At 40.4% G+C, this 576,716-nt stretch overlaps 33 protein-coding genes and 5 long non-coding RNA genes across 70 annotated transcripts in view; 22 read left to right on the top strand and 16 right to left on the bottom strand.

Annotated features, from left to right (window-relative positions):
* The first annotated feature begins 2,438 nt into the window (after nt 1-2,438).
* LOC119721076 lies at nt 2,439-9,647 on the top strand. The gene is made up of 5 exons (XR_005270143.1): nt 2,439-2,496; nt 5,084-5,152; nt 6,018-6,191; nt 8,130-8,283; nt 9,586-9,647. It is a non-coding gene; the product is annotated as an uncharacterized LOC119721076 (long non-coding RNA).
* A 3,787-nt stretch (nt 9,648-13,434) lies between these two features.
* Nucleotides 13,435-14,217, top strand: LOC119720317 (uncharacterized protein K02A2.6-like). The gene has a single exon (XM_038189958.1). The coding sequence runs from the start codon at nt 13,435-13,437 to the stop codon at nt 14,215-14,217; it is 783 nt and encodes a 260-aa protein (XP_038045886.1).
* Nucleotides 14,218-15,039: 822 nt separating this feature from the next.
* LOC119720315 (uncharacterized protein K02A2.6-like) lies at nt 15,040-16,512 on the top strand. Its single transcript, XM_038189956.1, has one exon. It carries the CDS (start codon nt 15,040-15,042, stop codon nt 16,510-16,512), a length of 1,473 nt encoding a protein of 490 aa, XP_038045884.1.
* A 2,901-nt stretch (nt 16,513-19,413) lies between these two features.
* On the top strand, nt 19,414-28,922 carry LOC119720598. The gene is made up of 5 exons (XR_005270103.1): nt 19,414-19,465; nt 21,942-22,163; nt 25,489-25,615; nt 26,961-27,326; nt 28,631-28,922. It is a non-coding gene; the product is annotated as an uncharacterized LOC119720598 (long non-coding RNA).
* A 9,875-nt stretch (nt 28,923-38,797) lies between these two features.
* LOC119721089 lies at nt 38,798-50,928 on the bottom strand. The gene is made up of 5 exons (XR_005270145.1): nt 50,889-50,928; nt 48,761-48,829; nt 47,700-47,877; nt 40,173-40,326; nt 38,798-38,859 (listed from the first exon to the last, which is right to left on the bottom strand). It is a non-coding gene; the product is annotated as an uncharacterized LOC119721089 (long non-coding RNA).
* Nucleotides 50,929-51,383: 455 nt separating this feature from the next.
* On the bottom strand, nt 51,384-56,536 carry LOC119719917. Of its 3 annotated transcripts, none has more exons than XR_005270021.1 (4): nt 56,476-56,536; nt 55,400-55,515; nt 53,610-53,769; nt 51,384-51,517 (listed from the first exon to the last, which is right to left on the bottom strand). It is a non-coding gene; the product is annotated as an uncharacterized LOC119719917 (long non-coding RNA). The 3 variants fall into 3 exon arrangements; XR_005270020.1 differs by lacking the exon at nt 56,476-56,536 and adding an exon at nt 54,563-54,868 and having other exon boundaries at nt 55,400-55,785; XR_005270019.1 differs by lacking the exon at nt 56,476-56,536 and having other exon boundaries at nt 55,400-55,784.
* An 8,695-nt stretch (nt 56,537-65,231) lies between these two features.
* LOC119720219 (E3 ubiquitin-protein ligase LRSAM1-like) lies at nt 65,232-84,724 on the bottom strand. Of its 3 annotated transcripts, none has more exons than XM_038189825.1 (21): nt 84,476-84,724; nt 81,371-81,445; nt 79,845-80,050; nt 79,467-79,520; nt 78,954-78,998; nt 77,835-77,909; nt 76,931-77,084; nt 75,677-75,798; nt 74,827-74,917; nt 74,377-74,534; nt 74,002-74,124; nt 73,074-73,161; nt 71,989-72,040; nt 71,498-71,542; nt 70,868-71,038; nt 69,880-70,042; nt 69,468-69,644; nt 69,038-69,136; nt 68,448-68,579; nt 67,766-68,008; nt 65,232-67,547 (listed from the first exon to the last, which is right to left on the bottom strand). In XM_038189825.1, exons 3-21 carry the CDS (start codon nt 79,947-79,949, stop codon nt 67,395-67,397), a joined length of 2,250 nt encoding a protein of 749 aa, XP_038045753.1. In that variant the 5' UTR covers nt 79,950-80,050; nt 81,371-81,445; nt 84,476-84,724; the 3' UTR covers nt 65,232-67,394. The 3 variants fall into 3 exon arrangements, with proteins under 3 accessions (XP_038045753.1, XP_038045754.1, XP_038045752.1); XM_038189826.1 differs by having other exon boundaries at nt 81,371-81,418; XM_038189824.1 differs by lacking the exon at nt 81,371-81,445.
* A 1,100-nt stretch (nt 84,725-85,824) lies between these two features.
* Nucleotides 85,825-101,373, bottom strand: LOC119720415 (major yolk protein-like). Its single transcript, XM_038190080.1, has 22 exons — nt 101,253-101,373; nt 97,914-98,099; nt 97,256-97,412; nt 96,538-96,666; nt 95,302-95,410; nt 94,802-95,030; nt 94,181-94,366; nt 93,907-94,082; nt 92,820-93,095; nt 92,356-92,529; nt 91,618-91,767; nt 91,188-91,299; nt 90,729-90,894; nt 90,330-90,445; nt 90,004-90,214; nt 89,552-89,723; nt 89,237-89,377; nt 88,732-89,044; nt 88,239-88,436; nt 87,552-87,735; nt 87,100-87,308; nt 85,825-86,560 (listed from the first exon to the last, which is right to left on the bottom strand). Exons 1-22 carry the CDS (start codon nt 101,308-101,310, stop codon nt 86,286-86,288), a joined length of 3,927 nt encoding a protein of 1,308 aa, XP_038046008.1. The 5' UTR covers nt 101,311-101,373; the 3' UTR covers nt 85,825-86,285.
* A 2,051-nt stretch (nt 101,374-103,424) lies between these two features.
* Nucleotides 103,425-136,570, bottom strand: LOC119720541 (EVI5-like protein). 2 transcript variants are annotated; one of them, XM_038190243.1, is made up of 19 exons: nt 136,142-136,570; nt 132,865-133,241; nt 131,889-132,144; nt 131,162-131,386; nt 130,244-130,318; nt 129,164-129,289; nt 124,510-124,653; nt 123,863-123,952; nt 123,372-123,469; nt 122,752-122,812; nt 121,810-122,034; nt 117,828-117,881; nt 113,982-114,128; nt 113,263-113,409; nt 112,887-113,045; nt 111,785-111,931; nt 110,819-110,914; nt 109,611-109,706; nt 103,425-107,835 (listed from the first exon to the last, which is right to left on the bottom strand). In XM_038190243.1, exons 2-19 carry the CDS (start codon nt 133,203-133,205, stop codon nt 107,593-107,595), a joined length of 2,730 nt encoding a protein of 909 aa, XP_038046171.1. In that variant the 5' UTR covers nt 133,206-133,241; nt 136,142-136,570; the 3' UTR covers nt 103,425-107,592. The 2 variants fall into 2 exon arrangements, with proteins under 2 accessions (XP_038046171.1, XP_038046172.1); XM_038190244.1 differs by lacking the exon at nt 117,828-117,881.
* A 220-nt stretch (nt 136,571-136,790) lies between these two features.
* On the top strand, nt 136,791-139,543 carry LOC119720543 (peptidyl-prolyl cis-trans isomerase Pin1-like). The gene is made up of 3 exons (XM_038190247.1): nt 136,791-136,987; nt 137,775-137,957; nt 138,262-139,543. Exons 1-3 carry the CDS (start codon nt 136,930-136,932, stop codon nt 138,480-138,482), a joined length of 462 nt encoding a protein of 153 aa, XP_038046175.1. The 5' UTR covers nt 136,791-136,929; the 3' UTR covers nt 138,483-139,543.
* Nucleotides 139,544-139,677: 134 nt separating this feature from the next.
* Nucleotides 139,678-151,173, bottom strand: LOC119720542 (casein kinase II subunit beta). Of its 2 annotated transcripts, none has more exons than XM_038190245.1 (7): nt 151,047-151,173; nt 145,489-145,578; nt 144,945-145,047; nt 144,026-144,141; nt 142,896-142,971; nt 142,165-142,354; nt 139,678-141,479 (listed from the first exon to the last, which is right to left on the bottom strand). In XM_038190245.1, the coding sequence occupies exons 2-7, from the start codon at nt 145,558-145,560 to the stop codon at nt 141,365-141,367; spliced, it is 672 nt and encodes a 223-aa protein (XP_038046173.1). In that variant the 5' UTR covers nt 145,561-145,578; nt 151,047-151,173; the 3' UTR covers nt 139,678-141,364. The 2 variants fall into 2 exon arrangements, with proteins under 2 accessions (XP_038046173.1, XP_038046174.1); XM_038190246.1 differs by having other exon boundaries at nt 144,026-144,138.
* A 3,282-nt stretch (nt 151,174-154,455) lies between these two features.
* Nucleotides 154,456-168,477, top strand: LOC119720516 (mucin-22-like). 4 transcript variants are annotated; one of them, XM_038190212.1, is made up of 13 exons: nt 156,337-156,571; nt 157,918-158,103; nt 158,272-158,859; nt 159,755-160,027; nt 160,153-160,254; nt 160,979-161,125; nt 161,424-161,536; nt 161,931-162,147; nt 162,646-162,736; nt 163,232-163,335; nt 164,167-164,456; nt 165,811-165,888; nt 166,517-168,477. In XM_038190212.1, exons 1-13 carry the CDS (start codon nt 156,352-156,354, stop codon nt 166,565-166,567), a joined length of 2,460 nt encoding a protein of 819 aa, XP_038046140.1. In that variant the 5' UTR covers nt 156,337-156,351; the 3' UTR covers nt 166,568-168,477. The 4 variants fall into 4 exon arrangements, with proteins under 4 accessions (XP_038046139.1, XP_038046140.1, XP_038046138.1 ...); XM_038190211.1 differs by lacking the exon at nt 156,337-156,571 and adding an exon at nt 154,456-154,595 and having other exon boundaries at nt 157,918-158,859; XM_038190210.1 differs by having other exon boundaries at nt 156,337-156,526; nt 157,918-158,859.
* Nucleotides 168,478-169,774: 1,297 nt separating this feature from the next.
* LOC119720314 (platelet binding protein GspB-like) lies at nt 169,775-198,905 on the top strand. Its single transcript, XM_038189955.1, has 6 exons — nt 169,775-170,059; nt 183,962-184,528; nt 191,068-191,195; nt 194,300-194,495; nt 195,624-195,683; nt 198,775-198,905. Exons 1-6 carry the CDS (start codon nt 169,993-169,995, stop codon nt 198,903-198,905), a joined length of 1,149 nt encoding a protein of 382 aa, XP_038045883.1. The 5' UTR covers nt 169,775-169,992.
* Nucleotides 198,906-207,776: 8,871 nt separating this feature from the next.
* On the top strand, nt 207,777-209,577 carry LOC119720232 (extensin-like). The gene has a single exon (XM_038189853.1). It carries the CDS (start codon nt 207,825-207,827, stop codon nt 209,568-209,570), a length of 1,746 nt encoding a protein of 581 aa, XP_038045781.1. The 5' UTR covers nt 207,777-207,824; the 3' UTR covers nt 209,571-209,577.
* A 285-nt stretch (nt 209,578-209,862) lies between these two features.
* LOC119720231 (neurogenic locus notch homolog protein 1-like) lies at nt 209,863-252,978 on the top strand. 6 transcript variants are annotated; one of them, XM_038189850.1, is made up of 50 exons: nt 209,863-209,915; nt 210,882-211,124; nt 217,874-217,938; nt 218,153-218,242; nt 220,147-220,284; nt 220,973-221,417; nt 222,264-222,443; nt 223,103-223,213; nt 224,518-224,738; nt 225,089-225,167; nt 226,256-226,420; nt 227,167-227,283; nt 228,154-228,414; nt 228,949-229,101; nt 229,290-229,474; nt 230,181-230,361; nt 230,755-230,901; nt 231,402-231,524; nt 232,263-232,382; nt 232,671-232,916; nt 233,251-233,367; nt 233,924-234,049; nt 234,269-234,397; nt 234,714-234,851; nt 235,350-235,595; nt 236,540-236,680; nt 237,367-237,489; nt 238,472-238,597; nt 238,753-238,871; nt 239,463-239,700; nt 240,286-240,402; nt 241,211-241,330; nt 241,980-242,099; nt 242,684-242,776; nt 243,108-243,200; nt 243,532-243,624; nt 243,956-244,048; nt 244,380-244,472; nt 245,028-245,120; nt 245,462-245,554; nt 245,886-245,978; nt 246,534-246,626; nt 247,130-247,231; nt 248,217-248,351; nt 248,700-248,818; nt 249,108-249,321; nt 249,620-249,710; nt 249,997-250,378; nt 251,110-251,202; nt 251,708-252,978. In XM_038189850.1, exons 5-50 carry the CDS (start codon nt 220,177-220,179, stop codon nt 251,759-251,761), a joined length of 6,729 nt encoding a protein of 2,242 aa, XP_038045778.1. In that variant the 5' UTR covers nt 209,863-209,915; nt 210,882-211,124; nt 217,874-217,938; nt 218,153-218,242; nt 220,147-220,176; the 3' UTR covers nt 251,762-252,978. The 6 variants fall into 6 exon arrangements, 5 of the variants coding, with proteins under 5 accessions (XP_038045778.1, XP_038045776.1, XP_038045777.1 ...); XR_005270076.1 differs by lacking the exons at nt 209,863-209,915; nt 210,882-211,124; nt 217,874-217,938 and adding an exon at nt 218,743-218,922 and having other exon boundaries at nt 218,159-218,242; nt 249,997-250,085; XM_038189848.1 differs by lacking the exons at nt 209,863-209,915; nt 210,882-211,124; nt 217,874-217,938; nt 245,028-245,120 and adding an exon at nt 218,743-218,922 and having other exon boundaries at nt 218,159-218,242.
* LOC119720313 (salivary glue protein Sgs-3-like) lies at nt 213,243-218,275 on the top strand. The gene is made up of 5 exons (XM_038189954.1): nt 213,243-213,421; nt 214,959-215,180; nt 215,213-216,059; nt 217,874-217,938; nt 218,153-218,275. The coding sequence occupies exons 1-5, from the start codon at nt 213,374-213,376 to the stop codon at nt 218,273-218,275; spliced, it is 1,305 nt and encodes a 434-aa protein (XP_038045882.1). The 5' UTR covers nt 213,243-213,373.
* Nucleotides 252,979-260,022: 7,044 nt separating the features above from the next.
* Nucleotides 260,023-263,154, bottom strand: LOC119719907. Its single transcript, XM_038189378.1, has 4 exons — nt 263,020-263,154; nt 262,070-262,127; nt 261,854-261,969; nt 260,023-260,818 (listed from the first exon to the last, which is right to left on the bottom strand). The coding sequence occupies exons 1-4, from the start codon at nt 263,075-263,077 to the stop codon at nt 260,697-260,699; spliced, it is 354 nt and encodes a 117-aa protein (XP_038045306.1). The 5' UTR covers nt 263,078-263,154; the 3' UTR covers nt 260,023-260,696.
* Nucleotides 263,155-268,254: 5,100 nt separating this feature from the next.
* Nucleotides 268,255-272,018, top strand: LOC119720809. Its single transcript, XM_038190663.1, has 4 exons — nt 268,255-268,363; nt 269,207-269,282; nt 270,769-270,884; nt 271,049-272,018. The coding sequence occupies exons 1-4, from the start codon at nt 268,312-268,314 to the stop codon at nt 271,150-271,152; spliced, it is 348 nt and encodes a 115-aa protein (XP_038046591.1). The 5' UTR covers nt 268,255-268,311; the 3' UTR covers nt 271,153-272,018.
* Nucleotides 272,019-272,113: 95 nt separating this feature from the next.
* LOC119720808 lies at nt 272,114-286,981 on the top strand. Of its 2 annotated transcripts, none has more exons than XM_038190662.1 (7): nt 272,114-272,672; nt 276,803-277,590; nt 278,444-278,645; nt 280,242-280,330; nt 281,820-282,014; nt 283,520-283,589; nt 285,070-286,981. In XM_038190662.1, exons 2-7 carry the CDS (start codon nt 276,917-276,919, stop codon nt 285,226-285,228), a joined length of 1,389 nt encoding a protein of 462 aa, XP_038046590.1. In that variant the 5' UTR covers nt 272,114-272,672; nt 276,803-276,916; the 3' UTR covers nt 285,229-286,981. The 2 variants fall into 2 exon arrangements, with proteins under 2 accessions (XP_038046590.1, XP_038046589.1); XM_038190661.1 differs by having other exon boundaries at nt 272,114-272,830.
* Nucleotides 273,930-276,802, top strand: LOC119720810. The gene is made up of 2 exons (XR_005270120.1): nt 273,930-274,169; nt 275,094-276,802. It is a non-coding gene; the product is annotated as an uncharacterized LOC119720810 (long non-coding RNA).
* Nucleotides 286,982-291,217: 4,236 nt separating the features above from the next.
* LOC119720805 (medium-chain specific acyl-CoA dehydrogenase, mitochondrial-like) lies at nt 291,218-305,035 on the bottom strand. The gene is made up of 11 exons (XM_038190656.1): nt 304,907-305,035; nt 302,344-302,452; nt 301,780-301,877; nt 301,094-301,163; nt 300,001-300,101; nt 298,870-298,950; nt 297,425-297,664; nt 296,480-296,620; nt 295,675-295,770; nt 294,013-294,261; nt 291,218-293,093 (listed from the first exon to the last, which is right to left on the bottom strand). Exons 1-11 carry the CDS (start codon nt 304,940-304,942, stop codon nt 293,013-293,015), a joined length of 1,302 nt encoding a protein of 433 aa, XP_038046584.1. The 5' UTR covers nt 304,943-305,035; the 3' UTR covers nt 291,218-293,012.
* Nucleotides 305,036-305,128: 93 nt separating this feature from the next.
* LOC119720806 (sulfiredoxin-1-like) lies at nt 305,129-308,189 on the top strand. 4 transcript variants are annotated; one of them, XM_038190658.1, is made up of 3 exons: nt 305,129-305,317; nt 305,554-305,778; nt 306,261-308,189. In XM_038190658.1, exons 1-3 carry the CDS (start codon nt 305,225-305,227, stop codon nt 306,468-306,470), a joined length of 528 nt encoding a protein of 175 aa, XP_038046586.1. In that variant the 5' UTR covers nt 305,129-305,224; the 3' UTR covers nt 306,471-308,189. The 4 variants fall into 4 exon arrangements, with proteins under 4 accessions (XP_038046586.1, XP_038046585.1, XP_038046588.1 ...); XM_038190657.1 differs by having other exon boundaries at nt 305,133-305,289; XM_038190660.1 differs by having other exon boundaries at nt 305,139-305,161.
* On the bottom strand, nt 307,556-345,690 carry LOC119720804. The gene is made up of 58 exons (XM_038190655.1): nt 345,482-345,690; nt 342,427-342,478; nt 340,984-341,258; nt 340,483-340,615; nt 339,374-339,522; nt 339,048-339,131; nt 338,703-338,800; nt 337,506-337,655; nt 336,956-337,090; nt 336,688-336,847; nt 336,433-336,531; nt 336,046-336,116; nt 335,311-335,481; nt 334,423-334,639; nt 334,010-334,189; nt 333,708-333,893; nt 333,297-333,476; nt 332,764-332,943; nt 332,138-332,283; nt 331,692-331,911; nt 331,135-331,289; nt 330,777-330,984; nt 329,958-330,362; nt 329,338-329,538; nt 328,673-328,820; nt 327,870-328,051; nt 327,558-327,735; nt 326,957-327,141; nt 326,480-326,680; nt 326,072-326,213; nt 325,605-325,786; nt 324,628-324,819; nt 324,107-324,251; nt 323,601-323,794; nt 322,928-323,122; nt 322,261-322,402; nt 321,634-321,824; nt 321,015-321,206; nt 320,755-320,896; nt 320,349-320,536; nt 319,546-319,746; nt 318,766-318,907; nt 317,983-318,167; nt 317,272-317,475; nt 316,767-316,908; nt 316,197-316,366; nt 315,211-315,315; nt 314,692-314,805; nt 314,299-314,446; nt 313,702-313,889; nt 313,065-313,262; nt 312,568-312,712; nt 311,893-312,083; nt 311,069-311,272; nt 310,358-310,531; nt 309,635-309,788; nt 308,952-309,154; nt 307,556-308,597 (listed from the first exon to the last, which is right to left on the bottom strand). The coding sequence occupies exons 1-58, from the start codon at nt 345,566-345,568 to the stop codon at nt 308,430-308,432; spliced, it is 9,777 nt and encodes a 3,258-aa protein (XP_038046583.1). The 5' UTR covers nt 345,569-345,690; the 3' UTR covers nt 307,556-308,429.
* A 2,720-nt stretch (nt 345,691-348,410) lies between these two features.
* On the bottom strand, nt 348,411-350,412 carry LOC119720803. The gene is made up of 2 exons (XM_038190654.1): nt 350,337-350,412; nt 348,411-350,016 (listed from the first exon to the last, which is right to left on the bottom strand). The coding sequence occupies exons 1-2, from the start codon at nt 350,395-350,397 to the stop codon at nt 349,094-349,096; spliced, it is 984 nt and encodes a 327-aa protein (XP_038046582.1). The 5' UTR covers nt 350,398-350,412; the 3' UTR covers nt 348,411-349,093.
* A 1,324-nt stretch (nt 350,413-351,736) lies between these two features.
* Nucleotides 351,737-355,627, top strand: LOC119720802 (U3 small nucleolar ribonucleoprotein protein IMP3-like). The gene is made up of 6 exons (XM_038190653.1): nt 351,737-351,947; nt 353,170-353,277; nt 353,408-353,562; nt 353,754-353,805; nt 354,496-354,568; nt 354,911-355,627. The coding sequence occupies exons 1-6, from the start codon at nt 351,814-351,816 to the stop codon at nt 354,932-354,934; spliced, it is 546 nt and encodes a 181-aa protein (XP_038046581.1). The 5' UTR covers nt 351,737-351,813; the 3' UTR covers nt 354,935-355,627.
* A 935-nt stretch (nt 355,628-356,562) lies between these two features.
* On the top strand, nt 356,563-369,946 carry LOC119720800 (adenylate kinase isoenzyme 5-like). 6 transcript variants are annotated; one of them, XM_038190646.1, is made up of 25 exons: nt 356,565-356,774; nt 357,900-358,101; nt 358,352-358,471; nt 359,269-359,438; nt 359,956-360,081; nt 360,281-360,472; nt 360,646-360,736; nt 360,905-361,008; nt 361,541-361,601; nt 361,783-361,841; nt 362,036-362,096; nt 362,294-362,347; nt 362,899-362,973; nt 363,154-363,228; nt 363,746-363,948; nt 364,121-364,237; nt 364,376-364,567; nt 364,900-364,984; nt 365,278-365,480; nt 365,822-365,938; nt 366,061-366,252; nt 366,443-366,557; nt 366,710-366,987; nt 367,173-367,370; nt 367,986-369,946. In XM_038190646.1, exons 1-25 carry the CDS (start codon nt 356,712-356,714, stop codon nt 368,061-368,063), a joined length of 3,231 nt encoding a protein of 1,076 aa, XP_038046574.1. In that variant the 5' UTR covers nt 356,565-356,711; the 3' UTR covers nt 368,064-369,946. The 6 variants fall into 6 exon arrangements, with proteins under 6 accessions (XP_038046579.1, XP_038046578.1, XP_038046574.1 ...); XM_038190645.1 differs by having other exon boundaries at nt 362,285-362,347; XM_038190648.1 differs by lacking the exon at nt 363,154-363,228.
* Nucleotides 369,180-371,501, bottom strand: LOC119720801 (putative ribosomal N-acetyltransferase YdaF). The gene has a single exon (XM_038190652.1). It carries the CDS (start codon nt 371,263-371,265, stop codon nt 370,663-370,665), a length of 603 nt encoding a protein of 200 aa, XP_038046580.1. The 5' UTR covers nt 371,266-371,501; the 3' UTR covers nt 369,180-370,662.
* A 12,572-nt stretch (nt 371,502-384,073) lies between these two features.
* Nucleotides 384,074-385,690, top strand: LOC119720038. Its single transcript, XM_038189545.1, has 2 exons — nt 384,074-384,293; nt 384,599-385,690. The coding sequence occupies exons 1-2, from the start codon at nt 384,213-384,215 to the stop codon at nt 385,004-385,006; spliced, it is 489 nt and encodes a 162-aa protein (XP_038045473.1). The 5' UTR covers nt 384,074-384,212; the 3' UTR covers nt 385,007-385,690.
* A 3,793-nt stretch (nt 385,691-389,483) lies between these two features.
* LOC119720037 (transmembrane protein 268-like) lies at nt 389,484-401,631 on the bottom strand. Its single transcript, XM_038189542.1, has 10 exons — nt 401,254-401,631; nt 395,780-396,403; nt 395,570-395,617; nt 394,974-395,086; nt 394,474-394,743; nt 393,442-393,552; nt 392,371-392,406; nt 391,318-391,374; nt 390,588-390,719; nt 389,484-389,726 (listed from the first exon to the last, which is right to left on the bottom strand). Exons 1-10 carry the CDS (start codon nt 401,300-401,302, stop codon nt 389,571-389,573), a joined length of 1,596 nt encoding a protein of 531 aa, XP_038045470.1. The 5' UTR covers nt 401,303-401,631; the 3' UTR covers nt 389,484-389,570.
* Nucleotides 401,632-403,684: 2,053 nt separating this feature from the next.
* On the top strand, nt 403,685-414,081 carry LOC119720763 (uridine-cytidine kinase 2-like). The gene is made up of 6 exons (XM_038190597.1): nt 403,685-403,819; nt 408,819-408,978; nt 409,163-409,259; nt 409,494-409,639; nt 409,857-410,003; nt 410,715-414,081. Exons 1-6 carry the CDS (start codon nt 403,709-403,711, stop codon nt 410,876-410,878), a joined length of 825 nt encoding a protein of 274 aa, XP_038046525.1. The 5' UTR covers nt 403,685-403,708; the 3' UTR covers nt 410,879-414,081.
* Nucleotides 413,599-421,256, bottom strand: LOC119720761 (actin-related protein 5-like). Its single transcript, XM_038190595.1, has 13 exons — nt 421,150-421,256; nt 418,831-418,947; nt 418,219-418,524; nt 417,957-418,052; nt 417,500-417,693; nt 417,183-417,299; nt 416,989-417,084; nt 416,577-416,657; nt 415,980-416,162; nt 415,659-415,729; nt 415,296-415,500; nt 414,785-414,896; nt 413,599-414,674 (listed from the first exon to the last, which is right to left on the bottom strand). Exons 1-13 carry the CDS (start codon nt 421,247-421,249, stop codon nt 414,502-414,504), a joined length of 1,851 nt encoding a protein of 616 aa, XP_038046523.1. The 5' UTR covers nt 421,250-421,256; the 3' UTR covers nt 413,599-414,501.
* Nucleotides 421,257-421,449: 193 nt separating this feature from the next.
* On the top strand, nt 421,450-466,988 carry LOC119720760 (rab GTPase-activating protein 1-like). 2 transcript variants are annotated; one of them, XM_038190594.1, is made up of 22 exons: nt 421,450-421,603; nt 422,646-423,172; nt 425,493-425,703; nt 431,412-431,592; nt 432,416-432,690; nt 433,020-433,086; nt 433,246-433,354; nt 433,448-433,614; nt 434,315-434,468; nt 434,919-435,163; nt 456,634-456,747; nt 459,066-459,140; nt 459,704-459,829; nt 460,327-460,470; nt 462,089-462,130; nt 463,186-463,314; nt 463,483-463,572; nt 463,665-463,775; nt 464,127-464,231; nt 464,680-464,835; nt 465,108-465,239; nt 465,454-466,988. In XM_038190594.1, exons 2-22 carry the CDS (start codon nt 422,758-422,760, stop codon nt 465,640-465,642), a joined length of 3,237 nt encoding a protein of 1,078 aa, XP_038046522.1. In that variant the 5' UTR covers nt 421,450-421,603; nt 422,646-422,757; the 3' UTR covers nt 465,643-466,988. The 2 variants fall into 2 exon arrangements, with proteins under 2 accessions (XP_038046522.1, XP_038046520.1); XM_038190592.1 differs by having other exon boundaries at nt 422,646-423,298.
* Nucleotides 438,493-440,000, bottom strand: LOC119720762 (G-protein coupled receptor 52-like). Its single transcript, XM_038190596.1, has one exon. It carries the CDS (start codon nt 439,646-439,648, stop codon nt 438,569-438,571), a length of 1,080 nt encoding a protein of 359 aa, XP_038046524.1. The 5' UTR covers nt 439,649-440,000; the 3' UTR covers nt 438,493-438,568.
* Nucleotides 466,989-468,932: 1,944 nt separating the features above from the next.
* LOC119721040 lies at nt 468,933-473,537 on the top strand. The gene is made up of 7 exons (XM_038190912.1): nt 468,933-469,048; nt 469,494-469,677; nt 470,423-470,488; nt 470,823-470,985; nt 471,730-471,923; nt 472,031-472,201; nt 472,597-473,537. Exons 2-7 carry the CDS (start codon nt 469,516-469,518, stop codon nt 472,834-472,836), a joined length of 996 nt encoding a protein of 331 aa, XP_038046840.1. The 5' UTR covers nt 468,933-469,048; nt 469,494-469,515; the 3' UTR covers nt 472,837-473,537.
* A 6,031-nt stretch (nt 473,538-479,568) lies between these two features.
* On the bottom strand, nt 479,569-536,796 carry LOC119720094 (NACHT, LRR and PYD domains-containing protein 3-like). Of its 9 annotated transcripts, none has more exons than XR_005270054.1 (9): nt 519,686-519,770; nt 504,397-504,577; nt 503,729-503,847; nt 502,795-502,931; nt 484,182-484,361; nt 482,206-482,324; nt 481,731-481,928; nt 480,981-481,121; nt 479,569-479,651 (listed from the first exon to the last, which is right to left on the bottom strand). XR_005270054.1 is itself a non-coding variant. In XM_038189627.1 (6 exons), exons 1-6 carry the CDS (start codon nt 536,766-536,768, stop codon nt 510,730-510,732), a joined length of 1,314 nt encoding a protein of 437 aa, XP_038045555.1. In that variant the 5' UTR covers nt 536,769-536,796; the 3' UTR covers nt 510,716-510,729. The 9 variants fall into 9 exon arrangements, 3 of the variants coding, with proteins under 3 accessions (XP_038045555.1, XP_038045556.1, XP_038045554.1); XR_005270056.1 differs by having other exon boundaries at nt 479,575-479,651; nt 481,033-481,121; XR_005270055.1 differs by lacking the exon at nt 502,795-502,931.
* On the bottom strand, nt 492,353-496,041 carry LOC119720096. The gene is made up of 3 exons (XM_038189629.1): nt 495,878-496,041; nt 494,993-495,085; nt 492,353-493,998 (listed from the first exon to the last, which is right to left on the bottom strand). Exons 1-3 carry the CDS (start codon nt 495,987-495,989, stop codon nt 493,703-493,705), a joined length of 501 nt encoding a protein of 166 aa, XP_038045557.1. The 5' UTR covers nt 495,990-496,041; the 3' UTR covers nt 492,353-493,702.
* Nucleotides 536,797-539,487: 2,691 nt separating the features above from the next.
* On the top strand, nt 539,488-547,289 carry LOC119720093. Its single transcript, XM_038189625.1, has 5 exons — nt 539,488-539,736; nt 539,988-540,141; nt 541,000-541,164; nt 541,586-541,833; nt 542,424-547,289. Exons 1-5 carry the CDS (start codon nt 539,502-539,504, stop codon nt 546,077-546,079), a joined length of 4,458 nt encoding a protein of 1,485 aa, XP_038045553.1. The 5' UTR covers nt 539,488-539,501; the 3' UTR covers nt 546,080-547,289.
* A 24,826-nt stretch (nt 547,290-572,115) lies between these two features.
* Nucleotides 572,116-576,716, top strand: part of LOC119720210 (tubulin polyglutamylase TTLL11-like) — a 5,808-nt gene continuing 1,207 nt past the window's right edge. The window contains exons 1-7 of the mRNA XM_038189798.1: nt 572,116-572,703; nt 573,501-573,600; nt 573,958-574,403; nt 574,579-574,836; nt 575,026-575,243; nt 575,608-575,892; nt 576,351-576,716. The exon at nt 576,351-576,716 is cut by the window's right edge and continues 1,207 nt beyond it. Of these exons, the coding sequence (XP_038045726.1) occupies nt 572,239-572,703; nt 573,501-573,600; nt 573,958-574,403; nt 574,579-574,836; nt 575,026-575,243; nt 575,608-575,892; nt 576,351-576,684 (2,106 nt within the window). The 5' untranslated portion in view covers nt 572,116-572,238 and the 3' untranslated portion in view covers nt 576,685-576,716. The remainder of the gene's footprint in view (nt 572,704-573,500; nt 573,601-573,957; nt 574,404-574,578; nt 574,837-575,025; nt 575,244-575,607; nt 575,893-576,350) is intronic.

Raw genomic sequence — 576,716 nt, 5'->3', positions numbered from 1 at the left:
GCTGTTAGATAAGCACTAGTAAACCTCGCTCTTAGCTGAGGGGTCAACTGCACCCCTTGTCATTAGCTTATACAATTATAACCTTCATACAGCTCTTGGGTCAACTGCACCCTTTAGCTTATACAATTATAAACATCTGGTTCAACAGGGGTCAACTGCACTCCCTTATGATTAACTTGCACAATTATAATTCACAGCTGAGCGGGGTTATTCACGTAAGGTAAACCTCACTTGGGTATACCTCACCTATACTTCTAGGGGTTCCTACATGTAATTTATAAAGTGGTCGTCTGCACCACTGACTTAAATAACGGGCTAGTGTTCTTTCACTTTGCACAAAATGACTCTAATGAGGTCTACAATAACAGAGTAGATGTATACACTACAACACAGTCCTTGCTACTTGCTTGACCAGCGAATTACACACACAGGGTAGTGTAGTAACGTTATAACCCACCCGATGATAATAATAGTCCCCTGACGTTAACCCAGTAAACCTTCGGGAAACTCAGGGTTCACAGACTTTACAGGGTCGCAATCAACCGTATCTATGCCAAAGTTGCACAGGACAACGCCATGCAATTCCCTCCACAAAGTCACATTAAGCGGGTTCCCCAGCAGGAAAAGCGAGCTCTCAGTTGTCCAAGTCTGCATCAACCGCAGCCACGCCAATGGGCATAGATCAACGGCAGACAGACCTTCCGAACAATCTTAGCTACACTATTTTCTCAATGGGAAAACAAGCCAACGGACTCACAGGGCAGCTATACCGCAGCTACGCCAAATGGCACAAACAACGGAAGACAATCCTTAAGTCTGAACTAAGCCTAACTGTTCCCCCAACCTTCAGATTTACTCCGAGTCCCACTACTATCTTAACTCAGGCCCTACATGTATATCTGAAATATCCCACTTCTTAACAACAATCCACCCCAAATCTTATCCGATAAGACCTTAAAATGCACAGGGGGATGTAAACAACGAAGTCCAGCTTTACTGACCGATCACACCAGGCGCGCTGGGGCTTTCTCCCGCTCCAGTCCAACCAGGGTAACTCAGTAAACGCTCACGAGATTGCTCGATAATTGCTTGTTTCACAACGCGGTCTCTCCCAGTAGTTTACTCATTGAAGTCTCTCACAGCAGTCCCGATCCCACGCCAGGCCACGAGGCAATCGCCCCAGACCATGCCGGACGCACGCTGCTGATTGGTCACCGTGCGCTATCATGCACTCAATCACGCAGTACACGCCTGCATAATTCATAGCCAGACATGCCCATCAGCCTAGTGTACATGCAGGACGCGCATGCTGATTGGTTGCCCCACAGTATCGCGCGCTTTAACGCGCGGGCTGACATGATGCTTCTGAGGCTAGACATGATATTAGTCACATACCCCTGTTTTGTTACAGTATCAAACATGTTTTCCCAAATTGACAATTTTTAAATTTCTTGACCAGGTGATGGCAGATCTACCAGCTCACTTCACATCAGAGAGCTCTCTTGAGAAGCACTATAGAAGCACTATAAGGCCCAGGAGAAGGACTGCTTCTCACGGCTAAAACAGACTCAGACCAGAGCTCCCTTGAGAAGCACTGTACGGCCCAGGAGAAGGACCGCACCAAGTTCATCACTACCTTGCTGATGCTTCACAGGGATGGTGCAGACTCAGACCAGAGCTCCCTTGAGAAGCACTATACGGCCCAGGAGAAGGACTGCATCAAGTACATCACTACCTTGCTGATGCTTCACAGGGATGGTGCAGACTCAGACCAGAGCTCCCTTGAGAAGCACTATACGGCCCAGGAGAAGGACTGCATCAAGTACATCACTACCTTGCTGGTGCTTCACAGGGATGGTACAGACTCAGACCAGAGCTCCCTTGAGAAGCACTATACGGCCCAGGAGAAGGACTGCATCAAGTACATCACTACCTTGCTGGTGCTTCACAGGGATGGTACAGACTCAGACCAGAGCTCCCTTGAGAAGCACTGTACGGCCCAGGAGAAGGACCGCACCAAGTACATCACTACCTTGCTGGTGCTTCACAGGGATGGAACAGACTCAGACCAGAGCTCCCTTGAGAAGCACTATTCAGCCCAGGAGAATGACTGCATCAAGTACATCGATCACTACCTTGCTGGTGCTTCACAGGGATGGAACAGACTCAGACCAGAGCTCCCTTGAGAAGCACTATACAGCCCAGGAGAAGGACTGCATCAAGTACATCAATCACTACCTTGCTGGTGCTTCACAGGGATGGAACAGACTCAGACCAGAGCTCCCTTGAGAAGCACTATACGGCCCAGGAGAAGGACTGCATCAAGTACATCGATCACTACCTTGCTGGTGCTACACAGGGATGGTACAGACTCAGACCAGAGCTCCCTTGAGAAGCACTATACGGCCCAGGAGAAGGACTGCATCAAGTACATGTACATCGATCACTACCTTGCTGGTGCTTCACAGGGATGGAACAGACTCAAAGTCCTTCAATGTAAGACTTTTTCATATTTGAAGAGAAAATGCTCTAACTGTACTTTAAAACGGTTGAGGGAGTAACAGCAAAAGATCTTTCTTGCCCGATTTTTATGCTCAGCACAATAAAACTAAGACAAAAAAAAGTGGAAAATCTGTCAACAGCAGGATTCATCACACTGAATGTTTGGGGACTTTTTGATCGGGTACGACCCGATCACCTTTTTGAAATGGTAATAATTATTCTTTTTTTTTTTTTTTTGCTGGACAATAATTCTTTACGGGTTTTCTCCTACGTGAACTCGCTCGACCTTTACTTCCGGGTCTACTGGAAGGTCAAAGTTGGGTGAATTTAAATTACAGACAGCAGCCTCAAAATCAAAACGAACCACATCTTTTCCAAACAGTTCACGTGATGACGATAAAACCTAGATGGAATTTGAACCCTTGTCCGAAGATGTAAAAGAAATTGTGATGTCATCATGACATCACCTGGTATCAAATTACAAGCAGGTTAACATGAAAATTTGAGAGCTTACTTTTAATTACATGTAGGCTATAACTTTATAATGGAACAGTCTCATTTTTTTTTTGTTTCAGACATTGCTACTGGCAATATTTTGTTCCAGCATGTCCAGGGCGCATACCATTTGACCTTTACTTCCAGTGTAACCGGAAGTGCAATGATAATAAATTTAACTTGAAGATGGAAGCATTTTGCTACAGTTATATAAATTATGCAAATATTTAGTGAGGAATGTCCAACACAAACATTGGCATGATGACATAATTACACGAAAGGGCACGTACATGTACCAGTACATTCACGCAATGCGTCTCTCCAACTAGGGCTCTCAAAAGTTGTCAAAAAGGGACAATCTACGTAATCTTTATAATCAGCCTAGATATACATGCACCTAGGGCATGTACAGGTAGGGCCTAGTAGGGGAGACGGGGGTTAGTTGGAACGATTTTCACAAAAACCTATCCATAACACAAACAGGTTTTCTTCAAGAAACAACAACTATGCCAATTTATTCATACACATGTGTGTTGCAAATGTAGCATATAAACTTCTCAGAATTGTTGATGGTTATTTAAAAAATCCATCTTGATCACAACTATGACATGCGTTCCAACTAACCCCTCCTATGGGGTTAGTTGGAACATGGTATGGGGTAAGTTGGAACTTGGTATGCTGTTAATCTGAAAGTATACTACAATTACTTAAAAACTGCATTTATATTTGAGTTTCAAATAAAATAATTGTTCCAAGCACTGGTGATGCTCCTAACATTTTTTTTAATTAACAAACCGGCAAGAAATGGCACAAACAGCACCAAGACAAAAAAACACAGGAAAATTGCGAGGCAAGAGTCAGCTACAAGCCTGATCATAAAAAGAAAACATCAAAATGGGAAATTTAACTCCCAAAAATAACATGAAAAGCTTGCATAAAATTGAGGTAAGGTCAACGTGACCTGTCTATGTGCTTTCAAAATTGTTTGCTAAGTCAGAATATTTCCTCAATTATCATCATTATGTTCCAACTAGCCCCCATCAAAATGTTCCAACTAGCCCCAGTGGCCCATGTGACATTTGTTTGCTCACTCTACAAAACAGGGGCTCCAATAACATATCTTTTTAACCTTATTTTGTAGCTTAGTACTCGAGCATATAATACCCCCAAACTAGTCACTGTTATCTATAAACATCATTAACCCTAACCCCCTAGGCCCTTGTTGCTTACAACCATCCTCAATCCTCCAAAATCCTCCAAAATTTTTCAACTCCGCCTAAATTTTTCAAAATTGTCAGACAGTCTTGCCTCAAAATGCATTCATCCTCAATCCTCCAAAATCCTCCGCATCCCAAAACTTTGCACTCGTGTTTAAATGAAGGATAACCAACGCCAAATCCTTCAAAATCATCAGACAGTCCTGCCTCAAAATGCATTCATCCTCAATCCTCCAAAATCCTCTTGTGCTTCATTCACCATTCATCCTCAATCCTCCAAAATCCTCATGTGCTTCAATCACCATTCATCCTCAATCCTCCAGAATCCTCATTTGATTCAATCACCATTCATCCTCAATCCTCTAGAATCCTCCAAAACCGCCAGGAGGATTTTGGAGGAGTGAGGTGGGTTAGGGTTAAGAAAGTACACATTTTTTGAATGGTGAAAAAATTACTCAAAAGGTGAAAAAACAAACTTATCTTTCCCACTTGAGCACTATTGTTGCAGTGTGGCTGCAGGCAATATGGTGGATGGCTGTTGCTAAGGGACATCTCTTGAGGGCAACATTTTATAAAATTTAATTAAGATGATCAAGAAAAATTCATTGTTTCAACTAACCCCGTGTTCCAACTAACCCCCATCTCCCCTACTTTTCAATTATATTCTCAAAGGTGGCTTCAGTTCAAAACGTAAAATGCACTCAAATTTGATCAAATTGTCTACTCAGATTGTTTATTTATTTATTTATTTCAACCGGATCCAACAGCGGCCAAATCACCAATTACAGTAGCACCAAAAATAATTGCAAACCAATAGTGTCACCAGAGTTACTCTTTACATCTTGCATGTCTTGCGCTTAACTTTCCAGGTTGTTAACTTGTTGAATGCCTTGTACACGCTGTTCAACGCCATCATTTCCAACTATGACATCTAAAAGGTAAATATTTCATATGACTCAGCAGATTGTTGAGCAGACTATTTTGACATTGACCAGACCAAGACTTGGGATTGTTTTCATGAATCTGGATGCCAGACGGCTTCAGGCTGTCATCTACGGGTATCTCGCTGCAAGCGGGCCACTGACAGACATTTCGGGCCTCGCTTGTTGTGTGTTTATCCATCATCCATTCCGATTACCACAAAACCTTGCGTGTATTCACGTTGTCTGATGTGAACTGGGAAGCCAAACGTGCCATATCACAGGAAGTTAGTTTAAAGGGTACTGCAATAGATTATACTTAATACACTTATCCAAGTTCATTTATTATGGTTAATATGTAAACATGAAATGATCAACAATACATTGACAGAAAGCACTTAACCCGTAACCCCTTAATTGATTCTACCATCTTAGATCTGTTTTACTATCAGAGTACTTTACAAGCTATGCTTATACAAATGTAGTCTTGCATATTGACTGCTTTGAGTGGCATGATAAAACAGGTCTAGGAAGCTAGTTTGATTATGCCACTCAAAGTAGTCAGTATTAAAATGGAAGGTGTCATATAGTCCTTTTAGCCATGTACATGTAGACGGAAAATAGCAAATACTATGTGATGCACACTCTCGGCCACTGAAAAACACAGAATCTGTGGGTGCGGTGATATAATTACAAAGAGTCACTTGCATTATCATTGTCAACATTACTGGGCTGTTCGCAGGCGTAGTCATGACAATCACTCAGAGGTTAAGTTGATGCTACCATGGTTACTAGTTCAGGGAAAAACCACGCAAATATGTATGTTCTATTATAATGTCTGAATGCAAAATTAACCAATGTTAAATAATAACATCTTGCCAAGGTTGAAAGCATCGACGATGCCTACATGTTGGTCTCCTGCCTACTGATCCGTAATGGCAGCCGTCATGCTGGTATGATCGTCTCCGCTGCATGGCATCTCCTGGAGGGCGTTGATAGTTGATCATGCCACACAAACAAGATGAGAAACTCAAACTCCGCATCGGTATTCACTCAGGTAAGATCATTGTCTTTGCTTGTGGTCGAGATACTTAAGATTGATAAATCACAAATACATCACAAGTCCAGTCACAAGTACATCACAAGTCCCGTCACAAGTACATCACAAGTCCAGTCACAAGTACATCACAAGTCTAGTCACAAGTACATCACAAGTCCAGTCACAAGTCCAGTCACAAGTTCAGTCACAAGTACATCACAAGTCTAGTCACAAGTGCATCATCAGCCCAGTCACAAGTACATTACAAGTCTAGTCACAAGTCCAATCACAAGCACATTACAATTTCAGTCACAAGTACATTACAAGTCCAGTCACATGTCCAGTCACAAGTCCAGTCACAAGTACATCACAAGTCCCGTCACAAGTACATCACAAGTCCCGTCACAAGTACATCACAAGTACTGTACATCACAAGTACTGTACATCACAAGTCCAGGCACAAGTACATTACAAGTCCAGTCACAAGTCAAGTCACAAGTACATCATAAGTCAAGTCACAAATACATTACAAGTCCAGTCACAAGTAAATCACAAGTCCAGTCACAAGTATATCACAAGTCCAGTCACAAGTACATCACAAGTCTAGTCACAAGTACATCAGAAGTCCAGTCACAAGTACATCATAAGTCCAGTCACACATGCATTATAAGCCCAGTCACAAGTACATCACAAGTCTAGTCACAAGTACGTCACAAGTTTAGTCACAAGTACATCACAAGCCCAGCCCTAAGTACATTACAAGTCCAGTCACAAGAACATCACAAGTCCAGTCACAAGAACATCACAAGTCTAGGCACAAGTACGTCACAAGTTTAGTCACAGGTACATCACAAGTCCAGCCACAAGTACATTACAAGTGTATAGTCACAAGTACATCACAAGTCCAGTCACAAGTACATCACAAGTCCAGTCACAAGAACATCACAAGTCTAATCACAAGTGCATCATAAGCCCAGTCACAAGTACATCACTAGTCTGTTCACAAGTACATCGCAAGTCTGGTGGCAAGTCTATCACAAGTCGAGTCCAAGTACATCACAAGTCCAGTCACAAGTAAATCACAAGTCCAGTCACAAGTATATCACAAGTCCAGTCACAAGTACATCACAAGTCCAGTCACAAGTAAATCACAAGTCCAGTCACAAGTATATCACAAGTCCAGTCACAAGTATATCACAGTTCTAGTCACAAGTACATGTACAACACAAGTCCAGTCACAAGTGCATCACAAGTCTAGTCACAAGTACATCACAGGTCCAGTCGCAAGCATATATCACAAGTCTAGTCACAAGTACATCACAAGTATTGTACTTTAATATAGCTCTTTGAGAACATCAGAGTCCAGCTGCAACTTAGGATCGATACAAAAAGAGGAAAATTACTATAAAAATAGAAAAACAACCCTTGGTACAGCTAGTCAGACTGTGAAATTATTCTCTCTGGCATTACATGTTGTCATTGTGAAGAACACAATGAAAGAAGGCCATTTCTAAATAGTGTGTCAAATGACACATTTTTTGGAAGGTTTCGTTAGTAGTTGGTTTGTGATCGGACTAATCTGTGAATGGGTGTGCACAAGTGTTGACATGACTCATTCAGCGGTTTAGTGTGCAACATTGCAAAGCTTCAATCAGCTGAATGAGAACAAACGTGTCTCAGGAACTTTTGAATAGAAATTGAGATCGTAGAATATTGTTTCCTCTGAAAACACAGCATTCACATATCTTTAACTTCATTTGGGGTAGTTGTTAAGCACCCATCTTTAGATTTTGAGAACTTTTGTTGCTTCAAATGGGAAAAAAATCACTTGGGACAAATGATCTACCCTTCCTTCAATTTTCACTGCTGCAAATTCTCAAGTCCATCATATTTCAAAGGAAACATGAGATAACTGTTTCAACCAATCTCTTATATTTTTCCTTTCTTTTATTTCAGGGCAAAGGTGAAAGTCTGACGTACTGGCTCGAGGGACATGATCCATGCTACAAGATCGACCGAATCAAGCCACCCAAACAAAACTTGTAAACAACCAGAATATTATCCCAACATTATCTGCAACGCATTTGGATCAACAATTTTTTGTAAAGAGGTAAAAAGCATAATCAGCTATTATACCACAGCGTTTGTAGGTCTATTTGAAAAACCTAACAACAAATTCAAATTAACACACAATTGTGTGTTCACCAACAGATTTGTTGTTCGCGATTACAGCTTTCGTTTAGCAACTTTAAGAAAAAGATTCAGAAAAAAAAAGGTTTAGGTCTCATCACACTTGTACAATAACTAACTTTGATCAAGTCAGTTTTTTTTTTTTTTTTAACAAAGACTGAAGTATTTTGTAGTCGCCTTTTAATCTACTACCATGTGGAAGTTGTAACAAAAATTCCGTCATCAAACAAACAGACTGTGAGTTCATAACTATACTGTTGAGAGTCACTAATTTGGTATTAAATTGTATTCAAACTAGTGATGCGTATAAAAAAATATTCTTTGTCTGTACCATCCAAGCTTGGGAAAAAATAGCAAAGTGGTACTGCTTTGTTTGTTTGAGTTCTCATATGGTGTTACATCATTTGACTTGGTGCCCTATCATTTGCGTTGGTGCCCTTGTGCTTAGTGCTAAATATTTGAGGTGGTGCAGCACTAAAGGGCACTGTTGTAGCTACAGAAAACTTTAAAGAAAAAAGGAAATTGACTCAACAGATCAAAATTGACGTACAACGATTTTTTTATGGCTGAATGGACAATAATGCAAGTGGGGGATTTTTGTTTTCTTTTTATTTTCAGATTGAGTGATATTAATAACCTTTGATAGTCACTACTTTTGTTTTAAGGAAATTGTATAAAAAATATGGAGTAAGGTCTAAGGCATGTTTAAAGTAAAACCAATGGACTTGTTTCATTGTTTTTGTCATGTAATGCGGCCGGGGAGGTGGAGTAGAGGGCGCTATTCAGGACTTTTTCCTGTCACCTTGCAAGATGTAATGATGCTAAGTCACTATAAATTTATATTTCCCGGATTCGTTTGTATCAAAGATATATAACTAGGCATCCTATCCTATCTACAAGGATGGGACTAATAAGGGAGCAAAGACACTTCTTCTTCAGTGAAACAATAATTTATTCTTAAAAACTCCAAGATTTTTTTGAACCAATTTGACATCTGTATTGATAGGACTCAGCTATCATTGCTTGTTCATCTGTCATCCGCTACGAATACTGCAAAATCTTTGTTTGTTTACACGTTATCCGACGCAAACTGGTTAACCTATTTTTTTTTAACCTTGTTCCACTCGAATTTGCAGGATAGCTAATAATGAATACAAGTAAATGTCTCAATCAGTATCAAACATGTTTTCCCAAATTGACAATATTCAAATTTCTTGACCAGGTGATGGCAGATCTACCAGCTCACTTCACATCAGAGAGCTCTCTTGAGAAGCACTATAGAAGCACTATAAGGCCCAGGAGAAGGACTGCTTCTCACGGCTAGAACAGACTCAGACCAGAGCTCTCTTGAGAAGCACTATACGGCCCAGGAGAAGGACAGCACCAAGTACACATCACTACCTTGCTGATGCTTCACAGGGATGGAACAGACTCAGACCAGAGCTCCCTTGTACATCGATCACTACCTTGCTGGTGCATCACAGGAATTGAAGAGACTCAGAACAGAGCTCCCTTGAGAAGCACTATACGGCCCAGGAGAAGGACTGCATCAAGTACATCGATCACTACCTTGCTGGTGCTTCACAGGGATGGAACAGACTCAGACCAGAGCTCCCTTGTACATCAATCACTACCTTGCTGGTGCTTCACAGGGATGGAACAGACTCGAAGTACTGCAAAGTAAGACTTTTTCATATTTGAAGAGAAAATGCTCTAACTGTACTTTAAAACGGTTGAGGGAGTAACAGCAAAAGATCTTTCTTGCCCGATTTTTATGCTCAGCACAATAAAACTAAGACAGAAAAAAATTGGAAAATCTGTCAAAAGCAGGATTCATCACACTGAATGTTTTTGGGAACTTTTTGATCGGGTACGACCCGATCACCTTTTTGAAATGGTAATATTTCCGGGTGGGCGGTTTCTAAAATAAAAGTTACACTGTTCCTCACTTTGATGGCCCTTTTTCAATGTGAAGAACCAGTCACTCGTTGGCATTACGGATACACCGTGCCACGAGTATCCTTGAGCAAAAAAAATAATTGCAAAGACATGAAGCAGAACGCGACAACGGGCCTGGAGTACAATTTCCATTGAAGAAAACCCTGTGTCACAATGGGCTTATGCGCTTGCGAGCAACGAACCCGTCGATTAGCTGACTTATTGATGTCCGTCCACCAACCTCCCGCCAAGAACCCATGGAAATACACCAAACGCGGGGAGAATAGCTGAACCACGTGCCTATTATTATTAATGTCCTTACAACTTATTGAGCAGCAACACCCAACAGTGAACTCCGTAGCCAGGAAAAACAACATACAGAACACCAACAAAAGAAATGTTTTCACTCCACGTCTCATACACATGTCGTTTCCCGAAATTTGATCTTTTTTTTGCGACATAAGTTAAAAACATATGTATCTCCCGAAAGTCAGCACATGCTCAGAAAAGCCACAGAAATCTCAATTGATATTATACCCAATTTAACGGATAAAAATCTGTATACAGATATTTCACAAATTAGGACTTGCGCGCTAAGGCCAAAAAAAAAAGTCTTCGGTTTCTGGTATGCGCGCGCGTCGCCGTAGCCATGCCTGCGGAAAAATGAAAAAGGTTTTTTTTTTCAATGAAAGATGATGTCTCAAAACCACCAAACTCACTGGTTTGACTGGAATCCTGCTGCTGCACAATTTTAACGTATTTTTAGATGGGGTTATGATCGAGAATAAGCTTTACAATGTATGTGGCCTCTCTGGTCTCCCATAATATTTGCACTAAGTTTAGTCGGGCACCATTTGCAGTCATCAGCCGACATTTGAAGCAAAAAAAAAAAACAGGTAAAGAAAAACAAAAACGAGTTGTCGCACCACTTTTTGGGCAAGCTCCATACCAGAAACCGGAGACTTTTTTGGGGGCCTTAACTTATTAATTTTTTTTTACACAGCGAATTTCCTCCCATGTATTTCAAGATATGATGCAAATATTACACATTTCCCGGCGCATTATACCTTGCGGCACAGGCTACACCATTATAGAATACAGTTCTCAATAATTCATGGTTATACCTCTGCCCGATTGGGACCTCTGACTCACATTATCAGAGGGAACTGAGGAAATATCAACCTCACGATACTCATTCATCAGTTTGGGTGTTTATTTACAACACCGGTCGTTTCTTTTAGTTCCTTGTCAGGTGGGAAATTTCGGGGAATTCTTTTTAAAGGGGCCTTCGGTCTCCGGTAGCGTTTGATTTTACAACATCAACGACTGACTGAGAGGGTTCAGACCAAATATTGCCCCAAAAAAGGAAAGGGATAACTTGACTGTTCGAAAATATACAGTTCGGCGAAGTTTTCGGGGAACAAACTTAAAACATTATCATATTTCAGAAAAATGGGATAATGTTACTTGACGTGACAGAATCTTTCTGTCAAAGAAAACTCGTAAAAATTGTATCTTATCTTACCTCAAAAGTACTTTTGACATCCATGTGAGAGCAATTGTTAATGGCGGCGTTTTACAGCTACTAGCAACCTTGTAGATATCCAACTATTATGTTGTGTATGCAGACTGCAGTGATCTATTTATAGTGCAACCAGTGTATGACGTCATTTGTTAATCGTCTGTACATTCTAGTACGTGTGTACTCTAGTGTGTTATGGCATGACATGGAACGTGAATACAATACGAAGCAACCAGAAAAGTATCCCTAATCTCAGTCTCTCCTTAATCGGGTATTATTGACGTACGAACACAACAGTGGCGACGAGGATGAACCTTGAACACACGGGTTACGCACAGGATTATCTACGGACTATACATTGTGTGAAACGACCCTGAGTTTTCACAAACTTTTTGCAAAGTTTTCTCGACACGTACGGTGATAACTTTTGCACACACGATGCGCGGTACAGTACAACGTACATGTACATCGCCATTGGTCCATGCATGGTTGACGACGCATAGTAACGATACGTTTTACGATAAACGATAATGGCGACTTTTCAGAGAACTGTGTTCGAGGAATTTAACCCAGTGGACGGTGATATTGATACATATTTGGAGAGACTTGATCAGTATTTCATTGCTGTGGACATTGCGGAGACAGAGGCAAACGCTGTCAAACGCAAGGCTATTTTGTTGAGCAGCATTGGTTTTACGGCATATAAGACACTTAAAGACTTGTGTTTTTCGCAACAACCCAAGGAAAAGTCATTCGAGGATTTGTGTAAACTGTTACGGGGACACTACAGACCCAAGAGACTGGCAGTCGCAGAGAGATTTCGATTTCATAATGCTAGACAAATGCCAGGACAATCAATCTGTGAATACGTTGCTCATTTGAAGAAAATGGCTGTACCGGTATATTGTGACTTTGCGGGGGATCAACTGCAGGAGAGTTTACGTGTGGGCTGCAGTCTGAGAGCATCCAAAAGAAGCTGCTCACTCGCAACTACAATTTCCAACAAACTCTGGATCTCGCTCTCGCAGAGGAGGCTGCTGCAAAGAATGTGAGAGACATGGGCACCGTGGAGACTAAACCAGTGAATAGGGTGCCTTCTCACTACAAGCGTAATCAAAAATGGCAAAAGCCAAGGTCATCGCAACCAAGGAAGCATTGTGACTGCTTTGGACTGAACAATCACAATCGCGATGATTGCCGATACAAGAGTGCCACATGCTACAAGTGCAAGAAAGTGGAACTTTCGCAGTCAGAGTGCAAGTCTGATAGTAAATCAGGCCCTGCACCACCAACCACGAAATACACGCCCCAACAGCGAACCAAGCCCAAAGGACGCGTTCGCTATGTGGGAGACGACGAAAACCCCCGCGAACTTTACGATCCCACTGATGACGCATATCGCGATGACAGTACATTCGTCGACTCGGTTTTTTACGGTTACGACTTTCGATAATTCAAAAGCGGATACGTCAGGAGACACGACAGCCGATACGTACAGCCGTACTTCAACTATCAAGGTTCCTGTCAAGATCGCGAACATTCCCATACAAATGGAACTTGACACAGGTGCCGCTGCATCAATCATGAGCCAGTCAGACTATTCACATTCCAATGCAACCGGTGAATCGTGTCCTACACGCTTACGCGGGTGCCCAATTGCGAATTTTGGGCCAACTGGTTGTCGAGGTTCAGTACGGCGACCAGAAAGCAACGTTACCGCTAATCATCGTCCATGCAGACAAGTACGCACCACCCTTGTTGGGCAGGGAGTGGTTGACAGTTCTCAAGCTGGACTGGCCTAATCTGTTTTCTCAGGGTCAATACGGTGTGAATTCTGACCCAATCGCCGAGTTGAAAAGTGAATATAAGGACATTTTTCAGCCAGAGTTAGGCACAGTACGTGGAGTTAAGGCAACACTGCACGTCAAGGAAGACGCTATTCCAGTTTTCCACAAGGCTCGCACAGTGCCATTGGCTCTTCGCCCCGCAGTCGAAAAGGAACTCGCCAGAATGGAGCAAGAGACAATCATTTACCCAGTTGATTTCAGCGAGTGGGCGACACCCCTGGTGTGTGTACCCAAAACAGATGGTACGGTACGCCTGTGTGGGGATTACAAAAACACTGTAAACAAATCAATCCACACCGATCAGTACCCCATACCTACTTCGGAGGAAGTATTCAGCAAGCTAGCCGGTGGGGAGAAATTCTCCAAAATCGACTTGAAATGCGCATATCAGCAAATGTTGCTCGACGACAAATCCCAAGAATACGTCACGATTAACACGCACAAGGGACTGTATCGGTATACATGCTTACCATTCAGTATCTCATCGAGTCCTGCAATCTGGCAGAGATTCATCGAACAAGTACTAGCAGGTCTGGACAGCACATAAGCAATCATGGATGATGTGCTTGTTACAGGCAAGACGGATGAGGAACATCTCCGCAACGTAAAGAACGTTTTCCAGCGATTCCGGAAATACGGTCTCAGGTTGAAGACCGAAAAGTGTCGGTTCATGCAGGAGAGCGTAATCTACATGGGACGTCGCATTTCTGCAAAAGGGATTCAGCCAACCGACGACAAGGTTGACGCGATACGCAACGCTCCAGTTCCACAGAATGTCACAGAGCTTCGCTCATGGTTGGGGATGGTCAACTTCCAAGCGCAGTTCCTTCCCAACCTGTCGACCATGGCCCATCCGTTAAACGAACTGCTCGGGGATTGTCCTTGGCAGTGGACGGATGAATGTACCAGGGCATTTGAGGCAGTGAAGGACGCCATCAGTTCAGACAAACTTCTCGCTCACTACGACCCAGCACTCCCTCTCGAGCTCGCAACGGACGCATCACCATATGGACTTGGAGCAGTCATGCTGCATGTGTACGCTGACGGCTCCAGACATCCTATAGCATATGCTTCACGCTCACTCAATAAACATGAGAAGGGCTACGCGTAACTGGACAAGGAGGCCCTGGCAATCATGTTCGGTCTCAAACGCTTCCGCACATATCTCTACGGAAGGAAATTTACCATACGGACTGATCAAAAGCCATTGGAGCGCATCCTTGGTCCCAAGACGTCGATTCCAACCCTTGCAGCACAATGTCTTCAGCAATGGGCTGTAATGTTGTCCGCATTTGACTACAACTTGCAGTTCATTCCATCTTCGCAGAATGTGCTCGCGGATGCGCTCTTACATCTCCCATTACCCACAATGGAGGAGGACGATGAAGACGCTATCTACAACATCGAAGACAAACGCCTCGATAGCCTACCAGTAACCAGTAAGGAGATCTCACAGGCTACAAGAACTGATCCTGTGCTTTCGCGCGTGTTAGAGTTCACTAAAAGTGGATGGCCAGCAGAGGTAAGGGACGAACGCCTCAAACCTTTCTTCAATCGCAGACACGAACTATCCACGGAACAGGACTGTTTGTTGTGGGGATTAAGAGTTGTGATACACTACAAGTACGAGAAGTTCATTCTGGGTGAGTTACATGATGCGCATCCAGGAATTGTCAGGATGAAAGAAATTGCACGAAGCTACGTTTGGTGGCCTAACATCGATCGCGACATCGAACAGACTGTTCGTCTCTGTGCTAGCTGTCAACAGACTAGACACCTTCCAGCTGTGGCACCCCTAATGCCATGGGTGTGGCATAGCTCTTCGTGGCACAGAATTCACATCGATTTCGCGCAGAAAAATGGTCACGATTTCCTGATCGTCATTGACGCATACGCAAAATGGCCAGAGATCTTCCACATGAGTAGCACCACCGCGAATGCAACCATCACGGTGCTGCAAGACTTATTCAGCAGGTATGGCATCCCCTACCAACTTGTCAGTGACAATGGACTGCAATTCACAAGTGAGGAGTTCCAATGGTTCCTCAACGTGAATGGCGTAAAACACGTAAGAGTTGCACCGTACCACGCCGCAAGTAATGGTGCAGCAGAACGAATGGTTCAATCCTTCAAACGCGCTCTCAGCTCAAGCAAATCGAGTGTTCGGAGTTTGCAACAACGTATCGACAGTTTCCTGTTGACATATCGCACTACGACACATGCAACAACCGGTCATACTCCTGCGAGTTTGTTCCTAGGACGCGAACTGCGTACTCGTTTGTCCTTGCTACGCCCGGACGTTGAACGCAAGGTGGTCAACATGCAGAGCAACCAAAAGTTGCACCACGACAAACAGACCCAACTCCGCGAGTTCTATGCGGGGGAGGATGTGTTGGTTAAGGATTTCCGCTGCAAAGAGACTTGGTGGCTGGCCACAGTCGCAGAGCGCACAGCCCCAAAGTCTTATGTGGTAATTTTGCAGGATGGTCGAGTGTGGAAAAGACACGTGGATCAGATGAGAAGAGCAGAACGGTCTACATCCAGTCATTCTCAGAACTCAAGGAATGGGATGCACACCTCAGCTGACCAAGATACTGATATGTCTGACCTAGCATCCATTCCGGTGTTTATCCCTACCGCTGAGACAGCTCCAGTCGTTGGCTCGCAAATTCCTCAGACAGAACGTACACACGCGCCACCCTCAAACATCACAAGTGGTGAGCAGACTTCACAATCGGCGACACCGACCGTAACCGCAGATTCCAGTGCTTCACCCAAACCCCTACGTCGTTCGTCAAGGGTCAGCAAACCCCCAGACAGACTCATTGAGACTATGGAATAACCTAACTGTTGTTCGCAGAGGCCGGCATGAGAGTTAAAATGTGCATGTACTGCACTTTGAGTTGTTACAGTTGTGTTAATGTTTATCTTGTTACTCAAGTTGTTTAAACAAGTTTTTAGAGTTGCAGTTTTGAAACAAACAAAAAAGGTTGCAGTTGAAATTGTACGGTATTGGAATGTCATGGGTGTAAAAAAACCCAAAAAACTAACAAACAAGCAAGCAAACAAGAAGGAAATCCTAAGGGAAGTTCCGTTTATTCAAATTAAGGGCAGGAAGAGAAAAAAGCCATTGCTACAATGTACCTTGTCTAGGGACTTGGATTTAATTATGGAAAAAAGGATTTTCTTTGTTTTGAACTTTGGTTTTCTTGCAACAAGTGTTTGTAGGATTAGCATTTTTTGTGTAAGGTGTGACATTGTTTTTATAGACAGAATTTTCAGTCGAGGACATTTTCATAGGGTTGAAAATGATATTTGTGTGTGTGTGTGTGTACAGCTTCCATATTAAGGGGGAGAGGATGTAGTGTACATGCAGACTGCAGTGATCTATTTATAGTGCAACCAGTGTATGACGTCATTTGTTAATCGTCTGTACATTCTAGTACGTGTGTGCTGGAATTTACTACCTTAAGGAGACATGCACACAATAGGGAACAAAAGATTGTATACGTCTCCGCAAGAACATTTCTATAGATGAATACGTCTCCACAAGAATTTCACGAAATAGATATATGGATTTTACTCAAAAACTAGTAATTTCCAAGGTGGGTTGATGTGTCGCAAATGGAAGAGTTTTAGAAAAGGGATATTTAGTCCAAATTTCAGCCCAGGAAATTAATTCTGGTTAAAATTAGAGCATTTTGAAACTTCAATTTCAAACTCGAAACTTTACTACACGAGAACAAAGAAATGTCTCCACAAGGATACAAATTCCAGAATGTGTGTACTCTAGTGTGTTATGGCATGACATGGAACGTGAATACAATACGAAGCAACCAGAAAAGTATCCCTAATCTCAGTCTCTCCTTAATCGGGTGTTATTGACGTACGAACACAACAATTATCATTCGTAACTACCAGCATCAACTAAAACCTCGTTGATTGTGGGCGGGCGTAAGATGGGTGGCGAAAACAAAGAACAGCGATTAGTGTGCAGTGTTTAATTAACAACGGACTTATCTCTCAGTTAGTTCAATTCACCGCCAGTTCAAGTGACCGCTACCCGAGATATCGTAGTGCGGTCCTTTAGATGTTGAAAACAGTCTTGATTCTCTGAAATGATGGTGTTGGATTGGGGAGAAATCTTGGCACACTTAGGCACACCACACAGAGATGAAGAGGAGTCATTGCTTGCTTCGCATAAAGTGTCACATGTCAGTTGAAGGACATTAATGTTGCTTCTTTTTAAGCGTTTCCGCGAATTCCTTGACCGTCTCGCGCAGTCGCTACACACATGGGCGAATAAACGCGTTGTGGCCCGCAGGAGAGTAATAAGTGTGCAACGGCCAATTTTTTATTGTGACTTGTTTATCGCGGTATGGATGTTGCGAAGTCAATCCTTTGTCCATCACTTCAGGCTTAAGGTATACTGTACCAATAATCGATACCGCGCCATTATTCGAAGGTTTTCATGTATTGATTCAACCACAAACCTTGTAACGGGCTTGGCTGAAAGGAATCAATTTACTTATTAATAATTCATTATTGCATGAAGTTAGAAAATATCTCAGTTCCATGTGCCTGTGTGTACTTTATGGAGACTTCAATTATTTTATAATGATGACGTCATGCACGCAAAGTTAGAAACTATGACAAAACGCGTAGGGTTCTCATCTTAAGGTTCGTGGTTCGAGTTCTCTCCTGGTCCTCATTTTTTCCTTTTTTTTTGCACACTCTTCGATTGTTCCCCCTTATTATAACTGTGAGGCGGCCCTATTGTTTAATTGAGATTCGAATTTCACAGCAGAAAAGCTTTTTTCTTTTCTGAATCGAGGTTTGTGGTTCGATTCCTGTCCTGGTCTTCATTTTCCCCCTTTTTTCAACAGTTTTCGACTTTTCCCTTTAATTGTTATTATTAAAGTCGGATTTGAATTTGATAGCAGAAAAAAATCCAGAAATACAAGCGTGCAGTCACATGCACGGCTTCTGCTCTTCTGTTCTACAAACTTTCAAGTTCATGGCCCACAATAATTGCTCTAATAGCAAAGTATATTTGAGGGTACACAAATTGTGATTTGGCTCGCGTAGGCAATGATGGGCCACTTTAATTACAGGTCTGCACCCCTCGTAGTCTCGCACCACATAAATAGTGGTCTCGATCTCCACCACCAAACTCATTTTGGGGGACAACAACTCAAGAAAAACATGATGTATTAGCAGTATTACATTGAATTTTCATACACTTATTTGTCATAATGTTCAACATTACGAGATTTAATTTCATAAGAAACCGTCGAACAATGGAGCTATTATGAGCGCTACAAATACGATCCGAATGGTAGTCAACGTCGATTTTTCGCGTTTAAAACACTACATTGTTGCGATCATATTATATTTGTTGTTTCATGTTTTCACATGATATTCAATCTCCTTATGTAACACATCGTGGAAACTCAGTGCGCGAAATTTCAATGTAATACATAGTTGTATTTATTGAGTAGTTGATCGAAAACGAGTTTGTCATGATGCGCGTTGTACGTGGAGACTACTATTTATGTGGCGCGCTTTCTATTGAACGAAACCTAGACAGACACACGTGTGCAGCGGCTGCGAGTTTACTTTGCGCTCCCTTATTCTCGAAAGAACTGTCGGTTGTTGTTTGACGGTTTCTCACGAAAAGGAATTCTCCTTATGTTACACATCAAGACCGATCACTGGCCGAACTTACAGCAAAGACTGGCGTCTTTGCTGTAAGTTCTTTTGGAAAACCGTCGTAATTCGTCAGTCCTCTGAAGGTACGGAATTCAACGGTTTTTGCTATTCCTATGGAAACATGCATTGTCAGCCTGGTTATTCATATTGGTCAAGACCCCCATTGGTTTGTACACAGTATGCCAGGAGGTGAGATACAAACATTTTGACCATTGGTGACCTCTTAAATAGTACGAGGGTTAAGCAAGCGATCACACTTCTGTAGCTCAGATAAGTGGGGTGATTTTTAAATGACAAAATAATTTTGTTCTGAATTGATTTTCGGCTTCCCTACAATTTGTAGCAATGGGACCATCCATTCCACCCCCAGGCCACATGTCATGCATGTAGTGCAGAGTTAGTCCAGTATTTCAGCTGCATTTATGGGGCTAACAATCTGACAAAAAGCACTTTTTTTCGGCACCATCCGTGATAGCCAGCCCCACAAATGTGGCCAATTTGCTGTACTACCTCCGTAAATATAGGCCACACTTGGAACATGTACCCGAACATAGAACTTTGTCAAGTTTTGATTTTCATATTTAGACTTTGTAGTTTATTTATGCTTTAGAACCCTCTTATACTAGCTATAGAAAAGAAGTTAGGCATTTTTCAGACGTCATTTCGATAATGCAAATGTGTGCAAAGTGCAAACAAACTAGAATTACACAATCAGTGACAATCAAAATGAGCATACATGTAACAATTATGACAATTAGCCGCCGATGTTGCCTGTTGCCATCATGAATATTATCAACCTTAAGCGTCATCATTCTTGGTATTTCCTAACCTTTATACTTTAGGTCAATTTTATAGACAATATCTTGCTCTTTCCAGCAATACCAAACACAACACTTGTAAATTATGTCGAAGAAAAAGTTTATACGAAGAAATAAAACTCTCCAAATTCAAGGTAGTTTGTTTGATTTTTTGCTTTAAAAATACAGAATTTTAATATGCAACCTTCATTAGCACCTTCTGGCACCATGCACTGGAAAATTTGGGGTTTTCTGATCCGACATACATGGTTCATATTTTTAGTGGCAAAACTGGTGTCGCAGTGTATCACAAAGGGGGTGATACATGTACGTGGGTGTACATGTAGCAATGTGGGCCGGCAGAAGTCAAAGGGCGTGGCCGGCCAGCGCTGCGCCAGTGCGGACCACATAATCTTAACACAATGATTCACTTAACTTTGTCAAACTGTTACGTATTGAACACACATATCGCACACCTATGTTTCCTTTGTCAATTCTCTGTCAATTGAGTACCAAATATGTTTCATTCTCTGCCTGCTAGAATAGTTAATTGACTTGAATCACACCCCCTTACATGCCTATTATTAGGGTTGTCTGATTTAAATCGCGTTGATTTAATTCACCGATTTAAATCCCAATTTTTAATTCTTGTCGCAACATTGTTGTGTTATATTGTGACATATGTACCGGTATACTCACATGGTGATTTTATCAATTATTCCTTCTGTTTGTACTCACTCTAAAATGGATCTCCTTATTTGTATTTTTATTCAATTTAAAGCAAAGCACTCAGAGTGTGCAAACCTACATGTACCAACATGACCAAGGATAAACAATTCCCCGCCTTATTGTCAGTTCACCCGAAAGAAATACTCGCATTTATGGTGAAAAATCCTTTAAAAAAATCCTACATGCAGACCCAAAACAAATCCTTTAACTCAAACATTTTGTGTACATGTATGTATGCCTGTGTCGGTCTACCTTTCCACTCCCCCATTGTATAAAATGGTCTAGTCCATTGACCTGTGTGGTTAGATTAGGTGGGTGATAAGGGATACAGGGTCACCGGGTCAGTGCCACGCACAAGAAGAGGGTCACGCAGGGTGATCTGTTGAAAGTTTTCCATCTGATGGGTGAAAAAAATCTGTAAAAAAAATCCTGCATCCAGATGAACATGTAGACTATCTGGATCACTTCCAAAATCCAATCGATTTGTACTTTACCAAAGACCACTCCCGCAAAAACTTTCATGAAAATCCGTCCATAACCAACAAACCAACCAAATCACAAACCAATTAACCCTTACCCTACTAGACCCTCCAACGCATGCCAATATGTGCCTCAAGAAAATCTCCTATGTTTTTTGCATGGCCCTCCAATATCTGCCATGTCATTTCAAGGGTAACTGGACAGGCACTCCAATACATGCCACAGAGAACAATGAGAGTCCTCTGATAACAAAGTGAGTGCCCCCAGCTGGTCAGTATCAGGCACCCTCCAGGGCCTCCAACTCCTGCCAATTGGAGCCTTCACTGTTAAGACAAACTATCTGCCAATAAACTGCAGCTGGAGGGCATTGGCATAACCAACTGACTTGCAGTAAACTACCCTCAGAGAGTAAGGGTTAACGCCGGTGCAAACATAGCCTCCTTGGCGGAGCTACGTAATAAGTTTTTGGATAAACGTTATGAATTGAAAATGTTGCTCAAGAAAATGAAATTGACACTTTATTAATTGAATAGATGTTAATTTTTCTTTTTAGGTTTCAAAGCCTGTTCCCTGGCCGCAGCCTGGGCCTGCATGAGGAGTTCAGCCTGGTGGAGGTGCTGAAGGCCGTCATGATGCAGTGTGGACTTGGGCCGTAAGATGAGCGAGTTGGAGAAAAAGCTGAAGTGCCTGCAGATGCAGCGCAAACTTGTACAAGTAGAGCAAGGTGGCAAAAACGAAGATGAAAATCCACAAACTGAGCACCATCAAACCATCGGTAAGCCTGTTATACCCAAAATATGGCAGTGGTCCCAACTGTAGCCCAAAATATGGCAGAGGTTCCAACTATAGCCCAAAATATGGCAGTGGTCCCAACTGTAGCCCAAAATATGGCAGTGGTCCCAACTATAGCCCAAAATATGGCAGTGGTCCCAACTATACATGTAGCCCAAATAATGGCAGTGGTCCCAACTATAGCCCAAAATATGACAGTGGTCCCAACTATAGCCCAAATTATGGCAGTGGTCCCAACAATAGCCCAAAATATGGCAGTGGTCCCAACTATAGCCCAAAATATGGCAGTGGTCCCAATTGTAGCCCAAAATATGGCAGTGGTCCCAACTGTAGCCCAGATTATGGTAGTGGTCCCAACTGTAGCCCAAATTATGGCAGTGGTCCCAACTATAGCCCAAAATATGGCAGTGGTCCCAACTGTAGCCCAAAATATGGCAGTGGTTCCAACAGTAGCCCAGATTATAGCAGTGGTCCCAACTGTAGCCCAAATTATGGCAGTGGTCCCAACTACAAATTATGGCAGTGGTCCCAACTATAGCCCAAAATATGGCAGTGGTCCAAAGTATAGCCCAAAATATGGCAGTCGTCCCAACTATAGCCCAAAATATGGCAGTGGTCCCAACAATACAATGTAGTTGGGGTGATGTCATACTTGGGGCATTTCACCTCTAAACCCTTCAATAAGAACATATTTCATGTTGCTGTGAAGCACACAACTTTGCTGAACAATGAATCAGAGTTGTAATGACTCAAGTCAATGATTTACAATGTAATTGACTCGACTCAGGTCCCAATGGGTAATTGACTCGACTGGACTCGAGTCTCTCATCAGTAGACTCGACTTTACTTGAGTCGAAGGTTAATAAAACTTGAGTCCTAACACTGTGCGAACATTACAAAGTTTTATATTCACATTACCGTCGAGTTGTTGCCGTTTATCGCGTACAAATACATGTATACGCCTCAGGCCAAAAAAAAAAAAGTTCTGCTTTCAACCGGAAGCAGAATTTTTTTTTTGTAGGGAAACCCCCTATCTACCCTATTCTGACAGCCCCTACCCTAATCTTGTTATGGGAAAAATGACAAAAAAACACCAAAAACCATCAATCTCTGCCTTTAACCCATGACTACACGCAGACTCCTCCATATGATCGTACCAAAAAATATTGGCAAAAAAAAGTCCCTACCCACATGTACCTACCCTATTTTCGAATGACATGTAATTGGAAGCAGAATTACTTTTTTTCTTTTGGCCTTATCACGGACTCCCAACTCGTGTACTATAATGTAGCGTACAAATTACTATCCCGAAACCAGAGTTTTCCCAATTCTTGGTTTCATCTTCGGCTTCGGGCGATTTCCTAAGCCCTTGATGAAACTCCAACTAAATTTATGTTTTCAAATTTTGTTTGATATTTTCTATATAATCAGAAACAGTTTCAAATGTTGCAATTTGTCAGCGTAAAAAATATTTCAGACCTGAATCCAAACCAGAGATGAAACCGGAGTTCACTTCATGTTAATTGGTACGCAGATCTTTGGTAGAAACGTCTAGCAGAAACTGTCTATTGGGTACCATGCAGCGTTTTTTAAGTCTTTGGATTTTCATTACAAACTTGTGCCTTGTGTTCTTTCTTCCATTCTGTAATTTATTAGATGTTGTTCAAATATCACTGACTTAAGCCGGCCTCAGGTCGACCTGCGATTTGCTTGCGCCATGACGGAACCGTCGGCATCAAGCAGAAAAATAATACTCAGATCACAAAACTGAGAAATCGTGTGATTCTCTTGAACAAGCGGCATCCCGATTAAATAATCGCAATTATATAACTGACATATATCCTAGTCATTTGATTGGTGGAACTCACATTACGTGACATTCGTTATTGCTCCCATTCACGCCGCGGCTCAAAAAGTACTATCCGCCCATGGGGAGTGGGAAATACTATTCAACAGTTAGGATCATGAGGCGGTATTTGTGTGCAAATGCATGCTGGTGTGCGCGTTCAGCGTTGCGCGTAGCGCGTATTGTTCCAAAGAGCCAGCGCTACAGCGTTGGGTTCAATCATTTTCGTGAAGGGGTATTTGGAAGAGAGAAATACATTTTCCCTCAGTTTTCTATTGCAAAAAAAGTTCAAATATATCAAATGACAAGGATCTATATGTCAGTTATATAAAACAAATATTGAGTGGCTTTAAATTGTGAAATGGGAGGAATATTATCGCTCAGTATCATCTGGACTTTTCCAGTTCACTCGGCTTCGCCTCGTGAAATGGAAAAGTCCAGATTTTACCTTGCGATAATATTCCTCCCATTCCACGCTGAGCCACTCAATATTTGTATACCATGCTCAAAATTGCTCATGTCACCTTGACGCGACGATCCACCACGATTCCACAGCATAGACAGTCATAGACAGACTTTACCAATAAGGGAGTAAATGTGTTTGGCTGGCTCGGCTCGAGCCATTACCAGCGCGCATTCCCCTGATACGGTCTTAAATGTACTTGTGGTATTCCCATTCACAAATAGCTTTGAGTCAAAAAATCGGCACAAGTCAAACAATTATACATTTCCGATGATTTTGTTGAACAGTTTTATTTAATTTTTTTCTAAACACCCCTCTAGCTATGGTATGGAATATCCTCTCGTGAGTAGGTAAACAATCGCCTTATATGGTGATTGACGCACGTGTGCTGCGTACTACGTGATGTTGCGCAGAACGTGCGGAGTGCCAGAGTAGTGTGCTAATTGGCTAATTGGAAAGGATGATCTTGATGCGCACACGATCGCAACGTCATCATAGAAGTTGAAATTTTTCTTCTCTTGCTACTGTTGATTTTTTTTTAGACCCGACTAATTCCTATCGTGTTAATATCGTCGCAGTTACACTCAGGTCGCAAAAAATTGGTGACTGAAATCTTCCCGCCGGTGGTAGCTCAGGCACAGCTTGATCCTGAAAAGTCGGTCGTCAACTGATCTTTGTCAGTCGCAGGGTCGACCTGAGGCCGGCTTTAAATTGACTAGAGCACAGATTCTACTTGACTCGATTCGACCACACACTGTTACTCCACTCGACTGGATTTGACTCAAGTCACTTCCTTAAAATGACTCGACTCGACTCAAGTCACAACATTCAGTGTCTCGTTACAACGCTGCAAAGAATAGAATTTGTTCATTGTTTAGCAGATGCCGGTTACCAGCTTCATTCCCATGTGATTTATCTTGCTTGGAACTAGTTCTCTTGCACAATTGTTGTCTTGGTAATTTTTCCCATAGATGATGATTTTTCTGCCAATGTTCACAGGAATTGTGAGGATCTGACCAGCCCCGAGGTGGACCGTGTCATCGTCCAGCGACTGAGGGTTGATGAAGTCATTGACCTCCTTTACGGCAAGCTGATGACCTGTTGATCATCAAGGGAATGCGAGACAGTAAGTGATTCCATTTGTGTAGCAGTTCAAGAACGCATAACCAACAAATTTAACAAGCTGTATCTCTGTTAAATTTACAAACTTCAAATGGGCATAATATCACCTACATTGTAGGAAAGTCCGTTTAGAAAATAAAAAGGTCATTGTAAAAAAAGGGAAGATCTTTATTTTAAAAGGCATATAGGATCATTTGATATTCATGACTTTTGTTCGTTTTCAAATAATAAGACCATTCAAAATCAAAAGAAGAATGTTGAATGCCTAACCTATTGAAGTTTCAGCTCAGTGATACCATTTCCCCCCTAGAAAACAGTAAAAAAAAAATAAAAAAAGTGCTCAACCTTTTGATCATGAAACATAATTTGTGTGTTTGTAACTCTTTCTTCAAAAATGAGTCGATTGACTGATCGTTGGAAATCCCCTACATTACTCGGTTTTCTAAATGACAGCAAGACAGACGGAATTATTTTGTGGGGTGTAAAAGTTAATACCGCGGTATGCAACATTTGCAAACATCAAAAAACAAAATTACTAAATTATTATGAAATTTCAGTGAATAATAGTCTCAAGTGTCCTATGAAATCATGGCACCTAGTGTGCTGTCATTTTCCAGAAAAGTGGAATTTTTGTATCAATTTCCAATGATTGTTGGCCGACCATCATTGGAAAAACCTGACTGTTTTCAATACTGCCCCCAATTTGCCAATTATAGTTAGTACACATTTTGTTTGCAATCGGTTACACATCTGTGAGTGCGAGCAATTAAGCCAGCTAGTCTGGTTCCCTGACCCTATCGGTACAATTCCCTGACGCCTATAAATTGCTCTGTTTTGTCTGAAGTAGGGTGAGGAAACCATACTACAAGACAAGAACAGCATTTTTTTCTTGGTTTTCCCAGCATCTATGAACACAAAACTTTAAATAGGTCAGTGTTAAAATACTTGCTTTTAAATACTTACTCCCCAAATCCTTCTATATATGAAAATTACAGCAAAAGAAAATTTTGTACGGTATACATGTTTGTACCGGTATGTACACGTTTAAAAAACAGTCTGATCTGATTAAATGCAAATGATCCTATACGCCTTTAACATTATTTTTAAAAACCTGTTAAAATAGCTTTTCAGAAGAGTCGTATTTGATTCAGTAAAAGACGATTTGATTGTACTCAATTTCATTATAGGTTATTGGCTTGTTGTGCCCATGTTTAGGTAATGTTTTGCTCCAGATCGATTCACTTGAAATCATTTATGTCTTTATGAATGGGTTAAACTGCTTTATTAGAAATCCAAATGCAGAGTTCCAAGCCACCTGACACTGAGTGTTCCTTCTTGGTTCTCCCCAGCTTTTCTCTCATGAGTCCGTCGCAAGCCTCTCCCCAGCAGGGCGCACTAAATCCTCCAACGTCTCCTGAGTCGTTTCGTCCAAGACACCCAACTAGACACCAAAACGGCCCCGCTGATGGCGATCCATGATGTCCAATGCATCAATGATGACTCCAGTGCTTACTTACGCTTCTTCGGCGGCTACTCTTTGTTCTAGGCATGGGAGAGCTCGGGAAGGGGGCGGAGTTTGAGGCTCTGGAAGGGAGGGAGATCTTGAACAGTCTGCTGTGTATCGACGTCAAGCTTGATGGGCTGGAGTCTAGCAACATGGAACCATTGCTGTGCCAGTTGCTGGAAAGGGCAAACATGCCCAGAGAACTCAACAAGTAAGTTTACTCACATCTTGTGTTTATTTGGCAATTTATATCCACATAGTTCCGACTGGCGAACAAGAGTCAAGCCATCCCAAAAATCAGTAAGCCCAACTAGATTTTCATTTCACTAAGGTGAAATTACCATTGAACAGATAATTACCAATCACTGACCATGTTTGTCCAAACAAATTTTACACTAAAAGTATAGGTGGCGGCTCAAAACTGAGTTTTTATCCAACAGTCGTGATTTTATCCTCATGTCTCAGACAGGCAAACCTGCTGTAGATTTGCAGCAGTTTGCATTAGGTTCAGCTCATGAGTAGTCTGAGTATCACCCGTTCTAGCCCTAACTCCATTCAAACGTCTAGGAATGCAAATGTGTGCAGTGCCATGAGCTAGTCAATCAGAGTCAACGTTAAATCAGGACGTAATTTCATTCCGAAATCTTGACAACATGTACAAGTGTGATTGGTTGATTCCGATGCAGTGTTTTATACTAAAACAACGGCCGGGCCTAGATCTATAGAATCTAGACAAGCTTGGGGTGTATCGCGTAACATAACACAGAGTGCCTGACCACAGCCTTTGTGTGCTCAATTCACAGCGTATCCCATGTTGTGTCTGGAGGGGTTTTTTTAATCATGTATATGATGCGACAATTGGTGAATGACCGAAGGCCTGATATAGAAAGTGCCCTCTGATTGGTCCAAATCTAGAGGTGTTGCATAATTAATCAGCGAATCTGCTCAAATATTATATACTAGCTCATGAGTGGATTTACGTCTAAAATCAAGATGTGCCATGGTCCTTTCAAATGCCACTTAGAAGTTGAGTCGCTGTTCCAAATTGTTTTAAAAGTGTAGCCAGGTTTTTGTACCATGCCAAAACAAAACGAGCACAAATGGCCATTTGATTTATGTTTTAAAGTATTGAAGGTCAATGTCAAAAGAAGAGCAAATCATTCTAACTTGAAATTTCGGACGGGACACATGGTTGAGTCAAAGTCAAAATCGCCTGGTGCAGAAATAACTTCTGTAATTAGGCCACAGTTGGGAACACATTGGGAACACACAGTGCTCCAAAAAGAAGCTTATGGAATTGGAACATTTCAACTTTTAAGATGTGCCCTAACTTGAACCAAAGATAACTATTCAATACTACAGGAGCAGAAAAATAAAGAACTAAGCTTTCAGTGCCAAGCATTTGAAGTATCACATGGAAACAAATTTGTGGCAAGTTTTGTAAAATCACAGTTACCAGAGATACAGAGAAAATGTTGTTTTAAATGAAACTTTTGTTACTTTTTTTCCATTCAGATTGATGAGAATGAGGTTGATCACATTGTCAACAAGGAGTGTGAAAAACTGGACAAGAGACTTGGAGAGGGGGCCAAGGTGAGCTTGCCGACACCCAAGATTTGCAGAGGGCAGAACTGGACTTGGCTGTTTTGGGCAGAGATGTAACCAGATCAGTCACGTTGAATAGATTTGAGACTGAATGACTCTTAGTTAACTTGTGATGACTTGTGACTGATTTTGTAAACAGTTTGGCTTAAGGCTCGACTAGGTAGTCTTGTATTTTCCAGTTAAACATTTATTTGTGGTAATTTTTCTTGGTCATATGCGAGACCTGTCGATGCAAACTTGCAATTTACACATTCATTTTGAAACAATACACCCAAGAAGTCTGACATCATGCAAGTCGTCTAAGTGGTAAGTCTAAACAATGTCTTGTTCGCCACTTTTACCTTCGGATTTGCACAGGCATAAGTTGAACGTGTTTTGATAAAAAGTAAATGGTAAGCCCTTATCGTATTGAATTTGTGATAAAAACTTAACTTTCCCCATTTTTATAAAAATGCAAGGCTAACCCTTACCGTATTGAAATTTTGATGAAAATTTACGTTCGTGCTATTTTTTGATAAAAAGCTACCATAAAAACTAAGTTTGTTTTTGCCCCTTTTTGATAAAAATGCGAGGCTAATCCTTAACAGTTTTGAATATCTGATGAAAAGTTAACTTTTGACCAGTTTATGATAAAAATTCAAGGCTAACCACGAACCGGTTCGAATATGTGATAAATAATTCTTTTTGTCCCTTTTTGATAAAAATGAAAGGCTAATCCACTACCGCTTTGAATTTGTGATAAAAAAATTTTGCCCTGTTTTGAAAAAAAAATGCAAGGCTAACCCCTTACCGTTTTGATTTTGTGATAAAAACGTAACTTTCCCCCATTTTGATAAAAATGCAAGGCTAACCCCTTGCCGTTTTGAATTTGTGATAAAAACTTAACTTTCTCCCATTTTGATAAAAATGCAAGGCTAACCCCTTACCGTTTTTAATTTGTGATAAAAACTTAACTTTCCCCCATTTTGATAAAAATGCAAGGCTAACCCCTTCATTAGCCCTTACCGTTATGAATTTGTGATAAAAAGTTAACTTTCCCCCATTTTGATAAAAATGCAAGGCTAACCCCTTACCGTTTTGAATTTGTGATAAAACTTAATTTTCCCCCATTTTGATAAAAATGCAAGGCTAACCCCTTCATAAGCCCTTACCGTTTTGAATTTGTGATAAAAAGTTAACTTTCCCCCAGTTTGATAAAATGCAAGGCTAACCCCTTCATTAGCCCTTACCGTTTTGAATATGTGATAAAAACTTAGCTTTCCCCCATTTTGATAAAAATGCAAGGATAAAAAGGTTTTTTTGCCCCGTTTTTGATAAAAATGCAAGGCTAACTTGCACTAACTAACCCATTTCCGTTTTGATTTTGTGATCAAAAGTTAACGCTTACCCCGTTTTGAAAAAAAATGCAATGCTAACCCCTTACCGTTATAATTTGTGTTAAAAAGTACATTTCCCTCCATTTTTATAAAAATGCAAAGCTAACACCTAGCCTTTTTGATTTTGTGATTAAAATTTGCTTTTGACCAGTTTTTATAAAAATGCATGGCTAACCCCTTACTGTTTTGAATTTGTGATAAAAAGTTAACTTTTGACCCGTTTTGATAAAAAAATTTAGACCACACACAAAAGCACACATTGAAGCGATGATTTGACTTTTGGCATAGTGTTTTGAGCTACTTCTTCATTTCTATATGTAACCTTTTGTTTAAATTTTGGATCAAAATTAGGGTTTTTTTTCCATCCCTTATTGATAGAAATGAAAGGCTAATCTGTTAACGCTTTGATTTTCTAATAAAAGTTATCTTGTGTCACGTTTTGATAAAACATTCTTAGCCCACACACAAAAGCACACATTGAAGCGATGATTTGGCTTTTGGCATAGTGTTTTGAGCCACTACTTTACAATGTATTTCTCTTTCTTTGATGTTCTGTTGATGGAGTTCGGTTTAACAAAGAAAAAACAAGGTCTTACCATTTCAATTTTTTTATAATGAACTAAATTTTTGTCCAGTTTTAATCAGAATGCAAGACTATTAACGCATTACCATTTTGAATTTGTGATAAAAATTAACTTTTCTCCCATTTTGATAAAATGCAAGGCTAACCCCTTACCGATTTGAATTTGTGATAAAAATGTAACTTCCCCCATTTCGATAAAAATGCAAGGCACCTTACTGTTTTGAATTTGTGATAAAAGTTTACTCTTGCCCGTTTTGAATTTGGATAAAAAAGTTGGTTTTCATCCTTTTCTTGATACAAATGCAAGGCTAACCCCTTACCATTACAACTTTGTGATAAAATCTTAACTTCCCCCATTTGATCAAAATGCAAAGCTTTACCCTTATTCCTGTTTTTGATAGAAATGTAAGGCTATCCCCTTACCGTTGTAAATTATGGATACGAATGTGTTTTTGCCTCTTTCTGATAAAAATACAAGGCTAACCCCTTACCGTTTTAAATTTTTGGATAAAAATGTGTTTTTGCCTCTTTTTGATAAAAATACATGTACATGTACAAGGCTAACCCCTTACCGTTTTAAATTTTTGATAATGTGTTTTTGCCCCTTTTTGATAAAAATACAAATTTTGGATAAAAATGTGTTTTTGCCCCTTTTTGATAAAAATGCCAGGCTAACCCCTTACCGTTTTAAATTTTGGATAAAAAATGTGTTTGTGCCCCTTTTTGATAAAAATACAAGGCTAACCCCTTACCTTTTTAAATTTTGGATAAAAAATGTGTTTTTGTCCCTTTTTGATAAAAATGCAAGGCTAACCCCTTACCGTTGTAAATTTTGGATAAAAATGTGTTTTTGCCTCTTTTTTCATAAAAATGCAGTTAACCCCTGACCGTTTTAAATTTTGGATAAAAATGTGTTTTTGCCTCTTTTTGATAAAAATGCAAGGCTAACCCCTTACCGTTTTAAATTTTCGATAAAAATGTGTTTTTTCCCCCTTTTTGATAAAAATGCAAGGCTAACCCCTTACCGTTTTAAATTTTGGATAAAATGTGTTTTTGCCCCTTTTTCATAAAAATGCCAGGTTAACCCCATACCGTTTTAAATTTTGGATAAAAAGTGTTTTTGCCTCTTGTTGATTAAAATGCAAGGTTAACCCCTTACCGTTTTAAATTTTGGATAAAAATGTGTGTTTGCCCCTTTGGATAAAAATGCAAGGCTAACCCCTTACCGTTGTAAATTTTGGATAAAAATGTGTTTTTCCCCATTTTGATAAAAATGCCAGGCTAACCCCTTACCGTTTTAAATTTTGGATAATAACGTGTTTTTGCCCCTTTTTCATAAAAATGCAAGGGTGACCCCTTACCGTTTTAAATTTTGGATAAAAATGTGTTTTTGCCTCTATTTGGTAAAAATGCAAGGCTAACCCCTTACTGTTGTAAATTATGGATAAAAATGTGTTTTTGCCTCTTTCTGATAAAAATACAAGGCTTACCCCTTACCGTTTTAAATTTTTGGATAAAAATGTGTTTTTGCCTCTTTCTGATAAAAATACAAGGCCAACTAACCCCTTACCGTTTAAAATTTTGGATAAAAATGTGTTTTTGCCCCTTTTTGATAAAAATGCAAAGCTTACCCCTTACCGTTGTAAATTTTGGATAAAAATGTGTTTTTGCTTCTTTTTGATAAATATACAAGGCTAACCCCTTACTGTTGTAAATTTTGGATAAATAAAGGTGTTTTTGCCCCTTTTAGATAAAAATGCAAGGCTAACCCCTTACTGTTTTAAGATTTGGATAAAAATGTGTTTTTGCCCTTTTTTGATAAAAATGCAAGGCTAACCCCTTACCGTTGTAAATTATGGATAAAAATGTGTTTTTGCCCCTTTTTGATAAAAATTCAAGGCTAACCCCTTACTGTTGTAAATTATGGATAAAAATGTGTTTTTGTCCCTTTTTGATAAAAATGCAAGGCTAACCCCTTACTGTTGTAAATTTTGGATAAAAATGTGTTTTTGCCTCTTTTGGATAAAAATGCAAGGCTAACCCCTCACCGTTTTAAATTTTGGATAAAAATGTGTTTTGCCCCTTTTTGATAAAAATGCAAGGCTAACCCCTTACCGTTTTAAAATTTGGATAACAATGTGTTTTTGCCCCTTTTTGATAAAAATGCAAGGCTAACCCCTTACCATGCTCACCGTTGTAAATTTTGGATAAAAATGTGTTTTTGCCCCTTTTTGATAAAAATGCAAGGCTAACCCCTTACCGTTTTAAATTTTGGATAATAACGTGTTTTTGCCCCTTTTTAATAAAAATGCAAGGTTAACCCCTTATCGTTTTAAATTTTGGATAAAAATGTGTTTTTGCCTCTTTTTGATTAAAATACAAGGCTTACCCCTGACCGTTTTAAATTTTGGATAATAACATGTTTTTGCCCCTTTTTCATAAAAATGCAAGGGTAACCCCTTACCGTTTTAAATTTTGGATAAAAATGTGTTTTTGCCTCTATTTGGTAAAAATGCAAGGCTAACCCCTTACTGTTTTAAATTTTTGGATAAAAATGTGTTTTTGCCTCTTTTTGATAAAAATACAAGGCTAACTAACCCCTTACCGTTTTAAATTTTGGATAAAAATGTGTTTTTGCCCCTTTTTGATAAAAATGCAAGGCTTACCCCTTACCGTTTTAAATTTTGGATAAAAACGTGTTTTTGCCCCTTTTTGATAAAAATGAAAGGCTAACCCCTTACCGTTTTAAATTCTGGATAATAACGTGTTTTTGCCCCTTTTTAATAAAAATGCAAGGTTAACCCCTTATCGTTTTAAATTTTGGATAAAAGCGTGTTTTTGCCCCTTTTTGATAAAAATTCAAGGCTAACCCCTTACTGTTGTAAATTATGGATAAAAATGTGTTTTTGCCTCTTTTGGATAAAAATTCAAGGCTAACCCCTTACTGTTGTAAATTTTGGATAAAAATGTTTTTGCCTCTTGTTGATCAAAATGCAAGGTTAAAGGGAATATACAACATTTGCAAACATCGAAAAATACAACTACCAAGTTTTTGCAAAATACCTTAACAGGATGTTGGTAAATGACAGTCTAAAGCATCCTGTAAAATTATGGCACCTGGTATACTGTCATTTTCAAGAAAAGTGGTATTTTTGTATCAATTTCCAACGCTGATCGGCCGATCAGCGTTGGAAACAACTGGCTTTTTTTCAAATACTGGCCCCAATTGACCATTGCATTTGTTTGCAATCGATTACAAACCTATAAACGGGTACGAGCCAGCTAGACTGGTTCCCTGACCTTACAATTCCCCCAATGTATGTAAACTGCTCTGTTTCTTCTTATATGGAGTCAGGGAACCAGACTACAGGAAAATGATCGTTTTTCTTGGTTTTTATAGCATTTTCGAACCCAAAACCTCCAAAAAGTTAGTGTCAATATATCTGCTTTATATTTCCAACCCCCAATTCCATCCATTTCTGAAACTTACAGCAAAAGCAAATGATGTATATTCCCTTTAACCCCTTACCGTTTTAAAATTTGGATAACAATGTTTTTTTGCCCCTTTGGATAAAAATGCAAGGCTAACCCCTTATCGTTGTAAATTTTGGATAAAAATGTGTTTTTGCTCCTTTTTGATAAAAATGCAAGGCTAACCCCTTACCGTTTAAAATTTTGGATAATAACGTGTTTTTGCCCCTTTTTAATAAAAATGCAAGGTTAACCCCTTATCGTTTTAAATTTTGGATAAAAACGTGTTAGTTTGCCTTTTTTGGATAAAAATGCAAGGCTAACCCCTTACCGTTGTAAATTTTGGATAAAAATGTGTTTTTACCTTGTGCTTTGGTGCTTAAAATTCAAGAACTTGTCAGAGTAATGATGTGATTATTGAAGAAATAAAGAGAAACAAAATGGAAATAAAAGCTTTTATACCTTGTGTGTTCACTTTATTTAGCATTTGTCCAATAGCAATTGTTTAATAGCTTAAAATAAGGAAAAAGAATGATTTAATGAATATTCATCAGGAAATCAATGAATATTCATAAGGCGAAATATATAATGAGTATGAACAAATGATGGTATAGCTGAAAAGTGGTTTCACCACTGAATATTCATAAGGCGAAATATATAATGAGTATGAACAAATGATGGTATAGCTGAAAAGTGGTTTCACCACTGAATATTCATAAGGCGAAATATATAATGAGTATGAACAAATGATGGTATAGCTGAATATTCATAAGGCGAAATATATAATGAGTATGAACAAATGATGGTATAGCTGAAAAGTGGTTTCACCACTGAATATTCATAAGGCGAAATATATAATGAGTATGAACAAATGATGGTATAGCTGAATATTCATAAGGCGAAATATATAATGAGTATGAACAAATGATGGTATAGCTGAAAAGTGGTTTCACCACTGAATATTCATAAGGCGAAATATATAATGAGTATGAACAAATGATGGTATAGCTGAATATTCATAAGGCGAAATATATAATGAGTATGAACAAATGATGGTATAGCTGAAAAGTGGTTTCACCACTGAATATTCATAAGGCGAAATATATAATGAGTATGAACAAATGATGGTATAGCTGAATATTCATAAGGCGAAATATATAATGAGTATGAACAAATGATGGTATAGCTGAAAAGTGGTTTCACCACTGAATATTCATAAGGCGAAATATATAATGAGTATGAACAAATGATGGTATAGCTGAAAAGTGGTTTCAGCACTGAATATTCATCAGGAAATCAATGAATATTCATAAGGCGAAATATATAATGAGTATGAAAAAAATGATGATATAGTTGAAAAGTGGTTTCGGACCCAAAATTCGGACCCAAAATTCGGACCTAAAATTCGGACCCAAAATTCGGACCCAAAATTCGGACCCAAAATTCGGACCCAAAATTCGGACCCAAAATTCGGACCCAAAATTCGGACCCAAAATTCGGACCCAAAATTCGGACCCAAAATTCGGACCCAAAATTCGGACCCAAAATTCGGACCCAAAATTCGGACCCAAAATTCCAGTGCACTACTTGGGTCCCCCAAAATTCGGACCAGCTTGAAAAAATTCAAATTCGGACCCAAAATTCGGACCCAAAATTCGGACCCAAAATTCGGACCCAAAATTCGATGCATGCAGGACCTGAACCCACAACGCCTGGGTTTCCAGTCACAACTACTAACCAGTGCACTACTTGGGTCCCCCCAGTACATTTCCCTATTTTATAAACTTAGCTCTTAGGTTCCCTAAATAAATTTCAATAACAGTGCTTCCACACTTAGCCACACACAACTCTGAAACTCTCTTACAAATTCTAATATTTCAACTTCCTGTCTATTTATTTTTTTGAAAAAAAAAAAATTTACCATCCAGATTGCTCTTTCTTTTTTTTTGACAAACAAAAAAAGGCAAACAATTGTGTTTTTTTGGAGCTACAAATCAAATTGTTTGATCCAATCATAATTATTCTAATAGTGCATTGGAACTTAACAGATCATGTTTTTCAGCTGGCTACAGTTCAATTCCACACATCTCGAGAGAAGACGCATTAACAAAAACATTGTAATTACTGATGACTGATTTGATTTATTGAAATAATTATGACCGACAGAACAATTCATACACAAGAGAAAAGTAAATAATAACAGGAATAATTTGTACAGAAAACCACTGCCTTGCGATGCCATGGATAGTTAGAAAGGCAGTTTCAATAATGTTACATAGTACAGACTTCATACATTGTTAATATGTACTCTGAAATTATTCTACAGTACTATTTACAGCTTTTATACAAATGTGCATAAACACAGCATTGGTAGTTAATTTTAACGGATAATTTCAATAAAATCATTTGAAATACTTCCATGTGTAGCTATGGTTGGTCATTTTTTGGTCCATAAAATATTAATCCTTCAAAAAAGTGTAAGATTTAAACTGAAAACTGTCCCATTCATTATTGCTAATTTCCTGTTAACGTTTAAAGGCACATTTTGCTTGTTTCGCTGAACAAAAACAATATAATGTACATTATTGTTGATTCCTCTGACAAATGCACTTAGTTTCTAACATTAGGTGTTTTTCAACTAACCTCAAAACTTAAACGTCATTTTTTCATAAAAAAATCAAACATAATTTCAGTGTTATCCCAATTATAGTTTTCTTCTCTACACATTTCCCTTCGCATCTGGGAAATAAATTTACCTCTTTTTTTCCGTTCAAACCATGAAACCACAGATACTTTATAGTTACTTATAAAACTAGAGACTTATGAAATAAATAATTTTGGAATCTGTTGAAGTCTGTGGTGTTACATAACCATCAGAATGCACATCTATCAGCCTCATTTCAACAATATGGATGACTGTATGTTACACAATGAGTGCGTTTGATTATTTTCCCCAGCTTACTCGCGCTTGGCTCGCGTGATGACAGACATGCGCAGTGGAGCTAAATAAACGAACGGTTCCAGGTTAAGTTTTGTGCAAGGAGCTGGAAAGTTGAACTTTGACATGACACTGAGGCTGCATCCGAATCAAGTGTCTAGCTCTGCGCCCACTGAAAATAGTGGCGGGGACGCACTGACAATAGACGTAGCCGTGGCTCTGGAAGCCTGTTTCGGACACGGCCTGAGGCGCCCGCCGAACGTCACGTTGGCAGCCGTGTTCATTGTATGGCCTTATGGGATACTTACCCAAGTAACTGGCTCGGTGAGTCGGTTACTTGGGCCAAGCTTGAGTAAGCACGAGAAGTCACGTGAGAGGTCAATCGAATGCTGTTGTGCTTGCACGAGTAAGCGTGGGGGAAGTAATCGAACGCACTAAAATTAAGCAAAGCTTACCTGAATAACCCTTAAGCAATGAAGAAAGATCTTTTGCTGTTAATCCCTCAACCGTTTTAAAGTACAGTATGATTTTCTCTTCAAATATGAAAAGTCTTACTTTGCAGTACTTCAAGTCTATTCCATCCCTGTGAAGCACCAGCAAGGTAGTGATGTGTACTTGGTGCAGTCCTTCTCCTGGGCCGTATAGTGCTTCTCAAGGGAGCTCTGGTCTGAGTCTCTTCCATCCCTGTGATGAAGCACCAGCAAGGTAGTGATGTATATGTACTTGATGCGGTCCTCCTCCTGAGCCGTACAGTGCTTCTCAAGAGAGCTCTGGTCTGAGTCTGTTCTAGCTGTGAGAAGCAGTCCTTCTCCTGGGCCGTATAGTGCTTCTCAAGGGAGCTCTGGTCTGAGTCTGTACCATCCCTGTGAAGCATCAGCAAGGTAGTGATCGATGTACTTGATGCAGTCCTTCTCCTGGGCCGTATAGTGCTTCTCAAGGGAGCTCTGGTCTGAGTCTGTTCCATCCCTGTGAAGCATCAGCAAGGTAGTGATCGATGTACTTGATGCAGTCCTTCTCCTGGGCCGTATAGTGCTTCTCAAGGGAGCTCTGGTCTGAGTCCGTACCATCCCTGTGAAGTATCAGCAAGGTATACATGCAGTGATGTACTTGGTGCGGTCCTTCTCCTGGGCCGTATAGTGCTTCTCAAGAGAGCTCTGGTCTGAGTCTGTTCCATCCCTGTGAAGCATCAGCAAGGTAGTGATGTACTTGGTGCGGTCCTTCTCCTGGGCCGTACAGTGCTTCTCAAGGGAGCTCTGGTCTGAGTCTGTTCCATCCCTGTGAAGCACCAGCAAGGTAGTGATCGATGTACTTGGTGCGGTCATTCTCCTGGGCTGTATAGTGCTTCTCAAGGGAGCTCTGGTCTGAGTCTGTTCCATCCCTGTGAAGCATCAGCAAGGTAGTGATGTACTTGGTGCGGTCCTTCTCCTGGGCCGTACAGTGCTTCTCAAGGGAGCTCTGGTCTGAGTCTCTTCCATCCCTGTGAAGCATCAGCAAGGTAGTGATGTACTTGGTGCGGTCCTTCTCCTGGGCCGTACAGTGCTTCTCAAGGGAGCTCTGGTCTGAGTCTGTTCCATCCCTGTGAAGCATCAGCAAGGTAGTGATGTACTTGGTGCGGTCCTTCTCCTGGGCCGTACAGTGCTTCTCAAGAGAGCTCTGGTCTGAGTCTGTTCTAGCCGTGAGAAGCAGTCCTTCTCCTGGGCCTTATAGTGCTTCTATAGTGCTTCTCAAGAGAGCTCTCTGATGTGAAGTGAGCTGGTAGATCTGCCATCACCTGGTCAAGAAATTTGAATATTGTCAATTTGGGAAAAAATGTTTGATACTGATTGAGAGATTTACTTGTATTCATTATTAGCTATCCTGCAAATTCGAGTGGAACAAGGTTAAAAAAAAAATAGGTTAACCAGTTTGCATCGGATAACGTGTATACAAACAAAGATTTTGCGGTATTCGTAGCGGATGCCAGATGAACAAGAATGATAGCTGAGTCCTATAAATACAGATGTCAAATTGGTTCAGAGAACTCTTAGAGTTTTTAAGAATAAATTATTGTTTCACTGAAGAAGAAGTGTCTTTGCTCCCTTATTAGTCCCATCCTTGTAGATAGGATAGGATGCCTGGTTATATATCTTTGATACAAACGAATCCGGGAAATATAAATTTATAGTGACTTGGCATCATTACATCTTGCAAGGTGACAAAAGAAAGTCCTGAATAGCGCCCTCTACGCCACCTCACCCGGCCGCATTACATGACAAAAACAATGAAAAAAGCCCATTGGTTTTACTTTAAACATGCCTTAGACCTTACTCCATATTTTTTATACAATTTCCTTAAAAAAAGTTAAAACATAAGTAGTAACTATCAAAGGTTATTAATATCACTCAATCTGAAAATAAAAAGAAAACAAAAATCCCCCACTTACATTATTGTCCATTCAGCCATAAAAAATCGTTGCGCGTCAATTTTGATCTGTTAAGTCAATTTCCTTTTTTTCTTTAAAATTTTCTGTAGCTACAACAGTGCCCTTTAGTGCTGCACCGCCTCAAATATTTAGCACTAAGGAGCACAAGGGCACCAAGGCAAATGATAGGGCACCAAGTCAAATGATGTAACCCATATGAGAACTCAAACAAACAAAGCAGTACCACTTTGCTATTTTTTCCCAAGCTTGGATGGTACAGACAAAGAATATTTTTTTAAACGCATCACTAGTTTGAATACAATTTAATACCAAATTAGTGACTCTCAACAGTATAGTTATGAACTCACAGTCTGTTTGTTTGATGACGGAATTTTTGTTACAACTTCCACATGGTAGTAGATTAAAAGGCGACTACAAAATACTTCAGTCTGTGTAAAAAAAAAAAATAGGCGACTTGATCAAAGTTACTTATTGTACAAGTGCGATTAGGCCTAAACCTTTTTTTTCCTGAATCTTTTTCTTAAAGTTGCTAAATGAAAGCTGTAATCGCGAACAACAAATCTGTTGGTAAACACACAATTGGGTGTTAATTTGAATTTGTTGTTAGGTTTTTCAAATAGACAAACAAACGCTGTGATATAATAGCTGATTATGCTTTTTACCTCTTTACAAAAAATTGCTGATCCAAATGCGTTGCAGATAATGTTGGGATAATATTCTGGTTGTTTACAAGTTTTGTTTGGGTGGCTTGATTCGGTCGATCTTGTAGCTTGGATCATGTCCCTCGAGCCAGTACGTCAGGCTTTCACCTTTGCCCTGAAATAAAAGAAAGGAAAAAGATAAGAGATTGATTGAAACAGTTATCTCATGTTTCCTTTGAAATATGATGGACTTGAGAATTTGCAGCAGTGAAAATTGAAGGAAGGGTAGATCATTTGTCATTTGTGATTTTTTTCCCATTTGAAGCAACAAACGTGCTCAAAATCTAAAGATAAGTGCTTAACAACTACCCCAAATGATAAAAGATATGTGAATGCTGTGTTTTCAGAGGAAACAATATTCTAGGATCTCAATTTCTATTCAAAAGTTGCTAAGACACGTTTGTTCTCATTCAGCTGATTGAAGCTTTGCAATGTTGCACACTAAACCGCTGAATGAGTCATGTCAACGCGTGTGCACACCCATTCACAGATTAGTCCGATCACAAACCAACTAAACAAAAACTTCCAAAAAATGTGTCATTTGACACACTATTTAGAAATGGCCTTCTTTTATTGTGTTCTTCACAATGACAACATGTAATGCCAGAGAGAATAATTTCACAGGCTAAGGGTTGTTTTTCTATTTTTATAGTAATTTTCCTACTTGGGTCTCGATCCTTTGCGGCTGGACTCTGATGTTCTCATAGAGCTATATTAAAGTACAATACTTGTGATGTACTTGTGACTAGACTTGTGATGTACTTGTGACTGGACTTGTGATTTACTTATGACTGGACTTGTGATGTACTTGTGACTGGACTTGTGATGTACTTGCCACCAGACTTGAGATGAACTTGTGACTGGACTTGTGATATACTTGTGACTGGACTTGTGATTCACTTGTGACTAAAATTGTGATATACTTGGACTCGACTTGTGATGTACTTGCCACCAGACTTGTGATGTACTTGTGAACAGACTAGTGATGTACTTGTGACTGGGCTTATGATGCACTTGTGACTAGACTTGTGATGTTCTTGTGACTAGACTTGTGATGTTCTTGTGACTGGACTTGTGATGTACCTGTGGCTGGACTTGTGATGTACCTGTGACTAAACTTGTGATGTTCTTGTGACTAGACTTGTGATGTACTTGTGACTGGACTTGTGATGTTCCTGTGACTGGACTTGTGATGTACTTGTGACTATAGACTTGTAATGTACTTGTGGCTGGACTTGTGATGTACTTGTGACTGGACTTGTGATGTACTTGTGACTAGACTTGTAATGTACTTGTGGCTGGACTTGTGATGTCCTTGTGACTGGACTTGTAATGTACTTGTGACTGGACTTGTGATGTACTTGTGACTAGACTTGTGATGTACTTGTGGCTGGACTTGTGATGTACTTGTGACTAGACTTGTAATGTACTTGTGGCTGGACTTGTAATGTACTTGTGGCTGGACTTGTAATGTACTTGTGGCTGGACTTGTGATGTACTTGTGACTAGACTTGTGATGTACTTGTGGCTGGACTTGTGATGTACTTGTGACTAGACTTGTAATGTACTTGTGGCTGGACTTGTAATGTACTTGTGGCTGGACTTGTAATGTACTTGTGGCTGGACTTGTGATGTACTTGTGACTAGACTTGTGATGTACTTGTGGCTGGACTTGTGATGTACTTGTGACTAGACTTGTGATGTACTTGTGGCTGGACTTGTGATGTACTTGTGACTAGACTTGTAATGTACTTGTGGCTGGACTTGTGATGTACTTGTGACTAGACTTGTAATGTTCTTGTGACTGGACTTGTGATGTCCTTGTGACTAGACTTGTGATGTACTTGTGACTGGACTTGTGATGTACTTGTGACTAGACTTGTAATGTACTTGTGGCTGGACTTGTGATGTCCTTGTGACTAGACTTGTGATGTACTTGTGACTGGACTTGTGATGTACTTGTGACTAGACTTGTAATGTACTTGTGGCTGGACTTGTGATGTACTTGTGACTAGACTTGTAATGTACTTGTGACTGGACTTGTGATGTCCTTGTGACTAGACTTGTGATGTACTTGTGACTGGACTTGTGATGTACTTGTGACTAGACTTGTAATGTACTTGTGGCTGGACTTGTGATGTACCTGTGACTAAACTTGTAATGTACTTGTGACTGGACTTGTGATGTACTTGTGACTAGACTTGTGATGTACCTGTGACTAAACTTGTAATGTACTTGTGACTGGACTTGTGAAGTACTTGTGACTAGACTTGTAATGTACTTGTGACTAGACTTGTAATGTACTTGTGGCTGGACTTGTAATGTACTTGTGACTGGACTTGTGATGTACTTGTGGCTGGACTTGTGATGTACTTGTGACTAGACTTGTGATGTACTTGTGACTAGACTTGTAATGTACTTGTGGCTGGACTTGTGATGTACTTGTGACTAGACTTGTAATGTACTTGTGGCTGGACTTGTGATGTACTTGTGACTAGACTTGTAATGTACTTGTGACTTAACTTGTGATGTTCCTGTGACTGGACTTGTAATGTACTTGTGACTGGACTTGTAATGTACTTGTGGCTGGACTTGTGATGTACTTGTGACTAGACTTGTAATGTACTTGTGGCTGGACTTGTGATGTACTTGTGACTAGACTTGTAATGTACTTGTGACTTAACTTGTGATGTTCCTGTGACTGGACTTGTAATGTACTTGTGACTGGACTTGTAATGTACTTGTGGCTGGACTTGTGATGTTCCTGTGACTAAACTTGTAATGTACTTGTGACTGGACTTGTGATGTACTTGTGACTGGACTTGTAATGTACTTGTGGCTGGACTTGTGATGTACCTGTGACTGGACTTGTGATGTACTTGTGACTGGACTTGTAATGTACTTGTGGCTGGACTTGTGATGTACTTGTGACTAGACTTGTGATGTACTTGTGGCTGGACTTGTGATGTACCTGTGACTGGACTTGTGATGTACTTGTGACTGGACTTGTAATGTACTTGTGGCTGGACTTGTGATGTACTTGTGACTAGACTTGTAATGTACTTGTGACTGGACTTGTGATGTCCTTGTGACTAGACTTGTAATGTACTTGTGGCTGGACTTGTGATGTTCCTGTGACTGGACTTGTAATGTACTTGTGGCTGGACTTGTGATGTCCTTGTGACTGGACTTGTAATGTACTTGTGGCTGGACTTGTAATGTACTTGTGGCTGGACTTGTGAAGTACTTGTGACTAGACTTGTAATGTACTTGTGGCTGGACTTGTGATGTACTTGTGACTAAACTTGTGATGTACCTGTGACTAAACTTGTAATGTACTTGTGACTGGACTTGTGATGTACTTGTGACTAGACTTGTGATGTACTTGTGACTGGACTTGTAATGTACTTGTGGCTGGACTTGTGATGTACTTGTGACTAGACTTGTAATGTACTTGTGGCTGGACTTGTGATGTTCCTGTGACTGGACTTGTAATGTACTTGTGGCTGGACTTGTGATGTCCTTGTGACTGGACTTGTGATGTACTTGTGGCTGGACTTGTGATGTTCCTGTGACTGGACTTGTAATGTACTTGTGGCTGGACTTGTGATGTCCTTGTGACTGGACTTGTAATGTACTTGTGGCTGGACTTGTGATGTTCCTGTGACTGGACTTGTAATGTACTTGTGGCTGGACTTGTGATGTCCTTGTGACTGGACTTGTAATGTACTTGTGACTGGACTTGTAATGTACTTGTGACTAGACTTGTAATGTACTTGTGGCTGGACTTGTGATGTACTTGTGACTAGACTTGTAATGTACTTGTGACTGGACTTGTGATGTCCTTGTGACTAGACTTGTGATGTACTTGTGACTGGACTTGTGATGTACTTGTGACTAGACTTGTAATGTACTTGTGGCTGGACTTGTGATGTACCTGTGACTAAACTTGTAATGTACTTGTGACTGGACTTGTGATGTACTTGTGACTAGACTTGTGATGTACCTGTGACTAAACTTGTGAAGTACTTGTGACTAGACTTGTAATGTACTTGTGGCTGGACTTGTGATGTACTTGTGACTAAACTTGTGATGTACCTGTGACTAAACTTGTAATGTACTTGTGACTGGACTTGTGATGTACTTGTGACTAGACTTGTGATGTACTTGTGACTAGACTTGTAATGTACTTGTGGCTGGACTTGTAATGTACTTGTGACTGGACTTGTAATGTACTTGTGGCTGGACTTGTGATGTACTTGTGACTAGACTTGTAATGTACTTGTGGCTGGACTTGTGATGTTCCTGTGACTGGACTTGTAATGTACTTGTGGCTGGACTTGTGATGTCCTTGTGACTGGACTTGTGATGTACTTGTGGCTGGACTTGTGATGTTCCTGTGACTGGACTTGTAATGTACTTGTGGCTGGACTTGTGATGTCCTTGTGACTGGACTTGTAATGTACTTGTGGCTGGACTTGTGATGTTCCTGTGACTGGACTTGTAATGTACTTGTGGCTGGACTTGTGATGTCCTTGTGACTGGACTTGTAATGTACTTGTGACTGGACTTGTAATGTACTTGTGACTAGACTTGTAATGTACTTGTGGCTGGACTTGTGATGTCCTTGTGACTGGACTTGTGATGTACTTGTGGCTGGACTTGTGATGTTCCTGTGACTGGACTTGTAATGTACTTGTGGCTGGACTTGTGATGTCCTTGTGACTGGACTTGTGATGTACTTGTGGCTGGACTTGTGATGTTCCTGTGACTGGACTTGTAATGTACTTGTGGCTGGACTTGTGATGTCCTTGTGACTGGACTTGTAATGTACTTGTGGCTGGACTTGTGATGTTCCTGTGACTGGACTTGTAATGTACTTGTGGCTGGACTTGTGATGTCCTTGTGACTGGACTTGTGATGTACTTGTGACTGGACTTGTGATGGACTTGTGACTGGACTTGTAATGTACTTGTGACTAGACTTGTAATGTACTTGTGGCTGGACTTGTGATGTTCCTGTGACTGGACTTGTAATGTACTTGTGGCTGGACTTGTAATGTACTTGTGGCTGGACTTGTGAAGTACTTGTGACTAGACTTGTGATGTACTTGTGGCTGGACTTGTAATGTACTTGTGGCTGGACTTGTGATGTTCCTGTGACTGGACTTGTAATGTACTTGTGGCTGGACTTGTGATGTCCTTGTGACTGGACTTGTGATGTACTTGTGGCTGGACTTGTGATGTCCTTGTGACTGGACTTGTAATGTACTTGTGACTAGACTTGTGATGTACTTGTGGCTGGACTTGTAATGTACTTGTGGCTGGACTTGTAATGTACTTGTGGCTGGACTTGTGAAGTACTTGTGACTAGACTTGTAATGTACTTGTGGCTGGACTTGTGATGTACTTGTGACTAAACTTGTGATGTACCTGTGACTAAACTTGTAATGTACTTGTGACTGGACTTGTGATGTACTTGTGACTAGACTTGTGATGTACTTGTGACTAGACTTGTAATGTACTTGTGGCTGGACTTGTAATGTACTTGTGACTGGACTTGTAATGTACTTGTGGCTGGACTTGTGATGTACTTGTGACTGGACTTGTAATGTACTTGTGACTGGACTTGTGATGTCCTTGTGACTAGACTTGTAATGTACTTGTGGCCGGACTTGTGATGTTCCTGTGACTGGACTTGTAATGTACTTGTGGCTGGACTTGTGAAGTACTTGTGACTAGACTTGTAATGTACTTGTGGCTGGACTTGTGATGTACTTGTGACTAAACTTGTGATGTACCTGTGACTAAACTTGTAATGTACTTGTGACTGGACTTGTGATGTACTTGTGACTAGACTTGTGATGTACTTGTGACTAGACTTGTAATGTACTTGTGGCTGGACTTGTAATGTACTTGTGACTGGACTTGTAATGTACTTGTGGCTGGACTTGTGATGTACTTGTGACTAGACTTGTGATGTACTTGTGGCTGGACTTGTAATGTACTTGTGGCTGGACTTGTAATGTACTTGTGGCTGGACTTGTGATGTACTTGTGACTGGACTTGTAATGTACTTGTGACTAGACTTGTAATGTACTTGTGGCTGGACTTGTGATGTACCTGTGACTGGACTTGTGATGTACTTGTGACTGGACTTGTAATGTACTTGTGGCTGGACTTGTGATGTACTTGTGACTAGACTTGTAATGTACTTGTGACTGGACTTGTGATGTCCTTGTGACTAGACTTGTAATGTACTTGTGGCTGGACTTGTGATGTTCCTGTGACTGGACTTGTAATGTACTTGTGGCTGGACTTGTGATGTCCTTGTGACTGGACTTGTGATGTACTTGTGGCTGGACTTGTGATGTTCCTGTGACTGGACTTGTAATGTACTTGTGGCTGGACTTGTAATGTCCTTGTGGCTGGACTTGTAATGTACTTGTGACTGGACTTGTAATGTACTTGTGACTGGACTTGTAATGTACTTGTGGCTGGACTTGTGAAGTACTTGTGACTAGACTTGTAATGTACTTGTGGCTGGACTTGTGATGTCCTTGTGGCTGGACTTGTGATGTACTTGTGACTAGACTTGTAATGTACTTGTGGCTGGACTTGTAATGTACTTGTGACTGGACTTGTAATGTACTTGTGGCTGGACTTGTGAAGTACTTGTGACTGGACTTGTAATGTACTTGTGGCTGGACTTGTGATGTCCTTGTGGCTGGACTTGTAATGTACTTGTGGCTGGACTTGTGAAGTACTTGTGGCTGGACTTGTGAAGTACTTGTGGCTGGACTTGTAATGTACTTGTGACTAGACTTGTAATGTACTTGTGGCTGGACTTGTGATGTACTTGTGACTAAACTTGTGACTAGACTTGTGATGTACTTGTGACTGGGCTTATGATGCATGTGTGACTAGACTTGTGATGTACTTGTAACTGGACTTATGATGTACTTGTTACTGGACTTATGATGTACTTGTGACTGGACTTGTGATGTACTTTTGCCTGGACTTGTTATGTACTTGTGATGTACTTGTGAATGAACTTGTGACTGGACTTGTGATGTACGTGTGACTAGACTTATAATGTACTTGTGACTGAAATTGTAATGTGCTTGTGACTAGACTAATGATGTACTTGTGACTAGACTTGTAATGTACTTGTGACTGGGCTTATGATGCACTTGTGACTAGACTTGTGATGTACTTGTGACTGAACTTGTGACTGGACTTGTAATGTACTTGTTACTGGAACTGTAATGTACTTGTGACTAGACTTATGATGCACTTGTGACTGGACTTGTGATGTACTTGTGACTGGACTTGTGATTTACTTGTGACTGGACTTGTGATGTACTTGTGACTAGATTTGTGATGTTCTTGTGACTGGACTTGTGATGTACTTGTGACTGGACTTATGATGTATTTGTGATTTATCAATCTTAAGTATCTCGACCACAAGCAAAGACAATGATCTTACCTGAGTGAATACCGATGAGGAGTTTGAGTTTCTCATCTTGTCAGTTTGTGTGGCATGATCAACTATCAACGCCCTCCAGGAGATGCCATGCAGCGGAGACGATCATACCAGCATGACGGCTGCCATTACGGATCAGTAGGCAAGAGACCAACATGTAGGCATCGTCGATGCTTTCAACCTTGGCAAGATGTTATTATTTAACACTGGTTAATTTTGCTTTCAGACATTATAATAGAACATACATATTTGCGTGGTTTTTGCCTGAACTAGTAACCATGGTAGCATCAACTTAACCTCTGAGTGATTGTCATGACTACGCCTGCGAACAGCCGAGTAATGTTGACAATGATAATGCAAGTGACTTTTTGTAATTATATCACCGCACCCACAGATTCTGTGTTTTTCAGTGGCCGAGAGTGTGCATCACATAGTATTTGCTATTTTCCGTCTACATGTACATGGCTAAAAGGACTATGGCACCTTCCATTTTAATACTGACTACTTTGAGTGGCATAATCAAACTACCGGTAGCCTCCTAGACCTGTTTTATAATGCCACTTGAAGCAGTCAATATGCAAGACTACAAATTATAAGCATAGCTTGTAAAGTACTCTGAAAGTAAAACAGATCTAAGATGGTAGAATCAAGCCAAGCAGTAACGGGTAAGGTGCTTTCTGTCAATGTATTGTTGATCATTTCATGTTTGCATATTAACCATAATAAATGAACCTGGATAAGTGTATTAAGTATAATCTATTGCAAGTACCCTTTAAAATAACTTCCTGTGATATGGCACGTTTGGCTTAACCAGTTCACATCAGACAACGTGAATACACGCAAGGTTTTGCGGTAATCGGAATGGATGATGGATAAACACGCAACAAGCGAGGCCTAAAATGTCTGTCAGTGGCCCGCTTGCAGCGAGCTACCCGTAGATGACAGCCTGAAGCCGTCTGGCATCCAGATTCATGAAAACAATCCCAAGTCTTGGTCTGGTCAATGTCAAAATAGTCCAGCGCGAACTGGTTAAAACAATCTGCTGGGTCATATGAAATATTTACCTTTTAGACATCATAGTTGGAAATGATGGCGTCGAACAGCGTGTTCAAGGCATTCAACAAGTTAACAACCTGGAAAGTTAAGAGCAAGGTGTAAAGGGTAATCCTGGTGACACTATTGGTTTGCAATAATCTGACATGTCTGAGTAGACAATTTGATCAAATTTGAGTGCATTTTTGATAATAGTATACGTTTTTAACTTAAACCGCCTTTGAGAATATAATTGAAAAGTATTAAGCCCTACCTGCATGTTTATCTAGGCTGATTATAAAGATTACGTGCACGAACAGTAGATTGTCCCGTTTTGACAACTTTTGAGAGCCCTACATTGTGTAGTTGGAGAGACACATTGCGTGTACTGTACTAGTGCCCGCGCATATGGCGGCGAAATACACAAGATTAATTTTATTCTGGATTTGCACAAATCCAGAGCTTCTTCGCGTGAGCATCAGGTACAATGCATTCAAATGTAAAAATAATATGGCGCGAAATACACAAGATTAATTTTATTCTGGATTTGCACAAATCCAGAGCTTCTTCGCGTGAGCATCAGGTACAATGCATTCAAATGTAAAAATAACTAGAGATTTGCGTTTGTTGAGTTACAAACGCAGGGTGATCGGGTGACATTTTCATAGAAACGTGCCCAGTGTACTTGTGAATATCGTAACAGAAAGAGGATCACAAAATTTCACCCTCTGAGAAGTATGATTTGTTTTATTTTTGGAGAAAAAAATCTTTTGGAGTCTGATAAATTTGAGTTTAGATATTGTAATATGTAGAAATACATGGAATTTCTGGTTTCATAAATTTTAAATTAAAATACGCAAACTGAATACTGATTTAGTTAAGAGAAAAAACATGTTCATCTATAAGTAAAAAGAATTTGTGAAAATAAAGGAATTGTAATGAATGTTGAAGTGTTTGTATTAGTAAACTATTTTTGTGACGTCACATTATTGTTAAAGTGTAATCTACACTTTACTCAGTACATTTTTTACAAATCGACATCAACAATTAATCCCATGAACCGTTTGGAAGAAATTTGGTTCGTTTTGATTTTGATCAGGGTCGATATAATTATGTGCAAAGTTAAAAGTTCATGAAGTACATAAAGTACAAACATAGTGGACACGGATTAAATGACGAATTTAAATTTAAAGAAAAGAAAACTGAGCGTTTTTTCACTTCTCTGTACAATAACTTCCAGTCGAATGTTGTCACGATTCTGAAACCTTCCAAATTTCTTCAAAGGTTGTAAACAGAATTAATATCTAGAGGCAATTTTGTAAAATTGTAACGAATGGTTTTTAAATTCAAACATTCCATCTATAGATCTTTTGACGTACCGCTAGAGGTCGCCCTTTCATGTAATTACGTCATCACGCCAATGTTTGTGTTGGACATTCCTCACTAAATATTTGCGTAATTTATATAACTGTAGCAAAATGATTCCGTCTTCAAGTTATATTTAATTATCATTGCACTTCCAGTTACACCGGAAGTAAAGGTCAAATGGTTTGCGCCTGGGAATAAAATTGCCAGTGGCAATGTCTGAAACAACAAAAAATGAGAACGCTACTCTGTTCCAATATAAAGTTATAAATCATTAAAAGTAAGCTCTCAAGTAACCCGCTTGTAATTTGATACCAGGTGATGTCATGATGACGCCACAATTTCTTTCACATCTTCGGACCAGGGTTCAAGTTCCATCTAGGTTTTATCGTCATCACGTGAACTGTTTGGAAAAGATGTGGTTCGTTTTGATTTTGAGGCTTCTGTCTGTAATTTAAATTCACCCAACTTTGACCTTCCAGTAGCCCGGAAGTAAAGGCCAAGCGAGTTTACGTACATTTAGGAGAAAACCCACAGAGAATTATTGTCCAGAAAAAAACCCCAAAGAATCATTCTTACCATTTTAAAAAGGTGATCGGGTCGTACCTGATCAAAAAGTCCCAAAAAAATTTCGTGTGATGAATTCCTGCTTTTGACAGATTTTCCACTTTTTTCTGTTTTAGTTTTATTGTGCTCAGCATAAAAATCGGGCAAGAAAGATCTTTTGCTGTTAATCCCTCGACCATTTTAAAGTACAGTTTGAGCATTTTCTCTTCAAATATGAAAAAGTCTTACTTTGCAGTACTTCGAGTCTGTTCCATCCCTGTGAAGCACCAGCAAGGTAGTGATGTACTTGGTGCAGTCCTTCTCCTGGGCCGCATAGTGCTTCTCAAGGGAGCTCTGTTCTGAGTCTCTTCCAACCCTGCGAAGCACCAGCAAGGTAGTGATGTACTTGGTGCAGTCCTTCTCCTGGGCCGCATAGTGCTTCTCAAGAGAGCTCTGTTCTGGGTCTGTTCCATCCCTGTGAAGCACCAGCAAGGTAGTGATGTACTTGGTGCAGTCCTTCTCCTGGGCCGCATAGTGCTTCTCAAGGGAGCTCTGTTCTGAGTCTCTTCCATCCCTGTGATGAAGCACCAGCAAGGTAGTGATGTGTACTTGGTGCGGTCCTACTCTTGGGCCGTATAGTGCTTCTCAAGAGAGCTCTGGTCTGAGTCTGTTCCATCCCTGTGATGAAGCACCAGCAAGGTAGTGATGTGTACTTGGTGCGGTCCTACTCTTGGGCCGTATAGTGCTTCTCAAGGGAGCTCTGGTCTGAGTCTGTTCTAGCCGTGAGAAGCAGTCCTTCTCCTGGGCCTTATAGTGCCTCTATAGTGCTTCTCAAGAGAGCTCTCTGATGTGAAGAGAGCTGGTAGAACTGCCATCACCTGGTCAAAGAAATTTCAATATTGTCAATTTGGGAAAAATGTTTGATACTGCTGTCTGGTGCCAGACGACGGCTGAGTTACATTAGAAATTCTGCATTGTCATTGGTCAATTCACAACGGGTAATGCATAATGCATGTCTACCAAATCGGTAGACAAAATGTAAGGAAAAACATAAGCATTCTCCACGAGATGGTAAAGGCCCTCGCGGCTTTGCCACTCGTGCTAGTCTTTTTACGTGTCAGCATCTGGGGTGCCTCACGTGTCCGGGTAGGCGCGTGGGACTTGACTAAAGGCTACACACTGCGTGACTGACAGCTAACGAGTCATCATGCTTGCCTGTTACCATTGCCATGGCATGTTGGAATTTAGTTACACTCAAACGTGTACAAACCAGCCTCCAAACTTTGCTCTGGAAATTGTATGAAAAGTGGACGTCTGAATAAGGGTTATTTTGCTATTTGCTTGTAACAAAGCGAGTGTGCTTCCAAAGCATTTAAACTAGCAACAAAGTCTGTATGTGAAAATAGAAAAAAAAATCCAAGAATTGTCTGTATAACTCAGCTCTGTGTATTATAATTGATCCATCAGTCTTTAGTGATCTGTCAATAATAAGTAAAGCCTCTGTGATCCACTCTCATTTTTTAACGATAATTTTAAATAGTTTTACACTCAGTTTTAATCAGCAATGTCTTATCTTAGCAATCTTTAGAAGTCTGTTAATGATAATGAATAATTTCTCCCGTTTGATTTGTACCTTTTAATTTACAATTTAAAGATGTATTGATTGTATTTTAATTAGTTTTTAACTTAAATACACATTGTAAATTTGAATGTTTTCAGCCTATGGCCTGCTTTTAATTCAAATAAATAAACCATAATAATAATACATGTAATAATAATAATAATAATAAAAACTCAATTAAGTCCAGTTAAGAAATGGGGGAGTTTATGTACAGCCTGGGCTGACAAGTACATTTGTATTTTCCAGTTTTCGAGCTGAATTTGATGATAGCTGAGTCCTATAAATACTGATTGGCAAATTGGCATGGTTCCGAGAACTCTTGGAGTTTTTAAGAATGACTTCTTGTTTCACTGAAGAAAAAGTGTCTAAAAAAATTGCTCCCTTATTAGTCGCATCCTTGTAGATAGGATAGGAGGCCTGGTTGTACATATCCGTGATACAAACGAATCCGGGAAATATAAATTTATAGTGACTTGGCATCATTACATCTTGCAAGGTGACAGAAGAAAGTCATGAATAACGCCCTCTACCCAACCTCACCCTGCCACAGCATTACATGACAAAAACAATGAAACAAGCCCATTGGTTTTACTTTAAACATGCCTTAGACCTTACTCCATATTTTTTATACTATTTCCTTTAAATATAATTAGTGACATATCAAAGGTTATTAATATCACTCAAGCTGAAAATAAAAAAGAAAACAAAAATCCCCCACTTGCATTATTCTCAATTAGGCCCTCAAAAAAATAGTCGTGCGTCAATTTTGATCTATTGCATCATTTCTTTAAAATTTTCCACAGTAGCTACAACAGCGCCTTTTATTGCCGCACCGCCTCAATTTTTTAGCACCAACACAAGGGCACCAAGGCAAATGATAGGGCACCAAGGCAAATGATTAAACACCATATGAGAACTCAAACAAGCAAAACAGGACCACTTTGTCTGTACAATCCAAGCTTGGGGAAAAAATTGCAAAGAATATTTTTTGAAACGCATCACTACATCAATTCCAGAACTTTGGTCTGACCAGATAGAGACCCACTATTTTGGGGGTTTTTTGGCTGTGCACAATTCTGTCTCATGTTGGATGAATGCCCCATACATGTATATTATATTGAGAGTCCCAAATTTGCGGACTAGGTATGAACCAAATACTCCTCAATTCCAACTAGGATAACTGAGATTACAACTTGAAATAAAAAGGAATCGAACTTAAAAAGAAACAAGCAGTAGGATCTGAACCAAAGACTTTTCAATTCATTCAAGGATAACTAAGGCTACACCTTGGAACAAAAGAGGAATTGAACCAAGGTCAAGCCCATACAGGACTCAAACTTGCTACTTACCTTATCATCAAAGGTGTCAATCTTAGTCAGCACAACTCCGTCAATCAGTGGAGGTTGATCCATGTCTCAATGGTGTGCTCGATTGATTGCCTGGTCCACTGCTTCCTTACCACCCAAATAACTCCCCAACCAAGAGAACTGGTTGGTTGATTTTTATCACCTGTTTGACCAAAATTAACAGTAATCATAAGAAAATGAGACATTTTCTGTCTTTATGCAGTTCTCTCTTGAAGGCGTTATGTTCAAAAATTACCAAATTCAAAAAGGTGTCATTACATTGAGAGAAGTCTGCTTAAGGTTGACAACATCATTTTTTGGAAATAAAAAAATTCTTGATTCTAATTTTGATCAAAACAAAACAGGGGCCCTACACTATACATGATCGCCAAAATGATGATACTGATAGACAACATAAATCTGGGACTGCATGCACTGAGAAACATTCCCAATTGTGTTAGGAAAAATAACTCAGCAATTTTTTTTGACTCTCATTCATGTCTATCAGTCTATAGACTTTATACACACACCCACCCACACACACACACCCAGACTTGTTTCACATACCTAGTGTAGACTTTCCTTTCTTTTCGTGTAGTTAAGGAACACCAGTGGAAAAACTCATTTTTCTCAAACTGTGAAAACTCTTACAACCCAATTTTTTTTCAATGATTCCCTTTAGTGTTTCTCTTCATTCTGCTACAGATAAACCTAACCCAAAAATGCCTCTAAACCTGTTTTCCAGAAATGGGGAAACACTGTGTGGACGTGGGCAAGTCCACACTTCGTCGCTGCTACCTACATTATGTGGACGTCTTTTGTTCGGAAGTCCACACTGCGTATGTAAGACAAGCTCACACACATACAGTCGTTTTTTGCTATGCTTCCGAGGATTGGCTTTGTGTTTTCCTTTGTCCCTGTAATATAACACTCTCCCATAGACTAAGCACACAAACCTGCGTTCGAGGACAATAGGCACCTTCCTTCGAGGATCAATGGCCCCTTTGTGCTCCTTTTGTTGTCTGTCCTCAGGCGTAATGCCATGCAGGAACACTATCGCAGAAGTGGCATCAGCCATCAGGTTGCAACATTTTTTTCCAGTGAGGCAAACACTGACAAGTGACATTGTTAAGGGAATTTTTCTATCTTGGGAAAGTTGGTTGACTTCCCCCTGCACCACCGTCATGACATTGGCTCAACCAACAACAGAAGATAATCAAGCCCACGTGAAGGTTTGCTGGCGGTCGTGAATTGTAGGCCCCCTGTTTTGTTTTGATCAAATTAGAGTCAAAAATGTTTTTATTGTGCAAAAATCACCTTTATAATAAACGCAGTGGCTATTGTTACGGCAGCCGAAACGCATTTCCCATTTTCTATCGTTACGGTAGTCTGCAACTTTTATAAAAACATGAGAAGAAAATATAAAATTAGAAGGAAAAAAGTGAATTTGAACGTTATGAAATTCGGACTTTATTTCCCTTTTTAAAAAAATCCTCCAAAGCCTTAAGTTAGAAAATGAAAAATAATTCGAGTGCAAAACTGAGATGCGAACCCGCAACTTCGCGGTGCAAAATCCTACCCTCTATCGACTGAGCTGTCGCACTGCTCGCTAAAACGTCGTAGGGAAACAAATAATTATATACCTGCGTGCGTATCAAAAAAGGATTGTAGAGGGTGCTAAACAACGGCTGCCGTAACGATAGCCACTTCGTAAAAACAAAAGCAGACGATCGCCGGTTTGCTAGACATGCCAGCAGTCGACCAAGTCATGCATGTCAACGCGAGTCATCTACCATGTCAACATCTAGGCCCTACGCAGAGCTCAGCAAAGTCCACTTGAAGTTGATGTTAACGCTGAATATATTCCAAAGGAACGGAGTGACGGAGGTTGTACACCATGTCTTCAGTCCTATGAATATTAACGAGAAATATGATAATGAAATATGAGAATGAAACTGGAGTGGAAGGATCTCGACCAAAGTACCCACGATAAACGCAGACAAGTAAACAAACTGCACACCAGCCACCTGCGTGTAACCGCGTTTGATGGCGCCCTCAATATTGAGGGCGCCAAACACGTTTCATTGACTGCGCAAACCACCCACAGACATTATAAACGCACAAACCAAGCTGTGTAGAAAACATCCCATACATGTATCTGTTTCCCCAAGGGCGGATTCAGAACACATTTTTTTTTGGGGGGGGGGGGGAAGGGGGCCAAAAAAATTGGTCCCCCAAAAAGTGGGTCAAAAAATTACGGCTTGGGGCTCGGTGCCCGCTTAAGGGCCCGAAAAACTTTTGGATTCTAGATGTGGTGTGATCTGAGGGAATTCCTGACCACTTTAACCAATGCTTTTTGAGGAAAAGATGGTGGCGTACTCATTGCCTGCCTTTACTGCGACGTCACATAAAAAAAAAAAAAAAATTGGGGTTTTTTTTTGGGGGGGGGGGGCATGGTCCCCTTTGCTCCCCCCTCCTGGATCCGCCCATTAAGTTGTAAGTTCAGCGAGTGATCTGTCTTGATGTCTTACATAAGGAGATTAAATTTCGTGAGAAACCGTCAAACAACTGAAAAATTTCTTTCGAGAAAGGGCGCGCTGCATAATTCTACCTCCATGATAAGGCCAAAAAAAAAATTATCAATCTCTGGTCAGCGCGCGTCGATTTTAATCATGCGCGTCAACTTTTTTTTCCAAATTAACACGGAAGCTACAACAGCGCCCTCTTTTGCTGCCCCTCCTCAAATTTGTGTACCAAGGAGCACCAAGGAATGGGGAAATTGCACCAAGGCAAATGATAAAGGGCACCAAGGCAAATTATGGAGGACACCAATGTATAATGAGGACACAAAAAGCAAAATAGTACCCACCTTGTCTGTACCGTAAGCTTTAAAAAAAAAAAAAAATTAAATAAAAAAAAAAAATAAAAACCCGCGTCGCCGCGTCAATTCCGGAACTTCGGTCTGAGACGACTAATTTTTTTTGGCCTAAAACTAGTGGTCTCGAACCGTATCCGGTCCGTTAGTGTGACGTCACCTCCAGCACTTTCTGCACGATTGGAACCGGAAGTTAACGCAGCTTGAGCGTTTGTAGCCAATGGGCGCTAGTAATCAGTGGTGCGCGTGCGTGTATGACGTTTTTACTAACGAACCGGTGTCACGGTCTCACTTCTCCGACGTGCTAGCTTCTCCGGGTTGATTCGGCCGATGATTGAGCACGTTACAGTGCACGTTACATGAGCACGATTCATGCTCATGTGTCCGCTGTGCTTACTTTTCCTCGGGCTGTTTTCTGAAGTCTGAAGCCCATTAATAACACAGTGAGGGACACCCAAGAATGTGTTATGTAACACTTCCTGTGGGTCAAGTCATTCCATGGTCTTGCAAGCATTCTGATTATTTTGTGTTTCCAGCGTCATGCATGTGTGTGTTCATGGAGGAATAATTAAGAACGAACTCCTTGGTCCGTGTTCCTTGCTCGTTCGTGGTCCATTTTGTCCTTATTTTTGCAACCACGGCTTAAAATAAATGTGCATTTCAAATTCAAGTCTTTAACATTGGAAGTTAAAAGTGCGCGCCACGAAAATTCTATGCATACAAATATCTTACGTACACAAGTACAGCCCCGAAAAACTCAGCACACTAATACAGTGACGAAAATGTACACTACTGCGCAATTTTGTGCATGCGTGTTGAAGCGAAATTTCCCTTTTGGAGAAGCTAGCACGCCGGAGAAGTGAGACCGTGACACCGGATATAAGTGAACCGCCAAGAAGTACATCCGCACGGGTGTTGAATATTTTAAGTTTCGTTCAATAGAGGGCGCGCTACATAAATAGTTTTCTCAACAACGCATCAACACGGATGCTGCACAATTGAACAAAAAGAACAACCTCGTTTCCGATGAACTTCTCAAGAAATACAAAATGGATTAAATTGAAATTTCGTGCTATTAGTTTTCACGATGTGTAGCATGAGTAGTTGGAATGGCTTGAGAAACCGTGGAGCTATAAATATAATATGATCGTAACAAGCTAGTGTTTTAAATGTTAAAAATCCATGTTGACTTCCATTAGGATTGTATTTGTCGCATTTAAAACCCTGTATTGTTACGGTTATAATAGCTTGATTATTTGACTTTTTTATGAAAATAAATCTTTTGATGTCAAACATCATGACAAATGAGTGTACGAAAATTCAGTTTAATGTAACGTGTATTTCTTGAGTTGTTGGCCCCAAATCGAGTTTGGTGGTGGAGATCGAGCACTATAATAGAGGGCGCGCTACATAAATAGTGGTCTCTACAATGCATCAACACGGATGCTGCATAATTGAACAAAAAGAACAACCTCGTTTCCGATGAACTACTCAAGAAATACAAAATGAATTAAATTGAAATTTCGTGCAATTAGTTTTCACGATGTGTAGCATAAGTAGTTTGAATGGCGTGAGAAACCGTGGAGCTATACATATAATATGATCGTAACAATCTAACGTGTATTTATGAGTTGTTGGCCCCAAATCGAGTTTGGTGGTGGAGATCGAGACCACTGTAATGATTATAGTGGCTTTATATTTGCAAAGGAGTGTAGGGATCATTTTTATCAAGATGACGATTGGCTTCGCCACCACTTTTAGACTGGGGTGGTCATCTTCGGCAGACAACGTGTCCCCAAAGTTATCAGATTACCCCCCCCCCCCCAAGGGCGGATCCAGGGGGGGCCAAAGGGGGCCATGCCCCCCCCCCCCCCCAAAAAAAAACGAAACAATTTTTTATATTTTTATGTAATATCGCAATAAAGGCAGGCAATGGGTACACCACCATCTTTTCCTCAAAAAAACATTGGTTAAAGTGGTCAGAATTTGCCTCAGATCGCACCACAGAGCATCTAGAATCCAAAAAAATTCGGGGCCCTTAAACGGGCCCGAACCCCACGCTGTAATTTTTTAACCCCACTTTTTTGGGGAACCAAATTTTTTTTGGCCCCCCCCCAAAAAAAGTGGTGTTCTGGATCCGCCCTTGCCCCCCCCCCCCCCCCCATAAAAAAGTGAACTACGCATTTCAACTTCGCCATCGCGGAGTTGCTAAACCAAACCTGTGAATTTGTGTATTATTATGCAGCATATTATTATAGGCCATGCCCCCCCCCCAAAAAAAAAAACCCCAATATTTTGGTTGCAGGTTGCCTTGCCGAAGTCAATAATCTGTTGATCACATTGAAATTACTTCTGTTAATTGCCTGTAATCAAAGACGTCTTATAAATAGTTAAAAAAACAGTGTACCAAGAAACTTTAAAAATATATATATATATATTTTCAAAGAATAGTGTCTTCAGCGCGAAATCACTTTTTATTGTTTGGTGATTCCCTTCATATTCAAGAAAAAGTTTTAATATAATTAACACCAATAATTGGATAAAATTCAATAGAACGGGTGTTCCTTGAGTTGTCGTCTCAGTGGAAACGAGTGTATTGTGTTTGTAGTACTAGGCAGGTTTTTACCAGTGACTTTTTTTTTACAGTGGTGACCGCTATTTTAGCGTGCCCTCTTCTGATTTTTCACGTACAAGATACTGATTGTTTTGGTTTTATTGTTTTGACGAATTCTCTCGACATTCAAGAGAAATGTGTAATAATGTAACGAACATTCACAAGACATTTCAATTCGACAAAATGGATATTGAGTTATCGAGTATACGGTAAGCAGGTCTTACGCGCAACCTTGGTGTGGTGGGACTTTGCCAAGTATCAACGTAGAAGTAGAAGTAGAAGAGTTTTCTCCGTGTAGACAAAAGTTCCAAATCTTTGGTATTTGAGCATGTTGTGAGCCATGAACCTGAGGGCTTGTAAAAAAGATAAGGATGGAAGCCGTGCACAGGACTGTGAGCTTGTAGATCTGTGCAATTTGGATGAAATTTGGGCCCTAAAAGCGCTCTATTTTGCAATGGAGTGCAGGCATCGTTTTTCAATATGGCGATTGGCTTCAGGACTATTTTAATGGGGTGATCATCTTCAGCTGGAAATTTATCCTAAAAGTCATCAGTTGAACCCCCAAAAATTGAAAAGAAAATGAAAGATGATGAAGTAAGCTTTAATTTGATGTGTGTTTCGAATGCCTTGGAGGGTTTTGAGTATTTTTCCTGACTTGTTTCTGAAGTGCGGGCAATTATCATTGGGGTCTATGGAAATTTATTTACTGGTCTGTAACCCCGTCAACATGGATCACGATCTGCCCATGGCAAACGAAGTCGGCATTAAGTGAACAAAAACACACTTTTTTGAAACTCGACGAGAACCGTGAAGGAATAAATTTAATATGATTTAATGAAATACGGTGTACTAATCGCGAGAAAAATCAATTCGAGTTCGAGTCACTTTTAATGGAACAAAAAATAAAGTACTCTTTGTGGAGACGATAACTCAAGAAGAACACAGTGCACTGAATTGAAATTTCGTTCAATAATTGTTCGAGATATAGAAAACACACGGTTTGAAAATCGACAGGATTCATTAAAGACTAACTTGAATATGATTTAAATACAGTGTACTAATCGCGAAAAATTCAATTGGAATTCGGGCCACTATTAATGGAACAACAATTAAGCACACTTTGTGGAGACAATAACTCCAGAAAAAACACATTGCACTGATTTGAAATTGCGTCCCATAATTGACTGTGATATACGACACAATACAGTTCAAATTCGACAGAAACCGTTCAAGAAAAAAATAATACAACAAAAACAAAAACGACAGTGTGAGTATGTAAGAGCGCGCACTCCCGTACATTTTACCAACATCAATTTCTTCCAAAAGAGGGCACGCTACAAAATACTGGTCACCACCACCAAAACTTCTGTGAGTGCAGGCCAGTATTTAAAAAAAATCGGTCCAAAATTGCCTACGCCGGCCAAATCACGATTTTGCATGCCCTCAAAATCTTTGATATTTGAGCACAGTGTGGGTCATGAACTTGAGGGCTTGTAAAAAAATAAGGGTAGAAGCCGTGTACAGGAAGTGAGCTTGTAGATCTGTGCAATTTGGATGAAATTGGCATGAGCGAATTCTTCAAGAGGGGGCAAAGCAAATTTTTCACCAAAAATATCCCTATACTTTCCAGCATTTTCCGGATTGATCATTTGTTCAAGGTGGGCAGTGACATTCCCCCCCCCCCCCCACCAGTGGCGTAGCCACGGGGGGCGTGGGGGCGACAGCCCCCCATGAAACCTTGTCGCCACCCCCCCCCCCCCGTCGCCCCCACCGAAATTTTGAGTTTCTAAAAAAATTATCATTGATCTACATGACGCCCCCATAAAATGTTCCAGCCCCCCCCCCCCCCGAAAAATTCCTGGCTACGCCACTGCCCCCACACCCCACCCATTAAATTTACAACAATATGATTTTGCGCCTCTTCTTCTTTCTTTCTTTATTCTCTCCATTTTTTTTTTTTTTTTTGGCTTGTCCGGGGGGGGGGGGCGCAAGCGCCCCCATAGTTCCTCCCCCCCCCCCCCCCCCTCGCGACGCCCATGGAAATTGGGGCCCTGCTAGTGCTCTATTTTGCAACGGAGTGCAAGTATCGTTTTTCAAAATGGCGATTGGCTTCAGGATTATTTTAAGGGGTGATCATCCTCGGCTGGACATTTCTCCTAAAAGTCATCAGTTTACCCCCGAAAATCGAACGCCTTGGAGAGTTTTGCGTATTATTCCTGAATATCTGGAGTATGGGCATTATTTTATCATTGGAGTTTATGGAAATTTATTTACTGGTCTGCAACCTTCACTATAATTTGTTTAGCGCGCCCTGTTTTGAAAGAAAATTGGCCATGGCATACACAGGCCAGAGTGTATGGCGCCCTCGATAGTGGATTGAGTCAAGCAGTGAAATGTGTTTGGCGCCCTCAATATTGAGGGCGCCAAACACGTTTCACTGCGACAGGCCAGTCAATTTGTAAACAAACGCGCGAATTATAAATTCGTTGTCAACTAATTTGTGCCATTTTTGGTATTAGTGTTAAAAATAAATTCTGCCAAAAGTACTGATGTTTAGCGATTTCATTTAATGACATGCCATGGAATCTTTCTGCATGTGGGAAGAATTGGTCAGATCAAGTGAGCTGTAACTAGTAGTAAAAGGATTGTCTGAAATCACTGGACGGGTTTGGATCATCATGATCAACTTGATCAGATCATGAAGTATGCACCTGTATCTGTTTATATTTTCTGGAGCCTTGCGCGTCATAACATGTATCCAATCCCCCCCCCCCCCCCCCCCCCGACATCCACAATGGTCAAAGTACAGCTGTTCCAAAAAAGTGAAAGTTTTAGTGGCTATCGTTACAGCAACTGTAACCCGATTTTCAACTGTCCTTGTACTTGGTAGAAACTAGAATACACCTCCAAAACATCCTCGTGGGAGTATAACCATGATAACTGGAGGCTTATTGTTACAGTATTGCAAAATCACAATTGTGAATGTATATCAGTCACATTTACAACCTGTCCAAATAGTCTGGATAACTTGGACCCCACAAATCGTAATGACGACCAATAACATGTGGAAATCACCCCAACCCGTAATACCTTCTGATCAGCATAAACCCACAGAGGATTACGTGGCAACTTAGAAACAAATGTTGCTCACTGTTGCATGACAGCTGCAGAGATCGATGTTTGCTGGTAATTCGTGTGCGGTCCCTGTGAAGATTTTGACGTTGAATACTATTAGGTCAGGGAACCAGATAGTAACATAATGAAAGCTGTTGATAATCGGGTTATGACTGCCGTGACAATAGCCACTGCGTTAAATGAGCCCCATCATGCCCATGTGGCTGGGATACTTCAAATGTCTCAAACTCACAGAAATGTCTTTGACTACAGATCTATCCATTCTAACCGGCACATAGGCTTTTACTTTTTAATAATGGATTCTGCAAAAGGTAAATAATAATACAATTTAAATCTATACTTACATTTGCACAGTGTATATATAGCTATACGAGGAAGGAGAAATGTTACATATTATGTTTTATCTCCAAATAGATTTATATTATGACAGTTAAGAGTATAAACTATGTACACAAACAGGCCTTGAAATAGTCAATGTCATACTTATACTAAACCAGCAATGCGCAGTATGTTTAATTCTACTGATGCTTATTTAAAAACCTTATTCAATTTTGCTAAGATTCTGTCACACCAAAAGGAATCATACATTTATTTGGAAAATGCAAACTACATGTATTCTGAAATACCATACACCATGTGTCAAAAAAAGATTCCTACTTTTGATTTTAAATATCCCTGTTCAACAATGGTATTAAACCAAATTTCAGATCTTGTAAAAGAAGGCAATACAAATTTTATGGAGCGACTTTCTTCAGCTTTGTGCAAGAGGGTGGGATTTAAACACCATACAAAAACATTACTCACTTTCAGAACATTGACACAGAACTGGAGACGATGGAGGAAGGAGCGTGCTGCCACCTCAAGCTTCTGAAGAAATGCAGAATCAATAACATCAGGGCTGACCCTGCATTCAAGGATCAATAACATCCGGGCTGATCCTGCATTCCAGGATCCATAACATCCGGGGTGATCCTGCATTCCAGGATCAATAACATCCGGGCTGATCCTGCATTCAAGGATCAATAACATCCGGGCTGACCCTGCATTCCAGGATCAATAACATCCGGGCTGATCCTGCATTCAAGGATCAATAACATCCGGGCTGATCCTGCATTCCAGGATCAATAACATCAGGGCTGATCCTGCATTCCAGGATCAATAACATCCGGGCTGACCCTGCATTCAAGGTTCAATAACATCCGGGCTGATCCTGCATTCAAGGATCAATAACATCAGGGCTGATCCTGCATTCAAGGACCAATAACATCCCGGCTGACCCTGCATTCCAGGATCAATAACATCCGGGCTGATCCTGCATTCCAGGATCAATAACATCAGGGCTGATCCTGCATTCCAGGATCAATAACATCCGGGCTGATCCTGCATTCCAGGATCAATAACATCCGGGCTGATCCTGCATTCCAGGATCAATAACATCCGGGCTGATCCTGCATTCCAGGATCAATAACATCCCGGCTGACCCTGCATTCCAGGATCAATAACATCCGGGCTGATCCTGCATTCAAGGATCAATAACATCCCGGCTGACCCTGCATTCCAGGATCAATAACATCCGGGCTGATCCTGCATTCCAGGATCAATAACATCAGGGCTGATCCTGCATTCAAGGATCAATAACATCCCGGCTGACCCTGCATTCCAGGATCAATAACATCCGGGCTGATCCTGCATTCCAGGATCAATAACATCAGGGCTGACCCTGCATTCCAGAATCAATAACATCTGGGCTGACCCTGCATTCCAGGATCAATAACATCCGGGCTGATCCTGCATTCCAGGATCAATAACATCCGGGCTGATCCTGCATTCCAGGATCAATAACATCCGGGCTGATCCTGCATTCCAGGATCAATAACATCCAGGCTGATCCTGCATTCCAGGATCAATAACATCCGGGCTGATCCTGCATTCAAGGATCAATAACATCAGGACTGATCCTGCATTCCAGGATCAATAACATCAGGGCTGATCCTGCATTCAAGGATCAATAACATCAGGGCTGATCCTGCATTCCTTCAGAAGCTCTCGGCCACAGCACCAGCCTTCCACCAGTGTCTCCAGTGCTGTATCGACATTGGAGGACACCAAGTCGAAGTTGTAGATTCTGAAACTGAAAGTGTCTGGCATTTAAATCTTGCACGAAGCTGATAAAACTCATTCCATAAAATTTGTCATGCTTCGTTTACATGATCCGAAATTTTGGTTTAATTCCATTACTAAACAACCAAATTATGCAGGATCAAAAGTAGGACACCTTTTTTTGGACACATTCATGTAGTAGGAAAGATGAGTAAGCCAGTTTGGCATCTTGATGCAATAGTCCAGGTCAAAGGTCATTTCGTATAAAATTGTTGATGTGATGTAATGTGATGTTACACAAATGCCCATCCTGCTCGTAATTAACAAAAGCATTGTGCATGGGTCTCCCTGCGCATTCATGCAGATGAGCGTTCGATTATCAATGAGCATTTGATTATCCGGAATATCCTGTGTCCCATTTCATTGTGTGTGTGCAGTTGAAATACCAAACTGGCTTATTCTACACCCCTACCCTTTACATGAAAGCAATCTATTTCACTCTTTCAAAAGATTAAATTCAACATTCTATGGTTATTGTGAGAAAGGCACTTCTTATTACATGTACAAGTATATTCTGCCTCAAGTTGTTGACTGACTTTGGTGAGCAAGTAGAACATGAGGCAAATGATGAAACTATCATGCTTTAAAATAAATAGGCCATCAGCCTCGGTCCAAAATTATGGCCACCGGTATCAAATGAGGGGAATAATCGTCTTAGTAATTTTTGGCAAGGTATACACCTCCAGAGTTGGAAAATATGTGATAGCATTGCAATGGTGGCAGCTTTTTGGTTATCACCCTTTTTTTCAAAATGTCCATCAAAATGCTTGTTACCATGCACCCTAAGGCCGGTATACCTTGTACATGCGCACAGCAATCTTTTGTGCCCTGATTTGATACTTACCAAACCCTCAGGCTGATAGCCCAAAATACTTTATTCATTGTTACAAGGCCTATACAATTGGAAGCTGATACAGTATAAAGACATTTCTAATTACAGTACTGTATATGTACACTGCATGCAATCACTGATATATTTTCAGTGATATATTATTTTCTACTACATTCTTATTTCAAAAGAAGTTGACGGTAGTTTATCTTTTAATTTGGTTGAAGTTTACCCATGATAAACACTGATTAAAGTTATATTGGGTGTTTTCCTTTTATGACTCAATTTACTTGTTAATGTTACCTGACAAAAGTCACAAAATTGAGATAAAGACGTTTACAAAAGATCATTTAAGATCAAGAAATTAAGATCAAGACTTTCCGTAAAATAATAAAACTGTCTGGCATAGTAAAATGCCTATAGAAGTAGCCAATATAGCTTTATACCTTTTACCATCATATAACAATAAACACCTTACATGAAGATATTAATCTCAATTGTAAACTTTTAAAATCTTTTTGGTTTTAAGAAAACAAAAAAAAGGAACCCTGTAGGAGGTTATTCAGATACATGTCAAGTTTACCATGGCCATTACAGACGATCTAGATGATATATTCTCTATAGCTGTCCAATTATTATTAAACTTAACAAGTTTTTTCTTTTTAAAAGTAATAGATAATCACAGCAACATCATGGATTTTTGAAAGAATTTGGTTCAATGACAATAAACAATAAGCATTTGGTGTGTGATGTTGAAGATTTGTTGTGTGATGTAAAACATCCAAATTAGAGTTTGCATTGGACTTACTATTGTAAAAAGTTTAGCCCCCCCCCCCCCCCCCAGAAAAAGTATCTGGTTTCTGGTCTCTGCACGCATCGCCATAGCAATGTGTGTCTGCAAAATTAAAAAGTTGCACTATTTTAACATGTTTTAGATGGGGTTAAGATCGAGTATAAGCTTTATGTGGCCTCTCTTGTCTCCCATATGGTTTTTGCACTTAAATTAGTCAGGCAACTTTTGCAGACGTTGTTGTAATTTTGTAATTGTGTGTCTGGAAGCCAGATGGTCGTGCATCTGGAACCTGTAAATGCTTTTTAATTAGCTCAATATGTAAGGGGGCAGACTAAAGTGATGTTTTTCTTGTTATCTAAATTTTTCAAAGAATATTCATGTCGGTCGAGATCGTAAGTGGGCGCAGAATTCTCAAGCCTTGTGGCCTTTACTGATGTCACCTCAAGCTACAACCTGAAGGATATTTTCAGAGTTTAAAGGGATCTAAGCGTCATCTGCAATATCAGCTGACAACTTTGTTCTGACTTCTGTGCACTGACGAAAAATAAAGTAGGGGAACAAAAAAAAGGGTCGCCGAAACACCTTTGGGGCAAGCTCCATATCAGAAAATAGAGCCTTTTTGGGGGGCCTCAGTGATTGTTAACATTCCACTGTGGTTATTCTACTGTGCGTCGGCACTTGGATTACTCGGGGCCCAAAGAAGGACCTTGGCCATGTAGTAAAACCATGTGATCAAAATGTATGTTTGACATTGCAGCGGCTGTCAACATGGGACTTTTCAGCAACTCAAAACTGATAATGTAACTTTTTGTTTTTGCATCATACAATTGTTATAACCGTACATCCGTAAAACTAGCGATAGGTGCATAGACGGGTTCATCACTGTCAATGTTAAAAAATCAATTTTCTTGAGACATGCTAGACTGGAGAATAGAATACAAACTCATCTTGAAAAAGAAAACTGTACATGAGGTGGGTTTGAATTATGTACAATTTAATACAATGTATGGAGTGTATGGACAGATTCTGTGTTGGGCATAATCAGTGGATCTGCGTATCTTTGCGCGATTACTCCATTGTGCAGAGATGCACTTGCGCGATCAGTCCATTTCCTGTAGAAAATCAGAAGTTGTTTCCCTTTTTCTAAACAATCCTCCAGAGCTGTGAAGTAGAAAGTAGAGGTTATCAACTGATGGCGGCGCTATCAACCAGTTGTACAGATCCACCCATCACGCCCAACATGTACAAGATGAAGATCAACAAGGATCCTTGACACTCCTTCATGCATCATACCCTGGACACCATACTACAAGCAAAACCTGCCTCTTCACTTTACAAACACCAACAACTCTCCATACCTTTGTACTCATCTGCCTACCGGGCTAGTCTACACATCCACCAATCACCGACTGACTTGATTTCTGCATATTGATCTTGGTGTGAATGTCGCTCCTACACAGTGGGCACAGCCGTAAACTTCCAGAGCATGTACCACAGCAACAGACATGGCCACAGTTCAGGAAGAGAACATCCGACTATCGGAAACAGAGACAAGAACATTCCAATTATGAAACTAGTTGCAATTACATTTACTCCCTTAACAATCCAATTATCAAACACCCAGAAGCCTAGAGTGGGTGGCTCTCAAGCCACTTAATCCACACCTTGACATATCGTACGATAATGTGTCTGAATAAAATATAGGAACTTTAATTGGTCAAGAAATTTACTACGTCAAATGACAAGGACTTACGTTATTCTCCATACAGATAACGCATTCAGCATTGACCCGAACAGTGACTTCCTTCACAAGGGCTGCACCTGCGACTGCGCTTGCACCAGCTTCATCAATAGAGGGCGCTGTTGGATCTCTTCTGGGAACATCAACATGAGACTCCATTTCCTTGGCTTTAAGTGACGCATTATCCCTCTCTTTGGTGAAGTTAGCAATGTTTGATAAAATAGAACGACGTAAGCCAACTTCATGAACACCAATCTGCAAGTAACAAGAGATGAGAGCTGGATGTCAATATGTTGTAGTCAGCACTATTTTCAGGTGCTGTTTGCTCAAGATACAGGGTGTTCAAAAAAATTTGAACCTTCCAAGCGCTCTCTTTTTTACAGCTTTCATAAAATATATCGCAAACACTAACATATATTTAGAGAGTCTAGTTCATTAGCTTTCCAACAACGAGAAAATATTTCCAATCCGGTAAATATTTATTGAGCATAATGCAGGGCTCAATTATGCATGGCTGAACATAATGGTGGGAACAGCCTACAAATTCTACACTACATTATATCCTTCAAACCTGACCAACACATTTTTGCCATTTAGTCTCAATCCTCCAAGCTCCTCCAAACTCGCCTGGAGGATTAAGGAGGCTTGAGAAGGATTCAGGAGCGTTAGGGTTAAAGTATAATAAGTGCATTACCTCTTTCAAGTCGTTGTCTGTCAATTGTAGCATGGTTTCTATGGTAACTCGATGTCGAGCAAACATGGGAATGTAATCATCAGCTCCTGACCTGTTCAAGATTTCCAAGACTGAAAACTCCAAGTTGTTTTCCTAAGAGGACAACAAATAATATTTTAAATATTCAAACTTCGACTCATCACTTGTTACCCTCCATCAATCTGTAGATGGAATGGTGGAAGCAGCTCTTCCAAAGTGGTAGCAAGCTGCTGGATCTGAAGGCTAATGTCTTTGGAGATAGCTCCAGGAAAGCTACACTATGTGTACTCCAGAAGGTGACCACAAGATACAATTGGTTGTTGCCTGTAGCGACTGACTAGCCAACTACAAGTATCTCTCCATGAAGTCACTTACAATTACACAATTCATCTTCTAGACCACAAAGCTTGCATTTTCAATCTACTGAGGAAACTACAAAGCCTAATTGAAATTTGATGGCATTTAAAAGTTGCTACACTCTAGAATTATATTACTGACCTAACTGAATTATGATTGATTTTACTCTGTTGTATATTTGCCTCTAAAATTAGCAAATTATTGATCTCACCTACCTGATCAATAAGTGATTGTGGCTTACGATCCATCAGTCTCTGGAATTGGATCAGCCAATAGTCCTGGACATCATCCTCACGTCTCTGTTCCATCTCCAGCTATGGACGCAAATTCAACTTTCATGTTATAAATGAACAATTACATTTCTTTAAACTACTGGAACTGTTCACCAAACACATCATGCATAGTAGACCCATTGTAGAAGGAATCGGACGTTTTTCGGTAGCTTTTCCCGGCTGCCGATCAACTTATCTTTGAATTTTGAATCATAAAGATTCCGATGTCACAACTTACTCAGAACCATAAAGAGAGCCTCTAACTGACTAACGGAGCTTGCAGCTGATTTAAGTGCCAACCATGAACTGTTCCTAAATCATTCATTTGTAACTGACCCCCGGTGTGCCCTATCAAACTGAGCCTGTGACTCACAAGTCTTTTTTTGAGTTCTTCTTCTCGATCTTCTCTCTCAATCATGAGCTGTTTCAGCAAGGCAGCCAGATCCTCTCTCTTCTGCTCCAGAGCAATGTTAGTTGACTCAGCCTTGACAGACTGTTTCTCTAGCTCAGCCATAGTCACCTCAGCAAGTTGCTGTTGCAGCATGTAGATCTACAAAGAAAGAAGTTAGGACAGCGAGTTTGATAAGATTTGATGCAATTGCATGATGAAGGTAGCAATATGATAAAGGTTTACAGTAGCACCATGTGACAAATCTCTTTTGTGAACTTGTGAGATTGTGAGGTTCTGGGGAAAGTCAACGTTTCAGACAGTATGCTCTGCCCTTGGTCAGGAGACTGAAGTCGGCAACATTAGTATTTGAAGCCAGCCTGTTCTAGATACCTACCTCCTCAGTCAGTCGCTTATGCTTAGCATCCTTGCTAAGCAGCAACATCTCAAATGCTTCTCGTTGGAATTCTTCAGCTTTCATCAGGTTGGCTACGATAGCATCGTTGTTTAGCTGCTTAGCGTGAAGCTGTGAGCTCAGCTGATTAAATGCAACATTTTCACTGGTCAAATAAATGAAAGATTGAGAACGTTATCACATTGTCTTTTTGTGTGATTGCTACTTCATTCACTTCTTTTACCCAAAGTCTGTGGCACACTCAAGAACTCAACTACAATGTCATCAGACATAGAATTGTCAAAAAAAAAAGATGCACAATAGTTCCCTGTTGGCAACTTGTAAAAATAATGGCACTTATGTTGGTAAAACAATCAGAGACAAGATGCACATCATATTTGTTATATCGTGTCCATGAATACCTGAATTTCATTGGTTTAGGACGGTCACATGTGTAGTCCGTAATACTGCATATACCTATAAACTGTGCGCATAGCCGCGTGTACAGAACCTGCCCATGTGCTCATCAGTCTCGTGTTTGGCAGGAAATCCTGAAGTTATCAAAGGTTACATCGCAGTGATTTCATTTAATTCTCACACAGTATGTTACCAACTGTTTATCTCTATAACAAAACCATTGTTGACTTCTTGGATGTGGGATATAATGTGGGATATGTTGTTTATAACCTCTCGGGGCGTAAAGTACCCGAGGAGAACTATACGCCCCTGGGCATATCCCACATCACAGCAGTCAACAATTGTTAACTATCACGCTGATACTTCGTAAGACCTTGCTTTCATAGAATTGTAGCATAGACCCTTTGCATTAAGCAGCAATTGTTAGGCTTAGATAAATGTATTCAGTAACAACGAACACACAAGATATTTAGTCAGGCTTTATCCCTGTGGAACAAACGCTGTCACCTCCACGATTGCTGCCATGCCAAGGGTCTATAGAAGGTCTATTTACTGATGCTAGTCATTTCATTACCTGTCTTCTGCTTCCTTTCTAATGTTCTCCTTGTGTTTATCATATCTGTTTCTCAGCTGATCCAACTCAAAGTTCTCCTTCATGATGACTTGCATAAACTTCAAGATGTCTTTCTCTCGTAAGAGGTCATGTTCCTCAGAGACCACAAGGAATGTGGCATCTAACTCCATCCTAGATGTGACAGAAGAACAATCAGATATCCCAGTCAAATAAGTTTATCATCGTTGCTGATTTAACAGGGGTGTGAGAGACCACTGATAAAAAGAGCCGAAAACACTTGAAAAAGGTGTAAAAAAGCTGAACTTTGGAAATCTCCTATAATTTTGTACACAGCAAGTGAGGGGAAAAAGCTGAAATCCAAAAAAAAAAAAAGCTGAAATCAACTTTAAAGCTGAGATTTCACACCCAGTGATTATCAATATCTGGCAAAAACGGCCACTCAGAAAATCTGCATTTCTTTGGTTTTCAAACCTTAACAAGATAAATGTTGTTATCGTCTTTCTACGACTCATGTGAATATTTTGAGCTTAGCTTAGCAAGCACATCTTGTTCTTATACTCTCATGACTCAATCTTCTGCAAGTCTGGTGATATAAAGTCCATCCACCACATACATCGAAGCGGACATTACCTTTCCTTCTCCAATTGATCCAAAAGAGCTTCTTTCTTCCGCGCTCTGTGAGAAAAATAATTCCACAATGTTGAACTTGGTTAATTTTAATCAGCAGAAATAATATAGTTACACAAAATAACACGGTATAGCAGAAATAAAATAGTTACATGGTATCAAGGTCATGTCCTTCATTTACTTGTGGCAGTCAAAATGTCATTTTTTCCTAATAATTTGTGGGAATAAAAACAAAGTCATCTTATAAGCGTTGCTTCACAACCTAAGACAAAGTGTTGTAACTAAAGAAAATGTGCCTGCCATTAAATCACACTTAACCACTGAGGGCCCTTCAGATGTAACTTAATGTTACTGCTAGCAATAAATGTACTTTCTTCCTAATTACTCAATCAATTCAAAACAGTCTTGCAGTTGATATTAATTAGCAAATATTCACAGAAGAAAACAAAATTTAACTCATATGTTATTGTAGGTCTTAAACATAATTTCCTTACTTCTCATTCATCTCCAAAAGTTGGTGAACAAGATCAGTAGACTGTCTTTCAACTATCAAAGAAAAATACACAAATATTGTTCATAAACAAATTTGTTGCAGATTCATCCAAATTAACTTTTGACAATAAAAAAGAACTATGCCTTTCAGATAAACTATCCCGTTTTCAATGGCTTTTGTGTATCCACAATGATAACTGGGATCAGGATATTATTTCTGCTCTTTACTTTTTTATATTTTCCTTAAAAATGCATGCCTGAGTATCATCCGCTGTTCAACGGAGCCCTCTACATAACCAATGCATGATACATGTGAGCAAAGCAAAATTTGTGCGACCCAGCGCGCTAACTAATCTGAGTCGACTTAGAAATTGTGACATCATTTCGTTCAGAAATGTGGACAAAGCTGTTGATTGGTAAATTCAGCAGCCATGTTTTTGTAAAACAAAACCAAGTTACCGCGGGACCCGATAGAAGGCGCCCGCTGAATGGTCAGAATCTTAAGGTCAAGACGCAATCTTGTTTTGCATAATTAATTGTCAAATCTGCTAACATATCATAGACCCTTTTGCTGTAAAGAGGATATTTCATAAACTATTTTCATGCCCCACACAAATTCTGTCAAGAAGACATTCTTTGGTAGCTCTGGAGAACCATTCATCAAGCATGAGTCAATTGTTCCTATAAGCAAAGAAATTCCAATTCAGTTTTTATTTAACCAAGAGCATGTCACTTTTAGCCTTTTCAGACTAGTGCCTCTTTTCAACCCCGCGTCCAACCCTGAATCATTCACACTTGTTACATGCAAAATTAGCTTATTTGACTCAGTTACTACTGTTTTGAACCCTGGCGAGAGTTTCAACCCCAATGATAATCAAAACCCTGGTCTGGAGCAGGATTGAGTTCAACCAGGGGCAAAATCAATCTCAGGGTTGACGCAAAGTTGAAAATTTTCAAGTGTGAAATGCTGCATATTTTCAACCCTGCTGCAACCCCTGAGATTTGTCTAGTGTAAAAAGGCCTTTATTAGATACTACAATGGTGTCAGTGTTTATGACAATGCATGTCAATCCAATGGGCTTCATACCATCATGTAGCACAGAGAGCAAGTTTTGTTTCTCTATGTCACTTCTCTCTTGCAGCGTTTTAATGCCTGAATCCAAGTCAGCTTGCTCCTGCAGAAAATTGACAGGTTAAAAATTAGACCAGGGCCCAATTTCATGGTGTTGCTAACCACAGAATTCCGCGCTTATGCTCACCATATTGTGCTAACAGCGCTAGCAGAACATTCTGCTCTTATCCAGTAAGCAAAGAATCCTCCGTTAAGCCAGAATTCCTCACTAACCCATAAAATGCTCTCACTATAAGCAAGGAATTTTCTGCTACAGTAAACAGGATATTTCGCTAATGATAAGCAGAGTCATGAAACTGGGTCCAGATTTGTATCACATTAAAATATCTGAAATAATCTATTTGATAATAAAAATGAGGCTGCAATTCCAGCTGAAGCAATGACTATATATTTTCAGCATTCAGTGACCACCTTCTAAAATCACTGCCTATCAAACAATGTGGTTTTCTGTCTTGTAACAATGATTTTTGCAACTTTCACTTGGGGGCAACACACTGAGTATACAATATTTATACGTCGGTGAAGAGCAGAACTTAATATTGATTTACATCGACCCGACGCAATTTCCATCAGATGAATAGTTTCATTGTGGTACCTGCTGCTACATCCAATTTGAACCAGCCAACCCATCTGGGAAGCTTGGAGGTTGAGTGGTAATATGTCTGCATTAGAAAGCAGGAGGTCGTGGGTTCGAGTCCCACCCGAGTGATTTTTTCCAACTTTCCTACGGAAGGTAACACACTGAGTATACAGTGTTTATACGTCTGGGAAGGGCAAAACTGAACATTGAACAACAACAGTTTTTGGTGGTTAGTTTCAACTTTTGGTCAGGCATCACTAAAGAAAATTTGACGCCGATGAAACAGAGGTTGAGAATGGTTACCTTTTCGAGGGCCTTGAGCAATCCCAAGTGTCGTTTGTCCGTCTGAGTCACCAGTTGCGCTTGCTCTCTCTCCATTTCTTCAAGTTCTCTTTCCAGTCTCATCCTCTCCAATCTTTTACTCTCCTGAATGGATAAAAAAAATAACAAAATTTATGTATAAAAAACATACAGTTAAAGATTTGACAACAATGGTCAATGGATTCTTTTGATGAATCTAAACTTGAAAATGAGCAAAATAATGCCACAAAACCAATGAGCAAAATAATGCCACAAAACCAATTCCTGCGAAGGGCTTGACCAAAAGAGCTAAGGAATTAAACATGTTGTCAACTTCACAGAATGTACATGTGTTAGGCTACTTGCCAATTTCTTTACCTGGATTTTCTCATACTGCATGATACTATTACTCAAGTTGGCTTCTTCTTCTTCAAGACTTCGAAGCGATGATGGCTTGTCTTCAGAGGGGGAGACTTTAGGAGGGTCCAGCACATTCAGAACATGTTGCGATGGTGGGCTATAATCAGTGCCACACTCTGAAAGAAGTTATATACCCAAAGCTGATTAGGGACATTAGTTTGTCTCAGGGTGATTACATAAATCCAGTATACATCCGTATGCTTCTGAACTGATGACATCACGCTTAGTTTACGTGCGCTTTTTCTATGGGGCTACAAAACTGTTATCTCCCCACAGGTACCTTAAAAAGCACACGTGTAAACAAAGTGTATGTCATAAGTACAGATGCTTATTAGGATAAATTTTCTAGGATTTCCCAGGAACATTTGCCTAGAGTTGTTTCAGAATCTCTAGGACAACAATTGTTACCTGCACAAAGTGACTTCATAATTGCTTCAGTTCCCTGCATGCAGATACTCGCTATTGGATGTCTCATGTTTTTGGCATCTAGACTCAAAGTCTGTAGACAAAACACAAGAAACAAAACCATAAACTTCTGTTTTTTTAATGATATAGTAAATAACACGACAAGACAGGCTTTTGGCTGATCAAGTGAAAAAATATATGGGTGGGTGTTATCATAAAAGGAGACAAATACAAGAACATTAAACTAGGGCTGTGCATCAGAACCGGGTACCCGACTGCTAATGTCAGGAACTGGTTCCAGATTATGGGATCTGGTACCCACAACCGCCTTTACAAATTATTTAGTTACTCTTCAGATAATGAAAAGGAAATATTTTTAATGCCATTTGTTGGGAATTTTCGAAATGAAAACCAGTCTATGTGAAAAAACAACATATTTCACGTTTATAATGCTTGCAAAAGTTGCCGTTTTAACAAGAAAGCTATAAAGCTCACTGTACACGCCTGTATCTTGCTGCATCGATGCACTGATGTGGTAGTATTATTGTGCAGACCTTTATGAAACATCTGAACACCAATTTCTGAGATCTGAATTCCGGGGTTGAGATTCTTTAAACAGGTACCTGGATACCCGTGGTTTTTTTCAATCAGGTACCCAGTTTCTGTACAACCTGTAAATGCACAACCCTACATTAAACAGCACATGGAAAATACTTTACATAGCTAGCTAAAGGGGATGCAAGGCATACTATTTTCCAAACCTTCCTAAACAACAGTGCCTACTTGTGTTTGATGTGACTCAACACAAACCTACAACTTAATAACTAAACATCTGTGAACATAAATTTCTCACCTCAAGTGTCCTGATGTAGCAAAGTTTAGAAGGCAAGTCCTTGATCTTATTGTCCGAAATATCCAACGTTCTCAAAGATTTCATCAGACAAATAGTCCCTGGTAGTTCTTTCACTTGGTTTCCTGTTTCGGCAGGGATTAAACATGTAACAGTAGTAAGATTGCTATTCATCATCAACAGATACTACCGGTAGGAAAATTAAGACCAAAGATTAACCCTCCCTCTCTCAGTGACAACATGGTGAGTGGTACCCTAGCTGTCAAAATCTATCAAGGGACTGGTTTTAACAGTTTAGTACATTGGCCTCATAATGGTACAATTGACTGGTTGTGGCAATTTGGTTAAATGAATGAAGATACCGTGCCTTGACTGACAGTATATATGGTGGGTTAAAGTACTGGTGAGTGTCTGCAATGATTGATTTAATTCAGTAACAATAAAGGCACACCAGGTACACCTGTGCATATCTTAGCAATACAAAAACATTGCGCTTTATGTGAGGGCAATGGCTGCTACAAATAAGGTCCATAGAATTACTGTAAACGTTGTAGCAATATGCAAGGACACCCAATCTATCCAACCCCTTCGACAGGTTTTGACAGTTATGTTGTTTAATCCATAGGGATTCTGGCAGTTGGTGACCAGCCTAAACAAAAGCTACAGGAATCGGGTTGATTTGTTGACAGTTAGCGACAGTTCCATCAGTAGGAGGCTTTAAATCTGTGTAAAGTATAACAAATGTCTGCAATGCTGTACTTTCTGTTAATGTCCTTTGCTACTGTACCTACAGATGTCTATAGTTTCCCAATATGCTTCACTTTGGGCAATGTGTGCACATTATGTGAGGCATTCTGGCAAAATGAGAAGGATCTGTATGGCCGTAGTGGAAAAACATGCAAACACCGAATTGGGTGCATTTATTTTGATTTTCAGATTTACTGATATTTGTAATCTACAAAACAGTATAGAAATTGTGGAATAAGGTCTTTTCAAAGAAAAAAATTGTCATCTTTCATTTCCACGAATACAAAACTTGAAACTTTAGAGTGCCCTTTCTCAGTATTTTACTTTTTTTACATATCGATAAATGTGAGCTTTAAACAGTCAAAAACTTGAAGTGCAACAAACAGAAAGACAAATTTTATTCTCTTGCTCAAACCCACAAACTCATTTCAAACTCTTCTCAGTCAGATGTGCCTGATTTTGCCAGAACGCCTGACATTATGTAACATTTAGCTTTTCATTAGCCAGTACCTTTGATAGTGAGTGTCTGCAGAGCCTGTAGTTTGCCCGTATCACGAGGAAGCTTCTTGAGTTGATTGTTGTCCAGATTTAAGACTTGCAATCCACTGATACCTGTCAGTGCATCGGGTATCTCTGATAACTTATTGCTGTGTAAATCCAGCACCTAAACAATGAACAAACAATGACAGCAATATGGGTATGACTTGGCGTTTAACTGTAATGTTTAACAAATATTTAAAATACCGTTTAAACGTTTAGCCATTTCACAAATGCTGACGCCTGCCCATTATGTCTGTAGACTGGCGTGATTGACACGACAAATCAACAACCAATGAAAAAAAAAATAGCAGGCAGTCATTGAGAAAGTAAAAACTTAACTACATGTACCCCAAATGAAATCAAGCACTGTGGTGCTTCTAAAGTTTTGGAAATTGAACAAATTTGAAAACATCATCAACTTTTTGTGCTATATAATTTTGTTTAACTCAAAGAAAGATTGTGTGAATGTAGGTCCCTTTTTGTACTTCGGGTTTTGTTTAAATATTTTGGAAAATTTGTAAATGGATTTAGATTTTTTTTCGTTTAAAATTTTAAACGTGTAAACATCACTCCTTAGATATAAATAAATAAATTCATTGATTGAAATGTGTACAACTTGAAACCAATTGATGATTGGTCTTCCTCATTCTTAACGTAACTTCAGACTGTTAATGTTCCAACAGCTGTACAAAATGTACCTTTTACATGTATGCCAATGAAAAAAGTAAACATACAATTAAGAAGATTTGTTTGAACTGTACTGAATTCTACACAAAATACAAAGATGACTTTTCCACATACTCTCTTGGACTGCAGTTTTGCAACTTCATTGCTAAAACTGAAATTCAAATCTGGTAAGATAAGCTGTGCTTACCCGTAGCATTGCTAAATCTTTAATATTGCCGCCTCCTGATAGTGACGACAAGAGATTATCACTCAAAATCAGAGCCTGAAATTGAGAAGATAAGAAAGTGACATTAATGAAAGCTTTATGAAACTTAACCCTAACCCTCCTCAATCCTCCAAAATCCTCCTGCCGGTTTGGATGATTTTAGAGGATTGAGGATGAATGGCAAAGATGTATCGCTTTTTTGTTGTGGATGCATTATGTCAAGCCAGTAGGCCATATCCTGCATTGGTTATGTTCAGCCATGCATAAATCAGCCCAGTGTTTTTCTCGTATTTCACCCGCACTGCTTCTAAACACCATTCGCACTGCCTCAAAACAGTAATTGGCAGAGGATTTTGGAGGACTGACTCCAACAGACTAAATTCAAGAAATAACAGATGATTTTGGAGGATGGCAATTGGAGGACTTTGCAGGATTGAGGTTGCATTCTAGCCAGAGGGCCTAGGTTAGGGTTAATCAATCATTTAGTAATGATATGTTTAATAAATTACTGACATTCTAAAAAGGGGAGCCTGCAATACGCAAACACAAGGATCCAGTATTGGTAAGCAGATATTCTCATGTTTCCATGGTATACATTGTGTCTGTGGCTGCGATGTTTCATCACCTTCCCCATCAGATTTTGAGAGAATTATTTGGTGTAATAAATATTGCATTTTAAAGCTTGCCCATATTTTTTCCCTTCATTTTCCTCAATTTAATGTGATCTGAAATTAAACTAAAAGGATAATGCACTATACCAATGACACATAAAATACTTACAGAATACGAGCGATAAAATGGTTTGTTTGTCTGCTCAGGAGTTTCCTAAGCATTTGATTCAAGTATCTTTTTCTTTTTATCAAAATGATGTTTTTTGTGAGGCGGAAGAATGCTTTGCCTTGATCTGTCAAGAATTTCCTCAAGTTGTCTACTGACATTCCTTCAAATCACGGCAAGTAAGCCATGCTTTTGTTGACTGTAAACTTAAAAAATTGACTCTCCGTGGCAAACTCTTGATGGCGCACTGAATTGGGAATTGCCTGTATTCTTCATGCATTGATGGTTTTGGTACATAGAATTGGACATGTGTTGATAACTTACTTCTTTCCGTAAAACCTTGCACATTGAGAATGTACCACTTGGAACCTGAAGAACAATTATGTATACAAAGCAACACAAACAAAATGTGTTTAGAAACAAAACTAAATCTAATAAAAATGTTGTCAATTCTTCTTTTAGACCATATGCGTTGCAGGTATCTCACATGTTCTTTATTAATTTTAATTTAGTGACAACAAATACACACAGAGTTCAGTAAAACCTATCCAAGCAATACAAAACCACTGCCCTCTGACTCCGCCTTAACGCATAAGGTCTATTAAGTAAAGTGGTAATTTCCTTGAAATAAAAGTACATTGAACAGTTCTGCGTGTACATGTAAAGGTAGCACTATATCAAATAAGCCGGAGGATGAAATGTGTGATAAATGAGTTATTTTTTTCTACATATTGTTGTTTCACAAATTATGTGCTTGCTGATCAAGAGACAACAGACATATTTTGGCCTGATTACTTCCCTTCCCAAATTGCCCTAGTGTCCATGCTTGCCACATACCTCATACAGCTCACAACGGGACAGGTCATATGTCGGCTCGGGAGACTCTGTTGCCTAAAACACACAGAATTAGAGAAATATGAATAATTCAGAGAATTATAATCAAATAAGCATATGAAAAAAACAATATTGCTTATTAGTAGTCTTAGTATATAGATGGGAACCCCACTCCACTAGACAACAGAGTTTGTCTTGTCATTATTATAAGTGACAGCAGTGAGCCATAAAATGATAAATGAAAGTGGTATTGCAGATGGGTCACTAAAATGTCAACTTGTAGCCCTCCCCACCTTATTGTTTTTCAGGCGGAATATTTTGATGTGTCTATGTGTATTAACTTGGTGCTTTATAAGACTCACTGCTATTAATGTAGCTTACCAAATATTGGCAGTGCTCCATTCTCTTCCTAGCGCTCTCACTTTGTCTGTGCAGTAACTTTGACTTTGGCATATCGATCTCATGAATGCCATTTACCGGATTCATTGGAGTGGTGACAATAGTCCCTATTGTTGACAAATTGTGGCCTGACACAGGCCCTGCAAGTCACCGTAGATCACTTGACTAAATGCTTCAAGTTCACAGCCCTATGAAAGAGGAAGACAAATCATTTTATATTGGAATCGCTTTTAACAGGCAATATTGAAATAACATTAGCAGCACTGTTTATTTCATGGACAGTTTATTTCATGAACAATCTGAACAGCAACTTCCCAGATTTGAATTTTTGGCTTGGGTTTCTTTAACGGGTACCCGGGGACCCGTATTGTTTTCAATAGAGTACCTGGTTCCTGTACTACCTGTAAATGCACACCCCTAACACAAACCCTATGAGAGTGGTCTGAAAATATCCAAGTGTTTGCTCAGTACATGCTTCGTTATGTCAAAGCAGGGAAAAATATCCACGAAAATGCACTTTGTCAGAAAAAAATAGCACTGGAGACCAACTCCAAAGTATTTGAAGCGAGCTAGACATGGAAAGGCAATTTCTAGAAAGCCCGGAATGTCACTTACATTTTGCACGAGGGGTGTGGCAGGCAAGGGGGGGGGGGAAACAATTGATAGGCGCATTATGTCAATAGAAAACTATCAAATTAGTCTTTTTGCGGCAATCATGCTTTTATCATCACCTACCAGTGGCACCTACCATGATACATTTCTTATTCATAAAAACTACACTTCTAAGTTGCTCTAGTGGCTTAGACCAACACTAAAATAATGATTCTGCTTCCCATCACACGGCATTTCAAAATAGGGCTAGTAGGTGTAAGTAAGGAATTGTAAATTGTTGGCATTTTTTATTTACGATCATATGGAGGTGTCTGTGTATAGTCAAGGGCAAAAGGTACTTAGTTACTAGCAAGTAGTAGTAGGCCTAATTGATGATTTTCGGGGGGGGGGGGGCCTCATTTTTCCCAAAACAAAATTCGGGCTGGGGCTGTCAAAATATATTCCCCCCCCCCAATTGTTCCCAATATGTGAGAGTCCACCGCCACTACTGTAATAAGATGGGACTCCGTATTATCATGGTACTTGTCACATTTCTCATTTGGAAAAGAGATTGCCCAATAACCTTCCCGAATTGTCCTGTCTTTTGTGTTATAACTCTTTCTTTTCAAAATGATTCTGCGCTGGTGTGACCTCAACTTTTTTTCATAGTTAATGAGTGTTTTACTTTGACAAAACATCCCCTGAATAAAGTCTGATATTTTCCCTGATAAAGTTCAAGTTGATTATTGCCTAGGCTACAGGATGATTTCTTAAGGCCCTGTCCCTCCCCCGAAAGAACAATCTCTCTGAGACAAGTCTACTAATTGGTGATTGGGGGCGCCATTCACTTTACTTGGTGTGCTGGTTTTTTTTTTTTTTACGCACTGTCCTTATTTTGATCCCATAAAAGTTCTTACGATTTCACGGTGGAAATATCGTCCTTCAACTTCCTTTTGTGTTTGCAGCTGTAGAATGGGAACCAGACAGTGGACCTTTCATGGAAAGAGCACCATTAAAGGGAATATACAACATTTGCAAACATCGAAAAATAAAACTACCAAGTTTTTGCGAAATACCTTAATAGGATGTTGATAAATGACAGTCTAAAGCATCCTGTAAAATTATGGCACCTGGTATTCTGTCATTTTCAAGAAAAGTGGTATTTTTGTATCAATTTCCAACGCTGATCGGCCGATCAGCGTTGGAAACAACTGGCTTTTTTTCAAATACTGGCCCCAATTGACCATTGCACTTGTTTGCAATCGATTACAAACCTTTGAACGGGTACGAGCCAGCTAGACTGGTTCCATGACCTTACAATTCCCCAATGTATGTAAACTGCTCTGTTTCTTCTTATATGGAGTCAGGGAACCAGACTACAGGAAAATGATCGTTTTTCTTGGTTTTTATAGCATTTTCGAACCCAAAACCTCCAAAAAGTCAGTGTAACTATATTTGCTTTATATTTCCAACCCCCCAATTCCATCCATTTCTGAAAATTAGAGCAAAAGCAAATGATGTATATTCCCTTTAAACTTAGACCCGTGAACGTGGCTTGTAAACTACGCCACGCTGTTGTGTATTTTCGAACCTGGCGAAATTGTCCCTCTGACTCCCTCCGTTACACACAATGGACGTTATTTTGCCCATGTAATAAGTACTCACATATGAAGCTGTCTTGAAATCTGTTTGTACCTCAAAACTTGCATTTGACGAAATTTGAGGAAAATTCTGGCCCCGGTTCATGAAGTCCTTCTAGCTGCCATTTTCTCCCAACTGACGCATGCGCATTGCGTTTTATTGTACCGTCCTGTTTCGTATGATTCGACGGCTGTTTACTGTCGCAGCTAAAAGAGACATCATTTTAGACAAGTTTCAAGTCCTTTCCTCTCTCACCGCACCGCCCGCGGGCGCACACGTACACGAGATGAGCCCAGCAGCCAATCGTCTGCGGGGTTTTTTTTTCGGGGGTTGCGACATGAAACAGCCGTCAATCTGTCCAAGCGACAGGAAGCAGACGGGTAGCTCAGAGGGCTCCGATAATTTTGCACGCAAATGACTCGGGTACTCGTTCGAGGTCATTTGTCAGGGTCACTTGTCAGGTTAAAATCTAATTTCTACACGTTCGTATGGGTCTTTATTGATGGCAAATTTCGTCGAAATTACACAGCCTGAACAATCGGACGGGCAAATTTAGATTTCTAGGTGAGTACTCAACATCCATACGGAATTATGTAAGGCGGATCGATTTCGCTAGGTTCAAAAATACACAACAGCATGGCGTTGTATACAATGCCACGTTCACGGGTCTACATTAAACTATGACTCATGACTTTTCATGTTAAAATATAGATGGCACCTTTTAGCAGACACGGTGAGGGAAAATTTGCAAGTTTTGGAAAACGTTAAAATTTATTAAAAATCGTTAAAAGTTAAATCGTTAAATCGTCCTTCTTATACAACTCAGTAGAAAGTTCTTAATGCCTGGTGAACTGGATAACATTTAGCACTTGAAGGAGTTTTGGCAACGCAAAAAGAGACATTTCCCATGCCGCGATAAAAGACTAGGATGCCGCGATATAAATATCCTCGAGTCACCATAATTGATGCAGATAACGCTTGCAACGCGCGCACGTTGTCCAACGCAAATTGAATTAGAGTGCATCTAAACATATCCTCGTCGTTTTAGGTGGACTGACGATACTGAGTGAGAGTCTGAGTCCGACTATATAATACAGTGCTAATCTAGTGATACAGAGTCATGACCGATGACAGTGTATTTATAATGGCAGTGGATATTTTGCCGGAGACGGCAAACCTTCAGTAAACGTTAGTTTGCCGGATATGCACTGAACATGCGCAGTTACTGTTTTTTTGTACTTAAATATTTTCCGGTGACAAATTTTAGTCTGGCTCCATGCCAATATTATCGTTGTATTTTTTTATTAACAAGATGGGAATCAGACCATTTTATAATTTCGGACTTTATTTCCCTTTAAAAAAAATCCTCCAGAGCCACAAATCTGAAAAAGAAAAAGTAATACTCTGCAATAAAATGTTTGAGACATATTAAAATAAGAAAAGAAGAATATTCTTATTTATTTGGGGATGGGAAAAAAAAAACTTAAAATTGTGGCGGGGGTCAGGATTCGAACTCGGGACATCCCACTCACTAGAGCTATTGCTTAACCACTGCACCGACTGTGCTACACAACTTTGGTGGGAATTTAATACATGTTATAATTCAGCCCTATCTTAAAGAGTACAGCGCCCTCTGTTGATATCCATTGCGGAAAAATTCTGCCAACCGGACACCACTTACCTGCCGCCAAACATCCAAATTTTCACCTTACCTTGTGATTTCAACCAAGAGGAATCCAGGAAAGAGTGGACATGCGAAAAAAAATTGGTAAAAATGTGTTTTTGGCGCACATTTTGCATGCACATGTAGTGCAGATCTGAGTTGAAGCAGCCGGTCAAAACTGATTGAAGTGTCTGGAACAGCGGTACGTTATACGCATGACATCGATAACCATGGCGTCGCATGAGCCGGCCAATGATAGTGCAATACGTCATTATGAATATTTATTTTCTCATGAATATTTAGTTTATTTCAATGGATACTACAAATACGTCCAAAGATTGATCATTGCAACAGCGATCGTGCGCGGCCTAGCGGTTAAGAGACTCGTGTATCAAGCAAGCGTCCGAGGTTCGAATCTCGAAGTGAGCGACTGATTGATAAATAGAAATTAAGGAAAGGAGGGGGTGAGAGTAGAGGAGGGAAAGTGGAGGGAATAACCATAAAAGAGGGAATAACCATAAAAGCGGTAACTTTTGGCGCTAGAAAATTAATTGAAAAAAGTGGTGTCCGGTTGGCAGAATTTTTCCCTACAACGTACTACAAGGATGAAAATTCGGAGGCAGGTCACAACACGGAAAATTCAATTTCCGTTTACTCCTCCATTGCATTGGGGGCCCTCCATTGATGCTTATGCAAGCAGGCGCTATGCGCTACTCACCAATCAATGCAAGCCAATGATGTCACTCATCAGTCAGATGTACTTGGTAGCGGATGTTAATAAACAGCACACTACTTCACTTTTCCAACGCTAATTCCTCGAGTAGGCAGGTACATCAAGCCCCCAAGAAACCAATTTTACTGTTTGATACGAAAAACAAAAATGCATACGTTCCGAACCTCCACTCATCAACTGCTGCTGATCCGACATGCATAAGGATGAATAATGAATGCTTGTTGTTTCTGTGAAAATGCGCATGCGCATATTATCAAAGCTAAATATAGCAACTGAATTCATGGGGGGGGGGGAGGAATAGCTCGCGTCTACGATGCTCTCAACGAGACAAATGAAAGAAAAAAAAATCCATTTGCGCTTCACTTCTGTCAATAATAGCGTGGAGTAAAACATTAACACAAACCAAATATTCATATAAAACCATGATAGAACGTAGTTTAGATGGGAAATGATTGTGTATAGAGTGCAAAGAAAGTGGTTGAAGTTTGGGCACGCGTGGGGGCACTCACAAAAATTGCAAAATGACTTCAGAATATTTTTCTTCCTCCCATAAGATATTTCAGGTGTGCGCCCTCATTCGGTCCATTTTTGTGATGTATGTGACATGGTTCAAACATTTCACTGGGGACTATCTGGAAAAAAAACATGAAGGAATGAAATGCTGCTTGTCATTCAAAAGCACAAGATCAGTGCAAATTAGACGGAGGTGGAGGCCGGTTTTAAACATGGGGATCAATGCACTTGCGATCTTTGTTTTTTCTTAATGTTAGGCATTGAGTGGGGGGGGGGGGCCTCGGCAAGAACCCCCCTCCCCCCACCCCCCCCCCCCCCCCCCCCCCCCCCAACAAATGCCCACAGCCCACAGGTTGCAATGGTGCTGTATCCCCCACCTCTAATTCCCTCCCACTTCATAGGTACATCATTTTCTTGATATAAGAGATGTCTAATTCTTTGTGTTCACTTAATTCACCTTATAATAAAGCCTGTTAGTGATGTTGTTTCACTGTACATGTAGCTGTTATAATTGTACAATATTTATAATAGTTACTTTACAATTATGCATTATGTCCAATAAGTTTTTTTATTTGGTTGTATTGCATTTGTAATGCATTGAATTCATACATGTGTGTAGTCATTTGTATTGTATGCAGGGCCCCAATGGAAACCAGTTTTAAACTGGATGGGCATACAAATAAATAAAGGGTTGCAGTTGAAAGGGGATATTAATTGGAAGGGAAATGACAAAGTAAGCTACTAATTGATATATTCATAATTTGTTCCTTACAAACATATAAAACAGACACGAAGTAGAATGAAACAGTAAGACACACAAATTTGCTGTAATAAGTTCTTTAAATGTTTACTCAACATTATCACAAACCAATTAGAATTAAACAACAAAAGATACAAAAGTAAAAAGAAAGATTATAGTTTAATTGTTTGTCTACATTTATATAGTTGATTTTGTAAGCTTAAAACGTTGAGTTTTATTAGTGTCTGCCAAATCATTTAATTCAATGTTTGCATCTTAAGGTAAATGTATCAAATGAGAGATCTGGTATGATTCACAGTACAGTAGCATACAAAGTAAAAACAATTTTGAATCTGAGAAGCTTTTTAAATCTACTTTTCTTTTTAGCTTTTACTCTATCATTAATTTATAACAAAACAATAAGGTAAGAAAATAAACTGGCATGACTTAACAATTGTCACAGGTGACTGATAGCACATCTAAACATTTGTATTGAGGTGTAATATGATCATATTTTTGGTGGTTTTGTGGGGGGGGGGGGGTTTACTGATGCTGCTCCTGCTCAGTTTGACCGACAATCATCTGGATTTTCTTGACAGCATCCGTCTTGGTCTTCTGTTCACAAACTGGGATGCTACTCTGCCCTGGAAACCATTCACGATGCCACTCCTCTCCTATCCATGGCTTCTCACAAGAGGGTGCTTTCTTTGTGCTGATGGTTCTCTGGTTGATGAGTTGGATGTCTTTAAGGCTAGTGATTGCATCCTCCAGGTCAAAGTTCACATTGAGGGATGTATCAGCCCAAAACGCTTCATTTCCTTCAAAAGAAGACAAATAAATTGTATTACAAATCTTATCATAAGACAGTTTAGGGTGAAAAAAAAACCAATACAATTCTGATTGCTGCAATCTTGAAACCTATCCATTTCCACTGAAGCGCATTTCTAAGCACTCAAAGTGTCATACAAACATATTGCCACATGTCAGTGGTATAGCCAGGGTTCTCAGCATGGGGGGGAGGGGGGATTAGGGGGCTGGTATTACAATTGGGGAAGTGCCCAATGTCTATTAAACTCATTAACCATGGTCACTTACAGGACGAACAAATTTTCAGTGGGGGGGGGGGGGGCTGTAACTGGGGCGATGATTTTTTTACTGAGGTTCCCCCGCCCCACTGTTGCCACCTGTCAATGTTGGTCGTGTACCAGTCTACATGCAAAGATGATGTACCAGTCTACATGCAAAGATGATGTACTCATTACATGAAGTCAAACACATGATGTCTAAGCACTTCAAAGTACAATGATTGTCATTCCTGCAACATCCACTGGATTAACACCATTGTAGACATTCTCACCCCATTGGTTCTTGATGTCCTCATACTGTCTAGGCACAAACATCCTGTCTTCAGTCATCCAGAACTCATCTCGGTTCCATGTCGGTTGCGTGGAGATCTCCTCACAAGGAACACATTCACAGGTAGTAGGAGCCATAACAGACTTCAGGTATGTAGCACCGTTGTCACACAAGAATTCTGCCATCTGACGCTTAAAGTCTGTTGGACGACTGATGAAATCAGACAAAAAGACATTCTTAGTGACGAGTCAGTTTTTCTGGCACTTTTGGGAAGACTTGCAAGTTGCTAGCACATGTTTTAAAAATGAGCAGAAGATTTGAGTTGATCAATTTCAAGAGTAAGATTTTGTCAACTTAACGTATCATATCAATCACATTCTATACCCGAAAGCCAATTTACAATAAACAAAAGTCTGTATAGTAGTTGTAAATAATGCTCTAAGGTCATTTTACCTGCACATCGGCACCAAGATCTTCTTCTTGTCTCCAACACGACCGACAGAAACCACAATGGGTGATGGGGACCCTGCGCAGGTGACATCCTTAACGATGGCGTTACAGGTGCCATTTCTCTGAGTCAGGACATTAGTGTAAGTCTCACCCCAACAAACATTGGTCTTGGCCTTCCACCAATCATCTGAACAAATGAAAAGTAATCGCCAAGTTAATTCAATCATAAGCATCTGGTGAAGTCTCAAGTCACTCTGGTCACTCTGGTCAAGTCTCAAGTCACTCTGGTCAAGTCTCAAGTCACTCTGGTCAAGTCTCAAGTCACTCTGGTCAAATCTCAAGTCACTCTGGTCAAGTCTCAAGTCACTCTGGTCAAATCTCAAGTCACTCTGATCAAGTCTCAAGTCACTCTGGTCAAGTCTCAAGTCACTCTGGTCAAGTCTCAAGTCACTCTGGTCAAGTCTCAAGTCACTCTGGTCAAGTCTCAAGTCACTCTGGTCAAGTCTCAAGTCACTCTGGTCAAGTCTCAAGTCACTCTGGTCAAGTCTCAAGTCACTCTGGTCAAGTCTCAAGTCACTCGGGTCCAGTCTCAAGTCTCTCTGTTCAAGTCTCAAGTCACTCTGGTCAAGTGACTATTTCATCACTCTTATCCAACCCTGTGTAAATAAAGAAATAATCCTCAATACTTACAAGACGAGGGTTTGACAAGGGCTTCAAAGGAGCGGAGCAACATGGGTCCCAGATATACTTCATAAGTCTGATTGATAAGAGGAATAGGCTGGAACTTGAATGAAGACGGTGAAGGAACAAAGACTTCAGCCATAGGTGAGATGTCAAACTGCCTCTGAGCATGCAGAAGAGCCTTAGTCACATTCCATCGCCAGCTTCCTACACACATACAATGGTTAATTGATAAATTTACTTAAAACAATAACACAAGTAGTTATGATTAAACTTTACCCTCTCAATTGCATTCTACACCAAAATGGTTGTTGTACGAAAAGTATTGATTCCTCTTAATGAAATTCAAAGTGACGTCTTGCTTGTTTAGCACATAGCTTTAGCTTTTCTTCAGACAACTCAACAAGTGAACGAAATTTGCTCCATGACTAAAAAGTTATTTTAATGAAGGTACTTTGTTTGAGTCATCATTAATCCTAAATTCTTAATGCAAGTTGCTCACCTGTCCTGTTGTATGCAGTCATCAGGGTTGAGTGAGGCACAGCACCAAAGCTGCACTTCTTGAGAATTTCCTCATCGATGGTGAAATCAATCACTTCACCAGAGCGACACACCATGACGACCTCGTTGGGCGTCATTCGGGCTGATCTTAGGACTCTCTGAGCGGTGTGAGCTTCCAGGAAGGCTATGTCGCCCGCTCTGTTCCGCAGACACTCCACACTCCCTTGGAAGTTTGAGTAAGGCTCCTGTAATGTCTCAGTGCAGTTAGACTCGCGGACTCCAGCGCAGGCACTGCAAAGTCTCTCTTGGTGAACCTGTCAAGAATTGTTAGAAAATAGTACCATGAATTAAAAAAAAAAGGTTATCAACTCTACGAAAGGTGCAAGTAGTTTGTCTACATGTGTGGACTGATTACATTGTTTCTTGGGTGTATATCAGTTAACAGATTTACAAGACCTGACCATAGTCTATGCCAACCAATCTAAACCTAGAAGATATCAATGTACCTTGGTCCTCTCAAGGAAGTCACCGATCTGTGGAGAGTTCCAAATTGGGTTGAAGTAACGGTTGAATTCATGCTCACGCAATGCCACGTTATCAAACAAGTCAACATTCACAAAGCGACGACTGTAGACTTGAAGGAAACTCTGAAGCAAAAAAATGAAGAAATTACCACGATATTATAACATTTTGGAGCTTTGAAAAACCATGTTTATTCACAAAACTTTGATTCAAGGGAGATGATTGTATACTTGATCACTATATCTAACTAACATTTCTTGGCATGTATAATTCTGAAATGTCGAACCTTGAATACATACCTTGATGGCAGGGTGTGTGATCCAACTAAACTCCTCCTCTTGTCTGTCCATCATCGAGGGAGACTCGTTGATGTACTCCAGAAACTCAGTCAGCTGCTCTTCAATGTTGTAATACTTGGAGGCGATGTTGCTAAGCAACGAAGTCAAAACAGGATCCTCTGGCTGGGATGTGCTGTCAGACACAAAAATAAAATAAAAAAGTGATTTCAGATACAAAGGATACTACAAAATCATGTCAGCATTATATTAATTCTATAAGCAAGGATTTTGCCTTAGGCTACCTAATATTATCAGGACTGTGTGCACATTTCTTGCTAAATCACTTGGGAAAGGCTTTATCTCTTCAAATGTTATAATCTTGTCTCCTAAAACACTCCAAAATATGTCTGACACCACGTTGGTAAATGAAAAATTGTTCTGTAAAAGTACACAATTTATCCTTGGAGATGTACCTTCGCCACTGAAGTGACTTTCCGCGATAATTGGACTTCTCAGCAGACCACCGCCAAGATCTAGAGTCCATAGCCTTCAACTTCCTGATCAATCCATCAATACCCAAGGTAACCTCCGATCTGATCTGATCTCTAGGAATCAAAGTCTCATCATCAAGACCATGGATTTCCTCAGGCAAACGATCCAGGAGTTTAGACAAGTCCCTCAGACCTAAGACAAAAAAAATAAGGTTCATTAGGTTCAATGCGTTTACACATTATGTAGCACATCACATAACGATCTCTAATTGTGAACAAAATAAGTTTTGTCTATGAGTCTAACTTACTGGATGGTTGAGCGCTGAGAATCTTGCGGAGGAATGGAGTTTTCATCAGACTTGGCAAGCTCAACAATTCCTTGATCTCATTCTTGTTCAGTGTCTTGAAAAAGACATCAAAGAATCTGTCAAGATTTTAAAAATACAAAAGTTGTTTCATTCAGAAACTTTTGGTTGAAATGATTTCCACAAAAAAATGTTTACAATTATCAGTTTCATATGACAAACTACTGTAATATACCCTGGGACGTAAAGAACAGAAACCTGAAATTAAGAAGACAATCATTATGTGAAGATCATCATGAGTTTCAACGAAAGAAGTATCAGAGTTGCATGTTATATTTTGAGAAAATTTATTTGCGCTGACTCAACCTATAACTTCTTGACATTTATGGGTCTTGTCCTTACCTTGGGGACATTCCCTTCCAGTTGTAGTAGTTCCAAGTATTGGGCATGTTCATGTTGAACCATTCGTAGCCTGTGAAGTTATAGAAGTTGAAACCAGGGAAGCCCCAGTTCAGCTCCTGTCCGAGGATAAGGTCCTTGTCCCATGTCCAGGTCCTGGGAGTGACACCTTGAGGCAAAACAAGAAAAGTAGAAATTGTCTCCCAGGTCTGTATCGTGACTGGGCGTGATCCCTGGCTGCATGGCATATACAGGTTTATGGCTTCTGACTAGGACCCTTTGAACGAAGACAGTGATGAATTGGAGATCCGCCAAGATAGAGCTGGATAGCTCCGTCGGTAGAGTATTGGAACGGTAATGCGGAGGGCGCAGGTTCAAACCATGCCCCAGTCAATTTCTTTATTCAACTTTTTGATAAATAGGAAAATAATTAATGTGAATTGGGTGGGAATCTCCTCATACCTGGAAGGCAAGATTTCTCAAAGAAGCGACTGACAGACTCAAAGACGGAGCCAATACGAGGAATAGTGCCATTGGCCAGAAGCCAGCCAATAGGATGCTTGAATGAAGACAGCTGCAGACAAAAAAACAAACAAGATATGACTGGGATACTTTAACATCTTCCTAAGTATTGATCATCTTTACAGTCTCTGATAGAATCTGTTTTCATTCAAACACCTACAAGGTTTATAATTTAACCTTGCAATGAAAGTCGTTAAGTGTCAGGAAATAAACAAGTCAAGTCAAGGGGGGGGGGGGGGGGGGGAGGGTTTGTCCGGGGGGGGGGGGGGCCAGATTGGTTCTCTCACATGCAAAGTGGCCTTATTTGAGAAACTTTCAGTTCAGGAGCACCCTCCCCACCCCTGGATCTACACTGTCAGATGTTGCATACCTTGCTGATGCCAGCATGACATGTTTTCAATCCAGTCATGTTCAGGAATCGGACGTTATCGCCATATTTCTCAAGCAATCTGTCCTTGGTCATCACAGCAATGGTGTAGGTGAAGGTAGTGTTATCAAACTGAGACTTGCCATCTACTTGCTGGAATTGTAGAAAAAAAATATTAAACAGAATATTCAAACACCAAGCAACAAAATCATCAACAAGTTATTAGGCGTTTTCTCATCTAAGTTTTGAAAATGTATGTTGATGTACAATCTCATTCATTCAACAACATAAACAAATACAACTATATTTCAGTTTCAATTATTGGCCAGGACAGCGACTCATAATCACAGACCAATAATTTCTCATAGAAAATGATCTCAGAATAAGAAATTATCATAAATGTAATAAAGGTGGCCACATCATGAGCAGACACAATGATACTTAGTCCATAAGCACGTGTACTGCATTGTATTGCATTGTGTTTATTCACTGAAAACTCAATAAAACCATTGAGTGTTCAGGCGGTTTGGGGCACTACAGTGGGTAATGGACGTTACAGTGAGTCATTGGCAGGGCAAATGGAGTGCACAGTGAGTAATAGGCAGGGCATTCTGGGGCGACACACTGACTAAGGGTCAATGTTTCACATGACAAAAATAGCCCATAGCTAGCTCCACAGCAAAAGAAAAATAAATTGTTTCCATTTACTGATGATAATCTAGTAGTTGACTTTATACTCACAGGGTTCAATGTATCAAACTCCTGACTCATAAACGGCTGTAGTTTGAATTCCCGTCCAGCAATAAACATCTCAGTAGGGTTGGCAGTCATTAAATCTGCTGTTCCATTCATAACAGCTTGCATACACTCCATCTTAGTCTGAGCCAAGACACAACCCCATGCTACATCACTGGCCTGCAAACAAACAAACATGATCACAAATAATCAAGATATGGTCAAGAAGATGGCTCAATCATGGAGTAAGTTTGCTGCTTCAAAGGATACAGAACAAGATAAAATCCATGTACTGTTTGTTCATCTATCAACTTGGAGCAAAATCTTCAAGTTCAAATATAATCTGGAAAGACAGATTTTTTTGATTTTCAGTTATTTCCCCACTTTTTCTCTAGCATCAATATCCATAATTTAAGAATTAGTTCTGATTTATACAATAAGTATTTGTTGAATTGATTGCTTTGACATACAACTTCAACATGCTCAAACATCCCCTTGAACATCTTGCATCCTTCATACAGCTCTGGCTGGATGACGCAAACTCGACACATTGTCTTGGGAACAAGCTTGTCCACGGTTTGCATCACTCTGAAGAATGGCTCAGCATGCGGCTTGATCATTTCATCAATGTTGATGAAGACGTTGGATTCTTGCTTGAAGAGGATATCCACATTGCGACCAGATGGACAAGTGTACTCTGCGGAGTCGAAGAGCTTGAAGGTGCCCACAGATTTACTGCTGTAAAGCTACATTCAAAGAAATAACAGAGGTGTTATAAGCAAATATTAACACTATGAATTTCAACACCGTGAAAATATAGATTGTAATGAAGTCGCCGTGAAACTTTTTTTCACTGCCAAGTAAGCTCATTTTCACGGTGCCAAACTGGGCCCCTCAGCAGGGATAAGCTCACTGCAGTTTCACTGTGTTTTCACATGGGTCTTCTGGAGGTCCAAGGGTCTATTGTTATTCATAACTGTAAACCAGGTCCAGCTTCACTCCACTGAAGGTGTGAAACCACAGATTAATGGTATGAGGGATTACAGGATTAGTGTGATTGACAGCTACACTTACGACCCAATGCCCACTGCCCAAGTACACAAAAGCTACAAAGTCTCCTCCTACAAGTATCCAACACCCTGTTTATTATGAGGGGGATTAGGCCCCAAAGTTGATAAACTGCTCAACGGATTAACGCAACCACAAAAGTTAATGAGCTGGGCTCCACAGAAGGCCTCACTGCATTTTCACGGTGTTTTTACTTGACCTTAACATGTCCTGGTTACGTGATGATTTTCAGGGCGATTTCACCAGATACTTCGCAATGACATCGCCGTGAAAAAAAAAATCACGGTGAATTCATGTCAAACTATATATTCACTCCAAATTCACGGTGTTGAAATTCATAGTGTAACACGTCTGTATTTTTACGTACTATGCTGCAAATCAGCAAAGCTTGGGTCAATATGTTTAAACCAACAAGCAAACAAACAAACAAACAGCTTGCCAGTCAGACGGATACACTCACAGACAGACCATGCAGACCAACCAACCAACCTGCACAGCCTGGACCAGCAGATCCTGAATCACGGTCTTCAGATCACTCCTTCGTGGGTTGATGTAGATAGTTGGCTGTGGGACCCGACCAACGTGACAATCTTTAGTCTCCCACTCAGTCAGAGGTTGGCTACCCGACATACAGATTAGCTTGAATTGAGTCACAGCCGATGGAACTTTAAACAAATGAAAAGAAGAAATGAGTCATTCCTAAACTCATGAATGAACACCTCCCACAAATATGAGATAAATGGAAGTGATGTTTCTGACTTACTGGTGTCTTCAAGCAACAAGCTCTGAATCTTCTTGTGATCAAGGAAGGTAACCTCGCCTACGTTCTCCTGCAAACAGCGAACAGCGCCCTCAATGCCCTCGTAGCGCACAGCAGCTTCTCCCTCGCATCTTGCTACTAGTGACACAGGATAGGTGCCATTCTTGTCAAAGGTCCTGTCCAGAACACCTGTTTGCAAATTTGGAAAATCTTAATAGAATCACAAATGTTCATCCGTATCCTCAATGATTTTGTTTTATAGTACAAAACAAAGATTAGGAAACAGCACTGCAGGATCACAAAGATCTTGTACATGTTTGATATGGGCTTCGTGTCCAAGTACCCCCTCAATGGTAAGGAAGGGAGAGTTGGGGGAGACCACTTGGAGAGACATTCGAACGCATTGTCGAAGACGCATAACAATCACTCAAAAACGCACATTCTGAATATTAGTCATACGTATTTGGCTGCATACGTGCGCGAACCAGTACACTCAAGCCTGTGTGTGTGTCCCTTCAAAGGGGCTTTCGACTGGAAAAAAGCGCTCTCTTTTGATCACGCCAGAGCCCATACTGAAATATCAATCAATCTACCTACATTTGGGTATATTTTTATGAAGCTTACCAGGCACACAACTTTCACTGAAGAACTCCCCAGCACTCTGAACAAAATCTCCCTTTCGGGGGATAATTCCTTCCTGGATAAGTCTCCCGATGGGGGTCTTGAAGCTGGCAGTGCTGTTTGCCTTAGGAATGCAGACTTGACGGTTCTCCATCTGAGCCAATGTGTCAATGTCGCTGGTGATTTTGGTGACGGCGAGAGTAATGTTCTGCCACTCACTTGGAGGTGCTTGCTGTCAGTAAATCATGACAGATGATGTTAATAATAAAACATCAACGTCGTTGCTGAAGTTTGGTCAAACTAAAAGTCAACAACTATTTCAAAGAATCTATAATCAACATATATAAGTGAGAATGCACATAATTCAATTTACAATACACTTCATACACTTCATAAGACAACTGATACAATTCATGTATAAAATATCCTAAAGTCATTCCAACATGCAAGAAATAAGAACAGGTCTACTTTGCAGAAACTGAATCTAAGACATCTAAAAGTACCTTGGTCTCAGTGCTCTCATGGATAATGGGCAGCAGATTGTACTTTGTCTTAGCAGTGTAGATGTCATCATTACGGGTTATCACCATGTCAACAAAGCCCTGTTCAACCCTGTAAATAAAAATCAGACGATAAGCCACGCATTCGCACACTGTAATATATACCGTGGAATTAACTCAGCGCAATATATTTCGGTCAACAATATGGTCAAGGAGTAGCTGCATCGAAGACCTGTAAAGAACAATCATACTTGTTGTGACAAATTGAATGTTATCGTAATCAAGGAATCTCGTTCTTGTTTTTGCTCATGGTTAGCAAATCCGAAGACAAAGGAAAAAGCTTTGTTGTTTGTACTTAGCCATTTCATTTTACATTGAAGCTCTACAATCAAAAGCCATACCTCTTTCTGATTCTATTCATGACCTCCATTGACTAATTTGTTGTAATTACCAAGCTTTTAGTTGAACACATAGTTAAAGTGTTGACCTATTCTTAATACTTCCAAAACTTTCATTCATGGCTGAAGGTTATAACCTGCCAATCAGGTTTTCATGGAGATAATGCCATAGCATAAACATAGTCCGAAAATTTGGGACTCTCAATAACGTGTATGAGAGTCCCAAACCCTACGGCATGTCGTGCAAATATTTATGCTGTGTAAAAAAAGCAGCATGCCTTACAGTTTGTTCAAACTTCCTTGAAACTTCCGTGTACATTGCTGCGAGCATTGCACCTTCAAAATTGTAGCTGTTCATTCTAATTTTCCAGAGATACATCATGATGATGTGTGTCGCAATGAATTGTGGATGTTAATTAACAAAAACAATCCTCACTTTTAACATTTTCACATTGGTGGTGTAGATAAAACAACATCTTTTTGTTTTTCATCCTCGCATTTGCAATATAAATAATTTTTGTTTTCAATAGAGGGCACTGTTTGTTTGGCCAACGAATAAAAAACAAGTATAAAAGCTGCAAGGCACTGTGTACATGTGACCCACAATACTTTTCCAAGCACAAGACTTTTCCAGAATGAAGTAGGTGAACTTCAAACTGCCATAACTTGCTTAAAACTTAGAGTTGAGATCTCAGGTTTCGCAGGAGATATGCTTGTAACTTTGCAACTGAGGTAAGTGTTGTGTGGTTGTTGGTTAGCCTGAATGGCGAGGAATAAACCTCAGTAGTAATTGTGCACGTTTTTATGCAGTTACGGTCGTAGTCTGGCAAAACCCACTTACCAATCCATGCAGTGCTCAGGTGATGTTGCCAAAGCACAAGCCCATTCCTTCCTTGGCTTCAGATTGTAGGTGAATGTACTGGCCATACGCTCACATTTCTTCCACTCACAGGGGTTGGAAGTACACACCCTATGCAAAACAATACAACAGCACAAAATTACAATATTTTCATTGTTATTTAGCACCGAAAGGTAAGAACGTCTTGAGAGGAATCCATACTTTAGGAAGAAATGCTTCCTTTTTGATCCAACATTTGACCAGCAAATTAACTTTTCCTCTCTGGCTGGCAATTTCCACAAGGCCAGCACAGCAATCAAAATATGTCATGTGACTGTTTTTATAAGTTCAGTGCTTGCCTACAAAAAGCAGGATTAACTGACTGTGACTGTTATGAAACCTGATATAGCTATGCTTTGACTGTAGGAGATAAAGCCAGCTGTACCTATCAGTCACCTGCTTTTGTCTGTTGATGGAAGTTGACTGTCACAGTGCCTATAAGAAATATGATCTGACTGTTGGTGACTAGCCTGTGTAAAAAGGCATGGTAGGGGAACAGGATTGAATGTTTGTAGTGACAAACAAAAGCAGAGTTAAAACTTAACAGACCTCAGGCTCACATAAATCTGACAAATATCTGATCTGCAGAGTTCTGTACAACAGTGAAACGCAACATGAATGCTAGAGAGCAATGAAGCACAAGCCACTGGTTCTTACTGACCTGATAGCATCTCTGGTGTTGGTGAGGTCTGTGAAGAACCTGGGTGGTTGGGGGAACCGTTGAAGCTTCTGAACCATCTGACGTTTGGTCTCCACCCAATCCTGCCACTGACGCTCAATCTGCTCTGAAGTCAAGGGCACTGGTCGCTGGTCTGGTTCTACACGCAAAGAAAACGTTAAATTGATTCTCGGACAAGTTTCATTTCCTGAACTACATGTAGTGACAGCTGTCACAGCTAAACAACCAATTGATGCTCAAGATAACAAACTATCCTTCGATTCCAGCCCGGACCATATGTGGATTGAATTTTCAGTCCCTACCTGATTCTGTGGGTTTTCCCCAGAACATACTTCTGGGGTTTTCCTCCAAACTCTAAAACTGTAATTTCTTCTCGTCGTCTTCTCTCTTCAGGCTTCTTCAGGCTTTGGAGTTACAGTGCCTAGGGTACTTTTAAGGAATCCTTGGTTTCATTACCAGAAATAAATAAAATGAAATAAATAAAAAGAAATTCTAATCGATTAAACTATAAAAAAAATCAATCAAAATATTGATCAGGTAAGGTCAGAAGGAGTAGGTTTCAAGGCTAAAAAGTTATGTTCACCCATAGTTCACCCCTAGAATGCCTCACAAAGATTGTTTCTTTTGTAGCCCAAATTACCAGGGATAACAGCATCCAGACACATAGCTCCACCACAGGGAGTCTTACAGCATTTCTGGGCCCCATCACACTGACTGTCATCTCGGCAGTTGCTCACACAAACACCAACGATCTCGCTGTCAGCGGAAATGACTGGACACTGACCAGGCTTGATGACATGATGACCAGTCACTTCATCAAATAAATCTAAACACAGAATAAAAGATTTATTCATGATGTTTATTTCGTAATTCAAATTGAGATAATATTTCTATGCACTTACCTTTAATTTGTGTGCGACAACGCGCGCGCGTTGCAAGCGTAGGCTGTGCAGATTATGGAGGGTCAAGGAACTTGATGTATCCTCGAGTCACCATTGGCACAGGTGATGCTTGCAAAGCATGCGCGTTGTCCAACGCAAATTGAATGCGAGTGCGTCAATATAGGACCTCGTCGTTTTAGGGGGTCTGACGATACGTGTACGGAACTTGAATGGGACTTGGGTAAAAAATTTTGCAACCTGACAACATTTCTGCGATTGTGTACAAAGTCTATGGAGAGTCAAGACAATTTTTTAAGCATTTCCTAACAAAATTTGAATTTTTCTCTCAGTCCCAGATTCATGTCTTATCATTATTTTTGCAATGAATGACCTTCATTGAGATGATATATGAAGAAAAAAGTGGCGTCAGGCTGCAACATTTTTTCTGGAATGGGTAACATAATACAATATAAAGGAAAGATTCCCATATCAGGCCATCACTAATTTTTCCCTTCAGTGACCTATCAGCCATCAGAAACTGATATATCCTAAAAAGTCAAATTTTGCAGGGAAAATATTGGCTATCGTGTAGTGGTAGTGTAGGGGCCCTGTTTGGTTTCAATCAAATTAGAGTCAAGGGTGTTTTTTATTACTCAAAAATGGCCTTTTCAACCTAAAGCAGACTTCTCTCAATATTATAATGACATCTTTTTTGTAACTTTTCTTGGGGTAACAGTTTCTTGGGGTAAAAACTACGATTTTCCTACGCGGTTTACAGTTGGTGCCGTGCGATTCAGCGCACCTTGCGCAGTGATCGCCATCTCTATTTTGTTTTGCATTTTGTCGTTGTCATCGTAATCATCATTTTACCCCCAAACTTCCCTCAAAAATTCAAAACCCTGCCCTTTAATAGCCTACTTACATGTTCTAGGCCTACTTCTAGATGTAGCCAACTAGTTTGGTAGGTCCATGGTAGGTCATTGCACAAATGTTGTAGGTCAAATAATTTAAAAGTGGATTTTGTTTCCTTTACTAGCATGGACCGGGGCCCGTAGCTAGATACATGATCGCCTAAATATTGAAGTATTTACTGAGAAAACACTTAGAAATGTTCAGACCAGTCTCATACTATATAGTCGTGTTCCCTAACGTGGCGCACTTCGAAGCTTACCCAACTTTCCTCGTGTAGTGTCGCCAAACCTCTTTGTTGATAAACCTCAAATTCATGCAGTGAAATGCTGGTACTTTTACCTTATCAATGCTTGCTATTTAACCTCTGTGAACAATTTCGGTTTCATAAAATTTAATCCGAAATGCAAAAACGGTCGCGTCCGGTAATTGGGCACAAATTAGCGGAGTGTTCCCTAACGTGGCGCACTTGAATAAATCTCAGAAAATTCCAAATTAACATTTAAGAATTTCTGTAAACTTGATAAATTCTGATAAATCATTACTATCTTTACTTACAAACCCAGCCAGATGTTTGTCAGAAATTTTTTTTCTTATTTTTCGGGGCATTTTCAAAGGGTTCACTTTGCACTTGAAAATAAAATCGGAAAATCACGCCAAAATAATTTTTTCTTTTAACTTTGTAACGGGTAAATAAACTCGCGATTTATGAACGGGAGTGTTTAGAACTTGATGAAATTTCACTTTCTGTGAAATTTCAGTTAAAACTTTTGCTCTAGCTAGACGCTACAGGCGAAAAATAAAAGTGCGCCACGTTAGGGGCCGCGCCACGTTAGGGTACATCAACAATACTGCCAGGTTAGTCAGTGCACAGGGTCAGGGTGACAAGCTAGCTAGGATGACCCTAGTCCGAAAATTTGGGACTCTCAATATGTTTATGCATGACAAGTGATGGCCAGATAATGAGATATGGGAATCTTTCCCATTGGCATGATTATTGGCCTTAGGGAAGACTAGTACTACTAGTGTCCTAAACTACACGATTATCAAAAGTTACCTTCACTTACAAGTCTACTGGTCCGCCGCCTGCTAGGCCTACACAACAAAGTGCCTAATTTACTTGAGCCAAAATTAATTCTCGGCACGTTATGCATATCATGTCTGGCATGCACAGTGGCATGTCAATTGTCATGTTGTTCTCAGATAATTAAGCAAACAACGGGTGGCGCTCTTCACGATTAGGCCAAAAAAAAAAGTCTCCGGTTTCTGGTATGGAGCTTGCCCCAAAAGTGGTGCGGCGACGCGGCTTTTTTTTTTTTTTACCTGTGTTTGTTTTTGTTTTTTTGGCTTCAAATGTCGGCCGATGACTGCAAATGGTGCCCGACTAAACTTAGTGCAAATATATGGGAGTCCAGAGAGGCCACATAAAGCTTATACTCGATCATAACCCCATCTAAAAACACGTTAAAATTGTGCAGCAGCAGAATTCCAGTCGAACCAGTGAGTTTGGCGGTTTTGAGACATCATCTTTTATTGAAAAAAAAACTTTTTCATTTTGCCGACGCGCATGGCTACGGCGACGCGCGCGCATACCAGAAACCGGAGATTTTTTTTTTTGGCCTTAATGGCGTTTTTTATTTCATCGTCGATTTTGTGACAAAAATAAATGCTTTACAGTGGCGACCACTATTTGTGTAGTGCGCCCTCTTTTAAAAGACCATTTTAGTTGGCTTCGGCTTGAACTTGTTACGATCGAAGTAATTAAACAAATTTTAAAAAGAAACAGAAAAAAAAGGAGTTCCAGCGCCCCAGTTACGGAGTCTAATAAAATATAAATAACAAATTCCCCATCCCCACCGATTTTTGTTTCAATCTGAGTGATGAACACCTAAACATTAAAATGTAACTGGCCTAACTAGAAACAAAATTCGTAGTATAAGACTAGTGAGTCCAATTCTATAATCGCTTGTTGAAATTCATAATCGCGGCGGGGGGGGGGGGGAATCAAACTTATTGTTTAAGCTCGGAAAACTATTTGTTTTAAATTTCTGAAAAATTGACAATTTCTTATTTATTTCTACCGTGCCGCTAAAAATCACATGTCCAGTCGGAACATAGGAAGTTATAGTTTGCAAAAAAGAGTAAACACTCGCAAAAAATAATAATAAACCAGTACAATAGAGACACACCTGCAAAGGGAAAGGCCGAAGCCACCCCGATAACTGCAACAAGAAGAAGGAGCTTCATCTTCAAGACGACCGCCAATCTTCTCTTCAAAAGCTTTGTTTCTAACTACCAGATCATCTCCCAGGCCCTACGTACTTATACCCCAACCCAGGGCCGCACAAAGGACGTCGATCAATCTCTGCAATATGATTGGATAAAAGTTTACAGGCAGCGTCACTGCAACCGCGACCAAATCACGCGTTTACCACGAAGGGGTCGTTAAATTTATGGAAATCAAATTAAGACTTATCAGCTGTCCTCCACGTCAAGAAGCGGAAATTAATGGCTCATTTGCATACAATGGTTTCTGGACAGGATTATGACTTGATTTAATTTGTCAACTTTTCTAGATGGTGTTACGTCATCTGTTTGTTGATGTCTGAGAACTTTCGCAGAGTTTGCCTGTCATGTTGAAGGCCCCAAACCAGCATGTATGGCGCCATGAGTTATGTAATACTGTAGCTGGTCCCTTGGAAGCCAAGTAGCGCTCTGAGCCTCGTCTGCATTTCAGGGGCACAAAAATACATAAAGAGGGGCACAGTTTTGGTTAGGTGCTGTGAAGTCCAGTCCGAAAAAGATTGGAAAATGTTGATAAAAGATATAGGCAAGTAAACACAACAGCAAAGAATTTTTGAAGCACATGTGTGATCCATGCGGCATTATGCAACAGGCTTGTGCAACTTAGCCAGGGAAGTCAAAACGTCTTAAGGCCTCATCTCGTAAGCTTCAAAACACCATGACACACATCCTTGGGTTGCCGATGAAATAATTTAATTCTATCCTCAAAACAGATGCACTCCACAGGATGTAAATCTAGAAACCACACATAAAAACAACTATGCTTTCTGCCGTTGTTTGAAGGCTTGTATTATTAACTAAAACAGGATTTTCGGCCGCTATATGAGAAAGACACGCTCAAGCAGGGGCAGTTGATTTAAAGGGGCCAGATAAGCCTACCAACAACCAGATGCAAAAGGAAAGAGAATTTCTTTCTTTTTTCTATGTGAAGAGAAATTCGCAGCTCTGCTTTATCTCTCAGGATCAAAACCTTATAGGAAGCTATGAGCAATAACGAAACAGATCGTGAGAATCAAGGCAATGAGTCAGTGGGATTGTATCCTTTTTGGCCGCCCCCTCTGCGGGACACGCCCCTTTTTATGAGTATGTCGATACTTGGGTTGCGATTACACAGACAAATAATATGGGATTATTTGGTGATACAAGTTGTAATGGCCTTCAGCCCAGGAAGTTATTGTGATTATACCATCCCGCGGCCGGGTATCTCCATGGTGCACCCGGGCCTGCATGGTCTTGAGGCAAAGGTATCGCCCTGGTGCACCTGTTAGGCTATTCCTGGAACGCCTTGGGCCCCCTCCGAGAGAACCAACAAATCAAGTTATGTACCCGAGAATCACATAACTATATCGCACCACAGTGACGAATGATTGATATATTTGCAGATCATAAGACCTCCAACAATCGTTGACAATAATAAACAAAGAAACTTCCCAATATCTCTCATTATCGAAAGCTATCATGTCAGTGAACACAACCTACTGAATTCAAAATAAACATAACTTTAGAGAAATATACAGCATGTACCCCCTCCCCCAATAAAAAAGGGGAAGGAACGGAAAACAGGTTGGTTTGTGTTCCTTCCTCCATGGTTTATCGATGGACGATGGAGCATGGATAAGGAAGAAAATGCAGTTTCTGGTATTGATAACAGGAGTAGGTCGGTTGAAGGGGGGGGGGGGGCTTACAAAAGTCCTTTTCTAAAAAGGTTGGAAGCGACATGAACTTGAAGGACACGCTGAAACCTCCAAAACCTGTTTATCAACCAATGCAAGGATTAGACCTACAAATCACGCCACATCAATACGAGGGCGCCGCGGCCTTTCACATTTTCATCAGGGATCTTTGCAAGCCTGCTGACGGGGGGAGGGGGGAGCAGTGGCGTCGCACCCCCTCCCCTTAGACCCCTCCCCCAGGACGGCGATCCGTATCCACCTAAGTGCCCCCCCCCCCCATCAAATGCTGGTGCCCCCCTGTGCCCCCCCCCCCCCCCAGACTGAAAAGTCTGGTGACGCCACTGGGGGGGAGGGGGAATAACAGACAAGATTTATTAATTTGACTCGTTTTCTAACCAAATATTTAATGGGCATCAAAATAAACCTGTTTCTTTCGCAAATTTGGTTGTGCGATTGCTGATATTTTAAATGAGTTTCTTCTGGCCAAAACTAATTTAAACACAATCTTTCATCAGTTTGTAATTTTGCTGATGAAATTAGTTACATAATTATAACAAACTGAAGAGATGATTTGGGAAGGGTCATAGCTGGTTCGTAACCTGCCAATACATCAACAGTGGAATAATCTCGGGAGTTTTATTGAAGTGTTATGACCAAGAAATTAGGGTATAGGGGGTAAAATAAGATAATAGGAAAGTATGCAAATAAAAGCTTAAGCTATTTTGCCCATATAACAAGATGGACACGATAATACAGGCAAACATTTCCAAATCACATTTATATTTCAAGTCAGTAAACCCGTGGGTGCAGCGCACTACAGAAGAGAAAACATTGTAAAAACGCGAATAGGCCTATTGGGAGCTAAAAAGAGCCGAAAATAATCTCAATTCGACACAAGATTACAGATACCGGTTGATAAAAAAAAAATGTATCTTATCGTTTGCACTTTTGCGAATTTATTGAATTATAGTAATCTAAAATATTGACAAATGTCTCCAAATCATTTCTAATAGTTCGTTCCAAAACACCGCGCGACTGTTGTATGTGTTAACAACTGGTTGTTCATACCATCTACAAAATGCAACAGCCGCGTGGCAATATATGCTGAACTTGTTTCTAGTTGTATTGCTTAATTTGTTGTTTCCTTTCGGCAAAATAGGCCAAGCGTAAAACCAAAATGTGTTGTTTTTGACATTTTTCTTAGAGTGCCTGGGAATGCTTTAACAGTTTGTTCTGAGACGTCACAAATTTGTATTAAAAATGATGGGGAAAAAATAACTAAAAAGCTATATTTACTTTGTAATTCAAAGCTAAGATTAGTTTAAATGAAAGGTCCTTTTTGATTAACGTGAAGAATCATTCGTGAGGCTTCAGTTATAAAATGAGTGTAAATAGTACAAATCTGTTCAGCCATCGTCTCTCAAACAAACAAAGCAATGTGGATGAAGCTATCGTTGTCTATTATTGTCACACACGTAATAATACTGACTGAGTTAATGACTGCATGTGATCTCTCTAGCACAGTCTGCCAGGCGAGGTGATGGGATGTACACGTAGATGGTGTTGGTGGTGGCGATGGTCAGGGCCCATCATACTATTTGAATCACCTTTACTTTTCAACTAACTCCCACCATTTAAAAACCTTAATTAAAAGCCAACAAAACAAATCTTAAAAATACTAAATTAAAAACACTAACACTTTATGAATAACTTCAGTGTAACTAAACAAATGGCAAGGTAGTAAGTTATTTGCAATTGTTACAAACTTTGTGCCACGTGAGCAATAGTGCATACAAAATCACATTCTAGAATGTGAGATAATGCCAACAATTACACACACACACACTTTGTAATTTAACAAAATCTAAACTGATCCTCTAAAATGCTTCATAATAAAATTGCTGTTACAAGTTTTAAAATAAAAACGATATATACTTCCTTTTTACAATAAAATAATATTGTGTTAGTTTGTACAATAAATCTTATGTTAAGTGCAGACCGTGAGCAAGAATGTCATATTTGAGGATTCTAAAGAGAAATATGTGTGGGTTTTCATGATGATTAATTTTAATCAAAAAGCCTGACACTCCCTTTTTAATAAATCCAATGAAATATAGACACCTTCTTCAAACATAGGAATAAATACAATGAATGCTGCAATGTAAAGAAAAAGACTGTTCAATAAAGATGGAATTAATACTGTCCCATCAAATGGATTAATCACTTTTATGTGGGGCAATTCACTTGAATGTCAAGTCAATGGAAATTGACAACAGTGGCTTTTCCCACCATTACACTAATTCAGGAGAATTTTTGTTTTCTTTTATATTACTCCAGACAAATTACAGTACCAGACCATGGAGGTGACCCACAGATTAATTAACAAATGTAGAAACAAAGGTAAGCTTGGAGGGAAGATTGTGCTTTCCTTGTGGCATTTACTATTACTATAGAGTTGTAGTGATGAGGATTAATTTACCTGTAAAACACCACTGATAAGCAACAGTACAGTTTAAATGCATCACTTTTTTAACGGTTACATGTTTGACATGTTTCTATAACCTCACAACACAGCCCCAAATACTGACCATGAAACATAAATACTGCATAATATTAACATTGACAGTCTGTTATGAAAGTATCCTACAGATTTTGGTGCAAAAATATCTAGTTGTCTCTGTATAGTCCATGCGCTCTGTACACTTTACACAAGCCTGACGAAGCCAGGGCAATGGGTGCTTTCTGCTTATGGAAGCACTACATACTCTACTATGCACATTCAAGGGCCATCTATATACATGTACATGTTAATAGCCATCCAGGGGCCAGATATATACACTGAACCATGAGCATGGAATATGTACATGTTGCAGGGTCACCACAATTTATACAACCTAACAACCTAACAGGTCCATACACACCTAAGGGGGCATGTACAAAACTACTGCCTTTTGACGTTTCTAATATGTTTCAATCTGCAGCATTAAGTTTTACTCTACCTCAAACACAGTCATGTAAAATGTTTAATCATTCTGTACTCAACTGTCATGAAATTAACTCATGATGCAAGATACTGAAGGGAAGGAATTACACACTTTCTATTATTAGACTGCCGTTTTACGCTTGAAATTTTTTAGCAGCACCAAAATAATAAGAATTGTGATAAATGGGCAGAACTAACCGTAACCAATGACAATATTAAACAAAACAAGGGTTGTGTCCACGAATGAAAAAGACGAGCATTTGAAAAGTCCTTTCTCCCATAAGATTGAATGTGGATGTTCCTGTGTTTCCAGCATTGTTTTCACAGTAACCTTTTAGATGCAGACAGTACACACAAATCTTCACAACTAATTCCCCTTAATGCTTAGGTCACACATAACAGATGACAAAATGTTTACCAATTATAAATTGTTTTGACCTTACTTTGTCAAATCAGTCTGACACTTTATCACTATAAGCCTGTATTATCCTGATGTAAACACTGGCTTTGCCCCAATGATTCAGGATTACATGTATTTATGACATCAGGTAAATAATACAACATAAAACTGCTTTACCCAGAATATGACAAAGGTCCAAGGTTAACGTATTGCCCTGTAAAAGTTAAGCTGCCATTGTCCTTGCTTATAAGTAATCAACAAACAATTTATCTCGTTTTAAAGGTAGATATTTGGCTGGCTATTCACGGCAGTATGTAGTGATTTGATGATGTACAGGGCAAGTCAAAAAGAAAGTGACCTGGATTTAAAAAGCCATTACATTTGATACACCAATAAAACATGTATTAAAAGAGCAAGTTCTTCCACTCATTTGAAAAAAGGAATACTGAAATTACCGTCAGACGTTATGCATAATTTACTCTAAGAACCCATTTGTACAGCTGTCCATGGAATTCCATGTCCATTGAAGCTATCAACTGAGTGAGCATAAGAGATCACACACAGGTATTCAAATACAAAGAGTTTAATAATTTGATGCCAGATTTTGTGGTTTGTATATGAGGAACACATCTAGTCTTTTTCTGAAATGATGACGGTGATTTTTGTCTGTTTTCCTTTGTAAGTTTTTGTTTATTCAAGGAGGTAGAAAAACCCCCATGGTTCATTGTATTTAACTGGTATTCAAATCAGCAAATGATCAGCGGTGGACTTTGGTAATATTTCTATGAAAATTGTGAAAGGCAAATTATGCAAACTCGGTCACTTTCTTTTTGACTCACCTTACTTAGCTTAAAGTTTGCCGTCTACACTGTTGAAGTATATCAACTTTTTTTTTTACTGAAAATGTCTGTAGCATTACAGCATTGTAGGCCAGTCTATCACAAATTATGTCATAAGCAAATCACGGGTCAATCAACAAGTCTATTGGATTGACTCCTAATAATAGTAATAGTGACAAGTTTGGGTTGCACAATAACAAAGAATGCTTATGTCAAGGTTCATTTGAATAGCTTGTGATTTGCCTTGTGGCTTGAAGACTCATGAAGGACCTGTGTAGGACTTAACTACAACTATGCTACATCATGGTCCTAACCCCTGACTACAAAGACTCAAACCTCCGTTTGTTTGCTTGGCTTTCTCTCCAACACCTCCTCATCGGATTCAATGACGGACATATCAATTCCTCGCATCTCACCTGAATTACTCTCATCATCATCATCGATATCGTTGTCATGGAGACATGCTGCTGGATTAGTGATGACACTGACGGGATACTGGCTCTCATCTGTCAGATCACTGAAGGACAGATGACTGCCTGGTTTGTTGTGCAGTTTCATACGTAACTGCATTACCTACAAAGAAACAAGATTAACACAAGTTGGTGTGGTATACTTCAGGACGGATTGCTTAAAAATTTATATCAAATATAAATTAGAACATGTTGGAGTCTTGGACCTCACTGCTTCTCAAATCTCTATCTTAAGATTTCATTGCACTTAACATCTTATATTCCCATTACACTAATGAAAAAAATTGATGTAAAATCAAAGTAACTATACAAGTATGGATATGTTTGGTTTGCTATATATGAAGAGTTTATTTCCAAAATGTGATATATCCATTTGAAAAAAAGTGATAAATCTGCACGGTTATGAAACTTTAAAAGAATAAAAAATACCATAACAGCTGATTCTTAACATCATTTTTCACTTCATTGTATTCTTATATTGTGTAAAATATAACAGTTGTCGAAATAGACTTTGGAAAACCAGGAGAGGGCAGGATTTTAAAAACTAACGAATGCAAATAATCTCTTCATATGCATTTATGCAAATCTCATTCAGCTACATGCGTGCATAGCAGAAGCATAAAATAAAGCATCTTCAAAGATTAAACTACACTCAAATCCAGGGCATCTGGTTAATGACACCATTCATAATACATTTATGTAATATCTGCAATAAAAAGTACTCAATAACTAGTGAGTGCATTGGCAAATCCCGTCTGCATGTATGTTAAGAAAGGTATGCACATTAGTACAGGAAATGATGAGGATTTATGGGTAATATACTAAGACCATCTCAGTTACCTAGGGATTATACAGCCAAATGCTGCATTCAGATTATTGTGTTCTACACTGTTAGCTTTTCAATCACCAAATACATACAAATCCACCAAAGTTGTCAAAAGCAAGATGACAGAACCATTGAATTAATACAAATTAGTCAGTATAATTGTCCGACTAATTGAGAACAATTCTGCCCAGCGTACTCTTTTTTGAGAAAGGAACGTGACAGAGTGACAACAGACTGGTATGACACCCGACTTAGACTCGGTTATAAGGTCAAGGATAAATTGAGTGGCTCATACTCAGTTTGAGTAACCAAAGTAAGCTCACCCATGCTGGATTTAAAAGATGTAGCTATCGGTGGCAATGGTAGGGCAAGAGGAATATGGATGGGTGGGGTAGAGGACGTATAGTGGGTGGGGTAACAGGTGGGACTGAGAGGACTGAATAACAGAGGTTGGTCTCAGTATGAAGTGGACCGCTGAAGTAAGTCTTGTTATCCTGATGTCAAGGGTGTGGCTATGACTGGGGTGGGTGAGGGGAGAGGGGGGTAGAGGACGTATGGAAGGGTGGGGTAACAGGTGGGTCTTGGCATGTACTGTACCACTGAGGTACTGGTTAGCTCAGTTATTCTGACGTTAAGGATGTGGCATGGGTGGGGCTTGGGAAGGGTGGGGCTTGGGAGTAATAGATTGGTAGGAATAACAGATGAGACTGAGATGATTGAGGAATGGAGGTGGGTCTTGGCATGTACTGTACAGTTGAGGTAAGTTAAGTTATTCTGATGTTAATGGCGGGGCCATGGGTGGGGCTTGGGAAGGGTGGGGCTTGGGAGTAATAGATTGGTAAGAATAACAGACGAGACTGACACGACTGAGGTATGGAGGTGGGTCTTGGTATGTACTGTACCTCTGAGGTGAGTTAAATTATTCTGATGTTAATGGCGGGGCCATGGGTGGGGCTTGGGAAGGGTGGGGCTTGGGAGATGAAGATTGGTAAGAATTACAGACGAGACTGAGATGACTGAAGTATGGAGGTGGGTCTTGGTATGTACTGTACCTCTGAGGTAAGCTCAGTGATTCTGTTGCGGAGTTCCTGCATACTGCTTTCAGTCTCCGATTCACTCAAGGTTCTCTTGGTCAATAGCTCTTGGTTCTGCGTGGTAAACAGGGCAAATCAGACCGGGGGATTCTTACAAGTCAGTTGGAGGGATTCTCTCAACACCTCCGAAAAATAGATGCAGAAAACTCTAATAGGAAAAAGTACTCCTAAAAATATGGTCTACCGAAAGAAAGTCAATGTACATCATACATGTGAATACAGGCTACTGTTGTACATGAAAACTACACTGTAGGTTCATGTTCAATACGGTAGACAATCAATGGATTCATAGTAGCATCCATTATGTATGTAGGGCGCCCTCTATAGGTAGACACCGGCACCCAAGTCTGACATCTACAACACAAGCTACAGATGTTGTTAGTGCACCTATTTGCATCTAACTAGTTTCCTGGAGTTAGGCTAACATTAGAGTCAAGCACAGATGGTAGTTTACTGTCAAACAATTGAGAGCAGCCATTTTTTCAGTTGCTATGGCATTTTGCCAAAGGAACAAAGAGTACTGATAAACAACACTATAAACAGCCCTGCATTTTCTTTTAAAAAAAAATGACAAGGTACCAGTTCCTTTCTCAGCATTAAGACTGGAGTTTTTATGTGACACAATGAAAACTATAAGCCTCAGTTCTATTGATTTGTGGGTAAATTCCAAGATGGCTGTTCTCTTCATATTAGTTCACAGTTCACATACCATCTTTCCCAAAACCCTAGAAATGACAAGCATGGTGCATTGAACTCTGAAATGTTTCTTACTTAGTAACCTTTCCTGGAGTTTTCAAGATATTCGTTTAAAGTCTACAGAGGAGACAAACCAACAAATAACTTTCGTCTAAAATAAAGGCAATATGAACTCAATCTTTTTTTTCAGCATTTAAATATTTCAGGTCAACAAATCTGAAATGCTGACATTTAAATAGATAAAAATGACACAGTCTTAACAAAAGCTGCATTTTATACTTTAAAAAAAAATATTACTAACAATATCACCAGCCAATCAACTCTGGCTGTTCAAATGTGCTGTAAATACTATAACTGATGAAATTGGTGTAGCTAATTGTTTCGTATTGGCTGGTCATATTGTTACATGCTGCTATTGGTCAATCCTAATAATGCATTCAAATCCTTGTATTCTAATTGGTTGAACCAACCTGTATTTCCAGTTCTGCCATCTTCTGAGCCAGCTCAGCCAGGCAAGCATTGGCCTCCGTCTCTCTCAATCTTACTGTATACATCTCCTCTTTACTCTGAGAAACAGAAGAAAAAAGGAAAAAACAAAGTCAGAAGTCAGCACATGATCTGAGAGTGTGAAACTTGTAACATACTCAAGTTGTATAAATGTCATTCGATAAATATTAAATTCAAGGTCAGGTTTAGCAAACTACAACAGTGAACTACACTACAAAACAGATATATTTTTATTGTTCCACCTCGTCTGTGAAACACTTTGCAACCCGACATAATAGCACAACCTAAAATTGCTCTTTAAAGGCAATATACGTTACAACATTTGCTTTTGCTGTAATTTTCATAAATGGATAGATTTGTTTTGGGGGCAAGTATTTTATAGCAAATATTGTTACACTGACCTGTTTAAAGTTTGTGTTCAGAAATGTTTGGAAAAACCAAGAAACAAATGCTGTTCTTGAAGTCTGGTTCCCTGACTCCACTTCAGATGAAACAGCACAGGGACTTGTCAGGTCAGGGAACCAGAAAACAGTTCTCAGATGTGTAACCGATTGCAAACAAATATTGGCCTTACTAAATTTTGTAATTTGGGGGCAGTATTTGAAAAAAAAGGCAATATTATTCAAAAATTCCACTTTTCTTTAAAATGACAGACACCATGTGCCATTATTTCACAGGATGCTAAAGACAATTATTCACTTATTGTCAAGTAAGGTATTTCAAATAATTTGGCAGTTTTGTTTTTGATGTTTGCAAATGTGTACATTACCTTTAAGTCTTATCTAATAAACAAAACTCTTCTTCATGCTTTTTCTCAGATTGTAAACGCAGCAAATAGGTTTGTTATAAATACATCGCTTTAGAGGTGTTTATCATTGTTTTACAGAACATACATCATTCTGCAGTTGCATTACGTCGACGATTCTTACCTTAGCTTCCAATTTAACAAGTTCTTTCAGTGACCTGTTAAGTGACATCTGTAACTCCTTCTCATGGTCTGAAACTTTGTCAAAATCTGCCTTGAGTTGAAGTCGTTCATCTTCACTGCGTCGGAACTGATTACTCGTTACTTGATTCTGGAGCACAAACAACAATCATTCAGACATGAATTATTCAACAAGCAGCCTTTTTCTCTTGCAAGCTACCCAACTCAACCATGTTACACCCAGTATATCAAATCCAATACCCAGCAATCAACCCAACCCAACCCATCTACAACCCACCTGTGTTTCTAGCTCCATGACCCTGATCTCATTTCCTTCAGCTCAGCAGACGTCTCTGCTTCTCGTACCCCAACACTCCCGTCACCCAACCCATCTTACCCCAGTACATCCAATCCCATACCCAGCAATCAACCCAACCCAACCCATCTACAACCCACCTGTGATTCTAGCTCCATGACCTGTTTTCTCATTTCCTTCAGCTCAGCAGACGTCTCTGCTTCTAGTAACCTAACACTCCTGTCACCCAACCCACCTTACCCCAGTACATCCAATCCCATACCCAGCAATCAACCCAACCCAACCCAACCCATCTACAACCCACCTGTGTTTCTAGCTCCACGACCCTGATCTCATTTCCTTCAGCTCAGCAACCATCTCTGCTTCTCGTACCCCAACACTCCTGTCACCCAACCCATCTTATCCCAGTACATCCAATCCCATACCCAGCAATCAACCCGACCCAACCCATCCACAACCCACCTGTGTTTCAAGCTCCATGACCTGTTTTCTCATTTCCTTCAGCTCAGCGGACCTCTCTGCTTCTCATAACCTAACACTCCCGTCACCCAACCCAACCCATCTTACCCCAGTACATCCAATCCCATACCCAGCAATCAACCACACCCAATTCATCCACAACCCACCTGTGTTTCTAGCTCTGTGACCTGTTGTCTCATTTCCTTCATCTCAGCGGCTGTCTCTACTTCTCGGAGTTTAACACTCCTGTCACCAAACCCAACCCATCTTACCCCAGTACATCCAATCCCATACCCAGCAATCAACCTAACCCAACCCATCCACAACCCACCTGTGTTTCTAGCTCCATGACCCGTTGTCTCATTTCCTTCAGCTCAGCGGCCGTCTCTGCTTCTCGTAGCCTAACACTCATCAGTTCTTCAGTCAGCGTCTGCACTGTCTGCTTGCTGTTGCCTTCTTTCTTCCTAGATGCTGATCTTTGAAGATGTGTCTAAAACAAACAGAGTTTGAAGCATTGTTAGGTTTTGCTGGATTCTCATGTTCCTCAGGAGCATTCAGCATCTCATGACACCAACATCTACATTATTTTTACCTTATAAGTCTTATGCAAAATGTTTTAGCGTAGTTCCTCGGGTCCTTGAGTGCGAGGTTTGCCTCAACCTCACTGAACCTCACCAGGCTTCAGTATGGCTAATCCTATGGCTTACCTGCCAATGACCTTCCAATTCATTGACTGTTTGTCTCAGATCCTTCAGTGCGAGGTTTGCCTCAGCTTCTCGTAGCTTGACTGCAATCAGTTCATCTTGCAATGTCTCCACTGAAAAGCCAGGCTCTTCTTTTAACTTCTTGTTAGTCTGAGAACACACAGAAAGGGGACACACATTAATCATGACAAGCAGGATATTATCTTGTATCAACCCAAGTAGATGCAGGTGGTCACTTCCAACAATAAAGAATACAAAAGAGTCAATCTGTTCACGAACCATTGGTTTTTGTGTTTTCATATTTTTTTATATGTAAATTCCGAGTAATGAAACCAAGGATTCCTCAAAAGTTCCCTAGGCACTGTAGCTCGCAAGCCCAAAGAAACCTGTAAAGAGGAGACAATGAGAAGAAATTACAGTTTTAGAGGTGGGAGGAAAAGCCCAGAAGAATATTCTGGGGAAAACCCATGGAATCAGGTAGGGACTGAAAACCTAAACCACGTGTAGACCAGGGCAGGAAGTGAACCCGGGCCACAGCAGTGGAAGGCGAGAACAGTAACCACTGTGTCAACCTGACTCCCTTCTGAGAATATTCAAAGGACAAAGCTACTGCTTTATCAGTGTCATTCTTGCAAAATAACCCATTTTGAAAACAATTCTTGTTAATTTATTTGCCGTGAATAAATGCAAGCTAACTGGTCACATATGTTTTGTGTTCGTACCTTTTCCAAGGACTTGATATCATCTCTCAGTTCTTTCAGCGTTTCTGCAGATTCTGCTTCTCGTAGTCTGACAGCAATCAGTTCTTCTTGTAGCGCCATGATGATTCCTGCTGATTCAGGGTCTGGTTCTGAATTATCATTCCTGACCTGAAAAATAAAACACAAATGACAAAGTTAAAAATGTGAATGCAGGTCGACAATGCCTCGTATTATTTGTCTCATCTTCATGTACTTGTCAGGTACGGATTTTGAACATGCTGCCTTCTCAAATTCATCAACAAAACACTTCACTGAATGGAAAAGACATTAGTGATAGGAATTCAAAACAATGACAAAAAATGTCATAAAACTGAATATTAAGGACATAACGAGAACATTAGATATTCAAACGTGAGGCATTCTGGCAAAATGAGACTGAACTGGGCACAGGCCGTAATGGAGAAAAATGAAAACAAAAAACTGTGAATGGTGTCATTTCTATTTCCATTTTCAGATTTATTGATATTTGCAAACTTTGATATGTCTACTACACATGTTTTAAGGAAAGAGTAGAACATTTTGGAATAAAACTGTTTTTAAGGAAAAACAATTGGCATCTTTCAATTTCACAAATACAAAACTTGAAACATTACGGGCCTTTTTCTCAGCATTATACTTTCTTGACATGGCGATAAATGCAAACTTTAAATAACCATAACTTGTCAACAGAATATCCGATTGAAGTGCAACAAACAGTAGTGTAAAAAGACTTTTGTTCTCTTTCCTAATACCTGCAAAATCATTTCAACCTCTGCCCTGTTCTGTCTTATTTTGCCAGAACGCCTCTCATATTATATTAGTGTAGGCCTAGTTGTGATTTGCTTGGTACCGTAGTTCTAGTATTATAATGATACAATATTCATGACCAATAATAAGCTTAGCCACATCTTGTCTCGTATTACAATCCTACTGTAACACTAACCTTTGCAGATGACAGAAATCAATACACACAGACATAAACCTAGATTGCCTTGCTAGAACTACCAGATTGGATTTCAAGTATTTTACTGGGCTGTAGATCTATTTAGCGGACAATGTTTCGCAGCATTTGTCACAGTGTATTTCATGTATGTATCTTTGACCAGACATGAGAAGCAATTTTGGAATTATTATCAATGCAGCTTACGACATAACAATGATTTCTGACAACTCATGCTATTCTCATATACTGTTGAAATGTTTCCGTTCATAGCATGAATACCGAAAATTTTAATACACTGCAACAATTCACAGCTTAAGATGCAATTAAAATACCCTAATGGCAATTAGTGTTTCTAGAAATCCACGGAAACCTTGGAAACCGTTCACCAAAATGAAAAAAAAACATGATCGATGCCCCTGAGAAGAAAAAAAAATAAGGAAAATCTGCATCTAAATATTGCTTGTGCAAGGTAAACAGTAACAAAATCTATAAACAAAAACCCAAAATACAAATCCAACCAGACACTGAGCTGAGAAAAAACAACAACAATCATGTCTAGAAATGGTTTGTAAATAAGAATAAAAACAACAAATATAAAAGTAAGCCCATCCATACCTATATGAACATCAACAAAGTCTTAATTAACATCATTTTGATTTAGTGGGTTGCAGAGCTCTTTGTCAGTGAGGTCATGGCTATTTCTACAGGAGCAAATAATCCAGTTAATTCCTTCTGACTGCATCCCAGCACCCTGACAGATGGCAAACACATCCCAAGGATGCTCAAGTACATCTGCCTTTGGCAGGATGAGGAAGCTGAGGCTAGCATGCTTAGAGTAAAGCTATAAAACACATGGTGGCAAATTGAAATGGACAACTTAACCTGGTGTGATTGCTCACAGTCACCTCATTGCGAAAAATATAATCAAGAACAAAATCATGAAAACCATAGTAGTACATGATTTTAAAACACTGCATTTTATTTTATTTTGAAAAAAAAAGAAAAGAATAAAACTAGAGCAAATGAGAAGCTTGGCACACAAAGAACACTAGAATCATGTACACATGATATGTATCAGGGACAGCACCAGAAGACGCATGTGACTTCAATTAATAACTGACTGCTAACCCGTCAGATGTAATTTGTATGTTAATTACTTCGCGACTTTACAACGCCCAAAGTGGATTGTATCACCTGCTATTCACAGACCCTTACTTTAATATTTCATTCAATCATTACATGCTTGATCATGAAAACCTAGTTGAAAGAAACCCTTGTCACCTCAATGTAGCACTGCTTGGAAATGTCAGCAAAATAGCACAGTTCACAAATATCATGAATGTAGTGAAAGATTGACAACATATGTGAGGCGTTCTAGCAAAATGAGACAGAACTGGGCAGAGGTCAAAATGAAGGTTTGCAGTTATTAGGAAAGAGACTAAAATTTTCCTTAATACAATAATGTTTGTTGCACTTCAATCGGACAGTCCATTGACAAGTTAATTAGGCCTATGGCTGTTGATAGTTCACGTTTATCAATATTTTAAGCAAGTGAAGTAATGACAAAAAGGCCTTCGAGTTTTGTATTCGTGAAAATGAAAGCTGTCTATTGTTTTTCCTTAAAAAATACTGTTACACAGGATTTGTTTAAAGTTACTTTAAAACATGTTTAATAGACAAATTAGAGTGACAGTTATCGATAAATCAGAAAATTGAAGAAAAAAATCACTGTTTCCCCCCCCCCCCATTTTTCTCCACTGTGGCCTGTGGCCTGTGCCCAGTTCAATCTTATTTTGTCAGAATGCCTCACATCACAACAAAACAATCCAGCTTAAGACTTTCCACAGTCACAAGTACAAAGATCTACACACAGTAGCTGAATTATGAACCTAAAATTCTCTTAATAATATTAAACCAAGATTATGAGTACACCCAATGTAACATGTTAAGCATTGCCAGAGAGATCAGACGTAATGTACCGTGCAGTGCAAGGACTAGCCTAGGAGCAACATGTGACAATGATGAATATTAATGATGGTGACTAATACTTGGTGATCAGCGATGACCTGTTACCATGGAAACTGCTCCATTATGCATGCATGGTGTACAATATAGGTCTTAGAACATTTACAACTTGTAACATTTTAAAGGAAAATCTTCCGATACTTTTTTTGTTTTGATTTTTTTTCCCTTTGATTTGTTCTTCTTTCTTTGGTTTTTCATTCTAAACTTGAATCTTTATTGAAGGCGTTATTATGAAACATCATTATCTTATTAAGAAACTGAAACAGGGCCCTAAAAATTCTTGATGTGTGAGCAAAAATCTGTTTATAAACAGTTTAAACAACATTTTTTGTCACAAGCAATGGAACACGGAAGTTACGAAACAAAGCAAGTGGTTAGTCATCTGTAATGTGGAACAAATTTACATGGGGTGTACAAGAAATGGGGGAACAAATGAAACCTACCGGTACACTATAAACTCATCACACAGTTTCATCATGTACTCAAAGTTACAAATCCACACTAATCCACATTTTTGTTAGTGTTAGCAAAATCCACAACCGCAAATACAATCTCAACTAAAGTTGTTGACATTTCAATTCCCAGAAAAGCATTTCTGCAAGCAATTCTTTTAACAATTCTCCACCTTCTCTCATTGAGAAGATGGTCAAAAACTGTCCTCATGTTATGTCAACAACTTCAGATGAAAGCTAAATGACTGCTATAAGCTCCAACACATGAACAAATGACAAAATGCAATACACTAAACTGTTAATGCAAGTAGGAGACAAAGTGCTCAAAACATGACAAGTGCTAGTTTACTAATGACGTTAGAATACCACCACATGACGACAATCACGTACACATGTAACACAATTTACCTTTCGCATAAAATCCTTCACAATCGTCTGAGCTCTTTGTAATTTGTCCATCGTCTGTTTATCAAAAACAGAAGTGTCAATATTGTCTTTTCAATTATGAAGGAGAAACGATGAAACTAACACACAAACATTACAGCTATACATGGAAACCTACAAAGTCTGCAACAAGCAGATGGGTTGCAGACAGTTCAACAAAATAGTAACAAAATCACAATCACATTACTACTGAAGACGGATCAAGAACTCCCTCAAAAACCTGAAGCAGAAATGTGAACACTTGAAGAACAGATCAAAGAAGATCACATCGACATGTACAGTAGGCCTGTGTGTCAACAACAACTGCAGGCCAGTAAAATAATCATAACAATGCCTCACAAATCCTGCATTTGTGTTGGTTGAAGCTCAACAACACAACATTATCCAACAGAACTGCAGGTCACTGAATACGAGACTTGTTGTCAACAGTTGAGTATGAGATGACACTCCAAACACCGAACAAAAATCCAGCAAACTCCAGTCATTCCAGACAAGATCTGGTTTCAATCCGAGCAAACTAAGCAGTGAGATCAAGCTTTCAGGAATTACCTCATCTTGGTACGGTTGGCGCTGATCTGTAATAATAATTCCAGGCTAGGCAGAAGTATTAGGGTTTGGCTAGCTATAATGGGCTTACAGCCAACGGGCACACTGCATCGGGTCAATAGACGTACACCCACCCCCGTACATTTATGCAGACATCGTCACTGATACACCTGGACGATTACATTGTGCTTAAAGTGGTACAGCTCCAATCTCAAAGCCTACTTTCTAGGTTCAAAAATATGTTTCTCCTTTGAAGAAGTGCCAAAAATTGAAAACACTTCACTTATCTTTGTAGAAAGTTAGATTGACGAACCTGCTTAAATTCAATTGACAAAAAGAAAAGCTTGTGTTTTATAAACCTTTTGATGAAAAATATGTCCAACTGTGTAATCACTTGATGAGAGAATTTCTGAGAAACATCTATTAATTAAAGGCAGACTTCAAATTCAACACAGTATGTAAGCTTGGAATGTTATATTTACATGTACACACATTGTACATGCAATAAACATGTCTGTACTTGTACATGTGTAGTACGGTATTTTTTTGGTTTTTTTGTACTTTCAGATGACATTATCATACAGCCCAAAAAGGACCCCAATGAAAGGACTTGCCACGTATCAAATGTTTTGACTTTATATACAGAATGAAATAAGACCCAAATAGATTTTCTTGTTTTTGAAAATGACAAAAACATGGGAGAGATATCTGAACCACAAGCCATATTACAGTTTTCTTCTGGCCACTGAATACAGTTTGCCCAAAGCAAAGCACTATAGTACAGCCGTATTCTAAGGAGAGATTCAAGTGTTTTTGCTGCCAGACTGACAGCGTAATTGATGAAGTCAGACAACAGGTCTATGGCAACCTAGTTAATACTGATTAATGAATAACCAATAATCCAGTCCAATTCCACTGGATATTAAAATCTCTGGCGGACAGAACAGGAATGTGGACAAAAAAGAAATAAAATTATTACACTTCCATAGCACTCACAGCTGAGGAAACTAATTAATGAGAAAAAGCTGGACATTTTTCTGTGAGTAGCAATAGGCTTACAGATGCAAAAGTCTGAATTGTATTCACTGACTAACAATGGACATATTACATAACATGTATTGTTCTGTATCTACGGCACATGTATGTAATAAAAAATTAAAGACAGTACATCTGTACATCTACAATGTATATGTATGGTATGTACATATCCACCTACATGTACTTAATAAATTAACTCGATAAATGAATAATGCATACACTTACCCATGATTACATAACCAATATTGCTACACACCAGGATTGTATTTAATTAACTCATGTGACTGTACATTCTGGAGGGGATACTGTTTAATATTGATTCCCTGAGCCTTTTGCGTACTTACGTTAATTACATGTTGACTAATTTAATCCACTTTAATTATTTGTCTTTCCTCAACCAATCAAATCCCATTTAATGAAATAATAAGAGTAAGTTGGATTTATTTAGACTTACAAATGTGTCAATAGCAGGATATCCTGCAAATTGAAGGTGATTATTAAAACTGTTAATAACAGATTTCTTTTCCGACAACTTTCATTTCAGTTTTCATGCTTTTTAGTTTTGTAGTTCTTTGCAATGAAAGTCATGTTTTTAACTGACTGGACCTGTATGAATGCAACCATCAACAAGTCCTAAGAAAACACCAAAGATATTGAAATGAATACAATGTGATGACACTCTTTTGATATACCGTAACTCACCATTTTATTTTTATTGAGTCCTAAAACCTTATAGTCATACATGCATGCCCTTTACCCAACCACAGACCCCTCCAACAGGGACAGAAAGCATGCATAATTTGGTCTAGAAAGCAAGAGAGCAAGCGATGACATCATACATTGAAAATAGCTGCAACATTTGGAGAGTTGCAGTGCGTAGTGTGGATTCTTATTAATTGGTGCTTCTAGTTCTAAGCCCAAAGGGATATAGTCTTCAGATGGACAGATGGCGTCTCTCTCAATCCATTGGTTTCTCTGTCCAGGGACAGTTAGGCTGATTAAGTCTGCATTGGATATGACACTGTGTTGAATGAGAAGTGACCATAATGGGGGGTAGAGTAAACATCTCTGTACATGTAACCAACTCAGTCAAGAAGCAGAATTAAAAGCCAAATGCCAATCTTGCATAATGTATCAAAACGTGTGTCACATAAAAATAAAATCTTTAAGAAAATAAGATTTGATATGAATACTTTGTATATATATCACAGTGTTACATCTTAAAGTAGCTGTCACTGAGGTTCAATAAAATAATAATAAAATAAACTGCACAAATATCTGCAAATTAGTACTTGTATTGTTGAATTGATTTACAGATCTTAGGAAAATTTCCTGCCGATCCTTTATTTTACCCTCTTTTCACAGCTTCACTGTATTTTTTATTTGTTGATTGCAACTGCATCTATAAATGTTACTATCTATAAACTTAAAATCTATAAAAAAAACAACAACAAAACACTAGAAATCAGTCAGAGCCATGGGTGTCGCGGGGGGGGGGGGGCGAAACCCCCCCCCCCCCCCCCGAAAAGTTTAAAAAACAATAAAAAGGGAGAAAAATAAAAGAAAATAAAAAGGAGAAAGAGGTGTGAAGTCATATTTGCTATCAATTTATTACACATTAACAAAATGGGTGTGTGCACGGGTGTCAATGGGGCTGGGGTGGGCAAATGTCCCCCCCCCCCCTGCCCCACCCACCCTCGAAAAAATGATCAATTGAAAATATGCTAGAGAAAGTACAAGGATTTGGGGGAAAAAATTGCTTTGCCCCTCTTACAAAAAAACCTGGTGACACCCATGGTCAGAGCTGGTACGATTGAAACAGTACTTGAATCATCATTACAAAAAAACCCAAATTTGTTGATCATAATGGTAATGTGCAGTTCAGTAAAGTATCGTGTAGTACACGTATGTGTATTAAACATGTACATGCACACACAATGCATCATTCAACATTCTCACACTCACTCAACAGTAAACTTGCACAGCGCCCTCACGTGTTGAACTAAATACAAATGTCTCATTATTTCAATGTGAACATATATAAATGAACACCAGGCAAGATGAGAAAGTGTAAATATCATGAAAAAAATAGGAAGTAATTTCAACATACACTGACCCACAGATTTAAAAAACAATTTTCTAAAATGCTCAACATGGATTCTAGTGTTCTATGAATCACTTTATTTGTTTGCTGATAACAATTTAAAAGTTGGATAATAGGATTTCTGTAGCATGAAAAAACAATATCAAACCACTGGAAATGACTTGATGGAGCATAGAAATACTGGACTAAGAAAGCAAAATATTTTTGAACTCATAGCATCACAACGTGCATCACACAAATGCTGATGTTTGAACTGACCTTATATCGCAGATCACTGATGACGGTCTGAGCTCCTTCTAATCTCTTTGCCGTCTCCTGATCATGTTGTTTCAATGTCTCCAATTCTTTCTTCACGGCGTAAGTCTCTTCAGCTTCCTGAGCTCTTTGTAACTGACCCTGGATCAACCTGTCTGCTAAGACTTCGTTCTCTTCTTCTAAAACCTGGATTCTCCTCAGTAGAAGTCTGTTCTCTGTCCGCAGTCTCTGTGTAAATAGAAAATTAACAATGGTGTTAATTTCGGTTATATTATACCGGTACAACTATGGACAAGTAAAGGTGAAATCAAAACTCTACTTACACCCCTTCTAACTAGCAGAATCTTCCGACATTTAACCACAAATTGTGGTAAAAGATGGAGATTCATTTGCCAAAGATTTTTTTTCCAAAACACATACAGATTAAAGAGTGAAACAAGCACAACATGTGATTAAGGATGTGTATCAAAATTGTATGTACAACAGGTGAATATTCAACCTGTAATGTAGCACCATCCTGGAACCTGTGATGTGACGCCATTGTCTCTAATCAACACACAACTAACAAAATGGCAATTACGCTGGAATGCATAGAAAATGAACTGCGCACTTGTGAACAGATGAATTATGGACACTTTCTTTGTAGAGTGATGTCTGAAATGCACAGCAGCATCATAGTTTCCATTGTCATACATCGACCAGCTGTTGAATTGTCTGCAATCACCTGTATTGTGTTCACAACAATTATCCAACAGCTGCTACAACACCCCATTCACGGGATATTTCTACCACTAGTCATTTTGTAGTCTGGCATCTGCACAGAAAAAAAATAATTCTGACTCAAAGGTTTAGCCCAGCGAATTCTAACATTTTACAACTGTGACCAGACTTTTATGATTCTATTCTCCAATGCAAAATCAATATAAACATTTCACAGATACTCACTCGCATCTCAATCTGGTCTTCATTCTCTTTGGTCTTGAAGGCAAGATAATCCTTTTCTAATCTGAAAGTAACAGTTAAAAACAGCAAATAAGAACTGTTTTGGCTGAAAATGAATACGAAATAGTTATTTTGTTATTTACAAAACATTTTCACTCATAGTATGGAATTCGGAGGCGGATATCGCTCTCAGGAAACGCATGGAGAAGGGGGAGGGGTGATATATGAGTAAAGGCGTGCCCCTGCTATAGGGGGTCCGGGGGTATGGCCCCTCTCCTATTCTAAGGCAATTTGAGAATAAATGTAGGAACTTTGAGCCAAATTATATTTTTCTTGGCCCCATTTTAAAGTAGCTGAACGGGGGTGGGGTGGTTGGGGGGAAGGGAGGGTTTGCAACCCCCCCCCCCAAAAAAAACCACCCTAGATCTGCTACTTTTTTCCCATCTCAATTAGAGGAAATTATAACAATACACTACATATGATGGTCAAGAAACTGCATCACCTCACCATATCTAGACGGTGTCATTTTGAGTTTACATCAGCTCAGTGTATTCTAAGAGTTAAGTAACTATACATGTGTTACAAAATGATGGAAACTGTACTGATAAAGAATTTGAACTCACTTCTTCATTTTCTTTGCATTGTACTTGACTTGAAAAGCTGTGGACATCAGCACCTCTGGCTCAGCCTCGTGGAATTTGGGAGCAATTTTCTGTAAAAACTGGTGCAGGAAAAATCAGCCAAACGTTACACTCAGTAGAATGAAAATTACACAAGTTTGACTTCGTCAACATTTTTGTGTCACTGGTAACACACAACATCATCTTTGAGAAAGAGTCTTGACTTAATCTTCCAAAATCTGCCAAAATCTAAGAGTTGTTTTTACTGGCAAAAAATAGGTCACAAAAGGCTTTATATCAAGAATCTGTTTTAGTGCAAGAAATGTGAAATTAGTTCACTGTCAATTTGTGATTTTGTTGAATTCAAGAAGGTGTACATAACATGTCTGTTGAGTTTAGAATTATCATGTACATGGTACATGTACTTGGTGTCCAGTCTCCATATGTTCCAAACCAAATTACACAATGCAACTGAATTTTACAATTCCACTCACCCTGAGCATTTCTTCCATGTCTAGTCTGAGGAGATCTTCGTAGTTAAGCTGTAACATCGCTATGCCAACCCGAAAAATTATTTCCATACCCTACAAGGAATAAAGAGGAGCAGTGTTTCAATATATACTATTTTATGGGTGCCTTCGAGTAGCTCCGTGTATTGAAGTCTAAAGGTAATTATTTATTGAGTTCATTACGACTTTAGTGGCTATAAATCAAGCCCAAATTTTTTGAGCTTTGCAACTGACTGAAAAGCAGTAAATCTCAAACCAAGGCCCAGTCTGAAATGGGCGTTGTGTCAGTGGCTACGACCAAGGCTACATGCGTCATGGGAGAATCGGGATGGTCCACTGTTGGGCATTCGATTAGCCTGGCTGTCGTGGTTAACCCGTCTGCCTTTACCCGAGTCGATCCGAGTGAGCTACTTGAACGCACCCTATGGTCACTGATTCTTCACAATCCATGATCCCTTCTCGATAAACCACAATATAAAACCTGATTACTCTGTACATGTACAATATCAAAATTTTGTATGAGAAAAACCCTAGGGTTACCAAAGCAAATGCTAGATTAAGTAAACAGAGTGAGACACCCACCCACTAGCGGGTGTTGACTTCCAATTGTGGCAAACATGTTCATTACTTACCTCAGATATAAAGACGTCCATGATCCTACGAGCCAAGGAAATAGGAAGACCAACAGCAAATAATGTCAGAAACCATGGCGACGCAAATATAGAAGTGTGGAAGCCCTGAGATGTGAAGTGCCTAAAAAGTTCAGGAAGTAACTCCTAAATTGCAACAACAACAACAACAACAACAAAAAGTTTAATAATATTAATAAGAAGCTACTTGTGCTAGTAGTACTTTATCATTTTAAATAATGACACAATGCCGGAGAATGTTGCAATTCTCCACTTCTAGCACGAGTGCACAGTTGATTATAGGAAAGGAAAGACACATTTGAATAAGGGAATAAATATGTGCTTGACGGGTTTTAAGCAAGTACGTTTAAAACTTGCTAGGGGCCTGGTCTCCAATAATTGCCCGAGCTGAAGGCAAGGGCCATTATCCGCAGCCAATAATTACCCGAGCTGAAGGCAAGGGCCATTATCCGCAGCCAATAATTGCCCGATCTGAAGGCAAGGGCCATTATCCGCAGCCAATAATTGCCCGAGCTGAAGGCAAGGGCCATTATCCGCAGCCAATAATTGCCCGAGCTGAAGGCAAGGGCCATCATCCGCAGCCAATAATTGCCCGAGCTGAAGGCAAGGGCCATTATCCGCAGCCAATAATTGCCCGAGCTGAAGGCAAGGGCCATCATCCGCAGCCAATAATTGCCCGAGCTGAAGGCAAGGGCCATCATCCGCAGCCAATAATTGCCCGAGCTGAAGGCAAGGGCCATTATCCGCAGCCAATAATTGCCCGAGCTGAAGGCAAGGGCCATCATCCGCAGCCAATAATTGCCCGAGCTGAAGGCAAGGGCCATCATCCGCAGCCAATAATTGCCCGAGCTGAAGGCAAGGGCCATCATCCGCAGCCAATAATTGCCCGAGCTGAAGGCAAGGGCCATCATCCGCAGCCAATAATTGCCCGAGCTGAAGGCAAGGGCCATCATCCGCAGCCAATAATTGCCCGAGCTGAAGGCAAGGGCCATCATCCGCAGCCAATAATTGCCCGAGCTGAAGGCAAGGGCCATCATCCGCAGCCAATAATTGCCCGAGCTGAAGGCAAGGGCCATCATCCGCAGCCAATAATTGCCCGAGCTGAAGGCAAGGGCCATTATCCGCAGCCAGGCCCCTAGCCAAACACACATTTATTCCCATTCATAAATACCTTTTGGTCAAAAAGTCAAAACAAGTCAAAATTCACACATTTCCGACAATTTTGTGCAACACTTTACTTCATGTTTTGTGAAACGCCCCTCTGGCCATGTCTACTGTACGTGACTATAACATGTGCAATTATCGAAAAAAATCCAAATAACCTGAATTTCACAGTTGACCATTTTTTTTCAAAAGCAAACAACCGCAAATTTCCCTCTGGCCTTACGTGACTGCTTATTCTTAGAGTTGGGTTAACCTCACTCGTACACTGTAGACGTTCATGTATTCATGGCACTCAGATAAGCATTCAGGGTTTCAGCGAGGAAGGATTGACATCAATTTGTATGACTGTGTGCAGTGCATTGACTTAATACAGTAAGTACATGTAATTCCTACGGTGACTTTATACAAACTATTATAATGTACAAGTCTATGGTCATAAATTTTTCTATTCGTTTATTATTCACTTAGGCAAAGCTGTCTAATCTAGAAGAGACTTGTGTTACCAGTGACATAACAAAGTGCGGGTAAGTGTTGTTGATCAAGGAACCGTTAATGCCTGGTATGCTGTTGTTATGACAACGTCCTTAAATCTACAGGATTGATAAATTAACATTTCAAATCTTCATCGTTTAATAAAGCTGTAGCAGATTTTTCAGACTCAGTTATAATATATTGTCTGATTTGACACATCAAAAATTGTCAAACCTGATTCTTTCATGAATGTACGTAAACTATGTCTTTCGGATTAGGCGAAGTAAAAAAAAAACCATGTTTCTCGTCCCCGCCTGCTTCCTTTTTGGAGGCCGCCTGGATTTTTTTATTATTGAAAAATGCAGTAAAAAAAAACACCTAAAAAGTCCACGGTTAGGCCCCCCAAAAAAGTCTCCGGTTTCTGGTATGGAGCTTGCCCAAAAAGTGGTGCGGCGACGCGGCTTTTTTTTTTTTTTAACCTGATTTTTTTGCTTCAAATGTCGGCTGATGACTGCAAATGGTGCCCGACTAAACTTAGTGCAAATATATGGGAGTCCAGAGAGGCCACATAAGCTTATTCTCGACCATAACCCAATCTAAAAACACGTTAAAATTGTGCAGCAGCAGGATTCCAGTCAAACCAGTGAGTTTGGCGGTTTTGAGACATCATCTTTCATTGAAAAAAAAACTTTTTCATTTTGCCGACGCGCATGGCTACGGCGACGCGCGCGCATACCAGAAACCGGAGACTTTTTTTTTTTGGCCTTAAAGCAAATGCATCTTAAACTGTTCATTGTAGACCAATACAACTCTAAATGACACTGTAAATATGTTCAGTTCTCTTGTCCAACTTGTCTTTCATTTTAAAAGTGTCTTTGAACAGTGGAAACACCAACGGTTGCAGGAAATTTTAAAATGGTGGCCATCTTGAAAAAATAAAAAATAAAAAGCCCCTCTTCCTCCATTTTTTCAAAAACCCGGATGAAATAATGGGTTATTTTTATTCGGCCTTATGTGGTTTCTCCTTTTTTGCATAAATCCTGCTTACTTAAATTACCCCACTGGCATCTGAAAAGACTCTTGACAACACCTGCAGACCTAAGTCTTCGTTTCTCTTCTGGAGATAATTATACATGTAGCCCTGTCTTACTTTATGTAATATACTCTACTCTCAAAAATACAATTTGAAGCAAGAAGCTACAGTTACTGCATTAGATTATTTGATGAAATTTTAAAAATACAATTCATGAAACTTGAAATAGTACATTTCACGATTTGATAGAATTCCCAAGAAACAATACAACAAGCTAGAGGATTTGCAGCTCTTTAGCTTTTTGTATAATTTATTCCTAAGCTAGCATTTTCTATAATTTATTGAATTTTCTGTGCTTGCGTAGGTCAACATCTTTTCACCTGAACTGGAATAAACACAATTTGAATATATTTGTGGGAATGGATATTTGAATGCCATCAATGTAAGAAAATCATAATTTGTTTGGGACCTTTAGTTAAATACCTCAACGGTCGTCTTCTAGTAGCGTTCGCATTATTCATTCTTTACAATTACATGTATATTGTTGATTCGATGCAGATGCGTGCCCTCTGGGCATGCTGTACATATAGGATAGTAAGGGACTTCAGAAAATGCCTTTGAACATATATTATTATAACCACACTAACCAATACTGAAAAGAAAACAAATTTGTTTTGTTGGGCTTTTTGTCCATTTTTGAAGAATACTCGTGAGCTGTTCTTTCTCTCATTGGCAATTTCCTTGCAAAAAGGCATCATTTGTGCTTTTCTTCTTTGAACAAAATTTGAAAACGTGTTCAGGAAAACGGCGAGGGACCTAGGAAACAGACAAAAGGATTGAAGTCCGACTGAAAATATAACAAGTGGAATATAATGGTGTGATTCTTCATTTTTAAGACTGAGAATATTGAAAGGTGCTGTCTTGATAAGGGGAGTCAGGTTGGCGTAGCAGTACTTTTCTCGCCTTCCATCGCTGTGACCCAGGTTCGAATCCCGCCTGGGCCAATATGTGGATTGGGTTTTCAGTCCCTGCCTGATTCCGTGGGGTTTCCCCAGATTATTCTTCTGGGCTTTTCCTCCCACCTCTAAAACTGTAACTTCTTCTCATTGTCTTCCCTCTGCATGTTTCTTCAGGCTTGCGAGCCACAGTGCCTAGGGCGCTTTTGTAGAATCCTTGGTTTCATTACCAGAAATGATTAATAATAATAATAAAAAAAACGAGAACTGGTCCCTGAAACCAAAGCACTAGATAACTGAAATATCTTGACCTCCCCAACCTGTTTTTCAGTTGTGTTTGTCTCTGGAAAAGATTTCACATGGCATAGGTTATCGCTTACAAGATAGTAGTAGACTACACTTCTGACCTGCATCATACAATGTAGGTCCCAATGGACTACAGATATATGTGCAATTAGAAGCGCAATCGCTTCTCGCACAATTAGAAGCATAGCCGCTTCAGCAAAATAAGCATATTGTACAAGTGTAACTCACACAGAGTGCTTTTTATTTTTGTAAACAGTAGGTGATGTTGGACTAGTGGGCAAACTTGGGCAGGGGACACTGCTTATAAGGCAACAACTTTGTGCAACTTTAAGTATGAAATAATAACCAAAATCTTAACTTTGTATCCAGAATATAAAGTCCTGGGTGTGGCTCGGTGGTTGTGGTTGTGACTCATGATCAGGGTCCAGGGTTAGAATCCTGCCACTGCACCATATTTTGTGTCCGTGGGCAAGCCGCTTCATCCCTATCCTCTCTCCACCCAATATAAATGGTACCGGTATCAGCAGGGGAGTAACCTGCCATGGACTCTCATCCCATCCAGGGGGAATAGAAACAGCCTCAGTCCATTCATGCCATGGAATCTGGATCTAAACACCAGACCAATCAGCCATATTGGTTTAAGACACACTTAACTATCAGCAGGATTGAGGCTTGGAAACAGGACCCAGTACTGTCATGATCTTACCTGTAGCATGCATTCTAGTTGGAACATACACAGGCCTAGCTCTGCCATGCTGGGTTTGAAGAGCTCTCGTAGACGATATTCTTGCATCAATTTGACGAGAACGCAGAAAGCTTCCTCCTCTGGCATCTGTGTTCAATAACAAGCAAGCAATTCAAAGTCAGATATCTTAACACAACTTCTGCCTATATTGTGTCATAGTTTTAGGTGTAATTCTTGGATACGTCACATGTTTGAATGAAATCACAGAAAGACCTGCAGCCAATTTCATGAAACTTGTGCAATTGCGTAACTCCACTTGCGTTACAATTTACTGCATAAGTTGCGCGACATTTCACACTACCTTTAATTTCAGTTATGACACACTTCATGACAATTTCATTTTGTGTAAGTCCGCGACTTGCCCAACAAACTACGGTGAAACTTGCGCAGTTATTTTAGGTGGCATAAGTTGCGGCGTAGCGACTGAAAATAAACATTTTATTAGCAAATCGTTATCCTCATAGCGTCCGTCATTGCACAAATTATCAGGGTTAATACAAAACACTCACAGCTTAGTGTTTGAGGTAAAGGAATTGCTATTTCACTTGGGACAGAAATTTTAGAGACTTGCCGCACCTTTCCAAAGAAAGTCGGACAAATTTATTTTTTAAATGGTGGGCGGAGGGGATCCAACGACTGATTCGTGATTGAACCAAATCATACACAAACAGCGATCGAAAATGCTGTTAATATCCTCGTCCAACATGTCTAGATACAAAATGTTCTGAAGCTACATCACGTTTTATGAAATTAAACATAATTAATTGTGCAACTGCGCAACCAATTTATTGCGCAAGTCCTACATACGGCACAATTTATGCACGGCTTTGTGAAATCCACTGCTGTTTAGCAATCCAACAGATATAGAGGTTCCTGCTTTTTGTCAATACTCCATACTTAATCTGGAAATCTGTTACTTCTCTCTATGCTTCTTTGTCTTTTGATTCATTCAATCAATTAAATCTTTACAAATCTGAAATTCATCCCTAAACATCTAGCACTGGTTTCGGATTCTATATTACAAGCCTACAGTGAACTCACCTGCATAAGTAGAAGACCGACTATGAAGGCTGATCCTTGGCAGTACCCGACCTCACGATCATGGATAGAATATGCCTACAATATCAAAAATACAGGGGTACGTAGCAGTTAACACAAAACAGTTGTGGACGAGGCAAGGAACAGGACAGAATTCTTGAAATCGCTGGTTTTTTTTAACAATCTGCATACAATGGATGGGAGGTTTGCGGAAGCACCGTGCGAATGATATCTTTTTGTGAGTTGTGTGGCTCTGAGAAGAACCAGTGGTTTAACTCAACATTTCAAACAGTATGCTCTGTTCGTCATCAGGAGACTTGAGTCTCATTTAATCTGCATACAACTTTTAATAGCGATTGACGACGACTCCTATCTCTCTTTTTTCTTTAACAGAAGGAAAGGCATTTAGTTATTGTTCTTCCTCATCTACTTACAATTGTACAAGGCCTATGTAGGGGTGTGCACTTAAGGGTAGTACGGTAACCAGGGACTTGGGTACCCGTTACAGAAACCCAACCCCAAAATTCAAATCCCAGAAGTTGCTGTCCAGATTGTTCATGAAGGTCCGCACGATAATACTACCACATTGGTGCATCAATGCAGCAAGATACAAGTGCGTACAGTAAGCTTTACAGCTTTACGGTGTAAACTGCAACTTTCGCGAAAGTCATAAACATGAAATATGTTCTGTTTTCCCTTTGTAGCTTGGTTTTCATTTGATAATTCACCACACAAAAACATTCAAAACCTTGCTTTTTATTTGTCTGAGAAGTTACTAGGTAATTTGTTAAGTTGGTTACGGGATGGGTACCTGATCCTATAATCTGGATCCCATTCCTGACATCAATGGAGGGTACTCGGGTACCCGGCTCCGATGCACAGCCCCAGACCTATGTCTTTCACATTGTTCAGTCAACCCACCTTCATGACATTAAACAATGTCTCCTGTCCTGGCCCGTCTTTCTCCTTAAAGAAATCATGTTCTGGATACGTCCTCGCAATGTCTCTACGAATGACCTTTTCACATGGTGATGTCATCTTCAAATACTCAGCATATTTGTCTTTGAGTGGAGAGTTGAATGCATTGCATTGTAGCTGCCACACTATGCCTCTGAAGTGATGTGGTATCCCCAGTCGTATGAGCTCCTGGCAAATATATTGGGGATGTTTGGGAGGGGGGGGGAGAATTCAACAAAAAAATCATTTGCTGTTGGACTATTTTGTTGATCTATCTGTGCAGTGAACAATGGACCTTTTGCTGTTATGATTAAAGGTTGAATGGACCATTTGTCATTGGTGCATTTTTGTCATTTGGCGCAACAAAGCGATCCAAATCTAAAGACATTATCTGTGAATGCAGTATATACTATGCAAAAACACAATATTCTGAATCTCGATTTCTGATTCAAAAGTTTCCAAGTCATGTTTTGTATTGCGCCCTCCAGTAACACAATCCCGAAATCATCATTCTTTTAATTCATTCCATTCGATATGTGATTCTCATTCAGCCGATTGTAACATGATTCTCATTCAGCCGATTGTGATCTCGTGGCCTGATGAACGGGGTAATAATTGTTAAGCACTTTGAGATTGTTGATATGATGGAAAGTGATAAGCATTACAACTATTATTATTGTCTTATCCTTACCTTCAATTGTTTGGATTTTTTGCGTGAATATTCCTCCCAATCATTGACAATCTTGCCCCAAATCAGCCACTTGTCTTGCATTCCTAGATCATCCAGGTTATCGCTACAGGAATTGCTCGACGAGCCGGGTGCTTGAACGTTACTCATGTTGCTCAGCGTGGAGCCGGTCGATCGTAAGCTAGCATTGGAACCTCTGCGAGATGATCTGCTAGAATCTGAGATGGATTTGAGAGACTTGGCATCTGCTTCCAGTAACCTGAATGGATAATGATGACACAGACAAAAATCAAGCTTTCTCAAGGCAACATAACCTACAACAGCTTTCCTCACTGTTTCCTTACTCATTTCTGACACTATAAGCTCTTGTACACTCTCATTTGTAAATTGTTTAATCATATTTAAGGATGGGACATTTACACGTTTAAACAAACAAAATTCTAAATCCGTTTACAAATTTTCCAAAACATTCAAATAAAACCCATAATATAAAAAGGGACCTTCATTCAAGCGATCTTCATTTTGAGTTAAACATACATACCGGTAGCACAACGATGTTTTTAAACCTATTTAATTTACAAAAACTTAGTAGCACTGCAGTACTTGATTACATTCAGGGTAGGCTACCTGTAGTTAAGTTGTTACTTTTTCAATGACAGCCCCCAATTTCTCATGTCAATTACTGTTGAATTATCAGGTCAAGCACAGGGGTCTGCAGACAGAATATGCAGATGTCTGCCTTTGTGAATGGCTAAACGTTTAAACATTTAACGGTTCCTTAAATATTTGCTAAACGGATCACAAAGTTGCATCCTTAATCATATCGTTTTAGGATATCAGATATTACACTTGTCAATAGTCTTGTTAATGCTAAAACATGTGGTACAATTTGACCCGCGAATTGATAGCAAGTGACTCTTTGATGAACACATACATGTACATGTAAAGACCAAGCGGTGGCCACTCTTCATGAACTTACCTATTGGCCTGCTCCAGCTTGGCTAAGAGTTCTGCTTCAGATTCTGCAGTGATAGAATTAATGGAAGGAAGTGAGCCCTCAACTGCTTCAACGATGCCTTCCTTCCCCTCACCACTTCTTCCTTCCGTCTTAGCTTCACTAGAATTTGAAGCTACAGCTTGCAACCTTTCAACTGCTGTCTGGTCTTTAGTTCTGTCCGGTGAGGCCAATCTGTTTGTAATTACGTCCGTCCTTTCTGCGTTTACTCTATCGCTGTGGATCTCTTCACTTTTTCCTTCCTCGTCATTTACAACGGTTATCTTCACTTCTTTGGGAGCTTGTAACTCTACTGCTGTTGCCATGGTAACTGGAAAAGATTCTTATGCTTCCCTTTCAACCTGAAAGTATGATTTAAATGTTTGAGAAGAACACAGTTAACACATATTACAATTTTGAAACTGGATATTCAAGCACTAGATGAATATAGGCAACTTTAATATTTGAAGTGTTCTAATGAAACCCAAGTGAAATCTACAGAACGATTTACATTAGAAGTGTGAATCATCAAACAGGAAATTAGTTAAATAGCAACAGGATGTGATACACTAGAAGTGCAGAGTGGACACCAATGATCATGATGTATACCAGTCATAATAACATCCTAAAACAAGGTCAATTTATGTCATTGGTATAAATGTAGCCCATGCTGACTCTGCAGACACCACAGCAAGTTAAGTACATGTACATGTATGACAACAAAGTGTCAAGGGCAGTATGAGTGTTTCCTTGCCCTTTGGTCATGTTGGTAGACTATGTCACTTTTTTTTCTGGCTCTAATATACTTGTACCTGTTGAAATCCAAATTCCATTTGTTTAAAATAAATGTACCATGCATGTACAGGTCTGTACATGTAGGAAGAATTTCAACAGATAATTTAAATGATTATTTTTAACACATACATAAACATGCCAAAGTGCGACATTTTAATTGTACACACACAGTTAATGTATACCTTGTTAATAAAATCAGATTGTGGGCACAAAGCCAGGACCATAATTATCCACTTTTTCTTAACAAATCATCCAGCCATACAAATTTTAAAACAACAATCATTTTCAATTTTATATAAAATCTAAACATTCTGAATATCCTGCTAATTAGACATCCCAAAATAAAGACCTATCGAGCAACTATAATTCTCAACTCCCAAACCTCCTCAATCCTTCATTGGTCTGTCGTACTAGCGTCCCACTACAGAAGCATTCTCAATGTTTCAATTGCCTTGTCATGAAACAGTTGTTGTTGCATCCCCCGATCTACATGCGGAGTTGGTTTTTTTACTCAGGTCACGGTCGTATCCCCTGAGCTACGTGCATAGACAATGCGTTGCAAAAAAAAACAGCCACAACATTATTGAATGATCGCTGTATGATGTCTGTGCTATACATTTCATGGATTTCACAGATTTGCAACCCAAAAAATAATCGTGAGTATCATTGAAGCCCCATTACTTCATCTTTGACATGTGGAGGAGTCAGTAGGTGCAAGTATTTTGCGTGATTTTTGGCAACTTTTATCGTGAACTTTGGAAATTGATACATTGAGTATACTTCCTTAGTGGGACGCTAGTTAGCCCCACTTGTGTGGCCTCCGTTTTGCTGCGCTGTACGTTAGGCCACACGCCTGGTTTCCCAATGGTTTCCGCTACGTGAAGCAACCATAGTTCTACCTGTAGGTACTCAAAAAGGTCACTGGAATTCCTACAAAATTAAAAAGATTGCTCGAGAATAATTATCATCTAATTTTGTTGATTTGATTTAAAGGGAAAATACAACATTTGCAAACATCAAAAAATAAAACTACCAAATCATTTTGAAATACCTTGCTGGACTGTTAGTGAATGACAGTGTAAAGCATCCTGTAAAATCATGGCACCTGGTATACTGTCATTTTCAAGAAAAGTGGTATTTTTGTATCAATTTCCAACGCTGATCGGCCGATCAGCGTTGGAAACAACTGGCTTTTTTTCAAATACTGGCCCCAATTGACCATCGCACTTGTTTGCAATCGATTACAAACCTATGAACGGGTACGAACCAGCTAGACTGGTTCCCTGAACTTACAATTCCCCAATGTATGTAAACTGCTCTGTTTCTTCTTATATGGAGTCAGGGAACCAGACTACAGGAAAATGATCGTTTTTCTTGGTTTTTATAGCATTTTCGAACCCAAAACCTCAAAAAAGTCAGTGTAACTATATTTGCTATATATTTCCAACCCCCCAATTCCATCCATTTCTGAAAATTACAGCAAAAGCAAATGATGTATATTCCCTTTAAGGATTTCCCGCAATTATTTTTGTCATTGCACAATCAAAAATAACTTTCGCAACCTCGAGTCGAGGTTGCGAAAGTTATTTTTGATTTTGCAATGACAAAAATAATTGCGGGAAATCCTTAAATCAAATCAACAAAATTAGATGATAATTATTTTTAAGGCCAGGCGGCCTATACTAAATTAGCTTGAGTAACTCCAGCTACAAGCTCATCAGTTACATGTGAATTCCTGATGAGCTTAATTAAGCTGCCCTCAACTTCAAGCATGTCATTTAGCTAAACTAAATAATTAATAAAAGGCAGTGGATATTTTGCCGGAGACGGCAAACCTTCAGTTAACGTTAGTTTGCCGGATATGCACTGAACATGCGCAGTTACTGTTTTTTTTGTACTTAAAAACATTTTCCGGTGACAAATTTTAGTCTGGCTCCATGCCAATATTATCGTTGTAACTTTGTATTTACAAGATGGGAATCAGACCATTTTATAATTTCGGACTTTATTTCCCTTTAAAAAAAATCCTCCAGAGCCACAAATCTGAAAAAGAAAAAGTCATACTCTGCAATAAAATGTTTGAGACATATTAAAATAATAAAAGAAGAATATTCTTATTTATTTGGGGATGGGAAAAAAAACCTTGAAAATGTGGAGAGGATCAGGATTCGAACTCGGGACATCCCACTCTCTAGAGCAATTGCTTAACCACTGCACCGATTGTGCTACACAACTTTAGTGGGAATTTAATACATGTTATAATTCAGCCCTATCTTAAAGAGTACAGCGCCCTCTGTTGATATGGATTGCCGCCGGCAAACCTTTAGTAAACGTTAGTTTGCCGGCGTTACCTCCGGTAAAATATCCACTACCTTAAAAAAAAAGGAGGCGGCCTCTAAAAAGGAAGCGGGCGGGGACGCTAAACATGTTTTTATTTTACTTCGCCTAATCTTCGACGTAGGCCTACCTGCAATAATTTATGTTGCCATGGTTTATACTCTTCACTTAACGAATGTTAACGTCATCATGAACGGTTCAGCATGCATGTTCAGTCAGTTTTGTCGGTTAAACGCTAGTCACGTTCGAAGAGCTACAGCCTACAGTACAGGTTGTTCCTTGACCAGTCGTGATCGTACCGTGTTGACCTTGTCGAGCTGTTGAGTTGAATAGTCCATGGAGGTTCCTATGTCATTGATTGACAGTCATCATTGTTTCGATTTCCTACGACTACACAAGGTCTTTGTGAATCCACTAGTATCCGTTGTTAATTAAGTGCACAAATCACACAATGACAAGGTCAAATGTGAGTTAGAAATATCACAAATTAAGGCCAGAAACTTTGAGACTGAGAGATTGAGCCACAAACAGCTGAGCTGAGGAGACGAATTCCGCAATTACCAACCTCGTTACCAAATAAGGTTGTATTGGATTACAATGAAATTACATTCCGCCCCCTGTTGATGAGGTTAACCCGGAAGAGCATAGACTGGTTCTCCATCTGCACATGCAAATCATTTTGTGGAAAAGGGTACCAGATTACACGTCTAGCCCAAATAGGCTACAGAATAAGCCAAAAATTACGGTTGGACAAACATTGTAGCATTCTGTTTTGGGCTTATTTTGGGCGCTACGTGTGTTTCATATAGAGTGTGCAACTCTCTGTGTGTATGCTGTGTATGTGCATGTGTTTTGTCATTACCGGCACCCACAAGTTCATTTTCGTTAATTAATTGGGGATTTCGTGTCTTCGGATCCATGGCTGATAACGATTTACCAGAGGGATGGGAAGTACACCACAGTAAAAGCCAAGGGGGTAGGCATGGTTCTTTTTGGCTGAGAATATCGACCGGCCGCGCACACCGAACCGCGCCACGCACCGTGCCGTAACCCCGCCACGCACCGTGCCGTAACCCGTGCTGCGCGCACCGACGGGTACGGACCGAACCGGCGGAGGACCGAAACGCTCTGTGCTTGCATGCGAGGCTATTAATTGATGTTACTGGATATCCAATAAAGGGGTCAAACCAAGGAAGGGGGGAGGCTGTACTGTGACTTTCGCTGAATCTGATTTGACTCTCCTGCTGTTAAAAAAGGCTAAGCTAAATGAATAAAATGTTCATGATATTGTCTTATTGAACATGAATGTAATAATTGTTGGTAACGTTAAACGCAAGTTTTGCGGTGCTTCCACTTCCAGTTTCCCATGCCATGGTCATCGCCATTGTTATTTAATAGTGCAGTGAAAAAATAGCGAGGTTAGGCCCCTAACACATCTTTGCAGTTTAAGCAAATGTTTTCACCTCGCATTGACATGATTGACCCATGGTCACGCAAAGTTTACAGTTTCTTACACTAATTCATTCTTATGAAACAATGATCCTAGCCTGCAATTCACATTTCGTCCCTACAGCACCACACCACATGCATGTACATGAAATCCCATTCAAAAAGTAATGACAGGCTGTATGAAACATTAAAGGTGTGCCGTTTTATGTTATGGCTTTTTGTATGAAAAATACAAAGTGCCATAATCTGAACCCAAAGTGCAGGATGACATAATTTTAATACAAGAACTGTTGATTTCTGTATTACATTTGCAGGTCGTAAATATTACCTCAATATCTACACCAAGGCAAGTCAGTGGGACAAACCAATGGCTGCCGCTGTCAACGCAGTCTGTTGCTCACATCTCCTAGTGAAACATAAAGACTCGAGACGTCCATCATCATGGAAAGAAGAAACCATCACACGGACTAAAGAAGAAGCCATCCAGATGCTGAAAGGTTTGTTTTTAATGGATTAAAAAAAGAATTGACAAGAAAGTTTACATATACATGTACATAGAGTTGAAGAAACAAAGAGAAGAATCTTAGTAAAGAATGTAGTATCCAGATGCCACTTTGGTTGTGTACGGAGTCTGTGGAGAGTTGAGTACATTTTCAAAGTATTTTCTAACAAAATTGAAAATGTTTCTCAGTCCCAGATTCATGTCTTTCCAACATTTTTGCAATGACTGACCTTCATTGAGATAACGTTTGATGACAAAAGTGGCGTCAGTATGTTAATTTGTTTTTCATTCATATGTAGGTTTCCGGGAATCCATTGTAAGTGAGGAAGTAAGCTTTGCCGAACTTGCCTCAAAAGAGAGCGATTGTAGCTCTGCTAGGAAGGGTGGTGATCTGGGCTTCTTTGGTCCAGGTCAGATGCAGAAACCATTTGAGGAGGCATCCTTCAAACTCCAAGTTGGGGAGATGAGTGATATCGTCAGCACTGATTCCGGAGTTCACATCATCATCAGGACTCAGTGAAAAAAAGGTTGCTCAATTTAAAAGGTCAAAGATGGCAGATATTTAGGTAACTAATTTTGAGAGTTGCCTTGCTACGATGCGATCGTTATATCCACACAAAAAAAGCAGGAATCTTCATGGATTTGTGTTCTAGATTGTGCAAGCAGAATTTTTTCTTAAAAAGTGCTGTTGTTATATTTTGCTCAATGTTCAAAATGCATTCCCATTTGATGGCAGCATTTAAAAAAACAATATAAAAAAAATAGTTGCATTGACTGGCACTTATAAACTTGGTAATTTTGAGAATATTTTTCAGTCAAGAAACACCTGAAGTTTTGAATTTCAGAATTTGTTAGGGGTTGGTTGTACAATAGTTTAGGATTATCAAAATGTAATTGTCCGACGCATTGTAAACCCAACCAACACCAAGGGGGAAGGATTGAGCAAATCTTGAATGTGGGGCCTGCCCCTCCCCCCACCCCCACCCCACCCACACCTCCAAAAGGGGGATCAAAAGGGGACGTTAGTGGACTTCATTATCCAGACGTTTTGAATTAGTGCCATTAAACGCTACAAATAAGAAAGGGTTCTTTTTATTGGTATACTTTTAGAAGACACCATGTACAATACTTCATTACGACATCAAGTTATTCATAGTACTTGAACAGAAAAAAAATTAATAATTTAATCACAAAAGTAGTTAATAGTTGTAACGTGTAAGACATTTGTCACATTTCAAAACAAAATTATATATGTGTTGAATCATTGTCAATGTTTAAATGCACTTCATGGATGAATACGCCATTCTTGAGCACCTAGTTCAATTTTGAAATCATTTGAAAAGTAAGATTTTCTAGAAAGACAACTTCAGCAGGGCAGTGTTTTAGACAGAATCATGTTCTGACAGAAAAAAAAGTATCTCTGCTTGAATTTATATTAATTAAAAGCGTAAACGTAGCCTCAAATGTGTTCATCTCTATGCTGATTTGTTAGAAAAGTCAATGTTACTATACGTGAATGTGATACATGTTGGGAACTAGGAAATGTTGTGAGTGTAATAAACACATTAAAGATACCTTTAATGGTGGTGACGCATTGTCTGATTATGTGCATTTAATTGTTTCAATTTTCAAACGATGAGAAGAGAGCTATGGATTTTATGAAGCACTACACAGAATTGATTGGTCCAAACAAAAATACCCAATTTACAAAGAAGTTTCCTACTTTCAGTGAACTGTTTAATACTTTCACACTTTCAATGTACATCACATGAAATATGCACAATGTACGTAAGGTAAATAAATGAATTTCCAAAATGCCAGAAATAACATAATTGCACACCATGAAAAAATGACACCCACTATGCTACATTATGTTATTTCATGCAGTGCTTTAAGTACTAATGTTAAGAAAATAATGTTAACTTATTTTCTTTAACTTTAAGAGCGCTTAACAAAAATTGTCCAAAACAAAGGAAATGTCCGTGAAGAGTCTAACATTTCCATAGGGTGTAATTGTCCAAGTAACTTGGTCTTTTCTGTTCAGCAAAAGACACACCAAATAGAAATTCTGAAGTGTGTCTTGAGGGGGGAAAATGTTTCTACATGTCAATGTACATTCCCAGCCAGAACAGAATTCCTTTTCAAACTACTGTCTGGCAATATACCATTATTTGCCATTGATATGGGATCCATAATTAGCATTTATGACTTAAAGACAGATCATCTTTGGAAATTAGCTATACACGTGTACAAGGCAAGTGCTTGTGTATAATTGCATAAGCATGCATCTTTCATCAAATGCCAAATGCTTTCTCCTACAAGGCCAGGTTAAGAAATACGATACTTCAGCAACATACCTCTCTACACTTCAATGCTTCAAGGGGAAACACAAAAAGAAACCAACATTTTTAACGCCGCTTAACTGATAACTAAACTGATGTGAAACTAAATAAAAATGACCACTAAAATTTGACAATGTGTTATAACTTGTAGGAGTGTTTGTTCCTGCAAGAAAAATATTTTTAGTATCTAAATATAATACAGCACCAACAAAACCATAATCTGTAACACATTCATAACGGCCAAAGATTGATTCTTCATTTTGTGAAATCCAGACTGGAATCATAACTGAATGTATGTAACATTCCAAATAAAATAAAACATTCCATCTTGTCAAATGGCAATTACATTTAATTGCCGTTTTGTTTTGATGTTATATGCGTTTGCCTCATCTTTCCAGATCCATTTTTTAAATTTAAATTCTGTAGAAATCCAGCGTTCCATAATTTTACTGTGATATTTTGAATGCTAATATCTTGAATAGTAATTGAAGTTTTTCAAGAAATACAACTACATGTATGCTTTATCTGAACATCAAATAAAATCAAAGAAACAAAAACCCACACTGTGTGGAGTTCCAAATGCAAAATGAAGCCGATGCACCCATGATTAGGTTTTTACTTAAATCTTGCAACGGACTTGAAGGGTCAAACATAGATGGCATTGTGCAGCATACACATGGACAATTTCCAAACACATGTATCTTCTTTACACAAGTAAATAGTGCATGTGAATGGGAGCAATTTTCAGAATCTTATCCAAATCAGTGAGTGTAAAGCCTTTAGAAGAGTCAGATTCAATCTTTTTTAAACTTATCTCTGAAACCTCCAGGCTTGTAGCTAACTGGGCAAGATCAATATAAAACACCTGCCAAGGAATTCCTACCTGTTCACTTGCGACCCCTGGGTTAAGTATGGCATAAATAAGTGGTGCATCTGATTGCTTCAGACCTTGAAAACCGTAATGAATGAATGCCACTTCCAATAATGTATGACAGACTTTCATTTCTTTCTTAGAATTATTAGTTGACTTTCATCTGGACTATCTCCGGCCGTTAACCAGTTACTTGTACGGCGGTTTGGCCGAGCGTGGACGGGACGAGGCCGAGCGACTACGTGCTGCAGCAGCCTGCAGCTGGATCTCATAAGCAGTAGGGTGAATCTTGAAGCCATACAACCTGTCAAGAAAAACACATGCAAATATTTAGAATACTTTAGCTCTACTTGTGTATATGATCCGCAACATGCGACTAGAAGACCCTTGATAAAAGGTACATTGGCAATAAACCTCACCATAGCTGAGGTTAGAAAAGCAGCTGGGTACACCACCAATTTGAAGTGTCTTGTTACTGCTCTATGGGCTCTGTGCACAAGTACCCCCTCAATGGTAAGAAAGAGAGAGTTGGGGGAGACCACTGGGAGAGGCATTCGAACACACTGCTGGCACCTGATGCTCTGGCCTTGTGCACATTCAGAATAGAATTGGTCGTGTGTACTTAGTGCCATATGCACGCAAACCAGTACGCGTAGCTCTCAAAAGTGGTCAATAAGCACTCACTCTTGTTTTCGCACGGAGCCCATACATGATAACATTATGAAAAGTTGGCCAAAAAAGTTGACCAGGTTTCAAGTGATCAAAAATGCAATTTTTTCTTCACAATAATTCTTTTTTACTGATGTTTTATTGTTTTGTTTCACGTTATACTGCTGGAGTTAACCGCAGATAAAGTGCCTCAAAATTAGTGCCTCTGAACAATATCAGTTTGACTGTACAGACTCTGTACAACACTTTCAAAACCGCTTGAAAATCAGGCAGTGACACACTGTAAGATAGAACACAAATAAGATTTGAACATAGCTCACCTTGGGACAAATTGATTTGGGGGGCGTTTTGGTCGGTATTCCGGATGCACCATGAAGAACATGTGTGGGAAACCAGTGCCAAAGTAGGCCCCGTCTGTGTGATGATGTCGTGAGGATTTGGGTGTGTACACATCTTGGCATTTTGGGCAATACAGCTTGACCATTGCTTCCCCTGGTACATCAGACAACCCTGTAGAGAAAAGACAATATCAGGTTACCCCAAACAGTGGAATATCCTTTTTTTGAGGGGCATCCTGTAAACATCTTGTACAGTAAACTGCTCAAACCAGTTGTCCTTATAATAGGTCTCTCTCAAATGACGTCATTTCCTACAGACCAGCCACGTGCATCGGCATTTTGAGCGTCAACTTGCACATAACGCGCATCGGCTGCGTCAAATTTCGAATAAAGAGATGGCCATCTTTGAGGGAGACATATTTAACAACGTCCATTAAGAGCATATTCTTATCTTTGAGATGCCCAATGACATATACCAAAGCTCATTCATGAAATAAGTCACCTCGAGATAGACATGTAAGTCTTGTCCTCTCAACACTGACACATACACATGGATACTATCATGGTGATCTCCCTAAACTTACTGAATCAAATGGCCATCGATTCAAGTTCATACTCGTGTACATGCTGTTAACACTTTCAAATTAAAACTTTGCAAGCAAAGATTAATTAAAACAAGATTTATTGAATTGAAGCCATCACTGTATACATACCTATTGGCAAAACCAACTGGTTCTCACAATACACCCTCGGACAGTGACCAAAATCACCTTGCTGATATTTTTCAAGCTGCAAGAAATGATCAAGATATTTCAAGTTAATTATTATTATTATTTATTTCTGGTTATGAAAATCCAAGGATTCCTCAAAAGTGCCTCAGGCACTATAGCTGGCAAGCCTGAAGAAACCTGTAGATAGAAGACAATGAGAAGAAATTACAGTTTTAGAGGTGGGAGGAAAATTATTATGGGAAAAACCCACAGAATCAGGTAGGGACTGAAAACCCAATCCACATGTGGACCAGGGCAGGAAGTGAACCCAGGCCACAGCGGTGGAAGGCAAGGAAAGAACTGCTGCGCCAACCTGACTCCCCTTTTTTTACACTACGGGATCCCACAAGATACATGTACCACTGCAGTTATGTTCTGATGGATCTTCTTGAGCTAAGCCAAAAACAAAGTGATCAACGCTGACCATCAAATCCTGATTTCTAGCTGGGACACTAAGCCCATGTCGATGTGACAGTTAGAAAAACATCATTCCTACAAAACATTCCTTGAAGGGTTAAGTCAGGATAGGCAATCTAGACTTCTTTCTCGATCACAATAAGCAGCTTACACCAGCGTGGCACCAAGTTCCTGCACAGGTGGTCTGCATGCACTCAGTGCCTCTTCCATCAATAAGATTTTCATATTACAACCTCATAGTAAGAACTCTGGAACTGAGCTGTCAATGGTTCAGTAGTAAACAGACTTTGTGGATGTGGTAAAGAAATACAACTCTTAATTCCAGGCAATGTGTGTTTCATCAATCTAGAAGCGCTGTGGTCCAATAGTTACGGTGTTCGAACCCATGTGCCGTGGTACGTGGGTTTGCACCCTGACTGGGAACATGGGGCTTGTGTTCTTGGGCAGGACACTTTACTACAATTGCACCTTTCCACCCAGGAGTATAAATGGGTACCTGTGAAGGTAAAGACCAGAATGGCAATGCGCTGATTTCGAGCTGATGCAAAAACTGGTCTCATGGCCTGATGAACGGGGATTATAATTGTGAAGTGTTTTGAGACCTTTGGTTTAAAGCGTTATATAAGCACCACAGTATTATTATTATTGATACTAACCATCAACGCTATGCCTCTATTTGTCATGATGAAGCGTGCATGTATGAGTCCATACAGCATCTCAGCTGCCTGCTCTATCAGGTCACTCTGGTTAGGATTCTCCTCTAACTCATCATCTGAGACAAATTGAAAAATTCAGAGACACAAACCTTTCAACTATAAAACCCTCCAACAGAGGTTTAACCCTCCTAAATGCAACATAAAGCAACAGTGGAGAAGATGTTGCATGTTGTTGCATACTGTTGCATTTAGCAGGCAACTCAAGTCCCTGTGCTCTGTTGCATCTTGTTGCATTTAGCAGGGTAACTGCTCATAGTGCCAAGGCGATACAAGAGTATCCACCTTTGCATTTGTTTACATTTAGAAGGGTAACTGCTCATAGTTCCAAAGGCTATACAACAGAATCCACTGTAGCAGTTTGTTGCATTTAGCAAGGTTCTCATTTCAGTTGTGTTGGATATTGTTGCATTTAGCAGGGTAACTGCTCATACATTGAATCTATTGTTGCATTTGGTTGCATTCAGCAGGGTAACTGTTTGGTGCCAAGACTTGTGCATACTGGGTACACTGCACAATGCAACGGAATCCACTGTTGCAGTTTGTTGCATTAAGCAAGGTTCTCATTTCTGTTGCATAGCAGGGTACCTGATGAAAACCTGATGGGTTTAGGGTTAATGCTTGATGGAGTATGCCATAGGTGTGGTGCTTTTCTTCAGAAGGTGCATTACAATCTGTAAAGAGCGAGTCAAAAAGAAGTATACACTAGGTGCATACTATTCTGCTGAATGGGATGGGTCGATTCCACAACAGGGTAACTAACCATTGGACAACGATGCACCTCTCCAGGGTCATGGGCTCTGTCTTACAAATGATGACTGCTTGATACAAACAGTATAAACCTACCAAAAAAAATACTTACCTGGTTCAAGATCTAGGATCATGTCCAGTGCTTGTCTGTAGTGTGGCACCTGCTCATTCAGGTTTGTCAGGTTGAATTTGTCCTGGATGTAGTCCTCATCCACCTGTTAATCAATCAATCAATTTATTTAACCCTCCTGCTGTCTGAACAGTCACAGACAGTCAAAAGAAAAACACTCTTCACGCTTTTTTACATTGGCTAGTCACCAACAGTCAGATCATATTTCTGGCTAGCACTGTGACTAGTCCAATTCATTCAACAGGCAAGTGGTGGGCACAGCTGGCTCATCAATTACCTACAGTCAAAGCATAGCTGTATCAAGTTATACAAACAGTCACACCCAATGATTCCTGCTTTATGTTGGCTGGGAGCTCTTAACTACTAAAACAGCCATTTGACTGATTTTCACTGAAAGGACAACTTTGCACAGAATCGATGTTTGCGTGAGGGTTAATCAGTCCATTTATCAATCAATATGTAAATACTCAACTTGTCAGTCGAAAACCATGCAGGGGTTGTAAACAAAAACAAATTTTTGACCAACCTCACAAAAGAATTCATTCCCTCGAAGGCCACAGAACCAAGATATCCATGACACTTCCTCTGAGCTACTCATTTCTTACTTGCTTGATTTCTGCAATAAAATAAAACAGTATACACAATAAATCCCATTATTATATCGAGTGCTTGGATACTGTAATTTCATTGGTCAAGAATGGCGACTTGTCCAGTTGGTAAAAATGCACGTATGCAATCATTGTGGTTAACCTCATTTACAATGCACCTTGCAAACAAGCATGTAGAAACTGAAATAAATACTGCACGCATGCATGCAAGCAATGTGAAACCGTTCAGTCTCATGCAAAGCAGGAAAGCCTGCAGTTATCAAGAATTACACCACACTGATTTAATTTATTGCTTGCAAAATTAGTTTACAACCATTTTTTGTTTACTTATTGGCACGATATAACAAAACACTTGTTGATTGAGCACTGTGATGTGGGATGGCATTTTAAACTCTCTCGGGTGTTAAAAACATCATGTCCCACATCACAGCAGTAAACAATTATTAATTAGCATTGGTCTCCATCAAATCCTCACACTGATTAAGAGTATGTCTATTCTCTTGTGATATGAACGCCATTTACTTAAGTACAGGGTGACAACACAAAAAGACAGTACGTCTGAAGAATGGTGACCAAAACATATCACTGTACTACATATTAAGCTATAGATCGATATGTGTGAATGCCTGTAGTTTATGTCAAAACTTCATCACAAAACTTCTTGATTCTAGCTGCCTGCTATGCATAATGATGTGCACTGCTAGTGAGACACAGGCAGATCAGCAGATGGAAAACATACACACACACACTCGATGCAAACCTAGCAGAACAGAGTAATTTAGTCTGGTTTCCTGACCAAAACTAGAATCCCATTCCTTTAATGTACACACGCGAAGGCTATCAATCCTAAATTTGATTTTGCATCGAGTGTGTGTAACATTCGCGATGTCAAAAAACTGATGGTGGTGAGTAAAAACTCAAAAAAATTATCCCATGATCAAAATGTCAATATTCTAAAAAATTGAGAGTTATGGATCAACCAAGGCAACTTTTCGGGTGGATTTGTGTTTCAAATGTTGGAATTCCAGACAAAGGTATTTCGTCTATCAAAGTGCATTTCCAAAAGCCATAGCGTACTAACCCCCTGAAAAATCACAATGCAAGAAGGCTAGTTCTAATTCTGGCGATCATGTATCTACAGGCCCGGTTCCTATAACTTATCAGGGAACAAAATCCACTTTTAAAATATTTGACCTACCAAACTAGTTGGTGACATTAAGAACATGCAGGTATGTCATAGATAAAGAGCAGGGTTTTGAATTATAGGAGGAAAATTTGTGGGTAAAATGACGATGACAACAACAAAAAGCAGCACGAAAATAAAGATGGCGATCACCGCGAGATGTACACGATGTACCGTGAACGCGCAAGAGTGCTGAATCGCACAGCACCAACAGTAATCCGCGTAGGAAATTGTAATTTCTACAAGAAGAAACTGCTAAAATTTACAAAAAGGTGTCATTATATTGAGAGAAGTCTGCTTTAGGTTGAAAAGGTAATTTTTGAGTACTAATAAAAACACCCTTCATGCCCTTGACTCTAATTCACCGTGGTCTATTACTAGAATAGCATTCTATACATGTAGTTCGTCGGGTGCCTGGAAGAGGGTCGTGAGGGCGAAAAATGGGTCAAAAGGTCAAATTCAAATTTTTCGGATAATCGATAGAGCTTGGAAATATCTTTCATTTGATATACATATTGTCTCAAGGGGCTACGTCATTCTGACGTAATTAACAGTAAACAAAGGACGGAAGGAGGATATTCATTATTTGTGTCTGGCAAAAGGACGTTAACGTGTAATACTCATGTAACAAAAAATGTGGCTACGCAAAGCCAATTTTGTTTACGGCAAAAGGATGTAAGGATTTCACATGCCGCTCATGAGTGTACGTTTGATTGAAAAGTTCCCGGTCATGCCGGTAAAAGGTCATTAGCATAAAAATTGAAATAACTTCACAATTAAGTAATATTTTGGGCACAATTGCAGAATACCCCGCCACTCGATCTATCCACCTCGTAGCCGGCTACGAGGTCACGGCTGATTGACCTCAATAAACATTCTCAGCGCTAGTTGTATGTACTATGCGTCATGCTCCATTGCACTCCCACTTCGTGACAGCGTAGCCGCCAACAGGGTAGTTGGTTTGGACTTAAAATTTTTTCAGCAACTCCCATTCATTTTGTGTTGCTTCGTTCTCAAGCATATTCAAGGGGACTCCCACTCCGTAGCCTCGTAGCCGCCAACAGGGTGGTTGGTTTGGACTTAGAATTTTTTTCAGCAACTCCCATTCATTTTGTGTTGCTTCGTTCTCAAATAATGGACCCCCACTCAGTATCCGTGTCACGCCCCAACTATCGCATCGGTCCCAACTATAGTTGGGACTGTCCCAACTATAGTGCTGCAGTTGGGTCGGCCCAACTATAGTTAGGACTGGAGTTACGCTGGATGCTTCATGCTTGATAGATCTTGTTGGATTAAATGTTCCGCGGTGCTGGCACCCTGTATTCGTCGTGCATGCATGCCGCAAGGCTGGCCGGTCACGTGGTACTGCCTAGTTGGATGAGTTGTCCAGCTGCTGCTGGGTTTTATTGTCCAGCAACATTTTGCACAATTCAAAGATTGCCATGGCCGGCCAACTATAGATGGGCCCCACCCATAGCTAATGTCAAAGGTCCCAAGTAAAGTCGGACAGTATAGGGAATGTCTTATAGTCGTACACAATCTCGTCCCCAGTGCTTACTTTATTTCCAACCGCGTTTCCAATAGTAAACCCTGGATAGGAAACTTTCTTCCTGTATCCTGATTGGATACCGCAATTGGCTAGTAATGGATTTTTATCGTGTACTTGGTGCTATTATTCACAACGTGCACTACGTGTTTTCGCGATCATTCGTCCACGCCTTCTCGAAAATACTAATTTCCTTTCCAATTTGCTCATATTAATATGAAATATGATACTGCATGTTGTCTCGATAAGATCGTAACAGTTTGATTTCAAAAATCGTGTTTTCGTAACTCACGCCGTGCTCGCGCTGCTACGAATTGACTCTGTTTTTACCCCAGACACCGCATACAAAAACAAACGCTAATGTGTAACACATATCCAGGCACCAGACTGTTCCTCATTTGCATACGTGTGCAAAAATCTTGCACATGCAAATGATCCAATACCAGGGTGAGAGAGCAGGTAGTGGTGGGCGCGTACTGCTCGACACCCTGGGGACGAGGTTGAGTCGTACATCAATGTAAACTATAGTTGGGACCGCCAAATAAAAATATTGCGGTGGCCCAACTACAGATGGTCCCCACTCATAGATAATTTCATTGGTCCCAAGTAAAGTCAGATGTGTATTAGAGTTGTAGGGAATGTTTTATAATCGTACAACAATGTACACTATAGTTGGGACCGCAAAATAAAAAGATTGGAGTGGCCCAACTATAGATTCGCCCCATCAATAGCTAATTTCAGTGGTCCCCAGTAAAGTCAGACGTGTATCGGAGCTGTAGGGAACGTTTTACACTTGTACATCAATGTCAACTATAGTTGGGACACCGCAAAATAAAAAGATCGGAGTGGCCCAACTATAGATGGGCCAGCCCAACAGTGGAACTTACAGTTGGGACCGTCCCAACTATAGTTGGGACAGGCCCAACTATAGTTGGGCCAGCCCAACTGTGGAACTACAGTTGGGACAGGCCCAACTATAGTTGGGACAGGCCCAACTATAGTTGGGACCGATGCGATAGTTGGGGCGTGACATCCGCGTAGCTAACAATGGACATGATGGACTTGAATTGTTTCTTTTGCAGTGATTCCAACCTCGTAGCCAGTGATTTTAGGGGTGTATTTCCGAGTGGCGGGGTATTCTGCAATTACTCCACTTTTTGACATAAAAATGCACAACATTATTTTAATTATTAACGAATGTCATCACTCAGTAAAAATTTCAACCTTAATCTTAATCTTATGTGATTTTTAATCAAGAAAGGGCAGCACAAATCTTTCGAGAATTCGACTCGATCATGTCGATTATCTCCAAAAGTGCTTTTTGTGTGCCTGGCCTGCTAACGTCCTTTTCCTTGTCACACGAGTTGCTCCAGTCCTACAAAAAAATCACAAAACATTTCATCACGGGGGCGAGTTGGCAATGTACGTCCAAGCCGCCGTGATGTGGTTATGCATAATGAAACGGGGCAAAAAACGCTTTCGAGTCGACTCGTACCTTGGGCAACTCGTACCTTGGACAACTCGTACCTTGGACAACTCGTACCTTGGACATCTCGTACCTTGGACAACTCGTACCTTGGACGACTCGTACCTTCAATTAAGACGACTCGTACCATCAGAATAAAAAGTAGAGTACGTGCGTGACTTAGTGTGCACAGTGTGTGGTTCGCTTCCTTGACTCTGAAACGATACGATTCTTTTCAAGTCAAAGTTAATTTTTATCCCACAGAACCACATTCAAGATCTAATGGCTTTGCCAGGCAGCGTGATTTTCCGCGTTGGGCCTGCCGCAGGGCAATGAAATTTGACTGCCGGGCCGGGCCGGTCGGTCGTGCGCGGTACCGATGCCGGTGACTCGGAAGCGGCCGGCCGGCGCGCGCGGCACTGCCATTCTGTTTTTAATGGAATTACATGTACTTGTACATTCCATGTGAATATTCAACGTTTGATTCGGTAGCTAAGATAATTTGTGAAATAAATTTTAATATCCTTTTTTTTTTTTTTTAGGTTCTGGATTTGGCAAGGACCAGATGACATCGACAGTTTATTCTTTTAGTGTGTGGTTCCTTGACTCCCACATGATACGATGTTTTGCAAGTTAATTTAAAAAAAAAATTTCACCGTGCACAGACGTCCATATTAACCGGTCAGCGCGGCGCAAGAACCGTGTCACTTTGCACGGATGGCTACCGTAGGTTGACCGCAAACGTACCGCGTGGGCCTGTGCATGCCGCGCACACAGTGCGTGTAACCTAGCTGCCGCGGCCGGCTTCGCGCTAAATAAATTCCTCTTTTGGGGGGAAAGAGAGCCCATACCAAAAAGAGATTCGCCTTTATTTTAATAAGCAGTCCACTTTCAATGAGTTACGGTCCACTTTATTCAGCCTCGGATCATTATCCTGACTGACGGTACGACTTGACTTACGCGTGATGGTACGAGTCGTCTTAACTAAAGGTACGACTTGCCGAAGGTACGAGTTGTCCAAGGTACGACTCGGTATAATGACGTCGAGTTGAAGGTACGAGTTGTCCAAGGTACGAGTTGCCCAAGGTACGAGATGACCTGTTACCCAAAAAACAACGTGAATCGTGATGGTGATGATGACCGGAACTCCTAAAAATTAACCATCATTCAAGCTAAGTAACTAAGTTTATCACGTTTCCCGTTCTGAATCCCATGAGTCCATTATTCAAAACATTTGTCTATAATCTTTATTCCCAATATAACTTTCAATCTATATACTCACCAATTAATGAAGAAAACTCTCATTAAATTAGTTAATTTTTGTGCACATTAGTCAGTTCATTTTCTTCACCGCGGCCGGTGTCCCACATGCCATTTTTTTTCTCTTCCCACAGTATCGATTCCATACAATCGCGATCGCAAGTTGAGGTATCGTTAGTCTAACCTTAAATGGGCGGAGTGAGGCTGCAGCTGGGCTTGTAGGCAGGAGGGGCAAATTCTAACATTACATGAATTTGAAAATTGACCGAAATAGGCCTAGAACGCGGGAGAACTCTCTCCTAATTTTCCCTTTTATCCCGTTAAAGCTACCCCGCCATGTCTGCAAAAAAATATGTTTCTTTGCAGGCTCCTGTTTCATCTGATTCTTTCTCAGTAAAGATTTTGTGTAAAAAAGTGGCGCCATTTCGTCTGATTTTTTAATCAGCTGAATTATCTTTTTATGTACAGGGTCTTTATTCAATGATACCCAACAGCTTTAACAACCATCCAGTTTTAACTTTCCCACAGAAATATTACTAACACATTGTTGTAAAAGTTGGTATCTTAAAATTTCTGTGCAAAACCCCCTACACCGGGGGTTTGTGTAGAAAATATCAGATGGCTATTTATTACTCCCCATATACACGCTCAATTATAACTTCGGCAGCGACCAAAAGCCCCATTTTAAAGAATAAGTTAAGAAAGGATCAAGGTACCAACTTTTACGAGAACATGCTGGTAATGAAGCCGAAGACCGAAAAAAATGTGTCTTCAAAAGCCTGATGACTATAAACCAATCAACCAAGTGTAATTCATTAACGTAAATCGCCTGGTATTATTGCTACGTACGTGAATCATACTTTTTAAAAAAACCTGTCTTCTAGTCAAGTTTAATTTTTGGTGTAATTTTAAATTTCTAATTTTGATGATTTGACTTTCAACCAGCATGACTAGCATGGCCACGCCCTCGTGCGCAGGAATCGATACTATTGAAACGATACTCACTACAAGCCATTTCGTTCAGTATCGAAGAAAGCGTTGCCGAACTACGCATGCGTTATGTACGATGGCCTAGGGGAGACAAGATCTGCCTGACCAAAGGTCCTGCGGCTGAGCCTGTACGTGGGGGGTCCATTTTGTTTGACTCCTAGGCCGGGGAGACAAGATCTGCGGCCTGACCAAAGGTCCTGCCTGGCCTAGGGGAGACAAGATCTGCCTGACCAAAGGTCCTGCCGCTGAGCCTGTACGTGGGGGTCCATTTTGTTTGACTCCTAGTTCTATAACCGGCCCATTTGCCAGAATCTCCGGCTTAATTGCCTGAATCTGCGGAGAATTTGAAGACCCCATACAGGGTTTTCCAATTCTCAGCAAAGAGGTGTTCCATTCAATCCTTGACTATAGTTGCGGGGGGAGGCGCGGGGGGCCGGGGGGGGGGGGCTATCACCCTTATTATTGTTTTTATTCATTTATTTCTGGTAATGAAACCAAGGGTCCCTCAAAAGTGCCTTAAGCACAGTAGCCCGGAAGCCTGAAGAAACCTGTAGAGAGAATTAAGACAATGAGAAGAAATTACAGTTTTAGAGGTGGGAGGAAAAGCCCAGAGGAATATTCTGAGGAAAACCCACGGAATCAGGTAGGGACTGAAAACCCAATCCACATATTGGCCCGGGTGGGATTCGAACCCGGGTCACAGCGGTGGTAGGCGAGGAAAGTACCGCTATACGCCAACCTGACTCCCCTAAATTATAATACTTAATAGAACACATCAATCACCTTCATAATGGAACGGTTCTTAGGTTCATGATGGATATCTGAACATGGGTTAATATATAATAAGGGAACAAATATGCGTTTTTGGGCGGTTTCAGCAGGCGAACGTTTAAAAATGGCTCCTGGACGCGGATCATGGCTCTCGATCACGTTTGCCGATCCCAGGCGACCGTCCAGACCCCAAGCCGGTTTTAAACGTATTTTTTGTACAACGGTACAACAACATCACATTTCATTTACAGGATAACGACGGCAGGATGTTCAGGCAGGGGTTTGTGTTTGGTGAGCTTTTGACTGAGGTCACAGTACCCTTACCCTAATTAACCTACAATAAAGTGCGCATGAGGTCGGACTTGTTCATTTTGACCTTGTTTTTCCTGTTTTCTTACGATTCAGCTGGCGCACCGGTTGATCAACAAAGCGCACTAAGCTCTGTTGAAGTCTATTGGGCGTTGCCTTCAACAGGGCGCAACGGACCGTCACAATTTGGTACCGTCGCCTGCATACATTTTATCAATATTGTTTGTATCTGATCGTAAAGTTGTTTTCATTTTTGAGGCGTTTCAAGGTTTCTTTGTATTGTGTGTTATACCGTGGTATTGATTCTCAATGGCAGCTATAGGCGTATCGTGGCAACACTGGGGGAAAAAAACAAGTTCAACCTCAACCATTGTAGGCATGTATACGCCTATTATTCCATTCAATATAATCTGAACGATCAAAATCGTTGGTATGACTTGTTTGCGTAGATTAAAGGCCGCAACCAAAATAAAAAGGGAGCTGAGTGTGGGAGTGAAATCGGAGTTCTGGAAAATTATTGGAATGGGACAATATATAGTTGGCCCAGAATGGGCGAATCTATATCATATGTATTTTATGATGAGGCAGATATGCCTTGTCGCTGATTTTGTCTACCTTTTTCCCATTTTCTCATCGAGTTGAGTTCCCGATTTAAGTATAGTGAATGACATCATAATATCCGACTTGGTCCAGTTACTCTTAGGCTACTTAATGTGACCTGACCTCATGCGCTGCGTTCAAAAATAGTATGCAGGCACATGCAACTAAATAATGGTTCTTTCTTTGTTTATCAAGCACGTATTACTAAACCATTTGCATCCCAACTGCAAGAAAAAAATCAAATAAACAAGGTATATTTTTTTTAGTGTTAGGCCCTGTAGGCTGTGTAGCTCGGTGCGTGAACCCTGTACATGCTTCAAGTTCAATTTTCGGTCGTCGCCCCGGCCCACCGCTAAAAAGGGAATTGTTCAGTGATGCCAAAACGCCTTTGTGAAGTCTCTGTAAGTGAGGAAAAAAAGTAGGCGCGGTGCCCGCCTATTGTCAATTGTTCAGGTCAGTCATTGGCCAATCACAAACTTGGGCCATATGAAATAGAATCATAGATTATCATCAGGATTCGTTGTTGAAATTAATTATTTATATTATGTACTTGTTTTATTGTGGGGAGCGTCGACAACATTGAGAACAATTAATCTGTCATTACCACAAACGGCCGCAGTCTAATTGCAAGGCAACGGAGCAAGAATGCAGCTCTATTTCCTCAAATGAAAAACACGACCTCGAGAAACTTCCTAAAATTTTAAAGCTGCCTTCACGGTCAGTGCATTTACAAATAAAAGGACCGGGCCTTAAAATAGTTTGCTCACAACTTGCCAGTTAGGTACCCGTAACGGTTATAGGGAGTTCTGTCATTATTGAAATATGTACAAGATGTTTGGTGTAACGAAAGCCCACTGTCTCCTGCTCCTGCTGATTGCTGTCTTCCTGCAACCAGTAGTAGGTAAGTAGGTAGTTAATTTAAATTAATTTTTATCAATTTCCATTTGTTTTCCAGTAAGTCTGGAAGAAACAATCACTATTTCGTTTGTAATGTAAGCCGATAAGGCGTTACATTGTTTTACAAGTTGAAACTTTTAATCTGAAATCCCTTAAAGTATAATTTTACCCGAGTCGTTGCAGCCCGCGTAATGGCGACCTCATATCCGGAAATATTTACACTCAAACATGTACATGTACATGTAGTTACACCTTGTGACAAGTTGTTGAAATTTTGAGGTGAAAATATAGCACTGATACATTTTAATTTTTTAAATGAGCGAAAATTGGTGAAAAAAAGTATAGGTTTGTATGAGTTGTTTCGGTACAGTTTGAAAGTCCAGGCTATAAAATACGAACTCATTTACTGCGCATGTCTCAGTAGACAGAAGTAATTCATGTGAGAAATCATTATAAGCTTAAAGAGACATATCTAAATTAACCATCCTTGACCAAGAGGGTTAAAGATGTACTTTCCGTACTAGTATATCACGAATTTCACCAAGAAACATATTTGCTAATTTTACTAGCAATAAGAAATATGTTGTTCGATTTTGAATAAGACAAAGTTACCGAAAATGGCAACTGTTTCAGTGGATTACTTCGCAAATTTCGAACTCGCTGGCGACCCCAGCCGCCCGACACCGTTATTGTGTTAAGCGCTATGAATACAATCCGAATTAAAGTCAACTTTCGTGGAACAAAACAGCGCATTTTTCCCCTGGACGATAACTTACCCAAACGTCACTTGTATTGAATTGAAATCTATTGATTTGTCGTAAATGATGTAAACACAAATTTAAATTGAACGGTAAATATCGTCAAATAATAAAAAATAATATAATCAAAACAGTGTGTTAAGTGCGAAAAATACAAGCCGAATTGAAGTCAATTTTCATGGAACAAAAACAACACTGCTTTAAATTAATATAACCAAAACAGTGTTATTAAATCGCGAAAAATGAAATCCGAAGCAAACACAACCATGCAACTAAGACTTTCAAAAGATGGCGCGCTACACACCTAGTGGTCACCAGGGTCACCACTTATAACATTTCTCTTCAAGAAAAAGAGAATCAAAATTGATTTTCGTTTTTTGAACAGCACAAAGCTAACACTAATAAAACCTCATCTTCCATCTTTTTTTTTTTGGAAGAGCTAAAAGAAAACTTAAGTTAGGCAAGGGCGGATCCAAAACACAATTTTGGTGGGGGCTAAAACAAATGTGTGTCTCCCAAAAAGTGGGTCCAAAAATTACGGCGTGGGGTTCGGGGCCCGCTTAAGGGCTCCGAATTTTTTTTGGATTCTCGATACTCTACTGCTGTGGTGCGATCTGAGGCAATTTCTGACCACTTTAGCCAATGTTTTTTGAGGAAAAGATGGTGGCGTATACTCATTGTCTACCTTTATTGCGACGTCACATAAAAAAAAACACGGTTGGTTTCTTTTTGGGGGGGGGGCAACTACTTGGTTGCAAAGCCTTATCTGCGCAGAAATAGGAGGATCGAGGAATATATGCTTTTGAACATTGACAGAAGCTTTATATGGTAGAAAAATCAATAAAGTACATCTTCTGCATGTTAATTAAGGTTAAAATTTAATATTTAAAAACTTGTTTTTTGAACACGAAATGTACAACGAGTTTGCCGATTAATTGGCTGGCATCTTGTTTGGATGGCGCTGTACTGTTTGCGCATGCGTAGTATTGCTCTGTACACTTCATGCATATGCATAGTACGGCTAGCTTCACGTCACGTAAACAAAATGGCGGCCAACAGAAACGCAACAGAGTCGTCGTACGTACGCCCTTACTAAAATCATGCGTCAACAAGCGTCAACAAGCCTCAACTGGCGTCAACAAACTTCAACCGTCGTCACCACACTACAACAAATTTTGTAGAAGTTTTGGAAAATCAAAAACAGCTTTTATAATATTATACGGTCCAATATAATAATAATGTGATAATATTAATAACGCAGTGGCTATTGTTACGGCAGCCGTAACGCATTTCCCATTTTCTATCGTTACGGTAGTACTGCAACTTTTATAAAAACATGAGAAGAAAATATAAATAAGAAGGAAAAAAGTGAATTTGAACGTTATAAAATTCGGACTTTATTTTCCTTTTAAAAAAAACCCTCCAAAGCCTAAGGTTAGAAAAGGAACAAAATTTGAGTGCAAAACTGAGATGCGAACCCGCAACCTCGCGGTGCAAAATCCTACCCGTTATCGACTGAGCTGTCGCACTGTTCACCAAAACACGGGAAAACAAATAATTATATACCTGCGTGCGTATCAAAAAAGAATCGTTGAGGGCGCTAAACAACGAATGCCGTAACGATAGCCACTTCGTATTAATAATAATTAATATCCAATTTTCCGAGAAATTTTCGAATCTATCTGGAGCCCATATGCATATGCGCACGAAAATCGTCTTGATGGCAGCCATTTTGAATGTAAGAAGCGATGACCCCAAAGTTGTGACGTCACACTTATGTAAATCGATCTTGTCGCTCGGGCACGCGCACATGAGTGTTTTCGCATTAATTGCAAAGTGTCCTATCCTAACCTATGCACTTGCATGGTTGTGAAATCGGCAGCATATTTCCATTCCATGTTTGTGATATGAATATTTATTTTAAGGCAGTGGATATTTTGCCGGAGACGGCAAACCTTAGTAAACGTTAGTTTGCCGGATATGCATGCGCAGTTACTGTTTTTTTGTACTTAAACATTTTCCGGTGACAAATTTTAGTCTGACTCCATGCCAATATTATCGTTGTGACCTCGTATTCACAAGATGGGATTCAGACCATTTTATAATTTCGGACTTTATCCCTTTAAAAAAAAAATCTTCCAGAGCCACAAATCTGAAAAAGAAAATGTAATACTCTGCAATAAAATGTTTGAGACGTGGTGCTACACATCTTTTGGTGGGAATTTAATTCATCTTATAATTCAGCCCTATCTTAAAGAGTACACCGCCCTCTGTTGATATGGATTGCCGCCGGCAAACCTTTAGTAAACGTTAGTTTGCCGTCATTACCTCCGGCTAAATATCCACTATCTTATTTTAAATTATTTACCATTGAATATTCATATCAAACTTCCTCCAATCTTCCTTTAGTGATTTTATGGTTACACCTGTAGGGTATTACTATTAGTTGAAAGCCCTTTTTTCCAAGACCCCTCCTTTCCATTTCATTTGCACTTGTACAATGTACAACATCCAACAACAATGTGTAATTTCCATGTTAGTAAATAGATACCCTATCCTGTCCTGAAGGTTCTACAACAGAGTCACCGACTAACACCACAGGCACAGGCACCGAAGCCACTGAGCCAGGCACTGAAGCCACAGAGTCTGGAACCAATGGCACAGAGTCAGGCACCGAAGCTGTAGAGTCAGGAACCAGTGGCACGGAGTCGGGCACCGAAGCCACAGAGTCGGGCACCGAAGCCACAGAGTCGGGCACCGGTAGCACGGAGTCAGGCACCGAAGGCACAGAGTCGGGCACCGAAGCCACAGAGTCGGGCACCGATAGCACGGAGTCAGACACCGAAGGCACAGAGTCGGGCACCGAAGCCACAGAGTCGGGCACCGATAGCACGGAGTCAGACACCGAAGCCACAGAGTCAGGCACCGAAGCCACAGAGTCAGGCACCGAAGCCACAGAGTCGGGCACCGAAGCCACAGAGTCGGGCACCGAAGGCACAGAGTCGGGCACCGAAGCCACAGAGTCAGGCACAGAAGCCTCAGAGTCAGGCACCGAAGCCTCAGAGTCAGGCACCGAAGCCACAGAGTCGGGCACCGAAGCCACAGAGTCGGGCACCGAAGCCACAGAGTCGGGCACCGAAGCCACAGAGTCGGGCACCGAAGCCACAGAGTCAGGCACTGAAGCCACAGAGTCAGGCACCGAAGCCACGGAGTCAGGCACCGAAGCTGCAGAGTCAGGAACTGATGGCACAGAGTCAGCAACCGATGACACGGTGTCAGGCACCGAAGCCGCAGAGTCGGGTACCGAAGCCACAGAGTCAGGCACTGAAGCCACAGAGTCAGGCACCGAAGCCACGGAGTCAGGAACTGATGGCACTGAGTCAGCAACTGATGACACGGTGTCAGGCACCGAAGCCGCAGAGTCGGGCACCGAAGTCACAGAGTCGGGCACTGGGGGTGCTGACACAACCGTCTCCGGCACATCTGCTCCGGAGTCATCAACGGTCTCAGGTACAGAGGAGCCACTGAAAGCACAGAGTCAATTTTTGTTGAAAGTCATTTGCACATGATCAATTTGTGATGACCTTTGAAGAATATAAGCTTGTATCAGCATCTTTGAAATATAATTTCATCCATTCAGCTTCCTTGAAAATATTTCAAGAAACACTAAGACATGTCTTAGAAAGGGTAATTTGTCTTATCTCGCGACTCATCCTAGGATCAATTTCACCAAACTTGCAACACGCCCTAACTTCCTTAGTAACGCGGCTGGCTCGTCTTACCTTATAATCAGTCTTAGGGTTGTCTTATCTCGTAAATAGTGTGTTAATTTGTATATCATTTGGACACTATTGCAATATCTTCTCATTTAAGACAAGTGTCGGCCTAGAGCTTTATTTAATAGTTTCAAGAAGAAACTTTGCATGTAAAATTTAATGAATAGAGAAGTTTTCAGGCGAAAGGTCGTGTTCTATGCACTTACACGAGCGGAAAATTGGTTTTGCATGTTTCTTTTCAATAACTGTTTTATCAGACGCTATAAACAAACGTGAAACAGCCATCAAATTGGGAGTTTGATGCGTCTTGCTTAAGATGGGTTTAGTGAAATCTGTCTTAGGACGCATCTTAGTTAGGATCGATTTTAGAGTGGGGACTTGTCTTAAGTCCTAAGATGGGTCGTAAGATAAGACAAGTTTCATGAAATCAGTCCCATACCTACATAATGTTCATAATATTTTGTTAATCATCGCCTATTTTGATAGTCGCACATAAATCCTGATCCTGGGATGGGGGGGGGGGGATTTTGGCTGGTGCATTTGATTGGTGCTTTCTGAATATTTGAATATTTTATCTTATGAATATCTGAATATTCATAATGAATTTTACCCTTTTCTTCATAAACTAGACACTGACGCTCCAGTTGTAACCTGTTCCGGCAATGTTCCTTCAGTAACGGCAGGCTTTGGGAGTGTCAGTGCTGTTGTGTCATGGTTGTCAATGCCTTCAGCTACTGATAATGTTGACACCATTGACGCTGGCAGTATTACATGTCAGGATAACTTAGATAATACTGTGGTGTCAGGAGGCACATATGCTGTTGGCGTGACAACGGTAACATGCAGAGTCAGTGATGCTGCCTTAAACGAAGGATCATGCCAGTTTACCATCACTGTAACAGGTTAGTTTCTCTGTCTTTCAGATAATTGATCTCTTTACAATTTTGCTAATCCCATCAGTTCTTTCTGAGAAGCACCTTCCGTGATCCAACTTCTAAACTTATGATTCGTCTGTTTTTCTGTCCAGCATGTGGATTGACTGCTTCAAGTTGTGCTAATGGAGGGACTTTTGATGCTCAGTACTGCGAATGTGTTTGTCCTCAGACTCATTCAGGAGCAACTTGCGGAGGTAAAAAATGAAGGATTGTTTGACAGTAGAGGGCAGCAAATACCCAGCATCCTTTCCTAGGCCGCGTCCGAATTACTTGGCTACGACTGGAAATAACGCACAGGTAGAAAAAGGAGTGGCTGCAGCCACTTCCATAGGCATGTGTGTGATTTCCAACTGAAGCCAAGTAATTCAGACACATCCTAAGGGTGTTGGTGATGGCTGATCTCTGGCTTACCCAAATAAACTTCCAGAGCTATTGCTTTGAATACTGTCAGTCTGGTCCTACGTAGTTGTAATTGTTACATTGACTGAATCTAGTCAAGTCCATCACGAGTCCCTGCAAGTCCATCACAAATCCTCCAGTCCCAATTTAACTCACAAGCTATTCAAATGAGCTTTTATTTGGCAAAGGCATTCCTTTGTTATTGTTCATCCACTGTTACTTGTGACTGGACTTGTGACAGGACTTGTGATTTACATGTGACTGATGGACTTGTGATGGGCTCAAATGCGTCCCTGCTAATTAGTAGCGTATGACAAGAGATTCATATGTTTCACTAAGTGTTATGAAGGTACTGCGAAGCATTGTGGGTACGTTATTGCCGTGATTCGCTGCACACACACACTCAATCTGAATGCATCGGCCATGTTCACATCAGCTAATCATAATCCATTCATTTCCATTCAATTAAATTATTCCAGTTGATTATTATCATTCATCATTCTTCTTATTTACTTTCAGATACCAACCCGTGTTTGACTAGTCCTGGAGCGCTCTGTTCAGATGCGACGTCAGGACAATACTGTCAACCTTCCTCCGATGCTCCTGGCTACACATGTCAGTGTCGCAACCAAGATGGATATTTCATGGTTTCTACTGCATGTCTACGTAAGTAAAAAACAGAGTAATGTGTCTGAATCCCTCAGATTACTCCTTAAATTTTATGAGGATCCGTGGTCAGAAATAATAAATTTATAACGACTTGACAAACCCGTAAGGGGAGAATGTGAAATTGAACAGGTAGTACCTTGAGGTGTACCTCAAGGTCTTCCAACGTTTGAATTCTGAATACCATTGAAGACAACAATCAATGAAAAAGTACAGAAGTTGGCACAGTGTGCTCTACTAGTCTTCATACTATCAGCCCATGTGAGTTAATGTAATTGTAACATTATTTTTTTTTTAGGGCGTCCAACCATAGTTCTCACCTTCAGAGCACCTTTAGAGGTGTTCATAGATGCCTACAGGAATCCAACCTCAACCGCATTTAGAGCGAAGATTGCCATATTGAAACGACTGGTAAGTTATCTGAGTGATCCCCAGGTCTGCATCGTGACTTTGGGCGTAAATCCTTTCTGCATGGCATATACAGGTTTATGGCTTTTGACTAGCGTCCCTTGCACAAAGATATTAACGAATTGGGGAATTGCCAACTCAGGGATGGATAGCTCAGTTGGTAGAGCATCGGAACGGTAATGTCGCAGGTTCAAACCCAGCTCCAGTCAATTTCTTTGTTCAACTTTTCAAAAACAATTGATTACATCTTGAGTTCTTGTTTAATAAGCCAAAGAAGTTATGTTCGTTTATCCATATGAGCAACGAGCTGGTATTTTCTCACTATCCCATCCATTGACGTTGCTAACAGGTGTTCGCTGGACTTTAATTGATTGATTTTCTCTGATATCGTATTTAGATCTTGCTTCGACTGAGGAATTCTGCATCCACCGCTAGCGTTGTATCAGTATCTGTCCTCATCCTTGAACCAGGAAGTGTCATATCCACCGTGGCTGTGGAATTCCCAGAAAATCAAGTTCTTCCGAGAGCCGGTGTAGTTTCAGCTTTGTCATCTGGCGATCTCACCGATGGCACTGAAACAGTCAGTGTTGATCCGGCTTCAGTAACTGTTCAAGGTGAGATTGTGCACTGATTGTTTACTCTCTGGCTTTTTCATAAAAATGTGGTAGTCCGTTTTCTACGTATACATCGTGATCCATTTTTTTGGTACCAAAAAAGTCAGTATTCAAATAGAATAGAGCTGTATAGATAATTCTTGCTCTCAAAAAGTGCTGAAAATCTTGCTTTTTGGTCAAAACTGATGGGGCTTTGAACCCAATCCACAATGAAAGTCAAAGCGATTTGTGTGTATAAATCAATCAAGCCCATGGAGTTCCCCCTTCTTAATTTAATTAAGAAGCCACAGTGTCAAGCAAGAAATCAAACCTGATCAAATTTCTGCATTGCAATTATTACAGATTTTATAAAACCACAAAATGCTACATTTTAAGGGTAAAAACAACACTTTATTTTGAATGGAAATTGATGCATTAAAATTTGGCAAATCTTTCTAAATTGAAATTTGAAAAAGTGAACGAAGGGACCACTTTTTTATTATCTATTTTGTCATTTAGATGCAACAACAGAGTGTGCACCAAACTACTGCAGTAATGGTGGAGTATGTGTGAGGTCTGGCTACTTCCCTAACTTTGTATACACATGCAGGTGAGTGATAGTTTGTGAATGGGAGCCAGCTTGTATTGTATTTTTTTTCTTGTGGAGTGCCGTGGCCTCCTGGTCTGGTGCATTGAACTCATGATCGTGTGGGTAATTCTGCAGGTTGTGGGTTCGAGTCCAGCCCAGGGTTGTATTGTGTGTGCTCTTGGGCAAGGCACATTGTCGCTCATTGCTTCTCTTCACCCAGGAGTAAATGGGTACCTGTGAGGGCAGAGATAGTTGTGTGTTTGATTTAGCCGGTTGTGCATAATACTCCCCAGGGAGCTGAGATGGTCTTTGGAATGTTTTCATTGGCTCAATGAGCAGGGGTAATAATATGCCGCATCATGATGAGAACCCATTTTGTTGATATGTGTGCTATATAAATCCATATAAGTATTATGTTCTGATTAACTATTATGCATTGCAATCTCTTATTATCACTACTCATCTTGAACACATTGATAAGTTGTTTGTAAAACAGTCTTTTTGCTCTGTCTTTAGTTGTCAGACTTCATTTACTGGACAGCGATGTGAGACAATCATTCCAGTTCCAGTGGATCCATCAACGGTGCCGGAGCCACCCAGCGTTACACTACCACCTCAAGGTAATTCACCCCCCCCCCCCCCCTTTTAGTGTCTGACCCCTCATGTCAAGATTAGATCTCATTTGTAAGACCCTAGGGTGCATATGTGGGTCCTCTTTCTGTGCCAAATGGTGCCTGAGGACGGGGATTTGGTCAATCTGCAAGTGACAATCCACGCCTCTCGTGCTGTGAATCCCTCTTTTAAGACAAAACCTCTTTTAAGTACAGAGCTTTTATTCTGGTTTTTGCCCAAGCCTGTACCAGGATTTCAACTTTTTTCCTTGCTCAAACTGTAAATTGTAATCCTCGTGGGGGAGTTTATTACTGGTTGAATGCCCACAACCAGCAGGAAGCAATGAGTATCAGCTGACTGAATGACTTGTTAGGTTTGCCTAAACCCTTCCCAAGTGGCCTAGACGCACACCTATTTGCAATGATTATATTATTTGTTTATGTCCAGAAATGAAATCATTTTCCATTTTTTATTGTTGAAACTGGTTCACAAAAGCTGGAAATCCTGAATTATGGGGCTGCTCTTGTACATATGTGGCGAGTACGTATGTGTGTCCAGAGAAGATGGCCTGGACTGGCAACCTGTGGTTTGGCAAACTGCCTTAAGGGATTAACCAGATAATGTTACAGTGGGCTGAGTAAAAGATAAACAATAAAATCCTGGTGTAGAAAAGACCCTGGCTTTTAAAAGGCAACATCCCCTCATGTTACCTCGGTAGCCCACGGTAGGGCTGGAGAAAACTTCTATCAAGGAATATCCAGGAATATTACGTCTTCTCATTCTCACAGCATGTATGTCTGCATATGTTTAATCGGTGCGTAATTGTGTTTATATTTCAGGTGGACTATCTACATTAGCAATCATCCTCATCGTCGTTGGATTCGTTCTCCTTCTGCTCCTCATAGTAGGCCTGTTCCTTTGTTTCATGTTCTTTCAATCACAACGGTATGCAAGACCTCTGCCTGTCTACAGAAGTAGAAGAAAGCCTGTGACCGCGCTGGTTCCTGTTGATTACGATGATTACCAAACCTTGCCTCACGATGCTTACCGTAGGTCAGAGATCAATAGAGATGACATCAGGATGGAGTCTTTGAGACGCGTTATAATCGATTCCCCATACTTGAAGCAGGTAGGCTACTCAATGTCACCTTAGATCACAGTCTCTTTGACAAAATCAGTCAAAAAAACAAATCTGTCTAGTGTTTGTATTAAAGTTCCTCACGGTCTTAATGCGGAAAAATAAATTTTGAATTTGAAACTCATTGTGATAGCTTTGTTTTAGAGGAAGATCAGTGTTAATCTTATTTAAATTGAAAAAGACATTATGTGAGGCGTTCTATCAAAATGAGATAGAACTGGGCACAAGCTGTTGTTGAGAAAAAAAATACAAAACGTCAGATTTTCGGTTTTATTGATTTTTGTAATCTTTGCTATGTGTACTACATCTAATTTGAAGAAATAGTATTAAAATTGTGGAATTAAAAGGTTTTTAAGGAAAATCAATTGGCATCTTGCATTTTCACGACTACAAAACTTGCAACTATAAAGACCTTCTTCTCAGTCATTAAAGTTGAAAAATATGAACTTTAAAAATCATAACTTGTCAACAGAATGTCGGATTGAAATGCAACAAACAGTATTGAGAGATTAAAACAGTAAAAGAGATTGTTTGCTTTCCTCATTTCAACCTCTGCCCAATTCTGTCTCATTTTGCCAGAGTGCCTCACATATGATTGACAGTTAAAAAAAAGAAAAAAGTCAAAGCTAATGTAAAAAAAACCTGACGAAGCCAATTAACCTGCATCCCAGAGTCGCACCAATATGTTTTGGTTTCAGATAAAAATCCTGTTAACCAGACTCCGGATTGAAACCCCTGGAAGACTCTAACAGTCAATCAATTGACATAGATACCTTAAAGTAGATCATTTGCAGCTATCCAAAAAAGTAACTGACCAAATTATTGTTAAAAAACTTACTTGGGTTAAAGATATTAATGGCACTAAACTCCCTATGAAATTATTCCTTTTGGCAATCTGTCATTTTGAAGAAAACAATAAAAGGAGTTAATTTCCAAAGATGTGTTGAGTGACACATGTTTGGAAATTTCTGTTAGCAGTTGGTTTGTAATTGGACGAACCAGTGAACGGGTGCGCGCAAGCTTTTTTGAGAGCAAGATGTTGATTTTGGGTGCAATTGAAAATATGACTCGGCAACTTTTGAATTGAAATCGAGATTTTAGAATATTGTTTACTCGGAATACACAGCATTCACAGAGCTCAACTTTATCAGGTTAATTGTTAAGCACCCATCTTTAGATATTGAAAATTTTGGTTGCTTCAAGCGAAAAAAATGCATAAATGACAAATATGTACTCTACCTTTAACCCAAATTTGTGGAATGATTTGGTTTGATATGACTCTTAGATGCTAGTCTGAATCAAGATTTCTACTCACTGATCTGGTTATGTGTTTTCTTATGGGCAGGGTTTGACAGGGCAACAAGACTTCATTCGTCCCTATGTGGTTACAGGAATGGAAGGAGTGTACAATGACTATCCCATGGTGAGTTTGTACAGCAACAAATTGGATGAAATATTTTTCAACTTTTTCCAAATCTAGCATTGATGAAGAGACTTTTCCATTGAAAATTTCTTAACAGTCATCATCAGCTAGTGCTAACTCTCTGTCTTTGTAGCATTAATTGTTGTATATTTATACTCTTTTTCTCCATTTTTGTTTGAATAAGCAAACCAGTATTAAGTTAAATTCTTGCAACAATTAGACACACTTTTGGCGTAAAATAGTAATTTAACCCTAACAATCCCCATCAATTCAAACTCCAACACCAGTTTTTTTGGGGGGAATCTGTTGGAGTGAGTACTGCACTAGTAAACTGATTATGCTTTACATGGGGTCAGGCATACCACCATAATCAGAGTCCATCAGTTTGGGTGTTGAGTTTTCTTAATGGTGTTGGAATTTGCAGGTGTGAGGAAAGTTGCCAGTAAATCACTCAAGAGGTTACGGTTAATATAGAAAGATTATTCATTTGACCTACTGTATTTTTTTATTCTAAAAAGAAAATTTACATTGTCTGGATTGTTAGTTTTGTCGTCATTGATTCACTCAGCTATTGTGTGACGTTTCTTTGATAGAAATGTTTTTATTTTAATTTTTTTTTCCTATGCAGTATGATGGCAGTTCTGCAGGTCGTGTAGTCTACAATCCCGGCGTGTTCTAGTTAACTTTAGAAACCCAATGCAGACTATTGTGGTTTATGTTAGTTGATGTTGCCAGTATACACCCTTTGCATTCAGACGCCATGTTTTCTTATTTAAATTTATTAACAGTGAAAAGACTTATAGGGCTTCATGAGGTGAATTTTTCTTAGAAACACTTATTGAAAAGTGCACTTCTTTAAATATTTAAAATATTTCCCTGCTTTCCAGGCAACTGAGGGCGCTATTGCTGTGATTTCATTTCAGGAAGACTTTGTTCAGTTTAGGGGATTTCTGTTCAAATTGTTAACCCAAAAATGTGCTCATTGAAAATATTGCTGGGAAAGGTTTGCTCATTTGCTTACTGCCATGTCCTGATACAACAAATCACTAAAGAAAGGAAAATTTACGACAGCAAAATATCCAAAATAGTGGTAACTTATGGTGCTGAAATATCTGTAACATGGAGGTTTCTGCCTGAAATGACATCACACTTTCGCTCATAAATATGGACATTTTCATTGGCATAAAGTAAAAACCAAAGACACACCAAAATACCCTTGAAAATGGCAAAATGAAAATTGTAAATGAGGTTAAATGGGGCACAAAGGTGCATTTTCAAGGTCTGCATTAAAAAACTGACATTGCATGGGCCATTTGATATAAGAGGCCTTTGTGTTTTGCTATTTAACAAAAGCACACACCTCAATAATGGTTGAAATTGAAATATCTATTTTTATCCTTCATTCTACCATGAGTATCTTGGGAACCTGTGAGGGCAAATATGTATTAGTGCCTTGGTGGTAATGCTAATATGGCCCCCTGGAGGAAATAATCATTCCAGAGAAGTGAAGTTTGGATACATTAAATATGTTTTGCAGAGTATGCGTGACGTGTTTTCAACAAATTAAAGTGAGAGGAATTCCTTTAAAGTCGATGTATACTTGCCTGTTGGGTGTGGCACCTTGAAAAATAGATTTTCAAATTGAATTGATAATTTTCTAGCATTACATTAGTTATGAGCTTTCCCATGAGACAACAAATGAAAACAAAAATCGTTCTGAATACAGTGTGCGCAATTTCTGAACTGGAGCGTGCCACTTTTTAAAGCTGTAGAAAGGCCTGCAAAAACAGACAAGCAAATTCATTTGTTTCAGGGCATTATATTCCTTTAAATTTTGTTCTGTAAAGAAAATTTAAATTTTGAGAAAGCATGTATATACCAACTTTATAGAAATGACACTAAAATATTTGTAACAGTAATGTTGTATATATTCAGTTACAATTTTTACTTTTTAAAAATCATTTCACACCTTTCTTTCTTGATACATGTATTCTTCATTTACTTGAAAGTTAGGTGGAGTTAAAATACGGAGGGTAGGTTACTTTTCAGTTGTTGTTTGTACTTACATAGTATATTTTGATTAAGTAATTAAATGTAATGCTTGTTTACTGTGAGGAAGGTTGGTCAAACCATTACTAACCATTTAGACCATGGTGTATGAAAATGTATTACGGAAAAAAGCGTACAGAAGTGTTTGGAAGTCGGTATATGTATATAAAACTTTATATCAACAATATATGGGCCTGGTTTAAGTTGATATATCTTGTTCAAAATAGTTATTCTGTCAAAAGGTTTCAGGACTTTGGTTTTGATTGAAAACAATGCTCAGAGAAAACATTGCAGTCAGAAAGAAAATAGTTCTGTGATGTAGAATTGGTCTGGAAGATCTTTCATTGTTTTCATTGTTGAAAAGAAATCTGTAAATATTCTTATTATTAAAGTTGGTGCTGTTTATTATTGGTGTGTTGATATATCTGATCTGGAATCATTCATGCCTGCGATGCATAAGTGGTTCATATGATTGTTCATTGTTGATATGATAATCTTGCATAAATTATGTGTTAATAAATCTTGAATTGACACATTGAATTTGTACAATCTTTTGTTGGTTGGATAGTGGGTGGTTGAGCTATGGGTTGTCATTTATGGTTATGTCCCAAACTTCGCTGCCAGTCCATCCTGATGTAGGTACATGCGTCTCAATCTTGCAATTAATCTTTGATTGGTCCTAGGTTCCACAATATATTTTACGGCATGAACCAGTAAAGATGTATAATTTCTGCTATTTAAAAGTTCCGCCCCGATTTTTTTATTGTTCTTGCAAAAGGAAAGTTATTCGCTTTTGAATGAGACATCGACCGAAAAAAATCGGCCCAACAATAATTTCTTTCTCGCCAGGTAGGCTTAATTGCTCCCGCCCCGGCAACCACTCGATTGACCTAGATAGTCGGCCCTATCTTTTATCATTGACAACCCAATGATAGGGCTTAGGTAACTCCAGCTACGATGGACCGGGAACCGTCTGCTCTCAAAGCGGGTCTGTTTCTGTCCAAAACAAAATCCTTTTTGTTTCCAGAGGGTTGCAGACGGCCAAAAAACAAAAATGGGAAAAACGGAGGGTTTTGGGTTGGAATAAAACATACAAGTTGAACGTTAATTTTACAATACTCGGAAAAAAATATATAGCCTAATTTGTTTATAAATAAGGGCACGGGGAACGCAACAAAACAAAAACTTTTAACAGAGAGTTGCAAAAAAGGAGGACAAGAGGTTTTTTATGGTTACAATAAAACAAAAAACAAATAATGGAATATTTTTGGAGGGAAAACATCAAAGTTGTTGAACAGCCCATGGAGGAAGGAAACTCCTGTTAATTCCTTCCTCCATGAACAGCCTGAGACAGTGAATTCGAGATTCGAGTGAATTAATTTTTTTTCGCTCGGCGGCGCGGACAAGCGAATTCATTTATTTAAGCGCCCTCCATTGCCGCAAGTTCATTTAGTCGTGTACCCTGACTCACCTAGTATTATTTAAACGATACAATTTTCTACGCGTTTACACCATAATTATACGTCGTGCCGCCGTGAAAATTACGCGGAAGATTCAAGTATTTATATCCTCGATGTGCGTGTTTTCGAGGGTGTAAGGGTGTATTTCAAGCAAGAGAAAAACACCGACATAGCATTCGGTTTCCAAATTGTTTGGGCTGGCGGTGGAACACATACCGCACACACAACAAGAGGAGTGTCATGGCCTAGCGGAACAGGTTAAGAACACCGGACTCATGCTCGACGCTCAGAGCTACTCAGCTAGGCAACAGGCGCGTTCGAGCCCGCCGGGTGGACACTTGTGCCCTTGAGCAAGCAAGGCACTTATCCATTATATTGCTTCGTCCTTCGGAACCCAGTGAAACTTATTGCTAAGAGAAGAGGTTTATTGCCCCGGTGTTTCTGGTCTCCTGTGTAAACTCCCACCATGCCCACGCGGAGTATTTAGGAGATGAACCAACCAGGAAGAACCGAGAACAAACCATCCATCATGACCGTCACCATGGAGAAACAAACCAACTGGTTGTGTGGTACGAATCTGCGCTAGTGCGTCGCAATGCAATGGTCACAACAACTTAACATTAAGGTCAAACCTCGAAAACAAGTTGATGCCTCGACAACAGGTACACGGACGATACATGTATTCGTCGTGGAAACGTGTCTACAACTTTGAAGTTATAAATGGTCCTAGAACTTAGAAGTATAACCTGAATATTTTCAAGAAGAGCCAGAGGACTTTGTAAATTGGTGAATTAATTTACGCGGTTTTCACTGGTTGTTGAATGACACACTACTGGAGCGGGGAGGTATGTTTTATCATTTTTTTGTGTTCTAATCTTGTTCAGTGTGTATTAAATTACTAATTGATTGCTGCTAGTGCTACACACCAGACATGGCAGACGTACGTAGACGTTCAATTCTCTTTCAGTGCGTGCAGTGATTGCAGTCTTTAGTCTTAGGCTGGTGCCTGGTGGTACGTTTTGTTAAAGTACGTAGTATAATGAGTTCATTTCACCATACATGTATATACGAAATCATGACAGACCTAAATTGATATCGCATATACTAATGATATACCGCATTTTTCATTTCGAATTCGCACCACAGCACAGGCAGCAAGTTTCCAACAACAAAGCACTGTCGCTTTTAAGGGTTTGGGACAGATACGTCCAAGGAAAGATTCCCATTTCTAGCCATACTAATTTTTCCCTTCAGTGACCTATAAGACATCAGAAGGAGATAATATGGCCTAAATAGTTAAATTTAACAGGGGAAATATTGAAGTATATATACTAAGAAAAAACTTAGAAATGTTCAGACCACTGTCTGCACAGGGTGACAAGTGATGGTCAGATATGGGAATCTTTCCCTTGTGTTGTTGTAAACGCTTACATTTTCGCGGGGAGAAAGCAACACTGAGCCAGTCTAAGGTTTAGCTGTTAAGAGGCAAGACGTAATTAGTCATTGAACATTTCATTTTTTTATTTGATTATAGTCAAGAGAAAACATTGCAAAATATGATGCCCCGCCGGAAAAGCCAATAAAAGAGGCACTCTGTTTCTGCTTATGTTTTTTCAAGGAATTGCACAATATTTGGCACTTGTCCGGAAATTTCACAAGATACAAAATATGCCACTGAGAGAACTCTCATCAAAGCTCATGACACTTCGGCAACAGTATCAATGTTGCAACATAACCAAATTTCATGGCTGTGCTTGCTACCATTAGCGAGGAATTCTCGCTTACTGTAGCAGAAAATTCCGTACTTACGGTTGGCATATTTCACGGGTTTAATAGTGAGGATATTTAGCTTTTGTGCATGTGGACATCCCGTATTGTGCTGTGATTCATCACATGCAGAGTTAGCATAGATTTGTGTTTGTTAGCGCTGTGAGTACATGGAGCGTAAGCGCAGAATTCTGTGGAAAGCAGAGCCATGAAATTGGGCCCTTGACTCAAAAAGATAACACACACACACAAGCGATACAACAATGAAGCAAGCAGAGGGTATTAAACCAGGCCATGGGCGTCGCGAGGGGGGGGGGGCAAGGGGGGCACTTGCCCCCCCCCCCCCCCCCGAAAAGAAAAAGGAAGAAAAAATAAAGAAAAAAAGAAAAAGAGGCGCGAAGACAAAGTGGTGTAAATTTAATGAGTTGGGGGGGGGCAAAATGTCCCTGCCCCCTCTAAAACTGATAAATCGAGAATGTGTTGAGAAATACAAGCATTTTTTTGCAAATTTTTTGTTTGCCCCCCTCTACAAAAAATCCTGGCGACGCCCATGAACCAGGCTGCGTGACATAGTCAGTACTCTGCCTGTGCAACACCTGAAAAATAATTGTCCCAGATGGATAGATGGATGTCAAGACCAAGAAAATGAAGTTCAATTGGTTCTTGTGAGGTCACGGAGCCGGAGTAGAGCTAATAATTGCACGTAGGACAATTTCTAGCTAGAACGAGACGGCGTGCAGAACCTGGGCCCTGGACAAATTTCCAATTGTACATTTGTATAAACCAACTGAAATATTTCGTTTCCAGGGCAGTCTTATGGCATTCATACTTTGTTGTGTCAATCTGAATATAATCACGTATCCAAGTTTTAGAAACCGGTCACGGTGTAGTGACAGACTATTAATATTTGGGCGTTTCTGGGTTACACCGTGAGCTGTATTAGCTGCTATTGGATTTCCAACAATATTCCATTGAATGTTGTTGTTGGAGATTAAAAAGGGGACATTTGTTATTGCTGACTATGATCTGACTCTCTGCATGACTGTATGTTGAGGTTGTCTGTCTCTGTTTTTCGTTTGTTTGTTTGTTTGCTTGTTGGGGTGTTTTTTTTTGTTGTTTGTTTGGGTTGGTTTTTTTTTGGTGGGTTGTTGGGTTTTTTTTGGGGGGGGGGGGTTAAAAGTTGTCAAACTTTGGTCTTCATTCTTTTTGTGTATCTGTCTAACAAGTGAAGAGTTTGTTTCCAAAACGCGATAAACGTGATATTTTGTTTACTTTCATAATCCCGCTCTCTTCAGCAAGTTGTCGAGAAAGTCAGTTTCGACGCTGTTATCGTTGAATACAATTTAAGAATACAATAAAGCGAAACATGAAGTTTAGAATCAGCCGGTGTGCTGTTTTTTTATTCTTTGAAATGTCATAACCGTGGAAATGTTTCACTTTTTCTAAAATGCATCTATCGCGTTTTCGAAATAAACTCTTCAAATTCAAACATATACATTTAATTTCAACCAAAAAAATCAGTTTTTCAAGAGATCTTTCAGCTCTGCAATACAAGACTTCAATACATAACTTGAATTCAGAGGTGCGACGATACAAGGAAAAAATGAACGCGTCAGTGCGTGGTCACAACGGCAGTGTTTAACAAAGTACGTGATTTGGCAAAGGACCAATCAACGCGTCCATGAATGTCGAGAACTCTCGCCCTAATAAGAACACAGATCCGGGAGTGCGAGGCATTGGGAAGCCGTCGATTCCGAAGGCCACAACTAAAATTTGAAGTTCTTGATCAAAATTTCAACTCGTGAGAAGTGGTTTTTTTGAAACTCACCGTGAAGACCAGCACTTGCTGATCAAGCGAGCTGGTACAATGTATCTGAGCCGGAACACGCTGCAGGTGGTCTGTGCGGCCGTCGTGGTTCTGTGTGCTGTTCAATACGTCTTCGCACAAGCAACTGTGACAGGTATATAGCTTTAAAGTTACACCCCATGCTCTTAAAAATGGATTTGTTTTCCTCCAAACGAATTTTCAATTTGTATGTTTGGTTTTAACGACAGAAAGACATTATTCCAATTTTAGGCGTCTGCTACCCTCTGAAAAGGGCTTTCATTTTGGGCATAATATAGCGATAGCCGAATTATTGTAAAGAAATTTTACTAAAACATCGGTGGATTTTTTCCGTTCGATGTCTATTTCAAACGTGAATTACTTTTATAATTCTAATAAATTAGCCATTGAAAAAAATCTATTTGTCGAGGTGAAACTCGAAAAATCGCGTCTTTATCATTTTTCGTCTTACCGATTGTTCAAGATGCAAAGCAAATTGCTAACATTTAAGAAAAATTTCAAATGAATGAAACACTTCGTTCAAAACTTGCGAATAGTGGTCATATCAACATGCGTTTGGTTTCGCACAAAAAAGTTCCACTGCTCACGATCACAAAAATCCATCTTGCCATAATTTATGTAACTTGATAATCCCTGTGTTAAGGATTACACTGTAAGTTTACTACCTTTATATCAATTGGCTTTTTTAGTTTAAACTTTATATGAAGTTGTGCATTTGTTGTGATATTCAAAACCATTTTCGACTTTTATTGGTTACAAAGTATCGTTTTAAATTCGCTGAACTTAACCGCTCCGTTGAGTACCAAACGGGTCCAAGTGAATGGATTTCAAACGCAATTAAAGTATCTTGTCGGAGGAAAATTAAGTTTTGACAATTCTGCACAACTGGGTGGATTTATTATCCGAATACGAAATACATGTAGTATATATAAGAGCGGCAGCTTAATGAGTGCCGTACTAATCCATTTCCAAACTGATTCCGTTTATAAAATAATCATACAGTATGTGTTTTTGCTATGAATAGATCTTCCTCATGTAAAGACGCGCTCTCATAACCCGGCCGCATTTAGACTTAATCATAGGGTACCACACTGGCTCCGTCCTAATCCAAATGCAGCATTTGGCTGGTAAAATAAGAGCGTGTCGAGAAAAAACTTGTATGATACAGTTTTTGATAAAACACTTTTCACTTCAGCGTGCACCATGGTAGAATGCACTGATTTAACCAAGACGTTTCCCCGAGACCTTTCGGGACCTCTTTTAGATTAGATCAGTTATGTTTCAGAGACAAAATAAGTCAACAAGCAGCTTTTACTTGAAGTGTCACCCCCAAGAAAAATACTAATCGTGGGAACATGTGCAAGTTAGGGTGCGTCCAACCTTCGGGGGAGTTGCCGGCCCGATCACTCGACCAGTGCAGCACATGATCTCGCTCAATCTCGCTCGCTCGGACGTACTCTCCCGCTCGAACACATCCACCAGAAATAGTCAAAGACTGAAAATAAATTCCAAACTGTTTTGATTGTTTTGCGATTGGTTTACTTGTCACACTATATTCGCAATGTTTGTAACTATTCTCCCTGTTAACTCTTCCCATTTTTTAATGAAGAATATCAACAGCTAAAATGCGATTGTTCGGAGCCAAATCTCACCACTTTCTGTGAAGAGTTCCATTTTCCCAATCAAATGATAATTTTGAATATACTTCTTCAACGTTAAACAGCTCAACTATTTTGAATGTCGAAATCAAAGCGGGTCTTTGCTCATAAGTGTTGGACTTAAATCAAAACTGATGTTCCATTGAAGTCCAATGGAAGGGGCTCAACTAAAAATATAATGCAGTAAGCTGGTAAGACTTTTCCCAGAAACCTTTCGGGACCTCTTTTAGATTAGATTAGTTATGTTTCAGATACAAAATAGGTCAACAAGCAGTTTTAAATTGAAGTATCACCCGACCCCCTCAGAAAAATACTAATCGTAGGAACATGTGCGAGTTAGGGTGCGTCCTACAGGGCGAGTTGCTGGCCCGATCACTCTAGTCTACCAGTGCAGCACATGATCTCGCTCTCCCTCATGGGCGTCGCCAGGATTTTTTCTAGAGGGGGACAAAACATACTTTTCCCCAAAAAATCTTGTATTTCTCAACAAATTCTCGATTTATCAGTAATAGAGGGGGCAGGGACATTCCCCCCCCCCCAACTCATTAAATTTACACCACTATGACTTCGCGCCTCTTTTTCTTTTCATTTTTTTCTCTTTTTTTTGTGTGGCTTTTCCAGGGGGGCAAGCGCCCCCCCCCCTGCCCCCCCCTCCCCGGCGACGCCCATGCTCCCCCTCGCTCGCTCGGACGTACTCTCCCAGTCAAACACATCCACCAGAAATAGTCCAAGTCTGAACATATATTCCAAACTGTTTTGATTGTTTTGCGATTGGTTTACTTGTCACACTATATTCGCAATGTTTGTAACTATTCTCCCTATAACTCTTCCCATATTTTAATGAAGAATATCAACAGCTAAAAATGCGAAATTTCAGAGCCAAATCTCACCACTTTCTGTGAAGAGTTCCATTTCCCCAATCAAATGATAATTTTGAATCTACTTCATCTATGTTTGCAGCTCAACTATTTTGAATGTCGAAATCAAAGCGGGTCTTTGCTAATTCGTATTGGACTTAAATCAAATATGATGTTCCATTTAAGTCCAATGGAAGGGTATCAACAAAAAATATAAAGATTGTAAACGTTCGACGTGCAAGCAGAGGTGAGACTTGTCAAGAATTTTCCTGATTTCAGGATTTAAGGAATCCCGTTTGAAATCAGAACTTTTTGAGGTGAAGATCTTTTTACCTATAGATGTTGCTATAACACGAAACGAGTTGGTATTTTAAAGGGTACATTTAGGCAAGAACAAACCTAAACCATACCTCCTACATTGCTCTGATGGGAGCCTCGGCGGCCCCTGAGCTCTCTGTCCGCCGTGGACTGAGTTTCATTTTCTCAATTAACTATTTTTTTTAATAGGAGAACCTCTCTAAGAACGCTTGTACATGTATTTTGTTGCCCGATATTATTTGAGCCCGATTCTTGAAAGGAAGTTTGATAGCTTAGCCCCGTGCATGGTACTTTTCTTCCCTTCCAGCCCAGTGTGACTCGAGTTAGATTCCCCACCAAGCCGCGCGTGAATTGGGTTGTCAGCTCCCATACACCTGATTCCGCGGATGTACCTTGTAATTTTGTCCCTCCCACCTCTACAAATGGAAGTTCCTTATTTCTTCATTGTCTTTTACTAGTTCCTTCCGTTTCATTACCAAAAGAAATTAAAACAATTAAAAATCAATTAACTAATGTGTTTGCACCTGCAATTGAAGACTGTATTTTCATATTGGAATATTGAACGCAATTTTTCTCTGAGAGGAGAATTTATCTCTCGGTTTGTGCCTGACTCTTGTCTTAGCCTGACTCCGTATCAAACGGTGCTGGTACATTACCGTTGTGCTTATAGTCGGTCAGTTTCGTATGATAAATACATTAATAAAGCGTTTCAGGAGCGGATCTAGCTGTCATGGAACGGGGGGGGGGGGGGGGGTGAGTGAATGCGTGCCGAAGGTACGCCTTGCTAGGGAGTCCGGGGATGAAACGTTAAACGCTAAGATGCTTTCTTCTGCATTCTGAGGCAATTTGAGAATAATTTAAGGAACTTAACATTCAAATTATTTTATTACGGAGTAGAGCTAATTATAGTTTATGTAATGGCGAAAGCCATAAGTCTATTATGCATGAACAGATTCGCTGATTAATTAGGCAAGACCCCGCCTCTTGACCTCCTAGATTTTGACCAATCAGTGGGTGCTTTCTGTATCGGGTCTTCGGTCATTCACCAGTTGCGCGTCACACACAGTGGATAAAAAAATGTGTCACGCGCTCTGTATTAATTATGTTACGCGATATCGCGCCCGGCTGTTGTATTACAAAACACTGCATTCGAATTGACCAATCTAACCAAATTTTAGTCCAGATTTAAAAATGAAATGACGTCACGATGTAGTAAAGTCGAATCCGATTGGCTGGCGCGCGGCTTACATACATTGTATTCTGTATGTCAAGACAAATCATACGTTGTACAGGACTTGGCTCCGTGGATAACGGGTGATACTCAGACTAAGCTAATTATTGCACGCAGGACAATTTCTAGAGCGAGACAGCGTGCACAACCTGACCCCTGGACAAATTTCCAATTATAAATTTGTATAAACCAACTGAAATATTTCGTTTCCAGGGCAGTCTTATGGCATTCATACTTTGTTGTGTCAATCTGAATATAATCCCGGATCCAAGTTTTAGAAACCGGTCACGGTGTAGTGAAAGACTATTAATATTTGGGCGTTTCTGGGTTGCACCGTGAGCTGTATTAGCTGCTATTGGATTTCCAACTGTGTTCCATTGAATGTTGTTGTTGGAGATTAAAAAGGGGGAATTTGAGAGTTGGAGGTTTTATCTCTCGGTTTGTCAGGAGACTGACTCTGTATCAAGCGGGACAGTTTGACAGATGGTCTGGTACATTAGCTTCGTGCTTATAGTCAGTCAGTTTAGCGTTTTTAGGGGCGGATCTATCATGAAACAGGAAGGGGGTGAGTGAATGGTGTCGAAAGGACGCCTTGGTAGGGAGTCCGGAGATCCCCCACCCTCCCGAAAACTTGGAACCTACGATGCTTTCATCTGCAATTTGAGAATAATTTAAGGAACTTAACATTCCATTTATTGTTTCGGCCCAATTTTACTAGCTTCATACCATTAGTCAGCCGCTGAATTGGCGGAGGGGTAGTTGGGGTGTTGAGACGCCCTCGATCCGCCACTGGCTTATGGTTACATCACACGCCGAGTGAACACATATTACATTGTTTTTGTGTCGTGAGGAAGTAATGGGCATTAACAAAATCAACTGCTTTACAAGACTTCTACAAAATCACTGAGTCGTGTGGGACTCCAACCCTCAACCTCCTGGCTGCTTGCTACTTCAGAACATTGAACCAATAATCTGAATCTGCCCAATTTCGTGTTTTTTTTGACATTGCAATGCTTAAAAGATAAATTGAATACTCATTGATTATGACATAAATGTCTTTACAACAATCACACTTCTTTAAATAGTGTTACAAGCAAGAAAGATGAAGCCAATCTGATTGAAGTGCAACGTGGAAATAGGGCAAGCCCTCCTCCAACCTTCCCATATTAAGAAAGCAGGAAAAAACAGAAAATGCAACGACTGATCAGCTGACCGCGCTTTTTGATTCCCACCGTCAATTTGGTTGGATCCGCATGAGTTTTTTAATGCTTCGATTATCAATGCCATTCTGTGCATGTACAGTATATCAGAAAATACTTTAAATAGCTCACAAAATGCTCAAAAGTCTGTGACAAACCTAAAGTGATCGATGGTGCGATATAGCTAGCTGCTTGCGTCGGTTGGACAGTTTTAATTCGATTTTTGTTATTAATTGCCCTTTGCGTTCTTCGCATTCGTTTTCAGTTCATAATTCAATCAACTAGGTTGAGGTGTTTTCGGTACTATAATTTCCATGTCGAATACACGGGGCGTAAACTGTTCAGATAAATTTGTTGGTTCTGAAGTAAATTATTTTTGCAAGCCCCGCTTACTAGTTGATTTCCCACATTTTTTCCCCATCGGAGAATGCATTATGCGAGCATAATGCTTTTTTGGGTGTTACCGGAATAAACTTTGAACTCGATTGAAATTTTAACAAATAACCAGCAAGTTTTAGTGAGGTTCCTGCCTCCGGCGGTAACCAAATAGCTTCGGTTATCATACCACAAAAGATCGCATTCATTCATCCGTAACATCAGCACAAACCAAGTAAGATTTGAGGCTTTGCATGGTGAAGATACTAAATAATGAAAGGTTTGCGGAAACACCATGTGCGAATAATTTTTCAACTAAGAGAATGGTTCTGAAAAGAACCAGAGGTATAAACTCGACGTTCCGGTCAGTATGCTCTGACCGTCTTCAGGAGAGTGCCTAAACTGTTTAGGCACTCTCCTGAAGACGGTCAGAGCATACTGACCGGAACGTCGAGTTTATACCTCTGGTTCTTTTCAGAACCATTCTCTTAGTTGAGAAATTATTCGCACATGGTGTTTCCGCAAACCTTTCATTATCAGCACAAACCATTTTACAGGATTTACGACGCCAAGAGTGTAGGCGATTGAACTCCATGAGACAGTGTGCGAGGCCTTTGTGTTCCGTTTATGCATAGTGCCCCTCACGCGATGCCGAAACTTCGGAGTTATACGCGTCACGCGGCCGCTCAACGTATGCTAGTATTAATAGTCATCAAAAAAGCTATTTCTAAACAATATAGATCATAATTGTACCCCATGTTTATGATATGAATATTCATTTAGGATTATTACATGAACACTGAATATTCATGTGAAATGTATCATCCTGATATCCTCCGATCCTCCCTCAGTGATTGTAAAATGCCCGATATTGACCAGTATAAGGCATCATGAATATTTTCTTCTCACAACCCCCCCCCCCCCCCCCCCCACTTTACGTTCAACTGCATTTGCACCTGGCCTGATTTGCACTTCCGAGAACAAGTACAATAATTATAAAATAAATTGTAATGCTTAGCCTAGGCTATAGCGATTTCCATATCAGCAGCGTATATGGGGTACAGCTTTTGTTGTCGGGGGGGGGGGGGGGGCAACCGCACATCCGCGCCGAAATGTACACATGTTTTTCTCCGGACACTTGGCCTCCTTTAAATCAAAAAGCAGGGGGGGGGGGGGGGCTGGTTCCCATATTCCAAATGGGGGCGCTCTTCGAAACTGACCATTAATATGCATACTTTTCATTGTGATGGTTGTTGAGTGGGTTTTCTTTTGTGGAATTAATGTCAGAAAAACTCTAGAAAAATTTATTTAAATCTTTGGTGACAACAAAAATTGTCAAAAAAATCCGTCAGAAGGGGGAGGGGGGCAAAGTGCCCCCTGCTCCCCCGCTTGATACGCCACTGCATCGTATCAACAATACTCCTGTGTGGAGAGATAGAGGCAAAGTTGAATGTCTTGCCCAAGGGCAGGGTTCGAACCATCGTACATGAGTCAAACACGCTAACCACTTGACTATGGCATTTTAAATCAACAGTTGGCATTGCACATTTCCGTTTTGCTTGTGAACTCTTATACGATGCTGCTAATAATTCCTATGCCCTCTTCTTCCAAACTCACCCCTCCATCCGATGCGCATGCTCAACGATTCCAGATCTACCGTAATGGCTCGCTTCAGTCGCTTGTCCAAGCCTGTAAATTCTGTATTCTATACATAACAATGATACTCCAAATAAAACGTGAGATCGGCTCAGAAACACGGCGAAAAGTTCTCTCTGGGCGTATCTGGGTTATCCATTGAATTCGTTTCTAAAAGTTTCACCCCCTCACATACCAACAATGTGTTTGAAAAAAAAAAACAACCCAACAAATAAAATGCAAAACGCAAGCATAGCAATCATCCATGCATATCAATTGCATTGCTTACCACCGCGGCAGAGACCGAGACTGATGTGTTTGCACTTTCTTTGTCCCTTACCTCGTTTGGACATTTTTCTTTCCTTTTTTTCCTTTTTGGGCGTTTTGCTCATAGTTTTCGAATCAACTTTTATGAGATGAATATGAAAATAAGTAAGTACCGGTAGGCGTTGTGATTTCTCGTTAATAGAGGAGGCCCTCTTTTTTATTTAGAAACAAAAAGTTTTCTCTTCCGGTGTAGCCTGTTCCGAATACTTTCGATATTATTATTTAGTGCGCCCGCACCATCTTATCTATAGCCTCTACCGTCGATGTAGCTTGACCGATCTCTCGGGGTCTCAGAGCCAATATCCATGTGGACATGTCCACGGTTACGTACCTAATTGGTCCTTACATATCATGTCCTCATTATTCCAGCAAGAAAATGAGAAAAAAAGTCAAACACCAATAACAAAAAAAGCAGTGATTGATTTCTTCTTCGAAGTTTTTTGTAATGACGCCAGTATTATTGATGAAGGTGTTGAGCGTGTTGCCGTGTGCGTGGAACGACATTGAAGCTGAAAATCACAGTGCAATCTTTTCACTCGGGATTCGGATGGCTGACCGGTGGCTTTGGTGGAGACTACACCTCTAATTAGCAACAATTTAATCATGGACAAATACAGCGAACACATGAGCATCTTTGGTTCCACCCAATACAAGCGAAGAAATGGTGCTACCACTTTGCCTTTTGTAGGCCAATAAGATCCCCATACAATAAATGCACAGCATTGAAAGAATGGGGGATGCATTAACCAATCAACATGAAGCATTGGTAGGTAGTGACTTAAGCCACGCCCACTAACAGCCAGTTGGATTCGCTGAGATGAGTGACTTGGCACGAAGAAATGTCAATATACTAAGAAAGCCCTGTAGTGCCATCAAGTATATATTTGGCCAAGTTCGTTTTTATGAGTTATATATTTGGCCAAGTTCGTTTTTATGAGTTATATATTTGGCCAAGTTCGTTTTTATGAGTTATATATTTCGCCAAGTTCGTTTTTATGAGTTATATATTTGGCCAAGTTCGTTTTTATGAGTTATTTATTTGGCCAAGTTCGTTTTTATGAGTTATATATTTCGCAAGGTTCGTTTTTATGAGTTATGTATTTCGCCAAGTTCGTTTTTATGAGTTATATATTTGGCCAAGTTCGTTTTTATGAGTTATATATTTCGCAAGGTTCGTTTTTATGAGTTATATATTTCGCCAAGTTCGTTTTTATGAGTTATATATTTCGCAAGGTTCGTTTTTATGAGTTATATATTTCGCCAAGTTCGTTTTTATGAGTTATATATTTGGCCAAGTTCGTTTTTATGAGTTATATATTTCGCAAGGTTCGTTTTTATGAGTTATATATTTCCCAAAGTTCGTTTTTATGAGTTATATATTTGTCCAAGTTCGTTTTTATGAGATATATTTTACGGAATTACGGAGTTTTATGAAGTAACGGAGCCCCTAAAGGGACATCCAAAATTATTTTTTTATCTCGTGCGCACGAGATAATTATCACTGGCGCACGACATATATCACGTGCGCACGACATAATATCTCGTGCGCACGACATATATCTCGTGCGCACGACATATATCTCGTGCGCACGAGATAATTATAAGCATTAACGGAGCTTGCGCATGTCGTGTAACTCATGTAATGTAACTCATAAAAACGAACTTCGACAAAATGTATCTCATAAAAACGAGCTTCGACAAAATGTATCTCATAAAAACGAACTTGGCGAAATATATAACTCATAAAAACGAACTTGGCGAAATATATAACTCATAAAAACGAACTTGGCGAAATATATACGTGATGGCACTACAGGGCTTTCGTAATATACAGTTCATGTGACGTGAATGTATAAAACGTATACATGATACTAATTGATGACTCATCAGGTGTTGATTGAAGTCTTGGGATTTGACTTGACACTTGCAATTGAAGACTTGGGACTTGACTTGAGACTTGATGTTGAAGACTTTGTACTTGACTTGATACTTGGGGAGTCAGGTTGGTGTAGTGGTACTTTCCTCACCTTCCAGCGCTGTTACCCAGGTTCGAATCCCGCCTGGGCCAATATGTGGATTGGGTTTTCAGGCCCTATCTGATTCCGTGGGTTTTCCCCTGAATATCTTCTAGGCTGATCCTAGCACCTCTAAAACTGTAATTTCTTCTCATTGTCTTCTCTCTAAGTTGGTGTGATGTTTCCCCTGGGATGCTTTGCCAACCATAATAATAGTTATACAGATACAGATACTTGCTGTTGCATACTTGGGACTTGACTTGAGACTTGATGTTGAAGACTTGCTAAGAACTCTGGAAAGTGTCTTTTGTTTTCAGTCATTGTTCAACTCATCATTGAGAAAGAGAAAGGTTGTAGGAACAGTGCTGTTTTCTGGGTTTTTTTATGCATTCTCAGTTAAGTTTACTTGTTTGTTTGTTTCCCCATTACCGTGGGGCTGCAAATTTAAATGCAGACACTTAAAAATGAAGTGTGTTGCTAATATTGGCTTGGTTGTTTTGATAAATCTGTTGTGGCTTTTAATTCAAGGTCTTACCAAAATGAGATGATACCTAGCTCTCTGTCGCCTCTGATATAGTGTATTAAAGTGTAGTCTTGATCCAAAACTGGATTTGTTTTTTATTACTATTCTGGTCCATGGCAAGCGAGGTTGCTACCAACAAGATTAATCCAATCCAGTCTTGGCAATATTGGCAGTGCTGCCCTGGGAAATCAGAGCATACCTCACATGCATGCATTAGCTTGCATACAGCACGCGTGAGGTACCAATACACTCAGAATTTCCTTGGTAGCTTTGCCAGTGGTCTCTGTGCACAAGTACCCCATCAACGGCCAGAAAAGCGAACATATTCGAACGTTTTCGCGCACCAACAAGGCCTGACGCTCACGCGCAATATATTCTGTGGCTTGGCTTCTTTGTGCACATTCAGGATAAAAAAATTGTGCGCGAATTACAGTGCGCACACACAGTGTCCCATCCAAGAGTTTCTCAGAAGTGGTAAAAGCGCGCCCTCTTTTGTTTGATGAGCACCAGACTGGATTTGATTCATCTCGCTGATAGAGACCTCCACCGCCACAGCAATCTAAACATTTGTCAATATACAGCTGACTCCCGAGTCTCTTGATAATACCTAGTATGGTAATAACTCCGTAGGACCTAGCCAAAATGTTTATTACATATATATCAGAATGTTGTATTAAGAGGAATGTCGGTCCCATTCATTATACACATAAATGCACAGTCTTGAACAAGGCTTTATGTTTGCTGTAACTAAAATTTGTATTAACAGTGTTTGTTCTAACGAGAGTCGACTGTATTCCCAATCTTGTTATGCAGGTACCACAGAGCCATCTACTACTTGGTGCTTGTGTAACACAACTTCAGCCGCTGAAGCCACAACTTCAGCAGCTGCAAGCACTGAAGCCACAACTTCAGCCACTGGGGCTTCAGCCGCTGGGGCTTCAGCCGCTGAAAGCACAGAGTCAACCACTGAAGTCACAGCGACAACCACAGTCGCTGAAGCCACAACTTCAGCAGCTGCAAGCACAGAGTCAACCACTGAAGCCACAACTTCAGCCGCTGAAGCCACAACTTCAGCCGCTGAAGCCACAAGTTCAGCCACTGGGCCTTCAGCCGCTGGGGCTTCAGCCGCTGAAAGCACAGAGTCAACCACTGAAGTCACAGCAACAACCACAGTCGCTGAAGCCACAACTTCAGCCGCTGAAGGCACAGAGTCAACCACTGAAGTCACAGCATCAGCTGCTGAAGCCACAACTTCAGCTACTGATGGCACAGAGTCAACCACTGGAGTCCCACAGTCAACCACTGGAGTCCTCGAGTCAGCAACACCCATTTGGTGTCACTGTGGAAGTACGTCTGAGCCATCAGCATCAACTACTGAAGGTAATGCCAATTTCAATGTGGAAATGTAAAAGGAGAGATGATAAAGACATCTGTCAATCTGGCAGTATGCACTGATTAGGTCTAAGACCTTTTTATAGACTTCTTTAGGAACAGACTATTAATATGAAGGTGTCGATACTACATTTTGATTGGTTAATGCATCCCCAATACCAAAGTATCGAGGCTGCATTATCAATCAAAATGTAGTATTGGTGAGGTATTTTCGGGGTCGAGCAATCTAAATCTGATGTTATTTTAACGATTTAAGGCAAGACAGATGCCCAAAGGACCGCCATTTTGGCAAAATCCAAAATGGCCGCCACATATCACAGTTAAACAAATAACGAGCTAAAATCTTAAAAAATACCACCTTTAATGGGTTTTCGGGGTCACAGAATCTGAATCTGATGTCATTTTAATGATTCGAGGCAAGACAGATGCCCTAGGGGCCTCCATATTGGGAAAAAAAACAATATGGCCGCCACCCAGGTTGGAGGTACTCGTAGTTAAAACAATACAACTACATGGGTTTTGGCGGGTCGAAATATCTGATTCTGATGTTATTGTAATGATTTGAGGTCAAGTTTACCACTCGAGATCATTTTGGTTAAACCTGGTCTTTCTGGTGCGTCATTCCATAAAAAAAACCTCTTTCCTATTAGCTGTACATGTCGGAAAGTTCGACATCTCTACACATACCACAGAAACAATCTTAAATTGGAGCGAGAAAATTGTCCTAAGTTATTGTAAGGATGAAGGATGAACCGGCGCGTGTGGTGTGTGCCCGCCATGCTGAGGATGGGTGACGCTATCAACCAACAGTCGTTTCATTGTCTTCACCACCCAAGATGTTGATCACAGATAACCGAGGCTCAGGGCAACCTCTCACTTGGTGAATTCCAGTGATATGCCCAAACCGTAAATATCCATTTCTCGCATGAAACTCTGCAGTGAAGCAGGCTCATCAAGTTTGACCTCTCCGACACATCACTGACTCCAAAGCTACCTGACTCTTACATGATCCAGCTTCCCCCAAATTGAACTCATGTCTTTGCACCCAGACTTGACAAGCGAAGTTAGGCCATCCCTTGATGTGCGAGTTGACAAGGTCAAGAAAGGATGAGGCTTGGATGGCACATGTACCAGCTTGCTGCGCAACGCAGGCCTGCAGATGGTGACATCAACACCTGATTGGGATACAATTAACTCAGTGCTAGCAAACGAGTCAGCGAAGCCCCTTGCCGAAATCGGCATCTACGCCCTATGCCTACACAAGGACACATCCTCATCTTCAATGTTCAAGCACGTGATGGAACTGACGATGCGGGGCACTGAATTCCTCAATCCAGGCGAGACCGGCGTGTTTGGATCAGTCACTGTATGATATCATCAAGCTGCTCTCAAAAGTCAATACCACCGATTTTTTTTAGGAGAAGACAAGTTTGTACCTATGATGGGCGTGCAGCGTGCTGCATATTGAAGACATTCATCAATGTGATAGGGAAGCACCTGCCTCACTCTGGGCATGGAGGATGCATGGGAGGGCCACTGTCCTTTCTAAGGCTGAGGTCCTGACATTCGCTCACAGTCTAAACTTAATGAGCATCACATCAGCCGCATGAGGTACGCCCATTAAGTCTCTCTCACGTCACTTTACCTGGTCAAGCAGACCGCCTACTCAGAGCATTGTAAGAATGTAATGGGCACACCGGAGTAATTTGATATGCGACCCACTGAGCCTGAAGGATTGAGAGTCACTGCGATCACTTCTGAGATCATTTCAAGCTTGTTTTGGAGATCCTCGGCCTATTGGAGCTCTGGGTGGGCTTCAGAAGTGGTGAAAAGTACAGGGACACTAGTCCGTAGCATCTACTCCGATCTTGGTCCGACAAAGTCCTTGGCACCACCCCTCTTCCAAAGCCTAACATGGTGCGACACGACTTGCTTCACCATGTCATGCAGAGCAAGGGGTGTGGTGCAGCTGCAGGTGCCAAATGGGCCAGACATCGCTTCTTCTCTACTGGAAGCAGCTTGTCGGAAGCATCCCAGCTTCCTGCCGTGCTGTTTGAACATATAAAGCAACCGCTACTGCAGGCCACCTCGGTCCAGCAAGAAATTCCTGACTAATCATGGAGTGGGGCTGGCACAAAGATGGTACCAGTACATGGCAACCACTATGGACCACACTCTCAATGATGCTTCATACAAATTATGGAGAAATGTGCATAATTGGATGGTGGTGATGACCAGTACAGTTCAGTACAGTACAAAGTTGTATTACTCATGATTCTAGCTAGTGGCGGCCATTTTGGATTTTGCCAATATGGCTGTCCCTTGGGGCATCTGTCTTGCTCAAATCGTTAAAATAACATCAGATTCAGATTGCTCAACCCCGAAAATATTATTGGTATTATTTATGATTCTAGCTCGTTTAGTTTGATTGACCTCTGACCCGGTTGGCAGCCATATTAGATTTGCCAGTATGGCAGCCCCGTGGGGCGCCCGTCTTGGCGCCCGTCAAAAATCGAAAAAGTATGGTGTGGACAACATCTGTGCCGAATTTGGTACTTTTGGAAGAATCTGAACCAAACAGCCCCTATAACGAGCTAACATCCCTGACTATAAGTTAAAGCTCCACTGCAAGCGTGCCACGGCAAAAACGGCAAGAGGCCGCACAAATGTATTGCTGCGGCAGCTACACATAATTTTATGCCAAACTACAGGGTGAGTAACAAAAAGAAAAAAACAAAACCAAAATGTCGGGACCATTGTTTAAGGGAAGTTCAGCATATAGCATAAAATCTAGGATATGAAAGCCCAATTCAAAGTTTTGTTTTAGTACAAGAATCATTCATATCACTCATGTGCTTTTCAAGTTACGGAATTTTACAAAACCAGTTTTAAAGTTCTGTCCACGGATCACAAGAAGTTCAGTGTTCTTTCAGCAAAACGAAAACAAATCACATAGGGATGTGTGTGAATTGTTTCGATTTGCTGAAAGAACGGACACCTTTTTTGTGATCCTTGGACAGAACTTTAAAACGGTGGTTGTGTTTAAAATTCCGTAACTTAAAAAGTATACATGAGTGATTTGCATGATTCTTGTTTTAAAAGAAAGCTTATGAATTGGGCTTTTATATCCTAGAATTTGAAAGTGTTACATGCAGAACTTTGCTAAAACAATGGTCCCGACATTTGGGTTTCGCTTTTTTTGACTCACCCTGTATAAGCCTACCACATCTGTTTTTCATGTCTGTGCCACCCGCGGCAGATAAAAATGAGTCTTGATAATAATTTCAATAATTCTTGATTTCAACAAACATAGATTTTGTATTGGCCAATTTATTCGAACAATGTAGATGTTCATGAGTATATATTTGGATGAAAAGAATGTGTTTACTAGACCCGTAAATATGGCGTTTATACTGCCATGTTTGTCCGTGTACTTACCATTTTTATTATCAACCTTTTGACAGGAACGACCGATACTTCAGGATCAACCAGTGCTTCAGTAATCTGCAATTGTGGTGAGATATAAATTAACATACTTTTTAAATAAACAAAAGTAGATTAATATGGTAAGAGATAAAAGTCAGATATTGATGACAGATACATGTAAATTATCGTGTTTGTGAGAGATAAAATTTCATCATTGGTAAGATATGAATACAAATTGATTAAATAAAAAAAGTCAATTAAGATGGTGAGAGATAGTATTCACATATTGATGACAGATACCTGCGAACTCACATATTGGTGAGAGATACAATTCATATATTATTGAGAGATGAATTCACATTTTAAAAAAAAATAAAGTTACAAGATATGAGACTCAGGATAGTCAAACATGCGGAAAAGGACGGTATACTTGTAATATTTGAATATGGTTGCTCGGCAACAGGTTTCTCACTTGTAAGGAATGAAATGCTAGCTTCCCAAATAGAAGTCAACATTGTTAATTGCTCCTTTTTTCCCTGAACTGTCCTTGATGCATTATTACCAAGAAACCTACCGTATTATAAAAAAACGAATCTAATTTTCTCCAGGTTAGACCAGCATTGATCAGTTAATTTCAACAACTCACACAGCTTTGTTGTAGCTGTGCAGACATTATAATGATTGCATTGATGATAAGTCGGATTATATGAACTATACATGGTGACCCCAAAAATGCAAGCCTAAATCATTTGCCTTTAAAAAAAAACAAGAGAAGGCTGGATTCTTATGTCTTGGGTATGAGATTAACGCTGAGATATTTTTCTTTCAAATACCAAAAAAAAATCATGAAAATAGCACTTTGGTTTGCTGAGAAAATGCCAATTATGTACAAGTAGTCATTTTTCTATGCTGTACACAAGTACTTCTAACAGTGAAACATTTTACTGTAAGCCTACTGTGCAATTATCCTTCATTTGTGCAATTTCTTTAATATTTTTGCATACTTATGGTACTGAGAAGGTTTAAACTAAGACTAAAAGCGATGAGATACCTGTTGATGTGGAAAATTAATAGGTATTTCCATCAAATTTCTTTGTACTCTTGTCATATTATGGGACATGTTGTTTGAAAGGATTAGGACTTGCACAAAAAGGTACAGTGAAATCACTTACTCTGATAATTTCTTGTGTACAGGATGAAACATGACTATTCTCGGCAACCCAAAGTGCTATTTTCATAACTTTTGCAGTACTTGAAAGAAAAAGCTCTCAGCTTTTATCTGATACCCAAAACATAAAAATCCAATGTTCCCCCTTTTTTTTTTTTCTTTTTTTTTAAATGCAAACGTTTTAGGGTTGCATTGTTTGGGGGTCATTCTGTAAATGCAAAGCTCAATAATATTAATCTCCAGAATTGTACTGTTTCAAGTACTAGCTGAAATGGCATGTTGTATTTATTGGATAATTAAAGACAAAGGACACTATTATACAAAACTCAAGATTCTAAAAAATGCAATGTATTGTTTAAGCAAGGCAAAAGTAATATTGGGGTAATTCTATTGATTAGGGGTCCAAAGTGGGACATTGTATTAAAAGGGCCCGAAAACTTGTAGTTATTTAATTATGGTCAATCTGGCTTTTCATTTTATGAGATCTTGTATTTACTTCCATCATAACAACTTCTATCATTTGGAAAATTAAAAAATACCATAGGTGTCCCACTGGCACACCACAATTAATTTCTGTATAATATTCAGAAGACATGTGAAAACGATAAATCGAGCTACAGTGCCTATAGGACACTTATCAGTAATCTATGGATTCATTACTAGAAATAAACAACAGGGTAGTAAGTTTACAAAAGAGAAAAGGCACGAATAGTAACCCTAATAAACAGCAGATTTGAAGCAGTGAGGGTCTAGTTGAGAACCCCCAAATCCCCTCGCTGTATACATGTTAATACGAATGTACCAGTGGCATACAGATAATGATATCAAAAGTATGCTAAAATTAAGTGTAATAAAATAAAATAGGAATGAATTCAGAGTAAATTAGTTTAAATATTTGCCGGAATATATGATTCAAGCCTTCAGTAGATTTAATACTGTTTTTGACCTGCACTTTTTTTTTTGGACCCACAACCCGATGTGACCAGGCAATGCTTGATGGTCCGCCGTGTGACACGGGCAAAATACAGCTCTAATCCCGCTTCGCACAACGCGGCAACACGGGACATGCGTAGGCAGGCGTACGCAAAATCGCTGTTACCGCGTGCCAAACTATTCTGGCAATGGACCATTCGCGCATGGGCGTCATACAACATTTTCCCGTTTCGCCTCTGTACCCAACCTTTAAAAAGATTTTGCGACAAGGTACGCCAGGCTTGTCATCATTTCTTTTTTATACCACTGTGTTAATTCTGCAATTCGTGGATAAGTGTGTATCCTACTAGTCTGTATAAAATATAACCTATATAAAAAAAATCTTCTAAAAGTTACTTTCTATCAAAGTGATTATAGTTTTACGTGTGGTTTAAGTCACAACGGTAACATTGTCTACAGAAAGCGCGAGTTGTGAGTTCTTTTTTCATGCAAATGAATGCAAGTTTCTGATTATTAATTCCATGGATAATAGGAGTCAATATTCCTTTTTATATCGGGACACTTGTTTTTCTTTTTCTTTTTACAGCCATATTTTCTCGTGGTTAAAGGCAATAGTCAAAACAGCGGACAGACTGCTCAATTAAATTATTAGGTTCATGAGTCCAGATTGGCGATCATTCCTACGGAAGGAATTTTCGAAATGTACATGAGTCATCAAAAAATTAATATTCTCTGGTACTCAACGTACGCAGTGTCCGTATGGAAATCGAGAATGTATTGATCAAGAGTAACCTATTTTTTTTTTCAATTGGGGGGTGAGGGGGGAGGGGGGGTTTCCACTTTCTCTTAAGTGTAGATGTGCTTCTAAATTTTAGTATATATCTTGACATTTTTTCTCATTCTTTCTAAAAGCATGATTGTACTCGAATACTTATCCCCCAAAACTAACATGAACGTAGTTGCACATTGTAAATACGTATTTCTTGGTTTTGCATTTTAGACGAGACAACCTATACAGTACGGTTTTGCATAACTCACATTGATGGCATGAGTGCTACTTTTGTTGATGCCTACATGGATAACACTTCGGATGAGTACAAGAATTTAAGTTCCAGGGTCGTTAATGCGGTGAGTATCAAGACGGTTTGTTTTTGTTTAGAGTACGATAATGGGTCAAGTTAAACATACACAATTTACAATTAGCCTTATCTCCCCCATACAACTGATGATTGAGGAACAGTGTTTTAGACGTGCTATTTGTGTTTTTATAATATAATACCACGAAACTATTATTCCAAGAACTCTTTTTTGTCTAATTTATTTCAAGTACTTGTCAATTATGAGTAAAGCTCAATTTATTACCAGTTACTATTAAAGCTGCAAACTCTGGACGGGAATTTATTGTTTTACTTGAGCAAAATAGCAGGCCTCTAATTCTACGGATTTGGAACAACAGAGGTTTATAAGTTTGTAGAAAAAATAATTATCGTAACTGCAATTGAAAGTGGCACGCAAACGTCTGTGAGCAGCGCACAAATACTCAGTGCACATTTGAAGCTTTGTGTGCTAGGTCATGTGCTGGAGGACTGGTACATTTAGCTATATTACTATACCTCATACATATTCACGATCGAGAGCCGAACTGTCACTGGTCAACTCACCATCACATGCCAGATGTTATTTTTGCTGTTCACCAAGCACGCGCGCGTGGATTCACGGACAGGGTAAATACACATGCGTAGTAGACTGTCGCACAGGTTACCCATGCGACAGTCTACTACGCATGCGCTTTACAAAGCAATCGTGGAACTGTCGCACGGGTGTAGTACGCACGCGCCAACATCGAACAAAGCTACACACGAAGAGATGGTTGCATGGCGCGTTATTTTCCCGAGCTCAATGTTGCCGAACTAGAGAATATTGTATTGTAAACGAACAAAACTAGTGAAGTTGCACAATGGTCGCTCAGTTGTCTGCAAAAATAATGTGCCTGTGCAGCCAGCACGTACGGGTACATACAGAAACATGGTATGCAGTGCCTTTCACCCATACTGGACAATGGTATCGCCCTACATTGCACGTGCGTGCGTGTGCTCGTCATTTTTTCCATTGTTGCGTCATATTGAGCACGCGTGCTTTAGCTTTACATGACGTAAGCGATTCAAATGGTGTTGTTTTCACAGGTTGAACGCACACTCACGTCAAAGTTTGTGCCATGTTTGAAGTTCGACTGCAAAAAAAAGTGTGCCCATGCAGCCACCACGTACGTGTACATACGAAAACATGGTATGCAGTGCTATTCACCCATACTGGACAATGGTATCGCCCTACAATGCACGTGGGCGTGCCCGTCCTTTTTGCATTGTTTGCGTCATATTGAGCACGCGCGCTTTAGCTTAAACATGACGTAAACAATTGAAAAGAACGGCAGTGCGTGGTGTTATGTTCTAAGCTGCCACGTTTGCCTCAGAAAATGCTGCTTTTTTGCAGCTTTTTCGAGAACCGCTCATCCAAACCACTTCAAACTTGGCACTGCACATTCTGTTGTCCCGAACAATACACCCGCCGATTTATAATTTCATACGGCGCCCAGTTCTGGAGATAATCAAAATACAGACAGACAGACAGACAGAACGACAGACAGACAGACATTTATTGCGCGTACACGAGCGACATTTGGCAATTCTTGACTGGTGTGATTTGGTATGTGACGTTTTGAACACCCTAGGGTCGCATTGCACCCTCGGCTTTGCCTCGGGTGCTATGCGCCCCTATATGTCCATAAACACAACAATCATGACAATCTAACGGACGCTCACATTGCATGTCGCATGCTCGAAACAGCTGATTGTCTGCAACTTCTGCAAGTTCGCTGCGTTTTACATGTGAAACGCGTACGTACGTCACACACGGGGAGTGTGCTATTACTATACTTTTTAAAAACTAAACACGTGATCATTCTAGGCCAATGAAATTACAGTATTCAAGACAGAGGAATAACAAAACAAAATATACATCACAGTAATGGGCGCATATGGCCACGCTGCTGAACTAGTTATTAAAGATATAGTCCATCATTTGTAATTTGTGCATTTTGTTCGTTTGAAGCAACAAAAGTGTTAAAAATCTAATAAAGGATACTGAACAACTAACCTGATGAAGTTTCAGCTCAGCTTCAGCTGTATATTCCGAGAAAAATAGCATTCTAGGATCTCAATTTCAAATCATAAGTTGCTGAATCATGTTTTGAATTGTTTTGAATTGCAGCTTTAGGCGATGTCGTGCACTGATCCGACAAATTACATGTATAGCAACTGCGCGCGCCTGTGCGTCGTGCCAATGCTTGTGCGCACTGCGCTGAATAAAAAAACGAACTATTAATTTAAATTTTCCTAAGGTGCGTCTTAGACGCACCGTTGGAAAGGCCTTCTTTCGTTGATTACTTCAAAATGATAGATTGCCAGAAAGATTAATTTCATAGGGAGTTTAGTCAACTTACTATCTTTCAACCAAGTATGTTTTTCAACAATAATACGCCAGTTACTTTTTCGGATGGCTGCAAATGATGGACTATAGCTTTAACCTATCGCGGTAGAATCGCGTCAACGCAGCTTGTGAAGTATAATTGTCCAATTACATAATATACTCCAAGGGACGCGGAACGCTCAAACTCTGAGACATACAAAACTTAACGTACACAATTCTATAGGGTTGTCGAAGGGGTGTGGCTAACTCGCAAACGGCGATAGGTCAATTCTATATCTATGATTTCGCTTCACTATTATTCGTCGGTTCATATGCGTGACAACATCGCGAAGCTGCAATCGGCTGAATGAGACCGTGGTCCGGATGCTGATTCTGGGTGCAATTCAAAATAACTAGGCGACTTTTGAATCGAATCGAGATCCTAAAATATTGTTTTCTCAGAGTATTGAGCTAAAACTTTGTCGGGTTAGTTGTTAAGCACCCACCTTTAGATTTTGAGCCCCTTTGCTTCAACAAAACAAATGCACAAATGAAACAAATGATCTACTGTACTGTGAAGTTACAAAACATATTCCTAAAAAAATTTGGTGTGTTTAGAAGTATTGACCAAATTTACTGTGAACATTTACTTTCTCAAAGCATAGGTTTTTATATATATATATTTCGCACCATTTTTGCGACTTTGCCTACACTATAACAATAATTCGATATCATCTCTAATTTCCGATTTGTTTCCTCATTTGTAGTTCAGTGGTGAAAACATGATGGAAATTTGTCCCACCGACGAGGCACTCCCAAACACAGTTGAGTTCAGTAATGGAAGCGCGATTACAGTTTCTTTTGAAGTCAGAAGTTCAGTTTGTAACAAAATTGACCTGGCAGATTCACTGGCCTGTGTGTTCCTGGAAGTCAGGATCAAACTCTATGATGTTTATATAAATGGTAAGTGTAGACATTTGCGTGTGAAAACAGGCCTTTTGGTCTTCTCCCATCTTAATTATTTATGCCCCAATGGAAGTTGAATGTACATGTACCTGTACTTCTGTATAATAAAGCACTTTATATGGTTTCAATTTCTCACAACAAGAAAATAGCTGTTATACTGGACTCAAACTATACGACGTCAGAGACATCGTTAAGCCTTAGATAAATATTTTACTCTGGATAGCATTGACGAACATACCAGTTGCATTAAGGTTAAACTTAGAATGCAACGGTCAAAATAACAATGGGCAATATGAGACCCGACAAGTAGAGTTACCATGAGACATTCAAAGGTAAAATCCATGTAGCCTCAGGCAACTTGCGAGGCTATTGTTTGCCAATAGCTTTTAATTTGCATGCCGGCGACCTTTTACACTTCGCATAATTAACCCTTACGTGGTAGTCACCTGGCCGGCTTATATAAAGCTCAAATGTCTCAAAGGGGGAATCCTCCCCATCCCCTAAATGTGACACATCATTTGTATCCAGGACAACAACGTCGGGTCATCTATGTTCTATAACATGATCAGTCTGGATGTTGTAGTCCCAGAAATCATTCACCTCATTCATATCCAAAATCTGCTCTCACTACTTGTCCTTAACAGTGATTCCAGGCTTCCGACAAACATTTGAGTAAATCACCTTGGCAGCTTGTGCAGGTCTTTGTTTTTTTCCCCTTTGTATCAAGCTTAGTTAAAATGACGTTTTCAGTCAAAAACGTTTTTTTATGAGCCAGGTACAGAATAAGATACAATTCTTTCCTAAAAATACATCAATATATATTTCAGAGTTTTTTGTTTTAAATAGTTTTAAATAATTAAAAACAAATACTTTAAAAAAGATTCGGCATGATTTCCTTATCTTTTGTCTTCACATTGCTAAAGTGCGGTAAAACAAATCGCCATCAGTCTGAAAAGTAGCTACTTATTTTGTTGAAAAGAACAATTTTCCGTTCTCACATTAAAGTGCACATTACATTTAAAATGATGTGAAAACATCTTAATATGGCGGTGGATGATTGAGATAAAATGTTAAATAACAATCCAGTGATGGAGAGTTAATTTTAATTGTGTAATTATTGTACAGATACCCTCATCATAGCGAATGCCTTATGCCCAACCACCACTCCAAATTCAGCCACCACAGGTAAGTGATAATAAGCTGTTTCGAAACAGCTCTTGTTTTCGTTAAGATTACTATTTTTTTTGGTTTTTCCGCATAGTGGCGGAAAAGCCTTTCTTTTTGGTCTCATTTTTGGCTTTTTTGCAAATTTGCAAAAAAGCCTTTCTTTTTGTTCTGATTTTTGGCTTTTCCGTATAGAAGCGGAAAAGCGTTTCTTTTTGTTAAGATTTTTCTTTCTTCTTCTTCCTCTTCTTCTTTTTGTCGCCTAAACCCCATAGACTTTGTACACGTTTTTTCTCAACGCCACTTTTGGCATTAATCTTTGTCGTACATCATTCAAAGTCAGCATAGGCATAATCCTTTTAGCATAGTTGTGTCCCGAAGAGTGACGTCATCGTGACGTTATCGTAGGTCACGTGACGTCACGTTAAAGGTTAATAGATTAAATCTTTGGAAATCAGTATAAATCAGCCGTGAGAGACCCGAACTTGATGTTTGCAGGAATTGATAGAATAATCCAGGATCTTCATTTTTACCCCTCAGCCGAGAGGCTTGAGGGGTATTGTCATCGCCTAGGGCGTCCGTCCGTATGTATGTCAGTGTGTCCGTCCGGGCAGCTTAGTTTCCGGATGATAACTTGAGTTAGAAAGGTTCTTTGGGATTGTAACTTCAGTAGGGGGTTGCCCTTGGGAGTAGGCAAGTTGGGATTGGTTTTGGGGTCAAAGGTCAAGGTCACCATGGTGAGTTAAAGGTAAATGGTTTCCGGATGATAATTTGAGTTAGAAATGTTCTTTGGGGTTGTAACTTTAGGAGTAGGCAAGTTGGGATTGGTTTTGAGGTCAAAAGGTCAAAGGTCAAGGTCACCGTGGTGAGTTAAAGGTAAATGGTTTCCAGATGATAACTTGAGTTATAAATGAGATTTTGATGTCTAACTTTGGAAGGGGGTTGCCCTTGGGAATAGGCAAGTTGGGATTAGTTTTGGGGTCAAAAGGTCAAAGGTCAAGGTCACCGTGGTGAGTTAAATGTAAATGGTTTCCGGAAGATAACTTGAGTTAGAAATGAGATTTTGGTGTCTAACTTTGGTAGAGGGTTGCCCTTGGGAGTAGGCAAGTTGGGATTGGTTTTGGGGTCAAAAGGTCAAAGGCCAAGGTCACCATGGTGAGTTAAAGGTGAATGGTTTCCGGATGATAACTTGAGTTAGAAATGAGATTTTGATGTCTAATTTTGGTAGGGGGTTGCCCTTGGGAGTAGGCAAGTTGGGAGTGGTTTTGGGGTCAAAAGGTCAAAGGTCAAGGTCACTTTGGTGAGTTAAATGTAAATGGTTTCCGGATGATAACTTGAGTTAGAAATGAGATTTTGGTGTCTAATTTTGGAAGAGGGTTGCCCTTGGTAGTATGCAAGGTGGGATTAGTTTTGGGGTCAAAAGGTCAAAGGTCAAGGCCACCGTGGTGAGTTAAATGTAAATGGTTTCCGGATGATAACTTGAGTTAGAAATGAGATTTTGGTGTTTCACTTAGGTAGGGGGTTGCCCTTGGGTACAGGCAAGTTGGGATTGGTTTGGGGGTCAAAAGGTCAAAGGTCAAGGTCACCTTGGTGAGTTAAATGTAAATGGTTCCGAATGATAACTTGAGTTAGACATGAAATTTTGGGTCTATCTTCAGTAGGGGGTTTCCCATCGGTACAGGCATGTTGGGACTGGTTCTGGGGTCAAAGGTCAAGGTCACCATGTTGAGTTAATGGTTTCCGGATGATAACTTGACTCTGGCTGAGGGGTTTTAACAGCAACGCTGTTATTTTATCTTGTGTGAGCAAAATCACATGACCCTTTCTTCCGGTCTAAACCGGAAGTAACTCGAATTGCCTTATAATTTAAAATTGAAAAAAGATGCGAACTTGCTTGCAACGACGTTATAGTCTGTGTCTAGGTTGTACTTTACGAAAAAACACCGGTGACGTCATAACATGTTAGAGCGCCCTCTACGGGCAGGTTGAAAAAGTGTAAAATGAATTTTCAGTCGATGTCTGTGACGAAGTTTGCGGTAATCACTTCAAAATTGGTGTATATGATGACCTCAATGCAGACAACACCTGTGCGCGAAAAAAAATGATGACGTCATCGGACCGGAAGTTATAATGAAAAGACCTTTTTTCCTTTGCAAATTCCTGAAAAATCAAGCATGACAGTTTGTATTATTAATTTTTACTTTAATTGTCGGTTTAAGGGTAGGTCTAAAACATTTCAAATTTTCGTGGCAATAAGCGAAATTGGACACGCCTTGCGCACGCTTAAAATTTCAGGTTGACAATGCCTCTGCTTTAAAACATGCACAGAACGTCCACAATGTACGTACATGTACGTTGTACATACACACATACACAGTCAGCCCGCAGCGCACTTGTTGCTGAGGTCAAATCCCGACCTTTATCTTCAGGGCTTCGTCACAAATCGGCCACGAGATTAGACATGTTATTGTGAAATTTCGACAGCTCTGTTTTTATAAACTGTTAAACACCCCCCTTTGCCGTGTAAAAATATGGAGGGAAAAGAGAGTGCCAAAATAAGAAAATAAAGAAAGGGAGAGAATTTTTTTTTTAAATTTCCACGGAACAAATTAAAAAGAAAAAAACTAATAAATACCAAGTATGAAACGGGCGAATTCGGGGAATTTATTGAATAAGTTCCAAAGTGTATTAAAAGACAATCGTCAATTGATATGGTACGTATGCATTCCGCGTTTGCACGTACATGGATATATATACGTACGTGACGTGGGCTAACTCGCAACCAAACAAATCAGATTTTTTTCAAGAGACCTTTCAGCTCTGAAATACAAGACTTAAAATACATAACTTGAATTCAGAGGTGCGACGATACCAGGAAAAAATGAACGCGTCAGTGCGTGATAACAACGGCAGTGTTTAACAAAGTACGTGTTTGGCAAAGGACCAATCAACACGTCCATGAATGTCGAGAACTCTCGCCCTAATAAGAACACAGATTCGGGAGTGCGAGGCATTTGGAAACCGTCGATTCCGAAGGCCACAACTAAAATTTGAAGTTCTTGATCAAAATTTCAACTCGTGAGAAGTGGGGTTTTCGAATCTCACCGTGAAGACCAGCACTTGCTGATCAAGCGAGCTGGTACAATGTATCTGAGCCGGAACACACTGCAGGTGGTCTGTGCGGCCGTCGTGGTTCTGTGTGCTGTCCAATACGTCTTTGCGGTGCAAGGTATGAGACTTTAAAGTTACACCCCATGCTCTTAAAAATGGATTTGTATTCCTCCGAACGAATTTTCAATTTGTATGTTTTGTTTTAACGACAGAAAGAAATTATTCTGATTTTAGGCGTCTGCCACCCTCTGAAAAAGGGCTTTCATTTTGGGCATTATATAGCGAGAGCCGAATTATTGTAAAGAAATATTACTAAAATTTGGATTTTTTTCGTTCGATGTCTATTTCAAACGTGAATTACTTTTATAATTCTAACAAATTAGCCATTGAAAAAAAATCCATTTGTCGAGGTGAAACTCGAAAAATCGCGTCTTTATCGTTTTTCGTCTTACCGATTGTTCAAGATGCAAAGAAAATTGCTAACATTTAAGAAAAATTCAAATGAATGAAACAATTCGTTCAAAACTTGCGAATAGTGGTCATATCAACATGCGTTTGTTTTCGTACAAAAAAGTTCCACTGCTCACGATCACAAAAATCCATCTTGCCATAATTTATGTAACTTGATAATCCATGTGTTAAGGATTACACTGTAAGTTTATTACCTTTATATCAATTGGCTTTTTTAGTTTAAACTTAATATGAAGTTGTGCATTTGTTGTGATATTCAAAACCATTTCCGACTATTAGTTACAAAGTATCGTTTTAAATTCGCTAAACTTAACTGCTCCGTTGAGTACCAAACGTGTCCAAGTTAATGGATTTCAAACGCAATTGCAGTATCTTGTCGGAGGAAAATTAAGTTTTGACAGTTCTGCACAACTGGGTGGATTTATTATCCGAATACGAAATAGGCCCTACATGTAGTATATAAGAGCGGCAGCTTAAATGAGTGTCGTATACTAATCAATTTCCAAACTGATTCTGTTTATAAAATAATTATACAGTATGTGTTTTTGCTATGAATAGATCTTCCTCATGTAAAAACGTGCTCTCATAACCCGGCCGCATTTAGACTTAATCATAGGGTAATACACTGGCTCCGTCTTAATCCAAATGCAGCATTTGGCTGGTAAAATATTAAGAGCGTGTCGAGAAAAAAACTTGTACGATACAGTTTTTGATAAAACACTTTTCACTTCAGCGTGCACCATGGTAGAATGCACTGATTTAACCAAGACGTTTCCCCGAGACCTTTAGGGACCTCTTTTAGATTAGATCAGTTATGTTTCAGAGACAAAATAAGTCAACAAGCAGCTTTTACTTGAAGTGTCAACCCCCCCCCCACCCTCCAAGAAAAATACTACTCGTGCGAACATTTGCGAGTTAGGGTGCGTCCTACAGGGCGAGTTGCCGGCCCGATCACTCGACCAGTGCAGCACATGATCTCGTTCGGACTCGCTCAATCGCTCGGACGTACTCTCCCGCTCGAACACATCCACCAGAAATAGTCCAAGTCTGAAAATAAATTCCAAACTGTTTTGATTGTTTCGCGGTTGGTTTACTTGTCACTCTATATTCTCAATTTTTGTAACTATTCTCCCTGTAACTCTTCCCATATTTTAATGAAGAATATCAACAGCTAAAAATGCGAAATTTCAGAGCCAAATCTCACCACTTTCTGTGAAGAGTTCCATTTCCCCAATCAAATGATAATTTTGAATCTACTTCATCTATGTTTGCAGCTCAACTTTTGAATGTCGAAATAAAAGCGGGTCTTTGCTAATTCGTATTGGACTTAAATCAAATTTGATGTTCCATTTAAGTCCAATGGAAGGGGCTCAACAAAAAATACAATGCAGTAAGATTGTAAACATTCGACGTGCAAGCAGAGGTGAGACTTGTCAAGAATTTTCCTGATTTCAGGATTTAAGGAATCCCGTTTGAAATCAGAACTTATTGATGTGAAGATCTTTTTACCTATAGATGTTGCTATAAAACGAAACGAGTTGATATTTTAAGGGGTACATTTTGGCAAGAACAAAGTAACCTAAACCATAGACCCTACATTGCTCTGATGGGAGCCTGAGCGGCCCCTAAACTCTCTGGCTGCCGTGGACTGAGTTTTCATTTTCTCAACTAAATATTTTTTTTTTGAAAAAAGGGGAACCTCTCTAAGAACGCTTGTACATGTATTTTGTTGCCCGACATTGTTTAAGCCCGATTCTGGAAAGGAAGTCTGATAGCTTAGCCCCGTGCATGGTACTTTTCATGGTACCCTTCCAGCCCAGTGTGTGACTCGAGTTAGATTCCCCACCAAGCCGCGCGTGGGTTGTCTGCTCCTACCTGATCCCGCGGATTTACCTTATAATTTTGCCCCTCCCACCTCTTCAAATGGAAGTTCCTTATTTTTTCATTGTCTTTTACTAGTTCCTTCCGTTTCATTACCAAAAGAAATTAAAACAAATTAAAAATCAATAAACTAATGTGTTTGCACCTGCAATTGAAGACTGTATTTTCATTGGAATATTGAACGCAATTTTTCTCTGAGAGGAGAATGTATCTCTCGGTTTGTGACTGACTCTTGTCTTAGCCTGACTCCGTATCAAACGGTGCTGGTACATTACCGTTGTGCTTATAGTCGGTCAGTTTCGTATGATAAATAAATTAATAAAGCGTTTCAGGAGCGGATCTAGCTGTCATGGAACGGGGGGTTGGGGGGGGGGGTGAGTGAATGCGTGCCGAAGGTACGCCTTGCTAGGGAGTCCGGGGATGAAACGTTAAAACCTAAGATGCTTGCTTCTGCATTCTGAGGCAATTTGAGAATAATTTAAGGAACTTAACATTCAAATTATGTTATTACGGAGTAGAGCTAATTATAGTCTATGTAATGGCGAAAGCCATAAGTCTATTATGCATGAACAGATTCGCTGATTAATTAGGCAAGACCCCGCCTCTTGACCGCCTAGAGTTTGACCAATCGCGGGTGCTTTCTATATCGGGTCTTCGGTCATTCACCAGTTGCGCGTCACACAATGTGTCACGCGCTCTGTATTAATTATGTTACGCGATATCGCGCCCGGCTGTTGTATTACAAAACACTGCATTCGAATTGACCAATCTAACCAAATTTTAGTCCAGATTTAAAAATGAAATGACGTCACGATGTAGTAAAGTCGAATCCGATTGGCTGGCGCGCGGCGTACATACATTGTATTCTGTATGTCAAGACAAATCATACGTTGTACAGGACTAAGTTTAGGCTGCATCCTTACTGTCTAGAGCTAGGTCTAGGTCCGCGCCCATTGAAAATACGCGGGGACGCGCTGACAATAGACGTAGCTGTAGCTCTGGAAGCCCGTTTCGGACACGGCCTTGGCTCCGTGGATAACGGGTGATACTCAGACTAAGCTAATTATTGCTCGCAGGACAATTTCTAGAGCGAGACAGCGTGCACAACCTGACCCCTGGACAAATTTCCAATTATACATTTGTATAAACCAACTGAAATATTTCGTTTCCAGGGCAGTCTTATGGCATTCATACTTTGTTGTGTCAATCTGAATATAATCCCGGATCCAAGTTTTAGAAACCGGTCACGGTGTAGTGACAGACTATTAATATTTGGGCGTTTCTGGGTTACACCGTGAGCTGTATTAGATGCTATTGGATTTCCAACTGTGTTCCATTGAATGTTGTTGTTGGAGATTAAAAAGGGGGAAATTTGAGAGTTGGAGGTTTTATCTCTCGGTTTGTCAGGAGACTGACTCTGTATCAAGCGGGACAGTTTGACAGATGGTCTGGTACATTACCTTCCTGCTTATAGTCAGTCATGCAGTTTAGCGTTTTTAGGGGCGGATCTATCATGAAACAGGAAGGGGGTGAGTGAATGGTGTCGAAAGGACGCCTTGGTAGGGAGTCCGGAGATCCCCCACCCTCCCGAAAACTTGGAACCTATGATGCTTTCATCTGCAATTTGAGAATAATTTAAGGAACTTAACATTCCATTTATTATTTCGGCCCGATTTTACTATAGCTTCATACCATTAGTCAGCCGCTGAATTGGGGGAGGGGGTGTTGGGGTGTTGAGATCATGGGCGTCGCTAGGATTTTTTCTAGAGGGGGGCAAAAAAAAAATTGGCCAAAAATGCTTGCATTTCTCAACATATTCTCGATTTATCAGTTTTAGAGGGGGGAAGGGACATTTTGCCCCCCCCCCACCCAACTCATTAAATTTACACCACTTTGTCTTCGCGCCTCTTTTTCTTTTCTTTTTTCTCTTTTCTTTTTCTTCTTCTTCTTCTTTTTTTTTTTTTTGCTTTTCCAGGGGGGGGGGGGGGCAAGTGCCCCCCCTGGCTGCTTGCTACTTCAGAACATTGAACCAATAATCTGAATCTGCCCAATTTCATTTTTGACATTGCAATGCTTAAAAGTTAAATAGAATAATCATTGATAATGACATAAATGTCTTTACAACAATCACACGTTGAATAGTGTTACAAGTAAGGAAGGTGAAGCCAATCTGATTTAAGTGCAACGTGGAAATAGGGCAAGCCCTCCATTCCCACCCCGTCAATTTGGTTGGATCCGTATGCGTTTTTTACTGCTTCGATTATCAACGTCATTCTGTGCATGTACAGTATCAGAAAATAATTTAAATAGCTCACAAAATGCTCAAAAGTCTATGCCAAACCTAAAGTAATCGATGGTGCGATATAGCTAGCTGCTTGCGTTAGATGGACAGTTTTAACTCAATTTTTTAATTGCTCTTGTGTTCTTCGCATTCGTTTTCAGTTCATAATTCAATCAACTAGTTTGAGGCGTTTTCGGTACTATAATTTCCATGTCGAATACACGGGGCGTAAACTGTTCAGATAAATTTGTTGGTTCTGAAGTCAATTATTTTTGCAAGCCCCGCTTATACTAGTTGACTTCCCACATTTTTTTCCCATCGGAGAATGCATTATGCGAGCATAATGCTTTTTTGGGTGTTACCGGAATAAACTTTGAACTCGATTGAAATTTGAACAAATAACCAGCGAGTTTTAGTGAGGTTCCGTCCTCCGGCGGGAATAGCTTCGGTTATGTACCACAAAAGATCGCATTCATTCATCCGTCACATCAGCACAAACCATTTTACAGTATTTACGACGCCAAAAGTGTAGGTGATCGAACTTCATGAGACAGTGTGGGCACACGAGGCCTTTGTGCTTCGTTCATGCATTTGACATTATACGCATAATTTCCCCTCACGCGATGCCGAAACTTTGGAGTTATACGCGTCACGCGGCCGCTCCACGTATGCTAGTATTAATAGTCATCAAAAAAGCTATTTCTAAGCAATATAGAATATCATAATGTACCCCGTGTTTATGATATGAATATTCATTTTAGATTATTACATGTACACTGAATATTCATGTGAAATGTATCCTCCTGATATCCTCCGATCCTCCCTCAGTGATTGTAAAAGGCCCGATATTGACCAGTCTAAGGCATCATGAATATTTTCTTTTCACAAGACCCCCCCCCCCCACCTTACGTTCAACTTCATTTGCACCAGGCCTGATTTGCACTTTCGAGAATAAGTAAAATTACAAATTAAATTGTAATGCTTAGCCTAGGTTATATAGCGCTTTCCATCGTATCAACAATACTCCTATGTGGAGAGATAGAGGCAAAGTTGAATGTCTTGCCCAAGGGCAGGGTTCGAAACCACGCACCGTCGTACATGAGTCAAACACCGTAACCACTGGACCATGGCATTTTAAATCAACAATTGGCATTAACCATTTCCGTCTTGTAAACTCTTATACGATGCTGCTAATAATTCCTATGCCCCCTAATTCTTCTAAACCCCGCCCCTGCTATCGGTGCGCATGCTCAACGATTCCCATCTACCGAAATGCCTCGCTTGCCCAAGCCTGTAAATTGTGTAATCTACACAATGATATTCCAAATAAAGCGTGAGATCGGCTCAGAAACACGGCGAAAAGTTCTCTCTGGGCGTATCTGGGTTATCCATTGAACTCGTTTCTAAAAGTTTCACCCCCTCACATACCAACAATGTGCTTGAAAAAACAACAAATAAAATGCAAAACGCAAGCGCAGCAATCATCCATGCATATCAATTTCAATGCTTACCACCGCGGCAGAGACCGAGACTGATGTGTTTGCACTTTCTTTGTCCCTTACCCCGTTTGGACATTTTTCTTTCCTTTTTTTTTCCTTTTTGGGCATTTTGCTCATAGTTTTCGAATCAACTTTTGTGAGATGAATATGAACATAAGTAAGTAGGCGTTGCGATTTCTCGATAAAAGAGGAGGCCCTCTTTTTTGATTTAGAAACAAAAAGTTTTCTCTTCCGGTGTAGCCTGTTCCGAATACTTTCGATATTATTATTTAGTGCGCCCGCACCATCTTATCTATAGCGCCCTCTACCGCCGATGTAGCTTGACCGCTCTCTCGGGGTCTAGGGCCAATAACCACGTGGAAATTTAAATTTCCACGTTCACGTGACCAAATAGCAGTGATTGATTTCTTCTTCGAAGTTTTGTGCATTGACGCCAGTATGATTGAGGTGTTGAGCGTGTTGTCGTGTACGTGGTACTTATATTAACGACATTGAAGCTGAAAATCACAGTGCAAACTTTTCACTCAGGATTCAGATGGCTGACCGGTGGCTTTGGTGGAGACTACACCTTTAATTAGCAACAATTTAATCATAGACATATACAGCAAACACATGATCATCTTTGGTTCCACCCAATACAAGCGAAGAAATGGTGTTACCACTTTACCACTTTGCCTTATGTAGGCCAATATGATCCCCATACAATAAATGCACAGCATTTACCAAAGAATGGGGGATGCATTAACCAATCAACATGTAGCATTGGTAGGTAGTGACTTAAGCCACGCCCACTAACAGCCAGTTGGATTATATCTGAGCATGAGTGACTTAGCATGAAGAAATGTCAATAAACAGTTCATGTGAATGTATAAAACGTACATACATGATACTATTGATGACTCATCAGGTGTTGATTTAGGTCTTGGGATCTGACTTGACACTTGCAATTGAAGACTTGGGACTTGACTTGATACTTTGGGAGTCAGGTTGGTGTAGCTGTACTTTCCTCGCCTTCCACTGCTGTGACCCGGGTTCGAATCCCGCCTGGGCCAATATGTGGATTGGGTTTTCAGGCCCTATCTGATTCCGTGGGTTTTCCCCTGAATATCTTCTAGGCTGATCCTAGCACCTATAAAACTGTAATTTCTTCTCATTGTCTTCTCTCTAAGTCGGTGTGATGTATCCCCTGGGATGCTTTGCCAACCATAATAATAGTTATACAGATACAGATACTTGCTGTTGAATACTTGGGACTTGACTTGAGACTTGATGTTGAGGACTTGCTAAGAACTCTGGCAAGTGTCTTTTGTTTTCAGTCATTGTTCAATTTTTTTTTTTTTTACTCATCATTGAGAAAGAGAAAGGTTGTAGGAACAGTGCTGTTTTCTGTTTTTTTTTATGCATTCTCAGTTAAGTTTACTTGTTTGTTTGTTTCCCCATTACCGTGGGGCTGCAAATTTAAATGCAGACACTTAAAAATGAAGTGTGTTGCTGATATTGGCTTGGTTGTTTTGATAAATCTGGCTTTTAATTCAAGATCTTACCAAAATGAGATGATACCTAGCTCTCTCTGTCACCTCTGATATAGTGTATTAAAGTGTAGTCTTGATCCAAAACTGGATTTGGATTTTATTACTCTTCTGGTCCATGGCAAGCGAGGTTGCTACCAACAAGATTAATCCAATCCAGTCTTGGCAATATTGGCAGTGCTACCCCGGGAAATCAGAGCATACCTCACATGCATGCATTAGCTTGCATACAGCACGCGTAAGGTACCAGTACGCTCGGAATTTCCTTGGTAGCTTTGCCAGTGGTCTCTGTGCACAAGTACCCCATCAACGGCCAGAAAAGGAGAGTTGGGGGAGACCTAGACTGGTTTCTGATCCATTCACTGCGTATTTCCAATAATCCAAAGTTATTGGAGTTGGGGATTAGTCTGCGAGACTATCGCAAGTTTAATTTGAACATATTCGAACGTTTTCGCGCACCAACATAGCCTGATGCTCACGCGCAATAGATTCAGTGGCTTGGCTTCTTTGTGCACATTCAGGATAAAAAAATTGTGCGCGAATTACAGTGTGCACACACAGTGTCCCATCCAAGGGATTCTCAGAAGTGGTAAAAGCGCGCCCTCTTTTGTTTGATGAGCACCAGACTGGATTTGATTCATCTTGCTGATAGAGACCTCCACCGCCACAGCAATCTAAACATTTGTCAATATACAGCTGACTCTCGTTTCTTGATAATACCTAGTACGGTATTAACTCAGTAGGACCTAGCAAAAATGTTTATTACATCAGAATGTTGTATTAAGAGGAACGTCGGTCCCATTCATTATGCACATCAATTAATGCACAGTCTTGAACAAGCATGACAAGGCTTTATGTTGCCTGTAACTAACATCAGGTGGTAACATCAGGAATACTTTCCCGTGTTTTGTACAAAGTATACCCTTTATGTCAGAATTTGGAAGCCCAATTCTGTCTGTCAACAGACTTGCAGTAATCTGGATGCTTTTTGTATAATCAAACATTGACATTAGCCTGGTGTGAAATGTTTTTTTCAACTTGCTTTAAAAACAAACTGGTTTCCAGTTAGGCAACATACGTGTTCGGTCATATTTACATCATTACACTTTGGTAATAATACTGTAAAATAAAAAACGAATTGGCAGCTGTCGAATTGATTAACATTTTTTTGTGGTGTCGTAGCACATTCATTTTTGTATGTACATATTGCAAACAGTGCTTTCTGTGTAGCTTCATATAAGGCCATCAAATTAGAGCTTTGTTTTTCATTGAAGTCCTGAATCTATCCTAACTCAATTTCCATATACATGTACATGCATATTTAAATTTGTCACAGGGTCAACCACCGAAGGCCCACAGTCAAGCACTGGAGTCCCAGAATCAACCACCAATGGCACAGAGTCAACCACCGAAGGCCCACAGTCAACCACTGGTGTCACAGAATCAACCGCCAATGGCACAGAGTCAACCACCGAAGGCCCACAGTCAACCACTGGAGTCCCAGAATCAACCACCAATGGCACAGAGTCAACCACAGAAGGCCCACAGTCAACCACTGGAGTCACAGAGTCAACCACCAATGGCACAGAGTCAACCACCGAAGGCCCACAGTCAACCACTGGAGTCACAGAGTCAACCACCAATGGCACAGAGTCAACCACCGAAGGCCCACAGTCAACCACTGGAGTCACAGAATCAACCACCAATGGCACAGAGTCAACCACCGAAGGCCCACAGTCAACCCCTGGAGTCACAGAATCAACCGCCAATGGCACAGAGTCAACCACCGAAGGCCCACAGTCAACCACTGGAGTCCCAGAATCAACCACCAATGGCACAGAGTCAACCACCGATGGCCCACAGTCAACCACTGGAGTCACAGAGTCAACCACCAATGGCACAGAGTCAACCACCGAAGGCCCACAGTCAACCACTGGAGTCCCAGAATCAACCACCAATGGCACAGAGTCAACCACCGAAGGCCCACAGTCAACCCCTGGAGTCACAGAATCAACCACCAATGGCACAGAGTCAACCACCGAAGGCCCACAGTCAACCACTGGAGTCCCAGAATCAACCACCAATGGCACAGAGTCAACCACCGATGGCCCACAGTCAACCACTGGAGTCACAGAGTCAACCACCAATGGCACAGAGTCAACCACCGAAGGCCCACAGTCAACCACTGAAGGCCCACAGTCAACCCCCGAAGGCCCACAGTCAACCACTGGTGTCACAGAATCAACCACCAATGGCACAGAGTCAACCACCGAAGGCCCACAGTCAACCACTGGAGTCCCAGAATCAACCACCAATGGCACAGAGTCAACCACAGAAGGCCCACAGTCAACCACTGGAGTCACAGAGTCAACCACCAATGGCACAGAGTCAACCACCGATGGCCCACAGTCAACCACTGGAGTCACAGAGTCAACCACCAATGGCACAGAGTCAACCACCGAAGGCCCACAGTCAACCACTGGAGTCCCAGAATCAACCACCAATGGCACAGAGTCAACCACCGAAGGCCCACAGTCAACCCCTGGAGTCCCAGAATCAACCACCAATGGCACAGAGTCAACCACCGAAGGCCCACAGTCAACCACTGGAGTCCCAGAATCAACCACCAATGGCACAGAGTCAACCACCGATGGCCCACAGTCAACCACTGGAGTCACAGAGTCAACCACCAATGGCACAGAGTCAACCACCGAAGGCCCACAGTCAACCACTGAAGGCCCACAGTCAACCCCCGAAGGCCCACAGTCAACCACTGAAGGCCCACAGTCAACCACCGAAGGCCCACAGTCAACCACTGAAGGCCCACAGTCAACCACCGAAGGCCCACAGTCAACCACTGAAGGCCCACAGTCAACCACCGAAGGCCCACAGTCAACCCCCGAAGGCCCACAGTCAACCACCGAAGGCCCACAGTCAACCACCGAAGGCCCACAGTCAACCACCGAAGGCCCACAGTCAACCACTGAAGGCCCACAGTCAACCACCGAAGGCCCACAGTCAACCACCGAAGGCCCACAGTCAACCACTGAAGGCCCACAGTCAACCACTGAAGGCCCACAGTCAACCACCGAAGGCCCACAGTCAACCCCCGAAGGCCCAAGCGAAACTTCCATGACAACATTAGACATAGGTATAATACTCACTTCTTCCTTTCCAAATTTATAATGTTGTTTGCAAAGTTGTTAAAATTGTATATGCAGTGCACATTTAGTTTGAATATGATTTTTTTGGGGGGAGATGTCTCTCTTTTATTGATATGATTTTTCAATTTGCTGACATAATTTTTTATCTCTCCAAACAAACCAATTATATTCAGATTTGTTTGGACGGTATCATAGAGATTAGATGTACACGGTGTGTTTAAAGTTCAGGAAAAGTTTCTACCATTTTTGTCTTTGAACAGTTCTCACTTCAACCTCAAGCACTGGCATAACCACTTTGGATCCATGTTCTCTTGAAGGTAAATATATATATATACTCATCCGATCACTTGTGAATTTTATTGAAAAGTGCAGTTTATTAGACATTCAAAATATTCCATTTTTTTTCTGGAAAGCTGAGGGTGCTGTTGCTGTGATGTTATTTCAGGAAGACATTGTTAAGTTTGGGGATTTTCTGTTCAAATTGTGAACCCAAAACAGTTTTCACCGAAAACATTTGTGAGAAACATTTGCTCCTTGGCCTACTGCCATATACTGACTCAAAAAATCACCAAAGACAAGAAACTTTTGAGGCATTCTGGCAAAATGAGACGGAACAGGGCACAGTCCGTAGTGGTGAAAATTAAAAGAGCTGAATGAGGTGACTTATTTCGATTTTCAGATTTACTATATGTTATCCTTGATATGTCTACTACACTTGTTTTAAAAGAAATTATAAAAAAAAATCTTGGAATATAATCGTTTTTCAGGAAAAACAATTGGCATCTTCCATTTTCACGAACATGTTTTGCTTTTTTGATATGTCGATAATGGCGAACTTTATACAGCCATAACTTGTCAACAGAATGGCCAATTAAAGTGCAACAAATACTATTGGTCAAAAAATTAAAATGTTACTTGCAAACCCTCATTTCGACTTCTGCAAGTTCTGTCTGATTTTGTCAGAATGCCTCACAATTTATGACACCAAAATATTCCAAATTGTGGCAACTTTTGGTGCTAAAATAACTGTAGCATTTAGGCATCCGCCTAAAATGACATCACACTTTTGCTTAGGAATATGTAAACTTGCATTAGCTTGAAAACCAAAAAGGCACCAAGATATTGTTGAAAATGGCAAAATAAGAATTAAAAATAAGGTTAAATGGGACACAAGGATGGAATGAAAAAAATTACATTGTATGGACCCTTTACTCAGTGCTTTCCATTTGTCTTCAGCTGAGGCCATCAAATTAAATGTTTTGCTTTTAATTAACTCTCAACAGTGCCAGTTGTTGAAGATCGTTGCATTGATGAATCTCAAGGAGATGTTTGGGTAGCATGGGATAAAGTCAATGCAACCAACATTCCCAATGAGGATATCAATTGTACGGTAACTATAAATGGAGTCATCGTGCAAGTGGGTCTGACAGGAGGCCTATTTGGAGTAGGACATTACAACGTCTGTTGCAGTGCTATTTGCCCATCTGGTGGCAAACTTGTAGCATACTTCTCCTTCCATGTGATAGGTAAGAACTATTTGAGTTATCAGACAAACCCTATCACTGTTTTAGAATTCTTCAAGTAAATTGTCTTTTATTCTGGAATGATCCTGAACCCTTGTCTGAAGATGTGAACAATTTTATGACGTCATCATGATGTCACCAGGTATCTGAGTACTGGATTTAAGGTCAAAATTTGAAAAATTACTTTTAAATGTAACTATTCAAATGAATGGAGTACGTACGTATCATGATTTGTGATCAGTTAGACATTGCCTCAGACAATATTTTGAATATCCAGGCACAAAGTCAGTTCCTGGAAGTGCAATGAAAATATAATATGAAAACGGAGGCATTTTAGTAATGTGGCATGCAAAACACAAAAAAACATCATGATGAAGTCATCACCTAAAAGAGCGTCCTCTAGCGGCACATAAAAGTTATTGACCTTTTGTAATTTAAAAAACATCCTTCAAAATGCTGCAAGATTGCCCCTAGATATTAATATGACAAGCGCTGAATGACTTTGCAAGGTTTCCTTACGTCATCGGACCGAAAGTTAATGTAGGGAGAATTTAGAAATGATCAGTTTTCCTTTTTTTAAATTCAAGATCATCATTTGATCTTATGTGTCTTATGACTTGGGCTTTCAAATGTTGTGACATCATCCATCTGGAACTGAGGTGTTATCAATATAACTGAGATCCATTATAATTTCAATATTTTTTTGAGTTCCTTTCACTTCTTTATGAACAACTATCATTTCTGATCTTAATCAATATTTATTTTGCACATTGTAACCGATGACGTCATCAAACAGTAATTAAGGTGGTTTTTTTTTTCGTGTACGTGTAAATAAAATGTGATCTGAACTTGTTTTGAACCCCAAGTGATGCATTTTAACTCAAATTAAAAACAATTGTTCCACTGGAAAAGCAGAATTTGTGATTCTTTTGGTGTTCTGACCAAAACAAATCAACTTGAATAGCTGGAAAATGTCCCGTGAAATATTTGCAAGCCCAATCATTCTGCGTTTGTAACTGAACAAACGTGAATCTCTAGTATATATTGCTATAAGGCACTGATATTTTTTTTGTCTTATGATTGCCAATTTGAGAAAATATAACTATATAGCAAAAATGTAATATCTTATGGCGAGTGAGGGTCTAAACCAGTTAATGCAGTCTGGACCCATAGTTTCTTTTTTTCCGTCATTTGTTTGATGAAAGAACAAAATCTGGATAATGACAAGTTCATTGTACACTCTTATTGCTTTTGTAAATATAAAGTTTATAAACTTTCTTTAGATCTGGTGATTATCTTTTTAGTCTTTATCATGCCATTGCAATACACCACGAACCGACGTATCGCATTTTTTTGTGTTTCGAGAAAAACTGATTTTAAGTCGGTCAATATTTTGTAGGCGCATTCCATATACTCCCTGTTTAAGAACTCAAGCTGTTTCGTTTTTGCTAGTAAATTATAGATTGAACTTTATTGTATGCAATCCGTGTGCATCTGAAATTCAGCTCCACAGTTATTCGTCACTTCGTGAAACAGATTTTTATCATGTTTATCATATGTTATACAACGCGCGTAATAGTGGCCGTGTGCCAAATACGGAGATACGTCGGTTCGTGAAATGCTAAATTCTAATTGTTCATGTCGACGCTCCTTTGTGACGTCATAGCACTATGGGAATTAGCGTGTAAAGTGCCGTATCGGGAAACGCCACTTTGTGGTGCAGCATTTTTCTTTTTTTAGAGATATGCCACACAGTCTAATTAGCGTTCTTAGTTAATTAGAGCTCCGTTTGGAATAAAACTTTCTGAGAATGAGTACTGTGATGAAATAATAACGTTAATGACAAAAACTCAATTTGGCAAAAAATCGAGATACGCCGGTTCGTGGTGCGACCGACGAAATTATTATATCCTACTTAGTCTGAATATTGGTATCCTGGCATTCTAATCCCAATTGGGCCGGCTGCATTTACACTTGAGTTACTTCAAATTACAAATGTACCTTTATTTTTATATTGATATTATTTTTTTGTTTTAAACCAACAGTATATCCCTGGTTCATGGTGCCGTTTGTTGAAGATCAGTACATTGAAGCTGGCCAAGCCAGTCTTGCAGTGACTTGGGATGAAGTCAATGCAACCAACACTGATGGTCAACCAATAACATGTACAGATGATGCAGGGGGAACTGCTGTGACTACCACAGGAGGAGACTTTCCAGTTGGACTTCACACTGTGACTTGCACAGTTACCAATGATGGTGGTTGCACGGCCTCTGCAAACTTCACATTCAACGTCACAGGTAAGATGGATGTATTCACACAAACAGATGTTGAGATGTAACCCATGTGACAAATGCAAACGTGTTGTTGTTATTCAATATATCAGTGTGACACATGCTGCTCTAGCCATGGTGAAATGTTAGTGTAGTGGTATTTGCTGCGGAAGGACTTATTAATGTGAGTGATGAACTTGAAGCTGTTACAGTCCGGGGCCGGCACAAGAGCCCCTTGAAAAATTTTGGATTCTGAGGCAATTGCTGGCCACTTTCCCCTGACTGTTTTGAGCAAAGGTTTTGAAAATTATACGCAAAGTTAGTTCATTTGTTTTAAATATAGTCTTGCATTTTATAAAGTTTGGGCCAGACACAGAGAGACGATCTTGGTCAGGTACAGTAATAATTGCTATAGTAGCATACATATAACCATGATAACCTGTGATGTAAGGGCTCTGAAAAGGTTCTTCCAACAGTGCACAGTATGAGGGAATTCAAATGCATTGTAACATGAGTTACAATATTGAGTATAGCCCTTCCCTTATATAATTTTATAAACACTCTATAATGCCCCTGAGTGATTGCGAGACAAAACCACTCTGGTGGGACTTGAACCCACAACCTTCTGCTCACTAGCGCTGATGTCTTACCACTCGATCACCGAGCTTGCCGGGGTCGGCTGGCTTTTAGAATCAGATATAGCAGCAGGTACTGCAATGAAACATTTTTTCCCCACAATCACTCGGGGGAGCACTTGGTGTACAGTGTTTATAAAATATGTCGGTGAAGGGTAAAACCCAATATTGAATTCACATCTTCCCGGTGGGAATAATAAGCTTATTACCAAATCAACAAAATTTCATTTGGTTGGCCTCTTTGTAATAACTTCCCAGTTCCATGCTTGTAGGGAACGTTCCTTTTTGGAAAGTGCTGTGTTTCCAGCGTGTTGCCGACTGGAGGGCCGTTTCTGAGTAAGCGTGCACACGCATGGACCAATGTCACTGGGCATCTCTGGGCAGTGGGAACAATGCATATTCCCAATTGGAACAGGCGATGTTCTCCAGTGGAACGTTCCATTAAGCATTCCAACTTTTTAGACGTTCCATTATTTCTCCTTGGTGATTGCCTGCCATGCCCCTTTATGCTAGTTCAAATGTGTATCATATCTGACAGGGGAGCAATGGGCTCTGTGCGCCAACAAAAGAGGGCGCGTTTTTACCTCTTTTGAGAGCTCCGTGGTCGGGACACAGTGTGCGCGTACTGTATTGTATTGGTTCGCGTGTGAAGTATGCACGACTTCCAAAATATGCAAAGTTATAGCCACCGCGTCTTCGCATGAGTGTCAGGCGTGGTCGGCGCGCAAATATACGTTGGAATTCAACTTGCGATAATTCGTCTCCGAGACTAATACTCGCATCCAATAACTTTGGATACATTCAAATACGCAGTGGATAGTTTTGCATATTGGTTTGGACCACATAAAGATTACTGGTTTACTAAAAGTTCAAGAACATTGTCTGCCATTTCTGTCTTTGAACAATGCTTACATGTACATCAACCACAGGCCCAGTCACATCAACCACAGGCCCATCAACCACAGGCCCAGGCACATCAACCACAGGCCCATCAACCACAGGCCAATCAACCACAGGCCAATCAACCACAGGCCCACCAACCACTGGCCCACCAACCACAGGCCCACAAACCACAGGCCCACCAACCACCGGCCCACCAACCACCGGCCCACCAACCACAGGCCCACCAACCACAAGCCCACCAACCACAGGCCCACCAACCACCCGCCCACCAACCACCCCCCCACCAACCACCGACCCACCAACCACCCCTCCACCAACCACCGACCCACCAAGCACCGACCCACCAACCACCGGCCCACCAACCACCGACCCACTAACCACCGACCCACCAACCACCGGCCCACCAACCACAGGCCCACCAACCACCCCCCCACCAACTACCGACCCACCAACCACCGACCCACCAACCACAGGCCCACCAACCACAGGCCCACCAACCACCGGCCCACCAACCACCGGCCCACCAACCACCGACCCACCAACCACCCCCCCACCAACCACCCCCCCACCAACCACCGACCCACCAACCACCGACCCACCAACCACCGACCCACCAACCACAGGCCCACCAACCACCGACCCACCAACCACAGGCCCACCAACCACAGGCCCACCAACCACCGACCCACCAACCACCCCCCCACCAACCACCGACCCACCAACCACCGACCCACCAACCACCCCCCCACCAACCACCGACCCACCAACCACCGACCCACCAACCACCGACCCACCAACCACAAGCCCACCAACCACCGGCCCACCAACCACCGACCCACCAACCACCGACCCACCAACCACAGGCCCACCAACCACCGGCCCACCAACCACCGACCTACCAACCACCGACCCACCAACCACAGGCCCACCAACCACAGGCCCACCAACCACCGACCCACCAACCACAGGCCCACCAACCACCGACCCACCAACCACCGACCCACCAACCACAGGCCCACCAACCACCGACCCACCAACCACCGACCCACCAACCACAGGCTCACCAACCACCGGCCCACCAACCACAGGCACACCAACCACAGGCCCAGACTGTGCTGAATTTGGATGTAAATATACACTTCCGATTATTTCAATAAAGGAACCAGTCGTCAATATTTCATAGATAGATTTCACTTCATTATTTGTTTTTAAGTCCAATTAAGTTTTTGGAGGCTCTCTTAAAAGTGTGCAAAATGACCCTTTATTGATGTACATGTAATATTAAATGTTACCATAAGAAACCATTTTCCACTTTGCCTCCCAGAACATGACTTTGTTGATGGATGTTACATGTTTCAAAGAATGGAAGTTGACATATATGATTATACAAGAAAAACAGCATTAGAACCAGGGTGTGGGAATCACACACAGCTCCCGCCATATACAAATTATTATTTGAGGACACTGGCTGCAAATTTTCATGTTGCCAGAAGTTAGTCGTGCTGTACAGAATTTCTGCATTTGCCGTATTTCCCTGACACTTGGTAATATAAGTACCAGGGGAATAGTCTGGTTTCTGGTCTACTTCTGTCCTACTGTTATAACAAATTGAGAGCAGTACTAGCGACAGCAGGCAGTGTTTTAGTTGAGTTGGTGACAAGTTCGCCACATGGCCATTCACAATTAAATCACAAGTCAGTTTACTAGCTGGGCTGCAAGTAACGCGGGATACGCAATAACAAAGGAAATATCACTTTTGAAAATTTATCATTTTTGGGGGGTTTAAAAAAAAAGAAGAGGTGGCCTCCAAAAAGGAAGCAGGCAGGGACGCTAAACATGTTTTGTTTTTTATTTTGCCTTATGCATACAAGGAAAAGTTACTTTGATTGATTTTGTGCCTTGGATACATGTATATATTTTTTTTTTTATAATTGGGTTTTGCAACTAGCTGCTGTATTTTTTTTTCACTGAAACAAACCATTTCATTCATTTACAATTTTGTTTTAATGCATAACATATCCCAGGATTATAGAATTTCTATAGTACAATTTGAGGAGATTCTTGGCCACTTTCCCCTCACTTTTTTGAACAAAAGTTAATTTGTTTAGAATAAAGTCTTGCATTTATAAAGGTTTCTTCTGTAGGGCAACATGGCTGCCTGTGAAAACATATATGTTTTTGCTCACCGCTTTCCACTACTGGTAGTTGGTATGTGTTATCAATGTTCAGCTCTCCAGACTCATGTACCAGTATAGTTTCAAAAAATGGGTGTGGGATCTAGAAATTGCTAATACACCCTAATGATGTACGGCCTCTGAAAAGATTCTTACAGTGGTGCAAAGTATGAGGACATTTTCAAACGCAGCTGTATTTAAATGTTTGCCATGTCAGTTTTTTTGTAACGTGAGTTACAAATATCAATCTTGTAGCCGGATTAATCATTGGTTGAACTGCATAATTAAAAAATGAGCTTTGAAGATTTAAAAGAATGTTAAGGCATTGTAAATAAAATGAATTTATTATTTAATGAATATTTGGACAAACCAACTGATTGTAATAAGGCCAAAAAAAATAGTTCTGCTTCCGATTACGTGGCATTCGAAAATAGGGCAGGTAGGAAGTGAGTTTTTGTTTTTGGCCAATTTTTTTGTTTGTGATCATATGGAGGCATCTGAATGCAGTCAAGGGTAAAAGGTAGAAATTGATTGTTTTGGGTATTCTTTTCTCATTTTTCCCATAAAAAAATTAGGGTAGGGGCTGTCAGAATAGGGTAGGTAGGGAAACCGGAAGCAGAACTATTTTTTTTTGGCCAAACTAAGGAATCATTTTAATGATCTCGTAAATTGAAAAACGAATAATTAAAACTACAAAATAAGCCAAGCTGCCAAGCTCTCCTCACATTAATATAAAAAGTTAACTTTTGTTTCCTTTATTTGAACAGCGTCTAACCTTGTTCCATTTGGCCTTGGGGCTGGAGACAGTGCACTCTCCACCGTCTATCAATCAGTGAGTTTAATATAATTATTATTTCAATAAAAAAGTAACTTGACTTTCATGCTAGAGACAATACAATCTTTACATTCAATCTGTCGGATGAGTTTATACTCAACCCATGCAGGATAGATGTGGCGGTGATTTCAAAGACTGACATTTGTAAAACTCTTTTCATAATTTCTCTTTACTAGTATATGTTGACGGTGTTTATATTTTTCTTCAACAGTTCTATCTGCCTTCCAAGGATCGGATCTCCCCAACCTTCACTTCACGGCAGTTCTTTCCCTTTGGCAATGAGCTCTATGAGTTTCTATATGTAAGTAGCAGCATGACTTGTGGAGTGCCGTGATCTCTTGGTCTGGTGCATTGAATTCGTGGTCTGCAGGTAATCCTGCAGGTTTTGGGTTCCAGTCCAGCCTGGGTGTGTGTGTGTGTGTCCTTGGGCAAGGCACTTTGTCACTCATTGCTTCTCCCCACCGAGAATATAATTTGGGTACCTGTGAGGGCAGAGATGATTATTGTGGTTGATTAATAGTTGCTTTGCACCCACATGTTTGTTATGACATTGCAATGTAATCTTTGATCAGATGATAAGTATTTTCTGCGTTGGAGAGACTTACAATTTCATATTTGGTTTTGCCGTGCACCGACGTAGTATTAATAAGCTCTGTATACTCGGCACTGTCCAAGAGCTTGCAAGAAATAACAGTACAATACATATACCCCAATATGCATTATGAATAATAAATAAACAGCACTTTTATTTTTGCAATTAGCAACAATTTGTTTACATTTGTGTATTAATCTTGTTATCAGTTCACTGACAACGGTGTGATTATCCTGTCCAATAATCGACGAGTCAGATTTACCAACTTCAAACAAGCATTCCCGAGTACTTTCAGTTCCTCTTTCACCGGCAACGAAAAAATGATAGCTCCATTCTGGGCAGACGTCCAAGCCGAAGCATTTGACTCCACAAACAATGTGTTTTGGCAGGTATGTAAGCTGAATCAGCCTAGGAATTGGGGTAAGGGATATAGGGCAAGGCAACTGGGGGCACGCATCTAGCCTATTATTATGTAGATGGAATTCACGTCGTGTCTGACAGAGTGCTGGTGGAGTCAGTTTCGCATAATCTAGGAGTAGGCAGCATGGCCAGCTGCAACAGGGAATTGTCTCCTGCTCACCACGAACCCAAACGCTGTCAGAGAGATTTGGATTTCCCTCCTGAAATGGACCATATATGTTGGGCGGGATCAGTTGCGGTGCGTGATGTGTCGATTCTGTAGGACATCTCAGCTTTTAGTTGCCTGTTAAAATAAAAATCCTCCAGAGACATTAATTAGAAAGAAAAGGTGTTCGACTGGTGGTAGCACGATCGACCGATAACATCATGATCAACCGATAGCACAGCGCAATCGACTGATCACGCACATCATTCCTATCAGGTTCAAATTTAGTAATTCCTCAATGTACAGTTCTTCTCCGAGTTGTGCTATCATTAGCTTGATATTATACCAGCCCTTCTTGCGTTGTATATGTTGCCTGCTATGGTGTGTGATGACACCTCCCTCTGTTGATTTTTGTCAGTAGTACCTTGCAATCACAGCATCACATCTTGTCGACCATGTCATATCTGTTTACAAAATTGGATGGTGCAGTCACATGATGGCAATAACTGTTGGCAAACTCAGCGCGGTCGTTTTAACTGTATTCTGTGGCCAAATGCAAATATGCTTGAATGTTTGGGTTGCCTGTCCACAGAGTTGTAGTGAGTCACTCTATTTTGTGACTGGAGTCGAGTCGAGTCTTCTGATGAGGGACTCCAGTCAAGTCCAGTGGAGCACCCAGGATTTGGGGGGGGGGGGGGGGGGCTCACAAAAAAATTGGGTTTTTGGGGGGGGCCGGGGGGGGGGAGGACTATTTTGAAGTTGGTAGCACCACATACACCCCTATTATTCTACTCGAAAATAGGTCACATACATATCACCTAGGTCAAATTGTGTGACCAAAAAAATAATTACCCCCCAAAAAACCTGGTCGAGTCGAGTCATTTGCTCGCTGTGACGTGAGCCGAGTTGCGTCAAGTTGCCATAAATTGGGACTGAAGTCAGACTCGAGTCCAGTCATTGACTCAAGCCATTACAACTCTGTCTGTCAGTTGCCTATTGGTATGACGTACTTGATATGTCTATATTATTTCTGTTGTTTTTATGCTAGCTTTATGACAACCCTTCGACGGATAGTACCATGTTGGGTACTTTGAGTAATATCGTGTCAGCACAATATGACAGCTTCTTGGCTAATTGGGTCCTCGTCATCACATGGAGTAATGTCCAGGCTGTCTCGCTGTCTCCTGTAAGTATCTCTATGATCATGATTATCCTGATTTTATACACCTTACGAAGAAGTATTTCACCAAATGTGATGTCAATCATTATAGCACTTGGCAAAGATAACTAGAGAGACAGTTTTGACTATAGTGTAATCTAGCGAACAAAATTAAAAACCATTTTTGAGGTGGTGCCACACTCTTGCGCACGCCGCACTGTTTCTTAGAGATGAGGCACGCATTTTGGTAACACTTTCGGTTGAAGGAGCCCCATAGTGCATGCGTACTACCTGAGCACGACTCACGCGAGCCTGCATGGTGCCACCGCAGTGCCATCTCAGAAAATAGCTGTCACCGAATAAGTCTATAGACTCGTCAAGGCATGTTTCATTAAAATGAGAAACATTTGTATACATCCCATTTCTGTTTTATTTTCATTGAATCATTCATAAATACTTTTTAAAAATCTTGGGATTTTTTTTCATGAAATTTTTTCCACTCACTGAAGAATGGTGAGTGTGTGCAATGATAAAGATTGTTGAATCAAGTGTAGATTTCATGTAAATCTATACTTTGACAGTCAACTGTGGTTCAATGTGAGATTGTACCGGGTTGTTCAGTACACAATTTGTAGCACGCATGGTTCTTGTTAAACAATACGTATTTGACAAAACTCGGCTTACTGATATTTTCAATATTGTGTCTTTTTTTCAGGAGACCAACACCTTCCAAGCTATACTATTGACAAACGGAGCACATAGTTATGTTGTCTTCAACTATGATCCATGTGGAATGAATTGGGACCCAGCCTACTTAGCTAACCCAAACGTCATCCAGGGTTTCAACCCTGGGCGGTTTGAACAAAAAGTCTATGTGGACTTACCGCCGGGGACCTCCGTGTTCCGCCCTGGTAGCGTCGTAGGCAATTCTGGAATGATGGGACGTTGGGTTTACCAGCTGGATACACTACAAGACAACTTTATCAATCCGCGTCTCTTCTGCTATAATTGGTATGATCAACAGCGAAGTAACTTCTTCCTGGATTTGTATGCTGCAAGTGTTGCTAACACCTGTCCGTGCAGTCTGCAGAGTGCTCGTCGGGACAGGAGATGGGTACCTATTCCATACGTCCTGCCCACACAGTTTTCGCTAGGATTCGGTGAGCAAAATGTGACGTCTTTATATGAAAAATATCCAATTATCAAATTTCTTCATAGTATTGAACTTATTCGTAAAAACGTGCGATTGTTTACTATTCCTTTTGGTCGATAACCTGTCAGGTGGGTGGTTTTGAACAATTGATAAAACGCTGACTGGCTGGTTTTAAACACTTTTCCCAGTGTCACATGGAATTTGAACTCCTATAAAATCAGGTCCCTTCTACCCTTTTATTGGTTGAACCTTCACAGTCCTCACTTACGCATGCCCAATACTACCAGTGAGTCCGTATTTAATAGAGTCCTAAATTTAGACTACACTAGCACTGCTGCATTCTGCGTCACATCGTACAGTTCTCGCCAATCTCCGTATATGTAGATATTTAGTACAACTCATGACGGGTGCATACCATAAACATAGCTGAGGGGTGTTTACAAAAACATGAAGTAAAAGTGTTTAACAAAGTCGGTAGAAATTTATAATTTTGATTTGTTTGGACTTTTTTACCAAAAGGTATTTATGAATGGGAATAAATTTGTGCTTGGTCGGTTCTAAACAGGAAGGTTTCAAAACTGGCTTGCGGCCTGGTCGCCGATAATTTCCTTCGCGTTTGGCTTTGGCCATAATCTGTGTCCAGGCCCCAAGCTGGTTTTTAAACATATTTGTTTAAAACTGACCAAGCACATATTTATTCCCTCATTAAAGACATGAAATACTATGGCTGCATTGCTAAGCAAGCATTTCAATTGCTATAGTGCTATTATTTCATTCTTATACTTACGGTATCCGTGTGTTAATTTTATATTGGATGCTTGATATCTATTTTTCTGTACTTGTTTTACTTCAGATACTATTTGCTACGTCCGGCGTTTGCAGTTTCCATGGTTACCTGGCCCACAATGTTGCTATAACATACCCAGATGTGATTTTCTCAGGGGTGTACTGAGTGCCGGAGTTGCTTCAGTCATGGAGCCATTTCAATTAAGTCCTTTGTTCTTCTCAAACAGTCGATTTAACAGTTGGTTTGGTAGGTAATGTTTAATTGATTCAAAGAACTCATCAATGATGAGCCAATTTGTAGTACATCTCGGACTATTATCAATAAACTCTGCACTGTGTCCCATAAATGTGTCCGCCTAAATATTTTTGAAATAACAGCAAAACCACAAAAGTAAATTTTGAAAATTTGTTCATTGTGCAGATACTCCTAATCTTGGTCTAAAGCCATATGAGTTTTAATTACTTTCCCTCACACAATCTACAAAATAAATGTTTTTCAAAATTTACTTCCTAGTTTTTTTGTTGTTTCAAAAATATTTAGACGGACACTTTGAGAAGTCAACAATCCCCTAAAGAAAATGGTTTCAAATGCTCCAAATGTCAGCATAATTTGTTCTTCTGATTAGAACCACATACCAGTAAGTCATTCAAAATAGCTGTGACAAAGGCATTTCTTTGTAACTGTTGATTCCCTGTTACTTGCATCTGGACTTGCAATCGAATTATGGATTGGACCCGTGGTGAGCAGTACCTCAACCTCAGCATTGTTACTACATTTGGTTCTCACAACCCTTCACAGGCTGATCATTGAACCAAAGAAATGCAATGCAAAATTTAATTAAAATTACAACTCTTATTGCAAATAATACCGTGATCACAAACAGTTGTATGATTGAACCTTGACAGATCAAGGATTCTTAGTGCGCTATTACTGCTGTGAGCAGTCTTCATTGTGTCGTCTGTACAGAAGATGGAGACCAATTCAGAGCTGTCGGAGATATCGCCCGCCTAGATGGAGTGAGTCTTCTATTTGTCTGGGTGCAAATGTGCAAATGTGAACAGTAGCCAAATCAGACATCACTGAGGAGGTTTTAAAAGCCTTAGTGTGACTTTTATTTGAAATACATCTATCATTCCCCCGTAAATGGCTTACCTACAAGTCAGTGACAATGGGCTCCGTGAGCCAACAGGGGTGCTTTTTTACTATTGTGAGCCCCATGAACGGGACACACTGCATGTGCCTACTGTCTTGCAAAGTACGCATGACTTATTTTATTCTAAATGTGCACAAGGTGTACATGTCTCCCCGAACTTTCTCTTTCTTGCCGGTGAGGGGGTACTTGTGCACGGAGCCCAAAGGCAGATCCAAAGATGACTGACTTTGTAGAATAATTTAGTGGCCTAATTTCATGGAGTTACTAAGAAAAAAGTATTTGTATTAAAGAAACTATATTTGCTAAGTAAAATCAGAGGAGAGTTAGTCACAAAACAATGATTGAAATTGACACCCGGTTCAGACAGACATTCCTGAGTAGCGCCAAACCAGATTAAAAACAAGATTTGAATTAAGTGCTCGAAAAGTCCAACGTCTGAAACAATTAGGAGCAAATAGATGCGCTAGATGACTAAAGATTGACTGTCGGAGTCGTTCAGAACAACTTAAGAGCGACTGGATTTCATATGTCCCTTTGTAGTCATGAAGCAGTAAACTCAATGCAAATGCATGAAAATAAGCAGTGACCATACGACATCTCATCACAATCCACCCATACTAGCAAAATATTTGTGGGGTTTTTTTTAGCGGGTGCTATTTATAACGTGGTGTGAAAGCAGCAGGAGATAGGTGTTATGCAAAGGCGGTTTGTTGCTAAAATCGTGTGTTCGTTTGTTTGTACACAATACTCCAGTGTATTAAGTTCGCCTGTCTGAAACCAAACATTCTTTGGGGTCAACCTTAAGTCGCTCCTTATCTATTTGGTTGTTGCTACTCTATATTCAAACTGAACCAGCGGCAAGCTAGTAACCTGTTTTTTTTTTCCAAATGAATGCTTGTTATAATTAGGTGAGAAAAATTTCTTAGCTATACATGTATAAGTAGTTTCATGAAACGTGGCATGGGTAATAGCAGTGTTATGTGATCATTATGACCTCGGCTAAAAGTTAAACTAAAGAAGCAACTGAGCGTGTTATCCAAGTTGACAAACATAATTTGTGGTTATTTTAACACCCCCCCCCACCCCCCGGTACCTTGAGTTGTGCCATGTAAAACATGCAATTTTCCGCAGAAATGCAGTAATTGATAATTCTTCACCAAATTGTAGGTTGGACCTTTGGCGACCCACACATGAGAACACTGGACGGTTTGGAGTACACCTTCAATGGTCTGGGTGAATACACTATTACTCTCATTAATGATGACAGTGGACAGAGACAGTTTGAACTACAAGGCAGAACACAGCGAGTGTTGAACTCTGAAACCCAGCAACTCTCTGAAGCTACATTCTTCACTGGATTCGCTGCTGAATACGTTGGTGATGCAAGGGTTAGCTCCTTTTTTTCTTCAAGATGTTGTAGAAAGGACTTACTATTGGCAAATCAGTTTTCGATCTTGATGTTTCTTGTGTATGATCCCATGTATGATCTGGTGTTATTGTGTATGATGAGTTCATTAAGGCAGATTGTTTTTATAATTTCCTTTTATATTTGTCAATCACAAGTTCATCACAAGTCATTTCACAAGTAAATCATGGTCGCCCTGTCACAAGTAAAGGGACAAAACAACAACAAAGGAATGGCTTTGTCATTAGAATTTCATTTGAATAGCTTGTGACCTAACCTGTGATGGACTTGCTATTGACTCTGGCACTAAGATGTATTTTGTGTTTGTTTCAGATTGAGATCAAACTGAACAGCGATGGTACCGATTTGGAAACCAAAGTTAACGGTGCGAGTGTCACACCCACAGCTGATGGTGAGAACTGGTTACGTACCATGGACAGTGGTTTAAGAATTCCTTCACCTAAATAGTGGTGTTCCCTAACGTGGCGCACTTCAACAGTTCCCCCAACTTTCCTCATGCAGTGTTTCCAAACTTCTTTGTTGGCAAACTTCACATTCATTCAGTGAAATATTAGTTCTTTTACCTTAATAATGCTTGCCATTGAATCTTTATGAACAATTTCAGTGTTATGAAATTTAGTCCGCAATTCCAAAACGGTGGTGTCTGGAAATATGGCACAAAATCAGCTAAGTATTCCCTAACATGGCGCACTTGAACAAGTCTCAGAAAATCCCAAGTTGACATTTAAGAATTTCTTTAAGGCACTCTCTACTCGCATACCCAGCTAGCTAGAACTTTGTCAGAAAAGTATTTTTTTATATTTTTGGGCGCATTTCTAGAGGGTTTATTGTGCACTTCGAAATAAAATTGGAAAATCAGGCCAAAATACATTTTCCACTAACTTTGTAACGGGTAGGTAAGCTCAAGATTGATGAATGGGAATGATTATAGAGATTGATGAAATTTCACTCACTGTGAAATTTCAGGTAAATCTTTTGCTTGCTCTGGCAAGGGGCCAGAGGCGAAAAAGCAAAGTGGGGCTGGGCCACGCTAGGGGACATCAACAATACTCGCGTACAAGTTTTCTATGAATAGAAAAAGCAAAATTGGTATTTTCATTGTGGAGTAATTATTGGCGGTACCTATATGCTGTACATGGACACAAAGAACAATTGAAACATGCACATTTCATCCTAGGGAATGCTTAAGGGAATTAATTACATCATTACATGGCAATGAAAAGCTGCCCAATATGTATTGAATTTTTTTTTTATGTTGTTTGAAAGAGGTTCAAAAGTTTTTGCAGCCTAAACTAAAGCCTTATTTATGCATGCTGCTCATTTTTAGACCCCTTAAATTACCCATCAGCAAGTGTGTTACATTGTATTACACTATTACACTTGACAAATCCATAAAAACATACTGTACTGTGGCAGTGACGTGATGCCATCAGTACAGAGGCTTATTGTTTGATGAGTATTTCAATCTGATGATTTCAGGATTACTTATTGGCAATTTCACCGTACTAAGAGAGGAGAATCCAATCAAAATCATCGCAGTCTACCAGGCAGATATTCAGTTCTCTGTTGGAGTCAGTAACAGCTTTGCTGACATCACCACACAACTGAGTGAAGACTACATGAACAAAACCAAGGGATTACTGGGTAAGCAAAGCATTTCATTTTATGTCCTGTGTAAACTTTATATCATTTGAGATCATTAATGTGCGTTGTAGCGTAGTAATGAATCTTAAAATTAATGTATTTCTTTGTGATTGTAACATTATAATTTGGTAGGCATTCTGGCAAAATGAGACGGAACTGGGCACAGGCTGTAGTAGAGAAAATTTTTTAAATGTTTGTGATTTCAGATTTAGTGATACTTGCATTCTTGATATGATCTACTACACTTATTTTAAGGAAATAGTATCTTTTCATTTTCATGACTACAAAACTTTCAACTTTAAAGGGCTTTTTCTCAGCATTTTACTTTTTGACATCGATAAATGGAAACTTAAAACTTTTCGACGAAGTGTGCAACTGAAGTGCAACAAAGGGTATTGTAAGGAGAATTTTATTCTCTTTCCTAATATCCACAAACCCTCATTTCGATCTCTGCCAAGTTTTGTCTCGTCTTGCCAGAACGCCTCACATACAAGAAAGAAATATCGTTAGACAATAAAAAAAAAACCACTTGATGTTGTTAAATGACCTCAAGGTGCAACATAACGTGGCACAGTGGGGCAAGGAGACCTGACCACTCATGGTAGACAAACTACAGTGCTGTATTTACCACAGTGCCAGCAGCTGCTGAAACTAATCACATGGTTTCATCAATATCTCTTGTTAACCACTTGAACCAGTTTATAAAAATAGAATTGTCATGGAGTACTTGCATGCATTATGTGCAGGTGTATGGGATGGGGACACAAGTAACGATGCTCTGAGACGGGATAACACCCAACAAACAGCAACTGGTACAGATGGAGAACTGTCGGAACAAGACTTCTTTCAATTTGGTCAAACATGTAAGTCAATACACCCTTACTCACCAATGAGTTTTGAGGTTTTGGGAGCAATTTTAATTCCATAACAGTGGATGAGCAAAAAGTCTACTCTTACATATCTTTTGAACAAACACACACACACCTCAACGATGGTTGCAGAGGAAAGATTCTATAAACCATCATGCACATTTGCTATGATGGTATCCGTGCACAAGTACCCCCTCATTGGTAAGAAAGAGAGAGTTGGGTGTGCTCATCAGGAGAGACATTCAAACGCATTGCTGACAACGCCTGATGTTCACAGAAGACACTGTTGCTTTGTGCATAATTTTGCGCCGGCACACGCGAGTCAGTACATACACACAGTGTGTCCCGTCCACACGGCTTTCAAAAGTGGTCATAAAGGCCCTCTCTTGTTCGCGCAGGGAGCCAACATCAGTTGTTGAATATGATCAATGGTGATGTGTCATGAAGTTTGCAGATTTGAACTGTAGCCAGCAGACTTTGGCGAGATTGGTGGTAGAGTTGTGATGCGTTTCCCTGCGTAACAACCCCACCTTAGTAAACTCGTAAACATTTTGTTCTTGGGCTCTCTGAAGGCACTTAGCATACAGTGAAATGCAAAACCCCAAATTAAAAAGAGTATGTGTGAAAAGGGCTACTGGAGCAAAACATGGTTCCTAAGTAGTTGTAATGGACAAAGACGTAGTCGTAGTTCCAGACAAATGATTCAGCCGCAGCCTATAAAGGCATGTCTGAAGTACTTGGCTACGGCTGGATATAACACATGGGTCTAAGGGAAGTGGCTGCAGCCCCTTCCACAGGCATGTGCGTGATTCCTAGCCACAGCCATGTAATTGTGTTGGATGTACGACCTTTGACCTCGTGCAGGGGCCATCTCAGAGAGTGATTCCCTCTTCTACTACGTTTCACCGGGCGAGAGCTTTTCTAACATGAACGATCCCAGTTTCACACCAAAGTTCCTGGACGATCTCATGAGTGAAGCTGATCCGGCAAAGCTCCAAGCTGCTCGAGATGCCTGCGGAAGTAACAAAGTGTGTTTGTATGATGCCTTGGCAACGGGTAGTACGGATGTCGGTGTGGCATCTATGCAACTCAGTGAGCAGAATTCTATTGACAATATGGCAGCAAGTAAGTCATGTTCTGATTTTGGTTTTCATGTTGTAATCTACTTAAATTGTAGCCGTTTTTTTTTTAATCCATTTTGAAGAAAACTGAAAGAAACTCAATGACGTAAGCTGCAAGCAAATTACATGTTAATCCAATCTTTATTCTCTCTTTTTTTCAGAGCTATTTCAATATTTTTTTGGGGGGGGGGTGGGGGGTGGGCAGTTCCAAGCCGAAAAAAAACTTGAAAATATCCAGCAGGCCATAGAAAAATTGCAAGAGCAGATAGGGAGGTTGGTACTGGATATCCAGTGAATGATACAAGCCTAAGTTTTAGCAGGTTTTTACATGCAGTTTCTCTGGCAGTTTTCTCTTTTCTTTTCTTTTTCTCCGGGGGGGGGGGGGGGGGGAGTCATGCCGGAGGGGGGTAAAGATTCTTTGAAAACCCCCCACCCGATGTTCGCGTAATAATTCAAACACTGCCCCCAATTTATTTTAATTAATAATTCCCCAAATATCTACCTTTCCAACATTTAAAGATGATTGTATGTTTTCCAGCCAATTTCCCGCCCAATGTCACACTGGTCGAGACAGTTGAGGTAGTTGTTGGACAACCCTTCACACTGCAGATAGAAGCCGTTGATCCTGATGGAGATGACATATCATATGAGTTACTGGAGGTGATTCCAGGGGGGACTGTTACATCGCCAGGTTAGTGTAACCTTAAATACTGCTGTCCGGCTCTGCAACAGCGGAACTGTCCTGAAAGAAGGTTGGAGTCAGTGCATGGTCCTTGCTATTTTCAGGATCCTTGCAAAACAAAAGTGACTAAAAATTCTGTTGCCTACCCTACATTGTGACGTCTTTTTGACACCAACACTGTTTGCTGTTAACTACAGGAGGCCAATTCACATGGACACCAGCCGATAGGTCAAAGGTCACCCTTGGCTTCCTAGTGACTGATGGGAAAGCGAATGCAACATTGGAGCCGATTGTCAAGCTCTGTGACTGTAAGAATGCTGGTACATGTCTGTACGATGAGTATGTGGAGGGTACTAACGTCATCACAGATGGCCGTTTTGGGGTAAGGATTTGTCACTGTGGTATAAACGCAGTAATGTGCACATTAATGTTTAATGCAGCAGTGTTTAAAAGCTACACGAAGTCTTTGAGGGTTACGTTTGCACACACAATCTGCTTCCAGATTTTAGAGCTTGACAATTTTTAAATCTTTGATTAATTTAAACAGAGCATTTCATATGTGTGTAAATTGTTCCCTTTTACATGAAAATAATAAGGACATTGTTGATTTCTTTACCTTTGTTGGGTTTAAAAAATCTACATTTGGAAAGCATGCACCCACCAGGGCTGTGCATCGGAACCGGGTACCTAAGCACCAGAACCTGACTATTGATGTCAGGAATCGGTCCAGATTATGGGATCCGGTACCCGAAAGCAACTTTACAAATTTAACTTAGTAACTTCTCAGACATAGCCAGGCTACATGAAAAACAAAGCATATTTTACGTTTATGATGCTCACGAAAGTTGCAGTTTACACCGTAAAGCTACTATACACACTTGTATCTTGTTGTATTGATGCACCGATGTGGTAGTATTATCATGTGGACGTTTATGAACAATCTCAACAGCAACTTCTGGGATTTGAATTTTTGAATTGGTTTTTCAATCGGGTACCCTGTTCCCATACTACTTCCTGTAAATCCTAGCACCCACACAAGATACCTGCATGTGCTGAATGTTAGTTAATTTGTTGGTCTTAATTTCCAGGTAGTGTTATGTAACTGCACACCTGGCTGGTCAGGTGACTTCTGTGAGATGAACTACGACGCCTGTCAAGACAACCCCTGCTTCCTTGGAGTGGCGTGTTTTGATGATGACCCACCGTCTTTAAATTTCACCTGTGGATCTTGTCCTGAAGGAACGGAGGGAGACGGCAAGTCCTGCATTGGTAGGCTCAGGATTTATTGATCTTACTCTGCAAGAACTTCATCTGAGCATGCTTATATGGCCTTTCATAAACTCATCGAAAACACCCCCCCCCCCACGAATGCGGATACGTAACTGCATGTTTACCTCCCCACACTGTCTCACTGCGTGTTGCAGCCTTGTGGCACAATAACTTGGCTACAGATTGTTGTAGCACACATGTCTGTGGACTGTGGCTGCAGCTACTTGTCCATAGGCGCATGTGTAATTGCAAGCCAGAGCCTTATCATTCTGATATGACCACACTAAGAAAAATATAAGGTTGATATTTTGGGGCTGTCTTTATAACACGTGATTTTGTTAGTGGTTTGGAAATTGCTTCAAATGTTAATCAATGTGTTTCCTTTCTATACAGATATTGATGAGTGTGTCGTGTACAGAGATGAGCCAGCCAGTAATGGCGGACGTGGATGTGATCAAAATTGTGTCAATACCCTCCATAGCTTTAACTGCAGCTGCAACTCTGGCTACTCCTTGTTTGTTGACGGCAAACGCTGCATCGGTAGGTGAAACTTGAGTCGGTCGATCGTTGAGACTTGCTGTTGATAGGTTCAATTCAGTAGTATTCCAAGCACATGTCTTTATGTCTTATTGCATGATTGACTTGTGCTTATACGCAAATGAGACAGGATGCCAGTTTGTACATCAGACACACAAAGGATTGTAGGCAAGTATATACTGACTTGAATGAATGAATAACGAGCAGGAACCATTATGCATGATGCCAAAGTACCGGTGTATAAAATACAACGTCTTGAGTCATCTTGGCTTGGCATTCGCCAAAACATCCAAATTCATACCTCAAGCTCATCAAAATCTCTTGTATCCAATAAAACAGAATGAAACATTGGTTAGACTAATGTAATCACTGGAATAAACTATGAAGCAGACCACAGCAAGATAACATTCAAGTCACTTGACTGTAGTTAACTCACAAACTGTAATTGTATCGGTAGGATGTAGTCATTCGGTAATACTTGGGTTGGGTTTGCTTTCCTTTAGAAATCAATGAATGTGACCAACAGACTGACGACTGTGCAGTCGAAGCGACCTGTAACAACACCCAAGGTGGTTATGAATGCAGCTGTAATGCAGGCTTCAGCGGAGATGGCACATCTTGTCAAGGTTGGTCAAAAATTAATACATATTGATTTCCACCTCTTTCATTAAAAGATGCTTTTCCTGTGCAATTTTTTCAAGTTTCACCAAAAGAAAATAGTTTTGATTTTTCACTTGCTTTTTTCCAGAGAAAAAAAAATTTCACTTTAGAACAAGGTGTTGAACAAAAAAATGCACAGATGTTTAGTTATTGAATTTTTGTCAGCAAAAATCAAATTATTGGCTGTCAGCCAATTATTTGTGCGCTAGATGATTTTTTTTTTTCATATAAAAAAAGTTATGCACTTTCGAATGAGACATTGTACAAAAAAATGCAAATATATTTTAGTCGTTGAATTGTTTCTTTACAAAACTCGAATCATTGGCTGCCTGGTTCTCGCAGGATGGGTCATTTGTGCGCAAAATGATTTATTTTTGTTTTCATCTTTAAGCTTTCATGCCACAAGTTAATAATTAATGAGAGTTGACTGAATCAACATCAACAAACATTTTTGTTTGTGTCATTCAAGAATCAAGCTTTAGAAATAAATTTGATGGTCTGAAGTGTTTCAAAATTCATTGGCACTGTCACTTTAATACCTCAGTAAAAATGCTTGTTTTTGTCTGGAGTTTAGGTATTCTTCATCGTTTCCTGCACGTTAACAAATTTAATTCTCCAAAGTTTATTGGTAGAAAGTACGTATGTGTGCTAATTTAAATCTGTGCACATTAGCTTCATTTTGAGGATCTTTTTCACAATTGCAGATATCAATGAATGCAGTGGAACAAATGACTGCGACAGTGGTGCTGACTGTTCAAACACGATTGGTTCATATAGATGTCAGTGTCGTCAAGGCTATGAAGGCAGTGGCTTCACATGTACAGGTATTAGCTTGTGTTTGGATGGAATTTCAAATTGATGTAGTGTTGATATCCTGGTTTTAATTAATGTTTTGCCCTACACTGATAGTAATGTTCCTATGTGCTTAGCTATCATACTTGTTCATTTTTTTTCAACATCCCTTGAATAAAAAATCCTCAACTGCCAAAATAACACTGATAAATAGTTCCATTGGTAGAGCACCGGAACAGCAATCCGAAGGTCGCAGGTTCAAGCACCATTCCTATCAATTTCTTTGTGCTATTTTCAAATGATTGTTCGTACTTTGTTAGATGTGAATGAGTGTAGCAGGGACACTGATGAATGCAACATCCAAGCAATGTGTGATAACACCCAGGGTTCCTATACCTGCACCTGTAATGAGGGATTGTCTGGTGACGGCCGTAACTGTACCAATGTAAATGAATGTGAGGGGTCGACACCAGTCTGTCATGTGAACGCTACTTGCACCGATATCCCCGGCAGCTTCACTTGCCAATGCAGTGCTGGCTTTAATGGGAATGGTACCGATTGCCAAGGTGAGTCAAGTCTTGGTTTGGTCTAGTCTGAACTAGTCTGATCTGGTTTGCACCGGCAGCATCACATGCTGATGCAATGCTGGCTTTAATAGGAATGGTACCGATTGCCAAGGTGAGTCAAGGCTTGGTTTGGTCTAGTCTGAACTAGTCTGATCTGGTTTGCACCGGCAACATCACATGTTGATACGATGCTGGCTTTATATTAGGAATGTTATAGTGGATTGCAAGGTGAACCTTTGACACACCTAGTTGGGTTTAAACCTTGGACAGTAGATGTAGAGTGGAAGAAACACAGGTCAAGTGTATTGTTTTTACTTTTTCTTTTTGATGGCAGACATTGACGAGTGTGATTTGGAGATTGACAACTGCCTTCAAAACTGCAGAAACACTATAGGCTCCTATGAGTGTGTGTGCCATGAAGCATTTACGCTGCGTGATGGCAGTTGTGTTGGTAAGTCTGTTGCATAGAGTCACAGTAAGGAAATCACTTTACGCACATTGCTTTTGAAATGAGCGCCTGCTTTATGGAGATGATTCGCTTCCTGGCTTATCATCTTGTGAATGATCAACTTGTGAACATACAGACATAGTCACGTTTGTTTATGGTGTAAATCCAGGATGTGCTACTATTCCTCATCGTTCATCTCTTGTTCATACTTTTAGCAACAGCTCCCATTGGTTTTGTAGACGTTTTCTAATCGAGGACGTCCTCAATTTGACTCCTGTCCTCACTTACACAATGATGTTTTACATGTGTGTCCTAGATTTACACCATCAACACGCACACACAATTGTACTTTAACTCTTGAAGACAGGGCATTGTCTTTCCCTTCTTCCCGTTTTCAACAAAAGATGAACTCCTGAAGACAACAAAGAATCTGTTCTCCGTTTGTCCGTCTGACTTGGGGGTGTATGTAAAGTACATCCACACACACACACCCATACATCCTCTGCGCTTTATAGGCGTGATTTTCTCTCATTTTTGTTTCGTTGCTTTTCCCTCGCAGCTACTACAAACTGTTCTGAGAATTCTATATGTGTGAATGGAGACTGTTACGTGAATGGTGCAGATATAGAGACGTGCCTTTGTTACCGTGGTTACCAAAACTCGTCTGATCCAATGGTGTGTGAAGGTAGGAATGAATACATCACAGGGCCTGGGGTACATTACAGCTAGGTTACTTGTATAGTGTCACCTTGTCTTATGCTTCAAAGAGTTCTTTACGTTACCATTTGAGATTCTCATCACCACAGAGTGAAACCTTTATCATTTGCAAAGTATTTGTATTTTTAGAATATTTCATTTCTCAAATTTGCGTTTGAAATAGTTTTTTTTGTTTTTGTTATTTCAGATATTAACGAGTGTAATGCTACTGAGAGTTACTGTGGCCCCTCCTCAACCTGTAACAACACAGCCGGTGGTTTTGAGTGTTTGTGTTCAGCTGGCTTTAGGCAAGGCAATAACCAGCGGGATTGTCTAGGTAATCAGTCATCCATTTGGTTAAGTCTTTTCAGTTTTGAATCAAAACTGATGCTGGATTTTTTATCTGAGTGAGTTTGTTTGGTAATTCATGGATTTTAATTTTTGCAACCAAAATCAACAGTTAAATTAAACTGTCATTCGTTACTTTTTATTAAACAACAAACTCCCTTTCTACTCCTATTATACCAATTCAAAGTTGAGAATTTTTATTCAAGATTGGGTAAGCCCATAAACGTTGCAATCCTAGCACAATAGAGAAGACACTCAATGCATCATTTTTAACTTTCTTGATTTGGTTTGACATTTGTCCTCAGATATTGATGAGTGTACCCTTCCTGTGGATGATCCTTTGTACCCTGTTTGTATTCCTACTGCAAACTGCTACAATGACCATGGCTCATATGACTGTCGTTGCAAATCAGGATACGGAGGCAATGGGACACACTGTCAAAGTAGGTATACATAGTACACTTACAGGTCAATAGGGACCAATTCTGATGGCACGTAGCCCTGAACCAGGGATTCCTTTCTGATCTTGTATTATCAGTGCACATCTGCTTTTCTTCTCGAAGTCCAGTAAAACACTGAAAAGGCTTAGAATAAAAAAAAGATCTGAATAAATCAAAACAAGTAACTATTTGAATGGCAACACGGACATTTCATGTTGTACTTTCAGAGAGAGTTGAACTTCTGTTCAATACTTACATCACCTCGTAAAAAAAACAGACTCATCATTTTTGGATCCATCTCCCCATTAAGGCAGTAGTCTAGCTTTAAAAAGGATCAATCTTACAGTCCTTTGGTGATTTTGAATCCTCACTTGCAAGACGTGTTTCACCACAAATGAGTTTATAATTATCTCTTGAGAGCAGTCACATGTTGCTTTTGAACAATTTCAGATACTGAAATGACATGTATTTCAATGTTTGGTTTATTTGTTATCATTACAGATGTTGACGAGTGTCAGAATGGCCACTCGTGTGTAGCCGACAGTACTTGTCTGGACAATGATGGCAGTTACACCTGTCAGTGTAATACTGGTTTCCGTGGCGATGGACTCGTCTCGTGTATGAACATCGATGAATGTTTGGAGGACCCAGATATCTGTCACGCCTTAGCAACGTGTAGCGACACTGAGGGAAGTTACCGATGTAATTGTGACTCTGGTTACCAAGGCAACGGAACATACTGTGAAGGTTAGTTGCCTGCCTCTATCATAAGTTTTCAAGTTTGCAACTACAATAATATATGCCCCCATTATAAGAAGGTAGAGTAAACCATTTGCATCTATCCAAAAATTCAGTGTGCAACATCGGCAATCAACTGAATGAGAATCATGTCCTGAATGTTGATTTCGGGATTGTGTCATGACTCAGCAACTTTTGAATTGAAATCGCTAACGCTTCATCAGTTGTTTCATTGACATTCGTCTTTAAATTTTGACCAATGCACCAATGAGAAAATATGGTCTACTCTACATTGAAGTCATCATATTAGATGAAAGAATGATCGTAATGTATGCCTTACATAAATCACAATGCATTGAAACAATGACAACACATTGGAAGCACTGAAAAGATTGAAGAGAGAATTGCCAATATATATGGGAACAGTTGAATAAACAGCCTGACAGACCGACCAACAGACAAACAAACACATCTTTAACGGCCAGTTCCCACTTCACTCAAATGCGAATGCCAAAAAAAAATGTTGATGTCATAAACCATTCTTTGCAAACTTCACTGGAGTTGAAATGTGCTCAACTTTTGCGATGTCGCAGCGTGAATACTTGCAGTGACCACACAAATTTGTGTCACATTTGTATGAACTGGCCTTAGCAGATCGTATCATAGCAAATTTAGTGGCTTTCTGTAACTCTTTCTTCACTAATATTACCATGTTCATTCATTACAAAACAGTTCTATGCAAAGTATTACAAGTATTCAAAAACTTAAGGTACCATAATGTAGGAATTCTTAAAAAGTGGATTTTAAAGTTCAAGTGTTTTATCTCATCCTGAAAATTTTCGATAAAAAAAAACAAATTTGTACGGGCCTATCTTCAGTAGTAATTATATATATATGCCTTCACAACCATAAGTTATACTTCTGTTTTAATTCATTTTTGTTCACATTTTTAGATGATGACGAATGCATGGCTAATAGCCATGACTGTGCTTCAGGCAGAGCTGATTGTGTCAACAACGTTGGTAGTCATACTTGTACCTGCATGAATGGATACTTGTCTGCTCCAGGAATGCTACCAGGACGTCAATGTGACGGTAAATCACAACACTATTTCTCATCTTGTGTAGTTTTCAACTGTATTTTTGTCTGTTGATTATGTCCTTCATTCTTGACTTTGTAAAATTGAGTGCATGTACATTTACAAGACAAGTGCGGGGGCCGAGGCCAGTGGTTCTGTAGTGCATGGATAGGCATGAGTATGTGTATTCATTGTCACTTTGAATAGGTTACTTCATGGTGATCATATATCACACTTTTCAAATTGGCATTCCAGAGTCGCACCAAGCCAGTTAATTGACGGAGTCGACTAGCGGTGGGAGAAATCGGAGATTTTAAAATCCGTTTATCCTTTTTTTTTTCAAACCGGATACTGGTTAACCGATTTCAACGGAAGTTCCCATTCAGCTCACAGTCATGCCAACACAAAGTGACGGGTGAGGTGCCACATGTAATGCCCTCCCAATGACTGGGTATAGTTGGCAGGATGCAATGACCTCTGACTGGGCCTTTACAAAAACACTCTGGAGCTGTAAAGTTAAAATAACACTCTGATATGGACAGGCTAATCATGGAATGGGCAGGCTATTCATATACCAAGAAGACTACTAGCAAGTGAATGCTGACTGAACAGTCAGAGACCATGGAGCAAATTTTTCTTCTACTTGAATATATTCCTACTTTTGCATTGGTCATTAATTCTGTGTGTTCCTTTCATTTCCAGATATCGATGAGTGTGCACTGAATCTGGATTCATGTGATGTATTAGTGAGTCGATGTAACAACAATGAAGGCAGTTACGTATGCGACTGTCTGTCTGGACTTGTAATGCTGGATCAGTGTATTGGTAAGACAACCACAGATTCAGTTACACTGATGTTAATCAACCATTAACATTTGCATATCAATTCCTTCCATAGTAAAAACGCTTAGAGCGCGGAAGTGGCCCATTGCATTGTGCATAGTTGTCCACGGATAAAAGAGCTTACTTTATTGGATGGATATTCTTTGTCTCATTTTGGACGGGGTTAACATTGATTCCATGTGTTGTTCCAATTGGGGATGTTGGAGCGGTCGTGTGGTGCATTGAAAAGGAGCGAAAAGGAATTGATATGTACTACATTGTACATTGTATTACATTGTATTACTTGGGATTACATTGTATTACATTGAATTAAACCGTATTACATTATATTTTTGTATTACATTGTATTACATTGTATTACATTGCATTACATTGTATTACAGTGTATTACAGTGTATTACATTGTATTACATTGTATTACAGTGTATTATATTGTATTACAGTGTATTACAGTGTATTACATTGTATTACAGTGTATTACAGTGTATTACAGTGTATTACATTGTATTACAGTGTATTACATTGTATTACAGTGTATTACAGTGTATTACATTGTATTACAGTGTATTACACTGTATTACATTGTATTACAGTGTATTACAGTGTATTACATTGTATTACATTGTATTACAGTGTATTATATTGTATGACACTGCATTACATTGTTTCACATTGTATAACACTGTATTACTTTCCCGATGAATTATTCCAACCATATTTTCTGAGCTTGGGAGAGCCGGGGACAGGAACCTTACAATTATTTGGCCATACCCCAGAATCAGTTAAATTTTACTGCCGACCACTATCTTGTAGTTTTGGGATTTGACCAAAAAATACTCTTTTCCTATAATGTACATTTAACAGTCCGAGAAGTCAAAAAGAAAGTCTTCATCTTAGTTTTCTTAATTGAAATATTGTTTTTGTGTCTAATGTCTTCCTTGATATTTTTGTGGTGTTTTTGTAGATATAAATGAATGTCACTATCCTAATACTTGTGGGGCAATGGCCAATTCGGAGTGTGTCAATCTACACCGGAGCTATGAGTGTCAATGCAGAATGGGATTCTATCGGCAAAACTCAGAATGTCTTAGTAAGTCTCACTGCCATCTCAAGTATAACATTGATATGTTAATAAACATGAAACATAACATCATCAATTTTGGTTCATATGTTTTCGTGTCCTTACAGAGCATCTTTGTGTCCATCAAAGTGAATAATGTTGAAATGTTATTATCATTTTGGCAGGTGGTGTCTCATACAATGCATCGGCTGTGTTTGATATCATCAGTGGGGAATTGGTTGGTGGGAACGGCTTTAATCTTGTCGCCAACTACTTGACATACAGGGCAGAGTTAAAAGACGCGGTATGTATGCCTGGTTGATGGAACATTTCATTTGTGAGACAAACATTTCTGTCCACTTGAAATTGTCCCTTCCTTCTCAGAGATGCTCCTGTGTGTATCTGCTTGTAATCATCATGTTTTATTTGTTAGTTTTGTTTGGTATTTTTGAACTTTGGCGGGGGACAAACTTTTATCCTTTATGAAATCATAACTTAGATAAGAAAGATTTTATGGATTTTTTCAGATGATAAGCGTTGGTCAATTCTATGCTGTAACATGTCAAAAATAAAATTAATCTGTTTAACAGTTCACACGACTATAGTTGGATTGTAGGATAGTCATTGTTTTCATCTTAAGTTAGTTGTTATGATTCTTCAGGATAACCACAGCAATCCTCAGACAAGCGATGAACACTCTAGCATTGAACTGATGCACCCTCCAACTTGCCCAGCCGATGCAGAGACTTGCCCAATTAAGCCTTATTTTCACAAGGTATTAATTGGCATGAAAGGTTATCTCACAAGAATTTCACTGACAGCAAGAGAGCTCTATTTCATTCACACATTTTTTTTTTACAAATCGTCATTTTGCTAATTTGATTTCCGTGTTTAGATTGAAGCAGCTTTCAGGTCTTCTGTTTTGTCTGGTTACTTTGGCGATGTGGTCATCTCGGAGATATCACTCCTCACTGACTCCATGGCCTTGTTGAGATTGGTTATCAATCTCAACATGTCTCAGCCAGAGCAGTTCATCATCGATGCCTTCCTGAGTCAGTTGACAGGGGGCAGTGGAGGTCAGTTGGCTCCAAACCATAGGCTGGTCAGCTCAACATTCATCATCGGGGATCCAAGTAAGTAGGAAAGGACCGTGTTTCCTAATAGGTCTCTCTCAAAGACGGCCATCACTGTAGGAAAACTGCAACTGCGTATTTTACGCAATCAAGCCCGCATTGCGCAGTGTTAAAAATGTTCCAAACTTGCGTGCTTGTTGCTTGAAATGTGTTCGAAATACGACGCAGCCGATGAGCAGCCGAAGTCGACGCTCAAAATGCCGATACAAGTGGCTGGTCTGTAGGAAATGAAGTCATTGGAGAGAGACCTATATGAAAAACTTAGAATTGAAGAATAAAATCCTGCAGAAAATGTAGATTGTACTGTGTTGTATACTGTTGAGAGCTAAAGTAAGGGCACGCTGTCCTGTATGCCGAATGCAATTCCTACACTTGAAGTATATGCATGAAGTATACATGTTTAAACTACATTCAAATTATGTCCAGATTGAATGATTACTGATAATGAAGTCCACATCACTGAATGGATTATTAGGTAGGCAGGTTTTGTTGAATCCAATTGTACGTTACACCGGTAGACACTGTGTATATGTAATGTACTCTCTTTGATTATTAATTAATTGATTGAATGTGTGCTGTTTTCAGAGTGTAACAGCTCACCGTGCACCAACAGTGGGACATGTGCTGATGACAACTCGGTATTACCCGAGGGATATACGTGCACCTGTCTGCCAGGCTATAGTGGACACAACTGTGAAATTGGTAAGAATTATACATAGTCAGTAATAAAATGGCTGTTAAAGCCAAAAGCATTGCTCCTGAAGGCTGGTTCATACTTAGCATGATTTTCAGTGCAAAGCCAATTCATTAAGGTAACGACAAACCCACAATGAAAATTCAATTGTTGACATCTTGAAATTCGCTTCCCCTTTTTGCTTCTGCGTGTAGTATTAACAGGCCTTTAGGGGCCATTTCTAAAACAGGCAGAAGTGGTGTACAGTACAGAAACTGAAAATAGACACATATTTCATAAAGCCATCAAAACCTCTAGACCCATATTTATAGACTGTACTTCAAGACTCAATAGTCTGAATATTTCTTTTTCAGATCATTCATGTTAATAAGGCTTGATAATTATTACCCTGTTATCACGCAATGCAACTAGTTTTTACAGCAGCTCGAGATCAGCGCACTGGTCTGTACTTTCATAGGTACCCATTTATACTCCTGGTTGGAGAGAGGCAATTGGTAAAGTGTCTTGCCCAAGAACACAAGCACCATGTTCCCCATCAGGGTTCGAACCCACGTACCACGGCACGTGAGTCAAACACCGTAACCATTGGACCACCGCGCTCCACAGTTGGGTTGGGGCAGAGATACATTGCTTTTTACCCTTATGGTCTGGGTTCACATCCCGTCCAGGCTGCATGTGGAATGACTGGGTGATTGATTGGATGTTAACCTGATTCCAAGGCTTTCCTTGGGAATATCCTTCAAGGGTTTTCATTTATCATTTAAAATCATTCAAACTAGTTCAACCCATTTCCGTATCGTTCTGTTTTTCCTACAGCGCCGTGTGACAACAACCCCTGTATGAATGACGGAACATGTCGTGTGAATTCAACTACAGTGACGGGCTATATGTGTGAATGTGCTCTGGGTTACTCTGGACCTCAGTGTCAAACAATAGGTAACGTACCTCAAATCATCAGTATAATGTAGACAGCTGTGCAAAACCTTCACTGGCTGAGCAAGGCCAGTTGATCAAAACTTGTAGCTAGTTTTTAGTTCAAGACATTTTAATATGGTACAGATCATTGAAGGTCAGTGTAAACTTTACAAGTGGACATTTGGACCAGCGAGATATTGTCTGTGTCCCCGTAGTATTTATATTGACTCGGATCATTAGACAGGGGATGGTCAGGGGGCTGGACGACCTCCTCCCAAATCAACTGCAGATCCTTGCGATTGACATTCGTGTTTAATTTACCTCAATGTGTATTTCCATGCATAATCAACTGTTTCTTGGACATGAAAAGTCCACTTAATAGTCAAATTGACCCTCCCCTTCCACCAGGCTGACTACAGACCTGCAATTTTGTGGATGTCTAACATTTGGTAGCACTCTGAATGTTATAACATGTCTGTGGTCAAGGGGCATTCTTTGATACTATTCTAAACAGATTTTGATTTTTAAGTGATAATCAAAAAGTTAAAAAGGCATGCAGTCGCACGATGAAGATGCATTTATCATATATCTTTATGAACAAAACTAGCTTCAAATCAGGCTTGTGAGAAGTATGTCTTGCATATTTTTGTCTAATTTGTCTTCCTTGTAGTTCCCTGTGAGCTTAGCAATGACTGCATGAATGCAGCAACATGTGTCAATGAGTTTGTAAACGCAAGAGGATATACATGCATGTGTGCTGACGGATTCATGGGCGAAAACTGTGAAAATGGTGAGAATATTTGTCTCATTTTCAACAAGTTGAGATTCATCTTCATCTGTTATTTAATGTTTAAGAATTTTGTTGGTCCTTGCATTTTGAGTTTAACATTGTTTAAAAAGGATGTTATCATGCAGAAAGTTTTGTCTAAAATTAGGGTGGAGGCTAGAACTTTACAGTTGAAATGAATGGGAGATAGTTTTAGAGAATTGCTTTTCAAATTTTCTGTGAATGTGGCGCAAATGTGGTTTACATACTATAACTATGATAATTCCCAAGGAGTAATAAGAAAGGAGTCTGAGGTGCAGGTTGTGATTAATTTCTGTATGACGGTTAGTATTGCAATAACTTTATTATTCAATCTATGAAGTAACAGTCTTAAGTTTGTTAACAAAGCGTTACCTTAAATTTGACCGGAATGCCCAAAAGCCAGCGTGAGTGGTTGGTGCAATTAAATTGAAAATCCTATCATTATGTTTACATTCCACTAACACAAGCAAAAGTCAATATTTGATATATACTTCAAACTTCTTCAGAGAGAATGATTGTTGTGCCATGCATATCTCAACAACGTTCATTTTGATTGTGTTGTCTAGAGTGTTCGTTAACTTGTATGAATGGAGGAACTAGAGATCCAGCTACTTGCCTGTGTGTGTGCAGCTCACCATGGACTGGAGATACTTGTACAGGTAGGCTAATTCCAGCCCGACTTTGTGACTTGTTGCGATTGACAGCGAAGTAGTAAATCTCACAATAAGGCCATGGGGGAGGGAATGGTTAGACTCGGCCCCAATAGGGCACTTGTCAATCGCTATGACTTGGCTACAGACGTCACGTGGGAATCATGTTGTCCCACATCTGATTGGCACAGCTCTATTGGCTAATCCGTCTGCCTTTACCCGTGTTGATCCGGGTGAGCTACTCGAACACAGCCATAATTAAATTCAAACCTCTTCCAAACAGATCATCGCAGTGCCACACATATCTTAAAATATTCATCTCAATTTTTTTTTTCATCAGAGTGTTCTTTAACTTGTATGAACGGTGCAGCCAGAGATTCAGATTCTTGTCGGTGCATGTGCATCCCACCATGGACTGGAGATACTTGCACAGGTAGGCATTAAGAAACAAGTTGTGTCAATGCTGTGATGACAAGGAAGACCTGTAAAACCTCCAGATAAACCTTGAGTTGCCGCTTGATTGATTTTGCCTTCTCCACTAATGATAGTCAATAATAAACAATTGCTGACAGTAGGATATGGCTTTTTGACACACGAGGGTCGCATAGCACCTGCTGCAAAGCTGAGTCCACATGCATAAGTCTGTAACACACAGACTGTTGAGCACCAAGCGTCTTCAAAGAGTTGATTGTCAACTTCTTCAGAGAGAATGATTGTTGTGCATTGCATATCTCAACAACGTTCATTTTGATTGTGTTGTCTAGAGTGTTCGTTAACTTGTATGAATGGAGGAACTAGAGATCCAGCTACTTGCCTGTGTGTGTGCAGCTCACCATGGACTGGAGATACTTGTACAGGTAGGCTAATTCCAGCCCGACTTTGTGACTTGTTGCGATTGACAGCGAAGTAGTAAATCTCACAATAAGGCCATGGGGGAGGGAATGGTTAGACTCGGCCCCAATAGGGCACTTGTCAATCGCTATGACTTGGCTACAGACGTCACGTGGGAATCATGATGTCCCACATCTGATTGGCAAAGCTCTATTGGCTAATCCGTCTGCCTTTACCCGTGTTGATCCGGGTGAGCTACTCGAACACAGCCATAATTTAATTCAAACCTCTTCCAAACAGATCATCGCAGTGCCACACATATCTTAAAATATTCATCTCAATTTTTTTTTTCATCAGAGTGTTCTTTAACTTGTATGAACGGTGCAGCCAGAGATTCAGATTCTTGTCGGTGCATGTGCATCCCACCATGGACTGGAGATACTTGCACAGGTAGGCATTAAGAAACAAGTTGTGTCAATGCTGTGATGACAAGGAAGACCTGTAAAACCTCCAGATAAACCCTGAGTTGCCGCTTGATTGATTTTGCCTTCTCCACTAATGATAGTCAATAATAAACAATTGCTGACAGTAGGATATGGCTTTTTGACACACGAGGGTCGCATAGCACCTGCTGCAAAGCTGAGTCCACATGCATGAGTCTGTAACACACAGACTGTTGAGCACCAAGCGTCTTCAAAGAGTTGATTTTCAACTTCTTCAGAGAGAATGATTGTTGTGCATTGCATATCTCAACAACGTTCATTTTGATTGTGTTGTCTAGAGTGTTCGTTAACTTGTATGAATGGAGGAACTACAGATCCAGCTACTTGTCAGTGTGTGTGCAGCCCACCATGGACTGGAGATACTTGTACAGGTATGCCAAACACCAGAGTTATATCAATACTTTGATGTTCTAGAAATCCCGAAGACTACAATCAGTAAGTAATCATTTGATAGCAGTTACAGGTCATCAGGGATTGCTGAATGAGCTGGAGTGAGATTTATCCAGATTCTCTGGATTTCAGGATTTCTGAATTCAAAAAACCTAAATGAAAATAATTTCTGGATTAAGTAAAGCCTAAGTGAGATTTCTTATTCCTTTTTCTTTCCCAAAGTGTTTTTTTATGTCATAAAATATAAAAGGACATTGTTTAGGAGTGCCTTTTTAGGACTGTAGACCCTGAGTTGATCTGGGGCTCCGGTGGCCTCTAAACCCCCTGCCAAATATTTTCTTGTGGATTTCTTTCTTAAATTTACCCCAAATCGTAGCCCTGATGGTGGGGGTTCGATATTGACCACCTGTCATCGTGTTCAGTATTTCACTAAGTTTATTAGGCAGTTTTTATCTAATGCTGAATTTGATGTCTTCCAGACAAATCATCGTGGCGAACATATCTGAGATTATTCAGCTCAATTTGTTGTTTTGCAGAGTGCTTGATAACTTGTGGGAATGGTGCAACCAGAGATCCAGATTCGTGTCAGTGCATGTGCAGCTCATCATTCACTGGAGACAATTGCACAGGTAGGCAGTAAGAAAACGAGTTGTGGCTTTTTGCAACTTGTTGCGATTGACAGAGAAGTAGTAAATCTCACAGTAAGGCCATGGGGAGGGAATGGTTAGACTCGGCCCCAATAGGGCACTTGTCAATCGCTATGACTTGGCTACAGACGTTACGTGGGAATCATGATGTCCAACATCTGATTGGCACAGCTCTCGTGGCTAATCCGTCTGCCTCTACCCGTGTTGATCCGGGTGAGCTACTCAAACACAGCCATAATTTAATTCAAACCTCTTCCAAACAGATCATCGCAGGGCCACACATATCTTAAAATATTTATCGCAATTTGTTTTTTTTTCATCAGAGTGTTCTTTAACTTGTATGAACGGTGCAGCCAGAGATTCAGATTCTTGTCGGTGCATGTGCATCCCACCATGGACTGGAGAAACTTGCACAGGTAGGCATTAAGAAACAAGTTGTGTCAATGCTGTGATGACAAGGAAGACCTGTAAAACCTCCAGATAAACCTTGAGTTGCCGCTTGATTGATTTTGCCTTCTCCACTAATGATAGTCAATAATAAACAATTGCTGACAGCCTGACAGTAGGATATGGCACACGAGGGTCGCATAGCACCTGCTGCAAAGCTGAGTCCACATGCATAAGTCTGTAACACACAGACTGTTGAGTACGCAGAGTCTTCAAAGAGTTGATTGTCAACTTCTTCAGAGAGAATGATTGTTGTGCCATGCATATCTCAACAACGTTCATTTTGATTGTGTTGTCTAGAGTGTTCGTTAACTTGTATGAATGGAGGAACTAGAGATCCAGCTACTTGTCAGTGTGTGTGCAGCCCACCATGGACTGGAGATACTTGTACAGGTATGCCAAACACCAGAGTTATATCAATACTTTGATGTTCTAGAAATCCCGAAGACTACAATCAGTAAGTAATCATTTGATAGCAGTTACAGGTCATCAGGGATTGCTGAATGAGCAGGAGTGAGATTTATCCAGATTCTCTGGATTTCAGGATTTCTGAATTCAAAAACCTAAATGAAAATAATTTCTGGATTAAGTAAAGCCTAAGTGAGAATTCTTATTCCTTTTTCTTTCCCCAAAGTGTTTTTTTATGTCAAAAAATATAAAAGGACATTGTTTAGGAGTGCCTTTTTAGGACCGTAGACCCTGAGTTGACGTGGGGCTCCGGTGGCCTCTAAACCCCCTGCCAAATATTTTCTTGTGGATTTCTTTCTTAAATTTACCCCATATCGTAGCCCTGATGGTGGGGGTTCGATATTGACCACCTGTCATCGTGTTCAGTATTTCACTAAGTTTATTAGGCAGTTTTTATCTAATGCTGAATTTGATCTCTTCCAGACAAATCATCGTGGCGAACATATCTGAAATTATTCAGCTCAATTTGTTGTTTTGCAGAGTGCTTGATAACTTGTGGGAATGGTGCAACCAGAGATCCAGATTCGTGTCAGTGCATGTGCAGCTCATCATTCACTGGAGACAATTGCACAGGTAGGCAGTAAGAAAACGAGTTGTGTCAATGACAAGGAAAGCCTCCAGGTAAACCTTGAGTTGCCACCTGATTGATTTTGCATTCTCCTCAGTCAAATGTGTTCATTTAAGAATTGCTGACTGCTGTGATGTGGGATATGGTTTTGTAACACCGGAGGGATGCAAAGCACACGAGGTGAAGCCCAGTCAGAAGAAAATTATAATTATAATCATAATAATAATATACCCTGCTTACAAAGCGCATTTCACACAAGGTCCCAATGCGCTGTACAAGAGTCATTCTATTCTAAGTCTGTAACATACACACTGTTGAAGCTGAGAGTACCTTGAGAACACTGTATGTGTGCTCCAATTTGAAAGTCAAAAAGTGAAAGGAATATTTGTTCAATTGGAAACACTCCTTCAATATAAATACTCCTCTCTATAAATACTCCACTCTATAAATACTCCATTCCGAGTGACTTATTTCTTTAAGTAAGATCATTGATTTGTATATTTGTTAGAATGTCCACTGACAACAGCTAGCTGTATGAACGGAGGCACTTTAGACGAAGAGTATTGTGAGTGTGTTTGTCCTCTGACTCACAGCGGGGATCTCTGTCAAGGTAATTATAGGCTTTGTACAACTGTCAAATGAAATTAGTATGGATGGATTATTTGAATTTATTACAACTGGTGCTATTTTACATTTATTTAGTTGATACAAATATCAGTAAAAGACTTAGTTGGGATGTCGTATTTTGCATGTTTAAAGACAATGTACAACATTTGCAATCATAAATTAAAATCAAAACTGCCAAATTATTATGAAATACCTGACTTGACTGTAAGGGAATAATAGTCTCCAGCTAGCATCCTGTGAAATTAATGTGCCTGTTGTTTTCAAGAAACGTGGAATTTTGTATCATATTCCAGCAATGGTTCGGCCGTACCATCATTGGAAAAATATTAATTCAAATACTGGCCCCAGTTGACTGAATTCAGTTAGTCCCCATTTTGTTTGCAATCGGCATACTTGAATGGGCACATTGCCAGTTAGTCTCGTTCCCTGACCTGAAAATTCTCTGACGTCTGTAAATTGTTCCATTTCATCTGCGGCATTAGGTCAGGGAACCAGGGAACCACACTACAAGAAGGTTTTTTTTTTTTCTTTCCCAAAGTCCATGAACACAACATTTTAAACAGTCAGTGGAACAATATTTGCTAAAATACTTACCCCCAATTTGTCCATTTCTGAAAATTGCAGCAAAAGCAACTGTTGTATATTACTTTTAAGTCCTTTTTCTTGTCGGTTTGATTTGTTGGTTAGTTAGTTTGTTTGTTTGTTTGTTTGTTTGACTGAGAGGGATACCATATCCACTATTTTAATGATAGACATTGGTAATCAAAAGTCAGTAATAAATAAGTCAAAGAAAAAGGAGCAGATATAACTGTATGTGTAAATATAATCCAACATCCCTGGATTATTGTCGAGAGGAAAACCTGCTGTGGTTTCAGGACTGCACAAATATGAATAAATTCAGAAGCAAGAACACAGATGAGAAGTTGATGGTAACTTAGATAATGTATGTTCAAATCCTTTTTTCTTAGATTCGAATGTGTGTTTGACCGGTGACCAGTGCTCGGATGCTACAACAGGGCGTTACTGTGTCCCATCAAATAATGCGTTCACATGCCAGTGTCGTACATACGATGCATTTTTCATGGAAGGAGCCGCATGCGAAAGTAAGTGCAAGCTTGTGAAATGAAACACACTCAACTTAACTTCTGGCTGTGTTTAAAAAAATCAAGTTTTAAACTAAATTTTGAAAAATCTCATTGATGAATGAAGGTTTTTTAAAGTCAACTGTTGGATCGTTGCTATTGTTTTAGTGAAGTCATCACAAGTCTATCACAAGTGAGAACACAATTCATCCAGTCAAGTCACAAGCTATTCAAATGAACGGTGACGAAGACATTCCTTTGTTATTGTTCATTTCCTGATGTGAAGATACTTGTGACCTGTCGCAAGTTCCTCGACTACAACACAGCCTGAGTCTCCTTTATCTAACCCTGTTGTACTTTCTTTTTCAGACCGACGTAGTTTTTCTCTTACTGTCGTGATCACATTGTTGACTGAGACATACCGGTCAGTGTACATCAATCCGTGGTCTTCTGCATTCAGAGCCAAAGCAGCCCTTTATAAACGACTGGTAAGTTGCTTACTTCAATAAGAAAGACAGTCAAGTATACAACAAAGAACCATACTATAAAACAGAATTGCAACGGAGTCATTCACAGAGAGTTGTATTGAATCAATGACTAGTCATCCTGTCTCAAGTGACGTCACAGACAATTCAATTCAGCTATAGGAAAGACATTCCTTTGTCATTGTTCATCCCTACACAGAAATTTGACTTGTGACTGAAAAACTCTGGACAAAGTTCACAAAATGAATTAATGAATTTGTTGATTTCCTGCCATTCATGCCATTTCTATCAGGTTGAGTTGCGGTTGAGAAACGACACAGCAACCAGTGATTTGATATCAGCAGACTGTGTTTCCATCCAAAGCGGAAGTGTCGTGGCTACCATGGTATTACTGTTCCCAGCTGCGCCACCAAGAACTGATGTACAAAGAGTCTTGTCAGAAAACAGACCGTTAACCGATGTTGACGTAGCAATAACCACTGACCCACCAGCACTTCGAGTTAATGGTAAGGTTTTATTTCTATTGGTTTAATATAAGAGAGTCTTGAGCACCAATAAATTAAAGAATATTTGATGACAATACCATAACATTAAATTAATTCACTACTCATTCATGCCTAGCAAAGTACCACTGAGTCGGGGGTTTTGTTTGTTTGTTTGTTTGTTTGTTTTGGCGATTTTTTGACAAACCTAAAGCCATCAGAAGAAGTACAAGGGAAGGATGCTTCATTACATAAGCCTTTTAGCAAGCAGCTGATGATTAACTTTTTCAGACGAAATATTTTCTCAATATTGATCTTTCAGCAGTAACAGATTGTCCGCCAGACTATTGTCAGAATGGTGCAATGTGCGTGAAGTCAGGGTACTACGTGTCTACGTTCACCTATACCTGCAGGTAATCTACAATGATCATGACTAATCTCGCAATACAGGTGCTTAATCAACCTGTGGCATAAGTCATTCAGCCCTACTACCCTGATCAGCCAGTTTGAAACATGATCGAATGTGGTCATTAAATTCATTGTAAGTTTAACCAGCAACAGCCGTGAAAAGTCTTTAAATGTTGGATGTATTTGATCTTCTGATATTTAGAGTGAAAAAACAAATCTACTTCTGTCCCATCTGTTGTAAAGTTTATCTGCTCATCTTAACCACTGATATGTGTTGTTTTCATAATTTAGTTGTGGGACTTCATTCGCCGGTGAACGCTGCGAAACAGTCATTCCAGTCCCCACTGAAGTTCCAACAGCGACAACAACAGAGTCACCAGGTGGCATATCAACTGAAGTAATCGTCATCATCATTGTTGCATGCGTTGTTCTCTTCCTGGCAGTAGTAGTGTTACTTCTGTGCCTCTGTCTTCTGATACGACGTCGTTATATTATCGCGTCTACTCGTGGCTGGCAGAAACCTGACGGTCCGAGGATCAATTATGGTCTGTCTGAATACACCGATCAGAGTTATTACCAAGATAACGGCTATGATACATCAGCAATGCGAGATGAAGAGGTTAGAATGGATCGTCTGATGAATGTTATGAGTCGTTCACCATACTTACAGCAGGTAAGATTACAGTACTCACACAGTTGTGGTTGAGACCATCATAAGCCCATGATAAGCCCATCACAAGCCCATCACAAGTCCATCACAAGTCCATCACAAGTCCATCACAAGTCCTTCACAAGTCCATCACAGTCAATAGCAAGTCCATCACAAGTCCATCACAAGTCCATCACAAGTCCATCACAGTCAATAGCAAGTCCATCACAAGGCCATCACAAGGCCATCACAGTCAATAACAAGGCCATCACATCTCCATCCCAAAAAGTTTTTGAATTGACTGGAGACTCATGGCTTGTAATTGACTTTTGATGGACTTGTGAAGACCTTGAATGAATCAAGTACAGCACAGAGTACTGAGAAAGTTCTTCAAGGAATTGTGCTATTTCAAAACCTATTGTGGATTTCTTACTTCGACGTGTACGTTGTGCATGTGCCATCCAGGGCGTGTTTGGGTTTTTTTTGTTCATGAGTGGCAAATTGGAGGTGAAAGTTTTCCTTGATTATCCGTAAGACGTAACAAGATCACGCTTCCTTTAAATGTGTGCTTTCTTTCGATCACAAGTCAATCAGAAGTCCTCCAGCCCCAAGTTAGGTCACATTTCTTTGTTATTTGTCTCCCCTGTGACTTGTGACTGACTTGTGATAGGTCCAACTCATGAGATACAGTCCGGCCACTCATCTACTCTCAGGAAAATGTATGCATGAATTTTGTTCTCTTTTGTTGTTGGCAGGGTTTGTCAAGCAGGCATGATTTCATCAGACCGTACATCGTGACCGGAACGGAGGAATTTTACCAGGATAACCAACATTTTGATGATCCGAGGGTGAGTTGATATGAAGATATTATCAAGGGAGAAATACACCGATATAAATCATATCAGATAAGATCTAAAGATTGAAGAGGGCAATCAGATTAAGTTAAACAAATGTAACAAATCTCTCTTATATGTGAGCTTCTGACAAGGAGTGGGGGCAACTCAAGGCTTCAGTCAGTATGCTGGAGACAGATAGGAGAAATCATATCAGTGTGGTTCTTGTCTGCCGCTATCCACTACACTGACACGCCCCACTGATCACCCCCCCCCCCCCCCCCCCCCCCCCCAGCTAGGTCTCTTGAGTCACAGCTGTCACACCTCCACGTTTATTCTCATTTCTGATGTGCTCCAAACATTTAAACATTGAGTTTCCAACAGTTCTTCTCAGAACCACAGCCACATAAACTCTAATGGTGCAACCGTAAACTCACACGGATTCACTGTGCAAACCTTCCAATCTGAATTGAAGCGATATATTTCTTAATATACCTTTAACTTGTTTTGATTTACACAGGATGATGATGGGATGGTGGGTCGTGTTGCTTACAATCCAATGATCTACCACTAGACTGAGGTCAAGCTAACCATAGCATCAGCTGATGTGAGAATGTATATATCTTCATCTAAATAGCTGAGTTTATATTCATTAGTCCAATAACACATCAAAATGATAGGAAATGGTGCATTGTTATTCCACAATTATCATGTATATAACACAAAGTGAATGAAAGAAGCAGAACTTTGGACCATGAAACTATTATATACTGACGATATTAGGAATAAGATAAGGACATATATACTGACTATATTATTCATCACATAAAGATGGAAAGTTTGTTTAAGAAATGTATTCACTTTTCCTAATTCTACAATTATTTACATATTAACACTTTTTATATAATTGCATTGACAACAAGGTCCAGATTACTTGCTTAATGCTTTTAATGGATGGTGTATTATCCTCATATATTGCCATTTTAAATGCAGAGTATCTTAAATGCTTCGTATTAATTGCTTCTGATTAAAATGTGGGCTTGTTTATCTGTAGTTTTCAAATTACATTTTGAAAGTCATAGATGTTTCTGATGGAAATTTCTCTTCAGCATATCAACTCTGAATATGACTTAACTGTTCAGTAATATGTAATATGTTGATAATTTCCCCTTCAAAAGTGCTTATTTTATGAGCACTTCTTTTAAGCCTCAGTTAATGACAACCTAAGTTCTTTGTATACTATATACCTTTAATTATTATACAATGTTATCATGTAGTAGCTGTTTATATTTTGGGAATGTGTATGAAGGTCCGCAAGATGTTTTTCCTGCAATTTTCAAAACTTTTCAACCAAATTACAAAGGAAAAAATTGCAATGGGTTAGCCTTACATTTTAAATTGAATTTGGCCAAATATTTTCTTTCCTGCAAACGCCTCAGAAATATCAGTTGATGCAAGTCGAACAATTTTTAGTATTCATATTTTTTTACTTGTTTTGCTCCAAATTGTTATTCATTATTTCTTTGGAATGGCACATCTGCCCAGGAAATGTGTGGAAATGTGTCTAAGTGACCCTAAGGCATCTTTCCTGCAAGTTTTGAGCAACTTTATTTTTTGACCAAAATTGAAAAGAATTGCAAGGGGGTCGCCTTACATTTTTGATTAAATTTGGCCAGAAATCAACATTTCTGCAAACAAGTTAGAAATGCTTATTGATACAAGAGATGTTTTTAAATTTTATCTGGTTTTATAAGAGCTTTCCAGTATAAATAATTGATTGAAGGAAAACGAGTTTTGGACCATGAGTTTGTTTATTTTTGTGTTTTAGGCGTTCCCAGGGCTATCAACCTTACTCCCAGGCGCTATTAATCTTTGATTATAAATAGCATGGTCTTGGGCCTAACCTTAATTTTTTTGTCACTAAATTTGGTCAAAAGACGACTTTTCTGCAAACTTTGCCATCCCCCCCCCCCCCCCACCCCGCGGATTTTCTGACATCAATCTTAAAAAAGAAAACCTGCTCAAAAACCATCACAATGCGCCGTGAAAATGGGTAGGGTATATAATTTGCAGTATGGATGGATATAAGTTTTGAAGAGCGCCCCCATTGGAAAGGCGGGTACCAGCTTTTGAATTTTTGGCCAAAATAATAAATTTTTGGAGAAAATTTTCAATGTTCACTGATGTTGCCCCATCTGTCCAGAAAACGTGTAGGAATGTGTTTAAGGGACCGTTGGACATTTGTCCTGCAAGTTTGGAACAATTTCAATAAATGTGCGCTTGTAAAACACTACATTGTTACGATATATTATTTTTTGACAGTTTCTCATGATATTCAATATTATTTCAATAGAGGGCGCGCCACATAAATAGTGGTCTCGATAGTTATCCACCACAAAACTCGTTTGGGGGGCAACAACTCCAGAAATACAAGATGTTTTAATTTTATTTTAAAGTTATTGGTCGCCCCTAGCGGAAGTTCCTCTAGAGGCGATTAATAACGGGCGCCCCCAGCGGTACGAGCGTTAATATAAACCGCTAGGGGCGACAATATATATATTAACGCTCGTACCGCAGGGGGCGACCGTTATTGTCGCCCGTAGAGGAACTTCCTCTAGGGGCGACCATTATTGTCGCCCCTAGCGGTATGTATTAACGCGCTTACCGCTGGGGGCGACCGTTATTGTCGCCCCTAGAGGAACTTCCGCTAGGGGCGACCATTATTGTCGCCCCTAGCGGTATGTATTAACGCGCTTACCGCTGGGGACGACCGTTATTGTCGCCCCTAGAGGAACTTCCGCTTGAGGCAACAATAATTGTCGCCCCTAGCGGTATATATTAACGCTCGTACCGCTGGGGGCGCCCGTTATTGTCGCCCCTGGAGGAACTTCCGCTAGGGGCGACAATTATTGTCGCCCCTAGCGGTATATATTAACGCTCGTACCGCTGGGGGCGACCATTATTGTCGCCCCTAGAGGAACTTCCGCTAGGGGCGACCATTATTGTCGCCCCTAGCGGTATGTATTAACGCGCTTACCGCTTGTGACGACCGTTATTGTCGCCCCTAGAGGAACTTCCGCTTGAGGCAACAATAATTGTCGCCCCTAGCGGTATATATTAACGCTCGTACCGCTGGGGGCGCCCGTTATTGTCGCCCCTACTAAAGTAAACCACAAACTACACACAAGAAGGCGTGTTTGGCAATTAAACCGTACTGTGTTTGGCGCCCTCAATATTGAGGGCGCCAAACACGTTTCATTGCATAGATTGTAGCTCACTGCACAAACTGTGTAGAAAACATGCCATATCTGCGTTTCCCTCACAGCACTAGCGTAATACGAACCAAGGGGTGTAGAAAACATGCCATGTCTGCGTTTCCTTCGATAGCATAAGCACATACGAGACAACGGGTGTAGAAAACATGCCATCATGCCATATCTGCGTTTCCCCCCCTCACTAGCACTAGCGCATACAAACAAACCAAGGGGCAAGAAAAACACGCTATATCTGTGTTTCCCTCCATAGCACTAGCGCATACAAACCAAGGGGTGTAAAAAACATGCCATATCTGCGTTTCCCTCCATAGCATTAGCGCATATGAACAAAGGGGCGTAGAAAACACGCCATATCTGCGTTTCCCTCCATAGCATTAGCGCATACGAACCAAGGGGCGTAGAAAACATGCCATATCTGCGTTTCCCTCCATAGCATTAGCGCATACGAACCAAGGGGTGCAGAAAACATGCCATATCTGCGTTTCCCTCACTAGCATTTAGCGCATACGAACTAAGGGGCGTAGAAAACACGCCATATCTGCGTTTCCCTCCATAGCATTAGCGCATATGAACCAAGGGGTGTAAAAAACATGCCATATCTGCGTTTCCCTCCATAGCATTAGCGCATACGAACCAAGGGGCGTAGAAAACATGCCATATCTGCGTTTCCCTCCATAGCACTAGCGCATACGAACCAACGGGTGTAGAAAACATGCCATTTCTGCGTTTCCCTCCATAGTATTAGCGCATACGAACCAAGGGGCGTAGAAAACATGCCATATCTGCGTTTCCCTCCATAGTATTAGCGCATACGAGCCAAGGGGTGAAGCAAACATGCCATTTCTGCGTTTCCCTCCATAGCATTAGCGCTTAAGAACCAAGGGGTGTAGAAAACATGCCATATCTGCGTTTCCCTCAATAGCATTAGCGCATACGAACCAAGGGGTGTAGAAAACATGCCATATCTGCGTTTCCCTCAATAGCATTAGCGCATACGAACCAAGGGGGGGGGGGGGGGGGGGTGTAGAAAACATGCCATACATCTGCGTTTCCCTCACTAGCACTAGCGTTTGCGAGCCAAGGGGTGTAGAAAACATGCCATAACTGCGTTTCCCTCAGTAGCATTAGCGCATACGAACCAAGGGGTGTAGAAAACATGCCATATCTGCGTTTCCCTCAACAGCATAAGCATCCACAGAAAATTTTAACGCGGATCGAGGGCGCCATGGGCGTCGCCAGGATTTCTTCTAGGCGGGGGGGGGGGGGGGGGGGGGGCACATTGTTTCCCCTAAATCCAGATATTTTCCAGCTTTTTCCCGATTGATTAATTTTTTCAGGGACATTTGCCACCCCCAACCAATTAAATTAACAACAATATGACAATATGACTTTGCGCCTCTTTTTGTTCTTTTTTTCTCTTTTCTTTTTTTTGCCCTTTTTTTTTGTGGCCAGTCTAGGGGGAAGCACCCCCTTGGCCCCCCCCCCCCCGCGACGCCCATGAAGGGCAACATGGACTACGACAAACTTTGTATAAAACCACTCGTTGCGGGCAAGGGCGGATCAAGGGGGGCAACGGGGGCCATGCCCACCCCCCCAAAAAAAAAACCAAACAACCAAAAAACCCCAATATTTTGGTTGCAGGTTGCCTTGCCGAGATAAGTCAATAATTTGTTGATCACATTGAAATTACTTCTGTTAATTGCCTGTAATCAAAGACGCCTTATATTTAAATATCAAGAAAATCAGTGTACCAAGAAACTTAAAAAATACATTTCAAAGAATAGTGTCTTCAGCGCGAAATCACTTTTTATTGTTTGGTGATTCCCTTCATATTCAAGAAAAAGTCTTAATATAATTAACACCAATAATTGGATAATATTCAATAGAACGGTTGTTTCTTGAGTTGTCGTCTGGAAACGAGTGTATTGTGTTTGTAGTACTAGTAGGCAGGTTTTTACCAGTGGGTCATGAACTTGAGGGCTTGTAAAAAAAAAAGGGTAGAAGCCGTGCACAGGACTGTGAGCTTGTAGATCTGTGCAATTTGGATGAAATTGGCATGGGCGAATTTTTCAAGAATGTGCAGTGCCAAGTTAAAAGTTGTTTGAACGAACAGTTCGTAAAAAAGCTGCAAAAAACCCCTAAAAATTGGCACTATTTTTCCTCATAAAAGATAAAACATTTTGGCCTGTGTACGCAAGTGCGTATGGCGCCACTTATACAGGGTGTTTAAAAAAGAAGAAGGAAACCCAACTTCAAAGAATGAGTACGGACAGACGATATGTTTACTGGCTATAAAACTGGTATCATCTGAAAGCGTAATCTCTATGCTTTTCAATGATACCGTGTTTAGGTTTTCTGAGTCATGCATCACTGAGCATCATTGTCTTGAAAACTGGATGCAAAAATGCAGTTGGTTCACTTTCAAAAAAAAAACCCACTGGGCACGGTGTGCCTATTGTTACGGAAATGTCTGTGAAATGGCTTGAATGTTAATCCTCGGGAAAATGGCACATTTTTTCGAACGTGGCTTGGTCAAAACGAGAAATTCATGGCAAACAATAAAATCCAGTTTTGAAACCAACCCGACTTGTTTTTTTGTGTTTCTTTTTATGCACTCGTGTCTTCTTCTTGAATACTTATTATCATGCACACCATGCCTATTGTGTTTCACATGGAAGTGAACCAACTGCAATTTTGCATCATATAATCTCATGACAGTGGCGCTCAGTGATGCATGACCCTGGAAAAGTAAACAAGGTATCATTGAAAAGCATAGAGATTGCGCTTTCAGATGGTACCAGTTTTATAGCCAGTAAACATTTAGTCTGTCCATACTGGTTCTTCAAATGTGGGTTTCCTTTTTATTGAAACACCCTGTATAGTTGTGTGACATCAATACTACGTACGTAACGTTTGGTGAACAAACGAGACGCGTATAACGTACATGTAAAACATGTGCGTTCGGCCCACTGATCTCTCTATGAAGACCGGATAGCGGATAAAGAGCCGCACAATGAATGAATTTGACGCCATATTGGTGAGACCGGTGAGACCGGCTGGTTATCTACAAATGACAAGTTGCCGTCTACCTCCATGTGTAGACAGCACGATTACTTTTCACCTGACTTATAATTTGACCACCACCACTGACCAAACTCAGAAATATAGTCCGAATCTTTTTGGTCTGGGAACCCATGGAACCGAAGCACATGGTGGTTTGTGAGCATGCACGGTGTGTGGACACGTTGACAAATGATGCCAAAGCGCGCGTCTTGAAACATCGGGGGAGAGCCGCAATACGCCTATACCGCTTTTAATTTTGCCGGTGGCGAGACATGCAGACAACATAATGGTAGATATGCGGAACTGTGGCCTCTGGATTTCGGTGAGTTGGAGGTTCTTTATATTTTGCTGAATGTGAAGGTTTGTGTCCAGGAACTTGCTCGACACAAGCTTTTTGTGTATGGTTAATTAGATGATCGTTTTACATGAGGAATCTGGGGCTGAAACCTAGACTGCTGATGCATTAATTTGAAGTAACTGTTCTGGTTCAACACAACGTTGAAATTCGCATCCCCGGCACTACATTGCATTGAGCACACCTCAAAAAGGTGTCAGGAAATGAGTTTCGCGATACAATTGTGCTAGTTTGAACATTACTGACTCCGAATATGATTTGTTGTTCCCAATTCGAACACCATTACGACATTGGGTGCCATTGAGAAAGATACTTGGCCATAGGGCTATCGCAAACTTGCTCTTTGAAATAGTATAGGTAGAATAATCATGTATCTACGGGCCCGGTTCCTATATAAGGGAACATCCACTTTTCAATTATTTGACCTACCAAACTAGTTGGCGACATTTAGAACATGTAGGTATGTCATAGATAAAAGGCAGGGTTTTGATTTTTTTGGGGTAAAACGACGATGAATACGACAAAACGCAACACGAAAATAGAGATGGCAACACCGCGTGATGTACTGTGAGCGCGCAATGCGCGCTGAATCGCCGACGGCACCAACCGTAAACCGTGCAGGAAAATCGTTTCTACCCCAAGAAAGTGTTCAAAAATTACAAAAATGTGTCATTATACTGAGAGAAGTCTTCTTTAAGTTGAAAAGGTAATTTTTGAGTAATTAAAAACACCTTGACTCTAATTTGATCTAAACAGGGGCCCTACATACACGATCGCCAGAATAACAGGCAGTGGCAGCCATTTAGATTTTTTTGAAAATTGCTTCTTATTCTACCTATATTTTTTCAAAAGACTTTTAATGTGCTAAGGCCATTAGGCCTATATCAAAACATCTTTCTCAATATGACATAATCTGTCTGTGTGCCAAATACCATGCTTGTATCATCAAAACCAATACGTAATTCCCCCAAATATCCCTTATCTGCCCCTTAAGAATAACCAAAGCTCAGTACAGTTTTGTAGTGTACACAAAGCCGTACAGATTTATGACTTTCAATAGACAATACGTGAAATTTTACCTGTCAAAGCAACCGCCACGCAGGCGCAGAGAAACAGAGCCTCGATCCGCGAGTCATGTCGAAAGTTGACGGCAGAGGGCGCGTTGTGGCGGATCAGAAAGTGACCCAAACCAACTACGTACGACTCACGGCGCCGCGCTTTGATATCATCTAAATCCTAGATCTGCTTTTTCTAACCGCGAAATTGTCCTCTTGTGCAACCATGCATTCCCTTCCTCAACAAGGATCCAATTAAGCTGTAAAAAGTTCATTATCTCTTAAAAAAATATGTATTTCGTTTAGACTTATTGCAAAAGTTGAGACATGATGATGAGTTGTTGTACCAGCAAATTCTTGAAGTTTTGACAATTGAAAAGCTGCGTCATTAAGCCCGGTCTTCACAAAATACCAGCGAAACACATGTAACTTTCCACGAAAGTATTGTAACAAGCGGTGAACAAACCGTGAATAACAATTAAAGGGTCCATGCCATGCAATGTTTGTAATGCAATCATTGAGAATGTACGTTTGTGTCCATCTTATTTTAAATATTAATTTTCTCAAAATGTTTTCAATGAAGACATTTTTGTGTTCACAATTTGAATAGAAAACCCCTAAATTGAACAGTGTCTTCCTGAAATGACATCACAGCAACTGCGCCCTCATTTGTCAGGAAAAGCGTGGAAAATGTTTAATGTTTTAAAAAGTGCGTTTTTCGATAAAATTAACCAAAAAGGGTTGTTAATTAGATTTCATAAATTTGAGAGGGGTAGAAAGTTTCACAAAATGTGTTCCCAAGTGAGAATCATATCATTGGGCCTGTTAACGTAAAACGATTTTTCATACAGGACGGTGACTGTGCTAACAAAAAAAACATGCATAGGAAAATAACACTCCATACCGGTGCCCCCTCTAGTGACGCCCATGAAAATCATTATGGGAAAACAACAAGGGCCCGGCTTACGCATTTTTGCCTTGAATCTCCGTAAATCCTCCAAAATCAATCACTGAAGAATAAGTAAGTTAGATGCCTCTTCAAGCTTGACCAACCCTAGTCGAGATAATTTTATAAAAGACGCCATTATTGTAGGTCACTGTCAAATATTTATTTACACCTTTATACAATGGGCAATAACTGTCATATTTGTACAATTTAAATTTTTAAAAGATAGACTTAAAAGCAAATTAAAAGAAGATAAAATAATGATTAAAATATTTGTTATTTGATCAAAATAGAATAAAATAAATTTTCATTTTCATTTTGTCATCTGTCATGCAAATTATCCGTACTTTTTTGGGTCGCGGGTTGATATTGACGCCTCTTCGACTTCACTCAACTTTAACAGAAAGGATACAAGCCATATCACCCAAATCCTCAATAAAATAACCTTAAATCAATGCATTTGTTTTGTTTGTTAATTTCCGTGGATATCTCATAGCCAAATTATTAACTAGATAAATATTTTACTATTTCACCTTCAAAACATGCAACACCTTTCCATTTCAATAAACTTGCAGTTACTTTCCCTATTTAACCAAACACCAATGAGTATAAGCAATAATCCAATTAATATGACTTTCATAAGATTTTAAGGAAGATAAACTAAAACTTGGGGAAAAAATCAGTCGAGGCTTGAAAGATATAATTTAGCAATTCAAAATGGATTCGTTTGTCGAGACCGTTTCCTTGTTAATTGGATTATGAAAGAGGGATTAATAGCAGGCTTATCGAGCGCAACATCCGTGGATAATCGCCTCTTAGCAGACCTCCTCAATCTCCTCCCAGTAACAACCTTCATGACAGCACTCCTCGGTCAGGCTTCGCTTGGCAATGTTACGACCAGAAAGGAAGGAGTTGGCCTTGACTGGAGTCAAGAATTCTGTCAAGCAAAACAAACATCTCTTGGTTACCTGTTATTAGTCATGTGCAATTTATAAAAACAAAATTGCCCTTAATTGCCACCAGAGCCCCCAAACCAGAAATGTGATAAATAGTAAATGACTGACATTTTATTAATGTTGAGTTTTTGCACACAGATACGCTGCGAATGTGATATCTGTATTGAATCCTCGTCGTACAAGTTTTGACCAATCAGCGGGCGTCTATGAGCCTTGCCTTCGGAAGGTCGATCACGTGATTAAACGAAACTTGACCAAGTACACTTCCCATTTAAAGGATAAAGCTTGAATAAGTAAGATAATTTCTACACACTTTGCTATACAGGGTGAGTAAAAAAAAACGAAACCCAAATGTTGGGACTATTTCTAAGTGAAGTTCTGCATGTACCACTTCAAGAATCTAGGATATGAAGGCCCAATTCATAAGCTTTCTTTTAGTACAAGAGTCATTCAAATCACTGGTGTACTTTTGAAGTTATGGAAGTTTACACACAACCACCGCTGTCCACGGATCACAAAAAAGGTGTGCGTTCTTTCAGCAAAACGAAAACAATTCACACACATTCCTATATGTGATTTGTTTTCGTTTTTCTGAAAGAACACTTTAATACCTTCTTGTGATCTGTGGACAGAACTTTAAAAAGGTGGTTGTGTTTAAACTATCGTAACTTGAAAAGTATATACATGTAAGTGATTTGAATGATTCTTGTACGGTACTAAAAGAAAGCCTATGAATTGGGCTTTTGTATCATAGACTTTGAAAGGGCTACATTTATAACTTCACTAAAACAATGGTCCCAACATGTGGGTTTCGCTTTTTTGACTCACCCTGTATTGGACGAAAATCTCACTTTTTCGGATATACCCAATTTTAATATAAAATCTGCCAAGGCTATAGGCAAAATCGAACGCAATCAGATGTGCTCACACCTCAGTAATAAGGCTCTTAGAAAGGACAGACTGTTACATAACAACGATGCTTTTGTGTTTCATTTAAGTGAATAAGACTTGCTTACCCGATAGCTCCAGTTCCCTCTTCCTCGGCACGACCTGACAGTGGCAGTAAGCGTTCGCCTTCTCGGTCAGAGTTTCTCCGCAAAATGTGTGAGCCGGTCCATCCCAACGTTTCTTGCTGAACACAAATTCAAATAAATCAAAATCAAAATTTAATCAGAGGTCAATATGTAATCATAATTGTAATAAGGTCCATCTACTAATTCTAGTGGACTTACCCTTCGGCTTTGACTGTAGCAGCGAGAGCCTCACAGGTAGCTGCCGATGGAGCTTTATCTGAAATCGTCAAAAACAAAAAAATAAAAGCAATTGGTACAAGTATATTGCCTTGAGCAGACCGACTTATTTGTCTTTATAAAGTCGGGACCTTTTACCCAGTTCATTCTTTTACCCGAGTACATGTTCCGTGATTTACTTTTGAGAAGATTGCATATTTTAAGCTATGCATACATTTCGGGTAAACGCTGTTTAGGTTTAAGACATGGACTAATATGCAGAGCATTCAAGTGAACTGCGGAGCGAGGAATTAATTCTGCTTTTCTTTGGATGCATTGAGCCGGATGCAGTACATTCTTCCCTTGCCTGTAGCAAAAAAAAAGGTTTGAACACTAGTCTTGTGCTGTTTACTTCGTACCAAATTAGCCTAGCTGTTTCACATATCGATCCGCTTATATTTGAAGGTCTACCGGAGAAATGTGCTGCACTTTCAAATTCGTAAAAATGTGTGGAACCCGCGTAGGCAATATACATTTTAGATAAAAAAAACAAACAACCCAACCAGCAAACAAACAAAAACAGCATACAATGTACAGAAACAAATTCAAAGACGCGCACCATATGATGATGTTCGTCGGCCTGAGAGTTTGATCCAGTCGAGTCCACCACACAAGTTCGGTACAAGTCCGTTCTCAAGTAAAAGTGGATGTAAAGAGGCAGAGAGAATGTTTTTGCCACGTTTCATTTCAATAGCTTGTTACTTGACTTGAGAATCGGATGACATGAGATGGACTGGTGATTGACTCGACTACAAACACTCTTACGCGCTGAGAAATGAAACATGAAACGAATGTGAACCTGGTGTAGCTATATTAGACATTAAGTTCAAAATCAATACCTGCTATGTCGAATGCCCACTACAGTTTTGCCCACTTTCAATACGTTATCTTACCTGCCAAGGCAACCGCCACGCAGGCGCAGAGAAGCAGAGCCACGATCCAACGAGTCATGGCGAAAGTTGACGGCAGAGGGCGCGTGTGTGGGATCAGTGATCAACGGGGTCCCAACAGGCAGAGTGATCCAAACCTGCACACACGGCGCTTTTATAAGCAGTGCGGGTACTTGACGAAACGCGTGGATTGAATATTAATCAACCCCATTGGTCGAATACAGTCATGACGTGTAAACTTATGCTAATTCTATTCAGTGCTACGACCAATGAGAATGAACCTCTTTGAGCAGCGATCGGTTTGTTCCATTGATACAGTATGCAATATCAGGCATTACTTAGCAACTTAAACGTGACCATAGCATGAGATTCGCTCTTACCCCCCCCCCCCCCCCCCCCCCCCCCCCCGCAAACGGGACGCCGGGAAGGGAGCTCTGATGCGAGACAAGCCATCACGGGCCACGACCCTGCAGGATTTTAGACGGCCGTTAAGTCACCATGTGTACTCTTTTATTCCCATTCATAAATGCTTTTATTTTTCGTTGGAAAGCGTTAAAGTGTATGAAAATCTGTGAAACTTATCTGTTTTGTAAATTTTCAATTCCCGTCACTTGCGCAGGCTCCGTTTCGATTCGAATTCACGTAAGGCTTAACTTGCATATTACGCGACGCTCAAATTTGTCCACATGGCCCGCAATGAAAAAGAAATGACATCCGGTATGGAATGTATGCATTTCAGAAAGTTTTCGGGTAGCATTTGCGCGCATCAGCTATATAACTGCGGTCTTAAACAGCTGCATCCAGATGTCTTTGTATATAGGTCCTGATATTGAAGTTACCCAAAATGCCATGATTGCCATCCTCACTTTCTTTACAAGATTCTGTGAAGCTCATCAGCCCTTGTACGAGCGAAGGTATCAGAATGTTAGGTTTGCAAACCTTAATTGGAAATTAAGCTTGGTGTAGATGTACATTGTGCTTCACCATACCTGAGGCAATTTTTCAAACTGTGTAGTTTTCTAGAAATATAAATCACTTGTTGAAGAACTTACGAATACTCTTTCCAAAACTTAACATTGATCACGTGTGAACATTGACATTGCGTTAAAAACTCTCGTATTAATATTTAGGACTTTTTCTTTAATTTTGTCTTATCAAACAACTTAATATTGTCCAGTAACTGTTTCCTCAAAACGGCCAAATAAGAAGCTAATTAAACCCAGCACGCTCGAGGATACCAGCAAGAATATGGCCAATTATTATTCTAACCTATCTATCCGGCTTATTTTTTTTCTTTTAGTCAATTACTGTCGAGAGCTGTGCAATTCCGAAAATAAATAGTTTTTTTAATTGATTAACCTTCATCTCGTTTCATTCAAAGATGAGTTTCGGCAATTAAAAATGAAAATCGATTTTAAAAAGTCAAGGTCCTAGTTTCCCTCTTAATTGACAGGGTTGTAATTACAGCAAGTATTTCCGGAGATGCGCACAAAATGCTAGCAGAAAGCACTTATAACTTGCTTCTCTAAATTGACGGCAAATATGCAGGTTAATCCTAACCCTGAGTGGAAGACTTTAGTAAACTAAATATCAATTAGATGTCATTGATCATTCTGATATGGCAATTAATAGGCAGCAATAAATACTAACCTTGTGCCGACAAGTACATAACTACCTTCATCATTACTGATCTGAAAAATAATTACATCTGTAAAGTTTCGTTGCTTTCGTTACTCTTATAGTGAACCCCAGCAATTGTTTTAGAGGGAAAAAGATTCACCAGTTCGTTTTTGTTTTTCAAGATATTCATACATGTATTTATATTTCGTATGGCCCTAAACGGGTCGTATTTTAACTTTGCTATAAAACGGAATAGGATATCCAAAGTGTGTTCACCTATAAAACAATCGGCAAAGACCCTTGTTTTTTCTGACGAGACATGTGCACAGGGATTTTTTTTAAATTTCTCTGATTTGTCAGTCCCCTTTTCATGGCACACTATATCTTCCATAACAGAACGTATAGGCAGTTGGAAGATAGATGAGTCCTCAAAATATGCGAAGGCTGTCGTAAGATTCAAAATGAATTTTTTTCCCCTATTTCCCCGAAATAAATTTAGTTTCTTTTAGTTACTATACATAAACGAGGATCACGATACCCTCGCAAACATGGGTGCGCATATGGTCATAAACAAAAAAAATTGCCATAGAAACCATGAAGTCAACAAATTTCTTGCGAGGAATGAAAATATTATGAAGGAACAAAACTGAAATGGGTTGTAGTTCACAAGCTACAAAATTCGACAGAAAGTATATATACTTAAAGTAAAACATTTAATTGTATTTGAAACTTAACGATATCCGTGGCTGGAAAAATAATCATAAAGTTGGAAGGTCATTTCTATTCTAGGTCGCAATTAATAGTTGGCCACAATTAATACTTGGCCTTGTAAGATTTGCAATCATACTTGATAATAATCCACGGCAATCGTCACAAAATAGAAAAATAGGATAACAATTGCTGGTATGATTAACCTTGGTCAGATATGAAGTTTATTTTAAATAAAAAATGTAATTAGTTTGTGAGGATAGTCGGCTGACAGAGTTTCTTATCTACTTTTTTTGTTAATTTTCTCGGTTCGATAATATGTAAGCAATACTCAATCTTCTGGAATCATCCATGAATAAGATGTACAGCCTTATTTGATGCATTGTTCATGTACAATGTATACAAAGCAATAAGCATCACATTTGGATTATTTTTAGATCGATGCTGGATGTTAAATAGAAACAGAGAAAGCGATGTCCTGAAGTCACTCTTGTAATCCGATACAGATCCAATTCAGCTCGTAAAAGTGAATCGATCTCTTAAAAGTTAATTTAGCTCAAATTGCGAAGAACGATGATAATAATTAATACCAGCAGATTTGGAAGGTTGTGACCGTTGAAGTAGTTCTTATTAAACGTTACCTTCAACAAAAATAGCAGAGAAAAAATGCCCGCGGAAATGTCCACTTATGTACTTCAGAAACAAAATTAATTTCCTGCCGCACAGGTGTTTAACGGGTCAAAGATAACTTTAACTTTCATGTATATTTCTTTACCAGCATATAGTTGGAACCAAAGTGTAACTTCGGGTAGGTTAAACTCGAATTAAGAAATAAAGAACAAGTCAGTTATTGATTCGGGGAAAGTTTCCATATCCTACTTCTTGTAAAAGAAACTGTAGAAGACTTCTTCGACCACTGGAGCGTTGCTGCATTTTCAAAAATCTTATCTACAGGGTGACCCCAAAACAAAATGCAACCCTGAAACGTTTGCTTTTTTTTTTTTTTTTACAAAAACATGATCTGTGAATTGTTATGTTTTGGATATCAGTTTAAAGCTGAGGTTTTGTTTCTCTCAAAAACAATGTACTGAAAAATAATAAAAACAGCACATTTGGGTTGCTTAGAAAATGCCAATTATGCAACACAATTCCTTTTTGGTCCATTCCAATGGCATTACCACAGTTAAGGGATTGACACTGTACATATTTGTACATGAAATGCAGTGGCGCATTGTGTCATAATCCTAGGCCTTACAAACAACACGGCACATTATTTTATACAGTATGTTAGAGTACAAATTAATTTGATGGAAATGCCTTTTAATTTTGATCTGAACAGGTATTTTATCCTTTTTAGTCCTATTTTTAAACCTTTTCGGCATTATAAGTATGTCAAAATATTAAATAAATTGCACAATTGAAAGCAGTGGCGCAACCAGGATTTGGCTGGGGGGGCTCACAATTTTTTTTTTCAAATTTGTTAGAAGTTAATTTTTTTTCTTTCATTCTTTGGGGGGGGGGACTATTTTTACGTTGGTGGGCACCCCTATTATAATACTCAAAAATAGGCCACATGCGTATCACAAAGGTCAAATCGTAGGACTAAAAAAAAATACCAAAATAAACAAATAAATAAAAATTGACAACCTCTTGGGGGGCCCCGAGGCCCCCCCCCCCCCTTGGGTGCGCCACTGAATGAAAGATAGTTGCACAGTGGTTAAAGCACCATTGGAAAGGATGAAAAATCACCTCTTTTACATAAATTGGCATTTTCTCACCAACCCAACGTGCTGTTTTCATGATTTTTTTTCAGTATTTGAAAGAAAAAACTCTCAGCTTTAATCTGATATCCATAATCATAAAACTTCACCGACCACGTTTTTTTTAAAGGCAAATGTTTCAGGGTTACATTATTTTGGGTCCCCCTGTAGTGGTTGTTATACCGAGTTGGCGTCACCGTGACGATCACGCGCGCCGCGCATGCCACGCGCGTTATTAATTTATACACGCGCGCATTCCAGTAAACCTATTGGTCAAAGGCGCACTGAGTCCGCGCGCCTAGAACCTGCGCTCGAGCGTGGCTCCACGTCAGTAATGGCTTCTAAGGCCATGTTCGAATTACTGGCTATCCGGTTCGTTAGTAAAAACGACATTCACGCGCACCCACCATTGATTACTATCGCTCATTGGCTACAACCGCTCGAGCTGCGTTAACTTCCGGTTCCAATCGTGCAGAAAGTGCTGGAGGTGACGTCACACTAACGAACCGGATATGGCTGGAAATGACACACTCGCCTATATCCCGGGAAGCGGCTATAGCACTTTCCATAGAACCGTACTTTCCACTGAGAGTCTAAAGGAATCCACAGTAATTCTTATATCCATTCTTAGTGGGTGTGGCCTAGAAATATCATTCCACAGGTAAAAAAAAAATGCAAAATAATTTTGATCACGATGAACACTGATCTGTAAGAACGTGTTTCGATCAATAATAATGAAAAATGACGAAGATGCCATAGGTACCTGACCATGAACTGAACAACGACAAAATAGCATTAACCCCAAACGAAAACCAGCGCAGCCTCTCCATTTTATCAAATTTAGTCAAATCAACGAGTCTTGACAGTTTGTTTTAAAGTAAATTTCAAAAGACAATATCGTCAAATTTATGAAATTTCTTGTATTTCTTATACCATCAGCAGACAGAGCAAATCAGCCCTACCAATCACCCAATTCGCCATGCGTGTACAGATTTCTAATAGATAATTAATAGAAACCTTGAATGCACGGGCAAAATTTGCATAATTTAATAGCAAAGTAAACATGATGGCATGCATCACTGACATACATCACAAGCCAACGCAAACTAACTGCGCAGTACAGCCGCCTCATCTGCCTTGTCGCGTATATAAAGAGTTGGGTTGAGCGGACTGGACACACTGCGTGCATTGATCTGAAACTGCAAGCATGAATCGTCTACTGATATTCACCGTACTCGCCCTTACTGTGGTCTACCAGGGTAAGTACCGATGCAACAAGTCCACTGACGGTATCATCATGTTTAGGTTTAGGGTCCACTGTTTTTAGTATTACAAATTGGCGAAAACATGCAACACAAAATTTGTCCCGGGGAAAGTTGAAAGTTTTTTTTCTCGATGAGAAAAAACTTGCCCAACTATACTTTTTGTTTGCTGTTTTGTTTCCAGTTTTACATGTTTTTTTTTAGGAGGCCGGGGGGCGGGGCAGAGATTGCTATTTCCGATTATCCGAAATGAACCATTAAACGTCACCACTGAGCCACTGGAGCTAAACCGTTTGCCGTTGAAGATCTTTGAGGTTGGAAACTTCCCTCATACTACATGTACTCCAACCGGGAATTTTCTTCTGTGTCTCAACCCGCTCAGGTCGCAATTAATAAGACACTAATACCAAAATCACTCATCCAAAGTCCTTGCACATACTTACGTAGAGGTTCAGAAATGATTCCTAACCTGAGGTGCTGCTGCACTCGCCGCAGTACGCGCGCGCAGCCCTAGCTCCTTTGACAAATGGGATTTCCGAAGTGTCTGCGCAACCCGACCTTCTATGGTGTTCAATCGGAGTCGTTGCATAAGCTAGGTCTTATTCTCTTCACGTATAAAAGGTCCTCCTATAAGCACCAGGATATGTAATGAATAACTTTATGTTAAGGTTTTCGCGTTGTAGGCCTAATTCTTGCATAACTTTCTTGCTAATCAGCATATATTTTGTCCGATGCGTAGTAGGGCTTCTGGGTCCGGTTGTTTCAATGCAAAGTGGATTGGGTTTTTCTACGTTTGAAATTTAATGTTGACATCTGTATACTCGTTTGTTTTTGATTCAGTATCTGGTGTGCCACGTAAGCCAGGCGAGCCAATCAGCGCACACTGCGGTATGCTTGTGGAACTGAGACAAGTCATGTAAGTCAATTTTTCCATTATACTTCTCCCCCGATCTAACGGCGCAGATACATTTTACCTATCCTGAGTTCCACACAGACCAATACATATGCCGCTTTCTTGATCTGGCTCAGAGATTAGCAAAATATTTAAACTAACCCGGGTACTTACTTTGATACCTTCGATATGAAATGTGCAATTCCTTTAACCGCAGACTGTACTTCTTACGCCTACTTAAACGCTGTGGTCTACCCATTGATGACTTGGTCACTGTTTACATGCAGTACGTAAGACCCACTGCTGAGTATGCATGTCCTGTTTGGCATTCTGGATTGACAAAGGAACAAAGGGAATCACTCGAAAAATTACAAAAAAGAGCATTTCGCACAATCCTTTCCATTAATGTTTGCGAGCACGTTCCCTATGACCTTATGTCTAATAGGATACAAATCCCCTCTCTCCAGGAAAGACGTGATCATCTTTGTTTAAAGTTTGGTAAAAACCTTCTCTCATCTCATAAATACCGTGACTGGCTCCCACCCAAAAGATCAAACAACCTCCGCAATACCAACACCCTGTCAATCCCTCGATGTCGAACCAACCGATACAAGAATAGTGCAATCCCATTTTTAACCAATCTTCTTAATGAACAACTAAGCTCTACGTCTCACACCCTAGTGTGATATTTATCTTCATTTATTTACTGTTTTTTCGTAATCTGAGCAATTTATTTTTCTCCATGTTTGTTTTCCCAACTGTTTTTAATCAACTGTTTTTAGTCATTTTTTTTTTAAATTTGTTTTTATTGTGTACTCACCATTCTTGTTGTTACATGCAATATGTTTTAACTCTCATTATAACTCTTTTCCGGTCTTCTAATTATTTTTATTGTAATACATACAGTTTTTACCTCTGTCTATTTTTAAAATGTTTTCCAATGTAAACCTGCCCACAATTCAGCCTTCGGGCTGCGACGGGAGAGTAAAATAAACCATTTAAAAAAAAAAAAATAAAAAAAAAAAAAAATTTGGAATGGTGCGTCTGACTTCATTTTCATCCTCCTTCCCCAACCTACTGGTGTCCAATTTGCGAGCGCTTTTGTAGAATTGAGCCTACACTTCCGATCCGATCAAGTCCGTATATCTGCCATTATTTTGCATAGTTTGCCGTACCAATACCGCCCTCGTGCTTTAGTATTGGCGGAGGTTGGTTACTGAAACAGACTGTTTGTGTCTGAATGAATGTGTTAAGGTATCAGTCTGTGAATGAAAACGCAACAATAGAAAATATAAACTTAGGCTACAGTTAAAACAAAAATACATAAGAGGGCTGTATAGTACAACGTCAATTCGTTCTTGCAGCAAAGCCTTGCAAGTCTCCGATCCCTTTGACTTCCACCGTTCAAAGTTGCCGTGACGATGTATTATTTGCGTAGTCACCGTTGGTATTAGTAATTTTGCTGTTGTGCAGTTCGATTTCCTAATGGCTGGTCTTGGTTTCTTCGCAGGTTGGACAACCCTGGCCTGGAAAAGAGATCTCCCAGAAACTATTGGTGCGGAACCGCTCTGAATAACCGAAAGAGCACCCTCTGTAGCTGCAACCATCACACATTCCTTAAAAGCGGTAAGTGGGCAATGTTGCATAATTATTTTGAATAAAACAAACGATTATATCCGCTATTTTCCTCTTTGTACACAATTTCGCATCCTCCGTAACCCGCATCCCAACAATGCACTATGAAGACTTTCATGTATATTATGGTTGTTGTTTTGTTGTATCACCATCAGATGAGGCCAACAATTTCCTTAAGAGGGGCGTGGAAAAGAGGAGTCTGTCGGAGGAGTGCTGCCACGAGGGATGTTACTACGAGGAAGTGTATGAGCTTTGCTAGACGCTGAGGACAGGGAGCTAGACTGGGCAGGAACAGACTAATGACTCTGTCAAGCCCGTCTACCTTTAAAAAATTATAGTAAATAAGTTATAAGTTATACAATAACAATTAGTTTCACTAGAACAGTGCGACACTTATTCCACTTATCTCTAACAAATCCCAAATTCAACTCCAACACTTCTTTTTAATATACTGAGTTCCTACTTTAAGGTCTAAAATAAACTGCAATGGACCACTTTTAAGACGGATCTGTGGATCCCTGACATAGAATCCCCGACATAGAAAAACTCTTTCTGGTTTTATGGTATCTCATATTCGTTGTTTTGAGATTACAGAAAAAAAGAACTTGCCCCGCTATAGAGTACCGAAGTATGACGTCATTTAGAACCAGAAAGTGTAGTGCAAACGAATGGAGTACGCGCGTGTGTTGGTCACGGCATAGATATAGTCTATGGTTCACGGGCTGAATCACGCGCTAATGTCTTTCACACACATTTTGTGCGCGTGACGCATTCACTTCGGTACTCCATAGCAATATGCACAAGGTACTGAATTGTAGATCCCGTTTAGATAATGACGCTTTTATTGGTGCTTCTAAATTCATCGCTTTTTTCCTCAGGAAAATTTGACATGTTTTTAAAAACATAATTCGATTTGTGCGAATTACACCATTTTCACAAAATTCTCACTAAATTGTAAAGATTATAATTCCGTGAAACCTTGCTCAAGAAAGTGATTAAAAGTCTTTTGCGAATTTAGTTATGCAAACCAGTTCATTGTTTGCACTTGGTTCAAATTTCAAAATGCTAAGAGTTGTTGCTTTTAGAGGAATCAGGCCAATAAAAGAGTTACTCATGGACCACGTACGTCTTATCTGTTTGCGATTTCTTTAGTTTCATTTTATAACTAGCTTAAACGTATGTGTAATTCCAGGATATACTGCCAAGGCTACAAATACAGTCGAAGTTGAACTATATCTAGAATTAACTTAGGCCTCGGCAAGTAGCGATCTATCATCAGTAGTAGTGCATACAATACAATATAGAGATCAGGCTTGGCGGCAACTTTATTTTTCTAATCATCATGTTACAATTAGTAATGCCGTGTGTAGATTGACGACTGGGGATGACCCCCCCCCCCCCAACAAAAAAATCCTAAAACTTCCCACACGTTCAGTTGCAAATACGAAAAAGGGGTGGGGCCTGATCGACACCTTGACACATCTGGTGGCGCTGTTCAAAAAGCTGCGCGCAAGATCGGCATACAACTTACAGATGTTCCCGCTACGCTTTGAATGAGGTGAATGTATCAAAATCAATTTTTATGGATTGTTTTATTTACCGTGGCAAGCAACAGCCAAGTGCTCTGAACTTCGCAGCCTATTTTTTTCGCAGAACAGTCACGCCCCCATTTGACAGGACAGGTTATCAGTCCATTAAAATATTGTAGGATTGTCGCCTCTTGAGGGCGCCTGGGGTGGAAATTTGTAGAAGCTGAACTTTTCCAGAATTGAACAAACGGTGAGCAGAATTTGAGCTCACACGCACGAGCGAGCTTGACATGTAATTCATGCTGAGAATTGTACCTTCCAATCCGGAGGATGTTCATGTGTATTATTTCTGCACGACACTGCCAGTTTGTGGCGACTATGGCATTCGTCCGACGTTTTTGTACATCGGTAAGAAAGTAGCTGGAGTTACCCAGCCTGGAGTTACCCAGCCCTGAGTTTTATCATTGGGTTGTCATCTAGGGCTGGAGCGAGTTTTTCTCGTAACTTGTAGTATAGGCAAAAATTTTTGGAAAATGTTAAATTTTGTCCCCTTTACACACTAATTGCAACTGCAACTCACCCCAAACTTGCCTGGAATAACCATTACACAGGTCCTTGAAGTAAAAAACGATCCACGATGAAGATTCAGCCTACAATTGCAGTGAAAACAGGAGGAATAACCGCTAACTTGACAACCTTGCTGGATTGGCCAGGACCGCAATTGGTTTGTGCACAAAAAAAATTGTGTACAATGAATGGCGGTCGATTAACAGGCACAGAGAGCGATCGCTGTCAACTACTCGTTTTTGCCGGCTGCGCTGGCGTTGGCGCGTGACGTCACGCGGAAGCGTAACACCCGATGACTGTTTCATGCACTAGTATATAAGGTTTACCACTCGCATCACAGCTTTGGTACTGGAACCGCAACCAATAGTGCATGAAACAGTCATCGGGTGTTACGCTTCCGCGTGACGTCACGCGCCAACGCCAGCGCAGCCGGCAAAAACGAGTAGTTGACAGCGATCGCTCTCTGTGCCTGTTAATCGACCGCCATTCATTGTACACAATTTTTTTTGTGCACAAACCAATAGCAGTCCTGGCCATGCCTGAAAGGTTGTCAGGTTAGCGGTTATTCCTCCTGTTTTCACTGCAATTGTAGGCTGAATCTTCATCGTGGATCGTTTTTTACTTCAAGGACCTGTGTAATGGTTATTCCAGGCAAGTTTGGGGTGAGTTGCAGTTGCAATTAGTGTGTAACGGGGACAAAATTGAACATTTTCCAAATTTTTTTTGCAAATACTACAAGTTTTGAGAAAAATGCGCTCCAGCCCTAATAGACAACCCAATGATAAAACTCAGGGCTGGGTAACTCCAGCTATGAAAACAGGAGGAATAACCGCTAACCTGACAACCTTTCAGGCATTGCCAGGACCGCAATTGGTTTGTGCACAAAAAAAATGGTTCAGGTCGGCTATACAGGTCGGGGGGGGGGGGGGGGGGGGGGGAGAGGGAGCCCTGAGAAGAGGGGTGTGCAACATGGTGATTAATTAATATAGTAGAAATATCCCTTTTTAAGTCGTTATTTCATATTTGTTTGCTTTCTGGTTTCTGCAGGCATGATAATACAAGCACTTGTTCATACCGATTAAGCCTACTGAACAATCAGCCATAGGTGAACAATTGTTACGTGTGGTTGATTTACAAATAGGTATTTTTAGTCAAAGTCCAATAAATGGACAATGCCATGGTTGGTTGTAGCTGGAGTTACCCAGTCCTAAATTTTATCATTGGGTTGTCAGTTAGGGCTGGAGCTAGTTTTTCACGTAAACCAGCAGCGTAGGCAGGTCCCAAATAAAATTGCGAAAAAAATTGGAAAATGTTCAATTTTGTCCCCGTTACACACTATTTGCAACTGCAACTCACCCCAAACTTGCCCGGAATAACCATTACACAGGTCCTTGAAGTAAAAAACGATCCATGATGAAGATTCAGCCTACAATTGCAGTGAAAAAAAGGAGGAATAACGGCTAACCTGACAACCTTGCAGGCATGGCCAGGACCGCAATTGGTTTGTGCACAAAAAAAATTGTGTACAATGAATGGCGGTCGATTACCAGGCACAGCGCTGTCAAATAGTCGTTTTTGCCGGCTGCGCTGGCTGTCGGTTGCGGTTCCTGTACCGCAGCTGTAATGCGAGTGGTAAACCTCATATTAGTGCATGAAACAGTCTTTGGGTGTTACGCTTCCGCGTGACGTCATGCGCCAACAGCCAGCGCAGCCGGCAAAAACGACTAGCGCTGTGCCTGGTAATCGAACGCCATTCATTGTACACAATTTTTTTTGTGCACAAACCAATTGCGGTCCTGGCCATGCCTGCAAGGTTGTCAGGTTAGCCGTTATTCCTCCTTTTTTCACTGCAATTGTAGGCTGAATCTTCATCATGGATCGTTTTTTACTTCAAGGACCTGTGTAATGGTTATTCCGGGCAAGTTTGGGGTGAGTTGCAGTTGCAGTTGCAATTAGTGTGTAACGGGGACAAAATTGAACATTTTCCAATTTTTTTCGCATTTTTTTTTGGGACCTGCCTACGCTGCTGGGTTACGTGAAAAACTAGCTCCAGCCCTAAATGACAACCCAATGATAAAATTTAGGGCTGGGTAACTCCAGCTAGGTTGGTTGGTTTTCTCTGGTATGCTTGATAACGACTTATGACTGGTCTTTCATAATAGACACCAAGTAGAGTTTTTGAAAATCACACTTGACAAAAATCGACATTTTAAAATTGGTGATTTGAGTCCCCAGCGCAGTTGGCAAATGGAGGTGAGTTCATATTTAAGCATTTCTGTCCCTAGTGGATTGATAGTATGATCCAATTTTTTTGGTAGATAACAACCAAGTCACATAGCATTCTTATACCATGCATAGGCCTAATAAGAAAATTTATGCATTCAGCTCAGGTTTGCTTGAATTTGTAAAAAAAGGAGAGTGGAACATTTTTTTGGGACACCCTGTAGAATGGATGGGCCCTGTATTCTATAGTTGCACCCATCCCAAGCTGTATACGTCTCACTCAGTGTACATACGTACTGCGTACTTGGCTCTCTATAGCGCCCTCTATTGACTACAGTTTACTTCCTTCCCACCCTGCATCGGCGAATCCAAGACGGAGTGAGTGGGTAGATTGAGGTCAGATTAAGATGGGGAAATAAAGTAGTGAGTCCTAGGTTAAATAAAGTAGTGATGACAATCTTCATGTCCAACCACCCCGCATCCAATACATCCCAAGCCATCTCACTCGATACTACGTACTTGTCAATAATTCCTTCTCTATAGCGCCCTCTATTGATCACAATTTACTTCATTAATACCCTTCACTCTCTATACTGCCCTCTATTTTGTGTACATCCACTTCATGCCCATCCACTGTCTCATACCTTTGATCAATCAATTCCTAACGTCGCATCGTTCTCAAAGGAGTGCCATTCTACTCAACAACCCCACTTCTCATATCGCATCCAAAAACCAAAAAAAACTTTTCCGACGTGGCCCTGCATTCTATAAACTTTGCTCCTATGACACTTCTCCTGTGAATGCTGATGGTATTTTCATGCCCGGGAGATGGTTTTTAATATTGAGTTTTGCCCTTCACCGATGTAGTATTAATAAACACTGTATCCTCAGCACTGTCCACGAGCATGCAAGAAAACCATCACAAACTTGGTCGGGTGGGACTCGGACCCATGACTTCCTGCTTTTTAGTGCAGTCGTCTTAACCACCCGGGGTTGGCTGGCTGGTTAGAATCTGGGGAGATAAACGGCACACTCAAGTGAAAAATAACATTATTTGAAAATATTTGAGTCACTTCTGGGGGGGGGGGGGGGTCCTGGATCTGCTGATGTTGAACCTCAATGTGTGGACTTGTCCCATATTGTTAGCCACCCAACAATGCGTACTCAAATTGAGCAGTTGGTTTTCCCAAATTTGACATGGAATTTCTACTTGTTTTTCACTATGGAAGCTACTGGTACATACCAGGTTAAAAAGCAGCAATCCTAGAAGTCCAGTTATTATGCCGTTAGCGTAAAAAAATAAGTTACAGTATTTTCGAACAAATGTTCATTGTTCATGTCATTTCATTTTTTTTTATAGTCAATGGACACTAATATTTAATGCAACTTTTTATTTCCTGAACATAAACTGTGAGAATTTAGGTGTTAATTGAAAATAGGTTCATTTTTTTCATTCAAAGATTTTGTTTTGTGTGATTCCATTGTTCTGCGGTGAGTCATAAAAAGTAGTATATTCACAACTATCACCAGAATATCACTCAGTCATGGGCATAGCTTATTTTTCTCTCTTTTTACAATTTTGTTTATAAGGATCTTGGCCAACACCAGGTCTCAAAACTCACACCTAGAGGGTCCACATGCTCATCACACTTCTCCTGCAATGCCCTAATCAACCCTGCCATCTCCATCGGCCAAGGACGTCATATGTACCTGCGACACATCTATCGTAGCAAACCCAGACTGACAGCAATCTGCACCAATGTGGGGACCCATTCAGAGAGCCACACCTACAGATGGGCTTCAAGGTCAGCTTCTAGTGGAGGTAGATCACAATCTTTGCACTGGGATCGAAGGGAGACATCTCTGATGTGCTTGAAAGACTCCGCCCGTTGTTGCTCCGCAGGGCCCCGCCCGTCAGACTTCTCGTCTCATCAAGAGGAAAGTTCTGCAGCAAACATTGGTGAAAGCAAAGACACAGAGAACCGAGAGCCTCCTGTGCTGTTTTCCATTGAGAGAGGCACCATCACTCACGTCTTATCCTTGTTGACGTCTTCACTGCCTGTCCAGGATGGCATTAAGGACATCACTGCGACCCTATGCAGGCTGTCAGCTACCATGCACATCCAGAGCGTCTACGAGACTGCAGCCATACCCTGGGATGCCGCGTGCAGCGATGACATCATCATTCGCAATAACCAGCCAATCAAGCGTCATGGAACTGATGACATCATAGCCAAGCAACCAATCAATAAACAAGACTATGGCTTCGCAAACCTATCTTCCCATTGTTTGGGCATCACTCAATTGACTGATTCTCTCAATAATCAACCAACCTTTGGTCTGCATCGACATGTGTGCAGGACACATCTGTATTTCAAGTAAGTTTATGCAACGTTCTATGTGGTCGATGTTTAGTCAATAGGTCAGTCCCTTGGCCTCACCTATTGCACGCATGGGCAGCATCAACTGCGCCTCATTCTCTTATACAGCACTTCAAGGTCCAGCAACATGCATCATATGCAAGTGCACACATGTTGGACATTTGTGCATGCATTTCGGACATTAATTATGCTGTCATACATGTAGGTCAGAGCGTTATGAGTCACGGCAGGACTTAACTCATCGGTCTATTCTACTGACATACATGTATGAGGAACATTGTAGTCCCCAAATAACATGCATCACATAGCAGATTTTGTCATCCCTAACCACTCCCACAAAGAATTTCATATTTGGTCCTGCTCTGTTGTTGACTATTAATATCATGGAGCTAAACACTGCACACAAAAAAGAAGGAAAGTCCGCACTCGTTGGAGGGGTCATAATTTTGAATCTGATCGTCTTATGATATCATCATTTATATAGACCTTTGGGGAATGTTGTTAGGTACATTTTGATACCCCGTTTGCCACCAAAGACTGACAATTGTCCAAGATTGATAACAGTTTATGTAAAATGATGCAGTTTGAAAAGTTTTAAATTTTAAAAGATTTAGCGAGTGGAAATTGCGGCGTGACAATGTTGCACTGTCCAAAACAAATGCCGTACTAAAGCTGTACTAAATTCCCAATTTTCCATAGGTTTGTGCCCAAATATGCGCCCAGCAGGCTTCATTTGCGCAGCCAGTTAGTGCTCCTGTAATTTATTATAAGTCTGTGTACACTGAATGGAGAGTCCTCAATTCCTTTACTGATTACGAATGTACATTACACTTTTGCAATTTCTTTCCAGTAAAGTTTATCATGTCCCGATGGTAGCGGCCGTCCCAGAGCCTAATTGTCTTCAGTCCTCAGCAGACGATCGTCAGCCAGCGACTACCAAAGCAGACACCGGCTTGACAGAGCAAGACAGTAGTGTGTCCCCACAAGACAACGACAGTCAGAAACCGAGCAAAGAACAGATACTAATCATGTATGAACGGCTTGTGCAGGAGGTGAGCATGTGATATTTTTTGTGTTGTAAAGTTGCTATGCTTTATTGTACAGTGCCACTTTTTGTCTACAGTAACACATTTTTTTGTCGACGGCGGTTCATTGTTCAGAAAAAATGTTTTTCTTCATATATCATCTCAATGAAGGTCATTCATTGCAAAAATGATAAGACATGAATCTGGGACTGAGACACATTTCCAGTTTTGCTAGGAAATATTTAGAAACTTTTCTTGACTCTCCATAGACTTTGTACACAATCGCGGAGTTAACGGTAAAGCACGCAGTTGCAGTTGGCCGTTTTGAATATCCGAATATTTTTGTCAAATGCAGTTTCGGTGATCGAACACTAAAATATTTCAAAATGGACAGCCCTAGTCAGAGCTAATTTAATACAAGTTATCTTTACTTGAAAGACTGCGTTTATCTTTACGGGCCCCATGCACAATTTCCCTTGAACAAAGAGAGTTAATTGAGATTTTTTGCTCTGTATGCACATGTATACACATGGTAAATAGTACATATCCCAAATGGAAGGCCTTTTTTTTTTTAACAGCATATTAAGCCGGCCTCAGTTGGACCTGCGAATTGCGTAGGAACGGAACAAGCAGACAAATAGTGCTCAGGTCACAAAATTGTGTAATTCTCAAATTGTGTAATTCTCATGGAACAAGCGGCCTCTCGACACAAAATAATCGCAACCACGCCCATGTCACCCACGACGCAACAACAATTCCATGGCATAGGCTATCGTGTGACTTCTTTTACAGTAGCGTTAAAGCATGTTGATAACAATCAACAATCGTCCACGGCCACATCTGTCCAATCAGCTCTTTATGCTGCATGCTGATTGGGTTGACAATGAAATAAGATGACTTCGGTGCGCACATGACGTCATTTCACATCGGTCAACTGCAATTGATTGCCGTCTGTCGGGCACATGTCGCAGAAGATGTTGATTTTATTGAGTGCTGACTGATGCCGATTGTCTTAATATCATCGTAGTTTACCAAGGTCACAAAAAATCAGCGACTGATATGTTCCTGGCGGTCTTGAGAGGCAGCTTGATCCTGAAAAGTCATTTGACACAAGGGCGACCTGAGGCGGCTTAAGGCAAGCAAATTTATTTTCCGTAGGCGTGATGCTCCAAAGTCATGCATAATTCAGTTTACCTTTGATTCGTTGGAAGACAGTTAGGTTATCGTTATCTTTTTTCCCTGTAAATAAAATTCTCAACGATAAATTCAGAGAAGAAAAACAGTCGATGAAAGTGAGCAGCGATGACGTGGATTCGAACCAGGGATCTTTGTATCCATAGCTCATCACGCTATCCACTGGGCTACTGTGTGGTAGCTCGACGACGTCTGTACTTTCAAATGCTTTAAATGTAACTGGTTGACTAAATAACAACAACGCTCTTGATATCATTGTTCTGTTTCATAAATAAACATTCTGGCCCGATCGATACTATTGAATTATTCATGACTTTGGAGCGTCCCGCCTACAGAAAAGAAATTTGCTTTAAGCAATTCATCCTTTTTGCCATAGTTGTAAAATTTTCAGAATAAATGTAAAATTATCACTGACATTTCTGGTTTCAGTTGCCCAACTTCCTGGAAGACTCTCACGACTTCAGCATGTATGCCAACTCAGTCGAGTTTGATAACAGGATTATGAAATTCAAAACCAAGTAAGTTTACTCTCTTCATTATATTGTGATAAAGAGTCGCCCCTTTAGTTTTTCAAGATCTATAAACTGGGGTCTAAGTTTTCAGTTGTGACTCAGAATATAAAAAAAACCAGAGCTTCAATTTTCTTTTGACCATTTGAGATAAAAGTGAGATGAAATTAGAAAACTCTGTGCACACACATGCGAAGCCAACTCATGATATACTCTTACATTTTGAAGAACTTTTCTGCTAGGGGAAGCATGGCTTTTAGGCGAGAGCTTCAGCAACAGGACAAAAGTGACACCACATTTTTTTTTGAGGTCCCCATTGACTAATTAACAACTCAAACAAAAGCTACATAAAACGGAAAGAAAAAGCTTTTCAAGATTAAGAATGAATCGTATAAAGTCACGATGAAATTCACATGTTTGCTCAAACTATTTTCAGAATGTTAACATTAAGATTATCCAGGGTTCGACCTTAACTTTTACTTTCACTAGCCAGCCGGGCTACTGAAACAGACTCATAACTAGCCCGCGGGCATTTTCACTAGCCCGCATGTTTTTTTTTTATAGAGTGTCTCATAAACAACAATGCGCATACATGTAAAACATGTTTAGAGCCTGAAAGTTGACCCCTGGTGGCGCGCTTCAGGACCCCTCGAAAAGGAAAGTTAACGTGTAAAAGTCAAGAGTTTTTCAAATTAGTTTTGGTACAGTAATTTTCTCAAGAAAATCACCCTCGGATTTTTATGGAAACTGAAAAGTCGCATGACGTGCAAGACAAATATCAAAAACTTCCGTGTGGACTCGTGGAACTCGATCACTCTTTCAACATTTTCAAGCATGAAAATTTATGAAATAATTTTGTGGCGGTCATTGGGTAAAAGGCTTAAACTTAAACAGGAGACTCAAATGTCTTTTGGGATGGACAATTTTTTTAATAAACTTGAAGGATTTAGTTTTCATTTACAAAACAAATCTAAAATGACTGTTGATAAGAACTGTATTAAAACGTGGTCCAAACGAGCCTGAATAAATCTAGAATCCATCAGATGTACGTAGGCAAATCTTCGCGTCGTTATAATTTTTCGTTCTCATGCAAGTACGCAATATGAAAATAGGTCGTAAGTAAAACCGTTTATACCCATTTCGAACTGAGGCAATTTTGTCAGTGTTTTTAATAAACAGATCTAACAATTTAACCCAAGTTTAAAACAGTTGATAAAATTATACACAAATCGATACAGCAGTACAGGTTTGCTTTCTGAATTTCATGATTTATTTCTTCCTGTCCTTTCATCTTTGCCGTGTCCGAATATTTTTTTTAACTCGCCAGCCGGGCTACTTAAGGAAAAGTTTTATTAGCCTGCTGCTGTTTTGACTAGCATTTGGCTAGTGGGTTTTCCGCTAATTTCGACCCCTGGATTATCTGAACTGAACTTTGAGTAACAGAACTTTCTGAGTTTGCTCAACCTAAGCCCAACCCTGATACTTGTTTGATTCACAGAGGACTGCCGGCATACAAAGCAAGTGTCCACGGAATGAGGTATCTGTGTGCTGCTTACATCAATGGTTCAAGCATGGAGGTACTACGCATCACAGCTGAGCTAGAACTAGGACAAATACAGGCTAGATGGAGGGTGAAGGGTGTACCACTGCACAGCTATGTCATCAGACCATGGAGGCGTAAACACCCTGATAGGTGAGCCTTAAACCCCGCCCCTTACCTTGCCCTGTCTCGAACAGCACCACTACATAGCTATGTCATCAGACCATGGAGGCATTAACACCCTGATAGGTGAGCCTTAAACCCCGCCCCCTTTCCTTGCCCTGTCTCGAACAGCACCACTACATAGCTATGTCATCAGACCATGGAGGCGTAAACATCCTGATATGTGAGCCTTAAACCCCGCCCCCTTTCCTTGCCCTGTCTCGAACAGTGCAACTACACAGCTGTGTCATCAGACCATGGAGGCGTAAACACCCTGATAGGTGAGCCTTAAACCCCACCCCTTACCTTGCCCTGTCTCGAACAGCACAACAACATAACTATGTCATCAGACCATGGAGGCGTAAACATCCTGATATGTGAGCCTTAAACCCCGCCCCCTTTCCTTGCCCTGTCTCGAACAGCGCAACTACACAGCTGTGTCATCAGACCATGGAGGCGTAAACATCCTGATAGGTGAGCCTTAAACCCCGCCCCTTACCTTGCCCTGTCTCGAACAGCACCACTACATAGCTATGTCATCAGACCTTGGAGGCGTAAACATCCTGATAGGTGAGAATTAAACCCCGCCCCTTACCTTGCCCTGTCTCGAACAGCACCACTACATAGCTATGTCATCAGACCTTGGAGGCGTAAACATCCTGATAGGTGAGCCTTAAACCCCGCCCCTTACCTTGCCCTGTCTCGAACAGCACCACTACATAGCTGTGTCATCAGACCATGGAGGCGTAAACACCCTGATAGGTGAGCCTTAAACCCCGCCCCTTACCTTGCCCCATCTCGAACAGCACAACAACATAGCTCTGTCATCAGACCATGGAGGCGTAAACACCCTGATAGGTGAGCCTTAAACCCCGCCCCCTTACCTTGCCCTGTCTTGAACAGCGCAACTACACAGCTGTGTCATCAGACCATGGAGGCGTAAACACCCTGATAGGTGAGCCTTAAACCCCGCCCCTTACCTTGCCCTGTCTTGAACAGCGCAACTACACAGCTGTGTCATCAGACCATGGAGGCGTAAACACCCTGATAGGTGAGCCTTAAACCCCGCCCCTTACCTTGCCCTGTCTCGAACAGCACCACTACATAGCTGTGTCATCAGACCTTGGAGGCGTAAACACCCTGATAGGTGAGAATTAAACCCCGCCCCTTACCTTGCCACGCCCTAAAAGAGCATCTCTACACAGCTATGTCGTGAGACCCTAGAGACGTATACACAAAGGTGAGCCCTAAGCCCTATCCCTTAACTCGCCCCATTCGAGAATAGCACCACTACATAGCTATGTGAGCATTATGCTCCCCCCACTCATCTTGCCCCACCCACACTGGAGGATAGGAATAGGGTTCTCTCTTAATTAAAATGTAAGAATCATTGCGTACAAGGATATTGCTTTACACTTTCTGCTATAATGTTCCACATTGTTTCCATCATTGCACTGGAGCCAATTCAGTAAATCAAAATGTTTTTGACGTTGCAGATACTTTGATGCTTTCTCCACGTTTGAACTTGGAATGGATGGTCTCATTCATCGACACAAAATGGACAAGGTAACATTCATAACTGTAGCCTTAATGACAGGCATAACAATTGTAACAAAACCACACAGTGACCCCAATGCCTACTGATCGTTGCCATTAGATGATTTTTGGTTTCAAATTGAGGTGGGACAACCTAATTTATTTTTAAATTCTGCCGTGCAGCAATGAAGCCTCAGCCATTTCAATTTTGACTTTTTTAGTCCTTGAGTTTATGCTGTTATCTTTAGTTCCTGGACCAATTTGTAGGAACTTTTAAGTCCAATAACATTTTGGAATATGTGCGACACTTCTGCTGTGAATGCTGATGGCATTTTCACGTCCAGGAGATGTTTTTAATATTGGGTTTTGCCCTTCAACGATGTAATTTTTATAAGCACTATATGCTCAGTGCTGTTCGAGAGCATGCGAACAAATCACATACTTGCTTGGATGGGACTCGAACCCCTGACTTCCTGCTTTCTAGTGCAGTCCTCTTAACCACCTGGGGTTGGCTGGCTGGTTTGAATCTTAATAGCAGTGGGTACCACAAAGAATGACTGATAATGGTATTTTCGCATCAGGGAGATTTTTGTGTCAGAGAGTACATTTCTATAAACACTACCTTTCCAAGTGCTCTCAGACAACACTGTACAAGCATTACATTCACTGTGTGGACTCCGAACAAAGATGTCCACATAAACCAGGTAGCAGCGACGACGTCCACACAGTGTTTCCCCCTCTCTGGAAAACAGGTTTACAGGCATTTTGGGGTTAGGTTTATCCATGGCAAAGTGAAGAGAAACTCACAAGGGAATCATAGAAAAAAATGGGGTTGAAAGAGTTTTCACAGTCTGCGTAAATGAGTTTTTTCACAGGTATTTTTTAACTACACGAAAACAAAAGAATGTCCACATGTATATAACATAAACATGTGTGAGCATACAGTACTCATTAGAACTACATCCGTACAGGGCAAACCCAATACTGCAAATCTGCTACTAGGAGAAACAAATGCAAGCTTTATCTAACACTCACTGTGAAGCTGCCATGTAATTGTACTTGCAGCATGAAAATGCCCTTCTGTAAGTTCTGAAGTCACAAAAATGTGATTGTTTCCACTTACACATAATCCTACAAGCAAGGCCCATTCCAGCCGGGTGGAAGGGGAGGGTTGCTTTCACCATGCAGAGGACTTTCTAATGAGTAATAAACAGTTGACTATACAAGGAAATGCACATTTTTTACTATGAAATGGACCTTTTCACCATACAGTGGACCTTTTGATGTGTAAAACACAGTTGATTATGCAGGGAAATGCACAATCATGAGTAAAAAGTTGACCTGTGGACAATTTTTTTGTGGGGGTCATTCAAACCCCCCCCCCCCCCCCGTCCCGGCTACAGGTCTGTACAAGTAGCTGTTTTAGCATCCCCCATTGGTCTCCTTTCAAAATTGAACACAAGAAGCTGCTCCCCTCATACTAATTTTCAACTTTTTTGGACATTGACAGGTGATGCCGACACCATCCGACAAAGTGAGAGCGCCCTCACTGGCGATGCGGGTAGGTATTGCCCTGGGCCTGGTGCGTAACCCTGCCCTGGCACCTGACTGTATGGTACCCAAGCACCTGTCATTTATGCAACCTAAAGCCAGCACAGGGAAGCTATAGTAGTCTGGTTCCTAGCCAGGTCTGATGCAAATGGTAGGTTTGTCTGTATAGAACATAGAGCTGTCAATAACTACAGTATGTCCCCCAAAAAGGGTCCGTCTGGCTGTTTTTGAAACCATGAAGCCAATTTTGAAAAATTTTGATTGTGCAGCTACCTCTTGTATTCGTACGTGTAGTGAAAAGTCATCTGTATTGGATTACACGCATGCGTTTGCATTGTTTGTGCAGAATGAAATGAAATGCTCATTTACTAGTCAAGTGTTTTGCTTTTAGCCGTATCGGCTTTGATAATGCTGTATAGGATACACAGACAGATTAAGAAAGCGCCCAGAGGGCATCACTTTGTACATCGAGTCAGCGCTCTAGTAATGTAATATAGCTGTATGGTTTGGACCCATTTTGGGGGGCTGAATTGTGTCAATTTGTAAGTGGGTGTAAGCACGTTTACTAAAAATACAAATAACAGTTAATAATGTTATTTTTAAACCTGCTTTTAATCTCAGGATTTTCTTTTTGTTGTATATCTTAACATAAAAGTCCTTTTCCCTTGTAGATTTCCTTGAATCTCCTTTCATTGGTTTTGTCTTCCCTGGTTTCTGATATTCATATCCAAAGATTGTTGCTTTTTTTAAAATAAAAATTGTTTCATTTCATGGAATAGTTATTAAACAATTCTTTAAAAGACAACTTATATATAGCTCCTGTAGCCAAATAAGCTTAATGTAGTGACTTCAACTAAAACTAGAGCATTGTGAATATTTTGAACCAAAATATATTTCCCAAGTGAGTCAACTGAGAGCAAGAATTGGCACAGATGTGGATAGTCCCAGCAGTGTGTGAGTGTATTTTGTAAGTTGGTGACAGCTATAGTTTAGGAATAACATTCTAAATTAGAAGACATCAACAAAAGAAAGATGCATGCTTTGGACTGTTGAAATTGTCGGTACATAGATGTATGTACAGAGTTTAAATAAACATGTAGAAGTGCCAAAAAATATATAATGTGGTTTGATTTTCCTTTTAACTCGTTTGGCACAGGTGGTGTTCCTACAAACATGCAGATATTCTGTGTACCAGTACTGTGTTGTGTAACTTCGATAGATTTCATGGAATTTGTGAACATGAAATTACTGTTTATATTTGTGCTGGTCCCAGAGTGCTAGCTTAGTGTCCTCGTATTAGCTTCAATCATCACTGATGAGTTGACTGTTAGCCTGGCAGTGCTCTCGTATAGGATTACCCCAGAATGTCCAAGAATGGGCAAAATCCGCCCCACTGTGTAGACTAGTAGATGCATCATAAGACTTCTAGTGAAAAACCATTCTGAATCAATTGAATAGAATTCTGTGCACTCTGGGACCATATTTACTCAACTTGCCTCGGCTTGTTTAGTAATGGGAGACTTTTGAGACCCTTGGTGGCAGCAGACACACCGGTCCTTTTCTATTGCTTACTCATATTGAGCATGCGCACATCAGCTTCAGCATGACGCAAACAATTGAAAAAGACTGGTGTATTTGCTGCCACCAATCTGTCAAAAGTCTCCCATTGCAGTGAAATAATCCTATGTACACATAGTTATCTACTTGTGTGTTCTCATGACCAACACAAGCTCATTGGTTTGCGACTGTTTTCCTCTGTATTTCTTTTTTTTAATTTAATTGAGAGTTTATGAGTTTTTCATCTGAGGAGTGCTGAACTTGTTTGTACCTACACTGAAATAAAAAAAAATTGTATATCTTTATATCACCAACGTTTTTTTTTTAAATGTAAGGGGTTGGCCTTACATTTGTATTTAAATTCGTCCAAAACGTGACTTTTTTCCCCAAGCATTGCAGAAATTCCTGCAGAGCTAAGATGAGCATGAGTCAATATTCATCAGTTAATATTTACACACCGAAAGAGGGATATTTGGGTAAAAAATAATCAAAGTTTGAGGGGAAAACACTTTAACATTTTTAACTGATGTTGCCTCATCTGTTTGTCGCAATATCTGTTTATTAAAAAAAACGCCGTGTGGTTGCGAACGCGAAAGCGTGCCGGTTGTCAAGCAACTAAGCTAATCCGATGACGTACTTAGACGCTGTAACAGAGCAGTGAAATTCGTGCACCCAAAAAAACATGGCCATTTGAACGTTGTATTTCTCAGAAATATGCTCAGTATGATTGAAATTATAACGGAAGAAGAAATTCTAAGCTTTATGCCCTATGACACTGAAAAAAATTGCCGTAAGCAATGCCGAAACGTCAATGCTGGTTACTGGTAAAGCTGACCTTCAGTCTGGAAGAAATCGTTTGAAAACGTCCCAAAATCAAAATGTATTTATCAATTTCTAGGAATTTTCAAGTTTTTCCGAACGAGTAGTTGAACACTTATTATTATCATCGTATAAGTATATTCCGAATTTCAACTTAATCTGTTGTTGCAAACGCTAGTGTTTAATACACATTAAACTGACTCCACGGAAAAATTCGACGAGGATTTTTTTAGCGTGCATTGTTTAGCAAAGCGCCGTATACGATTGACCGATTTCGGCCCGGCAACACAATGACGATGGGCATATTAGCATATTCATTACGTCACTCTGTGACTTGGCGTGGGTCTCGGTATCGACCAATGGAAGCCGGCAAAAAAAGGGTGGTATTTACCAATTAATAACTCGTGAAGGAGGCTTTTCTCCAAATGTTTACTGCACACTATAATGGATATAGGAACCTTATTGATATTCGTGCGGCTTGAAAATATTGCCAGTTATTTCAAACGCCATGTGTTACAGCTTTCAAAAATGCACGTAGCCAGGCCTATTTTTTTTCAATTTCAAAAGTAAAGAACACATCACAACGAATTTTTAGTACATACTTTGGGAAATAAACCCTGAAGGTTTCTTGAAGATACGGTCTTCCAAACGTGAGAAATTAATTTTCAAAGATTTCGCCCGCCAACGTGTACATGTATGCATGTACATTGTAGTTTAATTTAAAATCATGTTTTGTGACCTTTTTAAATCGCCCTTCGCAACCACACGGCTGTAAATACCGAGTTTTAATTAGTTATTAAAGTAGGGCCATTTGGGAATCTTTCCTGGGAGTTTGGGCAGTTTGTTTTGTTTATTTTAAGCCGTGGCAGGAGCTTCTGCATGTCAATTGTGACGATTTGGACAATAAGTATCGATTTGTTAAGCAAAGCAAAATTTTTTGACAATTTAAAATGAACACGTGTCCAGAAATCGAATTAGAATGTGTTCTGAATGTACATGTACCCTGCATTTTTGACATGATTTTTTGTTTTTATTAATATATCTCTCCAGAGAAATTGATTTGGAATGTGTTCTTGGTTCCTAAGCAATATTTCCTACAAGTTTCAAGCAATTATTGAACAATAAAAGGGGATAGTTTTAATTAAATTTAGCGAAACTTAAATGACAAAATACGAGGAATTAGTGTGACACAAACTTGGCCCAAAGTCGACTGACTTTTCTCTTAACAATGCAGAAATAATTTTTCAGTTTTATTTCCAAATTTTAGCTGCTAGTAACAAAGGACGTTCGGGAAAAAGATTTTTCTTAACAAAATAAATGCAGATTTTGTTTTTGCATGTTCATTTTCCTATTCAAATACTCATTTTCAATCTTCCAGGTACCCTCCTACACTTTTTCAGCCACCTTGCCTCGGAAATCAAGATAATCTACTTCTTACTGTAGTTGAACCTCTTAGTCAGATGGCCTAGCGGTCTAAGCCACATAGCGGGATTCGAACCCGTTTTGACTTAACACAATTTAAATCAAAAATACCGTTAAATTTTTTTTGGTATTCAAAACCCCTCCTAAAACAAAGAAAAGAGTAAATATCATAACCAAAACCTAAATTTAACAAATTAAACAGTGATTAAAACTTATTTCATTGAATTGCAATTAGGAAAAGGGTTAAATTAGGAATAAAACAGGTGTAACACTTTTTAGATGTTTTGTTAAATTTATCTTATTATTTGAGACCTGAAAATTGTTGTCAAATCAAATGTTTAAATGATTAAGAACTACCGATACTGTTATGGAAACTAGATATTCCTTTATTTTATTATTTAATTGGAGGTCGAAAAAGATTTATAGAACGTCTATGGGTAAAGAAACCCTTCATTCCCTTCAACAGATTTATTTTGAAAATGCCACTAAAAGATTGTTTTCTTGTGTTATCTGTCAATAAAATATTCAACGCCGCATGGACTAATACAGTAGGAAAGTGCAGATAATTTTTTTCTCAGTGTACGAGGGGAATATAATGAATATATAATTTTGCAGTTATACTTTTTCTATGTGAATGTTGATAAATTCTGCTTCAACAAGATGTTATTGTGTGATGTGCTTATTATTTCACTAAAAGATAACTGCCAGTTAAATCGCGTTTCCTACCCCTCACTCCCCCTCTCCCCCCCCCCCAAAAAAAAGCTTTAAGCATATTTAGGAACGATTATCTGTGTTGCACGTGGTAAAATCAAATTGTATAAAATTAAGTGCCTGCTTTATTGCCTAAATATGGATAATAGAGCGCCCTCTATTGACATTTTGTACCTCTTGAGGCGACATACGGTCGCCTGCAGCGGTATAATGTACCTCTAGGGACGACAATAACGGTCGCCCGCAGCGGTATGTACCTCTGGGGGCGACAATAACGGGTGCCCTCAGCGGTATGTACCTCTGGGGGCGACAATTATTGGTCGCCCGTAGCGGAAGTTCTATCCTCTAGGGGCGACAACAGTCGCCCGTAGCGGTACGTACCGCTGAGGGCGACCAACAACAGTCGCCCGTAGCGGTATACAGAACTGCGCATACCTCTAGGGGCGACAATATGGTCGCCCCCAGAGGTACGTACCGCTGGGGGCGACAATTAGTGGTCGCCCGTAGCGGAAGTTCTATCCTCTAGGGGCGACAACAGTCGCCCGTAGCGGTACGTACCGCTGAGGGCGCTCAACAACAGTCGCCCGTGGCGGTATCATCCTCTGGGGGCGACCAACAACAGTCGCCCGTAGCGGTATACAGAACTGCGCATACCTCTAGGGGCGACAATATGGTCGCCCCCAGCCTGAGGTACGTTCCGCTGGGGGCGACAATTATTGGTCGCCCGCAGCGGTATATGTACCTCTAGGGGCGACATACGGTCGCCCGCAGCGGTATGTACCTCTAGGGGCGACAATAAAGGTCGCCCTCAGCGGTATGTACCTCTGGGGGCGACATACGTCGCCCGCAGCGGTATATGTACCTCTAGGGGCGACAATAACGGTCGCCCGCAGCGGTATGTACCTCTAGGGGCGACAATAAAGGTCGCCCTCAGCGGTATGTACCTCTGGTGGCGACATACGGTCGCCCGCAGCGGTATATGTACCTCTAGGGGCGACATACGGTCGCCCGCAGCGGTATGTACCTCTAGGGGCGACAATAAAGGTCGCCCTCAGCGGTATGTACCTCTGGGGGCGACATACGTCGCCCGCAGCGGTATATGTACCTCTAGGGGCGACAATAACGGTCGCCCGCAGCGGTATGTACCTCTAGGGGCGACAATAAAGGTCGCGCCCTCAGCGGTATGTACCTCTAGGGGCGACATACGGTCGCCGGCCGCAGCGGTATATGTACCTCTAGGGGCGACATACGGTCGCCCGCAGCGGTATGTACCTCTAGGGGCGACAATAAAGGTCGCCCTCAGCGGTATGTACCTCTGGGGGCGACATACGGTCGCCCGCAGCGGTATGTACCTCTAGGGGCGACAATAAAGGTCGCCCTCAGCGGTATGTACCTCTGGGGGCGACATACGTCGCCCGCAGCGGTATATGTACCTCTAGGGGCGACAATAACGGTCGCCCGCAGCGGTATGTACCTCTGGTGGCGACAATAAAGGTCGCCCTCACTAAATTTACACTAAATTTTCCATAACAGACCCTATAAAGTGTTTAGCGCCCTCTGTTGACAGCAAATAATCCAGGACAGCATTAATACAAACAATCATGCATAAATTGAGATTGTTTAATTTTTTTAATCCATCAACCACAAACAAAAAGATCAAAATTAACTACAAAATGTACATACAGGTACATGCGATCTAAGTTCATGTATTCTTTGTGAAAGTATCTGCTTTGTCATATTACAAGCTCCTATTATAATAAAAGTGGATATTATAAATCATATTGTTTGCCTTAACAGGGTTGTTAATAAAGATATTGTGTACTACAGTAGTTGACAGTTGTTGAAACAAGTATTCTGTGTCATTTTCTTTGTTGCTCTAAACAGTAAGAATACAGTTGCTTTTTTTTTGTGGACGAAACAGGTTTTAGGGTCATTGCGTGTAAATGGTGATATTCTTTGAACAGATGGAGCAATTTCAGGAATTTGTTTTCATCTCTAAAGTAGCTCATGAAATTGGCTTTCCAGCCATTATTAATTTTTGGTGCTACATATTTTTTTAAATATAAAATATAGTTTTGGGGGTTTGGGTTCCGCTTTTTTGTTACTCACCCTGTAGTAAACCAAATGTAAAACCAATGCATGTTACGTACCACGTTTTTCATAGCAAAACATCAAGTGTAACTTGAGTTATTGTGAGGATACCAAAAATACATCCAACACAACAGAAACACATTAATTTGTAGGACTCACAGACTTGACATATTACAGTTACTATGGCTTTATATTTCATTAGGTGAGGTGACTAGAGTTCAAAGTGAATGAACGAATTGTCCAGTAAAACAACATTGCTACAGACTATAACTTTACAAGCCATCAAGGGCTGTACACTGTGCTTCAGAGTGACAGTGTATGTACAGAAGTCATTTCATTTATAAAAGCAATCATAATGCAGGGCTTAAACAGAACAATTATTCCTGTTCGTAATATGATTATAGTTTATGAAGTACTTCAAGACTGAATACCATTTTTTTCTACCCTCAAAGGTCCTTAACTTCTGTTTAGAAGAAAATGAAATTAGAGTAAAGTGTCTTGCATAAGGATACAAGCTTCACGTCCCATTTAATGCATATATTCAAAGATTCAGAGATCTTAATCATCAGTGCAGAGTGCTCTAATTCTAATGTTTGTATATATTTTTTGCAGCGTAACTACATTTTTGTACTCTATACTGGGATTTGTTCTTAAATAGACAAAGACAAAAAGTAAACCTCTGATTATTAACTTGCAAACACATATAAACCAAGTCTGAATCATTACGATTATTAGGCTTTGTCCAATCAAAACAGTTGCCAACATGTGCGAAATTGTCATCTTGAAAGCGAGGCGACACTTGCATAAGAAAGACTCTTTGACATTTTTACTGTGTGGGCCAAGAACTTATAAAAAGAGCCTCTTTTTCAACACTACCACACAAGAGCACCCTAAGTGAGCAGCAACTGATCAAACCCCTCAGCTTCTCTAAAATACTGCCAAAATGTCAACAGCGCCCCCTTGTGTTGCATCTTCACATTAAAACAGGACAAAACTAAGTACCAAGGGATCGTATGTAACATGTTGGCAACTGGACTTAAAATTGGAGGTGCTAAGTGCATTGCAACGCATACAAAAACCCCACAAAAGTTAGACAATTAACACACATCTTGAAAAAGATAAATCTGATGAGCTCAAATTTAACAGGAGATATGCCAATGACTTAATCTTCCCGAGGTGATGAAAGTTGATTTGTTTTCCTCTTTTTTTACCTTCCACCAAATTTTGCATGATATGTCCACGACACTCACTTTGGGCCTCCAGTACTACGGAGTCCCTCATGTCCCACTTTTGGCCTGATATCTAGCCCGCCATCTGTTTAGCCTTGGTGAGAATCTCTCGGGAAATAATCACACGCTGAATCTGGGCGGTCCCCTCGTAGATCTGAGAAAGAGAAAAGAAAGATGAAAATTTAATAATCTTCAAACTAAAGATGGACCTCTGTGTAAAGTGGCATTTGTATGTGACCACTAAGATGGGGTACCACTCTATTGGTCCCGTTATCACTTGTACACTCAACCAAAAAAGAAAGTTCCCACCTTATACTTTTTTGTCTAACTCAAAAATTACTGCGCACATCTTGCTCAAACAAAGACTGATCAGTACAGAAATTCCTTAGCAATCCAGTCAAACTCTTTATTTGGCCCAGAGTAGTGAAAATGTGCACAAAATTGTGCAATTTATGACAATTACTACAGAAAAAGTTGTGCTTTTGTACACGTGCAAGGTGAGTGTGAAAGTGATCCGCAACTTAGAGTTTAACGGTAGAGTATATCATTTGCAGCTATCAAAAAAAGCAATCTACCAAATTATTGTCAAAAAATCTGACTTGGTTCAAAGATAGTAATGACACTAAACTCCCTGTGAGATTATTCCTTCTGGCAAATATCCGTTTGCAGTTAGTTTGTAATTGGGCATATCCGTGAATGGCTGCAAGTGCTTTGACACTATGGACACACGTGAGCAGTTGCTATTATTAGCAAGAGTCATAGGCTCATTGTGTGACATCATGCAGCAAGAATCGACTCAATGAGAATCATGTCCCGAGTGCTGATTTCGGAATTTTGACATGACTCGATCAGTAACATTTGAATTGAAATCGTGATCCAGAATATTGTGTTTTCTCGAAATATACAGCATTCAGAGAGCTAATGCTTCATTGAGTTAGTTGTTAAATACCTGTCTTTCCATTTTGAGCACTTTTGTTGCTTCAAACGAAAAAAAAAATGCACTAATGGCAAATGATCAACCCTACCTTTAAATTGAGAGAGTGAGTCCACATAAAGATACTTCTGCATCTTACCTGGTATATCTTGGCATCTCGCATCAATTTCTCCACGGGATACTCGCTGTTGAAGCCGTTTCCTCCGAAGATCTGCACGGCATCCGTAGCGCTCTTGTTAGCCACGTCAGCAGATAAGGCTTTAGCGATGGAAGCAAAGTAGGTGTTACGTCTTCCCTGGTCAATCTCCCAGGCTGCGCGATGAGTCATGAGACGTGAGGCTTCAATACCGATGGCCATGTCAGCCAGCATAAAGGCTACGGCTTGGTGCTGCATGACAAGAATAAAATCATAAAAAAGAAGTGCATAACAACACAACAAACGTCTTTAAGAAAAGTATAGCAGTCATTTTCTTTATCATTTACACTCTCCTGTGCGTCACACTATTAGGTTTTTTTGGTCATTATTTTGCACAAATGGAGCATGGTGCGCATTTGGCATCTTACGAATGGCTTGTTGCACGTTTTTTTTTTTTTTCGATGTCTGGTATCTAATAATTCAGGACCACATAATTTCACAGAATCACATCAAGACACTTCGGCTTCTGTTCTTCTTTTTCCCCTTCAATAAAAACTATAGATGATGTTGGAACAAAAAAAAAGTCATTTGAAAAAATGGATAAAGCAGGATTGGAACCAGGGATCTTTCAATCTTTAGCTCATCTCGCTAGCCACTAGGCGACTGTGGCAGCTGGACGACTGCTGTTCTTTTAAATGCTTTAAATTATCAACAAATTAATGACAATGATGTGACGTCATTTTCTTTTCTCGTGAATGAACATAATCTTCCCATTTTAACAAATTCTGCAAAAACCTGATGTCCAATGGATGTGGATGGATTTTTTTTCAATTTGCGCATGGGCCTAAAAATGAATCCACAACATGAAACTTCATTTTTAGAGTACACTTTTATGAGCTATTTGTTGCATTTTCTGGTTTTCTAATCATTTCAAACACTAAACTTTTAACAACTTAGTCTTTGGAATAATTCAGGTCAGCGCGACTCTGGAAGTCTGAAACTGATACAGGGACTACAATTATACACATGGATCCTAAAGACCAAAAAACAGCCAATATTTCATCATGGAGATATGAAGGGAAGGAGTCAGAACTCTTAACATTCAAATCCCTCTATGACAAGACAGGTTTTAACAAATGCGCAGTTGTTTGATGTGAGTTATGAATTAAGTTATCGATGTGCAGTTGTTGGTCCTTGAAAGCGCTAACTGTTCCTGTAATTTGAAGATACATTGATATTTTTTTCCAATAAGTTGTCATGTCTTTTCAGAAATTTGTTCGTCGATTGGCAATACATCATTTATGAAATGTGACAGATTTCAGTTTGTCATGAAATGATTGTTTCAGTAATGTTGACCACGTTGTTAGCCAGTATCAGCCAACTCCAAACAAACACTTTTAAAATCATTCATTTTTGGTGATGTATGACAACTGCGCCTGCGTATTACCATGGTGCTATCCACAAAGCAATGCAAGCTCTTTCTTCTAGCATAAGTGAGCATGGATCTCTATTATATAGGGATTAGCTTACTGAACCACTGAGCAAGCTGGCTGCTGGTGCTTTTATTGTTGCTTTCAAGTGCGGCGATGATCATATATTACTTTGAAGTACTTGAGTTCTGACTCCTTCCGTTCATATCTCCATGGTGTCGTAATGTTTCCTTACCTCACAGATGTATCTTCCAAACGTCTTTCTTTCCATGGAGTATTTTGTGGCTTCATCAAAGGCTCTCTGAGCAAGACCAGTAGCCCCTGCTGCTACCTAGCAATATCAAATACAAAACCCCCAAAATGGACGAGTTATTTCCAATAAAAAGCTAATTTAAAATATTGGAATACTACCACAAAAGGAAAAGTCGCAATTCACATGCATTCATTGCAAGGTATTATTCGGCACTTGTAGAGGGGTTTCATCACTTGCTTATTGAGAGGCATAGGTGCTGATATCATTTTTTGTTTTGTCGGACTTCGTCTGCGATAATTCAGCAATTGGCAGGGATAGCTCACAACAGTCTCTCGACTTACTTCTAGTGGGGTCCCTTGGTAGATGTGGAAGGAAATCATAGTTTAGTTGTAGGCGGAAACCCCAGATTCATATTTTAGGAAAAACGCACTGACTCAGGTAGGGACTGAAAACCCAATCCACATATTGACCCAGGCGGGATTCGAACCCGGGTCACAGTGGTGGAAGGCGAGGAAAGTACCACTACACCAACCTGATTACAGCTGTGATTATTATTTACAAGATTTCTATGAATGAATTAGGTGTTTTCGTGGTAACATATGAGACTCCATAAACTATTGGACAATACGTGAAGTAAGTCGATTATGAGCTACAAGACTAAAACTTTGTGGTGCACTATACTGTGAATGGGCAAATTACAACCCAAAAAAACAAAAACAATTTCAATTTTTGATTCATAGGCAAAAATAGCTAGAAAAACAATAATGAAACTGTTATGTCTTCTTACAGGAGGCCTGGTCTTGTCGAAGGCACCCATGGCAATCTTGAAGCCCATTCCTTCTCCAAGTAAGACGTTTTCCTTAGGAACTCTGACATCTTCAAACGTGATGCCTCGTGTGTCAGACGCTCTCTGTCCCATGTTCCACTCCTGTCACATGGAGAAATGCAAAACACATAGCAATGTTCTAATACGCAATATTATAATCCTGTATCTGTGTCCCATACCTTCTACAAGCGCTGGTGAGATAACAAATTTATAATGTCAGTTTGATACAAAACAAATATGTGGGCTATGCTGTGTTTAACACCCGAGTGTTAAGAAGGTCATATCCCACATTACAGCAGTCAACAATTGTTAAATATAACTTGGTCGTTGCCATACATCAACTTAAATCAGGATCACGGATTCAAGGTACTTCAAGGGAATAAATATGTGTTTATCTGCGTCCAGGCCCTGAGCACATGTTAAACTTAATTGTTATCACCGTCCAAGCACATATTCATTCCTATTCATAAATACGTTTCTGTCAAAAAGTCAAAAGTTACAAATTTCCAACAATTTTTGTTCATCAATCTTACTTCATGTTTTGTGAAACACCCCTCTAGCTATGTTTATGGTGGATACCTTTTGGGACAAAGGAACATTTTGGTTTGGGCAAAAACATTTGTAAGCAGACTGGCTCCTGGTCCATACATTATCCATACTGATTGTGGGGCGAGAACCAGACTACCCCGCAAGAACCAAATTACTGTCTGACAGCCAAATAAATCCAAATTGGCAAGTAATAATTCAAAAACTAAACATGGGCCGATCTTTTTGGTTGATGTCTCACTCAGAGTGAATAACCTTTGTATTCCTGGAAAAACAACAATTTAGAAAATCAATCTATTTTATAAATGAAATTGGAAAATAGTACAAGAAAGCAACTTTAAGATTAAACTTTTAACCAACCTTCCTGCCAACAATTACTCCGGGGGTTTCTCTCTCCACAACAAACCCCGTGAAGGCCTTGGATGCCGGTGCCTTGGGATCGGAAACGGTCCGCGCCAGGACAAAGTACCAGTTAGCATGGCCGCCGTTAGTTATCCACATCTTGCCTCCGTTCAGGATGTATTCGTCACCTTTCTTCTCAGCTCGTGTCCTGATTCCTGCCACATCGGAGCCGGCACCGGGTTCAGTTACGCAGTAGGCCTAACAAGAAGCAAGAGACAGTCCCACTTGAGTTCTATACATTCTGAATATACAACATCAAAGTACTATGTGACCTTCCACTTGCCCTCTGAGCGGCCAACATTGCAGTAGGCAAGCGTTCGGTTAGCAACCATGTCATTGTAAACTAGACAGTAGGGCTTATTTTCAGGTAAAAGAACTGCTAATTCTTTATCAAATGGCATAATGGTCACTACCCGTGCCGTGTACGGTTGTCATAATCATGCCAACCCAGCACTGGGTGTTGGCTCATCCTGTTTCCTCACAGTTTTTGCCATCCATCGCAGCTTTGAAGGTTTGCCTACTACTTACTGCATGTCGCTATCCCATCCATGCCTACTAAAATGGCGCCACTGACTTTCCAGAACCCAGACGCAGGCCGGGTCATGTGGGTCAGTCAGAGAGCCCTATTGCAAACGCTAAAGGCATCATGGTCTAGCGTTTTCTAATCTATCAGAAATATGCCGTTTGCGAGTTAAATTTGAATAAAATCTGGAACGCTGACTTAATCCAATACTTTGCACGTTTTAAATTTGCATTCTCCCGACCAAAGAGACTGTAACTATATCACGTGATTCGGGGCAACCCCCAGCTCCGGCATGGTCTGGTGTCTTTGTGCCATTGTCACCCACTGTGAACAATGTATTGGTGCTGAGCGTCTCTTACGTAACTATGCAAGAGCTTGCCCCAAATCATGTGATTAGCAACAGTGTCTTTGGTCCGCAGATTTCAAAGTTAAAATGCGCCAAGCATTCTGAGCAAGTCAGTGTACCAGATGTTTTTAAATTTTAATCCCAAAGGCTATCCGCTCCGTTCACAAGTACCCCCTCACCGGCAAAGAAGGGACAGTTGGGGGTGACCGACCGACGCCATCTTGCCCGACTGCAATTTTGCCGCGACGCGCGGCTGTACCACTGCGTGTACATAGTACAAATCCCCTGGTGTACGTGCGTCACACACAAGGAACGGTGCGCGTCAACCAGCTAAATGTTCCGCCCATGGGACGTTGTTGCTAGTTAAAAGGGCGCCCTCTTTCGTTGGCGCACGGAGCCCATAGGTAACTCGCAAATGGCTTATTCTCACGAGTCCATCACAAGTCATCACGTTCCACGTCAAGAAAAACGTTCTTCAAATGAACTGTGACAATAGCATTCCCTTGTTATCATTCGTCCCCAGATTTTACTTACACACATCAAAGGTTCCTCTAACATGCGACCAAGATACTTCTTCTGCTGCTCAGGGTTTCCGGCCAATATCACTGGCATTTGCTGGATAATGAAATGAATCAACGCAATCAAATAAAAAAAAAAATCAATAAAATTATCAATCAATCATTCAGTATCTTGTCACTTGAATTTGCCGCAACAACCTAATTTTATTAAGGTCAAGTAAATAAACAAAAACTTCTTCTTGTCCTGGCTTTTTGAAAAAAAGGGAGGAGGCCCCCTCATTTTTAAGATGGCAGATTTTCAAAGATGGATTCTTCAATTTTCTTGAAACTTTTGCTGATACTTTTGTGTCCAAAGGAGCCGTAATGCTTTTAACAAATTGTAAACTTACATGTACACAGCTACAAATTTGCTAGAAGAACATAAAAACCAAAAGATACTGCAAATGTTTGATAAGGGGAAAAAAGGGCAACCAGAAAAAAGTGAAGCGGGCGGGGACAAGAAAGTTGTTTATTTTTTTTTACTTGGCCTAATAACTTTAAATCAAATCAAATAACAACTCAATCAACAATACATTCAAAAATCCATACCCTAAGATAATATGAATATTCAGCATCGAAAACTGACTTTGATTAAAAAACAGTCTCAGCAATATTCCAAGTCAATCACTCAATATTGCAATCACACATTGCAAGAGCAACATTTTTTCTTGGTTTTTCCAGCATCTGTGAACACAAACCTTTAAACAGTAATTTTATAGAGCTGCTTAAGCACAAAATTTGCTTAAGCACAAAAACACTTTGCTTAATATAATCAGGTCACCCACCAAAACTCCATGCGATTGTTATGCTGAGTAAACAACAGCTAAACACCAGTCACAAGCAATGTACATCGCATGGAGTTTGGGTCGGTAACCTGATTATATTAAGCAAGGGTTTTTTGTACTTCAATCTTAAGCAGCTCTTTGAAATTGGCCCTGTCAATGTAACAATATATCCTGTAAAATACTAACCTCCAAATCCATCCACTTCTGAAAATTACAGCAAAACTAAATGTTGTATATTACCTTCAAGCAATGTTTCAACAATTATTTGGTTTTGGGACGGAATGGCCGCAACCTGCTACACTACCAATTAACTGAAAACTCACCCCTAACGAGTTGGCTTCGACGGCCGTCTGTATTCCTGTGCAGCCGTAAGCAAACTCCTCCGCGATGATGCAGGAATCTAAGATGCCCATGCCCAGACCACCTGAAGACAACAACACAGAGAAATGTGGCTCCTTGAAGGTAGGGTCGATCATTTGTCATTGGGCATTTTTTGTTTGAAGCAACAAAAGTGCTCAAAATCTCAAGTAGGGTGCTTAAAATTTAACCTGATGAACTTTTAGCTCTGTGAATGCTGTACAGGGTAAGTAAAAAAAACGAAACCCAAATGTCGGGACTATTGTTTTATTGAAGTTCTGCATGTAGCACTTTCCAAATCTAGTATATGACAGCCCAATTCATGAGCTTTCTTTTAGTACAGGAATCATTCAAACCACTCATGTACTTTTCAAGTTAGGGAGTTTTAAACACAACCACCGTTTTAAGGTTCTTTTCACGGATCACCAAAAAGGTGTGCGCTCTTTCAGCAAAACAAAAACAATTCATACATATCCCTATGTGTTTTTTTTTCATTTTGCTAAAAGAACACTGACCTTTTTTCCGATCTGTGGACAGAACCTTAAAACGAAGGTTGTGTTTAAAATTCCGTAACTTGAAAAGTACATAAGTGACTTGAATGATTCTTGTACTAAAAAAAGCTCATGAATTGGACTTTCATATCCTAGATTTTGAAGATGCTACATGCAGAACTTCCCTCAAACAATGGTCCCAACATTTGGGTTTCGGTTTTTTTTGCTCACCCTGTATATGCCGAGAAAACAACATTCTAGGATCTTGCTTTCAATTCACAAGTTGCAGAGTCATGTTTTGAATTGCCCCCGAAATCAGCGTCCAGGACACGCTCTCATTCAGCTGATTGCAGCTAGGCGATGTCATGCACTGAACCGACAAATAATAGCAACAGCATGCCTGTGCATCGTGTCAATGCTTGCGCGCACCCATTCACAGATTCGCCAAATTACAAACCAAATATTGACGGAAATTTCCAAAAATATGTCACATTATACAACTACCTTCCCTTTCTCTTGTTGTTGCAAGGAGCATTTATAGAAAATTAGATGAAATGAAAGAACTCACCAACTGAGGCTGGAATGTGAGCATTCATCAATCCGAGGTCAAACGCCTTCTTGATAATTTCCCACGGATACTACAAGCAAACAAACAAATTTGTAAACAAACAAACCAAAATATTACATAATGAGCAAGAAGTCTTGAGTTATTGCGCCGGTCATGTGTGATGGAAGGCCAATGACAAGTGTCAGCATAAAAGGAAGACACTGTCTCACGACATCCTCTTATCCGTAACTCTGAAACTACCACAAGTCTGCAGTCTGCAGTCTCACAAAAATGTACAAATCCAAGTAAACCATAAAACCAAGCATGAAAACCAGTAAAGTTTTGCCGCTGAGCAAGCAAAATCTCGGACCATTGATTAACAAGTTGTGAATTTCAACTTCATATCTGTCTGTTAATATTATACTAGAGTGAAAAACAAATTCTCTCATCAAATATACAAATTGAAGCAAAAAATACATCAGTTGTTTGATTATTTGAAACTGTTAGCAAAAAGGGCACAATTCTATGATTGCAAAAATACTTGTTTATCAAATAGGGGTGGGATTGTCATTTTAACAGGTCTAATTATTGGATGAAACGTCTGAAAGATGCAGTTTTGTCTATACTGAAGTCTTTCTCTCGATTCAAAATGTCTGATTTCAGACCAAAATCTGACAAATCTCATGCCTAGCTGACAAGGTGCATACCTCGCCAGTTTTGTCGTGTTCAGGAGCTTTGGGGATAATCTCTTCTCTGGTGAACTTGCGAGCCAACTCCTGGTACTCCTTCTGCTCATCGCTCAACTCTGACAAGAAACAAGAAGAAAACAGATTGTAAATAATCTAGTCATGTCAAGATGCCTGGCCTTTAAGACCATTCCTTGCTATATACAGAGTTTCCAAAAAACTGGAGAGCCCGGAGAAAAACCTCCGTGGCACAGAAGAGAATCAACGTACAACTTTCCTCGCAATATTGTCCAAGCCGGGAATCGAACCCGGGCCACAGTGGCGCGACAGGCAAGCACTTAACAAACTAGCAACCCATGCCACCCTAAAGCCGATTTTTTTCCTTACTGACGACCTATCTTTGTTCCTTCAAGATGCGCATACATGTAAGAAGACGCTCTGCACTTTCATTATCAATGAAACTATTAAGAAATATCCTCAATGAGGGCACTGTGCGCAAGGGGTCTGTGTTATTAGGGGTACAAAATCTATGATGAGAGTTTCTCAAATCTTGAAATGTAAAATAAAAAGACGTTCGTCATGTACCAAAAGCCAGTCCGGCTGATGGTTGTCTCGCAGTAGCCTCAGGATCTGACGCTGTCGACCGGCACCGGGCTAACGCAGTCTGCGATCGAGGCAGCTGGTTGGAGAGGGCCTGTAAGAAAAGCAAAAACACAAATATCCAAATGAACGAATGCATGCAGGAAATGTGGATACTTTATGAGAGTTTAACCCGTTAGCCCTCAAAGCACCCACAACCACCCTCAAAGCACCCACAACCACCCTCAAAGCACCCGCAACCGCCCTCAAAGCACCCGCAACCGCCCTCAAAGCACCCACAACCGCCCTCAAAGCACCCACAACCGCCCTCAAAGCACCCACAACCGCCCTCAAAGCACCCACAACCGCCCTCAAAGCACCCACAACCGCCCTCAAAGCACCCACAACCGCCCTCAAAGCACCCACAACCGCCCTCAAAGCACCCACAACCGCCCTCAAAGCACCCACAACCGCCCTCAAAACACCCACAACCGCCCTCAAAGCACCCACAACTGCCCTCAAAGCACCCACAACCGCCCACAAAGCACCCACAACCGCCCTGCCAGTTACTCCTCAAACCGCCCCAGACAACCCCAACACTCTTTGGTTTTATTGATTTATTGAGGAACAAATACAGTGTAATACAATTTAATGCAAGTGCTAAGGGTTTAAAGCTATAGTCCATCATTTGCAGCCATCCGAAAAGTAACTGATGTAATTATTGTTGAAAAACATACTTGGTTGAAAGATAGTAAGTGGACTAAACTCCCTGTGAAATTATTCTTTCTGGCAAGCTGTCATTTTGAAGTAATCAACGAAAGAAGGCCTTTCCAACGGTGCGTCTTAAGACGCACCGTAGGAAATTTAAATTAGTAGTTCGTTTTGTTATTCGGCGAAGCGCGCGCAAGGATTGGCACGACGCACACGCGCGCGCGCGGTTGCTATAATTCGTCGGATCAGTGCGCGACATCATATAGTTGCAATTCAAAACAATTCAAAACATGATTCAGCAACTTTTGATTTGAAATTGAGATCCTAGAATGCTGTTTTTCTCGGAATATACAGCTGAAGCTGAGCTGAAACTTCATCTGGTTAGTTGTTGTTCAGTATCCTTCATTAGATTTTGAACACCTTTGTTGCTTCAAACGAACAAAATGCACAAATTACAAATGATGGACTATATCTTTAAGTATGGATGTTATTATGTGTGCACTTGTGATGATATGATGATTTTTAAAATTTTGTTGAAAAACATGGTTCTGGGACTGAAAATCTCTTTCAATATTTTTGGAAATTTGCTACGATTGCTAGATTTTGTACCAATTTTCACAGCAGCGTCATTCTCTTTCTGTAACACTATAACAGAGAAACCCATGCATGATGGCATGAACAGACACAGTGAACAGACAGATCTGGAAGTTCTTGGACAAATGTTGGATAAAACATATAAACAGTTTCACGGGAATATTCGCCATCTTGTTCACGGGGCAAAACGAACACGTGTTGCTAGACGCAGGCGCATTTTGGAATGAATGCATGATGACTTGTAAGCGCAAAAGTTGTCGATTGACAATGCGTACACAACAACGCGCGTATATTTGCCCCGTAAGCAAGATGGTGCATATTACTGTGAAAGTGCTTATTGTACTCGACTGTATTAAAGTGGAAGGGTTCCAACCGGGATTTCGAAAACATGTCGAAAGTCCAGAGATAAACGAACCTTGGCTTTAAAGCCACGTTTACGGGTATACTAATAATCTATCATGTCTATGCAACAGCGATCGTGTATCTACGGGCCCGGTTCCTATAACCGGAACAAAATCCACTTTTAAATTATTTGACCTACCAAACTAGTTGGCGACATTAAGAACATACAGGTATGTCATAGACATAGACAAAGGGCAGGGTTTTGAATTTTTGAGGGAAATTTGGGGGTAAAATGACGATGACAACTACAAAACGCAACACGAAAATGAACATCGCAATCACCACGCGATATACCTTGAGCGCGCAAGGCGCGCTGCATCGCGTGGCACCAACCGTAAACCGGGTAAGAAAATCAGAATTTCTACCCCAGAAACTGTACAAGAATTACAAACAAGGTGGCATTATAGAGAAGTCTGCTTTAGGTTGAAAATGTCATTTTTTGAGTAATAAAAAAACTTCTTGATTCTAATTTGCTCAAAACAAAACAAGTCAGGGGCCCTACACGATCGCCCATGCGCTGCAACAACATCCAAACTTTGGCCTGTTTGGGAAGAATGTTGCATCCCAACGCCAATTTTTTCATCATCTATCAAAAAAGTATCATGTCAATGAAGGTTAGTCAAGGTGAAAATGTTGAAAAGACATGAATCTGGGACTGAGAAACATTTCCAATGTTGTTAGGAAATGCTTGAAAATACTTTGAAAGTTTTCTTGACTCTAGATCCCATAGACTTTGTACACAACAGCTGAAGTGGCGTCTGGATTTTTGCATTATTTCCTTTAAAAATCTCAGTCACTGCTGATATTGTTCAAATTTTACAGTTCGTTAGCGTCGGTTAACTTATTTAGATCCTGTACTTACTTTTACAGCCCGATTGAGTGTCATTCGCAGAGCCATAATTGGGATTTTCGGCCACAATTTACTAGAAACGAGCAACACCACGAACAGAGCATCAGCGAGTCATGTTTGTGACGTAAGCCTCAAAAGGACAGTCGATCCACAATACAGGTGCGCAGTAATTCGATGTGCATGCAAAACAATTTTAAAATGTAATGTCCTTGTACAGTCACCACACTTGTTTGGCCAGGAAAAGTTTGTTCACCTCTATTACAGGAAGTAGGCCACATTCTGTCGTCTGCTACTTACTTTTTCTCAGACGAGGACTTCGACAAATGCGCAATGTCAATTTTGAGATATGCAAGAAGGACAATATCAGTGTTTCATGGTGTTCCCGCAGTCGTAAAGTTGGCTTTAGTTTGTGGACAGTTTTGGGTGACAAAATATGTTCTGATAATGATACATAAATTGAATTAGCTTGAGTAACTCCAGCTTAACAAGGTCATCAGGAATTAACAATTATTTTTAAGTAATTATTTTTTTATGTATTTCTATGAAAAGAAAGATTTTGAGACGGAGCTGGGGGGGGGGGGTTGACCCCCCCCCCCCCCTCTGGATCCGCCCCACACTTGAACAAAAACAATTATATTTTTTTATTTTTTACTCAACAGATGTTTGTGAGTACAGATCAGAGAGATACACCAGCACAGTGCACTCCAGAAATGGCCACTGATGGTCCAGCTGAGATGGGAACCAGTGAAGATCATGATGAGGGTACCAGTATTCATGCGGGTCACATTGACAAGATCCACGAGGTTCCGATTCGCCATCTGATACGACCCCTGCCATCGGTACTCGATGACGACAAAGTTCTGTCGCTAATGGAAACGATTAAGGTGCATAGTCACTTCCGCAAAAACTCTTCGTACAATGTTTATATTATATCCAGGCCTGTATTATCCATTATAGGCACAGTCACTCATGTGCCTAGGGCCTACAAAAAATATGGGGCCTATGAAAAATTTGAGTGCCTATGAAAATATCCCAGTATGACTGGCTTGCTTAGTACAGCTTAGCATCAACATGAAATTGGTGGTGGTGTCTAGGGCGCAGTACACTGGTGCCCATAGGGCCTACGCAAAACTTAATCCAGCCCTGATTATATCTAAAGTTACAATTCAGTTCCATAATTGAGACTGGATGTTATTTTTTTTCACCGAAGGCTACATTTTGGATGATGATTAAATGAATTTAACTCGGGGCTTACTTTCATGGCTATAATTGAAAAAGAAAAGCCTACTCAGTGGCGTATGTCTTTTGAATGTCTATATTGTTACTTAAATCTGTTTTGAGTAACACTCTTTTTTTCTTCTCTCAGGATCCGGAGCAGAGACACAAAGTTCCCCCAGTGGACATCTTGTGGATAACAGGGCGGAAGGGCGGAGACTATTATTACTCATTTGGAGGGTGTCATCGCTACGCAGCTTACACGAGACTAGGAATGGAGACCATTCCATGTAAGATTGTACGCTCAACTGTGGCGGACTTGAGGAACTATCTTGGGTCGTCCACTCCCGATTTACAATAAGGAGAGAACAGACGGTCATGATTTCAAGCAAGCTAGGAGACTTTTGAAGATGAAGGAGCAACTAGTCACTTCAGAGAAGGGATAACAGATTTCCAACCCACGGCTTCCTACTAGAATTACTTCGAAAGATGTCTTGTTACTAAGCCTGCAGCCAGACAGTTCATTTTCATTTGAATGAACGACTCTCATTACAAACCTTTCCTTAAATAGGAACAGACATGAAGTATGGATATGTTCGTAATAAACAGCACCATTCGGTACCAGAAGCAATATATCCACCTCTTTCAAAAGAAACCATGTTTTTCCATCTTTCTCTGCTTTTTATTTCCCTTTATAAAATACTAACACCCCCCCTCCCCACCGGCAGACCCGCCCATAATTTTTGTGAGGGGGTTGATACCCTGGTTATTTTTTGAGCAAGATGTTTGTTCCCAAACCACCTTACAAGGCTTGAGAAAGTCTGTTCAAAATGCAAGAGATAATTAGTCAACTTTCGTTAATACAAACTCTGTTCAATCAAATTCTGGTTTATGAGCTCCGTGCTCCAACGAAAGAGGGCGCCCTGTTACCTAGCAACAACGTCCCATGGGCGGGACATTTAGCTGGTTGACGTGCACCGTTCCTTGTGTGTGACGCACCTACACCGGGGGATTTGTACTATGTACACGCAGTGGTACGGCCGCGCGTCGCGGCAAAATTGCGGCAAAATTCTGATATAACGAACATTTTGGCTATGTCCGGCCAAGTTTGTATCAACAAGAGTCCGCTATTGGCGGTCACAAGAAAACCAGCGACTAAAATAAAAATGCATGTATAAACTCCAGTCACTTCTTGCAGGGAGGAAGGAACAACCCATCACTGATTCCACATTCAAAAATGTACCAAAATTATATACATTTGAGGTTGCACAATCAAAAATCCCATTCAACCGGAAAATAAAATTGATGGCATTGTTTTGTTTTTTTACTTCAGTCCACTACTATAGCCAAACTTTTTTGGCCAGGTCCACTAATGTTGGCTTAGATAATTCTTTACCCAACACTGAAAACAGGGCTTAATAATAAATATTATTGAAACCATGAGAGTTTGTTTTATAAGATGGTTTTATTAAGAACGGCTCAAACACCAATATGGTTACAAATCCTTTACACAAAACGGATTCCAAACTATGCGTACACAAATATTCCAGTATTCACAATACCAAGTATATGTATTAGGATAAAAAGGAAACTAAAGCAACAAATTGATGCGATGGATTGTTTAAGATTCGTTTTAAATTTTAAAAATGGCCTCATTACACCAAAGTCAGTTGTTAGAAAGTGGTTGAGTTGCCTCCAAATACAGATGCAAAATTTGGTTATTGACTTTTCCCATAGTAAAAATTCACGTCAATTATTTATCCAGTCTTGCAAGCGAAAAGTTGAGGATTTTTACTTTAAAACTGTTGTACATTTATATTACCAGAACAAATGATAGATGCTAAAAACTGAACAACATTGTTAACACTCATTATTGAAATCTATAGACCTGTTTTAATTGTTACAAGCAAACTACAAAAGTATATACACAAATGTTTGCAGAATACAGTTTTTCAACTTTCATTCGATTAAAAAATTCAAAACATATATGTATACATCAAAATTGTTAAAAAATATAATAGTTTAATACAGCAGTTAGATCAAATTTTCTAAAAAGAAAAATACCTAGATAGATTTTTTTTTAACTAGACTACCATTAAAAAAAACGTTAAAGAAAATGTTAAAGTGCCGAGAATTCAGAGACATTTGGATAATGTTCCCCACGACTTCTGAGCAACATGTGAGCTAAATATTGTAGCGATTAATTTATTACGGATAACATGTGTTCCTATGGGACAGTATGGTCTCAAGCAAAACTAGATTATTATGACTAAAAGCAGCGAGTGCGTTTACTCCTCATCTCCTTGTCGTCTCTACTTATTTAAGGTGGAACGATAACGGTCCATCGGCCCATGAATCCATTGCCGGCGACAGTTGCACTGGTTGTCATGGCTATTGTGACCTCCGTGTCGCCAGCACCGCTGAACCAATCAAACGGAAGCTGCGTGGTCTGGCAAACTTGAAGCACCGTGTTGGACCCAGATGAAAACTGTTGGTCATAACGAAAAAAATAAGTAAATGTACTACTCGATAGTTCGAAACTGTGTGACTGAATATTCAAATCTCGTTGGTCACGTTTACACTCCGCCATTAGATGTTGCAGGCAAAGCGCTCCAAGTGAAACTTGTATGTAGCAATCAATGTTCAGCCCTCAATCTCTCATCCTTCCACACAGAAAACACTGAAGTCAAAATTTATTTTGCGCATTAGACAAGAGAAAATTATACTTCACTTATTATACCGACCTTTTGGAAATTACAACACTAGTTTTAAGATGTACGCTAATATCCGGCACTGAGAAAACTGCAACAAGTTATTTTGTGTGTGTGAAATTTAGACTCACCCTCAGGAAGTCCCCGTTGGCGCACGGGCTCTCAAAGACCAAGTCCAAGGTATCGATGGTCACCCTCAGGAGAGTGTTTGCTGGGATGGTCAGGACCACCTGAGCGTTGAGGTTGTTGGGGTACGCATTTGGGAAGTTGGGGCTCTGAATAGTGCCACTGTCACCCAACTCAACAGTCTCGGTTTGGGGAGTCTCGGACAAAACTGGAATTAAAAGAAAAGACGGCATATCATGGATTGTTGAAGTTTTAAGTACAAGCTGAACAAAAAGTTGGTGTGGAAGAATAGAATTAGAGGACATCAGTGCAGGGTGCACCTCTAATGCAACACAATCTTATGAATAATGTTGAATTCTACTGCTGCCATCTTGGTCTGATTCCCTCAAGCCTGTTATGTGATAACAATGGTTAATGTCCCACATTGGTGGTGCCAGGCTAGACTAAGATGAGCCACTTGATATAAGCTCCTTGAACTTGGAATGCTTTGAACCCAACTAACTTGAATGAATTAATTGCTTTGGTTGTTGATTTAGCCAAATCAGAACTGAAGCCTATTGTTTTTATACTTACGGACAACCGTGGAATATTCACCTTTTTGTTTTTAGCAAACAATTAAGATATTAATCCTTTAAAATGCTGTGTGACCAGCACGGCTCTGGACAAGCCTTCCGTACAGACCACTCACCAAAAGCGTTATCCACACAAGCCATGAGATTGCATGCCATAGATGTGTCTGGTTTAACCTCGGTACACATGCCATCATCCACAACGGTGTCATTGTCCAAACGCCGACACTCAACGACACGGGTTTGGGTACCGTCACCGCACTCAACAGAACACTGCAAATCAACAATGTTTAAAAGAAAAATAGTTTACCTGCAAACATCCAAGACTCGGTCGTGAATAAAGACCACATTCTCAAGGAAGCCATTTTGATCAGGTTCCCTGAATATATTTTATGAATTGTAAAATGTTGAATGGGATGGTGCCAGACTATTTTATGATTGAAGTGATGGTTTCACTTTCATTTTTTGTAATGTGGCTTCAAACGTCGGGTTGTGTTTATTCACAAATTTAAATTATTCATCAGAGCAGAGTGGTGTTAATTTGTAATCGACCTCTATTTCATTGCTTTGATTCTACTTGCAAGCTTCAAGACTGAAGCGTTGACATCGTTTTCAATTGAATATGGTTGACTCCTGAATTAAAGCTATTCATCAAGATGATAGGCAAACGTTCTCATTACTCCCCAAGACACGTTACAAATGCATGATCGGTAAAATACTTCAGCTTTTAAGCGTAAGCCTTGGTATGGACTGAAAGACAAAGACTGACGAAGGACAAACGCAGGGAATAGTTGGAAATTAGTTGAAAGGAAATCCAGATGAAATCTGCTACAGGCACTTACATTGGAGTATTCCCCAGTGAAGAAATAGAACTCGGGGCATTCTCCCAGGTTGCATGACTGGACACGCGATGGTGGCAGGCCCGGGCAGTCGCTGTTGGTACCGATACTCGAGTCTGGAAGCACACAGTTCAGGTCAGCTGCAGTTCGCGTGCCTTCACCGCAGGTCGCAGAACACTTCATGATACAAAAAAAAAAGATTATGAGGTAAATGTAGATCATTATCGGTTTCCTATTTTCACTCAGAAATAGCTAGTTAAACTGATTAAATTGAGGGAAAGATTGTAGTATCCAGACACCACTTCAGTATCCAGACACCACTTCTTTGGATGTTTACAAAGTCTATGGTGAGTCGAATGCATTTTCAAAGTATTTTCTAACAAAACTGGAAATGTTTCTCGGTCCCAGATTCATGTCTTGTCAACATTTTTGCAATGACTGACCTTCATTGAGATAGCATGGCGTCAGGATGCAACATTCTTCACAAAATAAGACCATTTTTAAGAGAGAGATGGTTGTGATATTCACAAGTGTGAAGTCCAACACAAGTCCAGTCGCAAGTGAATCACCAGTGTTTCACAGGTCTAGTCACAAGTCACAGTGGACGAGTGTCTTTGTCGCAGTCCAGACTCATCAACACCTGATATCTGCTCAGAGATGTTTTGTCATCTGAACAAATTCTGTTTTGAGTCTGTTTAAAAATAAAATGCTCACATCATCGAAGCCACTCAAGACATAGGATCCGGTAGGGCAGGTGGGAGTCAAGGTGTAGGTTAGAGTGTATCCCGCCTGTTGGGTGTCCACGCTGTCCGAGACAAACCGAGTTCTGATGCTACCGGACTGGGAGCGCCAGGCGGTGGATGGAAGGGTGTCGCCGCACAGCCGCACGCTCAACTCATCAAAAGTAGCGTCAATGATCTGGGAGCACAAAATCAAATTACCTATGAAACGTTTTCTTTTAATACTCGAAGTGATGCCGTTGTATCTTTAGTTGACTTTTGTAGGAATTTGGGTGGGGCACTGTAGGGATTTGGGTGGGGCACTGTAGGGATTTGGGTGTGGCACTGTAGGGATTTGGGTGTGGCACTGTAGGGATTTGGGTGTGGCACTGTAGGGATTTGGGTGTGGCACTGTAGGGATTTGGGTGTGGCACTGTAGGGATTTGGGTGTGGCACTGTAGGGACTTGGGTGGGGAATTGAACTTTTGGTTAGGAATCGTGGGGATTTGGGTGTGGCACTGTAGGAATTTCAGTGTGGCACTGTAGGGATTTGGGTGTGGCACTGTAGGGATTTGGGTGTGTCACTGTAGGAATTTCAGTGTGGCACTGTAGGGATTTGGGTGTGGCACTGTAGGGACTTGGGTGGGGAATTGGACTTTTGGTTAGGAATCGTGGGGATTTGGGTGTGGCATTGTAGGAATTTGGGTCTGGCAATGTAGGAATTTGGGTGAGTCACCCTATAGGAATTTGGGTGCGGCATTGTAGGGATTTGGGTGGGGTAATCTAGGAATGCGAGTGAGAATCAAAGGAAATGCTAACCTCCAAGTAATCCTTATCGCAAACACCCGGCATAGTTCCCTCCTCGATATCAACGGACAGGAACGCCAGAACGATGCAACCGCTCAAGTTGATGATGTTATTAGTACAGTCAGCGTCAGTGACGTACGTTGGACGTCCCGGTGATGTCAAAAGTTGCACGGGAGTATTGACAGTGATGACATTATCACACTCTAAAGAGAGATAACAAAATTTCATGTTAGTTCAACTATGGGTCAATCAAGCAACAACATTGCCAAAATAAAAAAAAAAAATCTGTAAGACTAATATTTCTAATTTTATACTGTCGACTGCAGTGGCCCACTTCACTCAATCCCCTTATACAAACAAATCATAGTGCAAACGTTTACGCTTAAATTGTTCAAACCACCCGTGAATGCCATTTTACACAGTCTGCTATCAATTATATGAATTTAAACCATAGTGGGCAACCATTTTAAACTTCAAGCTTGAAAATCACGCCTTCAATATTAGGTTGGGTCAGCTTCTGTTGACTCGGTGATTGTTATCATACTAGCGTTTTCTTTTTACACTGTTTTGCAATGATGGTTGTCCATAGTTTGCCAAACAACAATTTTGACAAAAACGGATGTTATACCCTTGAAAAAATCTGAAAGGATTGGGTATGGATATGATGGTTTGCTGGTCAGTCCATACCTTTAGGGCATGCCTCCATGTTACAGCCTTCGATGGCCATTGGGCGGGGTCCTGCGCAGGCATCGTCGGGGACCTCCTCCATTCTATCTGCTCTCACACAAGTCACGTCCCGGGTTCGGACCCCACCGCCGCAACTGGCTGAACACTACAAGGACAACAGAGGGCGCCATCATTAAACTCAACATTTGTAATTTGTGAAATGTACACACCGAAAAGTCAATATCTGATCAGAAAAGAAGTAATGCATTGATTTTGTGTCCTGACTTGCCCATTCAATCAAGGGCAATAAATGGATATTTTGAAAGAAAAAAATTAGCATTTCAATTTACAACATACTGAAATTATTGCAGATTGATGACTATCATAAAATTAAAAATTGAAGACCTCAACTTCCGTTCAATCGATCACGCCGATGACGGGCAAATTCCAACATGGGAGTCTGTGACTAGACTAATCAGTGTCTGGTACCAAGAAGAACATACACACAGCATCGTTACCTGTGAGAATTCACTAGTCTGGTACTCGATCACTGGGCAAGCGGCCGCCTGGACAAATAGATTGAATGAATCGCCAGAGTTCTCGTAGTCTGCTGAATAGAAGTCCACGACGTAACGACGGCTTAAAGCTCCGTATACACCGCCGCTTGATGAGCCACAGACAGTCTCAGTGTAGGCTGGATAGGTGCCGTCAGAGAACTGTCGATGGTAAAACAAAAAAGGTGTTAATGACTTGAACATTTTGCAGTTTTTGTATGGTCCCTTAAAATCTGAATGTGGATTGTGAGGTAGTTACTGTATTGGGGTAAGAGTATGAAGATTTCTATGCTGCAGGTCTATTTTCAATTTTTTTTTTACGTGAAACGAGAAAAACTTGGCAGAAATTGTGTGCTTGGCAGCACTATGAAATTATTACCAAATTTTTAAAGAATTAGCATTCTTTGTTTCCGGACATTTCCTGCGATGTCTTATTTTCTCTAAGCCTGGCCCCATCTTGGGGGTCAAGTACCAAATACCACGGCATACTACATGTGTTGTGCACACTTGTATGGACAGAACTGCACACTACAGAAACTCAGTAGTATTTTGTAGCTTTCTTTAGGTGAGGTTAGGCTAATGTCTTTACTGGTCTACTTACTGTCAGTGAGCTGTCGACACACGTGCCGTTTTCATCCGGCTCAGACAGCATCACTTGTAAGCCAGAGATGACGACACAAGAGGTGTCATATTCAACCGTGATTCGGCAACGGACATCGGTGGTCCAGTTACTGTTGCGTGGGGGCCCTTGGACCAATGTCTCGGGATCAGAAACAAACATGTCGCAGGCTGAGGGGGAGAATACAAGATGCAAGGCGGTTCATTCAAAAATGTTCCAGAGAAGCAAAAACAAAATAGTGTTCAGAGTGACTCCGTTTATCCGAAATATATTTGTTTTCAGACAAGGGCCAAATTTCATAGCGCTGCTTAACAGTTAGCAGAAACTTGTGCTTACTGTAGCAGAAAATCCTGCTGCTGCTTAAGCACCATTTCATGGTGTGGACGTGCTAATGGTTGCGAGCATGGAGATTTCTATTGTTACGTCGCTGATTTCAGCCAAATTTTTCCTCTGGGGTTAAGCGTGCTTTTGCTGTGCTTACTGCTTTCTCTGTAAAATAGATGGAGGCTCGGTTAGCACAAAATGGCTGTTAATGAAACTGGCCCAGACACAAAGTCCAACAGACTTGTTATGACTTACATGGGCATGGCGGCTGAGGTGCACATGGCCGCGTTTCTGATGGTTTAGGATCCGTGCACGATCCCTCCACGACCGGTGAATTATCGGCTAAACGCTGACACTCTACGGTACGTGTCTGGACTCCACCCTCGCCGCAAGATCTGCTGCACTGTAAGGGTCAAGAGAGGATTTAGGACATCAATGCTAAGAAAGGTAGTAACGTCTGTCAGTATGTCTTCTGCTTCAAATGTTTTGGTAATGGCTTTAAGCACATGACCAAAACAACCAGCAAAACAGTAGAAGATTTTTGATGAACCTTTGGGTAACAGAGGCAAAATAGTTTAACAAATAGGGAAGCTATTAATTTTTAATTAATTATAAAATTCAACAGATTGCTTTTTTATAGGCACCTACCTCGTCGAATTCGCCGGCGACAAAACCAAACTCTGGACAGTCCATCTCTGTCAGGAAGATTCGGAAGCGGTTGTTGGCCGTCAAGTCAGTGCCACTGTTCAGAGTCATAAGTACCTAAAATAAGAAACCTGCTGTTAGTAACTTTTAAAAATGCTGAAAAATTTCGTAACTTTCCCAAGTATCACCAGCTTTTCAAAACTTTTTCAACATCAGTCAATTGACTGATCATTGGAAATCACCTACTTTCTTGATTTCTTCTCAATGACAGCAAGCCAGACGGAATAATCTCAGGGGTGTTCAGTACCAGTACGATCTTTAATCCAAGTAAGTTTTTTTGATGATAATTTGGCAGGTTACTGGCAGCGTAACTGCGAACGATCCTATGTACAGTGAAATCAAGTCTATGCAAGAACAGCAAACCACACGGCAAGTGCTCACTGCCGTACCAGTCAACAATATCTCACAAGGATGGCAAATAAACTCAATCATAGGAATGATGGAATGAAGAGAAATTCTTACGTCAGACGTTCTGGACTCCCAAGCATACAGGGCTGCACCAGACGCTGCCCCCGGTCCATCCCCACAGAATCTCTCCGTCAGAAACTCCGCTCCCTCATCTTGCAACTAAAACAAATAAATAAAAGCATTCGTTAAGATCACTAGGCTTGCTTATTTGAGCTGGTCCTGAACATTCGACAGCAGTTAAGGAAAGTATTTATATTGTTGATGTACCCTAACGTGGTGCGGCCCCTAACGTGGCGCACTTTGATTTTTCGCCTGTAGCGCCTAGCTAGAGCAAAAGTTTTAACTGAAATTTCACAGAAATTCACTCCCGTTCATAAATCGCGAGTTTATTTACCCGCTACAAAGTTAAAAGAAAAAATTATTTTGGCATGATTTTCCGATTTTATTTTCAAGTGCAACGTGAACCCTTTGAAAATGCCCCGAAAAATAAGAAAATAATTCTGTGACAAACATCTGGCTGGGTATGTAGGTAGAGAAAATAATGATTTATCAGAATTTATCAAGTTTACAGAAATTCTTAAATGTTAATTTGGAATTTTCCGAGATTTATTTAAGTGCGCCACGTAAGGGAACACTCCGCCAAATTGTGCCCAATTTCCGGACGCCACCGTTTTTGAATTTCGGCTTAAATTTTATGAAACCGAAATTGTTCACAGAGGTTAAACAGCAAGTATTATTAAGGTAAAAGTACCAGTATTCCACTGCATGAATTTGAGGTTTGTCAACAAAGAGGTTTGGCAACACTACACGAGGAAAGTTGGGTAAGCTTACCGAAGTGCGCCACGTTAGGGAACACGACTATACTCCGGGACTAGGCCATACAAAAACCCAGCTTTGGTGGCACAAATGAGCAGACATAATGACACGTCCAGACACTTTCGTCAATAAGACCTTTCAGACTTTAGTTGGGAACCACAACTTTCATGCCATCAATTGTTTGTTCTAGTTTATTTAATTAAGTATAATTCTCCCGATCATACCTGGACGAATGTATCAGCACACATGCCGTTTTCTCCTGGGAAGTCAAACGTAAGGAAGGTTGCTCGGATGCAACGTTCGCTCTCGATGTCATACTGACAGGTGCGCAGAGGGTCCAAGTCAGCGGGACTATTCAGGGCAATCGGGAAGGTGTCGACGACTTGGTCACAAGCTGCCACAAAGGTCAAAAGGTTAAAGGTTAACATAATTCACATGAACTATGGAACGCTGTGGTTTAATAGTTACGGCGTTTGACTCGTGTGCTGTGGTACGTGGGTTCAAACCCTGACGGGAAACGTTATGCTTGTGTTCTTGGGCAAGACACTTTACTACAATTGCTTCTCTCTACCCAGGAGTATGAATGGGTACCTGTGAATGTGATTGGGTACCTGTGAAGGCAGACACCAGCATGCGCTGATCTCGAGCTGCTGCAAAAACTGGTCTCATGGTTCGATGAACAGGGGTAATAATTGTGATGTGCCTTGAGAGTCTCAATACACTGTAAATATTCATTTTTTCATTTTTATTAAAAGAAAAAAAATAGTCAAGAGAAACACAGGCATTGCACTCACATGGGCAAGGCTGAGTGTTACAGAACTCAGTGCTGCTTGGTTCAACATCAGTGCACAGGCTTTCATCCACGGTGATTCCAGATTGCAGATCAACACAGTTGACTTCGCGTGTCCTAGTGCCAAAACCACACTGGCGGTCACACTGCAAGTATAAACAACATTACAAATCATTGATCGAGACAATGATTTCACTGCACAAGTATTTGGTACACTCAAAACATTGAAATAAATCAAATGAATTTCAAGGTGGAAGTTTGAATATCCACATTAAACATTAGCAACTATCTTTCCAGGCTTCATATTGTTTCATACTCTTAGTATTCATACCTTTTTTAATGGCCTTGAAGTACACATTTATTCCTTAAACTAATTTCATCCTAAAACATTTCATGCCAATAGGCACTGTGCACCAGTCTGCCATTTGTAAAAGCCTAAACACTTTATTAATGGGAAAACTAGTTAGCCGACGGTCTAGTACCACGCCTCCAGTAACAATTGTACTCACCTCTCCAAACTCGCTTGCCACGTAGCCGACCTCCGGACAGTTGTTTGTAAAGAGATTGTACAGCTGGTATCCCTCACCAAAGGTGCCTGGGTTACCGTCCGTAACGAGAGTCACATTTAGTCTCTCACCACGTGACACAACGGTGTTGGGTATGTCAGGGCCGCAGATACGGTAAGAGAAGGGCCGCTCACTCATGTCTTCAACCTGTTGGATCAAAACAGTTCCAAAATGTTCAAGTCAAATAAACCAATTTTCAAAAAAAATTACCAATCATTCCATTATTTATTTACGAAAAATACGTGGTTAAACTCAATTTTAGCACTTTTTTCATGATGCTGTTTAAAATGTAATATACAACCTTTGAAAACATCAAAAAACAAAACTACCAATTTATTATGAAATTCCTTACTTGACTGTAAGTGAAAAATAGTCTCAAGCATCCTGTGAAATCAAAGCACCTGGTGTGCCGTCATTTTCAAGAAAACCGGAATTTTAAGAAAGTTGCTTATCATGGGGAATACTTGCAATGTTCTGATGGGATACCAGCTCAAATATCATGCAGTGAATACAGCTCGCAACTGCTTCGCAGCGCAAGAATTTGTTATTTATTCGATGGAGTAGTCTCAGTTTTAAAAAAAAACTTAAAACAAAAAAAAATTAAAGCAAATTGTGAAAAGACCAACGATATAAATACTGGTCTGACATGCTCACCAGGAGGTAGTCCTTATCACAGACATCCTCGGCATTTGGTATCGGCATCTCAAACTGAACAAAAAGAAGCTCCACGCAGCCACCGGGGTTGGTGTAGATGTAATTGCAGGAATACTCAAAGTAAGGTTGGGGAAAATTCAGACTGTAGACGCTCTGTCGATTCTCAGTGATTTCCTCGTCACATTCTGCAGAGGAGAAAAGAGATTTGGTGGTCAGGATCGAGGCTTGCTGTCCACTCGCCGTCAATCTCAAATCTGGCCACGGTTCCAATGCCTATCAAGCCTACATGAGGAACATCCTTTCAAATGTTTCCTTCTACTACTAAAATGAAAGCATTATACATCTCACTTCTGTAGACTAGAGCAATTTTGTGGTTTCATTATTACAGACAGAATTCTAGTACGAAGTCGTTTGTAGCCTTTCAGGGTGTATCAAGGTATATCTAAATGAAAATTGATAAATGTATGTTTGTTTTTTGTTTTTTAATGGATAGTATCCACTGACCTGAAACTTTCAACAAGTTTCGGTTTTAAATTTGTTCACAGAATACTTCACAATTTGTGCTAGGCCTAAGGGCAAGCATATTGTCTTCTGACTGAGTCATCGACTGACTAACTCATCAAGTGGCTGGCTAACTGAGAAACTTTATCAACCGACTGACTAGCTAACTTGCCTAGTCATTGACTGACGGAGTTGATGAGTTACTGAGTATGTACATCCTAACACCAAAACTTTCAGGTTGAGCCAAGTTAGGCAAAGCTAGTCTTGTGATGTCTTCTTTACCTGGGCAGTCTTGGAGGTTGCAAGGGATGGACTCTGAAGGTCTCTCATCCTCACAGTTGACCTCTTCAGCGGGTTGTTGCGTGGCTATGTTTTGGCAAGAGACTTCGCGGGTCTGTGTGCCACCACCACACGGTCTAGAGCACTACATAAAAGCAAACAAACTCCACAATCAATCCAAATCAAGAATTGCAGCTATTATACAAACAAGTGCGGTAGAAATCTATATCTATTGAATCAAAATGTTTAATATGTAAAAGACTATCCTCTGCTTAAATTTGACATTATTTGGCTTCAATTTGCTGCCAAAGTTGGCATCCTTAATCAGTTAACACAGGAGGACGTACGTACACGATCAGGATTTCAATATTCGAGGGGGCGATGACAGGTGGTCAAGATTTCCCCAAGCGGTGGACGTGTATACATGTCAGGGTTCCCCTTGGTTTTGCACACACCATCTTTTGAAGTTAATCTTGGCCGCTGTACACACCCTGTCGTATTGAATATCGCTCCATGGCAGGACCTCTGAGTGTTGCCAATTATGAACTTATGATGAAAATTATCACACAAATATTGCAACATTAACTCTCAAGAGTTAATATTTATGGCGTTTGACTTAATTTGATAGTTCGACGGCTATATGTTGCCTTTTTTCACGAATGATGTTTTTCGGCCAGAATTAATCCTGGCAGCAGGTGGTAACACTTGATCAATTCAATATTTTAGACTTTTTTTCGATCACAATCGAACTTGATCCATGACCCAATGTTGGCAACAACCTACCATGCTAAATTCAGTAGCGACGTATCCATATTGGGGGCAGTCCACGAAGTTGACGTAAGCACGGAAGCCGCTCGAAGTATCTTCCTCATCAGACGAAAAGTCCAAGCTAACGGAACCGAACCGTGATCTCCACTGAATCGCGTTGGGAGCAGCCAATCCACAGTAACGTCTGTCTAGAGTAGGGGCTCCTTGGTCTCGGATCTGCGGGAACAATTTAAAACAAAATAATACACTACTTCTACAAACAATAACTGTGGGGGAGTGTGGCCCAACAATAACTTAATGTATCAACATGAAATCTAACAATCAGGCATTAGACAGGCTGACGTTTTGACTCTGGTAGAAACTTGCTCCAACGGCAAAAATCAAACCTATGAAGGATCACAACGTCAGGCCTTATACTTTCATGATGTGTTTGAAATTTGAAAAACTGTTGGGGTCACAAAATCCTCCAGAATTAGGCCCGAGGTCAAACGAAGATTAACCAATCAAATGTCGACAATCGGATTAAAATGACAAGAAATTTAATTCCAGAAACAATGTATTTTTTCACATTTAAAAACAAAAAAACGGCTGGACAAAGTGGACTTGTGAGGCATAGTTCAGGAGTTGAGTTCTCTTGCAGACTGAGAGTAAATGTTCTGGGGAGAGGGTTTGATTAAAGGTGAAAAAAAAATACAGAAATGTGCATGAAATAAAAATCATACAATAGTATGGTCCGGGGAGGTGGGGGCGTGGTTTGTAGGTCACTTATGATTAGGATGTGTGTGTGTGTGTGTGTGGGGGGGGGGGGGGGTCCTGACCTCAATATAATCTTGGCACATCATAGGGTCACCCTCAGCTTCTTGGAGTTCAAAGGCCAGTACATTGATGCTGACGCAGCGGCCTGCTGGTGCCTGGATGGCATAGTTGCAGTTGATGCTGACTGGGTAGTTCTCTGGGTACTCAGGGCTGGCGATGAAGCTGGGAGTGGTAATCTGCTCATCACAAACTGCAAACAACAAAGTAAATAATCTCAATTTCATTTTGATCAACCAAATATGCATTTCTTAGTGTTATGTGAAAAGCTTGCTGTGGGACTCGAACCCACGACCTCCTAGTGTGGAGGCTTAACCACTCAACTCTCAAGCTGCTGGGTAACAGGTTCAAATCCTATGGGTCCTGCCATCATTTATTGTGAAGATTAGCAGAAGGAAAATTAGAACTTACATGGACATGGGTCTTCTCCACATGGGCGCTCTGTTGGTGGTTTGACTCCAGTACACATGGACTCATCAACTTCCATGCCGGTGGTTCGACTCCTGCATTGAACCAAGCGGGTCTGGGATCCGCCACCGCAAGACACGTCGCACTGAAAACAAGAGGAAGTGTCAAGCCATTTAAAAAAAGAAAGAATAGCTATGCTATTTGACAAGATTCATTACTTCAGTAAAATATTTCAGAGACGTTTGCAAAGTAAAAAGTCTGACCTCCGAGTAATCTTCAGTGAAGTAGTACACGTCAGGGCAGTCAATGTAAGCTACGTAGATGTTGAAACCAGCAGCAGATATGGAGTTATCGGTAACGAAATTCAACATGACGTTGCCGGTCGTGGAGGCCCATGTACGGTCATTCTGAGTACCACAGAGAGGCGGCAAAGCCTCAGCATTATCCTCCGTGATCTACAACAGGGAAAGGGTGGGAAAAGGTCCAATTTAGTGGTAGTTACGTGAACCAGACAACTATGGAAGTCAAACAGGGGCACCATCCCAAAATTGAAATTCCAACGGTTATACGAAGGGCTTTATAGCTTGACAAGGTAAACTGCTACCTTTGCGAGGGTCGTCTGTCACGCATTAAAATGCACATAAATGCACAGCCCTACTCTAAATCTGACAAATCCTCCAAACTGAAACTGAATGTACGACTTGGGACGCACAATAAAGCAAAAATGCTTACGTTGCAATAATACTTGCTCACTGCATTAGGTTGGACATGCAAATTGACTTGTGCCATTGCAAAGCTCGACTAGGTGTGGTGAAGGCAATGGAACAGCGCCCTCGTGCAATCATGCACAAAGCCTATAGATGGTTTTGGTTTAGGACTCACACTGAGGTAGTCGCATGAGCAATCTGCGCATTCTTGGAGCTCAAAACTGAGGAATGTTAGGAAGAGACAACCGTCTGGGTTGGTGATGTTGTAGGTGCAGTCCAGGGACCTCTCGTAGCCTTGGCCTGGGGCACTGGAGAAGTCAGGACTCATGATCAGCTCGTCTCCCGGGAAGAAAGCGGCATCGCAAACTGAAAATAGCATACAAATTGTCTTCAAGTCCAAAAGCATTTATGCATTGTTGGCAGCCACAACCACGTCAAACAGACTTGGGCCACATTTACTGCAAAGACAATCGTCCATTTCAGACAACCTGCTGCTTATAAAGAATCCTGGTGCAAGCTTCTCTGAATATAAATGTACTACTATAACTGAAAGCAGAAACATTTACCTTCTTCCTTAAAATGCAAACTTGGAAGAAAACAATTTCTGAAAGTTATCTTTACGCAAACATCAAAATTGAACACGATTTGAACTAAAGGACGGCATGAGCTGCAATCTTCAGACAGCCAATTGTTACCGTCTAGAGTTTTGCCTCGGGCCAAGTTTTTGTCTTCCTTGTAGTTGCAACTTTAGCCATTTGCAACCCCATTCCTAAGCCCCACCCCCTCCTACTAGGTCACATACCTGGGCATGGCTCAGTGTTGCAAGGAATGCTATCCAAAGGACGTTGGTTAGGACACAGCTCATCGGGAGCCCCTGAACCGTCACTCAGGCTGATACAACTCACAACTCTTGTCCTGACGCCACCCCCACAACGGGCGCTGCACTGTAAGGTCAAAATGATAACATCCAGGACAACGAAATTAGTAACAAGGTGCGAGAGTCAAGGCAACTCAATGCAGAATTTCTCTCGTCCGAAACAAAAGTCTGTTCGAGTCAAACGCTGTGGTCCAATGGTTACGGTTTACGGCTCGTGTACCATGGCACATGGGTTCAAACCCTGATGGGGAACATGGTGCTTGTGTTCTTGGGCAAGACACTTTACAACAATAGACTCTCCACCCAGGAGTGTAAATGGGTACCTGTGATGGTAGAGACCAGAATGCGCTGATCGAGCTGCAGCAAAGAATGGTGTCATGCCTAATGAACATAATTGTGAAGGGTTTTGAGATCTTCGGTTTAAAGCGCTATGTATAAGCACCACATTTTTTTGAGCAAGAATAATATTTTTATTACGATATGACTTGGCGAAACTTTGAAATGCCAAATTGAAACCTAAGGAAATGTTGAAACCCAACCCAACTCCACATGCTGGATTCTAACCCTCAAGCTACAGAATTCAGTGTCTTACCTCAGTATAGTCTCCCACCACAAAGTCGTACATCGGACAACTGCCAAAGACGACGTACATGTTGAATCCTGAGCTGGCGCCCTCTTCGTCGGTGACGAACCTGACAGAAGCAGTGTTGTCTCGGGAGTACCACGGGATGGAACGGGCCGATTCCGGGCAGAATCGCAAGGGGGGCTGTCCTGATTGGCTGGTAATCTGACCAATCAAAAACACACAGATGGGTTATTTAAAACAACGGCAGCAATGAGTGTTTTTGTTATATTGAATATTCATAATTACCTGAACTTCTGATCCTATGATTGACAGTTTACTTTTCTTGATGTGTTTGATATTACTAAAAGGGTTTTATAGTTGCCTAATGCCAGTTTATTGTTATTAACCGTTCAGTATTTATTCACTGAAAAATCAATAAAATCATATGATAGGCAGGGCAATTTCAGGCGCTACGGTAACTGCAGGGTTAATATAAGCAACAATGTTTTTTAAGAGTACAGCAAGTACATGGTGCTACGTGTTTTTATTTCCAGAGTTTTCCATTTTGCATCCAAGAGTTGGGGAAGGCATAGCAGTTCATTGGACGATGGTGCATTTTTAAACAAATTTGTGAATAATCAAACCTAAACGGAGCGTTTGGTCTTTTTTTTCAACAAATAAAAAACAAATTAGAACTGACCTCCAAATAGTCGCGACTGCACAGTTCGTTGTCATCAGCTCCATTGAGGTAAGCCTCTATGATGGTCAGACGTACACACTGGTCAGGATCCGGTGAGTTAAAAGTGTAGACGCATTCTAGGTTGGGGGCGTAGGGATTTGGAAAGTCCGGACTGGTGACGAACATCAGACTCTCGGTAATGGTCACATCACAGGCTGCAGGGGGCAGATAAGGGCGATGGAGGGTAGGTAACAATGCAAGCATGAGGCTCAAGGCCACAGAGAACATTTTAGTTACAATTCGTATTATTCTAAAAATCCTGCCAATCTATGCTTCTTATACTTTTAGGGCTGTTCATTTTTGAATAATTTAGTATTCAACTATTTGAACATTTGAATATTCGAAACTTGCACATCAAGTGTAACACACACCCGCTGAAGTTGCCTTCCTCACTGGTCAAAAGCTGCATACAAACTTTGACCATTGAGGGCGTGCTAATGTATCAAGACTCCAGACCTGCGACTTACATGGGCATTCCTCGTTGGCCATGCAGGGTTCTTCAGATGGAGGACGTTCACCTTGGCACACCGAGTCTTCAACTGGGACGTTGTTGATGAGATCCATGCACTGAACATCTCTGGTTCTCATACCAGCACCGCAGGTCACAGAGCACTGAAAGTAAACACAAAGACAGCGTTGGAAAGGCTGCGCTCGCATCAATAGGCCTGAAAAGACTTTTTCTTTCTTATGAGAGCATAATGCCCCCATAAGAAAGTGTGAACTTCAACAAAGAGTGATCTCACTATGCTCAAGGCATATATCATCTTGATTTTCACTGTTTGAAACTCAATGCAGACATCCAGAAACTTCTGAAATCTTATCTCGTTCCCAGACCCATTTTCATAAAACTCGATGGTTCTTGAGTCCAGAGTGCTGACTGATAACACGCAGCAACCGATGCTAATGAAAAGATGTTTTCATTAGCTTGGCCAAGCATTTTGGATGCCACGCTGCTCTATTGCTGATAGGGTTGGACTTGAATTGTTACCTCGCTCCAGTTGCCCATGATGTAAGCGTTGACGGGACAAGGAATGAAGGAGACGTAAGCGTAGTAGCCAGTGGATACCACCGAATCATCAGTCTGGAAGAGCAGTTGCACATTACCGCTCAGTGACTGGTAGGTATCAGGGAGTGTTGAGCCACATAGCTTGATAGGTTCTTCCCTTGCCACATCTGTGATCTAAAACAACCAACAAACAAACTTGCAATTGAAAAAAAGCCAATGACAAAATGCATAAGCTTACTTAGAGACCGTCTTCAAAGCACTCAAACTCTTTTTTTAATCTCTTCATTACTCTTGTTGAGAAAACGGCAACAAATTAACGACAAGCCAGTTTGACATCTCGTGTAAGCAATGACGCAAGGGACAGAATTTTCGATAAGCCCACGTGATTAAACTAGGACCACATGATGTGTTTTGTTAATCCAAAAGTTGTCTTTGTTCAGGAGAGTTCTCCAAGCGCGAGTGAAATGTAGAAATGGCTTATGTTAGTTCCAAATCCTCAAATTGGATCATAATTTCTCAGATGGTTTTGAGAGTTGGGGATAATAGTGATGGCACCAGTAACCAGTAACCAAATTAAACAATTCCACGTTTTCAGGATGATTTGCCCAAGACACTATTTCTTTAAGGGAAAAATGCAAAATTCAACAGGCTGTAAGTTGAGGTTTAACGAGGTTCAGGGTGTTGTGCGATACCTCAAGGTAGAAGCTCAATTACCACCTGTAAGTTTTGCGTTCTCCCCAATTGAGATTCTTTTCACAATGTTTGCTTACTGCAATGGACTAACAAGAAACTTCCAAAGAAATCCTATGATGAAATGCCATGACTTTTCTATAACTTCATAATACTTTTAAATTTCCAGATTTTTTCATGACTGCAGGAACCTCATAATGCATGATGAAGGCGTGTTTTGGATTTGGAAGTTTCTGGAAAGATCCCAGAACAGATTCTTTTTATTTTACCTCCAGGAAATCGGTGTCGCATTCATCACTGAGACCAGGCTGAAGGTCAAACGCCAAGAAGTTGATGGCGACGCAACCGTCTGGATTGACAATCTCAGTCTCGCATCGTTGGTTGTTGTCATAGTTGCTTGGTGAGTTGGGAGAGCCTATCTCGCCAGACTCGGTCACCGTCACGTCACAGCCTACAGAGTTTAGTCCAACAGAGTTTAGTCAAGTGATAATCACGCCATACTTGGTTAAATTTTCATACAAATAGCACTTCACAAACTGTGCAACTTTGTGAACAATATCATGAAATGTGAAAGCAAGGACTTAACAAGCACAGGAGGCTTTCTTGGCAAAAACAGACCAACCTAAATGTGTCATTCTTTAATGCCTAGTATTGCATGTTAAATTGGAACACTACACTACGTCAACATTTTTGGTGCCTAAAAGCAGGCCATTCTGAATTGGTCAAAGATTCTTACTTGGGCATTCAGGGACATCGCATGGAATTTCCTCGTCGGGCCTCTCTGGTGGGCACATAGCTGGATCAACCAAAGCGTCCGTTTGAGGATTCTGGCATGAGACGGTTCGCCTGCGGACTGCCTCACCACAGGTAGCAGAGCACTGTAATCGCAAAACACCGCACAATATCAAAGGGAATTCAACATTTGTCCCAAGTTTGAATCCTACCCGTTTCCAAGTGAAAACATTGCAAAACCAGAGTGCGTTCTACTTATACAATATTAATGTTGTGAATAATTGTCCACTGGCTACGCATGAAAAGAATGTCGGCAATGAGTTTTTTTCATGTGAAACACAAATGTACATTTGCAGTGTGACTCTACCAATGTTAAGGAATGCTAACATTCGATAAAGACAATAAAACTCACCTCTTCAAACGGGCCGGTGAGCCACACACCATCATAGCAATCAACAAAGTTCACCACAGCATTGAAACCACCGGTAGTCGGACCGTTTTCATCCGAGAAGAATCGCACCGTCATGAGACCAGTAAACGAGTAGAAGACCGTAGGGATTTCTCTGCCACACAAGGGGCCAGTGTTGACGGCAATCTCATTAAGATCGACCAACTGAAGACACAAAGTATTTGGAATGGTTATTATGTGCTTGCTTGTCAGGTTTGCAAAGGCTTCTGTGCTAACCCTGTCAGCACAGAATCCTTAGCTATGGGATGTATCTTTAGTAACACACAAAAAGTCTGCTAAACATTTTGCGGGGATTTTTGCTGACAGTAAGTAGCTTGGTAAGGTCAGCAAGCTTAGCTTGGATAATTTAGAAACTTAACCAATAACAAGGGATTAGCCTTGTAACAAACCATCAGTTAACTGTTACCACCAGATATTCACCTGAACAAAGTCCGAGCATTGTCCGTTTTGGGGAGGGAGGTCTATATCCAAGAATCGTAGCTTGATGCAACCCCCGTCATTCCTGATGACGGTCAAACAGTTCTCATTCAGGTTGTAATCACCGGGGTAGTTGGGCGAGTAGACAGCTCGGCCAGATTCTGAGATCTGGTTACCGCAAGAAACCGCTGAAATATGGGGGGAAAAACAGACGACGTCAATCTCAGCTACGTCAATGGATTCTCATTCAACAACGTCCCTTCCAGAATGACAGAGAGAGTATGTCATTGGAGGATTTAAATTGTCAATAGAGTAACAGTTTGATTTTACAAAGACGACGAAATACATTTGCTCTGGACATGTTGAGAAACTGCATGAAAAGAAAGCCCTACATCAAATCTGATAAACACGATGAATTTGGAAAATACGATTTTCGGAAGTTGGGTTTAGCACTTCAATTTATCGGGCGCTGTAAGTCTAGTCTGTAGCTTATTTGAAAGAGAGTGGATACGATTCCTTGACTGGGACCCAACCCCACGACCCTGGGACCCAACCCACTACCCAACCCCACTACCCTGGGACCCAACCCACTACCCCAGCTTACGTGGTTGGTTCATGAAGTCAGCTCGGAGACTGAAGCCAAAACCGGTTGGAGAGATGGATCCTGTTTCAGCCGACTCAAACTGCACCGTCACCTCATTTGTGATGGATGTAAAGACAATGCCGGGAGCTTGGTTACCACACAGCTCCAGCGGTTCGCCATCGACGTTCACGTCTTTGATCTGAAAATGAGAATTTTAAAACGGTGTAAAGGAGGCTTCAAATCCTTGATGAATCTATCTCAAAGGGAATTCTGAAAGAAAGTCTGAATTATCCGCAGAAAAACGCACAGAAGTGCCCAAGCTTTCAAACCTACCAAAACCTTGTCGCTGCACTCTTCGGGACGGAGGTTGAAGAAAGTGACAAAGATCTCCATTATCATTCCTTCCGGGGCACGGATCACGTTAGAACAGGAAATGTTGTTTGGGTAGGCCGATGGGAAGTCGGGAGACAAGATGATAGCATTGTTCTCTGTGCGAAGAAGATCCCCGCTGCAAACTGTTGACGGCAACAATAAAGCAACAAACAAATTTATGCAATCCAGTTTAATTTCTGCCTTATTGTTATTTTTTAGAGACTTAAGCTAATTCGGGCGATTCACAATTCAGTGCGCCACCAAGAGTTTGCCACGGAGAGTTCATTTTTCCCAGTGCATTGTGGGAGATGGTCGACAAAATCACAGCGCGGAACATTTGAAATTGTCAGTATGATTCAAATATATGTTCGCCCTTTTTTTTCCTTTTAATCAATATGGTGTTTTTTTTAAGAGCCAGCAGAACGCTATGCCCCAATCTATAATAAAATTAGCTTAAGTTTTCTACTGACACTCATTCAAATGGACTGCGTTTTGTCGACCGTAAACTCGAAAAATTGACTCTCCAAGGTGCACTGCATTGTGAGTTGCCCGAATTTATGATGGCTGAAGCTATTTATGAACCTTTCAGATCAGTCATTAGCCCCGCTCACCTCTGTTGCTTGTGACTGAATTTGACAGAGCTACTTTGGTCAAGTGATTAAACGTCAAGATATTATTGGTCAATGAGGAGTGTTTGATTAAGAGACATCTGATTTGTACGTTTTTTTGAAAAGAAAGTTTGATTTCACACGACTCCAACTCACCGCTAGGTTCGATGCACTCGTCTTCCACACACGGCTGGATGGAGACAGGTTTCTGCAGACCACTACACTCATTCTCATCAACGGTCTCATTGCCACGGACACACAGTACTTCACGTGTCTCGACGCCTTCTCCACAAGTCACAGAGCACTGCAAAGCAAGATGTCGGGTCCATTAATTTTGTAAAGTCGGCAAATAATTTTAAAAGTTCATCTAGATACCTCATCTTCAGCTTTGACGCATATCAACAGACTCAGAAACCTATTTTTTCTGGAAAATTGACACAAGTTATAATTAAGGCTAGAGCCACAACTGTCGTAAATGCCGTTATCCTCGTCCAAGATGTTCAGATTCTTTAAAACGTTATGCAGCTACGCAAAGTTTTGTGAAATTGATCGTAATTTTATTGCGCAGCTGTGCAAGAATTTTGTTGCGTATGTCCTACAGATGGCATAAGTTATGCACTGTTGAAATCGGCTGAAGAGTTTGTAACAGGCTCCTTTAAATATAATTTTGTGACGTCAAATTCTAAGAGGCATTTAGCACATGGCTGTGCACCAAATGAGTACATGAATATTTCTTGATCACTGCACTGCTGCTCAGCAAATGATGAAATACTTGCCGTGTACTGGAAATTTCACAGATGTAAACCAACTGACCGACTTACCTCGGACCATGCAGTGACTTCATAGCCAGCTGGATCCTGTTTCTCCACAGCGTTATAGATGACAGAGTACCCTGGCCGTGTGACCGTGGCATCAGTGTGGAAGTACAGGTTGACATGAGGACCCACTGACTCCCAGACTAGAGGCAGCTCGTAGGTGTTGCCGCACAGACGCTCTGATGTGTTGTACCTGATGTCTGAAATCTGGAAAGAAATATCAGGGGATTAGAATCCATAACTTCAACGTTTGTCTCAGGCAAGTGCCACTTATATTTGTGAATATTACCGGGGCTTCTTTACCGAGGAAGGCTCGATATTTACTTGCGTCAATTTAATGATCACGAGAACTATTATATAGATCCCAAATCCACCAGAAGCAAACGTGGATTTTGTATGATTTTCAGGGGACAAAGGCCAAGATGTCATTTTGAAAGTACAAAGAATTTGCCTAAGGGGATGGTACAGTTATATCAGGTTAATGTTCCTTTATATTTGGAACAATTCATGTATGTACAATAGGTCACTGCACCAAATAACAGTAGTTTGCAATTCACAATAGCCATTGTGGTGGTGTTCCACTATCATTGCCTCCAAGTTCAGATTAAGATCTGAAATGTTCTTACCTCTAGATAATCCACAGTGCAGTCGGTTGATGGTTCTACGTCAAACGCTGTGAAAGTTAGCTGAATGCAGTACTGTGGTTCCTGAACGTTCCGTCTACGTCTACGTCTACCTTCCTGGATGTTATTATCAGCAACGAAAGCCTTGGAGCACTCCAGGTCATTCGGGTAATTCTGTCCAGCTGTGAAACCTGGCGAGCTCTCTGTGTATTGCACAGTGCCTTCCAGCATGTAGGACGTATTACAGCCGAAGGGGGCGGGGCATAGTGCCAGGTAACAGGGGCGGGCTTCCGAGGGACGGGCTTCAGCGATGCATTCTGATTCGTCAACGACGTTGCTGTTGGGATCCTTGGTCTGCTGACAGGCAACGGTGCGGGTTTGCGTACCAGGACCGCAGGTCACAGAACACTGACAACATTGCAAGAAACAGAGTATATGTTATCATGGACAATATTTCACGTAGTGATAATCTCGTTAAAGTTTAGTGGGCTCACATATTAGTCTATAAGAGTTAAATTTACATTCTAAGACCAATTTAACTCAGTAGAACACCAGCTTAACACATTGTTTTCTTAGTCTTCAAGAAAGCTTTTGATAGGAACATCATAGCGACTAGAGACATTGAACAAGAACTTCTTTACCCTAATTTCCGAAAGATTTCATCTTAAATTCCCATTGTGAAGGAATCCAATGATGACACTTTTTCTGCTCTGACGTCAAAGAGTCGCAAAGTCTCACGTAATGTGTGAATGGCCAAGTTCTTATCCAATCCCGCATAATGTTTTTAAATAAACCTGTCTGGATATTAAGATGGAATGTTACCTCAGTCCAGCCTGATGTTGTCCATGATGCAGTGCACGGCGCCAGACTACATGGCCGGACAGTGTTGGGTTTCTCTCCAGCGTTACAGAGCGAGTCTTCAACCTGGACGATGTTAGTTCCCAGACTGAAGCAGAAGACATCACGCGACTCGAAGCCTTCGCCGCAGGTCACGCTGCATGCTCCCCAGCCGTAGGTCAACCACAGGTAGCTGAGAATGAAACATTAACAATGACTTCAAGCACAGAGCTGGAAACACGTCAGTAACCACGTTCTTCTTTCAAGCACCTCTTGGTACATTTCTAGATTTCATTTGTTAAAACTAATACACGTAGTTCAGTTGAGTTTGTGTTTGACTTACGCAGTTGGGCATACGACTTCCGTGTCGCATTCCTGTGTCGTTGGTGGCTTGTCCCCAGCAACACACTCTGAATCATCAACGATATCGGTCGATCCTGGCTGTGCGATGCAGTAAACCAGTCGAGTCTGGGTACCGACGCCACAAGTTACTGGGCACTACGCAGCAATAACAAAAAATTGACATGTTGAGGGAAATTACATTTCTTGAAATGTTCGAAACTGTTGAAAGTGCTTTCAAACTGCAGGGTCTAGCCAGACTCGGCAGGCCTAGGGAGTCGGGTTGGCACAGCGGTACTTTCCTCGCCTTCCACTGCTGTGACCCGGGTTCGAATACCGCCCCGGTCCACATTTGGATTGGGTTTCAGTCCCTACCTGATTCCGTGGGTTCTCCCCAGCCCCCAGAATATTCTGGGGTTTTCCTCCCACCTCTAAAACTGTAGCTTCTTCTCATTGTCTTCTCTCTACAGGTTTCTTCAGGCTTGCGAGCTACAGTGCCTAGGGCCTTTTTGAGGATTTCTTAGTATCATAATCAGAAATCAACTGCTGTTCTATCATTACCTGGCTCCATTCAGTGGTCTGCCAGACAGGATTGGGTTGGACGCAGTCTGCTGGTGGGGGGCAATCCTGAGTGGTCGGTAGGGCTTCAAGACCAGCATCCAAGCAATTCTGTGTGGAGACTTGCTCCAAGACGATACCCACACGCTGGATACAGATGACAATACGTGTTTGCAGACCGCTGCAGTTACAGGCACTGAAAGGACTGGTGACAAACTGAAGCCTGGAGGGAGAAAGGTCAAAGGTCAAAGATACAGGTCAAAGGTTAGACACTCCATCACAAATCAAATCTTTGCTGTACCAATGCCTCACCAATGTAAACACTGCTTAATATATAACGTATAGTTATGAACATTTGTATGCATTTGTAATTTCTTGGCATTGTTGGCTACAGTCTAGGGACGGCCTTGTGATAGACTCCGCTACAAGACTCCATCCAACCAACTTACAGGGTGTTACAAGGCATGAGATTGCAAGGCTGTGTTGAGGCAGGCTTCTGTCCAGGACAGTTTGCATCATCCACGACAGCCTTGGTGTCGTTATTAACACAGACCACGGCACGAAGCTGCAGACCATCTCCACATTCCTCAGTACACTGTTGGCATGGAAGGAAACAAATGAGAGTAAAATAGGTTCGAACCTTACGCCAACTCAGCACAATACTGGTGTTCCATGGTCAAAGATATCCAACATGTGTTTGCAGTCTTTTAAAGAAGTCCAACAGGATTTGAACCTCTGACTTAAAAGGTGCCACACTGGGCTCTTTCCACCAAGCTATGGAAATTGTTATAAGACTGAATTGGATTCGAATCTTGGACCTACAGAACACAGTTCTGGTGCTCTACCAACCAATCCTGGCAGTCTTCTGAAATGAGCCTGAAGGAGAATTTGAACCGTGGACCTACAGAACAATATACGGGTGCTCTACTGACTAAGCGACCAAGCTATGTTATTGGCAGTCTTCTCAGAAAGCACTGATAGGATTAGAACCGTGGACTTCCAGAACGTCAAATGTAGCCCTGTTTTAAGCAGTTGCCTAATCTGTTGACGTCACTATTGGGAGGTGGTTACTTACAGCTCCAAATTCACCGACTTGATAGATGTAGGTTGGGCAGTCTTCCAGAGTGCACTCCATGGTGTTTGGTGGCGGTGTCAAGCCGATGGCCAGACAGTTATCGATGGCTACTGCCACGTCGTCTTGGTCCAAACACTGGACATCACGGATGCGTAGTCCGGTGCCACAGGTCACTGAACACTGTGGTATGAAACCAAAGCAAGTACCAGCAAATTATATCAGTTTCAAACCAGTGGGCCAAAATCAGACAACCTCAACGGTCAAGGGGCGAGACATCTGAATTAGTAAGCAGGAGGTTATGGGTTCGAGTCCCACCTGAGTAATTTTCTGCAGGTTTCTGAACTAGCTGTACAAAAGCACTAAGCATACCATGCCTGTACCACTGCATCACTGAACAGTAAGTCATACTAAAAGTACAATGTTTTTTTATAAGGAATGGCTTTAACACTAGACAAGACTTTTTACTACCGTGAATAAGTCAAAAAGCAACAGTCCTAAAGGACACAGTAAAAATTCCTTAATTTTAGACTTACATCACTAAATGCACCAGCTTCAAAGCGATACTCCGGTTGGCAGGTCGGCCGTGTGCAAACCCTCAACGTCTCCAAGTCAGTCAATCCTGCATCAATGCAGTTCTGCACGTCAACGTCCACATCGTTATTGCGGCACGCCACAAATCTGGTCTCCGTGCCTAGCCCACATGTAACCGAGCACTGTTATGAATATAAAGAACAAAATAAATGAAGGAACAAAAATATTATTTATGGGGAGCATTTGCTAAATAAAAATTCTATAAAATTCTATAAAAATTTATAGAAAGTGGAGTGCTGTGGTCCCATGGTTACGGTCTTCCACTCGCGTGCCATGGCACGGGGGTTCGAACCTTGACAGGAAACACTTTACTACACTGACTGGTACAAGAAATCACTAAATGATCCCAATACCTCAGACCACGATCCCCTGAGCGCGGTGTAGACAGGAGAAGGGCACGCTTCCTGGTCACAACTGGTCGTAAGAGGCAGTTCTTCCAGCTGAGCATCCTCGCACCGAGCAAGAGCTACGACCAAATTGTTATCGTTCACACAGTAGATCATGCGGGTACGCGTACCCGAGCCGCAGGTGACCGAGCACTGCAGACAAAAGAAGAACATTGAAAAAAAAGTTAACTCTGCCACTTAATGATAAAAAATTGATTTACTTTAAGAGGATATTTGAGATTTCAAAATCTATTGTTACAAAACCTTACCGTGGCATAAGGGCCAGCGACGTAGCGGAGTCCACAGCTGATACCAGTGTCACAATTCTGAGTAGTGGATGGTCTGAATAGACCCAGTTGAATACAGAACACTTCCGCCACGGCTTCACCGACATTGTCTTGGCAAGTCACTGATCGTAGCTGAACACCAGTCCCACATGTCACCGAGCACTACAAGAACCGAGAATCAGGAGAACAATGTATGTTCACAAGTTGGAAATTATCAGTTTTTAGTTTCATGAAATATTCAATTGAATAGTTCAATAATAGTAGTAATAATCTACGAGTAAATCTGAATAAAAATCCACAAAAAGCTTCCAAGTGTTTGACAAATTTGGCAGTTGCGATTTGTTTGCACTGACAACGATGTAACTGATTGTAAACCTAAGAAAGCCGTGTTTTACCTCCAGGAACTGTCCCACAGCATAGCTGTACGAGTTGACTGGACAGGCAGGCAGAATGCAGACTTGTGTCGTCAACGGTTTGGCTTCTTGGCACAGGGCATCGTTGACTGTGGTCGGAATCTCCTGAGAACGATCTTGGCAATCCACATTCCTGACTTGGAGACCAGTTCCACAGGTTACCGAGCAGGTACCATATTCTCCCGTGATGAAGGAAAACCTTAACGAGGAGGAAAAGGATGGAACCCAGGAACCTGTCAGTTTGAACATCACTTAAATCTTTATCCTTACAAACTGGCATTCCAAACTGATCTGAAAGTTAAAACAAAAAGTTTAATGCTTGGAACACTAGAAGCAACTACAACAAAAGAAAATAACTGCAACCGAAGTCATTTTCAATGACTCTTGAAGTCTAGTACATTAAACACTGATGCATAATGTTCTTCTGAAATTAAAAGTTTGAGAGGCCATATTTTTTTTCTGATCTAATATTGATATATGCCAGTGATTCGACAATGGTCACTACAACAAATTAGTTCAGAAAATGGAAATTTGTGTAATACATTCAAATATTCATGTCGTCACTATGTACATGTACCTACAAAGTTTCAACCAGATAGGCCTGGTCATTCTCTAGATATCGTAAGTTGTAAGTTGCACCTTATATGTGATGACGTCACCATGACGTCCATCTCTACGACCATCTTCACTATATGGTCTTTGATTGTTACGTTTCATCAAGATCGGAGTCTGTTTAATGTCAAAGGTGGCACTGAATATGAAACATGTTCAAAGTCAGGGGAATTGAAGAACAAGAAGAAAAGAAGAAAAAATCAGAAGAAAAACAGACTTTTTCGCGTGCAAGTTGTCTCGATCTGTGTCACATCTAACCTGCATGGATCATCCGGACAAATTCCTGTATCTGTTGGTACTTCATTTGGGCACCGTGTAAGATCTAGAACTCGTCGGGTTGTACCGTCGTCATGTTCCTCGACGCAGAGAACCGAGCGGGTCGCCACGCACGAAGTGGAATTCTGACAAGTATAACTGCCTGCAAGCCAGCTGCAGTGAATAACAAACAGGTGAAAATCATCAAATGGTTGGACAAATGAAGCATACAAAAGGACACCATGGTCTAAAGATTGATTTGATTTTTAGGTTTCTTATACTTGTTTATAACAAAAATATATGCAAACGGAACAATGAAGGGTTTTCATGAAATATGCCAAAACACTATACACTACATTGTTTTCTTTAACTTAAACAATAACGCCAATTTGTACTGAATTCCAACTTCATGTCGGCAAAACTGTTACACTTGGACTGCGTTATTTGTCAGTACACCAGATTTTGTATTTGTAATGGAAGATACAAACTCATAGACTTGCAATGATAATCTTTAAAGGATGCTTTTTTGCCTATCGGAGGCTTATCTTGGCTTTCCTTTAAGTGTGTAGCTGCTCATCCATGCAGTAACGACCAAGCAGTAAGGTTAGATATTCTCTTTAAGTGAACATTGAAGTGATTTTAAGGATGCCGGAGGTCTCTCTTGATAAATCAAACCTGTGACAGCCGAAAGTTACTCTAAGAAAAACTAAAGAACAGTGTAAGATTCTGAGAGCTTACAATGGAATGCATGGGCCACCATCACAATCCATGGTGCTGTAGACTTTCAGACATTCTCCATGGATGCAAATCTGAGGGGGTAAAAAGGTTTTAAATCAATAAAATTGTGACTAAAACAGAAATGATATCATCTGTCTGACCAGACATCTTTCGGAGTACGAGGGTTCTGTTTTTATAGCAATTCGTGGCAGTGTTTTTTGCAATGTATGCTGTAACGACACTAGTCAAAATATCTGAAAGTTGCAAACTTGGAACTTAAATAATATATCTAAGTAGTGTCTGCCACTAGGAAAACCAGAATCAATCAGGGTCAAACTTGTGACACCCAAATTATGGTTATTTCTAATATCTACTCAATGTTGCGAACACAGAGCACTGAAAACTTACATCTCGCTTGGTTCCACAGCGAGTTCCATCCAAGGGGGGAACATTGGTGGATTCTGGGATTCCGTTGCCGTTCTTGCAGACAAGAGCTGTGCAGATTTCCTACACACAACAAAAAACAAGAACAAAATAATTTCTCCTAAAAGATGCAAGTTAATGTTAATAAAACAAGCCTTAAATGTTTCTCCAACTTGAGGAATGAATACAAGAGCAAATACTTCGGTCCATATCTACACAAATATGAAACTTTTCACTCACCTTTTTGTTGAGAACCTCGGAGGCGACAGTGCTCTTTGCATTGTAAGTCATGGCACACTGCTCAGTAGCATTGAAATAAAAGCCAGGCATTGGGATGGATGACGGAGTGTAGTCAGGTAGAGACTTGGGTTTGTTCTTCAGGCACTTAGACTCTGGACGACTGCAATAAAATAAAGAATCATCAAAAGAGATCCCTTTACCTACTCATCCTTAACTAGCGACAGACATCAACCTATAAAGAGTTCATTGAACAAAGACAGTTACTTACGCTAGGAAGTTGAGGAGGTCATTGTTGCTGCATTCAGACCAGCGGAAGGCCTCAGGCCCTCCGGAGTTGACAGAAGCCATGATGTTCTTCTTGTTGGCGCAGTCACTCAGTCCACCGTCATGGTACATACCAAGGCTGTTCATGCAATATAACAAAGAATGAGAAAGTCTTGAAATATACTGCTGGTGCATTGTAATCTGACAGTATTCAGAGAATTGTTCACGAGACAATAAACTGCAAATAAAGAAAACTTATTTCATGTTAGTTTCACTGACAAAAAGCTAGATCATGTGTGATGAGCAAAATGCTTTATACACACTTAAAAGATGTTTTAACTTTGAAATATGTTTGAATTGGAATGTCTTCAATTTAAATTCCAGTGCTGTTTGGGGGACTGTAATCATCTTCCACAGTTTTAGTTATGGTTGTTTCGTTAAGTTAGGGCCTCGCCCAAGTCTTCATTCCTATTTCGAATTGGAAATTGACTGAACTTTAATGGTATGTGGCTCAGCCAGCGACAACTTAGATCTGTATCTATTGGCTACATTACCTATGACCAATCTCGTGAGCCAGTGTAAAGATGAGTCCGCTAGGTCCGTGATCCTGACCAATCAGACAACGCCTCTTTGGGTCACATGCTCCACCGACATCAGCTGCCTTACCAGTCACCTTATGGTTGCCACCAGAGACCAAGTCACGCCTTTCAAATACAAGAACAATTGGATTACATTATCAAAGGTATTAAATTACCTCCATCATTTGTGCAGCACCTGTGGTGGAATGGATAGCGCGTGTATTTCATGAGTGAAAGGTCTCTGCTTCAACTTCCGGCTAGCGACATTATGAAATTGTTTTCCCCAAAAATTAAAAATTCTTTACTGTTTTAAAGTGACTCCAACATTAATTACGGAGTAGGGCCTAGGCCTATTACATTTTCTTTTTCTGAATCGTGGTTCTGGATAGTGGAGGATTTTTTTTTCAAGGGACAAAAGTCCAAAATTGTGAAATGGTTTGATTCCAATCCCGTGAATATGATTGAAGTCACAACGACAATGTTGGCAAGGAACAAGGTTCAGAGTTGCCCCGGTAGGACATTTTCAATTCCCTCCCCCCCCCCCCAAAAAAACTCACACACCGCCCATGGCCATCTTAATTAATTCTTAACCGGCAAAATACCATTTATTAAAAGAACGCAGTGGCTATTGTTACGGCAGCCGTAACGCATTTCCCAATTTCTATCGTTACGGTAGACTGCAACCTGGCAACTTTTATAAAAAAACATGACAAGAAAATATAAAATTAGAAGGAAAAAAGTGAATTTGAACTTTATGAAATTCGGACTTTATTTCCCTTTAAAAAAAAATCCTCCAAAGCCTCAGGTTAGAAAAGGAAAAAAATTCGAGTGCAAAACTGAGATTCGAACCCGCAACCTCGCGGTGCAAAGTCCTATCCTCTATCAGCTGGCGCACTGCTCGAGAAAACGTGGAGAAACAAATAATTATATACCTGCGTGCGTATCAAAAAAATATCGTAGAGGGCGCTAAACAACGAGTGCCGTAACGATAGCCACTTCGTTAAAAGAAAGCTGGGGCAGCTAAATATCCCCTGTCTTTATTTAACAAGTTACTGGGCTTTTAATCTAGATTATTTTCTACATACTGGGAAAGATCATGCCTAACTTTGCAGCCTATATCGTAACTAGTGAAGGTAAATATTTCAAGCAAAAACTAATGAAAACGTAGATTACCTTGTGATAAGAATGGAAATGTCGGAATCACTTTTCTTCTGCCAAGAGCAGAAACTCTCCAGGGACTTTTCCAGCTCCTCTGATAAAGATAGATCCAGCTAAATGCACATAAAAGTCGTAAAAATTAAGCAATTTAATGATAAGACAACTTGTGTGCCGAGTTTCAAAGAAACCGCATTTTTCCAATGAAATTAAGCACAGCGCCCTCAAGTGTCTAATGGGTAGATGAGATTTTGTGAGATTGTACGGTGTCCTTAAACTGCCCCTGGTCAACATGTGCATCGTTTATCGTTATCAACATTTCAAAAACATGATTTCTATTTCACTTCTAATCATTTTTTTTACCTGTGGCGTCTTGACGATCTTAATATTGCTGATTTTCAAATTGACTTGGATATCAAGGCTAGGGTCCTTCAGCAATTCAGCGACCTGAGTAAAACAAATGAAACAAACAAAATATTTTTTTAGAGAAATTCTAAATAAAATTGTTGAAAGAAATATTTTGTCGCACACATTGTGAAATATAAGCAAACCTTATTAAGATCCCACGTGTCAAATGAGTGACGAATGGCAGTCACTGTAGGACACTTGTGTAACTTAATAGCCAATCACAATATTAAACGTGCAGTCACGTGATTTATATCAGTGACCAACTACAACCAGAGTCTCACCTGATTGAGAATGGTAAGAAGGTAGTTATTGGTTTCATTGCCGTAGGTTTTGTACATGAGATCGTCTGCTACAACCGAAGCATCCACGTAAATCGGTTCAGCTGTAGACCTCTTGCGTCTGGACATAGTCGACTCCAAGGATCTTTCAGCTGCAAGGAAAGAGAAAAGATACCAAATAGGTAAGTGCCAGATAGTCCAGCTTTGAAAAAAAAACCTTGTCTGTAAGATCATCGTGTAGATTTGCAATTTCATTTAGACGATCGATTCTATATAGTCGTGTTCCCTAACGTGGCGCACTTCGAAGCTTACCCGACTTTCCTCGTGTAGTGTTGCCAAACCTCTTTGTTGACAAACCTCAAATTCATGCAATGAAATACTAGTACTTTTACCTTATCAATGCTTGCTATTTAACCTCTGTGAACAATTTCAGTTTCATAAAATTTAATCCGAAATTCAAAAACGGTGGTGTCCGGAAATTGGGCACAAATTGGCGGAGTGTTCCCTAACGTGGCGCACTTGAATAAATCTTGGAAAATTCCAAATTAACACTTACGAATTCCTGTAAACTTGATAAATTCTGATAAATAATTAATATCTTTACTTACATACCCAGCCAAATGTTTGTCAGAAAATTATTTTCTTATTTTTCAGGGCATTTTCAAAGGGTTCACTTTGCACTTGAAAAAAAATCGGAAAATCACGCCAAAATAGCTTTTCCTTTAAACTTTGTTACGGGTAAATAAACTCGCGATTTATGAACAGGACCGTTTAGAACTTGATGAAATTTCACTTTCTGTGAAATTTCAGTTTAAAATTTTGCTCTAGGTAGGCGCTACCGGCGAAAAATCCAAGTGCGCCACGTTAGGGGCCGCGCCACGTTAGGGGCCGCGCCACGTTAGGGTACATCAACAATAGTCCTGCAATAACAATTTGAATTCATTCATAAATACCTGAGACGGTTTACCCATTCTTATTGGTTGAGAGCCGTCACGTGGTCAGGTGGTACGCGCACACTAATGCTCTTTTGACCAATAGGGGTTACCAAAATGCGCGCGCGTCTCGACATTTAAGAATAAATATTGGCGAACGCCTCGAGCCGAAATACTGACCGTCCATGTTGCATGCTTGAGTGTTGACACTCCTTCGTACAACCATGTGGGTAGGACCATCTTTTTCCTTGTGTTCAGTCTTCAGCGGTTGCAGCTGGAACGCTGCCTTGTCTGTAGCGATCGATGCTTGCAGCTAATCAAGGAAATACAATCAATATAGAAGATTCTTCTAAAATAATTGTTCATTCCAAATGTGACAGACATTAATTGCTGCACGATAGTTTTTCTTTGATCCATGCACTCCACTTTTTTTTCCACATTTATTTATTACTTTTCCAATGAAAATGTGCCCCAAAAAGGAAACCAAAAAAACGAAAAAATGTATTCATTTTGTAATTTTAATTAACATCGAATAATCTGCAATAAAACCCAAATAGCAATAGTACTTATTTACTTTTTAAAGTCGCTTGTTGTAAAACAATAATTTTCAAAGTTTCAAGTATAATCGCTAACTGACTTTAAATTTACCAGAGCCATAAAGGCCAATCTCGATCATTATACCTTGTTGCCGCAGTCACTCGCGGACACAGTGGAATCCTTATGGTCCAATGACTTGCCAACATACAGACAGTATTCCTTGGGTTGACTCAGCACCGTCTTCCCATCCTTGCCGACTTCGTGGACCAGCGTTCCTGCGTCCACTAGCCCCACCTTGGGCTCAAGGGCAATATCGAATCTCTCATCGAAGGCTTCGAAGACAACCTTCTTAGCTTCGATGTGCTTGCCCCGTCGCCTCCTCTTGGAAACTTGCGGCGAGACCAGCTCAAAATCTTGCACTGTTTAGCGAGTAGAAGAACGACTTTCAAAGATTGTTTATACATTCGGCAGAAAATTTGTTTAGTTCTCCGAAAAAAAGTTTCCATCAATTGTTAATTTTGAAGGCTAACCCCAACTCCCTAGCATGATGTACTAATGACCATACCCATCCTGGCAAATTCCAACACCATATGGGAAACTGCACACACATATTTTTGACTGATTCTGAAGGTGCACCAACCCAATGTAAAGACTGTCAAGTTTAGGGGAACTGTACCCATCCGGACAGATTCCAACAAAAAAAGCCGTTGTGGTTTGATGGGTTGAGTTCTGTTAGGGTTAATATGCGCTATTATTGTTTCATGCATCAGTTTGATATAATAATTATGCGCACACTCGCATTTTCATTTCTATGGATAGGCCCAAAAGTCAAAATCAAACTTGCATTGCACCCATTTTTATAACCTAATTCTTTGGAGGTCATTTTCGGAAGCATCAATTTGTAAACCATACAGTAGACTATTTTTCGCCTTGAGATTTACGCAACAATAGAGAAAATATCCACAGCAATAGACGATGGCTTTTACAAGGACATCATTGGTATTCGCTGGATGTCAGTGATCTATGACAAGTGGTTCATTAAGGGCCATCATAGAGGTGGAGGAATGGGTCTGCCACGGCAAGGATTTACCTTACTGGTATGGTTTAAGGTTCGTAGGATTAAGTCTTTAATTTCTTTCCAGGAATCGTTTAGTGTAAAAGCAATTAGGCCATCGATTTCATGAAGTTGAACTGGTGACGCATAGAGGTGTTCATTATATTGTAATTCTCACTGTACACTGGTCTTTTTTCTCCGTATTTTTGAAATATAATACTTTGACATGGTTTCTCATTTATTTCTTTCACCGATTGCTGCACTGTACGCTGCTGACAAGCGGTTCAGAAACGCCATGCCGTAAATTTCGTGCAGTTTAAAATTGTGATATGAACGAAACAAATTTATTACCAAAAACTTTCGATAGTTAAAATTGAAATCTAGATGCACTGGCTTTTTAATAATGATAGACCAAGGTAAAAGAACAGCTGCAAAATAATGAGAGAAATAAACCAACTCGATCGTTTCTGTTCTGTTGACATGGCAAAGCTTAATCGCTTTCATTCATTTTACGAGAACTGTAGGCTACTAACCTTCTGCTTGGCCGAAATAATGGACACGATCTGCAGCGCTCAGCTCCATACTCTGCAATGAGAGGATATAACTTGATTTACTTTTAATGTAATGTTATCTTTTAATGTAATGTTATAACGATACCGCATGTATTATACTATGATACTTGCCATTTGAAAGTTTCAAAATGATTGCAGGCGTTATACCTATAGAGATACTTTGGTACTATGAATACACTGTATACGACAGATCACAAAACAAAAACGGCGTAAAACGTGCGGTTTTCTTAGACAGCATTTCATTATGTACCACGTTTTCTAGTAAATTGGGTTAAAAACGTACCTTCATTAGAGTCATTTAAGATATATGACCAATAAAGATAAGTCATTGCAAACACAATATGTTGAAAAGACATGTCTAAACTGAGAAACACTTCTTATTTTGCTAGGAAATAAATGTTCTTGACTTTCCATTAACTTTTTACACAACCAAAATTAGTGGGTCTGGATAGGCCTATATGTACTACACTTTTTCTTCACAAAAAAGAGGGGAATCTTGAAATGATCGTGTGCACGGTTAAACTTCGAATCACTCAATCGGTCTTTTCCGTTGGACTAGCTCCCTCCGGTGCGATTCAATATCCCGGAGTGATTAAATCACACCACTCGGCCCCACACAAGCAAAGCGCCTTAACAATTCCAAATGAATGGAATTTACGGACCGGCGATTCGTTTACTCAACACGGATTACGGAGATGGGGCAGGACACTACGGACAAGGACCGGACAAACACGGCCAAACAAAGGGGGCTCGCACGGCGTACCACTCGCGATCGGGTGTGGCTCGGTGCCGGTGAAGCGTGATTCAGCCATGGTTGAATGCATGGGTCATCGGGAATGGTGCCATTAATGTGTAGGGGCCTACGCGAAAGTGCAGTGCACAGCGGCACTTTGTCCATGCATGCTGCTGCCAAAATACAATTACGTTTAACAGCAAAAACTAATAACTAAGAATTAGCTTGTGAATAACTTTGACGACCAAAAGTTTCTGATTTGCAATTTGAAAACCACGTCTTAAATTTTCGATTTGAAGATACATTTAAAACTGAAGGTTGCTTGATGTCTGGGGGAGTTTGTTGCATATAGGTGTTGTAATTGAGGATATTTTGGTTTCGGCGCTCATCATCGTACTCGTACTGCTTTTGAGGATGATAAGTATTGGGGTTTGTGTTAAACAAGGTCTTGGATACTACTCCACCGATCGATCTATGGGGAGCTGGCCTATAAGCTTTTGCCAAGTAAACCACCGTTTTGCATACGAATGGGGACGAGATTTATTCTGATTTTTTAAGAGCTTCTTCAAGTGCCGGAGCCTTTGCCAACACAAAAAGTTTCACAAAAGTGATTGTAGTTCACAGACAATTTTTGCAGGCTTTTCTGTCACTTCATATTCTTTTTACCATTTCATTTATTACATTTTACTGATATTGAAAACTGAATCAAGGTTTCTCCACTTTGGTGTGTGTATTCTTAGCCTATTGGCGACTACCTCGCTAAGCTTATGCAAAACGCATACATCTAAATATACGTAACCTGCGCTGGAGCATTGTATGTACATCTACAGTCAAGACCCCCTGGTACAATGACGCCCATTGAGTCAGTCTCTAGCATACAAGAGCTGCATTTGTGTGCTAACTAACATTCTTGAATGAAAAGCTCCATGGCAATTCACAAGGATTTCTTGAAGACTCCATTCATCAGACTGACTTGCTTACGCTAATTCGGGGTGCAGCGATTGGAGCAGCGAGCAGGGACGTTGAATGGTGACCGGTGATTCAGGTTTTGCGGCCGGGCGAGGACAGCCAACGCCCACGTATTTCCGAATCGGATCGGCGGTCGATTTAAGATCCCGATTAATCTACAAAGAGTTGTTTACATTTTAAGTTTGAGGAACAAGTCACATTAACTCTTTAAATCGACTCAGAAAGACTAAAACAATGACGCGAAAATCGACAACGGTAAATGTGTAATGTTACATTTCATCTTAAAGAATCATATTAGTGAGTTCTCATGGACCGATTCAAAGTTTCAAGGCTTGACTTGAATAACACGCCGGTGCTTGCAGGTTTCAGAATTCAGCAATGAGCCAGACAGAATTGAAGTTGTACTTTTTAAATGCATGATATCCAACATTAAGTCAGATCGTTTTCAAGTTGTAAAAACCAATTACGAACAAAACTTTAGATAATGTTACACAACAGTCCACTTTTTTGACATTACAAAACTTTGATATGAATAAGGTTGAAATAAAATGTGTACCAATAAGTATTTAAACCTCTGCCCAACCGATGCAAATACACCGTATTAAGTGCAATTTTAGAGAAAAACAAAAAGCCAAAACAATATAGAACACCAAATTATTTGCAAAAGTAAAATTCAAAATTGAAAATTTCAATCATATACCGCAAAATGTTTGACTTTTCGTCAGTCTCGTTTAAATCAATGTTTGCAATGCATAGCTTAAACTGTATGAAACACGCAACGCAATGCATGTAATTCACTAGTCAATCAAAGTCTTAAAATAACAGTAAATATCCAAATTTATTAACGAAGTGAAAGGCATAGACCAACAGATTGACTTTTTTTCTACCACCAATGTTTGTACACTTGAAGCATCTATGCAAATGACATGGTTACCCTATTTCCAGACTTATCACATTTCATCTACTCACGACGGTTAACCGTCACACTTATTTATTGATCGGTGACTTGGGTGTGGCCTTGAATATCACACGAAACAAGTTCTAAATTAGACATAATTATATGCTTGACACCTTGCCACAATCCTGCAAGAACAATATTTATTTTCAAGCTTACCGTAATTATGTTAGACTAAAATATTGAGAAATATGCCAAGTATTATGTAGCGACAATCGCCACACTTATGAAACCTCAATCCGTGACCCCTGATTTTGTGTAACACGTATATTATCCTATCAATGCCCCGCCCATTAAGGAATGAAAGCTACTTCCTGCAGTTTAATTTCGAAAATGGATATTTCACACTGTATTCCTACCTGAGTTAGTGGTTTGGCATAACTTGAGGATGCTACGTAAAACAAAACTACCGCCAGGGCAGCTACGCCGTAATTCGTGGGCGCCATCTCGGTGAAAGGACGGAGAGAAACCAGCACTGACCGTCGGAACACCACCCAAACTCTCGAATGATCCAAGACCACGTTTTGTACCCAACGAATACCACAAGGTTTCTCGAATTCAAGGCACTATGTAAAGCCCCTCCCGAACGGACCAGTAACTGTTATCCCCCTCTGAAAAAAGAGTTACGTAAGCCCCACTCCTCTCATTCATAGTTAAATGCGGACCGGCGTCTTAATGTTTGCATTCGTTGAAAAGGGGGGTTCTTTTTTTGAAGTGTTGGACGATCTGGAGGGGATAAATTCGAATTTAATTGACCACTTTTTCCACATGGATGTGTCACTTTGATAATCCGATATTTAAACATAGATTTCGTCGGCTTACGTTGGTCTTAAAATCATAACCAATCTGTACGTGAACTTTTCACTCATTTCATAGAACTTCTCCAAACGAAGTTAAGACGCTTCACTCGAAAAATAGGTGTTTCCTTTACTTTGCACATCTACTCAACTTTCGAGGAAACACTACAACTCTCTTATCAGACTTCCCATGAGCAATACGACTCACTTCAGAAAAAAGTCCATCAAAAACTATGATCAAACTTACCAGCTGAAACTCATTTTATCGATACAAATAGAGAGAAAGCAGTAATGTATGTAAAATGTATGATCATGATATATCCATCCTGCAACCATTTTTAATACAATTATGCATTTCACACATTGTTGCCCATCAACTCATCCCAAAATGCTCTCAACTGTCTCCATTTCCTCGTTATTTTGACCACACCCAACCGTCCCGTTTTGCTCATCCCGCAACCCAACGCTACCTCCCCTCATAGTGGAGCGGTCTTCCGCCGCTATTGTCAGCGGGCCATACCAGGGCCAGACCCTGGTGGAATGTCCGCGTTCGTTTCTTTCAGGGTTGTGGCCCGGTCTTTTGACCTGGATTGTACACTGATGAATGGGCACTCGGGCTTCGGAAACCACGCTCTGAATAGTACAGACAACCTGTTAAATTTTGAGCCTCTTTTTGCCTTGGCAAAAAAGTAAGAGTGGATGCTGACGTTTTTAAGAAAGACTTTTCCAATATGAAAAGATTTAAGTTGTGCAACATGAATAATCTGCGTCTTTTAGCCTATCGGACAAGATCTGACATGCCCAAAGAATTATGAAGCACGTGTGGGAACACTGAACTAAGATCTAAAATCCCTTAAAAATGTCATTTGTACATAAAGGATTCGGCAGAGAAAGTACCTACTTAGAGCAAATGCGAATCCATGTTAAGTTAGTTTAAAGATCACCTATAGTCAGTGAAATGCTTGATAAAGCAATACGATATAAAAAGTGCCTGTATAAGTTTTGTAACTTATAAATACTAGTGCAGTGCCCGTCTAAAATGTGCATGTTCGGGAAACGCAAATTGCTTTGCCGCTGGTATAGGTTGCATACTCTTGCAGAGTTTTTGAGAACTGCTCGTGCAAACAACGCACGCTATTCAATGGTGTTGTTTTCACAGGTTGAAGGCACACTTACGTCAAAGTTTGTGCCAAGTTTGAAGTTCGACCACCTACAATGGTCGCTCAGTCGACTTCAAAAATAATGTGCCCGTGTAGATTCGGAAACATGGTATGCAGTGCTATTCACCCATTGATCCATTAGTATTCACCCATACTGGACAATGTATCGCCCTGCAATGCACATGCGCGTGCCCGTCCATTTTGCATTGTTTGCGTCATATTGAGCACGCGCGCTTTAGCTTAAACATGACGTAAACAATTGAAAAGAACGGCAGTGCGTACGGGTGTTATGTTCTAAGCTATATACTGCCACGTTTACCTCAGAAAATACTGCTTTTTGCAGCTTTTTCGAGAACCGCTGGTCCAAACAACTTCAAACTTTGCACTGCACATTCTGTTGTCCCGAAAAATATACCCGCCGATTTTCAACTTCATACGGTGCCCGGTTCTGGAGATAATCGACGGACAGACAGACAGACAGAGATTCCTGGAATTATAGTAAGATACACATGTATAATCGCAAGCTATTCATTCCACGTTTTCCTAAATTTAATATAATTAAGATAATTCAAAGACTTTTTCAAACCAAATGAGTCTTTTGTAGAGACAAAAAGAACAGTTGGGGGATCTTGTCCATAGATAACATTTTGTGTACATGTAATCTCACTTCACTCTACACGTACATATTTCCCATCGTTTAATAATGGCCAATTAGTTGAACCTTGTGTCGGAACTGAAAGTCTACACCCATGAATGATGTGTAAAGAAAATTGACGACACACTGAGTAGACCTATGGCTGTTATGATCTAATTATTAAGTCAAACAACTGACCAGGCATGAGATATTAAGATCAAGCAAAAAGTGAAATTGCCGCTGAGTAAAGTTTACAGTTACATCAGGAGCAATACAGGCATCCGTTTGATAACGTGAGCGTAGTGACCTATAAGCTTAATACCATGTCAGATGATGTGATTTTGTATTGAGTACATCGAAGGACGTCTACTTTTGTAAACTGGGCGGGAAGAGTGTATGGGTGAAAACACAGCTTTAAATTGGGTGATAAAAGGCATCAAAACTACCAATGAAGTGTGAATGATGTCGGCAAATCTGTCGCATTATGCATCACTATATGCTTTTAAAATGAATAAGGCTCTGGCGCATGTATGGTTAGATTGGATATATTATGCACGATGCGCACAAAACGGGCGCCTGAAATCGGCGTCATGCCTTTCACATCATTCCAACATATACCATGCCAAAATATTTTACGATGCAACAGGGACACTTCAAAAACAGCATGACAAACATAAAGTAAAGGCCAGCCTCAAAATTATTTAAAATGTATTTGATTTTTATTTGTTTTCTGTTTTACTCCATGATTTGGCAACGGGTTTATAGAATGATATTGCATAATTAATATTATGACTCTTTCAAAGAAGTAGGAAATGTTTTTGTATGAAATTACTTCAGATTGCTTAGTTAATGTTCCTTATTTCTAAGATTATTTCCAATCAACAATACTGATCATGGGTAATTGTCAGAAGATACGGACACTATTAAATTATTTCAATTATTTCCAATCATTCCAATAATGAATTTAAAATACCCAATAATTAGTGAGAAGAATTTATGAAGTTTGCTTTACTTGGCCTGAATTTAAGTAAAAATTTGTGGCAGAGATTTTAACTTAATTTCCATTTGAAAGTCTTTTCTGGATTTTTTTTCCGGCACAGCGAGAAATTCACTTTCCATCATGAGTGGTGAATAGTGAATAGTTCCGGTGAATAGTGGCAAATAAAGTGTCTATTTCCTCATCTTTTTTTCACTGGATTTTGCTGGCGCTTTATCAAGTCCATCCGCGGTTCCATTCAAAGGTCGAAAAGAAGACGATTGGCAGATTAGTCAGTCCATTTTTAAGTCTTCTTTTTATTTATTTCTGACTTTTGTCTCCATGTTTAGTCTCCTTGTGACTTTTACTTGTCTCGAACTGTGCCGAAAATCGTATTGAGGTATTTACTGGCGCCCTCTAGCGTTCATATAAGCGGCATATCTGCGGCCGCTTCTGCGGTGATTGCCTTTGCGGCTTTTAAAAGCCTTAGCTAGCCTGGCCTTTTCCTTCTGCTCGTCTCCGGTGAAACACACAGGGCTCAGCAGGCAGAGACACACGAAGACAAAGGCAAGGCGGACGGTACGAGTAGCCCAGGCTGGCGGAGGAGGCTTCTCGATGGGAACCTCCCCTGGACGAATCTGACCACGAAGATCCATGGTGAAGAAGTCACGTGGAGCAGACGTCACAGGTGACGTCATCATTGGCATGGTGCCAAAGTAAGGAGATTGGGATTCGATTTGGAGCCGTGCAGATGCAGCTGTGTTGATGAGAAGTTGCGTCAGGAACCAGTCCACTAAAGCCGAGATGGTTTGCCAGTAGGTGAGTGGTTGGAATGGCATGGCGTCATCGATTACATCATAGGTCAGGTTTGCTGCAATTTCTTTGAAACGTTTGTCGTGATCTAGTTCATCCATCGTAAGTTCATCATCATCTGGTATCTCATAGAGTAATGGTGGATTCATCTCAAGATCACAGTTAGGCACCTGAGTCGAGATAATCACCGGTGAAAGCTCCTGGTCACCAGGGATCCAGATATTGAAATCAAAATCTTTCTCATCGTAATCATCACAACAAGGATCTATGGGTGTGTCTGATGGGAGGCTGGTGTTGATGAAGTCGGTCATTTGATCGGTTTCTTGAAGCTCATCCTTGGTGACTCCGAGGAATGCAGCCCACCATCCCTGCACGGTCTCAATGATGAAGACCACTGCATCATTGGCTGTGGATTGCTCTTCCAAGGTTGGGAGGAAGTCGGTTGCGAACGCGGTGCACCGTTGGTACTCCTGCACGGCCGGGCATTCGAAGGCCTGAACAGCAGGAAAGTTTCCTTGATATGGAAGAAAAGGCCAAAAAAACCCAGTATTCGAGTATGGACACAAGAAATATCATTATTGTCAGGGCCGACTCGAAATACAGAAAAGAGGGACCCACACCATTCAGGGAGTTTACCACTGCATCGGAACAATACGTTTTAGGGTAGGCTCTGTTATGAAACTAAGCCTACACATTGTAAATCGCTTCACAATGTCGAATTTAATTTCTTATCATTGCAAAAAATAACAAAGTTTTCTGAAATGATTCCTATAAACCGTTTCTACTTGTACACTCAGAAAGCTACGTACAGCAAGATTTGGATAATGTCCTTACCTGCATGTGCACTGCACATCGCAAGGCATGTCATCATGACGACTACTTTGAAAAGTTTCATGATGACAATACTATTGTGTCGTCAGCACAAGATGAGGAAAATTTTAATATCCCCGGATTATTGTCAGAAATTGATCTGACTCAAGTTTGCTGGCAAAAACAAACGATATTCTTGAGCAGTCCGAAAAAAAAATTTGTAAGCAACTAATCCAAAACGGCAACTAAACAAAATCAGGAGTAGTTTGACGACGGTTGAAATGCGCGCTCCGAATCGAGCATGACGTCATAAACAGTCGTCCTAGTGCGTGCGCAGTTCGCGCGTTCAATTTTCATCTGAGTAACGGTGAACATCACAGTAGAATCCTTGAGGAAGTTTTCATCAGATTTAGTTCGTTTGTTTGTTAGTTGGTTCCTTGGTTTGTCTGTTAACAAGATAACTCAAAAAGTTATGGACATACCTTTTTTTGTAGGGGTGGTCCTTGGTACGAGTACAAGATTTTTTAAAGTATACTCTTCACCATTTATGCGGGGAATTGCTTTGCCTTGGCGGAGGTTTGCGCTCTCTGTGCTTTCCAGTTTCATTAATGAAAATATTCTAGAAAAAAATCTTTTGGCGTGTTAGCGAATGTTGATTATGTATCTTGAAAAATGTAATATTGATGGAAACCTGGATATAGTGCCAACATGCAACAAAACCCCACTTTGTAGATCAAAAGTTTAGGAGATACGGTGAGCTATCCCGCGTGTAGATCTGTTAGTGAAGGTATCTAACAAAAGCAAAAGCTGGAAAGTAGGGCAACAATACGCCAATCCCCAATTTTTTTAATCAACTTTTTGGAGACACAGTGAGAAATAACTGAACTTTTTGGCCAGCATGTGCATAGGCCAGGGGCGAAGCTTATTTGATTGTAAATGTATTAAGAAGTGATATTTTCTTGAAAACAAAATTGAATGGATAGAACGATGGATGGTAGGGCAACAAGCCAACAACATGCAACAATCCCCATGTTTCTAGACCAAATAGTTTTGGAAATACGGCGAGATATAAATTAATTTCCTTGCCGCTGGCACTTCGAAAAAAAGGTGAAGAAAAGGAAAACAGTCAAGCGAAGTTTACACGTCCGCTTGAGCAAACGTTTCCAGCAAAAGAATTGCAAATAGGTTAACGTTATGCTACCACCCACAATGGGGTAATCGCCTATAAAACATCCTTTTGTTGTTCAAAGATTTATGCAAAGATAAATGAATTAAGAGAACATTAAAAACGATGCTCGTCTGTGAATCATTATTTTGCCTCATCTGTACGAATGAGGGCGCCCTACCCAATTCCTGTGCCAGACGTCGATAATGTATTTGTAATGTTATTTGGTAGGGAACCAGCCTATTTTGTGTTGCACATCAAAACATGCACGTGCAGTGAATCGGTGCAAGTCAGTATTTTCCTTTTGCCAGTTTTGGAGTTTTTTTGGTCGTAATCATGAGGAAACTTAAATTTCATGAACAGAAACTCTTGAAGAAGGTTGACTTTATCTCATGGGAAGTCGACAATAATTTGCACGAGGTGAAAGTGCTGAGAAAATACCACATTCAGAAGAGAGAAGACTACACGAAGTAAGAACTAAGATTGTATTTTTCTATCACATTGATTGATGATTGGTACTTGGTACTAGTTATAAGTTATACTACGGAAAAATTCCGTACTCGGACGTCACTTTTTTCAATTAATTTTCTAGCGCCAAAAGTTACATCTTTAATGGTTATTCCTCCACTTTCCCTCCTCTACTCTCACCCTCTCCTTTCCTTAATTTCTATTTATTAATCAGTCAGTTACTTCATCGGGATTCGAACCTCTGGCGCTTGGTTGATACACGAGACTCTTAACCGCTAGGCCGCGCACGATCGCTGTTGCAATAATCAATCTTTGGACATATTTGAAGTATCCATTGAAATAAACTAAATATTCATGAGAAAATAAATATTCATAATGACATATTGCACTATCATTGGCAGGCTCATGCGACGTCATGGTTGTTGATGTCACTTGTATAACGTACCGCTGTCTTTCAGCCACTACAATCAGTTTTGACCGGCTGCTTCAAGTTAGTTCTGCACGACGTATGCATCCAAAAAGTGCTCTAAAAACACATTTTGAGTAAATTTTTTTCACCTTAACACAGCTTCCTGGATTTCTCTTGGTTCAAATGACAAGGTGAGGTGACAATTAATATGTTTGGCAGCAGATACATTGACGTCCGAGTATGGAACTTTTCCCCGCAGTTATTACATGTGTGAAGTACATGAATCCTATTACACCATGCACATAGGGTATGTTGGAGGGAATGTAGTCATGCTAGTGCTCTCATCAGTCATGTCAGTTCTGACAATTGACATGTCGGACATTGTCTGATGCCACTGTTTATTGAGTCAGGGGTGTGAAATCTCAGCTTTTTAGCTGATTTCAGCTTTTTTGTGTGTTGGATTTCAGCTTTTTTCCCTCACTTGCTGTGTACAAAAGTATAGGAGATTTCCAAAATTCAGCTTTTTTACACCTTTTTCAGCTGTTTTCAGCTATTTTTATCAGTGGTCACTCACACCCCTGTTGAGTACGAGTTCAGATATTGTTTGAAAATGTTCCCCTTGTTATGACATTTATGATTATGACTCAGCATTCAGCAAAATGCATAGCCTACTATACTAACAAAATCATAGTTCACACATGACATATGGTAAATTATGACCAAAACTGGGTGTAACTGTTATATTTGTCATTAATTAAAAAGTTTGTATTCAACAGAGACATCAACTTTGGGCAATCTTTCTGCTTATTTCTCAGATACAACAAACTCAGTCGTCATGTGCGAGCATTGGCCAATAAAATCAAGCAGCTGGATCCAAAGGACCCTTATCGGACACAATGCACGTCACAAATGCTCGAAAAACTGTAAGTACTAGGCTCATTCTTATGCCTTTATAGTTTATACATGTATTCTTTCTTGCATTTTGGATTTATATAAATAAGTGTTCTTGGGCATTGATATACCAGTAATTTCCTCTTGTTTTTCCTTTCACAGGTATAACATGGGCATCATACCAACCAAGCGCAGCCTAGAACTCTGCGACAAAGTCTCTGCATCGTCATTCTGTAGAAGACGCTTACCTGTTGTCATGGTGAAGTTAAAGATGGCGGAGGATGTGGCCAATGCTGTCAGGTTTATAGAACAAGGACGTATCCTTTTCTGCCTTCAAGTTGGTATATTTTTGTTGAATTATGCATTCAAAGGATTCAGGAATAGTCTAAGATGGAACATCTTACATGAATGTCAGTCATTTGATTTTGTTCCATTATTAATTCGTACTAGCAGAAATCAGTAATTTGATAATTTTACCGTGCACTTTTTCTTTAACCACAATGACCAGATATCAGAGTTGGCCCTGAACTTGTACTAGATCCAGCGTTTCTCGTAACCAGGTAAAGAACAAGCAAAATGGGGCAATTGGACTAAGTTTTAAATGCCAATAAAGCCCAAGTTTTTATGTCCTCACTGCAATCATACACGTTTGTAAATTGCTAAATTAGGTTTGAAAGACCAACCCACCCAAATGTATTCATGCACACTTTAAAATTTGGCATTTAACCCTAACGCCTCTGGCCTTTTGACAAGGAACCATCCTCAATCCTGCAAAATCCTCCAATCGCCAATGTGTAAAAATTGGATTCAGTCTCAACTCTCCGAAATTATTTCTTGAACTTGTTCAGTGGAGGGGTTACCATTGCCTCAATCCTTAAAAATCCTCCAACAATCACTGTTAATGGGTTGAGGCAGTGCTGATGAGTGATGACATTCAGAAGCAGTGTGGATGATATTGGGCATAATGCGGAGCTCAGTTATGCATGGCCAAATGTAAACAATGCAGGGTTCAACCAACGAACTCGACACAATACATCCTCCAAAATCAACCGGCACTTTTTGCCAATCAGCCTCATTCCTCCAAAATCCTCCAAAACATCCTGCAGGATTTTGGAGAATTTTTGAGGAGGGTTCAGGTTAAAAGACTTCAATCAAAATACCTTTCTAGGGTTTCGCTACAACTTTGTTTGAAGATGCCTACACAAGCAAGTATGTTGTTGATTTTCTTTTTTAATATTTTGGAATAACAGGAATTTGGAGGACTTCGTGACGTGGACCGACACTTCCAAGATTCGGCAGCATGTCACCACTTACAATGAAATGGTAAGAAAGTCTCACTTCATATTGATTGAATGATGATTTACCTAATTCCAGGAAACAAGCAGTGCAGATCCAACATGGTTTTTATAAATGAATTTTTCACCTACATTTACATTTAAAGTGTTCTAAAAGTATGCACTGGTTTTTATACCTAAAATATGAAGATTTGCGACTTGGACATTTGACAGATTTGGGACTTGGACAGCTGTTATATGGCATCCCATTTATTTATTTAAGTATATTGGCAAGGTCTAAGTACTTGTAGTACTAAGTCTGTTTTGTTTCTGTAAAAAGCTTGTTTTTCTCAATAACTTAACATCTTTGTTTTCTTTGTCTGTTTTACAGAGAGATGACTTCGCACCTTTATAGCATTAGGGTGAAATAGTTAAGTACGAGGACTGTTCCACATAAACCAGCTTCTACATTCACTGCTATGATGAACTACAGGAGGGCCACTTAGATGCATGGAAATTCAATCATCAGTGACCTTGGCTGTGATCAAGGATTGGTGTGGTGGATGTTTCTTTGTACAGCAGACTGGCCAATACATTTTGCTTAAACAAGTAAATTGTATGTTTTATAAACCCACATTCAATCCTACTAACAACTAAGGATCAGTTATTATGCTTGGGTACCACATGTGTAGGACAGTTTGTACTAGTGTTTGTGCATAAGACTATTTTTGGTCAAGACCTGCAGAGATATTACTGAAGCGCTTTTAAACTTTCTACCTGTTACACATGATGTATGGAAAGTAGAAGGCGACACTTGCAACCAACCCATTTCAGCATACATCAAGAATGTTTATTATACAGACAAGCTTGTGCCATTGATACTTGAATGATACGCTGGTGATACTTCAATTCACCCTATTTATATGGATCAGGTTTTGTTTTTAGCCAGTTCTTCTTAGCTTGTAAGTTCATAATATGGTATTGATCCAAGTATTGTATTCCATTTAAACAATAAAAACCACAGTTTCAGAAACTTGTTGCAGCCCCATTTTAGCAAGTTTGCAATTTTCAAAGTAAATGTAAATAAAAACAATGAAATACAGTTTAATTTCTGGACATTTTTGTGTGAGCTGTGTTAGTGAAGTTGTCTAGTTCAACTCTTCCATCTTGACCCAAAAACATATCACTAGTTTGATGTCCATGTAGTTTGAAAAAAAAGGAAAGATTAATCCTGGATGGGAAAAGGTGCTCCAACCCTTGATCTCATTAAGCGACTGAAAAGAATCAGAAAAGAGACTTCAAATGGACTTAAATTACACATGTACATTACTATCACCTTCCCGAATTGTCTGGTTGGTGCAACCTCAAAGCACAGCCTTTTAGGTTTCAGTTCATACTTTGATTCTTTGAAACACTACAATAGCTTATAAAACAGCAGATCTAGAGGGGGATTGGGGTTACCCTACCACCCCCCCCCCCTCCAGTGCAGCGGCTGATTGATGTTAAGAAACTAGTAAAATGGGGCCAAAATAATACCTCGTAAATGGATTGCTAAAATTCCTAAGTTTATTGAATTGCGTTAGAATGCAGGAGAAATCGACGCAGATTTCAAAATACCCCTGGACCCCTTAATGGGGCCTTTGGCGATCCTAATAGACCCCCCCCCCCCCCCCCCCCCCCCCCCCCGTTTCTTGAAGATCCGCTCTGATAGATTAATTGATATATGCCATGATTGTGTCTTTCATCACATTGAAGTTTAAAAGTGGAATTAATCCTTCAGGTGTAAATTTGAACATTATTTTCCCTGTAATAAGTTCACTCAATTAAATGACATGTTCATTTACTTATTTACTTTCACCGCCGTTCAATAAAATTCCCTGCGACTTTAATGTCCGTTTTTGGCCACCGTTCACACCTATACCGTTTGTTTGCTGTCTGCCTGCGCTTAGCTTTTCCTGGTACTCGGCCCGCGCACGCCGTACGTAAAGCACATCAATAACAACAACGGAACCAGCGCTAATAAGTCAATGGCCTGGCGAAATGTTGTTTGCCTAGAAACGTACATGACGACTGCACACAGATAAGTGGCTCACCTGTTGTGTGATTGGTAAAGAGAAAAGTACTCGCAGAAAACACGGGCCAAAAATTGGCCTGATACTTCATCAGAGGAAAGGAACCATTGCGATTGCACCATGACGTCCAAGGACGACACCAAAACGTACTTGTCAAAGCGGGAGATTCCCCAGTTATTTGAGGTAAGAAGGGGTGGTTTTTCGTTAAAACTTTATTTTGGAAAATGTTGCCCAATTTCCGGACAAATTGATAGGCGGATCATGTGTAAAATTATCTTATGAGTTATGACAGGTAATTTTTGGGAACTGATGAAAGACTATCCTTAGCTTTTGATTTCTTGTTTGGCATATTTGGAAAATAGAAGATCTTAATTTGTTATGATAGTATTACATGTATTAGTAATAAACCAAGCCACGAAACCCCAGAATTAGTAGTCCGAAAATTTGGGACTCTCAATACTGTGTATGAGAGTCCCAAAACTTAAGGTATCCATATCGTGCAAAACTTTGTGCTGCATGATAAAACCAGTGTGAATCAAATTTGCAAGCTTCTTACTCACTACAGTTTCTTCAATAATCCCTGAAACTTCTGCCTCGCAAAGTTGCTGTTGTGAGCATTGCATCACCAAAATTTCAGCTTTTAATTCTAATTTTGCAGAGAGTTATCGAAATCCATACGTGAGACATCACATTGATGTGTACTGCAATGCATTGTGCAAAAAGACTCCTCAGCTATAACATTTTTATCATGTAGATAAAACAGCGCCCTCTTGTTCTGAGTGAATGCAAAATGTTTCATTTTTTAGCAGAGGGCGCTATGTTCATTTGGCCATTGATTAAAAAACAAGTAAGCTGCAAGGCTCTTCCTACACCTACCCAGAATACATTGGGAATCACACACCCATTTCCAGAGCATGGAGGTTGACGTGGGTGGTTTTGAACTGCCAAAACCTTGCCTTAAAATTGGATTTAAAGTCTCAAATTTCGCAGATGACATGCTTGCAACTTTATCATTTTGATGTTTGTGTTGTGTGGGCATTAATTAGCCAAATGGTGAGTAAAAAAACGTCAGTAGCAATTTTGCACGTTTTTATGCACTCACGGTCCCAGTCTGCAGAATTAGTAGCCTTTATGGATTTTAAAAGATGGAGAAAAAAAAGGCTAAATTGAAAATAAAATAAATAAAAATATTTATTTTTCAAGTAGAATAAATTGTGTTTTTTATGGTTTTTTTAATTGCATGCTTACGTTAGTAAGGTAGTAAGTTTGGTGGGATACTTCATAGTTCATTGAATTTCGTCATTGCAGAGTCTCATGACTGGGCTGATGTACCACAAACCAGGCAATCACGTGGACTACATGCTGGAATGCCTGGGCAAGATTAAAGACAACAAGAGCGAGGCCGTCCGCTGGAACACGTTTGTTGATGGGGCGAAAGGTCAAGCTCCCTTGCCCCCAATTCAATCCCAAGATGCCCCTGTACTAGATAGGGAGCCAACTTTCACGACAGGTATGGGATGGAGTGTTGTGATTCAAATACTTACTAAAATGACATGATGGCATATTTTAACCAATCAGCAGCCAGGATATAACCTTGTTTGATAGTAAATGGACATTTTCCCATAAAGTCTTGATCGTTACTTCAAACACAGAGGCTGATTTGAGAAGGATTTTGGTATAAGTTAAATTTTTTGATGGAATTGTTATCTTGTCACCCCAAAGCATAACAATGATTTCCTGTTGTTTCATTGCATTGACAGAGGTACCATTGGAGATGAAGCGTTCTAGCGCCCTACCCCCCATCGCTACATCCCCAGGGGCAGCTACGGCCTCTAAGCAAGGCATCCCTCCACCACACACTAGGTTCATCTTTGTCATTGGTGAGAACTTTGACAGCTTTTACATTGAGACTTAACACCATGAACCAGAGAGAATTTGGCTCCTCGCTCAAATTTTTAGCTTTGGCCCTTGAATCATACTTTACACAATTTAAATGCTTTATGCAATGTAATTTTTTTCAATGCAATCCTTTAAAATGGACCTGTGTCCCATTTAACCTTATTTTCAATTTTGCTTTTTATGCTAGTGCAAGTTTCCATATTCATGGGCAAAACTGTGATGTCACTCTGGGCAGAAACCTCAATGTTACAGTTATTTCAGCACAAAAACTTGCTAGAATTCTGGATATTTTGCTGTCATAGAATTTCTTGTCTTTGGCAGCAAGCCAATGAGCAAAATGAAAAGAAGTGCACTTTTCAATGAAATAAACCAAAAACGGATGTCAAATAGTTTTCATACATTTAAGAGGAGAAGAAAGTTGCACAAAATGTGTTCCTAAGAAAAATTAATCGCATGGACCTTTTAAGAGCAAAACAAATTTGTCATTAATCGCAAAAGTCATACACTACAATTGTTGTCAGCTTAGTTTAAAGTAAGAATTGCCCCTTTTGTGAAAATTATCCCATGTTTGATATTTTGAGACAAAATATTGGCCATGAGACAAGCAGTTATGGGACACACAGCACTAAATACATTGACCATTCATAATTGGTAGGAAAAAACATTTCAGTTGAGAGTTACTTTTTACAAGGTGTGCCATGATCAAATACTATGATAAAGTTTAACCTCTAAAAATGAAAACCATTATTTAGGCTTACCTTGAAACTTTTTCCAACAGGTGGGCCAGGCAGTAGTAAGAGTGAGCATTGTAAGCGGCTGACTGATCGATACAATGGCTATGTCCACATCTCAGTGGGTCATATGCTGAGGAGAAAGATTAAGAAGTACACTGAGGACAAGTGGAAGATGCTGGCTGATGCAGTGCTGAACGGACAACAGGTGCCTCATGTAAGTTGTAATTAAAGACAGATCTGCTAAGCATTGAGAACATTTGCTTAATAAAAATGAGTCATGAGCCAAAAATGGCAAGTACATTATATTGTTTATTTATTTGGTAATGAAACCAAGGATTCCTCAAAAGCGCCCTGGGCACTGTGGCTCGCAAGCCTGATGAGACCTATAGAGAGAAGACAATGAGAAGAAATTACAATTTTAGAGGTGGGAGGAAAAGCCCAGAAGAATGTTCTGGGGAAAGCCCACAGAATCAGATAGGGCCTGAAAACCCTTGTGAAATTGCTTGTGCTTGTTTCTCAGTAAAACTTTGCTTTGCACATATTTTTTGTTATCATATCTGAAATAAAATCAACTCTTAAGAGATTTACTGAGAAAGCAAGTTTGAGGAACATGTTTTTTATTGGTAACCACTTTGTGACACGTACCTTGAAATGATGTTCTCATTGACAATAGCAACAAATTCTAGTGGATGGTTTCTAACAATCAGTCTATTTTTTCCCCAAAACTGCAGGAAACAGCCTTTGAGTTGGTGCAAGCCAAGATTAGCAGTAAGGTGCAGAAACTGTCAGACATCCAGGGATTTATCATAGAGGGGTTCCCCCGGGGTATGGAACATGTGCAGGCATTTGAGAAACAGGTCAGTATTAAATGTATGTACATTGTATCATCACTCAAAGTAATGTGATACTATGGTTTCTGTCACACCATTCTATAGGGTCAAATTTTTACAGACAGCTATTATTAGGCCGCAGTGTGCCATGCATGATAGTTAGAAAGTCTTATAATGCTTTCTGAAATTTGTGTGTATTTATAATCAATTTCGTATATTCCCTTAGTTTGGAGCAGTTGATCTGGTGTTATATCTGATGTGCGATGAGACACGCCTCAGATTTCGCCTGGAAAAGCGCAAGGATACCAGTGGCCGGTCTGACGATACAGACGTAGGAATTACCAACAGGCTGGCAAACTTTAGCAGCAGCGTACCGGTTATTATGGACTACTTCCAACAGAAAGGGGTCTTGCATCAGGTATGTTGATCATATCTCAAATAATTCTATTCTGCTTCAGTCCTCGTGAAGATAGATTTCTTACAAGATTGCAAGATTGATTTCAACAAAACGTGGTGCTATCAAACAATTACATAATCGCTCAGCTTAGTCTTTCTTAGTGCAAACTGTTTGATTGATTTTTGGTTGGCTAGGTCAACTGTGATCGTGATGTGGAGGAGGTTTTCTACGATGTGGCAAACTTGTTTGATTCCCGGTTCTTCACGCAGGATGCTTCAGATAATAGTGAGTCAACAGATAAACTATATTTCACAATGTGACTTTTCATAGTCTTTTTTGAGCGTTCATGCTAATCAATAAATTTAAAAACTGCATTGATGCCTTTGTATTAAGCACAATATCGGCCGTCAGTCGTTTGCAAATAAGGTGCATTTTCTGTTATTTCTTCATCAGGTGAACAAGTAGGAAAGGATACAATGTCAAAGCCGCTTCCCCCGATCCAAACTGGAGAGAAGACTGAAACAGACAAGAAGGACAAACCCGAGGCAGCAGAAGAGGTAACGTTGAAGACTGAAGTTGCATGAAGAAAACAGAGTTGTCACAGCAGTAATAGGACATTAATTGTTTCGCTTCAGCCAAAAATGGCCGGAATTGAATAAAACACTCAAGGAACTTGGTTTTCGGAAAGAATCCTATACTCCATGTAATTCTATACTCCAAATTCACAAATTATGTTAAATTCTAACCACTGTGTACAGCTTTTTAATTTTTTAGTTAAATTCAAATTCTCACAGCAAAATTGTTCAACAGAAAAGTTTGTTCAGCTTCTTTCAGTTGAAACTTTACTCCATTCCAATGGCCGAAACTGATTTGTTTCTCAAATTGAAAGGGATACTTTAAAAATGAAAATTGTTTTTGTTTTTCCTGCAACCCCTGCTCAAGATTAATACAACCCACATTCCCAAGAACAGCTTCATTTTGTTGCCCTGGATTCCCATTCAACCACTCGAGGTCAACAGCGCTTATCTCTGACAGTTTGTCACAGGTTTGCTGGCAGAGCCATCATTTCACTATCATTTGTATCCACAGGAAGAAGCTGTCGTTTCTGAAACGTCGGGAATCATGTCAGCTGTTAACCACCTTGCTGGAGGTAAGTTAACCCTTTGGTTTCATTGATTCTTCAGTGAGTACAAATGCAACGTAATCAGTGTATTGGGTTAACACAAAATTGCAACTTGAACCACAGACTTGTGACAGACATAGATTTTGGAAAAAGTTTGAATTCGTAAGATGACGAGATTAATAAGATAAATCTATTTCTGATGATTCAGATGATGAGAGGAAAGAAGATAGTGCAGAGAAGAGCATCGTAGACAAGATGGCAGAAGAGGTGAGATTTTGAGTTTGAAAGAAAAAAGGAAACTGGATTGTTGTAAGCAGACCGCAGGTCGATTCAGTGAAAATTGTGACAGATTGTCAAGACTACGTGACCTGTCTTTTGTTCTTGAGACTCATTTCTTCCGATCCATTCAAAGAATTGAAAATTATAATTGTCTTTATTTCCAAATTTCTTGTCATCATCAGAAGGCAGCTCTTGGTGCTGAAGGCGTGGCAATGATGGACATGTTCAATAAGATTGAAGAAGGTAGGAATTGGCATTTTTGGGTTTGGAATTCTTGTAACTTGTAGCATGAGTATCATTCTTGCCAGATTTTGGAACTTTGTAAGTGGTCAGGATTATTATTGTCAGAAATGATTTCCAAAATCTCCCTGTCTCTACGTGTTTCACCGATTGTTGCATTGCTTACCTCTTAAGACGTGATTTTTGTGCTGTATCAACAGGAACACCAGAAGATAAAGACAAGCCAGAGTCCCAGCCTTCAGATCAGCCTATCGGTAAGTCCTGATATCATTATTCATTAAGCTCGGTTGAGGGCCATGATTTAGTCGGTTAGTGGAGTTGTGATGTAACCTACGCCTGAGCACACATAGCAATGCACGAACTCCTCCTGTCAAACAATAGCGCACAGCTACTGGTAACCAACAATGCAACCGTGCAACGGTGCAGTCCCATATAGTCACTAGAGTAGTCCTACCATCCTTAGTTCGAGTCAAGTTTAATAGTCAAACTATGGTTAACAATACTTTGCGACCGAACTTGCTCATAGTTAACCTTGCGTCCGGCTGGAGATTGATGACTGAATTGTATTTTTCACAGAGTGATGTCAATGACCAATTCAGTACTAGACTTGCCTGCTGTATACCGTAGAATAGACTTTTGAAACCAATTAATTAAACTGTTTGAGAGACTTTAATTCCATTAGCAGATCAGTTGTTTCAACTACAGCAGGAAACTGTTAACCTGTTTGGCTGTTTATTTCTGCAGTCATATACAGCATTTATTTTATCAAAGTATTAATTTCTGCCTGTTTATTATTTTCATACAGTAACTGAGGAACCTATCACCTCGGAAGAAGCTTACATAACTGGAGACAAGGGAAGAGTTCCAGATGAAGACGCTGGTAGGTCCGATTTTTAACTAAGAAATCGGTAAATCTAATATCTCTGCCAATGTGTGATAACTTTTGTAAATTCTCATTAATTGTTTCGTTGTCCGTGATAGGTATGTTCATTTCTGCAGTCATATATAGCATTTATTTTATCGAAGTATTAATTTCTGCCTGTTTATTATTTTCTTACAGTAACCGAGGAACCTATCACCTCAGAAGAGGCTAACATAACTGGAGACAAGGGAAGAGTTCCAGATGAAGACGCTGGTAGGTCAGATTTTTAACTAAGAAATCAGTAAATCTAATATTTCTGCCAATTTGGTACAAGAACTGTTCCCTGCTTGTGGTAAGCGTATGTCACGGGTTAGCAAGGAATGTGGCTTCCACGCGTACATCCCATAACTCAGGATTCTGTGCTGACAGGGTTAGCACAGAATTTGTCTGCTGGCGCGGTTAGCACAAAATAGTGATTGTAAGCACAGAGTTCTGTGAGCACGCTATCGCTTCTATGACAAAGGCCCCCTTTAATGGTGAAAGCATTGTGCTAGCTATTGTTCATATGACCCATCACGGGCAGTTGATTTGTACAATAGCATGCACAGTGGTTTCTCCATTGAAGGGGGCCTTATGAGTAGACATTGATCACGTGCTCAGATTCGTCTATAGACACATCATATAGATGCACTGGATTTTGCTTACAAATCCACAATCAATGTTCAATCTTGTCTCAGCTTGGACATAAGGCTATTCATGATTTGTGTGTTTGTTTTTGGGGATTGTTTAGCTGAGAAGCTGAAGAAGTGCAAGATCATCTTTGTCATTGGAGGACCCGGGTCCGGCAAGGGAACACAGTGTGAGAAGCTTGTGGACACCTATGGATTCACACACCTGTCATCTGGTGACCTCTTGAGGGCAGAGGTCAAGTCAGGGTCAGAGAGAGGTCAAAGGTTAACAGCTATTATGGAGGCTGGTGACCTTGTCCCACAGGTTAGTATTTGCACTTTTTCATTTTTGGCTCAAGAAAATGCATGTTATTATTGATTAATTATGCATTTCAGCAGAATATTCATAGCAGACTTTATATAATATTTTGCTGATTATCATTCTCAGAATTCTTATCACTTATTATATTTTGCTGTTCATATTTCTCAATTTTCAGGAGACAGTGCTGGAGTTATTGAAGGAGCACATGTTGGCCAAGGCTGATACGTCCACTGGTTATTTGATCGACGGCTACCCACGAGAGGTTCAGCAAGGAATTGAGTTCGAGAAACAGGTATGTTATAGACTGAAATAATGTTGTTAAAGACTGCAGCGACTTAATACAACTTGTGCGTCATAATGCATTTGTAATATGAAATTTGCATATGAAATTTGACTTGGCTTACCATTATTGTTTCTGGGGTTGTTGTAGTTCGCAGAATGCACTTGTGCCCTGTACTTTGAGGTCTCCGATGAAACGATGACAACAAGGCTCCTGAAGCGTGCTGAGACAAGCGGACGAGTGGATGACAACGAAGAAACCATCAAGAAGAGACTGACGACATTCCATAATGCTACAACACCAGTGGTGGACCACTATCAACAGAAGAACAAGATTATCAAGGTATGCTCAACTAAACAAGATTTGTTCAATTCTCATATAAAAACTGATCCAAAGTACAATTTTGATGTGCTCAAGTGGCTTTTGAGTTTGTACAATTGATTGTGTAGTGGTTGTGAGTATAAAAGTATGAGTGCTTACAGCAGTTATAAATTTACATGTGTTGATTACGCCCAGAACCCTATCCTTGCAAAGTCCACCAACATCTTACACCAATCAGTTTTTGGTAAAGCAAACTTTCACTATAAAACCAATTTTCTGCATAATCTGTAAATTATGTTCTTTCTGTGATAACTTTTGTAAATTCTCATTAATTGTTTCGTTGTCCATAACAGGTATCAGCTGAAACAGATCCTGACAGTGTGTTCTCATGTGTGAAAGATGCTTTGAAGGAGCGCGGTATCGAGTCTCAGAATTCAGGTAAAAAAAGCTTGATGAAAAAGTTTGTAGAAATTCATATATTTAACCGACCAGTTGCTGTTATAAGCCTGGTGGCAAAACAAGAAAATCACGCATTTAAAGATTGAATTGAAAAGAAGTTTATTTGATCAAAGTCATTTTTGTTCTTAGTGTTTTAATTTTGGCTGGGAAACAAGAAGTGCTGTGAAGCAGAATATCAGACCATTAAGATAGATACTTGTTTTAGTCTTTTTAGTGATCAAGTATTGTTTCAAAATAAATAACCAGAAAATGTGTTCTTTTTGTTTCTGTAGCCGAGAAGCTCAAGAAGTGTAAGATCATCTTTGTCATTGGAGGGCCAGGGTCCGGCAAGGGAACACAGTGTGAGAAGCTTGTAGACACCTATGGATTCACACACCTGTCATCTGGTGACCTCTTGAGGGCAGAGGTCAAGTCAGGGTCAGAGAGAGGTCAAAGGTTAACAGCTATTATGGAGGCTGGGGACCTTGTCCCACAGGTATGTGAATTTTTAAATATGTAGCACTTAGCAGTGGAATAACTGGTGTCCAATTTGCAGGGGGGCAGTTTGGGCCTATCTTTTCTGAAGGGTGCACTCAGTCAGTTATTAACAACTCAAAAATCGTTTTGCCTTCCCAAAATTCTAGTTGGTGGCGTTGTGGATGCGCATGCCTCGAGTTGAACCCCATCTCCCCCCCCCCCCCCCCCAGTTATGCCGCTGCCAGTTTTACTTTTTGTTCTTTGGATGTATCGTAGTTCTGGTCTGCTATGTGGCTTATTTTATTTAGGATTACTAATCATCTTACAATTCTGTTTATTCATCTTATTTATGTATTTCAGGAGACAGTGCTGGAGTTATTGAAGGAGCACATGATGGCCAAGGCTGATACATCCACTGGCTATTTGATCGATGGCTACCCACGAGAGGTTCAGCAAGGAATAGAATTTGAGAAACAGGTATGGTCGATTTTTTTTGCCACCAATAATCGAGTTAAGTTCTTAAAGATTGTTTTGAAGTTTCAAAATGCAACCACAAAACAATATGACTCAACGTAATTTCTTCTTTGGGGTTGTTGTAGATCGCAGAATGTACCTGTGCCCTGTACTTTGAGGTCTCCGATGAAACGATGACAACAAGGCTTCTGAAGCGTGCTGAGACAAGCGGACGAGTGGATGACAACGAAGAAACCATCAAGAAGAGACTGACCACATTCCATAATGCTACAACGCCGGTGGTGGACCACTATCAACAGAAGAACAAGATTATCACCGTAAGAAGTTTTGAATTTTTTAAGGATTACCTAAAGTTATTCATAAACGCGTCCTTTAAACCAGTTATTGTTAGGGAAGAGCATCACAGTATGCTGATGAGGTAAAAACTATTTGATATTTGTAAGAAATAAGTACTCTTGAGTGACAACTGAGTGAGATTTTCTGACACTGTTTTATTGTTTGGAATAGGTATCAGCTGAAACCGATCCTGACAGCGTGTTCTCTGTTGTGAAAGATGCCTTAAAGGAGCGCGGTATCGAGGCTGCCAGCTCGGCCAAACAACAGAGGTTCATTTTTGTCATTGGTGAGTTCTGAAATGTTTGTCATCATAGAATTTTAATTTCAGCTACAGTAATGGAAACATTGAGGTAATGAGAGCTCGCTCGCAACGTAATCTCATGGAAGGTGTCCAATTTTGAATTTTTTTTTACTTCATGATTTTTTTTTAACATCTAGGTGGCCCTGGCTCTGGCAAGAAAGAAGTCGCCAAGAAAATGGCCGCCCAGTACAAGCTGGTCCACCTCTCCGCTGGTGAACTCTTGAGGGCTTTCTCTGAGCTTGACACCCCAGAGAGCAAAGAGGCTGCTCAAGTCATCCAGGCCGGCAGTCTGGTGCCTCAGGAGGTTCTATTCAAAGTCATGCAAGAGGAGGTGAAGACCAATGCCTCGGCCGACGGGTTTGTGATCGATGGGTTTCCGAGGACGGTAGCACAGGCCGAGCTGTTTGTAAGCGAGGTGAGCTTTTACAGATTGCGGAAAATTATTAGTAGCTTTTACAATGACAGTGATATTTCTTCATTTCTCTGCTAGGGTTGCTTGTGCCTAGCATCCATAACAAGATGGGTGGGTTTTCCTGAGGAGGCCGGCTAAATGAAAGTTTATCATACTTTACCATGGCATTTAATTCTTACCTGTCATAGTTTGGTTACATCGAGGGCGCACTGTTCTTGGAAGGAGTACGTGAGGAACTTCTCAACAACGTCTCGTCCCGGGCTGAATCCAGCGGACGATCAGACGACAGCGCAGACGTTGCTGGCGCTAAGCTGGATGTGTTCGAAGCTGAACTGCCTGCTGTCCTGGGATATCTAGAAAAACAGAACAAGGCGGTGAAAAAGGAGGTAAGTCAAAGTAAAACTTAACAACGGGTCCTTTGTAAAAAGGCAAAGAGTCCAATAGTGTAGTACAATGATATTTATTCCCTAACCGCATTTTTACTTTGAAACCGAATGATGTTAGTTTTATTCAAATAAACAGCAAGTAGGAAATGGTTTTACCAGTGGCAGTGTTGTGATTGAGATAAATCCATAAATCCACCATAAGTACATCACAAGTCCATCACAAATCGATCACAAGTACATCACAAGTCCATCACAAGTCTTTCACAAGTCCGTCAAAAATCCATCACAAGACTTATTAGTCCACCACAAGTCCATCACAAGTCCATCACAAGTCCATCACAAGTCCATCACAAGTCCATCACAAGTCCATCACATAAAGTCATCTAGTCTCAAGTCAATTCATTAGCTATGCAAATGAGCTGTGACAAAGGCACTCCTTATTATTGTCAATCCCCTTTCACTTCCAACCTGACTTTTTGATTTACTTGTGAGGGACTTGTGATCAGTTGGCATCGAAAATCTTTATACAAACTTCATTATTGAATCACACACTGGCAAAGTTATATCAGACAAGTAACTCCTCGTGAACTGTTGTCTTCCTCGCCCATTCTCCAGCTTTCATTCAAAGATGCAGCAGATGATGTGGACATGCTTCTGGATGTCTTGAATGCGTTCAGCGCCTCAGACAAGTAGATCAGATACTCCAGGTTTGCTCAGAGACAATCTGTTCATCTCTCAGATGCGGTGGGTTCATTGCGGTATTGTGTATGAGAGGTTGTAGGCAGTAGTATTGCAAACAGGTATATATACCAAAATACTGTGATTCCGTCCTTTGTAAATGTGTTTTTGCCTTCTCTTGGCTTTAGTGCTAGTGCCATCCAATTCAGTCTTGTGTGATAATATTATGGGACTTTGAACGTACATGTACTTCTAATTGGTTACTACTCGGTTTATTCTGACATGGAAGCCAGTGTATGCCCTCCATGTAGCCTGGATTGGCTGTTGGGTTGAGGCTTTGACAGCGCCCTCAATATGTCAAGCACAGATCCAATAGGAGTATATCAATCAACTATCATAGTTTCTTTCGGGGAGGCACAAAGATTTGGTAGTATTTTATTTTTAATAGGCAAGTTGTAAATAGCTATGCATTTCAAGATTTTTGTTTGTGTACAAGAGACACCAGGATTTGGTTACGGGAGTTCTTTCAGAAGTAACTGTGAGGTCCTTTTTTTTTTGCGAGTCTTTCCTTGAACTTCTTTGATCAAATCTGCACTAAGAGGTGTGATTATTTGCATGATACCATTTGTAGGACTTATTTTTGTAGAAAGTGAAAATTTCAAACTAAATAATTTCCTTGGCCATGTGAAAGTACCCTGCCTTGGAAGGAGATGTTTCGGCCGTGATTTTATTTTTATATTTTGATTTCATATTTTGGTGAACAATGTTAATAATGTATTCTTATTCATCCACATTTTATTAGAAATAGCTTGCTGAATTTGACGAGAGACTCATTCTTATTTGAAAATATTTGTAGCTTTGGGGGCATTTTCCCATATTTCTTGTGTTAGTTCACTTTCTATGTAAACAAATTTTTTGAATTGTGTATTCAACTAAATTTGTATGAGATGTTTATTCTTATTTGCTTTGACAAATCAATTGACTTCAGGGACAAATTTGCCTGCCAGGCTGAAATCTATAAATAGTTTTGTGTTATGAAAAGCAATATTAACCTAATACTGCTTCATTCATATTGGGGATAAAAAAAAATGACTATAGCAACTACAGTGTATAAGTTCACTAATCCTGATATGAAATATGTGGATTTGTGTTTAATGCCCAACTTTGCTTTTTTGGGGCAAAAAAAGAAAATGTACATATGTAGAAATGGCGAATAGATTTTGCACTGTTCTGTCTCCTTTTGCACATTATATATTAAAGTATACACACATACGTATGAGTATGACACCACTGTGCCTTTCATGACTTTCAAACAAAATATCACTTTTTTCACGTTGGAATCCGATATCCTTTGAAACACTGAGCAATAAACTAGCATTTGTACAATACATGTAGATGTTTTCAAAGCTTACATTTAATATAACTTTCTTTACAATTGTAAATTAAAAAGAAGTGGCTAAAATCTTAACTTTGATTAGAAAAAAAGATTAGAAACGACTTTTTAAGGTATGAAAAAAATAAAATGTGAAATGAAAGTGTTATGCTAATAACTCACCAACAATGTTGGAGAACTGATCTGAGGACGCAAAAGCTGTATATATTAGATTTTATGTGTATATATGGTAAGATAACTGTACTTACTTCAATGACTCTTTGCTAAAATTTCGTCAGCCCATTATTTTATTTCATGACAATCTCATTCAAATATTTCGTTAAGTATGTTTATAATGAAAAATGCTATTATTCAAAAGTTTGTTAGTACTTCTTTTGTGTGAGTTTGGTTTAATAATCATCTTAGTAGCATCATCCAGTAATGTCAGTCGTGTACGATGCTGAACTACACTAATACTAAACTATTACAACTAACAAGAAGATTAAAACTACTGTGAAGAATTGAATATTGTTGACTGTTCTTTGGGTTTCTTATACCTTTGTTTTTGTCCGTCGGAACGTCCCAACCGTCATCACATTTTACATAAAATTTCACCAAAATATATAGGAAAAACCATGCACAACTGGCTAAATGCCAGTATACATTGTATACAAGTTAGGTTATGTGTTGCATTCTTTTGAAGAAAACAAAATAACAAAAACAGTAATTGTTGAAAATTTGAACACAGAAATCGACTGGAGTGGAATTTGAACCTACAACCGCCCCATTGCCATTCCAGTGCCCTATGTTGGTGGTTCCCCAATTCGTCAGTATCCAAGATATTGATGAATTGACGAATTGGGGAACCGCAAGTTGGACAGCTCATTCAGTTGGTAGAGCACCAGAACGGTTAGCCAGAGGTCGTCCGTTCAAGCCCCGCTCCAGTCAATGTCTTTGTTCAACTTTTCAACAATTTTTACAATTCCCCTAGTCAGTTTCCCATTGTGGTTCATTTGAACATTTATTTTGATGTCATTTTACATGTAAAAAAAAATTAAACAAAAACTAAATTATAAACCAAATACATGCGGATTTATACACAAACCACAAAGAGAAATACAAATTAATAAAATAACTCGCTAAGAAATGTTTATGAAAAATCAAACATTAACAGAAAAACTAAATGTTTTTTCATCATCAAGATCAGCAGGCCAGTTGGCACCATACCTAGGGAACATTCAATTAGTGCTGTAATGTCTCTGGCAGTCTTAGTTCAAAAACTAAATGTGAAACGGAGACACCATTGACAACTTCTGCATTCTCGATTATCCCAGGGAGTTTCTGAAATCCAAGCCGACGGGCTACTGCCTGACTCTTGAAGTTATTCTCCGCTGTGTAAATGACAAACTGTTGTATCCCGATAGTCTGACCATGTTCAATTAAGTTCTTGCAGGCCAGAGTGCACAGGCCAGAACCATTGTAGTCTTCTGCCAGCCAATAACCCAATTCTGCCTTCTTAGTTTGAAGGTTTATTTCCTTCAGCCCCACAGCTCCAATTGCCTCTTCAGCAACAGGTTGGTTTTCAGACCCGTGTTCTTTGAAGATCCCACAAGTTAGACCGGTTGCATTCTTCTCCTGTTCCTGGGAAAGTTTGATAAATTCCAAAGTGTGGTGGACAGCGGTCGTGTCGGCGACAAAGGGCAAAAACTTGCCGAAGAAGTCTCTGTTTTTGTCCAAAGCGCAGAAAAAAAGCTCGGCGTCATTTACTCTCAATGGGCGCATGGATATGGAGTCTCGCAGAGCGATTGGGAAGAATTCGTCGACATGTGATGTCACCGATTCCATCTTAGACAAAGTTGGAACAATCTAACTACAGACTGGAGCTTAAAATGAGAAAACTGTCAATGCGGAATGCGTACGCTGTTGTTGCGTATGCCGTGTGCACACATGCACTTTGCTCATAAAATACCTGTTTCTGTTGCTTCTTCAGTTCTTCTTAGAAGTGCTCCTAAAAGTTCAAATCTTCCGCAGGGATGTTAAATGTGCACTCAGTCACATGTGCTCCCTGATTTGGACACCGCACTACGGCGCGGCCGCACTCGATTAGTAAACTTTACGGGCGCCGCCATCTTGATTTTGTAGTCTGGTGCCCAGTGCAACCGGGCAGTTTTGTATGTGTAATCGACTGGTACCCAAGGTGTTGAAAAAGGGGCGTCCCCTGCTATTTTTGCACATTATTTGGAAGGGGCGTAACAAGGGTTAAACTTCAGTTCTGGGGGGCGGTGTCATATGAAAATCAGACTCGTATGAAAATCGGACTCTTTTCCCTTTTATTAGTTAAACCCTCTCACGTGACCGGTCCGTCTCCTAATTATCTATGCATGAGCATGCGCAATACCACCAATGAGTGGGAACGAATTAGCAATTCGTGGGAACGAAATAGCAATTCGTGCGAACGAATTAGCAATTCGGTCCCTCTCCTAATTATCTATGCATGAGCATGCGCAATACCACCAATGAGTCCGTATTTCATTAAACCTAAAATGATTCATGCTGGAGGTGTCATATGAAAATCGGACTCGTATGAAAATCGGACTCTTTTCCCCTTGTATTGGGTAAACCCTTTCACGTGACCGGTCCCTCTCCTAATTATCTATGCATGAGCATGCGCAATACCACCAATGAGTCCGTATTTCATAAAACCTAACTTCATGCTAACACCTGTCATGTATGAAGCTCGATAAGGGACAGGGTGGATTTTTTTTTTGTAATTTGCTAATTCGTTCCCACGAATTGCTAACTCGTTCCCACGAACTGCTAATAACTCGTTCTCACGAATTACTAATTCGTTCGCACGAATTGCTATTTCGTTCGACGTTCGCACGAATTGCTATTTCGTTTCCCACGAATTGCTAATTCGTTTCCCACGAATTGCTATTTCGTTCGCACGATTTCCTACTGTAATTCGTGGGAACGAATTGCTAACTCGTGAATCCGGGAACGCGTTAGTAATTCGTGGGAACGAATTAGCCATTCGTGGGACCGAATTAGCAATTCGTGGGACCGAATTAGCAATTCGTGGGAACGAATTAGCAATTCGTGGGAACGAATTAGCAAGTCGTGGGACCGAATTAGCAATTCGTGGGAACGAATTAGCAATTCGTGGGAACGAAATAGCAATTCGTGCGAACGAATTAGCAATTCGTGCGCACGAATTAGTAATTCGTGGGAACGAATTAGCAAATTACACCCAAAAAAAATCCACCTGTCCCTTCCCGGGCTTCATAATGCAGAACTGATCCGAGGACGCAAAAGCTGTATACAGTAGATGGTGTTTGGGGAATGGATGAGTCGATACACAATTCTTTGGTTGAGGACTGTGTTTACCGTGACTGTTTATTCCACAACAATATTTTAATACACATTGATTGATTGAACTGGTTAAAGTGAACTGAGACAAGGATTAAATTGAATGAACTGAAATAGACTAGAATAGAAATGTAATTGAAACAGAATTGAAACAGAATGAGGAACTGCTAGTGGAGCAGGACTTATATACTAGTGGAAACAGGAAGTCTTGGGAATAAGAAATACTTAAGAATTGGGAAACTTAGTCATATCGTGGTTTCCTTGAGTCTCAGAAAAAATGACTAGGAATGAGTAATAAAGTTCCTTAAAACAATGATCTTGAAAGTAACTTGGTTGTGCTAAGAAACTGACCAATGACTTGTGTGTGGGCAGTGAAGGTCATTTGCTCTGTATCAAAGTATAGGGACTACACATTGCATAGGCACTGTGTGGGTGTATGTGTATACAAGGAAAACGATGAGTAATGCGTTCAGGAGAATTAATCATTAAAAAGTTCAAAAGGAACATTGATAATTAAAGTGTGATAATTAACTAAAAATTAAGACGAATTGATAATTAAGAATTGATAATCTGAAAACGCTACAATGGTACGTATGTATATCTATGTTTGGTGATTAGAGAACTGTAGGCCCCTACTTTGTACTCCTTGTCGTGTCTGTTACTGCAGTAGTGTTGATGTGTGTGATGCCTAAATTAACCTCGATTGTTCAGTTAGAAATATCAAATATACTAATGAACTATTTCAACAAACAAGAAATTTAAACTACTGAAAACTTACATTGTAGTTGACTTTTCTTTAGCTTTCATATGTGTTGTTTCTTGGCAGATCACGATAATGAGTTTTCTCATTTTTCTTCAAAATATATATTATTTGACAAAGAAACATGCATACATTTAATTGATTAATTGGCAACTTACTTTCACGATAAGAAGATAATGCCATGGAAACATGCATGTTTAACATAGACAAAACTTAATTAATTCTTATAAAACAAAATAATACTGCATTTACAGCAGAATTGCCCCAACCAAACAACAGCTCTAAACTAGTTTTCGAACTCTGAGCTTTTCACCAAAATGATATGTCCTTTGTCCGAAAAAAATACTTTGATGTCATTTTATATCTTTAAAAAAAATTTAATTTAACTATAAACCCAATAAAATGTACGAATAAACCACTAAGTGCAACTAGATTTTAATCAAGAGTTCAAAGAAATAAAATAAAACTTAAATAAATTTAAAAGAACAATTAAACATAAACATCAATAGTGTTTTTTTTTTATCATCAAGATCAAGCAGCCAGTTGTTACCATACTTGGGATGTTCAATTAGAGCTGGAATCTGTCTCTGGCAGTCGTAGTTCAAAAACAAAATATGAATAGGGGACACCGTTGAAAATTTCTGCAGTCTCGATTACTCCAGGGAGTTTCTGAAATCCAAGCCGATGGGCTACTGCCTGACTCTTCAGGTTTTTCGGTGCAGTCTGAATTTCAATCTGTTGTATCCCAATACACCGACCATATTCAATTAAGTTCTTGCAGGCCAGAGTGCACAGGCCAGAACCAGTGTAATCTTCCGCGAGCCAATATCCCAGTTCTGCCATTTTAGTTAGGATGTTTATATTCTTCAACCTCAAGCCTCCAATTACCTCTTCGACAAAAGGTTCGTTTACACGTCTTTTTTCTTTGAAAATCCCACAATTGATAAATGTGGCATTCTTCTCCTGTTCCTGGTAAAGTTTGATGAGTTCCGAAGCGTGGTGGACGGTGGCCATATTGGCAGGCAAGGCCAAATACTCGCCTAGGACGTTTCTGTTTTTGTACACAGCGCGGAAATAAGGCTCGGCGTCATCTTCTCTAAATGGGCGCATGGATATAGAGTCTCGCAGTGTAACTGGGAAGAAGTCATCAACTTGTAGTGCCACTGAATCCATCTTTGACAATTCTGGAACAGGCAACAGCCAATAAAAAAACTTCCTTATAATTAATAATTCGGCAATAAAACAAGAGCAAGTTAAGTACCGCGGATAATACAGCCGTTTTCCTATAGGTCCGAATACGATACCATTCAGGTCAGCTGCTTTGCTCAACTAAATGGGTTTACCGCGTACCGTGCATGAGTGATGGAGACTATGAAATTAAATATCGGAGACCACGGGTCCAGAAGAGGTCAAAGGAGCTGGTACCATATTTCAATAGGGGCGCTGTTAAAATTCGAAGATTATAGATTACTAGATTACAGAATGATGTACCGTATTTTGAACAGGCGGACATTATACCAGTATAATTTCACTCAGCACGAAGTGGTTTTTTTTTGTCTGGCCGGTGTGGACGGTAATTCTGTGCACCGTTACAAGTGTCCGGGGGGACAGAATTACCTCGGTAAAAGTGTCCTCCCCGGCCCGTTAATTCTGTCCCCCTTCAGGTAATTCTGCCCCCTCCCGGGTTTTTTTGTCCCCCTAGTTTTGCAACGCAGAAGGCCAGTTCTCTATATTGTTTTCATGAATTCACTCTGCAGGGTATACATTTTTTACTCTTTAGTCTGCCCTTCATGAAGATGACAAAAATTAACTTTTTGGTCTCTTTCTTAGATGTGAAATGTGCACACAATGTTTCGATCGATTCGGAGTACGGTGTAGCCCTATTCTACGGTGGACGCCTCATTGATATAACGCCTACTTGGATTGGTCTGCGTTCCCATCGTAGCGCGTAACGAAATTTCCTATTGGATGAATTTCCTTTGTGTAGCGGGATACACATTATGTACACATATGCGATAAACGCTGCCACAAATCTTGCAGCATGTACTTGCGGTGATGCGCGCTCACGAACACGACTCGTATCATCGCATGGGTGATACTTGCACGGGGACACATTTCCAGGGGGGACACTTTCAACGTTGGGCAGGGGGACATATTTACCAGGGAGGGGGACAGATCTACCTAGGTAAATGTGTCCCCCCGGACAGATTTACCGGGTCACAAACCGGTAAATTTGTCCGGGGGGGGGGGGGGGGGGGGGGGGGGACAACACATTTACCGGGGGGGGGGGGGACAGAATTACCTGCCACACCGCCAAGACATACATCCGCGGTCGATGTTATTTCTCAAACGCCACAGGTCGAACGCTGCATCAGCAGAAATATCCGAAGAAAAATGGGTTTCGTATCACACGAGGGCGCCGTGCGGGGCTGGATTAGACTTGATCAAGTCATTCAGTGGCTTAGCGTTGATAATCTAGCCTGGTAGTGTTTCGTTTTAATATAATATTTGTTGTGTATTTTTCCCTATTATGTACAGGCTGATTACAATTTTGGAATGTTTTACGTGTCCGTTTTGCCAAACTTATCGTGCTTTAATTTGTATTATTAGTTACGTTTGAATTAAATGCATATAATCAATATTTCTTGTAATTTATATGGAGGTATAATAAATTACAGTACAGAAAATTTCAAAGCACAGTAGTGCTTATCAAAATAATTCCCAAGCATTAATTGGGACCCTTCTCCAACAGTTTGTTATTGTATCTTTTTTCATGAATTTCTGTAGAGTCATAACGAATTAGTCGACCTGTGTTTGGCACTGGCCGCTGAATAAACATATACATGTATATGCACGTACATACGAAAGCCCATTAGCGCCACTGCAAGTATATATGTTACATATTGTGTAATTCGTTATTACGGATTATTAATTCGTTATTACGGATTACTAATTCGTTATAACGGATTATTTAATTCGTTATTACGGATTATTAATTCGTTATTACGGATTATTAATTCGTTATAACGGATTATTAATTCGTTATAACGGATTATTTAATTCGTTAGTACGGATTATTAATTCGTTATTACGGATTATTAATTCGTTATTACGGATTATTAATTCGTTATTACGGATTATTTAATTCGTTATTACGGATTATTAATTCGTTATTACGGATTATTAATTCGTTATTACGGATTATTAATTCGTTATAACGGATTATTTAATTCGTTATTACGGATTATTAATTCGTTATTACGGATTATTAATTCGTTATTACGGATTATTAATTCGTTATTACGGATTATTAATTCGTTATTACGAATTAGGTCTGATGTTCTTACACGTGGAGAGCACGTGACCAGGGGCCTGTGTATATCTTTGCATACAACGTTTGCACTCCTGTGCCATACTTGCCGAGTATGACTCAGAACGTATGAGTAATTCGTAATAACGAATTAATAATCCGTAATAACGAATTAAATAATCCGTAATAACGAATTAGTAATCCGTAATAACGAATTAATAATCCGTAATAACGAATTAAATAATCCGTTATAACGAATTAGTAATCCGTAATAACGAATTAAATAATCCGTAATAACGAATTAATAATCCGTTATAACGAATTAGTAATCCGTAATAACGAATTAATAATCCGTAATAACGAATTAAATAATCCGTTATAACGAATTAGTAATCCGTAATAACGAATTAAATAATCCGTAATAACGAATTAATAATCCGTTATAACGAATTAGTAATCCGTAATAATGAATTAATAATCCGTAATAACGAATTAAATAATCCGCAACATATATACTTGCAGTGGCGCTAATGGGCTTTCGTAGTGTACGTACGTACATTCTAAATCGACCTGTGTCGTTTGACTGAGAGGGTTTGTACATGGTTTATATGCATGTACATGCTATTGCTTAATCGACCTGTGGTGTTTGAGGTGTTGTTTTTGTACATGGTCATCATGCATGTACATGCTAAATCGACCTGTGGTGTTTGAGATGGTTTTTCATTTTACATGGTCTATGTGCACGTACATGCTGAATCGACCTGTGGCGTTTGAGATGATTTCAATGTACGGGCAAAATCGACCTGTGGCGTTTGAGATGGATTTTGTACATGGTTTATATGAGCGCATAGGCTAAATCGACCTGCGGCGTTTGAGATGGTTTTTGTACATGGTTTATATGAGCGCATAGGCTAAATCGACCTGCGGCGTTTGAGATGGTTTTTGTACATGGTTTATATGCATGTACGGGCAAAATCGACCTCTGTGGCGTTTGAGATGGATTTTGTACATGGTTTTTATGCACGCATATGCTAAATCGACCTGTGGCGTTTTGTACATGGTTTCAATGCATGTACGGGCAACATCGACCTGTGACGTTTGAGATGGTTTTGTACAGGGTTTATATGCATGTACAGGCTAAATCGACCTGTGGCGTTTGCGATGGTTTTTGTACAGGGTATATATGCCAGTACATGCATTAACCATGTACAAAAACCATCTCAAACGCCACAGGTCGATTTAGCACGTACACGCATTTAAAGCATGTACTGTGCAAAAACCATCTCAAACGCCACAGGTCGATTTAGCATGTACATGCATTTAAGCCATGTGCAATAAACACCTCAAACGCCACAGTACACAATTTATGTACATGGGGAAGAGCGCTCCCTAGATTCAGGTGGTTTCCAGCCCCCCCCCCCCCCCCCCAAGTTTTCGAATTTATACGGCAGGGCAAAATATGTTTGCAAATTTGGTACTATTTAGTACTGAAGGCACGAAGTAGCTACATTTGTTGACCATGTTGTATTTCTAACAATCAAATAATAAATTGGGCATCTGTATAACTGTTCTTCATTTTTGTAAAGTTGGACCTTCTACACTGAGTTTTGCAACCCGTGGTTGACAAAATGTGCAGTTTGCCGACCAAGCGTGGAAATATCTACATGTGGATTGCACTTCTCAAAGCACTTTTGCAAGTTTAATACTACGCGCAAAAAGAACAGCGCCCTCAAGCGATATAGAGTCTATCTTTGTTCGGATCGTTCTGTTCGACCTGTGGCGTTTGAGACTTGAACTCGACCTACATCCGCACGCCGTAGAATATTTTAAGTTTTGTTCAATAGAGGGAGCACCACATAAAAAGTGGTCTCAACAACGCATCAACACGGATGCTGCACAACTGAACAAAAAGAACAATCTCGTTTCCGATGAACTACTCAGGAAATACAAAATGGATTACATTGAAATTTCGTGCAATTAGTTTTCACGATGTGTAGCATAAGTAGTTTGAATGGCGTGAGAAACCGTGGAGCTATAAATACAATATGATCGTAACAATCTAGTGTTTTAACGTTAAAAATCCATGTTGACTAACATTAGGCCAAAAAAAAAGTCTCCGGTTTCTGGTATGGAGCTTGCCCAAAAAGTGGTGCGGCGACGCGGCTTTTTTTTTTTTTTACCTGTTTTTTTTGCTTCAAATGTAGGCTGATGACTGCAAATGGTGCCCGACTAAACTTAGTGCCAATATTATGGGAGACCAGAGTGGCCACATAAAGCTTATTCTCGATCATAACCCCATCTAAAAACACGTTGAAATTGTGCAGCAGCAGGATTCCAGTCAAACAATTGAATTTGGCGGTTTTGAGACATCATCTTTTATTGAAAAAAAAAACACTTTTTCATTTTGCCGACGCGCATGGTTACGGCGACGCGCGCGCATACCAGAAACCGGAGACTTTTTTTTTTGGCCTTAGGATGTATTTGTTGCAATTAAAATCCTGTATTGTTACGGTCATAAAAGCTTGATAATTTGACGTTTTTATTATGAAATGAAATCTTTTGATGCCAAACATCATGACAAATGAGTGTACGAAAATTCATTTTAATATAACGTGTATTCAGTGGCGTAGCCAGGAATTTTTCAGGGGGGGGGGGGCTTGAACATTTCATTGGGGGGGGGGCGTCATGTAGATCAATGATAATTATTTTAGAAAATCAAAATCTCAGTTGGGGTGGGCGACTGCGGGGGGGGGGGGGGGGAGGGCGACGAGATTTCATGAGGGGGGGGGGGGGCCTATTCGTGTATTTCTTGAGTTGTTGGCCCCAAATTGCGTTTGGTGGTGGAGATCGAGACCACTATAATATAGAGGGCGCGCCACATAAATAGTGGTCTCGGCAACGCATCAACACGGATGCTGCACAATTGAAGAAAAAGAACAACCTCGTTTCCGATGAACTACTCAAGAAATACAAAATGGATTAAATTGAAATTTCGTGCAATTAGTTTTCACGATGTGTAGCATGAGTAGTTTGAATGGCGTGAGAAACCGTGCAGTTATAAATATAATATGATCGTAACAAACGAGTGTTTAAAACGTTAAAAATCCATGTTGACTTCCATTAGGATTGCATTTGTTGCAAATAAAATCCTGTATTGTTACGGTCATAATAGCTTGGTTATTTGACGTTTTTTTCATGAAATGAAATCTTATGACGCCAAACATCATGACAAATGAGTGTACAAAAATTCATTTTACTGCAACGTGTATTTCTTGAGTTGTTGACCCGAAATCGGGTTTGGTGGTGGAGATCGAGACCACTATAATATAGAGGGCACGCCACATAAACAGTGGTCTCGGCAACGAATCAACACGGATGCTGCACAATTGAAGAAAAGAACAACCTCGTTTCCGATGAACTACTCAAGAAATACAAAATGGATTAAATTGAAATTTCGTGCAATTAGTTTTCACGATGTGTAGCATGAGTAGTTTGAATGGCGTGAGAAACCGTGCAGCTATAAATATAATATGATCGTAACAATCTAGTGTTTTAAACGTTAAAAATCCATGTTGACTTCCATTAGGATTGTATTTGTTGCAAATAAAATCCTGTATTGTTACGGTCATAATAGCTTGGTTAATTGACGTTTTTTTCATGCAATGAAATCTTATGACGCCAAACATCATGACAAATGAGTGTACGAAAATTCATTTTACTGCAACGTGTATTTCTTGAGTTGTTGGCCCGAAATCGGGTTTGGTGGTGGAGATCGAGACCACTATAATAGAGGGCGCGCCACATAAATAGTGGTCTCAACAACGCATCAATACGGATGCTGCACAAGTGAAGAAAAAGAACAACCTCGTTTCCGATGAACTACTCAAGAAATACAAAATGGATTAAATTGAAATTTCGTGCAATTAGTTTTCACGATGTGTAGCATGAGTAGTTTGAATGGCGTGAGAAACCGTGGAGCTATAAATATAATATGATCGTAACAATCTAGTGTTTAAAACGTTAAAAATCCATGTTGACTTCCATTAGGATTGCATTTGTTGCAAATAAAATCCTGTATTGTTACGGTCATAATAGCTTGGTTAATATACTTTTTTTCATGAAATGAAATCTTTTGATGCCAAACATCATGACAAATGAGTGTACGAAAATTCATTTTAATGTAACGTGTATTTCTTGAGTTGTTGGCCCGTGAATCGGGTTAGGTGGTGGAGATCGAGACCACTATAATATAGAGGGCGCGCCACAACGCATCAAAACAGATGCTGCACAAGTGAAGAAAAAGAATGTCCTCGTTTCCTAAACTACTCAAGAAATACAAAATAGATTAAATTGAAATTTCGTGCAATTAGTTTTCACGATGTGTAGCATAAGTAGTTTGAATGGCGTGAGAAACCGTGGAGCTATAAATACAATATGATCGTAACAATCTAGTATTTTAAAATTTAAAAATCCATGTTGACTTACATTAGGATTGTATTTTGTTGCAATTAAAATCCTGTATTGTTACGGTCATAATAGCTTGGTTAATTGACGTTTTTTCATGAAATGAAATCTTTTGACGGCAAACATCATGACAAATGAGTGTACGAAAATTCATTTTACTGTAAAGTGTATTTCTTGAGTTGTTGGCCCGAAATCGGGTTTGGTGGTGGAGATCGAGACCACTATAATAGAGGGCGCGCCACATAAATAGTGGTCTCGGCAACGCATCAACACGGATGCTGCACAATTGAAAAAAAGAACAACCTCGTTTCCGATGAACTACTCAAGAAATACAAAATGGATTAAATTGAAATTTCATGCAATTAGTTTTCACGATGTGTAGCATGAGTAGTTTGAATGGCGTGAGAAACCGTGGAGCTATAAATACAATATGATCGTAACAATCTAGTGTTTTAAACGTTAAAAATCCATGTTGACGTACATTAGGATTGTATTTGTTGCAATTAAAATCCTGTATTGTTACGGTCATAATAGCTTGATAATTTGACGTTTTTATTATGAAATGAAATCTTTTGATGTCAAACATCATGACAAATGAGTGTACGAAAATTCATTTTAATATAACGTGTATTCAGTGGCGTAGCCATGGATTTTTTTATTGGGGGGGGGGGGGCGTAACGACATTTCCTATTGGATGAATTTCCATTGTAGAGGGAGACGCATATGTACACGTGATAATCACTGCCACAATCTTGCAGCATGTACTGGCGCGCGCGACACGCTGCTGCTCTCAGTATATACTGCATAGGGACACATTAACCAGGGGGACACTGTCACCGTTGGGCAGGGAGACAATTTTACCTGGAGGGGGACAAATCTACCTAGGTAAAAGTGTCCCCCCGAACACATTTACCAGGTCACGAGCCGGTAAATGTGTCCGGGGGGACACATTTACCAGGGGGACAGAATTACCTGTCACCGGCCAGGGAAAAACTAGCCTATAATAAATGGAAAATCGACTTGCAAAGCGGCGGGTTAATCGGTTGCGGACAGCGGCGTAGCCAGGGTTTCCATTCTAGGGGGTCTGCATGTGGGGGGCACCCACAAATTTCATCTGTGCTGCAAGGCTAAGTAGACAGGTTGGTGTTTTTTTACCGGACACCCGACCTCCTTAAAATCAAATTGTGGGTGTGTGTGCGTTTGTTTATGGTGTAACTAATCGAGTACACACACGTGCAACCATCGGCGGCGGAACACTTTTAAAAGTGGTGGGGTAAGGTCCAGTTACTGTTCCCGGAGCAGGATTAAAGCAAAATCAAAGCAAATGGGAAAAGTGTGCAGTTGGTCCGAAACGAAAGTGTGACTTACGTAATGTCTGCTAACCTATGCATGTGGACTATTTTCTCTTAGCGCGGTATATCCCTATTTTTCGTATCATTTTTCTAATTTTGTGTCGCCATACTCACTTAGGTATAAGGCCTTCTGTCAAATTTCAAACCCAACCAGGGGTGTCAATCGCTTCTCAAAAGTGGGGGAACATACCTTGATCAGAACTGATGCGAGCGCGAAGCCCTTGAGGCGTTGGGTTCGGGGCCCGCTTAAGGGCCCCCCCCCCCAAAAAAATAAGGATTCTAGATGCTCTGTGGTGCGATCTGAGGCAATTTCTGACCACAAGTCTTTAACCAATATTTTCTGAGCAAAAGATACATTGAGACACGTGTTCAAAAATCTTTTTTACCTCTTAATGAATGTATCATTTTAATTAACCTCGTTTTTTAAAAGCGCTTCTGGTAAAAAGTGGGGGGGGGGGGCAACTCCCCCCCCCCCCCCCCGCGGTTCCGCCGCCAGTGCGTGCAACATCATCGGTGAATCGAATCGAGGACGACCTCGATTAGAAAACGTGTACCAAACCAATGAGAAACAAACGTGCTAGAGTGCATGGAGTGCGTGTGTGGCGGGGGGGGGGGGGGGGGCTACATCATCTGCTACATTTTGGTCGTGAGTTAATTGGAACTCACCTTAGAATAAAGCTTTTCTCCTAACCATTCTGATAATATTTTGGTTTATGTTTTCTTTTATAAGAACCAACGTTTTAGATTGTAACAAAATTTTACACTGTTTTACACAAATTTACACATGTTACACTGCATCTTACGTAATTGTTTTTGTACCATATTGATATCTGGTAGAAGTAAGGAAAGATCACCGAATTTATACAGATCAGCAAGGATTATAACGTATACAGATCAGCAAGGATTATAACGTTGCAAGGATTATAACGTTAACAGGGGTCTGGACATTCAAGGGGCGAAAACCAATAATAAGCTACCACACTGAAAAGGCTATCATATCAAAATGTAAACTAAAGATGTACAACAATAAAAAAGAAAAAAGAAAAAAAAAAGGAGATTTTGCCACCTCAGATGGTACAAGTTGGTGAATTTTGGGGTCCTGGCCCAAGGATTATATGATATGGGCTTACACAAAGTTTATGAGCAATTATGGGTTGTTCGTTATAACTGTTCTCTTATTATAGAGCTCTAATTCTCATCAAATTGGACGTGCGTCATCTAATTATCATCATTGATCAGCTTTTTGGTTTTGGCCGACTGTCTTCATTTGCTTTGGGTCGTTGTTATGGCAGTGAATATCGGTCCGACGAACATCAACAAAAGTAATCGATAACAAGGCCATCTTTTCTGAATTCGTCAAATGGGGAAAAATCAATGAAAGATCTTGAATAGAAAAGGGGTCAATCTAAAGAGAAAGTAGCTGTGGTGCCCACACGCAAAACGTTCTTTCGCGATCGCTCATTCAACGACAGGACAAAAGCACGTCCTGCACCAGTTTTGGACCACATTGAGTGGAATTGTGGATATTTTTAGCAAGATGCGTTCCGTGATTCTTCTGGTTGCACTGGGGGCCCTTGTGGCCTGTGCCTGGGCTGAAAACGCCGAAGGAAAGCCGAAGGTGAGTTCGTCCAAAGTCTTGGGAAACTTACAGTTTATAGTTTAGCGTAGTACATGTACATGTATAATAATGTAGCGCAAAGCAAACGCCAAAACAAATATTTTTGCATCAGATAGATACACCGAGTTTGTCTTGCTTTCCGAACTCTATACCAACAAACTTATACGTAGTTCCCATTTCGTGGTTTGCCATTTCCTGTCTATATTTTTACCGTCAAAGGTTTTAGGGAGTTGAGGAGGATGTATTGTATTCGGGGTGGTTTTTTTTTTAATGTTATGGCGTTATATTGTTCAAATCACGAACAGGTTGACGGGTCAGTATCACCAAGCATGCAGCCTCATCGCAAATATCACAAGGAGAACGCAAAGAAGAAAGCACTGGCCGATATCATCAAGATCAAGATGTCCGCAGCGTCTGAAGACGTCAAGCGTAAGGAGCTGAAACACGTCTTCGCTAACCTCAAGCGGTATGACGAGAAGACCAACGCACAGGTCTCCCCGAACATGGAGGCTATTAACAAGGAAGAAATCAGCCAAACCGTCAAGCAGTTTGGAAAGCAGGTCAAGAATTTCAACATGAACCACAAGCGCAAAGCAGGAGCATCTCTGCGACGGATGTCCGAGGAGGCAGCGAAGGGAGCCGCAGCTCAGCCGAGACTACGCCGCGCTGCCCCAGCCAAGCAAGGTCGCACCTCGTTTGCTCGTGCTGTCTAACTGACGAACATCTTCCGGCTTCTACTTTGTGTTTTACTAAACAAATTTAGCCACCACAAGTTTGTGCTGGGAATATTCATTAAAAAGGCTAAGAATATCGCCGTGAACGAGATTATTCCGATATATCATGTTTCCCCAATGGAATTTAAATTGTCATCTGAATGTACACCTTGCATTCGTCCATTAAAATAAAAATCAAGTGCTTGCAGTGAACACATAATTCTTGTACATGTATATACAAATGTATGGTGTGTGGCAATTTTGTCTAGGCGTGGTTTCACATCCGTTTGTATTTTGCTATATTTTGTAAAATGAGCAAACCAGACTTCGTTCACATAAACACAACAATTTTTTTTCCCATGAAGATTGATTACAGAAGAAATGGAATAATGACAAAAATTCAGTTTATTGTAATAATTAAGTCAGATCTGTTTAGAAATCACCCGGCGTGTATTTTTGTCTGGCATTTTTAAAGTTTGTTTTTAGTGTATGCACCAATTCAATGGATTCGTGTTATTTATTTGAACAGTTCCCCACACTAATGAGTGTTTGTGTTAAACATCTTTATTTCTTCCTTTTCCCCTTCAAAATACATTGGAAATTATGGTTCAAAATGAACATTCGACATGTTACGTTTTTATTTTCAGAATAAAAACGGCGTATTTCTTGAAGGAAAAAAGTGGATATTTTTGTCACAACTTGTTTCCCTTGAGTTTGTTCTAGTGAAAGCTCCGTCCTTGTCGAGATGAAGACAATATCTAAAAATCACAAATACTTACTTTTCTGCTTGCTGGATGTCTCCAACTCACGCAGTTTAAGTCGAGAGAATTAAAATACATTTTGTCGATCGATGATCACTCACAAGGAACATTTTTCAGGAGTTTAAGAAGACAGCAATCGATATTTCTAGACGTGACAAGCACAAGTAGTTGCCAAGATGGCACTGCCTGGTAGAAATCCATAAAACTAATTCAGTGACATCGATTCTAGGAAGCCATTAAAGCACAGGTGGTACGCGCGCACCCATGCTCCTTCGACCAATAGGGTTACCATAATGCGCGCGCGTCCTGACTTAAAGAACGCGTGCGGTATACGCGTGTTGCCAGCTCAGTAATGGCAGTGTCATATGAAAATCGGACTCGTATCATGGTATGAAAATCGGACTCTTTCCCCCTTTCATTGGTTAAACCCTCCCACGTGACCGGTCCCTTTCCTAATTATCTGTGCATGAGCATGCGCAATACCACCAATGAGTCCGCATTTCATAAAAACCTAAATTCATGCTACAGCGGCTTCTTTTGGTCGCCGAGCAAAAGCAAGGCCCTGCTTGCAGAGTTTTTTTCAAGTCGTAACAGCTTTCTACTGACGTAGTTTTCACAGGTTTACTTGGATCAGTCTCAAAGAAATAATATACATAAATAAACCAATTTATCTAACTGTAGTTTTTTTTATTCGTGAATATCAAGTGAAGCATAACATATAACTGGAAGACGCTGTGTAAGAGTTGAGGTGAAATATGTACAAAATAGCTCGTGTTAAAATACATGAAAAATCTATCAAACCATCAACATGTAAAACACACATTGAAATATGTCTCAGTACAGATTCTGTTTCAAGTCGTAAGTACTTTTGCCAATTGTTACTTGCCCTTTTACCACATCACAAAGGAGTTGAAAAAGCTCTAAAATGATCGCCTTTCACTCAAGCAATTCTGAAAAATATAGGAATTCTTTGTACACAAGGCTTTAGTAATTATGCGTAGTACTAAAAGTATTGACAACCAAATATCACTAACCCATTAATATCGTACATTTTGTACTAATTTGAATGGAAATAATATACCATTTAATCCACACTTCTTACATACACTTCAAGATGTTACAAAACACCACCACCGAGAACAGTTCAAACAGATTTATTTTTCTGTTTGAGGGAATCATTTCGTTGACTAAAAGAATTAAAAATATCAGGAATTTTGACATCTGCCAAATTTGGGCTTAACTTCGGTTTCGAAAATGTCTGATTACTATTTTATCACTACATAAGTGCAACTACGGCATAGTGTGCCTATCAAGCATTTATTTAATAATACATGCTGGTGTTTTACTACTTAAAATGGTTTGCACAAGAAATATTTACTTCTTTTCGGCAAAAAGAATCACCACACTAGATGATGTGATGATTCCAATGACTGGAGACATAGGCTAGTACCCTTGGGTATATGGATTGACTTCCAGGAACAAGACCAAGATGGCACCATAATAGGAGAAAATCACAATGTATAAACACTAAGGATTAAAAAGTTATGTTCTGGATACAGCACCTTAGAAAAACCATACATCGGACCCTGTATTCACATTCCTATATAAATATCTGTCACCAAATTACCTTCATTAAATACAAACATGTTTTAAACACGTAAAATATAAATCCCAATACCTATAATCCTACAATTTGCATCTAACAAACATATTGGTACAAGTGAATGGTATACAATTTTCGAAAATCATGTAAGGGTAATAGATATTGAACTGATTATCAAATGTCCTCATAACACGAATTTCGCACACAAATTGTGTCAAATATTTAAGATACTTTGAAGATAATAATCTTCAATATCGTAATTATCTTGTTTAAGTTTAAAAAAACAGGAGTTATTTTCTCAAACAGTAGAACTAGTTTACTGCATATCTCTAAAAGCAAAATTCATAAAGATTAATGGCCCATGAACATTAGATATGCACATGATGAGCAACGTAGTTCAATAGTTCAAGTTTTAATTTTTTTTTGTTAATCAGTACGATTTGGCATCTCTATCTAAAACAAGGTTGGATATAAGGAACTGTACTGAATTTGAAAATTTTTAAAATATGTTTGAACTTATTCCAAACCAACAAGTACTAATTTCATCCTACATATCTAGAAGGCAGTGAGGTAAACATGTACGCATAACACCAAATAGCGCATTGTAAACAAAAATTACTAAAATATTAAAATAATTGCCCATCTAATCTCTAATGCCTTGTACATCATACGCATATTATAATCAAACAATTTGACTATATAACGTTAAAACATAAACACATTAATGAACTAATATACAGCTCTATAACATACGTGTAGTTTTGTAAATACAGCCAAAAATTACTAAAGACCTTATGCGTAGCTGCACTCTTAGAGGGCAATGCCTTTGTTTGGCTGGGATACGCATGAGCGAACCATTTTGTGCATTCATTGTTACTGAATTACAGTAACACAAGATGCCCGAAGGTATATGATTCTTTTCAAACAAACATATATACAGGTCTGACACAACTAAGTAATAGAGTTATAGTTTTGACCTCATTGAGAAATTGTAAGCAATTCATCGCGTGCTGCACGTAACTGATGGGTGTGCAGAAGTCAATGGTGGGAACCGTTCAAAAGGAACTTACAATCATATGGCATTTTAGCTGGTTACCAAGCTTCGATGTAATAATTCAACAAACTTTTTCAGTCATAGCTAACCATAGTTTGACCAACTTCGCTCGAACGCAGGATAGTTGGACTACTCTAGTCGATTATTTGGAACCGGAGTCTGTGGCACGGTTGCATCACTGGTTACCAATAGCTGTGCGCATCATAAAGCACAGCGGGGAGCCAGGACATTTGACCATCGTTTGACTAGAGGCATTTGCGCGTTGCTATTAGTGCGCAGGCGTAAGTTACGTCACAAATCAACAACTAGTCGACTAATGCTCCCCACTCGAACTTGCTGTATGCTGTTTAACAATCTACTAAATATTATTCCTCAACTTTGCTAGATACATCCATGTACTTCAATATCGTCAATTTACACAGAACAATACAAATGAGGCACTCATTTTATCACTAAAAAAGTTTTAAAAACTGTCATTTCTAAAAATTACTGTCCACAATCTGAAGCAATTCCAGTTGTCCGACTTGTCAAAGTCAAATCTTGCCCCAGGTAAAAATCCCAGTTGGAAAATATATCTTAATCTTTGCCATGCATTAATGGCACTTGTGTGTACATAAAGAATGGATAATACATAATATACAAGAAACATGAAGTGTATGGAAAATGGGATTACGTGAAAGAAGGCTAACATTTCAGTAAGTGCTGTAAACTGTGAAGAATTACTTACATTTAAATAAAATCGTTTCGGACTCAGTGGACGATTTTGGAGGATTCACAAAGGAAAAGTCTACAAAAATTCCAAAACTGCTAAATTAAAACAAAAAAGTGTCCAACTTGCTAAAACTTCTACAAACTACAAAGACATAAAAACTAAAATTGAGCGTTTAATTGAAAACAGGTCAAAAGGCGCTACTAAAGAATAGAAACAAATTGAAGGCTGAGATTTTACTTTTGACTGAAAGCATCTTAAAATGTAACAGGGTCACAAAAAATGCAATTGGTGGAAGTGTGACAGCAAGATAATAATAAAAAAAAAATTTAGAGGCCGGGGGGGGGGGGGGGGGGGGGGCGGGCGGGCGGAGAAATTATTCAAAGGTACGTGTAGTACTGGAAACAAAAGGTGGACATCACCATCGATGAGTCGATTCAAACTTCTTCCTTGAATATCTTGAGTTGTGTGTATTGACACAGGCACATATCATGATCAGAATGGAGGGTGCGTAGCGCCCTCGGTAGACGACCTCGGATCATGCTGTGAACGTAGGCTGGGCTACACTGGAGAAGGTATAACTCCGCCTCCTCCTGGAAGCAAAAAAGGGGGAAGGGCAAATCACACATGTACATAATTACCAAAAACCGGAAAAAATGAACAAGCAACTGTGGAAGGAATTTGTACCCAAAAGCGAAAGAGGCTAATTTCCGAAAGCTGCTTAACATAAGAATTTGATCAACACAGAAAATATTGGCTTGTCAAAAATTGGTAACCAGCCAAGATTGCATGAGATGCATATTGCCTGTCACTGGTTCTCGGCTGCAGCATGCTTAGCACACAAAAAAAACCCAACTAAGCAGAATTTCCTGCTTCACAGCTTAATTAAATTAGACATTGGTTTTAAGACGAAGTGTCATGCAATGTACATTGTCTATGACTGCTTCTCATTAAATATATTTTTAGAACCAAAATGTGCTCAGTCCCAATGGGCCAGGCATGTTGGATCTCCTTCAGTCTGCAATTTTTGTTTGATTGCTAAAGTAGAAACATAATTCATAGCGAAATCTCTTTGGCGTAGAGGTTCTTTCCTCACGTTCTACTGCTGTGACCCAGGTTTGAATCCCGTCTGGGCCAATATATGGATTGGGTTTTCAGTCTCTACCTGATTCCATGAGTTTTCCTCATAATATTCTTCTGGGGTTTTCCTCCCACCTCTAAAAACGGTAATCTCCTCATTGTCTTCTCTCTACAGGTTTCGTCAGGCTTGCGAGCTACAGTGCCTAGGGCGCTTTTGAGGAATCCTTGGTTTCATTACCAGAAAGAAATAATAATAATAATATGCACACATTGATTCCTGAATGAAAAGTCAATGAATAGCACTATTGCTCCCCTGACTGCTATCTGATATAGCGCCCTCGTTTGGTCATGCACAGGGTCCATTAGCTACTGACCTGTATGGATGAAGGTTCGGTAGCGGCTGTCAGTGTCTCTGGTGACATGATGCGATGTCTGGTGTCAATGGTCAGACGTGAGGTATCATCGATGTCACCACCGCCTTGCATGTCAAAACTCACTGTCACATCCTGGGCACAAAGAATGAAAACTACCTTTAAAAAACTTGACTGTAAGTGAATAATAGTCTCAAGCATCCTGTGAAATAAATCATGGCAACTGGTGTGCTGTCATTTTCAAGAAAAGTGGAATCAATTTCCAACAATGGTCGGCTGACTTTTTATGTAATACTGCCCCAAATTTAGTTAGTCCACATTTTGTTTGCAATCGGTTACACATCTGTGAATGAGTGCAAGCCAGCTACTCTGGTTCCCTGACCTGAAAAGGATTTGGCAACCTGCCAAATGTAAGGGGAAGGAAAGAAATTGAGTGTTTGCTTTTTGAATAGCAGTGAAACCAGGAGTCAATGACTTAACCAGAATTTGGTCAATTCACAAAAACGAAAAAAAAAATCCCATTTTTTTTTACAAGGGCAAGGACTTTGAGAAAGAAACCGAGTGTGTTTCTGTTGTTCGCAGTAATGAAAAAAGAACATAACAACACTAAATTTGAAAGATTTCCTGTTAGGGTAATCTGATAGCTACTCATTGCAGCTTAGCAGAACTCTACCCATGCTTAACAAATTTGTACATCCACCATCTATAAATAAATAATTATCATGTCTATTACCTTGTTCACTCCTCTTTGTAACTTCCTTTTCTCAGTCAGATACTGGTACATATTCACCTACAGAAAAAGCAAAATAGTTGAAATCAACATTAAACCAGAAACTGCCATTGTTTCTGGAGCTGTAAACCCCGCAAAATAGCTGGAAACTGAAAATGTCGCTCGGCTAAAACAAGTACAAGTATTTTACAGTTAACAATTGTGGACTGCTGTGGCGTGGGATATGTCGCTTTGAACACCTGAGGGGCGCATAGCACACAAGGCGATACCAAGGGTATTATGCACCCCGAGGGGATTAAAAACAACATATCTCAAATTACAGCAGTCAACACTTGTTTTGTTATATCGTGCCAATAAGTCAAAGAGATAAATGGTTGTAACTACTATGCGAGAAATAAATGAAATCACTGGGGTGTAACCTTTAAAAACTGCAGGCTTGCCTGCTGGACATGAGACTGAGTGGTTGCAGTTCCCAATTGTGAGTGCGTGGCAAGGTTCACACGCGTATGCAACGCACACAATTTATATGCAGCACTTATGGAACCCAGTGTATATATGCATTTTTTACAGACTCCCACGTGGCTGTTCTTGACCAATGAAATTACAGTATCCAAGTACAAGATATAACAGTTATTATTATTATAAGTAGAAGTATATGTAACATTATATAAGCTTAGTGTATAAGCTTACTGAATATCTGCATTATAGCAGATCTGTGCGGTAGGGCTTGGTTCAATGGTAACTGGTTTATTACACAAGCCTTCTCATGTCTGGCATTATTACAACTCATATTTCCAGATGTATGTAACCTAGCCGGTGGTTCACAATATTCGCAAAGACGCGACTGGAGTATAGATTACGTAGTAATGTCATTCGCATTATTCATTACAGTGATGTATGGCTTCGAACTTATCACGCACCCATAAGTAATGTTGAAAAATGCACTGCCATGTTTGCAATGCACGCAACACTTGTGTAAGGCTTGAAAATCTTAAACCATATGTTTAAAGGAAATGTAAATTTTACTGTTAAGAATTGAATAATGTCAAGACTTACTCTGCATTTGCGAAGGTCGTAGTAGATAAAGTGCAACTGTAGCATAAAGTCAAGGAGAAGAAATAATTCAATCATATTCCATCACACAGATTCAGTCAAGACGACTCCCCCAGCGCAGCGCTTCCATTATTAAATTTTAAGTAATCAAATTAAGCACGCCGACGCATGTCTTTTGGATGAAAAGACTCAGATCGGGATTTTCACGGAGTCACTCAATTGACAATGATGGTTGTGGTTGGACAAGCTTACATCGAATGCACGCTCCTCAATGAAATGAAAATGACAATTTGGGTTCATAATAAGAGGCGATTCCATTGCTGGTCATCAAAAGCAATGATTTTGTTTTCTTTGGGGGAATCCTTTTAAGTTTAAGGTCATTCTTATTTTCATTTCATTTCATTTCATTTATTAATTTCACAGGTAAAAATTCAAGTACAGACAATAAGAACAGTAAAGAAAACAAAAACAGGCACATACAGTTAGGAGAGAGAACAAGAAAAAGAGAAGAAAAAAAAAGTAGCACCCCTGATGGATTTTAAAAAAGTAAACTAAATTACTATCGAGTTAATCTCTGCTGCAGTATGGTGCAGTTTTTCTTGAGTATCCATTTTGTTATCATGGCAACATTCTTGATTACAATATCTACATGCTATGGGTTAGGCCGCGTAGAAAAATAAACCAGTTTCTTGTCACCGCCGCTTCTTTTTTTTTCCTGCCCGCCTCCTTTTTTTTTTATTAATTCATACATTTGCAATATATTTGAAAATATATTGTCAAATTGTCTGTTTATTTGTTTTGGACAAAATTGTAGCTTTGTAGAAGGGTTACGGCTCCTTTTTGGAGAAAATAGAAGAATCCATTCACAATTTTGGAAAATTCGCCATCTTAAAAAAAAAAGAGACATAAAAAGCCTGCCTCCTTCATTTTTCCAAAAAGCCCGGACTAGAAACTGTTTTATTTTACTTTTAATCAGCCTTATGTATTTGTGATGGAATTTCTTTTGTGAGTCATTGCAAGAGCGCCCTCTATAGTGTGTGCCAAAGGGGCGGCAGTATTGAAGTGCAAGGATACCCTGGCCCTGTTCCAGCAGAATGAGAAGCAGTCAGTCATGCCCACGAGGACGTTGTGCCTGGTCAGAGTGACGTTAGCCTTGGCGAGATGGTTCTCTATGTGGGTGTTCAGCTGTGGAAAAAATAAAAAACACAGACGACAAGATGACGAGAATGTTTCTACTAGGTTTACTACAACACTCTCTGACACTACAATGAACCACAGTTGTAGTAAATTGTGGTGTTTAACTGCTTGCAAATTCTTAGAAGTCTGATCACAAAGAAGCAAGCATGTTTGTTCCTTACTGCGTCAGGGTTATTTAGTAATACACTGTCTAAAAGTTTTGTGTTTATAGATGCTGGAAAAACGAAGAAAAAAAAATGCTTTTCTTGTAGTCTGGCTCCCTGACCCTACTTCAGACGAAACAGAGCCATTTATAGACGTCAGGAATTGTTAGGTCAGGAAACCAGACTAGCTGGCTTGCACCCGTTCACGGATATGTAACTGATTGTAGACTTAATAAATTTGGTAAATTGGGACAGTATGTGAAGAAAAAAAAAAAAAAAAAATTCCAACGATGGTCGGCCGACCATCGTTGGAAATTGATACAAAAATTCCACTTTTCTTGAAAATGACAGCACACCAGATGCCATGATTTCACAGGATGCTTGAGACTATAATTCACTTACAGTCAAGTAAGGTACATGTATTTCATAATAATTTGGTAGTTTCGTTTTCTGATGTTTGCAAATACATGCTACCTTTAAACATGAATAATGCAGAGTTGAACTACTCTCTGTCATAGCTTGCTTTGACAGGAATGTGGTGTGTTCCAAGTGAAGTATTCAAAAAGCAATGCGACTACATTATTAGGCTTAACAACATATCGCTGAGATCCTGTTGTAGGCAACATACATCACATGAACATTTTGTTGGATAGCTATTTTCTTCAAAAGCATAGTTCTTATTCTCAGCAAATGTTAGAAGTTGACATAGAAATCCTCAAATTGGTGCAGGGAATGTTCCAAGTTCTTTTTTGAGACGTCATCTCACCTTGATTGTTTCCAGGTAGGTGATGATATGAACCAAGACGCTGACGATAACAGACAGAATAAGACCAATCAGGAACGCCCAGCCTGCGGGTAGCGTAGCGCCCTCACGGCTGAAATCACTCAGGTTGCCTACTAGGCCCACGATGATGAGAATGGATAGGAGGATGCAGAGGGTCACACTGAAGACACGATTGTACCACAGGGTGTGCCAGCGCATCTTGGGACTGTCTAAGATGGTATTGATGCAGGACGTGTAGTCGGTTTGTGGAACCTACCAGGATCAAACGAAAATAAGGCATTTAAAAAATGTTTATTTATTCGCACATGGTGTTTCCGCAAACCTTTCATTATTTAGTATCTCCACCATGCAGAGCCTCAATCTTACTTAAAAAATGTTGTTTCCAGTACATTTATTAGTCAAGACTCGGATATGGAGACTCCTTTAGCACTGACGCTAGGCAAACAGACACAAATGAGACATTGATGGACATCATAACTCACCATAACTCCTTTCCTGGCCAGCTCATCGGGGCAATAGACCGTGTCAAATCTTGCCCTACAACAGCACTCAGACATGGAGTAGACTTGACCCAACTCCACACCGTTGTATAAGGCTGTCATGAAAACGGAAAATCATTCCTAAGTGAGTGGGGAACAAGCCATTTTGCCAGCATTAACCTCCCTCTCTGGCTGGCAATTTCAACAAGGCCAGCCCAGCAGTCAGAATAAATCAAGTGACTGTTTTCAAAAGTTGAGTGCTCCCTGCCTTCATAAAGCAGGATTGACTGGCTGTGATTGTTATGAAACCTGATATAGCTATGCTTTGACTGTAGGAGATTGATAAGCCAGCTGTGCCTATCAGTTGCCTGTTTTTGTCTGTTGATGGAATTTGACTGTCACACTCACAGTGCGTACCAGAAATATGATGTGATTGTTCGTGACTAACCTTTGTAAAAGGCATGGCAGGGAACAGGATTGACTTTTTGACTGTCTGTGACTGATCAAACAAAAGGGTTAAACATCCTGCTAGAAAGATGATTTCCACTGATCCTTAAATGTAAGTCTACTTTTTTTTTTTTTTTTCTTTCTTTACCTACCAGGAATGTTGTACTGGGCTGAGGTTTCCAAAGTTCCTTTGTATGGATCTGTAAATAGAAGCGTTAGAAGAAAGTACGAAAATTAAAATGCTACCCCAAATAATGTCAACAAAACTTTAGACAATTGTTTCCAAAAGCTTGATATTACTCAAGTCTGGAGTGACACAATTCCATCAAATTCTTAAATGCTGATGTTTTTAAGAATCTTACCAAATTGAAGAGCAGCAATGAATTTCTGCCAGAAGTTCTTGGACATTCCGTTGACGTTGGGGATATCTTGCAGGAAATCCGGTAGGTCAACCTCCGTCAGTAGCACAGGTATAACCTTGTTCACGTTCCTGAAATGAAGCCTGAGTGCTTTCAAGTTCTCATAGGTGCACCACTGGCTCTGGACAAAGTCTGGAGACAAGACTAGTACGATCTTGCGCGCCGTGCAGAGAGCGTTGACGATACGGTCCATACGGACGACGCCAGGATCGAACTCGTGGCTGTGATTACAGCATCGGAAGCCGTAAGCTGACGACTCCAACTTCTGCATCACGTTGACCACCCATTCTTCATCCTCCTTAGAGTAGCAGAAAAAGGCGTGACATGTCTCCACTCCTACCAAGGGTGGGGCAATACCGCCCTCTGTAGGCCGTGCCCGAGCACCTTGGCTGGCCTCATCTTGGAGTGAGGAGTTATCTGAGTGGCTGTCGTGGTAATCCTTGTGATCATCATCTTCTTCTTCGTCGTCATGGACACGGATGATGTGATCTCCTTGATCAGCTTCTGCCTCCCAGTCATCAAGAGGACTTGCACTATGACCCAAGTCGTCTGTGTACAGCAGTCTCTCTAGAAAAAGAAACATTGAACAACAGATGGTAACAATGCTAAATGTTAATGGGCATAATGCTTGTGCTTTCCATGAGCTTATGTGAACCTCAGCTTGGGTCAATTGTTTAACCAGACTATCACATACTTCAGGCCCAATAACAACACACTCTGCACAAGGGTGCACTTCCAAAACTTTCTGGCAGGTGAGAAAATCAACGTGGGTACAAAAGTACAGTAGGTGGGGGAGGGGGGGGGGGCCTTGAATGCGACACCTGGAGAAAAGGGGTTCATATCCAAGTCAAAATATTCATTAAATAAAAATCTACACACACTGCCTTTTTCTAAACCAGTGCTCTAACAGTAAGACCCCCCCAAAAAATACTCAGTCTCTTGTCAGCGCGCGCGTCGATTTTAATCATGCGCGTCAACCTTTTTTTCTTCAAATTAACACGGAAGCTACAACAGCTCCTCAAATTTTTGTACCAAGGAACACCAAGGAATGGGGAAATTGCACCAAGGCAAATGATAAAGGGCACCAAGGCAAATTATGGAGGACACCAATGTATAATGAGGACAAAAAAAAGCAAAATAGTACCCACCTTGTCTGTACAATACAAGCTTGAAAAAAAAAAAAGCCACCAAAAAAAAAAAAAAAACTGCGTCGCCGCATCAATTCCGGAACTTCGGTCTGACCAGAGACAGACTAATTTTTTTTGTTGGCCTAACAGCACTATTTTTTTTTATAACATGACCCCCCTGTTTTTGTATTAAAAGGAATGAGAAATCCCTCATTAAGACCTGTTTATAATTTTTTTCATGGGAAATTGCCTATATCAAGTGACTTTAAATGGCATTCTCATATTTTTGTTACTACTACATATGTGGAAAAAACCCATTGTGTCTGGGGCACCTGATCCATTTGTAATGGAAAGCGAATACTTAGTATCCACAACATATGGTGTTCCAATTTATTGACAAAAAAAAAAATTCCACCAGAACGTCTCATGCACATTTTGTAGACTGTCTGTCTGGCTTGACTATTGCACAATCTTTCATGCATTATAATAACATACATGTAGTTTTCAACCAAAACGAGTTGATGTTTTACTTAATTTCCAGAATTCACTTTCTGATTCAAATATCACTTCTGCTTCACTCTCTGCAAGTATACATATTACAAGGATGTTGAAAGAAATTTGAATAAGCTTTCTGGGTTTTTTTTGTCCATGGGAAGTATAAATATCCACAGAAAGTGAGGTCTAAGCTGTGCAAATATTTGACCTGGCAAGTCTTTTCAGGAATATCACAATACACATTATGTAGGGTACCAGCACACTTTCATTGTACATGTATGAAGCATTTGCAGAGAGAGTTAGAACATTCCCCACCATCTCTTCACCTAGTGATCAGTACAGTTGCGATTATTTTATTTATAAGATTAATGAGGTAACTGTTTAACAGAATACTTGTCACTGAAATATTATTAAAATAAACAATTTGCATGCTAATGTGAAACAATCCCCTCCGACGCCCAGTTTTAATGATTGACTTTTTAATCCTGAATTTTCACAATTCAGAACGCATTGTGAAACATAAAAAAGGAAAGTCCACATAAACGACAAAAAGTACATGTTTACATATACATGATTTCCATGACAATGTACATGTACATGTGTAGGTCTAGATTTCATTGGGTTTTGTGGTCCTCCTTTCAAGTTAAAGCAAATGTCTCAAGTGATCACATTGCAATAAAATTTGGAACCAAAAGAACCCAGTATCAACATTTCAATTCAAGGTTTACTGGTATGCATAGTATTACTATTAGGCAATTGCACAGTTTAACTTAGGTCATCGTCCTATTGTTCTAGAGTCACACATGCATTTATTGACCTAATTACAGCAAATAAATTACGGGCATGTATTACCTTTGATTGACCTATTTAGTGTACTTTCTTCTTCGAACTTTAGATCACTACCCTGGCATCATATCATGAGTTCAGCAATGTATTTCATACCATTCCCCAAGCACTATGGTCAATGGTTACGGCTGTCTGCACACCTAATAATAAAATTATCGACAGCTGGAACAAAAGCTCTTTTGTTCTGGGAGTTCTCGGTCGGACAAAGATCAAATTAGAAATCCATTACTTGGTCCACAGAGCAGTTGAGCATTCATAACAAGAAGATTACTAGTAACAGGTTATCAAGGCTGGGAATAAAATTAAATTTTTAGATTGGGTTATGGTCGAGAATAAGCTTTATGTGGCCTCTCTGGACTCCCATACATTTGCACTAAGTTTAGTCGGGCACCATTTGCAGTCATCAGCCGACATTTGAAACTAAAAAAATCAGGTAAAAAAAAAAAAAAAGCCGCGTCGCCGCACCACTTTTTTGGCAAGCTCCATACCAGAAACCGGAGACTTTTTTTTTTGGCCTTAAGTTTCGATTTTTGGCAACTGGATATTCGAAACAAAATAATTTTATTTTTAAGTCTTCCATTTTTTGGGACACAGGCTAAAGAAAACAACTGGAACATCCCCGAATTTGCTCGATGGTCTCTGACTGTAAAGTTCTCCATTTACTGGCTAGTGGTCTCTTTGGTATAGCCTGCCCATTTGACTTATCAGAGAGTTTCCATCCATTTTTCAAAAGTGTTTTTGTAAAGGCCCAGTCAGAGGTCATTGAGTCCTGCCAACTATACCCAGTCATTGGGAGGGCATTGCATGCGGCACCTCACTCGTCACTTTTTGTTGGCATGACTGTGAGCTGGATGGGAACTTCCGGTGAAATCGGATAGTTGGTATTCGGTTTGAAAAAAGTAGGATATCCATGTTTTGAAATCTCCAATTTCTCCCACCGCTATTAAATTCACATAAACAGCACCGTCACATATCAGGAAAACAGGAGGAAATGAGTTCACTTTAAAAAAAAAAAAAGGTGTCCATTATAATTTTGATTACAGGATTGAGTATTTTTCACACATAAAAAAGTTCAAGTGTGGAAATCATTCATTGCTCCTTAACAAATGTTCAATAATGCAAGACCATTTTTTTATGCTCTCCCAATGCTTGGCCGACTGTCCACAAACTAAACCACAATTTGCAGAACACGGTGATCTGAAAAACGTACAGGTACAATTTGTACATGTACATGTCCCCTCGCATGTATCCCACGGTCCCTTGCACTGCACTGTACAGAAGCTATGGCTAATTCGCTCCATCAGACACATTGTCATTTAAATGAAGCGCTATTATAAATCTGGAATTCCTGGAATGTGATGTAACCCTCAACACAACCCTCCCCCTTCTCTACATTGTTAAAAAGCCTCTTATAATTATGCCCTTTTCAAAGTGAACACACAATGCGCATATGAACTGAAAGCTTAACATAGTGAAAAGGAAAATCCTGAACACAGTACATATAGGCCTACATAACATATTGTGTGCTTTACATAACACATGTAAAATTCTGTACTTTTGGAATTACATATAGATGTATACAAACATTGGCACAGTCATTTTTATAATCGATGTGGATCACCAGTGCATTCAACCGCTAAATTTTCAAGCATAATCATGTGTGCAGGCTAACAAATAAACATATGCACAAAATATTGAGGAAACTTTATTCAATATTAAACGAAGATCATATCACGATGAATACAGATAGGCCTATATGAGCTTATGTTTCATGCAGACTGGAATTTCCGGGAATACATGCATGAAATCAAAACGTTGATATCCTCTTCTAGTTTCAAGTGTAAATTTATTGAAATTAAACTTCTGTGTATGAAATCCTATCGCTGAATACATTAACATTTGAAGATTTCATTGAATATGAATGTAAGGCTAAATAAAAAAAATTAAAAAAAACAATCAGTTGATCATCCCCGCCCGCTTCCTTTTTTTGAGGCTGCATCAATTTTTTTTTAAATTCATTTTCAGGCATAACATTTTTTAAAAGATGTTTCAGAAGTTCAGAAACTTCAGATGCTTCTAAGGTTCATGGAGCACATAGTACAATACCATCATCAGCTGTACTTGTTGCTCGTTTCATCAGAACTTTTGTCAAAGTTTTACCAGACAGAAAGGGATACCCTGCAAAATTACAATTTACAAATCAACACTGTTCAAAAGGAACAGTTCATTCCAAGCAATTTCATATTTCTAGTCAATTCATTTATCAATAAAGTAGTGTGTACTGTGTGGAATACGGGCGATTCACAATAGTGCGCCTCCAAGAGTTTGCAACGCGTTGGCCAATCACAATGCGCGAAATCAGTCGACCCAATGCGCGTTTGGAAAAGGTCGACTGATTTCGCGCATTGTGATTGGCCAACGCGTTGCAAACTCTTGGAGGCGCACTATTGTGAATCGCCTGTATTGGTTTTATGAATTAAATACATGTAATACAGCCCACAGTGGCCTACTTATTATACTTTAATTATATGCAAACATAAATAGTTCTCTAGTCTAGAGACATATGGTAAAAATAATATTACTTTGTTAATCATTTTATGCCTTGCTGAAATGCAGACGTACATGTACATAAAATGCAGCTAAGCTCGAGGTAGTTGATTTGATTATATTTCTTTAGCACGTGGGCTGAGATTATTGACATGTGGGCCTGCATGTAATTTTTAAACAGGTAACTTAAACCTGCGTCACAATATAATCAGCTGCAACAAGCAGCATTCATTAAGTTCAATTTGAATTTCATCATCAATTTCTGGACGGAAAAAGGCGATTTGGCAGTGGCAGTAAATCTAAACTTCAATTTATGTTCTTATCAAGCCATCAACAGGTATTCAGCAACAAGTCAGGTACACAAAATGTACAACTACATCTCATATTAGTCATATTACTCACCGTCTTCTACAAATAAATCGTCACCATAATCCGGTATCGGCTCTTCCATTTCCGCCTACCTCTGCCTCTGGCTGGCTGGCGCTGGCCGCGCTCCAGCTCCCTAGGGTTCCTATATCCTGCGCGCAGCAACCCCGCTGAAAATAATTCGTCCACTTCTCAACCATCAACAACGAATTTCAACAACAATTTCCCTCATCCGTCAGCGCATGACTAGAGTATAGAAATAAAAAAGGCACATATCTCGTCAATTCTGGTCACACTTCTGGTTTTTATCGACAAATTTTAATAATACCAGCAATCATCATCAGATTTAGCACGCACGAGAAATAATTTTTGCAACTCAACTAGCTAGCTGATGACGATGACGTGCGCCACCATCGATGGCTAGCTGTTGAACTCAATGCATTTGATCGATCATGATTGTCGAATAATCAAACGACTACATTCAAGTCTAATTCACGAATGCGTGAAATCGTTTAAGACCCTTTTAGGTTAACTAATAAGGGAATAAATGTGTGCTCCGGAGGTTTTTATCACTCGTTTAATACCGCTTAGAGTCTGGGTGCTGATAATTACCCGAGCCGGAGGCGAGGGTAATTATCAGCACCCAGACTCTAAGCGGTATTAAACGAGTGATAAATACCGACCGAGCACATATTTATTCCCATTCATAAATGCCTTATCCGTAAAAAAATTTCAAATAATTCGTTCAAAAAATCCCGATTTTGTTCAACAAGTTCACTTCATGCTTTTTGAAACATCCCTCTAGCAAAATAATGGAGTGTTCAGCTGGCGAGTAAGATGTAAACAACCCTTTTATGGAGATTGACGCGCGCGTAACATGTTCTGCGCGATGTCACGCAGAACGCACCTGGGGCGTTGCGTTTTGAGTTTAGAACTATAAAATTCTGACTCGCTTGTAGTGTTGCGCATGCCTACGTGAGGATTGTGAACGTTCAACCAATGAAACGGTAAGAGGAACTGGATTTTTAGGAGTCCACATTTTATTGTGACACTGGAAAAGTGTTTAAGACCAGCTATCCATGTCTTTATCATCCGTTTAATACCGGCCACGTGACGGGCTCTCGACCAATAGGAATAGCTAAACTGTCTGAGGTATTTATGAATATTTATTCAAAGTACAAATCACATGGCGCACTTGCGCTGATCTGTTTTGCGCGGGAAATGAATGTCGGGCAATATTATCAAAACACGCGTACGGGGGGGGGGGGGGGGATTGTGGGTGGGGGCAAGGAAAAACAAAAACAATTTATTTTTTATTGGGGGGGGGGAATAAAAAAAATCCGTGTACGCGCACGTACCATTGTCAATTGTCACTTCCTTTACTTAGCCTCATCTGCCCTGCCCATTTTTGAATCCCATATTATACTCCCTTGGACATTTCCTCCCTTGTGCAATTTTGGTAGTTTTAATTGTTTTGTGCTTGGTTTCATTGGTTTGTATTATGTGTCTGTCATTGTGCAGGGTTGGAGAGACACGCCCTATTGGCGACAGCATTTTGTTTCACTTTTGTTCTTCTCCTTGGCAGCCCTGCACTGTCCACGTTCTGTCTTTCGTGTGTAGTGTTTACTACGTTTCTAATTATTGTTTGTATATATCCTTTTTTTTTAATATCAAATTTTATATATTTATTGAAATTGTATGTATTTTTGTCAATTTGCCGAATAAAATATTATTATTATTATTATGGTCCGGAAATATATGCAACTTAGAGGTGTAGTCGTTTTTATGAATGAGAAATGTATCAAACCCATAGAGCTGTATCATACAGCTCTATGATCAAACCGCAGAAGGAAACAAAATATACAAAGACGTTGGTTGAACTATCTACGGCTGTATAAATGTGTGTTGATATTTATTTCATTTTTTTGCGCCCAATTTACTAGTTTCATTACATTAGTCAGCGGCCGCCGGCTGCACGGATTTCCAATTTCTGAATGAGTGCTAGCGCTTTTTCTTTTTAAATTTAGTTTTTAAATCATTGTCAATTCAAGACCGACAACAGTGACTGTGAACTCGAGGTTTGATAACTAGCCCAAAGTTAGTGGCGACACACCGAGTGTCGCGAGTTGATCCGTTGGTATCGAGGTCTTTTCTCGGGCCAGCTAGCTGTGCTTATTTTTTTATCTAAATAAAAGCAAATCATATTTTAATTGGCTTTGACTCTCTGTTGAGTCACATCACACAAGACTGCTGTTAGATCATGTTCTAAAAATAATTCTTTCAAATGCTTACATCAGCATGCAATAAATTACTAACAAGATAAGTGGTCTCATTTTCAACCGTTAAATGCCGCCCAAATAGGCGGATTGACAAAGGGGATTTGTTTACTTAACGCGGTAATCTTATCGCGTGGCGCCCAATCGGACGCTTTTAGGCGCCCGCGCTGAAAGCAAATTGCGCGGTTTTCACGACATGGAGGCCATACAGCAACATGGCGGGTCGGGGTTCGCAGGACTCAGCAAACGGGAAAACGTCCTCATCAAATGGCCAGATTAGAAGACCATTTCTCATCGGCGTCAGCGGGGGAACTTCCTCGGGGAAGGTAAGGGTTTTCATCACAATCCTACGTTTTCTCAAACATGGAATGGAATTCGGTATGGTGAAATTTGCGGCGTAAAAACGGTGGTGTGTTTCTCTCTTCGTGCGACGTGCGGCCATATAGGCCGCGCGGGGGCGCGCGAACAAAGAACACATGGCAGACAATGTGATGCAACGTTGCCACACGTGTTGGATTTGTAGGTCTGTTCGCCGCCTCGTGGTGAATGGGTTGTGTGTACTGTGGGGACTGGTGCCGGAACTTGTTTACTATCCAACATATTATTAATCAATGACATCAGCCTGTAGTAGTGCCTAGTGGTACTTATAAAGTTATATTAATAATAACTTATATCAACCATGGTTCTATCTCAACACTTGTCAATTTTATTAACAAAATTTCAACAGAATTATTCACAATAATATATTATTTAAAGAGGCACTGCTTCCTGAAATCCCCGAGAGTTTCATGTTTAGGATTGTTTACTTTAAACATGAATAATAATATCCTATTTCAAACATCTGGTTGAAAGGAAACCAACTTAATGCATTCCCGAGAAAAGATGGAAAAAAAAGACTGTTTACATTGGACACGATAAACATATGAGACAGAGTATGAAAACTATGAATGATACGTGTTTCCTAGTCATTTTCATACAATGTACAATACAACTTACAAGTTGTAAGGGTTGTGTGTGTCGTAGTAGCAGTAGTACACACGTACACAGCACAGTGGTCCCGAACAGCGGTGACCAATCACCAATGCACAAAATGTGATTTCTTACACGTCCGCAAAAGGCGAACCCTTACGGCTGGAATCACAACAAGCACGAACAGCCCAACTTTTTGGGGTCGCAAAAAGTGGACCCCGAAAGTCGTTCTCACACGAATAACACAAGAATATTATACAAAAGCGCCCTGTTTTTAAAGGATGGTTGTGTGGATGTTTATATCCTACTTTTAAATGTTCTTTCCGATTAACATCATTTCGTTCAAAACACGTTTTGTAGCCCAATTGGGCGTATTCCTGGACACAGTTTCCCTTTAAACTGTCTTGTTCTTGATATTTTAACTGGGCATTTGTACAATGAATGCTATGGTCATGGATGCTCGTTGAAGGCACATGACATGCCTGAACCATTGACTCCTTCCTCCAGGCATGAACGCGCAGGGAGACGGTGCACGAATACACAAGCAGAGTGGGCATTCGCGTAACATCACGTCAGCTATTTTATCCCAAATGACCTTTGATATCTGAGATATTTTTGTCTAAAGTTGATGGCAACCCTGTTAAGTGTTACTGATGAGTCAAGCTAAAACAACAAATTAAGTCAACAGCTGTTCAGTGTTTGTTTGATTATATCTAAAAAAAAACCTGCCTGATGTATCTTGGCCTGACATGCCTTAGCTACATGTAGGTGTTTGCTTTTTGTGAATAATTACTGAAATTAATGGATTACAAGGAATGTCCTATTTATGCACTTCCATGATTTATTACGAGCTGAGAGATTGAAAATTTGTTAGTTGTGAGACCAGATCAGTTATAATTACTAAGTAACACTGAAAAAAGAAATACCGGTATGTGTTTGTTTCCTGATTTTGAAATCGACGTCAGGAAAGTCCCCCAGCAAAAAGAAACAAAATCAGTTTTTCAAAAGATTTTTCACGTGAATTCACACAGCTGTAGAAATGCAACGAAAGACTAATTTATGCCTCAGTGACTCCTTTGTGTAATACATTGTAAGTCTGATGATGTATTCGTTTTATTTTTGTCTGATGTAGTTAACCCTTTTTTTATTTATTGATTTTTTTCCGTTTGCATGTGTCTGTGTGTGTTAACTATAACTTTTTTTATTTTGGGAACAAAATAATGAAACAAAGGAACCATGCCTGTTGCTTACTTACGTGTATCTGTGAGCTTTCAGCCATTTTTGTTTTTCAGTTTTGTTTCCTTTATCTTCTACGTGTAATTTCAAGATTTAAAGTGATTTTCACATTTTCTTTTTTTTTCGGAAAATTGATCTGATAACTTCCCAATATTAGTCATACACAGTGTGCTCTGCTTGAAATTTTGATTAATTTAGCAAAACTAAACAAAACCTTGGGCTTTGGTAAGCGAATCCATTAACCTTCCTGCGTTTTGCAAAATCAACACAAAGCGCGTCAATTGTTTTCGTTTTCTTCCGGAAAATTGATCTGATAAGTTTCCAATCTTAGTCATACACAGTGTGCTCTGCTTGAAATTTTGATTAATTTAGCAAAACTATTAAACAAAACTTTGGGCTTTGGTAAGCGAACCCATTAACCTTCCTGTTGTTTGCCAAATCAACACAAAGCGTGTCAATATCAAATATTAACTCTTAAGCTCAGTTGTGATAATCGAATGGGCTTTGTGTATGGCTTGATGTGTACACGGTATGTAGCTTCACTTTTAACATGTCATGGCAGTTTCTCTAGAATATTTTTATTTTAAAATTGAACCGGTGTGAACTAGGGCTGTGCATCGGAACCGGGTACTCGAGTACCCGACCGCTGATGTCAGGAACCGGTTCCAGATTATGGGCTCAGGTACCCCGTGCCAACTTTACAAATAACTGAGTAACTTCTCGGACAATGAAAAAGAAAGGTTTTGAATGCCATTAATGGGGAATTTTCAAAGTGAAAACCAGGCTACATGGAAAAACAAAACAGATATCACATTTATGATGCTCACAAAATTTGCAGACTTTACCTCATAAAACACACAGGGACTGTACACACGTGAATTGCTGTATTGACACATCCATGTGGTTGTATTATTATGCGGACCTTTACAAATGCACACCCTTTTAACATGTGAACATATGAAGGGACAAACTTAAATCGTGTATTGTAATTTAAAATGTTGAGATTGGTTGAACGCTAACAAAACGAGACTTGCGTGTATGTGGGATAGGCACTCATAGTATTTTCTTTTTAGGGAGATATTTTTTCTCTTTTTCCAAACAAAATTTAAAAAAATTATCTGCCCATCTTTTCATCTGTAGTTAAGCAGTACTGTAAACTGACAAATACTGTACATGTGCTCTGAAGATTACCAGTGCTCAGAATTATGAACGATTTCACACTATTTTGACTGAAGGAAAAATCGATCTATATGAATGCCAGTGTCATTTTCCCTCAGTGCCGCCTTTTGAATGTCAGTAACCTGAGTTATTTTTAGCAGAGTGCTTTTTTTTCCCTTCGGCCTTTTGACTTTTGTATGGCGGTCTTCCTTCCCTTGACAAACTCTGAAATCTGCTTGAAATCCGACTCTACACAACCGTCAAAAAGCACTGCTTTTTCAAGAGGGTTGATATTGCATTCGATACAGGATGTGCACACAGACTTGTATAGCAAATGACTTATAATAATCAAAAATTGTTAGTGTAACAATTAGCAATTAGAAATTTTACGTTTCATCATACTTGTGTATATTTTAGACAAAATTGTGGCACCGAAAATGGTTTGAAAACATACAAAATATAGGTACATGTAAATCATATATTTGTAAATCAAAGCATTTGAAGTAATGGTCTATATATAGTTAAGTCATATTCTTGGAATTTTTTAAAAAGTGTTATTAATTTTGTGTCCTAAATAATCAGTACTTCACTCCCTGTACTGGGTTCACTTACTGTTTTGTCTCCTTCAAAAGCTGGATTCTGTTTCTAAATGGAAAAATTCCACTTACATTGTACTTTGCTCCAAAAATTCAGCAAGATTTGGTTTGCATGCACCTCACTTCAAAAACAAATTAAAGCACTCCATCCATTTTGGGGGGATTAAGTTTTAGTTGAAATGTTTTTAGTTGTGACGTTGCAGGGTGTTTGTTTACAGTCTATATTTTTGTTTAGCTGCTTGATTATTTATTTGCCCTAAGTTTGAGCTTCTAGGCCTTCTACGAAATCTTCAGGATTATCGGGTGACCGATAGTGAGGTCACCTTCAGCTTGGTGTCACATCAAAATTGGTCACTCTATTTCAGTAACACCCATACCGGTACAGTACATGCATAGGTCATTTTGCTGGGGCATTTTTTAACAAGTTTTGCCGCCACCGAGGTTGGACCTCGCTTCGTGGATTGGATTTGCAAACGATGGATGTTTTTAATTGTGAAACACTGTACGACAAGTTTGAAAGTGACAATGTTCCTGTGGCAAGAACTCTGAACATAATAATCCCAAAAGGTAACGAGACTACCTAGAGATTAGAGAAAAATAAAGCATTGACCATTTTACGTGCAATATTCTTACAACTACACAAAGTAATGACTACTGTTTTGTCCAAGACTATTTAGTTAAACTTATACTTACGCTGGTTTTTAAATGCTGCTTAACATCAAATTTGCTATGAATATCACAGAAGCCTTCGCTTTACCATATCTGTGCACAGGTCCTCTTTAAGAAGTTAGCAATAAAGAGAGTTGAATATTGTCAGTTTCGCTTCTTACGTTTTCACTTTAATATGAAACACCAGGAGTCATGTTTAACAACTTTCGCATTGTGCACAGTGAAAAAGTATCATAAAAGGAAGTGGGCCAGTTTTAATGTGAGGATATAAACAGTCAGGAAGTTGAAAGAGTTAAAAAAAGAAAATAAGTACAAGCGTACATGCAGGTGAGATATCATTAACCTCTTCAGTAATATACAAACTCTCTTTTTCATTACAATTTGCAGTTAAAAAGAAATGATTGACCGTTATGTGGCATGAAAGTGATTCCTAATATGGTGAAAACCAGACGTCTCGTTCAAACTCGGATGGTTTTTCAATTAAAATGGGAGCATTTGGATGAAAGAATCGTAATATCAGTTTCTATCGATTGTAGTGAAGTGTCTTGCCCAAGAACACAAATATGTTTCCATCAGGGTCAGAACCTATGAACATTTTACCATCGCACACGAGTCAGAAACCGTAACCATTACCCAATGGTCTACAGATATGTGATGCAGTTGCACATTGAGTGATTTGTGTTTTATCATTTTGCAGTCCTCCGTCTGTACCAAGATAGTAGAACGTCTCGGACAGCGTAACATCGACAGCAAGAAGCGCAAGGTAGCGGTCATCAGCCAAGACAGCTTCTATCGAGATCTGAGCAATGGGGAGCAGGCTCTGGCATTCAAAGGACAGTTCAACTTTGACCATCCAGGTATGCTCATGAACAGAATTCTCGTCGTGAACTTGGCTTAAATTGAGCAAAAAGCTTGCAATAGTTTTGAAATTCTCTCCTCCCGATGGCAAATTTCTAAAAGTCAAAAAGCTGCCTCATTTGCAAGTTGCCCATGCTTCGCTCTGCATGCTTCATCTCATCTTTCTCTTTCTTCGATCCACAGCTTCCTTTGATTTTGATCTGATCAAGCAGACACTCGACGACATCATTGCGGGCAAGACAGTCAAGATTCCTGCTTATGACTTCACAACCAATTCAAGGTAACATCTAAGAACAATGCCAAAAATTTGCCATAGGAAGAGAAAAACACATTTCAAAAGTTTGTTTTTTATCACAGTTATTGTTTGTAGTCTCTTAATTTTTCTCATATAGCTAGAAACAGGACACATTTCCATGAGGTATATTCCCATCATCCCTAACAAGAAATCTTTTTGTGTAAGTACCAAATGTGTCGAGGATAAACAGTGTTATGACTGTTGTTTTCTCTTTTTCAGGAAAGCGGAAGAGTTCACAGTGATCTACCCAGCTGACGTGGTGCTCTTTGAGGGTATACTGGTATTCTATAACAAAGAAGTCAGGGACATGTTCCATATGAAACTGTTCGTGGACACAGACGCTGACACCAGACTATCTAGAAGAGGTAACGGTTGAAAGGGGATCTTGGAAATTTAATTGGGTTAAAAAAAAAACGCTTCATTTCAGCTCAGTTCAATTTAATCAAGGACTTTTAAGTCCATGCTGAAAACTGTATTGAACAGTTAAACAGGATCAAGCGTAACTTAATTTTTTTTTCTTCAATATATCTCTATCAATATTATTTCAAATAATAGCATGAAAATGATATGAATTTTGTGCAGTTGTTCGAGACATCAAGGACCGTGGGCGTGAGCTGGAGCAGATTCTAGTGCAGTATGTCAAATTTGTCAAGCCAGCTTTTGAAGAGTTCTGTCTACCCACCAAGAAATACGCTGATATCATCATTCCAAGAGGCTCAGAAAATACAGGTACATATCCATACTTTTCCCCATATTGTCTTCGGTCCCCATAATAACTATCGCTCATCTGAGCCCAGTATCATAGCTCTACTTAACAGCCGATTTTTGTGCTTACCGAGCATGCATCTATTTCATAGAGACCGTTAAGCAGTAAGCACAGCAAAAGCACGCTTAACCCCAGAGGAAAAAAGTTGCTTAAATCAGTGATGTAACAATACAAATCTCTATGCATGTGCAACTGATAGCACATCCACACCGTGAAAATAGTGCTTAAAATAATATAAATAAAAAAGTGCGTAAGCAGCAGCATGATTTTCTGCTATAGTAAGCACAACTTTTCTGCTAACTGTTAAGCATGTGAAAGAAATGTGTAGTGTATAGTTCCAATTCCCCACAATTATGTGAATTACATTCACCTCAAGGACAGACAGACAAAGGGAGACAGTGTTATATTAAAGGGAAAGAGGAAAAGACAATGCATTGTCCTTGAGGGTTATGTAAAACACGACTGTATGTGTATATATATGTGTGTGTGTTTAGTTTAGGAGTTGATGGTTGCCGCAAGGCAGAAATAACGCCTATCCTGCGGGGAAAGTATGGCCAAAGTAGGGGCAAAGCCTTGTTGTTCCAAATCATAGAAAACCATTTAGTGGCTTTGTCAAGATGTAGAATGGAAAGGATAAATCATAAATGAAGCTTTTCCGTCTTTTTTTTCTCTAGTCGCCATTGGGCTGATTGGGCAACACATCAAAGATATCCTCAACGGAGGAATCAAGAAACACATCACCAACGGCAATACATTCCCCGACGAAGGATTGAATGTAGACAAACCCGTCAGACAACGAAATCCCTCTGAAACCGGTGCAGGCGGTAGGCCCCACTGAAAAAGACAGGTCATGTTCTTTGATTTATGGGTTGACCAATTACAAATGGGGGCTTATGCGAAGAAGGTAGAGGGAAGATTTCATTGGATGAAAGTTTTGGTAGTGTGTTTTGGCTTGAGCAAAGTGACCAATCATGGCTTTTGTTACATAAATTTGGTTTTCGTTGGCAGTGGATTGACCAATCAAAGACTGGGATATTTGAAGTAGTTTCAAGAAGATTTTAGTGGGCTATTTTGTTTGGTCTTCCTTATTGGAGTATAAGTGCTGAAAATCTCAAGGGAGAATCTCTCGGGTTTAAAAAATCCAATGTAAGATTGTCAGAGTTTAAGAAATATACTGTCTCTGTTGACTTTTGTACTCTTTGTCCTATACGATGAACTGACCAATGAAAGACATTGGTACTTATGATTTCCTTTTAGCAGACGGGCCAATAAGATGTGCCGTTACAACTTACAAAAGTTATCTTGGATTTGAGAATTGACAAGTTGTTAAATTCAGAAAGAGTGATTACGACTAAGAAAGGTTTCTTCTGGCGAATAATGTAAAGAAGTAGCATTTCATGAACTTATTTCGATGGTTTCAGGATACTTATGAAAAGTACAAGGTTGACAATAGTTTCATGTGTTTTGTTGGCAAGTTATGAAAGAAACAGTAGAGTTGGAAATTATTTTATATACTTTAATTGTTGAGGAAGTTCCAAGAAGGATTCGTTACTGAAAAAGCTTGAATGATGTAAAATAGGTTTTCCTAATATTGGTTGATACATGTGGCAGGCATTCGAAGTGGTGATTGGCCAGTCAGTATCCATGAAAGTATGTATGCAGTCCAATGATTGGTTAATATCAAGTAGTGCCTAGAGGTACAAACCAATCAGCTGCCTGGAATTTGAATATAAATTTATGATTGGTCAATATATAGTTTGCTCAAAGGGCAGTGAGCCAATCGCTTTGGACTTTAGAAATTGCTGGGTTCTCTGATTGGTTGAGATTCATTAGGAAGTCACCCAGTGGTCGGACGATTTGTAGAGAATTTATTATTGCTCAGGGAATCTGCACTTTGTCACTGTCCACTGTGGTCTTTAAATATGGGAGGGAAAAACAAATAGGAGTTGCTTTTGTTGGGGTTTTGGACAAGTTGTTGCCTTAAGTCAATGAATATTCATGATGTTGTGTCTTCACCAATCACGTTGAACCTCAGAGCTGCAAAGAGGCTTGTATGGTAAGCAATGTGTGCATCATGATCAATGACAGTGATATTTTTATAATCGAGGATGTCGTCATGAACAGTCATGCCTAGTCGCTGTGCCATCTCACATTGATTGCATGCACCATGTGCTGTTTGCGTCACGTGCATGGATCTTCCATGAAGATATCCACACGATACGCCACTTGGTGGCTGGATAATAACTAGCCAGGATACGCAGAAAATAAGACCACGCCACTTTGGCAGCTCCGCAAATTCACTGTGTGTGGTCACTTTAAGCTGGACACAAGTCACTTTTTGTATGAAAAAAAATGGTGCTAAACGTGTTGGAAATTGTAGCATCTGTAAGTAAAATGCTAGAATACTGTGCTTCAATGCTTGTATTTACTTTGTAGCGATTCTACGAGTATGTAATGTGTAATCATTTTCCATTTATTGGAACAAATCTAGCTTGTTGTTCAGTATCTTCAAAATAATGGCAGTTTGGGGCTTCCAGTGTGATTGGACAACAAATTTTATTTTTCGAAACTGAAAAGGAGGAATTATACTCAGTGTTTTGTCTTCAAATTACAAAATGTACTTTCGTGATTAGAACAGTGTTTGTGCAAGAGCACATTGAAAAAAAAATGGACGAGTTGTGAAAAAAATTAGTGTGGAATTGATGTTAAAATGTAGTTTCAAAATGTTTGAGTGAATGAAAATGTGCCAGTTAAGCATTGGGTTTACATGTATGTCTATTTCTTTAGAGGAAAACAAAATCAGCCTCTCTCCCTAGGCGCATGGTGTCTAAAACACCCTAATTCCCAAAATGTGACCAAGTCAGTAGACATTTAGTTTAAACTGCATGTGTAGACATAGTATATTTGAGTTATAGACAAGAATTGAAGGATTATATATAATAGTTATTGTTCTTTTTGTAATTATATTAATTGATTCAGGAATATTACTTAATTGCATTGAATATGTACGTGTACTTGCCAGCATGTGTTGTAACAGTTCTCAGGCTATCACTGCAAATTTCTTCAGAGTGCCAATTATCAACTTGGAAATTACTGTTGGTCCTAAAAGTGCACTGAAACCCTTCAATACAGACCAAAGGTATCACTACCCTTATCAACCTTGTTCATGTACATCATGTTGTCGGATGTACATTGGATTACGGAATGCCCAATGAAAACATTTGGAGGGCATGTAACGCTTTCAGTTCAATGCTAATTTGTGGACGAAGCCAAATCTTTTGGTAACGGTAACAATTAAGTGTTGACGTTATGAAATGCTTCATTCATATAAACATACATTTTCATTGTAACATATCTTTATTATTTTATCTTTTATTTTTTGGGGGAACTGCTTTGATATTCAGTTACAACAATCTCTATTTTATCTTTTATTTTCTTTCCTATTCCTTTTTGAAAATTTACCATGTAGAGTAGGCTGAAATGGAATTTCTTCCATATTTGTTTCTTTTAAGTTGACATTTTGTAAAGTATTCACCATTTTTGTAGATTTTTTTGTTGCAATATTTGTAAAAAGTAAAAATAAAACTGCCTCATCCAAACATAGCCTAGGATACACATTATCATGACAGCTTTTTTTTTTTTTGTAAGCATTTTCCAATTTGTCTCTAATTAAATGGAGCAGAGTATTAATTTGTGAAGAACAAAACAATTTGGTTGCATTTTTTGCTCGGACATATCTAAGTACTATTGACAGCACGCACTTGTACCTCAAATTATACACTTCCGGGTTTTATTCGTAGATTTCTGTATTTGAAAGCAGTGACCATATTTTGTTGAATTTGCTTTGCATGTTGTCTGAGCGAGGATCTCTATAACTATGTATGTTCACTGTAACAAGTACCATTTTCAAAAACTTGTCAGAATGAGTCACACAATTTTTTGTAATAAAATGTCTTTATTTCAAAATGAAGGTGGAACAGAAAAAAATACCTGCACATTGTTGCTATGTAAATACTCAAATAAAATAGCATCCACAAAAGACTTATTGTAGATTGTTGAGTTTGTTTTATACCTCAATACAGTTACCCTAAAGTTTGTGCCAAAAAAATGGAATTGAAGTTGACATGAATGAACTTTGAGCAGAAAAAATGATCTACAATACAGTGAGGCATTATGTAGAACCAGAGTACAACTACACAATGGCAACAAGTTTATTTATTGCTTGGCTCCACAGTGCCACACTAATAGTGCTCGTGCTCAGGTAAACTGCGCCCTCTATAGTTTCTTAACGGCCAATAGAGGTAAAAAATCACAACTGTCTCCACAGGTCCCACGTGTGGCGTGTGTCCCTAGAAGCCCACCAATCCTGTGCAGAAATGTTCAGGGTTCATCTTGACTTGGGGTGTGTGTGTATAGCGCCCTCGCTGCATCATGCACAGAGCAAATGAGTCTATTGTCCTATCATGATCGGACCACTGTGGGATTAGGTCTGTATCTATTGGATGCCACATGTTCCTTGATGTACTCCCCGCCTTTCTCCAGATATTCCTCTCTGGTGACAAAGCCATCTTTAACTGACGTGGCATCGGTGGACCACTGCTTGGCACCGTGCCAAGCGTCTAACACCGGATCTCCTGGTAAGTGAAAATACACAGCTAATTCAAAAATTGTCTCTTCATAACAGCGCAAGGCTGTGATGGATTTTAGGTTGTGAGTGGGTTTTGAGACATTAATTCATGCCTACCTGCCGTGAATACTTGGAATGGAGACTGGAAGGGTCTCATGGCCAGCAGCTCTGCTTCAATTCTCTGCTTCATACCTGGGTACATCATATTACCTCCAGTCAAGAAAACCCTCTGGTGGGACAAAAACAAATATCAAAAATTGAAGGAAACAAATTGCCGACGACTTATATTCATAAGAACACATGCCCACTTCTTTCGACCCACCCCTTCAAATGCATTATTCTATCCTTGAGTATATTTGTAACTCCTCAGTCCACATATGAAGGTTGTTGCTGATTACTGACGTTTTAGCCACACCCCCCACCCTTATCTTGACACGCCCCTTCCCTCAAGTCCCGCCTCTCCCTTTATTTTAAAGCAACTTACAGGCCTATTCACTCCACATATCAAGGTCTTTGCTACTTGGTTATTGTTGATGATTAATGCTTAAGCCACACCCCCTGCCCATGTCTAGACACACCCCCTCCCTCCAAGCTCCGCCTACGTCTCAAGCCCTGCCCCTCCCCTTACCTGTACTAATCTATCCTGCGTCTTGCTATCGTACCCCCTCAGCACATGCTCCAATGTCTCGGCCATTCCGGCCTGATCGTGACCAATTATCGATGGTTGGAATATGATCTCTGGAACGCGTATCCGCTCTACCCCAAGCTGTAGCTGATAGTACTCCGCTAGGTCAAAGGTCATTCTTGCGGCAGGCTGTGGGCTGGTTTGCTTACTAGAAAAAAAGAAGAGCGAACATAGGTAAAGTCTATGCTTGGCATATCTGTGAAATTTACCCAAGTTAAGAAGTATAGTTTAAGAACAAGGATTTCAACGGTGATGCATATGCATTGGTATAATTTGGATAGCACAGTCTGGTGCCCCTGTTTCTACCTGTCATAGTCTGGGTCCACGTCTCTCAGCAGTAGATCCAGATCACTGTCCATCGCATCAGCATCAGGGCTCTGTCAAGTTACCATAGAAACAAAGTAAAGTACCATGGCAACAAGGAAATATTAATGCGCTTACTACCTTTACACATTGTCCATTTCTTTTTGATCGTCAAGGATATTCAAACCATTAGTTATCAAAAGACATAATAAATTCATTTTATACAAAATGAGACACATAACAATTGGATGTGTATGAATAATAAACAACAGAGCGTGCATAATGCATATTTTAGTTTTATAACTCCACCCATTCTACGCCAACCTTTCTCTGAGTTCCCTCCTTCTGTGATTGGTCAGTCTGAGAAGCATCGGCCTGTGATTGGCTGGTTGGTTGAGACTCCACCCCTTGTATCTTGTCCTTGATCTTCTGAATGGATTCTATCAGCTTGTCAATCATGGACTGAAGCTCCGCCCCCGAGTAGTAGCCAAGCTCCCTCAGAGCTGTCTGAAAGATTTGTTTGCAATATCTTCATGACTTTCCAATTAATTACACCAACTATGCTTTCTCATAACTCCACTAAGCCAGTAAAGTGTTATGCAGACAAACTAATCACTTTGTCAGTCAGCAAGCCATCACTCAACTAGTGGAGCATGAGGACTATATGTGGCCTGTACGTGTGTGAGTTTTAGCGAACTATCTTAAGGGATTAACCATATAATGTTACAGTGGGCTGAGTAAAAGATAAACAACAAAATCCCGGTGTGGAAAAGACCCTGGCTTTTAAAAGGTAAAATCACTTCATGATAAGCTTTTTGTCCTGTCAATCAGTTGCAAATTGGCCAACTATCTTTTAGGCCTGCCCACCGTGCAGCAATCAGGCCAACTTTTTAAGCGAGTTGGGCCACAATCATTATTCACCTGGTATCCTTCGTCATCTTCATCTTCCAGCAACTCCTGAACGCTCCTCAGCTGCTGTAACCTGTCTTCCTCTGCGGCTAGCTAAAAAGACAATTTGTACAAAGAGTTGATAACTGACCACATCACTGAGGCACAACAGAGCAAGTTTCTGATGCTTAGACAAGTCTTGTTGACAATTTCTACCATCCTACCATGCTGGTTGCATCACTAGTATTCAGTAGGAATCCATATGGCATTGTACAGATGCGTTCCACAATCATGATAAAATCTGACTACAGTCCCAGTCAAATTGATTCAAACTCAGCCGCTTTTGTACAAGCCCAAGGTACATAACAGATTAACCAAATAGCCAACCAATGAATCATTTTGATTAAATTTGGACACTGAGTAACACACCATCCACATATCTCACCCGTTCCTCTCTTCTCTTGGCGTTGATCTCCTGCAACCGTTTGATCTGCTGCTGTTTCCTGTCTTGTTTCTTGTCATCTGACGACCAGCCGGGCAGCTGTCGAAAAAAAACCCAAGACCAAACAATAAAAAATGGACTCTCTCTGCATTGGTGTCCTTGAGAGCTTACTTTATAGACAGAGTGGAAACACTTACCGGTGTGTATGGAAGCTGTATGCGATGCATGTGTTGCTCACAGTATGCCGTTGATCGCCAATCAGCCAGCTCTTCGTTGAAGTCCAACGACACGTTGGTATGCTCATTCACCAATTCCTAAATTTGGATCAAAATTCAATTTAGAGTTCCGAGACTTATACATGGTGATGTATTGATGTATACTCATCATGTGGGCACACATTCACTGTCACAAAGTCTATTCAAAGCAGATGCCCTTTCCAGTTTTGTTTCCCCCTGAACTAGGATCACAACAACAATAATCTATTTATTTTCCTCGACATCAAGATGTCGCTTACCTCCGCTCTGCTCAAATTGACGGCAGCAAAGTGAGCCGGATATTTGAGCTGCAGAAGCTTGTGCATTAAGGCCACCGCGTGTGCACCGCCGATGTTGATGCGCTTACAATGTGTGCTGTCTAGCTTGCCTTGCAGTATGGGAAGGATGTGGGTAGTCTGGTAGCCGGAGGCCAGAACTAGACCATCAGATGTTCCTGAGTAAAAAAAATCCCTGAACATCATGCAGAGACTGCATGCAAAATGATGGCGGACAGAAATGTTCATGACTTTAGAAAGGCTGAGATCTTAATGTTCTAATCCTTTCAATCGACGGACATTTTTCCTGTGAACTTTGAACTTTTGTGAAGCTTCTAAAAAGAAACACCGCATTAAACTTATTGGTCTCAACTCTTCCTTGGCATTTTGGTTGTGAAGTTTTGTGAATCTTGTTTTGTTTCAAATGAAGTAATCAAATTACCAGCATCAGGAAAGTTGTTGTAGAAACTGAAGAGGCCGTCAACACCAAAGGCAACCTTGGGAACGTGATAACACTCAAAGAGCAGCTCTGACATCACTGGAGAAGAATTTTTTTTGTAAAGAAGACAACAAAATATGCAATGAAAACCAAAGAGAATCAGATTTGCCAAGTTAAGTTTGAAGAGAAAACATTGTCTACAATTCTACCTTTGATCATTTTTAAGTGGAAAAACTTCATAGAAATGGATCTATTTAAAACTCACATTGCCTGCAGTAGTTGGGGTTACACAGTGTCTCCGTCAGCACTAGTGGATGTTGGACAGCGCCCTCAGTGTCCAGACCCAGCCGGCTGAAGATGTGATCAAAGACTAGCTCCTGAGCATCGTAATGAGTCAGAACATTGCGGTCAAACTGCGTCTTGAGCAGCCAGCGTACTGCTTCAATGTTGGGAATATCGTTGCCGATTTGTGACTCGTAGTCTTTCTTGCCGCGCTGACGAGCGATGATGTTTCGGAAGACGAGCCTGGGGGTGGGGTCGCTAGCCCAGCCCACTCGGCTGAAACAAGACCCTGCGGTGGGAAGGGAGTAACATAAATTAAAAACGTTGAAAGCATACATGTAGGTCATTTGTGTGAGACTGACGCTTTTGCTGCAAGAATGTTACAAAGAAATGTCACAATTGTTTTCTGTAAACTGACTATATTGAGATAATATGCATTTCTAGGTCTGTTGAAGTGTGTTTGCTATTTTTTTGCAAACCTTGTTTCAATATGGAGACTTTTCTTATTTAAATGAAAAAAAAAAAATTAACAAAATTATGAAGCGATATTTTCGGCTTCAGCTGAGTAACAAAAACTTGGGTTGTTATCAGTAACCATTATCGATTATAATTGGAGTCCCGCTGTCTCGCAAGCTTGCCGGATAGTCATGGACTATATCAGGAGTGACCTTCAGGTAGCCATCCTTGAACTTGAAGATGTTGCCAGCTTCATCTGGGAGTGAAAGAGAAACAAATGGACACAACTTTACACGACGCTAAGTTACAACTTCAGGGAAAGAATGTAGCATCCAGATGCCACTTCGTTGGTTGTTTACAAACTCTATGGAGAGTCAAGAAGAATGTCATAGTATTTTCTAACAAAATTGGAAATGTTTCTCAGTCCCAGATTCATTGTCTTTTCAAGTTCAACATTTTTGCAATGACTGACCTCCATTGACATGAAAAAAGGAGCGTCAGGCATGTCAGGATGCAGCATTCTTCCTTTTCTTAAAAATACTGGTAGTGGTTCAGAGGGGAAAAGATCCATACTCGGACGTCAATTTATCTGCTGCCAAACATATTAATTGTCACCTCACCTTGTCATTTGAACCAAGAGAAATCCAGGAAGCTGTGTTAAGGTGAAAAAAATTTACTCAAAATGTGTTTTTAGAGCACATTTTGGATGCATACGTCGTGCAGAACTAACTTGAAGCAGCCGGTCAAAACTGATTGTAGTGGCTGAAAGACAGCGGTACGTTATACACGTGACATCAACAACCATGACGTCGCATGAGCCTGCCAATGATAGTGCAATACGTCATTATGAATATTTATTTTCTCATGAATATTTAGTTTATTTCAATGGATACTTCAAATACGTCCAAAGATTGATTATTGCAACAGCGATCGTGCGCGGCCTAGCGGTTAAGAGTCTCGTGTATCAAGCAAGCGTCAGAGGTTCGAATCCCGATGAAGTAACTGACTGATTAATAAATAGAAATTAAGGAAAGGAGAGGGTGAGAGTAGAGGAGGGAAAGTGGAGGAATAACCATAAAAGATGTAACTTTTGGCGCTAGAAAATTAATTGAAAAAAGTGACGTCCGAGTTAGTCCGAGTAACTTGGACCCAACTTATCGCCTTTTTAAAAATTTGGACATGGTCTGGCGATAGTAGGGTCCAAGCCCATTCCGAGACCTAGACAACACAGTCACTGACAGTCCCAAAAACCAACATTTTCCAACAAAAAACATCAGATTTCACCTTCAAAACGGCCTCCAAATTACTAGATATGCCACCTGAGGTACAAGTAGACATCGATAATTAAGATGGTTGTACTGAAGTTTACTTACGATCCGGAAAAAAAGTGAAATTTTCCGTTCATTTCGGAGAGCTCCCCTCGCGATCTTGAACACGTTAAATTTGCGATCGTGTTTAAAGTTTGAACGACGCGATTTCTTCTACATGCCCAGCGTACATTCGATGGTCCCCGTATCCCGAGTGCGATTCCGTTACCGAGCGCGCGCGATGCATCGATTATGATAATGAGTAGACTGGATCACGTTTGTAAACACATGTGCATTTCAAACGATAATAGGGAGTCGGGAACTAGCGCAGCTTTTATAGCGGGTACCAGTTCAAGCTGGTTCCCGATTCCCTTTTACAGTTCGAAATGCACATGTATGTGTTTACAAACGTGATCATTATCATAATCGATGCATCGCGCGCGCTCGGTAACGGAATCGCATACGGGATACGGGGACCATCGAATGTACGCTGGGCATGTAGAAGAAATCGCGTCGTTCAAACTTTAAACACGATCGCAAATTTAACGTGTTCAAGATCGCGAGGGGAGCTCTCCGAAATGAACGGAAAATTTCACTTTTTTCCGGATCGTAAGTAAACTTCAGTACAACTATCTTAATTATCGATGTCTACTTGTACCTCAGGTGGCATACCTAGTAATTTGGAGGCCGTTTTGAAGGTGAAATCTGATGTTTTTTGTTGGAAAATGTTGGTTTTTGGGACTGTCAGTGACTGTGTTGTCTAGGTCTCGGAATGGGCTTGGACCCTACTATCGCCAGACCATGTCCAAATTTTTAAAAAGGCGATAAGTTGGGTCCAAGTTACTCGGACTACGTCCGAGTACGGAATTTTTTCCGTTCAGAGTTAATCAGGTCACTTTCGGGTATAAACCGTTCAAGACTGTCTAAAGACTATTAAAAGTGGAACTTGAACTGAAGTTGAAGCGCTCCCGAATCCCATAGATTTTGTACATAACCAGCAAAGTTGCACTTCTTTTTCCAACATAACTACTCAAAAATGATAATCAGGATAAATCTACTTACAATATCATGTTGGCAGATGCGCTGGATATTAAATGAAATATATTTCGTTACCAGAAATGTAAAATTTAAAGACAAATGAGCCCTTTTACCTGTGGCAGACGAACTGTTCATGTTGGTTGAGGAGGCTGACATATTGAAAGAGCGCCACCAAGTGTTGGTTGGTTGTTTTAATTTCACAAAACTTGCCATTTTTAGTCCAGAGATATTTATTGTTCCACTCAACTCTTTTTTCCTGTTTTTAACTTACTTTGTGCTGTTGAAATTTGGTTCAATTTTAAATTTTGCAAACCATAATTGAAATTCTTGTTCCAAATTGAGTTTGTGAGAAATAATCCAAAAAAGTAACAATATATTCCCTCTGGAACTGCAACAGCCTTAAAAAGAAGTTGACGCATGCGTGAAACAATTTTCAACTGAGACCATTTTGTGTGCAGTTTAGCGCACAAGTCACCTTGAAAGAGGCCTAAATTCCCCAGTATCGTTGGCTTTCTTTGCTTTAAAAAGGTCGTTTAAGTGTGTCAAGTCATAAAGCCAGTTTATTGAGTGAGTATAAAGTAATATTTGTGACACTTTGGAGGTAAAAACAGTGAAGTTTTATTGATCACTCCCGAACGATGAGTCTGTGCAGCGCAGCTCCTAATCCTATATTCATTGATTGTTGACAAAATAAAAATGGTTGATTGCATGTGTCCAGCCTCCACTCCAGGTGTTTGTTGTCAAAATGTACTCACATTGAGCATCCATGAATCATGATCTATTCATATCTTTCTCAACTTTCCTGTCTGCATTTGACATGGTGGATTTCGTGTTCTCTATAATAATAATAATAATAATAATATATTAATATATATATATTATTAATAATATATTAATCATAAAAATAACAGTTATCATGGTTATGAAATAATGAAAGACATACTCAAGATGCTCAGCTCAATTGTAATTCGTATTAAAATTGTACATAGTATAGGCCTAGTTTGCTGTATATTTAAAAATAAACAAGTAAATAATTTAAAATGTTTACGAAGTGGCTATCGTTACGGCACTCGTTGTTTAGCGCCCTCTACGATATTTTTTTGATACGCACGCGGGTATATAATTATTTGTTTCCCCACGTTTATCGAGCAGTGCGCCAGCTCAGCCGATAGAGGGTAGGATTTTGCACCGCGAGGTTGCGGGTTCGAATCTCAGTTTTGCACTCGAATTTTTTTCCTTTTCTAACCTGAGGCTTTGGAGGATTTTTTTTAAAAGGGAAATAAAGTCCGAATTTCATAAAGTTCAAATTCACTTTTTTCCTTCTAATTTTATATTTTCTTGTCATGTTTTTTTATAAAAGTTGCCAGGTTGCAGTCTACCGTAACGATAGAAAATGGGAAATGCGTTACGGCTGCCGTAACAATAGCCACTGCGAAATGTTTAAGCATGTTTCAGGTGCTTTTCCCCCCTCCAGTTTGGACTAATGCATGTAGCAATAAGGATTGGTGCTTGCAAACTCAATGCAAATAATGACACTTACTATTTCACAATCACAGTCAGTGTTTTGTGACACTGACAATAAATAAATAACATTTTTGACATTTCACAGGTTCGGCCACAATTTGGACAGAATGCGACTAATCAGTCAGCTGCTGCAAGTTGAATTTTAGCTCTATAAATTAGCAGCTGTCAATGTTTACAGAGGAAACAGCCATCGCGCAATGGATGACAAAGTCAGCCGCAGTTCGGCTGATTCTCTCTCAGTGACAGACGAGTTTGTGGTCGTCACACCAAACTCTGAGAAAGCGTCCGAGCCAGCTCAAGATAACATCTCTACCACGTCAGCAGAGAGCACAGGTCTCAAGATCATCGGCAACGGGAACATGGACGACCTCAAGCAACACTTGGATGAAGTTCTGGGTGGGGATCAGTCGGACGGTCCCAAAGCGCCCTCTGCTGGTGGCAGTGAGGCCAGCAGCGGCTGGGAGACCCCGACCAACAGTGACAAATTCCGAGGACGGAGCATTAGCGAGCCAGTTCACAGCCAGGGTATCTACACAGCTGACAACCCTTCTCATCTACTAGGCGGGGGAAGTCCAACCACAAGCTACCAGGCGATGACGAAAGACGATTTCGGTGAGCGGATTCTGTCAGGTCATGTGGGCAGGTCAAAGGTTAGGGATCAAGGGTCATCCGGGGACAAGGCGATGATTGAGGGCGGGCTTGACCCCTGGGAGCGGAGGTCAAGCTCTGATGACCAAAGTAAGTTTTTGTTTTCTTTGGTGAATGCGGACGGTGCATCTTGTGTAGCTAAACCGGGAAGCCACATCAAGCACTAAAACTCTCATCTTGGTCAATGGTATGGTGTCATCTGTATATTAATTCTTAATACCATATGTTCAGTCAAAGATGTTCTAATATATCATTTGAATTAACCCTAACTCCCCAGGCATTTTTGCTAGGATGTAATTGTAACCCCTATCCTGCAAAATCCTCACTTGTTTCTTGAATGTGGTCCTTGGAGGGTAGCCCCACTAGTGTGGCCGTCGGTATGCTGCGCTGAACCTCTGGCCACACACCGTGGTACCGCGCGCTACTGAGGACGAAGTTTTCATAAAATTCAGGGCAGTTTCTTACATTCTCAGTTTCTTACTTTCTTATGGTTGTATTCTATGATGTCTCACCTATCACTTCTGGGATGCTTAGGTCTAATGATGTTCCATTTTCCGAGATATTCTTCAATCTTTCTGGAGCCCATATGCACTCGTGAAACGTCTGGTGGTGGCAGCCATTTTGAATGTGACAAGAGATGACCTCAAGCTGTGACGTCGCGTTTATGCAAATCGCTTGTCGAGCGCGGGGGGGCGCGAGTTGCAAATGCGACGGCTGTTTCCTGTACCATGCATTTATCGTCAGGGGGCCACGTGCACCGATCTCTATTCAGGATCTACGGCACAGGAAACAGCCGTTGCATTTGCAATTCGCGCCCTCGCGCGCTCCACAAGCAATTTGCATACACGCGACGTCACAGCTTGAGGTCATCTCTTGTCCCATTAAAAATGGCTGCCATCACCAGACGTTTCACGAGTGCATATGGACTCCAGAAAGATTGAAGAATATCTCGGAAAATGGAACATCATTAGACCTAAGCACATGCTAAGCATCCCAGAAGTGATAGGTGAGACATCATAGAATACAACCATAAGAAAGTAAGAAACTGAAAATGTAAGAAACTGCCCTGAATTTTATGAAAAACTTCGTCCTCAGTAGCGCGCGGTACCACGGTGTGTGGCCAGAGGTTCAGCGCAGCATACCGACGGCCACACTAGTGGGGCTACTTGGAGGGGTGACCATTGACTCAATCCTGCAAAATCCTCCAGCAATCACTGTCAATATGTTGAGGCTCAGCCAGTGACATCCTGGAGCAGTGCGGAGGATTTCAAGTATAATCTAGGCCTAAATTTATGCACGACTGAGCATAAACAACACAAGGTCCGGCCCAAGACCTTGACACAGTGCATCCTCCGAAATCAGCAACAAACATTTGCCATATACATGTAGCCTCAATCCTGCAAATCCCTTCATTTTGCAAACAGTATTTTGGAGGACTTATGAAGGTTAGGGTTAAAGAAACTTGTGGATGTTCATTTTAATTAATTCTCAACGAACGTACTAAATCACATTTGAATAATAACTTCAAGGTTTTATTAACCAGTCATTAACCAACTGTTATGAGTGTTTATGTATAGCTACATACATGTAATGCATGATTGATGATTGTAATTAATTAGTAAACATCACTTATGTCATTCATGCTGCAGCCAAACTCACTGTGATAAAAGCTAACATGGTTACCCACATATCCATGCAATGACTTGTGCATGTAAAATAAATTAGGGCAGTTCTCAGACTAACTTTTGATAATATTTCATAGCGACACATGTAAAATGTATAGATGTACTTAGAAACAACTGTTATGAGAAAACTTGGCTCAAAGTACTTCAAATAACCTTCCTATGCAAACATACATGTACATTCTGTGCCAAGTTGTCCTTTCAATCAAAATCAATCAAGTGACTGTTTTCAACAATTAAGAGCTCCCTGCCTTCATAAAGCAGGATTGACTGGCTGTGACTGTTTATATAACTCAATACAGCTATGCTTTGATTGTAGGTGATTGTTAAGCCAGCTGTGCCTACCACTTGCCTGATTTTGTCTGTTGACTGAATTTGACTAGTCACGGTGCTTGCTTTAAATATGATATGACTGTTTTGACTAGCCTGTGTAAAAGGCATGGCAGGGAGAGGATTGATTCGTTGGCTGTCTGTGACTGTTCAGATAGCAGGAGGGTTAATAACTAGTTCACTCTTAAACAGCTGTGAATACCAGTTGAGTGCTTTGCCCCTTCCACATCACTCCCGATTAACTCCTGGTAACCAATTTCTTCCAAACGCAGACCGTTTGAGCCCATCTCACGTGGGCGTGGTCCCCATGGATAAGATCTGTACTCTCTTCTCGCACATCATCTACCTGGGGGCAGCAACGGTCAACGCACCCAAGAGCGAAATGGAAGCCACTAAGAATATGGCTATACTCAAGCAGCAGCAGTCACAGAACGCCATTGAGATTGTCTTGTCTGTACCGCGGACATCTGAAGGATCGGTTCGGTAAGTTGAAACTTAAGATTTCATTTGTTTTATGAAATATGCATGCTAAAAGAAAGTGGCTTATTTAAATTAGGTTTTCTTGTTGTTTAAATTTCTTGCGTCTTTTATCTAAGACTTTTTTCGCATCTTTGTGTCGCCCTCACCTCAAGTGGTCTTTTCAATGGTCTGAGATGGCTTAGTGCGAGATATGTTGAGGGCGCTATTCATGAGAGTAACGTTAGAGCACATCACATGGGTACACTTTGTACACAAGTTTACACGTGTCTGTGCGCAAATAGAATTGTCACATACCCATTACATACTGGCATGTCTTTGAAAGATTGCAAATTCTGTCAATATTTATCAGCATTTTTACTGCTTCTCATATTCTTGCGGTACATAAATAACGTGAGACGAGTATCATGAGATTTTTGAAAATGGCTGGAATTTTTATTTAATTCCTCTACCATGTTTACTGCAACATGAGTTATTTTTGAAAGACAGTTTGTTGACCTGCAGTAGTCAGAAATGATTATTATTTTTGTATTAAAAAACTTAATACATTGTATGTAAATATCGAGCATAATGTGCAGCTGGCAAAATCATTTTGACAGAAAATGAATATCACATCTTGTTCATTTGAGGTAAAAAAATAATATGAGTCATCATGAACAAGAACTACACACTGGATTGGACTTGATTGCAATTTCACTGCATATAAATACATACATGTTCCACCACTATATGTGTCAAGAAATTAAAACGATTTATAATTTAATTTGAGAGGAATGATTTTCATGTGTCTTCGTCACTTCGTGTACACTAACCAATTGTATTGTACATAGTGTCCTTCCTTCATCTATGCATGGCCATGATTACTCAGATCAAACCATAGAATGAAACTTACGCATTGTACATGGATGAGTCATCCATGTGAAACAGTGGCGTTATCTATTGTTGTATTAGTATGGCCTTATTTCAATTATCTATTCAATTGTCTTTATATTTTCCCCCTTGTATGATTTCAAAGGACTACGATTTTTCCAAACGGCCTTCCTGTTTGATCGATGATAATTTGGTTTTGCTGACCAATATTTGCTGACCAAAAATAATTCTTAGTAAAACATGTTCTCGCATTATATTCTCTTAAAGCAACTTATAAATGTTCAACATATACTGTACAGTAGATTCATTACAGAAAATACATACATGTGGGTCACTCCGTCAAATTTATCTGAACCTTAATTTGCCATTGGAACAAAGACGGTTCCTTTATCTCATATCTGTTTGTGAAATGTAGGCCATACACGTACATGTTATGTACTGTGTACATTGTATCTTAACGTCTGTGTAGTACAGTGTACAATGTACATGTACATTATAATCTGTACAGTCGGTCTGTTTGTATTGGCACAACACAGTCTTTAATTTCCGTCTGACTGTGTCCACATTTTTGTCACGATGAAGACATTTTATTTCCCCATATAATAGCTGTTGGCACGACACGCACGCTCAACCTAATGAAAAGTCCCCCCTCTCTGATTTACATGTGGTCGTCAATCCGCGGCTGCTGCCCCAGCCGTTCATGAACTAATCAGCGATGGAGCATGATTCACGCCAAATGAAAGCGATTACCGTATGGTAAATCTCCTTGCTTTGGATAATCAACACACTGACGTCATCTTTCAAGAGGTTGGGGGGGGGGGATAGTGGAGGGGGGGGGGGGGATAGAATGATGGATACGGCATGTGACCTTTTAGCCTGACCCCCAGCTATGTTCGGTCTTGGATCAGCTGAACACCCCCCCCCCCCCCAATCTCCCTGAGGCTTTATTCCATCACTGCTTGACTTGGCTACAGTATGCCCTTGTCTTGAGTGGGTGTAATGCATCTTGCTATTGGAAACAGTACGCACCGATGCTTTTCTTGTTCAAACCTTTCACGGATGGTTGATTGCCAGGATTACTGTGCCAGGCTCTGACTTTGATTTGGACTTAGAGGATTCTGGTATTTAAACTTTCTCTTTCTTCTTAAATGAAAAATGTACTGCATGTAGGCCTATAAAGGTTTGTTTGTAATATTACCATGTATGGTTGAGGGTAGAGTAGATCATTTGCAGCTATCCAAAAAGTAACTGACATAGTGATTGACATTGTAAAGCTTACTTGGTTTTTAAAGTAACGATAGTAATGGCACTAGACTCCCTGTACTGTGTGCAATTATTCCTTGTGGCATGCTGTCATTTTGAAGGGAAAAAAAGGTACGTCAAGTGATGCAATTTTTAGAAATTTTTGTTGGTATGTACATGTAATTCAGCAAATTTGTGAATGGGTGCGCGCAAGCCTTGACACGATATACACGTGCGCGCGATTGCTGTTATTCATCGGTTCGGTGCGTGCCATCACGTAGCTGCAATCAGCTGAATGAGAACGTGTCCCGGATGCTGATTTCGGGCGCAGGTCAAAACATGACTATGCAACTTTTTTGATTGAAATCGAGATCCTAGAATATTGTTTTTTTTTTTAAATATATGCTACAACATTCACTGAGCTGAAACTTCATCACGTTAGTTGTTAAGCACTCGTCTTTAGTTTTTGAGCACTTTTGTTGCTTTAAACGAAAAAAATGTACAAATGACAAATGATCTACATGTACTCTACATGTACTGTCAATAATGTAAGATTCATTTAGGGCTACGGTACATGTACATGTATTATGTTTGTTTGCTTTGCAATGTGTACTTTGGGAATAGAAACTAGAAAAGCATTGTATGAGCATTTAGTTGTGTTCTAATATTCCTGTTTTGGGTAAACGTCTCAGACATGTCGGAGCTGTGTAAGGATAACATGGCTGTTCCTGCAACTACATGTATCTATCCTTATGCACTGTTGTGGTTGGTTATGCAGAAGGTTTACATTACTGAGAGTTGAAAGATAACAACACTAAAATATGTCAAGCCGTGTAAGTGATTGTAGGACTCGGTTTGAATAGGGAAAATCCCAAGTTGCCACCGTTGAAACGTGTCTGTTAATGTCCTGCTAGATATATTGTAGGTAATATCTTATAGATTCACCATGTTCCAGATTGTGGGATATCAATCTAAATTATAACCAAACTAAACAGAAAGAAGTTGGGTATGTTTGTAACGAAGCTCTAGTCTACAATGTACCGGTACATGAAATTTATGAATGATTAACATTGAATGTTTGCCTCAGAATGCCCAAACCCACCTGCCACATGCACACATATTCATGTAGCAATCTATTATTGGCACAGAAGTGAGTGACAAGAATCGGTGGTTTGGTTCTTTGATTTTTTGTGCACAGAGCGGAAATTATAATGCTGGGAATGTACACAATTCATTTGTTCAAACAGTACTCTCGTACACATGTACATCGTAGTTGGCCCCTGTATGTACATGTAGTCTGCACTGAATTCCACACAGCAGAAAGTCATCCACCTGCACTGAAGTATGTGAAAATGATTGGCAGCCAGTGTCACGTTACCTTTGTGTCAATTTATACACAATTTCACGTTCAAAAATTTAATAAAATGGAAACTTTGACAAAACATTGAAACCTAAAAGAGAAAAGAACCTATGTTTGTTTTTATTTTATTCATACAATTTTTCAACTTTGGGTAATAATAATAAGTACATGTATGAGGTATGCGCAGTCTTATTCTTGCTGTTAGCTGCAAGTTATGTAAACTCTTCAAGTGTACAAGGAATATGAAAAGGTGTTAGTTATCCTACTGAATGAAAATAATATTCATGCATTCACGTGGGTATTTCTTAGTCGTGTGGCTGTTATAGGATCAGTGGTGGCATACAAACTAGATTCTTGAATAATGTTGAATCTTTCCTTCTCAAAATACAACGTACATGTAGATGCAAATAATCTTCTGAACATTTCAACAATAAAACATATTTTTCTGTCCAATCCTATAATTATTCCTGTTTTTATGACCAAATATTTCATCAAAGGACGAAGAATAGAGAATTGGGAAAATACAAATATTTATCGTACAAGGTACATAAATGTTCTAACAAAAACAAGCAGCTTTTTGTTGTGCAGTATTGTTTAACAATCATTCTGATGAAACATGCATGATTTATTGCTTGAAAGATTACGAAAATGAAACCTGGAGTCTCAGTCTTAATCACTGCAAATAAGCCAAGTGCACCAGTAGCCTGACATCTTTGGACCGGATTGATTTTTCCTCCGTTTCTTCCTCGGCTTTGCGGGATGAAGCCTGCAGATGGCGTGGGAGGAATTTTACCCCTGGGACACGGGAATCATACAATTAGAATAAGTTCATGAACTACACGCTAGACTAGCCAAATCTCTTGGGTTTGAGGATTTACAATTCCGATGATCTGACGTAATCATGTGTGCTCTCTCAGTGGTAACATGCTAATTTTAGGCAGGTAACTTTTCCTCAGATCATCTGATTTTTCACTTCACACTTGAAGGAAAAAAACACTGTATAAAGTCATGCTTGGAAAGCTCGGAATTTTGTCCGTTTTCGGTTATTCCCAGTTGAGTTGAATACCTGTAATTTGTCCATCCGTTCATAGAGGCTTGATGGAGCAATTTTTAAGAGGGGTGTTATTTTAAATTCTGAAAAAAAATGTGGGAAACTTTCAATCAATTATAACTTATTTTAGGACAAATCCAAGCCCACTAAAAACAAAATGTAGAAGATACACAATGTCAACATTTTGAGTTTTGTGGTACTTTCTCAAGAAAACGCAGTAAATGAAGTAGTTATCTTAGTACAAATGAAAATTAGTTCACTGTATATTCCATCTCATCTTTCCTTTACTTTCAGTGCATACCATATGACCATGTACTGTACATGAACTAAGGCCCTCTCATTGTGGATTAGCTGTGCATATTAAGATGCACGCTTCACTTGCCTTTAATTAGTTCAGACCATTGATTTTTGTCTTTCACGTCTCCTCTCGGAGTCTTGTTGTAACCACACAGTGGTTGGCATTGGAACGACAAAGTTATGTTAGTACATAGATGGTTCCCAAAAAAGGTTACATTTGTCTTAAATTTTCCGTGGCGTATGACTGGGTTTCACATCCTGAAATGACTGGTATCCTGTAAAAATATTTAGTTTGTATTTACTTTCCTTGTGCAAAATTTAATTCGCGCCGTTGACTTCAAATTATTCAAATTCAAACTAAAGAGAAAAAAACTTAGGCGTTCAGGCAAAATGAGACAGAACGGTGCAGGGGTCAAAATGAGGGTTTTCAGGTATTAGAAAAGAGAATAAAATTCTCTTAACAATACTGTTTGTTGCACTTCAATCGGACTTTCCATTGACAAGTTATGGCTGGGTAAAAGTTTGCATTTATCGACGTACTGAGAAAAATACTGACAAAATTACTTTCAAAGTTTTGAGGTTTGTAGTCGTGAAAATGAAAGATGCCATTTGTTTTTCCTTAAAAAAATCCTTTGATTCCAGGATTTTTACACAATTTCTTTAAAGTATGTGGAGTAGACGTCAAACATGTCAAAGGTTACAAATGTCAATAATTCTGAAAATCAAAAAAAATAAAAAAAAATTTGGCATTTTCCTCCACTATGGCAATTTTTCTCCACTATATTCCATCTCATTTTGCCAGAGCGCCTCACATATTACATAATTGGTTTCTCTAGATATTCAAATATTCGTCACAGTCTTACACGTAAATGTGTTTTCTGATTGGTTGTTTAGATTACTGGAGACTGATGGGAAGTCAGAGATCTCAGCCTATCGCATCACTAGGATCTTATTCTGTTGCCGGGGTCGGGAGGGTACCACTATCAGTGACTGCTTTGCCTTCACCTGTGGCCATGGCAACCGAGAGAGTCAACTCTTCCAGTGCCATATCTTCAGATGTGAGGTCCCTGAAGCTGTAAGTCAAGACACATTTAAGAGGGGAATAAGGGGGGGGGGGGGGTGGTGGTCACTTTAGGGGAAAGAGGAGTTGTCAAGATACTTTTCTTGTCGGTTACTTTATGGATAGCTGTAAACCTACCTTTAAACCTAATCTAATTTGGTACTATATAAAAACCACATGTTCCCAAAATATGCTTGAATACTTGATCACATTATGTGGCATCACATTATATGCCAAGTTTCAGGATCAAAAATTGTGGTGTGACATAGTCATGATAAAGTGTTGGATTACAGTGATAATTTATAGCATTTTTCCACAGCTCAAATTTTGGAGGATTCTTACAAAATTTGGAAGATTCTTACAGAATTGGGGTTAGGGTTAAAATATTGGGTAGGACACATAACCATTTTCACTGACACTCAAGCACTGTATGCTTTCAGTTTGTGGAAACCGCGCAACCAATGATTTCGGTTTCACAAACCGACACACCGGTGATAATGTGCGTGCACTTCGTACACTGACACCCTACACGAATTGAAACGCAAGTATGTTGGCGGTTGCTGAAATACAATTCGGAGAAAAACGCTTTGAAAGGTTTGACACAAATGTACTCCATCTATACAGTTGTGGGGTTACAGACACATTGAATTAAGTACCTTTTAAACGGTGAAAATGAAAATGCACGGAGTGGGCACACGTAGTACTGTAAAGTACGTGCGCGTGCCGGGCACTCGCACACCACCGAGAGTCAGTTCATGGTGTCGGTCATGAATTGTTATCTTCACACTTCATTCACTGACAAGATTTGTGATTTTTTTTCCTTACGTTCACTTGCCAGGTCCAGCGAATCCTAACGTGTTTTGGCCAGGCTTTCCATCGAGTGCCTCGCAGCCCAGGCTTAGTAGACAGCGCCCCCGGCACCCTGGCTTCACCTCGCGAGACCCTGATGAGCTTCACTATCCCTCTCCTGGTGGACATTAGGGAGGATGACGGTAGGGGCAACTTTGGAGCGGTGCCGCGGGACAAGAGATGCTTCAAGCTCAGGCAGGGGGTTAAGAAAGAGGTGGTGGTGACGGTACAGCAGAGTCATCACCGAGTGCTTAATATTGAGAGGTAAGTGGTTGAGTTTTGAATCTTGAGTCTATGAGTCTTGTGTCTGAGTGGTGCGGAGGGATTAGAGATGCTTCAAGCTGAGGCAAGAAGTTAAGAAAGAGGTAGTAGTGACAGTAGAGCAGAGTCATCACAGAGTGCTCAATATTGAGTCTTGAGTCTTCAATCTTGAAAATGAGACTTGATCCATTTGGAGCATCACAAGTCTTAGCAGCTAAAATTATGTCTGCTCTCTGAGTCTGCCAACTAAATCTATGTGTGAGAATTTGGTCAACCTCATGAGTCAGACACTTTAGACTGGTTCCTTGAACTTTTTTTCATCCAATCTGCAGGTGTTTTGGTCTTCTAATCAGTCCGGGGAGAGAGGTACCAGACAGGGAGATGCACCTGCTTGATGTGGTAGGTATAACCTTTGACCCCAGGAATTCAAAGCCACTTTCTGCTGCTTTACGGATGTATAACATTGGCTGTGAGATTTTGTTGGTTCTGACGTTGATGAATTTCAGAGGCTCAATTTGACCGTATTCATTTCATATTGTGATTCTTTATCTCTACGAGGTTAACCTTGAGACCAGTTCTGATGGCAAGAATTACACCGTCTTCAGTATGTGGGATCCTAACAAAGCTGATCTGGAGGTACTCAACACTGAATCCCCTCCTGGCTTAGGTAAGTCTGCTCATAATAAGCTCCTGTCCTAGAAGTAATCTGCTTGGAGTAGGAACCAATCACCAGTTAAACTTTGGTCTTGTTCCCTTTCAGATAAAGGCATGTTTATGACCATCGCTGTGGATCTAGTGATCACCGGCATCCAGGAGCCAGTCCGTTTTGTCGTGGAGACCAAAGTGCGTATCTTTCCATCCAGCGAGAAGTTCTGGTATTTCAACAAGAAGCCCGTCCACGAATTCTTCTATCTCATGTTGGAGGAGGTTGGTTTACTGTCTGTTTTACAGCGTTGTAGTCGAGTCCATCACAAGTCCTGTCAGAAGTAAATCACAAGTTAATTCACAAGTCAGATGAACAATAACAAAGGAATGCCTTTGTCATTGTGATGACTTGTGATGACTTGTGATGACTTGTGATTATCTTCTGACGACTTGTGACAGACTTGACTACAACGCTGCTGTCTTAGCCCTAACTCCCTTGGCATTTTTGCCAGGATGCAACCTCAATCCTGCAAAATCCTCTGTTGTTTCTTGAATGTGGTTTTTGGAGGGGTGACCACTGCCTCAAACCTGCAAAATCATCCAGCAATCACTGTCAATATGTTGAGGCAGAGCCAGTGACAACCTGGAGCAGTGCAGAGGATTTCAAGTATAATCTAGGCCTAAATGTATGCATGGCTGAACACAAACAACATAAGGTCCGGCCCAAGACCTTGACACAGAACATCTTCCAGAATCAGCCACACATTTTGCCATATAGCCTAAATCCTGCAAAATCCTCCATTTTGCAAAGAGGATTTTTGGAGGATTTGGGAAGGTTAGGGTTTATATGTTTCTGTCATGTTGCGATATTGTATGTTTACACTAAGTTTTTCCAACCTCAACATATATGTTATGAGGTGCACGAAATTCAGATGGGTTGAAGAAATTCCGAGTGAAGAAATGACTATTATTTACTTTTTAGACGGAAGCAGCTGTTGAGAATGAGCCGGCGTATTCGGTACTGAGTCTTGAGAGTGAGTCACAGCGTGAGAGGCGACGGATACCCACACGCTCCCCCAGCAACAACCTGGTACAGACCCCAGACAGCATGACATCAGTCCCAGAGGAAGAAAGTGGTGAGTAGAACCAACAATGTCTGGACTTTCTGATGGAATCTTATGTGTCAGGGAAATGCCAACTTGAACACATCCTCACTGGTGATGTTCAATCCAACGCCAGCAAGCTTGTGCATCTTGTCCAACAATTTTGCAACTTTTTTAATCCTTGCCATGTGCTTTTCATGTTTGTGCTTGATGATCTCTTTGTAACATCATTCTTGGCTAATGTCAGATGTTCTAGAACTAAGAAGATTGTACTCTTCTGACATTCAATGTAAAATTCACATTGAAAATAAACATTGAACATCATACAAAAAGGACTAAACTAAAAAGTAAAACTCAATGAATATCGCCCTTGTAAAATTAAATGTTTGGACATGGGCTTCAATGAAAATTCAAATATGTAAATATTGAATGGTTTCATTTGACTCAGTCCTGATGAAAAGCCTGGTTGTTTTATTCACTCAGACGACGATGAACCACTACAGAGCGGTTCAGGCAACGTAGACAAAGACTGCGAGGAGAGTATCTTACTGACGTGGGGAGACCTCCTAGCCAAATGGCGCGGCAACTTGAGTCTGAGACCCAAACAGCTCCGCTCCATGGTGCGTAAGGGTATCCCTGAGGCCTTGCGTGGGGAGGTCTGGCAACTACTGGCTGGGGTGAAGGATTGTGAGGGACTCATGGAGGAATACAGGGTCCTTATCACAAAGGTAAGTTGATTATTCACCAGTTGGTTGTGAAATTAACAAATGATTTTTGAGATTTTCTTATTTTGAAGTAAATCAATATTGATTTGAAAGTTGAAAATAGCAAGCATTGGAACTGAAGCATGATGCCCGCTTTTGATTAATATAAAGCAATTTTTCTGCTTAGTAAGAAGAGTGCCCACTTTTGGCTTGTAAAAGAATTGTTAGATTAGCTGAATAGCATGGCGCCCTCTGTTGTCAATCAGAAATGTACTCCAGGGAATGCCAAAAAAACCTTTGTCTCCCAATGGCAAGAGCACCCTTTCTTGGCTTGATATACAGTAAATTTACCAGTAGAAGAGCATAGCGCCCTCTGTTGTCAGCCAGAAAAGTGCTCCAGGGGATGAAAAACAACTTGGTCTCCAAATGGCAAGAGTGCCCTCTCTTGGCTTGATATAGAGTTATTTGACCAGCAGAAGAGCATAGCGCCCTCTTTTGTTAGCAAGGAATATGCTCCAAGTTATGACAGGAAAAAAAAAAGTTGCCTCTTAAAAGTAAGAGCGCCCTCTCTTCTCTAGATGTGGAAATGACTGAACAGCTGCAGAGCATAGCGCCCTCTGTTGTCATACCAGAGATGTGATCAATGTAATGGGAGAAAAAAACTGTTTGCTTCTAAAAAGCAAGAGCGCCCTCTCTTGAGACTTGAGATTCTTAATTGCTGCCTTGTTTTCCCATACCTTGTCTTTGCAATCACTTGACTTTGTTGTCAGCATTGACCTGACTGTAGCTGTTGCAGGGCATGTGCGGCAAGCAGTGGGAGTGCATCATGATTTCTTGATAGTGACGTGAGGATTTACAGGGATCATAAGATTACCATTCACCTCACTGTTGTGTCTCCCCATAGAGCTGTGTTTGGATATGGATAAGGGTTTGGATTATGCAAATTGAAACCCCCCCCCCCCCCCCCTCGGGAGTGAATTTTCAATAGAAAAAAAACCTTGACTTGACGTTGTAATATAAATCATCCCCATTCTACAGAGAAATTAGCCACTAAGTAAAAAGAACTAAGTAAAAAGAACATGGAGGCAGGCTCATTTCACTCTGCTGTTCAGTGGCTTTCTAGTTGTTTATTGTGAATTCCTGCAGTTTGTGACTGCATATAATTATTCAAAGTAAAGGGCTCCATTAGTGACAAATATTCAAATTACTGTGTATATTCAGATGGGTTCAAACTGCTTATCGAGTTTTAATGTCACCAGCCAAACTCCGAGACATCCAGGGCTTTTTGATGTTTTAATATAAATAATAAATAAATTGTTATGCTTATAATATAGCACTTTTCCATCGTATCAACAATCTCAAAGCCCTTTACAATAATTCCCATGACTACATGTATCAGCTCAACCGCAGGGTTTAAGTCAGCTTTTAAACATTAGTGTTCACATTTGTCTTTGATAAAAAAACCCCACAGAATTAGCCTGTTTGAGATATTGTGGTCACAGTAAGAGTGCACTGTTTTGTTTTGGTAAATACAAAAGTCTTTACCCAAATCAAACAGCGCCCTCCTATTGTGTCTGCCCATATCTCAAATAGGCTAATGTGCAAGGTGCAGAATTTTTGTGCTTTGTACAATTTCTTTAATTTCAACATGGGATGATGAAACTCATCAGCAGAGTGTTCAAAAGTTTTTTTGCAAAACATTGCTACCATGCATACTTTGCATGGCGCCTAGTTTTTCAATTTATACACAATAATGCCCTCGTTTGACACACGTGAACCTTGTCCTTATATACATTGCAGTGAAGAAGCAAAGATACATGAAAATATTTTCTCAGTTATTCTTACATGTATTTCAGTACACTCAACCATACACACACATCATATTTAAAAAAATAAAACATGCTCTACATGTATAGGCAGATAAGATGAGTTTTTAAAGCAGATTTTATCTTCTTTGGATTTTATTATGTTGTGCGTAATGCGCTTAAAATTTCAAACTCAAGTTCAGTCAACCCATATTGCGGATTTATCTCCAACATATTATCATTTGGCTTGTTTTCAGGCGTTTTGTTCTCAGTGATTATAATTCTTGTTATTTAAATCAAAGAAACTTTAAATTTACTCTAAACTTGAACGCTTCATAGTGCTGTGCCAAATTTAAAATTTAGCAGGTATCTGCATAGCCTATCATCCACTAAATATCTGAATGGCATTATAATACAATGAAGAGGTGGGATTAAAATACAGATTTGTTTTAGATTCGGTTGGAATTTTGGAAACCGGATATGCGAAACCTACATAAAAAAGTAATCCTTCCATTTTTTGTGACACAAGCTGAAGAAAATTACGCAAGCAGCCCCCAACTGCTCCATGGTCTGTGATTGGAACTGCTTTCACTCGCTAGTGGTCTTTTTGTTTCATGAATAGCCTGCCCATTGGACTAATGAGAGAGTTCCCACCCATTTTGTTTTTAAACATCACAGCTCTGGAGTGTTTTTGTACAGGCCCAGTGGTCTTTGAATCCTGCCAACTATACCCAGTCATTGGGAGGGCATTTCATGCAGCACCTCACTCGTCACTATTTGTTGGCATGACTGTGAGCTCAATTGGAGTTTCTGATGAAATCGAATAACCATTGAACCATTGAAAAAATTGAAAAAAAACATTGAACCATTGAAAAAAAAAATAGAATAACCGGATTTTGAAATATCCGATTTCTCCCGCCACTACATTTTACCAAATGAAATATTCAAGAAATGGAAGTGCAATTTCTGTACTTAACCTTATAAATGTCCCAGCTAATTGCCTATATGCTGCCATTTTTAAGTTAAATCTACATATTGGGTATGAGAAATACACAGAATAATTTGGGTGTTTTGGAATTACAAATCAAGATAAGGTCTGTCTGAGTAATGGCCTTCGTAAATACTACATTGGCATCCCATATGCCCAATATTCCATCAACAATTTACTACTTAAAATGCAGTACGGAAATTGCAGTAATAAAAAAAGTAATAATTTTCTGTATTACAATATTTTTTAAAATCAGCAAATGGCATTTTAAAATCCAATATGGGTTGTGAGACAAACAAATAACTAGTTAGCACTTTTTTACGATTTCTTTAAAATACCCCTAAATAAATACTATTTTCCCCAAAATGCATTAATTATCATTTTAAAAGGATTTTTGGCAAGTCACAGCACATCCATGGCATCTACAGTAATAAGCACCGAATACATCTTCTTATACCCGTATTTGACTTTGGTTTGAAAAATTTACAATAAGAACAATATTTTCTCAATATTTTTTCAACAATAGTGTCTGTTTTTTTCCATCTAAAATATCATACATCGAAGTGGCTTTAATACTGAAATAATTGTCACAGAGTGCGTTATCCTCTGATAGTCCAGATTTACTACGAGGTCAGGTTAACATTCTGTGGTTGAGAATTCACGTAGCTGCATCACTTGGCTCTGCGAGCGTTCCCGCCGTTGCGAGAAACACCGATCCTTGGATATTTTACAAACGGAGGTGATGCCTTGCCACATGGCCTTCAGGAGCAAGTGAAGTCCCTCTCGGAAGGACCGATGGCAGATGATGTAGATGATGCAGTTCAAGAAGCTGTTCAAGAACCCAAGCCAAGCGGTGAAGAAACTGACGGCAGGGTGAATCGATACATCGATGGCTAGCTCTATGATCTTCTTGATGACAAAAGGAATCCACGAGAGATAGAACGCACCGATGACGATGAGGAATATCTTGGCTAGCATCTTCTCATAGATTCGACTTGTGGCGTCTTGCTGTGACTCTCCGTCGTGGAAGAGCGTCTCCAGTCTTTCCATCTGTCGCGTCTGGGCCAGACACGCCCTCAAGATGTGAAAGTAACAGTAGATGGAGATGAGGATAGCCGGCACGATGAGAATGCAGATGATGTAGAAGGACATAGACAGACTCTGATTGAAGTGCTTCTTGCAGTCGTCAGAGTACTCCTCAAAGACGTAACCACCCCAGCCGAACATTGACGGGAGGAAGATAAGCGCTACGAAGACCCAGACTACAACGGCGTAGACGCGAGCGCGACGCTTGGTCACAATGGAACGATACTTGAGAGGTTTGATAACAGCGATGTAACGGTCGATGCTGACACAGGTTAAGCTGAGGATGGATCCACCGACCATCATGGCCATGATGTAACCCATGAGTTTGCAGGACCACATACCGGTACCGTGCGGCCATTTCTCAGCCCATTGAGACTGGACGGCAGCAAAGACGCAAACCCCAACTCCCAGATCGGCCACGGCTAGCGACTTGACAAAAACACCGGTCATATTCTCCAAGGCTTTCATGTACTGGAACACTATCAAGACCAGAAGATTGGCAACGATCGTCAGGAATGATGTGGTTACCAGTACAATCCGAGCTACCTCCGGGTACCAGTGAGCGTAGATCGGTCCCGGCGACTCTGTTGATGCATTCATGAAGGTCTCAATCAACACTGTCCCTGCCATTTTTTTATTATGACGGCAGTCGTCGGCACTTAATGATTCCACACGAGCCTACTCCTCCAGGGGTGTTTGGTATCACCTAACAGAAAATTCAGCTCACCAGCTCCCCAACGGTCACACAGGCGTATCCATTGTGGAGAACCATCATCATAGATGAATCACTTTCCTGTGTTGCCCATGTTTGAACACTCGGAACTCTTCCCGTAGCCTTGACGGCAATGTTGATTTTGTTGGGGAAAGAGTAAATTCATGGATATCAAATTCCACTCTCGGGTGGGGAATGTTTTCCAAACCGTCTGGGGGTAAAGTCAAACTCTAATGTTGTCTGTTTTTTCGTAAAAGATTTTGATCGTTTTTTCAATCGGTCTCTCGAGTACCTAGAGTTCTTGCAGAGTTTTATATTCCAGTGTCTTGAAAAATCAGTCAATAATTGACACGTGCACAGACGTCGGCTAAAGTGCACTCACCCATTGAGATGCTTATTAGTACCTTTTTATTTGTTATACATCAGCGTATTGCGTGTGACTTGTCAACATTGTCCATCTGTAGTTTCCTCCACAAGAAAGCTTGCAATCTCCCCTCCGGCAATGCTGAGTTTCCCATCGGGTTAAAACAGCCTGTTCTCAATCAAATCAATATTTCCCCTTTTTAATTATGGCTCTGGAACCCCATTCATCATAGAAAAATGAGGTTAACAACGACAGGTTTTTCGTAACGCCGTTCATTGAAATCACACCCTTACAAGAAGCATGCATCTGCGGAGATGTGCCCAACTGTTCAAAGCCTGGAGCTTTACCAGTACCGGTTCATCTCAGGAGTCCTAAAAGATGATGAATTACTCCATGTGTTCGTGCGTTTTCCACAATACCCCTGGGAGAGCTCTCAAGGCGTCCGTCCGTGTACAGCTCCGTTGCTGATAGTGGGCCCTGCAAGTCAAATAGAAATTAATTTATACTTTCTGCCAGGCGAGGGAGACTGGTGCAGGCATACAGACTGCTTGAAATGAGCCGTGGCAGGGATGCTGAGAGGCGCAATTGACCAAATCTTCTGCTTGGCCAGGCACAAATAGTTTTGGAATGTGCTCCCAATGGGATCTTTATTCCTGGGAAGTACAAATGTACGTCACAAAATAGAGTTTGGGCAAAAAGGTAAAAGGCTGTCAAGAACTGTAAAAATCAATTTGGTTTATATACTTTGCAAAGAAATTCTATTTGAAATAATATATATTTATTTTCAAATTCTGTTTCAGCCATAAACAGATTTTCACATTAAACCCTCCTATGTCAACATCATTCTGTGTCCTTTCAGTCAAAATCAATCTTGTGACTGTTTTTAACAGTTAAGAGCTCCCAGCCTACATAAAGCAGGATTAACTGGCTGTGACTGTTTGTGTACATTGTAACTTGATACAGCTATGCTTTGACTTTAGGTGATTGGTAAGCCCACAACTTGCCTGCTTCTGTCCATTAACTGAATTTGACTAGTCACAGTGCTTGCTTGAAATATGATCTGACTGTTGGTGACTACTGTGAAAAGCATGGCAGGGGAAGAGGATTGATATTTTTGACTGTCTGACTGTTCAGACTGCAGGAGAGTTAATTTAAATTTAAATTCCATTCCAAAAAACGTCAACTGTTTTCTCTGTCTCTTCCTACTGGCTATTTGTATGTTTTTTTGTCTACATTTTTGCTCTAAGAGATCTGTAAACCAGCTGTTTTCTGACATTTTTAGAATGTGGCTTGTTTATCCCACTTCATGCCCTTTTTTTTGGAGGGGGAAGGATTTGTGTGTCTGTAAGATTATCCGTTGCAAGTGTTCCACATGACATTGACGTGCAGCGTTTCATCAGTGTAGTCGATGACACAGGATGCCAGCCTAGCGTATCATTGTTTACAGTTCTACCATTCTTCCTGACTCCTGAGCTGAACCTCTCTTCAGAGTCCTGCCCTACGCATGCAGATTGGCCGTCACTGCGCTGTTTATAATGTGCATGATACCCGCAACACGATATTGGCTCCAACCAGAGTCAACGGAACAAAGCTTGTTACTATTAGCTCAATGGGGTCGGCTTCTAGCTTGGACTATTGAGTTTACTCGCCTCCAATAACTTATATCAGCAGAGTACCGGTATATGCTGCATATGTGGTGTCTATAAGCCGATATCTGAACCTGCATAAATTTTCTGCCAGGCGTTGCATCGTTGGTTGTAATGGGTATTGCCAGCCTCACTTTGCCAAGGGTATTCAGTATCAGTGTTCAACACCAAAGTATGCCACTGCTTTGGTAAATTTTGGCCTTTCAACTGAGAGTAGTCAGTACAGAACAGTACAGTGCTGCCAACACCAAACCTTGGCCCAATTTCATACATGTAGCTCTGCTACAAAATCAAAGATTGGCTGAATTGAATTCAAAATGGATTGATCCCTTGAAGAGTTCTGCCAGGTAAAACAGTTGCCAAGCAAACAGCCCATTTGGATTTTGTTAATTTTGACTGCTTCTCAACTTACTTTTTCCTCAAAGCGGAAAATTTTGTAACAGTCTAAAATGCTGTGAAATTAACCCACCCATTTACTAATAGGCTAGGTTAGTAATATTGAGCTTTCAAAATCACTGTGTGACGTGGTTGCATCAGCCGAACACTCTTTCATTAAGAATATTTGGCACACGATGGAGATGAGAGTTCTCACACGATTTTCAGGTCGTACTTACAATGTGTGTCATACTACGTGTACTCATATGTGCTTTTATTTGTTAGGTACTATGTAGCTTGGGCTGTGTTGACTACAAGCGTGTCCCTGTCCCATTAGCGATGGACTCTCTCCGTTTGTTTTGATCCTACGAGTTTCCGGTTTCAGCCCTTGTACCAATTCCTCAAATAGGTTCTCTTGAGTGTGTCCTATGGCCACTATGGGACTAAGATTAAATGCTGGCTCCGGGCATGAAACGGAGCCAGACTACAGATCTTGGAATGAAGGATTCCTTCACAAGGAAACTGTCTCAATTTTGTTTTTCAAATTTTATTTTGGGTTGTGTTTAGAATAAGCAACAAGAGAGATTGAAATTGATATGACTCAAGAGCTGTATAAAAGCTTTGTCATTAAATGTGTTTTCTTGGACATTGAAAGGTTGGGGGTTATTCCTCAATATGCCAGAGCACCTCTCACCATGCAGGTGGGTTACCTCCAGGGATGTTCCATTTAGATTCATGTCTGGTTTGTCATCATATCCATAATATCATGGATTGTTTACATATCAATGTGAAGCATGTACCTCATTCCTATCTACAGATGTTCAAGCTCACTTGTAGGACTTAAATCAATGTTGTTAAGAGGTTCAGCTTCAGGTTTAGCACATTAAGACTAGGAATTTTGGAAATTTGGAAATCATAAACTAGGAGCTTTCAGCTGTTCGATGACGGTTGTCTAGGGAGAATGTAAGTTCAGAAATAGAATGGTTTCGTGACACTACATTTTCCGTCACAGAGATTTGCCTGTATCTCACATGATTTGTAAATATTCCAAGATAATAACTTGAGCTTGTTAAAAAATTAATTTATAAAACCCAAAGTATTTCTGACCACTTGCCGTCGAAATGAGGATAAAAATTATTTTAAAAAATCAGCATATAATTCTTTTAATTATTCATTGATTTGAAGGGAACTTTTAATTTGAAATCGAAATCTCTTAAATTCATTACAGATACGGTCAAATGTTTTGATAAGGGATTGGTCAATGACTTGGTATCGAAACATCTACGTGTACAAGTATTTACGTGAGTGGTCAGGCCCCCCCCCCCCCGGCCCCCGGCCCTCCGCCCCCCCTGGAAAAACCATGTCAATAAAACATGGAAGTATTTCAAGCACTCCTGTTTTGAAGTGAAGATGAAAACATGTACAATGTACACATGTGTGTCATCACTGACATGTAGCATGAAAAATTTGTTCAAATTCCAAGTGATTTATCCTTTCAAGATGAGATATGCATCAACCCGAATGAACAAAGTGTTCCTTGTTGATGACATCAGTCTGGGCTCTCTCCCTCCTCACCGAGCTATTCCAGGACGACCATCAATCATGGCGGTTCCTTTGATAACCGTTAATGTGTACTTGTGACTCCCAGATGCTGGAGAGAGTTTCAGATTGTGCTTTTACTCCAAGTGGAACTAGTAATTAACCATTCTTCCCATTTCAAAACCTCGAATTTGCCCCCAGCTTTGGCTAGTCGACTATTCACAGATCAGAGCTGCAGGATCTTTTACTTTCTGAAATCTTGACTAAACTTCCAGCTTTGACTCGTTGTGATTTTTTAAGTACCCAGATGTATAAGTAATCAACCTTCATGAAAACAAACAACCCCAATAAAAGCTCATAGCATTCGGAGTAGAGAATCTACAATTCCATGCATAAATATGATAATTGATGAAGGGGACAATAGTGTACAGCGTTGTCGGTACAGGTGTTTGTACAATTTGAGGCAAACTGTTGCAGTGTATACTCTTTTCCTATAAGTGCTCTTGAAATGTTTTTCTGGTCTTGCAAGCTTTTTGCTGTCATGACGTTGATGACGTGCTCGTCTGATATTTTTAGAAGATGTGGGTGTTTTTGTACATTTAGGTGTTGAGATAGAAGGTTGCGTGAAAAGAACAAACAGGTAAACTGGGTCGGAACTTCAATCAAAATGGGTCATCTGTAAATTTCACAGCGGACAGTCTACATAAGACAGTGCACATTGCTAGGAATTCTACTAAATTCTTCCCACTCGCTGTTTGCGCGCAAAATCTCCAGCAATTTGGTGTCAAATCAGTATGCGAGAGCACACGTTGACAGAGTGCAGTCAGTGATACCTTTCGTTGGATACAAACCAATAACAACGCGATCTTTCATCACTGGAAATCCTGGCACTGTTTAAAGATTTTCCTGGCCGGAACGTGCCGGAACATTTACATTGGTGGTTAAGCAATGACAGTGAAATGTGGGTACTCATTTAGAGTCGTGCATAAGTGGTCGCGCAGGATAAGTACGGCAATGTAACAACTTTTGAAATAAGTCTTCATTAGTATAAATAGCAGTTCTCGTTAGGGCTGTTCCGAATATTCGATCATTGACCGAATATCCAATTTTTTTGCCAGTTTGAATATTCGAAGAAAAAGAAAAACTAAACTACATGTATGCATGCATACATGACTGTTATATTATTTTAATTGTAATGTTAGGCACTTTTTTGTCAGATGCCACTTCTTTGTTGGTGGTAACTTTTTTGTCGACTTCATTGATCCTATCCTTTCAGCGTGTTGAAACCCTTGACAGTTATTTAAAATACTGTAAAACAATCCAACAACCCATAATATAACTCGCCTCGCACAATTTTAACCGATGTGGTTTGCGTGCAATATTTGACCGGCACGTCATGCAGATGTGGCTGGTGTGTGTAAAGTCTGGAATATTTGAATATTCGGTCAATGGCAGTTTCAATTAATTGAATACTAAATTATTCGAAAATAGACAGCCCGAGTTCTCATGAGATGCACAATTTCAATCGGTCAAACAGGAGAGATTTAGTAAAATGTTTAAATGAAACCCTAACCTGGTTGAGTCAAGATAACCGGTAAAAATCAATTGTTAAGAGAACTGACAACCAGGATTGGAACCTGTGACCATCAGAATGCCATGTCAGTGCTGGCAAGACAATCCTGCCCCTTTAAGCTAACGTTTCCAATTACTATTCAACCATGTCAGACATGTATCCATTCCATCCCCTTAGTACAGCTCCTGGGATGCCTCCCCTAGGTACAAGGAAAAATGTGGTTATGACTTCCTAACATTTCAGCGACAATTGCTAACATTCCCAGTGGAACATACATGTACACTTTAGTTCTGCTGCATTAATTCCATTTCCAGTCGAGATAGCAGGTATGCTCTCAAAATGTGAAAATGTCACGATTGTCCCCCAAGGCAAGCATGGGTTAATGTTAGCGCATCCATAGAGCTAGGTATGGTGCATCTAATGTGATGGGATGTGAATGCCTGTTATTGGTGAACAGTGCTTCTGTCCGAAGTACGGTGCGGTTGATGGCCTAAATATAGCTTTCCTAGTAAAAAAAACAACAGTCCTACATGCAGAACTGTGAAAAAACTGGTCAAGAGTGGCAGACAAGCGTGGACTCGCTCAGAAGCTGTCATCTCTGTTGACACAGGGAGACACCTTGTATCAGAATATGGGACCTGCCCCACGTAATGAAAGGCAAGTCACACAATATTATCTTCGGCCAGAGTATCTTGACAGGATCTAGGCTGTCCAGCCTCCTCCTGAAAATTACGATGCGAGATAATAATTGCCTAGGGACAAGTACCTGTTAATAAATCAACACTTGAGGGACACCTGACTTTTCAAAACTTTAAGAAAATTAAACAAAACAAAAAAACTACCGTGTAGGGTACATGTACATAGGGCATGAAAAATTGACTACATGTAGGTGCATTATAAACACTTTTTTAATAAGTTGAACCAACAAATTGACTGGAGCAGCATTTGAACCCACGACCTCTGGATTTCAGTTCCAGTGCTCATTTTTTTAAATGTAAAGAAATTGCAAGAACTTCTGAGAACAAAGTTTTAGATCCTCATCCGGCAGAATCCAATACACATGGACATGTAGTCATGGAAAGTGAAGGTTGAAGAGGTGCCTTGTTTTCCAATCTGATAAGACCTTACCATAAATATATGGATTAAGAAGTTTATTCAAAAATCTGCAACAGCACAATGATATTCTTGAGTAGAATAAATTAAAGTTTCATTCTACCGGTAGTACACTTTAACATGAGACAAAAACGTAGACCATTATGATAAATTTTGCTTCTCAAAACCATATGAATATATCCTCCTTTAAGTATGTAAATGCCTTCATGTACATCTGCCCATCTTCTTCTAACAGACCTTACTTGCATCAATCGTTGATAAGATAATGCCTTCCCATAGTTCAAGCAAAATGAGAGACAAGTAATTGGGATGTTTTTACTAAAAGGAGGTCATGTGACCTCCGGAAGGTGATGAAACCAACGAGTAAATGGTTGACTAGCAGAACAGGACGGACAATGTAAACAGAGCGGTCAAGTAATGATGTTGCCAGTTTGTTCTCAACACTGACCCAGATAACGAGGTTTATTAATAGATGGTGGTAACAGGGAAGGGAGTTTGCATTGTGAGTTCTTAATGGAGTTGATTCAGCTCACAAATATGACAATGTATTTTAAGTCCTGTCAAAGGATGCCATATTCCTGCATGGCGCAGCATGTCATTACTTTTTGTGCAACCAATTATCGTCAATGACCATAATGTGCATGCAAAAGTTGGTAACGGAATTGTTCTCGGACTTAACTTCCCTTTAAAAAAAAATCCTCCAGAGCCATGGATGAGAAGAAAAGTGTGAATTTAATTTTATTGATGATCAGGACTTCGTTAAACACAATGTAGGGAAGACAATTCACTTTTTTTGGGGGGGGGGCAAAAATGTAAAATTCCTCCGAGATTCGAACCTGGATTCTGCAACATTCAGACCACAGAAGTTAGTGCTGCACGCTATAGCGAAACTACACTGATGACCACTGTGGAATATAAGCTATAATAACTTATTCCGAATCAGGTGACATACCGGGTATTTATTCGGTCACGTGATATGTTTCATGCATGCGTACTACAGGTATTACGGTCAATGACTTTACCGAGATGCAAAAAAAATATTTAGCTTAGCACTGGCTTTAGAATTAAGCAACTCTTGATCTTACATATTCTTGGTAATGGCTCCGAACACAAATGCCAGACACTATCAATGAGACCAAAATACAGCTGGTTTCTGGTCCATGTACTCAAAAACAACTTTATTTCCCAGTACTAAGTAGGCTCAACGAAGTCAGCAATTATTCCTGGATTAATTGTGTATCACAAAGTTGGATTAGGGCTAAAAACAGTCTCCTAGTAAATCAGGTTTTTAATTTCCCTGGACATCAATGAGTCAAATTGTTAATTCTTAAATGTGAGCCCATCGGGGACTTGTGGTCTGTCTCAAAGATCAATCTTCTGCTGTCAATTAACAACTTCATCTGACCACCTCCGTCCCGCTTTTAAAAGAAACCTCTCCAAATTGTCAGTGGCTGGAGGCTGAGCTCTCTCTGCTAAATTTCTGCTAAATTAAATCTCTGAAAATCTCCACTAAATTAAAGCCCTCAGTTCTCACATTCGTATTGATGAAATTTGCCAAATACAAAAATAGAAGCTCATACCGTACATCCATTTCACCAATTTGCTTGTCCACCCCCAGCTGTGGAAATCTACACTAAATCTGTCAACATCAATTTGTTGTTTCTTTTCAGAAAAAAAATATGGTCCCTTTTGCAATTTTCTGTGACATCCCCCAGCCAGCCTGAATTTTACCACAAGATTGATTACTCATTGTCTGTGGCCCTGTTTTTCATTATAAAAGTCAGATGTTGACTCTGTACCGGTATCTTGTTTTTCAGCCACTTGTACATGTAGATCCTAAAAAGGATATATTTTTGTCCAAAGTATGTATTATTGTTTTGCCACAGTGAAAATGTCCTGAATGAAATTAAAACTACGTCGACAAAAATATTTGTCAGGTTTCAGTAAAAATTTAAGGCAAACATGATAAAATCAAGGTTTAAGTGAATTGGAAATGATCAAAACCACATCTGATTGGATATGGCTGGCTTGTACATACCCATTGCATTTTTAAAAGGTCAACTAACCCTCCTGCTGTCTGAACAGTCATAGACAGTCAAAAAAGCAATCTACTTCCCCTGCCATGCCTTTTACACAGGCTAGTCACCAACAGTCAGATCATATTTCAAGCAATGCACCGTGACTAGTCAAATTCAGTCACCAGGCAAAAGCAGGCAAGTGGTAGGCACAGCTGGCTTATCAATCACCTACAGTCAAACCATGGCTTTATCAAGTTATATAAACAGTCGCAGCCAGTCAATCCTGCTTTATGTCTGGTAGGCTGATAGCTCTTAAGTGTTAAAAACAGTCACTTGACTGATTTTGACTGAAAGGACAACTGGGCACAGAATGCATGTTTGCATAGGAGGGTTTTAATCAATGTAGTTTAAGACGACCCCACAATTAATCTTTGTATAGTATCGCAGTTCCGCAAATTCTCCAAAGATTCCAATCATTCAACATATTCATTTGCAATCGTAAAAATGTTAAAAACCGGGATTTATTTGCCTGCCTGGTTTCTCTCAATCAGAAGGGGCACCCATGCAAACATTCCAAAATCTCAAACATTTTTTTGGCCTTTATTTTCATCCATTGCTCCTCATTAAGATGTTTGTGGCAGCGAAGTCAAGCACTTAATGGCCGTTATCAATTTAACAGCCAGCTAGCTGGTTCCCGGTGGTAGGGCGCCGATGACAGGGCATTTGCAGTCTAATTGGCATGGTTTTTAGCAAACGAGGTGTCAGGAATAAGGTTTTTCACTTCTTCAATCACTTCAGAATGCTGAGACATGTTTAAATCTGTACAATCTAATGATAGATTGGTCCATGTTCTCCCGTGCTGTTGAAAGTTGGGTTGGTGATGTCATTTGTTAAATGAGGGTAGGGGGTAATGTTAGGGTAGTGACAGGGTATTCAATTTGTACAACGTTTGCTTTTGCTGTAATTTTCACAAATAGATGGATTTGGGGTTTGTTACACTGACCTGTTAAAGTTTGGTGTATAAATGCTGGAAAAACCAAGAAAAAGTTAGTCTGGTTGCCTGACCTTACTTCAGACAAAACAGAGCAATTTATTGATGTCGGGGAATTGTCAGGTCGGGAACCAGACTAGCTGGCTTGCACCCATTCACAGATGTGTAACCGATTGCGGTTTAAAATGTGAACCAGCTTAATTTGGTAAATTGGTGCAATAGTTGAACAAATTCAGTTTTTTTTTCCAATGATGGTCGGCTGACCATCGTTGGAAATTAATACAAAAATTCCACTTTTCTTGAAAATGACAGCAGACAAGGCCAGGTGCCATGATTTCACAGGATGCTTGAGACTATTCACTTATAATCAAGAACGCTACCGGTATTTCATAATAGTTTGTAGTTTTGTTTTGTGATGTTTGCAAATGTACCGGTATATTACGGTACATGGACCTTTAAAGTAGGCCTACCTACCTACATGTACATTACTAAATGGTTTTACTCCTTGATTGAAAGTGAATGTTTGCTTGAGTCTTCTGAATCCAGGAATTAAGATAATCTTTTATGAAATGTATGATAACAAATAGGACAACACAGTTTTCAATAGGGGGGGGGGGGGTGTTTGACAGTTTCCTTGTTATTAGGAAGGGGGGGGGGAGATGTTGGAAAAATGAAAAATGCATAAAAAGTAATAATTGTTGACATCAATATTTGAAACTTGTTTTGAAGAAAACTTGAAACCGCTCTTGAGAAATATGAAAATTGATGCTTGGCATTTGAGCGAACTTCAAAATGCCACATTTACCTGTCAGGTTACAATTAATGTCCCATCTTGTTTGCTCCGACGAACAGTTACTTATATTGACAGTCGTGCATCATGTGTAATTGATTTTAGTGTTTTCATTGCAAATAGTGAACCCCAGTACCAGGCACACATGGGGCAGGGGCGTGCTTCCAACACGTTCTTTGTATTTTCTTGTGCGTCATTCATTCTCATGATAAATTTCCACCTGTCCCGATCAGGTACGTACCGGTATATTGAATCATAGTTGTGGAGAAAGTTGGCCTTAATCCTAATCTTGGTCTTACTGCTACTTGGTCACAAACATGTAGCAAATTCCGAATAATAATCAGTATCCACGTTTAAAAACAATGCTTGACCTAGTTCTAGTGTAGGAAATTAATAGGACAGCCATTGAATTAATCGCGTGTGTACACTTGATTAACCTGAATAGGCAAGTGGCCTGTGATGAGAACAGAGTAGACATTCATTTGGAGTTACTCTGGTGTGATCATTAAGAGAATCCCATGAGCAGACCAATAGACTAGACACATGTGGTCATGCAGGGAATTCTGCTTGGAGGCTTGTGTACATGACCATGGGCTCGTCAGTAAATGACCCATTAACTAATATAGCTCCCCCCCCCCCCCAAATCAAGTCCTCAAGACCTGTTTGTCTAAGGGAGAGTCATGAGTTGACACTGCTAGGGGTAGGCATCGGAACCTGGCCACTGATGTCAGGTACCGCCGGTTCCAGACTATGGAGTTGCGTACCTATTACTTAGTTACTTCTCAGACATTGAAAAAGCAAGGTTTTGAATGCCATTTTCAAAATGAAAACCAGGCTACATTGCATACCAGAACAGATTTCTCGTTATTAACGTGCTACAGATGATGCTCGCAAAAGTTTCATTTACGCTGTAAACCTATAAAGCCCTTTAGACAACTTCCTGGATTTGTATTTTAGGGTTGGGTGTCTTTTACGGTACCTGGGTACCCTTGGTTTATGTCAATAGGGTAACCGGTTCCCATACTACCCGTAAATGCATACCACTAGAAACTGCAATCATCCCATAGGTCTATAAGCCCAACTGTTATACTTTCTGTTTTGGCGATTTTGCCCTCTGAGTTTTGTGTGCAGCTATCGCTTGTCAGATCAACTGATACATCTACATGTACCCTCTAGAATCACAGCATACCAAGTACCATAAGCCTGTCTCTCTTGGCCTAGTTATTTGTAATCGATGATAAAGATTCCCATTTTTGTTCAGATTCTTGTTTTGTGAGAAGCTATTCCGTAATTCAATCAAAGATTCATCTACCTTTTAGTGTGATGAACCCTTAGCGTAATGTTCCGGAACTTACATCAATGCAGCAACAGAACCAGCCACAGAACCAATTTCCTAACATGTTGGAATCCTTAAAACTATTTGATTTGTACTTGAAAGAATTAGTGATTTGGAATTATAAAGAAAACCAGTAATACCAGCTGCCAGAGAGAGATGCTAGCTCAGCATCATCTTAAATACACAACATGGGAACAATCAACTGATAATCCAAGAATTTTTTTAATTTTGGGGTTATTTTGTGGAGGAATTGAAAACCAGTTGGGCTAATACAGATCTGGATGCTAACAGGCTCATTGATGCATGGGCACAAACCACTGCATGTCCGCACACAAATCGATCACTCTGGCCTCGCGGAAACACACCTCTTCATTAAGCTCGGACTCACCGTACCGTGGAGCGGGCAGGAAATTAAACCCTCCCCTAGCAACGATCGTGTTGCTTTGGTATTTCCTGCGATGCTCCCTTGAATCTTCGGTTTGACCAGATAGGTAGATATCTCGCGATGCTGCGGTGACTTTTTGAAGAATGTCACCAAAGTAAGTGCCAGATTTGTCAAGTGCAAACTGCGCAAACAGCAATTGCCGCGTTGACTCAGTGATTCTTTCGCGTGTCCCTCTCTTTCCTGATGAAGCCCGACGTGTTTTTCGTCTTTTTAAGAAGTGCATCAAGTACTGAGGCAGTTTGCGTGAATGCGTTTGAAGAGCGCCGCATTTCGCTGTGTCATGTCGTAAACACAGCACTTTGTAGCAGTTTACCCGCAAAGTTTACTTCTGTGTTTGACAGCAGTAAGTGCCCCTATGGAAATCACATTGATTTATAACATTCAGGGTTTTCCATCTATCATTAGTACTTGAAGTGGAGTACAGGTTAAGAATTCATTGCTCTGCAAACAAGAAAATTAGTTCAAAGTTCTCTTTCTGTTTATCCAGCCGTGCCTTACTGTAAGATAAAAAAAAAAAGTACTGAGGAGAAATAGAGACAGGAAGGCCTTGCAATAAGTAATAAATGCATCAGTTGCAGACATCTTGACCTAAATTAAATATTGGTCTTGAAGATGTAAGTGTGGGAGTGTGGCCCAGTGGTTAGGGTTTGTGACTCATGATCAGAGGGTCAGGGGTTCATTTGAGCTGCTGGTCATATGTTGTGTCCTTGGGCAAGCCACTTCACTTGCCTCTCTCCACCCAGGAGTATAAATGGGTACCGGCATTAGCTGGGGAGTAGCCTGTGATGGACTGGTATCCCATCCAGGGGGAATAGAAATATTCTCAGTTGTTTCATGTTACTGAATCCAAAGATAAATGCTGGCCTGATATGATGGGCCATCTTGGCTCATGACAGACTTTGCTTTTTTTCACTTGAAGATGAAAAAGTGATGTTTTTCAATTGGTGTCATTTTTAACCTGTAAAGTCAAAATGCTGCAACCATTTGGCTAAAAAAAAATCATCGTTCTAGTTTTATAATTTACTACAATACAGGAGTCTGTTCATGTCACATGACGGGAAGTGACCAATCGCTGCCGTCTGCCTTGACAATAGACTTGATGACAAGTCGTTAGTCGTTTTTTGTCTGTGAACTCCAGTCGAACTCCATCGGCGCGGCTGATATAAGACTAGTACGTGTATGTATCATACGACATATCTAACGACATATCTAACGACTTGACGGATACATTCTTGGAACGATATATATGCGTGCAGCGCAATACATATGCAGTGAATCTATGTGGTGAGATCCAATGGCGCACAGCAATGCAAATGAGGACTCGTTCATTCCGTTACATGGGGAGTTCTTCTCAATACGTCGGGACATGTTTGCAGATCGGGCGACGTTTTAACGGCCAAATCCCTCAGCGTGGTCAATTTTGTATAGAAATAAAATGTATCATTGTGATATACTTGATTTATTTGAGTCGTGTATGCCCTAAAATGAATTTTGAAATGTTACACAACACAAAGCACAGACCCTCGAAGTAATGAGAATGATCTCCCGTGGTGGCCTAGAATACATGCTGGACTCTGAACCAATCAGAGTGCTCGCATAGAATTCACTAGCGATTCAAAACACTCCCATATGTTGTGTACAAAATAGAAAACAATTTCGCCAAGTCGGTTATTGAACATCAATAGTCAGCATCATTTGGTCTGGGAACCAGGCTACGCCACTGATCTCTACACTAACGTGTATACATGTAGATCGGTGGGCTACACGCTTTGCAGTGATATTTTGCGTATGTGGAACCAGTAACCGGTACCGTACATACGTGAAGAATTAATAACCGACTTGGCACCAAGTCTACCTTGACATACACACGCCACCAGATTCTCATTTTCAGTCAAATTACCAAATGCTAAAAACAGAATAAATGAAATAAAAGTACCTGTACTTCACCTGATTCTGGAGAAGTTTCTACTAATGTTAGCAATCAGTTAATCTCAACTGCACAAAGTTAATCCGTCTTCTTACATCATCATTGTACTATCCACTCTTTGTCGAGAGAGGAAAGATCCAGTAGTGCCGATCAGCCAGGCTGTATTCCCTTCACTCAGTTTCTGCTAACATAACAGTGCATCCCCTAGATCTTACTGGATGGCAAAGTAAAGTGCCCACACCATTTATCTTCCTTGTGTGATATACAAGCAGTGTTGCATCCCCGCAACATCCAAATGGATCATCTCAACCAAGACTGGCAGATTGAGTGCTGTACTGCTGTGGACCATTCCAATGGTTTTGAGGGAATTTTTTGGGACTTCTGTTAATGAGATGGGACAATGATAGTAAAGTCACAATTTGACATGTTTCAGATTCATCTTTTGGTTAACGATAAATTGGTGAATGGGCGCTCCATTCCCAGAATGATGTGCGTGTGTGTCGAGGTTTCCTGTAACCTTACAGTGCTGTGGAGCAGTAGCTATGTGAGATGTCGTTTATGGTTTGTCAAAGATTCACATCCCTTGTCAGCTCATGATCCTGTCCATCAGACCATAAAAATGGTGATTAATCACTGTTAAGGCAGGGTTGTCAAATCAAACATGGAATAATGTTGAAGGGTTTCTTTGGATTTTTTGTTGTTGTCCAGCCATGTTTGTGAGAGATGTCATGTCAGACAGTTTTGGAGACTGCAACATTTGATCTATGCTGATTGATTGCTTTACTGCATAGCCAACGGATGCAACATAGTACATGTTCAATTCCTGCTTTCGTTCATTTTCTTTTAAGACAAAAGACACATCCTTCAATTGCGTGCATGTGTTCTTTTATCTCATAACTCCCACATCTCAGCAACCCTAAGTTGAACCCCCGGTACATGTTTACAGCGCTGTACGCTAATTCTGCAAGCAAATGTAACATGCCTGACCTTTCATGGCAAGATCGAAGCCGGATTTTCGGCAAGAATCTTACGGTAATCTGATACCCAAGTGGGATTTTTTTCAGAAATTTTTGTACACTGGTTCCAAAAGTAACAGAAAACATTGGCCATATATACTGGTACACATGTTAAATGGCATCAAGAAATGTCAAATTCGCTATTAAACAAAAATCTAAAGTTAACAAGGAGAGAATTTGATGATTTTTCAAAATAAAGTGACCAAAAAAAAATTCTAACCTGCATGATTCAGAACAATTTTTGGCAAAAGTGAGAGATGATCTTTCTTAGTAAAGTTTGTGTGCACATTAATTTAACCCTCCCTCTCTGGCTGGCAATTTCAACAAGGCCAGCCCAGCAGTCAAAATAAGTCAAGTGACTGTTTTTTTAACAGTTGAGTGCTCCCTGCCTTCATAAAGCAGGATTGACTGGCTGTGATTGTTATGAAACCTGATATAGCTATGCTTTGACTGTAGGTGATTGATAAGCCAGCTGTGCCTACCAGTCACCTGCTTTTGTCTGTTGATGAAATTTGACTTATTGTGTCTATTGGAATATGATCTGACTGTTGGTGACTGGCCTGTGTAAAAGGCACGGGGGACAAGATTTACCTTTGATTGTCTGTGACTGATAAAACAAAAACAGGGTTGAAGGTTTGACGATGATGTATGCTGATTCAGTTTGTGTATGCATTTTTGTCAGACTCTTCTCATTTGATTTGTAGACAATTTCCTGTCCCTCCCATTATCCTTTGTTTTGTGCCCTCACTGTAAACCCACACAGATTGTCCTTAACCACTGAACTCACAATTTAATAACTTCCAGAAATAATTAATCACTCGTGCAAAAGGGTAATTGCAGAAAACGTCAATACGGATGATTGAACTGCTGCATATTTTTAGCTTCTCCCGACGTAGAATCAATTCCTTAATATTTGTCCGAAGAGGGTGTTTATTTTTTCAAGTCCGTTGTATAGATTTTGGAGTGGTATCGTCAGCATTTGTTAAAACGGGGAGAATTGATCGCATTTATGATAACATTTGTATTTAGGACCGATCTTTGTTCAGTGTTTATACGCTGTCTTTGGTGACTGTGCTAAGGCAGGGAGTAATATTGCATTTTTCACAGTGTGAAAATTAATTTTTTGGGGGGCTATTTTACGGATATTGCCGTTTGATTTATTGAGCAAAGCGGTCTAAACTCGGTAGGATTGAAGATTGATTTTCCACAAACACAAATTTTAAGTGGAATTTCTGGCGAATGACTCAAGTGATAGAAATGTCATGTTTATCCAGCAGTTTGTAAAGTTGTACATGTTAGTGTCCTCCTGAATGAAGGGTTAAATTCCTCCCGGATTTCTTCGGGCTTCATAACTGGAATTTTTGGGACAGGTGTTGTTTTTTTTTAAATATTTTGTAGAATTTTGTGATTACAGAACTCAGTGCATAAATTAAACACGATTCTGTCTGGGTAGGATAATATATCTTGACTTCAAAAGGTTTAAAAGTTACTCAAGAAGTTTGAAGATTTACATACTGCCCCTGAAGATTAGCGTGTGAAGATTTTACATAATTCTCCAAAATTAGGAATTATTGCAAGTCAGGGGAGATGATCTACATGTACTTGTACATTTGTTATAATTTGTCATGCTTTGTTGGTAACCTAAATAGCACCCTCTATAGTAATGGAGTCCATCATCAACAATCTTTAGATTTCACATTATGCATTGCCCAAGCTATAAACCCAGTGAATGCTCATTCTGTTTGCATGGTTTCTGTTGTCTCATTACAGAATTCACCGGCCGAGCAGGTCATTCTTGCCGACATCACCAGGACGTTCACAGCTCATGAGAAGTTTCAGAATGAGAGCGAAGGAGGTCAGGATGCTATGTACAAAATTAGTAAGGTCAGTACAAACTGTTAGAAAAATATTTTAAAAAGTAGTTATTAAATGTTGAAAAGTTTTTATAAATTTTGGCGTTGCTGTCAATAAAGTCCTGTAGAAGTGTTGCAGATATCCAAAGAAACCGACCCAAAATTGTGTAATATTTATTTATCCATAGGTTCGTATCGGCCATCCAAGCTCACAAAATAGAGTCGTCCTTTCTAATGGGGCTACTGCAAACTTAACTTGGATTACTAACTTCTTTATGCCAACCCTAAAATCTCACCATTAGTAGTAGAGAACATCTGGTGAAATTGTCTGGCCTCACAGTCATAGAGAAGAATATTGAATATCAGGTTTCATTTTAGACTTCTTTAAGACAGCAGTAATAAAACTGTTGATAAAATTGACTTGTGGATGAAAGGCCTAAAAAACAAATCAAAGTGTTTGTCACGGGCGGTACCTGCAGGAATTCCAGACAGTGTCAAAATGCCTGTGGATGGAAAGACATTGTCGGTCCCATTTTATACTTCACGCTTGACCTGTTTCTATTTAGGATTTTCAAATTGGGAATGATTACCGGCGCATTTTAAATTCATGGGAATGTGCGGTGAGGCTTGGGAATAAGGGCTGTTGGAATGGGGTGGGTACGTGTTTGGACTTAAACACGCGCTCGTTAAAATTAGCGTAGCAATCACTCGCCGAAAGTCCAGTTTAATGGGCGTCAGTTGGACAACCCATATGCACAGAGTGGAAAGGTCAGTTAGAGTTTGATTGGAATTGTGGCGATGCTACTTTGGGGTATTGGAATGTCGTCATTGTAGGTTTTCCTGGATGCCCAACAAATTGACAGTTGTTGAAGGATGAAGGGGTCATTTTTTTTGCATTTGTTACAAAAGTACTGTCCAAGTAGCTGTAATGTATAAGGACATCTTACTTTCTTGTTTTTGTGAATAGTTTTGTTAGAAGACATTGCAAATTAAAATTTTGATGAATTAGCACTTGTTAAAGAAAACTTGAACCACAATTTTTGCATCGTCTGGCGTGAAATATACATGTATCGTGCATTTCGGTAGACAAATCTTGAAAGCCACCAGTTTATCCTTGTCACATTGAGGTGTCGTAATTAATTTATCTACAAATTTGAAGTAAGCAAGCCCGACTTTACAGTGCAAACTTAATCACTTGATTTGGTCACAGCTAGCTTTTAACAACTTGACACTCAACATGTGCGTGACAAATTTCAATATGAATTCTTGTCATTTGCTGTGTTTTGCTACAAATTTGGTTCTGAAATTTGCCCAACCTTTCTGCAATTCCGTGTTTTATATAAGAAATCAAGTTTTATGAAACATCTTCGGGAAGAAGTTAGTGATAGTTTTGCATTCTAACCTTTCATTCAGAAATCGCTATCGGCGGTTAACCTCTCAATTTGGATCTGTAGAGCAGCTAACGTAGTTACAACAGCACTCCAAGGAATTGCACTTAAACAAATATTCATAGCTTCTCAAATCTGATGTAATTTGGTGATAGCTGTTCCACTGGTTTATATTTAATAACGTCATCGGAGGATGCGGGAACGCAAGGATCCGATTATTCAGAATGCACCAGAAATCTGTCATATTTTTCCAGGAGTGCCCTGACATTTGTCTTGGGCTGGCTTGGGAAAAAAATGAGAAAAGAAATCAACAGATAAGAAATCGCTGCGGTTTGTTTCTCAACAAAACTGACGATTGAAGCCACTTGAGAAACCGACTTGTGATTGATGTCTGTTTACCTGAAAGTGACCAGTGGATTTGAACTCTGACCTGACCTTATAATGGAGGTCATTCTTAAGTAGGTAAAAGGCCAATGAGTGTGAAACCTACATGTAGTGTGGGAAACTTGGTTTTGTCTTAAATTTGATTGATATGCAAGTACCGGTTATGTGATGCAAATTTTGTGTGTCTTTGTGGTTTGTAATATAAAACCAAAAACATTTAACAGCACATTTTTTGAACTCCCTCATCTCTGGCAAGGCTGTCTTTTCTGATGTGCCTTTAGTATTTTTTTTTACTCCAAGTAAGGTTTTGTCCTTTTATTAGGTCTTAAATATGTATTGCGATAACCAGCTCAAGGGAACATGAGGTGTTAAATACAGGGATGTAGTCGAGTCCATCACAAGTCCAGTCACAAGTAACAGTGGATGAACAATAACAAAGGAATGTCTCAGTCATAGCTCATTTGAATAGCTTGTGGGTTGAATTGGGACTGGAGGACTTGTGATGGACTTGCAGGGACTTGTGATGATATTGACGACATCCCTGGTGTGAATGTAATTCCATTTGCTGTCATTTCAGGCCTATTCAGTGTACGATTCGGAAGTTGGCTACTGCCAAGGGTTGTCCTTTCTTGCCGCTGTTCTCTGGTTACATGTAAGTTGGTCCTCATCTTCATCCACTGCCCACCCTTTGCAGAATTCCGCCTCTCTGAATTACTGAATTAAGCACACTTTCTTGGTCTGACAACATGTGAACGAATATGCCAAGTTGTGCTTGAGGTTACATGGAAATGCTTCCTTCAACGCACGCCCGACAAATTTTCTTAAGACAAGTTTTAAATTGATTGATATGAGACAAATTTGATCTCTGGCAGTAGCTGAGACGAATTCAATCTGCATTGACGAATATTCTTGAACACATAGTTAAATAGGTTAACCTAACTTTGAAATTCAATGATAAATGACTAAAATAATTTTGCTAAAAGCAATGATTTTCCTCGCGGACAAATTTTGGATGTTAAAATTGGTGAATTGGAATGAAATATGTTTTAAAATAGCAGGGAAAACATATTTCATTGATTGATTACTAACAAGGTGCGAAAATTCCAGTTGCCCATCCAAGCATGTATGAAGAGGGCAATATCACAGAAATGCACTTAGCGCAGAAAATATTTGCTTAGTAGAAGCAGTTAACCTTTTGTTGTTGGGACTTTGCAGATGCCGGAGGAGCAAGCTTTTGCCGTGCTGACTAAGACCATGTATGACTACCATCTCAGAGACCTCTTCATGAACAGCTTCGTGGAGTTACACGTCAAGTTCTATCAGCTGGAACGACTGATGGAGGTCAGAGGTCAATTAAAGAGCCATTCACATATAAGGCTTTGGCTTGCAATCACATACGTACCTATGGAAGCCGCTGAAGTGGCTTTCCATAGATGTATGTGTAAATGCTGGTCATAGTCATGTAATTCAGATGCGGCTTAAGCTGACATTGAAGTTAAGAGCTCCCTGCCTACATCAAGCAGGATTGACTGGCTGTGATTGTTATGCTATGCTTTGACTGTAGGTGATAGATAAGCCAGCTGTGCCTACCAGTCGCCTGCTTTTGTCTTTTGATGGAATTTGACTGCCACAGTGCCCGTTGAAGTATGATCTGACTGTTGGTGACTAGCCTGTGTAAAAGGCATGGCAGGGAACAGGATTGAATTTCTGACTGTCTGTGACTGATCAAACAAAATGAGGGTTAAAGAAATTCAATCTTGCATAGTTTCTATGATTCTTCGAGTCTTTTCATGATTGGTTGATGAATCAATTGAATTTTTTTGGTATCTTTTTTACAGGATAACATCCCGGACCTATTCTCCCACTTTGTACATATCGGTATTGAGGCTCACATGTACGCATCCCAGTGGTTCCTGACGCTATACACAGCACGCTTCCCACTCTACACAGTGTTCCATATCATGGATCTCTTCCTGATGGAGGTAAGCACAAACAAACAAACAGTCAGAAGGACAAACAGGCAAACCTCTGCTTTGTCTCCTACGTTGCCTTCGGACTGCAGCTTTCTGGTCCCAAACTTGACGAACTCCTGTTTAATTTTGTTTCATTCACCGCTTTTGCTACGTCAAGTTCTGTCACACAGTTCTGATGTCTTAAATGCTTGATTTGAATATTGTACGTATACATGGCATTTATGTGGAGCTGAAAATGTAACCAATGCTGGAAACAATACCAAACTTTTGGAAAATGGCAATTTTTAACAGGTCTGTAAAGTGGAGTGATTTTTTACCATTTAATAGCCTCATGACTTGCTTTGCACTTTAACCCATTAACACTTGTACTACATTGTATTACATTGTGTTTATTACTGAAGAATCAATAAAACCATAAAATATCTGGTGTTACATTGACTAAAAGGAACAGTCATACTCAACTTGTAACAACCAGTTTACTTGTATTAACAAAATAATTTAGTCTGATTTCCAAGCTCAGTTTTCAACACATTATGATTTTGATAGTGTGCCAATGCCAAAGCAAACAAATGTTAGCGCGGAATAAAAAAAAATCTCCATTTTACTGACAATTGTAGTTAGTTGTTCGCTGAGAGCAGTACTTCCAGAACTCGGTTTTGTACCATCTGTCTTGTGTATCACAAATACTAGCAGTAGCACATTTGATGTCATTCACCGGAAACTCCCAGGGGAAATATTTCACTATAGAAACGGCCGAGACTCTGGTGTAGCGTTACCTACTTGAAGGCGATTGAGAGGAAACACAATACAGAAGAATACGGATGATGTTGAAACAGATTCATCTTGGGCTTTTTTCGGTGGCGAACGATTCCAATTTTTTTGTTTGGCCAGGCTTAAATTGGATTTTCTGGATTGGAAAATTTTGCAGCCATATGTGGGTCGTGGAGGAGATGAATTGGAGCTTGAAGGAAGATTTCTCGTCCCCCCCCCCCCCCCCCCCTGAAAAATAGGGGAAAAAGGAAAAAAATAAGAAAAGGGGTTGCCTGTTTTGATATGCGTGCCAAGATGAATGACACTATCATGATATCACTAACCCACATGTTGTTCATGATGAGGATGACCCAAGCTGAATATCACGTCATCTAAGCCCAACTAGATTCTCTGCAGTTAATATGATTACACTCCCAGGCAAACCTCACACAATGGCAGCCGGCTTTATCGAATTAACCGCCCAAAACCTGCCGCCGGCCAAACACGATAAGTGAATTACCAAACACAGTCCATTCTTGGTTTTCACTTGATTCAACAAATGACTAGAACTGAGTTTAAAGGATTTCCATCAGGAGAGCAAAATTGGTCAAACCCTGGCATGCCGGAAGGCAAGTGATAAAAAGTGCAGTATCAGTTGTGTGTACAAAGTAAACAAATGAATCTTTTAGTTATTTTAGTAAAATAACTAAGTGAGTTTATCAGAATCCAAGATGATCATCCTTAGCCCTGTTTTGACAAGCTTGGGACAGATTGGTTTTCTGTTAGAGTTTAGAATTGTTATGCCTGTCCCTTTTTTTTGTTTTTTTTGTCTGTTGTACTTTCCGTTCATATCTTACTTCTATGTTGTTTTTAACAGGGAATGCCCATAGTATTCAACATAGCCATTGCTCTGCTCAAGGTAAGATTTTAGAAGAACCTGCAAAACATTCTTGTACTTTTTTCTCCTTAAAAAATCTTGGTTGTTAGTAGGTTTTTAATAAAAAAAAAATAATAATCTTCGTCATCCGCTGAAGTTTTGAATGAGGTGTTGGTAATTGTTTTTCATAAAAATAAATATTTTTGTAAGTGTGATATCTCATGAATTGAGAAGAAATTTAAACTTTCTTTTTTTAGGGGGAGCAAACTTGCATGTCAGATAATACTTTTCAAAGTGATATTTGCCACTCAGTTTTTTTCCCAAACCACAAAGGACGTTTAATTTCCAAGCACTGTTGTCCATTTTTCTCTAATCCAATTCACGCTGGCCATTGTAGTAGAGGAAATACGTGTCTTCCTGTACGATGTATAAATACACCTATGAGTAAGTCTCAAGTGATTTCATTAAGACCAAAATCTCTCAAGGATAGGGGGATCCCACTATGTAACAGTGAAACCTGTGAGAAGGTGGTGTTCTTTAAGCAACAAGAAAATTTGTACTCTGTTGGATAAATTCTGCAGTAAATGATTCCTTTGCTTTTAGTAGATGGTGAGTCGATAAAGTATTCTATATTTTGATGAAAATTTTGTTTGAAATGTGTGGTCTAAATCATGGTTACAAGTTTCACTTCATGTTTGTCTTCGTATTGATTGCTGATTCTTTTCAGTCTTGATTTTACATGTAATAGTAAAATGGTCTACATTTATTGGTTGAACGTTCACAGTCTTCAATTGCGCATGCGCAATACTTCCAAGGAGTCGGTATTGCAGAGAGTCCTAAATTCACACTACACCAGCACTGTTTTGTTCACACCATATAAGGAGATTTTTAGTACCACTCGCGAGAGGCACATACCATAACATTTATAATTTTTGACTTGTTTGGACTTTTTGACGAAAAGATATTTATGAATGGGAATAAATATGTGCTTAGCCGGTTTAAACAAATATGTTTAAAAGTGGCTTGGGGCCTGAAGTTTAGAAATATTGGGTTAAGTATTTTTTTGAATCAATGATGTTGTTGGTTTTTCTCCCTAGGCTGCTAAGAAGGAACTCCTTGGCCAAGACTTTGAGGGTGTCTTGAAGTACTTCCGTGTCACTCTCCCCAAGCGATATCGCACTGAAGAAAGTGCACAGGAGCTCATGCAGTCAGCACTCAGTACTAAGGTAAGGGGCGGTACTACAGGTCCTGAGAGAGGGGGGTGGATTATTTCAACTTCTTACGTTTCAGACTGTGGCCCAATTCAAATATTTCTGTCCATTGTGAATTATCCAAATTTTTGTCAGAGTTGACGGCACTATGTTTGAATGATTTTCCCTTTGTCTTGATTGCAGATCAGTAATCGTAAGTTGAAGAAGTACGAGAAGGAATTCTACGCGATGAGGGAGGACGAGGATAGAGAAGACCCACTGGAGAGGATTGAGGTAAAGCTCTACTGTTTCTTGAAGTTGATAGTTCACAGATAAAGTGTCTTGAGTATTGTATTTATAGCTAATGTTTTGGTATCCACTAACAGCGAGAGAACAAGCAGTTGATGCACGCCAACATCCGCTTGGAGCAGGAGAATGATGAACTAGCCAGGGAGTTGATAGTCCACAGACTGGCGATGGAGAAACAACTTGATAAGGTACATTTAGATCTTTCCTAGCTGAGAACTTGGCCAGTGATTTAAATTCAGAGCGTAATCACCGGATTCGTGTGTAGTTAGGTCGTAGTATTGTGTCCAAATCTTTCCTGTGCTTACTTCATCTGCTCAACAGCTACTTGAAATCAGCAAGACAAGCTTCAACAAAGTCTGACATGCTCACACTCACACATGCCACACACGTCTTGTTCATGGTGCGTTAGATGCACTTGTTGCCTGCTTTGGAAGGGGCTTAGTCAAATCCGGGCAGGATTTGATTACTACGGGAAAAGAAAAATTGTTGTTGAAGAGTTGGAGCTTTAGATTCTGATGGCATTTGTGTTTATGTAATAGGAGAGGGATCGAGCTGATGAGCTTGACCGGGACCTAAAGGCCATCAAGCTGCAACTACTAGACACGGAAGAAGAGAATAAACATCTTGAATCAGAAACTACTCAGGTAAGATACAAGCAAAGGAGGAGTCAGTCACAAGTCATTACAAGTCATCACAAGCCCTCAAAAGTTAAGTCAGTCACAAGTCCGTCAAGTCAATTAAAAGTCCTCACAAGTCTATCAAAAGTCAATCCCAAGTCAGATCGCAAGTCGAATAGAGAATAGTCACAAGTTAATCATAAGTCCCCTAGTTGTACATGTAAGTGAAGTTAGATGCTATTCAAACAACAGAACGTTTCTTAAGCCTTTGTCAATCCCCAGTTTCCTGTACTCGTGGCTTGACTTGTGATTGACTTCTGATTGAACTTTGATTAACTTGTGATTCAATTGACCTTGCAAACTTGAACCATTGGTACAAAATCTCTGCGTATTAACAAATAATCGACTGGTCAGTTTCTTACAATGTTATTGAATCCTAGTTGATCCTAGAAAGTTTGTTTTCCACTTGCCTTAGATCAAAGAAATGTACCGGACGGGAATGGAAAAGTCGGAATCAGACTCCAAACGGAACGCCACCATCATTGCCGACTACAAGCAGATCTGCTCCCAGCTGAGTGAACGACTAGAGAAACAGCAGACGGCGGCCAGGGAAGACATGAGCAGGTTACGGGTAAGATATCATGACTGTAGATAGTTCAAATGCTCTCCAAGATCTTGTTGCTTAAAATATTAAGGTGTTAGAGATTGTCCTACAATTTTTAATAAAGCATCTGAACAACTCTGTTTCTTGTGTCCACAGTGCTGACTGAAAATCCCACTACTTTGGTTTTGGGCATCAGTGCAGGCCTCCTGACTTTCATTAGATAAAATATGTCAGTTTATTTCCCATAATATCTTCAAAAAGTAAAAGCATGTTTTCCCCTTGTTTTTTTGTGGTTATAGCGGAAGTTGCAAACATGCGAGCAGTGTGCCAATCTCATCGACGAAGACGGTAAACTCAACCAATCAGCCGCTCTGATCCAACCAAGTGAAGAGGATGAACCAGAACCAGAATTAGCTGCTGCTGAACAACAGGTAAGAGTGTAGAATCCATAGGTTTTAGGGAGGGGTGGGCGTGGTCAGGGTGGGGTACTCATAATGTACGTGATCAGGCACACTTACACCTCTAGTATTGTCATTGTGATTGTCATTGTGTTTTTGACATTGTCATCGTCATCATGTTGTTGTCATATTCATTGTGTTTTGGTTGTTAACATGTTTTTGACATTTGTTGTGTCCGTTTTGCCAGATCCGAGAGTTAGAGCTAGAGTTAGCTCAGACCAAGCTTCAGCTGGTGGAGTCTCAGTGTTTAGTGCAGGACTTGGAACATAAGCTCAATTCTTCCATGACGGAGCTGCACGCCTCGCGCAATAACAGCTGGCTACAGAAAACATTCTCATCACTCAAAGACGCTACCACAGCAACCAAGAAGGAATGATAAAGAAAAACGTATCAACTGGGGTCAAATTTCATTGAGCTATAAACAAAATTATGACCATCTGAGGCAAAGTGAGGAATGTCCCCCAAAACCTTGATCTAAGTAACTGACGCCTGGAGTCGGATACTAAAAAAATCATGTCAAAATCAATATTGGTCGTTTTGTATATTTGAGTAGCCAAGGTAGCCAAGATTCACGCTTTGCAGTTTTGTTGGGGAAAAAATACCCCCAAAAGTGGGAACAAAACTGCAGAATGTTTTTCACTGCCGTTGGCGGTGCAATGCGTGTCTTTTATTTTTTTCAAAGACATTTTTCTCGAAATGACATTGGCAAAGTTTGCCGGGAAACTGCTGAAGTTCCTGTGGCATACGTTTATCTTCGGAATACTTTAAGCTACAGAAATATATTGGTATCATTGGAAAGCCAACATAACTTGAAAAGTCAAGGGTGGGGTTATTCCTCACTACGCCATGGCAGGTCACAGGTAACGTTCTGTAAATTACTAAGAGAAACGGGAAGACTCAAGAAAGTTCTGATTGATAGATTCTGGTCTCCCTCTCCTAAACATGTTTGTTTGTCTGTTTGTTTTTCCCTACATTTTCCATATCCCACTGCTCCCCAGCCATTCCTCTTTTATTACTTAATTTTTCACTTCGTAAATTTAGATTATTTAGTGCAATCCAGATTACATCTGTTAAATTCTTCCATGTGGTTGAATCCTCAAAAATTGAAGAAATATAAGAGTATAGTCTTATAATCTACATGATGTGGCTCTTTCTTTGCTTAATTACGTATGTGTCCTATAATTTTTTGTAATTTATGGAAAAGTCCATTTTTGGAGGTAATTTATGGAAAAAAATGTGTACATGTACAATTGTTGAGGAGATGTTCTGAAGTCAGTTGGGAATTATGTTGCCAGCCGAGGGCAGCAAACATTGCACCATCTGACGAAAAGTGTAAATCTGACCGAAACCTCTTGAGGTTTGACTAATTAAACAAAAACAAAGCTTGTTAACATTTGCAGTAACTCTTGTACATATTTAAATTTGTAGAATTATTTAATAACCTTTTCTTTTAAGTTAAAGACTGTTTACCAAAGACCAAAGTGTGGATTTTTGTTGTGTGAAATTTCCCCTTGTAAGCATGAAATGTGGCCCAGGAAATTTGATAAAAACTTTCAGCAGGTGAGAAAGTCAGAAGCATTTATGGAGCTGGGCAATTAGGCGGTTACCCAATCTCACACAGGGTATTAACTTGTTCAGTTTCGATTGCTGAGCAGTTTGCCTTCCTTGATGGTTAAAAGTAATATACTACATTTACTTTTGCTGTAATTCTCCGAAATGGATGGATTTTTTTTTTGGGGGGGGGGGAGTATTTTATAGCAAATACTGTTAAACTGACCTGTTTCGTCGATGCTGGAAAACCAAGAAAAAAATGTTCTTGTAGTCTGGTTCCTCGGCCCTACTTCACAGGAGACAGGGAAATTTATAGACGTCGTAGAATTGTCACGCCAGGGAACCAGACTAGCTGGCTTACTCCCGTTCATGGATGTGTAACCAATGGCAAATAAAACTAAATTTGGAAAATTAGGGGCAGTATTTGTAAATGTCAGTTTTTCCAACGATGGTCGGCTGACCATCGTTGGAAATTGATACAAAATATTCACTTTTTTTTAAAAATAACAGCACGCCTGGTGCGATGGTTTCACAGGATGTCTGAGACTGTCATTCCTTTCAGTCAAGTAAGGCACTTCATAATAATTTGGTAGTTTTTTTTTTCTTGATGTTTGCAAATGTTGTATATTACCTTTAAATTTACTGGTAATACCGGATATTTCTGTATATACTTATAAATAATCTGTGCAAACTGTGTTCATGTGTAAAAAGCAAGTGGTAAAATGTGTCAACGGAAGAAAAACCAATGAAGTAGGCCATTTCAAAAGAAAATATACAACTCACAAACACAACCTCTCCTTTGTGTTGTCAAATAAATATGCAACATTTGTATAAGCATTCATGAATAATAGCACCTTGAAAAAGAGGCAAAACTTATAAAAAGTAATATTCTCATGTCTTGCTTTTTCCCTTGAATATTAAGATGCATAATTTCGACCCTTTGAAATTGAATGCTTAGTTGTAAATATTCGGACGCCATGTATATGTATTTTATTTATATGTTTAATCAATATAAACTGTTAATATAGAAACAGAACGACGGCCAAGATACGTAGAAGCAGCCACACAAAGTAACAGTGTAAACAAATGTTAGAAAGCATTGTTAGGAACGTTGTCGCTGGAAAGATTATGTATTCGCAGTGTGTTTGTCAACAGTAGTGTGTATATTTATGTAGGTCGGAACAAGAACGGAGTGTGGCAGTTCTGTAAGCGTTTTCGGATGTGTATTTATGTTCTTGTACATGTGTTATAACAAAAATATGTCAATGCAATAAAACGATGTAAACTGCAAAAACAAAGTGTTGTTTGGAATATGTAAGATAGCTGTGATTGTCTTTTGTTTGTTGGCAGGGAAAATAAGTGATTACTTTGTTTTTCTTGTTTGTTTTAGAAAATTGTGTTGATCAGTGATGAATAATCAGTAGTTGCAATTAATTATGATTAGAAATAAGGAGAAATGGCAGATATAAATGTTGATGATTCAGGATGTTAAATCTATACTATATATTTCATTGGGGTTGTGCTGGGCACTTGTATTAAGTTACCGAGTTGGACCCCGACCCCCCCCCACCCCCACCCCACCCACCCCACCCACCCAACTTGTGCAAATTAGGGTAAGCCTCCCCCCCCCCCCCCCTCTCGTCTCCACCCCACCCTTCACATTGCTTAATCTTCCCAATGAAAGGCACACCACATTACACCATAAAGGAAGGAACTCCAAACTTTTCAAAGTATTTGTTTAGCTGGATAAAAAAGGAGCCCAGATATATTCCCTGGTCTGTTGCATAACTATAGCAGTATATATTTTGGGGGTTCCCCTTTCTCTAAATTATATTTCCTAGCAGAACACTATTCAATCTTGGTTTGCTCTTTTTATAAACATATATTGAATCATGTTTTAAACAAGACTTATTGGTGTCAATTTATGAGTAATGTTTTTAGTTATGCAAATTACTGATTATCACTGTGAGTTTGTGTGTCTGCAGGTTGGACAGAAGATAACTGTTTACACCTGGCTGCAAAAAGAAACGTTTTGGCTTTCTTATGCAAATTTCCAGTCTGCCTATATGCAGATTAGAAGCTTGTTGCTGATGCCTGGTCACATGGCTCTATTGCATCTTGGGAAGAACAAAATGGAGTGTTGTGTCACTGATGAAGTTTTGTTTCAAAGATTTGACACAAGCAGAATGTGAAACCATACTTTGGACAACAATATAGCTAGATAGATATAGGTGAGTTGAGGCTCTTTTTTGAGTTTTTAAAATGTCAAAAAAAGAGGAAATTTCTGTTTGTTTTCGGATCGATTTTGTTTAAAGTTACAGCAATGTTTGAAAGTATTTGGCTTGACTTCTTGTATCAGGTGTATGAAGGTTCTGTTGTGAACAAAATTTCAATATACATTTGAAAGCTTTGGATCTTTGCTAAATAGAAATGTTCACAACCGAATGGAAAGAATGTAGCACCTAGACACCACTTCTCCACAAAGTCTAAGGAGAGTCGAGTCCATTTTCACAGTAGCAAAATTGGAAATGTTTCTCAGTCCCAGATTCACATCTTTTCAACATTTTGCAATGGCTGACCCCTCATTGAGATAAGATAATGATGAAAAAAGTGGCGTCAGATTGCAACATTCTTTCCCTTGAGAAAAATGTGTTAAGTTTCAATTTTTTTGTTTAGGTCAAGAAATCTCGCACAAGTCATGGGTGATTGCTTGAGCAACCGGCTTGTTGTGTTGGGCGTGGCTCTGTTTGCTGCCCTCTACCTGTTAGCTGGGGCCATGATGGCGGCGGTGGGCCTTGTTGCATTTCTTAAAATGCCTGTCTTGTTCAGCACAGGATGCATCATCTGGGTTGGCTTTGTGGTAAGTTCAATTTGGACCTAATTGATTTGAAATTTCCATCGTAGTCATACAATACATGGACTGTCCATGGGCACTTTGATAATAATGGTTAGGAATCTACCCATAATGCTTTGCATTTCCTTCTTTAATTTGGCTACTATAGTGGCCTCAATTTGGGACTCTCAATACTGTGTATAAAGAGTCCCAATACTTAAGGTATTGAAACATGCAACACAAGAAAATAGACTGGCACATAAAACAATCAGTTCAATACTGCATCAATCAACTGTGTCAAAAGAAACATGGTTCCCAGTCTCTATTCTACACAACTCTCCATAGTCGTGCCACCAGACTACTTAAGGGTCAGGTCAATCTTTTTAAACAGCTGGACATTTACCAGTCTAGTCTTAGGCTTCAAATTGATATCACTTGGCCTAACTCTCAGGTGAAAAATGTTGAAGAAAAGTCTTCATTAAAAATTGAATTTAGACCTCAAATTTGGTGGTGAGATACTGACGACCTTGTCTTTCTTTGCCTCATGAAAATTTTGCAGAAGTTTATCCACAAAAGCGTGAGTAAAGTTGACCTGGTTTTGTTTTGCATTTTGTCTGCACTCTGAGGTCCCAGTCTGAGGTCCCAGTCTGAGCAATGATTATCAAGCAAAATATCTTGCCTTGTTGCATAACTTTCTTTAAAATCCAAACTCCCCAAAGCTCTCGAAGAGGACACTGATATTTGTTATCTTTTTGTCATTTTTGTTCCTTAGGTTTTCCTGTGCGGTGCAGTGTTATTTTTGATGTCTGTCTGTAACAAGGAGGTTTCCTTGCACAAGGTAAGGTTTATTTGGACTCCAGATTAATTCAAATCACTGAAAACTGTTTCCTTAAGTTTTGATATTTCATTTTTCTAGAGTTCTAAAACTCTTGGAAAAAACACACCAGTTTAGTAAGGGAAGCCTTCAATGTAACATTTTAATAGCACAGGCTGACAAATTTATGGGAATGAACACATCAGTTAGCAGAGAAAATTTGAGCCATTCCAAATCCATCAGGAGTAAATATAGCTACACAATTAGCATCTCAACTTTTGGAAATCTAACAGCTTCTGAAGACTACTCATTATACAACACTTTGATTATTTAGGACCATAATTTTGTATCGTTGCAGAGCTATCTGATGATCCTCCTATGTCTTACTGTACTGCTGGTCAGCATTGCCAACATTGTCCTCATTGAGACGATAGAGTGGAATGGAGTACGGGTAGAGAAGGTATCCCAAGACATAGACGAGACTATGATGGAGGCCAGCAACAGCCTCACCATCTTCTTGAGTGAGTAACACACTGGACACCCCCCCCCCCCCTCCATTTGCCTCTCTGCAACTCCCCTTTCTCAACATCAAGTCAGGAGTCAGGTTGACACGGCACAGCGGTTCTTTCCTCGCCTTCCACTGCTGGGCCTGGGTTCACTTCCTGCCCTGGTCCACATGTGGATTGGGTTTTCAGTCCCTACCTGATTCTGTGGGGTTTCCCCAGAATATTCTGTGGGCTTTTTCTCCCACCTCTAAAACTGCAATTTCTTCTAATTGTCTTCTTTCAGGTTTCTTGAGGCTTGCAAGCTTCAGTGCCTAGGGCACTTTTAAAGAATCCTTGTTTTCATTGCTAGAAAGAAAATTAATTAAACTAAATAAAAAATGAGAAGGCTTTTTGCCTCTTTGAGATTTCAAATTTTGAGGTGGAAATTACAACATTGAATTTGTGTTAAATTTTAAGATCCTCAAAGTTTTTGGTTATGTCTCGCTCTCTACCTTCAACATCCTCTATCAGCTCTCCTTAAAATAGTTGTCTTAGAAAATCAGGAAAATATTTGTAGCTCTGGTAATTCATACCCAAATACAAGTTGCTGTTATGAAAAAAAGTGGTTTTTAATATTTTTCAAAATTCATTCAATGTTTCAATGAATATCCTTTAATCCAGTCATATCAAACATTTCTCAGCTGCCATTTCCCTCAAGATTTGCTGAAGTTTCTTGAAGAAATATTTTCTTTAAACAAATCTGTCTTGTTCTCCCTGCAGCCTATCTGCTAGGACTCCTAGGCAGCGTCATTGGTCTAGTTGCATCATTCTTTGGGATGATATACATCTACTTTACACTGAGCGTCCCGCTTCTTAAAGCTACGCAGAAGAGCAAACCACAGCACGAGGTCAAGATGAAAAGAAGCCTGTGTGACAAGTACAGAAACAAACCTCCACGCAAATTCAATTTCAAGGTAAAAGAAAAGAAACACTTAAATTGGGTTCTACTGAAACTTTTCGTCACATTCTGACATGTGTTTAAAATTGTTTTAAAAACATTTTTTTTGGTTCCTCCCCCCAGCTTACTCCTCCCCCAGATAGTAAGGTACAAGCAACAACCAGGTGGCATGATGATGACGCTGATCTGTACCACGTCCGATGGGTGTACGATGAACAGAGTCCGGGACCAAGACCAAATGAGGATGAGACGCCAGCTGGTGGATCAGGGGAACAACGGGCTGCTGACAACAAGGTATGTACTGAGTGGTAAAAATGAACAGGTGGGCGGGTCATCTTAAGTATTGGGGGGGGGAGGGTGTGCAAAACATTTGTCTCAGCAAGAAGCAATCCCAATTAAGCTGGTCTGAGGATTCCAAGAATTCTATTCAATTGATTCTGAATGACTATTCACTGGAAGTCTTTTCATATATCCCTTCTACACTCTGGACAGAATGAGCACATTCATTGCCATTACGGGTAATCCTATATGACAGCACTGCCCGGCTCTCTCCACCAGCAAACAACGAGTCGAACTCGCAAGTGGCAGTCAGTCAGTCAGATTGTACCAAGAAAACACTGGGGTGGCTCTCTGTGATTAGCCCAAAAAATTAAACCCAAAAAAATCCTTCTTTCCCCCCTTTTTGACAGGCACTGATGGATGAAATCAAGGAGAAAGTTGGTTCCCGTCGCCTTCCCAGCACATCACTGGATGTCACTGCACAGATGAATACCAGCATGACCACCCAACCAGATGGAACGAGTCAAGGCTCCTTATCAGAAGACCTGGTTCTCGGTAGAATAGGCCAGCTGCCGCCGAATGCTAGAAGTAGTTTCCGTAGACATTCAAACGAAGAATCAGACAAAAAGGTTGCAGCAACACAGTTGTAGTTTATCATTTATGTTTTTGTGCGTGTGTACAAGACTTTGTATATAAACATTGGTATGAAGTGGAACTATTTATATTGATACAGTTACTTTTTGAGGTTCCATTCTCCGAAAGTAAAAGAAAGCTCTTCAGGATTTATAAAAAGATATCGCTGTATTTTTTGAAAGCAAAATAGAAAGATATCTGTACAAGTAAATTGAACTTTTTGAATCCAATGTATGCTGCATGATCAATGGAAAGATGAGCTATTGTCAACAGAACAGAAATGCTAACGTGTTGGGGAAACTGACCTGCCAGTCACTGAGCATCAAAAAAAGGCAAAAAAAAAAAAAAAAAAAAAAAAAGGAAAAGTTGTATATTTCTTGATACTTCATTTGACCAGTTTGCAGTCAACTTGTATTTCACATTCAATCACTGTATGTGTGTCTAGAAACATTTTTGTTTAATTCCAGTTCTGTATAGCTAGCAAAAGAATGCATAACCAACTGAATGGAAAACAAATCCCAACTGTTTTCAAGAAAATGTAACTAAGAAAACAGACTCTAGAAGTGGGTTTGATCTTGTCTTTGTTCAATAATTTTCACTGATGAAGAAGTTAAAATGATTAGATTTGTTTCGACAAGCATAGCATTTAAAATTGAAGCTTGTGTGTAATACTTGTATTTTTGTTAAATAGAAGAGTTGTAAGATGCTATGGAACATTTTTCATTTTCCGGTCTGATTTATTTTGTGGCGCCCCAATATAGTTTATTCATTTATATTTCTTCTGATGGGTATGTAAGTTTATTAATAATAAGGCAAATGTCCTGAAACTTAAAGCAATTTGATAATCATTTTTTTTCATCCTTAATTATTTTATAATCCAAATTAAATTGATGCAAACTTTTTAATACATGCGATCGAGGCACAATCAAGTTTTTTTATTTAGCCATCATGAGAAAGCATTATTTTGGGGCCAGATATACATTTTTGGACTTCTGGGCCGATAAATAACATAAAACGCATGCCTGGGGTCACACTATTTAGGTGAAACAACAACACGTGGTCTGTCCAAAATTTCAATTCACGCGGGCGGCGTCTTTATTTTGTAAACATTAATTATTACCTCCTTTTCATGTTGTCAAGCAGTACGCTCCCAAAACTACCTGCTCTCTAATAAAAATTCATGACGGCAAGCTTAAGCCTCGTTTCCATGGTATGGAGCAGAACGCTTCCACCCTTCCAAGCTCCATTATTAGAAACATCCCTGGGGACGATAAGTATGCGGTGTTTTAGTGCAAAATCCACTGTCAAGAGAGGGCGCTAGATCGTTCCCATTGTTCTAGAACAGAATTCGCCCTAAACTTCCATTGCCCCTAGAGGTACATACCACCGCTGCGGGCGACCGTAATTGTCGCCCCCAGAGGTACATACCGCTGCGGGCGACCGTATGTCGCCCCTAGAGGTACATATACCGCTGCGGGCGACCGTATGTCGCCCCCAGAGGTACATACCGCTGAGGGCGCCCGTTATTGTCGCCCCCAGAGGGGCGCTGCGGGCGACCGTTATGTCGCCCCTAGAGGTACATATATTGCTGCGGGCGACCGTATGTCGCCCCCAGAGGTACATACCGCTGAGGGCGGCCGTTATTGTCGCCCCCAGAGGTACATACCGCTGGGGGCGACAATTATTGGTCGCCCGTAGCGGAAGTTCTATCCTCTAGGGGCGACAACAGTCGCCCGTAGCGGTACGTACCGCTGAGGGCGCTCAACAACAGTCGCCCATAGCGATACCTCTGGGGGCGACCAACAACAGTCGCCCGTAGCGGTATAGAGAAACGCGCATACCTCTAGGGGCGACAATATGGTCGCCCCCAGAGGTACGCACCGCTGGGGGCGACAATTATTGGTCGCCCGTAGCGGAAGTTCTATCCTCTAGGGGCGACAACACTCGCCCGTAGCGGTACGTACCGCTGAGGGCGCTCAACAACAGTCGCCCGTAGCGGTATATATACCTCTGGGGGCGACCAACAACAGTCGCCCGTAGCGGTATAGAGAAACGCGCATACCTCTAGGGGCGACAATATGGTCGCCCTCAGAGGTACGTACCGCTGGGGGCGACAATTATATTGGTCGCCCGTAGCGGAAGTTCTATCCTCTAGGGGCGACAACAGTCGCCCGTAGCGGTACGTACCGCTGAGGGCGCTCAACAACAGTCGCCCGTAGCGGTATATATACCTCTGGGGTACATACCGCTGCGGGCGACCATTATTGTCGCCCCTAGAGGTATACATACTGCTGCTACGGGCGACATGTTATTGGGGGGGGGGTGCAAACCGTATTAACCCTTATTTTCACAACACACAACACAAGTATATATTACTGAGGCAGAATTTATTCACATTCACACAGAAAAACAAACGATGAATGCAATGATAATATACATGTACATGTATTCATTATTCCCCTAGAACACTGACAAAAATTAAACTTAAGAACAGTCATCTATAAATACATTTACTACTTCCCTATCTATTAGTTCATGCAACTTTCACTTAATTAATGAGGGATAAAAACAACAGAACAATCTTTTGTTTTGGTGTATCTGTTTAAATGAATACTTTTTGATAACTATGAAGGTTGAACCAATGGCATATGGACGTTCTGTAGTCTTTCTCGGTCTTCAACTAATAATACAATAAAAGAACATCTAATCCCCATATTTTGTTTGTTCTTACTTGACAACAATACTGAGGCATTAATAACTTACAGCAATGATACAAAATATCTATTTAAAATAACTACATGCATTAGAGCAATGTTACAAAATATCTAATATTTAAAATAACTTCATCAAATTATTATTCCTCCAAAATTATTGAACACCGAAATATATACGGGTTCACATGTCTCAATACAATGCTTCCTTATCTATTATTCCATGCGACTTTTACTTAACTAATGACAGATAAAAACAAGACAACAATTTTCGTTTAAATAAATACAATATTAAATGAATACATGGGTATGAGGTTTTTAACCGATTGCATATGCATGTTCTGTAGTCTTTCTCGATCTCCTATTAAATAATACATTACAAAATATCTAATAATCCCCATAATTTGTTGGGTCGTATTCCACAACAATACTGAGGCCTTAATAACTTAGAGCAATGACTCAAACTATCTATAAAAAATAACAATGTCCAATTATTATTTCTCGTTAAATGTCTTTTTTAATTGCAAACCAATAAAATAAGTTGTAATCACTGTTTAATTTATTACATTTAAGTTTTAGTTATGATATTTACTCTTTTTCGTTGCTTAAGGAGGAATTTTTAGCATCAAAACAAAATATTTAAAGGTATTTTTGACTTAAATTTTGTTAAGTCAAAACATGTGCGGGATTCGAACCCGTGCCCGGGCGCTCCAAAGGCTACGCCTTTGGAGCGCCCGGGCACGGGTTCGAATCCCGCTACGTGGCTGAGACCGCTAGGCCATCTGACTAAGAGGTTTAACAACAGTAATAAGTAGATTATCTCGATTTCCAAGGCAAGGCGGTGGAAAAAGCGTAGGAGGGTACCTGGACGGTTGAAAATGGGTGTTGGGAAGCGTTATATTAGACATTTTTGAAAAACGGACAAAAATAGGGGGATTTGGACTTAAAATATTTATAATTAAGTTGTTTTTGACGTGTTCTGGGATATCGAAATTGAATAGAAAGAGGAAATTCTGACCAGGGCTTAATGTCTTTTAAGTTATTGCAATTTGAAATGAATCATAATTTGTTGAGTTCATAATTTGTTGCGTTTAATTTTTCCGGCTATTTTGGTTAAATGCAACAATTTACTACTAGTGCTGAGAAAACGTCATCTTCTACAGCGGTGAAATATTACAGATACTTGTTCATTTTTGTTTGCATGATCAAAACAACTTTTCGTAAATCTCTTTATTCGAACCGAACTTTGTTAACAGTGGATCGGTAGGCTTGTATTATCGTATGGCTTTAATCTTCGGTGAATATTTATGTCACTATAGCTAGCCTTTACCGACTCCAAACGTATTATTCTATGAGTGTTTTAATGACATTATATAACAATTTTAAAAAAAGAGGGGGGGGTATCATTTTTGTGGAGATGAAAGTCTGTTTTCCTCCTTTATATAAAAAAAAAAAAAAAAAAAATTCCTTAATAATCGATGGGCGTTATACATTTTCTCGATCTCTTAAAAAATAATCAGCGAATCAATGCTGAAAATGTAGGCAGGTTTTTTGTCCAAACACTTTGCTCCGTAAAATAAAGGGGGGGGGGGGGCCCTCGTAAAATACTTTTAATGGGGGCGCTGTTTTGCAATTACTTTCAAGGCGGGGGGGGGGGGGGGGAGTCCTGCAATTTCTGTCAATGGGGGCGCTGTTCAAATGTGATTAATATAGTGTACATTGTTACCCCCCCCCCCCCCCCCCCCCCCCAATAACCTAACAGGCTGAGTCAGTATTTTGTGCACAGGCGTATATTATATCAGTATACATGTTATTGTTTTTAGGTGTAAGAGCAGGGGCCGGGGTAGCATTATTTTTTAAGTGAATTTTGATTAAAAAAAAACCACTCATTTTTGGTAGAGCTGGGTGGGTGGGTGGGGAGAGGGGGGGGGGTTGATCCCAATTCCTTTGGATCTGGGTTCAACAATGCCATATTATGAATTTTATCAGAAGTACTCCAGAGTGATTTCCCAAACATTATCTCCCTCCTATTGACCAAGATACCGTCCTTTTGAAACACTAGACACAAAAACTTGAAGGGCCCCTGAAGTGCGTCAGACTTTTTGCTGATGACTGCATTTTGTATCGGGAAATAAAGTCTCCTGAGGACTCTCAAATCCTGCAAAAGGACATCGACCACCTATGTACTTGGGAATCTATTTGGCAGATGGGTTTTAATCGGTCCAAATGCTTCTCCATGCGAGTGACACATAAACGGAAACCAACCTCCAACCAGTACACGATGGGTGATGATATACTTAGCGAAGTCGATCATCACACATACTTGGGAGTTGAACTTACTTCTGATATGACTTGGAATCGACACATAAACCAAATTGCTGTCATAGCAAACAGAACCCTTGGTCTACTCAAAAGAACATTATCCAGCTGTGATAAACACACCAAAGAAATAGCATATAAGGCACTCGTTCGACCACTTCTGGAATATTGTCAAGTCATATGGGACCCCCACCAATCGAATACCATCAGCGTGCTTGAAAAAGTTCAGAGACGTGCAGCCAGGTTCGTCCTGAGGGACTACAGTTACTCATCGAGCGTCACTGCAATGCTCAAAGAGCTAGGCTGGGACCCCTTGGAAGAAAGACGCAACAGAGCTCGACTATGCACCATCTTCAAAGAAATTCACGGTATAATTCCAAGTAATATCTCCCACCTGCAAATTCATCTACCCAGTAACCAGCCAACCACCAGACGTACTACCAGACAATCCAATAGCAATTTAAATCTTCAGCGCATCCAGTCAAACAAAAACAACTATCTTCACTCGTTATACCCATGGACAGTCCCCGAATGGAACCTCCTACCTGACGCTACTAAAAACCAACCCACACTGAACGCCTTCAAAACCCAACTAGACAAGATAAATATCGGCCAACTCTCCACCCATGCGCACTTCAAAATTTAGTCATCAACCAGCACCATGACAGCGTTACCTGCACGTGATAGCCCCACCATAGGCGATTGTGCAGTAGCATACAGATACAGAAGTGAATTTTTTAAGGAAAAATATTTTGTGCAAATTTTTACTCCTCTTAAAATGTATAACAACTTTTTGGCATCCTTTTTGCTCAATTTGATTGACAAGTGCACCTCTTAAACATTTACAATTTTCAATTCTCTTCTGGACAACTGCGGGCGCTGTTGTTGTGATGTCATTTCAGGAAGATACTGTTCAGTTTAGTCATTTTCTGTTCAAATTGTGGACCGAACAAAAAAATTGTTCCTGAAAACATTTGTGAGGAAAGTTTGCTAATTTGTATAGTACCAATTATTGACACAACGAATCGCCAAAGGAAAAACAATTATAACATTGAAATACCCAAATTCTGGCAAGTTTTGGTGCTGAAATAGCTGTCACATTGAGCTTTCTGAGTGCCCGAAAGAGATCACACTTTTGTTCATGAATATGGAAATTTGCATTAGCATAAAAAGTAAAAGGGCACTAAAATACCTTGAAAATGGCAAAACAAAATATAAAATAGTGACAATTGGGACACAAACTTATTCAAACATAAATTGCATTAAACAATTATGTTGCATGCCCTTTAAGAGCGGCTGTTCAATAGTTTAATAGGCAAAATACCATGATTGTACAGTACATATTAAATATATATTAAATATATATATTACCGGTAGCTACTTATCTTAAATCATATGTTTGAATACTTTTTCACTCCAACTGTCAAGTTGTCAAGTTGATCGACTAGTCAAATCTAGTCAATCAAAGCAAAATGTTGCACCTCATTTTTGTTTTCTTTTATTTTCTCTATGTAAATGTAGTGCAAAAAATACCTAATTATCTTATTGCAAAGATTTATTCTGATTGAAACCTACAAAACTTCCCATTAATTGTTTATGTTAACTCTGTCCTTTGCCAAAGTTCCACCCCCCCCCCCAGTTTTTAAAATGATGGTTGTGTGGTCGGACGTATATACATGTATCCTACTTTCAAATGCTGTGTTAAATTAAAATTGTTTCTTTTAAAATGCCTGACAAAATTTTGGTAAAATCCCTCTGGTCACGATGAACGGTCTGAAGAAATCATGTCTGCTTGACAAACCCTGACAACAAAAGAGAACAAAATTCATGCATTATTTTTCCCGGGAGTAGATGAGTGGCTGGACTGTATCTCATGAGTTGGACCTATCACGAGTCAGTCACAAGTCACAGGGGCGACACGTAAATGTGACTTAAGGGCCCATGAAATGTAATTGTTTTAATGCAATCCTTAAAAATGCACCTATGTGTCCCTTTAACCTTATTTTCAATGATCATTTTGCCATCTTCAAGGGTAATTTGGTAAGTTTTGGTTTTTATGCTAATGTGAATTTCCATATTCATGAGCAAAAGTGTGATGTCATATCAGGCAGAAACCTCAATGTTGCAGTTAGTTTATGCACAAAAAGTTGCAAAAATTTGGGATATTTTGCTGTCGTAAACTTTCTTTTCATTAGTGATTTATTGGTGTGTCGGTTGAGGGCAGTAAGCCAATGAGTAAACTTTTCTCACAAATGTTTTGAATGAGCATTGTTTTGGGTTCACTGTTATAACCGGAAACCACCTAATATGAACAGTGTCTCCCTGAAATGACATCACGGCAACAGCGCACTCAGTTGTCCGGAAAAGCATGGAACATTTTCAATGCTTAAAGAAGCACAAAACTAACCAAAAGGAATATCAATTAGTTTTCATACACTTGGATTAGAAAGTAGCGCAAAATATGTTCCTAAGAAATATTCACTTCATGAGCCCTTTAAACTGGGACTGGAGGACTTGTCATGATGGACTTGTGATGGACTTGTAATGGCAGCCACAGGCATGGGCGTCGCCAGGATTTTTTCTAGAGGGGGGTCAATTGTTTTTTTTGCCAAAAAATGCTTGCATTTCTCAACATTCTCGATTCATCAGTTTTAGAGGGGGCAGGGACATTTTGCCCCCCCCCCCAACTCATTAAATTTACACCACTTTGCCTTCGTGCCTCTCTTTCTTTTCTTTTTTTTCTTACTTTTTTTTTTTTTTTTGGTTGCTTTTCCAGGGGGGCCTTCCCCCCCCCCTTGCCCCCCTCGCAACGCCCATGGCCACAGGGTTTTGGGGTCAACCCCCCCCCCCCCCAGCTCTGACATTTTTCTTTCACAGAAACCATAAAAAAATTATGTGAACCCCTCCCCCCTACTCTCCGACACCCCAAAAAATTATACTGGTAATATGGACATAACAGAGCCAGCTAGGTTACAGGGTGTCATATTTGCACACTATGTACTGTTAACGATGGTCAGATTTTAACAGCCCCCCCTATTAAAACATGATACATGCTGACTCCCCCCCCCCCTATTGATCAACGGAGGCCAAGTGAAACACACCCCCCCCCCCCCATAATCACTTATAGTCACCTGGGTGACTGCCAGCCCTATGGGACACAGCCTGAGATGTCCATATTGTCACCTGGTGACTCTGTTGTTGTCGCTGTTGGAACTTCAGTGGGGACTGGAATGACTGTTTGGCAGCGTTCACCGGTGAATGAAGTCCCACAACTAAATTATGAAAACAACACATATCAATGGTTAACATGAGCTGATAAACTTTACAACGGATGGGACAGGAGTAGATTTCTTTTATTACTCTAAATATCATCAGATCAAATACATCCAACATTTTAATAAAGACATTTCACGGCTGTTGCTGGTTAAACTTGCAATAAATTTATTGACCATATTCAATCATGTTTCAAAGGTGGTGAGCAAGGTAGTAGGGCTCATTTACACTTAGCACGAAAAGAAACTAAGCAGATTTTATGATCATCCTTGTTTGGACATTTCTTGGGGAACAAAAAATCTGAAATACTAATTTTGTCACGTAAACTTTCTGGTTCAATTTGATACCTCGCTTGGGAACACTGTCAAAGAAATAACGAGAGCGCAAGCGCTGAAGCTCCTGAAACCCCAAAACTAAAAGTTGACTAAGTGAGATTTTCAATGGGCATCAATTGCAACACACAATTGAATGCAGGCCTGCATCATTGCATTCAATTGTGTGTTACAATGTCTATTAAAACCTAGCTTTGAGGGGTTTTTAAGTGCCCTTTGAGGGTTCAGGTTTTTTTTGTGACACCCTGAAGTAAAGCAATTGAAATGAAACCTTACCATTGACTTCAGGTGCCTGGGGTTGATGGGTCTCATTACGTCACCATCGGTCAACGGTCTAAGACTCTTTGTAGGCCTACGTCGGTTCTTGATGGTGTAGCTGGGTACAGTAGCCATGGCACCTCCTGGTCCGAGGGAAACACAGTCTGCTGATGTCACATCATCGGTTGCTGGGTCCTCTCTCAACCACAACTCAGCCTGATTGAAATGGCATGAATGAGTAGTCATCATGTGAACTTTGTCCAGCGTTATAACTGAGTCAGTCACAAGTCAAAGTCACGTGTAGGGATGAACAATGACAAAGGAATGTCTTTCCTATAGCTGAATGGAATAGTCTGTGACGTCACTTGAGACAGGATGACTAGTCATTGATTCAATACAACTCTCTGTGACTGACTCCGTTGCAATTCTGTTTTATAGTATGGTTCATTGTCGTATACTTTTACTGTCTTTCTTATTGAAGAAAGCAACTTACCAGTCGTTTATAAAGGGCTGCTTTGGCTCTGAATGCAGAAGACCACGGATTGATGTACACTGGCCGGTATGTCTCAGTCAACAATGTGATCACGACAGTAAGAGCAAACCTACGTCGGTCTGAAAAAGAAAGTACAACAGGGTTAGATGAAGGAGATTTAGGCTGTGTTGTAGTCGAGGAACTTGCGACAAATCACAAGTATCTTCATATCAGGAAATGAACAATAACAAAGCAATGTCTTTGTCACCGTTCATTTGAATAGCTTGTGACTTGACTGGATGAATTGTGTTCTCACTTGTGATAGACTTGTGATGACTTAACTAAAACAATGGGAATGATCTTACAGCTGACTTAAACCTTCATTCATTGGTGAGATTTCAAATTTAGTTTTGAGGCTGCAACACGCAGTGAGACAGTGCGGGGAGGTGCGTGTGATGTTATCCCCATGTAAGGCAAAAAAAAAAAGTCTCCGGTTTCTGGTATGGAGCTTGCCCCAAAAGTGGTGCGGCGACGCGGCTTTTTTTTTTTTTTTACCTGTTTTTTTTTTTTTTTTTTGGCTTCAAATGCCGACTAAACTTAGTGCAAATATATGGGAGTCCAGAGAGGCCACATAAAGCTTATTCTCGATCATAACCCCATCTAAAAAGGAAACAGGTCAACTCGTACGCGAACCAACTCGTACGCGAGTCAACTCGTACGCGGATTGGTCAACTCGTACGCGAGACAACTCGTACGCGAGCCAACTCGTACGCGTGCCAACTCGTACGCGAGCCAACTCGTACGCGAGCCAACTCGTACGCGAACCAACTCGTACGCGGGCCGTTTTAGGAGTGGTTTCGAGGATTGGGTTGGCATGGTTGGGAAGAATTTGGGAATAGTGTGACGGGTAGTCCGTAGTTCAGTGTGTGACCGTTATGTGTGATTGGGAGTGAACCCGTGAATGATGATAATAAAGTAACCAACACCAACACCAAAAAAAAAAAAAAACGGCCCTTTTCAGGGCCAAAAAAAACCACCAAACGGCCCTTTTCAGGGCCACACATTTTCACAAAAGACAATAGACAATTGCACTGTCTAACTGAAAACCCAATCGGTCCTTTTCAGGGCCACCACGCATTTGCAGTGATATTAAATAAAATTCAAATTTTTAAAAATAAATAAAATTCACCTCCCCATTGTTTTATTTTACAAAATATAATTTGGAGACATAATAATTATTCATTTTACTTGTCTAACCAACCAGCAATTGTACCGCGGCGCATACGTTTCAGCGATTCAATCATGCATTCTTTATACAGTGCGCGGTGCGGCGGGAACCAATCATACTGGTTATCGCGAAGACAACTTCCCAATCAATCAAGCGAACTTGTAAAAAAACAAACAAACGCAGAATTCTTCTCTAAAAAATCGCGAATGTAAGTAGCACTGGCGGATTCAAAAATCAACTACATTTAATTTGAAAATCTCAACCTTTCAGAAAAGGTAAAATTATGCCGACCTACTGTACCGAACCTAATTTCATCTGTCCATGTGAGCTAAACCAATCGTCTAAACTCACGCGTACGAGTTGGTCCGCGTACGAGTTGGTCCGCGTACGAGTCGGTCCGCGTACGAGTCGGTCCGCGTACGAGTCGGTTCGCGTACGAATTGACCCGCGTACGAGTTGGTCGCGTACGAGTTGGTTCGCGTACGAGTTGACCTGTATTCTCTAAAAACACGTTAAAATTGTGCAGCAGCAGGATTCCAGTCAAACCAGTGAGTTTGGCGGTTTTGAGACATCATCTTGTATTGAAAAAAAACCTTTTTCATTTTGCCGACGCGCATGGCTACGGCGACGCGCACGCATACCAGAAACCGGCGACTTTTTTTTTTGGCCTAAGGGGCAGGGGCCAGTTTTGATCAGTTTACAAGAGTCATATACAATACATACACAGATGAAATTCTTGCAGAGTAAGATCAATAAATCCTGAGCCTACCAATGCAGGACTTGCCGTCTCCCTCCGTTTCTTCAGGACAAGATCCGCAGGTGAAATCTAGAGACGGTGGGTCATCATCAAAACACGCCACTCCAAGGAAGCAGGGTTGTCTTGACAGGCGTCGTAGTTCACCTCACAGGAGTCACCTGACCAGCCAGGTGTGCAGTCACATGACACAACCTGGAAATCAAGATGAGTAGTTCAAAGTCACAAATTATCTGAAATATGGGCATGTCTGACAATAAAAGTCTTGTTCTCGTTTGGTTCTGAAGTTGCAATCTAAAATTGTAGCCGTTTTTCTCGAAACAATTTTGGATCAAATGAAACTCAATGACATAAGCTGCACGCAAATGATTACCAAGGGTCGTTGTTTGTTTGTTTGGCTTGAGACAGAATTCTTGTCTCCAGTCAAGTCAAGGCCAACTCATTTTCTGGTCGTCACATTGGCAGATGAAAGTTACAAAGAATATTGTTATTGGGAGGGAAAAAAGTTGCTTATGAAGTTTAAACAATGTTTAGTCTAAGACATGTTTCAGCCTTTTTTTTTAACTTATCTTGAAACAGGAAAAACCAATCGGTGGTCAAAATGCGAATTCTTTCTTGTCAATCAACTGAAACCTGATAAGTCATTCACTTTCGCTACTTGATGTTTCTTATAAATAATCATGGTTCTGAATCAGAACTTTTGATAACAGGCTTTCGTTGCGAACCTATATGTCGCAGACATCTATTTCACCATGTCATTTCAAACATGTCAATAAAGGTGGTAGGGCCCAAGAAGTGTTTAACTTATGTATTGAACATGCTTTCCACGACATTGAACCAGACAAAAATTGAAACCAATAGTGTACCTGAAAGCGGTTTGGTACCCAATCCCTCGTGTACACTGCATGAAGGTACATGCAGACGACCCGCGGGTGTATAGTGATTTCAAAAATCTATTGTGATCATGCGACGTTTCATGGGTATTCATGATACGTACAGAAGACATGCACAACAGCCGTGGCAATGGATTTTTCTGGAGAACCACCACCAAAATCATCCATAAATTTCATATTTTAGCCCTTAGTGTTTGAGGTTGATTAATAGCTTGCAGGGTGGGGGTACGAGCGAAATTTCATTCTGATTCACGAATTGTATGCTACGGTGGCCCCAAATTAACAATGCGATTTCACGCGCAGTCAAGTAGCAAAAATGTACATGTTTATTCTTCTATGTGCTTGATCAATTTGTCATTAATGCACGTATTGTCGGATTCCCTTATCACAGCGTCTCTATTGTAGCAGCTTGGCACATTTCTCTTTTTGTGTTGCCAAAATGGTGACTCAAATATGCAAGTGCGTGGAAATATTTTGTTCAAGCCTTGCAATTTCTTTTTTACAAATTAATACAGTTTTAAGGTACAATGCAACATAATTAACAGAGTGTATAATTGACACAAAATGATTGATCACACTAGAAACAATTGTAAGATACAAACATGATGTATTTTGATTTATGGAACCAGAATACAATTCACACGTCTACTCCATCAGGTTATTACTTGTGTAAAGGAGTTAATTCTCAAGTTATTTTTATGAGTATTATTTACTGATAACAGATATAAATGAAAAACAGGTACGTGTACTAACATAATCTGCTTGACGGTTATTTTAAACTTTTTAATTTTCTTTCAACTGAAATACTTCATTAAAACGTCAAATCCAGCGTGTAAGTCTCAGCAAGACACAGACTGCAAATTTGACATCACTAAATTTGACATATAACTTGATTGATATCCAAATATGTCAGACGTTTCATTTTCCACATTTTGGTAGACTTCATTTTCACTCAGAACGGATACATCATCCTGAATACAGTTGTGCATGGAACCCATTCCCCTCAACAGTTACTGCTTCACTTGCAGTTTTTTAAGTAGTCTTCACAACAATCTTAGCACCAAAATTTATACAAAATATAAACAGTATGTAAAATAAACGTTTCTCTTAAAAAAAATTACAATCTTGTTTACATCATTGACAGAATTATTACCGATACTCTAGTTGGTACTTGGAGTAATCCCAAAAGCACTCAATACTCAAGGTTTCAAGGTTTTTATACAAAGACTATAATTATCAGGCCAACAAGTCTATAAAAATATAATTCTATTTACAAAAATGTACATAATATTTTCCATCAGTGGATGGATGAATCCCAAAACTTCTCAAAGGATACTCAATGTTTTAACATGGCGGATGAGATAAAGCAGAAAGATCGCGGGTAACGCCATGACAGAGCACACTGTCCGAAACGTCGAGTTCTAAATTCAACCAACCGGTTCTTTTCAGAACCACACTTCTTCAAAGAAGAGATTACATGGTTGTAACCCGCAATCTTTCTACTTCATTGTTTTAAAGTTGAACATGAACACAAATTTCGTTGTCAGGCCAAAAAATTTCAGCTTGTGAAGGAAATGGACCAAACCACCCATACAGCCTCAGTGTTTGATAAGAAATCAACGAGTACCATACATCTACTAGGTTTTCAAATCAGTGATGTTTTCTTGCACACACGTTCCGGTTCGAAGCCTATTATAATTTTGTTTGCCAATTTAAAATGTTTGCAGATGCACAATTGGCAAATCATATACACTCTAAAAAGTCTCGGTCAGATTGGCCATGAATCCGGGTCAGATTTGACCTGACACTTTTCTGGGTCAAAATGACACTTCCCTGAGTCACCTTTGTGGTCATTTGACCAAGATGAATTGTCATTTTGACCCAGAAGTGTGTCAGGTCAAATCTGAGAGAGTCAGTTTGAATTTTGATGACCACTGTGTCGTACGTAGAAGGTGAACAGCTAATTGATGATCTGAATCGAGAATGTTTCAATTTGCAACACACATCCTGGAATGACACATTTTATTTTGTAAATTCCGATTTCACAGTGTTAATTTTTGTTTTAGCAAAAAGGGTGATATTTTACAAAATTTGATTTATTGTTGCTGGGACAAATACTTTGTGTGGTAAATGTGGCTGAGAAGAAAACAAATCCCAGTTTCCACAAAACTTTCACCTAAATTTATATTTCGTAATTATGTTTAGCATACCCTAAAAATCTGATTTTTCCCATAGGTTTTTAACATTGTCATGTAAAAAAAGGTTCCTCTCTTTCATTGAGAATGTTAATATTCGATTTCGTTATAAAAGTAGTAACTCACAGCGGGAGAGGTTCCATGTGAACCTTAAGCAATGGGAAGCGGGACTTTAACTTATCAAACAATTCCCGGTTGCCACCAATGCACAAGTCAGTCAGTCTGCGCATCTCACCACAGCATAGGCAATAAGTTCAAAGTCTGATGGTTGGAAGTTACAATCTCCCAGGTCAAGCCAGTTTAAGTGTGTCACCTTCGCCAATTCCTTGGCACAAGCCGACTCACTCAGTGCTTTGTTAGAAGCAAGGTTCAAGGCAGTCAGTTTGGGCATGTTACCTACAGCCGAGGCAATGTGTTCAATGTCTGTCGGTGTCAAATTGCAAAATCTCAGGTCCAGCCAATTTAATTGCCTCATTTTCGGCAATTCTTTGGCCCACAACTCAGCTGATTTGCTCAATGCTTTGTTGAAAGCAAGGTCCAAGTTAGTCAGTCTGGGCATGTCACCTACAGCCGAGGCAATGTGTTCAATGTCTGTCGGTGTCAAATCGCAAAAGCTCAGGTCCAGCCAATTTAATTGCCTCATTTTCGGCAATTCCTTGGCCCACAACTCAGCTGATTTGCTCAATGCTTTGTTGAAAGCAAGGTTCAAGTTAGTCAGTCTGGGCATGTCACCTACAGCCGAGGCAATGTGTTCAATGTCTGTCGGTGTCAAATTGCAAAATCTCAGGTCCAGCCAATTTAATTGCCTCATTTTCGGCAATTCCTTGGCCCACAACTCAGCTGATTTGCTCAATGCTTTGTTGAAAGCTAGGTCCAAGTTAGTCAGTCTGGGCATGTCACCTACAGCCGAGGCAATGTGTTCAATGTCTGTCGGTGTCAAATTGCAAACTCTCAGGTCCAGCCTATCTAATTGCCCCATTTTCAGCAATTCCTTGGCCCACTTCTCAGCCGATCTGCCCAGTGCTTGGTTGCCGGCAAGGCTCAAGTATTTCAGTGTGAGAATGTGGCTTACCACAACGGAAATCATATCAATATCCTCCCATGTTAGTGAGGAATTGCTCAGGTCCAGCGTGTCTTTTTCCTTCACTCTTAACAAGTAACGGGACCACTCCTCAGTCGATACCCCAAGCGCCGGGTTGTCAGTGAGGATCAAGTCAGTCACGCTTGGCATGGCACCTACAGCCCAGGCAATGTGGTCGATGTCTCTCCATTGTAATGTACAATTACTCAGGTTCAACGTCTTTAGGTTCGTAAATCGCAACAAGTTCTCGGCCCACAAGTTAGCCGATCTGCCCAACGCTGTGTTACTGGTAAGGTTCAAGTTTGTCAGTGTGGGAATGTGGTCTAACACAACGGAAATCACATCAATATCCTCCCATGTTAGTGAGGAATTGCTCAGGTCCAGAGTGTGCTTTTGCTTTATTCTTAACAAGTAATGGGACCACTTCTCAGTCGATACCCCAAGTGCCGGGTTGTCAGTGAGGATCAAGTCAGTCAGGCTTGGCATGGCACCTAAAGCCCAGGCAATGTGCATGATATCTGTCCATCGTAATGTACAATTACTCAGGTTCAACGACTGTAGGTTCGTAAATCGCAACAAGTTCTTGGCCCACAAGTTAGCCGATCCGCCCAACGCTGTGTTGCGGGTAAGGCTCAAGTTAGTCAGTGTGGGTATGCCACTTATAGCCGAGGCAATGTGTTCAATGTCTGTCAATTGCAATGTACAATTACTCAGGTTCAACGTCTGTATGTTCGTAAATCGCAACAAGTCCTTGGCCCACAAGTCGGCTGATCCGCCCAACGCTGTGTTACCGGTAAGGTTCAAGTTAGTCAGTGTGGGAATGCGGTCTAACACAACAGAAATCGTATCGATATCTTCCCCCGTTAGTGAGGAATTGCTCAGGTCCAGCGTGTCTTTTTGCTTTACTCTTAACAAATAACGGGACCACTCCTCAGTCGATACCCCAAGCGCCGGGTTGTCAGTGAGGATCAAGTCAGTCAGGCTTGGCATGGCACCTACAGCCCAGGCAATGTGGTCGATGTCTCTCCATTGTAATGTACAATTACTCAGGTTCAATGTCTTCAGGTTCGTAAATCGCAACAAGTTCTTGGCCCACAAGTAAGCCGATCTGCCCAACGCTGTGTTACTGGTAAGGTTCAAGTTTGTCAGTGTGGGAATGTGGTCTAACACAACGGAAATCATATCAATATCCTCCCATGTTAGTGAGGAATTGCTCAGGTCCAGCGTGTGTTTTTCCTTCACTCTTAACAAGTAACGGGACCACTCCTCAGTCAATACCCCAAGCGCCGGGTTGTCAGTGAGGATCAAGTCAGTCAGGCTTGGCATGGCACCTACAGCCCAGGCAATGTGGTCGATGTCTCTCCATTGTAATGTACAATTACTCAGGTTCAACGTCTTTAGGTTCGTAAATCGCAACAAGTTCTCGGCCCACAAGTTAGCCGATCTGCCCAACGCTGTGTTACTGGTAAGGTTCAAGTTTGTCAGTGTGGGAATGTGGTCTAACACAACGGAAATCACATCAATATCCTCCCATGTTAGTGAGGAATTGCTCAGGTCCAGAGTGTGCTTTTGCTTTATTCTTAACAAGTAATGGGACCACTTCTCAGTCGATACCCCAAGTGCCGGGTTGTCAGTGAGGATCAAGTCAGTCAGGCTTGGCATGGCACCTAAAGCCCAGGCAATGTAGTCGATGTCTCTCCATTGTAATGTACAATTACTCAGGTTCAACGTCTTTAGGTTCGTAAATCGCAACAAGTTCTCGGCCCACAAGTTAGCCGATCTGCCCAACGCTGTGTTACTGGTAAGGTTCAAGTTTGTCAGTGTGGGAATGTGGTCTAACACAACGGAAATTGTATCAATATCCTCCCATGTTAGTGAGGAATTGCTCAGGTCCAGCGTGTCTTTTTGCTTTACTCTTAACAAATAATGGGACCACTTCTCAGTCGATACCCCAAGCGCCGGGTTGTCAGTGAGGATCAAGTCAGTCAGGCTTGGCATGGCACCTAAAGCCCAGGCAATGTGCATGATATCTGTCCATTGTAATGTACAATTACTCAGGTTTAACGTCTGTAGGTTCATTAATCGCAACAAGTTCTCGGCCCACAAGTTAGCCGATCCGCCCAACGCTGTGTTGCCGGTAAGGCTCAAGTTAGTCAGTGTGGGTATGCCACTTATAGCCGAGGCAATGTGTTCAATGTCTGTCAATTGCAATGTACAATTACTCAGGTTCAACGTCTGTATGTTCGTAAATCGCAACAAGTCCTTGGCCCACAAGTCGGCTGATCCGCCCAACGCTGTGTTACCGGTAAGGTTCAAGTTAGTCAGTGTGGGAATGCGGTCTAACACAACAGAAATCGTATCGATATCTTCCCCCGTTAGTAAGGAATTGCTCAGGTCCAGCGTGTCTTTTTGCTTTACTCTTAACAAATAATGGGACCACTTCTCAGTAAACATCCCAAGCCCTGGGTTGTCAGAGAGGATCAAGTCAGTCAGGCTTGGCATGGCACCTACAGCCCAGGCAATGTGGTCGATGTCTCTCCATTGTAATGTACAATTACTCAGGTTCAACGTCTTTAGGTTCGTAAATTGCAACAAGTTCTCGGCCCACAAGTTAGCCGATCTGCCCAACGCTGTGTTACTGGTAAGGTTCAAGTTTGTCAGTGTGGGAATGTGGTCTAACACAACGGAAATCGTATCAATATCCTCCCATGTTAGTGAGGAATTGCTCAGGTCCAGCGTGTCTTTTTGCTTTACTCTTAACAAATAATGGGGCCACTTCTCAGTCGATACCCCAAGCGCCGGGTTGTTAGTGAGGATCAAGTCAGTCAGGCTTGGCATGGCACCTAAAGCCCAGGCAATGTGCATGATATCTGTCCATCGTAATGTACAATTACTCAGGTTCAACGTCTGTAGGTTCATTAATCGCAACAAGTTCTTGGCCCACAAGTTAGCCGATCCGCCCAACGCTGTGTTGCCGGTAAGGCTCAAGTTAGTCAGTGTGGGTATGCCACTTATAGCCGAGGCGATGTGTTCAATGTCTGCCAATTGTAATGTACAATTACTCAGGTTCAACGTCTGTATGTTCGTAAATCGCAACAAGTCCTTGGCCCACAAGTCGGCTGATCCGCCCAACGCTGTGTTACCGGTAAGGTTCAAGTTAGTCAGTGTGGGAATGCGGTCTAACACAACAGAAATCGTATCGATATCTTCCCACGTTAGTGAGGAATTGCTCAGGTCCAGCGTGTCTTTTTGCTTTACTCTTAACAAATAATGGGACCACTTCTCAGTCGACATCCCAAGCCCCGGGTTGTCAGAGAGGATCAAGTCAGTCAGGCTTGGCATGGCACCTACAGCCCAGGCGATGTGGTCGATGTCTCTCCATTGTAATGTACAATTACTCAGGTTCAACGTCTGTATGTTCATAAATTGCAACAAATTCTCGGCCCACAAGGTAGCCGATCTGCCCAACGCTGTGTTACCGGTAAGGTTCAAGTTAGTCAGTGTGGGAATGTGGTCTAACACAACAGAAATCGTATCGATATCTTCCCATGTAAGTGAGAAATTGCTAAGGTCCAGCGTGTGCTTTTGCCGTACTCTTAACAAAAAATGGGACCATTTCTCAGTCAACACCCCAAGCGCCGGGTTGTCAGTGAGGATCAAGTCAGTCAGGTTCGGCATGTCACTGACAGACGAGGCAATGTGTTCAATGTCTGTTCCCTGTAGTTCGCACTTACTTATCTCAAGTGTGTTGAGGCTTGTCAAGTGTTTGATATGAGGGGCCCATTCTACAGCTCTACCTCCCAATGTACTGTCCCCCTTTATACAAAGATCAGTCAAGAGTTGGTGGCATTTTAGTGATGTCAGGGTTTTCTCAAGATCTCCCTCCGCTAAAGGACAACTGTAGAGGCTCAGATTCCTGACGCTTTCCATGTAACCCAGGGCAGAGGCTAAATCTCTGACCGAAGAAACGCGAGAAACCTCAATGGTTTTAACGCGTGACAGTTGTGCCTTGCGGCTGTCTGCGGACTTACAGATGATTTCAAGAAGGTACACGAGATTACGTAAATCATTATTGTTACCCACATTGATAGCTGATGAGATATGTGAGTCGCTGGTGAGACACTGTGGGGCCTTTTCTGACTGGCTTTCAAAAAAGCAATTTCGACTAATCACTTGTACTACATCTGATTGGTACCTTGGCTCATCCTTATTGAACTTACGGTTAAGTAAGTTCACGATATGGGTCATGCACCTCTTATTGTCACCACAACAAAAACGAAAGAGAAACTCATTCGAAACAACACCCTCAATTGTTGAACACAATTGAGACACATGCAACCGAAATTTGAATTTCTTCACAAACGCAAGCAATCTGGGTTTGTTCAAACTCTGCAAGTATTTCGCGGCACAATATTCCTGAATTGTCTTGTGCATGAATTGTATGCTGTTGTGAGATTTACTGTTTTTGATAACACTCTGCTGGGTAAGAATGCCCACTTTCAGTGCCAGGCGCAGCGCATTCGGTTCAAACTCATCTTCTTGAAATGAGAATTTCTGGTCAGCACGCATGAATCCACGCAACGCAGTTTTTCCTATTGCAATCAATTCTTTTGATACATCCAACGTTCTCGTTTTTGCATCCGCAGGTGTTTTCTTGTTTTTGTCTTTTCTTGTGAACATGTGCTCAACTGCCCTATTGAAGAGGCGTGAAAGTGTTTCTGGGAGTTTATTATTCTCCCTCCACAATGAGCACATAAGCATCAACAACATAGGATTTTTTGCAAAATCATGCAGCACGCGAGACAATTCAATGGTTTGGATTAGCGCATTGCCACTATCAGGATCTTTGTCACAGAATTTCCGAACGTATTCATTAACACCATCGTCTGTAAACCCCAGAACTTCCACGTGTGTGCAAGGATTTTGGACAAGTGATTTTGACATCAGTGTATCAAGATGAGAGGGGCGTGTTGATACACAGATTACACATTTCCGATACTTTGTTCTATTGAGTGCTTTTAGGATAGAACCGAATGAGTCCACGTTGAGTGTTTTGGTCATCATTTCATCAAAACCATCCAAAAGAATCAAGACCTCATTTGGGTTGGCCAGGATGAATTGATCAAGTTCATCTTTGGCTATTCCTGAATCTTCATCTAGAAGTTGATCGAAGGAATCAACAAGATCAGATTCTTGCGACAGGGCAAACATCTTTAAACGAAAGACAAGCTTAAACTCTTCAGTATTTCGCTTGCCCAGTCGTATGCAATCCTATCAAAAATGGTTGACTTCCCAACACCTCCCATGCCAACGAAAATAAGGCGTGTGATGAGTTCCCCAGTTCTTGTCCTTAAACTGAATATTTTGTCATACTCTGTGGAGTTTACAATTTCTCCTTTCTGACCCCTTTTTTCTAACAGTTTCTCCTGTAGTGACAACTGCTACCCCTTCTCGTGTTTCTAACTGTACTTTAGTGTATATATCAGCAATGTGCTTTTGGTCATTATCAACCTCATGCAACAACTGAATATAACTGCCTGTTGTTTTATAAAATTCCTTCAAAATGTTCCTAGTCTTGTTACCAACATCTTGGTAGCTAGGAGCCCTCAGCCTTGGTTCTTGGTCCGGTCTCTGACTATGCTGAGGTCTGGGTGCAGGCACTCCTATTCAGATCAAAACAAACAACATGCATTGCTTCAATAAAACATCTGAAACGGAATGAGCAGTCATTATCAACAGAGAAAACTTGTAAAGGAAATTAATGGATTTCCAGTCCGGCAGTAACGCAGTGCTCAAAATAAATCTGCCAAAAAAATAAATAATGAATGTTTTGGCTTTTGTACTGTTGCCTTATGGAGTACATTGAAGTTTTACATCGACGAAAATACATAAAGCTGGTAACAAAATACATACAAAAAGCTGGTACCTGCAAGTGTGCAAAAAACTTGATCGACCATCATTATCCCAAGGTTGACTAAGATAGTAACAACAATCTCTTGCCAATTCCTTAAACCCTAAACAAGTCATATATCGTTCCTTCAATTCATGTATAACGCAAAATTAAGATGCATCTTTAATAAGGTTCCTTTAGCCTTTTTTTCAGATATGACAAACATACTTAGGGGCGTTATTTGGCAAGTATACATCGAGGAAACAATACAGTGTATCTATAAACAAATGGACAATACATCAGTTGGTTTCTGTTTCTTACACTTAAACTTGTCACGTGTTGTCCGAGTTCAAATACTGTGAGCGGCGTAAATAAACATATTTAGTTGGATAACAGCACCCTTTGGTGATAAAAACACAGTCATAGGTGATGTTCTAGCCACCGACATTTTTTTTTAAAGTATGAATTTTACTCCAAACTTTTATCAGAAAAGTAAAGGTCGCAGGAAAAGAAAATGATAAAAAATCCAGAGTAATTATTTATAAATCGCACTGTATCAGGAAACCCTATGTAAATAGATGTACATGTACCACGCGGACATCCATCTGCAATCATCACCGCCAATAGCGATCTGACCCCATTTCACAGGTCATATTTGCGTTTTAAAGAAGTCCTTCACTTTAAAAAAAAACCAATGTTTTTTTTCCACCTAGTGCGTCACGTTGACTTGGTCTCACATTAGCTGTAATTGGTTAAGTAATGAATACCTGAAGCTTGTGTGGAAGGAATGGGTGAGGGACTTGGGCTAGATGGATTGGCATTTGGTGAAGACGTGGTGACATCCCCTTTTCCGGTAGCAGCTGAATGAAACAGACAAAAGGAAGTAACAGCTGGTGAAAAGATTATCCCACAAAAAATAACTACGATAATCACTACACTCCAAATAAGTAACATCTCAATCGTTCAATTCTGATTGAAAATCATCTTTGCCCAACAGCTCATGATCCTAACTGCGTGTGAATAATCCTTCAAATTTTGCCCAGCCATTTCGCTCATCTATTCATTTACATACAAATGGAAACTTAATGTGCGACTCAATAAAGAACTTTTTAGCCTTTTTTTTTTTTTAAAGTTTATGAGCCTTTTTTATATATGGCAGAAACACAATGCGGAGGGAGGTACAGTGTACACATTTGAAGTTTTCAATACTTTGTCAATTGAAAATGTTTGCAGATGCACAATCGGCAAATCATATACTCTCTGAAAAGTCCCGGGTCAGATTCAACCCGAATCCGGGTCAGATTTGACTTGACACTTCTCCCGAGTCAAAAATGACACTTCATCATCTCCCTCTGAGTTAATTGACCCGAGGTATTTGTCATTTTGACCCAGAAGTGTGTCAGGTCAAATCTAAATCAGACTCCGAGTAAAATCTGACCCAGGACTTTCAAGAGTGTAAGTACAACTTTGATGACAAACCACTTTGTCATTATGTAGAAGGCGAACATAATTTGACCTGACATAATTGTCATGTCAACACAGACAATTGTCATTTTGACATACCACGCACACAATGCGAAGAGACATTTATAATTTATGCAAGTAACATAATTCTTTTTTACAATGCCCAATGAGCAAAGACATGTATTTACCATTCAGAAATCCGGCAATATCTGCTCTTTCTATGTTCTTCAATGCTGTGCACAATGTGGTCCTCTGCTGTTCATTACTGGTGGACTGGGCCCGTCTCCATGTTACAAGCATTTCCAGACCCTGCCTTATGATGTCGTTTTGGTATTTCGTCTCAATAGTCTCAAGCTGTATTGTCGTAAAGCCCAGTTCCTTAACTGCCAGTGTTTATCCATGTTTTAGCAAGCCCCTCAGCGACCTTGAGCAGAGTTTTGTCATCTAAATGTGGTTCTGAACAAAATGATAACAATAGGAATACTATTTACTATGGAAATCACGCTCAATAGACCAAAAACTAATAACCAGAGTTACACTGAAACATTACCTGGGTTAATTTTACCCAAGCAAGGGTGAAAACTGCAACTACCCAAAACTGGGTTGTCTTTTAGGCCTACCCAACAGCCCAATTGTTTTGGGTTATAATTTCTGTTAAATTCAACCAAAAAGTTGTGGTCATTACAAGGCTAAATTTAATTTGGTCTTGTTTGACCACAATTAAGTTTTGGTTGAATTTAAAATTCTTACCCAAACAGTTAGGTAAAAGACAACCCAATTTGGGGTAATTGCAGTTTTCACCCTCGCTTGGGTAAAATTAACCCAGGAAATTATTCAATGTACCAGGGTTTCTGGCTGCCAACTTGCTGACCTGACGCAAAAACATTTGACCCCTCCCTCCTTAATTGACCCCAAGCATCTGGTCTAGCTCCTACTCACCTGTTGCAGCTGAGGGGGTAGGTACCTGAGCCTCCTGATGCATCGTGGTACATGTACCTGTAGGGACATCAGTCTGTTGGCTGGCTTCTTTAGATTGTGCATCCATTGTACTTTGCATCTCCTGCCCAACGAAAAAAAATCCTGTACATGTATGTCAACAATGAATGAAAAGTTGTGTCCCATTTTGCTCTTGGTAGGTAAACTTGTGAATACTTGTAAAGGAAAGACAAAACAAGGAAAGACAAAACTTAATTGTTAAAATGATCTCAGAGGGCACTAATCCTATTCACAACTGATGCAGAAAGGCTATAAAGATCGTAGAATTAAAATTGTGGTAATGTGACAAAAGAAAAACAATCACTTTCGCTGTTCACATGGAGTGCTGCCAGACTGCATATGTGACATACACGACATAAAAGAGCAAGTCTCGTAAAACTGTCCAAAGACCAAGACCAGAGTCAGTCACAACTCTTATTGACTGTCACAAATGAGATGATTACAATATACAAAATGTACAACAGCAAAACGCACTAATAGTAATAGGTAATTCAACATTTACTATAATCCATGAAACTGAAAAAAAATTAAACCATAGCAAAACTTACAGTTAAGTTCAGAGCGGGTTGATTCACAGACATCCAAGACAACACTGACGCACTGCAGCTGCTACGCCCACCGATCTCATGACCACTTGACGGAACTACATTATGCAAATTAATCTCTGGATCAATCTCCTTATATGGCATCAACTCAACCTTTACTTAGTTAATGATTCGATATCCTTAAGAGTTAATGATTCGATATTCTGTCACATGCAAGCAATTTCCTGATTTCCTCCATATGAAATAAACCATGTATTTCAATATTTTATATATCTCAATATGAAGATAATAATCATAACATAATCTTAAATTAAAAAATTTAAATGTTCAGTTTTAAATCCTGACAAATCGCGCAGCGATATCAAACCCAATATTTGTCCTAGCAATATGCACAAATACAGCGAGGTTTTCCCCAAAAGTTCTCAAGTCCACACTGAAGAGTTTTGTTTTTGGTCTGCCATGATGCAATGGTGCACCAAGTTGACGAGTCAGTGGCTGACTTATTTCCTTATCGAATGACGCGATTTCAAGTGTTTACAAGTGTTATTCTCAGCTCCACATATATTCAATGTAAATTAGTTACCCTTTGAGCCTTTAGTCAACACGGAAGTGGATAAGCCTACATACCTTGGTATAATACAACATGCAATACGGCAAGGTAGATTGAATTGCTATATATACCAGGCATGCAACTGGTAAGTCACAAAAAAAGGAAATTCAAATCTGTCCAAGACTTTGTACAGTGTTTTTCTATTTTTAATGACACAAATGGGAGGTCAAAAAGAAGAAATCAGCTGATCTGAGGAAAAGTTGCATGCCTGATACAAATTGTATCTTGTGGTATTTTAATACCGGCATTATAAGAAGCTATGCAATTCCTCGTTAGACCAAAATAATGCTGATGAATAATACTTCGGAGTAGGCCTACCTCCTGAAACTGTCACTAAATGTCTGGACCAATAATAAAGGCATCCAACATTTAATTCAGTAGCAACCATTTTAATAGCGAATCTGAGAACCTGATAAAATTGTTTAAAATATGTTGCTTAAGAAAATTACTAACCCAAATTTCATATTTCAACTGCTACGTCCTACACAAAGCCCTCATGCATTTACCAAGAATTATAGGCCGTACTAAAGTCCTCTGTTAATGCAGGATAATAAGACCTCTTTTGGAGTAATGTTTAATGTTTATACTTTTAGTTATTTTACCTAGTAAAACAGATTCCCAAAACAATTGTCCAATCCTGTTTTCTGTCGGCTGCTACACACCAAATCAAAAAAGGGGGCAAAGCCCATTTCCCCCCCCCCCCCAAAAAAAATCCTACATTTTCCAGCATTTTCCCGATTGATCATTTTTTTCGAGGGTGGACAGGGACATTTGCTCCTCCCCCCCCCCCAACCCATTAAATTAACACCAATATGTTTTTGCGCCTCATTTTCTGTTGTTGTTTTTTTTTTTTCCTTTTTTTTTTTGGCTTGTCCGGTCCCCGTTCCTATAAGGAAAAAAAATCTACTTCTAAAATTTGGGACCCGCGTAGGTAGATGACAATGACAGCATGTTGTATATCTGCAGGATTAATTTTTTGGAAAGAGGGCAGGGTTTTGATTTTTGAGGATCGGGTAAAGACAATGACTGCAACAAAGCAGATGAACATGGCGACTAGTTTTAAAAGTGGGCCCTCGCTTGTTTACAATGTACATCTTTCCAATAAACACAAGCTGGTTTGGTAGAACGTCACTGATTCGTTAATGAAGAGTGATTTAGAAGCCGACTTTTGGATTCCAAACACAATTTTGAATAACTGCAGGATTAATTTTGTGGAAAGAGGGCAGGGTTTGATATTTGAGGGATATTTGGGGTTACAAGTGAAGTCGATAAACATGAAATTGCCGAAAACAACTTGGCAATAGTGTCCAAGTAGTCTGGTTCCACATTAGAATTGTACTGTTCAGAATCTGTTGGTACTCCAGAACCAGACTAGCTTCCATACTGCACGTTGCAGTAAGTGTGTCGATTCGCACAGGCTTGTTTCAGGTAAGAAAACCAATTTTTCTTTCAATTAACTGTTCTAAATTAAAAAAAAAACAAGTCAGGTGTGTTTACAAACACAAATGCCCCGCAACGGTGACAGTTCCCATGACATAACACCACTCTTTTAACATCAACTTACATGTACCTTGGTCACATGGAACATTCATAGGTTTTATATGAATTAATCCCTAATCCCTATAATCTCAGAATAAATACATGATTTCTATTGTTTTAGCCACTGTGAACTTGACCCTTGACCTTTTGGCCCCAAATTCAATAGGCTTCTTAGGATTACCAAGAACAATCTACAAACCAAATTTGAAGTTCACATGTAAAGTATTTCTCAAGTTATCGCGCTGACAAGATTTCTATTGTTTTAGCCACTGTGAACTTGACCCTTGACCTTTTGGCCCCAAATTCAATAGGCTTCTTAGGATTACCAAGAACAATCCACAAACCAAATTTGAAGCTCACATGTAAAGTATTTCTCAAGTTATCGCGCTGACAAGATTTCTATTGTTTTAGCCACTGTGAACTTGACCCTTGACCTTTTGGCCCCAAATGCAAAAGGCTTCTTAGGATTGCCAAGAACAATTCACAAACCAAATTTGAAGTTCACATGTAAAGTATTTCTCAAGTTATCGCGCTGACATGATTTCTATTGTTTTAGCCACTGTGAACTTGACCTTTGGCCTTTTGGCCCCAAATGCAAAAGGCTTCTTAGGATTACCAAGAACAATCCACAAACCAAATTTGAAGTTCATATGTTAAGTATTTCTCAAGTTATCGCGCTGACAAGATTTCTATTGTTTAAGCCACTGTGAACTTGACCTTTGGCCTTTTGGCCCCAAATGCAAAAGGCTTCTTAGGATTACCGAGAACAATCCACAAACCAAATTTGAAGTTCATATGTTAAGTATTTCTCAAGTTATCGCGCTGACAAGATTTGTCCGGACACACACACCCACCCACCCACCCACGGAAGGACGAGGCGGAAACAGTATGCCCCTTCGGCTTCGCCGCGGGGCATAAAAATTAGGGTCAGCATAATTAGTTGCACAGTTTGGGGGAGTGACAAAACGTTTTTTAAGAATAACAAAAAAACGGAGGTGTCCTCAACTACACAAACTCCAACCACCGTGGCTTCAAATAATGCTCTTGTGGCAACCTATACAAACAATTGGCACTCAAAGTTTACCAATATAAAGGTCCCTATAATAATAATAATAATAAACCATTTTTATAAAGCGCATTTTACACAAACCCAATGCGCTGAACAATTAACAGAGAAAACACTACAGCCTGTCTAAGGCTTACCTTGCTTGATTATTGAGCACAAACCACATATCACTGGGAACCGTACATGGACGTCAGGAAACCAGACTGTGCCGTCGTGCATAAACCATCGAGTTATGGCCTCGGACGAGCTGTGCCACCCAACTTGTCATTTTCTTACACCCAAAACACGCATGAGGTCATATCGGTATGGCAGGCATGCAAAGCTGTTGTCGACCTTAAATTTCTTCAAAAACTTCCTTATGCCGGTAGGCCTATTTACATTTGAAAAACTTTACATTTGAAAAACCTGACAAGTCAAGAGAGGGCGCTCCGCACATTTATTTTAAACATATCACATCAGTCAAGAGAGGGCTCCCTATACTTACATTTCAAACGCCTGAAAAATCTTAGTAATACTGGTTAAATCCCTCCGCTCTGGTCACGATGTACGGTCTGATGAAATCATGCCTGCTTGACAAACCCTGACAACAAAAAAGAACGAAATTCATGCATTATTTTTCCCAAGAGTAGATGAGTGGCTGGACTATATCTCATGAGTTGTACCTATCACGAGTCAGTCACAAGTCACAGGGGACGACACATTACCAAGAAATGCAACTTAACTTGGGACTGGAGGACTTGTGATGGCAGGCGCAGGGTTTTCGGGGTCAAACCCCCCCCCCCCTCCCCCCCCAGTTCTGACTTGAATTTTTGTCATGGAAATATATACAAAACAAATGTGGACACCCCCCCCCCCCCCCCCTTCGACACCCCCTTAAAAAATTATACTGGTAATAATGTTCGTCTGTGCACAAAATACAGACAGAGCCAGCTGGGTTACAGGGTACGGTATTTGCACACTATTCTGTAATATACATGTACATGTATTGTTAACGATGGTCAGATTTAACAGCCCCCCCCCCCCCCCCCCCCATTGAAAGCACGGTACTAGCAGAATCCCCCTCCCATTGATTTTCTGGAGGCCAAGTGTCCGGAGGAAAACCTGTCTACATTTCAGCATTGATTTTCTGATGGAACCCCCTCCCCCCCCCCCCCCCCCCCACAGCCATATTCACATATAGTCGCCTGGGTGACTGCCAGTCCTAATGTAATTCAGACGTAGCATGAGATCATTGAGATGTTTATATTTTCACCTGGTGACTCTGTTATTGTCGCTTTTGGAACATCGGTGGGGACTGTTTCGCAGCGGTGAATGAAGTCCCTAAATTATGAAAACAACACATATCAGTGGTTAAGATGAGCAGATAAACTTTACAACGGATCCAGACAAGAGTAGATTTCTTTTATTATTCTAATATCAGAAGATCACATATATCCAACATTCAAAGACTTTTCATTGCTTTAGCGGTTTAAACTTGCAATGAATTTAATGACCACATTCATTCATATTTCAAACTTGCTGAGCAGGCTAGTAGGGCTCAATTACACTTAGCACGAAATGAAACTAAGCGTATAAAGCAAAACAAATTGTCCGGTTTCTGGTATGGAGCTTGCCCAAAAAGTTGTGCGGCGATGTGGCTTTTTTTTTACCTGTTTTTTTATTTTGCTTCAAATGTCGACTGATGACTGCATGCAAATGGTGCCCGACTATTAAACTTAGTGAAAAAATATGGGAGTCCAGAGAGGCCACATAAAGCTTATTCTCGATCATAACCCCATTTAAAAAAAGTTAAAATTGTGCAGCAGCAGGATTACAGTCAAACCAGTGAGTTTGGCGGTTTTGAGACATCATCTTTTATCGAAAAAAAAAAAACTTTTTCATTTTTCCAATGTGAATGGCTAGTCCAGGCATGCAACTGGGAAATCACAAAAAAAGAGGAAATTCAAATTTTTCCCAGACTTTGTACAGTGTTTTTCTATTTTCAATGGCACACATGGGAAGTAAAAAAAGAGGGAAATCAGCTGATCTGAGGAAAAGTTGCATGCCTGGGCTACGGCGACGCGCACGCATACCAGAAACCGGAGACTTTTTTGGGGGTATAATCATCCTTGTTTGGATAAAAATAACGAGAGCGCAAGCGCTGAAGCTCCTGAAACCCCAAAACTAACATTTGCACTTAGTGAGATTTTCAATGGGCATTAATTGCAACACACAATTGAATGCGGGCCTGCATCGTTGCATTCAATTGTGTGTTGCAATGTCCATTGAAATCTAGCTTTGAGGGTTTTGAGCGCCCTTTGAGGGTTCGGACACCCGGCCTGTAGTAAAGCAATAAAATTGAAACCTTACCATTGACTTCAGGTGCCTTGGGTTGATGGGTATCATAACATCACCATCGGTCGTCGGTATGTTTTCCGATAAGACGCTTTGTACATCAACTCTTGGTGGAGTAGCTGGGTCTAGTAATGCCATGGTAGCCACAACACCTGGTCCGAGAGAAACACAGTCTGCTGATGTCACATTATCGGTTACTGGTTCGTCTCTCAACAGCAACTCAGCCTGATTGAAATGGCATAAATGACAATAAATCAACAAATTCATTCATTCATCATGTGAACTTTGTCCAGAGTTTTTCAGTCACAAGTCAAAGTCACGTGTAGGGATGAACAATGACAAAGGAATGTCTTTCCTATAGCTGAATTGAATAGTCTGTGACTTCACCCTAAAAGGGCCGGGTTATTTTGACCATCTCTCAGCTAGGGGGGACCAGATCTCGGCCATCGAGTGACGAAAAATTTTGAAACTCGGTACATGCACAGAACAACTCTTCATGAACATACCCAAGAAATTTCATGATTATAGGTCAAAGGGTTTGGAGTTATGGCTAATCAATTATTTATGTATACAAATGGTAATTCTGCTCTGTGAACATGACGTATATGGGAAATTTAAGTTTTCATGGCGTGTAGCGCTGGATTTTTAAATATTTTTTTATGGTTTTTCCCCCGATTTTTTATGTTTTTGGTATCAAAAGATGCGCAAGGCTCGAGGCTAAAGAGTCATAACAGCTCAGGTCGCGAAAAAATTTTTTTCAAAGCTATCGCGAAAAAAGTTGGGGGGGGGGCAGATTCCCCCTCGGCCCTTTTAGGGTTAACTTGAGACAGGATGACTAGTCATTCATTTAATGCAACTTTCTGTAACTGACTCCGTTGCAATTCTGTTTTATAGTATGATTCTTTGTCGTATACTTTTACTGTCTTTCTTATTGAAGAAAGCAACTTACCAGTCGTTTATAAAGGGCTGCTTTGGCTCTGAATGCAGAAGACCACGGATTGATGTACACTGGCCGGTATGTCTCAGTCAACAATGTGATCACGACAGTAAGAGCAAACCTACGTCGGTCTAAAAAAGAAAGTACAACAGGGTTAGATAAAGGAGACTCAGGCTGTGTTGTAGTCGAGGAACTTGCGACCAATCAGGAGTATCTTCACATCAGGGAATGAACAATAACAAAGCAATGTCTTCACTGTTCATTTGAATAGCTTGTGACTTGACTGGATGAATTGTGTTCTCACTTGTGATAGACTTGTGATGACTTAACTAAACCATTGGGAATGATCTAACAGTTGACTTTCTTAACCTTCATTCATCAATGAGATTTTCAAATTTATTTTAAACTTGTTTTTTTAAAACACAGGCAGAAGTTAAGGTGAGTGTGTTTCATTTCACAAGCTTGCACTTACTTTCGCATGCGGCTCCTTCCATGAAAAATGCATCGTATGTACGACACTGGCATGTGAACGAATTATTTGATGGGACACAGTAATGCCCTGTTGTAGCATCCGAACACCGGTCGCTGGTCAAACACACATTGGGATCTAAAAAATATGGATTTAAAACATATGCTATCTAATTACCATGAAGAGTAAGAACAATAAATCCTGAGCCTACCAATGCAGGACTTGCCGTCTCCCTCCGTTCCTTCAGGACAAGATCCACAGGTGAAATTTAAAGTCGGTGGGTCATCATCAAAACACGCCACTCCAAGGAAGCAGGGGTTGTCTTGACAAGCGTCGTAGTTCACCTCACAGAAGTCACCTGACCAGCCAGGTGTGCAGTCACATGACAAAACCTGGAAATCAAGATAAGAAGTTCAGTCAAAGTCACAAATTATCTGAAATATGGGCATATCCGACTATAAAAGTCTTGTTCTCGTTTGGTTCTGAAGTTGCAATCTAATATTGTAGCCGTTTTTCTTGAAACCATTTTGGATCAAATGAAACTCAATGACATCAGCTGCAAGCAAATGATTACCAAGGGTTGTTGTTTGTTTGTTTGGCTTGAGACAGAATTCTTGTCTCCAGTCAAGTCAAGGCCAACTCTTTTCTGGTCGTCACATTGACAGGCGATCGAGGCATGGAGTATGAAAGTTGCGAAGAATATTGTTATTGGGAGGGGGGGGGGGAAAGGTACATATGAAGTTTAAACAATTTTGACACCCACTTTTGTCATGTTTAGTCTAAGACATGTTTCAGCCTTATGTTTTACTTATTTTGAAACAGGAAAATAAAATCGGTGGTCAAAATACGAATTCTTTCTTGTCAATCAACTAAAACCTGATAAGTCATTCACTTTCGCTACTTGATGTTTCTTATAAATAATCATGGTTCTGAATCAGAACTTCTGATAACAGGCTTTCGTTGCAAACCTATATATCACGGACATCTATTTCACCTAAACATATCACCATGTCATTTCAAACATGTCAATAAAGGGGTAGGGCCCCAGAAGTGTTTAACTTATGCATTGAACATGCTTTCCACGACATTGAACCAGACAAAAATTGAAACCAATAGTGCGCCTGAACGTGGTTTGGTACCCAATCCCTCGTGCACACTGCATGAAGGTACATGCAGATGACCCGCGGGTGGAGTGATTTTGAAAATCTATTGTGATCATGCGACGCTTCATGGGTATTCATGATACGTACAGAAAACATGCACGACAGTCGTGGCAATGGATTTTTCTGGAGAACCACCACCAAAATCATCCTCAAATTTCATATTTTAGCCCTTAGTGTTTGAGGTTGATTAGTAGCTTGCAGGGTGGGGGTATGAGCGAAATTTCATTCTGATTCATGAATTATATGCCACGGTGGCCCCAAATTAACAATGCAATTTCACGCGCAGTCAAGTAGCAAAAATGTACACGTTTATTCTTCTACGCTTGATCAATTTGCCATTAATACACCTATAGTCGGACTCCCTTATCACAGCGTCTCTATTGTAGCAGCTTGGGACATTTCTCTTTTTCTGTTGCCAAAATGGTGACTCAAATATGCAAGTACGTGGAAATTTTTTGTTCAAGTTTGCAATTTCTTTTTACAAATTAATACAGTTTTAAGGTACAATGCAACCTAATTAACAGAGTGTATAATTGACACAAAATGATTGATCACACCAGAAACAATTGTAAGATACAAACATGATGTATTTTGATTTATGGAACCAGAATACAATTACGTCTACTCCATCAGGTTAATTACTTGCGTAAAGGAGCTAATTCTCAAGTTATTTTTATGAGTTTTATTTACTGATAACAGATATAAATGAAAAACAGGTACATGTACTAACATAATCTGCTTGACGGTTATTTAAAACTTATGAATTTTCTTTCAACTGAAATACTTCATTAAAACGTCAAATCCAGCGTGTAAGTCTCAGCAAGACACAGACTGCAAATTTGAAATCACTAAATTTGACATATAACTTGATTTATATCCAAATATGTCAGACGTTTCTTTTTCCAAATTTTGGTAGACTTTATTTTCACTCAGAACAGATATATAATCCTGAATACAGTTGTGCAAGGAACCCATCCCCCTCAACAGTTACTGCTTCACTTGCAGTTTTTTAAGTAATCTTCGCAACAATCTTAGCACCAAAGTTTATACAAAATATGAACAGTGTGTGAAATAAACGTTTCTTTTAAAGAAAAATACAATTTTGTTTTCATCATTGACAGAATTATTACCGATACTCTAGTTGATACTTGGAGTAATCCCAAAAGCACTCAATACTCAAGGTTTCAAGTTTTTTATACAAAGACTATAATTATCAGCCCAACAAGTCTATAAAAATATAATTCTATTTACAAAAATGTACATAATATTTTCCATCTGTGGTTGGATGAATCCCAAAACTACTTAAAGGATACTCAATGTTTTAACATGGCGGATGAGTTAAAGTAGAAAGATCGCAGGTAACGCCATGTGGAAAGTAATCTCTTCCCTGAGGACGGACAGAGCACACTGTCCAAAACGTCGAGTTCTAAATTCAACCAACCGGTTCTTTTCAGAACCACAGTTCTTCCAAGAAGAGATTACATGGTGTAACCAGCAATCTTTCCACTTCATTGTTTTAACGTTGTACATGAACACAAATTTCGTTGTCGGGCCAACAAATTTCAACTTGTGAAGGAAATGGACCAAACCACCCATACAGCCTCAGTGTTTGGTAAGAAATCAACGAGTACCACATATCTACTAGGTTTTCAAATCAGCGATGTTTTCTTGCACACACGTTCAGGTTCGAAGCCTATTATAATTTTGTTTGCCAATTTAAAATGTTTACAGATGCACACTCAGCAAATCATATACACTCGGGTCCCGGGTCAGATTGGCCATGAATCCGGGTCAGATTTGACCTGACACTTTTCTGGGTCAAATGACACTTCTCTGAGTCACCTTTTTCTGCCATTCGATCCAAATAACTGTCATTTTGACAGTTGTGTCAGGTCCAATCTGACCCGGATTCCGGGTCAAATCTGACCCGGGACTTATAAGAGTGTCAGTTTGACTTTGATGACAAACCACTGTGGCGTACGTAGAGGCTGAACAGCTCATACACGCAGTGCGACATATCTACTGATGAACTGAATCAAAAATGTTTCAGTTTGCAACACGCATCCTGGAATGACACATTTGTGCATAAATTCCAATTCCATAGTGTTAATTATTGTTTTAGCAGGACACAAAGTTGACATCTTACCGAAAAAAGGTTATTGCTGCTGGGACAATATTTTTGTATAGCAAAATGTGGCCAAGATCCACATATCCCAGTTTCCACAAAACCTTGACCTAAATTTAAATTTCGTAATTATGTTCAGCATACCCTAATAATCTGATTTTTCCAACGGGTTTTTAAATATTGTCTTGTAAAGTTATGTTAAAACATTCCTCTCTTTCATTGAGACTGTTAACATTCGTTTTTGTTACAAAATTAGTAACTCATATACAGACTGAGTCTCCAAGTTTACCGGTAACCCTAATTTGGGAAGCGGGTCTTGAACTTATCAAATAATTCCTGTTTGCCACCAATGCACAAGATGTCAGACAAGGCATGCCATTTACAGTCCTGCTAATATGTAGAAGGTCTGACGGTGTGAAGTTGCAATCTCTCAGGTCCAGCCTTTTTAAGTGCTTCATCTTCAGCAATTCCTTGGCCCACAACTTAACCGATTCGTTCAATATTTTGTTGTGAGCAAGGGCCAAGTCAGTCAGTCTGGGCATGCGACTTACAGCCGAGGCAATCGGTTTAATGTCTGTCGCTGTCAAAGCGCAAAAGCTCAGGTCCAGCCAATTTAATTGCCTCATTTTCAGTAATTCCTCGGCCCACAGCTCAGCGGATCCACCCAATGACCACGTGTAAGTGAGGAACAAGTCAGTCAGACTGAGCATATCACGTACAGCCGAGGCAATGTGTCCAATGTCCGACGGTATCAACTCGCAATTGCTCAGGTCCAACCTTTTTAAGTGCAACATTTTCGGCAATACCTTAGCAAACAACTCAGCCGATCCGCCGAATGCTTTGTTGTCACTCAGGATCATGTTAGTCAGTCTGGACATACTACCTACAGCCGAGGTGATTTGCTTAATGTTCGTCGGTGCCAAATCACAGTGGCTCAGGTTCAGCGCACTTAAGGCCGTCATTTTCGACAATTTCGTGACCCACTTAGCCGAACTGCCTAATGCCACGTTGAAAGACAGGTTCAAGCTAAAAAGGTTGGGCATGTCATCTACAGCCGAGGCAATGTGTTTAATGTCTGATGGAGTCAAATTGCAATCGCTCAGGTCCAGCCTACGTAACTGCCTAATCATTGGCAATTCCTTTGCCCACTTCTTGGCCCATCCGCCCAATGCTTTGTTGCCAGCAAGGTCCAAATAAGTCAGGTTGATCATGGCACTTGCAAACGAGGCAATGTGTTTAATGTCTGACGGTGTTAATGAGCAAAGGCTGATTGTCAACCTCTGTATGTACATGTACTTAATTTGCGTCAAATTCTTGGCCCATGACCTAGCTGATCCGCCTAATGCTGTGTTGCAGTCAAGGACCAATTCAGTCAGAGTGGAAATGTGGTCTAACACAACAGAAATTGTACCAACATCTTCCCACGTTAGTGAGGAATTGCTCAGGTCCAGCGTGTGTGTTTGCTTCACTCTTAACAAGTAACGAGACCACTTCTCAGTCAATACGCCAAGTGCCGGGTTGTCAGTGAGGATCAAGTCAGTCAGTCTGGGCATGTCACTTACAGCCAAGGCAATGTGTTCAATATCTGACCATTGCAATGTACAATTGCTCAGGTTCAAAGACTTTATGTTTGTGAGTCGCGACAAATCCTTGGCCCACAACTTAGCCGTTCTGCCCAGTGCTTGGTTGTTGGCAAGGCTCAAGTTAGTTAGTGCGGGAATGTGGTCTAACACAACGCAAATCATATCAACATCTTGCAACGTTATTGAGGAATTGCTCAGGTCCAGTGTGTGTTTTTGATTCACTCCTAACAAGTAACGGGACAACTTCTCAGTCGATACGCCAAGTGTCGGGTTGTCAGAGAGGATCAAGTCAGTCAGGCTGGGCATGTCACCTACAGCCGAGGCAATGTGTTCAATGTCTGTCCATCGCAATGTACAACTGCTCAGGTTCAAAGTCTTTATGGTCGTCAATCGCGACAAATTCGTGGTACAAGAGTCAGCCGATCCGCCCAATGTTGTGTTGCCGGCAAGGATCAAGTCAGTCAGGTTTGGCATGTCACTGACAGACAAGGCAATGTGCTTAATGTCTGTAATCTGAAGTTTGCAGTAACTTATCTCAAGTTTGTTGAGGCTTGTCAAGTGTTTGATATGAGGGGCCCATTCTACAGCTCTACCTCCCAATGTACTGTCCCCCTGTATACAAAGTTCAGTCAAGAGTCTGTTGCATTTTAATGACTTCAGTGTTTTCTCAAGATCTCCCTCCGCTAAAGAACAACTGAAGAGCCTCAGATTCCTGAGGTTTTTTATGTAACCCAGGGCAAAGGCTAAACCACTGACCGAAGACACGTGAGAAACCTCAATGGTTTCAACGCGTACCAGTTGTGTCATGCGGCTGTCGGACCTACATATGATTTTAAGAAGGTATAAGAGACTGCGGAAATCATTGTTGTTTTGTGTAGAGATATTTGATGGAAAATGCGAGTCTCTGGTGAGACACTGAGGGACTTTGCCTGACTGGCTTTCGAAAAAGCAGTTTTGACTTATCGCTTGTACAACGGCTGATTGATACCTGGGCTTATCTTTTGTGAAATTACGGTCAAGCAAGTTTACGATGTCTATCATGCAATCCTCATTGTCACCACAACAAAAACGTAAAAGGAAATCGTTTGAAACGATGCCCTCAATTGTCTGACAAAGTTGGCATAAACTGTTTATAAATTCTCCGTATTGTACAAATGTGTACATCATCCGCACTACTAATCCTCCGTTGGACACATGTACACTCTGTAAGTATTTCGCTGCACAATATTCCTGAATTGTCTTGTGCATGAATTGTATGCTGTTGTGAGATTTACTGTTTTTGATAACACTCTGCTGGGTTAGGATGCCCGCTTTTAGTGCCAGGCGCAGCGCATTCGGTTCAAACTCATCTTCTTGAAATGAGAATTTCTGGTCGGCACGCATGAGTCCACGCAGCGCAGTTTTTCCTAATGCAATCAATTCTTTTGATGCATCCAACTTTCTCATTTTTGCATCCGAAGCTGTTTTCTTGTCTCTGTCTTTTCTTGTGAACATGTGCTCAACTGCCCTAGTGAATATGCGTGAAAGTGTTTCTGGGAGTTCATTATTCTCCCTCCACAATGAGCACATAAGCATCAACAACATCGGATTTTTGGCAAAATCATGCAGCACGTTAGACAATTCAATGGTTTGGATTAGTGCCTTGCCACTATCACGATCTTCCTTGTAGAACTTCAGAATATATTCATTAACATCCTCATCAGTAAACCCAGAACCTCTACGTGTGTGCAAGGATTTTGGACAAGTGATTTTGACATCAGTGTATCAAGATGAGAGGGGCGTGTTGATACACAAATTACACATTTCCGGTACTTTGTTCTATTGAGTGCTTTTAGGATAGAACCGAATGAGTCTGCGTTGAGTGTTTTGGTCATCATTTCATCAAAACCATCCAAAAGAATCAAGACCTCATTTGGGTTGGCCAGGATGAATTTATCAAGTTTATCTTTTGCTATTCCTGAATCTTCATCTAGAAGTTGATCGAAGGAATCAACAAGATCAGATTCTTGCGACAGGGCAAACATCTTTAAACGAAAGACAAGCTTGAAGCTCTTCAGTATTTCGCTTGCCTCATCGGCCCAGTCGTATGCAATCCTATCAAAAATGGTTGACTTCCCAACACCTCCCATGCCAACGAAAATGAGGCGTGTGATGAGTTCCCCAGTTCTTGTCCTTAATCTGAATATTTTGTCATACTCTGTAGAGTTTACAATTTCTCCTTTCTGACCCCTTTTTCTAACAGTTTCTCCTATAGTGACAACTGCTATCCCTTCTCGTGTTTCTAACTGTACTTTAGTGTATATACCAGCAATGTGCTTTTGGTCATTATCAACCTCAGGCAATAATTGCACGTAACTGCCTGATGTTTTATAAAATTCCTTCAATATGTCCCTAGTCTTGTTACCGACATCTTGGTAGCTAGGAGCCCTCGGCCTTGATTCTTGGTCTGGTCTCTGACTATGCTGAAGTCTGGGTGCAGGTACTCCTATTCAGATCAAAACAAGCAACATGTATTGCTTCAATAAAACAATGTCTGAAACAGATTGAATAGTTGTCCTCTATGGAGAAAAACATGTAAAGGAAATTATGACTTGAGATTTCCAGCCCGTTATGCGCCTATCAAATGTCCCTCCCCCCCCCAACGTAGCCCCAGGTCCGATGTTGGGATCAAGTCACTTTTTTCATTCCCCAGGGTGGGGATTTTGGTCACTCATATTACATTGTTACCATTGGCGTACTACATGGAAATGCATTTACTAGTGCGCCCCACGTATGTATGTCGGGGCATGGTCGGGGATTGTCACTTAAATTTTGCCCGAGGGGTGGGGATTTTGTCACTTCAAAAGTGACAATCCCCACGTCTTGGGTGGGGCAGCCCGAGGGGGGGGGGGGGGAACAATTGATAGGCGCATTAGTAAGGCAGTGCACAAAATATATTTGCCCAAAATTACAGAAACAAATGGTTTGGCTTTTGTACCGCTGTTGGACACAAACTTGTCCATTGTTGCCTTATAGTACATGCAATTCTTACACCAGCAAAAAAATATAAACAAACAAAAAGCTGGTAACTGCAGGTGTACAAACAAGTTGATTGGACATCACTCTTCCAAGATGAATTGATATCCCAAGATAATACAAATGTATAATTCATATTCTTGCAATATCCCTAAACCCAAATCAGTCACAGTATCCCGTTCCTTAAATTCATGTATAAATACAGAATTAATATGCGACTTCAGTAATGCTCAATTAGCCTTTTTCAGGTATGGAATACATATTAGAGGCCAATTTTTTCGGCATGGATACATAGAGGGTGTATAAATAAATAAACAATACATGAGTTGGTTTCTGTTGTTCCTGTTATATATACAAAATTGTCATGCGTTGTCTGAATTCAAAATACTGGAAGGAGAGGCTTAAACTAGCGTTTTAGTTAGATAGCAGCACCATTTGCTGATAACACCACAGTCACTGGTGATCAGGTGATGTTCTAACTACCGACATGTTTTTCTTTGCAAACTATGAATTTTATTCCAAACTTTTACCAGAATAGTAAAGGTCACAGGAAAAGAAACTGAAAAAAAAGGCCCGACCTATAATTCATATATCGCACTGTATCAGGAAGCCCTATGCAAATAGATGTACCACACGGATACCCATCATATCTGCAATTATCACTTCTAATGGCAATCTGACCACATTTCACAGGTGGTAGGCCGTATTTGCGTTTTTAAGAAGTCCCTTTTTATGCAAAAAAATTTCTTGCCACCTAGTGAGCCACGTAAATTTGGTCTCAAATTAGCTGTACATGTAATTGGTTAAGTTATAAATACCTGAAGCTTGTGTGGAAGGAATGGGTGAGGGACTTGGGCTAGATGGATTGGCATTTGGTGAAGACGTGGTGACATCCCCTTTTCCGGTAGCAGCTGAATCAAGCAGAGAAAAAGGTAGTAACTGCTGGTCAAAAGATTATCCCACGAAAACTAACTACGATAATCACTACACTTCAAATAAGTAGGCCTAATATCTCGTTTGTTTAATTCTAAGATCATCTTTGCCCAACAGCTCACAATCCTAAATTATTCAAATTTTCCCCAGCAACAACGCTCATCTATAAGTGGAAAATTAATGTGGGGGCGCTTTATATGGAAAGATACAGTGTTGAGCATTATAGCACGCTTTTAACCACTCCAAATAGCGCCCTCTTACTGTCCACAGGCCTATACTGGTATCGAATCCATTGTTTGTGTCCATCTTTAAGGAGAGTAGCACCTTCCCCCCCCAAAAAAAAAAGTAGTAAAAATAATACATCAATATTTATCTAAGATATCAAATTACTTACATCATAACAAACATTATTAAATAATACCTGCTGTTTCTGGTGGTAAATTGTAGTTGAATGTCACTTGGCCTGCACCAACAACAGTAGGGCTTTGGATACCGCTGACTGTGCCAATGTTTCTAATGCTGGCTGCAGTTCCTAGAGGGGAATTGAAAATCGGAAGCACAAAATTAAACCCCCCTAAAATGGACCGACAAAACAACATAAATGCTCCATTTCATCTCTATCAGTAGTTGTTTGAAAAATGTTGCATAGTAATAAAAAGCAGATTTTTTTTTTTTTAACTGACTTTTCATAGAAACAGAAGAACATGAAACCAGGTATATGACTCAACAAATCTTGGAATGCAGTGGGGGGGGGGGGGGGGGGGAGGGTGGTATAAATCGACCCCACGCAACTGGTCTAACTATAGCTTCAACTCACCTGTTGCAGCTGAGGGGGCGGGTACCTCAGCCTCCTGTTCAAGCCGTCCGTAGGGTACTTTAGATCTTGCGCCAGTGTCCATGGTTCTCTGGATCACCAGGTCACAAATGGAAATCCTGTTTGTCAATGATCAATAAAAAACTGCATATATTTTTCTACACTCAAGACCACCGAAAAACAAAAACAATAAAACAAGGTGCGAAAAGCCTCATAAATTCAACTGATTCAGAAAGGCTAAGCTTAATCTGAGTGGTGGTGGTAACGTGATGGAAATGAAAAATTCACTTTTGCGTTCGCATGGAGACTTGACTGATGAACATGTATAATAACAGTTTCTGAAAGAAGACTAGTGGCACCAGACTAATACACTTGTGGCCGCAGTGATCCTACGCAACATACATGAAAAACAAGCCTCATAAGCCGCCCCAACTCACAAGTGAGCTAGGTAAAATATGCAATAGTAAAACTCCTCAATAGGTAATCTGACGTATATTCATCCATGAAACCAGGAAAAAATAAATCATCCATGTAGCCAAACTTACAGTTTAGTTCAGAGCGGGTTGATTCACAGACATCCAAGATGGCACTGACGCACTGCAGCTGCTACGCCCACCGATCTCATGACCACTTGACGGAACTACATTTATGCAAATTAATACCCGGATCAATTTCCTTATATAGATCAACTCAAACTTTTTAATTTAATGAAAAGCAACATTCTGTCATGCACTTGTAAGCAGTTTGCACCAAATGAAACAAAAGATGCACATTCAAAATTTTTAACTAGTCCTAAACCTGTGAATATAATAATCAAAGTATAGTATATCTTACCTTAATAGAAAAAAAATTAAATGCTGTTTGTTTTAAATCCGGGCAAAAGTCGCGCATCGATATATATAAAAGCTTCATTTGTCCTAGCGTAGGCCTATATACACAAAATACACTTGGGTTTTCCCGACTAGTTCTAAAGTCCACATTGGGTCTGCCGTGCTGCAAAGATGTACAAAGTTGACGAGTCAGTGGGTGACTTTCCTTATCGAATGACCAGATTTCAAGTGTTTACAAGTGTTATTCTTAGCTCAGCATCCATTCAATGCAAATTCATTCACCTTTGAGCCTTTAGTCAACTGGTACGTACGTGTACAGTTGAATCTCGTTAGTACAAACTCCGTTAATACAAAATTCTAGTTATAACAAACAAAGCCTTAGTCCCGACTGTGCATTTATGCGCACAATGAATGAGACTGATGTTCCTCTTAATACAAAATTCTGATATAACAAACAATTTGGCTAGGTCCGAACGAGTTTGTATTAATGGGACTCGACTGTATATGCCTAGTACATAGCTTGGTATAATACAACATGCAACACGGCAATGGTAGATTGAATATTTAGTTGGTGATATTTTACTATCGGCAACATGAAAAACTATGAATGAAACGCTGGAATAATTAGTTGGAAGTCAGAGTTGTAATGACTCGAGTCAATGACTCGACTCGAGTCCGACTCGAGTCACATTTTTTGGCGACTCGACTCGACTCGAGTCCCGACGGGTAAATGACTCGACTCGACTCGAGTCACTGCGAGCAAATGACTCGACTCGACTCGAGTCCCTCATCAGAATGACTCGACTCGACTCGAGGAAGGCTAATAAGACTCGAGTCCCAAAATAAAAGCAAAACTTACTTGCGAAAAATATTTGCAATGACTTACGCTGCGCCGTTCGCGTTGCCAGTTTTTGTTCACGTCACGTTAATGTTCGCGAATAATGTACGTTTATATACAGCGGCAGTCTGTTTCCTTCCTCCATAATGAAACAACAAACATACACCGTGTCGCGGACTCCCACCTTGTGGTTCTATAGCATGTAGTGCTTAACCCGGAACCAGACTTAAAACGCATTTCTTAATCCGTGGTTTCATCATTGGTTTCGGGCGATTTTGAAGTTCTTGGTGGAACGCTGGCTAAATTCATGTCCCGATTTCACACACAAAAATGGATACGGACGGGCCCACCTTTAAATAATCAGAAACAGTTTTGTATAATGCAATTAGGTTTTAACGTTGTCAGCGATCAGCGAACAACAAAATCTAGACCTGAAGCCAAACCAGTTATAAGACCGAAGTTTCACATCTTCTTATCTGTGACGTGAGCTAGCAATGGAAACTGTTGGTTGGGTACCATACAGCATACTTTATGTCTTTGGATTTCCGTAATAGACTGGTGCCTTGTATTCTTTCTCTCTTGTGTTTGTTGCTTTTTATTGTAATTAAGTGTTCAAATATTTGTGACTTGAATTGACTCGAGCTAAATACTTGACTCGACTCGACTCGACTCGACCACACTCTGTGACTCGACTCGACTCGACTCGACCTTGTTGACCTAATGACTCGACTCGACTCGAGTCATTTCTTTAAAATGACTCGACTCGACTCGAGTCACAAAAATCAGTGACTCGTTACAACTCTGTTGGAAGTAGGCCTACATCCTAAAACTGGCACTATATTTAAATATTTGAAACACTTCTCATCCAACTTTTGACAGAGCATGAAACACTGTACTGTAGAAACAAATCTTAGAAAACAGATCAAATTGTTACAAATAGGCTTTGTTGCAAGAGAAAAGCAGGCCTACCAAACTAAATCATCTTTCAACATTTGCTCCCAGCCCAGAGCTCTGACTGCTTCCAGATCCTCAGGCGCGTCCGTTGCGTTTATAATAATGTCTGTGGTATAGTTGAGGGCGTAGCAAGGTCATTGATATTGGGAGGCAGTGTACACATTTCTTGAAAAGATCACTTGCACATCCGTGTTGAAATGTAAACCCTTTTTTCTTCGGATACTTGGCCTCCGTAAAATCAAATAGTGTTGGGGGGGGGGGGGCTGGTACCATTTGTCGATAGGGGCGCTATTCAAAACCGACGATTATGACAATTATACCAACACACACTAAACGGACAATTTTATAGTGCTTTATTTCAGGGCGATACATGCGGGAATTGAATTAAAAACAAAAACAGCCACTACATCGGCCGTTGCAGGTGTTTTTATTTAATTTTGTGTCGTGCCCTTTTTAAAGGGTGCAGCTTTGTTTCTAAAATTAAAAAGGGCATGAATTTCTTCAGACAAAAAGGGCACTTGTTAACAAAAGAAGTGCACTATTTACAAAAATTCGGGGGGGGGGGGGAAGTGCTTGTAAAAAAGGCATTTGAATGGAAAAGGGAAGTCTTTACTAAATATTGGGGGGGGGGACAACCCCCCCCCCTCCTCCTTACCACCCCAACCCGCTGGCAGCACCTATGTCTGTGGTACAGCACCACCAAACGGCGGCAAACGGATCTAAAACCCCATGTTAAAGAACTATGGTCTGCCGTGATGTAAAGATGTACAAAGTTGACGAGTCAGTGGGTGACTTTCCTTATCAAATGATGCGATTTCAAGTGTTTACACGTTTTATTCTTAGCTCTGCATCCATTCAATGCAAATTCATTCACCTTTGAGCCTTTAGTCAACTGGTACAGTGTATATGCCTAGTACATAGCTTGGTATAATACAACATGCAACACGGCAATGGTAGATTGAATATTTAGTTGGTGATATTTTACTATCGGCGACATGAAAAACTATGAATGAAGTATGAACAATGCTGGAATAATTATTTGGGAGTAGCCCTACCGGTATATCCTAAAACTGGCACTATATAAATATTTGAAACACTTCTCATCCAACTTTTCACTTAGCATGAAACACTGTCTATAGAAGAGAGTCTTAGAAAACAGATCAAATTGTTACAAATAGGCTTTGTTGCAAGAGAAAAGCAGGCCTACCAAACTAAATCATCTTTCAACATTTGCTCCCAGCCCAGAGCTCTGACTGCTTCCAGATCCTCAGGCATGTCCGTTGCGTTTATCATAATGTCTGTGGTATAGTCGAGGGCTTAGCAAGGTCATTTATATTGGGAGGCCATTACCATTTCTCGATAGGGGCGCTGTTTAAAACCGACGATTATTACAGTTAAACCAACACACACTAAATGGACAATTTTATGGTGCTTTAATTCAGGGCGATACATGCTCAAATTCAGCCGTTGCGGGTGTTTTTATTTAATTTCTTGTCGTGCCCTTTTTAAAGGGAATATACAACATTTGCAAACATTGAAAAAATTAAGTTTTTACAAAATACCTTACTAGGATGTTGGTTAATGGCAGTCTAAAGCATCCTGTAAAATAATGGCACATGGTGTGATGTCATTTTCAAGAAAATGGTATTTTTGTATACATTTCCAACGATGGTCAGCCGACCACCGTTGGAAAAACTATTTTTCAACCACTGCTCCAAATTTACCATTTTTTTCCAGTCCAAATTTTGTTTGCTATTGGTTACATGTTCATGAACGGGTGCAGGCCAGCTATACACTGGTTCCCTCACCTTACAATTTTCCGGCATCTATAAATCAGTCCTTCTGATTGTACACCTGGATTTTTCTAGGCGTGTGGTTTTTCTAGGTGTGTAATTTTCTAGGTGTGTGATTTTGTGGTCCAGGGAAATTCAGGCGTGCAATTATTCACACTTCTCAGGAAGCTTTTAGGCGTGCGATGGCGTGGGGGTGTGATCGCATGCCTCAAATCAGAAGGACTGATAAATTGGTCCATTTTATTCTTAGTGGAGTCAGGGACCAGACTACTTGAACTTTTTTGTTTTTCTTGGTTTTTCCAGTATTTTCGAACACAAAACTTCAAACATGTCAGTGTAACAATATTTGATCTCTTATACTAAGCCCTCCAATAGTTCATTTCTGAAAATTACAGCAAAAGCCAATGATGTACCTTCCCTTTAAAGGGTGCGGCTTTGTTTCTAAAATTAAAAAGGGCATGAATTCTTCAGACAAAAAGGGCACTTGTTAACAAAAGAAGGGCACTCTTTACAAATATTCGGGGGGGGGGAGTGCTGGTAAAAAAAAAAGGCCTTTGAATGGAAAAGGGCAGTCTTTACTAAATATTGGCAACACCCATGTATGTGGTATAGCACCACCAAACGGCGGCAAATGGACCGAACGCCCCATGTTAAAGAACTATGCGTACAAAGAAATAACAGAGACTCTGCCCCTGAAGTGAAGCTTAGTTTTGGCACCCCTGGAATGTTATCATTATTTGTTTTGAATAACGGCTGATAACTTTAAGTAAATTAACAGTAGTTTTTAATCAATCAAGTCAAGGCCCTATTCAAAGCATTTTATCCAAGAGCAGCACATAAAAATGCTCCTCAAGGCAACGTATGTAAACACACACTTGATAATGACATGTGCATTCGTTGGAACGGAGACGCGAAGCTGGTGAGTAAAAACTCAGATCCACCAAAAAAATTGTTCCATGATCCAAATGTAAATTGTCCTAAAATATTTCATTGATATGGATCAACCATGTCAACGTTTTGGGTGGAATTGTGTTTCAAAAAGTGGAATTCCAAACAAAGGAATTTCGTCGGTCAAAGTGCATTTCCTAAAGCCATAGTGTATTGACCCCCGAAAAAGGCTCACAGACAGACTGAGCCTCTAGTCCGAGTAACTTGAACCCATCTTATCACATTTTTAACATTCGGACATGGTCTGCAATATTAGTAGGGTCCAAGCTAGCTTTACTGAGTGGAACGTTGAACTACGGTACCCTCCGTGCTCCGTACTAAACGCTCCACCAATTTGGCATTAAAGGCCCCCCCCCCCAAAAAAAAAAAATGGTAAAGAGAATACACATGAGAAAGACAGTAACCCTGGATAGATCCACACATTCATGACATTCCATAAGACCCCTTAAATTGTTCCTAACAACTGGTAATTAAAAAAAAAAGGGCAAAATAGTCTGAACTTACCGCTCACAATAAAATGTATCCGCCGAGTTGTGCAGTCCATTTCACTGACATGACAGATATATCGATCATCGAGTGCGTGTGTGACGTCACTATTGAAGAAAAACAAGTCGCACTTAATCATTTGTTAATCAACGACTGTTTCATGTAGTTATAGGCCCCGTGCCGTCTGAAACTCAGCGTGGGGCACAAATATCAGTACACAAAACAGTCGTTATAAGATATCTGCACTAGAAAGCAGGAGGTCGTGGGTTCGATTCCCACCGGAGTGATTTTTTCCAACTTTCACTCGGGAGGTAACACACTGAGTATACAGTGTTTAAAAAACGTCGGTGAAGGGCAAAACCTGATTTGATTTATATCACCCTGACGCAAAATTCCATCTTATAATAGTTAATGCGGTACCCGCTGCTATGTACATCAAATTCGAACCAGCCAACCGATCCCGTTAGCTCGGTGGTCGAGTAGTAAGACATCTGCACTAGAAAGCAGGAGGTCGTGGGTTCGAGTCCCACCCGAGTGATTTTTTCCAACTTTCACTCGGGAGGTAACACACTGAGTATACAGTGTTAAAAAAACGTCGGTGAAGGGCAAAACCTGATTTGAAAACAGTCGTTGTTCCCTCCTATGAAAACATGCATTGTGAGCCTTGTTACTTGGGTCAATATTGGTCAAGACCCCCATTGGTTTGTACACAGTATTCCAGGAGGGGAGATACAAACATTTTGACCGTTTGTGACCTCTCAAATAGTCAGACGGGCCAACCGCGAGGCCTCGTGTCCGAATGTTAAAAAGGCGATATTATTATAGTTGGATGAAATGTCCCTTTCATTGATTGCCCTTTTGTTCATAAACATCTGCATAAACCCATGGGATAAAAGAAGTTCCATATATTTCCTTTCTCAGAGAAACAAAGATTGGAAGTTCTTGAGATCTTTGTTTGTATAAAACCAATCAACAACTGAATTTAAGGAAGTATAAACAAATAAACAAAAACAAACACTTTAAAAAGAAAGGAGTCAACAGAGGGCGCTCTTTAAATTAAAAACAAAAATTCAACTCAACAGAGAGCACCCTAAACTTTACATTTAAAAACCTGATGAGTCAAAACTTTTACTTTAAAATTGTTGCATCAGTCAAGAGAGGGCTCCCTATACTTACATTTCAACAGCCCGACAAAATTTTGGTAAAATCCCTCCGGTCACGATGTACGGTCTGAAGAAATCATGCCTGCTTGACAAACCCTGACAACAAAAAAAGAAGAAAATTCATGCAATATTTTTCCTGAGAGTAGATGAGTGTCCAGACTGTATCTCACGAGTTGGACCTATCACAAGTCAGTCACAAGTCACAGGGGCGACACATTACCAAGAAACGTGACTTAAGGGCCCATGAAATGTAATTTTTTTATGCAATCCTTGAAAATGCACCTATGTGTCCCTTTAACCTTATTTTCGAATATCAATTGCCATTTTCAAGGATATTTTGGGGTTTTATGCTAATAAAGACATTCCATATTCATGAGCAAAAGTGTGATGTCATATCAGGCAAAAACCTCAATCTTGCAATTAGTTTATGCAAAAATAGTTGCCAAAATTTGGGATATTTTGCTGTCGTAAACTTTCTTTTCATTAGTGATTCATTGTTGTGTCAGTTCAGGGCAGTAAGCCAATGACCAAACTTTTCTCACAAATGTTTTCAATGAGCATTGTTTTGGGTTCACTATTATAACAGAAAAACACCTAATATGAACAGTGTCTCCCTGAAATGACATCACAACAGCGCCCTCAGTTGTCCGGAAAAGCATGGAAAATGTTTAAAGCTTAAAGAAGTACAAAATTAACCAAAAAGGAATTTCAATTAGTTTTCATACACTTTAGAGGATTAGAAAGTAGCGCAAAATATGTTCCTAAGAAATATTCACTTCATGAGCCCTTTAAACTGGGACTGGAGGACTTGTCATGATGGACTTGTGATGGCAGCCACAGGGTTTTGGGGGTCAAACCCCCCCCCCCCCTCCCCCAGCTCTGACTTTGAATTTTTTTCACAGAAACACATAAAAAAATATGTGAACCCTTCCTCCTACTCTCTGACACCCCCCAAAAATTATACTTGTAATACAGACAGAGCCAGCTAGGTTTGGGTGTCATATTTGCACACTATGTACTGTTGACGATGGTCAGATTTTAACAGCCCCCCTATTAAAACAAGCTGAGTCCCCTCCCCCCCCCTATTGATTTACGGAGGCCAAGTAGAACACCCCCCCCCCCCCAAGCAGCCATATGCACTTATTGTCGCCTGGGTGACTGCCAGCCCTATGGGACGCAGCCTGAGATGTTTATATTTTCACCTGGTGACTCTGTTGTTGTCGCTGTTGGAACTTCAGCGGGGACTGGAATGACTGTTTCGCAGCGTTCACCGGCGAATGAAGTCCCACAACTAAATTATGAAAACAACACATATCAGTGGTTAAGATGAGCAGATAAACTTTACAACGGATGGGACAGGAGTAGATTTCTTTTATCACTCTAAATATCAGAAGATCAAATACATCCAACATTCAAACAAAGACTTTTCACGGCTGTTGCTGGTTAAACTTACAATGAATTTAATGACCACATTCAATCATATTTCAAACTGGCTTAGCAGGGTAGTAGGGCTCATTTACACTTAGCACGAAAAGAAACTAAGCAGTTTTTATGATCATCCTTGTTTGGACATTTCTTGGTGAACAAACAATCTGAAAAAAAAAGAATTTTTTTTTTTGTCACAAAAAATTTCCGGTTAGATTCGATACCTCACTTGGGAACACTGTGTAAGAAATAACGAGAGCACAAGCGCTGAAGCTCCTGAAACCCCAAAACTAAATGCTGCACTCAGCGAGATTTTCAATGGGCATTGCAACAAACAATTGACCTATGCCCATTTGCAAGTTAGCATGCCCCTTAGACAAGGGCGGATCCAGAACACAATTTTGGGGGGGCCAAAAAAAATTTTGGTCCCCCAAAAAGTGGGTCAAAAAAATTACAGCGTGGGGTTCGGGGCCCGCTTAAGGGCCCCGAAAAATTTTTGGATTCTAGATGCTCTGTGGTGCGATCTGAGGCAATTTCTGACCACTTTAACCAAAGTTTTTTTTTAAGGAAAAGATGGTGGTGTACTCATTGCCTGCCTTTATTGCGATGTCAAAAAGTGGGTCAAAAAAATTACGGCGTGGGGTTCGGGGCCCGCTTAAGGGCCCCGAAAAAATTTTGGATTCTAGATGTTCTGTGGTGCGATCCGAGGCAATTTCTGACCACTTTAACCACTGTTTTTTGGTTTGAGGAAAAGATGGTGGTGTACTCATTGCCTGCCGTTATTGCGATGTCACATAAAAAAAAAAATTGATTTCGTTTTGGGGGGGGCCATGGCCCCCTTTGGCCCCCCCCCCTGGATCCGCCCTTGCCCTTAGACAACCTTAGGGAGTTTTTGTACACTAAGTTTTGTTTGTCTCAGATTTTGCGCGTTCTGTGTCCATTTACGTATCGAGTAATCGGACAATATTTCACAAGCTGCGTTGATTCTTACGCAATTCTAACATGATTCTACCACAATAGGTCAAATGAATGCCGGGCCTGCATCATTGCATTCAATTGTGTTGCAATGTCCATTGAAGTCTTGCTTTTAGGGGTTTTTAAGGGCCCTTTGAGGGTTCAGGGGGTTTTTTGGTGACACCCTGAAGTAAATCAATAGAACTGAAACCTTACCATTGACTTCAAGTGTTTGGGGGTCGGTGGGTATCATTACGTCACCATCGGTCAACGGTCTAAGACTCTCTGTAGGCCTACGTCAGTTCTTGGTGGTGTAGCTGGGTACAGTAGCACCACGGTAGCCATGGCACCTCCTGGTCCGAGGGAAACACAGTCTGCTGATGTCACATCATCGGTTGCTGGGTCGTCTCCCAACTGCAACTCAGCCTGATAGAAATGGCATGAATGACAATAAATCATCAAATTCATCATGTGAACTTTGTCCAGAGTTATAACTGAGTCAGTCACAAGTCAAAGTCACATGTAGGGATGGACAATGACAAAGGAATGTCTTTCCTATAGCTGAATTGAATAGTCTGTGACGTCACTTGAGACAGGATGACTAGTCATTGATTCAATACAACTCTCTGTGACTGAGTCCGATGCAATTCTGTTTTATAGTATGGTTCTTTGTCGTGTACTTGACTGTCTTTCTTATTGAAGAAAGCAACTTACCAGTCGTTATAAAGGGCTGCTTTGGCTCTGAATGCAGAAGACCATGGATTGATGTACACTGGCCGGTATGTCTCAGTCAACAATGTGATCACGACAGTAAGAGCAAACCTACGTCGGTCTGAAAAAAAGAAAGTACAAGAAGGTTAGATAAAGGAGAGTCAGGCTGTGTTGTAGTCGAGGAACTTGCGACAGGTCACAAGTATCTTCACATCAGGAAATGAACAATAACAAAGGAATGTCTTTGTCATCGTTCATTTGAATAGCTTGTGACTTGACTAGATGAATTGTGTTCTCACTTGTGATAGACTTGTGATGACTTCACTAAACCAATGGGCATGATCCAACAGTTGACTTTAAAAACCTTCATTCATCAATGAGACTTTCGAATTTAGTTTTGAGGCTGAAACATGCAGAGAGACAGCATGGGGGAGGCACACGTGATGTTATCCACATGTAAGGAGGGGGGGGGTCGATCAGTTTATGAGAGTCGATATAAGCATGCACAGCTGAAGTTCTTGCAGAGTAAGATCAATAAATCCTGAGCCTACCAATGCAGGACTTGCGGCCTCCCTCCGTTCCTTCAGGACAAGATCCACAGGTGAAATTTAAAGACGGTGGGTCATCATCAAAACACGCCACTCCAAGGAAGCAGGGTTGTCTTGGCAGGCGTCATAGTTCACCTCACAGAAGTCACCTGACCAGCCAGGTGTGCAGTCACATGACACAACCTGGAAATCAAGATAAGAAGTTCAGTCAAAGTCACAAATTATCTGAAATATGGGCATATCCGACTATAAAAGTCTTGTTCTCGTTTGGTTCTAAAGTTGCAATCTAAAATTGTAGCCGTTTTTCTTGAAACCATTTTGGATCGAATGAAACTCAATGACATCAGCTGCATGCAAATGATTACAAAGGGTCGCTGTTCGTTTGTTTGGCTTGAGACAGAATTCTTGTCTCCAGTCAAGTCAAGGCCAACTCCTTTGGTAGGGTCGTCACATTGGCAGGCGATCGAGGCATGGAGGATGAAAGTTGCGAAGAATATTGTTATTGGGAGGGGAAAAAAAGGTGCATACGAAATTTTAAACAATTTTGACACCCACTTTTGTCATGTTTAGTCTAAGACATGTTTCAGCCTTATTTTTTACTTATTTTGAAACAGGAAAAAAAAATCGGTGGTCAAAATGCGTATTCTAGCTTGTCAATCGACTTAAACCTGATAAGTCATTCACTTTCGCAACTTGAAGTTTCTTATAAATAATCATGGTTCTGAATCAGAACTTCTGATAACAGGCTTTCGTTGTGAACCTATAATGTCGCAGAAATCTATTTCACCATGTCATTTCAAACATGTCCGGGTAGCGCCCTAGAAGTGTTTAACTTGTGCACTGAACATGCTTTCCACGACATTGAACCAGACAAATATTGAAACCAATAGTGCGTCTGAAAGCGGTTTGGTACCCAATCCCTCGTGCACACTGCATGAAGGTACATGCAGATGACCCGCGGGTGGAGTGATTTTGAAAATCTATTGTGATCATGCGACGCTTCATGGGTATTCATGATACGTACAGAAAACATGCACGACAGTCGTGGCAATTGATTTTTCTGGAGAACCACCACCAAAATCGTCCATAAATTTCATATTTTAGCCCTTAGTGTTTGAGGTTGATTATTAGCTCGCAGGGCGGGGGTATGAGTGAAATTTCATTCTGATTCATGAATTATATGCTACGGTGGCCCCAGTCAAGTAGCAAAAACGTACATGTTTATTCTTCTACGCTTGATCAATCTGCCATTAATACACGTATAGTCGGACTCCCTTATCACAGCGTCTCTATTGTAGCGGCTTGGGACATTTCTCTTTTTCTGTTGCCGAAATGGTGACTCAAATATGCAAGTGCGTGGAAATTTTTTGTTCAAGTTTGCAATTTCTTTTTACAAATTAATACAGTTTTAAGGTACAATGCAACCTAATGAACAGAGTATATAATTGACACAAAATGATTGATCACACCAGAAACAATTGTAAGTTACAAACATGATGTATTTTGATTTATGGAACCAGAATACAATTCATACGTATACTCCATCAGGTTATTACTTGTGTAAAGGAGTTAATTCTCAAGTTGTTTTTATGAGTATTATTTACTGATAACAGATATAAATGAAAAACAGGTACGTGTACTAACATAATCTGCTTGACGGTTATTTAAAACTTATTGATTTTCTTTCAACTGAAATACTTCATTAAAACGTCAAATCCAGCATGTAAGTCACAGCAAGACACAGACTGCAAATTTGACATCACTAAATTTGACATGACACTAATTTGATATATATCCAAATATGTCAGACGTTTCTTTATCCACATTTGGTCATCTTCATTTTTACTCAGAACGGATACATCATCCTGAATACAGTTGTGCAAGGAACCCATCCCCCTCAACAGTTACTGCTTCACTTGCAGTTTTTTAGTAATCTTCACAACAATCTTAGCACCAAAACTTATACAAAATATAAACAGTATGTAAAATACACATTTCTTTTATTACAATTTTGTTTCCATTCTTGACAGAATTATTACCGATACTCTAGTTGGTACTTGAAGTAATCCCAAAAGCACTCAATACTCAAGGTTTCAAGTTTTTTTTATACAAAGACTATAATTATCAGGCCAATAAGTCTATAAAAATAAAATTCTATTTACAAAAATGTACATGTATTTGTCATCTGCGGTTGAATGAATCCCAAAACTACTCAAAGGCTACTCAATGTTTTAACATGGCGGATGAGACAAAGTAGAAAGATCGCGGGTAACGCCATGTGGAAAGTAATCTTTTCTCTGAGGACGGACAGAGCACATTGTCAGAAACGTTGAGTTCTAAACTCAACCAACCAGTTTTTTTCAGAACCACACTTCTTCAAAGAAGAGATTACATGGTTGTTACCCGCAATCTTTCTACTTCATTGTTTTAACATTGTACATGAACACAAATTTCGTTGTCAGGCCAAAAAATTTCAACTTGTGACGGAAATGGACCAAACCACCCATACAGCCTCAGTGTTTGATAAGAAATCGATGAGTACCACACATCCACTAGGTTTCCAAATCAGCGATGTTTTCTTGCACACACGTACAGATTCGAAGCCTATTATAATTTTGTTTGCCAATTTAAAACGTTTACAGATGCACAATCGGTAAATCATTTACACTCTAAAAAGTCTCGGGTCAGATTGGCCATGAATCCAGGTCAGATTTGACCTGACACTTTTCTGGGTCAAATGACATTTCACTGAGTCACCTTTTTCTGCCATTCGATCCAAATAACTGTAATTTTGACAGTTGTATCAGGTCCAATCTGACCCGGATTCCGGGTCAAATCTGACCCGGGACTTATAAGAGTGTCAGTTTGACTTTGATGACAAACCACTGTGTCATACGTAGAGGCTGAACAGCTACTGCACGCAGTGCGACATATCTACTGATGAACTGAATCGAAAATGTTTCAATTTGCAACACGCATCCTGGAATGACACATTTGTGTGTAAATTCCAATTCCATAGTGTTAATTATTGTTTTAGCAGGACACAAGGTTGACATTTTACCGAATTTTTTGCTGGGACAAATATTTTTGTGTAGCAAATGTGGCCAAGATCAACATATCCCAGTTTCCACAAAACCTTCACCTCGGGTGTTTAATATTGTCTTGTGAAAAAGTTTCTCTCTTTCATTGAGAATGTTAACATTCGATTTCGTTATAAAAGTGGTAACTCATGGCGGGTGAGTTTCCACATGAACCCTAAGCGATGGGCAGTGGGACTTTAACTTATCTAATAATTCCCGGTTGCCACCAATGCACAAGTCATTCAGTCTCGGCGTGCCACCTACAGCAGAGGCGATATGTCCAAAGTCTGACGGTTGGACGTAGCAATCTCTCAGGTCCAGCCTATGTAAGTGCGTCATCTTCGGCAATTTCTTGGCCCACGACGCCCAATGCTGTGTTGTCGGCAAAGATCAAGTCAGTCAGACTGTGTATGTCACGTATATACAGCCGAGGCAATCTTTTCAAAGCCTTTCAATTCGTCGCAGAGCTGACAAACCGGCGAATCGACCATTTTGGCGATTTCGATTTTTTGTTATTTTTAGGCGTTATGAAGGTTGCTCTTTCAAGTATTTATGCCAAAATTCTTAATATTTGTCTGGATTTTGAGATTCAGAGCCCCCCTTGTGGCGAATCACTCATAAAAACAAATCCATAATTTGACATTTGACGAATACGAAATTTCGCTGGTAACCAGCTTATGTAAGGTGTGCGTTCCAAGTACCAACGAATGTTATTCGTCAGTTTGTCGGATTGCGCGTGCGTGCACGCGCGATCCGACGAACTGACGAATAGCATACAAACATTTCGCTGGTAACCAGCTTATGTAAGGTGTGCGTTCAAAGTACCAACGAATGTTATTCGTCAGTTTGTCGGATTGCGCGTGCGTGCACGCGCGATCCGACAAACTGACGAATAGCATACAAACAGTGTGAAGAACAACCGGATATTGCAGATTAATGTAATTTGACAAACTGACGAATGCGTTCACGATCAAATAAAATCATATCGCACAACTTCTCTGATTAAATAAGTGACCTGGTGGATACTTAGTTTCATATTTTATTCAGAATATATACTAACAGTATTTTTATCGAAACATTAAGGGTAAAATTCGGCGCCCGGAGGAGTGTACAACTTCAAACGCGATGTACTCCAAACAAGGTTTTTGCCTATTCGTATGTTTGGGCCGTTTTTTTTTTAATTACTTGGATTACGGAATTTTTGGGTCCCCATTTCCGGCGGCGAGCGGGAAATGAAAAAAAAAAAAAAAAAAAAAAAAATGGGGGCGCCCTATCATCCAACATGGCGGCGCCCATAGAGACATGAAGAAACAAAAACGGGCACGAGAATGAACAGTCACTGCATTTTCAAAACCACGGTTTCAAAGAAATAGTGACCATGGAGTGACCAGGCCAGTTCCCCCGATTTTTTTAGCATTCAAAAATCTCCTTTTCAACCTAAAGCAGACTTCTCTCAGATCAAATGACACCTTTTTGTAATTGTGAAAAACAAAATGGGATACAAATTACGTTTTTTTTAACGCGATTTTATGGGTGGTGCCGGTGCCGTGCGATCGTCATCTTTATTTTCATGTTGCGTTTTGACGTTGTCATCGTCATTTTCCCCCCAAATTTCCCTCTATTTATGACCTACCTGTATGTTCTTAAATGTCGACAACTAGTTTGGTAAGTCAAATAAATTAAAAGTGGATTTTGTTCTCTTTGAGAACCGGGCCCATACACGATCGCCATTTATAACTTTTGACAATCGGCATGATCGTCCGGACACCATGTGCACGCGTGTTTTGGCCTCGAGCTCGTTTTCCTCGTACAAAAACATCAATGCGTATTATATAGTGTACCGCGCGTGGAAGCACTGAGAAAAAGAAAGTCGGTTGGCTGCACGTAAGATCTGCCGTACGTACTGCTGGCGGTCATACTAAACAGCGTCAACACAGCGTCAACAAACTCCAAAGCGTCAACACGGCGTCAACACAGCGTCAACACATCCAAAATGCATTAAAAGTGACAAAAGCAGTATGTAGCCCATATAGTTTGGAAAGAAACAAGATTTTTGCTTAAAATCAATAGGTTAAACGTCTGAAAATTGCGATTTTCAGTTCAAGAAAATTGGCTCTCTTTGCAGCTCTGAGATCGGCTGCCATGTTGCCTCAGTGGCAGCGCGGACCATACCATTATGCTGAAGGTTGATAGCGTTGTACAATAAACCTCAGTCCCTCACAGATCAGAGTGCACTGGTGTCCCTCTCTGCAGCAAGACGCCCTCTGTTGTTTATGACAAGATTACTTGCACACCCCTACTTGAAATGGTGTAGTCCAAGCTTTGTGCGAAGTTAAAATGGTGGACAACGGCCGTGCAAGTGAAGGGTCATTTTTTCGCGTGAAAATACTATATTTCTAACAACAAAATGGAAACTCAATCCAATGAAAATTCTCTTTTATTCGATGCTTTACAATTATATACCTTTTCTGTTAATTCAGAATGTGTTTTGGATGTGTTGACGGTGTGTTGACGCTTCTGTCATGTGTTGACGTTGTGTTGACGCTGTGTTGACGCTGTTTAGTGCGACCCACTCCTGCTGGTGTGTGGGGGTGTGGGTGTGTGTGTGTGTGTGTAATACAGATATATATTTTTGCGGCGGGGTTGTCGCTACTTGAAGTATCGGCACACTCCGGAACTGGGGATTCAGTTGTCAGTGTGTACTTGTACATCGCGCGTACCTAATAGTATAGTACGTACAGTGCATGGGGAATCGCTGGTGTTCGCACGGCCGGCCGTACCGTGCGTGTGATTGATTCAGCGAGATTTTAAGACAACCCCGATCGGGCTGGGATGACATCGAAACACATTGTTAATGTGTGGAAAAACAACTGAAATCAATTATTTTAGTTGTAAATGTACACTGTAGAGTCAAAAAAATTAAACCTGGCGGCAGGATTTTAAAGCTTGGCGGGGACTTCTTAAACATGGCGGGCGCCGCAGAAAGCATGGCGGGGCGCCAGGTTTGTTCTACAAAGTTGGAGAACACTGGTGTCGTTCGATCAAACCAGTACTAATACTATGGTTTACAGGCCTGGACAGCGCGCAATAAAGAGTTTTTTGTACGATAGGCACATTTTTTTTTTTTTTTTTTTTTTTTGGGTAGTCAGAATCGACAATTTCCGGCGGCGATTTTTTTAATTTTTTTCAAAATTCCGATTTTTTCCGGCGGCGATTCCGTAATCCAAGTAATTAAAAAAAAACGGCCTTGTCAGCTCTGTGACGAATTGCACTGTACAATTGCTCAGGTTCAACGTCTGTATGTTCGTAAGTTGCGAGAAATGCTTTGCCCACAACTTAGGCGATCCGCATAATGCTGTGTTGTATGCAAGGATCAAATCAGTCAGTCTTCGCATGTCACGTACAGCCGAGACGATGAATTCAATGTCTGTGCATTGCAATGTACAATTGCTCAGGTTCAACGTTTTTATGTTCGTAAATCGCGACAAATCCTGGGCCCACCACCTAGCCCATCCGCCCAACGCTGTGTTGCCGGCAAGGATCAAGTCAGTCAGTCTGGGCATGTCGCTTGCAGATGAGGCAATGTGTTCAATGTCTGTCCATTGTAATGCACAATTGCTCAGGTTCAACGTCTGTATGTTCGTAAATCGCGACAAATTATTGACAGACAAATCAGCCGATCCGCCCAAAGATTTGTTGCCGGCAAGGATCAAGTCAGTCAGTCTGGGCATGTCGCTTGCAGATGAGGCAATGTATTCAATGTCTGTCCATTGTAATGCACAATTGCTCAGGTTCAACGTCTGTATGTTCGTAACTGGCGACACAATATTGACAGACAACTCAGCCGATCCGCCCAAAGATTTGTTGCCGGCAAGGATCAAGTCAGTCATCGCAGGAATGTGGCTTACCACAACGCAAATCATACCAACATCTTCCCACGTTAGTGAGGAATTGCTCAGGTCCAGCGTGTGTTTTTCCTTCACTCTTAACAAGTAACGGGACCACTTCTCAGTCAATACGCCAAGTGCCGGGTTGTCAGTGAGGATCAAGTCAGTCAGCCTGGGCATGTCACTGACAGCCGAGGCAATGTGTTTAATGTCTGTCCATTGCAATGCACAATTGCTAAGGTTCAAGGTCTGTATGTTCGTAAATCGCGACAAATTTCTGACCCACAACTCAGCCGACCCCCCCAACGATGTGTTGCCAGCAAGGATCAAGTCAGTCAGTCTGGGCATGTCACTGACAGCCGAGGCAATGTGTTTAATGTCTGTCCATTGCAATGCACAATTGCTAAGGTTCAAGGTTAGTAAGGTCCTAAGTCGCGACAAATTATTGACCCACAACTCAGCCGACCCCCCCAACGATGTGTTGCCGGCAAGGCTCAAGTTAATCAGTTCAGGAATGTGCTTTATCACAGCAGATATTGTTCCAATATCTTCCCATGTTAGTGAGAAATTGCTTAGGTCCAGCGTGTCTTTTTGCTTTACTCTTAACAAGTAACGGGACAATTTCTCAGTCGATACGTCAAGTGCCGGGTTGTCAGAGAGGATCAAGTCAGTCAGTCTGGGCATGTCACTTACAACCCAGGCAATGTGTTCAATGTCTGTCCATTGCAATGAACAATTGCTCATGTTCCACGTATGTACGTTGTTTAATCGCAACAAATTCATAGCCCGCAACTCCATCGACCCACCCAACTTTGTGTTGCCGGCAAGGATCAAGGTGGTCAATGCGGGAATGTGGTTTACCATAAAGTAAATCGTACCAAGATCTTTCCCCGTTAGTGAGAAATTGCTCAGGTCCAGTGTGTGTTTTTCCTTCACTCTTAACAAGTAACAAGACAACTTCGTAGCCGATACGTCAAGTGCCGGGTTGTCACTGAGGATCAAGTCAGTCAGGCTGGGCATGTCATTTACATCAAAAGCAATGTGTTCAATGTCTGTCCATTGCAATGCACAATTGCTCAGGTTCAACGTCTCTACATTCGTAAATCGCAGCAAATTCTTGGTCCACGAGTCAGCCGATCCGCCCAACGCTGTGTTGCCGGCAAGGATCAAGTCAGTCAGTCTGGGCATGTCACGAATAGACGAGGCAATGTGTTCAATATCTGTTCCCTGTAGTTTGCAGTAACTTATCTCAAGTTTGTTGAGGCTTGTCAAGTGTTTGATATGAGGGGCCCATTCTATAGCTCTACCTCCCAATGTACTGTCCGACTTTATACAAAGATCAGTCAAGAGTTGGTTGCATTTTAGTGACGTCAGGGTTTTCTCAAGATCTCCCTCCGCTAAAGGACAACTGTAGAACCTCAGATTCCTGAGGGTTTTCATGTAATCCAGGGCGAAGGCTAAATCCTTGACTGAAGACACGCGAGAAACCTTAATGGTTTCAACGGGTGCCAGTCGTGTCATGTGGCTGTCCGCGGACCTACACATGATTTTAAGAAGGTGTACGAGACTGCGCAAATCACTATTGCCGTATACACTGATAGTTGATGGGATAAGTGAGTCGCTGGTGAGACACCGTGGGACGTTTCCTGACTGGCTTTCGAAAACGCAGTTTCGACTAATCGCTTGTATAACACCCGATTGATACATGGGCCTATCTCGATCCTTACCGAACTTACGGTCAAGAAACTTTACGATGTCTTTCATGCACTTTTCATTGTCACCACAACAAAAACGTAATAGAAAATCGTTTGAAACAACGCCCTCAATTCTAAGACAAAGCTGCTTTAAGTTTTTATGAAATTCTCCGAATTCTGCAACTTTGTACGCCGCACGCTTTGCAAGTCCCCTGTTGGACATATGAACACTCTGTAAGTATGTCGCTGCACAGTATTCCTGCATAGTCTTGTGCGTGAATTGTATGTTGTTGTGGGATTTACGGTTCTTGATAACTCTCTGCTGGGTCAGGATGCCTGCTCTTAGTGCTATGTCCAGCGCCTTGGATTCAAACTCATCTTCTTGAAATGAGAAATACTGGTTAGCACCTATGAGTCCTTGCAGCGCAGTTTTTCCTATTGCAATCAATGTTTTTGGTACATCTTCGCCGGAGATTTCTGGTTTTCTCGTGAACATGTAATCAACTGCCTCAGAGAAAAGGCGCGAAGATGTTTCGGGGAGTTGTTCACTTTCCCTCCACAATAAGCACATAAGCAGCAGCAACATAGGATTGTTAGCTAAATCACTCATCGCGTTGGACTTACTTATGGTTTGGATAAGTGCCTTGCCACTATCACGATCTTCCTTGTAGAACTTCCGAATATATTCATTAACATCCTCATCAGTAAACCCCAGAACCTCTACGTGTGTGCAAGGATTTTGGATAAGTGATTTTGACGTCAGTTTCTCAAGATGAGAGGGGCGTGTTGATACACAGATTACACATTCCCGGTATTTTGTTCTATTGAGTGCTTTTAGGATAGAACCAAATGAGGCTGCATTGAGTGTTTTGGTGCTCATTTCATCGAAACCATCCAAAAGAATCAAGACCTCATTTGGGCTGGCTAGGATGATTTGATCAAGTTCATCTGTTGCTATTCCTGAATCTTCGCCTAGAAGCTGATCGAAAGTGGAAGCAACAAGATCAGATTCTTGTGACAGGGCATACATCTTTAAGAGAAAGACAAGCTCGAATCTTTTCAGGATTTCGCTTGCCTCTTCTGCCCAGTCAAATGCAATCTTATCAAAAATAGTGGACTTCCCCACACCCCCCATGCCATAGAAAATGAGGCGTTTGATGAGTTCCCCAGTTTTTGTCCTTAATCTGAATATTTTGGCATACTCTGTTGAGTTTACAGTTTCTCCTTTCTTATCAGTGACTTCTGCTAACCCTTCCCGTGTTTCTAACTGTACTTTGGTGTATATACCAGTTATGTGCTTTTGGTCATTATCAACCCCAGGTAACAACTGTACGTAACTGCCTGTTGTTTTATAAAATATCTTTAACTTGTCCCTAGTCTTGTTACCAGCTTCTTGGCAGGGATCCATCAACCTTGGTTCTTGGTCTGGCCTCTGACTATGCTGGGGTCTGGGTGCTGGCACTCCTATTCAGATCAAAACAAACAACAAACTGCTTCAATAAAACAATGTGTCTGAAACAGATTGAACTGTTTTTTTTTCTATGGAGAAAAACATGTAAAGGAAATTGATGGATTTCCAGTCCGGTAGTAAAGCAGTGCACAAAATAAATCTGCCCGAACATAAATAAATGAATATTTTGGCTATTGTACTGCTGTTGGACACAAACTTTTCCACTGTTACCTTATAGTAAATGTACCTGCAGGTGTGCAAAAAAGTTGATTGGACATCATTATCCCAAGGTTGACTAAGATAATAACAACAATCTTTCTGCCGATTCCTTAAATCCCAAACAAGTCTTATATCGTTCCTTCAATTCATATATAAATGCAAAATTAAGATGCAACTTAATAAGGTTCCGTTTTTCCGTCTTTTTTTCAGATATGACAAACATACTCAAGAGCGTTATTTTAATTGGCAAGTGTACATAGAGGAAACAATATACATAAATAGATGGACAATACATCAGCTGGTTTCTGTTTGTTACACTTAAACTTGTCACGTGTTGTCCGAGTTCAAAATACTGTGAGCGGCGTAAATAAATGTATTTAGTTGGATAGCAGCACCCTTTGGTGATAAAACTACAGTCATAGGTGATGTTCTAGCCACCGACATTTTTTTGAAAAGTATGAATTTTACTCCAAACTTTTATCAGAATAGTAAAGGTCGCAGGAAAAGAAAATGATAAAAAATCCAGAGTAATTATTTATAAATCGCACTGTATCAGGAAACCCTATGCAAATAGATGTACATATACCACCAGTGGCGTAGCCATGGGGGGGGGACTGAGATTTTCAGTTTCTAAAAAATTATAATTGATCTACATGACGCCCCCCCCCCCCCCCCCCCGCATGAAATGTTTCAGCCCCCCCCCCCACTGAAAAATTCCTATCTACGCCACTGTGTACCACGCGGATACCCATCTGCAATCATCACCGCCAATAACAATCTGACCACATTTCACAGGTCGTATTTGCGTTCAGTTCTTCACTTTTTAAAAAACAATGGTTTTTTTCCCAGCTAGTGCGTCACATTTACTTGGTCTCAAGTTAGCTGTAATTGGTTAAGTAATGAATACCTGAAGCTTGTGTGGAAGGAATGGGTGACGGACTTGGGCTAGATGGATTGGCATTTGGTGAAGACGTGGTGACATCTCCTGTTACAGTTACAGTAGCAGCTGAATAAAACAGACAAAAAGGTAGTAACTGCTGGTGAAAAGATTATCCAACGAAAACTAACTACGATAATCACTACACTCCAAAAAGTAATATCTCGTTCGTTCAATTCTGATTGAGAATCATCTTTGCCCAACAGCTCACGATCCTAACTATAATTCTTCAAATCATTTTCTTAGGCAACAACGCTCATCTATTAGTGGAAAATTAATGTGCGACTGGGGGCGCTACATATGGAAGGATACAGTGTTGAGCATTATAGCACGCCTTTAACCACTCCAAATAGCGCCCTCTTACTGTCCACAGGCCTCTACTGGTATCAAATCCATCATTTGTGTCCATCTTTATGTAGAGTAGCACCTCCCCCCCCCCCAAAAAAAAAACCCAAAAAAATTCTAGTAAAAATAATACATTAATATTTGATATAAAATATTGAATTACTTTCATCATAACGAACAATATTAAATAATACCTGCTGTTTCTGGGGGTGAATTGTAGTGGAAAATCACTTGACCTGCACCAACAACAGTAGGGCTTTGGTTACCGCTGACTGTGCCAATGTTTCCAATGCTGCCTGCAGTTCCTAGAGGGGAATAAAAAATCGGAAGCATGAATTTAAACCCCCTAAATCGACCAACAAACAACAAAAATGCTCGATTTCATCTCTACCGGTAGTTGTCTTCTGTGCTTGAAAAATATTGCCTAGTAATAAAAGCAGATTTTCTTTTTTTTAAGTTGACCGTTCATAGAAACAGAAGAACATGAAACCGGGTATATGACTCAACAAATCTTGGAGTGCAGTGGGTGGTTGGGGGGGGGGGGGGAGGGGGGTTATAAATTGACCCCACGCAACTGGTCTAACTTTAGCTTCAACTCACCTGTTGCAGCTGAGGGGGCGGGTACCTCAGCCTCCTGTTCAAGCCGTTGGTAGGGTACATGTACTTTAGATCTTGCGCCAATATCCATGGTTCTCTGGATCACCAGGTCACATATGGAAATTCTGTTTGTCAAAAATCAATAAAAAAACCTCGAATGAAAAAATAAATACAGGTCGTACATGCATGAAAATGGTACCATTAGAAAGAGCAAGAGCGCCCCCTTTAGATAACATATTTACTCTACCTCGTACATGTACGAGGTTTGGCAATTTTAGGTACGATTCTTTACGGGGGTCAGACAAGTCGACCGTTGAGACAACTCGACTCGGGACAAGTCGACCGTTGAGACAACTCGACTGTTGAGACAACTCGCCCGTATGTGCGATAAATGGAAAGACAAGTCGACCGTTGAGACAAGGCGCCTCGCATGTTTTGGGCCTAGTTTCGGGGATAGTACCGGGGATTTTGCATATAACAGAGCCGATATAGCGCAGCGTGATTGTCCGTGCACATCGTTCATTTTTTTCAAGGCCACGTGCGCGCATCCCCAGTCAACGTGGCCGTACCGTGCACGGTGGCATCGTTTTTGCCGGGCCTGTGCGCCCACTTATCTCATCCCCGGTCGGTCAAAGTGGCCGTACTGTGCACGGTGACATCGTTTGTGCCGGGCCTGTGCGCCCATTTGCCGCGCCGGTCGACGTGCCTGCGTGCCGGGCCCGGCCCGGTCCTCGCGGCCGGGCGGGGTGCACCGGCCCGACGCGACGCCCTCTGTCCATCGAGTATGCCCGCGCCACACCCGTGATCGGTCTTGCCACAGATTTGTGCAACTTTTTCTGCTCCACGTGTATTCATTTCCATTAAGTCAAGTCTCAACGGTCGAGTTGTCCCGAGTCGAGTTGTCTCAACGGTCGACCTGTCTCAACGGTCGAGTTGTCTCAACGGTCGACTTGTCCCGAGTCGAGTTGTCTCAACGGTTGACTTGTCTGACATTCACATTTACAAACATTACCTCGTACATGTACGAGGTTGGCGTTATTGGACTAACAAATATACCTCGTACATGTACGAGTTTGGCACTGAAAGAGTTAACACTCAAGACCACTGAAAAACAAAAACAACTTAAACAAGGTACGAAAAGCTTTGTTAATTCAATTAAAGCAGAAAGGCTAAGCTTGTAAATTGAGTGGTAGTGGTAACGTGATGGAAATGAAAAATTCACTTTTGCTGTTCGCATGGAGACTTGACTGATGAACATGTATAATAACAGTTTCTGAAAGAAGACTAGTGGCACCAGACTAATACACTTGTGGCCGCATTGATCCTATGCAACATACATGAAAACAAGCCTCATAAGCTGCCCCAACTCACAAGTAAGCTAGGTAAAATATGCAATAGTAAAACTCCTCAATAGGTAATCTGACGTATATTCATCCATGAAACCAGGAAAAAATAAATCACCGATGTAGCCAAACTTACAGTTAAGTTCAGAGCGGGTAGGCCGTCAGCTGGGTGATAAAATTCGTTCGTTTCGCTCCAGCAATCGCGGGTCTAGATTTTGTAAACAGTTTTGACTACATGAAGAACTAAAGAATGATGGTATGAAAGTTCTCCACATTTCATCCTGCAGTTTTTTAGTAATTCCACGGCAAAGAGCGAACTATTTTGTCATCGGGGAAGGTCGAGTGCGCACTGCGTTACGTTAAAAAAATCGTTCGCGAATGACGAAATCGTATCATGTGATGCGAATTGTCCAATCCGACACCAGGTTGTAGGTCGTAGGTCATGACACGTCAACAACAAAAATGGCGACGTCCGGCGGTGCTGCAGGCATGGCCGGTGACGACGGGGCTTCAACGTCGACACCAACAACTTTGAGGTGCTTAATGCACATAGAATCTGTGACAAATGAAAAAACGAAGTCCCTCACGAAAATTAGGTGGATTAAGTTCACTTCTTGTGCCAAAGAGTGGCTTAATTTGAGCGGCAGAGATCGCGAAATCGCCGAACAAACCCAACGTGTGGGACTGCTAGATCTAAAATATGGCGAAGCGTGTGAAAGGCAATCGGACCTCGGTTTTCACGATACTTGCTACCGGAGGTTTATCGGGGGTCAGACAAGTCGACCGTTGAGACAACTCGACTCGGGACAAGTCGACCGTTGAGACAACTCGACCGTTGAGACAACTCGACCGTATGTGCGATAAGTGGAAAGACAAGTCGACCGTTGAGACAAGTCGCCTCGCATGTTTTGGGCCTAGGTTTGGGGAAAGTACCGGGGATTTTGACGGCGGCTGGTCGCCGTTTGGGAGTAATGACATATGAAGGGTTTTTTTTGCATTAAAAGAACCGATATAGCGCAGCGTGATTGGCCGTGCACATCGTTCGTTTGTTCTGGGCCACGTGCGCGCATCCCCGATCAACGTGGCCGTACCGTGCACGGTGGCATCGTTTTTGCCGGGCCTGTGTGCCCACTTGCCGCACCGGTCGACGTGCCCGCGTGCCGAGCCCGGCCCGGTCCTCGCGGCCGGGCGGGGCGCACCGGCCCGACGCGACGGCCACCGGATCGGAGCGCCCTCTGTACATCGAGTATGCCCGCGCCGCGCCCGTGATCGGTCTTGCCACAGATTTGTGCAACTTTTTCTGATCCACGTGCATTCATTTCCATTTAGTCGAGCAGTCTCAACGGTCGAGTTGTCCCGAGTCCAGTTGTCTCAACGGTCGACCTGTCTAACGGTCGAGTTGTCTCAACGGTCGACTTGTCCCGAGTCGAGTTGTCTCAACGGTCGACTTGTCTGACATCCGGTTTATCGACAATAAACGCATGGAGGCTGCCAGAAAACGAAAACTGCAGGAGGAAGACGCTCCAGCTGAATCCTCTGTTTTGTCCCCGAAGAAGCTCCGGGTAAGATCAAGATCAAGATCGTCTTCTGGAAGAGCTTCAAGTTCGGGAGTATTGCCTGTTCAGTGCATCATTTGCAGTAAAGTTGAGCTGTACATTGATCACCGTGGAATACGAGTCAAGGATAAGCTGGCACAAGCAGAAACTTCCGATGGAGGTAGGCCATCATAATAACGACAATCTTGTCTCGTGACAATGAACATGATAATTTTTAATATTAATAAGGTATTTCAAAGTAATATGGATATCTATTCTTGTTCGCGTGAAGCCAAAAGAACACGCGTTGCTTTGCTAGACGCGGGCGCATTTTGGAATTATTTCACACAGCCCATGGAATTTAAATTCATTATATTCATGTGTTATTGATGCAGGAAAAATGTAGTTTGTATTTTTCAATTTGTTTTTAAGGAATGCTTCGTGAGGCAGCAGAGCTTAAAAAAGATGAGGACATCTTGATCCATATCCGAGACAAAGATTGTGTGGCTCTTGAGGTGAGATACCACGCATCATGCTACAAGAACTACGTACGGTTCCTGACAAGGAAGAGCAAGGATCCTGAAGGGTAAGTACATTTAGTAGACAATATAAATGGGAAAAAGTTCCATACCTGGATATCACTTGACACTAACCTGAAATATTCTGTGTGTTCTCAGTAAATGCTTCAATATTTTCCTGGCAATTTTTTTTTTTTTTAACGACATGTTATCATTTTCTGATGGCTGATACACTGTAGATCACTGCAGGGAAAATTAGACTTAGTGATGTCCGTTTATGGAATTCCTGCCCAATAATGAATTTCAGATTTCCACAAAGTTTTATTGATGGAGTTTTTTACGGGTCTACAAACATCTGTTATTAAAACATCTGAAGTAAAAATCTTTTCTTCAAGTGTTTTGGTAAATGTTTTGAGTATTTCCGGTTTCACTTTAAATTGAAATCATATTTATGGCCATGTTTGATAATTTTGCTGAAACTAATAATAGTGATAAGTTTAAATACAATGATTCAGAAAAATCCAATACAACCACCAGTAGTGAGAATTCTATAAAGTAGGGCATTGTGCTAGCCCTGTGGGGAGCCAACTCATGTTGCTGTGGTGACCTTGTTTGCATAATGATGTCTGAAGTACAGCAAGAAATCCTTATAGATTCATGCCATAATTCCTTGAAGTACAGAGTATGCAGTGGCATATAGTGCACACACAAATCAAGCCATATTTTGACTGATTTTTTATTTCATTTCACATGCATAATTCCAAAAATGAGATGTCTTGCCGTTCATTCCCATCGTTGCGTTGAAAGATACTTCTTTATTTCTGATATTTGTTCCCATTTCTAAATGTTTAGGGGGTATAAAATCTTTCTATTTGGATGCAATAACCAATATGTAAATTGCTGTTTACTGTTTGATTCTATTTAAGGAGTGAACATCAGGAAGAATATCGTCAAGCCTATGAGAAGTTCTGCGACTCTGTTGTGCAGCAGCGATTATTTGACAACCAGGAAATCCTCAGGATGTCGAAGCTTGCACAGCTGTTCGTCAATATGATAAAGAAGAATGAAGGAATTGACCTTGAATCTTACCGGTAGGATGGTTTTACAATAATTGTGCTTACAAACATAACCTTTAATAACATATTCAAGCTGACAATTTCTTGATACTGTACAAGTTCAAAAGAGGATGCATAGACAGCCCCTTGGTGCTTAATCTAAGCTACCAAAATTTAGATATTTACAATGGAAGGGGTCTTCCACGGAGTTGTAACAAGTCATTTACCCCCCCGACTCAGATCATTGAGTCCCAAAAAGTTGTGCCTTGAGTTAGGATTGGCGTATAGTCATTTGCTTGAATTGAATTTCAACTATGACTTTTCAAGGATCAAGCATGTATGATCTTTCTCGTAATTTCATTGTGGACTGAATTGAATTTGTTTTCCTTCTGCTCAAGCACTTCCACAGTAATCCTTGTTATTAACCAGTCTATTTTTATTAATTCCTCTAATATAGAACTGACAAGTTGAAGTATCGTCTCAGAAGAGATTTTCCTGAGCTCTGCTTCCACAAACCTTTCCGAAGAAACAAGTGCGAGATTGTGTACAGTGCTACCTTGTCAGCTGGGAGTGTAGTCGAGTCTTTGGACACTTCAGAGTCGTCATCATCAACCGAAACTTCCGACTTGGAAGGCAAGGCCAATGCTCCATCCTCTTCATATGCTGTTACTGGGCAGGATTCGATGAGAGCTTTGTACAATGCAGGTTAGACCACAATTTAAACGCATTTCACATGCAACTGCTCAGACTGTTTTCAGACATCTGCGGTGTCAGACACACTTGTGTTCTAGTCCTTTCCTCCTGAGTCCCAAAATGTTTTGAAGTATGTGTACAATGTGCTGTACTCATTGAGTTTGCGGAGCACGACATTATGGAATGACTATATGTACATGTACTTGGTCTTTCCATCATAAATAAAATATTTTTGACTCAGAAAAGGACAAGAATACAGCACTTGTATTTGGCAATTGTATAAAGGGAGGGCAATTGTCTCCACTCCCCCCCCCCACTACCACCCCCTTCCAAACCCCCCCCCCCACCACCAACGTCCCCATGTCCCCCCCCCCCACCATCGCCCCCATGCCCCCCCCCCCCCCCCCTACACACACACACTCACTGTAAGGACCTTAATAGAAGTAAATTGTATTGCACTCATGGTATGTATGTTTGGGAAGTTAAGGACCATTCCACATTGTTTTGAAGTTTACATTGTACATCCCTTGGAAAATTCCACCGAGTGCCTGAAAATGAGTACAATTACCGTTCACTATTTCTCTTATTTTTCTATTCAATAGGTATGATTGTCCGGAATGCAATCAAAGATTCCCCTGGCATGACGTGTCCTTGGCCACCAACATCAGACGACCTGACCCTGGAGTCTGCGAGGGCAATGGTTCCATTGGAACTTTTCAATTTAATGGCCTGGTGCGTTGGGGCAAGTGAAGAGCCAAGCCTGACAACTTACGCAGATGTGAGGTTTGAAGATCATGTCAAAATCCTGTCCATATCACAAGACATAATTTATCTAGCTTCAAATGGGAGAAAGCAGACACCGAAATCGCTATGCTTGGGCTTGACTGTGCGTCATCTCACCGGCTCATCACAACTTCTGAGGCTGCTCAACAAGTTTGGTCACTGTTCATCATGGGACACAATCATTGGTTTGGAGACGGGTCTTGCCCAGCTGCAACTGGCAGCATCACATGCAGTTCCCAAAGGTTTTGCAGAAAAGACACCGACAATACTTGTGTGGGACAACATTGACTTCGGCGAGGAGACTGTTTCAGGTCATGGTACCACACACCACACCAATGGAATCATGATCCAGAGCTGTATTGCAGAACCGACATCTCAGTATGATAGGCTTGAAATCAAGAAAGGTATCCGGTCATTAACACCAAGCATCACAGCTTTGGAGTCCTTCACTAGTGTGGGTAGACAAGGCCCGAAATGTGTTGGTGATAGTGCGATGGTAGATCGTTCTCTGTATGAGCCTGTACTGACGCCTGCCCTACAGAAGGACTTTGCGTTTCTGCTGTCGAAGTATTTGGATGATAAAGCTGAAGTACCTGGTTGGACAGGTTTTAACATCAACCTCCAAGGGGAAATGACACTACACAGGTCGGCCATCCACTACTTACCAGTAATAGAAGCATCGCCAACAGAGATGACAACAGTAAACACCATCATAGAAAGGAGCGTTTCCATAGCAGACAGACTACAGCTGCAGCATATTGTTTTGGTCTTTGACCAAGCAATTTATGCTAAGATTCAGGAGATAAGATGGGCAAGAGATGATGTGATGCAACGGACAGTTGTACGGCTAGGGGAGTTGCACACATGTATGTCATATATGGGAGTAATTGGAAAGCGCTTCGGTGATGCAGGTCTCCAAGATATATTAATTGAATCTGGAGTGGTGGCTGCAGGTTCAATCAATGGTGTTTTGAGTGGGCATCAGTACAACAGAAGTGTACATTCTCACAAGCTCATGTTTGAGGCATTGCAGAGATTGAGATTCACAGCCTTCTGGGACACCCTTACTGATGAAGACGTAGAGAAATACTCCCGTGTATTCGACAAGAGTACTAATATCCAGGAACTACTAGTGCAGTCTGAAGAGTTTGCAGATCTTCTGTCATGCTATGACGACTTCATCAAGAGAAGCAACCAAGAAAGTCCAACTTTTGCTCTATGGAGCTCCTACATTGATATGGTGCAGTTACTGCTTGTATTCATCAGAGCAACCCGGGAATCAGATTGGCATCTGCATGTTGCGGTCATTCGATGTATGATACCATGGTTCTTTGCCTATGATAGGACAAACTATTCCAGATATCTTCCTGCCTACTGGATGGAAATGGTCAGTTTGCCATCAACACACCCGAGGTGTTATGAGGAGTTAAGTGCACGGGGTGAATGGACGGTGCAGCGCCAAGGCCGATATCCCTTTGCATCTATTGCATGCGACCAAGCTATCGAACAAACATGTAATAGAGACAGTAAAACAAGGGGAGGCATCACTAGCTTCACATTGAACCGTGGAGCAGTCCAACGATGGATTCTGTCACAACCTGAGAGATCAGCTATAACAAGACAATGTGAAGTTATGTCAGGCATTGAGGTCCAGGAGCGTAAGCCAAAAGAATTGGACAGCTCAAGAATCAAGAGAGATGACAAAGCTGTTGGATCTATCCTGTCAACAGTCGCCAGCATGATCAATCCATTTGATTGCTGTACAAGGGAATTGGTCTGTTTAAGTTCTGGTGCTGTTGCAAGTGATATCGTGAAAGCTGACTTGATGAACGCACTGCAAGGTGGTGAAGCGGATGCAGTTGAGTACATGAAAGACCGGTTGATTGCGAACAAGGTGGATATGTTTTCAGCGATAAAGCAGAAGAAGCTGAAAACGTTCTCAGATAATTCCCAAAGTGTAAAGAAAACCGGCAAAGATGTCATCAAGCAGAACAGAGCATTCTTTGCTCGGCTTCTAATTGTGGGACAAAAACGCAAGATTGACCTACGGGAAGTTCTGTCATATTCCCTTGGCAGTGTTTCATTCCCTCTTGCTAGTGTCAACGGTTCTCTGGCGAAGACTGACAAATCTGCTCTCCTTCATGCAATTGAGGACAAAGCTGTTAACGCTCTTGTTACTGAAGTAACGTCAAATGCAGCTATACTAATTGATGGCATGGCTCACATCCAATCCATGCGGGACATCCCAGAGTCGTTTGGAGAACTAGCTGAAGCTGTCTTAAGTCAAGTATGTAGCGTTGCAACAAAGAACAATTGTTCCCGGGTCGACTTTGTCACAGATAGATACCCTTCCATAAGCATCAAGAACGCAGAGAGAGCTAGAAGGGCAGAGGCTGGAACACAGATGGTCAAGATTTACAGCAAGGACCAAAAAACTCCAAAGCAGTTCAAGAAGTTCCTTTCAAATGGTCTAAACAAAGAAGCATTGATTGACTTCATGTTCAAAGCCTGGAAGGAGACCGAGTTCAACCCAAGAAACCTGACAGTTTTCACCACAAATGGTGAATATTGTGATCGCTTGCAGTGGAAGGAGGGTGTACTTGAAGCTTCACCGTGCTCTGAGTTAGTCTGTGATCATGAAGAAGCAGATACTAGGCTTTTGCTTCATGCAAGACATGCTGCAGAATCAAACTCAGCAGTAATCATCAGAAGTCCAGACACTGATGTTGCAGTTATAACTCTCTCTCTTCTTGACAGCTTGCCCAGTCGTATATATTTTATGACGGGTAAAGGAAATAAGAGCCGCATTATAGACCTTCAACAAGCCACTTCCAGTCTAAGCATGCCTTGCAGATGCCTCATTGGGCTACACATTTTCACAGGTTGTGATTCCACAAGTGCGTTCTACGGAAAAGGAAAACAGAAGGCGCTGAAGATAATACAAGAGCACCCGGAATTTCAAGAGACATTCTCTGATCTGGGGAAAGAATTCAACCTAGAAGAAAAAGCACTGGCATCGCTGGAGAAATTTGTCTGTATACTCTATGGCCAAACGACAGAGAGTGTCGATGATGCCCGGTACAAGGCCTTTTGTTCCACTCCATCCTCCGAGCAGAGTCTGCCTCCAACAAAAGATGCACTCACCCAGCACGCTAAACGTTGCAATTACCAGGCTGCAATACACCAGCGATCACTACAGCAGAAGATTGACGCACCATCTCCAGATGGACATGGCTGGAAACTTGAAGATGGAGAACTAACCATCACTTGGATGATGAAGCCATCTGCACCAGATGTTCTCCTTCAGTGTGTCAGCTGTAGTTGTAAAGTTGGCAAATGTCTTAAAGGGCGATGCTCGTGTCTGTCTGCAGAGCTACCATGCACAGATCTGTGCAAATGCACGAATTGCAGCAACTTCATAGAAGAAATTGATGTTGCAGACGCAGGCGAGGATGACTTGTATGATGAAATTTGATGGACAGTAATGAGAAAAAAATACTTTGGACTTTCATGGAAGCACTAAACATCCAGATTTCACAATTATCCTTCTGTTCAAATTTTATTCCTCGCCATTTTAGGCCTTTGCGTCATGCCAGTTGTTTTCATGCAATATTGCAATACACATAGAGTTGAGTTGAGTTGTCTTTTTCCTTGTATTGATGCACAAGAGAAGTCCCCAAAGCTGCGAAAATTATTTCAGTGATAACCATTGTATGAAATTGTATATAGCCTGAAATGGCTTTTTTCCCCACCCTACCCGCAATCAATGGCTGGGTCAAGTACATGTGTACCATGGTTGCTTTCTGAAATTATGCCAAACTCTGACTTCTAACAGCCAAACAGGACTTTGATTTATAATTTTTTTAGGCTGTTTCATTAGCGTTTTAACATATACACAATGTCTACTACCGTGTAGCGGGTTCTTAAAGATGGCACCTGAATCACTATCGGATCAAGAGTAGATAACTTTTTTTCCCTTTTTTTTTTTAAGAGGGACCTCTTGTCCGATTTTATGTTTCTTCTACTGTAAGTTAGTTATTTAATTAGTTAGCAGCAGAAATGTTCCCCACTTAAGGTGACACCCCCGCCCCAAAATACTGGATCTATCACTGCTGATTGGAAAACAACATTTATATGTAGCAAATTTAATAAACATTTCCATAGCATTTATTTCCACGGTACTGACCCATAATTTAGATTATAATAAATTATTTTGGGGAAAGAAACGACAGCGGTGATTGCTACCAGATTAGAAATAACAGTCTCAAAAATAATTTGCAAGATAAGGTTGCAAAGATATGTATTTCCATTGGTGTTTGATAAAATACAAAATGTACAAAGGGTCACCTGCTGTTAACAAATGTTGTAATATGGTACATGTATACATGCATAACACTTATTCCTTGACTCTAACTCCCTAGAGTGTATGGAAAAGGATTCAGGACTGTTGGGGGGAGTTAAGATATAGGATTTGACATGCCAAAATGCTGTATTTTTTAATTTGGAGTTATTTTTAAAATTGGAAGTGCCAAAACAAGGCTTCAGACTGCAAAATGTGCATATTTAGCATACATGACATTGGCAAACTTTGATGAAGTGTAACCAAAAAACTGCAGGATTTTTTTTGGAGAACTTTTTACATAGTGTTTGTAATGTGCTGAACCATACATAAAACCATTAAAAAAGTAGACCCAGTGTTGCTGGAACGAAACTCATTTTACAGCCTGTTTTTGAGTTTCAGCTGACGGCCTATACCGAACTAAATCATCTTTCAACATTTGCTCCCAGCTCAGAGCTCTGACTGCTTCCAGATCCTTAGGCATGTCCGTTGCATTGATAATAATGTCTGTGGTAAAGTTGAGGGCGTAGCAAGGGCATTGATAGTGGGAGGCAGTGTACAAATTTCTTGAAAAGATCACTTGCACATCCTTGTTGAAATGTAGACACTTTTTTCTCCGGACACTTGGCCTCTGTAAAATCAAATAGTGTTGGGGGGGGGGGGGGGGGGCTGGTACCATTTGTCGATAGGGGCGCTATTCAAAACCGACGACGATGACGATTATACCAACACACACTAAACAGACAATTTTATAGTGCTTTATTTCAGGGCGATACATGCGGGGATTGAATTAAAAAAAAAGACACTCACTACATCGGCCGTTGCGGGTGTTTTTATTTAATTTTGTGTCGTGCCCTTTTTAAAGGGTGCAGCTTTGTTTCTAAAATTAAAAGGGCATGAATTTCTTCAGACAAAAAGGGCACTTGTTAACAAAAGAAGTGCACTCTTTACAAATTTTCGGGGGGGGGGGAAGTGCTTGTAAAAAAGGCATTTGAATGGAAAAGGGCAGTCTTTACTAAATATTGGGGGGGGGGCAAACCCCCCCCCCCCCCCCCCCTCCTCCTTACCACCCCAACCCGCTGGCAACACCTATGTCTGTGGTACAGCACCACCAAACGGCGGCAAATGGACCTAAAACCCCATGTTAAGGAACTATGGTCTGCCGTGATGCAAAGATGTACAAAGTTGACGAGTCAGTGGGTGACTTTCCTTATCAAATGATGCGATTTCAAGTGTTTACACGTTTTATTCTTAGCTCTGCATCCATTCAATGCGAATTCATTCACCTTTGAGCCTTTAGTCAACTGGTACAGTGTATATGCCTAGTACATAGCTTGGTATAATACAACATGCAACACGGCAATGGTAGATTGAATATTTAGTTGGTGATATTTTACTATCGGCAACATGAACAACTATGGATGAAATATGAAAAGAAATGCTGGAATAATTATTTGGGAGTAGGCCTACTTCCTAAAACTGGCACTATATTTCAATATTTGAAACACTTCTCATCCAACTTTTGACTTAGCATGAAACACTACTGTAGAAGCGAGTCTTAGACAACAAATCAAATTGTTACAAATAGGCTTTGTTGCAAGAGAAAAGCAGGCCTACCGAACTAAATCATCCTTCAACATTTTCTCCCAGCCCAGAGCTCTGACTGCTTCCAGATCCTCAGGCGTGTCTTTTGCGTTTATAATAATGTCTGTGGTATAGTCGAGGGCGTAGCAAGGTCATTTATATTGGGAGGCCATTACCATTTCTCGATAGGGGCGCTGTTCAAAACCGACGATTATGACAGTTAAACCAACACACACTAAATGGACAATTTTATGGTGCTTTATTTCAGGGCGATACATGCGCAAATTAAATTTTAACAAACAAAACACCCGCTACATCAGCCGTTGCGGGTGTTTTTATTTAATTTTGTGTCATGCCCTTTTTAAAAACATTTGCAAACATCGAAAAATAAAGTTTTTACAAAATACCTTACTAGGATGTTAGTAAATGGCAGTCTAAAGCATCCTGTAAAATAATGGCACATGGTGTGATGTCATTTTCAAGAAAATTGTATTTTTGTATACATTTCCAACGATGGTCAGCCGACCACCGTTGGAAAAACCTAACTATTTTTCAACCACTGCTCCAAATTTACCATTTTTTTTCAGTCCAAATTTTGTTTGCTATTAATACATGTTCATGAACAGGTGCAGGCCAGCTATACACTGGTTCCCTTACCTTACACTCACAGACAGACTGAGCCTAGCTAGTCCGAGTAACTTGAACCCATCTTATCACATTTTTAACATTCGGACATGGTCTGCAATATTAGTAGGGTCCAAGCTAGCTTTACTGAGTCGAACGTTGAACTACGGTAACCCTCCGTGCTCCATACTTAACGCTCCACCGATTTGGCATACTTTAGGGACATGTACATGGTTAGACCCGTGAACGTGGCAGCCACACTTCAGTCTATAGTAAAAACACTATTATGATCCGCGGTTACTAAGATTCAGTGACCGTACTAGCCGAATTTCGGCTACATTTGACAGAGTATTTGCAAACAAAAATGAGCTGTACAGAAAATCAGCAGATTTTTTTTTTCGGCAGAATTATGAAGATGAAGGAAAATAAAAAAGATTAGAGAAATATGGCACATTTGGTTTAAAAAACCTTCATGTTTTTGAAAGATCCCTGAAACAAACCCTTGCACAATGGAACAGCAATACTGGTTGATTTGGCAGACTTTCAAAGTGGATTTATATGGTATTACGGTCATCCTGCCATGTAAGACGGTTAGTCGGGTACCCACTGGTGATACTCCTACCGTTTTGCGCATGCGGAACTTGGATAACCTTAGTGTCATGCCTGTCTTTGATTTTCTGATCATTTTGAAAACATTCGTTGTGACAAAGTTGCGCCGTACTTTATATCAAATTTCTTGGCAATGACAGATCCAACACTCGCGGAAATTCACAGGAAACAAGTAAGTGATTCACCTATGGGCAAAATTATACATGGTTATATGTAGCAGATCAAAAGATAGAATGCTTTCACTTGTATTTACCCGAGGGAAGTGCATGGCATTGTATACAACGCCACGTTCACGGGTCTGGTACATGGTATGCATTTTGTGCATACCTTCACGAGGACAAAAGACCCCCAAAGAAAACTTGTAAAGAGAATACAAATGAGAAAGACAGTAACCCTGGATAGATCCACACATTCAGTACATTCCATAAAACCCCTTAAATTGTTCCAAACAACCAGTAATTTTGAAAAAGGACAAAATATTCTGAACTTACCGCTCACAATTAAATGTGTCCGCTCAGTTGCGCTGTCCATTTCACTGACATGACTGATATATCGATCATCGAGTGCATGTGTGACGTCACTTTTGAAGAAAAACAAGTCAACGACTGTTTCACATAGTCATAGGCCAAAAGTGTCAGACGGCACGTCTGACACTTTTGGCGCGGGGCACATATCAGTACATAGTCCCATAAATGTGACTGAAATACTGGAGTACCTCCGTATATCAGTCACAGAGCCACGTACGGCCTGTGCGCGGAGCGTCCCATTGCTAGGGGAGCCGAAAATTAATTAAAGATCGAAATTATTTGTCAGCAGAAAATAAACCCAGCTATAGTATGACTGCTAAAAAGCACAAAATTGTTAAATTCTGTATGCGGTCGCACTTTTGACCAAGACAGGCAACAGCCGTACAAATGTACATTGTCAAAATTTGATGCAAGCTAGTGAGGGCGCAATTGATCACAACCCTTGACGTCATGCAACACGATGCTTTCGTGAACAATGGCTGAACAAGTCGTCCGAATTCAACTCAAAATTACAAGATAACTAGTCCTCTGAAGGTGCCGAATTTAACGTTTTGTTGATATTAAGCAGTTGTAGACGGCATTGTGTGAGGGGTGTTACTATAGTATTTTTAGTCGAGTCCTGGGCCAAAAATCCGAGATCGAGTTTTTCAGAGTCCGAGTACGGGCCGAGTACGAGTGCAAAGATATCGAGTACATCCCGAGTACATTTTTAAACTAAAGCATTATGGAAATTAGCACCGTTACTTACATGTAATATGTAAAGTAATTACCCAGTATTCCAAGAAATGTTTGCGTCGAAGGTGCTTATTGAGGTTGGAAGTTGTTCCAGACTTCTCCAAATCCGCAGCCCACATGACTTGCATACTGCGTTGTGCTGCTTCTGTTCATTAGCGAAATATTCCTTGTGATCTCTAAACCCCCAAGATATAATTTCTGACGAAGAAGACATGTCTACGTCTGGATCGAACTCGCCGCCATGCACCAGAGAATGTGACGCATTTCCAACAAAGAGTGATGTTCACAACCTCTTCCCCAGGGATACGATCTTTCCGCGCCTTGTTAGTTAGAAAATGCCTTGTGTGACGAATGCACATGCAGCCCATGGAAAGAAGGTTGTGATTTATTTCACTGGTATTCTTGTAGTATTTAGTAGGAATAGGACAGTAAAAAATGTGCACCGGCGATACTGCGAGCGCTGCCAATACCCATTCACGAATACTCGATTTCGAGTCGATAAAGAATACAGCGCAATACTTTCATCATTTTCATAATTATACACTCTGTGAAATTTTTGGTCAAAGTTTAGTATCCAAAAATTAGTATCGAAAAAATCTGAATTTTCTTTCGAGTACTGCGCGACTGGGATCGAGTCCACCGAGTACAATTTGTCGAGTTAAGGGATGAGTCCGAGTACAAAATTACGAGTACGTGCTGAGTACTTGTTTTTTTCGAGTACTTATGATCGAGTACGGGCCAAGTACTTATTGGTACTCGAGCTGTACTCGAGTTCGAGTTCGAGTTCGAGTACGAGTACTCCAACACAAGGGATGAACAATGTCTTTCCTATAGCTGAATTGAATTGTCTGTGACTTAACTTGAGACAGGATGACTAGTCATTGATTCAATACAACTCTCTGTGACTGAGTCCGATGCAATTCTGTTTTATAGTATGGTTCTTTGTCGTATACTTGACTGTCTTTCTTATTGAAGAAAGCAACTTACCAGTCGTTTATAAAGGGCTGCTTTGGCTCTGAATGCAGAAGACCACGAATTGATGTACACTGGTCGGTATGTCTCAGTCAACAATGTGATCACGACAGTAAGAGCAAACCTACGTCAGTCTGAAAAAGAAAGTACAACAGGGTTAGATAAAGGAGAGTCAGGCTGTGTTGTAGTCGAGGAACTTGCGACAGGTCACAAGTATCTTCACATCAGAAAATGAACAATAACAAAGGAATGTCTTTGTCACCGTTCATTTGAATAGCTTGTGACTTGACTGGATGAATGGTGTTCTCACTTGTGATAGACTTGTGATGACTTCACTAAACCACTGGGAATGATCTAACAGTTGACTTTATTAATCTTCTTTCATCAGTGAGATTTTGTTTTGAGGCTGAAACAGGCAAAGACATTGTTGGGTGGCACACGTGATGTTTTCCACATCATGTAAGGAGGGCGGGGGTTCAATCAGTTTTATGAGAGTTGACATAAGCATGTATGCACAGATGAAGTTCTTGCAGAGTAAGATCAATAAATCCTGAGCCTACCAATGCAGGACTTGCCGTCTCCCTCTGTTCCTTCAGGACAAGATCCGCAGGTGAAATTTAAAGACGGTGGGTCATCATCAAAACACGCCACTCCAATGAAGCAGGGGTTGTCTTGACAAGCGTCATAGTTCACCTCACAGAAGTCACCTGACCAGCCAGGTGTGCAGTCACATGACACAACCTGGAAATCAAGACAAGACATTTGAGTCAAAGTCACAAATTATCTGAAATATGGGCATATCCGACTATAAAAGTCTCGTTCTCGTTTGGTTCTGAAATTGCAATCTAAAATTGTAGCCGTTTTTCTTGAAACCATTTTGGATCAAATGAAAATCGATGACATCAGCTGCAAGCAAATGATTACCAAGTGTCGTTGTTTGTTTGTTTGTTTGTTTGTTTGGCTTGAGACAGAATTCTTGTCTCCAGTCAAGTCAAGGCCAACTCCTTTTCTGGTCGTCACATTGGCAGGCGATCGAGGCATGGTAGGATGAAAGTTGTGAAGAATATTGTTATTGGGAGGGGAAAAAAGGTGCTTATGAAGTTTAAACAATGTTTAGTCTAAGACAGTTTAAGCCTTATCTTTTACTTATTTTAAAACAGAAAAAAAGTGGTGGTCAAAATGCGTATTCTAGCTTGTCAATTGACTTAAACCTGATAAGTCATTTACTTTCGCTACTTGATGTTTCTTATAAATAATCATGGTTCTGAATCAGAACTTCTGATAACAGGCTTTCGTTGCAAACCTATATGTCGCAGACATCTATTTCACCTAAACATATCAATAAAGGGGGTAGGGCCCTAGAAGTGTTTAACTTATGCATTGAACACGCTTTCCACGACATTGAACCCGACAAAAATTGAAACCAATAGTGCGCCTGAAAGCGGTTTGGTACCCAATCCCTCGTGTACACTGCATGAAGGTACATGCAGACGACCAGTGGGTGTAGTGAAAATCTATTGTGATCATGCGACGCTTCATGGGTATTCATGGTATGTACAGAAGACATGCACAACAGCCATGGCAATGGATTTTTCTGGAGAATCACCACCAAAATCATCCACAAATTTCATATTTTAGCCCTTTGTGTTTGAGGTTGATGATTATTAGCTTTCAGGGTGGGGGTATGAGTGAAATTTCATTCCGATTCATGAATTATATGCTACGGTGGCCCCAAATTAACAATGCGATTCCACGCGCAGTCAAGTAGCAAAAATGTGCACGTTTATTCTTCTATGCTTGATCAATTTGCCATTAATGAACGTATAGTCGGACTCCCTTATCGCGGCGTCTGTATTGTAGCGGCTTGGCACATTTCTGTTTTTGTGTTGCCGAAAAGGTGACTCAAATGTGCAAGTGCGTGTGAATTATTTTGTTCTAGTTTGCAATTTCTTTTTACAAATTAATACAGTTTCAAGGTACAATGCAACATAATTAACAGAGTGTATAATTGAGACACAAAATGATTGATCACACCAGAAACAATTGTAAGATACAAACATGATGTATTTTGTTTTATGGAACCAGAATACAATTACGTCTACTCCATCAGGTTATTACTTGCGTAAAGGAGCTAATTCTCAACTTATTTTTATGAGTATTATTTACTGATAACAGACATAAATGAAAAACAGGTACATGTATTAACATAATCTGCTTGACGGTTATTTAAAAATTATTAACTTTCTTCCAACTGAAATACTTCATTAAAACGTCAAATCCAGCGTGCAAGTCACAACAAGACACAGACTGCAAATTTGACATCACTAAATTTGACCTGACACTAATTTGATTTATAACCAAATATGTCAGCAGTTTCTTTATCCACATTTGGTCATCTTCATTTTCACTCAGAACGGATACATCATCCTGAATACAGTTGTGCAAGGAACCCATCCCCCTCAACAGTTACTGCTTCACTTGCAGTTTTTTAAGTAATCTTCACAACAATCTTAGCACCAAAGTTTATACAAAATATAAACAGTGTGTAAAATAAACGTTTCTTTTTTAAACAAAAATACGATTTTGTTTACATTATTGACAGAATTATTACCGATACTCTAGTTGGTACTTGGAGTAATCCCAAAAGCACTCAATACTCAAGGTTTCAAGTTTTTATACAAAGACTATAATTATCAGGCCAATAAGTCTATAAAAATACAATTCTATTTACAAAAATGTACATGTATTTGTCATCTGCGGTTGGATGAATCCCAAAACTGCTCAAAGGATACTCAACGTTTTAACATGGCGGATTAGACAAAGTAGAAAGATCGCGGGTAACGCCATGTGGAAAGTAATCTCTTCTCTGAGGACGGACAGAGCACACTGTCCGAAACGTCGAGTTCTAAATTCAACCAATCTGTTCTTTTTAGAACCACACTTCTTCCAAGAAGTGATTACATGGTTGTTACCTGCAATCTTTCCACTTCATTGTTTTAACGTTGTACATGAACACAAATTTCGTTGTCAGGCCAAAAAATTTCAACTAGTGAAGGAAATGGACCAAACCACCCATACAGCCTCAGTGTTTGATAAGAAATCAACGAGTACCACACATCTACTAGGTTTTCAAATCAGTGATGTTTTCTTGCACACACGTACTGGTCTGAAGCATATTATAATTTTGTTTGCCAATTTAAAATGTTTGCAGATGCACAATCGGCAAACCATATACTCTCTGAAAAGTCCTGGGTCAGATTGGACCCGAATCCGGGTCGGATTGGACCCGACACTTTTCTAGGTCAAAATGACACTTCCCTGAGTCACCTTTGCGGTCATTTAAACAAGATAATTGTCATTTTGACCCAGAAGTGTGTCAGGTCCAACTGACCCGGATTACGGGTCGAATCTGACCCAGGACTTATATGAGTGTAAGTAAGTTTGATTTTGATGACAAACCACTGTGTGGTACGTTGAGGGTGAACAGCTTATTGTCTTACATGCAGTGCGATGTATACCTACTGATGATCTAAATCGAGAATGTTTCAATTTGCAACACGCACTGGAATATGTCACATTTGTGTGTAAATTCCAATTTCATAGTGTTAATTATTGTTTTAGCAGGACACAAGGTTGACATTATACCTAAGCTTTTGCTGGGACAAATATTTTTGTGTAGCAAATGTGGCCAAGATCAACATATCCCAGTTTCCACAAAACCTTCACCTCGGGTGTTAAATATTGTCTTGTAAAAAAGTTCCTCTCTTTCATTGAGAATGTTAACATTTGATTTTGTTATAAAAGTAGTAACTCATGGCGGGTGAGGTTCCATGTGAATCCTTAGCAATGGGAAGCGGGACTTTAACTTATCTAATAATTCCCGGTTGCCACCAATGCACAAGTCATTCAGTCTCGGCATGTCACCTACAGCAGAGGCGATATGTCCAAAGTCTGACAGTTGGACGTAGCAATCTCCCAGGTCCAGCCCTTTTAAGTGCGTCATCTTCGGCAATTTCTTGGCCCACAACTCAACCGATTTGCTAAATGCTTTGTTGGAAGCAAGATCCAAGCCAATCAGTCTGGGCATGTCACCTACAGCCGAGGCAATTTGTTCAATGTCTGTCGCTGTCAAATTGCAAAAGCTCAGGTCCAGCCAATTTAATTGCCTCATTTTCGGCAATTCCTTGGCCCAAAGGTAAGCCAATCCACCCAACGCTGTGTTGCCGGCAAGGCTCAAGTTAGTCAGTGCAGGAATGTGGTCCAACACAGCAGATATTGTTCCAATATCTTCCCACGTTAGTGAGGAATTGCTCAGGTCCAGCATGTGTTTTTGCTTCACTCTCAACAAGTAATGGGACAACTTCTCAGTCGATTTGCCAAGTGCCGGGTTGTCAGTGAGGATCAACTCAGTCAGTCTGGGCATGTCACTTACATTCATGGCAATGTATTTAATGTCTCTCCATTGCAATGTACAATTGCTCAGGTTCAACATCTGTATGTACATTAATCGCAACAAGTTCTTGACCCACAAGTTAGCCGATCTGCCCAACGCTGTGTTGCCAGCAAGGCTCAAATTAGTAAGTGTGGGCATGTCAATTGTAGCCGAGGCGATGTGTTCAATGTCTGTAATCTGAAGTTTGCAGCAACTTATTTCAAGTTTGTTGAGGCTTGTCAAGTGTTTGATATGAGGGGCCCATTCCATAACTCTACCCCCCAATGTAGTGTCACCCTTTATGCACAAATCGGTCAAGAGTTTGTGGCATTTCAGTGACATCAGGGTTTTCTCAAGATCTCCCTCCACTAAAGGACAACTGTATAGCCTCAGATTCCTGACGTTTTCCATGTAACCCAGGGCGAGCGCTAATTCACCGACCGAAGACACGTGAGAAACCTCTATGGTTTTAACATGTACCAGTTGTGTCGTGCGGCTGTCCGTGGACCTACCGATGATTTCAAGAAGGTACACGAGATTGCGTAAATCATTATTGTTACTCACATTGATAGCTGATGAGATATGTGAGTCGCTGGTGAGACACTGTGGGGCCTTTTCTGACTGGCTTTCAAAAAAGCAATTTCGACTAATCACTTGTACTACATCTGATTGGTACCTTGGCTTATCCTTATTGAACTTACGGTTAAGTAAGTTCACGATATGGGTCATGCACCTCTCATTGTCACCACAACAAAAACGAAAGAGAAACTCATTCGAAACAACACCCTCAATTGTTGAACACAATTGAGACACATGCAACCAAAATTTGAATTTATTCACAAACGTACGCAATCCGGGTTCGTTCAAACTCTGCAAGTATTTCGCGGCACAATATTCCTGAATTGTCTTGTGCATGAATTGTATGCTGTTGTGAGATCTACTGTTTTTGATAACACTCTGCTGGGTAAGAATGCCCGCTTTTAGTGCCAGGCGCAGCGCATTTGGTTCAAACTCATCTTCTTGAAATGAGAATTTCTGGTCAGCACGCATGAATCCACGCAACGCAGTTTCTCCTATTGCAATCAATTCTTTTGATACATCCAACATTCTCGTTTTTGCATCCGCAGCTGTTTTCTTGTTTTTGTCTTTTCTTGTGAACATGTGCTCAATTGCCCTATTGAAGATGCGTGAAAGCGTTTCTGGGAGTTTATTATTCTCCCTCCACAATGTGCACATTAGCATCAACAACATAGGATTTTTTGCAAAATCATGCAGCACGTGAGACAATTCAATGGTTTGGATTAACGCATTGCCACTATCAGGATCTCTGTCATAGAATTTCCGAACGTATTCATTAACACCGTCGTCTGTAAACCCCAGAACTTCCACGTGTGTGCAAGGATTTTGGACAAGTGATTTTGACGTCAGTGTATCAAGATGAGAGGGGCGTGTTGATACACAGATTACACATCTCCGGTATTTTGTTCTATTGAGTGCTTTTAGGATAGAACCGAATGAGTCTGCGTTGAGTGTTTTGGTCTTCATTTCATCAAAACCATCCAAAAGAATCAAGACCCTATTTGGGTTGGCCAGGATGAACTTATCAAGTTCATCTTTGGCTATTCCTGAATCTTCATCTAGAAGTTGATCGAAGGAATCAACAAGATCAGATTCTTGCGACAGGGCAAACATCTTTAAACGAAAGACAAGCTTGAAGCTCTTCAGTATTTCGCTAGTCTCATCGGCCCAGTCGTATGCAATCCTATCAAAAATGGTTGACTTCCCAACACCTCCCATGCCAACGAAAATGAGGCGTCTGATGAGTTCCCTAGTTCTTGTCCTTAATCTGAATATTTTGTCATACTCTGTGGAGTTTACAGTTTCTCCTTTCTGACCCCTTTTTCTAGCAATTTCTCCTGTAGTAACAACTGCTACCCCTTCTCGTGTTTCTAACTGTACTTTAGTGTATATACTAGCAATGTGCTTTTGGTCATTATCAACCTCATGCAACAATTGCACGTAACTGCCTGATGTTTTATAAAATTCTTTCAAAATGTCCCTAGTCTTGTTACCGACATCTTGGTAGATAGGAACCCTTGGTTCTTGGTCTGGTCTCTGAGGTATGGGTGCAGGCACTCCTATTCAGATCAAAACAAACAACATGCATTGCTTCAATGAAACATCTGGAACGGAATGAACAGTCATTATCAACAGAAAAAAACTTGTAAAGGAAATGAATGGATTACTGGTACTGGTGCCTTATGGAGTACATTGAATTTTTACATCGACGAAAATACATAAAGCTGGTAACAAAATACATACAAAAAGCTGGTACCTGCAGATGCGCAAAAAACTTGATTGGCCATCATTATCCCAAGGTTGACTAAGATAGTAACAACAATCTTTTTGCCAATTCCTTAAACCCCAAACAAGTCATATATCATTCCTTCAATTCATGTATAACCCAAACTTAAGATGCAACTTCAATAAGGTTCCAAGTATATATAGAGGAAACAATATAAATAGATGGACAATACATAAGTTGGTTTCTGTTTGTTACACTTAAACTTGTCACGTGTTGTCCGAGTTCAAATACTGTGAGCGGCGTAAATAAACATATATAGTTGGATAACAGCACCCTTTGGTGATAAAACCACAGTCATAGGTGATGTTCTAGCCACCGACATTTTTTTGAAAAGTATGAATTTTACTCCAAACTTTTATCAGAATAGTAAAGGTCCCAGGAAAAGAAAATGATAAAAAATCCAGAGTAACTATTTATAAATCGCACTGTATCAGGAAACCCTATGCAAATAGATGTACATATACCACCAGTGGCGTAGCCATGGGGGGACTGAGATTTTCAGTTTCTAAAAAAAGTATCATTGATCTACCTGACGCCCCCCCCCCCTTCCCCCCCGAAATGTTCCAGCCCCCCAGCGCCCCCCCCCCCCCCCCCCTACTGAAAAATTCCTGGCTACGCCACTGTGTACCACGCGGATACCCATCTGCAATCATCACTGCCAATAACGATCTGACCACATTTCACAGTTCGTATTTGCGTTCAGTTCTTCATTTTTAAAAAACAATGTGTTTTTTTTCCCACCAAGTGCGTCACATTATCTCAAATTAGCTGTAATTGGTTAAGTCATGAATACCTGAAGCTTGTGTGCAAGGAATGGGCGAGGGACTTGGGCTAGATGGATTGGCATTTGGTGAAGACGTGGTGACATCCCCTGTTACGGTAGCAGCTGAATAAAACAGACAAAAAGGTAGTAACTGCTGGTGAAAAGATTATCCCACGAAAACTAACTACGATAATCACTACACTACAAATAAGTAGGCTTAATATCTCGTTCGTTCAATTCTGATTGAAAATCATCTTCGCCCAACAGCTCAAGATCCTAACTACGTGCGTATAATTCTTCAGATTTTGCCCAGCAACCTCGCTCATCTATTCATACAAGTGGAAACATACATGTGCGACTCAATAAAGAAATTTTTAGCCTTTTTGTTTTAAAAGCTTATGAGCCTTTTTTATATATGGCAGAAACACAATGCGGAGGGAGGTACAGTGTACACATTTGAAGTTTTCAATACTTTGTCAATTGAAAATGTTTGCAGATGCACAATCAGCAAATCATACACACTCTTAAAAGTCCCAGGTCAGATTGGACCCAAATCCAGGTCAGGTTTGACCTGACACACTTCTGGGTCAAAATGACACTTCATGATCTCCTTCCGAGTTAATTGACCCGAGGTATTTGTCATTTTGACCCAGAAGTGTGTCAGGTCAAATCTGACTCAGACTCCGAGTAGAATCTGACCCAGACTTTCAAGAGTGTAAGTACAACTTTGATGACAAACCACTTTGTCATTATGTAGAAGGCGAACATAATTTGACCTGACAGAATTGTCATGTCGACATAGACAATTGTCATTTTGACGTACCACGCACACAATGCGAAGAGACATTTATAATTTATGCAAGTAACATAATTCTTCTTTACATTGCCCAATGAGCAAAGGCATGTATGTACCATTCAGAAATCCGGCAATATCTGCTCTTCCTATGTTCTTCAATGCTGTGCACAACGTGGTCATCTGCTGTTCATCACTGGTGGACTGGGCATGTTTCCATGTTACAAGCATTTCCAGACCCTGCCTTATGATATCGTTTTGGTATTTCGTCTCAATAGTCTCAACCTGTATCGTTGTAAAGCCCAGTTCCTTAATTGCCAGTGTTGTCCATGTTTTAGCAAGCCCCTCAGCGACCTTGAGCAGAGTTTTGTCATCTAGATGTGGTTCTGAACAAAATGATAACAATAGGTATACTATTTACTATGGAAATCACGCTCGATAGACCAAAAACTAATAACCAGAGTTATACTGAAACATTACCTGGGTTAATTTTACCCAAGCAAGGGTGAAAACTGCAACTACCCAAAACTGGGTTGTCTTTTAGGCCTACCCAATAGCCCAATTGTTTTGGGATAAATTTCTGCTAAATTCAACCAAAAAGTTGTGGTCATCAGAAGACTAAATTTAATTTGGTCTTGTATGACCACAATTAAGTTTTGGTTGAATTTAAAATTCTTACCCAAACAATAAGGTAAAAGACAACCCCTTTTGGGGTAGTTGCAGTTTTCACCCTTGCTTGGGTAAAATTAACCCAGGCATTTATTCAGTGTACCAGGGTTTCTGGCTGCCAAATTGCTAGACATGACCCAAGTCGGGATTCTGCATGTCGTTGATCATGGTCCGTGTTTCGTGTATGTATAGTGCGCCGTGCCCGCTCATCAGTAGCACGCCCTCATGCGCCGCCCCCCGCTATGCCTTAAGTGGATCGAGAACCCCGACTTGACAAATCTGCCACATGTTTGTACACAACCAACGAGCTCATCTACCGAAAGTGGTAGCGGCCAATCAGATTGCAGAATTTTAGAAATAAACATATATCTTTAATAATAGAGAACTTTGACCTTTGAGGGTGTGAATGAATGAACTCTAGGTACATGTGCGTACATGTACAACATCACTCAAAAAAGACCGATCACATCCTGTGAATCAAATTGCAGAACCTTTTTCCACCTTTTTTGTTTGGCAACTGAGACCAAGTTGACTTGGGACCGAGTTGACCCCGACTGAGTTAGTTTAGAGTCAACTCGGTCCCAATGCAAGTCAGTTTGAGTCAACTCATTACCAAGTCAACTCGGTCCCATGCAACTCGGTCCCAAATTAACTTGATGGGGGAGAAAATGCTCAAGCAAGGCACTATAGGGGCCAAAATCAAATTGTGCCATGTTGGGGTCATGCCGTGTTATGGGGCTGTGCCATGTTAGGGTAGATCAACAATACGCTTTAAAGTGGTTACGTCATACACCGCTGATCAAGCCTTGCTGAGGTACGCGGGCACACAAACCTGGACTTATAGCAAGGTGGTCACTTTTTTATCATTTTTTTTCCCGTAGGAAATATAAATAACTGCATACGTTACTTAACGATGCTGTCATTTTGTGAGCACCGCTACATATAAGGCAAGGTTTGTGAGGAACATGTAACCTCGGCATGGCGTAGCCTCAGCGGTGTATGACGTAACCACTGTAATGCATTTTTTTGATGTACCCTACAACATGGAGCGGCCCCTAACATGACGCAGTTTGATTTTCGCTCCCAGTGCCTTGCCAGAGCAGTTTCCCCCAGCAGGTTGATGTGGGACCGAGTAGACCTCAGACCGAGTCAATGTGGTACCTGGATTTGATAATGATTGACTTGAACTGACTTGGATTGGGACCGAGTTTGACTCCAAACTAACTCAGTCTAGTCGGGGTCAACTCGGTCCCAAGTCAACTCGGTCCCAGGTGCCAAACAAAATAGGTGAAGAAAATTTCTGCAATTTGATTCACAGAACGTGATCTGTCTTTTTTAGGGGTTGGGCCTCAGCCCAACACCTATTGTTATTGTAAGAATTTACTATTTTTTTATTATTCTTCTAGACACATTCTTCTCCGGAACTGTTTATCAAAATGAAAACATATATGAACTTCAATTGTTAATACATGAATGCACAACCCACTGAAGATGTGCTTTTTTGCAATTACGTCATCATGACATCATCATGGGTCACGTGACGTCACTTCAAAAAATAATAAATTTAAACTTTGAAATTCAATATAAAATCAACCGTGAGAGACCGGAACTTGAATTTTGCGGGAATCGACATGATAATACATGCTCTTCCTTTTATCCTGTGCGCGTAAAATCACGTGACCCTTCCTTCCGGTCGAAACCGGAAGTGCCTAATAATTTGAAAGTGGAAAAAGATATGAACTTGCTTTCAACGGTGTTGGTGTCTGCCTGGATTGACCTTTCAAAAAAAATAATGGGTGACGTCATGAAGAGTTGGAACGCCCTCTAGCGCCAGGCTAAAAAACGCGAAAAACGCATTTTCACTTGATGTCTGTGGCTAAGTTTGCGGTAATCGCTTAAAAATTAATGTACATGATGACCATAATGCAGACAACACCTGTGCGCGAAAAAAATTGATTACGTCATCAGACCGGAAGTTACAATAAAAAGACCTTTAAACCTTCAAAAATTGCTAAGAAATCAACCGTGATAGATATAATCAAGATTTGGCTAACTATAGCACAGTTAAAATAGCTCTTGAACTTTCTGGTAATGACGTCACAATGACGTCATCAAGTATCATATTACAAGCAGTCAAAGATTTCTAGATTTAATCTTTGAAAATCAATATAAAATCAACTGCTACAGATTTGATTTTGTTTTTTTATGGCAATCGATACAATATTGCAGGGTCTCCATTTTGGTTTTAAGTGCAAAATCACGTGACCCTTCCTTCCAGTCGAAACCGGAAGTGCCTTATTATTTGAAATTGGCAGAAGATGCGAACTTGCTTTCAACGATGTGACTATCTGCCTAGGCAGTACTGTACAACATCAACATCAACAACCAACATCAACAATCAACAACAATAATCAACAATGCGAAAAAACAAAACCTCTAGCCCAACACCGTGTGTTTGTCCTCAAACTCTAGTTTGTGTATGTATTTTCAGTGGGTAGCCTTTTGATGTACTAGTTGGTTTATCATTGATTTTGAGGTTGTACCGATTGTACCAATGACTCGAAGCAACATGTTTCCCCGAGGCCGCTGCCCGCAACAAGTCGTTCGTTGCCTGTTCGCCACACAGTCACGCTCGATGTATACGCTTAGTACCGTGCGATATATGGCCATTGTGACTTTCATACGCATAGGCCTATGCATAATGCTTTAACAGATGACTTTTCAAACGTCTATGGCTAAAATGAACGAGTCTAAATGTTTGGCTACTTTGATTGGCACACTGTTGGCATACATCGTGCATAATCATGTCATGCATACATGCTAATATGAATAATTACATATCACTGAGGGAAGAGGGTTCTGACTGGCCTATCTGTCAAGTCTGACTTACTGGACTGACATTGATGACATCAAACATTGACGTCGGATCGAGGAACGGCAACCAGATGAGGGCGCCCTATATAAGCTAAGGCCATTAATATTACGCGTATGGATTGAATTCTGAACAAAGCAAAGTACGTACATGTACAGATTGAACAAAGCAGAGTAACTCCGACTTGGGTCAAGTCCACCAACTTGCCGACCTCACAGTTTTGCTACACAAAATTAGACGCAAAAACATTTGACCCCAAGCAACTGGTCTAGCTCCTACTCACCTGTTGCAGCTGAGGGGGTAGGTACCTGAGCCTCCTGATGCACTGTAGTACTTGTACCTGTAGGGACATCAGTCTGTTGGCTGGCTTCTTTAGATTGTGCATCCATGGTACTTTGCATCTCGTGCCCAACTAAAAATAAATCATGTATGTCCAAGATGGATGATAATTTCTGTCCCATTTTGCTCTTGTCAGGTAAACTTGTGCATACTTGTACAGGGAGTTTTCACTAATTAAAGACCTCTGAAAAACAAACACAAGGAAAGACAAAACTTAATTGTGAGGATGGTCTCAAGAGTGCACAAAATTCAATTCAATTGACGCAGAAAGGCTGAAAAGATCGTAGAATTATACTTGTTGTGGTAATGTGACGAAAGAGAAAACTTCACTTTTCCTGTTTGCAGGGAGACTATCGACTTAGCGGTGCCAGACTAATTGTGGCATACGTGACATACATCAAAAGCAAATCTCGTAAAACCACTCAAAAACCAGAGTCATTCACAACTCGTATTATCTACAAGTGTGATAAGTACAATAAGTACATTTACTATATAATCCATGAAACTGAAGAAAAAATTAAACCAGTGCTGTAGCAAAACTTACAGTTAAGTTCAGAGCGGGTTGATTCACAGACATCCAAGATGGCACTGACGCAATGCAGCTGCTACGCCCACCGATCTCATGACCACTCGACGGAACTGTATTATGCAAATTAATCTCTGGATCAATCTCCTTATATGGTGTCAACTCAACCTTTACGAGTTAAAGATTAACAAGCAACTTCGATATTCTGTCACATGCAAGCAATTTCCTGACTTTCCTCCATATGAAATAAACCATTTATTTCAATATTTTATATATCTCAATATGAATATAATAATCATACCATAATCTTAATTAAAAGATTAAAATGTTCTGTTTTAAATCCTGACAAATCGCGCAGCGATATTAAACCCAATATTTGTCCTAGCTATGTATACACCTTGGTTTTCCCAAAAAGTTCTGAAGTCCACACTGAAGTGTTTTGCTTTGGTCTGCCGTGCTGCAAAGATGTACAAAGTTGACGAGTCAGTAGGTGACTTAATTTCCTTATCAAATGACGCAAATTCAAGTGTTTACAAGTGTTATTCTTAGCTCTGCATCTATTCAATGCAAATTAATTACCTTTGAGCCTTTAGTCAACACTGATATGTGTATAGGCCTACATAGCTTGGTATAATACAGCATGCAATACGGCAATGGTAGATTGAATTGCTATACAAATTGTAACTTGTGTTTTTTTAATACTGGCATTATTAAGAAGCTATGCAATTCCCCGTTAGACCAAAATAATGCTGAAATAATTACTAGGAAGTAGGCCTACATCCTGAAACTGTCACTATAATCTGGACCAATAATAAAGGCCTCCAACATTTAATTAAGTATAGCAACCATTTTAATAAAGAATCTAAGAGCCTGAAAAAAATTGTTCAAAATATGTTGCAAAAGAAAGTACTTACCCAAATATCATATTTCAACTGCTACTTCCTGCACAAAGCCCTGATGCTTTCACTAAGAAATCCAGCCGCGCTTAAGACCTATTTTAATGCAGGCTATTGACCTCTTTGGGGGTAATGTTTAAATTTATACTTTTTGTTAATTTTACCATGTAAAACTGGGGGAAAAATTAAGAAGTATGGTACAATCCGGTTGTCCAATCCTGTAGAGAAAGTCATGTGGTGTACAAACAACATGTAAGTTCAGCGTTCGTGTAATCAGGGAGATAGCTGCATGGTGCAATGGCATAGCAAACGGAACACTGACTTTGTCACCTTCTAACAAAACATTTTTTTTAAATCTGCAAAATTCAAAGTTGTAAACTGTCACTGCACTTTTGAGATGTAATGCCATGTAGATTGTACAGTTTTTCACATTATGCATGCAGATGCCTTGTGGTTTTGTCACACATTTATTGTAGTTTTTGTAACACACTCAAAATCATATCAACACATAACCGCCGCGTGTTGAAGAACAAGTGCAGACACGTCAAAGAAATTAAAGAGTTTTTCTTTAGATTTTATGTTAAATTAAAGTTTACTCCTCCTCTGAAGTCTAGCCGCCCTTGAAAAGTTATCATTTACCATTCATTACAATGGGTCTATTTTGTTTTGATTGACAGTTGTGACTTTAAATAATATTTTTGAATGGATTGTATTATTTTTTTGTCCAAGAACAGCACATACAAATGCTCTGTCTACCTTTCGACAATCTGTGGTTGGCACATTTTGCCAACCATGCACGAGTTGCATTGGCAAACTATGAGCTTTAGGCCCAACGTTGTAAAAAGGAAAAATAACTTTAAATTTTATGTTTCCAAAAATATTATTGGATTCTTTCAAATAACCAACAAATACTACAAGGGGGGGGGGACAGCTATGCCGCCCCCCCCCCCCCCAACGAGCCAATTTTTATTAAAGTGATATCGCCTACACCACCATCTTTTGCTCAAAAAAAAAATGATTAAACTGGTCACAATCAAATTGCCTCAGCATTGCTCTGATCGCACCACAGAGCATCTACAAATTACAACCCAAAAAATGTTCAGGGCCCTTAAGCATTTCGAATGGCAAAAGGGAGTCGGGAACTAGCTAACTGGTTTCCACCCATAAAAGCTGCCCTAGTTCCCGACTCCCTAATTATCGTTCGAAATGTACTTGCGTTTATAAACCAGATTCAGTCTACTCATTATCATAATCGATGCATCGCGCTCAGTAACCATGGTAACTGAATCGCACTCGGGATACGGGGACCGTCGAATGTACGCTGGGCATGAGGATCACATCGCGTCGTTCAAACATTAACACGAGTCGGAAATTTAACGTGTTCACGCTCGTGAGGGGAGCTCTCGGAATTAAACGGGAAATTTCACTTTTCATCTGGATCATAAGTAAACTTCAGTACTATAATCATCGATGTCTACTTGTACCTCAGGTGGCGTATTTAGTAATTTGGAGGCCATTTTGAGGGTGAAATCTGATGTTTTTGTTGGGCAATGTTGGGTTTTGGGGTCAAGGACAAAATTGTGTCGCTCAGCATATATACGGATTAGCTTGGACCCTATTGCCAGACCATGTCCGAATGTTAAAAAGGCGATAAGTTGGTCCAAGTTACTGTGGTAACTTTCAGTGATGTTTGACAAAGATTAATGCCAAAAGTGGCAGTGAGAAAAACGTGTACAAAGTCTATGGGGTTTAGGCGACAAAAAGAAGAAGGGAAACAAGTCAGGTGTGTTTACAAACACAAATGCCCCGCAACCGTGACTGTTCCCATGACATAACACCACTCTTTTAACATCAACTTAAATGTACATGTACCTTGGTCACATGGAACGTTCATTGACAGCATTAGTGTCTTCTGTAGGTTTTATATGAATTAATCCCTCATCCCTATAATCTCAGAATAAATACAAGATTTCTATTGTTTTAGCCACTGTGACCTTGACCCTTGACCTTTCGACCCCCAATGCGATAGGCCTATTTGGATTACCAAGAACGATCCACAAACCAAATTTTAAGTTCATATGTAAGGTATTTCTCAAGTTATCGCGCTGACAAAATTTATATTGTTTTAGCCACTGTGACCTTGACCCTTGACCTTTTGGCCCCAAATGCAATAGGCTTCTTAGGATTACCAAGAACAATACACAAACCAAATTTGAAGTTCATATGTAAAGTATTTCTCAAGTTATCGTGCTGACAAAATTTCTATTGTTTCAGCCACTGTGACCTTGACCCTTGACCTTTCAGCCCCAAATGCAATAGGCTTCTTAGGATTGCCAAAAACAATACACAAACCAAATTGGAAGTTCATATGTAAAGTATTTCTCAAGTTATCGCGCTGACAAAATTTCTTTTGTTTTAATCACTGTGACCTTGACCCTTGACCTTTTGGCCCAAAATGCAAAAGGTTCTTAGGATAACCAAGAACAATACACAAACCAAATTTGAAGTTCTTATGTAAAGTATTTCTCAAGTTATCGCGCTGACAAAATTTCTTTTGTTTTAGTCACTGTGAACTTGACCCTTGACCTTTCCGCCGCAAATGCAAAAGGGTTCTTAGGATTACCAAGAACAATACACAAACCAAATTTGAAGTTCATATGTTAAGTATTTCTCAAGTTATCGCACTGACAAAATTTGTCCGGACACACACACAAGTTTACGTTACATACCAAGTGTGGACTTTCCATTACTTTCGTGTAGTTAAGAAAAACCAGTGAAAAAACTCATTTTTCTCAAACTGTGAAAACTCTTTCAACCCAATTTTTTTTCTATGATTCCCTTTAGTGTTTCTCTTCATTCCGCTACAGATAAACCTAACCCAAAAATGCCTCTAAACCTGTTTTCCAGAAATGGGGAAACACTGTGTGAACTTGCCCAAGTCCACACAGTGTTTCCTCTACCTGGTTTATGTGGACATCTTTTGTTCGGAAGTCCACACAGTGAATGTAATGCCTGTACACCCCCACCCACGGAAGGACAAGGCGGAAACAGTATACACCTTCGGCTTCGCCGCGGGGCATAAAAAATTACAACAAAAACAAACTTTTTCACAACTATCATGACTATGCGGAAAAGCCAAAAATCTTTCAAAAGTTAGGAGGTACAAATAGAAAGGTCTCTCCAAGGCTTACCTGGCCTTGTAGTTATAGTTGTAAGTTGATTTTTGAGCACAAACCTCATCACTGGGAACCGTACACCATGTACACGGACGTCGGGAAACCAGACTGTGCCGTCGTGCATTTACAATCGAGTTATCAAATCATCATGATCATGGACTTCTGCTGTGCCGCCCAACTTGTTATTTTGTTATGCACCCAAAACATGCATGACGAAATATCGGTGCCCATGGCAGGCATGCAATGCTGCATGTTGTCGACCTTGAATTTCTTTAAAACGTCCTTTGGCCGGTTTTATTCAACCGGCATCAGTGATTGATTGTTGATGTTGGTGACACTTCTCGTGCATGTCGTGCCCGCGCACGTGCAACTCGAACATGGCGGCAATGTGAAGCCCTGTTTTCACTAGAGGGCGCCCCTTTTAAGCTAGTAGTCTGGCTCCCCGACCTGACAATTTCCCCCGACGTCTACACGTCTAAATTATATTGTAGGTCAGGCAGCCTCCGTGGCTAAAAATAAACATGACGACATTGACGGCCCTTTTTCAAAGCTCGACTTCGTTTCCGAATTCGCTTTACTGATCACATAAAGCTTTTAATGTTCCGATAATTTTTTTTTTTAAATAAATCACTTGCTTCATATATCATATGAAGCAAGTTAAAATATTCAGTTTAATACTTCTGTAAAAAAACATTGACTAATTTTAACGTGGAATCTTCAAAGATGGACACCCAAACAGCACTGTCAGTAGCAGGCGGAGCCGAATTGAGACCACGCCGCGTTTTGGAAAATGCCGTTAACGGTCGTCAAATTCCAACTAGTGCATGACGCAGCAAAAAGTTCGCCCCTCGTATATGATCCGAGTGCAAAATCGTCGTTGAATTTCAAGTTTTCTAAATAAAAGCAATGGATATTAATTATCAACTAGTTTTTTTTAAAGTTTTTAATAAGCAATTAGCAGTTAATAAAACCTATATTATAATCGGAAATACTCGGACACTATCCGATTGTCGACGAAATGAATTCGGCAAACTTCGGAAAAAGGAGGAATTCCTCCCGTTTTAGTCACGTGATGTAAATTGTAATACATTGTATTACCAGAGGCTACCTGACCTCAACCTCGTCCCCAGGGTGTCGAGCAGTACGCGCCCACCACTACCTGCTCTCTCACCCTGGTATTGGACATTTGCATGTGCAAGATTTTTGCACACGTATGCAAATGAGGAACAGTGTGGTGCCTGGATATGCGTTACACATTAGCGTTTGTTTTTGTATGCAGTGTCTGGGGTAAAAACAGAGTCAATTCGTAGCAGCGCGAGCACGGCGTGAGTTACGAAAACACGATTTTTAAAATCAAACTGTTACGATCTTATCGAGACAACATGCAGTATCATATTTCATATTAATATGAGCAAATTGGAAAGGAAATTAGTATTTTCGAGAAGGCGTGGACGAATGATCGCGAAAACACGTACTGCACGTTGTGAATATATAGCACCAAGTACACGATAAAAATCCATTACTAGCCAATTGCGGTATCCAATCAGGATACAGGAAGAAAGTTTCCTATCCAGGGTTTACTATTGGAAACGCCGTTGGAAATAAAGTAAGCACTGGGGATGAGGTTGACCTGACCTAAGATTCATCAGGAATAGTCGGAATCTTTTGGTCTGGGAACCAGACTATTAAGCTAGCGGCTATCACATGCACAAGAGGAGAACACGGTGACTGAAAACATGTTGCACCAACAGTCGATTTTTTTGATGCAGACAATGTTAACATGAATTTTTTTCTTTTCTTGTACAAATTATAATTTAAACAAGTCAGGTGTGTTTACAAACACAAATGCCCCGCAACCGTGACTGTTCCCATGACATATCACCACTCTTTTAACATCAACTTACATGTACCTTGGTCACATGGAACATTCATTGACAGCATTAGTGTCTTCTGTAGGTTTTATATGAATTAATCCCTAATCCCTATAATCTCAGAATAAATACATGATTTCCATTGTTTTAGCCACTGTGAACTTGACCCTTGACCTTTTGGCCCCAAATTCAATAGGCTTCTTGGGATTACCAAGAACAATCCACAAACCAAATTTGAAGTTCACATGTAAAGTATTTCTCAAGTTATCGCGCTGACAAGATTTCTATTGTTTTAGCCACTGTGAACTTGACCCTTGACCTTTTGGCCCCAAATGCAATAGGCTTCTTAGGATTGCCAAGAACAATCCACAAACCAAATTTGAAGTTCACATGTAAAGTATTACTCAAGTTATCCCGCTGACAAGATTTCTTTTGTTTTAGCCACTGTGAACTTGACCTTAGGCCTTTTGGCCCCAAATGCAAAAGGCTTCTTAGGATTGCCAAAAACAATCCACAAACCAAATTTGAAGTTCACATGTAAAGCATTTCTCAAGTTATCGCGCTGACAAGATTTCTTTTGTTTTAGCCACTGTGAACTTGACCTTTGGCCTTTTGGCCCCAAATGCAAAAGGCTTCTTAGGATTACCAAGAACAATCCACAAACCAAATTTGAAGTTCATATGTTAAGTATTTCTCAAGTTATCGCGCTGACAAGATTTGTCCGGACACACACACACACACACACACACACACACCCACCCACCCACCCACCCACCCACCCACCCACCCACCCACCCACCCACCCACCCACCCACCCACCCACCCACCCACCCACCCACCCACCCACCCACCCACCCACCCACCCACCCACCCACCCACCCACCCACCCACCCACCCACCCACCCACCCACCCACCCACCCACGGAAGGACGAGGCGGAAACAGTATGCCCCTTCGGCTTCGCCGCGGGGCATAAAAAGAACAGGAAATGCGAAAATCGGTAGATATGGAACTGAAGAAAGATTGAACAAAACAAGACTGGCCTTTTCTGCTTGATCTTAATTTGAATTCAAGTCAATTCAATTCAATTTCAATTTATTGGTTCTTTCAGGAAATTTGTTTTGTCACATGAAATACATAAATAGATATTTCATTAATATACTCCAGAAAATTTGAATAAGTAAATTACTAAAAAAAACCATGATCTTCTTGTTGGTGAAAATGAATATTTAAGAATATCAGGCTAAACAACTTTGACAGAACTGGACGAGTCTATAATTATTTCCTAAGTTTGAATAACTTTCCCTGGTTTTTGAATAAAAGTTTGGTAGAAAAACTTCATTCAAACGCAAGAGGGCGCAATTTATAGTGCGCAGTAGTCGGTCTAGCTTCCTGTCGTGACCACTAGTATTATTAATGGACTGTTTTCAGCACAACAGTCTAGTAAACATTTCGTATGACAACGGATGCGGTCCAAATATATGACTGGAATTTCGCGATTGCGTTTTGTAGATAAAATCTTGATGATGATGATAAAATAACAATGAGTGTAAACCCTCCTCAGAGCAGAAGGAATTCGGCAATTAAGCTGGATCCGATTGGGAAGGTGGATTCAGGCTTCCAGCGGACGTTTTCGAGCGGGCAAAGTAAACCGGACGTGGCGGTCGCGGTTACCGTGCACGGCGTCGCGCCCCTCGGGAGAAGCAACACGGTTCTCCCGCGGAGCAATGCTGGGATCAACGACCCATCGCCGGAGTGGGTTGCGGCAAAACACAATGCCACCCTACCTCCTCCTCTTGAGACCACGGAACAAGGCTCAGAACCCATGGATACAAGCGCATATAATCCTCGCCAGTCGCCGGCCAGCGGTAAGAAAAAGACCAAGGGACGGCGGGCGCGGACTCGGCGGGCAGTGCGGCCGTTTCTGACGGTGCAGATGTCCAGGGCGAAATCGGGGGCCGAAGTGTTGAGGATCAGTCTGGAGGAACTCGGCTGGCGATGGAGAGAGGTATTGACAACAAGATAGGGACCTCTGAAAGTTTGGGACTGTGCGATAGTAATTTCAATTAAGTCAAAAAACATATCACGTCCAACCAACAATTTTGGAATATGAATTGGAAAGGGTTCCATAATACCAAAAAGTGTTTTCTCAGTAAATTCTTCCATATTTTCCCTGCTAAAGTTTACTTTTACCAGGACATGTTATGGATTTCTGAATTTCTGATGGTTGTTTCTGTAGGTCACTACAGAGAAGTGCAGGGAAAAAATCAGTGATGTCCATGTATGGATTTTTCCCCCTCTTTTGTTCCCCCCCCCCCCCTTTTAAAAAAAAATAAATTTGCATATATATTCCGTGTCTTTATTTGTTTCCAGCAAAATTTAAGCTGCCTATGTATACAAGTTCAAAATCTAGTAGAAAGGGCGACAGCTCCTTTAGACACAAAGCATCAGCAAAAGAGTTGAGAAAATGAGAGGATGAAATAGAAGAAAAAAAGGGCATCTCTTTTTTTTCACAAGAAATCATTAAGAATATTATTTTTAACTGGCCTAAAAAAATGTAGTCTTTTCTGAAAGGCCTGCATGTAAGAAATTCTTTAAAGTAAATATGTTTGCATTTGTGTGCAGTTTTCTGATGGGGGGGGGGGGGTTTAAAAATGGTGAGCCATTCTTCTAAAATGTGGAGAATGTTGGTCATGATTAAAAAATACTTTGGAAAATCTCATGGAAAACCCCGTCACATAGCTGATTACATTTTAATGTTCCTGCTCTTCTAATTCCAGCGGGGTTATCATTGTTTGTCTGCAGGTGTGCGGTGCTCGCAAGAACCCCTGCGATTTGTACTGGCACAGTGCTTCCTTCTATGACACGGATGGCGTCTACTCAGGAATGGTCAACAAGTACCCTGGTTAGTATGTAATGGGCTCCGGACCCAAGTACCCCCTCCCTGGTAAGAAAGGCCGAGTTGGGGGAGACCACTTGGAAGTACATTCGCAAGAATTGAAATGTCCGATGCTCACATGAGACACTATGGCTTTGTGTGAATTCAGAATACTTCGCGCTATACACATGCGAAACCAGTACGTCTGCAGTGTGTCTTGTCCACAGGGCTCACGAAAGTTAAAAAGCGCCCTCTCTCGTGGACGCACCAAGCCCCATAAGTCTATGCATTTTATTTGACAATACATCTCTATCACACCTTTCATGTTTTCAACACCAGTATTTAGGTGACATTTTTAAACTGTTCGTCTACAATATGTTGCAGGTTTATTGGAACTCGTACGCAAAGCCCAACTCAGTAAACTCCTCCACCAAATGCAGCAACTCTTCCCGGACGAGTACAACTTCTACCCCCGCACTTGGCTCCTACCGGAGCAGTACCATCACTTCTGTGCCGACGTGGCCAGCCTCCAACAACAGAACCCTCGCGCCAAGCCCGTCTTCATTGTCAAGCCTGACGAGGGATCGCAAGGCGATGGGATCTACCTGATCACCAACCCCCACCACATGGGTACAGTTGGGCTGGTCCGTCGCGCGGTGGTGCAGGAGTACATCCCCAAACCTCTCCTGCTGGAGAGAACCAAGTTTGACTTGCGAGTCTACGTACTTCTGACATCCATTTCCCCGCTGCGCATTTATATCTGCCGGGAAGGAATGGCGCGCTTCTGTACCGTCAAGTACCAGCCACCAACAAACCGCAACCTTCATCAGGTCTGTGGATTAATAAGCATGTGACGTTTAACGTTTAAACAAACAAATTTGTGCCTAATACTTAGGGGGGAGGAGGGGGCCATTTGTAAATCGTTGGCTAAACGCTTCAATGTTTAAAAAGTGCTTGAAAGTTTCGCATTTAACAAATTAAACATGGTTTCCCATTCTCAACCAGGTCTTCATGCATCTCACCAACTACTCGCTGAACAAGAAGAGCGAAACCTTCATCCACACGGACAGCACGGACAGGGGCAGCAAGCGCACCATGACCAGCACGTTCACCGCGTTGCTCGCGCGCGGCCACAACACCATTGCATTGTGGGAAGACATCCAAGCTGTCGTGGTCAAGACAATTACGGCGATGTTGCCGGACCTCCTGGTCGAGTTCGAAGCCGAGCTGCCTGCGAGAAAACCCTCTCCTTCGTGCTTCCAGGTTGAGTAAAAGTTGGATCTTTTTCCTTTTATTTTATTTGGAGATGTTATCCGTAACAGAAAGATTAGGGCAAGCCTCATCAAACTGATCGTAGACCAGTCTAAGTAAAAAATAACAGTCAGTGAGATAGGAAACCAGTCTAATTACTTATGCTTTCTTTCCTCCCGACCTTTGACCTCCACCTGCTAGATCTTGGGTTTTGACATCCTGGTGACCGAGGACCTAAAACCCATCCTGCTGGAGGTGAATGCCAACCCTAGCCTACGATTGGACTATGAGAAGGAAGTGGCACCGGGGGTCGTGGAATCCCATCCCAGCCCTGTGGACGAGGAAATCAAGATTATGCTGATCAAAGACACGCTGAGACTGCTGAAACCAGGCAGAGTGGGCCGGGAAACCAGACCAAGGTTCGTTAAGGCTGGATAAGATCTGAAGGTTTGCTTGGCAAAATCTGCTGTAGGAATAAGTGTTCACAGTCAATCTTGCTCTTGCGTGACACAGATTGTTGTAGTTATCAGACATGTGAACAAGAAGGAATCGTATGTGACCCAGTGCAAACTACGATTTTGGGCTCATTGAAAAGGACATTGAGTAACCTTTCCAATGATGTATAGAATATGGGAATCGGACAAAATCTGACAGAGTTATTGGAATTTACAAGCATTGGAAAGTTAAAAAAAAAAAATCAAGAAACTTGTCATTAAAGTTACCAAAATGACCTAAAAACTTGGTTGAAAGTGAAACATTTTGAAACTTTTGCTATGTGTATAGGCTCGCAAAACACGACAAAAGAGCGCCCCGACCAGAAACGCCCACTTCCGATAACCCCGCCTCTGAAGAGGACAATGACGATGATGATGAAGATGGAGGGGGCGGGGCTAAAGAGGAGGAGGGCGAGAGGGATGACTCGTGCCTTGAGGAGATCTGGCCGAGGAAGTTTGGCGAGTGTTACAGTCACCTGAGGGTGATGGAGCACGTCGCGGGACTTTTCAACCGTTTTCTCGGGGTTAAAGGGGCGCACCGGATGGGGGCAACAGGCTTCCGAATGTTCAGCAGGTAAGAGGGATTGTGGGTAATGGGGACAGGGATAGTGGGAGGAGTTATATATTTTGGAAGGGGGAGGGCCTACCTAGATCGCTTGAAATTTCATCAGTCGTGTGCAATATCAGGGCCTATTTTCATGCATCAGTTTAACAGCAGAAATGAATGCTTAAGTGTTTTTCTGCTTATCAAAAGTGACTGGAAACCAGTCAAAAACAATGTTTCACATGAAGTTTTGGCTGGTAACTAATATTTTAGGTTACCAGTTAACATGTTTTGCACCCTGTATTGCTTAATGTTACTGGTACACAAGCTGATTTTTGTGCAACATAAAAGTTGCCAAGCAAAAAAATCTGCTTTAATTTTAACAGAACATTGTTAAAATGGGGGACTTACCGAAATCTTCGCCAGGTTTCATTCACTGTTTTACAGTTTGGTGTGTTGTGGTTTTTCTGTGCTTTTTCTCCTCGTAGGAAATGCAAGTTGTGCACCAACGGGATCACCATGGCAGGAATCGATATCATGTACATCGACATCACACGGCGCTGGAACCTGGACAACGCAGAAGGCGTGAGCGCTGGCATGTGCTTCGGCGCGTTCCTGGAAGCGTTCTTCGCGCTGGCGCAGCGCAAATTCCGCGGCAGCTCACTGCTGGACAAAGTCAGCGCTCTCGTGGAAATCTGCCAGTGCAATCTGAGCGGACTTGGGGCGTGGCCTGCCCAGCCCAGGCCCCACCAGAGACGACTACGCAGGCCGGAGATGGTGAAACGTAGGGTGGGGCGGTGGCCGGCGACCGACGAAGACTGAAAGTTAAAAAACACAATTTTGTGTTTTTCCGT

The sequence above is a fragment of the Patiria miniata genome, unplaced genomic scaffold (assembly GCF_015706575.1).
Source record: "Patiria miniata isolate m_02_andy unplaced genomic scaffold, ASM1570657v1 HiC_scaffold_9, whole genome shotgun sequence".
NCBI classification, from domain to species: Eukaryota; Metazoa; Echinodermata; class Asteroidea; order Valvatida; family Asterinidae; genus Patiria; species Patiria miniata.
Note: the sequence above shows the minus strand (reverse complement) of the source record. Positions and strands in the feature narration are given on the sequence as shown.

Bases quoted from the DNA above. Each gene is read 5' to 3' on its own strand.
- LOC119720314 (XM_038189955.1), top strand. From the start codon at position 169,993: ATGCAATGGTCACAACAACTTAACATTAAGGTCAAACCTCGAAAACAA. The intron at 191,196-194,299 runs GTGAGTATCAAG...CCTCATTTGTAG, and splicing joins GTTCCAGGGTCGTTAATGCG to TTCAGTGGTGAAAACATGAT. The intron at 194,496-195,623 runs GTAAGTGTAGAC...ATTATTGTACAG, and splicing joins CTATGATGTTTATATAAATG to ATACCCTCATCATAGCGAAT.
- LOC119720096 (XM_038189629.1), bottom strand. From the start codon at position 495,989: ATGCTTGTAACATGGAGACGGGCCCAGTCCACCAGTAATGAACAGCAG. The intron at 495,086-495,877 runs GTAAATACATGT...TGTTTCATTCAG, and splicing joins TATTGCCGGATTTCTGAATG to CTGCTACCGGAAAAGGGGAT. The intron at 493,999-494,992 runs GTATTCATTACT...TGATCTGAATAG, and splicing joins TCCTTCCACACAAGCTTCAG to GAGTGCCTGCACCCAGACCT.
- LOC119720802 (XM_038190653.1), top strand. From the start codon at position 351,814: ATGAGGAAACTTAAATTTCATGAACAGAAACTCTTGAAGAAGGTTGAC. The intron at 351,948-353,169 runs GTAAGAACTAAG...CTTATTTCTCAG, and splicing joins AAGAGAGAAGACTACACGAA to ATACAACAAACTCAGTCGTC. The intron at 354,569-354,910 runs GTAAGAAAGTCT...TCTGTTTTACAG, and splicing joins TCACCACTTACAATGAAATG to AGAGATGACTTCGCACCTTT.
- LOC119720541 (XM_038190243.1), bottom strand. From the start codon at position 133,205: ATGGCAACAGCAGTAGAGTTACAAGCTCCCAAAGAAGTGAAGATAACC. The intron at 123,470-123,862 runs GTGAGTGGAATT...TTCCTGCACCAG, and splicing joins ACATGGAAGAAATGCTCAGG to TTTTTACAGAAAATTGCTCC. The intron at 117,882-121,809 runs GTCAGTTCAAAC...TTTGATAAACAG, and splicing joins TCAGTGATCTGCGATATAAG to ACGATGGACAAATTACAAAG.
- LOC119720313 (XM_038189954.1), top strand. From the start codon at position 213,374: ATGATGGTGGTTGCACGGCCTCTGCAAACTTCACATTCAACGTCACAG. The intron at 213,422-214,958 runs GTAAGATGGATG...CATCAACCACAG, and splicing joins CTTCACATTCAACGTCACAG to GCCCAGTCACATCAACCACA. The intron at 217,939-218,152 runs GTGAGTTTAATA...TTTCTTCAACAG, and splicing joins TCTCCACCGTCTATCAATCA to TTCTATCTGCCTTCCAAGGA.
- LOC119720809 (XM_038190663.1), top strand. From the start codon at position 268,312: ATGAATCGTCTACTGATATTCACCGTACTCGCCCTTACTGTGGTCTAC. The intron at 268,364-269,206 runs GTAAGTACCGAT...TTTTTGATTCAG, and splicing joins CCTTACTGTGGTCTACCAGG to TATCTGGTGTGCCACGTAAG. The intron at 270,885-271,048 runs GTAAGTGGGCAA...TATCACCATCAG, and splicing joins TCACACATTCCTTAAAAGCG to ATGAGGCCAACAATTTCCTT.
- LOC119720800 (XM_038190645.1), top strand. From the start codon at position 356,712: ATGACGTCCAAGGACGACACCAAAACGTACTTGTCAAAGCGGGAGATT. The intron at 360,473-360,645 runs GTATGTTGATCA...TTGGTTGGCTAG, and splicing joins AGAAAGGGGTCTTGCATCAG to GTCAACTGTGATCGTGATGT. The intron at 366,988-367,172 runs GTGAGCTTTTAC...TACCTGTCATAG, and splicing joins CCGAGCTGTTTGTAAGCGAG to TTTGGTTACATCGAGGGCGC.
- LOC119719907 (XM_038189378.1), bottom strand. From the start codon at position 263,077: ATGACTCGTTGGATCGTGGCTCTGCTTCTCTGCGCCTGCGTGGCGGTT. The intron at 262,128-263,019 runs GTAAGATAACGT...TGACGATTTCAG, and splicing joins CGTGGCGGTTGCCTTGGCAG to ATAAAGCTCCATCGGCAGCT. The intron at 261,970-262,069 runs GTAAGTCCACTA...ATTTGTGTTCAG, and splicing joins GCTACAGTCAAAGCCGAAGG to CAAGAAACGTTGGGATGGAC.
- LOC119720219 (XM_038189825.1), bottom strand. From the start codon at position 79,949: ATGAATCCGGTAAATGGCATTCATGAGATCGATATGCCAAAGTCAAAG. The intron at 73,162-74,001 runs GTAACCATTCTC...AATTTTCTGCAG, and splicing joins TGCTCAAGGCCCTCGAAAAG to GAGCAAGCTGACTTGGATTC. The intron at 69,137-69,467 runs GTGAGTCACAGG...TTGCGTCCATAG, and splicing joins AAGAACTCAAAAAAAGACTT to CTGGAGATGGAACAGAGACG.
- LOC119720763 (XM_038190597.1), top strand. From the start codon at position 403,709: ATGGCGGGTCGGGGTTCGCAGGACTCAGCAAACGGGAAAACGTCCTCA. The intron at 408,979-409,162 runs GTATGCTCATGA...TTCGATCCACAG, and splicing joins GTTCAACTTTGACCATCCAG to CTTCCTTTGATTTTGATCTG. The intron at 409,260-409,493 runs GTAACATCTAAG...TCTCTTTTTCAG, and splicing joins GACTTCACAACCAATTCAAG to GAAAGCGGAAGAGTTCACAG.
- LOC119720801 (XM_038190652.1), bottom strand. From the start codon at position 371,265: ATGGAATCGGTGACATCACATGTCGACGAATTCTTCCCAATCGCTCTG.
- LOC119720760 (XM_038190592.1), top strand. From the start codon at position 422,758: ATGGATGACAAAGTCAGCCGCAGTTCGGCTGATTCTCTCTCAGTGACA. The intron at 435,164-456,633 runs GTAAGTTGATTA...GTCTCATTACAG, and splicing joins ACAGGGTCCTTATCACAAAG to AATTCACCGGCCGAGCAGGT. The intron at 464,836-465,107 runs GTAAGATATCAT...TTGTGGTTATAG, and splicing joins AAGACATGAGCAGGTTACGG to CGGAAGTTGCAAACATGCGA.
- LOC119720542 (XM_038190245.1), bottom strand. From the start codon at position 145,560: ATGAGTAGCTCAGAGGAAGTGTCATGGATATCTTGGTTCTGTGGCCTT. The intron at 142,972-144,025 runs GTTAGTATCAAT...CATTTCTTGCAG, and splicing joins ATAGAGGCATAGCGTTGATG to CTTGAAAAATATCAGCAAGG. The intron at 142,355-142,895 runs GTATGTATACAG...TTTTCTCTACAG, and splicing joins CCAGTTGGTTTTGCCAATAG to GGTTGTCTGATGTACCAGGG.
- LOC119720761 (XM_038190595.1), bottom strand. From the start codon at position 421,249: ATGGCAAGTTTTGTGAAATTAAAACAACCAACCAACACTTGGTGGCGC. The intron at 416,658-416,988 runs GTGAGATATGTG...TTGTCTTTTTAG, and splicing joins CCAAGAGAAGAGAGGAACGG to CTAGCCGCAGAGGAAGACAG. The intron at 415,730-415,979 runs GTTGGCGTAGAA...GTAACTTGACAG, and splicing joins AGGAGGGAACTCAGAGAAAG to AGCCCTGATGCTGATGCGAT.
- LOC119720543 (XM_038190247.1), top strand. From the start codon at position 136,930: ATGGCTGATAACGATTTACCAGAGGGATGGGAAGTACACCACAGTAAA. The intron at 136,988-137,774 runs GTAGGCATGGTT...TTACATTTGCAG, and splicing joins CCACAGTAAAAGCCAAGGGG to GTCGTAAATATTACCTCAAT. The intron at 137,958-138,261 runs GTTTGTTTTTAA...ATTCATATGTAG, and splicing joins AGCCATCCAGATGCTGAAAG to GTTTCCGGGAATCCATTGTA.
- LOC119720806 (XM_038190658.1), top strand. From the start codon at position 305,225: ATGTCAATTTTGAGATATGCAAGAAGGACAATATCAGTGTTTCATGGT. The intron at 305,318-305,553 runs GTGACAAAATAT...TTTACTCAACAG, and splicing joins TAGTTTGTGGACAGTTTTGG to ATGTTTGTGAGTACAGATCA. The intron at 305,779-306,260 runs GTGCATAGTCAC...TTCTTCTCTCAG, and splicing joins CGCTAATGGAAACGATTAAG to GATCCGGAGCAGAGACACAA.
- LOC119720762 (XM_038190596.1), bottom strand. From the start codon at position 439,648: ATGGCAGGGACAGTGTTGATTGAGACCTTCATGAATGCATCAACAGAG.
- LOC119720803 (XM_038190654.1), bottom strand. From the start codon at position 350,397: ATGAAACTTTTCAAAGTAGTCGTCATGATGACATGCCTTGCGATGTGC. The intron at 350,017-350,336 runs GTAAGGACATTA...TTCCATATCAAG, and splicing joins GATGTGCAGTGCACATGCAG to GAAACTTTCCTGCTGTTCAG.
- LOC119720415 (XM_038190080.1), bottom strand. From the start codon at position 101,310: ATGAAGCTCCTTCTTCTTGTTGCAGTTATCGGGGTGGCTTCGGCCTTT. The intron at 94,367-94,801 runs GTAAGCTTCATA...ATTTGCAAACAG, and splicing joins CAGTGAAAGTTGTGTGCCTG to GTGTTCTGGACAGGACCTTT. The intron at 89,045-89,236 runs GTACATTGATAT...AATTCTTGACAG, and splicing joins ACTTCCTTGAGAGGACCAAG to GTTCACCAAGAGAGACTTTG.
- LOC119720315 (XM_038189956.1), top strand. From the start codon at position 15,040: ATGGAGGAGGACGATGAAGACGCTATCTACAACATCGAAGACAAACGC.
- LOC119720804 (XM_038190655.1), bottom strand. From the start codon at position 345,568: ATGGCGCCCACGAATTACGGCGTAGCTGCCCTGGCGGTAGTTTTGTTT. The intron at 320,537-320,754 runs GTAAGTTCTAAT...TGTTGTTTGCAG, and splicing joins TGGAGAAGACCCATGTCCAT to TTTGTGATGAGCAGATTACC. The intron at 311,273-311,892 runs GTTAGCATTTCC...TTGTGCTCCCAG, and splicing joins GCGATAAGGATTACTTGGAG to ATCATTGACGCTACTTTTGA.
- LOC119721040 (XM_038190912.1), top strand. From the start codon at position 469,516: ATGGGTGATTGCTTGAGCAACCGGCTTGTTGTGTTGGGCGTGGCTCTG. The intron at 469,678-470,422 runs GTAAGTTCAATT...TTTGTTCCTTAG, and splicing joins TCATCTGGGTTGGCTTTGTG to GTTTTCCTGTGCGGTGCAGT. The intron at 470,489-470,822 runs GTAAGGTTTATT...GTATCGTTGCAG, and splicing joins AGGAGGTTTCCTTGCACAAG to AGCTATCTGATGATCCTCCT.
- LOC119720232 (XM_038189853.1), top strand. From the start codon at position 207,825: ATGGCACAGAGTCAACCACCGAAGGCCCACAGTCAACCACTGGTGTCA.
- LOC119720808 (XM_038190661.1), top strand. From the start codon at position 272,753: ATGTTCATGTGTATTATTTCTGCACGACACTGCCAGTTTGTGGCGACT. The intron at 272,831-276,802 runs GTAAGAAAGTAG...TTTGTTTATAAG, and splicing joins TCCGACGTTTTTGTACATCG to GATCTTGGCCAACACCAGGT. The intron at 282,015-283,519 runs GTGAGCCTTAAA...TTGACGTTGCAG, and splicing joins AGGCGTAAACACCCTGATAG to ATACTTTGATGCTTTCTCCA.
- LOC119720094 (XM_038189626.1), bottom strand. From the start codon at position 536,768: ATGGATATTGGCGCAAGATCTAAAGTACATGTACCCTACCAACGGCTT. The intron at 535,805-536,274 runs GTATTATTTAAT...TGTTTTATTCAG, and splicing joins TTCACCCCCAGAAACAGCAG to CTGCTACTGTAACTGTAACA. The intron at 534,594-535,705 runs GTATTCATTACT...TGATCTGAATAG, and splicing joins TCCTTCCACACAAGCTTCAG to GAGTGCCAGCACCCAGACCC.
- LOC119720037 (XM_038189542.1), bottom strand. From the start codon at position 401,302: ATGGAAGAGCCGATACCGGATTATGGTGACGATTTATTTGTAGAAGAC. The intron at 395,618-395,779 runs GTAAGATTCTTA...TTCTATTTACAG, and splicing joins CATTGCTGCTCTTCAATTTG to ATCCATACAAAGGAACTTTG. The intron at 395,087-395,569 runs GTAGGTAAAGAA...TTTTCATGACAG, and splicing joins AGCCCAGTACAACATTCCTG to CCTTATACAACGGTGTGGAG.
- LOC119720516 (XM_038190209.1), top strand. From the start codon at position 156,352: ATGCATATGCATAGTACGGCTAGCTTCACGTCACGTAAACAAAATGGC. The intron at 162,737-163,231 runs GTGAGTGATAGT...CTCTGTCTTTAG, and splicing joins AACTTTGTATACACATGCAG to TTGTCAGACTTCATTTACTG. The intron at 165,889-166,516 runs GTGAGTTTGTAC...TTTCCTATGCAG, and splicing joins TGTACAATGACTATCCCATG to TATGATGGCAGTTCTGCAGG.
- LOC119720038 (XM_038189545.1), top strand. From the start codon at position 384,213: ATGCGTTCCGTGATTCTTCTGGTTGCACTGGGGGCCCTTGTGGCCTGT. The intron at 384,294-384,598 runs GTGAGTTCGTCC...AATCACGAACAG, and splicing joins ACGCCGAAGGAAAGCCGAAG to GTTGACGGGTCAGTATCACC.
- LOC119720231 (XM_038189848.1), top strand. From the start codon at position 218,854: ATGATAGCTCCATTCTGGGCAGACGTCCAAGCCGAAGCATTTGACTCC. The intron at 237,490-238,471 runs GTAAGACAACCA...GTGTTTTTGTAG, and splicing joins AATGCTGGATCAGTGTATTG to ATATAAATGAATGTCACTAT. The intron at 246,627-247,129 runs GTAGGCAGTAAG...TATATTTGTTAG, and splicing joins CACTGGAGACAATTGCACAG to AATGTCCACTGACAACAGCT.
- LOC119720317 (XM_038189958.1), top strand. From the start codon at position 13,435: ATGCAACCGGTGAATCGTGTCCTACACGCTTACGCGGGTGCCCAATTG.
- LOC119720093 (XM_038189625.1), top strand. From the start codon at position 539,502: ATGGAGGCTGCCAGAAAACGAAAACTGCAGGAGGAAGACGCTCCAGCT. The intron at 540,142-540,999 runs GTAAGTACATTT...ATTCTATTTAAG, and splicing joins AAGAGCAAGGATCCTGAAGG to GAGTGAACATCAGGAAGAAT. The intron at 541,834-542,423 runs GTTAGACCACAA...TCTATTCAATAG, and splicing joins GAGAGCTTTGTACAATGCAG to GTATGATTGTCCGGAATGCA.
- LOC119720805 (XM_038190656.1), bottom strand. From the start codon at position 304,942: ATGGCTCTGCGAATGACACTCAATCGGGCTGTAAAA. The intron at 296,621-297,424 runs GTTGGTTAAAAG...TCCATGTGACAG, and splicing joins GAGTAATTGTTGGCAGGAAG to GAGTGGAACATGGGACAGAG. The intron at 293,094-294,012 runs GTAAGATGCAGA...TCTCTTTCTCAG, and splicing joins GAGATGCCAAGATATACCAG to ATCTACGAGGGGACCGCCCA.